Raw genomic sequence first — 576,716 nt, forward strand, 5'->3', positions numbered from 1 at the left:
ACGTTCATAATGACAAAACAATTATGCAAACCAGACTAATACAACACGCGAAGGTACAAACTCCCAGTCACTTTTTGAACACTCCTCGTATAAAATGAACTGTTGCATTTCAATGAAGCTTATCAAAGATAACCTTTACCCCTTAGCGACAACACGACGCAAGAATAAGTGATAAATTCTACAGAATAATAGCATTATTTTGTGTTGAAAATCCTGTCTAGTTCAATTCATCGGTTTAGGGAGAGATAATAAAGAAACATACTTTCAGATGAGAGGGTAGTCCGTTCTGTATTTGTAGCAGTTATATGAAGTCTAACTTACGACTTCTCTTTCTATGTTAATGGAGTTTACTCTGTAATCTTGTGAGTGGAAGAAGACAGTCATCGGCTTTATCTCAAGATATACCGGTACCACGGGTGCGTAGACACAAAACTTTACCTGTTCGTGGTCATCTGCACTGGAGGTCACTTCTCGAAATAGGTAACCAGCGCATAGTGGTCTACTTTTTAGTCAGGTCAAATGCACTCGGGGGAAAACACAAGTTATGTTAGCACTGCAGCTTTTTCCTCCCGAATTAATAGACTTAGGTCTCTTGCGACAGCCAAGTTGGACGTCATAAGTATGGTTCAGAATGCTTGATAAACGATACTCATGCCAAGAATGTAGCACGCTTAGAGGTGTTTAAAAAGACACGTGAACTATTTTCATTCCTTATGATAATAACAAAAAACGTTTTCCAAAAAGTTCCATTTCTGAACTTTGAAATCAGTATCTGTCCACGTTTATGTTAAATCGGTGTGGTCTGGCCGCATCACTCATTTCATTTTATTGTAAGTAGCTGTATGAATTCAAAGATTGTGTCAAGAAAATTATGCAAAACATATTTATACTTTCGGCTTTAATGCTCACTAAATCTTAAACAAAAACACTACGTTGGGAAAGAGAAATGCCAAACCAAACACCCAGTATAGCCATTTACCTGCATCGTTGTTGTTGTTGTTATGGTCTTCAGTCCAAAGACTGGTTTGATGCAGCTCTCCATGGTACCCTATCGTGTGCAAGGTTCTTCATCTCTGAGTAACAACTGCAACCTACATCCTTCTGAATCTGCTTAGTGTATTAATCTCTTGGTCTCTCTTTTCCCCTCCATGCTGCCCTCCAACACTAAATTGGTGATCCCTTGATGTTTCAGAACGTGTCCTACCAACCGATCCCTTCTTCTAGTCAAGTTGTGCTACAAATTCCTCTTCTCCCCAATTCTGTTCAGTACGTCCTTATTAGTTACGTGATCTACCCATCTAATCTGCATCATTCTTCTGCAGCACCACATTTCAAAAGCTTCTGTTCTCTTCTTGTCCGAACTATTTATGTCCATATTTCACTTCCATACATGGCTCAACCCCACACAATTACTTTCAGAAAAGTCTTCCTCATACTTAAATCTATACTCAGTGTTAACAAATTTCTCTTCTTCAGAAACGCGTTCCATGCCATTGCCAGTCTGCATTTTATATCCTCCCTACTTCGACCATCATCAGTTATTTTCCTCCCCAAACTGCAAAAATCATCTACTGCTTTAAGTATCTCATTTGCCAATCTAATTCCCTCATCATCACCTGATTTAATACGACTGCATTCCATTATACTCCTTTTGCTTTTGTTGATGTTCATCTTGTATCCTCTGTCCATTCCGGTCAACTGCTCCTCCAGGTCCTTTTCTGTCTCTGATAGAATTACAGTGTCACCGGCAAAGCTCAAAGTTTTTATTTCTTATCTATGGATTTCAATTCCTACTCCGAATTTTTCTTTACTTTCCTTCACTGGCTACTCAATATACAGATTGAATAACATCGGAGATAGGCTACAACCCTGTCTTTCTTACTTCCCAACCACTGTTTCCCTTTCATATTCCTTGACTCTTGTAACTGCCATCTGGTTCCTGTACAAATTGTAAATAGCCTTTCGCTCCCTGTGTTTGGCCCCTGCCACTTTCAGAACTTGAAAGAGAGTATTCCAGTCATCATTGTCAAAAGCCTTCTCTAAGTCTACAAATGCTAGAGTTCCAACATTTTGACGGAATCCAATTTGATCTCCCCCCCCCCCCCCCCCTCCCGAGGTCGGCTTCTATCAGTTTTTCGATTCGTCTGTACAGAACTCGTGTCAGTAATTTGCAGCCGTGACTTATTAAACTGATAGTTCGGTATTTATCACACCTACCAACACTTGCTTTCTTTGGGATAGGAATTTTTATATTCTTCTTGAAGACTGAGAGCATTTCGTCTGTCTCATACATCTTACTCAACAGGTGGTTTTGTCATGGTTGGCCCTCCCAAGGCTGTCATTAGTTCTAATGGAATGTTGTGTACTCCCGGGGCCTTGTTTCGACTCAGGCCATTCAGTGGTATGTCAAATTCTTCACGCAGTGTCATATCTCACATTTCATCTTCATCTACGTCGTCTTCAATTTCCCATAATATTACCCTCAAGTACATCGCCCTTGTAGAAACCCTCTGTTTACTCCTCCCACCTTTCTCTTCCTGCCTTCTCTTCTTTGCTTAGAACCGGTTTTCCACATGAGCTCTTGATATTCATACAGGTAGTTCTCTTTTCTCCAAAGGTCTGTTTAATTTGCCTGTAGGCTGTATCTTACCCTCTAGTGATATATGCCTCTATATCCTTACATTTGTCCTCTTTAGTATTTTGTTTGTAATCGAAAGATAACCCTAAAGCCCCAGTTTTCCTCCACTAGGCCTCTCATCAAATGAAACCTAAATGCTACTATTGGTGAACATGGCCACATCTGACTGCTTTGTCTAATGCAGCTTCGAAATCAGACACAATGATTGAAATTTACCATCATATTGTCGTCAAAAGCGTTTATGACTTTAGTTGATACTTTTCCTGCGTAACTGCTGTTTTGTTAGGTATCAAACAAAATGCTAACGGGATGTACTGAGCGCTATTTTAAACATGAAAAACAAATAAAATGAAAAATTTACGGCAGTAGTCGAAGGTACCGTCAACAAAATTTTTGTTACCATCCAGAAACAGTTGTAAATTACTTTCGGTTGAAAAGCACACGATATTATAGGCGTTGAAGAGAAGCATATTTTGTTTTTTTATGCTTAAAATAGACATTTTCTGCAAAGCACTATGAACTTCATTTAACGTTTTCTCCAGTGGCGGATAAATAGGCCTTCTGGCCCGATAAATAAATTTCGTAGTGTTAGGAACGTCTTGACTGGGGTTTTGGAGGTAGCTTCTTTACGAAATAATTTTAAATGGCTCTCCGATAATTCAGTAACAGCATACTGTTTTAGGGTACTGAAACTTATTTGTCTGTTTTAAGTTATCAACGGCTCACGGTATGACAGACTTAATTAGCAAACAGAATGTTGGTTGAAGAATCGTTTAAGTAAATGCATGACTCGTATGTTTTTACTCTGCACTTCCACGCTACACTACTTCGTGTTTCTATATCCTTCTGAAATGAGTTTCTTGTGACAACTATGGACTCATGACTTCTCTCACTTTTCATATGCTCCACACCCTGGTTCATATATTTCCTTAAGCTCGCGGACCACATCGTCACGTGACACGACAGCGGCTCTGCTGGCGCTTTAAAGAAAAAACTATAGCGTCTGTGACGTTAATATTAAAGTGGTAACGCACCGGAATGGATCGCACCTCGTTTCCTGCACGCCACGCCAATAAATTACGCCTCAAAGCACGCGTTTCTGAAAGTTCATTGTTCCCATCTTCAGATGTGTACATTTATTTACACAATGTAAACGTTGTATGCTTATTTACGACGTTTTACAATAGCTATTTTGAAAACATAGGTTGTAAAATTCTACAATCCGTTAGCAAAGAAACAACGTTCAGAACACGTAAATAAACGTAAACGTAAGTGTTTAACGTCCCGGCGACAACGAGGTCATTAGAGACGGAGCGCAAGCTCGGGTTAGGGAAGGATTGGGAAGGAAATCGGCCGTGCCCTTTCAAAGGAACCATCCCGGCATTTGCCTGAAACGATTTAGGGAAATCACGGAAAACCTAAATCAGGATGGCCGGAGACGGGACGTAAACATCTGAGGTTGGGTTGCTAGGCATCTTGAAAATGTCATCATGGCTAATCAAAAGCCTATTAAAGCAACCGGTTGTTGCTAATTCATTATGAATCCTCCCACTCTATGACCATGGTGCAGCCAGCAGCTATGATGTATTTTCATTATCAAAAAACGGTCTAGATTGCGAAGACAGAAGACGCCGGATACTGAACTAAATTCGATCTTAATGCAGTCCCAACTAGCAGTAGCCTCCCTAAATCGGTTAATTTGGAGAAAATGCTTCAAGTTCTCTTACTGAGAAACGTAAACAACTCTGCAAAACATTTGGTTTTGTAAGAACAAAAGCTATTTCCTAAGGCGATATTAAGCTTTCATCCAACGCCTCTGACCACACTGTTTTATTTTTCAATTTCCTTAGAAACCTAACAGAAATTCTGAGCCATTTGTCTCTCGAATTTCATCCACAAGTACTTGTGTGCATTAAATTTCTGCTGTCTTTGCATCCTGCACCGCTTTTCCCTATTGAAAATCCATTTCTGTGCCATTTGTCTCTTGAATTTCAACCCCATGTGTATATAAGGATTCTGCTATCTTTGCAACATAGACTGTTTTTTTCCTATTGAAAATTCATTATAAATTACCTTCAGTTTCAACAGTTGCAGTTTTAGAAAACGTGGCTCGCTCTGTCCTACCAATTTCTTCTTGCTGAGGAAACGCTGAACTTGTCCTCGCGCAGTTGGGCAAACAGTAAACGTTTTCGCACGCGTTCGGTACCTTCCTGACTAAGATGAAGGGATCAATTGAGAGAACAAATTTCTTAGCGAAGGGAAATAGAAATAGTGGGGGGGGGGGGGGGAGAGAGGGGAGGAGGTAAGTTTGGAGGGAGCCAAGGGCTCGAACACTGTAAGCAGGTTCAAATGACGTAGGTTGCAGAAGTTATTCAGAGATGAAAAGACTAGATTAGGGCACACAGTTGCATAAACCAGTCTTTGGACAGAAGACCACAACAGCAACAACAATATCTATTTACTGGTGACATCTATTGGTAAAGTGTGACAGTGAATCATTTTATGCTCTAACGGGTTTGTTCTGGATTTCATTCGTTGCTCAAGGAATGGGGAAGAACTGTTGTGAGGTGTCGAGTCAGGCAGGTCAGCCTCACCCTGGTCTTTGTGGAATTCGTGTAGCGACGGCTGCGGGCCTCCCGGGGTCCACTTACCTTGTTTCTACCTGTCGAGTGTCCCAAACAGCAGGGCGCCGCTGCGACGTGGCGAGCTGACCGCTCGTAAAGTGGCCTACGTGACGACTCGAGGGCGGAATGGGATTCCCGCGGCCGCTATACAGTGGGAGGAATTCCTGTCCACTGAAACACATTTCCGGTGCCTGGAACGGAGGACAGAGTAACATACCTTTGTCTGTGACTGAAGCCTGTGCAACTACGTGGCGCGCAGCTCATTTCTGTATCAAGTAGTGCACTCGTAGTAATTGTCCTCCCGTAGTTTGGTCTCTTACATGCTATAACAAAGATTGTTGTGCTCACCGAATGCACTTGGCGTTGAAGATTTAAATATATATATGGAGATGGTATCTGTTCTTTCGGACATGTCAGAAAGAACAGATACTATCTTCACACGCACACACACACACACACACACACACACACACACACACACACACACACATATATATATATATATATATATATATTAAGGCTCACCGTCCATTTGACCATCTTCTTCTGTGCAGATGCGCAAACAGTGCCCGAACTCTTACGGGAATCGGCGATAAAGCCGCGAGTAATGAGTATAATGGGCAGGAGCTCCATGAATATAGTGTGGGACAACAAGTTGCACCGAGCGAGGTGGCGCAGTGGCTAGCACACTGGACTCGCATTCGGGAGGACGACGGTTCAATCCCGTCTCCGGCCATCCTGATTTAGGTTTTCCGTGATTTCCCTAAATCGTTTCAGGCAAATGCCGGGATGGTTCCTTTGAAAGGGCACGGCCGATTTCCTTCCCAATCCTTCCCTAACCCGAGCTTGCGCTCCGTCTCTAATGACCTCGTTGTCGACGGGACGTTAAACACCTACCACCACCACCACCAATAAAAACAAGTTGCGAATGTGTCACGGGAAACGTACTAGAGATAAATCCCTGCAGTCGCTCTATCCTCTGTGTCCTCGGTGGCTCAGATGGATAGAGCGTCTGCCATGTAAGCAGGAGATCCCGGGTTCGAGTCCCGGGCGGGGCACACACTTTCAACGGTCCCCGTTGACTTATATCAACGCCTGTATGCAGCTAAGGGTATTCATTTCATTGTAAAGATTTAAATGTCACTGTGTCACCATAGTAGTTGCCCCTATGAGGTTGCATGCTTGCACGCAACAACAGTGTGGTCACAGGGCCGAACTAGGGTTAGGCAACAGCTATGGTAAGAATAGATAGCAACATAGATTAGCAACAATTTACAGTGATTTACTGACAACAGTTTAATTACAAATTAGCCACGAAACCTTTTCTAGTATCCATGAAAAATTCATTGGCACTTCTTTCCAAAACTATAAGGCAATACTTGTATTAGCTGCAAACAAGGCGAACTTGGCATCTGGTAATGATACTAGGGAAGTCATTAATACAGATGAGAAAAGTAAGGGATGTAAGATGGCAACTCGAGGGACACCACATGTACTCAAGTTGTTAATTGTATGAGGACTGGTGGCTTAATATAGGATTCTGCCCTACTGACAGATCACAGAATATATCTGTAACGAGTAATTTATTGTCTAATGAATTAATACACTCGCGTTCAGAAAAAAAAAAAAAAACAGAACACCTTGTACGACTAGACACAGCACGCTCTTATTCACGGGGCATGTACGTTAGTATCTTCTCTAGAATTTATTAGCAGTTCAGTCACCTCGGTTCAGAATGTGTCATGTAGCTTCTAGCCACAGGCTCCTACATGGGCCCTGATAACTTGTTCTATGCGTGATGGCATAGACGCGTTTAACACGCGAATAGCGTCCTGTGGTATAGCCATCCATGCTGCATTCGCATGGTTCCAAAGGTCATCTTTGGTGGTTGGCACTGGGCACTGTGCTGCAACCGTCGTTTCGCCATACGCCACACACATTTTCGATTGGCAATAAGTCTGGTGATCTGGTTGGTGGGTTAGGGCAAATGGTTGACATCCTGTGGCACCAAGGAAGCACGTGTTCGTGCAGCAACATGTGGTCGTGCATTGTCTTGCTGAAAAATGGCGTCTGGGGTGTTGAGCAGAAAGACTATGGCTACTGGTCGCAGGATGTCAGTCACGTATGTCGCATTGGTCACGTAGATGCACGTCCGTCTTATCGTCCGAACTTAGTTGTGCTCACAGTCTACTCTCGCTGACGCTAGAGGTTCCGACAGTGATTGAAGTGCGTGTAGCGGCGACAGAAAGTGGTAGTCCTGCGACACTGGACTCACGAATTTTTCACGACTTTCATACAGCTGTACCAACGTCTTCTTTACCTCTGGGAAGTAAAATGGAAGAATTACAGCGACCGTGACAAGAAAAACCAGGCATACGCCACGTTAGTTAATAAATACAAGTAGGAGGATCGTTAAGCAACAAAAGAATCATTTCGAACAGCTTACAGTACAGACAGCGCGAAAATAGAAGCGTCTATGAGATCTGCAGGAGGAACGTAAGAAAGTCATAAACATTCCTTGTGGTACTTTGATCTACTCGAGTGTCGAAGATCACAGTCTTGATCCTACCTTCCTTTCAGTTTCTGAGGTTACATGTGTTGACAGTTTACAGTACGTTTCTGTGTCTATACCTAAGCTGTTACTCCAGTCTCGTTGTTCCTGCTGTAGTTCTCGGAAAAAATTCGCGTGGGAGAATCTCCCTCTATTCACTAGCCAATCCCCGAACCGTCGTGAACGACGTGTTAGTTGTCTTTACCTGCTTTTGACTGCCTTAACAGATATGGCGTGTTAACAATCTAAAAACTTTCGGATTGCACTCGACAATGGCATAAAAGCCGAGATGTTTATAGTACAGAAGATAAATACAGTAATACAGATGTATTCTTTCAAAAACTGTTCCATCACTGCGGCTCAACACCACCGAAAACATTTTAGTCTTGGTTTTCTTCTTCCGTTTAAGAGGACATAGTGCAACCGTCGTCACTAACAGTACTTCCTCCATGAAAATTTCAGAAAGACTGAGCGAAACTTTGAGTAGTTTACCTGCGCAATTTGTCGTCAGTCTTGCACGATCGTACAAGACTGATCACGAAACGTTCGTGTAGAGCCGGTTTAGGTTCAGTTAGCGTGTAGGACATTCAACTGCAGAGCCACGCATAATTCATGACTCAAAGCTGAGTATTCTGTGCAAATTCTATTCAGAAATGACTGTGTTTTGTTTTATTTATGTTGCACATATTACGGATGTTTTGCATATACCGCCCTGTGGTCACACCCATTACTGGCGTGCATGTCATGTGATCTTGTTCAGCAACGATTTTTCTACAGTAGGCAGTCGCATTCTGCTATCTTAAATGTTAACCGCTGGACTCGTTTTGGTATATAAGTGAGCTTAAAACTGTTGTTTATAGCATGTAAGTTCGCCTTTTATACAGTTTGGCGCCGAAATTATCCACAAAATAGGCAAGATTGAAAAACCATGGACTGCAAATAGGATACAGGACAGACAACACGACGCAGAACACAGGAGACTTCCACGATAAATTCAACAGATCAGGAATAAACGAACTCAAATGCAACATTGCCAATCATTGTACGTTTGCCAGACATGCAGGAACTTTAAAACAAGATACTCAGAACACCTCAGAGCCCTAAAAGGTAACAGCACCCGTAGCGCATTTTCTGACCCCCTAATAGCCCATAACCAGCACCCAGATGTAATAGCAACAGATTTAAAACTACTGAAATCTAGTCACAGCCTATACCACAAGCTAACAATAGAAATTTAATCTACAGAAGGCAATAGGAAGAGGCAAACAAGTTTTAAATGAAACACTACAACCTGTAAAGGCACATAATCGAACACGTCAAAGTAACTTTAGAGAAAAGGCGACACAAGCAGCTGAAGGAGCTTACACACACACACACACACACACACACACACACACACAGAGAGAGAGAGAGAGAGAGAGAGAGAGAGAGAGAGAGAGAGAGAGAGAGAGTAAACATAACTCTCTCGAGACCAAACGAACGCCGACGGGGTTAGGAAACACAACAAAATAGTGTTCACCGCGTTTTGCGATCTGAAAAGGTGTTTATAAAGCCGAAATTACACAAAGTACCTTGTAATGTGTGTTCAGTGTCTTCCGAACTCAAAAGAAGAAGGATGAGTCTACCGAAGCGTCAGACCTGAAGATATAAGCACTGCAATCGCTCAAATGAATGATGATCTGTCTTCAGTAGTGACATGGGCGAAAAACCTGGGGCTTAAACTAAATGAAAAAAAGACAAGTAATCTTAATAGCCCATCAGAAATTCATAAGTTCAGATTTCCGCGAAAGGCTGCCTCCTATTCTGCTCGACGGTATTCCAATACCATATCAGAAAACAGTTAAGAACCTGGGTGTAACTTTGGATGAGCATCTCACCTGGGCGGAGAATACAGTCGCAGTGTGCCGGAAGACGTCCGCTTGCCTCTATGCTCACAAAAAGTTTCGGAACGTATTTCCACAGGACTTGAAACGCCAGCTCGTGCAAGCCCTCGTTCTACCGAACTTCCACTATTGTGATGTAATTCATCAAGGCATGAGTAGTGAAAACAAAAGACGGCTAGAACTAACCATGAATGCCTGTGTGCGTTACACCTGCAACATTCGCCGATATGATCATGTTAGTGCCTCATACTCTCAGCTAGGGTGGCTGAGGCCGGACAAATTGCGTGACTACCACACTCTTATGTCTACTTCACCGACTACTCGTCGCGCAAGCACTCCAGTATCTTGCTTCAGAGATTCATACCTTTCATGCCATCATAATCGTAACACGAGGTCACTCTTATTTGGCATTCTGACTGTGCCCACTCAGAAAACAAAAACTTTTGCAAACTCCTTCTCATTTGCCGCTGTCCGCCTCTGGAACAAACTGCCCCTTACCTTGCGCAAAATTCAATCCACTGCTGTTTTTAAGAAGAAGTTGAAGCATTTCCTGCTATCATCCTCATAATGTTTTCCACAAAATTAATGTACAAGGCCAATCCTCACCTCTGTCAAATAGCAAAGCTGGTGTCTCCCATCTTGCTCCTTTCTCTTCTTCGTCTATCTCTGTTAGCCACCCAATCTTCTTTTCCTTTATATTTCCTTAATTATGTTTCGTCATGTCTCTATTCTTCTCCTCACTTTACCATCAGTATCCCTCATACTCCCTACTGCTAGCACTCCTATCTAAAATCTGTCTCTTTCATAATGTCTAATTATAACAGTACTTATCATCTACGAATATAAACTCTATATGTATGTATTTTTCCAAGTGTGCCTTTGTAATTGTTTATTTCACTTTTACTTGTACTAGATGTAGTTTAACATGCCTGCTAAAACATATGAATATGGAATAAGTAGAATGCCTGGTTAGATGTAAGAGAGGGCCTGATGGCCCTAATCTTGCCAGGTTAAATAAAACAAATAAACAAAATGTGAATAATAACAAATATATAGGCAGAACATTTTTCCAGTCCAAAATCACATTTTTTTTTAAAAAAATCAAGGGATGTGTTAACTCGCGGATGAAATTCACATTTCATCGTTTGGTTTGCAGATAACAAGTTATCAGTGCAGGACACCATAAAGATGGTCCTGCAAAACCATGTACGTAATGTAAAAGCACGGAAATAAGAAAAACGAACAAAAACGTTCTTCAGGCCTCACGTTGTTAGATCAGTTTCAACATACGATATGTTCACTTTTTACAGTTTTGAATAAGAAAAACCCACTGATGATGACACAGAGGTGCCGAAACATGATGGGTAAAAAGAAATAAGAAACTGTTTTTGCATAAAAGTCGGAACCTATATCTTATAATTCAACTACTAACATGGGAAGAAAAACCAGAACTGCAGATCCAAAAGATGTATAAAACTGTTGTCTTGATGTCATCATACATGCCCTGTAGATTCCGTACTGTGGGACACATTACGTCCGAATACAGTGCCACAACAGACGTACTGGGCAGTCGGTCGTAAGCTTTTTCGAGCTCAACAAAACCACGAGATGGACACTTGATATCTTTCTGGCTGCCAGTTGTATAGAGTGCTCGTGGGTGTTTATGTCCCGCGCCAGCGCTTAGCTGGAGGTGCAGTTGGCTGTCCCGGCACACGGTGCGACCCGCTATTGTGCTGTGTAGCAGCTTGGCGCCCCCCAGGCCTAGGCCTGCGCGGTAATTGCTTCTCGCCTGGCGCCCGGCCGGACAGGTGGCTGGCTCGGCCGCCGGAATGCGAATCACGGCCCCGAATTAAGCCAAGAATTTCATTAACGGCCATTAGCGGCCGGCCCTCCACGGCCTTCGACCTCTTCCCCGCTTGTTTTATAGTAATTTGCCGCCACGTAACCAATTTACGGCTCCGGTGCTGAATTAGTACCGCCCTGACGCCGCCGACAAGGTGAGGAGTGGCCAGGCTCCCCGGAGCTGCTAGCAGACGCTGCTTGCGTAACCCAACTCTGTCATAACCTCCTTCCCGCCGTCACTAGAGGGTAAACAAATATTTTTCCCTAATATCATTTTTCCCTATGAGGATTATTTAAACCGGTGGAGGCCGTATTACGCTCTTCAGTTGTTAGAGGCCGTATTACGCTCTTCAGTTGTTAGAGGCCGTATTACGCTCTTCAGTTGGAGGCAGCTGCTGTCCACCAGTGTAGTAGTGCATTGTCTCTGTTTACTAATGGGGCGATACACCTGGAGTGAGTACACTGATATGGGTGGTGCGTACTACGTAGCGCACCACAACGGACAAGCTGCACAGCAGGTTTATCAACAACAATATCCTAATCGCCGTATCCAGCATCATACGACCTATTCTGGTGTGTACCATCGTCTGCGTGAGACCGGATCATGTAGCAGATTACCTGGAAAGGGACGCCGTCGCACGGTGAGAACTCTTTAATTTGAGGAAGTTGTCTTGCAGCAAGTGGAGCGGGATCCTTCAATCAGCACTCGTGCAATTGCACGTAACATGGGGATGAATCAGACGAATGTAAGAACAGTGCTTCGAGAGCAGTTGTTACGTCCATTTCACTTACAGCGTGTCCACAACTTGGAACCAGTTGATTATCCACCCAGAGCACTGTTTTCGCAGTGGTATCTGGAACAGTGTGAAATGCATCCTACATTTCCATCCTCTGTGTTGTTTAGCGATGAAGCAACGTTCGGGCGCGATGGAGTCTTCAACATCCACAATTCGCATGTTTGGAGTGAGGATGACTCACATGCCACAGTTACTAGCGCTCATCAGGTGTGGTTCTTCGTTAATGTGTGGGTCGGTGTTTTTGGGGACTGTTTAATTGGGCCGTATCTGTTACCTAGGCCATTAAATGGCAGACAACGCATGTGCTTCCAACACGACGGAGCACCGGCACATTTCAGTCCTCGTGTGCGTCGATCCCTGGACCGACGGTTCCCAGAAACGTGGATTGGCAGAGGTGGTCCTGTACCGTGGCCTGCTCGATCCCCAGATATGTGCCCTCTGGACTTTTTTGTGTGGGGAGAGATGCGCAACCTTGTTTACACAACCCCTGTTGCATCAGAAGTGAATCTGGTTGCCCGGATAGTAGCTGCAACAGGAGCAGTTGAGGATACTTCTGGGGTTTTTGCCCGTGTCAGACAGAACACGATCCGACGGAGTAGCCTTTGTTTTCGTGTCAATGGAGGTATTTTTGAAAATCTACTGTAATTGAAATTGGGTTGAGTATATGTGTTGTCTCTTGGTCATAAAAACTGGACAAGTTTTTGTTGGTTTAATTAATTTGCCGCCAGAGCATCTTCCTCTACCGGTTTAAATACTCCTCATAGGAAAAAATGACATTAGGGATGTCCCCTACTACCTCCCAGAGTTTGTCGGTTTAAATACTTTTCACCCTGTATAGTCATCTGTACGTCAGCGAACGTAGAGCATGTTGGGATAAAGTGCAGCGGCTCGAAACTAGTGCTATGTTATAACCGGTGGATGATTACCTGTCGCATTTCACTATATCGCCGATTTACAGCGAAACACGGTAGGCCGCGCACAGGGACTAACCTTTGTTAGGGAAATATTTTTGTTTGTGTGGCCATCTTCCGCAGCAGCTGTTAACACCTGTTATTAAAGTTTATATGTCTTGAGCTGACTGCAATCTAATTCAAAAGAATTACACCAGACGCATTTCGCTATTATTTACAAAGCATCTTCTGTGGTATTCTGTAAATTGGATACACATGTTTGTACATTGACCTCAAGGGTACACGAGCAGGCCTTCAGCTCCGAAAGCCCATATCGCTGACGTTTCGTTAAGTGGTTGATGGCCCAGCATTGAATTCTGCCGCAATTTGTGAAAGGGTTGCACTTCTGTCACGTTGAACGATTCTCTTCAGCCGTCATTGGTACCTTTCTTGCAAAATATTTTTCCGGCCGCAGTGATGTCAGAGATTTGATGTATGAGCGGATTCCTGATACTCACGGTACACTCGTGAAATGGTCGTACGGGAAAATCCCCACTTCGTTGCTACCTCTGATATGCTGTGTTCATCACTCATGCGCCCACTGTAACACCACGGTCAAACTCACTTAAATCTTTATAACCTACTATTGCAGCAGCAGTAACCGATCTGACAACTGCGCTAGACACTTGTCTCACATAGGCGTTGCCGACCGCGCGGTTCTAGGCGCCATGTCACTTACTGAGCCGACCCTTCCGCCGGAGGTTCGAATCCTCCCTCGGGCGTGTGTGTGTGTGTGTGTGTGTGTTGCTGTTAGCAAAGGTTAGTTTAAGTTAGTTTAAGTAGTGTGTACGTTTAGGGACCGATTACCTCAACAGTTTAGTCTCTTAGGAATTCACACGCACACACACACACACACACACACACACACACACACACACCTCTGTACTTGAATACGCATTCCCATACAAGTTTCTTTGGAGCTGCAGTGTAATTTTAACGACCAGATCTGTAGTTAAGCAGCAGTGGCGACGGATGACCTTCCAGGTTTTGTTCTTCGCACCTGATTTTATAGGGTTCCGTATATCATTCGGTAAAAACGTAACCTTTATAGGATAACTTTGTTGTCCATCTGTCTTTCTGTTCGATTGTCAAAAACCATTTCCCTCAGGAACAGGTAGACGTATCAAGTTGAAATTTATGGCACATACGGTCTCTAGGAGGTAAAAAATTTGAAGCTACGTCAATGGAATCTGAATATACAGCCATTTATACAGGGTGTTACCAAAAGGTACGGCCAAACTTTCAGGAAACATTCCTCACACACAAATAAAGAAAAGATGTTATGTGGACATGTGTCCGGAAATGCGTAATTTCCATGTTAGAGCTCATTTTAGTTTGTTCTTCCACCTACGCTCAATGAAGCACGTTATCATGATTTCATACGGGATACTCTACCTGTGCTGCTAGAACATGTGCCTTTACAAGTACGACACAACATGTGGTTCATGAACGATGGAGCTCCTGCACATTTCAGTCGAAGTGTTCGTACGCTTCTCAACAACAGATTCGGTGACCGATGGATTGGTAGAGGCGGACCAATTCCATGGCCTCCACGCTCTCCTGACATCAACCATCTTGACTTTCATTTATAGGGGCATTTGAAAGCTCTTGTATACACAACCCCGTTACCAAATGTAGAGACTCTTCGTGCTCGTATTGTGGACGGCTGTGATAAAATACGCCATTCTTCAGGGCTGCATCAGCGCGTCAGGCATTCCATGCGACGGAGGTAAATGCATGTATCCTCGCTAACGGAGAACATTTTGAACATTTCCTGTAACAAAGTGGTTGAAGTCACGCTGGTACGTTCTGTTGCTGTGTGTTTCCATTCCATGATTAATGTGATTTGAAGAGAAGTAATAAAATGAGCTCTAACATGGAAAGTAAGCGTTTCCGGACACATATCCACATAACGTATTTTCTTTCTTTGTGTGTGAGGAATGTTTCCTGAAAGTTTGGCCGTACCTTTTTGTAACACTCTGTATAATATACAGAGGGGTCCAAAAAATGTATCAGCTGTTTAAAAGTCCATAACTGGCAAACTAATTGAAGGAATTGTGTCATCTTTGGTAGTGTAATAGTTTGTACTTCCGGCAATCGCTACACAAGCGTTGTCTTGCGTCGTTTTGTTTTGTCAGATGACAGCCGCCAGATGGTCAGTGTTTTGTTCTTAGTTGCACCTAGTTACTCGAGTAAACATGGCTAGCGCAAGGCTTACATTCTATGAAAGGAAATCAGTTTTGAAGTGGTATTTTAAGTACGAAAACAATGATGAGGTTCAACGGCAATGGCGAAATGAGTTTCAAACAGAGTCACCGACACGTTTAACGATTCGTCGCATTCGAGACAAATTTGAAGCCGAAGGCTGTGTTAATGATGTACACAAACAACGAAATGGACGACCTGTAATAGTAACAAGTCCAGCTAACTCCCGTCGTGTGTTACAACAATTCACTCGCTCACCACAGAAGTCTGTGAGACAGCGTGCCAGTGAAACTGGAGTGAGTCGCTCAAGTGTTCGGCGAAATTTGAAGATAGCAAAGTGCAAGTGCTACATCCCACGATTGCTACTCGCAATGAACGAGGACGACCCAGATCGTAGTTCAAACTCAATGGTACAGTAAATCTCCACAATTGCATTTACTGGGCCGCGGAAAATCCGAACGTCCATGAATTTGCTAGGAGTAAATGTGTCGTGTGGGTTATCTTATCGGGGCTTGATTGGGCCATTCTTCTTTGACTGCACAGTTACCGGTGAGGTGTACCTTAAGAAGCTTCAGACATCCATTTTACCTGCCACCCGAGACTTGTATGGAGACGGAACAGTTTACTTTCAACGAGATGGTGCCCCAGCCCACTACCAAAATCGTAATAGGGCGTATGTCGACGAAAATCTACCAGGAAGATGGATAGGCCGTAGAGGTGCTGTGGAGTATCCACCACGTTCCCCAGACCTAACTCCTCTGGACTTTTACCTGTGGGGAACACTAAAGGACGTCGTTTATCGACAAATGCCTCGCACATTGGATGAACTTCGTGAATCCATCGTACATTCATGTGCAAATATCCAACTGAACACGTTGCAGTCAATACTTCGTGCTGCAGTTCGGTGGCGTCGTTTGTGTGTGGATGTTAATGGTGACCATTTCGAACACCTACAGTGATATCTTTAAGTTGCACTTTAAGCTACACTTTCACCTAAAATGAGACAACTCCGTCAATTAGTTTGCAGGTTATAGACTTTTAAACAGTGGATACATTTTTTTGTATCGCTCTGTATTTTGATACTTTAAAACTCACTCATAAAAAGCTGTAGGGTACTTCTCGTTGACTTAGAATGATGAAATTTGGGAAGAATCAAGTTTCGCAGTACAAGCAAAGGAAAAAATGCGAAGACTGTTAATTTGTAATTGTATTACACGAAAAAATATTTTTTTGTTTGCAGAAAGTCTTTAGATTCCCTGGACATATATCTAGGCAGATAGCGAGCAAAAATCGTCGTAATTCTCAGTTCCCGTGTGGATGAACTATCTAAAAACGTAATTTTGTAGGGAATCCTTGGTGCTCGAGTCCTTCTTGCACTTACCCTCATTTTTGCAGTTGTTCTAGGTGTCCCGCCGGCCTTTGAACTTCGTCGTCTTTCGTCTCCCTGTATTTCAGACACTTTTTTGTACCCTACGTTGCCCGAGTTTCTTGCTGAGAATGGAGAAAAAGAAGAAGCTTTTTAATTCGAGTCCTCGTTTCTTTAGGTCGGACAATGTGATGCAAAGAACGGCGGGGATTTCCTGTGACTTGAGGGGAGAGTTGCCGAGTACTCAGTCGAATGAATCCGCGCTGACTTCTATCTCTTTTACACCGGGCAACACGGAGCGCTTTAACACTGCAGTGTCGTAATGAAAGGCGGCCATTAACAGGGGAAAGCACTCGCCGAGTCCGCTCCCAGGCCGGTCAGTGGAATCCAGCCAGCCGGGCGGCTTAACGTGGGCCGCGGCCGCGCCGGACGACAGCTGGCGCCCGTGTCCGCTGCTTAATCCCACTACTTTAACCCTCAAGTCTGTCCAGCGCTCCTAATCTCGTAACATCTCCCTCTGTTTTACGTCGCTTTCCTGTTAACGGGCTTCAATATAGCAGACAACTGTTTCGTTGCTATATCACAACCAGAACAGTTTATCCTACATACACCTAGATACTGCCTACAGAAAAATTAAAGAGACCTTTGGAGAAAAGAGAACCACTTGCATGAATATAAAGAGCTCAGATGGAAACCCAGTTCTAAGCAGAGAAGCGAAAGCAGAAAGGTGGAAGGAGTATATAGAGGGTCTATACAAGGGCGATGTACCTGAGGACAATATTATGGAAATGGAAGAGGATGTAGATGAAGATGAAATGGGAGGTATGATACTGCGTGAAGAGTTTGACAGAGCACTGAAAGACCTAAGTCAAAACAAGGCACCGGGAGTAGACAACATTCCATTAGAACTACTGACAGCCTTGGGAGAGCCTGTCCTGACCAAACTCTACCATCTGGTGAGCAAAATGTATGAGACAGGCGACTTACCCTCAGACTTCAAGGAGAATGTAATAATTCCAATCCCAAATAAAGTAGGTGTTGACAGACGTGAAAATTATCAAACTATCAGTTTAATAAGTCACGGCTGCAAAATACTATCTCGAATTCTTTATAGACGATAGAAAAACTGGTAGAAGCCGACAGGGAGCGAAAGGCTATTTACAATTTGTATAGAAACCAGTTGGCAGTTGCAAGAATCGAGGGACATGAAAGGGAAGCAGTGGTTGAGAAGGGAGTGAGACAGGTTGTAGCCTCTCCCTGGTATTCAATCTGTGTATTGATGAAGCAATAAAGGAAACAAAAGAAAAATTCGGAGTAGGTATTAAAATCCATGGAGAAGAAATAAAAACTTGAAGGTTCGCCGATGACATTGTAATTCTGTCAGAGACAGCAAAGGACTTGGAAGAGCAGTTGAATGGAATGGACAGTGTCTTGAAAGGAGGATATAAGGTGAACATCAACAAAAGCAAAACGAGGATAATGGAATGTAGTCGAGTTAACGCGGGTGATGCTGAGGGAATTAGATTAGGAAATGAGACACTTAAAGTAGTAAAGGAGTTTGCCGGCCGCGGTGGTCTAGCGGTTCTAGGAGCTCAGTCCGGAACCACGCGACTGCTACGGTCGCAGGTTCGAATCCTGCCTCGGGCATGGATGTGTGTCATGTCCTTAGGTTAGTTTGATTTAAGTAGTTCTAAGTTCTATGGGACTGATGACCACAGATGTTAAGTCCTATAGTGCTCAGAGCCATTTGAACCATTTTGAACCAAAGAAGTTTTGCTATTTGTGGAGCAAAATAACTGATGATGGTCGAAGTGGAGACGATATAAAATATAGACTGGCAATGGTAAGGAATGCGTTTCTGACGAAGAGAGATTTGTTAATATCGAGTAGAGATTTAAGTGTCAGGAAGTCGTTTCTGAGAGTATTTGTATGGAGTGTAGCCATGTATGGAAGTGAAACATGGACGATAAATAATTTAGACAAGAAGAGAATAGAAGCTTTCGAAATGTGGTGCTACAGAAGAATGCTGAAGATTAGATGGGAATATGACATAGCTAATGATGAGGTATTGAATAGAATTGGGGAGAAGAGGAGTTTGTGGCACAACTTGACTAGAAGAAGGAATCGGTTGGTAGGACATGTTCTGAGGCATCAAGGGATCACCAATTTAGTATTGGAGGGCAGCGTGGAGGGTAAAAGTCGTAGAGGGAGACCAAGAGATGAATACACTAAGCAGATTCAGAAGGATGTAGGGTGCAGTACGTACTGGGATATGAAGCAGCTTGCACAGGATAGAGTAGCATGCACAGCTGCATCAAACCAGTCTCAGGACTGAATACCGCAACAACAATATACCTAGATGAGAGTTGGGAAGAGGGAAACCGTACTGGAAATGTTTGGGTGGTGGTATAAATATAGTTGGTACGGCTAACGACGTACTGCAGACGTCGGTTCCTGGGCAGGATACTGGAAAAATGCAATATATGATTGAAAAAGTTTACAAACAATTTATGCGTCACATCTGACTGTGGGTGGTTCGACTTCCGTAATGAAGGGGAATTTCATCTAATATATAAAAATGCGTTTTTGTTTGTTCGTCTTATGTGTGTTCTTGTACTGTTCAGTGTGTTGAAATTGCGTACATCCACGGAGGTTTCTCTTGGAGTAATAATCACCTACGACCCATAGGAGTGAGGGTGAAAAGGGGATGACACAGAAGCTTAACTCAAGAACATCTGGAGCAATATCAGTCAAAATTTGTATGTACACGAGTCACTATTCGTATAATTATTATTACAACAAAGTTGTAAGTGTAGTATATCCACACCACAGCTAGGCGTGATGGTGAAAGTTAGGAAATGTGCGTGTAAAAATATTCGATAACGACCGATATCGAGTCCCTAGTTTTGGGGATTGCTAGTCTTATTGGTGACAGTAACGATGAACCATCGTAGTTAAAGTTTGGGGGGAGGGAGGGAGGGGTGCAGAAGTACAACACAGCATCTTTGTGTTGCCTGAAAGAATTTCTACCAAAACTGACACGCACATCACTTGCCATCTGGAAAAATTTACTGTGACACTAAGATGCGCCTATCGCCTCTATGGCTCAGGTTGGGGTGAAAAGGGGTGATACAGAAGCGTAATTCACAGACACGTGGTGAAATTTCAACTGGATTTGGTACCAGGTGGTTTTAATTACATATGTAAACATTTCTATACGTCTTTCTTACATTCACAGTGCGATTTACACCTGGCGGCTGAAATTGAAACTAACCTTCTTTCCCAGCGTAATTCGATTCCACATTAACGCATTATAATAGCTGCCATATGATAATTGCAGCCCACTAGCTACACTTTAATTACAACCACCCAGTCTACATGTGATTCATTATATCTGTAAAATACCGTGGAACTAAGATACCATTACTACCGATAGGGGTTAGGGTGACGACGGGAGCGGGGCATGGAGAAAAGTCTATAAACCACGTGAAGCTATGTCTTTCCTGTAAATCGTTGACTTCGAATACTTTTAAACTACGAAGCACAACCGCCTATTCGCGTTGTTCAGTGCGTTTAACACATCGTAAGAATAAACACTGCTTCGAGACAATAATTTTGGCACAGCGTTTCGGCTCCAAAGATCGTACCACACACAGCACAATAAATCATAACAGTCAGCCTCGAAAGTACAATCAGTTACTGGCAGAACTGCAAAATTTCTCTAAATGAATGTGAAATATATGTATATGTGTGTGACGCATGCGTACGCGGGCAAATCCACGCTTTTCACCACGTCACATGTATGTTGCATTCTCATGAGTAGGACTGCCGGGAAACTTTGTTTTCGCAGAAGACGGAGAGAGCACAAATATCGTATACGACAAATGAATTGAATAAAAATTTTCAAATCTGACATAACGTACAAAATGTCATGATGTTTCATTTATTTTGTACTTGTAAATGTGTTTGCTTTTATGTTACTTAGAAAGGAAAGAGGCATTGTAACACTTGCCGAGCACAGACAGTTTCTATATATAACATGGCGCAACAATGGAAATGTAAACTGCATAAAACTACCTAATTCTCATCAGTTCCATCGTGCTGATAACAAATACCACAAAGAAACCTGAAACCTTTCTTTGGTTTGCGTTTTGGTAAGGGATTACTCCATAGCGGAAAACAGAAGAAATTCATTGCCAACTTACGTGCAATTATTGCATTTGTAAAGAATAAAACAATAGAAGAATAATATTATCCCAGCACTGGTCGCACCAGCTTATTACCTTACTTCAGTCAGTATTGTAGGTGGTACTGGTTGTAATTTGTCTTTATGTTTTGTTCTAAAGTGATTTTTAAATGATTCTGGAAAAAATTGTGAAAAAGTGAAACGGAAAGGCGAGGCCTATAAGCACGTGAGGAAAAAGTTCCCAGGAATGGGTATGTCAAAATTGAAAGCGGGTTTTTTCTTTGTTCTGCAGTTTCCAGATCTATTCAGAGCCAAAAAAATTGATGAAATGTTACTCTGCGATGAGAAGTCAACTTGGGACAGTTCTTAAAACGTTAGGTTCATTTACTTAGGAAATAAGAGAGTACGAAATTCTAAGGAACGTATGGGTAACCTGTTGTCATCTTATGTAAAGCTCGGCTGTGACATGTCTCTGAAACATATTTGCTTTCTGCCAGTGTCAACGTCTTTCTTGAAGATTGCGGAAAAATTTTCGACGAAAATGGCGAACGATTTCGTCGGGATATCGTTGTCGTAGAGAGAAAGTACACAGCCAAAAAGGTAGCAGCTATTCTCTTTTCCAAGGGCACTGATGGACCACTGCAAGGAATGCTCCAGATGTAATTTATAAGCGATAAGTCAAGCTGAAACGTACAGCCGGTTAGTAGTTGGATCGACTTTTTTTTTTTCTCGAGATATCATGTTAGAACACTAATGATGGTAAGTGGTTGTAGAGCTGTATGTTACGCACTACAGCGGTACCTACTGTTATTTTATTTATTCATTATAATTTGATCTGTTGTTTACGCAAGTTTGATAATTTCTATAAAATACTACAAAAAACATGAAAATTCTTCAGTTTCTTTTAGTAATTTTGTGAGCTGATATTCACTGAATTTGGTCGGAGGTATTATTTCATATCATTAGAGTGATTCTTCACCTCAGGAATTCACAATTATTAACAAGTTTCCTATACTTAACGTATCTATGGAAATAAGCATTTGGCGTCATTGGCCGGGAGGCCCCTTGCAGGGCAGGTCCGGCCGCCTTGGTGCAGGTCTCATTACATTCGACGCCACATTGGGCGACCTGCGGATGAAATGATGATGAAGACAACACAACACTCACGCCCTGAGCGGAGAAAATCTCCGACCCAGCCGGTAATCGAACCCGGGCCCGTAGGACGGCAATCCGTCACGCTGACCACTCCGCTATCGGAACGGACAACATATCTATGATATACTGTAGTTCTACTTAATAAGTACGTATATTGACATGACAAGTAGTTCTAAGGCTGTAGCTAAGTATCGCTTGTAATGGCTATTTTTTTATATTGTGTCTCAATCAATGCAGAAATCCTAAATGTAAGTAACTCACAAATTATCAATGAAAATTTGTTGCACAGTGTAATTGTTACACCTAAAGACTGGGTGCTACTTCGTCGTTACTTTACGCGCTACATGTTACCATCCTACAACATACCCCTTTATTTTGACGACATAAGAGGATGTCGGAAGGTTGTGCTGCTAGCCTCATATTTGTCGTCAAGGTGTACACCTCTTATTTATTCTGTCTTTTTGGTAATTACTCATTTGGAGTGGTTTCTATCCAACTGTCTAAGGAAGACACGGTCAGGCTAATTAGATATTGCTTATAGCACACAGCGTAAAATATGTTACCTAATCCTGCTTTCATGGATAGCGCTGGGGAGCAGTTATTGCTTTTTGCGGTGTTTAATGTGCAGTGTGAGGATGCAACATAACGACGCTGTGAAAAGGTAACGAGGACTCGATGGGAGTACGGGGTACATAGGATATGCGCGTGCGTGTGTTTGTGTGTGTATGGCCATCACGCGTTTTAACGGCACGGCAGCGCCGCCCACGCACTGTGGAGGCTGTGGGCAACTGGGCGGCGCCGTCGGGAAGGGCTCAGGCTTGCCCGGAGGCCGCTCCGAATGGTCGCCATAAAGGGCTGCCCGGACCCTGCTGTTGTAAAAGGTGTTCACGGGAGTCCCGAGAACAGTCCTGTCAAGTTACGGAGCGATAAACAGCCGGTAACGGTACACGAGAAGCTGTAACGTAAACGAGAAATGAGTGCGACCCGGCCGTTAACAGCAGAAGGAATGTTTGGCGTCTTAAGATCATGCTACAAAAAATTGTACACTTCAGTGCTCACGCACAGATGATTCGTTAAGCCTTTACAGATATCGCAGCCATCGGGCTACGAGCTCAACTGAGTGCGTACTGCCTTTACATGAGCAGAAGGCAGTAGCGACCAGTGACACATTTATCTTTAAAGCGAATATTATATCTAAAAATGGGTAAATACGAGGATCGGTCGCGAAATGGAAACCACTGCGAAGTTAAAGCAATTGCTGCCCTCGGTCACAAAATTTAAGTCTTTTGACCAGGTTTCGACACTTCTACGAGTGCCTTCATCAGAAACCAAATTTTCAAATTGGCCTATAATGTAACTACAAAATTAAGGGAAAATTTGTTATATAAAAGTGTAAGTACTGACTAACAGTACAAGAAAGAAACAGTACTTACATGTCACGTATAAGACAAGCGATATAGCTCTAGTCACAAAAATTTAAAAATAGAATACATGGAAGGTGAGCCACTATGGGCTTTTCATACATATAAAGCCACAGGTAACAACAGACTGAGGCGTCCGCATTAGCAACTGCGAGCAGGTGAACATTTCACTAACAGTGCCATCTAGTAGCCGTAAATATAAGTAGGCTACTTACTTAACATTTAAAATATTGACAGATGAATATTATGATGAACATTATTCAGTACATGACGCAAAAGGCAATATTTCGTTTGACAGCAGCAGATAAGGTAACATTTTGTCTACATCAGAGCTTAGATGTACAGTTTAAAGAATCAAAACACCCTATAGAAAATACAAAGAGGGCTGAATGATACAGCCTGTAGGAAAACGATATAACATGAAATGCAGCCAATACAAATCATTTCATAAACGAAAAATTATGAGCTGACAGATGAAAAGATCATTTCGGTAACTGCACGAGGAAACGCGAAATGTTTTTTTCCATCTAAGGTTGTAACATCGAGTATAGATTTAAGTGTCAGAAAGTCTTTTCTCAGGAAACCTGTATGGAATATAGCCATGTATGGATGTGAAACGTGGACAATAAATAGTTCAGACAAGATGAGAATAGAAGCTTTCGAAATGTGCTGCTACAGAAGAATGTTGAAGATTAGATGTGTAGATCATGTAACTAATGAGGAGGTACTGAATAGAATTGGGGAAAAGAGGAATTTGTGGCACAACTCGTCTAGAAGAAGGGATCGGTTGGTAGGACATGTTCTGAGGCATCAAGGGATCACCAATTTAGTATTAGAGGGATGCGTGGAGGGTAAAAATCGTAGAGGGAGACCTTTGCACTAAGCAGATTCAGAAGGATGTAGGGTGCAGTAGTTACTTGCAAATGAAGAAGTTTTCACAGGATAGAGTAGCATCAAACCAGTCTCTGGACTGAAGAACATAACAACAAAAACAACATTAACAGAACGATTCTACTGCCACGAAAGTGCATTTCGCTTAAGGACCATGAAGATAAGAGGAATTAAGGCTTTTAAGGCTTTTTCTCTTGCTCTGATTGCGAGTGGAACAGGAAAAGAAACGACTGGAATGGTGCAGGATAATCTCCGTCATGTTCCGTAGGGTGGCTTGCGCAGATGTACGTAGATGCGTGAGTAGGATTTTTTATTTTTATACTTTGCTCGAATTGATCTGGGTATACTCTAATGGACAGTCAAATGAAAACGAGGCTGTTGTGAGAAAAGTAAGTAATCTGCTTATTATTTCGGTAGTAATCGCCAGAATTGTCAATACATTTACCACACTGTCAGATTGTCAGTGTCGTCAGGGAAAAATATTTGCTGTTGCCTCACTTCTTCGTCCGAAACAAAGCCACGAATGTATATCTTCAGTGCCAAAAATATGGAAATCGCATGAGAAGAGATGGGGATTGTTTGGAGGATGTGTAAGGGCTTCCAAGCGAAATGTTCTGCAGCGCACTCAAAACCACCTCGGCAGCATGTGACCGGTCATAATCCTGCAACCCATGCATGATCTCGCAACTGAGTGATGATGTCCGTCAACCCGCTGCTGACTAAATTTCTGGAACATGGCACCACAATTACCTCACAACGATACGTGGACACACTGCAAAAACTGAAGCGCACCCACATGTCCAAGCGACCAGGAATACTGACGGACGGCATCGCTCTGTTGTAGGATAATTCCCGATCACACATTGCCAAGGTTGTTTCGATTACGCTGCAGAAGTTTGGTTAGAAAACCCTTACATATGCGCCTAATAAAACCGATGTCTTCCTGTGCGATTTCCATATTTTTGGAGCCCTGAAGAAAGATGTTCGTGGCCGTCGAAGTATTCCGAACGAGAAAGTGCTCTTCTGCGTAGAATTATTTTTCCACGAAGACACTGACCGTGGGATAAATGTATTAAGAGCTACGAAGATTACATTTGAAATACACTCCTGGAAATGGAGAAAAGAACACATTGACACCGGTGTGTCAGACCCACCATACTTGCTCCGGACACTGCGAGAGGGCTGTACAAGCAATGATCACACGCACGGCACAGCAGACACACCAGGAACCGCGGTGTTGGCCGTCGAATGGCGCTAGCTGCGCAGAATTTGTGCACCGCCGCCGTCAGTGTCAGCCAGTTTGCCGTGGCATACGGAGCTCCATCGCAGTCTTTAACACTGGTATCATGCCGCGACAGCGTGGACGTGAACCGTATGTGCAGTTGACGGACTTTGAGCGAGGGCGTATAGTGGGCATGCGGGAGGCCAGGTGGACGTACCGCCGAATTGCTCAACACGTGGGGCGTGAGGTCTCCACAGTACATCGATGATGTCGCCAGTGGTCGGCGGAAGGTGCACGTGCCCGTCGACCTGGGACCGGACCGCAGCGACGCACGGATGCACGCCAAGACCGTAGGATCCTACGCAGTGCCGTAGGGGACCGCACCGCCACTTCCCAGCAAATTAGGGACACTGTTGCTCCTGGGGTATCGGCGAGGACCATTCGCAACCGTCTCCATGAAGCTGGGCTACAGTCCCGCACACCGTTAGGCCGTCTTCCGCTCACGCCCCAACATCGTGCAGCCCGCCTCCAGTGGTGTCGCGACAGGCGTGAATGGAGGGACGAATGGCGACGTGTCGTCTTCAGCGATGAGAGTCGCTTCTGCCTTGGTGCCAATGATGGTCGTATGCGTGTTTGGCGCCGTGCAGGTGAGCGCCACAATCAGGACTGCATACGACCGAGGCACACAGGGCCAACACCCGGCATCATGGTGTGGGGAGCGATCTCCTACACTGGCCGTACACCACTGGTGATCGTCGAGGGGACACTGAATAGTGCACGGTACATCCAAACCGTCATCGAACCCATCGTTCTACCATTCCTAGACCGGCAAGGGAACTTGCTGTTCCAACAGGACAATGCACGTCCGCATGTATCCCGTGCCACCCAACGTGCTCTAGAAGGTGTAAGTCAACTACCCTGGCCAGCAAGATCTCCGGATCTGTCCCCCATTGAGCATGTTTGGGACTGAATGAAGCGTCGTCTCACGCGGTCTGCACGTCCAGCACGAACGCTGGTCCAACTGAGGCGCCAGGTGGAAATGGCATGGCAAGCCGTTCCACAGGACTACATCCAGCATCTCTACGATCGTCTCCATGGGAGAATAGCAGCCTGCATTGCTGCGAAAGGTGGATATACACTGTACTAGTGCCGACATTGTGCATGCTCTGTTGCCTGTGTCTATGTGCCTGTGGTTCTGTCAGTGTGATCATGTGATGTATCTGACCCCAGGAATGTGTCAATAAAGTTTCCCCTTCCTGGGACAATGAATTCACGGTGTTCTTATTTCAATTTCCAGGAGTGTAGTAAATAGTTCTACTTTTTTTCATCTGTCTCGTTTTCATTTGACTGACCCTTAGAGAAACGGTGACACTGTTAAGTAACTCTATAAAAGAAGCCAAATGTTACGTCCTTGTAATTTAGTCAGTGGTTCGGCATTTACAATTGGAATTATCATATAAATTGGTGTGCACAGCGTATTAACAATATTCGTAACAAACGTTATAACGTATGCCCTTTATTTCACACTTGTAGCTAGCGTTTAACGTAAAAATAAATGGCTTATTGAAACTTCCTGGCAGATTAAAACTGTATGCTGGACAGGGGCTACAACTCGGGATCTTTGCCTTTCTCGAGCAATTGCTGTCAAAGGAGTTGTCCAGGCACGACCTGCGGTGGCTGGTGGCAAGTCGGGCGGCCAGGATAGCTCAGTTGGGAGAGCAACTGCCCGCGAAAGCCGAAGGTCCCGAGTTCTTGGTTCAAAATCAAAATGGCTGTGAGCACTATGGTACTTAAAATATGAGGTCATCAGTCCCCTAGAACTTAGAACCACCTAAACCTAACCAACCTAAGGACATCACACACATCCATGCCCGAGGCAGGATTCGAACCTGGGACCGTAGCGGTCGCGCGGTTCCAAAGTGAAGCGCCTAGAACCGCTCGGCCACACCAGCCGGCCCCGAGTTCTTGTCCAGCACCGTTTCAGTCTGCCAGGAAGTTTCAAATCAGCGCACACTCTACTGTGAAGTGAAAGTTCTTTCTCGAAATGGTCAGTTTCTTGAGTTTCGCCGCACTCGCATTCAGGACTGTCCGATACGCCCCATGTCCTCAACAGTTGCTTGCTTCTACTGGCACTCGTCCAGCCACGATGCTGGGCTTTCCACTCTTTCCTCGGGAGGTTGAATCCTTCAATCTTCTTGATGGGGTTATCCAGCAAATTCGGTAATCTCCAAGCTGTCTCAGTCGAAGCCTTGGAGTTTTTCCATAAAGATGACATAGATTTAAGTCCGTTTGCAGGTACCATGTCTTCGTGATAGGGCACTCCGGATTCTTCAGAATTTTCTCTGTCCCTTCTTGCTAACTACAGTCGCCTAATTTCGAGGAGCTCTATGTTTGCTACGACGAGGCAGCCAGGCCCGTTGTGTCTCAGAGATTACCCGCATTGTCTCTGTAATTACGGCAGCCTTATTGACATACTGAATAGTCCCGTCTGCCGCTCATCTTGTTAATGCGGTGCGTCAACGGCACAGTGCCGGTAAAGCCTGTATTAATACCGACTGGATGAATGACAGTATAGCACATTGCCGGAAGAATAAAAATGCCACATCTTCAAGGACTTCATTCAGTGTCACCAGGGTATAATAAGTTTATACTGAGGGGTGGCGATGTTTGTCGTAGACATCGGCGATCAGTTAGCGCTCGGGATGCCTGTATGTGCGTGCTCTGTTTTGACTCTACTGGCAGAAACTGTGCTGAATGTAGAGCTGAACAGTGTCTTCAACATTCATTCCCGGGACCTACCGTGATCCACCTGCGACTACGTGCTGCTGCTCAACAGCACTGTCGACCTGTGGGAAGCTGGAAGAACGTACCTACGGATTGACGCAAATGATGGGCACAGTGTATCGGTGGTATGTGCCTGCTTTCAACAGTGGTCTGGGGAACTTTCGCACACCCGTAGACCAAGTTCTGGATGTGTAGTCACAGTGCGCATGTTTTGTCTGAAGAGTGTTGGGTTATTCTCTTCTGTGTGTTGTACGTTTTGGTGATAACGCATTACAGAATTTTTCGCTGTTGTGATGTTATTTTCACGGAAACAGTGATAAATGAGATAACGAACGAAGTACTGGAAATCGTATTTACATTATTATCCTGTAACGAGCCGCGAGAGAGGACAGCTGCATTATTCCACTATACTCAGAATAAATCCCTGAATAATCTACGAAATTTTGTCGGTGTGCCTCGGTTTCAGTCTGAATACTCGCTAGCGCTAAAACTGTCTTGTACGAAACGCCTTCTACTAATTGCGTAATGTTTATTTGTCACTGTCCTACATAAATCCATACGAATAATTGAAGGAATGGCACATCAACTCTATTACACTGATCATAACACCTGGTCGTCTCCAAATGCCAATCACAATAAGCCTAACTAATACAGTCACTGATTTACGAACTACCAACATGCTGGAATAATTGCAGGCCAGCAACTTCTAAATCATTTGGACGGAAAACCAGACAAAGTTGCAAATTTCACTTTTTTTATTTACTTGATGACTAGTTTCGGAACCGATTTTCAAATCATATAGGTAGTCAAAATGGTGTTGCGAAAAATATAAAAACCATGTCAAAAATCTGTACGTTTTATAAAGTGCGAAAGAAAAGTTACAGCGCGTTAATTTACACTTCAAAATACGTATATTTTTTACAAGGTTTTTGCATTTTTGGAAATACCAATTTGACTATTTGGATGATTTGAAAATGGGTCCCAGCCCAAAATTACTCATGAAGTAAATTAAAAGAAACGAAATTTTGCAACTTTGAATGGTTTTCCTTTGTACTGAAACAATGATTAGGCAAAACGGACAATCATTTGAAGCCTGTCGTTGTTAACAACTTTATTTCGACCCGCAAGTTATTGACCTCATTGCTTCGCCCTGCAAACCTCAGTATTTTTTCCCTCTCAAAATTACCGGACGTTGCCAGTTGGAAAGATCCTCCATTTAAATGAGAGATTGGCGCCATTTTAATTTCGAACAAACATCCGACTCCTTATTAGTCCTTCGCTTTTTTTTCCCGTCCTTCTCGCTTCAGAACTCACCCTGTATTTGCTCCTCCACTTCATCTCTAACAAAAGACGGCAGCACCTGAGTCGAAAATTAATCGTGTTGTGACTGTTTGTCTCTGGCCGGCGTTCTTTGCGTTCCCGAACAATGGCTGCCTTTTATCTCCGCGCGATCCTTAGGGGTGACGCCTACCGCCGGTATTGTTCGTGCTGTCGCAGCGCCGGACTTGACTAATAAGAGTTATCTCTCAGGTGGAGGAGATGGAACCAATTTGTTCCTGCTAAACACATAAACTAGCGAATGCTATCAACAGTTCCTCCTACAAAAAGAATACTCGATACTCTTTCACGCCGTCGTTGTCTTATTACTGCTGAGGAAGAGAACCAAACGTTCAAGTATGAGAGTCAGTGGTCCTCAAAGATTAGTAAAACTTACACTTTTTATTGTTACTAGTTGACGACCCTGGACTGACCTGATGCCCTTCTGCCGTGAAGCAGTGCCACACGCTAAAGAGAAAAATCTCAGTGTACCGACGCACGTTACTTTATATGCGTGTTTAGGGACGAGAATGATCTCTCGAAGTGTGGGCGCATGGCACAGTGGTTTCTTGACCATTACTTCGGTACATCGAGTTTTATAAATTTCTATAAACTTTTGAGAAATCTCAGACAGTACAACAGATGCTTTGTGTTGATACTGCGACGGTCACTTTATAATGCTTATTTTAAAAAGATTCGTTCCGTCACTGCCTATCTTTTGAATCGCTGATTCACAGGTGGTTGGCACTTATTGACACTTCAGATTGTATGCCACGTGCTGCTAATTACAATTCTATAGACTCTGTCGTTCTATGCACGTAAATAAAAAAAAATTCATTGTGGTTTTCTTGCCTACATGTTATGAAATTCTCTAGCCGAGAATTTGAAGCAGGTGCGTGCAGTCCACATCTTGAACCTCTTTAACATCAGTTGCAACCGGCGTGTTCCTCTTGGTGAAGAGTAATACGTCTCTCCTTCTCCTCTACTCCCAACGTCACCAGTGATTCTACTATTGGGATGGTGGAGATGTTGCAAACCTCTTTTTGGGTGTTGGGTTTACTGAACCAGATCACAACAGCTTGGTACAAACATAAAATTATGTATACTGGCAAATGACAATATAACTAGTCAATAAAATTCTTCTGGATGTGTCACCGAATTGTGAAGGAGTAAAATTCTTGGACGTTTCGGCTATTGCTCCCAGTTAGCAAGAACGCCCTGAGAGAGTCCATTTGAAACAATATCCGAAATGTTAGAGAATTTTATACATTGACAGTGCTGTCATATACCCAGAATAATTTTATTGATTGCGACAACGGCCGCGGAAGCTTATGCTTACAGACAATATAAATAGTTTGAATAATGATTTAAATTTATTTTACGATGTCGACATTAGGACAATACTGAGAGCTATCGAACAGCAACTATGGCCAAAACAGAAGGTATAAAAGAAGCCAACGTATTTTGGAAAGCGTACACCTGGAGATCCTGGAAGGTTTCAAATAGATTATATAGTGGTAAGATAGAGATTTAGGAACCAGATTTTAAATTGTAAGACATTTCCAGGGGCAGATGTGGACTCCGGCCACAATCTGTTGGTTATGAACTGTAGAGTAAAACTGAAGAAACTGCAAAAAGGTGGGAATTTAAGGAGATGGTAAACGGATAAATTGACAGAACCAGAGGTTGTAGAGAGTTTCAGGGAGAGCATTAGGGAAAGACTGACAAGAATTGGGGAAAGAAATACATTAGAAGAAGAATGGGTAGCTTTGAGAGATGAAATAGTGAAGGCAGCAGAGGATCAAGTAGGTAAAAAGACGAGGGCTAGTAGAAATCCTTGGGTAACGGAAGAGATATTGAATTTAATTGATGCAAAGAGAAAATACAAAAAAATGCAGTAAGTGAAGCAGGCAAAAAGGAATACAAACGTCTCAAAAATGAGATCGACAGGAAGTGTAAAATGGCTAAGCAGGGATGCTAGAGAACAAATGTAAGGATGTAGAGGCGTATATTACTAGGGATAAGATAGATATTGCCTACAGGAAAATTAAAGAGACCTTTGGAGAAAAGAGAACCACTTGCATGCATATCAAGAGCTCAGGTGGAAACTCAGTTCTAAGCAAAGAAGGAAAAGCAGAAAGGTGGAATGCGCATACAGAGGGTCTAAACAAGGGCGAAGTACTTGAGGGAAGTATTACGGAAATGGAAGAGGATGTAAATGGGAGATATGATACTGCTTGAAGTGTTTGACAGAGCACTGAAAGACCTGAGTCGAAACAAGGCCTCGGGAGTAGACAAAATTGCATTAGAATTACTGACAGCCTTGGGAGAGCCAGTCCTGACAAAACTCTACCATCTGGTGAGCAAGATGTATGAGACAGGCGAAATACCCTCAGACTTCAAGAATAATATAATAATTCCAAGCTGTCCGAAGTGGCCGAGCGGTTCTAGGCGCTGCAGTCTGGAACCGCGCGACCACTACTGTCGCAGGTTCGAATCGTGCCTCGGGCATGGATGTGTGTGATGTCCTTAGGTTAGTTAGGTTTAAGTAGTAATAAGTTCTAGGGGACTGATGACCTCAGAAGTTAAGTCCCATAGTGCTCAGAGTCAATAATTCCAATCCCAAAGAAAGCAGGTGTTGACAGATGTGAAAATTACCGATCTATTAGTTTAATAAGCCACGGCTGCAAAATACTAACGCGAATTCTTTATAGACGAATGGAAAACTGGTAGAAGCCGACCTCGGGGAAGATCAGTTTGGATTCCGTAGAACACGGGAGGCAATAGTGAGCCTACGACCTGTCTTAGAAAATGGGTTACGGAAAGGCAAACCTACGTTTCTAGCATTTGTAGACTTAGAGAAAGCTTTTGACAATGTTGACTCGAATACTCTCTTTCAACTTCTGGAGGTACTTCTGGAGGTACAGGGAGCGAAAGGCTATTTACAATTTGTACAGAAATCAGATGGCAGTTATAAGTGTCGAGGGGCCCGAAAGGGTGAGCAGTGGTTGGGAAGGGAGTGAGGCAGGGTTGTAGCCTTTTTCCCCACGTTATTCAATCTGTATATTGAGCATGCAGTAAAGGAAACAAAAGAAAAATTCGGAGTAGGTATTATAATCCACGGAGAAGAAATAAAAACTTTGAGGTTCGCCCATGACATTGTAATTCTGTCAGAGACAGCAAAGGACCTGGAGGAGCAGCTGAACGGAATGGACACTGTCTTGAAATGAGGATATAAGATGAACATCAACAAAAGCAAAACGAGGATAATGGAATTTACTTGTATTAAATTGGGTGATGCTGAGGGAATTAGATTAGAAAATGAGACGCTTAAAGTAGTAAATGAGTTTTGCTATTTGGGGAGCAAAATAACTAATGATGGTCGAAATAGAGATGATATAAAACGTAGACTGGCCATGGCAAGGAAAGCGTTTCTGAAGAAGAGAAATTTGTTAACATCGGGTATAGATTTGTAGGAAATCGTTTCTGAAAATATTTGTATGGAATGTAGCCATGTATGGAAGTGAAACGTGGACGATAAATAGTTTAGACAAGAAGAGAATAGAAGCTTTCGAAATGTGGTGCTACAGAAGAATCACCTAATGAGGAGGTAATGGTTCAAATGGCTCTGAGCACTATGGGACTTAACTTCAGTGGTCATCACTCCCCTAGAGCTTAGAACTACTTAAACCTAGCCAACTTAAGGGTATCACACACATCCATGCCCGACGCAGGATTCGAACCTGTGACCGTAGCGGTCACGCAGTTCCACACTGTAGCGCCTAGAACCGCTCGGCCACTCCGGCCGGCCGAGGAGGTAATGAACAGCATTTATAAGAAGAGAATTTGTGGCACAACTTGATCCGTTGGTAGGACATATTTTGTGAGGCATCAAGAGATCACCAATTTAGTATTGGTGGGCAGCGTGGATGGTAAAAATCGTAGAGGGAGACCAAGAGATGAATACACTTAACATATTCAGAAGGCTGTAGGTTGCAGTAGGTATTGTGAGTTGAATAAGGTTGCACAGGATAGAGTAGCATGGAGAGCTGCATCAAACCAGTCTCTGAACTGAAGACCACAACAACAGCAACACCTGGAGATTATAGTGTTTACTCAAGCACCAGTTTTCATATGCACAGGTTAGTATCTCGCATCAAGTCAAAAAGAGCCACATATATTTGAGGTTCTTCGTGACACAACGAAAGAGCAGCACTTGTTGGAAGCTCTTGCAGTAAGTGGTTATGCTGTGCTGTGAAGAAACCACAGGAAACCAGAAAGTTGTTTACATTTCATTTCTCCTGACACGGTTATCTCTGATGCCTATCCAATGTAAGGGGGAGGGAGTTGTTTCTAGAGGACCGCGCACCTAGGAACACATGATGTTGTTCGGTCGGTACTTTAGTCTATTGATAGATTTTAGAATCATATGAAGGAATGGTCACTAGAGACCACCACAAATAGCCTCTGCCGTTTTCTACACTTTTTGTTTTGTTGCGTTACAAGGTTTTGCTCTTTGCAGTATTTATATGTGCTGTGTGTTAGAGGTAAAAGTGCAGACATGTTTAATCGTAAATGATACTGAACAATATTACATCAGGATTTACTTCATCTGTAGACTAATAATTACAGCTATTAGGAGTAGCGGTAGTGTGCCAACGGCCTTACCACAGTGGTAACACCATTTCCCGTCAGGTCACCGAAGTTAAGCGCCTTCGGGCTTGGCTAGCACTTGGGTAGGTCACCATCTAGGTCTGTTGAGCGCTGTTGGCAAGCGGGATGTCCTTGTCGGGTCAGTTGAGGAGCTACGCGATTGAAAAGTAGCAGCGCAGGCCAGGAAAACTAACAACGGCAGGAAGAGCACTGTGTTGACCACATACCGCTCCGTTCCCGCAACTGATGACGCCCAAGGGTGAGGACGACTCGGCGACCGGTCGCTACTGCTGGGCTTTCAAGGCCTCTTCCAACGGTGTTTGTTTTTTGATTAGGAGTAGTATGTTTTTAGGTTGGTTAGTATCTCCAAGTGACAAGTGACAAGAGGAAGCCATTAATGCTCAGTTTCCACTTTGTGGTGCCGACTGCGCACAAAACATGTGGTAGTAAATTATGTGACATACACTCCTGGAAATGGAAAAAAGAACACATTGACACCGGTGTGTCAGACCCACCATACTTGCTCCGGACACTGCGAGAGGGCTGTACAAGCAATGATCACACGCACGGCACAGCGGACACACCAGCAACCGCGGTGTTGGCCGTCGAATGGCGCTAGCTGCGCAGCATTTGTGCACCGCCGCCGTCAGTGTCAGCCAGTTTGCCGTGGCATACGGAGCTCCATCGCAGTCTTTAACACTGGTAGCATGCCGCGACAGCGTGGACGTGAACCGTATGTGCAGTTGACGGACTTTGAGCGAGGGCGTATAGTGGGCATGCGGGAGGCCGGGTGGACGTACCGCCGAATTGCTCAACACGTGGGGCGTGAGGTCTCCACAGTACATCGATGTTGTCGCCAGTGGTCGGCGGAAGGTGCACGTGCCCGTCGACCTGGGACCGGACCGCAGCGACGCACGGATGCACGCCAAGACCGTAGGATCCTACGCAGTGTCGTAGGGGACCGCACCGCCACTTCCCAGCAAATTAGGGACACTGTTGCTCCTGGGGTATCGGCGAGGACCATTCGCAACCGTCTCCATGAAGCTGGGCTACGGTCCCGCACACCGTTAGGCCGTCTTCCGCTCACGCCCCAACATCGTGCAGCCCGCCTCCAGTGGTGTCGCGACAGGCGTGAATGGAGGGACGAATGGAGACGTGTCGTCTTCAGCGATGAGAGTCGCTTCTGCCTTGGTGCCAATGATGGTCGTATGCGTGTTTGGCGCCGTGCAGGTGAGCGCCACAATCAGGAGTGCATACGACCGAGGCACACAGGGCCAACACCCGGCATCATGGTGTGGGGAGCGATCTCCTACACTGGCCGTACACCACTGGTGATCGTCGAGGGGACACTGAATAGTGCACGATACATCCAAACCGTCATAGAACCCATCGTTCTACCATTCCTAGACCGGCAAGGGAACTTGCTGTTCCAACAGGACAATGCACGTCCGCATGTATCCCGTGCCACCCAACGTGCTCTAGAAGGTGTAAGTCAACTACCCTGGCCAGCAAGATCTCCGGATCTGTCCCCCATTGAGCATGTTTGGGACTGGATGAAGCGTCGTCTCACGCGGTCTGCACGTCCAGCACGAACGCTGGTCCAACTGAGGCGCCAGGTGGAAATGGCATGGCAAGCTGTTCCACAGGACTACATCCAGCATCTCTACGATCGTCTCCATGGGAGAATAGCAGCCTGCATTGCTGCGAAAGGTGGATATACACTGTACTAGTGCCGACATTGTGCATGCTCTGTTGCCTGTGTCTATGTGCCTGTGGTTCTGTCAGTGTGATCATGTGATGTATCTGACCCCAGGAATGTGTCAATAAAGTTTCCCCTTCCTGGGACAATGAATTCACGGTGTTCTTATTTCAATTTCCAGGAGTGTATTTGTGGGAGGACTGTTCGACGCGGAAAGAGAAAACAACCAAGACACTAAAGTGGGCGCATATTAAGATACTAATGATCACAATTCCTGCATTTAAACCCCTAACACAGTGTATTTAGTGTTCTACACATGTAGATGTTGTATATTGTATTCACGCTATTTGGAATACATTGTTAATTTTTCAGTTACTGAATTTTATGGCAAATAAAATTCGATATATTTTAAAACTAATTGTATGGGTTGGGACAATTAAGCCCTGCGTCCTAGATCGTGAACCATCTCATACCTTGAAACGGTAGGTGTTTTTTTATGATCGAACATGTGATACTTGCAAATGAACTGAGTTTCGTTAATGTCTTAACGATTTTACCAGTCTCGAAAATGGAAATTTGTGTTAGTTTCCAGTAGTTTAAATTTAAAAATGTATTTTACTCGTAATTGGTAACCGGTTTTTGAAAATATTTCTGCTTAATTTGACATCACTTACTGACTATTCATTGGTAGTAGATAATAATGCAACAGTCAGACGAAATACCTTCAAGGTAATTACTAAATAGTGTTGACTAGATTTTCTTGATTTTAAAACTTTTAAATTTCGGAACAATATTTGTTGCTTGGTACAGAGCCGTGTAGTATCTCCGAACATCTTTTCACATTGGGAATAACCTTAATGTCCCGGGTCAGTTTTTATACTTTCGGTATTATTTTTAAGTCTGCGACACATTTAAAAATGTGATAAGAAAGTGCGTTAAACTTATATTAAAGGACTCGTAAGATGAATGGGTCTGAAGAGTGTTCCCAGGAACAACAGTCTACCCTTCGCACTCCTAACTCAGAACTTATCAGCCTCCTGCTCGCCTGATACTTTCGAAACCTCGAAACCAGGGGAAGCTTCTTATTAGTGGCCGGATTGTATTGTAGGGTTATCCTTTATGGCAGATTAAAAGTCGCCAGTCTTTAAATCATTCTTCCTCAGTCAGTCCACAACATGAAATTGGAGGATGGTAGACTTGTTTTCACTACAGATACAGCAACTGCGCGTCCGCTTCGGTCGCAGGTTCGAATCCTGCCTCAGACATGGATGTGTGTGATGTTCTTAGGTTAGTTAGGTTTAAGTAGTTCTAAGTTCTAGGGGACTGATGACCTCAGATGTTAAGTCCCATAGTGCTCAGAGCCATTTGAACCATTTGGTACAGCAACAATGGCCTCCTTCGCCAACTGGTCAACTTTGTATCGTAGTTGTATACCAATCCTGCATGATCTCGACTCATACAAGCGATATTGTATACCCGTTAGTTTATTTTGCAATAAATCCTGTATAATGTGTTGAATTTGGATTACCATCTTTCAGCTCCACTTCGCGTTTTCAATAGACTGCAATACGCTTTTCGATTCTGATATTTGGTGGTTACAATTAAAGTGCGTCTACTCACGAAGGTCCTGTGTGCTGTAATTACCGTTTGAGAGCGTCACTTGGTAAATTTATCGCGAAATATGGGGGAGAGTGTCACAGAAATGATACAGGATTTGGGTTGGAAATCATGAAAAGAAAGGCGTTTTTCGTTGCGACGGAATCTTCTCACGAAATTCTAACCACAAACTTTCTCCTCCGAATGCGAAAGTATTTTGTTGAAACCCACCTACATAGGGAGGAACGATCACCACGATAAAATAAGGGACATTAGAGCTCGTACGGAAAGGTAGTTGTTCATTCTTTCCGCGAGCTATACGAGATTGGAATAATAGAGAATTGTGAAGGTGGTTCGATGAACCCTCTGGCAGACACTTTACTGTAATTTGCAGAGTATCCATGTCGATGTAGATGTAGATGCCAATGCGTTAATACGGAACCGATTAACGCCGGAAAGAAAATAGTTTCAATTTTAGCCATCATGCACAAATCCGGTGCTGTTGATCATGTTGGTTTAGGTATACCGGATCTCGTCGACATCTTCGGTGCTCATATTGAACAAATTCTATAACGAGCGGTTAATGAAGAAATCAACGTTACGTCTTTGTCACTCATTTGACCGTTTCTGCCTACGTCCAGTTCCCAGTGCGTTACATATCGAAATATGCCCTCCTTGCTTTCACAGCGCCGGATTTGCACATAGTGGCCAACCTTAGAAGTAATTTTTTTTCCAACGTAAATCGGGTCGGCATTAGGACAATAACATAACTATTAAGTTTCGCTGATATACGGTAATTATACACCACACGGGACGTCTGTGAGTAGCTGCAGTTTAATTGTAACCATCCGGTACTAACAGGTTCTGGAGCACCGGATGATGACCAAATATGAGAGTCCCTCATATCGCGGTTACTGTTCTATTAACCGCCGACGCAAGCAGACGGGTGTTACAAATTTAACGTGTGTATGTGTGTATCAGTCTGTAGCATCGTAGCTCCCAAACCAAAGGTCTTATTTTAATGCAGTTTGTTTTTTGATTTAAAATCTGGTTTAATCGGAATGGTTCTTAGCTATGTTCTCTGGACGTCTGTTCAGCCGTTTAAATTTCATTAAATTAAGTGAAAATATTTTCCGCCAGCGCGTTCTGTTGATATACGTTACGTAATACGTATGAGTTACATCAAGTTACATAGTACGAGATTGTACGGCCGAGAAAGGTCAAATTTGAAGTCCGTCAGAACATAAGTTTATCTTTTACGGTTGACCAACAATGATGATTTTGCGTCTTTTGAAGTCGCACGTTTCAGCACTTACGACGCAGAAGAAGGGTGGTTGTGACTCAACTGTAAAAGATAAACATACAATCTCATAGGATTTTGTAGTTATCTTTGAGGTCTTCATTTCAATATTAAATCGAATTATTTTTTCCTAATAATTTAGGCTGCCGATTGCAAGAGAGCGCAATGGCAGTCCACCTTTTTCCGAGCTGATTTAGAATTATCGCCACGGCTTATTGCTTATGTTACATAAATTAGCTAAATACGTGCTATAACATAGTCAATGAATATTTATGTGAATTAAAAAAAAAGAAACACGTAAATCACATATGTTAAAAATTCGCAATTTTGTGTTTCGTCCCGGCAAGTATTTGTGTGGATATGGGGATGGAGTGTCGATCATGCCACGTGTAGTAGTAAAATGTAAATTTTAAGGACCATGAACCGTAACCTAAAATTGAAAAAAAGACACAAGAAAAACCCCCAAAAAGTAAAAAAAAAAACATGTATTACCCCTTTATTTTAAAATAGTTTGTAGTAGTGTTTTGATCCAAGTGTCGTCGCGTTGGTGAGACCGCTAAGTAAACGTAATTAAAACAGATTACATCTAAGTATGAAATTTAAACACAAGTAGACTACCTGCACAGCGTAGGTAAATATCAAAACAACAATATTAAATCGTCGAGTCTGAGTCTGAATGAATTTACTCTGAAAATTTCGCAGTATAGGCCTACCCGTTCGGGTCGACGCATTCTGTGCACGGCGCGATCCGTTCTCGGGGTTTTAATGGAGCGCGAGTTAGTACGCTACCGTCAAACCCGTGCAGGACAGAGGCCCCCTAAAGCCGTCGGCACACGGACCGTGCATCCGAACGTTGAGCGTTGAGCGTGCCGAGTTTCTGACGTCATAGCGTGGAATAGCACGCTCGCGAGTCTTTCCGAACGTGCAGAGCAATATCTGGCATGTCAGATATTGTGAGCGTGCGTCTGAGCGTTGACCAATGAGATGGCACAACGCCACCTACGTCACAAGCACGCCGTCTCCCTGCAGTACAGAGTTGAGAGGCGCCATATTGGCATTCATTTCAAGCCTATATGTATATATGCCGTTTCTGAGCACCAGGAAATTGAGAATCACTCGAAACCCCGTTGTTAACTGTGTGATTCGTTCCAATAAAATAATGAGAAACATCATATTGGTGGCAAAAGAATTACTGTAACGTGCGTATTATGAGAGTAGGCTATTTGAAGGCAGCGACACACTGATGATCCACCCAAAACGTATTGTTCTTGGTACAATTTGTTATAATTAAATTTCAATTAGTAACATATCTACGATTAAGGTTTTCAGCACGGAGTAACATAATACACTCCTGGAAATGGAAAAAAGAACACATTGACACCGGTGTGTCAGACCCACCATACTTGCTCCGGACACTGCGAGAGGGCTGTACAAGCAATGATCACACGCACGGCACAGCGGACACACCAGGAACCGCGGTGTTGGCCGTCGAATGGCGCTAGCTGCACAGCATTTGTGCACCGCCGCCGTCAGTGTCAGACAGTTTGCCGTGGCATACGGAGCTCCATCGGAGTCTTTAACACTGGTAGCATGCCGCGACAGCGTGGACGTGAACCGTATGTGCAGTTGACGGACTTTGAGTGAGGGCGTATAGTGGGCATGCGGGAGGCCGGGTGGACGTACCGCTGAATTGCTCAACACGTGGGGCGTGAGGTCTCCACAGTACATCGATGTTGTCGCCAGTGGTCGGCGGAAGGTGCACGTGCCCGTCGACCTGGGACCGGACCGCAGTGACGCACGGATGCACGCCAAGACAGTAGGATCCTACGCAGTGCCGTAGGGGACCGCACCGCCACTTCCCAGCAAATTAGGGACGCTGTTGCTCCTGGGGTATCGGCGAGGACCATTCGCAACCGTCTCCATGAAGCTGGGCTACGGTCCCGCACACCGTTAGGCCGTCTTCCGCTCACGCCCCAACATCGTGCAGCCCGCCTCCAGTGGTGTCGCGACAGGCGTGAATGGAGGGACGAATGGAGACGTGTCGTCTTCAGCGATGAGAGTCGCTTCTGCCTTGGTGCCAATGATGGTCGTATGCGTGTTTGGCGCCGTGCAGGTGAGCACCACAATCAGGACTGAATACGACCGAGGCACACAGGGCCAACACCCGGCATCATGGTGTGGGGAGCGATCTCCTACACTGGCCGTACACCACTGGTGATCGTCGAGGGGACACTGAATAGTGCACGGTACATCCAAACCGTCATCGAACCCATCGTTCTACCATTCCTAGACCGGCAAGGGAACTTGCTGTTCCAACAGGACAATGCACGTCCGCATGTATCCCGTGCCACCCAACGTGTTCTAGAAGGTGTAAGTCAACTACCCTGGCCAGCAAGATCTCCGGATCTGTCCCCCATTGAGCATGTTTGGGACTGGATGAAGCGTTGTCTCACGCGGTCTGCGCGTCCAGCACGAATGCTGGTCCAACTGAGGCGCCAGGTGGAAATGGCATGGCAAGCCATTCCACAGGACTACATCCAGCATCTCTACGATCGTCTCCATGGGAGAATAGCAGCCTGCATTGCTGCGAAAGGTGGATATACACTGTACTAGTGCCGACATTGTGCATGCTCTGTTGCCTGTGTCTATGTGCCTGTGGTTCTGTCAGTGTGATCATGTGATGTATCTGACCCCAGGAATGTGTCAATAAAGTTTCCCCTTCCTGGGACAATGAATTCACGGTGTTCTTATTTCAATTTCCAGGAGTGTATGATGGAGGTGAGGTGTGAAGTTCGTATAGCGTAATGAATAGCGTTCCTGCCCTCCATTGAGAGGTTGGATGGGGCGGTGGTTCGCGTCTTAACAAATCCAGATTTTATTCCTAACGTTCACGTTTTTATTAGGTTTTGATACTTTATTATTAGTTTTATACAAATACATACTATAATATTTGATGTTATGTAAATATAAGTTCACCTTTTTTTGAGGAGTGACTTTGTTCGTTTGGCTTTATCTACAGGATACCTTGCGCTACTTTTATAAAGATATTTTGCTCCTTTTTCTTTTACGCTTAGTAATTCACATGTTGCAAAGGTTCTACTACTGGGTAGGAACAGCGATCAAGTAAGACTGACCTTGGGGTTTTACTAAAATGTGGGAATGATGAAATATTGTTTACCTTATGCGGAGAAGTATTCGAAATTTGTAACGCACTGTTTGTAATGGAACTTTTATAAGCCTGTGTCCTTATTGATTGGACATGGTACTTTCCTTTTCGTGGACGATGGAAGAAATTAGCGTTTTAATAGAGCTAACGTGGGAATTTTACGCGCGCCCGTTGAGTAAACAGGGTGATTTACGAACTAGAAACATTCCTCAACTGCTGCTGGAGTGCGTTGCGGTCGCGTATACCACGTCGGGGCCCACGTACCGTATGCACAAGTCGCATCGTTCCTGAGCGTTCAGCAGCACGTTGAACTTGGCACGCTCAACGTTAACGTTCGACAGCACGGTCCGTTTGCCGACGGCTTAAGACAGATAACTGCACGAAACTAAGTTCGTACGTAATTGTTTAAAAGTATGATGTAAAAATAAACAGGTAACCCTATTTTTTAACAATGTTAGGCTAATTTAAGGAGGAACATGTTTTCCTATTTTATACAGGGAGTTCCACAATTCATGTTATGCACTTGTAGAGATTGTAGATAGAACATAGTGGATCGAGTTTTACGTAGGAACGCATATCCTGAAACGTCATCCAACGACGCTACAGAGCGTCAAAGTTATAGTCTCCAGCGTCTGTACATGTTTGTACAGTACATACAGGGTGATTGTGTGATGATGTTACAAATTCTCAAGGATAATTAAGGAAGATAAATGCATCAATTTGAGGTAAGGGTCCCTGTATGTGAAACGAAAGAGTCGAAAGTTATACGTGAAAACCGTTCTGACACATCTGACAGTGGACTCCATGTACGTGTACTGTTGTAGCTAAGATTATACGGTAGGCAACCTGTGGTAGTCTGAACCAAAACAAGAAAAAATGTCTGGTAAACGTAGGCTCTAAAGTGCATACTTTAAGAGCTATGAGGACTTTTTCAACAGAGGATATGTGTTTATGTCATTATATAACATGACATTAGCGAAGATAAACAAGTGCTCATAACTCCTCAGGTATGCTTTTTAGGGTCCGTGTTTGACTTTTTTTCCTTATTTCTGTCCATACTACCACCTCTCAAAGTTGACCACCCTAAAATCATAGCAACAACAGTACCATTAATACCCCAAAATCTTAGTAACAACAGTACCATTACATGTATGCTATTGTCAGAAGTTTCAGAACGGTTTTCGCTTGTAAGTTGCGACTCGTTCGTTTCCGGTGCAAGGATACTTACCTCAAATTGATGCATTTATCCTTCTCCACTATCCTCGAAAGTTGTTTGTAAATACAAATGATTGAAGCGATTTCACAGCTCTACAATAACTTTATTAATTGAGATATTTTCACAATGCTTTGCACACACATACAAAAACTCAAAAAGTTTTTTTAGGCATTCACAAATGTTCGATATGTGCCCCTTTAGTGATTCGGCAGAACATCAAGCCGATAATCAAGTTCCTCCCACACTCGGCGCAGCATGTCCCCATCAATGAGTTCGAAAGCATCGTTGATGCGAGCTCGCAGTTCTGGCACGTTTCTTGGTAGAGGAGGTTTAAACACTGAATCTTTCACATAACCCCACAGAAAGAAATTGCATGGGGTTAAGTCGGGAGAGCGTGGAGGCCATGACAAGAATTGCTGATCATGATATCCACCACGACCGATCCATCGGTTTTCCAATCTCCTGTTTAAGAAACCTGAAGTGCGGCTTCAGTGGAACAAAACTTTATGAGTTTTTCTACGTATCTGTAGTGTGTCGTGACCATATGTCAATGAATGGAGCTACAGTGAATTTATGAAATCGCTTCAATCATTTGTAATAGCCCTGTATATATAGTCGCCGGCGACTCTAACTTCGACGCGCCGTATTGTCGTTGGATGACGTTTCCGGACACGCTTTCCTATGTAAAACTTGATCTCTCTAAAACCTTACAAGTTAAAACGTGTGTAATATGAATCGTGAAACTACGAGTGTAATAAGTAGTTATAGCTTCCCTATTGAGGTGTGGATGTGGGACGAGGAGGACTGGAAGAGATGACGCCAAACAGGAGATTGGTTCAAATGGCTCTGAGCACTATGGGACTTAAGAGCGGAGATCATCAGTCCCCTAGAACTTAGAACTACTTAAACCTAACTAACCTAAGGACATCACACACATCCATGCCTGAGGCAGGATTCGAACCTGCGACCGTAGCTGTCCCGCGGTTCCAGACGAAGCGCCTAGAACCGCTCGGTCACCACGGCCGGCTCCAAATGGGAGAGGTTTATACCCAGCAATAATGAAAGTATGATTCTAGGAAGGATAGCTGCTGCTACCTTCTTGTTTTTTTATTTACATAGTTGTTCTCCAGCGCGACGACTCTTTGATCAAAATATTACTAAGCTTAAAGGAGCAACAGAAATAATTTATTTGAGAATGAGATTTTCACTCTGCAGCGGAGATGTGCGCTGATAGGAAACTTCCTGGTAGATTAAAATTGCGTGCCGGCTCGAGAGTCGAACTCGGGATCTTTGCCTTTCGCGGGCAAGTGCTCGTATCAGCGCACACTCCGCTGCAGAGTGAAAATCTCATTCTGGAAACATCCCCCATGTTATTTCTATGTCATGTCTGCGTAATATCCTTTCTTCCAGGAGCACTAGTTACGTTAGGTTCGTAGGAGAGCTTCTGTGAAGTTAGGAAGGTAGGAGGCGAGATACTGCCAGAAGCAAAGCTGTGAGGACGAGTCGTGAGTCATACTTGGGTATCTCAGATGGTATGCCGGCACGGTAGCTCGGAGTGTTCGGTCAGAGAGCTGGCTGGTCTCAGTAATAAAAAAAATTAAAAAAAAACTGAGTGGAGGGATCAGCAATGTACTTCATCAGATGTCATGTGACATCCGCTGGGACCAAATACTCCCCTCCCCCCCCCCCACCCCCCCAAAAAAAACAAATGGTAGAGCAGTCACCTGCGAAGGGAAATGTCCCGAGTTCTAGTCTTAGTCCAGCACACAGTTTTACTCTGCCGGGAAGTTTCATAATTTTTTGAATTTTAGAGATTTTTTGTATCGCTTTTTTTTAATTTATAGTTTATGTTTTACAGATTGTACCTTACTTGTTTAGCCCCCATGCCCTGTGGAGCGACGACGTCTGTGATGAGCGTGTGCTGGGTGCTTTGCGTTGCAGTGGTGGACTGCGCGGTGACGGCGTGGGGCCCGTGGTCGGAGTGCGACGCGGACTGCGGCACCGGCATGATGCGGCGGTCGCGCTCCGTGCAGCGCCAGCCCGAGAACGGCGGCAAGCACTGCCCCTCGCTGCTGCAGAAGCGCGGCTGCCAGGGCACGCGCTGCCCGCACAGCAACAAGTCCGCGCTCAAGGGTGAGCGCCTGCACTTTGCTTGTCGTTAAAACATTGGCGTCCGTTCTGTTACTGTTTGCGCCATATAGTATTTACTGTAATCGTGAGAGGGAGGAGTTCGTAATAGAAAGAGAGTGGGAGAGCTGTATAGACGTATAGAGATATAAAGAGAGACGACGATACAGAGATATGGGTAGAGGAGGGAGGAAGGTGATAGGGGCAGTGAGAGAAAGGGGTAGAATAAAAAATATAAGGTTAGAGTACGAGAGCGAGATGGAGAGAGAAAATGAGACAAAGTGAACGAGAAAAAATAGACAGACACAGGGATACTCGGAATGATACAGGGAGACAGCAACAGAGTTAGAGAGAGGAAAAGAGAATGGGAAAGGGTAACAGGATGGAGCGTGAGAGGGGGATTATTGTTTGAGAGGGGGTTAGAGAATGAAAGAGGGATAAAATAGAGAGAGAGAGAGAGAGAGAAAGAGAGAGAGAGTGAGTTATCGACAGTGAGCGGTAGAGACAGAGAGGAGGGAGGATGGGGACAAGGGTAGTGAGAGTAAGGGATTAAAATAAGGGGCTAGACGACGAGTGTGAGGCAGAAGACAGAGAGAGGAAGAGAATGAGAGAAAGTTGGAGAGAACATATAAAAAGAGGCAGAGATACAGAATGTGTGTGAGACAGAGAGACACAAGGATAGTGGGAGTGAGACAGACAGTGACAGAATAAGAGAGGGAAATAGAACGCCAAGGTATGATAAGCAAAAATGTTAAAATGTACTTGAATTCCTATGGGACCAAACTGCTGAGGTCATCGGTCCCTAGACTTACGCACTACTTAAACTAACTTACGGTTAGAACAACACACAAACCCATGCCCGAGGGAGAACTCAAACTTCCGGCGGGAGGGACCGCAAAGTATGATAAGATAGGGAAAGAGTGTGGGGTACGACGATAGAGTGTAAGAGGCGGTTACAGTGTGAGAGAGTGAAAGACGGATAGAATGAAAGTGACAGAGGTAGAGAAACAAAGAGAGAGGGACATAGGTCTCGTTCTCGAGACAATCTCAGGCCCGATAGAATGAGAGAGAGAAAGTAATAAGGATACAGAGGGATAGAATAACCAAGATGGAAACAGAGGACGAAAGCGAGGCGGAGGAGAGAAAGACTTAGAGAGGAGTAGAAAAGGAGTGTGAGAACAAGAGAGAGAGAGGGAGAGAGAGAGAGAGAGAGAGAGAGAGAGAGAGATAGAGAGAGAGAGGGGAGTGAGTCGGAAATAGATTCAGACATGTCAACAGACGTACAATTAATTAGCGACCTGCACTGGATTCTAACGGCTAGCATTAAGGATCTGCTGCGGGATGACTTTTCTGGCGTAGTGTTAATAAGTTACATAAACATTGCTCATGAATGTCTGTCTATCAGTGAACACCATATAAAATCCGTCCAGCAGTTCCTTAGATTAAGATACACAGACAGAAAAGGTGGCGGGGGACTTTAATTCATAATAAGTATGCATGTATATGATGTCGTGGATAGTTTCGTAAGCTCTGTTAGCCTGTTCATGGACATTGTTACAAGAAGTTGCAGCACAAGACTGAAGCAAAATGCGGGACGATTTCTGCTGGGAATGGAAGTTCAACTATAAAATAAATAAATATAACGTAATGTTTCTCAATAGGGGAAGTGATACATTACTGCCTAAGTACAATAAATAACCTAACATGGAATGACCACGTAAAAGTAATTGCGGGGAAAGGAGATTCTAAACAGAGATTCATCGGGAGAATTCTAAGGAAATGTGATTTATTCACGAAAGAAGTGGCTTCCCTCTGCCGATCAGTTCTTGAGTGGCAGTCATCAGCCGCGCACACTCAGGCGTCCGGTCACGGTTCGCGCGGCTTCTCCCGTCGGAGGTTCGAGTCCTCCCTCGTGCATAGGTGTATGTGTTGTTCTTAGCGTAAGTTTAAGTTAGATTAAGTAGTTTGTAAGCTTATGGACCGATGACCTCAGCAGTTTGGTCTCATAAGATCTTACCACAAATTTCCAATTTGCTACTCATCAGTGTTGGACCCATGTCAAGTTAGATTAGTGGTGTAGACAGAGAAGCTGCGACGGAGATGGGCGCCTTTCGTCACACGATCGTTTAGTAAACACAGGAGCGATAGGTATGACGTTGCCCAAAAAACATTAACAGTAGACGATACAAAAAGACGCATTATGTGTCACACAGATTTACTGCTGAAAGAACCCACAAAAAGATACTGATTTGATGATTATGTTGTACTGTTCCAGTTTTGTGTCTTTTGAAATTCATCGTTGTTATATATGTCTTTTTTTTTTTTTTTTTTTTTTTTGTAAACCAGAAAGCTTTTTGATGTTGTGACAACCGATTTCGTAAACAGGTTTTTTCCAAACCGGTTTCCTGAATAGCATCGCCTAGATATTTGTGCTGGTAAACGCTCTCCATTTTTCCGTATTTAATTACTGGAATTTTCGGTGCTACGTTGTTGCTAGACCAGTGTTTCTGCTGCTTCTTCTTTAAGAATAACTGTTTTTTTTGTGCAGTTTGAATTTCCTGACATACATCTGCCCGATCGTTTGCGAAAGCTGAAAGTTTATTCTAATACTGGTTATTAATGATTTTATTGGTTCGTCAATTTTAGACTCCGATTTCAGTTTTCGCCATCGTGCATTAATTTTTCTGAGACACAACTGAAAATTAATACGTCATCTTGTATCTGTGGTGTCACCGCCAGACACCACACTTGCTAGGTGGTAGCCTTTAAATCGGCCGCGGTCCGCTAGTATACGTCGAACCCGCGTGTCGCCACTGTCAGTGATTGCAGACCGAGCGCCACCACACGGCAGGTCTAGAGAGACGTCCTAGAACTCGCCCCAGTTGTACAGCCGACTTTGCTAGCGAAGCTACACTGACAAATACGCTCTCATTTGCGGAGACGATAGTTAGCATAGCCTTCAGCTACGTCATTTGCTACGACCTAGCAAGGCGCCATTTATCCTTTGCTATTTATATTGTGAAGCATGTACTATCAGACCGATGTGCACCAATTATGGATTAAAGTTAAGTATTACATCAACTACGTACTTTATTTGCTACTATACATCCCCTTAACTGTTCCAGACCTCACGCCAGTCTGCGTGAGCTTTAACGCGTGCCTTTCGGCTACCCGTCACTGTGGATTGGCTGTCTTGCCAGTCCACAACAGTATCACTCATGTTTTAATTTCAAAATGTTCTGAAATTTCTTCACTGAACTTGACAGTAAAGCTACCTGCAGAGTAACCGTAGGGCTCTTGGAATACCACGATATGGCTGTCCAAATCATCACTGGACCATCACCATGTTTCAGTATTGGGACGCAGACTCGACCAGAGCTTGGAAACAGTGCAAAAAAGTTGGAAAAATTGTGAAACAAGACTGATCCCACCAAATGACATTTTTGCGTTGCTTTATAGTCCAAATTTTGTGGCTTCGGCATCGCGTTATCCTGTTACGGGCATGTGCTTCACTGGTGTCCGGTTTTCGAATTCCAGCTGGTCCAGCATCTCCCACCTTATGGAGCTCTCTTCATGTCGTTCTGGTGCTGACAGGATTCGCGAGAGCGACATTCAGTTCCGCAGTGACTTAAGCAGCAGTCGTTCTCATACTTTTTCGCCATGATCCTCTTCAGTGACTGTCCGTCGCGATCACTCAACACTTATTTTCGTCCTCGTTGTGACTTAGTTGATGATGTTTTTTCCTCCATCTGTGTATGCCGTGTAAGTATTAGATACTGTGTTCCTTGAAACGCCAACCTCTTCAGCTACATTGGTTATGGAAGCACACAACATACGAGGAGCAACAATTTGCCTACAGTAGAACTGACTTAGCTCCGACATAATGCATTCACAGCTACACAGAACCCTTGTCTGAGCACGGCTGACGCTGCAATGCACTGAGGACATTGCACAGGTGTCGTTCGTGGTCAAATACAGGGTGGTTATAACTAAACTTTCCTTATTTAACACTTTATAACACGGGAACTAATTAACGTAGGATGACCAAACAAGCACATGGGGAAGAGAAATGATGCAGAATCATTTCAATTGGAACAATTTTAATGTGCTGCTTCACTACATCATACCATTACTTATCGGCACCATTACTACTACAAAAGGGGATCAATATGGCACCCATAAGTGTCCAGAAGAGTCTGATGGCACAGGATTTCATTCTACACAGCAGAACGAAGAATTTCCGCAGGTATGCTGGCTACCTCTCTGAATATGCTGCACTTCAGATCAGCACATGTGTGAATGTTCCCCTAGTAAACCCTGTCCTTTAGGTAGCGCTACAACCAGAAATCGCAGGGAGTGACATCAGGTGATAGTGCCCGCCAAGCATTTGGAAACGTTCATCTGATAAATCGATCGTTTACAAATGTGTTTCGGGCAAGCAGGTGAACTTCACGAACGATGTGCGGTGATGCCCCATCTTGCATGAAAGCTATTGAGTTCAATGCGTCTCTCCTGTAGGGCGGGTATGACATGCTGACGAAGCATATCGCAGTAACGCTGGCCGATCACATTCAACGTCTTTGGTCCTTGAGCGCCAACCTGTTCAAGAAAGAATGGTCCAATGATGAAGATAACTGCGAAGCTACACCATACGGTGACACGTTCCCCACACAGAGGAACTTTATACACAGTGACTGGAGGTGAAGATCCCCATACTCAACAATCCTGTGTGTTTACCTCATCCGTCAGAGAAAATAGAGTTCCGTCTGTCCATAGGATGGTCCAAGGCCACTCGCTGTTCGATATGGATCTTGTACAGATACCGTCTCAGAATGGCTCGAAGCACCTTCCGTACAGTGGACCATGGGACGTTCAGTTGTTGTGACACATTGGAACGGTAGGGAGCTGGGCGCCGCGTTGTCTGGTATAAAAACAGCGATTTCGTCAACTACCTGTGATGCGACCGGTCGTCGGCCTCTTCCCGGAGCGACGCCCAGCTCTTCATCATTCCCTGCACAACAGGTGGAGAAAGAGGACCCTCCCGTAATCCTTTCAAACAGCGGCATTCTCGAAGGGCAGTTGCAGCATTACTTTCGCTTTGATAATAGAGTCTCACTGATAATGCCCTGTTCGTTTTGTCCAAGCTCATGTTGACGCTTTAAGAAGTGTACTGCGACTGGTCAGGGGTAAGAGATTATGAAGCACGATGGCTGATTACGGCATCTGGTGGCCATAGTTGGAACTGGATGGTGGCGCCGCGACGCATGGAAATCATGCACCCCGTACTCTGGACTTTAATGTAACCAAGTTTGGTACTCGTACGGTAATTAGTTTCTATGTTATAACGTGTTAAATAGGGAAAGTTTAATTATAATCACCCGGTACAACAGCACAAGCCGCAGACTTGGTTACATCTACATTTATGTTCAACTATGTATTTCTTAGCAGGTGAACGGAATGGACAGTGTCTTGAAAGGAGAATATAAGATGAACATCAACAAAAGTAAAACGAGGATAATGGAATGTAGTCGAATTAATAGTAAATGAGTATCGCTATTTGGGGAGCTGAATAACTAATGATGGTCGAAGAAGAGAGGATATAAAATGTAGACTGGCAATGGCAAGTAAAGCGTTTCTGAAGAAGAGAAATTTGTTAACATCGAGTATAGATTTAAGTGTCAGGAAGTCGTTTCTGAAAGTATTTGTATGGAGTGTAGGCATGTATGGAAGTGATACGTGGACGATAAATAGTTTGGACAAGAAGAGAACAAAAGCTTTCGAAATGTGGTGCTAGAATGCTGCATATTAGATGGGTAGATCACATAACTAATGAGGAGGTATTGAACAGAATTGGGGAGAAGAGAAGTTTGTGGCACAACTTGACTAGAAGAAGGGATCGGTTGGTAGGGCATATTCTGAGGCATCAAGGGATCACCAATTTAATATTGGAGGGCAGATTGGAGGGTAAAAATCGTAAAGGTAGACCAAGAGATGCATACACTAAGAAGATTCAGATGAATGTAGGCTGCAGCAGGTACAGGGAGATGAAGAAGCTTGCACAGGATAGAGCAGCATGGAGAGCTGCATCAAACCAGTCTCTGGACTGAAGACCACAACAACAACAACATGTATTTCTTGCGGTGTTTCCATATTTTTCTGTAACCTCTTTAGCTCAGTGATGGTAATTCTTACTTTTTGGAACGTTCGTAATGATAGTTTTTTGAAGAAACACGCGATTTAATTATAATTTAGACAAGTCTTTGCAGGAACAGTAAAAAAAGAACAATATAGAAAACATTATTTGTTACCTGAATACTTTATTTGTCTTTGGCCCACTGACGCAAAATGCGATCAGTAGCAACGGAGGCCGGCAGCTGGACAGTCAAACCATAAAGTGAAAAAATAGATGCGCGTATTGAATGCACGAGTCATAGCGCCTGGCATCAGGAAAAGTTACGAGGCCGTACCACCTCTCGTGAGAAGTATGGCGACAGGGCATCGATACGTCACACACGAGCAGCCGGCCGACGCATCACTCGGGGTCAGCCTGAGGTACGGCCAATAAATTCGCAGGTGATCCTCCGGCATTACCTCTGCGTCCACAGTGGCTTCGCTGGCAGGTCATCAGCACGGGCTTCGCTCGTTTGGAAGTGTTCAGTACACCGACACAACCCGTCTGATTTCTTCCGACTGCATGGACATGTACATCTACATCTACATCAATACTTCGCAAGTCAACTGATGGTGTGTGACGGAGGGTACTATCCTCTTCCCTCTACCACTCGCGAATGGCGTATGGGAAGACGATTATAGGTAATCCTCTGTATTGGCTCGAATTGGGGCGAGATCTATGTGGGATGAAGTAACATATGTTGTCCGACTTTCCCCGGACAGCACTTTCTCGAAATATCAGTGGTAAACCTCTCCGTGATGGACAACGGCTCTCTTGTAACGTCTGCCACTGGAGTTTGTTGAGCTTCTCTGGGACGATCTCGTGCAGACTGAACGATCCCGTGACGAAACGCACCGCTCTTCTTTGGATCTTCTCTATCTCTTCTGCCAATACTACCTGCTAACGGTGCCAGAGTGATCAACAGAACGCAAGAATCGGCCGCATAAGCGCCTTGTAAGCCCTTCTTTACTATTTTCCTGTCTGGCGTCTGATTTTGCCACTATTTGCGTTGTGTGGTGATTCCACTTAAGATCGCTCTACATAGTTACTCCTACACACCTTACGGTAGGTACTGTCTCCAGTAATTTGTCATCAATAGTGTTTCTGTACACTTGCGAATCCAATTTATTTACATTGGGGGTCAACTGCCAGTGGCTACATCATACTGATCTGTAGTTCATTCTGGAGACAGATACTGTCTTCTGGCATTGCTGCCTTCTTATAGGCGACCACATGATCTGCTAATAGTCTTAAAGGGCTTCCGTCGCTTTCAACTAGGTCATTTATATACACTATAATCAGTAACGGTCCTATCACAATTCCTTTTGGTACCGCCGAAATTACCTTCGCATCTGTTGGTTTTGTTCCGTTGAGACGCAAGGAAGTCTTGACTCTAGTCGTAAATCCAGTCTGATACTCGGTTAAGTTTGTGTTTTTATTTTATTTTATTTTATTTTATTTTACTAAACAATGCAGACGCGTTGTTGAAGTGAAAGAACACGGCGTCAAACCGAGCATCGTTGTCTACAGCGCTACGGATCTCATGGAGGAACAGTGCGAGCTGAGTTTCACAAAATCTCTGTTTGCAGAATTCATGCTGATTCTCATAGAGGAGATCTTCGTTCTCCAAATATGTCATAATGCTTGAGCATAAACATGTTCCATAATTCTACAACTGACTGACATCAACGACATAGGCCTGTAACACCATGCAACGAGATTTTGTTTAACTTAATTTTTTGTTGTTTCTGGTGCATTACGTTCCAAGATACCATGTAAACACTAATTCGCAGACGGGAAATTGTTTTTAGGGCAATTCTTTGATTTTATTTCGTAATTTTAGGAAAATATATTGATATGGAACAATGAATGCGCGTTTTCATATGCCCCTGAAACGAAACAAAAGACATTGTTAAAAATGTAAATGCAGTACGTATATACATAAAAACTGTTAAAGTATATGAAAATGTTTACATGACATGTATATGTGTCTAAAAATATGTTGTCTTCCCACGTTTCCACTTGTAAGTTACGTCACTCTCTCTGAGGTTTCAACCTCTTGCAGGAGCTATCAATGAAGATTGGTCAGTGCTAGTTAAACCCTGTTTCCTTCAAAAGTAGCACATTGTGGAAATAGCACTGGTTGTCTGCCAGAGTGAAGTGTTGTGAGAAAGTTTCGTAGCGTTTCCTTGGGTTGGATATCTTGCAAATCTTTCCCAATAGGCTCCAGTGCTTTAGTCTCGATGTTAGGATTTCCGCATTGGATTTTGTAGTACCTAGATCCGTGATCAGGCCATTTAGCTCATTTTGTATGGGGAAGTGAAGTTTAGCATCTTCATCCTCTTAGAAGTCTCTTTCTTGGTCGATTTCGGTATTTGATTCATTACTGCTACCTTCACACCTCTTCAGCACTAGAGTAGGAGGAATAGGAAGCTCATCAACGTGTGGAATGGGCCTAAGACATGAAGGCAAGTATGGATATGAAAAAAAACATTGGTTTTCTTTTCCCTCTTATGATGAGAACAGCAACACAGAAATAGCAGTTGAAAAAGTGATTTGTTGGTTCTCGCAAAAAATTGGGTGTTTTCTCCTCTATAACTGGCCTCGAGAGTAGATCTACAACAACCACACACAACATGTGGTACCCAGTTCTTGTATCCCTCAGGGATACCAAAATAAGACATGCGTACTGAGCGGAAATTGTTACCATCCTTAATGCTATGCTTTACTGCTTTCAGTCGCAGGAAGGACGACACACGTAGCAAAAACAGTTTGTATGATTCTTACAATAACGGGAAGATGCCATTATTCATCAGTAACGTGAATCCGAAACAGATAACATACAACTGAACAGTTTATTCATCTCATGTATTAAGCGTTCTTAGCAAATATTATTTTAACCAATCAGTTTCATATAATTGGGCATAAGAAGCAAAGAAACGATCATACAACACTAGGATTATTCAGTGTATAGTTGTGACGTCATTCATCCAAAACAAACATAAAATTCACTTAAACAAGCAAAAGTTTTGTTTTTGCACAGTGTAATTATCTGTATCTATCCTACGACGTTCTTTGGCAACAGGAAGGAGTTTACCTTTTTTTCCAGTCGCTATGTACCCCTCGTTACTCCAGCGGATACTACGACAAACTGCTGCTGGAAGGGAGCAAGGTTCTTTCACGTAATGTTTGTGGAGACTTACAGGTATCTGACCTGATCCCGATGCCTCTCCATTACTAAGCGATTACAGTTGCTTTTCCATTCCGCGATCGGTTATCTCAATATCTGCCTCTTCGACGTTCGTACTATGAATGGAAAGAGGGGCCGTATTACGATTTGCTGCTGTCAAACAGTTTCAGAAGACCGGATTCGATATTTCGGCCTTCTCTCTGTTACTTTCATTTTCGGTATCTGCGTGATCACTGAGCGACTGAATAGATGATTTCGAACCAGTTAGTGAATTCGACCAAAACTTGGTAGGTGTTTTAGTCAGATCATTCGCGGAACGGCCGTGGAGTCGCTGGATATCAGCCTCGTGGCCATCCTCGGAGCCCACGCAGTCTCCGCGATGGGATCGGCGGTCCACAAGAGGAGTTGCGTAGTGTACTGCCCTGCAGACTTACTCAGAAAAGTGTGTTGGACAACCTGGATTATTCCTTCACTCTGGATTACTTATAAAATGTAAGTAAGCGTCGCCAGCCTCGGTTTAACCATCGATACGGCTTTAAGAACGTCAGTACTTCTGTAAGACTAATTACTATGCAACTGCAGTCCATTTACTTTAAGAAAACTCTCGGATCCAACCACTGGACTAGAAAACGACGCCACCAACAGGCACTACACGGCCTCCGACTAGTATCTAACTATCCGCGCCGGTTGTCTTGGTAATTGAAACAAGACAGAAGTCTATTGAATAACGATCAGTGTGAAGCACCTGTTTCGAGCCCAAACTGACGTTAAGAATTTTATGAAGTATGGCACAGTGATTTATTTACAACACGTGCGTGGTTCGCAAAGCAGTAGCATATGAACAGTCCAGTCACATTAATGTGACCACCGGTCAAAAGCCCGAATTACATTTTGCAGTATAGACTACTGCGAGGCTCGCAGGAAGAGAGTGAGTGAAGTTCTGAAAGGTACCGACAAGGATCTGTACTAGGTGTCTCAGTTAAGGATTTATGGTACGAATAGTTCGATAGTGTGTTGTCACCGCCAGACACCACACTTGCTAGGTGGTAGCCTTTAAATCGGCCGCGCTCCGTTAGTATACGTCGGACCCGCGTGTCGCCACTATCAGTGATTGCAGACCGAGCGCCGCCACACGGCAGGTCTAGAGAGACTTCCTAGCACTCGCCCCAGTTGTACAACCGACTTTGCTAGCGATGGTTCACTGACAAAATACGCTCTCATTTGCCGAGACGATAGTTAGCATAGCCTTCAGCTACGTCATTTGCTACGACCTAGCAAGGCGCCATTACCAGTTACTATTGATACTGAATCATGTACAGTCAAGAGCGACGCTCACCATTAATGGATTGAAGTTAAGTATTCCACCAGCTACGTCCGTTTTTCTAAAGTCTAATTTCCTTGTCCTGTTCCAGACCTCACGCGAGCCTGCGTGAGCTAAAGCGCGTGCCTTTCGGCTTCCTCTAATAAACACCAGATAGAATTCCCGGTTTTGTTTAAATCCCCGGGGGGGGGGGGGGGGGGAGTCTGTTGGCCAGGGGAGTATGGTGTACTCATCCTGGTGTTCTTCGAAGCACTCGTATATACTGAGAGCTATTTGACAAGTTGCACTGTCCTGCTGGTAGATGTCACTGTGCTGAGAAAAAACGAACTGCACGTAGGGATAGACATGGTCCCTAAGGACAGATGCATACGTACGTTGATACCGCCCTTGCCGCAGTGGTAACACCGATTCCTGTCAGATCACCGAAGTTAAGCGCTGTCTGGCTGGGCTAGCACTTGGATGGATGACCGTCCGGGCTGCCGAGCACAGTTGGCAAGCGGGGTGCACTCAGCCCTTATGAGGCAAGCTGAGAAGCGGCTCCGGTCTCGTAAACCGACATACGGCCGGGAGAGTGATGTGCTGACCACATGCTCCTCCGTGTCCGCAGCCAGTGACGCCTGTGGCGTGAGGATGACTCGGCGGCCGGTCGGTGTAGTCTGTCGGTAAACTGAAGAGCGAGTGAGCGTGTCCCCACTCTGCCAACCCAGCTACGTCACGAGGCGCTTCTACAGGCTGCTTCACAACGTAGTACCGGCCCTGACGCGGCGCGCGCCTTAAATCTGTGGCGACGCCGTGTAGAGATACGTCTCGGCTGTGTTTATTTTTAGACAAATTCATTACGACCATAAGAAATATAAAAAACGATAGATTAAATAATATTAAATAGATTAAATAATAGATTAAATAGATTAAGTAATATTAACATAAGACCGGAAGTCAGGATTCCACTACAAACATAGAACCATATGCCTGTTCATGTGAATATGTTTCTCTATTGCTATTCGTAAAACGAACCCCATGTAATGCAATCAGTCTGTGGAATTCTAGGCTTGTTCTTATTTTGTGTTTCTACTAAAAGGTAGATGTTTCCTTTGAAGCACTGCATTGAAACTTAACAGTTCTTGCAACACGAAGAGTGTTTAAAAAGTAAGCAGAAATTTATAAATTTGTATGTTGTATAGTCCGATTTGCACTACTTTTTTGTAACTGTCTTCGTAAACATGCCTCAAAAGTATGTGTACAATGTTATGCATATTGGGTATTTACTCTTTTGTCAGCTGTCAGAAAGGTTACACGTGTTTTGGTAGCATCAACGATTATTTGTTTTGTATAAAAATAAATTACAGAATCTGTATTAAATTTTGTTATAAGAATGGAATAACGTGTATGACATCATTATAAATGGTAAATATTGCTTCTGGTGAGCCTGTTATGAGTAAACCAAGGGCAGACAAGTGGTATAAACATTTCAAAGCAGGTCTTAAGGGACAGCGGTTTTACAAGCATGGATAAGATTAAAAATGCATAGTTAAGAGACCTATGAACTATCCCGAAGAAACAGTTCCTAAAGTGTTTCGGGAATTGGAAAAAGCGCATAAGTGTATAGGATGTAATGGGGAATATTTTGAAGAGGATAGTATTACTGTAGATTAACAAATAAAGTTTTTACCAAAAAATAAAAGTACTAAGTGAACGCACCTCGTATGTGAAGCTTTTTGCTCTGAAGTTCAGAATCGGTGTACATGTTTCGAAGGAAATTTGAACAGTGTTTAGAATAGCCACTTCGCACATGTTTTAAGCAATATGTCTTAGAATCAGGTCAACAATGATCGAGATAGAGATTTAGTGTTCCATAAGGATCAAAGATTTCACGTGATTTTGAAACTGTAGCGATGGGTTCCCTCCCAAAATTATTAGTTTTCCTTCGTGGCGATTCCTGTTAACCATGCGGGTTATTTTCGCGTTCCTTCCTTGTGTGTCCTGTTGAGTAAGGCTGACGTTTGCATGAATTGCAGCTCTTTGATTGGGACTGGTAATATTAGCCAACAGTTCTTTTTGGATTGCCTCTTTAATACACGCTGTAATAACATGATCGAACGCTCGTTACTCCGCAAATACCTTCTCTTCTTCGTATTCTGTTCATTTTCTTGCAATGCTAGACGATTATCCATCACTTCCGGACATCGAAGTATATCAGTAAGTACACAAAGTTAAATCACTGACACTGACAACTAAGATCCCACGAACAGGAACGACTTACATCACTGCACGCCATCTACACCGCTAGACAGGTAACGGGCAACAGATTTTGGGTGCCCCTGTTGGCTGGTGGCAGAGTTCTTCCGGGAAAGGCCGTTTCCTGCACCAAAAGCGCTGTTCGCTCTTGAGTTTACAGACAGACTAGACCGTTGAGCCTTCCAAGGCCTGTTTGGACGGAGTTTAGTTTAGTTTCGGCTTTAGTTCATGTTGATCCATTGTGCCTTCAATAATGACGTCATCATCCAGGGCATACCATGAAAAAATTCCTCAGACATAGTATTCCCTCCTGCGGCCTGGATTTTCCCTTTCAGTGTGTCATTACTGAACACGCCAATGGCCATCTGTCTGGTGGAGCATAAAGAGTGATTCATCTCAAAAAGGCCACTCAGTGGACGCCCAGTTATGATACCGGCGTGCATATTCAGCCATAATCGTCGATGACCAGCAGTCAGCACGAACCAGGCGCCTGCAGTGGAAGTCCGTACAAAGCAACGTTCGCTGAAAAGTGTTGAGGAGACACTGTTAGCAGCACCTTGGTCCACCTGGCTGGTCAGTTAGTTGCTCAGCAATAGCTCGTCTAGTCGCCCGTACACACCTCCGCAGCCGCCGTTCTGCCCTGTCATTTGTGGCCCATGGTGTGCCACAGTGGTCTCGGTGCCGGTTTTGGATAGCGCCATTTTGCAGGCATGGCATATTTTATCTACGGTGGCATGCAAACAGTTTAAAAACGAAGCCGTTTCGGAAATGCTTCCACCCTTGGCCACATCAGAAAAATGTCTCCGTTTCCACATTACGACAACGACTGTACTGTTTGTGAGACCTGAGTTTCTCCTGGCGTATACAACTCTCAAATAACTTCCGGGAATTCAGCCAGGTAACACTTTCAGCGATGGCCGATATTTCGGCGGGAGAACACCCCGCCATTTTCAAGGCAAACTGCAACGGACAGGCGGCGTACATGCAAATTTAAAACCTCGGTTCTCGGACTGAAGCAGGAAAGATAACACACACACACACACACACACACACACACACTGAACACTAGTGCCACCAAAGATGGCCAAACTCAGAGCTATCGATAGTGAGACTATGAATTCGCAGGTGAGGTAGCATAGACTCTGTCCCTCTGTTTTTTGACAAGGGAGAGAGCCGGATTGCAAACAGAGTTTAAACAGAAACCTCCATCCCTGTTAACGAGGTTGCTCGCTAATTTAATCTCAACTGCCTCCCTAATAACACTGTCTTAATAGCTGGACGTGCATGCCACTGCGTAAGGCGGGAGTATATCGTATCCCTTGTAGCTGCGGCGTGGCACATATTGGTCAAACTATCAGGACCGTGGAGGACCGATGCACTGAGCATAAACGGGACACACGATTACAGCAGCCAAATAGATCTGCTATTGCCGAACATTTTTTGGATACTGGTCACCCCATGTTATATAATAACACCGAGATATTGGCATGCACGTCCAGCTATTGGGACAGTGTTATTAGGGAGGCAGTTGAGATTAAATTAGCGAGCAACCTCGTTAACAGGGATGGACGTTTCTGTTTAAACTCTGTTTGGAATCCGGCTCTCTCTCTTGTCAAAAAACAGAGGGACAGAGTCTATGCTACCTCACCTGCGAATTCATAGTCTCAGTATCGATAGTGCTGACTTTAGCCATCTTTGGTGGCACTAGTGTTCAGTGTGTGTGTGTGTTATCTTTCCTCCTTCAGTCCGAGAACCGAGGTTTTAAATTTGCATGTACGTCGCCTGTCCGTTGCAGTTTGCCTTGAAAATGGCGGGGTGTTCTCCCGCCGAAATATCAGCGGTCGCTGAAAGTGTTGCCTGGCTGAATTACCGTAAGTTATTTGAAAGACTGTACTGTTGTCCGCATCTCCCCGACATGTTTTATGTACCCTCCGCTGTTAGTACTGCCACCTGCAGTCTGTGAGTGGTTATTGCACATTGACGGCGAAAATACCCGGTGATCACATTAATTTGACAGGACTGCGTACATCGTCTTGGAAACTATAAGGAACATTCAAAAAATCGCCATCCACTGTAACATATTGCAGGAGAGGACGACACGCTGCTGAGCAAAACATCAGTGTACCTGGAAATGTTTATCAACTCAAGATGGACATGGTATCTCGAAACTGGGTATGCCTTTGAAATAAAGCATTACAACAGTATTTGTGACTCACGGCATTATAACGATATAAATATTGCCTGTGTGATGCTCTACTTCTGTTCGCTCACGTATGAGATCCCATGTCAAAGCCAAAGTGCGGTATCAGTAGGCTGCAACGATCTGACCGGTTTTATGTTCCGTCTCCCAGGCTATTGATCTCTGATTGCAAAAATGAAAATTGCTGAGCAGAATGGTGTTATCGATGGCCCTACCTTCGCTCAAAACTGTATTTACATAGTGGCTTGCGGAAGAGAATCTCTAGTAGCGTCGTTAGTTACGCTTGATTAAAACGGTATTGAGGGGCAGAAGGGTAGCGGAATTACAGGCCATAACCCTACTCACAGTTCAATTGAAAAAGAGGCTCCACTACTGACGTATGGCAAGTAGAAACGATTTACTGCAACCAGGCAGCGTTTAATAATTGTATAATAACTCATGACACCGTATTTTAAATGAAAAGTGTTTGCCATTACTAATAGGTGTAAGTAGTCAAATTAGCTTCCATTAGGAAAGTGGAATGCACTCAACGACTGTAATATGGCTTTCAAAATGATGGAGAGCAGCAATCAGTCGTTTCCTTTTTGACTTTATTAAGGCAAATTCAGATTCCCCCGGTGACTAGCCATTATCAGTGGAGTATTTCAGAGTATTGACACGTGCCCTGGCACGTGAACCACTCTTTTTTGGGCTCCTGCCACAGTTCATTCAAGACTGAACTGCGACAGCAGACCGAATAACAGGGGTTGACGCACTATGGCACGCATTAAAACTCCGAAATACTGCACTGACAATAGATAGTTATCGGCCGAAATCTGTCCGCCCCTGGCAACTGAGAGGCCAGCGCGACAGAATGTCCATCCTAAGGGCCCGTGTTCGATTCCCGTCTGGGTCGGAGATTTTCTTTGCTCAGGGGCTGGGTGTTGTGTTATCCTACTCATCATCATCTCATCCCCATCGACGCTCAAGTCGCCGAAGTGGCGTCAAATCAAAAGACTGGCACCTGGCGACCAGTCTACCCGACGGGAGGCCCTAGCCACACGACATACACATTTTTTTTAGCCGAAACCTGGATTTGCTTTAATAAAGCCAGAAAGGAAACGACCGATTGGTACTCTCTATCATTTTGGAAGGTGAAAATAGTGTTCAGTTATTTTATTTTTCGCATTCTGTTGAGTTTCGTATCGCATTATACTGTTATCTAAAGTAACCAAGTACTTCACACCGTACTAGGACTTAAAGAACAAATATATGGTTGTAAATAGCAAATACAATAACTGGAAAATTAAACGCAGTGTAGTTACCAATGCAGATGGACGGCCGCGGTGGCCGAGCGGTTCTAGGTTCTTCATTCCGGAACCGCGTGGCTGTTGTGGTCGCAGGTTCGAATCCTGCCTCGGGCATGGATGTGTGTGATGTCCTTAGGTTAGTTAGGTTTAAGTAGTTCTAAGTTCTAGGGGACTGATGGCCTCAGATGTTAAGCCCCATAGTGCTCAGAGCCATTTGAACCAATGCACATAAGAGTAACATTATGGTGATCGCAAAAAGCAAATAAATGCAAACAGCACTCACAGGTTAGGACTTGATATGTGCTGAGTGGCCAACTGCTGCCAAAGGGCAGCACGAAGGATGATCTATGTTCGTGGTTCATGTGATCAACGTGTCGCCAGTTCCTGCTGCAGTTATTGCCAATAGAAGAATCCAGACGGTCTTCATCAAGCGGCTCCTCATTTTGCCTCACGAGGCTGAGTGAACCCTATTCCAGAGCCCCCTACCTCAGAAAACATCTGAGGAGCTGCCAGAAGTCGAACCCGGCTCCTTCTTCACTGAAGGCAGCGATGGTAACCATATGGCTACGGGTATGATCAGTCGCGAATGTAACTGAGTTAAGTAGCTTACATACACTTCATGTAGCAAGGCAGACGTTCGACATTGTGGCAGTGAAAAGGCTGTGGCTGCTTTTAATGGACTGGCTAATTTTACGAGAAGTTCCAGTTCTGAATAATGAAAAACATTGTACAATTGTGCTCCTGCTCCCAAGAGCGTCACATAAGCGATACCTTCACTTAGTCAGCTGCTGCCATAAATTTCATTTCTCCTGAATTTAATTACGTACCTTTTAATTAGTTATGAGATCTACGAGTGTAATCTCTGCCGTCGTTCTGTGGCACTACATTTCAAGATCTATTCTTGTCTCGTATCTGCGGCTTATCTTCCAAGTTGCATTCGCAGACAAAGCTACACTTCAGATAACTTCTCGAAAGAAATTTCAATAAAATGCAATGTTAAAAACTTCTCTTTATCATTTTGTACCATCTTTACTTTGGCCATCGTCAATTATCTTACTACCCCACCAGCAAAACACGTCTACTGCTTTAACTTTCTCAATTAATAATCTTATTTTGTTAGTCTTATTTGACTTAATTTCATTACATTTTCTTTATTTCGTTTGGTGTTGAAAGGAAGTTGAAACACACGTCGGTAGGTAGGTATAAAATATCCGTAGAAATAACAGCGTAATAATTCTATCCATAATTTGTAAAACTGTCATTGTAAGAATAAAATTCGACTGCAGACCACATAATCACTGGTGGGAACAAATGGATGACAACGAAAACAATAAGTATTTATTACGTATAATTTTATTTTTCTGTTACTCGACCCGACTCGTACAGAATCAGTGATAGTTGAAGCATTAATTAACATCAGGCGTTTTAAAGTTTCTTCTTGCCTTCAGAGTTCCTTATTGCTAAAGATAACATTCACAAGTCGTTATCCATTGTTGTGAAACTACCCAGCAAGAAAGACGCTAGTCCCTTCATTGCGAAGAATGGGAACGTTCAATAAATAGCGCGGGAATGTATTCTAGTGCCTTTATCCTTCATGTCGCAGCGACTTCCAAAGTTGAGAGAAGCGTAATCTTGGCACAATGTTCATTAAAACTTTGAGATCGGATTCTTGCGAACAATTCACAGACAACTTCCACGGCGCTATTTCCTGCTGTTCCCGGCTATCAGACACTTAGTTCCCAAGGCGAGAAGAAGTCTGCAACTCTTCTCTGTGCCGAGCGAATATTTGTATCAACAAATTGACTTCAAATGGAAACGTCCTTAGTTTGGACTATGTTGATGTTCGTGTAACTGGGTGGCATACCGCAAACCAAAAATTTTTGACGCGGAAATGCCCTCAGGTGTTTCGGATAGGGTCTCCATCTCTTGAAAGGAATTTTTATTTAGATAGTTTTTATTTAGATAGTTAAAAGTAAGAAACTTAACTGTCTAAGCCGAGTCAGGAATACTATTTAGTTATTTTCCACAAAGTTACAGAAACGAGTTATATTTTTTTAAACTAATTTTTTTCTTTCATGTAGCTGTTATAGTTAATCCAACTGTGTACAAAACAATTTAAACAGAATCTCTATCAGTCTAATTTAGGAATCTAGAAACGTCTTAGTTTTATTGTTTACAAGGAACCTCTCCATCGCACCCCCCTCAGATTTAGTTATAAGTTGGCGCAGTGGATAGGACTTGAAAAACTCAACACAGATCAATCGAGAAAAGAGGAAGAAGTTGTGTGGAACTACGAAAAAATAAGCAAAATATACAAACTAAATAGCCCATGGGCAACATATGCAACATCGAGGACAGGCTGAGGTTAGGAGTGCCGTGGTCCCGTGGTTAGCGTGAGCAGCTGCGGAACGAGAGGTCCTTGGTTCAAGTCTTCCCTTGAGTGAAAACTTTACTTACTTTATTTTCGTAAAGTTATGATCTGTCCGTTCGTTCATTGACGTCTCTGTTAACTGTAATAAGTTTAGTGTCTGTGTTTTGCGACCGCACCGCAAAACCATGCGATTAGTAGACGAAAGGACGTGGCTCTCCAATGGGAACTGAAAACATTTGATCGCAAGTTCATAGGTCAACCGATTCCTCCAGAGGAAAACACGTCTGGTATATTCTATACGACACTGGTGACGGCATGTGCGTCACATGACAGGAATATGTTGTCGACCCACCTAACTTGTACACTTTGCGAATGGGTAAAAAGATTCCTCTACCTTGCCCGATTTAGGTTTTCTTGCGGATGTGATAATCACTCCCAAAAAAGTGATCGCATCGGACGGACGGACGGACAGGTAATAATTGTCTGAAAATAAAAAAAATTAAACTTTTCACTCATCGTAAGACTTGAACCAAGGACCTCTAGTTCCGCAGTTGCTCACGCTGACCACGGAGTTCCTGAGCTCTCAGTGTCCTTGATGTTGCCTATCTTGCACATGGACTACTCATTTTGTATATTTTGCTTATTTTTTTCGTAGTTCCACACAACTTCTTCCTGTTTTCTCGATTGATCTGTGTTCAGTTTTTCAAGGCCTATCCACTGTGCCAGCTTATAACTAAATCTGAGGGGGGTGCGATGGGGAGGTTCCCTTGTTAGATATAACATGCTGCTTGTATATAGGGTGATCAGCTCCCCCTACCGCTGTCATTTTATGCAACGTACAAAGCTATATCTGGCCTTCAAAAACCACGCGCGAGATTTTCATATTCTCTCGCTCACCTGAATAGCTCGAAAACCGCGTGGCCTCCAGCGAAGACGTTTCCCAGTGCAAAACATAACTAAATTAAATTTCCTACACAAAGGTTCTGTTTTTCTGTAGGACTAATAGTCTGTGCGTAGCGAGCGAGAGACTATGAACATCCCGCGCATGGTTTTTTGAAGGCCAGATATAACAGTGCGGGTTGCATAAAACGACATCGGTAGGGGCGGCTGAAACGCCCTGTATTAGTCTGTGTTCAGGTGGATGTTGTGGTCGTTGAATGTTCGTTTAAGCGAAGTGTTCCGACGCCTACCCATTGTCCTGAAAGCACAGCTCAAAGCGCCTTCCAAACGACTTTCGGGCGAGATGTACAGTTGCCGTTCTCACGGAGCGACAAACTTTTTCGATGCGGTGTTCGAAGTCATGTGGAGCAACCATAACTTAAGCCGTGAGATATCGTGGCCGGAGAGCTCGTTCAACAATGGCGTTGGATTCTTACGCGTTGAACAACGACTTCGGGGAAAAAGCTGACTGAGAAGGCACGGGGGTGATATGCGAAGGCCAGGAAGAAGTGAAGGAACTGAAGTGTTTGTTTCAACTCCAGTAGGCCTACCCCATAATATGCATGTCAACTTACAAGAAGTTGCTGCAGTCACTAGCATCAACCTCAAATCTGTCTATAATTAGCAGTAAATAGACTAACCTCTGTGTTTTCATCTCCGTTTGATTCCAGAGGCAGCCGCTTTCTGCGTTCCATTATGCCATCATGAGGCATAGGGGATAAGCTTATTTCGTCAGACAAAATAACATGCAAAAGAGAATCAGTATCCACAGCAGCTTATGTAAAACGGCTGGACACTCGCATTGTAGCCGAAACCGGTTGCCTCTGGAATAAGTCAGAGATGAACATGTAGCTGTTGGTTTATTTACTGCTGGTTGTATCTATACAGGCTGTCGTTCTATCGTTTCTCCTAGTAAGGTTGGAAGAAGTGAATTAAAATCCTTCTGGTGAATAGTATACGATGACAAGTTTCACGCGTACCATCTGTCACCGACATAGCAGCTACACAGGCAAGATTTTAATTGGAGAGTTGCTTTCTGTGAATGGACCGTGAATCATTTCACTCTGAACGCCTTACAAGATGTTCTGTACTCTGATGAATCCACGTTCACAAATTATTGTCCAGTGAATCTCTTAATAGTCGAAGTAGAGAGGATATGTAATGTAGACTAGCAATGTTAAGGAAAGCGTTTCTGAAGAAGAGAAATTTGTTAACATCGAGTATAGATTTAAGTGTCAAGAAGTCCTAGGTGGGTACGTCAGGTCGATCGTCAGAGGTGGTACATTAATGTGTGGAGTAGTATTCTTGGGAATAAAATCATCGGTAAACACAACATCGGTGGTACAGTGACTGGTGAGATGCATCGAGCTTGTATCATTGACGTTTTAGGTGCTCACCTTGGTAGACGTTAGACGCCTTTTGTGGATGGAGCACGATGGTCAAACAGCCCATTCCCAGCGCAATGTTGCACAGGAACTGAACAACGAATAACGCAGAAGACGGGTTATGGCGCAGCGGTCCTAAGGAATGGGCAGCAAGGTTGCTTGATTTGAATCAAGTTTATGGTGTTTATGTCATAAAAACCAAAACCTGATGACTTCAAGCAGTGCATCTACGAAACTTGTCGCTACGTGTTACCTGCAGCTTAGTGTGCATTATGTATTTGACTGGAATACTCTCTTTCAAATTATGGAGGTGGCAGGGGTCAAATACAGGGCGCGAAAGGCTATTTACAACTTGTACAGAAACCAGATGGTAGTTATAAGAGTCGAGGGGCATGAAAGGGAAGCAGTGGTTGGGAAGAAAGTGAGACGGGAGTTGTAGCCTAGCCCCAATGTTCTTCAATCTTTATACTGAGCAAGCAGTAAGGGAAACAAAAGACAAATTTAGAGAAGGAATTAAAATCCATGGAGCAAAGATAAAAACTTTGAGGTTTGCCGATGACATTGTGATTCTGTCAGAGACAGCAAAGGACCTGAAAGAGCAGTTGAACGGAATGGACTGTTTCTTGAAAGAAGGATATAAGATGAACATCAACAAAAGCAAAACGAGGTTAATGGAATGTAGTCGAATTAAATCAGGTGATGCTGAGGGAATTAGATTAGCAAATGAGACACTCAAAGTAGTAGATGAATTTTGCTATTTGGCGAACAATATAACTGATGATAGTCGAAGTAGAGAGGATATAAAATGTAGACTAGCAATATTAAGGAGAGCGTTTCTGAAGAAGAAAAATTTGTTAACAGCGAGTATAGATTTAAGTGTCCAGAAGCCCTTTCTGAAAGTATTTGTATGAAATGTAGCTATGGATGGAAGTGAACATATACAATAAACAATTTAGACAAGAAGAGAATAGAAGCTTTGGATATGTGGTGCTACAGAACAATGCTGAAGATTAGATGGGTAGATCAAGTAACTAATGAGGAGATACGGAATAGAATTGGGGAGAAGAGAAATTTGTGGCACAACTTGACTAGAAGAATGAATCTGTTGGCAGGACGTGCTCTGAGGCATCAAGGGATCTCCAATTTAGTATTGGAGGGCAGCGTGGAGGGTAAAAATCGTAGAGGGAGAGTAAGAAATGAATTCATTAAGCAGATTCAGAAGGATGTAGGTTTCAGTAGTTACTTGAAGAAGCTTTATGCGTCAAAACTTTATTGTAATTTAATTAAGTTAAATGTTTCATAATGAATTTCGAACCCCAGCTCACAGTCACTAGAATATGCACACCATATAGTTTAAACTTTGTAACACTGTATCAAACAGCTCATACATGGTCTAGCACCACTTACGTATTATGTGGTATTTCTTTCGAACACCTCTCTCTGATTACTGTTAAGACAACAGTAAATCTCTACGTACCGCCACCTGCCTCGCATTTGCAGCTCAGCTCAGCTCAGTAGCGTCTCTTGTCTCTCCAGTCAAATCCATATTGCGTGTGTACGTATACTCACTGTTTCGGGCGCTTGTATAAATTACTAGTGCTGCATTTGTGATGTTATCGGTAATTAAATTATAATGGACTGCATATTTCTAATTAATACAGCACTTTAAATCCGGAAATTACTAGTAGCGTTAATCAATATCCGACGGGCTGTTGTTAGCGAGGTTACCACTGCGGCAACTTCGTGAGCATCACCATACGAGAAAGTATGCTACTATTTTATTAGTGAGTTCATGTCCCTAACGCAACTCTATACTACAAACAAGGCTCAACTTTCAGTTCACTCGAGGGAGATCTGTACATGAAACCATGTTTCCTAATGAACTTCACTTCTCTTAAAGGTACAAATGTTCTTAACCTGAAGGTTGGTTTGAACACTACAGTACTTTACCAGGTATGCTCCTACTTGATGTGGTATACCTATGCTGTCCTCCGACATTTGAATTTACGTACGTTTCCAGTCGCAGGCGAACCGGCAGTTTAACGTGAGCTCCAAACCATTCTGCTACTTGTCTCTTTTCAGATTAATAAATCAATGTCTAAAAGTAAAATACACGGTAAGTGCCTGGAAGATATTATAAAACAAAGTTCCTAGATCGCACCCTAGCTTGACAATGTCAAGCATACACTGACCGGTCAGAACACTATGACCACCTACCTAATAGACGGTATAGCCGCCGGAGTGGCCGTGCGGTTCTAGGCGCTACAGTCTGGAGCCGAGCGACCGCTACGGTCGCAGGTTTGAATCCTGCCTCGGGCATGGATGTGTGTGATGTCCTTAGGTTAGTTAGGTTTAATTAGTTCTCAGAAGTTAAGTCACATAGTGCTCAGAGCCAATAGACGGTATGTCTGCCTTTGGCACGGATAACGGCGGTGACGCGTCGTGTCATGGAAGCAGTGAGGCCCTGGTAGGTCACTGGAGAGAGTTAGCACCACATCTGCACAGACAGGTCACCTAATTCCCGTTAATTTCAGGGAGAGAGGAGGGTTCAGATCTGGCAAGTTGGAGGGCCAGTACATCAATCACAACACGCCACTGAAACTTACTGGCAGATTAAAACTGTGTGCCGGACCGAGACTCGAACTCGGGACCTTTGCCTTTTGCGGGCAAGTGCTCTACCAACACTTGCCCGCGAAAGGCAAAGGTCCCGAGTTCGAGTCTCGGTCCTGCACACAGTTTTAATCTGCCAGGAAGTTTCATATCAGCGCACACTCCGCTGCAGAGTGAAAATCTCATTCTGATAACACGCCACTGTTTTCTCCGAACCACTCCGTAACTTTCCTGGCCTTGTGACATGGTGCATTATCTTGTTGATAATTGCCACTGTCATCGGAAAACATGATCGTCGTAGAGGCGTGTTCGTGGTCTGTAAGCAACGTACGATACTCCTTAGCCGTCATACACGAGCTCCACTGGACCCATGAATGTTCCCGAGAGCATAATGGAGCCGCCGACAGCTTGTTTCCTTCCCGCTCTACAATTGTCAGTAAGCTGTTCTCCTGGAACATGACGGATTCGCGACCTTTCGTCGGCATGATGAAGAATGTATCGGGATTCATCAGACCGTGTAACGTTCTGTCACTCCACCGTCAGTAGGTGCCGATAGTCACCTGCCCATTTCAGTCGTAGTTGCTGAAGTCGTGGTGTTAACATTGGCACACGCGGTGGCCCATAGTTAGAAGTGTTCTGTGCACTGTGTGTTTAGATACACTTGTACTTTGCCCAGCATTAAAGTCGGATGTCAGTTCCGCCACAGTTCGCCGCTTATCCTGTTTTACCAGTCTGCCCAGCCTACGACGTGCGACATCTGTAATAAGGGATGGCCGCCCAAGTCCATGATGTTTGGAGGTGGATTCATCTTGATTTCGGTACATGTTGAGGTTGGGTTGTTTTGGGGAGGAGACCAAATAGCGAGGTCATCGATCTCATTGGATTAGGGGAGGATGGGGAAGGAAGTCGGCATTTTGGCTCAAATGGCTCTGAGCACTATGGGACTTAACTGCTGTGGTCATCAGTCCCCTAGAACTTAGAACTACTTAAACCTAACTAACCTAAGGACATCACTCACATCCATGCCCGATGCAGGATTCGAACCTGCGACCGTAGCGGTCACGCGGTTCCAGACTGTAGCGCCTAGAACCGCACGGCTACTCCGGCCGGCAGTCGGCATTTTCCTGGAACTATTTAGGGAAATCAGGGAAAACCTAAATCAGGATGGCCAGAGGCGAGATTGAACAGTCGTCCTCCCGCATGCGAGTGCCACATGTTGCTCACCACAGCACTCCTCGAACACCCGCCAAGTCGTGCAGTTTCCGAAATGCTCATGTCCAGCCTCCAGGCCACCACAGTCTGGCCTCGGTCAAACTCAAACAGATCGCGCGTCTTCCCTATCCCACACACGGACAGCACGCTCGCTGAAACTGCAAGCACCGTGCGTGTGGTTCAAAAATGGTTCAAATGGCTCTGAGCACTATGGGACTTAACTGCTGACGTCATCAGTCGCCTAGAACTTAGAACTACTTAAACCTAACTAACCTAAGGACATCACACACATCCATGCCCGAGGCAGGATTCGAACCTGCGACCATAGCGGTCGCGCGGTTCCAGACGCAGCGCCTAGAACCGCTCGGCCACACTGGCCGGCACCGTGCGTGTGTGTGACTAGCAGTCATTCCTCGCCAGGTGATTCTGCTATCGCCTGGACGGGTTTATATCGCTGGTACGTCTGTGGTCATAACGTTCAGGCTGATCAGTATATATGAAATTGGTATTTATTCCTGCGCCTTTCAGTTTCTAGTCTGACACTTTGTTCACAGACTGGCCCTTCATTTTACCCATAGATTAACTAGTACAATCTTTTCATAGTTACCACTTTATTTAATTCGTTTCATAACAACTCCATATGCAGCGACGGCTCTCACAGTTTTGGGCTCATTTATCTACGGGTAAGAGAAAATTACTGGGTCTTCCAACTGACGCTCATTAACCTTCTATTATCATAGAAAACACTTACGATGTCGAAACGGCAGACATGCGCTACACGTCTAAACAATGCACTGAAATCTATGTAGACCGGAGGCCTACCACATAGTCGTCGAAAACGTCTAGTGGGTAATTGAGAAGATAATCGGATGGTTCAAATGGCTCTGAGCACTATGGGACTTAACATCTATGGTCATCAGTCCCCTAGAACTTAGAACTACTTAAACCTAACTAACCTAAGGACAGCACATAACACCCAGTCATCACGAGGCAGAGAAAATCCCTGACCCCGCCGGGAATCGAACCCGGGAACCCGGGCGTGGGAAGCGAGAACGCTACCGCACGACCACGAGCTGCGGACGATAATCGGATGTCAGTTTCTTCGTCATCATTTCTGTCGCAAGAAAGTGGCATCCTATATAGCAACTCTTTAAGAAATCCTCCGCAAACGTTTAAAGTAAATTATGAGAGCAGATCCCGTAAGGGGATGGAGTTCAAGATTCAGTCTAACACAAACTTGTAATCTGATATAACTATTCAATACTCTCCTATCCTCCACAAAAAACACATAGTTTTACTCTTTTATCATGTAATGCCAAGATGTATAGATATTTTATTGAGATATTTTCTACCTTTTTATGATGTCCCCTAAGGATGAAGTTAGTGCTTATTGATTATGATGAAACTATTTGCGGATTATTGTTACATCTTAGCTTATCGGCAGTCACTCTTCCCACGGACCATTCGCCAATGGAACATGGAAGGGGGAATCAGTTATTGCCACCGGAAGTACCCTCCACTACGTACCTTCAGGTGGCTTGCAGAGTATGATGTAGGTATGTGTTAACACCGACCACATCTGGTTCAAGATACGCCAGCTATCTTCCGCGCACTGGAGCGTTCTGTAAAAAAGCGCACTTCTCCAACTGATTGAACTGAGCTATCAGCCGTACAATTGTGTTCCAAAGATGTTGCACCGGAAATGAAGAAACCACATTCCTATGATTAGCGGCGGAATTTGCTCACAGATACCATATTACTGCTAATTTCGAAAAGATCCATTTACATACTGAAGAAAGCATTACCGGTCTCTCCCGTTTGTATGTTAAGTACATTATCGAATCTATCTCTCGGTGAATTGCTGCTTCGAGATCTTAAAGTACGTCAAGCTTTCTTCCTTTCTTCGCTACGTGCATCGCTTCGAAATGCTCTTCAACGACTTTAACGTCGTCTGCCAATAGACATATTAGTAGCAGTGGCGTAACTACCTGAGTGCCATCCATGTCTAACCTTTAATGGGGAACTCTCACTGCCAGAAGACTCAGTGTGCTGCAAAAGTGTGAAGCAAGCTGGCAACCATACTACGGAGACTTACTGAGCGGCGGGTCGGTCCTTTCGGAGAATTGTCACACAAGTGGAATGTGCTGCGTCACTTGTGCAACGATGGTCACGTGAACGTTCTCACACCTGCAGACGAGGTTCTGCACGTTCGTGCAGCACATGCGGCGGTCGGGGTCGTCGTATTGTAAGGGGAGCAGTGACAGATCGTACAGTTACCACAGCTGTGAGCACAGACGTGTCAGCACGAAGTGCTGCGAACCGGGTTTTATCCCAGGACAGTGTCCGCCAACTGTACGATCGACTTGGTGCCAGAGTCAGCGCCTGCATTGCCGCCTGTGGTGGCTACCCCACGTACTAATTGGGTGGTTCGCCACTGGTCGAAACCTTGTTCCTCAGAACCACTTGTGCTATTGATCTGCAAATATAATCATTTCATGTACTCCATATGTACTGGCTCAAATGGCTCTGAGCACTATGGGACTTAACTGCTGACGTTATCAGTCCCCTAGAACTTAGAACTACTTAAACATAACTAACTTAAGGACATCACACACTTCCATGCCCGAGGCACGATTCGAACCTGCGACCGTAGCGGTCGCATGGTTCCAGACTGTAGCGCCTAGAACCGCTCGTCCAGTCCGGCCGGCTCCATACGTACTGTTGAAAGAATAGATCTTGAGAGAATTGGGAACCTCTAAAACGGGGTACTAATTGTTTTCCGGCAGCTTTTTCTCCCCATGAACCATCGACCTTGTCGCTGGTGGGGAGGCTTGTGTGCCTCATCGATACAGATAGCTGTAAGTAGGTGCAACCACAACGGAGGGGTATCTGTTGAGAGGCCAGACAAACGTGAGGTTCCTGAAGTAGCTGGAGAGCAACAGTTTGGATCACTGATTGAGTAATAAAACTGGCGTTCTACGTATCGGAGCGTGGAATCTCAGATCCCTTAATCGGGAAAGTAGGTTAGAAAATTTAAAAAGGGAAATGGATAGGGTAAAGTTAGGTATAGTGAGAATTAGTAAAGCTCGGTGGCAGGTGAACAAGACTTCTTGTCAGCTGAAGCAGATTTAGAAGGATGTAGGTTGCAGTAGTTACTCGGAGATGAAGAGGCTTGCACAGGGTAGAGCAGCATGGGGAGCAGCATCAATCCAGTCTTTGGACTGAAGACGACAATATATATATCTTGTCCACCCAAAATATCTCTGGAACAATAACAGCTATTGGAAAACGACTTTCACCGGTATCAATGTAGGGCTGGGGCCCATGAATGTACATATTTGGAAACATTCTAAAACGAAAGCATATGTGTTTTTTAACACAAACTTATGTTTTTTTTAAATAGACCTCCTGTATTTTTTCTTCAGCAATCCATAGCATGACAAAGCACATACACAATGGCGTTGATTGCGTCGCAATATTCCCATTACAGCCCGAGATATTGAGACGCGAAGTTGACGCTTGAAACACCCGACATGCGCTGCTAGCGCACGTCCTGAGGCTCAGGCGGGAACCCCATGCTGACCGTAATCGCGATGTGATTGACAAGTAAGTGTCCCTCTTGATAAGTATGGAGGTGTGATTACACATGTCAATCACATCGCGATTACGGGCAGCATGGGGTTCACGCCTGAGCCTCAGGACGTAAGCTAGCAGCGCATGTCGGGTGTTTCAAGCGTCAACTTCGCGTCTCAATATCTCGGGCTGTAATGGGAATATTGCGATGCAATCAACGCCATTGTGTATGTGCTTTGTCATGCTATGGATTGCGGAAGAAAAAATATAGGAGGTCCATTTAAAAAACATAAGTTTGTATTAAAAAACACATATGCTTTCGTTTTAGAATGTACATTCATGGGCCCCAGCCCCACATTGATACCGGTGAAAGTCGTTTTCCAATAGCTGTTATTGTTTCAGAGATATTTTGGGTGGACAAGATAGCTGGGACACCCTATATATGTATATATATATATATGGGTGTAGCTGGGTGTGGGTGTGACTGTTTAGGGCTACCATTTATGAGGTGAACATTCTTTGTAGACAACATTAAGGACGATATTAAGAACAAATCCACTCACAGCTGGTAAAGTTGTTGTTTATAAAAAAAACTCCTGTTTCGCAGCTTTAAGCCGCATAATCAGGTGAATCTACGTGGTAAAAAGCGGAGTGTCCCCACTTTTTACGGATATTAAAATTAATAAAGGAATGTCTAAAATAAACTGATAATATTAAAAGATCGTAGGCAAGCTCCTAGTCAAAAGTTACTATTCAGAGAATATCGAAAATATTACAGCACGCGGAAGGTAAGTAGAAGTGCCGCAATCTTTAAAATTTGCCTGCGTCTGCAGGTCTTAGTCTCCTGTAACCACTGCTCGATGGTTTTCATACTGTCATCGAAGAGAACCATTACGTATGGAGTCGCTCTTGTAATCTCCAGCTGATGTTCATATTACGCGACTCCATACGTATTGGTTCACTTCGATGACAATCAGTTTGAAAATAATGGAGCTGATCGGTACAGGAGACTAAGACCTACAGACGCAGGAATATTTAAAATTGAGGGTTCAATAACACTTAAGCGGTTTTTTGTCCTACTGGTTTTTAATTGTATGATGTAGTTTTCGGCGTATTAGGTCATTTCAGATAACTACTGGTTGTACGAAGACAGTAACTTGTTCTCGAAAGAACAGTTACTGTTGATGACCGTGCAGCTTTTCCCTGGAATAAATGATGACTAACTGAAAACCTCAGCTGCCGACAGGTGTTGTTGATATTCCTCGATGTGGACAGCTGAAAATGTGTGCCCCGACCGGGACTCGAACCCAAGATTTCCTGCTTACATGGCAGACGCTCTATCCATCTGAGCCACCGAGGACACAGATGAATAGCGTGACTGCAGGGACTCATCCCTTGCACGCTTCCCGTGAGACTCACATTCCCAACTGTCCACAATTCTACATATGTATTGTACCTTATAAGACATTTGCCCACCCACTCATTACTCGCGCACGCTTTGGCGATTCCCGTAAGAGTTTGGGCAACCTGTGCGCATTCGCACAGACGAAGGTCAATGGCTGGGTAGCCTTTAAATATATATACGAAGACAGTAACTTGTTTTCGAAAAACTCTTACGGGAATCGCCAAAGCCATGTAAGCAGGAGATCCCGGGTTCGAGTCCCGGTCGGGGCACACATTTTCAGCTGTCCACATCGAGGTATATCAACAACACCTGTCGGCAGCTGAGGTTTTCAGTTAGTCATCATTTAACTACTGGTTATTGTTTACAAGGAGCTTGTAAACAATAGCCAATAGTTATCTGAAATGGCCCAATAAGCCGAAAACTAGTTCATACAAATAAAAGCCAGTAGAACAAAAACCACCTTCCCTCAATATGGAAATGTTCTATCAAGAAGCGACGGAAGAATCCATAAATAAGGGCAAATTTTGAAGATTGCGGCACTTCTACTTACCTTTCGCTCGCCATAATATTGACGATATCTGAATGGTAGCTTCTGACTAGGAGCGATGGGTATGGCTACGATCTTTTAATATTGTGAGCATATTTTAAGCAGTCATTTACTAATTTTAATATCCCTAAAAAGTGGTGGCACTGTACTTTGCTTTTTACCACGTAAGTTCACCTGATTCTACGGCTTAAAGCAGCCAAGCAGGTCGTGTTTTAATAAACAACAATTTTACCGGCTGTGAGCGCAGTTCTTCTTAACTTCATGCCTTTCAACAGCTGCGGTTTCTCGGAATACAAAATAGTTTGTGAACTTTAGGTACGTTGTTTCTTCATGTCTCCAAAACATCTCTGAAATACTACGGCACCACTGAGGATTCGGTGCAGTGGGTTGGAGCCGTACACATGCTTACTGAACCTATGGCGACTTGGAGCATATGTGGCCGGCGTTACCATCACAAGGAAGGAGCTCACCGGTGAAAGGGCGCGAATTTGGAAAAGCGAAACTGAGAATCAGCTGCTGCCGATTTTAAAGTAGGACGTAGACCTTATTTACGAATACATTTTTTTTTTAATTTGATGACTATTTCGTGCTTTTTAGATACTTTTGTATGAAGGGTTGAGCGGAAACAGTCGGAAGACTGATCCCCGAAAAGAGTGGACTACTTTCCTCAAATCTGTGTCTCGTATCCTGAATCACGTTACCTACTAGCTCCACAGAAGCTACCTCCAGTCCGCAAGACATCTAATACTAGAGCAACTAGCAAGTTTATCATAGTAGCTAGCTAGTGGCGATCTTGACACTGTGTCAGTGCAGTGCAGTGTGTTACGAATTGTATGACAACGTACAGAAGAACGCACAGAAATAATGTAGGAGCCATAAGCGTGAATGATAAGAAAGTAAAATTTAAAAAAAAAACTAATTTTAATCATGGGAACTGTTTATGATCTTATGGAACAAAGCCAAATTGGTGATGAACAAAGATTGCAGCGATGCAATGTTCAAGGATTCGTATAAAGTAAAACAGTCCTTCATCGCAAGTGTGATCAAAGACTTTCTGCGAATTGCGAAACTACTCCACTCAAGAGGCTTTAAATAAAGCGGAACGCGTTTGGTCCAAATGAGACTATTCACTCGCAGAAGGCGGAATACCTCCCACATTACTTGTAAAACTACGACTGCGCAAAAGAGGCCTCGAAAACAATAAACAGCGGGTAGATTGCTTGCTTCTGAAAACTCCTGTTCATCCATTCATTACAATACGAATCAGATATAATTGTTCAGATGGACGTAATCCCCAATACACCAAGCGTCGCCCCCGGTTAGAGAAGGTCAGGATTGAACCGTGGTACGCAGGGTATTCGCTTGAAGGTGGCTGGCCTGGAGCTAATGGCGGATGGCGATCCCCGCCTTCGGCAGGTGGGGAAACCGCAAGAGATCAAAGTGCCGAGCCGCGGCCCTGCGTAGGCGGCGAGATCGCGCCAGAGGGCGAGGCGAGACAAAAGCAAATTAAACCGGCCGCGGAGCACACGGCCCGCGCTGCAGGATGGACGTCGGCCGTGTTCTAAAGCGGGGCCCATTCACCGACTGCTCGTGAGGGCTGGCTCGCGCCAAGGCCTCAGTATAAGCAACCGGCGACACACGACGAGTAATGCTGGAGGGGAATTTGTGGGGAGGAGGAATGGAAAGAAAAGCCGCTGGACACCACAAACCCAAGTCTGCGCTTCACGGTGGCCAAGTAATACCTTTCGAGGCAAGTTTACTTCCTAAGACTGTTGCACTGATTGGAATTGACAGGGAAATGAATCTTACAGTTCAAAAAATAACAGCTTCGCTGCTTTTGCAAGTAATTTACTCTACTGACCATTAAAATTGCCACACCACGAAGATGACGTGCTACAGACGCGAAATTTAACCGACAGTAAGAAGATGCTGTGATATGCAAATGATTAGCTTTTCAGTGCATTCACACAAGGTTGGCGCCAATGGCGACACCTACAACGTGCTGACTGAGGAAAGTTTCCAACCGATTTCTCATACACAAACAGCAGTTGACCGGCGTTGCCTGGTGAAACGTTGTTGTGATGCCTCGTATAAGGAGGAGAAATGCGTACCATCACGTTTCCGACTTTGATAAAGGTCGGATTGTGGCCTATCGCGATTGTGGTTTATCGTATCGCGGCATTGCTGCTCGCGTTGGTCGAGATCCAATGACTGTTAGCAGAATAAGGACTCGGTGGGTTCAGCAGGGTAATACGGAACGCAGTGCAGGATCCCAACGGCCTCGTATCACTAGCAGTCGAGATGACAGGCATCTTATCCGCATGGCTGTAACGGATCGTGCAGCCACGTCTCGATCCTCGAGTCAACAGATGGGACGTTTGCGAGACAACAACCATCTGCACGAACAGTTCGACGACGTTTGCAGCAGCGTGGACTATCAGCTCGAAGACCATGGCTGCTGTTACACTTGACGCTGCATCACAGACAGGAGCGCCTGCGATGGTGTACTCAACGACGAACCTGGGTGCACGAATGGCAAAACGTCATTTTTTCGGATCAATCCAGGTTCTGCTTACAGCATCATGATGGTCGCATCCGTGTTTAGCGACATCGCGGTGAACGCACATGGGAAGAGTGTATTCGACATCGCCATACTGGCGTATCACCAGGCGTGATGGTATGGGGTGCCATTGGTTACACGTCTCGGTCACCTCTTGTTCGCATTGACGGCACTTTGAACAGTAGACGTTACGTTTCAGATGTGTTACAACCCGTGGCTCTACCCTTCATTCGATCCCTGTGAAACCCTACGTTTCAGCAGGTTAATGCACGACCGCATGTTGCAGGTCCTGTGCTGGCCTTTCTGGATACAGAAAATGTTCGCCTGCTGCCCTGGCCAGCACATTCTCCAGATCTCTCAGCAATTGAAAACGTCTGGTCAATGGTGGCCTAGCAACTGGCCCGTCACAGTGCGGCAGTCACTACTCTTGATGAACTGTGATATAGTGTTGAAGCTGCATGGGCAGCTGTACCTGTACACGCCATCCAAGCTCTGTTTGACTCAATGCCCAGGCGTATCAAGGCCGTTATTACGGTCAGAGGTGGTTGTTCTTTGGTACTGATTTCTCAGGATACATGCATCCAAATTGCGTGAAAATGTACCCACATGTCAGTTCTAGTATAACATATTTGTCCAATGAATACCCGTTTATCATTGGCATTTTTCCTTGGTGTAACCATTTTCATGGCCAGTAGTGTATTTAACGACAGGTTTCGTAACCTAGCAGCCCCATCATCAGGTTATGTATGTTAATCATGTATGTACCATGGCCAATACACTACGAGTTCATTTCTTTTCTTGAATTTTCTCATTATGAGATTATTGAAGGGCGATCTCTTTTCATTGTGAAAAACCATTCAAAATGCAATATCGCACGAAATATTTTTTATTCAAGACGACCGGTTTCAATAGTCTTAGCTGTCGGCTTCAAGTCATAAACATTTTTATATAGCAAAACTTGTCCACTTTACGCTTAACCACAGACTAGCACATTTGTTTACATCCTCTGGACGTCCAGCATATGTAAACGGATATGTTATTGGGTACCGTATTTGTATCATGTAAAAAGCATCTACGAGAAAAATGTATATGGACATGCCTTTTGGACAATGTGCTGTATGTTCTTAAATATTTTAGTGATGACAAACGTGTATAATGTGCTGAATTTTACCCACCTGACACCTTGTGCATAAGGTTCAGCGTAAAATGAACAAGTTTTACTATAAAAAGATGTTTAAGACCTGAAGAATACTGTTGAAACCGGTTGGTTCAAATGGCTCTGAACACTATGTGACTTAACATCTGAGGTCTACAGTCCCCTAGAACTTATAACTGCTTAAACCTAACTAACCTAAGGATATCACACACATCCATGCCCGAGGCAGGATTCGAACCTGCGACCGTGGCGGTCACGCGGTTCCAGACTAGCGCCGGTTATTTTGTATAAAAATTATTTTGTGCGATCTTGGCATTTAACTGATATTTTACATTTATTACATTTATTTTAATGCTCGCCCCTGGTAGCTGAGTGGTCAGCGCGACGGAATGTCATACCTAACGGACTGGGTTCGATTTCCAGCTGGGTCGGAGATTTTCTCCGCTCAGGGACTGGGTCTTGTCGTAATCATCATCATTTCAACCCCATCGACGCACACGTCGCCGACTTGGTGTCAACCCGAAAGGCTTGCACCAGGCGAACTGTCTACCCGACTGGAGGCCCTAGCCACACGGCATTTCCATTAACCATTTATTTTAATAGGTTAGGTGAAGAACATGGTGTAGCTAAGTACAGGGTGCATCACAATGTTTTGACCATTTCAAATTTGAATAACACGCAAACTAATCGCGAAACAAAGATGAACATTTTAGATAATACGCAGCATTTCTTAAAGTTTACTTGACTCTCAGCCATCAATGCCATACGATGATTCCATTTCATTTATCAATTACTGCATTGGACAAATGATGACCATTCGTGGCTGCACAATGCTCGAGGCGTTTAACTCAGTTTTTTAACACATCTCTCGTAGCTGCTGGAGAAATTCTGGAAATTTCATCGCAAATTGATCTTTTTACCTGTCGAAGCTACTCGTCTGGTCGGTGTACACTCTCGCCTTCAAATAGTCCCATGAGTAAAAGTCTGGCACACTTAAATCAGTTGAACGGGGCAGTCATCCGACACAAGCGTCTTTGGAAATTATGCGGTTACCTAGCGGATCATGAAAAAGTTGTAAGGTCTTGTTGGGTGAGTGGCATGTTCAGCGGTAAGTTTTCGTAACGAACGCCGAGGGCTTATCTGTAAACTAGTATGCACACGCGTTTGGGGTTCTCGGAAGTTCGGTCGGTGTCCGAGGACCAGTTGACTTACGATTCGATGCACTGGCAGCTGCACGGAAGTTTCTGACACAGTTCAATATTGTTCCACGCTTAGGAATTGCATATAGCGGCTGAATCTTGAAATACATAAGCAAGTCACTTTGCACGCACACGAGAAATTCACCGTTCTGAAAACAGCACTCCTCCACTAACGCGACATGTTGCTTCGACCAGTACGACATTATTATCGACCTGTGTACGGTATGAAACTTGACACTTCGCAGCACTAATAGACGGCGCCACCACCGTCCTTGCATCTCCTTTTTAACGCGCACTATTTAAATTTGAAATGGTCAAAACATTGTGAAACACAGTGCATTTAACATGATACTACTTACGGTTCAAAAAATGTTCAAATGTGTGTGAAATCTTATGAGACTTAACTGCTAAGATCATCAGTCCCTAAGCTTACACACTGCTTAACCTAAATTATCCTAAGGAGAAACACAGACACCCATGCCAGAGGGAGGACTCGAACCTCCGCCGGGACCAGCCGACTTACGATTGATTCAGCCTTACGACAGACGGCACTTTCGGACGAAGCTTAAATTGACATCAGCTTGTACATAGAAACAATGGTTGTCAATGAATACTAATTATTTTGCTTTTCACCAAACATCAATACGGTACTAATTCGATGTTGAAGTCTGTCAGTGAGGTATCGGTAGATTTCTTTCTCTTAACTGGGGAAAAAGTTGCTCGCACAATTATGTAGGTCCAAACACTGAAACAGTCGTAGCTGCAAACTTGTGAAGTGCTGAAAATTTATATAGAAGAAAATTTGTATACGAGTTTACAGTTGTCAAATTATTATGAAACCTATCACAGAACATCATGACACACTGCAGATCTGTAAGATCTAACTGTTGCTACGCATCCCGCACTGACGTGTTATAAATTGATACTAGTGTGTATGACCTACCGGCCATTATGCTGCTTTTCACGTATTTTTGAAGAACCACTGTCCACTTTCAGTACTACGCCTTGAGTTTAAGGCTATTGCGAATACACCGTCATTCCTCTGAAGACAGTGCCTGGTTTGCACTTCAGCTGCGCTATGCACTGAACTATGAAAAACTCCTCTGGTACCTCCTAATATCGTGTCGGACCTCCTTTTGCCGGCGTAGTGCAGCATCTCGACATGGCAAGGACTAAACAAGTCGTTGGAAGTCCTCTGCAGAAATGTTGAGTCATGCTGCCTCTGTTGCTGTCCATAATTCCGAAACTGTTGCCGGTGCAGGATTTTTTTTTTTTTTGCATGGAATGACCTCTCGATTATGTACCATAAATGTTGGATGGGATTCATGATGGCCGATCTCGATGACCAAATCTTTCAGTCGAACTCTGCTGAATGTTCTTCAAACCATTCGCGAACAACTGTGGCCCCATAACATGGATCATTGTCATCCTTAAAAATTTCATCGATTTTTTGGGAACCTGATGAATCGCAGAAAATGGCCTTCAAGTAGCCGAACATAACTATTTCCACTCAGTGATCGATTCAGATGGATCAGAGGACTCAGTCCATTACATGTAAAGACAGTTCACACCACTATGCAGCCACCAGCAGCTTGCACGGTGACAATATGGGTCCACGGCTTCCTGGGGTCTGCGCCTTACTTGAAACCTCCATACCGCATCCGCAGGACGCCGCAAAGCTGAGGATGACATGGTCGCCAGACGACATCCGTTGGGACTTCAAAGCGTGGACGAGGAGCTCGTGTAAACTATATATGCTGTATGAGATTTCCTCCTATTGCTAAAAATGTATTGTCTTTTTGTATCATAGTGATTTGCAAATGTTGGCTACTATATGAGACAGAGGACCTCTTAAAAGATACTTGTCGTAATATGTTGAATATCTGTTTCAATGTATGACAGTCACGAATGGTCCTATTCTTGTCAGGATGTTGTTGTTGTTGTGGTCATCAGTTCAGAGACTGGTTTGATGCAGCTCTCCATGTTACTCTATCCTGTGCAAGCTTCTTCATCTCCAAGTACCTACTGCAACCTACATCCTTCTGAATCTGCTTAGTATATTCATCTCTTGGTCTCCCTTTACGATTTTTACCCACCACGCTGCCCTCCAGTGTTAATCGGTGATCCCTTGATGCCTCAGAACATGTCCTACCAACCGATCCCTTCTTCTAGTCCAATCGTGCCACAAATTCCTCTTCTCCCCAATTCTGTTCAGTACCTCCACATTAGTTACGTGATCTACCCATCTAACCTTAGGCATTCTTCTGTAGCACCACATTTCGAGAGCTTCTATTCTCTTCTTGTCAAAACTATTTATCGTCCATGTTGCACTTGCATACGGGGCTACACTCCATACAAACAGTTTCAGAAACGACTTCCTAACACTTAATTTTATACACGATGTTAATAAATTTAGTCTTTTTCAGAAACGCTTTCCTTGCCGTTGTCAGTCAACATTTTATATCCTCTCTTCTTTTCTCTCCAAATAGCAATACTCATCTACTACTTTATGTGTCTCTGTTCCTAATGTAATTCCTCAGCATTACCTGATTTAATCCGACTACATTCCATTATCTTCGTTTTACATTTGTTGTTGTTCATATTATTTTCCCCTTTCTAGACACTGTCCATTCCGCTCTTCTACGTCCTTTGCTGTCTCTGACAGAATTACAATGTCTTCGGCAAACCTCAAAGTTTTTATTTCTTCTCCGTTGATTTTAATTGCTACTCCAAATTTTTTCTTGTTTCCTATGATTATTGCTCAATATTCAGATTGAATAACATCGAGGATAGGCTACAACGCTGTCTCACTCCCTTCTCAACCACTGTTTCCCTTTCGTGCCCCTCGACTCTATAACTGCCATCAGTTTTCTGTACAAATTGTAAATAGCCTTTCGCTCGCTGTATTTTACCCCTGCCACTTCAGAATTTGAAAGAGAGTATTCCAGTCAACATTGTCAAAAGCTTTCTCTAAGTCTACAAATGTTAGAAACATAGGTTTGCCTTTCCTTAACCTATGTTCTAAGATAAGTCGTAGGGTCGGTATTGTCTCACATGTTCCAACATATCTATGGAATCCAAACTGATCTTCCCCAAGGTCGACTTCTACCAGTTTTTCCATTCGTCTGTAAAGAATTCGTGTTAGATTTTGCGGCAGTGGCTTATTAAACTTATAGTTCGGTAATTTTCACGCTTGTCAGTACCTGCTTTCTTTGGGATTGGAATTATGATTCGCCTGTCTCATACATCTTGCTTACCAGATGGAAGAGTTTTCTCAGGGCTGGATCTCCCAAGGCTATCTGTAGTTCTAATGGAATGTTGTCTACTCCAGGGGCCTTGTTTCGACTTAGATCTTTCAGTGCTCTGTCAAACTCTTCACGCAGTATCATATCTCCGATTTGATCTTCATCTACGTCCTCTTCCATCCCCATAATATTGCCCTGAAGTACATCAACCTTGCATAGACCCTCCATATACACCTTCCACTAGGAGGTTTTGCCCGATCGCCGAGTGTGTTCTACGGAATTTACGGCTCCTTTAAACATTACGCTGCAGCCGTATTCTTTCTGCAGTGATGCACACACACACACACACACACAGATTACTGTACCGTGCTTACACCCTGTGACGCATTTCCACAGATTTAACACCTCCACTAGTGCCAAAACGTATCACAGACCGCTGCGCCAACGCGGTGCAATCCGACAGCGAGCGGCCACCTTTGCAAAGAACCAGCTTCCTTCCTGTGATGTAAGAAGAAACTGCCGGATATTGGTCATTTGTCGAATCACAAGGATAACTTCTATCAACCACCAAAGCGGTAGTACAGCTTTTAGGAACTTTATTGTGCTTCATAGTATTTATTTGAATCACGCTCATATTTAAAAATAATTATGTGCGTGCATATTGGCCATTTACATGTTCTTTTCTGAATAATTGGCTGATTATTTCTATTCAGAAATTTGTGCATGGTACAGGAGCAGTTGTTAAGGAGAAACATCTTTAATATACACTCCTGGAAATGGCAAAAAAGAACACATTGACACCGGTGTGTCAGACCCACCATACTTGCTCCGGACACTGCGAGAGGGCTGTACAAGCAATGATCACACGCACGGCACAGCGGACACACCAGGAACCGCGGTGTTGGCCGTCGAATGGCGCTAGCTGCGCAGCATTTGTGCACCGCCGCCGTCAGTGTCAGCCAGTTTGCCGTGGCATACGGAGCTCCATCGCAGTCTTTAACACTGGTAGCATGCCGCGACAGGGTGGACGTGAACCGTATGTGCAGTTGACGGGCTTTGAGCGAGGGCGTATAGTGGGCATGCGGGAGGCCGGGTGGACGTACCGCCGAATTGCTCAACACGTGGGGCGTGAGGTCTCCACAGTACATCGATGTTGTCGCCAGTGGTCGGCGGAAGGTGCACGTGCCCGTCGACCTGGGACCGGACCGCAGCGACGCACGGATGCTGGGGTATCGGCGAGGACCATTCGCAACCGTCTCCATGAAGCTGGGCTACGGTCCCGCACACAGTTAGGCCGTCTTCCGCTGACGCCCCAACATCGTGCAGCCCGCCTCCAGTGGTGTCGCGACAGGCGTGAATGGAGGGACGAATGGAGACGTGTCGTCTTCAGCGATGAGAGTCGCTTCTGCCTTGGTGCCAATGATGGTCGTATGCGTGTTTGGCGCCGTGCAGGTGAGCGCCACAATCAGGACTGCATACGACCGAGGCACACAGGGCCAACACCCGGCATCATGGTGTGGGGAGCGATCTCCTACACTGGCCGTACACCACTGGTGATCGTCGAGGGGACACTGAATAGTGCACGGTACATCCAAACCGTCATCGAACCCATCGTTCTACCATTCCTAGACCGGCAAGGGAACTTGCTGTTCCAACAGAACAATGCACGTCCGCATGTAACCCGTGCCACCCAACGTGCTCTAGAAGGTGTAAGTCAACTACCCTGGCCAGCAAGACCTCCAGATCTGTCCCCCATTGAGCATGTTTGGGACTGGATGAAGCGTCGTCTCACGCGGTCTGCACGTCCAGCACGAACGCTGGTCCAACTGAGGCGCCAGGTGGAAATGGCATGGCAAGCCGTTCCACAGGACTACATCCAGCATCTCTACGATCGTCTCCATGGGAGAATAGCAGCCTGCATTGCTGCGAAAGGTGGATATACACTGTACTAGTGCCGACATTGTGCATGCTCTGTTGCCTGTGTCTATGTGCCTGTGGTTCTGTCAGTGTGATCATGTGATGTATCTGACCCCAGGAATGTGTCAATAAAGTTTCCCCTTCCTGGGACAATGAATTCACGGTGTTCTTATTTCAATTTCCAGGAGTGTACATTTGAAATTATTTCTACTACCTATCAGATTTTTTATTTTCGTGGATGGATTTGTTTATAACATTACATGTAATGGGACGCTGTGGCTGGTATTCCCAGTTGCTTAAAGAAATGCCTGCAAGATGTGCGTGTGCAACCCCAAACATAAATACAGTTACTGTCCTTTGTGCGTTGAATTCTTATCCCAGAATATTATCCCGTAAGATATCAGTGAATGAAAATATGCAAAATATGGTAACTTACTGATTTTTATAGCCTACTCTTGGCAATTATTCTTATAGCAAAAAAACCAAACATAAACTCTTTAGCAGGCCTACGTCATGGTTCTTCCTGTTCAAAATTTCATCAAGATGAGTACCTAAGAACTTAAAACTTTATACTAGATTTGTTATTTCTATTTAACTTACTAGGATACTAGAAGGCAGGATGAAATGTGGTTCTTCAAAATATAATTTGTGTTGATACGATATGCTTTACGTCTCAATAGTAACAAGAAGATGAGCACATGAAGTTTACATTTTTACTCAGAAGTTATGCTACGGTTAATTATACTGATTTGATGAAGATGGTTTAATCAATGTGCGTTGAAATATTTAGATGGATTATTAAATGCAGCAAGCATAGGGAGCAAGGGTAGTTAATCAAAGAACATAGGACATAAAATACTAAATTGAGAATAAAAGAAGACCTCATAGAAGCGCATCCGTTCAAACTAATAAAATTCCGTAAAAACTGGCTCGCAAACAAAAGAAATTGTGAAAGCGTCCTTGAATAGCGATATCAGAAACATACGAACTGAAGAAACTAGCATAATTCGAACCGTATTGTCGTTAAAAATAAAGGGATACATGAGTACTAATACAAATCCTTCGGAAGTACTGACAGATTGGGGTGTGTAGCTGATGTATCCAGAAAATGCGCAGAGGTCTTGGATATACATGTTTAACACTGACGCCATCGCGTATCAGCCCACTGCCCACACGGAAATCTGGCGGGCCACTGTGTATTATAACGCGACAACGAGTCTGGCGCGTTCTGAAAGGGAGCAATCACGGGTGAACAAATCCGTTGTCTGTGATCTGCTTGTTAATAGCGCCATTTGCCGGAGGGGAGAAATTAGCATTTTATAAATGAGGCACGGGAAGTGTGATTCACACAAAAGCGAAACACTGTGTTCATTTAACCGTTTTTAATTGGTTTTAGCATGACCAATTCATTCGAAACAATGATACGACTAGTGATTCATTACATATATAACAATTTTTTTTGGATAATATTACTTCTGAACCCGGAGGAAGGCCGATATACTAAAAACTGAAATGCAGAGTGCTGATGTTCCACAATAACAATTATTTTATAATACTTTGTGATCCGGATTTTTAGGCCATCCTGAGACAACTGAAGACTACACAGATAGTACACACATCATCAGCAAGAAGTCACACCTGTGCAAAGACTGATTTCTCCCAAGATGTGAAGACGGCCGCTGTGACCGAGCGGTTCTAGTCACTTCAGTCCGGAACTGCGCGACTGCTACGGTCTCAGGTTCGAATCCTGGCTCAGGCATGGATGTGTGTGATGTCCTTAGGTTAGTTAGGTTTAAGTAGTTCTAAGTTCTAGGGGACTGATGACCTCAGATGTTAAGTCCCATAGTGCTCAGAGCCATTTGAACCATTTGAACCTAAGATATGTGAGCTTTAGCAACAGTATATCTGTACAAGAGACGCGAGTGTATTGAAATCCACAAAGTCTCTACGAATAAATAAGCCTGGCTCCTAAAATGCCAGCGGTGCAACTACAGGGGATGGACAAAGAGACTGAAAGAAAGCGTGAAATGTATGCCTGAGTGTAAATGCAGGCCGGCCGCTGTGACCGAGCGGCTCTAGGCGATTCAGTCCGGAACCACGCTGCTGCTACGGTCGCAGGTTCGAATCCTGCCTCGGGCATGATGTGTGTCGTGTCCTTAGGTTAGTTAGGTTTGCGCAGTGCCCAAAATACGTTGCAAGCGTCAGTCTTGGTCAAAACAGCGTTCTGTTTAGTTTTGGGTGCGTTATGTTGGAGGAAAATGAATTCGAACGTGGAGAAATTGTCAGGATTCGTGTGATGGGCGCTTCCGTAGCCAAAGTAGCCTAATTGTATAGTGTTTTAACAAGCACCGTACCTCCAGATCCGCGTGACTGCTACGGTTGCAGGTTCGAGTCCTGCCTCGTGCATGGATTTCTGTGATATTTTTAGATTATTTAGGTTTAAGTAGTTCTAAGGGACTGATAACTTCAGATGTTACGTCCCATAGTGCTCAGAGCCATTTGGACCAGAGCCAAGCACTGTTTCAAAGACTTAGGCCCCATACAGGGAAAGCGGAAAACATCATCTACTAAGTCACAACGCGGACGAAAGTGTGTGTTGAGTCATCGTGACAGAGGGTAGCTGAAGAGGATTGTGTCGAAAAATAAGAGGACGACAGCTATAGAAGTCACCGCAGAACCGAATGTCGCCCTTTACGAATCCTGTAAGAGCCAAACCAACATGAAGGGAGCCTATAATCAGGGGTCCGCAGCTCGTGGTGTAGTAGCTAGCGTTGCTGCCTCTGGATCACGGTGCCCTGTGTTCGATTCCCAGCCGGGTTGGGGTTTTCTCTGCCCGGGGACGGGGCGTTTGCGTTTTCCTCATCATTCCATCATCATTCGTGAAAGTGGCTGGACTGGACTGTGTAGAGATCGGAAATTTGTGTGGTCGCTGATGACCGTGCAGTCGAGCGCCGCACAAACCAATCATCATCATCATCATCATCATCATCATCATCCATAATCAGGGAACAGCAGGGCGGGCTGGAATTCCAAAACTACTGATCAGTGATGCAAATGCACGTAGGAGGAAAATGTGTTGCCGGCGCCATAAAACTATGCAGCAAGGGTAGAATGTCAGTTTCTCGGATGAGTGTTGTTCCACACTGTTTGCGACTTCTGGCCTACTCCATGTTGCAAGACTGAAACATGACGAGGTTTCAATGGTGATTTGGAAACCATATCATGGTATTCCAGGGGCTCCACGATTACTTTGCAATTTGGAGTTACTATCAAGGATTGTGCGACTATTTTGGCTGATCAAATCCATCCCATAGTACAATGTTTGTTCCCCAACGGTGATACTTTTCGAAGACAACAGCACTCTGTTCACACAGCTCGAGTCATCCAAGAATGACTTTTGAGCACGACAATGAAATGAATCATGTGACCTGGCCATCACAGTCACGAGATCTCAATATTATTGACGCTTTCTCGACTACTTTGGAGAGAAGGGCGCGTGATCGCTAAGCATCTCTCTCACCATTACCAAAATTTGCCAGTATTTTCCCGGAAGAATGGCATAAGATTCTCATTAAAATCTTAGAGGACCTGTAATTACCCATTCCAAGACGACTGGAAGCTATTTCAAATGCCAACGGTTTTCCTACGCCTTGTTGGGCATCGAATGTGTTGTGTTTTGGGTGTTTCCATGTTTTCGCCCAACCCCTGCATCCCCGTACGGTCCTCATAAAAACGGGCTCCTGACACCGGCAATGCAAATTCTCAGAAGACCGTCGATAGCCCCGTATGGCGCTTCAGGAGCGTCTTGATGTCAGTTCATCAAACACTTGTGGTTATCATCGCGCCGGTTTACTCGTCTGCAGACACTGAGTCTGCAATCTTGACGTTCTACCGTGCACACTGTTGAAATCTTGAGTAATCTCCAATGTCCTACGATACAGTCGTCTTGCACCAGTTAGCAGCCAACGAAGGGCTGGGCATTTTGGCACGAGATCACGAGATCGTTAACCGTACGCGAGACCGTCCCGGAAAAGTTCGACAAAATCCAGTGGCAAACATTACGAGAGAGGCGTTGTGCATCACAGAGAGGTTTACTGTTTAACTTTAGAGAGCCTATGTTCAAAGAAAAGTCGGCTTGTATATTATCTCGTACCACCTCTATCTTCCGAAGTGACAACGGCGAGGATGTCAGATAAATTAGAGGTCATATAGAGGATTACGATAATCTCTCTTTTCATTCAAAAAGTGCGAATGGAGTGGTGTGGAGGGGTGGGGGTAGGGGGGGGGGTGCGGAGACAGAGATACCAGAGGTACCGTTCGCCCGAAGCGTAAGGTGGCTTGCAGTGTACATATGTAGATGTAGATCATCCGCCATTCAAAGTCGCTTAACCTGCTATGTGCTGCCGCATCCACCACACACCGCCTGTTAACTAACAGCTCACTTACCGTGTATACAATGGCGCCTCGTAGTCAAGGGAAGGCGGGATTCGGCTACGATTGTGGACGGAGCCGTAATCAGTTACTATTGGTTGCCTTTTACAGTTACACACTTTTTTTTTTTGAAACAGTAATTCCAGAGTCAACAATAAATAAAAGATACCACACGTTGCTAATGAAGGAATAAACAACTGTGTGAGTAATTGCCGGCCGTAGTGGCCGAGCGGTTCTAGGCGCTACAGTTTGAATCCGCGAGACCGCTACGGTCGCAGGTTCGAATCCTGTCTCGGGCATGGATGTGTGTGACGTCCTTAGGTTAGTTAGGTTTAAGCAGTTCTAAGTTCTAGGGGACTGATGACCTGAGAAGTTAAGTCCCATAGTGCTCAGAGCCATTTGAACCATTTTTTTTGTAAATAATTTGATAATCACCATAAAATACAGATACATATATGTTAAAAAAAACTAGCCACTTTGATCACGGCTGAAGGCCTTACATGCCAAGAATGGCAATAAATTAAGAATGTTTAAGAAACGGTTCAAATGGCTCTGAGCACTATGGGACTTAACTTCTGAGGTCATCGGTCCCCTAGAACTTAGAACTCCTTAAACCTAACTAACCTAAGGACACCACACACATCCATGCCCGAGGCAGGATTCGAACCTGCGACCGTAGTTTTATGGCGCCGGCAACACATTTCCATACTGTAGCGCCTAGAACCGCTCGGCCACCCCAGCCGGCAAGAATGTTTAAGAACTCGCTGCAATTACAGCTTACAAGTATTGAAATATTAAAAGGTAAGTGGCCACAAACACAGCAGAAGATATCAGACGCTAGGAATGGCAGTAAATAAGGTTTTAAGGCTTACTGCTAAAACACCAATACAAATTAGAATTTTAAGGCAAATGACCACAATCACGGCATAAGGCCTTACACGACAGAAACAGCAATAATATTTAAAAAATTTGAAACCTTCTGTAAATCAGCAAAAACAATAGCAAAAGTTAATATAGAGACACAGGCAACTAATCCAGACGGTGATCCAGGAAAGTCCGGCAACAAACAGTTTCGCGAGCGATTAGATAGGCGGCCAAGAGTTGCATTCACTTCACAAGATAGTAACTCAGACTAATGGCACATCTTCAGTTGGGGCAGGTGTTATGGGTTGGCAGGAGAGTCAACGCCGTGTTCTTAGAGGAAGCCGAAAGGCACGCTTTTTAGCTCACGCAGGCTGGCGTGAGGTCTGGAACAGGACAAGGAAATTAGAATTTAGAAAAACGGACGTAGCTGGTGGAATACTTAACTTTAATCCATTAATGATGAGCGTCGCTCTTGACTGTACATTGTTCAGCAATGTCAATAGTAACTGAACATGGCGCCTTGCTAGGTCGTAGCAAATGACGTAGCTGAAGGCTATGCTAACTATCGTCTCGGCAAATGAGAGCCTATTTTGTCAGTGAACCATCGCTAGCAAAGTCGGTTGTACAACTGGGGCGAGTGCTGGGAAGTCTCTCTAGACCTGCCGTGTGGCGGCGCTCGGTCTGCAATCACTGATAGTGGCGACACGCTGGTCCGACGTATACTAACGGACCGCGGCCGATTTAAAGGCTACCACCTAGAGTGTGGTGTCTGGCGGTGACACCACAACAGGTATTCCAGTGTCTCTTGTATACTCGATTTATAAACACTGCTGACATGTTTCCTTTTTTTTTTTTTTTTAATCGTAGCGCTACATGATACAAGTTTTCGAATTTTTGCCAAGAGTTTCCATAGTCGCAGCAGTGAAATATCTTTACAGGCAGACGGTAAATGGCTACATGAAACGTATTCGCAGTTGCGAATATGAGAAAAAACCAACCGTATAATGGAAAGATAACAAGTTTTGTGCAGTTACTGTGAACTACGTGTGTGCAATTAAGAGCTCTTAATGGATTCAGTATTGTTTTATTTACTGCTTCTGCATATTTTTAGGACCATGACATTTTGCTGTATGCACTTGTTATTGACACTCGCAAATGATGCGAAAGATAAACTATAATTCTTACCGGACTGGGACTCGAACCCGGATTTCCAGGGTATCAAGAGGGGTCACCTTACCATTAGGCTACCCGAGCACGTGCCACGACGAGACCGAAACTTCCATATATCGTCAATCATGCGTTCAACGTCTACACTAGTTTATCCATTATGTGTACTCGCGTACATCGAAGAAATTTTAGTTGAAAGTCTCGGCGTTGGCGAATAACTACGATATCACAGTGCCTGTGTTGTTCAGAAGTGCGATGCAATGTTTCTTTGAACATGTATGCATATTCCAGGTTTTGGAATATTAGGGTCCTATTCTGGTATTGCGCTTCTAGCTTGTGGCGTTTGTCTTATTTGGTGGGGTAATAGGTAAAACTAGCCTCTAGCTGCTATCTGTTCCAGCATCTGGTTCCTGAGCTTTTTAATAAAAATAAGACAAAGGTCTGGCCCAGGTGGAACGTCCGACAGTAGGAGACTAACATTCTAAAACCCGGAGTAAGCACAACGGATAGTGTTAAAAATTGTCGTGGCTGTCAAACTTCATTTGTGTAAGACGTGTCATGACTCTCAAATTTTACTGCCGTAAGAGGTGCCATGGCTACTAGAAAAAGAAAGGAACTTTATTAAAATGTAATGTGAAAACAACGCACTGGCAGTGCGTCAGGTTGGCGCCAGAAAGCAGACATGGCGGTTATCGCTGAAATAACCGGTTTTCGGTTATATACCTTTTTTATTCAATGGCATTTAAACTTGAGTGTTAAAACTGCTCAAATTAATCGGTTTCTGAAGTAACCAATTTTCGGTTTTTTATTTCTATTATTTCCTGTAATGAACGTAGAAATCGAACAGTGGTTGCTAAATTCTGACTCCTTCATTTTCAAGATCCACGTAATCGAAATATTAAATTAAATAGGCAAATAAAATAAAACTTAGTCCGTCCGCCATTACCTGTCATTTTCGAATTTCTAATTTCCGTATCACGTTCGAGCTACTGACATTCCACTCCCCGACTCGTAGAACGTTATCCTTTCGCTGATTATTCAATCTTTTTCTCATGGTAACCTCCTCCTTGGCAGTCCCCTCCCAGAAAACCGAGTGGGGAACTGTTCCGGAATCTGCCAATGGAGAGATCATCATGACACTTCTTTAATTTCGGGCCACTTGTCCTGTGGATACACGTCACCTGTCTTTAATGCAGTGGTTTCCATTGTCTTCTGCATCCTCCTGCTGTTGGCAGAATGAGGGGTGACTTCTTATGTCGGAAGTCTCCGGCCGCCAACGCTGATTATTAATCGAAATTTAAGCAGTGGCGGGATTTGAACCCGGGACCGAAAACGTTTTGATTATGAATTAATGACGCTGCCCCTAGACCACGGGTGCTACAGCAGCATATTAACTAATTTACTCGCTCCACTTTGTTGCCGTTCATGGCAAGCCATCCTGAGGTTACATTTCGGCAAGTTAGTGCCCGCTCGCATAATTCGAGAGTTTCTAGTGGTTATCTTTCCCCAGTTGAGAACATTTCGGAGAAGTGTGGGCAGGGACCTGCAACCAGCTTGACTTTTGATGAACTAATGGTCCAGTTGGACAGAATCTGTCACGACATCCCTCAGGAGGACATCTAACCCATCAATGAATGCCAAACCAAATAATAGCTTGCATAAAAGCCACAGATGAATCAGCGGACTATTAACTTGCTCAATTTGCGAAGCTCGTTGTCTTGAATATATCAGGCGATTTTTCTGAAATTGTAATAATTTGTTTGTCTGTACACGTACATCACACCAAACGATTTTCGTCTCTGTTGGATAAATCCTTAGTGGTGAGTCTCATTTTATTTTTATTTGAGAGTGTATTGAGTGTATTAAGACATGAACAACCAAGACATAGTTTGTTTCGTAGCAGCAGCTATTACTATTTGATACATTCTTTCTATCAGAATACAAAGAACTACAACCGTTTTTTCACACATCTATTGTGGTTAAGATATTTGACTGCGTATTTAGCACTCGTTTATAATAGCAAAAGACATAACTCAGGAAAGAGAGTTGCTGGAAAGACCCAACATAGAGAGTGGTACGGTGTACCCGGTAATTTGCAAAAACATACAGCCATTGCAAGAAACCTTTCCGAATAACGAGCCAATTCAAAAGTAAATTGTTCTTAAACTGTATTCTTAAATCGGGAAACCTTATTCACTTCCGAAAAATTACTTCTCCTCTCCGTTTCAGTATCAGCTGTGCTAAACTAAACAACTTAGGAGACTTTCTCTCTCTCTCTCTCTCTCCCTCCCTCCCTCCCTCCCTCCCTCCCTCTCTCTCCCTCTGTTAAAGGCGATTTGGTGACGTTAGCTCACGAAAAAAATGTTGTCGTCAACGTCTTGACTACGTTACGCAGGCCACATATTCCCCCAGTCTCGTGATACGACCTGTTCCGGAATTCAATATTGTCTGTTTGCGCCCCTCGGTAGATATCTGCGAGTTTAATCAAGTTCTTCTCTCAAAAAAATACTCAAAGAATTTCTTGCTTTTCCATAGAATGAATGTCACCTACTCAGTTATTCCTAAGGTCACTGAAAGTCTTGTACTGGTTGTAACAAATTGGATATCCACACGATTACTAACATTGTTCCCGAACTACCAATGAGAATGACGAAATATCCGGAAAGCACCTTCAACTGTGTTCTTGAAAATGGGTATTACAAGCACTGGGTCTTGTGTAACCCTGTCTATCCTTTTAAGTAAATCAATCAGTAATAACATTAAGTTCATAAAGTAGTCTGGGCTGACACAAACTATAAATCACTACGTCAGTCCAATACTAACGCCATTCAAGGACTGGCGTTTTAGAAAATTGATCATCAACAGACGGTGTTTCCCTCTGGACGTTCCTTGCCGGTAGCTTCATTGTAACACCGATATTACATTGGTACGAAGTTGTGTCCCTCCGATTTAACTGAAGAGGAACAGCCATTGTGCTGACTGAATTAGAAAGCTGAACAGCTAATTTCCAGAGAAAATTTTGCGTAAAACATATGACGATTGGAAAAACGATATTTTTCGGTCCAGCAAGACCGCTTCAGGCTGCGGCAGCGTGGTTCTTTCCGTCCCTTTACGACGAACCTGCACCTACCTGTGAACATTGTGTCGGCAGATCATCAGTAGGAAAGCCGAGTGAAACCTACTGTACTTCGACGTGAACCAGGTTGCAATTTAAGTCACTAATCTGCGTTTCGGGAGAAAGTGTCCCCACAAATGAAAGGTTGGAAGTTTTGTCCTCAATTAATATATTCTGAAACTTAGGTGAACAAGTATCACTGCCAAGCCCGTGCTAGTCTTAACACAGTCACTCACAATCCGTTTCACTCACGTTTATGGTGTTGCATTTCCGAAAACGTTATAGCTACAAAAAATACGGATTGTTTTTGATTGAGAATGCTTGCCAAATATTAAGTCTGTCGGTACCTAATGCAGTCACAGTTTTTAGCCACCGACCTGCTCAATACGCCACGCAGAATGTATGTCTTTTCTCGTCACAAAATTCACTTACAAATTCCGAAATTTCTACACGCCCATCGGAATAATTATGCCGTCACTTTACCACACTTTTGATGTATGAAACACTGCTAGATCCGGCAACTTATCATTTCCGTCGGAACTATTACTAGACACATCCGAACTTTTTCATGGCTAGGCTTCCACTCTTCTTCAGAATACTCTAAGTCTTCTCTACCAGCAGAGAAAGGCGCGCGAAGAATATTGCTTTACCATTGGTCAGTTTACTCAACAGCCAATAGCAAACCAACATTCTCCTGCGTCAGTTCGCGCTTTTCATCAACAACCAATAGCAAAATAGTAAACCTAACGACTGCACTTTTTACCGATGTGATTATCTAATATGTTGAAGTTTTGCTTATGCATAAAGTTATTTACCATTGTTATTTATACCTGAATTAACTTTCCCTTTACCATAAACTTACTTTACAAATCTATTTTACAAAAATTCCCTTTGTCCATATCCATACTTCTTCGAAATCTTCCTACACTAAATCCTACTACATAACTCGTTAAACAATTATCTTCATATTGACCTTAAACCACACTCACGCATCATTCATACTGCTAAAACACATTTATAACATTTTACATACACAAAAAGACATAATAACACTTTATGATAATAGTAGAACTGTTTATGACAAACATTCTATTACTTTAGTGCACTCTAGTTGGCACAATCGAAACTAAAATCACAGTTCCCCTATCCAATACTGTCCTTTATCGGCTGATATATAAACTACGTGCAAGTCCAGTCTCGCGTCACCACCTGTCACTACCCAGCTCTGAGACACAATCCCACTTAACCGTCTCCAAGGCAGGATAGTTGTACGGCGCTGCGCCTCAAGGCCTTAAGATGTAAACACGACAGCGAAAAATGATTTGCAAAATTCGGGTTTTGTCCTCCTGAAATTGTATCTTAAGTTTTTCCACTCGTCGAGCCTTATAGCGTGTCCTTTAACGGTTTGACAGCAGAATTACTGAAAGCTGTTATTATGCTACATGACGAGCTCCGTCTGGAAATGTCATCTTGGCGAAAACACTTTTATGGCAAAGAAATTAAGCTTTGTAACAGGGGTTAGGAGGGGAACGACTCGGCCTTTTTTGTAGGGACTAAAGCAGGTGAATAGTGGCCTTTGAGAAGAGCACGCGGTACGTCCGCCCCGTTTCCAGACATCACGGAGACGTCTTGTCCTTTTAGCAGCTATTCAGAGGGCAGAGAGCCTTTGGGGAAAGAGACGGCGGATTTAATTGGAAAGAAAAGAATTCCGGAAAGCGGCGGGGTTACGGCATATAATTCGGGGCCAAAAGATTGTTAAGGACGGATACGGCAGCAGGGGGGGGGGGGGGGGCTCCCGTTGTCTGCAACGATCTCGAGGCATGACTTCGGACCGCGGCTAGGTTCCAGGCGCGCCGCGGGGAATGAATTAAATTTGCATAAGTAGTGGGAGGGGGGGGTAGTTGGAAAGGGGGGGCAGTTGGAGGAAGACCCCGAGTGCTCTCTCATAAATAAGCGAGTGGCTCGCGAGGATAGGGGTCGTTAGTCCGGAATGAAACCCCTCTGCGGAGGTCCGTACCTCAGCCGCCAGGGAGACTTGCGTGTCGCTCCGAAGCCAATGTGGAAGACGCGCAGGCGAATATGCGTCAACCTAAGTATCCGATTATGTACCCCAGAGACTTTTGAGCACGACGTCTCTTGCCAACTTCGCTCGACATGTCCTCCCCGTGAATTTCGTGCGTCGCTCACCTTTCTGACTCATTATTATTGAGCAGAACTGTATTTATTTAGCGGTTTTATCCCTTGGTCTAAACACATGGAAGAAAAAGCGACGAGATAAAGAGTGTCATATGTCGTAATGATTTTTCAGCATTTTTGTGGTTTAATCCAGGGACATACAATTAATCGGCTAAATATCCACAATTTTCTTGAGAAGGCAGTAACGCCAAAAGCAGCGTGTACATGAAAAGAGTAAAGCTTTTTAGATGAAACAAACAGTATTAACTTCTTCATTCCTCACATCACATACACTGTCGGAAAAAAAACTGCACCTGGAGAAACAACGTCGATTTTGATCCGATGACGGCGTATGCCATCTGAGGTATATAATAAATGTAAATGTCGTGTGACTAGGGCCTCCCGTCGGGTAGAGCGTTCGCCGGGTGCAAGTCTTTCGATTTGACGCCACTTCGGTGACTTGCGCGTCGACGGGGATGATGATGATTAGGACAACACAACACCGAGTCCCTGAGCGGAGAAAATCTCCGACCCAGCCGCGAATCGAACCCAGGCCCTTAGGATTGACATTATGTCGCGCTGTCTTCTGAGCTACCAGGGATAGATTGAGGTAGAATAGATGTACTGATAATCAACTGATAATGATTTCAACGTCGTGCGCCAATAGATAGCGTAGTAGCATAGCTACAAGTGCGGCGTCTGAGTCTACCCTGTAATAGGGTATGTTCACAGCAAGAAGGCTCAGTATAGTGAAAACGTGTCAAGAGAGCAGGCAACCATACCACAGAGACGCACTCTTGATTCCTACAGCCAACGGAGAAAGTTTGAATGGGGTAAAATTGTGTCCTCCCGGTGGCGGAATGGTACTTCGGGGAATTGTCACACAAGATGGACGTGCTGCGTCAGTTGCGCAATGACGCTGATATCAGTGATCACGTTAACGTTCTCTCACCTGTAGACGAGGTTCTGGACTGAAACTTCCTGGCAGATTAAAACTGTGTGCCCGACCGAGACTCGAACTCGGGACCTTTGCCTTTCGCGGCCAAGTCCTCTACCAACTGAGCTACCGAAGCACGACTCACGCCCGGTCCTCACAGCTTTACTTCTGCCAGTATCACGTCTCCTACCTTCCAAACTTTACAGAAGCTCTCCTGCGAACCTTGCAGGACTAGCACTCCTGAAAGAAAGGATATTGCGGAGACATGGCTCAGCCACAGCCTGGGGGATGTTTCCAGAATGAGATTTTCACTCTGCAGCGGAGTGTGTGCTGATATGAAACTTCCTGGCAGATTAAAACTGTGTGCCCGACCGATACTCGAACTCGGGACCTTTGCCTTTCGCGGGCAAGTGGTAGAGCACTTGCCCGCGAAAGGCAAAGGTCCCGAGTTCGAGTATCGGTCGGGCACACAGTTTTAATCTGCCAGGAAGTTTCATATCAGCGCACACTCCGCTGCAGAGTGAAAATCTCATTCTGGAGGTTCTGGCCGTCCACGCAGCACAGCCGCCCGCCAGGGTCGTCATATTGTAACGGCAGGCGTGGCTGATAGTACAGCTACCACAGCAGAGATAAGGGGGCTCGTGAGTCCAGACGTGTCAACACGAAGTGTTGCGAACCGGTTATTAGCAGTAGGACTACCGGCACGCACAATTTATTTATTTACTTGATTTACACGTAGGACCAAATTGAGTAGCAAATCTCCAAGGTCATGGAACGACTCAGCACATGAAATTAGAACATAAAAGTAACAACAAACAAAAATAAAATGTTTATGAACCCAAAAATAGTGAAGCCGTAAGTTTATGAATCAGCTTAAGTTTTCAAGGAACTCCTCAACGGAATATAAGGAGTGACCCATGAGGAAACTCTTCAGTTTCGATTTGAAAGCTCGGGGATTACTGCTAAGATTTTTAGGATCTTGAACTCTAGCCCGTGTTCCAATCACGACACAACATCGGCGTGCACCGCTTGACGGGTGCCGTCAGAGCATCACTTGGAAGATCGAATGGGGCGCCGTGGTCTTCAGCGATGAAAGCAGATTCCGCCTGCACGCAAGCGATCGTCGTTTGCACGTACGACGTAGACCTGGCGAGCACTGTCTCCTAGAGTGCATTCTTTCAAGACACACTGGCACCTCACCAGAGTGCGACAAGCTACAGTTCTCGTTTTTACAGGGGGCGCTCACAAGCGCTCGGTACGTGCAGAATGTTATCAGACCAGCCGGCCGGTTTGGCCAAGCGGTTAAAGGCGCTACAGTCTGGAACCGCGCGGCCGCTACGGTCGCAGGTTCGAATCCTGCCTCGGGCATGGAAGTGTGTGATGTCCTTAGGTTAGTTAGTTTTAAGTAGTTCTAAGTTCTAGGGGACTGATGACCTTAGAAGTTAAGTCCCATAGTGCTCAGAGCCATTTTGTTATCAGACCCTTACTTTTAACCGGATAGTGACGTGACATGTGGAATAATCGGGTCTACTGCCGGATGTTTGTGTCGCTCTGGAAGAATATTTCGGCCACGTAACTCGTTGCCTTCTTCAGGTGCTACCTGAGACTGCCGTATTGGAGGATCTGGTCCAGTATTTATGCTCAGAGGGCCTGGGTGCTTTTTCTGCCGTCCGCGACCGCCTGGCGCTGCCTGTAATGTGTTGTCTCTTCCCCGGTGCTCCCTCGGACGTCCGCGCCCGACTTGGTCGCCATCTGTGGCAGCTCTCTGAGGCCCATCCCGCACCAAGGAAGGGCCAGAAGCTCAGGAGCAGCACCAGGCGGGCGCGGACCGCGAACGGAACGCCCGACACAGGATGCGCCTCAGACGCTGACGCTGACGCTGGAATGACGTGCCTGTCCTTGGCTCGTGGTGGTGCAGTTTAGACAAAAATTTGTCATTCCTGCGGTTCCTGTAACAGAGAGAAGTATATATTACCACTCTTGTCGATTGGTCCTGTCTGGTGTAACCTGAAAAAGAGAAAGACACACTCTGTTGAGGGACTAGTAAAACTTAATCCCTCAGGCAGCGCCAGGCGGGCGCGGACGGCAGAGAGAGCTCCCGGCGCCCTGGACAAGATCCTCCAATACAGCAGTCTCATGTAGCGCCTGAAGAAGGCAAGGAGTTACGTGGCCGAAATATTGAGCCAGAGCGACACAAACATCCGGCAGTAGACCCGATTATCCCACATGTCAAGATCTCGCCGGGAAAGCCTGAAGAGCCCGCATCTCGTGGTCGTGCGGTAGCGTTCTCGCTTCCCACGCCCGGGTTCCCGGGTTCGATTCCCGGCGGGGTCAGGGATTTTCTCTGCCTCGTGATGGCTGGGTGTTGTGTGATGTCCTTAGGTTAGTTAAGTTTAAGTAGTTCTAAGTTCTAGGGGACTTATGACCATAGCAGTTGAGTCCCATAGTGCTCAGAGCCATTTGAGCCAAAGCCTGAAGAGTTACAGGAAAGTGACGTGTTTTCCCAGTGGTTTAAAGCTCCCCCATACAATGACCGTAAAACTCAGCGTGCTCTGCGAGACGTGCAGCCGTTTCCCTGTCCAGCACGATCTCTAGACATGTGTTCAATCGAGCACATGTGGGATATGAATGGACGAGAAGTGACTCGTGCGACGCGTCAACCAACAGCTCTTACAAAACTACATGTACAGATCGAGCAGGCGTGGCCTATGGTATCTCAGAACAATATTCGCCATCTGTACGATTGCCGCCCTTGGAGGCCACGCCACCGACTAACATGGGTTTTTCAGCGTGGGTCGATACACGGTACCTTAGATTCACTTGTGCTATTGGTCTGTAAATGTATTACGTACTACAATAAATCTTGATTGAATTGGAAACCTCTGAAAGGGTACACAAATTTTTCCGACAGTGTTTTCGTTTCTCAACACAGTCACCTTGTCGACGAACACATTTTTCCCAATCACGGGAAAGTTTGTTGGTAACGTCATTGTATAATGTTTGACTTCGTTGGCGGAGCCACAACCTCACCATCTGCTTGCGCCGATTCGTCACTGTGAAGTCGTCAAAGATTTAACTTTTACAAACAGATGAAAATCGGACGTGGTCAAATCGGGACTCTATGGAGGATGATCGATTACAGTGAACCCAAGACGGCCGATTGTTGCTGATGTCCAGCGCTCACGTGTGGTGTGGGATTGTCATGCTGAAAGAGACGGTACTCCACTTGTGGACGAACACTTCGAATTCGAAACTCGATTACAGCATGCTGTTACTCACGCACCTACATAGTCAAGTCAGACACCGCCATACTAACACTCTACAATCCGGAGCCCTCTTGCGGCAGATTGTTACATCTTGCGTCAGCGGAGCGGGAAAGTCGACCGAGTTATATGCATGACATTTAATACCTCAACGTACTTTGAGAACAGAATAAAAAATTCGGAAACATTACTTTTCAGAATACACGTTCACGGCCATTAAAATTGAAACTTTAGGAATAGACAGTAAGTAACGAAATATTTTTATGTGATCACCGCAGCAGCAGTATTCTTATGGCTTTAACAACCGCGCTTGGATCAACTTTTTATTACTGACATGTTACACATACAGATAAAATGGCTCAAATGGCTCTGAGCACTATGGGACTTAACAGCTGTGGTCATCAGTCACCTAGAACTTAGAACTACTTAAACCTAACTAACCTAAGGACATCACACACATCCATGCCCGAGGCAGGATTCGAACCTGCGACCGTAGCAGTCGCGCGGTTCCGGACTGCGCGCCTAGAACCGCGAGACCACCGCGGCCGGCACACATACAGGTACCTTAGTAAACATGATTTTGAGCTGCACGTACTAACGATGTTGTTACACTTAACAACGAAGGTGTTGTGGCATGTATTGTACACAGACACTGAAAGAATACGTGACACTGTTGAGCTAATCTCAAAATCAATACTACCTAATACTTTGTTAACAGTGAAGAAAGTGTGCTCGTATTCATATGGATGAGAGCACTCGACAACGGTCACGTTACGAAATGAGTCGATATTGCACAAGCGAATCATGAACTAAGTGAATATTCATTTAAAGTTACGGATTTTAACAGTCAAAGATGAGGAAATTGTTTTAACATTCTAAACTTGTACTGCAGTTGTGGACTTACACGTAAGGGAACTAATGGGAAGTATAAATGGCTCTGAGCACTATGGGACTTAACATCTATGGTCATCAGTCCCCTAGAACTTAGAACTACTTAAACCTAACTAACCGAAGGACAGCACACAACACCCAGTCATCACGGGGAAGTATAAGAGAATCCTTCGTTGTATAATTTAGATTTGGCGCGTTTCGAGGAACAATTTTTTAAATCAGAAGCTCATACCCTACAATTGCAGTTGATTTTGTCAGATGATCTAGTGGTGTTGGCGAAAAGAGTCAATCTTGTGGTGCACTCACACCGGCAGTAGTTTAAAATTGACCTATTTGTTAGAATTGTGGGCTGTACAAGCAGGAGATCTTAAAGTGCCTGGTAGACAGTTCCGTAAAGTATAGAGAAATGTCTGACTTGTCCCAGCATCTGTTAACGGTTACTGTGTACAAGTACTTTATTCAGGACGTTCTTACTGCCTTGCTGCAGAACGTGTCCTTACAAATAAGAGGTAGGTTATAGTATAGGCACGATGGAGCTCCATCGGTCACGTTGTTAGGGAAGCACTAGACGACCAGAAAAGGTAGGGGAGGAGCAGGTCTATGGTCTGCATGTTCGCCTGACATCACCTTTAGGTTGACAGTCTTCAGGGCTACCTAAAGCAACTGCGTTAAGCTACACAGCGCTTCATGCCTGTCTTACTGAAAGCAGCGAAACTATTCGTCACCTTCTGGAGGTGTTTCAGACAGTGCAACAGTTCTTGATCATACGAATCCATTTCTTTCTAGCAGCAAGAGTTGGGAAATTCAATTTTTTTTTTCATAACGTGGTACGAAGGATCATCCGTTAGTAGTAGCTAGGAAAACAAACTGAGGGATAGTTTCAAATGAAACAACTGTTACCAGTCACTGTTTATTTATCTCCACCACGCGTTTCACTGTCCAGTGGAGAAACAAAACACTATTTCAGAACATGCTTTCGGGTTTTTTGACAAAAAACCAAACGTATATCTAACTGCAAAAACAAAATAAGTAAAATAGAGTACCTCCAGTGGTCACAGGTTCCTTTCGCTATCGTAACAAATGCTTCAAATGGATATGAGCACTATGGGGCTTAACGTCTGAGGTCTTCAGTCCCCTAGAACTTAGAACTACTTAAACCTAACTAACCTAAGGACATCACACACATCCGTGCCCGAGGCAGGATTCGAACCTGCGATCGTAGCGGTCGCGCGGTTCCAGACTGTAGCGCCTAGAACTGCTCGGCCACCCCGGCCGGCTGTCGTAAACATCACATGAATACAGTAATATTTTGTAAACAAATATGGCGGCTGGAAAATATTAGGTGCAAGGATTATATAGTAGAAGGGAAACATTATCACGAACTGCAAAGAATATATATCATAACAAAACTATGACAGAAGTTTTAAAGGATTTTGGTGGTCTTTGTTTTGGAGCATGGAATACTGTCATATTTTTAAACAAATATGGCGTTCAATTCATACGTTGGAATACATCGTACCACAACACACACACACACACACACACACACACACTTGTCATACTGACATACGTAAATCCACCTGATGATGGAGGTTCAAACCTTTGAAAGGCGTCGTGGACATAAATAAACAGCGACTGGTAACAGCAAACTTGTTTCATTTGATATTTTCTTCTTGTCTTGCTCTCAGTAATACGCCTACACATTTACCTGCTCCACCTTGTATAAAGCGTGTAAATGAGCTGACAGTGGTTCAGACCTCCGCACTTCACTGTGTAGTGCTTCTTTGAAGTTGGGACTGGGATTCGAGTGTACGGGAAAGATCACCTGCTCATTCCCGGGCTGCTCTACCGGTATCCTAGCAACGCATTCTCGAGCTCCAGGCGGGTTCTTCGCGACGTCGGAGATTGGAAAATTTGCCGGCTCGCCGCGCGCGAATGGCGGGAGCCGAGCGCAGCTCCGGCGCTACGAAGACATCGCCAAAGTGGTGAGGCACTCCGACCGAGGAGGAAATGCCAGGCGCAGGCGCAGCAATCGCGGCGCGCCTGGTAAACGCGACAGGTGCCGAAAGACGGGGCGCGCTGTGTGTTCAGAGGTTATTTACCGCCACAGCTCAGCCGGGATTCAGGATAACCCACGAGCAGCTGACAGAGTCGACGTAACCGGAGGGAAAGAAAAAAGGCTCCAGGAAATCGGGGATTTATCCAGTACTACGATATCTTCCGATTCCTACGAACTTCGTCCGCAGCTCGTGGTCGTGCGGTAGCGTTCTCGCTTCCCGCGCCTGGGTTCCCGGGTTCGATTCCCGGCGGGGTCAGGGATTTTCTCTGCCTCGTGGTGACTGGGTGTTGTGTGATGTCCTTAGGTTAGTTAGGTTTAAGTAGTTTTAAGTTCTAGGGGACTGATGACCATAGATGTTGAGTCTAGTGCTCAGAGCCATTTGAACCATGTTTTTGGAACCTACGAACTACTGAGGTTAGCAGTTATAAGTAAGTGTATTTCTTTTCTTCCAACCACTTCCATTTTACTTATTACTTCCCATATGAATTGCGATGCCATACAAGAATACTACATGCTGGGATAATAGATGCGAGTAGCATTCCAACATAACCGTAAAATATAGGTAGTACTAACGTCATCTACATTCTGTGTACAGAGTGAATCACGTAAAACATGCACCACAAATATTGCGAATATGGAAAGTGCTGCTGATGTGCAGTTTTCACAGAATAGATGAGTAGTCGAGAGATCATACTGGTAGCCAATTTAGTTAGGTTTAAGTAGTTCTAAGTTCTAGGGGACTGATGACCATAGATGTTAAGTCCCATAGTGCTCAGAGCCATCTGAACCATTTTTTTGGTAGCCAATAAAGGGATTGTAATAATACTTAGAATGTATACTTTTGGTCCAGGCATAGACTTCCTAAAATGCAACGATGCCTATTGATAGTAACAAACTGAAAGCAGGGTAAATTAGAATATCAGTGGTGTTCGTTGCACGGGTCTAGTGCGAGTCATTTATGAGATATCGTATTTTGAGAAGTTCCCACACCAACACTTGTACAATACCTGCGGTAGCACCCACTAAAGGGCAACGCAAGTCCATACACTAGTTCTGTGGATTCTGACAAGTAACGAGACATCTGACCATCACAAGTTGTGTTCGGAATGACCACCGGCAGCGGCAATACATGCTTGCAGTCTGGTATGAAATGACTGACGCATACTTGTTAGCATTTCAGAGAAGATGTCCGAGCAGGCAGCAGCAAAAAGCTTTCCCCACAGAAAAATGTTTACATGCGTCAAATCCGGGTCACGGGCCGGCTGAGGTACAGGTCCCCTGTGTCCAATCCAACGATTTGGAAACGGTTCATGAAGACATGCTGTAGCACTTTGTGCACTACGGGCTGGACAGCCTAGGTTCCTCCCAGTCTCGAGAGGAACGTCTTCTAGCATCCATGGAAGAAGATCTTTCGACGGCTGCGACACACGTGAGCATTCAGTGTTCCGTCTGTGATAAACGGGCCTCTGAGCTGATGGTTCGCTGTCCCACACGACACGTTCACAGTCCGTAGACGTTGAAGTTCCACCTGACGAAGCCAGTGGAGACCGTCAGCACACCAGTAGTGCACCTTTCGGCGGTTTACCTGGCTGTGACTTCATGACTTAACAAGATACGTGGTACATCTGGAGTACCTGTCATAATGCCCATGTATAGATGTTAACACAATTCTCATAACCATGTCCATGCAGTTCTTGGAGGAGAGATATGTGTTAAGGATGGAACCCATGTCGATGGGGAATGCGTAGAACACTTCCCTGACTCATTCCACTTCCTCTTGCGATTGCGTGGGAGCTAATGTGCGAATCAACTGCAGCAGCAGCAAGAATATTAATTACCCACCCCCTATTCTGCAGTCACGTATTTCTTTCTGTTACGATGGCTGCTCATTACACTACCACTTTCTCGTAACTGCTTGAAGAGAGTGATAAATAGTAACCCACATGGTTGGCGTCTATTGGGATATACTGGCGCATACAATGTACAAGAACGAACTGTTTTCTCTCCATACACCATGAGCATGTCGCCTTTTTCTGCAGTGGTACATCCCATCGTCCACATACGGTCTACTACTTGGACTATCACACATTAACTGACTAGCAAGTCGCGGTCCACTCAAGCAACACACAAGCAGACTGTGCCGGCTACTGTGGTCGAGCGGTTCTAGGCGCTTCAGTCCGGAACCGCGCTGCTGCTACGGTCGCAGGTTCGAATCCTGCCTCGGGCATGGATGTGTGTGATCTCCTTAGGTTAGTTAGGTTTAAGTAGTTCTAAGTCTAGGAGACTGATCACCTCAGATGTTAAGTCCCATTGTGCTTAGATCCATTTGAACCATTTTGAACAAACATATTACCTAGCAACTAGGCAGGTAAAATGGCACAAACAAGTGTCAGTGTGGAAACTTTTCAAAATCGACATCTCGGAAACGACCCACACTAGAATCCTGCAATAAACACCACTGACATTCTAATTTACCATAGTTTTAGTTTGTTAACGCCAACAGGCAGCGTTCCTTTTAAGAAGTTATGTTTGTACAGAAATGTTCTGCTGGATTATTTTGTGTACCTAATGTTATTTGTGAGCGTTTAATCACACGAAGGTTAAAAATTCCCAAGTATTCTATTTATTGGCTCACAATATGAGTTCCTGACTACCAATCCATAAGTGAAAACCTAACATCAATAGCACTTTTCTTTTCTGCAATATATGCGGTGGAAGTTTTAGGTGATTGACCCTGCATAAGGAGAGATCACGCAGTAATCGCACTTGAATGTTGACTTTTTTGTAAAAACATCGTTCTGTGTCTCGTGTAAGAAAGCGAAACGATTACCACCAAGTCCCCTGAGTCGAAAGCGGCAGGACAATGGTTCAAATGGCTCTGAGCACTATGCGACTTAACTTCTGTGGTCATCAGTCGCCTAGAACTTATAACTAATTAAACCTAACTAACCTAGGGACATCACACACATCCATGCCCGAGGCAGGATTCGAACCTGCGACCGTAGCGGTCGCTCGGCTCCAGACTGTAGCGCCTAGAACCGCACGGCCACTCCGGGCGACGGCAGGACAATGGCCACTCGAGGTAGCTGTTTACAGTTGAGTGATATTGTTGATCACATTGGTCGGAATCCCACAGTTGTTATGCGAATATGGAATAAATGAATTCAGGACGGGCATACTGAACGTCACGCAAGACTGCGCACGAGTAGCGCACGAGAGGACAGAGATATTGTTCTCCCTGCCGAACTTAACCGTACAGCCATATGACGTACCAGGAACCGGGAAATGGATTTGTTTGCCACAAGACGAGGATCCACATGGACAGGGCGATGGGCAGTGCACCACAGTCAGCAGGGGTACAACTGCTGTTGTTTCTGTCGACGCTGCAGCCGAGAAGGCGTGGCAACAGCGATGTGTCCAACGACGCTTATAGCCTCAAAGATACCAACACGTCGTTTCTCCAGACGAGTCCTCGTTTTGCGTACAGCATCATGATGCACGTATGATGTCTCTGATGGGAACGTACGTTATCAGACTGCATTTGTAATCGTCACGTTAAGGACCCAGTACGATGCTATGGGGTTTATAGGGTACAGAACATAGTAACAGGGTAAACTACCTCTTCTTCTTCGACAGCAGTCGTTACTTGCCCCGACGTGCTGAGGTCGAGTGTGTCCTCGATGTTGTTTCTCAATAAGGAAGGCAAGACCACATGTTGCCTGCAGTATCCTGACTAAATTTCGCAACTTGCATATATAGTAATATATTCCTCCTACGATGTACGGTGATTCAGCTGCCCCTACAGATTTCGTTTTTATGCAGCCTGCAATACGTTTGTATCAGGAATGGTATCGCGACAGGCGACAGGCGTCAGCCTCGTAATAGTTATAAGATGGGTGTTCAATAAGTAATGCAACACATTTGTTTTCCTGAAAGCAGATTAGTTTTATTCAGGTATTCAGTACACTACATCATTCCCCGATCTTTTGGCTACAATACCCCTTTTTCCAACATAATCTGCAGTCAATGTGACAGTCTTAAGCCACCTTATTGGGAGGGCCTGTATGGCTGCATGGTACCACTCAACTGGTCGACGTCGGGGCCAACATTTTGCTGCATTAGTATCCTCCCCATCATCCAAGTACTTCCTCCTACGTAGTGCATCCTTCATTGGGCCAAACAGATGGAAGCTGCTCTTTGTGTTCTTCTGGTAGGCGGCGGGGAACCCAGCGGTCACACAGTTCTGGTGGACGAGTGTGTACACTGTCTGTACGCCTCCGTATTAGCCCTAATTTCTCGTATCTTACATTCGTGGCCCATACTCGCGATGTATGTTGGCGGCAGTAGAATCGTTCGGCAGTCAGCTTCAAATGCCGGTTCTCTAAACTTTCTCAATGATTTTTCTCGAAAACAACGTTGCCTTCCCTCCAGGGATTCCCATTTGAGTTCCCGAAGCACCTCCGTAACACTTACGTATCGTTCGAAACTGCCAGTAACAAATCTAGCAGCCCGCCTCTGAATTGCTTCGATGTCTTCCTTCAATCCGACCTGGTACGGATTCCATGCACTCTAGCACCTCAATGCGGACCGGCACCCTATATGCGGTCTCCTTTACGGATGAAGCACTCTTTCCTAAAATTCTCCCAATAAACCGATGTCGCTCATTCGCCTTCCCTACCACAGTTCTCCCACTCTCGTGTCGACTCATGTCGCTTTGCAGCCTTACATCCAGCTTGATTGTGTGGAGCAGGACACTAGTAATACTGTAACCCGGAAACATTACGGGTTTTTCTTCTTACTTAACCGCATTAACTTACATTTCCCACATTTATGGCTGGCTGCCATTCTCCGCACCAACTGGAAATTTTGTCTAAGTCGTCTTGTATCTTCCTACAGTCACTCAACTTCGACATCTTACATTACACCACAGCATCATCAGTAAAAATCGCAGATTACTGCCTACCACGTCCACCAAATCATTTATGTAAATAGAGAGCAATACCTGACGATACCCTTGTCTCTCATGAACGCTCGCCGTCGAGGAGAACATACTGAGTTCTATTACTTAAGAAGTCTTCGAGCCACTCACGTATCTGTGAACTTATTTCATATACTCGTATCTACGTTAACAGAGGCACAGTGTCAAATGCTTTCATGAAATCTCGAAATATGGAATCTGCCAGTTGCCTTCATCCATAATTCTCAATATTTTATGTGAGAAAAGGAGAAGCTGAGATTCGCAAGAGCAATGCTTTCTAAAACCATGCTGATTCGTGGACATAAGCTTCTTAGTCTCAATAAAGTTTATTATATTCGAACTGATTTTATGTTCAAGGATTCTGCAGCAAACAGAAGTTAGGGATATGGGTCTGTAATTTATCTGGTCCGTTCTTTTACCTTTCTTATATACTGGAGTCAACTACGCTTGGAACATTATGCCAGGTGAGAGATTCACTATAAATGCAAAGTAGGTAAGGGGCTAATACAATAGAGTACTCTTTGTAAAATCGAACCCGCTGATTTACTTGCGTATTGTTCGAACCTACGGGTAAAAAATATAGCAGCACGCCTCGGAATAGTTCTATCTCTTCCTTAATTCAACCCGGTGGGGATCCCAGAATGAGTGACACTAGTGTTCCATATGCGGTCTCCGTTATAGATGAGGTACACTTCCCTAAAATTGTCCCGATAAACAGAAATAGACCATACGCCTTCCCTATTACCGTCGTTACGTGCTCGTTCAATTTCATGTCGATTTGCATTGTTTTTCCTGCCCGACTCCATTAACTTACAGTTTTATACATGTACAGCAAGCTGCCATTCATGACATCGACTGGAAATTTTATCCAAGTCATCCTATATACACCATCACTCGAGGACGCCATCTTCACACAGACCACAGCGTCATCAAAAGACAGCCACAGATTGCTGCTCATCCTGTCCGTCAGATCATTTGTGGATACAGAGGACAAGAGTGGTCTACATCTACATCTACATCTACATCCATACTCCGCAAGCCTCCTGACGGTGTGTGGCGGAGGGTACCTTGAGTACCTGTATCGGTTCTCCCTTCTATTCCATTCTCGTATTGTTCGTGGAAAGAAGGATTGTCGGTATGCCTCTGTGTGGGCTCTGATCTCTCTGATTTTATCCTCATGGTCTCTTCGCGAGATATACGTAGGAGGGAGCAATATACTGCTTGACTCTTCGGTGAAGATATGTTCTCGAAATATCAACAAAAGCCCGTACCGAGCTACTGAGCGTCTCTCCCGCAGAGTCTTCCACTGGAGTTTATCTATCAACTCCGTAACGCTTTCGCGATTACTATCTCTTCTATCAACTCTATCTGGTACGGATCCCACACTGCTGAGCAGTATTCAAGCAGTGGGCGAACAAGCGTACTGTAGTCTACTTTCTTTGTTTTCGGATTGCATTTCCTTAGGATTCTTCCAATGAATCTCAGTCTGACATCTGCTTTACCGACGATCAACTTTATTTGATCATTCCATTTTAAATCACTCCTAATGCGTACTCCCAGATAATTTATCGAATTAACTGCTTCCAGTTGCTGACCTACTATATTGTAGCTAAATAATAAAGGATCTTTCTTTCTATGTATTCGAAGCACATTATGCTTGTCTACATTGAGATTCAATTTCCATTCCCTGCACCATGCGTCAATTAGCTGCAGATCCTCCTGCATTTCAGAACAATTTTCCATTATTACAAACTTTCGATGTACCACAGCATCATCCGCAAAAGGCCTCAGTGAACTTCCGATGTCATCCACAAGGTCATTTATGTATATTGTGACTACCACACTTCCGCGCTGCGCTCCTGACGGTATCCTTGTCTCTGATCAACACTCGTCGTCGAAGAGAACGCACTGGGTTCTACTACTTCAGAAGTCTTCTAGCCACTCACTTATCTGGGAACTTACTTCGAGTACTCTGATCTTCGTTGCGGCTGCAGTGGGACACCGTGTCAGACGCTTTCCGGAAACCTCGGACTACGACTCTCGTTGGTCCTGCAACATGGCGCCCGACGGTAACAAGCGCCCTGACCTACGCGGGTCTCAAAGGCCTTGTGCCCTGCACAGAGCAGCGAGCGTTTTGTACTCGCCTGCGAACAGCGTCGGAAACACTCTCGCCCGAAGGGCTGAAGAATGCGGGCTCGCTTCACAAGTTTTTATCTTTGTGCCAGACGGCGGAAAAAATGAGCAGGAGCAGCAGTACCAGAAGTACTTCAGACTTCTGGCGGGCGCGGTGGCCCGGAAAAAAAAAAAAAAAAAAAAATTACACCCGCTGCGAGAACTCGTCGGGTCGGGCGGAACAAAACAAAAGGGCTCGCTGTTCCGACGCCCTAGCGAGAGGGCACAACTTTCCCCGCCACGAGTCAGCAAACGGATGACTGCTAATGTGGGACAAGTGAATTACGAGCCCCGTGCTAAGTGGCAGACTTACGGGAGCTTGTACCTGACACGGTAATGCTTCCCAGCTGGTCCTGGTGTTCCCGTGCTCCAATCTTCTCCTCTCTTCTATAACCTCTCGTGCCTATTTCTAATATTTAGAGCCTCTTATGGCTGGAAAAGGACCTCTCGTCAACAGAGTTAACATGGTATTAAACAGGGATCATGAAGGAGTAGGTCTAATAAAGAATAATAACAGAGTAATGCAATTAATATATTGTGGACGTCACATTGAAAACATTACTGGATCAAGGATGGATACAAAACCTACAGCTCCAGCATCAGTGTCAGTATAATCAGTAACGAACTCCTAAGACGAAGAGGAGATTCAAAGCATGTGTTATGAGATTTTTTTTTATTTTGAGCTTTTCCTCATTACAGAGGCTTATCTCCAACATAATAATTAACTTGGAAATTATAATTCAAACAATAAACGTTCTTAAACTATATTTTCAAAATATTCCTCCAGGTGTTTCGATCTTGTGTGTCCTCTTCCTCTGCGCCCATTCTCCTCATTGTGTGCTGTACATTCTGGAGCCAGGTGGTCACAGGTCGTCCTCTTCTTCTGCTCCCCTCCGGTTCCCACTCCAGTATCAACTTTGGTATTCTGGCTTCCTCCATTCGTCGTACATGCCCGTACCACTGTAATTTCTTCCTATCCATTACGTCATATATTCTTTCTTTTATTTCAATTCTCCTTATTATTTCGGTGCTCCTTATCTTTTCTTTCCTGGAGATTCTTGCCGATCTTCTCCAGGAGTCCATCTCTAGAGCTTGTAATTTTTTAATGTGCTTCATGTTAATTGTCCAGGTCTCCGTTCCTTACAGAACCACACTCTCTGATATGGATTTGTATATTATTTTTTTAGTTCTGCTCATTACATTCCTGCTCCATACGACTCAGTTAAGCAACCCAACGACCCTCCGTCCGCTACTAATTCTTTTATTGATTTCTGACTCTGATTTTCCCTCGATTTCTAAAATGGATCCCAAATAACAGAAAGTGTTTATCTTTTTGATTTTCTTTCCTTCAATGTATAGCTCATCTGAATCATTAGTCAAGTATTCTGCTTTGTGGTAATTTATCTTCGAACCCCAAGTTTTGTATGCTACTGCTAGTTGACTGGACATATATTTAGCATCCTCCACATCTTGTGCTACGACTACTTGATCATCAGCAAACAATAAATGATGTAGGTAAACTCCATCTCTTATTTCTAATCCCATACTATTACATTTACGAGACCATGTTCTAAGGCTAATATCTATATAGATTTTAAATAATGATGGTGACATGGGACAGCCCTGTAAAAGGCCTTTGCTTGTTCTAAATTTCTGTGAAAGTTTATTACCAACTTTCACGTGGCAAATGTTATTTTTATACATCTGTTGTATTATTTTAATCAAGGAAGGGTTTATGTTATGTGTTACGAGATAAAAGAAAAATACACTGAAGCGTCAAAGGAACAGGTGTAGGCGTGCGCATTGAAATACAGAGATATGTGAACCGGCAGAATACGGCGCTGCGGTCGGCAACGTATATATACTACATGTGTCTGACGCAGTTGTTAGATCGGTTTCTGCTGCTATAGTGGCACGTTACCAAGATTTAGGTGACTTTGAATGTGGTGTTACAGTCGGCGCACGAGCGATGTTACACAGCATCTCCGAGGTAGCGGGGTAGTAGAGACATTCCGCACGACCATTTCACGTGAGTACCGTGAATATCAGGAATCCGGTAAAACGGCAAATCTCCGACATCGCTGCGGCCGGAAAAAGATGCTGCAAGAACGGAACCGACGACGACTGAAGAGAATCGTTCAACGCGACGGAAGTACAACCCGTCCGTAAATTGCTCCAGATTTCAGTGCAGAGCCATTATAACAAGTGTCAGCGTGCAAACCATTCATCGAAACATAATCGATATGGGCTTTCGGAGCCAAAGGTCACTCGTGATGACTGCACAACGCAAAGCTTTACGCTTCACCTGGGCCCGTCAGCTCCGACATTGGACTTGTTGATGACTAGAGAAATTTTGCCTGGTCGGACGAGCCGCGTTTCAGATTGTATCGAGCGGATGGACATGTATGGGTATAGAGACCACCTCATGAATCCATGGACCCTACATGCCGGCAGGGGCTGTTCAAGCCGATTGAGGCTCTGTAACGATGTGGAACGTGTGCAGTTGGAGTGATATGGGACCCCTGATACGTCCAGATACGATTCTCACAAGTGACATGTACGTAAGCATCCTGTCTGATCACCTGCATCCATTCATGTCCATAATGCATTCCGACGGACTTGGGCAATTCCAGCAGGACTATGCGACATGCTGCTCGTCCAGAATTGCTACAGAGTGGCTTCAGGAACAGAGTTTAAACACTTCCACTGCCCACCAAACTCCCCAGACATAAACGATCTTGAGCATATCTGGGATATCTTGCAACGTGCTGTTCAGAAGAGATCTCCGCCCCCTCGTACTCTTACATATTTATGGACAGCCCTGGAGGATTCATGGAGTCAGTTCCCTCCAGCACTACTTCAGACATTACTCGAGACCAAGCCACCTCGTGCTGCGGCACTTCTGCGTGCTCGCGGTGGCCCTACGTCATATTAGGCAGATGTACTAGTTTCTTTGGCTCTTCAGTGTAGGTAGGTTAGCCTACTTAGATAGGGAGTCGAAAATTTCATTGTTAATGGGTACTGAAATCCGATAGAAGGAAAAGTGAGAGAAAGCAATATAGTAGAAGAACGAAGACTGGAGGAGAGGGCTGAAAAGAACTGATTGAAATCGCACCACACCATTTTAAATGAACAAACTGACTTATAAGATAAAAATTTTTCAAAATTTCATAGAATCTTTAAACTTCAAAAACTAAACATGCGAGAATAAAAAAACTCAGCGACACACACACACGAACACAAACACACACACACACACACACACACAGCCCCCACATCTCCCCATATCCCAGCCTCCGAAATGCCCACACAACGTTTCATTTGAAACACCCTCATGCAGAGCTCGAATGTTTATTTCATAAGCAACGACCAATGTTAATTAAGCGAAAGATAAATGTCAAACGCAATTTCAGTACTACAATTGCGTACGAAATATCGTCGTTGTTTGATAGAGTCCGTAAATAGCTCATGTCAAATTTTCAGTGTAAATACAGGTTATTTTTGCAGTAACGTATATAATATAAATAGGCATCTATTTACTGTCGACAATACGCCCGCGTGCTGAACAAAGAGACTTTGTGCCCTAACATCAGCTCTTTGACCACAACTTTAGTTACGTCCTTTGATTTACTTACTTTTTGTAAAGCACGTGAAAGTTGTTACCTGTGGTGTAGCTGGTAAAGTGCTGTTAAATTAACGTCAGTGGTGTGCGCACCAAAGAACAAACCAACAGGTATTAAGAACTGTAAGTAACGTATCTAAACCGACGTATTTCTCGCCACATTCAGTGCTTACAAGTTTCATATCTTGCCACAGCTATACGACCCCTACTGTGCTGCAGACATGGAATAAATATGACCATCTGCTTACGAATCGCTAGGCGATTCGAAAACCGGCAATGGAAAATAGATACTCAAGAACAAAATAAAGGCAACTGGTTGCAGTAATTTCTGAAACCTTGATTGAAAAGGGGTTATACTAGGAAGAAAGGGAAATGAAGTGTCGAATTAAACCAGGCAATTCTGATGTATTTACATTAGGGAATGAAACACTAATAATAGTAGATAAGCTATTATTTTGGTAGCAAAGTAACTGACTTTGTCAACAAGTGGCCACGAAAGCCTCAACAATTTTGTATTGTCAGGAGTACTTGGACGATTAACAGTTCAGATAAGATGTGAATAGAAACTACTCAGATGTCGTAGTTAAGCCAAATTCTAAATATTCTTGAGCGCGCAACGAGTGTGTGTTTGCGTTGTAGTGTTTTGTCTTTCTCTCTTCTTCTTCTTCGAAATCCAATGTATGTTAAAAAACGTTTTCGATGGTGTTGAATCACAGTCAGGAAATTTATTTAATTATTTATTTATTTTTTTTTTTTTTGGTGAAGGCTAAACCGCCATTTCACTGTGTATTACTATATTTATCTTCTGTACATCTTGATTTCGGCTTTTTTGCCACTATCAAGTACAATCCTAAACGTTCTTATACCATTAACATGCCAATCTGTTAAGACAGGCCAGTGCTTTGGACAGCCTTAACAGATATGAAAAGTTAATTGTCTGAGAAATTTTTGGAATGTACTTGATACTGGCATTAAAGACGATCTGGATAGTGCAGCAGGTAACTATAAGTAATACACAGTTAAATGGCGGTTTACTCTTTCAAAAACCGATGTTTGTTTGATTTTCCTAATTGCTTATCGCTTCTATAAACTTGACGATACCAATTAAGATATTTTCCTGGTTGTTTGTATCAGTTGCGTCCAGTAATCTCATTTTCCAAGGAAGTTTGAATCTGACTGGTTATTCTCTTGGCTCCACTATTGTAAAGGTTACCCACGATTTGGATTCTTCGTATACGCATTCTAACCGTAATTTTAGTGATTTCTCTGTAGATGTATGCATTACGTTTTGATTGATGTACTCTGTTTCTTGTCGTTTTTGGTCTTAAGATTATTTTCTTGATTTTACGTTGTTTCACTTCGGATTATTGTTTGTGAAGGAGATTAAGTGCGAGTGATGCATAAAATGCTTCTGGTCTTACAACGTAAGAATTTACCACAACGGCATATTTTTTGACAAATATTTTTTGTTAAGAAAAGTACGGCTTCTGTTATCTGGAGTCACTATTCAGTGTCTTTTCTATTGCACTTACCTAAGCATTTAACTTCTTTGATGCAGAATACTTTGATCTCGTCAATTTTAAGGTCATCCTGTGTTGCTTTAATATTTGTTAAGAGTATAGTTTTCTTCATATGAAATTTTTAGTGCAATTTTCCCAGCTTGCTCTTGCAATATCTCAAGTTGCTTATGTGCATTTCTGATGTTTTATCAATTACTGCTGTGTCACCTGCAAAAGTCTGACTGCGAAATTCTACACCAGTCGGTTTGTTAAGGCACCTACTTTTTTTTGGAAGCACAGATTTATAGAAATGGGGATAGGCAATCTTTTTTCTTGTTTTCTTATTAGCTCTGTATGTGCATGGTGATAGGCTGTGTGGTGAAAGTCCATCAAGATCAGGAGCAATCTGAATGTGACAGTGCAGATGGAAGTGAGCAACTACAAGGTGCCTCTCAGAGAGCTGATAATATCAGCAGGAATACTGTTTAATCTCTACTACTACACTACTGGCCATTAAAATTGCTACACCACGAAGATGACGTGCTACACGCGCGAAATTTAACCGACAGGAAGAAGATGCTGTAATATGCAAGTGATTAGCTTTTCAGAGCATTCACACAAGGTTGGCGCCGGTGGCGACACCTACAAAGTGCTGACATTAGGAAAGTTTCCAACCGATTTCTCATACACGAACAGCAGTTTACCGGCGTTGCCTGGTGAAACGTTGTTGTGATGCCTCATGTAAGGAGGAAAAAAGCGTACCATCACGTTTCCGACTTAGATAAAGGTCGGATTGTAGCCTATCGCGCTTGCGGGTTATCGTATTGCGACATTACTGCTCTCGTTAGTCGAGATCCAATGACTGTTAGCAGAATATGGGATCGGTGGGTTCAGCAGGGTAATACGGAACGCCGTGCTGGACCCCAACGGCCTCGTATCACTAGCACTCGAGGTGACAGGCACCTTATCCGCATGGCTGTAACACATCGTGCAGCCACGTCTCGATCCCTGAGTCAAAAGATGGGGACGTTTGAAAGACAACAACCATCTGCACGAACAGTTCGACGACGTTTTCAGCAGCATGGACTATCAGCTCGGAGACCGTAGTTGCGGTTACCCTTGGCGCTGTATCACAGACAGGAGCGCCTGCGGTGGTGTACTCAACGACGAACCTGGGTGCACGAATGGCAAAACGTCATTTTTTCTGATGAATCAAGGTTCTGTTTACAGCATCATGATGGTCGCATCCGTGTTTGGCGACATCGCGGTGAACGTACATTGGAACCGTTTATTCGTCATCGCCATACTGGCGCATCACCCAGAGTGATGGTATGGGGTGCCATTGGTTACACGTCTCGGTCACCCCTTGTTCGCATTGACGGCACTTTGAACAGTGGACGTTACATTTCAGATGTGTTACGACCCGTTACTCTACCCTTCATTCGATCCCTGCGAAACCCTACATTTCAGCAGGATAATGCACGACCGCATGTTGCAGGTCCTGTATGGGCCTTTCTGGATACAGAAAATGTTCGACTGCTGCCCTGGCCAGCACATTCTCCAGATCTCTCACCAACTGAAAACGTCTGGTCAATGGTGGCCGAGCAACTGGCTCGTCACAATACGCCAGTCACTACTCTTGATGAACTGTGGTATCGTGTTGAAGCTGCAAGGGCAGCTCTGTAACTGTGCACGCCATCCGAGCTCTGTTTGACTCGATGCCCAGGCGTATCAAGGCCGTTATCACGGCCAGATGTGGTTGTTCTGGGTACTGATTTCTCAGGATCTATGCACCCAAATTGCGTGAAAATGTAATCACACGTCAGTTCTAGTATAATATATTTGTCTAATGAATACCCGTATATCATCTGCATTTCTTTTTGGTTTAGCAATTTTAATGGCCAGTAGTGTACAAAACCGTCCGGCCTCCGCTGTATTGTGCTTCAGCGCTCAGGTGCCCCGACCGTCTCACTTGGCTGCCTACTGTGTTAAGCGGGACCAACACACCTGTGCGGGCTTTTCCACCCAGGGCTTAAGTCTGCCGTTTCACTTCCACTGGCGTTCCAACCCTTACTAGTATAGGCCATGATTCATTATGCCGTCTTGATGATAGAGAGACTCCATCACTTTTCATGAATAAGCGTTAATAACTATTTACAAGGCGTATGTGACAATGTCAGTCTTCTTTAAATATTCATATGTACGATGTGCAACTTATCAAAAGATAAAGCATGGCGAAGTATGTAGATGAGTTCTTGTAAGGTGCGAAATTATAGCCACCTTACAATTTTTATTTCCTTCATTGCTGCCGCGCGGCGTAGCCGCACAGTCTGAAGCGACTTGACACGGTTCGCACGGCTGCTACACCTGAGCTTCACCTACTCCGTCGGTGTGTGTGTGTGTGTTTTGTCCTCAGCGCAAGTTAGTTTAAGTTAGATTAAGTAGTAATTTCCGTCATTGCTTCTTCGGCGTAGTCATTGTACACCAGGGTGAAAGACTACATCCTTGTAGTATCCTATGAATACAATATTAGTTAGTCACAGTTGGAACCTGTAAACTCACCCAAATACTTGCTTGTGGCACTTTGTAGGGACACAAAGTGGAACGATCGCATAGGCTTAGTCGTGGGTAAAATACTGGGGAAATGCAGTCAGTATACAAAGCAGACAGCTTACCAACCACTCGTGCGACCCATCCTAGAATATTGCTCACATGTGGGGGGCCACCGGTCGGAGTGGCCGTGCGGTTCTAGGCGCTACAGTCTGGAGCCGAGCGACCGCTACGGTCGTAGGTTCGAATCCTGCCTCGGGCATGGATGTGTGTGTTGTCCTTAGGTTAGTTAGGTTTAAGTAGTTCTAAGTTCTAGGCGACTGATGACCTCAGAAGTTAAGTCGCATAGTGCTCAGAGCCATTTGAACCATTTTTGTGGAGGACCCGTACGAAACAGGAAAATTTTCAAATGTGGAATTGGTAAGTGACCAAAGTGCTGAGGTCATCGGCCCCTAGACTTGGACTCTACATAAACTAAAACTTGTGCTAAGAACAACAGACACATCCATGCCCGAGGGATGACTCGAAGCTCCGGCGGGAGGGGCCGCTCAATCCGTGACACGGCGACTTAAACCGCACGGCCACTCAACGCGGCTGCGAAATAGGACTAGGATGGGATTTGAACGACTACAGAGAAGAGCAGCACAAATGATCACAGGTTTGTTTGAGGTGTGGCAGATTTTCACTGAGATGTTGAAAGAACTGAACTGGGAGACTCTTGAAGATTAAGTCTACTGACAAAGTTTCTAGAACCAGCTTTGGACGATGACTCTAGGAATGTACTACAGCCCACTGCATATCGCTCCACAGGGATCGTGATATAGAGGCATTTAAACAATCATTTTTCCAGCGCACCAAACATGAATGGAACGGCCAAAAGCCCTAATGAGTGGCACAGTGGGACGTACCTTCTGCTGTATATATACAGGGTTATTACAAATGATTGAAGCGATTTCACAGCTCTACAATAACTTTATTATTTGAGATATTTTCACAATGCTTTGCAAACACATACAAAAACTCAAAAAGTTCTTTTAGGCATTCACAAACGTTCGATATGTGCCCCTTTAGTGATTCGGCAGACATCAAGCCGATAATCAAGTTCCTCCCACACTCGGCGCAGCATGTCCCCATCAATGAGTTCAAAGCATCGTTGATGCGAGCTCGCAGTTCTGGCACGTTTCTTGGTAGAGGAGGTTTAAACACTGAATCTTTCACATAACTCCACAGAAAGAAATCGCATGGGGTTAAGTCAGGAGAGCGTGGAGGCCATGACATAAATTCCTGATCATGATCTCCACCACGACCGATCCATCGGTTTTCCAATCTCCTGTTTAAGAAATGCCGGACATCATGATGGAAGTGCGGTGGAGCACTATCCTGTTGAAAGATGAAGTCGGCGCTGTCGGTCTCCAGTTGTGGCATGAGCCAATTTTCCGCGGGCTACGCGTGAAACTTGCCCGCACGCGTTCAACCGTTTCTTTGCTCACTGCAGGCCGACCCGTTGATTTCCCCTTACAGAGGCATCCAGATGATTTAAACTGCGCATACGATCGCCGAATGGAGTTAGCAGTTGGTGAATCTTTGTTGAACTTCGTCCTTAAGTGTCGTTGCACTGTTATGACTGACTGATGTGAGTGCATTTCAAGCACGACATACGCTTTCTCGGCTCCTGTCGCCATTTTGTCTCACTGCGCTCTCGAGCGCTCTGACGGCAGAAACCTGAAGTGCGGCTTCAGCCGAACAAAACTTTATGAGTTTTTCTACGTATCTGTAGTGTGTCGTGACCATATGTCAATGAATGGAGCTACAGTGAACTTATGAAATCGCTTCAATCATTTGTAATAGCCCTGTACTTCACAGCGGCTGGCTGAGTACAGATGTAGATGTAGATGGGCGGAGTGGTGAGGCGTGTGCAGCAGTTCCGAGAACACGCAAGCAGGCGGAGCGTCAGGAAACTCCAGCCGTCAGAACCGCGGTGTGACGGCCGAGTGGGAGGAGGCAATTTCGCGGTGCCGTTCTAAAAGCGTCGCCGGGCGTCGGGGCGCCAGAAGCAAATATTTGAGGCGCCGCGTCCCGACGGCACGCGCCATTAATCACACGCGGCCTAATTGGCTGTCTCGCCTGATGGCCGAGTAATTGTTCCGGCAAACAGTGGCCGACAAATGGCCCTCACGCGCGACCGACAGGAGAGCCCGCTCTGCCCGGTGATGTAGGGCGTAGGGCGGCCGCCAGCTGCACGCGCGACTCTGCGGTCTGGGGGGCGCGCGGCCCGCCTGTTCATTATTAGCTCCACTCCAGAGTTCAGACATCAGCGTGCAGTATGCTGGTCGCAACTATCTCTTCCACTATGTTTCAACAGGGTATTATCACTCGTGACTATCGCTGGAGACCTGTACAGCCGTCATCCAATGGACTTCCAGTGAAAGGATGACACCATTGTCTTTTAGTCTTTTCTGGTCTGTCAAGTGCACTCGCACATTTACAAATAATAAGGGGGTTGTGCCTTGTTTGGTGTCAGCATGAGGTTCAAATATGGCTCTGAGCACTATGGGACTTAACTTCTGAGGTCATCAGTCCCCTAGAACTTAGAACTGCTTAAACCTAACTAACCTAAGGACGTCACACATAAGTATGCCCGAGGCAGGAGTCGAACCTGCGACCGTAGCGGTACACCATTCCGGACTGTAGCTCCTAGAACCGCTCGGCCACACCGGCCGGCTCAGCATGAAGTGTTATCTGGACGAAACGCGTCCCTCTTCGTTTCTTCAGTGGTCAGTTTCTTGGTCCCTACATTGATTCCTTGCGTTCTTCTGTACACAGGCATTCGGTACTTTGTGTACATTGCTTTTTTTTTCGATTGTGCGAGTGGCAGAAAGTGTTGTTGTGGTCTTCAGTCCTGAGACTGATTTGATGCAGCTCTCCATCCTACTCTATCCTGTGCAAGCTTCTTCATCTCCCAGTATCTACTGCAGCCTACATCCCTCTGAATCTGCTTAGCGTATTCATCTCTTGGTCTCCCTCTACGATTTTTACCCTCCACGCTGCCCTCCAATACTAAATTGGTGATCCCTTGATGCCTCAGAATATATCCTACCAAGCGATACCTTCTTCTAGTCAAGTTGTGCCACAAATTTCTCTTCTCTCCAATTCTATTCAATACCTCCTCATTAGTTATGTGATCTACCCATCTAATCTTCAGCATTCTTCTGTAGCACCACATTTCGAAAGCTTCTATTCTCTTCTTGAGTAAACTATTTATCGTCCACGTTTCACTTCCATACATGGCTACACTCCATACAAATACTTTCAGAAACGACTTCCTGACATTTAAATCTATGCTCGAAGTTAACAAATTTTTCTTCTTCAGAAACGCTTTCGTTGCCATTGCCAGTCTACATTATATATCCTCTCTACTTCGACCATCATCAGTCATTCTGCTCCACAAATAGCAAAACTTCTTTACTACTTTAAGTGTCTCATTTCCTAATCTAATTCCCTCAGCATCACCTGTCTTCAAAATGGCTCTGAGCACCATGGGACTTAACATCTATGGTCATCAGTCCCCTAGAACTTAGAACTACTTAAACCTAACTAACCTAAGGACAGCAGACAACACCCAGCCATCACGAGGCAGAGAAAATCCCTGACCCCGCCGGGAATCGAACCCGGGAACCCGGGCGTGGGAAGCGAGAACGCTACCGCACGACCACGAGATGCGGCACCCGTCTTCATTCGACTAAAAAGTACTCGAAGTGAATGTAAATATATTTTTTTGTCATCAGTCTTCTGACCGGTATGATGCATCTCGCCACGAATTGTTCTCAGAATTGCACTTGCAACCAACGTACTCAATTATTTGCTGGATGTATTCCAATATCTGTTTTCCCTCTGTAGCTCTCTCTAGTACCATGGAAGTCATTCCCTCATATCTTAACAGATATCCTATCATCCCGTCCCTGCTTCTTGTCAGTGTTTTCCACATGTTCCTTTCCTCTCCGATATTGTGCAGAACTTTACCGTATCAGTCCACCTGCTTCAGTTCTCCTCTGTTCCAGTTTTCCCCACAGTAAGTTTCACTGCCATACAATGCCATGCTCCAAAGTGCATTCACAGAAATTTCTTCCTCAAATTAAGGCCAGTGTTCGACACGAGTAGGCTTCTCGTAACCAGGAATGCCTTTTACGCCAGTGCGAGTGTGCTTTTCATGCCCTCCTTGCTCCGACCGTCACTGATTAATTTGTTGCCAAGGTAGGAGAATTCCTTAACTTCATCTACTTCGTGACCATCACTCCTGATGTTAAGTTTCTCGCTGTTCTCATTTTTGATACATCTCATTACTGTCGCCTTTTTTTCGATTGGCTCTGTCCATATTCTGCACTCATTAGACTGTCCATTTCATTGAGCAGATCATGTAATTCTTCTTCACTTTCACTCAGGATAGCAATGTCATCAGCGAATCCTGTCGTTGATGTCCTTTCGACTTGAATTTCAGTTCTATTCCAGAAACTTTCTTTTATTTCCATCATTGCTTCGTCGATGCACAGATTGAAAAGTAGGGTCGAAAGACTACATCCCTGTCTCACACGATTTTTAATCCGAGCACTTCGTTCTTGGTCGTCCACTCTTATTATTCCCTCTTGGCTCTTGTACATACTGTATGCTACCCGACTCTCCCTGTAGCTTACCCATATTTTTCTCAGAATTTCGAACATCTTGCAGCATTTTACTTTGTCGAACGCTTTTTCCCGGCAAATCCTACTAACGTTGCTTGATTTTTCTTTAATCCCTCTTTCATTATCGACCGCAAAGTCAGAATTGCCTCTCTGGTGCCTTTACCTTTCATGAACGCTTGCTGATAGTCATCTAACACGTCCTCAATTTGGTTTTCCATTCTTCTTATATTATTCTTGTCAGCAACTTGGGTACATGAGCTTTTAAGCTGATTGCGTGATAATTGTAGCACTTGTCAGTTCTTGCAGTCTTCGGAATTGTGTGGATCATATTTTTCCGAAAATCAGACGGTATACTGCCAGACTCATACATTCTACACACCAACGTGTATAATCGTTTTCTTGCCCACTTCCCCCAATGATTTTAGAAGTTCTGATGGAACGTTATCCATCCCTTCAACCTTATTTGATCTTAAGTCCTCCAAAGCTCTCTTAAATTCTGATTGGAATACTGTATACCCTATCTCTCCTAAATCGTCTAGTGTTTCTTCTTCTAACATATCAGACAAATCTTCCCCTCATAATGGCCTTCAATATACTCTTTCCACCTATCCGCTCTCTCCTCTGCATTTTACTGTGGAATTCCCGTTTCCTCTTAAGGTTACGACGCTTGCTTTTAATTTTGCCAAAGGTAACTTTGACTTTCCTGTAAGTTGAGTCAGACCGACAATCATTTATTTTTCGGTTTCTCTACATTTTTCATGCAGCCATTTTTTCTTAGTTTCTCTGCACTTCCTATCGATTTAATTCGTCAGCGACTTGTATTTCTGTGTTCCTGAATTTCTCTGAACGTTCTTGTACTTCGTTCTTTCGTCAATCAATTGAAGTACCCATGGTTTCTTTGCAGTTACCTTCTTTGTACCTATGTTTTTCTTTGCAACCTCTCTTATTGCCCTTTCTAGAGATGTCCAATCCTCTTCAACTGTACTGCCTGCTGAGACATTAATTATTGCTTTATCTATAGCTTTAGAAAACTTCAAGTGTATCTCGTAATTACTTAGTACTTCCGTATCCCACTTCTTTGCGTATTGATTCTTCCTGATTAATTCTTAAACTTCAGCATTCTTTTTTCACGGTTTATTCTATGGTACCAAACTGCTGAAGTCTTCGGTCCCTAGGCTTACACACTACTTAATCTAACATAAACTAACTTACGCTAAGGACACCACACGCACCCATACCCGAGGGAGGACAGAACCTCCGATGGGGGCAGCCGCGCGAACTGTGACAAGACACCCCGGACCGCGTGGCTATCCCGCGCGGCATTCAGCCTTTTCTTCATCACTATCACATTGTGATATGAGCCTAAATCTGCTTCTGCGATCGCGTTACAATCCAGTATTCGGATTTCGGAATCTGCATCTGCCCTTGATATAATATAACTGAAATCTTGCCGTGTCACCCGGCCTTTTCCAAGTATCCCTCCTCCTCTTGTGGTTCTTGAACAGAGTATTTGCTATTACGACTCAACTAGTCGTTCTTTTCTCGCATTCCTTGTCGCAAGCCCATATTCTCCTGTAACCCTTTTCTTCTACTGCTTTCCCTACAACTGGATTCCATTCCCCCATGACTAATGGGTTTACTTCTCCCTTTACGCACCGTATAACCTTTTCAATAGCCTCATATATTTTCTCTCTCTCTTTGTCTTCAGCTTGCGACGTCGGCGTGTATACCTGAACTATCTATGCCGATACTGGTGTGCTGTTCATTCTGGTAAAACAACCCAATCACTGAACTGTTCACAGGAACACTCTCTGTGTTCTACCTTCGTATTCATAACGAATCCTACTCCCGTCATACCACTTCTGCTGTTTTTAATATTACCCTTTACTCAACTGACCAGGAAGCCTTGTCTTTCTATTTCAATTCACTGATCCCCACTATATGTAGATTGAGACTCTACATTTTCCTTTTCAGTTTTTCTAGTTTCCCTAGCACGTTCAAGCTTACGACATTCCACTCCCCGACTCGTACAACGAAATCCTTTCTTTAGTTATCCATGCTTTTTTGTCAGGGTCACCTCCCCCTTTGCAAGCCCCTTCTGTAGATCCGAATGGGTGACTATTCCGGAATCTTTTGCCAACCGAGAGATCATTATGACACTCAATTACAGGCGACATGACGTGTGGGTACATGTTATGTGTTGTTAATGCAGTGGTTTCCATTGCCTTCTGCATTCTCATGGCGTTGATCGTTGCTGATTCTTCCGCCTTCATGGACCGTGTTCCAACCCCAGGACAAGTGAGTGCCCTGAACCTCTGTCGGCGCCTCCACTCCTTTTGACAAGAATTTTGGCAGAATGGTGGTGACTTCTTATGCCGGAAGTCCTCGGCCCCCAATGCTGATTATAAATAAAAATTTACGCGGTGACGTGTTTCGAACCCGGGACCGGGGACGTTTTGATTATTGATCAAAGACGCTAATCCATTTTTATTAAATTTTTACTCTCATTTTGTTCGGTATTGTTCGTTGCATTTATTCGAGGTGGACGTCCCATGATACACGCTCAACTTCATCGTTGATACATTCACTCTGTTTTTGGTACTACAGGGGGCAGTTAACCCTGCGACCGCGTACTCTGAGCTACTGCGCCGGCATATTCCTTGACCCAGACCAATACTAAGAGAATGTACGATATGATACTCTCTTGGGCAAACAGGTTTTGCCTCGCCACCGGGTACTCTGCCGGTGTGGAGCTCCATGACTTTTTCTTCTTCCCTGGGATGAAGAAAATGTTCAAATGTGCGTGAATTCCTAAGGGACCTAACCGCTGAGGTCATCGGTCCCTAGACTTACACACTACTCAAACTAATTTAATCTAACAACAACAACACACACACACACACACACACACACACACACACACACACACACACACACACCACATGCTCGAAGGAGGACTCCGATCACCGACGGGAGGGGTCGCGCAATCCGTGACTGGCGCCTCAAACCGCGCGGCCACTCCACGCTGCTGGGATGAAGAAATGACTGTGTGGCAAACAATACCAAAATGACCACGAAGTGAATTTCGCTGTGGAACGTTTCTCGGACAGCGAAACTGTATACTTGTACCGCTGTTATCTCCGCCAAGTCATCCACTTTTTTGGAAAAATCTGTTGTATTAAACTTCGAATTATCACATTTCACTATCGCACCTCGATCTGAGGTGATAATCAAAATGTACGGTCACCCTTTGTATGCCACTGCTGCACCCTGTTACAGAAATGGCCGTTCACTATGTATGAACGGTAGTCATTGCCGCTGTTGTTAGGTGTTTTTGGCTTTTCACATTTGTGCAGAGAACGGCATTCGCTTTTGGTTGGCCCCAGTAACGAAGTTATAGCCACCTCTTCGTTCGGAGGCACGTTGAACAGCGTCTATATTTGGGAGAAGCATTACAGTTTGTCGCCGGACGTGGGACTACTAAATTATCGCCAGAGGACTTCTAGAGTGCTACAGCGGACGTCGATTATAGCGCCGTCGTCGGAGAACCAGACGGTTGTCCATATTTGCTCGGCTTCACGAGTTTATGTTGCGGTAGGACAACATTAGAATGTGTGTAGCCACACGTGGCACATTAGAGGATAACCAAATTCATTTCGGTGCTGGAGATGCAGATGGCTTCGTTGGTCGACCACTAGGGATGTGGGGACGCGTTAATAGCACAAGAGCGCAATTACTGTCCCTGCGGGCAAATGTTACTGTGAGTGTGTGTCAAGGCTGGCTATTGAGTGGATCGGAGTATGCTCAGTGTGTGAGGAAGCGTATGTAATGTGGCCACACATGGAAACGGTTTTCGACGAGCTGACTTGCGACTGCTATAGCATCGATAATATTACAAACACATGTGTCGGTTACCTTCAGTATTTTCCTGTCTGTCTGAAATATCATTTATTATATGCAAATAAAGCTGTCGTAATTTTTCAGATCGCCTTATGTATACTTTTTGTTCCAAAGACCCAAGGCAAGGAGACCGTTAAGGATGTAGGTCATTTCATAATACAGGAATACGTAATACACTCAACCGTGATTTATTTTCAAAGAATATTCTTAAGAATCTATTTTATTTACTAGCGATTAATCAAGAACATTAACACATTTAATCACACTATGTAAGCATGGAAGTAGTTGCCAGGGAGTAACTGATGAAATCATAACCGAATTCCTTTTAACAAATGGGAATTTTATTCACTTTAATAGTGCCTAAAAGCATTCATAAAAGAAACTGATTTAAAATTATAATGAGAAAGCACCCTCTAAATATCGAAGTTACAATTTATTCAGAGGTGGAAAGAAACAAGTTTTGACTGTATGAGCTTTCGGGCAGAGAACCTTGCCGCTCCCTTTTGACACGGCCGTAGTTACGACCGCTCACAACACCCTCTGAAAGACTACAGTGGTGCAAGTCTGCAACACACCAGATAACTTTAAACTAAGAGTTTTAACAATTTACACAAGCACACAATCTATGCACCCTCGGTAGGAGGGATGGAAATGGTACAAAACACTAACAGTTAAAATATTAACTTTGCCACCGAAGGTGCAACTTGATTTTAACTTCTAAGAAAAGTCTTACGGTGAAAGGGTGGCAACTTAATATACTAAAATGATCATTTAAATAAAAGCCCATGAAATGCAATCTTATATAAAATTCTACAAGGTTGGCCAAACAATAGTTAAGATGCTCTACAGTACACAGATACCGCTCTCAAGATTATACGCAATAATATCAAAGTTTCCAAAGATCAAAACATATTTCACGTATTAGGCCGTTACACCCCAAGCAATAAATTCGTTAAACACCAAATCCGACAAACATGACAGAGGCAGCTACTAAAGTACGGTAGATTGATAGGGAGATTACCGAACAACCCGAACCGCATGTTGCTCTAACCCGCCCCTACTCCACAAGGGAAAAACAGACCACCCAATTTATAAACAACCACCTTCCCGCGGGTGGGCAAACAGAGAAGAATGGTGGGACGACCCCAAAACAAAACGGCTGGTGACTTCACCAAGAAAAAAAGTAGAATTTAACAAGAGTAAATCAAACAACATATCACCAATCACTTAACTTCTAATTCACTGCGCTTTCTCGAGAAGACCTGGCGCAGCACCCCCAAATCGCTCTCCCGAACCGTCCGCTGCCAGCCGCTTCAAAAAAATGGTTCAAATGGCTCTGAGCACTATGGGACTTAACATTTGAGGTCATCAGTCCCCTAGAACTTAGAACTACTTAAACCTCACTAACCTAAGGATATCACACACATCCATGCCCGAGGCAGGGTTCGAACCTGCGACCGTCGAACCTGCGACCGTAGCGGGCGCGCGGTTCCAGACTGAACAGCCTAGAACCGCTCGGCCACTGCGGCCGGTCCAGCCGCTTCAACGGACGTAGGAAGGCGCGCCGATCTACCGTCTCACGGCGTCGCAGCTCGCACCAGCCAGACTGATGTCGTGGTTTGACTCCTGTTGTTCTCGTGTCGACCGCGAAGTCACTACCCCTCCCATACGCCGCGACCCACTGGACTCACGTGGCGACCTCACATGCGCCGACACTCGAGACGGTCAAGTCATCTTGTGTCTCAGTGCGCGACCCACCAACCGATCGATCCAACCGCCAATGACCATTGCCTGAGCAAACTCGAGCAGACTGGCGGCCTAACGCGCAGACACAGATGCAGGAACTAAGCCCCGACCGGGCGACCACTCGCTGAGTTCTCTTACTGGCGGAGTGGAAAGACTCTCATTCTGCCGGCTTCAAAGGTTGATCCGAACGACAGACATACTAGCACGCCGAACGACAGACAGACACTAACTGCCTAACAAATGCGGACGAGCGACAGACTAGCAAGCTGGGGACGAGAGACTGACGCAGACTGACCGACTGGCGAGCTCATAGCGCCACTTAAATGCACGTGAACAGGCAACCTTTCCCCTTTCCCACCAGATGGAGACACCAAAGCTGCGATTGCCACAGCGGTGCCACCGCCAGAAACGGAGGGCGACTGCTTCACACTAACGCGCTGCGGCGCGCTCTTCAAAACAACAATTTTTACCACGGCTCACACACTTTTACAGAAAAAGACAGAAACTAGTGTTCCGTACAAAGATCCTACTGAAATGATGCTCATCGATGTAAAATAAGTCAAGTAATCTAAAAATATATCTTAATTTAAGCAGTAATAACACTCTTGTCACGAAACTTGCACAAGTAATATACTGCGAGGTGCATACTTAGCCACGCATCATAAAACAGAAATTTAGATCCTACATTTAAACATTGCTGCTGTGAAGAGGGGGAGGAAATTAGTGCATAACAGCCTGTTAACAGCGAGGTCATTAGAGACAAAGCACAGTCTCGCATTACAGAACGACGAGGAAGTGAAGTAGCCATGTCTGTTCAGATGAACGATCCCGCCATATGGCTGAAGCGATCTAGGGAAATCATGGAAAACGTAAATGAGGGTGGCTGGCCGGGGGTTTGAACCGTTGTCCCCCCGAATGAGATACCAGTGTGCTTACCACTGCGCCACTTCGTTCGGTTGCCGTGAAGTTGTTCAGAAGTAAGATCAATTCGTTCTTGCCAGTTCATCTGACCAGATACCTTACCTTCCTTTCATTTCAACCCCACTAGATCCCGTCTTTACATTTCCTTTTTCAAATTTTCTAGCTTCCCTACCACGTTCGAATAGGTAACATTTCACGCTCCGAACTCACAGAACGTTACCCTTTCGTTGAGTAAACAGTCTGTTTCTTATGGTTACGCCCCCCTTGGCAGTTCCATCCCAGAAATCCGAATGGGGCACTGATCCGGAATCGTTTTCAAGTACGTGTCACATGTCCTGTAAAGAGACATTATATATGTTTAATGTTGTGGTTCCCATTGCCTTCTGCTTCCCCATGCCGTTATTAATTGTTCACTATTACGCGTTTGCGACCGTGCTCTAGGGGCAGCGTCTGTGATTGTGTTCTTGGTCCCGTGCTCGAAACCCGCCACTGCTTACATTTTGATAAATAATCAATAGTAGCGGCCGAAGACTTGGGGTGGATAGTGGAAGCAAGACTAAACAAAAATCAAGACAAGTTCATAGGCTTTGTCGACCTGGAAAAAGCGTTCGACAGTGTAAAATGGCGTAAGATGTTGGAAATTCTGAGAAAAATATGGGTAAGGTATAGGGACAGACAGGTAATATACAATATGTACAAGACCCAAGCAGGAATAATAAGAGTGGACGACCAAGATCGAAATGCTCGGATTAAAAATTGTGCAAGACAGAGATGTAGAATTTAGCCTCTACTGATCAATCTGTACATCGAAGAAGCGGCGATGGGAATAAAACAAAGGTTCAGGAGCGGAATTAAAATTCAAGGTGAATGATACGATTCGCTGATAACATTAGTATCCTGAGTGAAAGTGAGGAAGAATTACACGATCTGCTGAATGGAATGAACAGTCTAGTGAGTGCAGAATACGGACTGACAGTAAATCGAAGAAAGATGAAAGTAATGGCAAGTAGCAGAAATGAAACTGCGAGAAACTTAATATCTTGATTGATGCTCATGAAGCAGATAAATTTAAGGTATTGCGCTGCCTAGGCAGCAAAATAACCAATGACGGACGGAACGGTCGGAACAAGGAGGAAATCAAATGCAGACTAGCAGTGGCCTAGAGAAGTCTATTAGTATCCAAAATAAATCTAAATTTGAGGAAGAAATTTCTGCAAAGCATTGTGTGGTAGTGAAACAGACTGTGGGAAAACTGGAATAGAAGAGAATCGAAGCATTTGAGATGTGATGCTACAGACGAATGTTGAAAATTAGAGGACTAATAAGGTAAGGAATGAGAAAGTTGTGCGTAGAATCGGAGAGGAAAGGAATATGTGTAAAGAGAAGGGACAGGATGATATTACATCTGTTAAGACATCAGGGGATGACTTCCATGGTACTGGAGGAAGCTGTAGAGGGTAAGAACTGTAGAGAAAAACAGAGATTGGAATACATTCAGCAAATAATAGAGAACGTAGGTTGCAAATGCTACTCTGACATGCAGAGGCAGCCGAGCGGAGTGGCCACGCAGTCCAGGTGCCAGTCACGGATTGCGCGGTCTCTCCCGCCGGAGATTCGAGTCCTTCCTCGGGCATGGGTGTATGTGTCGTTCTTAGCATAAGTCAGTTTAAGTTAGATTAAGTAGTGTGTAAGCCTAGGATCCGATGACCTCACCAGTTTGATCCCATAGTACCTTACCACGAATCGAATCTCCAAATTTCCACGGAGAGAGTGGCACTAAGAGGAATTCACGACGGGACGTATCAAATCAGTCAGAAGACTGATGACTCAAAAAAAAACGCGTTTTATGGATAGTTTCCCACACTAAAGGAGCCGGTCGCGGTGGTCTAGCGGTTCTGGCGCTGCAGTCCGGAACTGCGGGACTGCTGCGGTCGCAGGTTCGAATCCTGCCTCGGACATGGGTGTGTGTGGTGTCCTTAGGTTAGTTAGGTTTAAGTAGTTCTAAGTTCTAGGGGACTGATGACCTAAGATGTTGAGTCCCATAGTGCTCAGAGCCATTTGAACCACACTAAAGGCATGACGCTACCCCTCCTCCGCCATCTTTAAAAAGGCCGGTATAGCGAGGTTGACTCCTTATACCACAAACATTGGCCACCATTGCTGCTGATTTTTATTCACAATTAAAGCAGTGGCTAGAATCGTTTCCGGTGCCCAGGAAGTACTCATTATCAGTCAAAAACGCTAACCCTTGATGGCAGCTCTAGATGGAAATGTATTAGCCCTGGTGACAACAAGAGACCCGACCTCTTTGAAGCTGTCCATGCTGAACCCGTATCACTGTCAGTGAGGCAATATTACCAAGAATGACTATTAATGTACAGTGGACAGTTAAAACATGCAGGGTGAATTACGTGTTTAGTAATTTAGATAACGGAGGAGCTCGTCGCGAGTCAAAGAGGAACTCAAAAAACTTTTTTCTCTGGGCTGGAGCGTGTAGAACAATTGTGGCTCAACTATAAAAAAAAAAGTAGTTGACCCTACACTGGATAGACACTCGTTTTTATCTAGGAGTGCAGCTCATGCTGGAGAAGACTGTCCGCGGTTTCTAATAACAGTAAAGAGATGTATAAAGAATCAGTGACTGTTGCATAATGGTTGTAACAACGAAACATAGGGCCATAGATAGAGATATGCTGAATGAAACGCGCTTAGCGTCAAGGTGTCAATATGTGGAACTCCTGATGACTACCTTAAGAGAATCTTGTCGAATGATCTCTCACAAAACTCACAGGAATTCTAGGCACATGTAAAGGCTGTTAATGGCGTTAATGTTAAATGTCCAGACACTCATGGATGACACAGGAACTGAAATCGAGGATAGGTTCAAATGGTTCAAATGGCTCTAAGCACTATGGGACTTAACATCTGTGGTCATCAGTCCCCTAGAACTTAGAACTACTTAAACCTAACCAACCTAAGGACATCACACACATCCACGCCCGAGGCAGGATTCGAACCTGCGACCGTAGTAGTCGCGCGGTTCCGGACTGAGCGCCTGAACCGCTAGACCACCGCGGCCGGCAAATCGAGGATAGGAAAGTAAAAACAGAGATAAAGAGCTCCGTTTTCAAATGTTCTTTTACTAATAAACACTGAGATATACTGTCACAGATTACTTCTTGCACCAAGGCAAATGTGTCGTGTAGATATTATGTCAGTGGCGTTGAGAAACACCTAGAACAGCTAAAATTACAATAAAAAATAAGTGCTCCAGGAAAGTATTGGGTTCCTGTCTGGGTCTGTATCGAGTTCCATCTGATTTAGCTCCAATTGTAACCATAAAATGCCATAGAAGCCCTTAAACAAAAAAGAACGGTTGATAAGGACACATCCATCTACATGACGGGTAGCAGACTGACACACACAGTGGTTACGGTTACTACAATCCACACCACAAGTTGGGAAACGGCCTCAATTTTATAATAGTTTACTGTCGAGTTGAGATTTTCACAAATGTTTTATTCGTATCTTACAGAAACTAGCAGTACGGCAATAAAATGCCTTTTAAACACGCCGCTAACGGCAATCAAGTAATTCATAGCACTACAACAAATTTAAAAAAAAATTAAAAAACACAGAAGCTAGCAGTACGGCAACAAACAACCTACGGCAATAAACTAACTTTTAAAACACGCCGTTAACGGCAATCAAAGTAATTTATAGCAATACAACAATTTAAAAAAATTTAAAGAACATTAGTAAACAGGCTACTAAAGGAAATACAGAACTTCGAAGTACGGTGAGGTAGTGAAGCTACCAACACCGCCATTAAAAAAATTAAACACGTCTCAGCAAACACACGATTAATGGCAATAAAAGGAATTTACAAACTTGGAGGAATTTAAAACAAAATTTAAACAAAAGTGTCCTGGAATATCATTAGAACATTACAGATATGACGGACCCGTGTAAAGCGGCCACAAATCACCCACTCAGGGATGCTCAGGCTAGACAGAATACTGACCAATTTAAATACGCCCGTAAACACAACTGCCACTCTCAGGCTGGTCACTGCACCGACTTTTAGCCATCGAAAACTTGTTATAAGATAGCTTAACTTGCTGACAGAATTAGAGATAACCTCGTGCAAGGAAACAGTACACCACACAGTCTTGAATGAGCGACCACATGATCAACCAACAAGAAGCATGGATTTACTCATACGACAGAATAGCGAAAAACTGCCAAAACTACACCTCCCATCGGGCAGTAACGAGAGGAGGAGGAAAAATCACTGTCTTCAATTACACCGGTGCCTGGGACAGGAAACCCAGTCGCCGCAGGCCACAAGGCAGAAGATACGCTGGTTACACAAAATTATTACTTAATGATTAAACCTTCCACGAACTTAACTTGCAATTATGCTCGAACAGGCAGTACACGACCTCCGATGGCAAGGATCCACACATCCGACCACGCACGCGTCGCCAGCGTACCCAACACGCCACGGTCACGCGACAACACGCTCTGTCACCGGAGTTCACGTCTTCTCTGCAACGTTGACGGGTAGTGACCGCTCCTTCATGTTAGGTGTCTCCTTTTAAACACAAGTGTTCAGACGGAGGATTTAAAGAAGTTTGTTAACGTCCCACCAAGGCGAAATGAACAGCAACTACTCGTGGGGCGATTCTGTATACAACCAACACGCGGGGAGCTCTTCCGTCAACTCGACCCGCTCGTTACACACAACCGACATACCTCACGTGGCGACTCGGTACAACCGACCACGCCTGCTTCGCGCTGGAGAGCCACACTACCCTCCCGTGTCCACCACACTCTCTGCACGCAACGCCCCTCCTTCCGCGCCACCACACGAGGTTACAACCGGTCAAAGATCTCACTTCCTCCATAGCAGTTTCCCGGAAGCAAAAACGTAGATATCGATAGCAGAGGGAAAAGACAACCAAGCAGCCACTTAATGACAGGCAACATATCAAACAAACATGTCAGGGGAAGAAAAGGAAAACCAATGCAATCTAAACACAAGGTGTAGCACGAGTCGATACACGGCTCACAGACGTAGCCCGAAAAACTGCCAACCATTCTCATTGACATCCACCTGTTAACAAATTTCCTAGAAGGTAATGAGAGGTCAGACATAACTGGGTATCTAGAAGGGAATGAGCTCCTTCATGCCAGCAAGCACAGTTTCGGAAAATATTGATTTTGTGAAACCCCAAAGGGCTTCTCTCACATGACATCCTGAAAATCGAGGATCAAGGAAATCACGTAGCTGGAGAACTTGTTGGCTTCTGAAAAACATTTGATTCGGTGCCACAGTAACGTGTGTTATCGGAAGAGCGATTTCAAGGAGTGCCAGGTAGCTTCTTCAACATTTCCGTGAAACTCTTCAGTGGGTCGGACAGATCTGTGACCATTCGTGCTGCCTTTCTTCGTGTACGTTCAATAGTTAGTTGTGTTCCGTACGCGTCTCACGCACTTGAGCAATATCCTTGGAACATGTCACACGAGCGTTTTGTAAGTAATATCTTGTGGAGACTGATAGTATTTTCGCAGTGTCCTATCAATGAACCAAAGACTACTATCAGCTTTACTTACGACTGAGCCTGTGTGATCATCCCATTTCACATATTCTTACAAATCTTTCCACAGAGGTATTCGTATGAGATGACTGATTCCAAATTTGACTCACTGGTATGTAGTCACGGGCCACTACGTCCTTTCGTTTTGGGAAGTGAACAATTTTACATATTTGATGTAGAGGAAGTTGTCAATCATTGCACCACTTTAAGTCTTATTAAGGTCTGACTTTTGTGCAACCTTTTTCTGATAGTACTTCATTGTAAATAACTGCATCATCTTGGAAACGTATCAGGTAACTGCCTCTGTTGTATACAAGGTATTTAATGTACAACGTGAACAGCAACGGTCCCAGCACACTTCCCTGGGGCATAGTGCTCACAACGTTCTAACTTAACACGAAAAATTGTAGTCATTTATTCACTTAGAGACTCAGCATACGCCGTACCACAAGCAGCTACCACACTTCCCCATTAGCTTAAACTTACCCACATTGCAAATCTGTAATTTGCGTATTAAGTATAATAAACTACATATATTTTCTCTCACCCGTCTTCATTACAGAACTAGGTTGGCACAACACGTTTTGGCAGCCCCTGACATGTTCATGTTGGCATGCGTCGAGAACGCATGATTTCGCATGACACACACTTATCTGTAGAGCCATATTTTTGTTCTAATCAGGCAGGTTTCGATGGCATAATATTCTTGCTCTGATCGTAACAATGGAGTGTACGAAGAATCATTCGTCGGCACACGCTAACTTCAGTTCTTTCGTCCCAACAGGGACGCCAATACAACGCTACCAAACTTGAACTGGCACACCGAAGGAAAACGTAACCATCTCAAAGAACTGGTTCGACGCACAATAACGTGTGTCAAAAACATATGGTCCTATGGATATGGCAGCGTGCTCACGAATTGCATCGTACCGAACTATTTTTGTTAGTAAAAATGAAACAGAAAATGCGTGTAGATTTATGTATTCCTGTCCACCTGCACAGCCTTATCCTCTTAAGCTTGTATGTCCTTCAGTATCGTTTTTAGTGCAACTGAATCCTGGGGCTGGAGGTAGTGCTAATAATTTCTACGCGTGCTATGAGTCAATGCATGCTGTGTGTGTGTGTGTGTGTGTGAGAGAGAGAGAGAGAGAGAGAGAGAGAGAGAGAGAGGGGGGGAGGGAGGGCGCTTAGTTGAACAAAACAGTAAGCACTTCCCCGCAGACGGACAAAGCCACAGTGGGACGGAGCTAAGGGCGTGAGAGGGCACTTCATCCGAACAGACGACGTCCCTCCACTTTGCTGCAGCGCTCTAACTTTGTTCTGTAGAAACCCGTTTGTTTTCAGCCACAGGACAACCACTGTCCAGTTCGTGACTTTTTGAGCCGACTTTGCTTTCTATTGTCTCTTAGCCGGCCTCGTAAGTAGAGCCACTTCCTCTCACAGTCCTCATATGCATTTATTCGTTATCCCTGCTAGAAATGTTTTCCACATTTTTATTTCATATGAGCTCCATGTGCAGCGTTCTCCTTTTATAATTTTTTTTAATTTTCAAATAACATCGAGAGTTTTTTTTTTAAATCTGACAATCCTGTGCCACTGTTATATCGAACATTCCAAAGCAACAGGAATTTCGTTTTTAAACTGAAAGCTGTGCTGGCTGGTGTTATAACTCCATACCAGTAAATCAGCCCCTACAACAACTGGAAAGTCTGCAGAAACCACGTTTGCCTTGTGGTTGCACCTACAGTACAATTATATGCAACACAAGGACACGCAAACAACCCTATCTGTGCAAGGTCCATGGTTCTGCATAAAAAAAAAACACTACGAAACATGCAGGGTGGTCCACTACGCAATTTTTACTGCATAGAAAGAGTTCTAATTTTTTTTTTTTTTAGAAAGCAGTGGTTCTTTAGCGCCGTGTAAATAAGGAACTAACTTCGTCGTATTACCTTCAATGCAATACAGTTAATAACTGTTTTCAAGTCGGCAATGGCGCTGGGACTAGACCACCGCCTCGCTGTATACACGAATTCACAGTTTCGGCGTAAAAAAATGTACATTGTGTCTAGCGAAAATTTAATCAAGGAGTGGCATTTCAACCGTAACACCACCGCAGTCTACTCTGTAACGCGAAATAAAAAAGGTAATACGTATGCACAACTCTCCTCATATTTCCTGAATTATAACACTCGCTTTTATTCAACTACTGTTCCAAAATGCAAACAAAATGAAAAACAAAACGGCACTACTATATAGCAACTCGACTCTGCGGTTTTAACATTTTTGGCGGCGCCACAAAATGTATTACCCGATTTAAACACGGTTTCGTTCATTCTAGAGCTGCAATTCATATATGAAAGTGGCCGTTCGTTCATTCTTAAAAGATATGTACAGGTAACAACATTTACGTCCCAATGGCTATGGAATAGAATATTTATCACTTTATTGTGCAAAGCTTCAAGGAAACATGAATTACTACTTAATTCAAGTCATTGAGTTCTGTTAAGAAGATAATCATTCCATTTCAGTTAATCCTTGTTGTTCATAATGTCTCGACTCATAGAGTTACGAGAGTCTGACTGAACTATTTTGGATACAAGCCTTTACCGAAAACCTTGTTTTAGTTTCTAGAATAATTACTGAAAAATCAGCCACACGTGTAAAATTTCTTTAGCCTCATACAATCTTCTGACTAGCAACTGGTACACCCTCTTGGTTTCTGTAGTCTGTGAGCGTAGGTGGGACAATGCGCTGAGGTACCACACAGAAGAGAATACGGTTCTAGAAAAAGGAAGTAAAACCAGTTAAAATTTGCCAACAAGCCTACAACACAGACAGCTAATAGAGCCATTTCTCATGCATAACACAGTGAAACCAATTGTCGGAAATTTGTAAAAAAAAAAACTTATATTTATGATTTTTACATTTATTTAGATGTGATATGATGAATAATTGTCATTAGAAGAAATAGGTGGCTCCCCCCGCCCATCCCATCTGCCCCTCCACCTCCCCCTCTCCAGCCAGTGAGACAGCCAATCAAAAACCAAGGCGGTGGGACTAACCCAAATGTCCTATTCGGAAAACTGAGCAGAAACAAGCCATGCTGCCTTTGTTTCCTCCACCTTTCACTCTCCAGACAAACGTAGTTGAGTACTAAAATGAGACAACCAATTAAAATCAGCGATTTAACTAGCTCAGTTGTGCTAATGGGAAAATTAAAAAAAAGTCTTCCTTTCCCCTCTCCTTCTCCAGCCAGTCACAGTATAGTATTATAATGACTTATAAAAATGACAAGTTCAAAGATATTATGTAACTTTCACAGCCAAAAATGTCAAAGATATTTATGTAAGACAGATATTTGCCTTTGAACTATGTGCACAACACACACACACACACACACACACACACACACACACACACACCAGTATAGTATTATAATGACGTATAAAAATGACAAGTTCAAAGATAATATGTAACCTTCACAGGCAAAACTGACAAAGTAAATTATGTAAGACAGATATTTGCCTTCGAATTATGTACACAACACACACGTACACACACACACACACACACACACACACACACACACACACACACTCGTATTATTCCAAAAATTACGTAAAGTGTGTAGTTTGCAGTATTTCATAGTACTTTACTGTCAAAGCTATCCAAACGCTGTGAAATTATTTTTTTTTGCACTACATTTAAGTAGAAAATTACTAAAGCAGCAATGGCATGCATGCAGCGAAGCCTCAAACTGACTATTTTTCGTATCCAAATTGTAGACAGAATTCAGTTGTGGTTGGAATAAACATGGATTTATTAGTTCTTCATTTTCGACGCATTTCGTCTTCATTGAAAGACATCTTCAGACAATCTAGAAAAATTACACGACCTGGTATAAATATAATGGTCATGTACAAAAATTGTAAAACAAGTAAGAATTCTTTATCCATGCAACAAAAAAAGATACAAGTGCTAAACTGCGTTTGGGGGGGGGGGTTGTTAACTGAAGAGTGTACTAGCTCCTATAGTATAAACTATAAAGTTTAACACGAACTGAACTGTGGGTAAATAATCATCTCATGAAAAGTCGAATAAAATGCATAAAATGACACAGAGGAAAGAATGGGAAAGAATCGCTAAAAAATGGAACAATGCCGATGGTAGCAATTTGTACATAAAAGAAGAAAGACATTAGGCCTTGTACAAGATTATTAGCAATAACCATAAAAGAGAAACAGACGAAGGCCTATATTGTGAAGGCTTATAGTAATGTGGCAACAAACCAGAAACCAATAATGGTAATAAAATAGAACCTAGACTAGAGTGTACTCGTCGACGAGAGTTGGCAATATTAGTCGTATTACCACTTCAAAACTCGTCTGATATCGAAGTCAGTCAAACATTATAGTCACTAGTAAATTAATTATTTTCCACCTTAGTGATGCTTGTTAGTGTTCAACAGTATCTGCCAAAATACGTCAGCAATCCAAAGAAGAGCAATTTTTACATCGAACTGACGTCTAAAACATGATTGCAAACTTTAAAGTAACTCTAAAAGTATACTATTTTCATGTGTAAACACATGTGACGTGCTAAACAGGCAGATATACTTCGTACAGAATATGAGAACGAGTATTATCACCAACAGGTTGTGGCATTCATACTTTGATCTGTGTGCCACACTTGGTTTAATACACAAATCAATTATTTCCCACAGCTGTCATGCTTGTCAAGTGTCACAATGTTCTATCCATCTCAAAAAAGTCTGCAAAAATACGTCATTGACAGAGAAAAAGAGCGAAGTTTACGTCAAGCTTCTCAATATTATCTTGCACGTACACACATATCGTGAAACTGGTGTCTAAAATATGAGTGTCTACCCCAATGGTATTTACGCTCCTAAATATGTACAAATAATATTTTAAACTAACAGCTGACGTTACAAGTTAGGCCTAAAGGACCGATGTCGTACACCTGACGTGAGCAAGATTATCACTGCAACAGGCGTGTGTTAGATAAAAGACTACGCTAAGGAGACAAACATACAAAAAAAAATGGGAGCCGGAATGACGGAGTAACGTAATTAATTATCGCGATGTATGTCACAATACACTGTCAGATTAAATGTTTTCACAAATAAATTGTTCTCAAGCAGCAATTTAGAAAGAACAATGATAATGCATCGTTCTATGCACTGGAAGAATTTAAGCGATTGTACTAATTTGCAGTTATTGTTTTTACTTCAAATGATTCAGGCCTACTAGAGGTTATGTCCCATAACAACATCCGACGAAGATTGTCTCCATACATATCAGCCACATCAGAGCTTCCATATCGTAGCGAGTGTCACGACTGCCAATTCTGCCTGCATGACAGATACGGATGTGCTTTTAATTTAGCCAGCAGAACTTCACCTTTGACAGTGTTTGTTGATGAGAAAAATGCTGAGTTTCACTATGATTCTTAGTTCACATTAAACTGAAGATCACCTTATAACTGACAACTACACATATATTTAAAGGAATCTTTCAATACTTCTCCGTTTGTTGTTAGATTCTGTGTGGCACTTACGCTAATAAATGAAGAAAAATGACGTTTACCCATTACAAGTTTCTGTTTTGATTTCTTAATACTCTTGTTGAAGCTCAGAAACAGACTGAATTTGGTACAGACGAAGTGATACTGGTCGATTAAACCCATACCCTTACTACGAGTTATTATGGTGAAATGCACAACGTTAAGATAAGTTTCACAGAAGATATATAATGCCTATCAAATGTACAAAAATTCATAGTGCTGTATGTGATGGTCATGCAAGTAAAGGGCCCATACCAGTAGTGAACTGAGAACCTCTGCAATGTCAAAATTGGATAGTAACTGGAATGACCGGTACAAACTGTGAAAGGAAGATTCCGAAAAGTATGTTTCTGCGAGAGCTGCATTTTTTTTAATGAATAACCAACGTGGGGACCATCTACCCAGATGCCTACAGAAGCATAGATATTAATCGCCAAGTTGAACGCCTCTCATTTAGCTATTCTTTACATAGTTGACTTACAACTCGAGAAAATGCTAATGTGCACTGACTCTCTGAGTGCACTGAAGTCTCTTATGAGGTAACAAACTAAATCCCTTGCCACGCGGTATACTGAGAAGGTCGTTTCTTATTTGATCGCAATCATTCTTGTATTGCTGTGCTTGAGATTTTCTTTTCTGCTTTCTACCTGCAACACCTTTTGCTATTTGCGTTCGTCTCTTATTACATGACTTTCTCTTATGCCAATTTCTGTACAATCATTACATGATTTTCTCTTCTGCCAATTTCTGTACAATCTTCCATTTTCTGTTGGTTGCTTAAATTAATTTGAATTACCTCCCCATTTTTAAATAAATGCCGTATGTATTTCTGATATCCAGTCTGTTGAGATTGTTTCGTTCTAGCTTTGAATCAGTATGATTTGATTCTATCAGTATGATTTGATTCTATCAGTATGATTTGATTCTAGTACAGTCTGAAATTTTAAACTAAAGTAGTTCCGTCACATGCTCTATAACTTACTTATCGCTTGACAAAGTATATAATCAGTTGCTTGTTTAGTTCGACTTCTTCCATGCCAAGTCCATTCCTGTTGGCTTTCATCTGGAGGAATATATTATGCATAAGGATGATGATCTTTTTGGCAAATTCCTGAAATGTGTAACTCGTATCATTTCCAGTATCACGTTCAGAGATACTGTACTTCTACGGTCTAGAACCTTCAGTCATGGTGAGGTAGCAGTCATACAATATGCAGGCATATTCCATCATACTAATGCTGCTAATTAACTGTTTGTACAGAGGGTACTGGGGTCAGCTCCACATTCAGTGCAAGAAAAAGCTTTCAGCATGTTAATTCTCCTCCGTAGGTTCCACGTTATTCTGTCCTCTCACGGGACGTGGAAACGCACATGGACGAAAAGCTGGTGACTTCACAGGCTGCAACTCCACGCACCGCTACTCTGCAGGCAGCGAAATAAGTAATCTGGCAAGTCAGATTCTTACCTCTTGGAGAGGAACGATGAGATGCGATATCGTTTTACGTTACCTGCACAAAATGGGAGCCGCCATATGTATGGCGTCAAACATCGTTTCTGGCAGGACTGGAAAGTTTCCCCAGTAGCCAGAAATCTTAACGTGACTGCCAGTTGTAGCCTCCCTCCGTCGATTTGGTGTCGTCGAGTCCTCTGACGTAAGATATTGATGTTGTTATCTACTGTATGTGCTCGACTTTTCGTTATATCTGCACATCAGACGGAGCAGCCACAAACATCTTCGCTGTAACGGCGACTGAATTTCTGGTATTCAAAATAATAATTAATGTTGACTTTTTGTACAGTCGATTGCCCTTCAATTGTTGCTGCGTTACTGAAGACAAGAAAGTTAATAACGTCTTTGGATGATAGCTGTTATTTCAACTTCCTATTTCCGACGTTACTACTTATCCTCACTGTTACTGATTTTGTATTGTTTCTGTCCGACTGGAATGTTAAACAGCTTTAAGTCACACTTTACATTTCGTGATATTTGATAATCGAACCTTTTGTCATCCATAGATACAGTTTGTCGCTTGCCTATGATTATCGTTGACTAATACACACGCTACACACGTTGACTAATACACACGTTGACTAATACACACGTTGACTAATACACACGCTAAATCACTTAAGCTTTTTATTAACAATATTTCATAATAATCAAATGATCATGAATGATAGCGTTTTGTATGTAGAGAAAAGGAGGGTTGATCCTACAATTACTGTCAGCAATTACGGCAACTAAAATGTCCGTAGTTTTTATAGTTCGTCACTCAAAGATGTTACAGCAAGGACTATGGTCCATTTCTCTACTTCGATACGGTCATTCAAACTTCGTACGCCTTTACTTTCACAAAAATAAGTGTCCAATTCCGTTATCATAATCAGTTTAACGTCCCTTCGTATAGTCCAAAGATCCTAATATCGGTTATTCGGCATGTAATATAGTGCTACTTTTTCTCGCGCACACAGGTCCTTAGATATTCTTAGTCTGTCACTTTACAGCGAAGTTCAGCCTAGATCTCTGTACAAGTTACAACATCAGTCTGTCCCGTATAAGTTAACAATAGTCACTTTTCTTGCAGCTTAACGGAAGCGCCCTGATCCATTCCGTAGCATATCTCGCGGAAATGCCAGTTGTATCTCAAGCCACAACTACGTAGACTTACTCAGATCGCAGAGAGAACCAACAGTATCCGCATGTGGTGAATGTAATAGAATTTAGAAACAAAAGCAGCAGCGTTGAATCCTCTTTGATTTCCCTGAGGCGCTACTTTGCTGCGGGCGTTATTCTGATGAGAGATTATATATCGATAATTTTAATTAAAATTTTTTCAATGCTGTTAATTACTTCCGATATTATCGATAACGTATCCACTATATGAGAATAAGCCTGGTAATACTGTTATCAATTAAGAAAGGGATTATACGGTCTACGTCTGAAAGTGAATGCAAGTTACACACTGGAAGTTTTTGCTGCCGGGTTTATGGACTGGCTGATGTTTGTATCTTGCCGATAAATATTTTTTTCTGTGATGATGAGCAGCTTGAAAAAATCTCTTCTTCCATTCGAATGAAATTACGAAACGAATCTCGATCTTGAGAATTATGTGACGAAGAGTGCTGATAGTCAAGGTAACACCGAGAATGTGGGTATTTTATAGGCACTAACTGACATTAGACACTATACCTTAACTAGATTCTATTTAAACCCGCAAATGAGGTGAAAATTCAACCGAGCTAACAAATAACTTCTACTAGGATCTATCTTAGATCGTTGTACAGCATTACGCATTGTTTCTGTGGCATAAATGCGCTGTTTAACCCATTTAACAGTCCAGAGTCTTCTCCGCCCTTCTTCGATGGTTAATGCAGCTATTTTACGCACGTGCATTTCCATAAGGAAACTGTATGCTTTGCGAGCCAAATAAAGCCGACAACAGCCACTGGAGAGCGCTGAGAACGCAAATCACGTTATCTAGCTCGTCCCGTGTGACGGCGGCGCTCTCTCTCTCGAGATCGGATGTCCCGTTCGTGTTCACTTTAACGTTAGCAGCACGGCAAGTTGAAAAAGAGAGGGATACATATACATGTACGTATGATAAATCTCGTCCCTCGACAATTTCTCTCTCTCACACCACCTTGGGGTTACCACAGATGATGTGTCACTGATCTCACTTGTGCTAAGATTGCAGAGTACACGAGGTGCCTATTTGATTCCATGCATGAGTTCTAATTAATGTTGACCAACCTGCAATCTTCTGAAGTTGTTGTCTCCTGCGCAGAAAACAGCACGTAGGTCGTGAATCTGTTATCTTGAGGCTGTAAGAAACTCTTGCCTAGGAACTGTTACTTTAGAAATAATTAAATTTTAAATTATTTTGTTTACATGGGAGTTCCACTCGATTTTTATTGGCAGAACACGAGAAGCTGCACAATTACATTCCACTTTAGAGTCGCAAATGATTTCCGTTCTTCAATAAAATAATGAACTGCACATTTCGGTAATGACTGTCACACTGTTCTCAACTACCTGCCCAAATAAGCAGATTGCTGATAAAGACAACATGTCTGCCTTCGGAAACTGCCGAACGAGCTCCGATCTCACAGCCGAAACACTTCGCCCGCCATCCACGTTAAGCGCAATCCGAAGATCACCGAAGTGTTCCGCCTGCCTTTTCGTTTACTTTTCTGCTGGTTAGTAATACTTGTCAAATAATGGAATGATAGCATGCTTTAATATAAAATGCAAGTAAATACGCTGTTTAGTTTTTCTGCGAGGTGCCGGGGCTAGCAGTGTATTTAACATTAAATTCTTCAAGAATCTTCATATGGAAATGATGGTCTAAGTCCCCCCTTTTCTAACTCCAACATTTGCTGTTGCACATGGACTAAGAAGAAACGTGAACTGACTGTAATCGACCCTGCAAGTGGAGTAGAAAAGAGTTTGGCACATGCAATAATTTAATTTGATAGAAATTAATTTGACAATAGAAAGTTTCACTAACGTAGTCAGAAATGAAAGAGTCGCTCTACCGAATTAAAGAATGAAAGTTCTGTTCAAAATAACAATTTGATTTATTATGACTAAACTGAAAATAAACAAACCCATGAAACATGTACAATACGTCAAATTGGATGCTCAAATAAATGCTGTGAAGGTGAAGTTGTCCATAAACTAGATTGTGACATTTATGACCAAGTGGCACGGGGAGCCAATTCCTTGCAACTCAATCTTAAGAGAAACACCCAGCCAACCCAACATTAATTGCTGCTACAATAGCGAGAACTGAGCCAATGAACACCCAAGACAGAAGCACGTTAGAAAAGAAGGGAACAGGCGCGCTCTGCTGAGCTCTGATTATCACATAGCAAAATTCCCTAATCTGTCGGTGCTGCGGACATACATTACCAAGCTGCCTTCTTAACTGGAAGGACACAATCTGGCGAACCGGAGGCGATGGCTGGTTGCTTCGACGTGCCGTCGTGGTGATGATAATGTCACGAGTATAGCCTGGTCTGGTTGTTCCAGACTAAACACTTCCTAGCAATACAAATGCGCCTCTGAGAGAGACGAAGACGGCTCGCTACACAATCACTGACGGTACAGTGATTGATTTTCACAAGAGAAGTCACACAGTAACTCCGATACAGTCAACTTTAGCCAAAACTGCTGAAGACGGACAACATAGCCCGCTTGTACGCAGAACGCTCAATTGCCAACTGTACTCGGAGAGTAACGTTGAAGTCGAAACTTCAGCAACTTCGTCGAACAGTTACAATTAAATGGAAGTATATTAGACAGCCAACGGAAGGCAGGCTGTCCAGAACAGCGAGAGCTTAGTCTTGCAACCTACTCCGACCGAAAGGCGAGACTCGACTCTCCCAAGAGCACTCGTGCAAGCCAAACACAGAACATTACCGCCCCCACTACCGTGGCCGTGGTTAAGCGTGCCAATGAAAACCAGCAGAAAATTCCACTCTACTGCCGAAGTACTACTATTCCACCAATGGAGATACTTGGTGCCTATTTCTGCGCCGATTTTGCTACGTCACGGAGCTATCGCCTGAGCAAGCCAATCACAGTTATGATTTAGCAGAAAGCGCGGGAATTTGCCCGCCAAGACTGCCTGAGAACCAACTCATTCCCAGGCCTCGCTCAAAGCACGTCAGAAAGTGTTTTCACTAAGTTTCTGCGAAGTAACGGAATCTCTAACCGCAGCCTCTCCTTCAGGGTCCTGTGGGCGTGTAGCCCCCGCTCTTATGACAATTTCGGCGTCTGGATAGCATCCACTCGGCTCCCTCACACCCGTCGGCAAAACCCTTTCAAGATCGCCAGAACCCGCCTGTCACCGGACCACCCGGGTGACGAGAGGCACTGCGTGGAAAGTCCGCATGTGAAGGAATAGCAACTTTTCACCGCATGCAATTAGAGGGGAAAATATTCGTTTCTTCTGAGTTCTCAGTCCTAGCCTTGTAATGACCATACTCGGCTATACTTCCCCAAATCGAATTACTCAGAGTAAGATATAAATATGAGAGGTGGCAAGTCACTGTGTGCGTCGTAAAGGCATGCCACCTCTCATTTCTAATATTAATAACAGAAGATTAGCATTTTGGAGCGCAACTTCCGAGCGCAGTAGGCAATCGCGGAGAAGGACCACAATTTAGGTGGAATTTTTCACGATACTCGTACCGAACAAACCATCTGTCGTCAGTACCTCACACCACATTACGTCATCTTGCCACAGCTACCTTCTCAACTGCTCTACGAAGAGTTTCTTGTACCTCAGTATGATGCGCGCAAAGCCGAAAATACCACGGCTGCCTCGTCCCGTGTGAGGATGCCTTGGTGCTTCAGTTCGTTGATATATCTTGGCCGGGTCCGCCGAATATGTAGCCACATAACAAGAAATTTAACACGAGTGGCAAGAAAATTGCCTGTGTGTCGACCCTGTGTTCAGCAGATTGAACTTTACTGGTGTTTCCTCGCTTGTTGTAGCAGTGTGTAGTCAACTCGCTAAGCTGTGGGCGGGCTTCCTGCGGACCACAAGGAGACGAGAAGCGACCGCTCTTACCTACCTACCTGCGCGCCTGGCTTCCCAGAGCAGAAGGGCGACCGGTAAGAGGATCGCACACGCCTTGCCCCGGTAATTCAGCGCCTGGTCTGATCCCCGGCAAAGCTTTCGGGAGGCGTCTCGACCTAATAACCGGCCGGACAGTGGACGTAAGCTGTGCCGTAACGGCGCTAAACGCCCGTCGCCTCATAGCGCGGACTAATCCGCTCCACTTGTCTTCACTGTCCCTGCAGGTAGCCACCGGGCCAGGGGTCAGCCTCTGCCGGCTTTCCGTCTAAAATACGCCTACGGTGGAGCCCCTCTATACACTCCATTGTCAAGCGAGTAGCGGTAGGTGCTTTCATTGTACTGATACAAGGCTTCCGTAAGCCCATTTTAACACGGACGAAAGGCAACCCTCACATTAATCCTCTACACTACTGAGCTTATGAAATCAGTCGATATAAGGAATTTCTGAAAATATTTTACGTGGAGAAAAGTGGCGGTCTGGCTATGATAATTTAGAGATGGATGAAAAGCTGTCTTGGTCCCAATAAAATATTCCTTTGCAACGGTTACCGGTTTCGATCACAATGTGACCATCTTCAGACCATTTATTTCATATTAGTAGGCGGCGATGGTGAACGGAGCAGGTACGGCGACTCCACGGACGTCAGTTGCTCAAGCGACTGCTGGACTGTATTTATAGCACTGATGATAGCTGCGCTGTTAGCTGAAATCAAGATATGACTCATGCTGACCTTCTTTCTGTCCGGGATTCATGGAATTTTCCATAAGGAATTTATCGCATGCGGTCAGACAGCCACCGAGGAGCTCTATTACGATGTTTTGAGGACGCTGAGGGAAGATGATAGACCAAAATGTCTGAGGGATGGGAAAACGAACACTGACTGCTGCATCATTCCAATGCACTTACACACACGTCGCTCATTGTGAGACAGTTCCTCGCAACAAAGAAAAAAGGACAACAACAACATCAATATGACAGCTCCACCCTGCACACCTTAATGGCGTGATGTAGCCTCTTGCGTATCGTTGCTCTTCCGAAAAATAAAACTGAAGTTGAAATGGTAGCGTTATGACTCCATAGAAGAGATTCAGCGGAATCGCAACTACTTTTGAACACATTTCACCCAGAAGACTTCCAACACGGCTATTAGTAAGGTGAAAATAGTTGCTACTGTTGCATGCTTTGAAGGTGACGTCGGGAATTAAGACGTGTTCCGTTACATTTTGGTGGATATTCTCGGAAATTTTGGTTAGACTATAGACTAATTGCCTAACCCGAGCTTATTCAGGTGGTGATGGGGAGATTTTACATCATTCCTTGTAATAAACCTGCCAGGCACGGAGATTGCTGTAAATGTAGCAAAATGGAAGTTAAAGCATATGAGGAGGGAAAACAATCCGATAATGTTCGAATAAAGCATTAGTAGTATGCCCCTTGACGCAGTCAGGTCGATTAAAAATCTGGGCGTGAACATTTCAGAGCGATATGAAGTGGGACGAGCATGTGACGAAGGTAGTAGAGAATGTGAATGATCGACTTCGGTTTGTTGGGAGAATCGAGGGAAGTGTGGTACATATGTGAAAGGGACCATACTTAAAACACTAGTGCGACCCGTTCTGTAGTAGTACTCTAGTGTTCGAGATCCCTGCCAAGTCAGATCAATGGAAGGCATCGAAGCAATTCAGAGGCAAGCTGCTAGATTCGTTACCGGTAGTTTCGATCAACAAGCGAGTTTATTGTGAACTAAAATGGGAATCCCTGGAAGGAAGACGACGTTCGTTTCGCAGAAAAGCCGAATGCAGAACTATTCACTGCCGCGAACCAGCATTTTGCGCAAGAACCACGAAGGTAAGGCAAGAGAAATTACGGCTCATAGGGAGGCATACTGACAGTAATTTTCTCCTCGCTCTGTCTGCGAGAGGAGCACGAAGGAAATTGACTAGTAGCGGTACAAGATAAATTCCGCCACGCACCGTACGGTGGCTTGCGGGTTACGTGTGTAGAACCTGAAGGGCATCAGCGCGCGCCCCAGGTTGAGCTGCAGGCCACAGCGGGCGTGGCACGCCGCTGTGCCACTTGCCAGGCGGCCCCCGCTGTGTATACCGCGCCCTGGGCTGTCATTCACCCCCGTGGCGCACTGTCCGGCTACAACAATGGCCCATACCCCCACCCCGCGGCGCCGGCATACATAACGCATGTTCGGCGCCAGGTCGCGCGAACAGCAGCGCTTCGCAATGCGGGGGAACCCCCGCCCCTGTCCGTCTGGCGGGCCGCACAATAACTCTGCAGTACTGCCGCGCCACGCGTACCAACATTCCGGCCGCCCTGAATAAAACATGTCGCGGCAAAGCGCCGCTGTTTATCCTCAACTCTGCGCCGCCGCGCGATACTCAACTTCTCCCGCCGGTCTGCTTTCACTTCCCCGTCTGTCTGTCTGTCTCTCTCTCTCTCTCTCTGCTGGAGCCCCTTTGTCACTCTAACGACCACAACCAGCTTCTGCTGTCGCTAATGTCCAGCGGACTGCAGGACATTAAACAGTGCATCCGAACTGCGCGGTTAAAGCCTCGTTGCTGGGTGTATGTCTGAAAACGCTCGCAACCTCGATAAATTCCGTTCATAATCGTTACTGTGCTGCTGAGCAGTGTCGTCATGACGAGCAACTGTTTCTAATCTATGTCAACATACAGCAAATGGGATGTCTTCCCATGAATCCTTTCTCTAAACCTGTGGTGGGAAAAGCAAGCCACTGCATTATGATATCAAAAAATGTTTGTAAAACAGTACGTTCCAATCGCGAAGAGCTGCTGATAAATAATTCGTATACTACCGTGAAACTGGGCAGCTTTGTAACAGTTTTAGCATTTTTTGCAAGATAAACGGAAATGGGGAAGATAGATACGTCCTATAGGAAAATTAAAGAGGCTTCTGAAGAAAAGACAAAAATCTGTATGAAAATCAAGAGCTCAGATGGGAAGTTTGAGGAAAAGAGAAGAAGCTTTATGAAGATCAAGAGCTCAGATGGAAAACAGATGCGAAGGAAAGAACAGAAAGTTTACAGGGGAAAGGAGTATACAGAAGTTCTATAAAAGGGAGACGAATTTAAAGACAATATTATAGAAACGACGTAGATGAAGATGAGTTAGGAGATAAGATACTGCGTGAAGAATGTGACAGAGCACAGAAAGACCTAAGTGGATTCAGGGTCCTGGGAGTAGACGACATTCTGTTAGAGCTACTGATACCTTTAAGAGAGCCAGTCATGGCAAAACTCTTCCATCTGGTAAGCAAGATGTATGAGGCAGGCGAAATACCAGCTTCTCCTCCGTGTTTTTATTTAAAGTCCATGTCTCTACACCATATAGGAGCACAGAGTATACATAGCAGTGAAAGAGTCTGATTTTTCTTCTTAAAGTTAGATAATGGCTTTTGAAGACGGCATTCATTTCCTAAAACTCACTTCTTGCTTTCCTACTGCGAATCTTGACTTTTTGCGAGCTATCCCAATTTTCATATATTGTGGTTCCAAAGTATGTATAATGCTTCACCCCCTCTATAGTTCTTTGGTTTATGACTGAGTTTACTCCTGTAGTATTTCTCTTACTTACTACCTTGAGGTTTTGTCTTTGTGGTGTTTGTCAAGCCCACACTGACTGCTGACTCTTACTATTCTATCTCTTCTTAGATTACTTAAAACATATAAAAAATAAATTTACATTAACGAGCGAAATCCATCGTTTTACTGTATCAAATACGCATTTAGGACTGGAGAAACGTCTTACATTTCCTTCCTCACACTGTGTTATTCGCGAAAGCGTTACATCATTTTCTATTTCAACAACTGTTTCGTGTACACGACAGAAATTAATAGCAAGGAGCAATCGGAAACAGTAGACCTTTAATATTTCGTGTGACCTAACATGGTACCAACAGCTTCACCGCAACGTACAGCGTATGTCTGTAGCGCAATCTCTACTTATTATATCTCCATGGTATTTATTCAGTGCATTTATTAACTGTAGCGTTGGTTACTTCTGCGCTGCATTGTTCTGTCTCAACTTATCTGAGTTGGGACCGCTGTATGCAATTCAGTTTATCATTTGTTTGTTGGATCCTCTCTTTCCCTCCCTCTCTCTCCCTGTCTGTATGTGTGGGAGGGGACGTTTGTGTGTTTGTGTGTGTGTGTGTGTGTGTGGTTTTGAAGTAATTTATTTCAACTTGCTACTCACTTACGTAATTTACTTTGACTAGGTAATTTAGAAATTAATTGCTTAATTTACGCCCGTAAGTTGGATCAAGGATGATATTACCTAGGATACACGGAACGGTATCCCCTGTCTCGGGATTCATGTTTTAGAGGACGTGGTGGAGACTGTAGAACCAACTAAATTAAAATCTCAGATGTTTTGAATACCATTCTGTAATTATATTTGCTGCTGTGGCGGTGATATTATCCTAGAGACGTTCCGCGTGTGGAATTTTCATCGCGGGCTCTCTACTTGTCTTTTACTCAGTCGGTACTAAACTACAAACTACTGAACTACGGCGACTATTCTCCAATACATTTGTTTGGTTAATTCGAACTGCAAACACATATCTCAACGTCACAAACTAAAGGCGCCTTAAAATATTGTACAGTCTGGTAACTCAGTAGAATTACGACACTAAGATGAGCAGCATTTGAATGAACTTGTCTCCTTATTGGTCTTCATTATCTCCAGATGTAACTAATTTTGCCCGTGAAATTGACAGTGGCTATTTCTTGAGTCATCGGTCATCTGCCTGGTTTGATGCTCTCCTGTGGCGGCATTTTCATCTCAGAGTTGCACTTGCAACGTGCGTCCTCTGTTATACGCTGGATGTATCCCGGTCTCTGTCTTTACAGTTTTTACTCTCTACAGGTCCTCCTAGTAGTATGGGAGTCATTCGGTGATGTCTTAACAAACGCCCTATCATAATGTCCCTTCTTCTGATCAGTGTTTTCCATGTATTCCTTTCCTCGCGGTTTCTGCGGTGAACCTCCTCATTCCTTACCTTCTCAGTCTGCCTAATTTTCAACAGTCGCCTGTAGCACCAAATCTCAAATTCATAGATTTCCTTCTGTTCCGATTTTCCTCACAGTTCATGTTTCACTGCCATAACATGTTGTGCTCCTGACGTACATTCTCAGAAATTTCTTACTTAAGTTAAAACGTGTGTTACATACTAGTAGGCTTCTCCTGCACAGGAATGTCGTTTTTGCCAGTGTTAGTCTGCTTTTTATATCCTTGCTGTCTAGGTAGCCGAATACCTTAATTTAATATACTTCGTGATCACCAATTATGATGTCATGGTCTTAGCAGGAGAAATTTTAATCCAGTCTTTGTGGTTTATTTCTGTCCTTTAAATCGATTGCCACATGAGTATCCGAGCTTCGCTAATTTCATTAATGTTCCTTACGAACTCCAATTTACGCGTGAAAATTAACAGAAATTATCTTCTCAATACATCAACTGCCTAATTTCCATCGGAATTTAATCTTTCAGAAGGCCATGCATCATATACACTCCTAGAAATGGAAAAAAGAACACATTGACACCGGTGTGTCAGACCCACCATACTTGCTCCGGACACTGCGAGAGGGCTGTACAAGCAATGATCACACGCACGGCACAGCGGACACACCAGGAACCGCGGTGTTGGCCGTCGAATGGCGCTAGCTGCGCAGCATTTGTGCACCGCCGCCGTCAGTGTCAGCCAGTTTGCCGTGGCATACGGAGTTCAATCGCAGTCTTTAACACTGGTAGCATGCCGCGACAGCGTGGACGTGAACCGTATGTGCAGTTGACGGACTTTGAGCGAGGGCGTATAGTGGGCATGCGGGAGGCCGGGTGGACGTACCGCCTAAATGCTCAACACGTGGGGCGTGAGGTCTCCACAGTACATCGATGTTGTCGTCAGTGGTCGGCGGAAGGTGCACGTGCCCGTCGACCTGGGACCGGACCGCAGCGACGCACGGATGCACGCCAAGACCGTAGGATCCTACGCAGTGCCGTAGGGGACCGCACCGCCACTTCCCAGCAAATTAGGGACACTGTTGCTCCTGGGGTATCGGCGAGGACCATTCGCAACCGTCTCCATGAAGCTGGGCTACGGTCCCGCACACCGTTAGGCCGTCTTCCGCTCACGCCCCAACATCGTGCAGCCCGCCTCCAGTGGTGTCGCGACAGGCGTGAATGGAGGGACGAATGGAGACGTGTCGTCTTCAGCGATGAGAGTCTCTTCTGCCTTGGTGCCAATGATGGTCGTATGCGTGTTTGGCGCCGTGCAGGTGAGCGCCACGATCAGGACTGCATACGACCGAGGCACACAGGGCCAACACCCGGCATCATGGTGTGGGGTGGGGAGCGATCTCCTACACTGGCCGTACACCACTGGTGATCGTCGAGGGGACACTGAATAGTGCACGGTACATCCAAACCGTCATCGAACCCATCGTTCTACCATTCCTAGACCGGCAAGGGAACTTGCTGTTCCAACAGGACAATGCACGTCCGCATGCATCCCGTGCCACCCAACGTGCTCTAGAAGGTGTAAGTCAACTACCCTGGCCAGCAAGATCTCCGGATCTGTCCCCCATTGAGCATGTTTGGGACTGGATGAAGCGTCGTCTCACGCGGTCTGCACGTCCAGCACGAACGCTGGTCCAACTGAGGCGCCAGGTGGAAATGGCATGGCAAGCCGTTCCACAGGACTACATCCAGCATCTCTACGAACGTCTCCATGGGAGAATAGCAGCCTGCATTGCTGCGAAAGGTGGATATACACTGTACTAGTGCCGATATTGTGCATGCTCTGTTGCCTGTGTCTATGTGCCTGTGGTTCTGTCAGTGTGATCATGTGATGTATCTGACCCCAGGAATGTGTCAATAAAGTTTCCCCTTCCTGGGACAATGAATTCACGGTGTTCTTATTTCAATTTCCAGGAGTGTAGACTAAACGATTATTTTACACCATTGTATAGTGTCGCGTGTTGTTCTTTGAATCAAATCACACGCGCTGGAGCAATGTGGAACTGAGATCAGCATCATCATCAAAAAACATCGTACAGGGTGAGGAAAATAAAAGTGGCTCAGAGAACGGAGTACCTGTGTACAAAAAAGTATCGGGTGATCAAAAAGTCAGTATAAATTTGAAAACTTAATAAACCACGTATTAATGTAGATAGAGAGGTAAAAATTGACACACATGCTTGGAATGACATGGGGTTTTATTGTAACAAAAAAAGTATTGCTAGACGCATTAAAGATATCTTGCGCGCGTCGTTTGGTGATGATCGTGTGCTCAGCCGCCCCTTTCGTCATGCTTGGCTTCCCAGGTCCTCGGACCTCAGTCCGTGCGTTTATTGGCTTTGGGATTACCTGAAGTCGCAAGTGTATCGTGATCGACCCACATCTCTAGGGATGCTGCAAGACAACATCCGACGCAAATGCCTCACCATAACTCCGGACATGCTTTATAGTGCGATTCACATTATTCCTCGATTACAGTTATCGTTGAGGAATGATGGTGGAAATATTGAGCATTTACTGTAAAGAACACATCTTTGCTTTGTCTTACTTTGTTATGCTAATTATTGCTATTCTGATCAGATGAAGCGCCATCTGTCGGACATTTTTTGAACTTTTTTTTTGTTCTAGTAAAACCCATGTCATTCCAAGCATGTGTGTCAACTTGTACCTCTCTATCTCCATTATTCCGTGATTTATTCAGTTTTCAAATGTATACTGACTTTTTGATCACCCGGTACATCACAGGAAAGGAAATGCAGTACTAATCTATAGCAGATATTGAAAGTGACCAGTATTCATCTCTTGGCAATTTTGGACCCCGGTTCTGAATGGTTTTTGACTTGTTCGAAACAGATCTTGTCTGACGCCATTTCTGGATTGTAAGCGTTGCGTGGCACCCTTCGCTGGCACTTTTGACTCCATTATACTTCTTAGCAAACAAATGAATACATTTACACGACTTTGTTGTCACTTAACGTTCTATAACTGGCACCCACTGCTCCATCGTCCCCTTTCTACTGGCTTCACTCACACTGACACAGCTCGCACTACGCTCTGAACAGGTGTGAATCACATGGAGGGCGAACATGTGGAGTGCATGTCACGGGGTGTCGTTACAAGCATACATTCACATCTAAGGCTGGTATTACACTATCAAATTTCTTTGTGAAATATCTTTGTTAAAAATCTTTGTCAAAGATAGTTGATGGTGTAATAGGGAACTTTGTCAAATGTCGTCCAATATTTGATCAAATCTAGGGCCTCGCTGTAGATTTGATCAAGAAGTCGCTTGTCTTCTGTTCACTGCAATGTGACATGTTACCGCACGGAGCCCTAGCATCGCTGCAGCGTTCTGTCGTCTAGTGTTTTTATAAACATCGCCGGTAAATACAATTGGTGTGTGCCGACAACTACAAAATTAATAGAGATGTATGAAGCTGATGAGGCGCTTTACAACGTGAGGCACTCTGAATACAAAAATAGATTAAGAAGATTGGAGACTTGACCTGACCTAACCTAACCTAACATAACCTAACCTAACTTAACCCTCTGAAGCCTAAGGGGGGGGGGGGTTAGTTGAACCCACAATTTTTTTATGTCCCCTGATTTTGCCCAAGTAACTTTCATACTACATACTCCCTTTGAGTTATTGTTTGTTAACTCTTTTATGAAACGTTAGTGTCATTATATTTTAAAGAAAATTCCTTCTTTGAAAGAAAAAATAAATAAACTTATTATGGGTCCAACTAACCCATCCCTTAGGCTTCCATGCTATAGAAAATTTCCCTTAATAGGATTTCGTATTTCTCATCTCTACAACAATGCAAGTTAGTTTCTTGTTGGTTGGTATTCTTGATATTCACAACAATCGGTTTACTTTCAGAGGAAATGATTGTTGATGTCAGTCAGCTGTTATTTATCTTGTAAACGTGCAGTGAGTTACTGCAGTTCCCAACACGTAGGCCTCCAGTAACTTTGGTGTCCCACACAGCAAAAACGAAACCAAGTAAAAACTCACTGATGTTGTCAACAATGCACCAAGGTAAAGACACTGTTGGAGGAGAGAAGAATAAAACCGAGATAAATGCATATTATAATTCCACTAAAGGTGGAATTGATACCATTGATCAAATGGCTCGTATGTACACCTGCAAGAGGGGAACAAAGAAATGGCCTCTATCTGTATTTTACTCTCTCATCGACATTTGTGCTATCAATGCAACCACCATATTCATCCAGCAACATCCAAGATGGAATGAAAAGAAACACAACAAACGGGAACTTTATCTTTTGCAAGCAGGGATGGAACTAGTGAAATTGCAGGTAGAAGAATGAAGTGCCAATGCAAGAGGGTTATCTAACCAAACTGTTCAATCAATGGAGACTATTCTACAAAAGAAAATCAAAGAAGTGGCAACAGAAGCACATCAGCCTCCTGCAGGGAAAGGTCGATGCCGTATTTGTGTAAGAAGAGCTAAAACAAAGAAGCAGAAGTACAACAATCTAAGTAAACCAAAACATCATTGTGGACAGTGTCATAAACATGTGTGTAACACACATTCAGAAAAAAATGTGAAGTGTGCCTCTTGCCTTGAAGTTGAGGACTCAGAGTAGTCTATTGTATATGAACAAATCTGTATTTTGTATTGTAATATGTCAATTTTTTATTCACTCAATCCAATATTTATAACAATTAACAACATTTATAATCCGATGCCTTAGTTAAAATACATAAACCATTTTTAAAGTTGTAATTTTTCGTCAGTAAACGTATTTAATACCTGTGGGCTTGCCGAACTCCCCCCTTAGGCATCCAAGTTAGAAAAAAAGGCTTGGGCGTCCTAGGGTTAACCTAACCTAACCCTCTCCTGTAGCAAGGAATCGGAGTGTTACAGTGAGCCCGTCTTCTGTAGATGTAGCAGTTCTCAAGCGAATATTGTGCTTTGTGATATGAGGATACACTTCACTGAGCACATACAGAAATGTATGCTCATCCATTCTTAAGTAATTGATGTACGAATTGACGTCCTCCACTATAAGCTCACGTAACAAGTTTTGTTGAGTGCTTTTATCGTGTCGTCGTAAAACCCACGGCTTCACCCAGATATGTTTCCTTTTCTTCCCCTGCTTCTCTTCCGCACACAGTGCAATTATGATACATGCAAATGCTGCGGTTAATAACAAGTTGTTTTGAAACTTCCTGGCAGATTAAAACTGTGTGACGGACCGAGACTCTAACTCGGGACCTTTGCCTTTCGCGGGCAAGTGCTCTACCAGCTGAGCTACCCAAGCACGACTCACGCCCCGTCCTCACAGCTTTACTTCTGCCAGTACCTCGTCTCCTACCTTCCAAACTTTACAGAAGCTCTCCTGCGAACCTTGCAGGACTAACACTCCTGAAAGAAAGGATATTGCGGAGACATGGCTTAGCCACAGCCTGGAGGATGTTTCTAGGATGAAATTTTCACTCTACAGCGGAGTGTGCGTTGTTTGGCAGATTAAAACTGTGTGCCGGACCGAGACTCGAACTCGGGACCTTTGCCTTCCGCGGGCAAGTGCTCTACCATCTGAGCTACCCAAGCGCGACTCACGCCCCGAGTTCGAGTCTCGGTCCGGCACACAGTTTTAATCTGCCAGGAAGTTTCATATCAGCGCACACTTCGCTGTAGAGTGAAAATTTCATTCTAGGAACAAGTTGTTTTTATCAGCCATCTTGAACTTGGACGAAAAATATGGTGACAGTGTAATACCCCTTCTAATGCTGCGTCAAAGATCTTTGTCAAATATATTTGACGGGATATTTGATCACGTCTTTGATCACATCTTTGACAAAGAAATTTGATAGTGTAATACCGGCCTAATCGTATCCACCCGTCTGGGAAACTTTTATTTGTCACACCCTGTATAAGCGAGAAACAAACGTATTTCAAACGGGTTCATGCCCATGACAGGACTGGGAAGCGGCAAACTTGGAACACCGGCTTCGCATCTCCCTCATCGCAGGTAACAGTCCGAACGAGAAGAGACTACTGGACGGTGTATCAGATGCTGATGTCATCGACAGCCGTTGTACAGCCGTTCTTGCAGAATCATCGCGGCCGTATCATCCGTCAGAGCCGTGGCGATGACAGCGCGCCGCGCTGCCGATGCGCGAATGATTGCGTCAAAACCGGTTGCGGAAACGTTTAAAAAGCTTCGCCCGATCGGTCGGCTGCCTAACACGGGCCGGACACAATGGCCGCAAAAACAACAACATATAAACAGCAACAACTGCTGCGGCAGCGGACGCGGCGGCTGGTGAAATATGGTGGGCGTGCGGACACAGATTAAGATCGCCGCTTGTAATGGGCGACAAAACGCACCGGCCGGCTGGATGACTGCTGATTTATTGCGCCAGTGTACAAACGCGCCGCGACAGATAAGCAATAAATCGGATCGCCGCCGCCAGATGTGATTTGGCGGCGCGGGTTTCGCTGGCGGTTGCGACTGTGCCTCGCCAAAGAAACGGCGGGCGACCGGCGGTTGATAACAACAGAAGGGGGGAGGGGGGGGGGGGGGAGCACGGCGGAGCGCTTCATTTCCGGTTGCAAATGGAGGCGGCGGCTGTGGCAGCGTGACAGCTAATTCCCAGAAACGGCGCGCCATTGTCTCTGGCCGTTTGTGGCCGACTGCCAACTTGGGGAACAACAGCGCTGGCCACGCCGAAACGACTGATGACTCTGGCGTTCACTTGTCCTTTTTTTCAGTACGTGTTCAGTAGCGCAGCTATTGTGCTGATATCCCAATTGCATCAAACTACCGCATGTCTAGTGCACTGTGAAAATGCAATAAACGTGAGTTATAAAATGAAACAGCGCACGGAAATATATTTGCAAATTTTACGACGACTTCCGCCGATGAAAGCTATAGATGACATACACAGGGTACAACAACATAAACAACAGCAATAGTAATAATGAGCGTATGGCATTGGTGGCCGGGAGACACCTCGCGGGGCGGTTCGGCCGCCAATCCAGAAGTACTTTAACGCCACTAGGGCGACTTGCGAGTGAATGAGGATGAAATGATGATGAAAGACACACAACACCCAGTAATCTCGAGGAAGAGAAAATCCCTGACCCCGCCGGCAATCGAACCCGGGACCCCGTGCGCGGGAAGCGAGAACGCTACCGCAAGACCACGAGCCGCTGACGTAATAATGGTAATAACACCTTTTGAAATGTTGTACATGACTGGAGCAACAACCGCAGAATGAAATCTTCTTGCAGGAATATTAAAAAGTCAGTTGCAAATTGGAAGGTTTATTAAAACCCCTTTCTCATGGTTTCAACGTTTATAGAAACTTCTTGTTCAGAAGGTGAAATTGATAACTGGATTACATGTTGTGGCTGAGGTACGTCCATGTTTCTAGAAGAAAATAATAACACGGTTGTCTTATCCGAATTCTTTCCTGGGCCAGATGACCTACAAAGGAACTCTACGAACACGCAGACATCACAGATAAATTTAGGAAAAGACGCTTAAGGTTCTACGGACACCTACGTAGTATGGATGAAAACAGAATCACAAACAGAAATTTTAACATCGTTAATACAATAAAATTAAAAGACCAATTAGACAAAAGAAACACAAGAAGACCTACAACAATTGAAAATTTCAGAAGAAGACATTGAGGACAGAAAGCAGATCAGAAGTAAAATCAAAAACAACAAATTATAACAAGTATGAAACAAAAAAGCAACAGAGGAAGAAATGTACAGACGAAAAGAAGAAAACACGCAGTGAAATAACGTAGAGGTTTGGGGGGGGGGGGGGAGAAGGAAAGAAGAAAAGGAAGTGAGCTCTGATTGGCTCAAGTTCATGGGAATAATCGAGAGTAATAATAATAATAATAATAATAATAATATCGCAGAATATAATATTACAATCAAGAATCTTTTAATAAAGACTTAAAGTCTCCTGGTTTGCTCCAGAAAGACGACCGTTTTTGAGTAACAACCGTTTTCAAATAACTTGCCAGGAGCTATAAAAAGTGAAGGTAACTTTAAAGGATTTATACGTTCTCCATCAACTCCCTTGACGAATGTTGTTAATGGTATCCAGTAACTAAGGTATCACATAAAATTTGCTCCTCCATAGTAGTAATGCGACATACTTAGGTATTTGAGACAAGTTTGACGTAAACTTCTCATGCAAATGTTTTAGATTTTTCAGTTTTCAGTTATTCTACTTCCTTCAGGACCATTTCAATTAAGCCCTCCTCATACAGGAAATTTGTGGTAAGTGCTTATGGGACCACACTGCTGAGGTCATCAGTCCCTAGACTTACACACTGCTTAATCCAACTTAAACTAACTTACCCTAAGGACAACACACGCCCATGCCCGAGGGCGGACTCAACCCCCCCCCCCCCCGACAGGGGGAGCCGCGCGAATCGTAGCAAGGCGCCGAAGACCGCGCGGCTACACCGCGAAGCACGGGAAGAATTATGTTTGAAGCTTCAGAGTACCGATATTCTGAACTCAGGAAGTCGGACTTCGTTCCCAGCCAGCACATGCAGAAGCCAACAGTTTAACACAGTCGGACCGTGCAGTATGTAAGGTTTACAATTTGAGTCTTCTGGAAGTGTCATAAAAGTTGCACTTGACATATCTTCGTAAATATTATGTGGTTATCCATCCTACCAGTAACGACTCTTGCAGCACGCCTTTGAATTGCTTCAATGTCTTACTTTAATCTGCCCGCATCTCGTGGTCGTGCGGTAGCTTTCTCGCTTCCCACGCCCGGGTTCGATTCCCGGTGGGGTCAGGGATTTTCTTTGCCTCGTGATGGCTGGGTGTTGTGTGCTGTCCTTATGTTAGTTAGGTTTAAGCAGTTCTAAGTTCTAGTGGACTGATGACCATTGATGTTAAGTCCCATAGTGCTCAGAGCCATTTCTTACTTTAATCTGAACTGGTGGGGATACCAAACATTTTAGCAGTATCCATGAATAGGCTATACAAGAGTTCTACACGCGGTCGTCTTTATAGATGAACTACAGTTTCCTAGCATTCTTCCAATAAACCTAAGTCGACCATTTTCCGTCCCTACAACCTACCTTACATGCTAGTTCCATTTCATGTCGTTTTGTATCGTTAATGGCTTCTGCAGTTTACGTATTTATTTTTTAAAGTAATAATTTTATTTTAAATATATTTTAATTTAATAATAAATAACCGCAGAAAATTGCTCAAAGTTTCACAGTATATTCTCTAGCCCTTTATTTAGCACAGACATTTCCCCGTTCTTAAAAATATTTGTCCGTTATCGAGAAACACCCTAAAAACTTGTTTTTTGGTACCAGAGATTCGATAGGCAGTAGACCGCTCCATTCGCACCATCAACAGAGCAGGCTCTGCTAACGGTGTACTACGCCTTTCACATCGCTGGCATCGGGTTCTGCACAACGCTGGTGACTACTTTGAAGGACAGTAACAGTGCAAACCTGTTATTCCTTTGTATCGGTTGTGAATAAATAGTTGCCGCTATTTAAGTTCCAGTCCTTGTACTTATGAAACGTAACTGGCGCTCCTTCCACATACTTCTCTTTACATCCGTAGCAGTGACAATACTGCATCATAGCTATTACTAAAGCTGAAATTTTAGACAAGCAGGGTAACCCCGAAAATTACGTGACTAGCCTGGTTTGACATTGAGAACACGCACAGTACACTGCGCTCGCTCCAAAGATATACGTACTTACTTTATGTGAAGTGGTTATTTTCTTCTTCTACGATGTTTTCAAGATCAGATTGCAATGTAGATGTATCATTCCACGTGTGGATGAACATATGGAATGGGTTTTTCGATTGTATACCACAACACGAAGGGCATACAGCGTACTGGTTATGAATAAGCAAGTAACACTGCCTCTGTGGAATGTAAGCGGAATTACAGTTACGGTTAATGATATTCCTCAGTGTATATATTTTAATGTAATACTCGTCCATGTTCATGTATTTTTTGGAGGTGCTGGAAAACCACTTAAGGGACGAAATTAACCAACCGCAGAACAAAATGTAACGTCTGTTACACACAGCGTTCACAGTCTTGCTACTTTAACCCTTTGAAGAGTAAATTTTTATACACTAGCCTGCTTCTCTGGTGTTATTTATTTTGGGATAGTTGAAATACACAGGCTTTTGAAATGAAACAAGCTGTTCGCTTACTATTTTCTAATCAACACATTTTATTGTATTTTGTTACGTGATAAGTATTACAAGGAAGCCCAAAATTTTTTTTTGAGGTAACATTTCAACAGAGTATTTACAACAGCGCCAGAAACATCAAGGCATGTAGTATCCTCAATTTATGTTCATCTTCCTGTCTACACTGCCGACGGCCTTGCTGCAGTGGTAGCATCGGCTTCCGTCACATCACCGAAGGTCAGAGCTTCAGGCTTGCCGAGCACTTAACTGAGAAATAGCGGTACCGTTCGCGCAAACTGACATACGGCCGGGAGAGCGGTGTGCTGACCACATGCCACTCCGTATCCACATCCGGTGACGCCTATGGGCTGAGCATGAGATGATGATGATGTTTGGTTTGTGGGGCGCTCAACAGCGCGGTTATCAGCGCCCGTATATTTTCCCAACCTTTGCGCAGTCCAATTTCGCCACTTTCCTGGATGATGATGAAATGATGAGGACAACACAAACACCCAGTCATCTCGAGGCAGGTGAAAATCCCTGACCCCGCCGGGAATCGAACCCGGGACCCCGTGCTCGGGAAGCGAGAACGCTACCGCGAGACCACAAGCGGCGGACATGGGCTGAGCATGTCACGGCGGTCGGTCAGTACCGTTGGGTCTTCTAGGCCTATTCAGATGGTGTTTTGTTTTGTTTCGTTTCTGTGTACAGTACAATATCTAAAATAAATCTCGTTTCGACAACGCACTATATAAACCGTTTTATTCAAAAATCTGTGCTTTGTAGTTGGTATGTACTTTTTGAAGACTAGTCTACCTTTCCACAGCATTAGAGACACATCAGTGCATACATAGCTGAATGGGTTTAGAATAGACTTGAATATCATTGATAAAAAATTCACTAGATACTTTTATGAAGCCTATTCGGCCTCTCTGCGTCTCCCAAAACGCCTACGTTGTTGAAATGTAACATTCGAAGACCAGCCATAAATCCCTGCCTAGGTACTACTTTCGACAAGAAAAGTGCCTGAGTCTATGGGTCTGTAAACCAACAGTCTGTAGACCAATAATCCTTCATTTTATTCTTTTATACGTAAGTTATCAGCATGCCGGCTGCTGAAAACTTATACATCTCGTCTGTACTTGTACCTTTCCACTGTATTCTCCTGTACGATCCTTGACATCGTTTATTGACTATTTTGTAAAATCTATTGGTTTCCTGGCAATGTATTCCATCAGTTAAATATCAAATATAAGCTCAAAAATTTCGCTTTCATTAGGTTCCTCGCCGGCCGGTGTGGCCGAGCGGTTCTAAGCGCTTCAGTCTGGAACCGAGCGACCGCTACGGTCGCCTCGGGCATGGATGTGTGTGATGACCCTAGGTTAGTTAGGTTTAAGTAGTTGTAAGTTCTAGGGGACTGATGACCTCAAATATTAAGTCCAATAGTGCTCAGAACCACTTGAACCATTAGGTTCCTCACTTAGTCCACAATGAGGATTCATTCCAGAATTATCCTTAGAAAAAGTATAATCCTGAAGTGGAAACACGGCGTCTGTCATCCATCTGTACCCACTGTTTCCGACTTCTTGCTTCTTTCTCGCCTGTGAAGATTCCAGTTCGTGAATAATTTCAACGTCACTCGATGAATCCTCACTTTGTCATGCTAATATCTTGTAGACTTCGTGGCCTTCGAGATCACTATCAGTTGCCGCAGCTGAGTTTTAATTTACCAGTATTTCTCTAATTTCATCGTCACTCAAACCTTTCGAACGCGTTATTCTCTCCAAACACGAAAACAAAAGTGCAAGTATCGAATTTAGTTCCCTTAGATAGAATGTATACAAGACCTCCTGAGAGCGCAAACAGATGCAGGAAGTGTTCGTAACAGGTTTCAGCAACACTCAGTGACAGAAGGGAGGAATCGTTACCGATACGGCGGCAGATACACATGACAGACAGGCAAAGACGTCCGTACGCTCGTAGGCCGGCGCGACTGTATGGCCGCCGCGGTTGCGTCCGGAAGGGTTAATGGCCATTACGCAGAACTTCCGCAGTAATTGAAAGTTCTATCAATAACTGAGACGGGCGTTGAACCATCATCCAGTTCCGCGCTAGGAATACTTTGACAACGGTCTGCCTGGAACGCGAGGCGTTCTCTTCGCGCTGTCAGCTGCTGTTATACAATGAGTGCTATGCCACAGAGCTGCGGGGCCTACCCCCTGGCGGCCGATCACTGTAACCTCTTCGCTGGCGTCAGTTTTCTGTGCCGCTCCAGCCGTTATGGCCGCCGGCTGGTGGCGGCCCCTGAGGGCGCCGGCAGTGCGTCCACACACACTCTGCCGTACCCTGCATCCCACGCAGAGTCCACACAAAGCGGTCGGAACGCCCGCGCCTTCAGGCGAATTGACACCGCGACCACAAGGGATAACAGCCTATCTGTTTTCGAGAGCTCATATCAATAAAGCAGACTGCGACCTGGGAGTACTGCGCAATTTCTCCCAGCACCTGCACGAGCAAACGCTACTGTTACGCATTAACACATCACTACCAAACCGAGCGAAATGGCACAGTGGTTAGCACACTGCACTCACATTCCGGCCAACCAGATTTAGGTTTTCCGTGATTTCCCTAAATCGCTTTAGGTAAATGCCGGAATGGTTGCTTTGTCAGGGCACGGCCGATTTCCTTCCCCATCCTTTCTAAACCGAGCCTTCGCTCCGTCTCTAATAACCTCGTTGCCGACGGGACATTAAACACTAATGCCCTCCTCCTCGACCACTACCAAACACTTGTATCAGATTGCGCATCGGATTCTACGCCACCGACTGATAATGATAATTTACCGTTTTCCTCACAAGCAGAGTTGAAAAACTGCCATAGGTTTCCGTAGATTATCGCAAGCAAACGAATACTACAGTAGTTTCGGTCGCTTAAGGTCGTACCCGTGTTAACTGTACGTTACCTGACGATCACTTCGCTTTAGGATAGCTAAAGTCACCAGAGAGGCAATTCTGACGCTGCGGTTGACGATGGAGGCAAGACTAAAGAAAAATCCAGACACGTTCATAGGATTTGTCGACATGCAAAAAGCGTTGGACTTTGCGAAATTATGAGAAAAATAGGGGTAAGCTGTAGGAAAACGAGTAATGTACAATATGTACATGAACCAAGAGGGAACAATAACGACCGAGAACGACGTGCTCGGATCAAAAGGAATGCAAGACAGGGATGTGGTCAGTAGCCCCTACTTTTCAATCTGTACATCGAAGAAGCAATGATGGCAATAAAAGAAAGGTTCAAGAGTAGGATTAAAATTCAAAGTGAAATGATACCAGTGTTAAGATTCACTGATGACACTGCTATGCTCAGTGAAGGTGAAGAAGAATTACCAAATCTGCTGAATGGAATGAACAGTTCAATAAGTACAGAATATGGATTGAGAGTAAATCGAAGGAAGCCGAAAGTAATGATAAGTAGCAGAATGGGAAAAGCGAGAAACCTGACATCAGAATCGGTGATCAGGAAGTAGAAGAAGTTAAGGAATTCTATTATCTAAGCAGCAAAACAACCGATGACGGACGGAGCAAGGAGGACATAAAATGCATACTAGCCCTACCAAAGAGGGCATTCCTCGCCAAGAGAAGTCTACCAGTATCAAACACAGGACTCAATTTGAGGAACAAATTTCTGGGAATGTACTTTTACATCACAGCAATATATGGTAGTGAGACCGGGAATGTGTGAAAAGCAAGAAAGAATAGAAGCATTTGAGATATGGTGCACAGAAGAATGTTGACAATTAGATAGACTGATAAGGTAAGGAATGAAGACGTAATCCGCAGAATACGCAAGGATAGGAATACAGTACAGGATGCTAGGATATCTGTTAAGATATCAGCGAATAACTTCCAGGGTACTGGAGGATAAAAACTGTAAAAGAAGACAGTGACTGGAATACATCCAGCAAATAATTAAGGATGAAGGTTGCAAGTGCTACTCTGAGATGAAACGGTTGGCACGAGAGAGGAATTCGTGATGGGCCGCATCAACTTCGTCAAAAGACTGACGACTGAAAATAATTTTGTGTGTTGCATACCTATCGGAAATTACCTCAGAACGATCGCTTTCTTTACGTAGGCCTATGCGTTCAGTGTCTTACAAGATTCCCATAAAAACCAGAAGCGGTGAACCATTTACAGACTGATTGGGAATATTCAGGGTGGAGAAAAATTGTGTCACGAAACCTTAACCTTGAATAGCTGGAGCCAGTAGGAACCAAAATTACTAGTGTTGTGTAGGTCGACAACGCACCTTTCGTCTGTTGATGGGCAGCGCTCTGGCTGTCGGGTCACACATACAAAAGTCCCTTGCGCGTAACGGCCCCTACGTGATACGAATAGGTCTTGCTGTTTGTCTCTGCCTGACGCCAGAGGCATTCACGTGTAAGATTCGCTTCAGAGCACACACACGTCACCTGCGATTTAGTAAGCAAGGCGGCCCAGTATTGGTTTGAAGAACAGCGATATCTCCGCTAGGCAAAGCATTTGCGGTCATGCGTTGTCCAGACCGTCCGGCAACAGGGCATTCCCACAGCCAATCGGAGTGCGTTGTAGACCTACACAACATTATTAATTTTGGTTCCTACTAGCATCAGCTATCCAGGGTTAAAATTTCGTGACACAATTTTTATCCACCCCGTATAAAGTTCCGGGTAACGTACGGAACATTTTTGGTTCAAATGGCTCTGAGCACTATGGGATTTAAATTCTGACGTCATCAGTCCCCTGGAACTTAGAACTACTTAAACCTAACTAACCTAAGGACGTCACACACATCCATGCCCGAGGCAGGATTCTAACCTGCGACCGTAGCGGTCGCGCGGTTCCAGACTGTAGCGACTAGAACCGCTCGGCCACCTCGGCAGCGAACATTTTTGTTCTACACAGTTATCCTCCTCACAGTTGCTTAAAAGTAAACAGCGTTCGCAGCCATACTGAAATTGTCAACTTTTACTTGAGGTTTTATTCGAAAATTTTTGATTTGTTGCGTGAAATAGAAGGATGTTGCAGTAAAAATGAAGAGAACTGTGCAGGTTTCTCATACAGCGCTAAAAAACGCGATTTCGTAAAAAAAGAAAAATAAAGAAAAATATATATCAAACATCGTTTCAATACTTTGTCGATCGTACATAAATAATGTTCCTGTTATTGATAAACAATTTTTTGCATTTGTCAGTAATAACATTGACCACGATGAAGAACGTTCTATTAAGTACGAAATAACAGCAATTATATATTTTTTTATTTTTTTATTTTTATTTTTTATTTTTATATTTTTATGTTTGTTCTTTTAAACTGCTTTCGTTACATAAAAGCACACGATCAAGTAATTCTTATTACTTAAGAAATGCAATTTATAATCGATAAGGATATAAAGTGCACAAAAGGACTAACACTGAATGAAGTGCAGTTCTAATTATATTAAAAACAAATAACCAAAGAAACAGTTTCTCTCTTCGAGATTAATTTATAATTCTGTCCCTACCAATGCTACCAATACTACCCATAATCCTACCATTTACTACGTCATTGATGTAGTGTACCAAAACTACCGAAACATCGATTTGGTAGAGCGCAACACTTAGATTTGCTGTCCAGAAAAGCAGTCACACACCCCATATCATACTCGCTCCCTTTTTGGAGACGGAAAAACAACTTCGTACAAATTTGACAGCTTAATCCTTATGTTCCTTCTTCCTTTAAGTCTTTCCCACTGTCCGCAGCTGGTGGTCGTGCGGTAGCGTTCTCGCTTCCCACGCCCGGGTTCCTGGGTTCGATTCCCGGCGGGGTCAGGGATTTTCTCTGCCTCGTGATGACTGGGTGTTGTGTGCTGTCCATAGGTTAGTTACGTTTAAGTAGTTCTAAGTTCTAGGGAACTGATGACCTCAGATGTTAAGTCCCATAGTGCTCAGAGCCATTTGAACCATTTTGAACTTCCTGGCAGATTAAGACTGTGTGCCAGACCGAGACTCGAACTCGGGACGTTTGTCTTTAGCGGGAAAGTGCAATAGCCTTTCTTTCAGGAGTGCAAGTTCTGCAAGTTTCGCATGAGAGTTTCTGTAAAGTTTGGAAGGTAGGAGACGAGGTACTGGCAGAAGTAAGGCTGTGAGGACGGGGCGTGAGTCGTGCTTGGGTAGCTCAGTTGGTAGAGGACTTGCCCGCGAAAGGCAAAGGTCGCGAGTTCGAGTCTCCGTCCGGCATACAGTTGTGATCTGCCAGGAAGTTTCAAATGTAAATTCACCTGATGGAGGTTTAAACCTTCGAAATGCATCGAGGAGGTAAATAAACAGTGAATGGCAACGTAAACATGTTGTTTGATTCAATGTTTACAATGTTCATTAACATAGAAGTTAGATAAATCTTAAAATCGTGTAACGCTTAAGGTACATCTCTTTTGTATTCACTCAACTCAGTGACTCTCTCTGTTGCAATGAATGAGACTCGACCCAATGCAAAAGCTTCTTAATGGAAAGGATTGGATAGTAAAATGCAAGTTCAAATGGTTCAAATGGCTCAGAGCACTATGCGACTTAACTTCTAAGGTCATCAGTCGCCTAGAACTTAGAACTAATTAAACCTAACTAACCTAAGAACATCACACACATCCATGCCCGAGCCAGGATTCGAACCTGCGACCGTTGCGGTCGCTCGGCTCCAGACTGTAGCGCCCAGAACCGCACGGCCACTCCGGCCGGCCAAAATGCAAGTCTTGCTGCAAAAGTCAGACTATGATTAATACGGCTTATCATATCTTACTTTTGAACGAGAGAAAATTCAGAGGCGTTTTTTCTGATTGTAAGTTTTTTTAACGTCGTACAGCGCGTAACTCATCGTGTTTTGTTTATCGTTGCAGAGACGGCGATGCTGCTGCCCGCCAAGCTGGGTAACAGCCGGCGAGCCAACGAGACGACCGACATCCGGCGGAACCTGCGGCTCCGCTACCCCAAGCAGCCGCACGAGAACAACGAGTGAGTACCGGCCTACCCGTCTACTTGCCAGCTGATTCTCCCTTTAGACTGCACCCCGTCGCTCGTCGCCATGCGCAAGCCTTTTGCGACTGGCTTAGCACAGAATCGTTCGCCAAATAAGACGGGCCGCACTTGGAAATCGAATTGTTCATTAGAGAAATCGAGAAGGAAGGTTTACACTGTCGGGCCATAAATGCGTAGTTTAGGACCTGCGGCACTGACACGCGTAATATGTCAGTTCTAGCAATAACTATCCACCGCAGCTATCATTTCTTTCATCATAAATTTTTTGTTCCTCCTTAGTGCGAGGAACATGTGAGTTTCATTAAATGTAGCATACGGTATCTAGAGGATTTATTTATAGCTCTACATATGAAATGAATTAAAAAAAATAGAAGGAAAAATGCCACAAAGACATCGAAGAAACAAGTGTTATACCGGGTGGTTACAGTAAGACTTTCCCTATCTAACACGTTACAACGCGGAAACTAACTATCCTACGAGAATATACGAAAATAGTAACTGTTCTCGAAAGAACAGATGCCATTGATGACCGTGCAGCTTCTCTAGAATAAATGATAATTAATAGAAACCCTCAGCTGCCGACAGGTGTTGTTGTACACATTTTCAGCCGTCCCCATCGACGTATGTCAACAACACCTGTCGGTAATAGAAACCCTCAGCTGCCGACAGTTAGTGTTGTACACATTTTCAGCTGTCCCCATCGAGGTATATCAACAACACCTGTCGGCAGCTGAGGGTTTCAAATAATTATCATTTATGCTAGAGAAGCTGCATGGTAATCAATGGTATCTATTCTTTCCAGAACAGTTACTATCTTCATGTATATAGTTAAGGGCTACCCAGCCATTGACCTTGGTCTGTGCGAATGCGCACAGTTTGCCCGAACTCTTACGGGACTCGTCACCTTAGTGTGCGCGAGTAATGAGTGGATGGGCAAATATCTATTAGATACATAACGTATGTAGATTGTGGACAGTTGGGAATTTGGGTCTCTCGGGAAGCGTGCAAGGGAGAAGTCCTTGCAGTCGCGCTATTCATCTCTGTTCTCGGTGGCTCAGATTTTCAACAGAAAATGCCATATATGCTTTCACCAATCAAATTTTGAATTATCTGAATAACCGAACACCATCCATTGGGATTTTTTGTGATCTCTCAAAGGCTTTTGATTGTGTAAATCATGAAATTCTGCTAGACAAGCTCAAGTATTGTGGCATGAGTGGGACAGTACACAAATGGTTTAATTCGTACCTAACTGGAAGAGTGCAGAAAGTTGAAATAAGTAGTTCTCATAATATGCAAAGATCAGCACATTCCTCAAACTGGGGAACTATCAAGAATGGGGTTCCACAAGGGTCAGTCTTGGGTCCTTTGTTGTTCTTAATATATATTAATGACTTGCCATTTTATATTCATGAAGAGGCAAAGTTAGTTCTCTTTGCTGATGATACAAGTATAGTAATCACACCTGACAAACAAGAATTAACTGACGAAATTGTCAATACTGTCTTTCAGAAAATTACTAAGTGGTTCCTTGTAAACGGACTCTCACTGAATTTTGATAAGACACAGTACATACAGTTCCGTACAGTGAATGGTATGACGCCATTAATAAATATAGACCTTAATCAGAAGCATATAGCTAAGGTAGAATATTCCAAATTTTTAGGTGTGTCCATTGATGAGAGATTAAATTGGAAGAAACACATTGATGATCTGCTGAAACGTTTGAGTTCAGCTACTTATGCAATAAAAGTCATTGCAAATTTTGGTGATAAACATCTTAGTAAATTAGCTTACTACGCCTATTTTCACTCGTTGCTTTCATATGGCATCATATTTTGGGGTAATTCATCACTGAGGAATAAAGTATTTATTGCACAAAAGCGTGTAATCAGAATAATAGCTGGAGTCCACCCAAGATCATCCTGCAGACATTTATTTAAGGATCTAGGGATATTCACAGTAGCTTCTCAGTATATATACTCTCTTATGCAATTTGTTATTAACAACCAAACCCAATTCAAAAGTAATAGCAGTGTGCATAACTACAATACTAGGAGAAAGGATGATCTTCACTATTCAAGATTAAATCTAACTTTTGCACGGAAAGGGGTGAATTATACTGGCACTAAAGTCTTTGGTCACTTACCAAATAGTATCAAAAGTCTGACAGATAACCACCAAGCATTTAAGAAGAAATTAAAAGAATTTCTGGATGACAACTCCTTCTACTCCATAGAGGAATTTTTAGATATAAATTTAAAAAAATAAAATTAAAAAAAATAAAAAAACACAAAAAATGAAAAAGTTGTTATATTAACTTAAGTATGTTGTTAAATTAACTTAATTATGTCATGTATTGGAAAATTTGACTCGTTCCACATCATTACGAAATATCGTATTCATGATCCATGGAACTAGTATTAATGTAATGTAATGTAATCTAATCTAATCTAATCTAATGTAAGCAGGAGATCCCGGGTTCGAGTCCCGGTCGGGGCACACATTTTCAGCTGTCCCCATCGAGGTATGTCAACAACACCTGTACGCAGCTGATGGTTTCAATTAATTATCATTTACCGTACGAATACTAAACTAGGTAGCATTAATGTCCAGAGTATGCGGTGCACGATTTCAATGCCTCATAGCGCCGCCGTCTAGTTCTATAGCTACTAGCTTCTTGATCAGTCATCGTGATTCATAGTCTCACACATCTGGCCATCGCAGTGCACTTGTTCACGTGTCAGCATGAGCTTCGATAAAAGGAGCAGGGCATTATTGGTGAAGCTCTGTTATCAAAACAACAGTAATGCTGCAGCTGGCTTTTAGAATATTGCCGGCTCTTTCTCCATCTGCTATGCGGAGCTTGATGATGAAATTCGAATTAATTGGAGAACTGGGTGTCGCTGCGGGAAGAGGCCGACGACCGATGCACCACACGTGGTTGCTGGAATCGCTATTGCTATGGCAGATAACGCTGCGGGCACTTCCCGATTGTCAGGCAGTGCGCGTGCTGTGTCACGACAGTTGATCTTCCCGTGGTCCACTGTACGGAAGGTGTGGGGATCTTCGTCTCCAATCACTGTGCAAGAACTTCCTCTGTATGGTGAACGTGTCATCGCGTGGTGTGGCTTCACGGTTACGTTCATCAATGGCCCATTCTTTTTTGAACAGGTTGGCGCCCAAGGGCCAAAGACGTGCAGTGTTACTGCAATGTGCCTCGCCAGCACGTCATACCCTCCCTACAAGAGAGAGTTTTCATGCAAGATGGGGCCCCACCGCACATCGCTCGTGAAGCTCACCTACTTCTCCGAAACGCATTTGTAAACGACCTAATTATCAGCCGATAGTTTCCAAATACTTGACCAGCACGATGACCTGAGCTCAATCCCTGCCATTTCTGGTCTGGGGTTACCTGAAGGACAGGGTTTACTGGGTGAGCATTCACACGTGTTCTGATCTGAAGCGTAGCATATCAAGAGAGGTAGCCATCATACCTATGGAAACCTTCGTTCTGCTTTGCAGAATGCAACCCTGTGCCTTCAGACCCTTCTGGACACTGACGGGCGCCATATTGAGGCCCTTTTTTAGCAGTAATGGTACTGATATGCTAATGGTATGATGCACCGTATTTCAGTTGAATTGATTCTGCATGCCGGCCGCAGTGGCCGTGCGGTTAAAGGCGCTGCAGTCTGGAACCGCAAGACCGCTACGGTCGCAGGTTCGAATCCTGCCTCCGGCATGGATGTTTGTGATGTCCTTAGGTTAGTTAGGTTTAACTAGTTCTAAGTTCTAGGGGACTAATGACCTCAGCAGTTGAGTCCCACAGTGCTCAGAGCCATTTGAACCATTTGATTCTGCATTATTTCTCTTCCACATGTCCTTGACATTGATGCTAGCAAGTTTTGTCCTCGTATGGTAATTAGTTTCCGTCTTATAAAGTCTTAAATAGGGGAAATCCAATCATAACCATCCAGTCTTCTCATCTAGTTAAGGCGTGATGGTGCAGCCATAAGAAAGTCGTTCCGATCACCCCGGTACGCTATCAGTTTACACTTATCAACAATGTGTCGGATAGTCTGGCGCCGTGCTCCACAATCACAGCTTGGGCTGCACTGCTCATGTGCAGAATGTATGCAAATACGAGGTGTGTAAGGAAAGTAGTGTGACTCATTTTTATTGACCAGTTTTTTTTTCAAACAGCTTATTTTCAACTTCAAAGTAGTTTCCTTCGCTAGCTGTACACTGGCGGAATTGTTGTTCCCAGTCTCGTTTGTATGTATTACACCGGGGACCTAGAAACGACGGAGAGGCTTCGTCCCGCCGTAGCCCTCAGTGGTTCACAACCCCACAACAGGCCACCCAGCCCATCGCTGCGCCACACCAAACCCAGGGTTACTGTGCCGTTCGGCCCCCAGTGGCCCCCTGGGAATGTCTCATATCACAAGAGTGTAACCCTAATATTTGCGTGGTAGAATAATTATGGCGTACGTGTACGTGGAAACGGTGTTTGGCAGCAGTCGCTGACGCAATGTATCTGAGGGGGAATAAGGGGAACCAGCCAGCATTCGCCGAGGTAAATGGAAAACCGCCCGCAAAACCATCCACATGCTGGCCATCACACCGGACCTTGACACTAATCCGCCAGGCTGATTCGTGCCAGGGACCGGCACGCCTTCCCGCTCGGGAAGCAGCGCGTTAGACCGCGCGGCTAGCCAGCGGGCCTGTTCCCAGTCCTGGTAGCACCGCTGAAAATCTTCAAGTGATATGGCCTTTAACATGTCGGTGACACTCTTTTGAAGAGACTTAAATGTCTCAGGGAAACATTTAATTGTAAGATCTATAAGATCACCTATGGTACAGGACTTTCCCATTACATCCAACGTCAGGGTGTTATTCCAGTGTCGGAGAGCCCTGGCAGTAGTGACAATGTAAAGGAAAATAAGCAGAAGATACGAATTTAAGTTTTTGTTGGGGAGGGCACTCAACTTGAGTAGTCCGTGCAGCAGTGTTGGACCATCGTGCTGTGGTCGTGTGATGGTTAGCATTTCTACCTAGCAAGTAAGAAGACCCGGGTTCGAGTTCTGGCCGCAGCACAAATTTAAATAATTTCTTCTGCTTCGATCATTCTTTTGTATGTTCTCCAGAGTCCTAAAATGACGTCCTTATGACATTATTCAATTGCTGGAAAAAGAAAAAGTCACAAGGTCTCAAATTAGGCGAATAGAGCTGTGGAACAATAGGAATGTGTTTTGAGGTCAAAAATTTCTGAATGGAAGTGGCCGTGCGACATTGGGCGTTGTCAAGTTGCAGCATCCACTTGTCTGTAATATCCGGTCGCACTTGATTAATCCTTTTCCCGAGCCTTTCATGAACATCTTTGTAAAACACTTGGTTGACAGTATGGCCAGAATGCATAAATACCTTATGTACGATAGTCCTCCTGCCAAAAAACCAAATCGGTGTTTCTTTGTTTTGTTGCTTCGAAATTTTTCCGGTCTAGGAAATGTCTCAGCGTACGACTCCTATCTTTGCTGCCATGTCTCGGGATTGTACTCAGAAACCTAGGACTCATCATCACCTGTGATAACACGACTGAACCATTCGTGGTCATCGGCAATCCTGTCATGAAGATAGACGGACACGTTTCTTCGATTGTCCCTCACTTCAGCTGTAAGGGTTTTCGCCACCATTTTGGCACAGACCTTTCAAATGTGGAAATATTCGGTCAAAGTTTGATGTAAGATGAGACTGTTTCAGTTTAACAGGTCACCCATCATTCTTATAGTTAAATGTCGGTCTGATCTCAGAAGGGCATGCACCAGTTCGACATCCTCGTCGGTTTTTGAAGTTGGTCTAGCTGAGCGAGGTTCACTTCACTCAAGGATTTGTGTCAGTGAAAATTGTGCTCTTCATAACGAATGTATTCCAAAGGCCTTTTTAACTTTAAAAAGGTGACACTCGCGGATTCTCCGAGTTTAACACAAAACTTGGTTGCATAATGTTGCTCTAAATTCCATTATTCCATTTTCGTAATATACAACAAAAATGCAACTGCACAGATGGCGTTTACGAAAATCGGTGATGGATGTTCGGAATTGAAACTCAGACGGAGCATCTGCAAGGGATGTACACAGCGGTCTAGACAAGTAGAACAACACAGCGTTCCCCGATCGCTCGCAGTATTTTCAGCCTCATTACTTTTCCTACATATCTCGTACTTCATGTCCTGTTCAGTTGTGATTTACACTGATCAGCCATAACATTATGACTGCTGCCCACTGCTACGTCGGATGCCGCCTGGTGGTGTTGCGGGGACGTACGCGGTAACAAAAGTGTGAAAGCAGAGCACACACGGACGGGGGTCACACTAGCGAAGCCACGGGCAGCAAATGGGGAAGTCCATTGAGATAGCCGACTTTCACAAAGAGCAGCTAATTAATACGCAGAGCCAATGAACGAGTATCTCGAAAAGGGCGAAGTTGGTCGAATGTTCACGAGCTACTGTCTCGAGCATCTACGGAAAGAGACAGAAAAACAGAGAAACTGTCACTAGACGCTAATTGGTTGGACGTCCACGGCTCTTCACAGAACCTTGGGGTTCGGAGGCTTGTGTGGTCTGTAAAGTAATACAGATGACGATCTGTAGGATCTCTGCCTAAGGAGCACAGTGTTGCTACACGCGCAAGTGTTTCGCAGCACGCCGTTCATTGTACATTGTTAAACAGGGAGCTTCACAGCATCCCAACCCTAGTGGCTCACATTTTGACGAAACTACACTCCTAGAAATTGAAATAAGAACACCGTGAATTCATTGTCCCAGGAAGGGGAAACTTTATTGACACATTCCTGGGGTCAGATACATCATATGATCACACTGACAGAACCACAGGCACATAGACACAGGCAACAGAGCATGCACAATGTCGGCACTAGTACAGTGTATATCCACCTTTCGCAGCAATGCAGGCTGCTATTCTCCCATGGAGACGATCGTAGAGATGCTGGATGTAGTCCTGTGGAACGGCTTGCCATGCCATTTCCACCTGGCGCCTCAGTTGGACCATCGTTCGTGCTGGACGTGCAGACCGCGTGAGACGACGCTTCATCCAGTCCCAAACATGCTCAATGGGGGACAGATCCGGAGATCTTGCTGGCCAGGGTGGTTGACTTACACCTTCTAGAGCACGTTGGGTGGCACGGGATACATGCGGACGTGCATTGTCCTGTTGGAACAGCAAGTTCCCTTGCCGGTCTAAGAATGGTAGAACGATGGGTTCGATGACGGTTTGGATGTACCGTGCACTATTCAATGTCCCCTCGACGATCACCAGTGGTGTACGGCCAGTGTAGGAGATCGCCCCCCACACCATGATGCCGGGTGTTGGCCCTGTGTGCCTCGGTCGTATGCAGTCCTGATTGTGGCGCTCACCTGCACGGCGCCAAACACGCATACGACCATCATTGGCACCAAGGCAGAAGCGACTCTCATCGCTGAAGACGACACGTCTCCATTCGTCCCTCCATTCACGCCTGTCGCGACACCACTGGAGGCGAGCTGCACGATGTTGGTGCGTGAGCGGAAGACGGCCTAACGGTGTGCGGGACCGTAGCCCAGCTTCATGGAGACGGTTGCGAATGGTCCTCGCCGATACCCCAGGAGCAACAGTGTCCCTAATTTGCTGGGAAGTGCGGTCCCCTACGGCACTGCGTAGGATCCTACGGTCTTGGCGGGCATCCGTGCGTCGCTGCGGTCCGGTCCCAGGTCGACGGGCACGTGCACCTTCCGCCGACCACTGGCGACAACATCGATGTACTGTGGAGACCTCACGCCCCACGTGTTGAGCAATTCGGCGGTACGTCCACCCGGCATCCCGCATGCCGACTATACGACCTCGCTCAAAGTCCGTCAACTGCACATACGGTTCACGTCCACGCTGTCGCGGCATGCTACCAGTGTTAAAGACTGCGATGGAGCTCCGTATGCCTCGGCAAACTGGCTGACACTGACGGCGGCGGTGCACAAATGCTGCGCAGCTAGCGCCATTCGACGGCCAACACCGCGGTTCCTGGTGTGTCCGCTGTGCCGTGCGTGTGATCATTGCTTGTACAGCCCTCTCGCAGTGTCCGGAGCAAGTATGGTGGGTCTGACACACCGGTGTCAATGTGTTCTTTTTTCCATTTCCCGGAGTGTACGTCGTCATTTACGATTGAAGTGAGCACGAAACCATTGGGATTTGACCGTCGATCAGTGGAAACGTGTCGGCTCTTCAGGTGAATGGCATTTTTGCTACACTAGGTCGATGATCGTCTCCAAAAACGCCGTCATCGAGGGGAACGACGTCTCGAAACGCGCAGAGTGCTACGGACGCAGGCTGGTGGGAGCAGTATTACGTAATGGGAGACATTCCCCTGCTCGTGAATGGGACGTCTGGTAGTAATCAAAAATGTGGTTCAAATGGCTCTGAGCATTATGGGACTTAACTTCTAAGGTCATCAGTCCCCTAGAACTTAGAACTACTTAAACCTAACTAACCTAAGGACATCACACGCATCCATGCCCGAGGCAGGATTCGAACCAGCGACCGTAGCGGTCACGCGGTTCCAGACTGTAGCGCCTTTAACCGCTTGGCCACACCGGCCGGCAGTAATCAAAAGACACGCTGACAGCTGCGAACCTCCTACATCCCTTCGTGCTTGATGTCTTCCCCGACGGCGATGTCATCTTTAAGCAGTATAACTGACCTTGTCTCTAAATCAGAACAGTGGTTTCTGAAGCATTATAGTGAATTCATGTTGATGTCTCGGCGACCAAATTCGTCCAATGTAAATCCTATGGATCCCATCTGGGTCGGTATCGGGCGCCATCACAATGTACGCAAATCAACGTCCCGTTATTTACTCGAATTACACGACCTGTGTGTAGACATATAATGACACATACATCAACAAACCTGCCAGCAAACTGTCGGTACCGTGATATGCAAAATCAGTCATGTATTTCGTTCCAAAGACGGAAAAACAAACTATTAAGTAGGTGATCATAATGTTTTGGCTCTCGAGTGCATATTGTACGGTGCAGACGACGTTCGGCTCGATGGGCCCAGAGACGCACTGCTAAACGGGAGAAATGTTTTATTCAGCTAGAAGTAGATATCACGTCGTGAGTGATGCGAGGCAGACACGTCCCACTCCGGCGACCCTGGCAGCGGCGGCTCACGTAGCTGGTGGGGAGGTGCTCGCGTAGGCAGCCTGCGCTGCTGATCTCAGGCCGAGTGGTGGCCGGCGGCCCTGCAGTAACCAGCGTCCTTGACGTCAGCTGCGTTCCCCTGCTTCTCCTGGGACGGCGTTCCTCTGTGGAACGCTTGCTCAGCTCAGGACACTCATTCACTACGGAGGCCAATGGAGTCCTCTCGGCGACTCAGGACAAGCACTGATTTGCCACGGAGGCGAGTGCAGACCGTCATACAAGGAATGACACCCCTTCGCAGCAGTCCTGCAACGACAGGCGCTGACGGTGGCTCTGCTGCGCTGTGGCACCCAGTCCCTGAAGGAGACTCATTGCAGGCGGAGGCTGCACTCTCGTACTCATAGCTGCAGCTGGCGGGTCGATTCGTCGTCTGTCGGGGATCTGGACGCCAAAAGGAATCTGCCTCAAGACTTCTCCTGGCCATTGTGGCAGGGTGCTACAGCAACCAGTTTAGAATTATTTCACAATAGGAACAGTCTTGGATGCGAAACTATTTAATGCCAAAGAAGCATTTTACTCTTTCTGGGCCTCATGGGATAAGTAGCTGGATGTGAGATCAGTCCGTCATAAAGACCTATCACAAGCCGCTATATAGTCGCGAATTGAACAGCGACCCGAATATAGAATAAATTTTCTTTACGTCTATGGTCACAAATTTTTTGTCATCAGACTACCGATTTCGGTCTACAATGACCGTCTTCACACCTGTTTTTTAAAAACATGCCCGAATATACTGAAGCCGTAGTGGCATGTTCTTATAAAACAGATCTGAAGATGGTCACTATAGACCGAAACCGGTAGTCTGACGACAAAAAAATTGTGACCATAGAAGTAAAGTAAAATATATAGCCATATAACGTTGAAAATGGATGCAACAGTACTGGATGTGTAATTCATCCGTCATAAAAACATATTTGTGTGCACTGCAACCGGAGATAGTGATGTGTGCGTCTTATACAGCGTATATTTTGCAAGCATGGCCCTATTTTGTACTGTTATGGCGATGCCAGCTGGTGTGTTCAAGGTCCACCTTGCATTTTATATGTTTATCACGGATGGTTTACATATCCAGTTACTGTTGCCATCGGTTTCCATTTTATATGGCTGTATGAGGGATGGGTTTAATATCCAGCTATTTTTACGCAATCTGATGATGTCCCATAGAGCTGAAACGCATCAATGACATTAAATAATTTCGCAACTCATACTTTCTATTCTGAAATGCCTGAAAATGCATACCTGGTCATAAAGCTCAGAGTCACATTTGTTGCGTTACTGTCCAGTCCCTAGTCACAGAACTCACAGTGAGACTATTCCGCTGGTGTGGTGATGTCACCCTGTCCACGTCGGCTATTACTGCATCGCGGTGCATGTTTCCACTGAGCATGGCCAGCCCATCTCCCAATCCATTTGCGTATGCGTTATTGTAAACCACATGTCGACACACTGCACTTACCGTCCGACGGTTGCTACTGCAATACTTCGTGGCGGCTTACCTACAACTTCTTACTAATCTCACTAAAAACTGTGTAGCGACACTGTAATATACTTCCACACGCACCGTGGGAGTGCAAAGCCCGTGGTTCTCTATAAACGTCACACTTCATATGGAGAATTCATAGTCCAGGTTTCACGCCATTTGCTATCAATAGCCAATTTCGACATAAAAGTTTACTGGGTATGGTACCGCGTCATAATGTAAAAAACCACTGCTGCTGGAGAAAAACCAACGTTTCGACCACGATTCCAGCGGCCTTTTTCTGGGTCAGACCCAGAAGAAGACCTCTGCTATCGTGGCCGAAACGTTGGTTTTTCTCCAGCAGCAGTAGTTTTTTACATTATGACGCGGTACCGTGCCCAGAAAACTTTTATGTCGACTGACTCTGGCCACGGAAGCCTACGCAATTATAATAGCGAATTGGTTATCAGCAAGCTAATGGTCCAGTCGCAAGGGCGGATTTCTGGATTGATTTGTGGTCAACCTGAGAATATCTTCCTGGATAGGAAGTTGATTTTCATTAATTTGGGAAGTTCTTTCAACGGGGCTGCTTAACAGTGGAGGGAATAATGTCGCAGTATTCGAAGTCAGTATAGTGGAGTAGTTATTATGCCCATAGCGATTATTGTCTGATTGGATTGAGCTCAGTCTGTCTTATACAACGAAATAATAAGGAACCACTTGCATAAAAGAAAAAAGTTTCAGTCACTTAGTGCTCTTCTTCAGAAGATTGTATGGTTCAAATGGCTCTGAGCACTATGGGACTTAACTTCTGAGGTCATCAGTCCCCTAGAACTTAGAACTACTTAAACCTAATTAACCTAAGGACATCACACACATCCATGCCCGAGGCAGGATTCGAACCTGCGACCGTAGCGGTCGCGCAGTTCCAGACTGTAGCGCCTAGAACCACGCGGCCACCCCAGCCGACAGAAGATTGTACCTATCGCATTATTTGCGAGTGTCAACAATAAGATGCATACAGCAAAATGCCATGGTGATGTGGTTCGTAGTCTGTACAAAATGAGTGTAAAGAAGAGAAAAGCGAGTGCAGACTTCATGCAGGAGCTCCTGTTTTGGCATGATGTCTGGACCTACAGGCACTATGAACTACATGACCGAGGCATTTTGCTGTATGCATCTTATTGTTGACGCAAATAATGCGATAGTTATAACCTTCTGAAGAAGGGCGCCGGTAAGGAGATTAAACTCCTTTTATGCAACTCGTTGCTTATTATTTCGTTATATACGTTACATAGTTTGGAAAAGAAGAGAATAGAAGCTGTCGAAATGTGGGGCTACAGAAGAATGTTGAAGATCAGATGGGTAGATCACATAACTAATGAGGAGGTATTGAATAGAATTGGGGAGAAGAGAAATTTGTGGCACAAGTTGACTAGAAGAAGTGATCGGTTGGTAGGACATGTTCTGAGACATGGAGGGATTACCAATTTAGTATTGGAGGGCAGCGTGGAGGGTAAAAATTGTAGAGGGAGACGAGGAGATGAATACACTAACCAGATTCAGGAGGATGTTGGTTGCAGTAGGTACTGGGAGATGAAGAAGCTTGCACAGGATAGAGTAGCATGGAAAGCTGCATCAAAGCAGTCTCTGGACTGAAAACCACAACAACAACAACGACAGTTTCTGAGGCTGGGTAAAATCATCATATCATTTACGTGAGGCTCCACACCTGTTCGCAGAAGTTCATTGGCGTATCTACTTATGCTCCCCAGTTAGTATAGCAGAGTTTCTGGATAACTGAAGTTAAAATCTTCTGGATAACGTTTTTTTTGTGTGTTTATTTATCCAAACCAATTTTAGAGATGTGCCCTATCGTAAATCATTCCTAGATAATTTGGGTGAGTCGTTCATACGGGCCTCCAGTTTATGGAATGTTGTTCTAGTGTTTTTTTTTTCAAGTGTTTATAGAATGATTGAGTATGAGTCTCCATATGTTTTCGAAATCAGTAGAGATCATCAATTAGTGTGAACGTAAGCTTAAAATATCCTTTTCGTGGTTCCTGGGTAGTGCTAAACGGTGAACACTTCAAGATAGTCAGTAGAACAGTAACAGCGACGTATCTAACCATCGACCTATATTTACTCAATTTACGCTTCGCGTGATCCAATGCCATAGACAGGTACGGGTCCCTTAACAGCTATCAGATACTTCGACTGGGCGTCGTTCAGCTTGCGGCTTTAGGTTTGCACATCGCGGACTGGATTTGGCGCATTCGTGGACGGCATTTGTGCCCTCGGAATGTCGATTGATTGGCGCAGCGGCGTGTGGGCTGAACCAATACCGACTGAAAGGAAGGCCTCGGCGCTTGTTGGTGACGTCACGTCAGCTAGGCACGGCGAACGCCAGGTCTGTTGCAGGCAGGAACGCCAGGTCTGTTGCAGGCAGAAACGCCTGGGCGTGCTTATCACTATAAATCTCATATTTTTCGACGAAATGTTTGGTATTGTTTTGGATTCTGCAGTTTTATTTAGATGAAAGATTTTCTTACTATCGTAAAGCTACAAATGAAGATCATAGTTCTGTATTACTGAATCCTGTCGAAACAAACGTAGATCAATATGAGAAGATGCTTTGCCCCATTGCAAGCTTCGGAAATTTTACATTCAAGTAACTATATTTACTTGATCCATTCTGTTACCGAAACTTACCCCAACCCCCTTACAATTAACTCGTTTCTTTTATTTATTTATTTATTTATTTTAGTTTGACATCGTCACTGGAAATGTGAACTAATTTACATGTGTAAATGTCCAACTGTTGCCAGTCATTAGATTACAGTCGTTTTCAGCGAAAGGAATTCTAAACAGGAAACAAAATAGCTTCATAGATGGAAAATACTGCTGAGCTGAAACTCTTTTAAATATGCACATTAGAAAAGATAAATATTCCCCTCTTGCAACTGAAAGGAGAAACTTTATAAGATAAAAAAAAATTTATTTAATAAAACAAGTATCTCTCTTTTGCCCCTTTTTCTGTCCCCCTCCTCCAACGTGTACAATCGCAAGATATTTCATTAACATTCAGTGCTCCTCACCCCTCCGCCACACACCGTTGGGTGGCTTGCGGAGTATAAATGTAGATGTAAATGTAGATAATCAACCAAGATACCTAAAGAAGAGCACCAATATGTTCACAGTTTCTTGTAAAAGCAACGCAGTACAAACGTAACTACCTCAGATTTAGATTTACAAATAAGGTAAAGAAGCACGAATTCTGTTGCTGCTGGACCATGAAGTTGTTTTTGTATGTCAGTCCTTAAAACAGGTGGAAATTTAAGTTCAGGAGTACACTATTTGTTAAGAAGTGTAATGAATTTCACAATTAATTGATTGCAGAAATCTCTCAGAACAATGTGTGTTGGTCAACTACCGCCAATAGTTTCGCAATTTCCTGTGTCAGAGAGGGAGACACCACCATTATGAGTATGCCTGCAACAGACCTGGCGTTCGCCGTGCCTAGCTGACGTGACGTCACGAGCAAGCGCCGAGGCCTTCCTTTGAGTCGGTGTTGGCTGAACTCGAGGCGGCGGTGCAGCGGAAGGCGCCGAGCTGTGAGCCGCAGCGGAATCAGGCAGCAGCAGGGCTCAGGGATATCTGCAGCTCATCTCTCGCTTTGTCGACTGTGTGAGTTGCCGCACATGTACGCCCGGTCTTGGATTTTCTTCTACACGTTGGCGGAATATCAAGTTCATTTTCTTTCAAAAAAAAAAAATGTTCAAATGTGTATGAAATCTTCGGGACTTAACTGCTAAGGTCATCAGTCCCTACGCTCACACACTACTTAACCTAAATTATCCTAAGGACAAACACACACACCCATGCCCGAGAGAGGACTCGAACCTCCGCCGGGACCAGCGGCGCAGTCCATGACTGCAGCGCCTTAGACCACTCTGCTAACGCCGCGCGGCTCACTTTCTTTCTGCCCGCAAATCCCTGTTCCTGCTAGGTATCCGTTTCGTGTCTTTTGCTCATTTTAATCCATATGACCATAAGAAAAAGTCCTTGTGATGCGATAGTGAACTCTGGCCACAAAAAATAGCACTTCCTTCCCAAATTTGACTTGGGGTGAACCCCACAGTCCTTTGCTGAGTAGCCAGTTTCAAGAGAACAAGGTGCAAAGTATAAAACAGCCATTGGTTTTTGTGGAAAGAATGAAAGGTAAGACGGTGACTTCACCTCAATCACTCTCAGAAAAACTCACGGAGCTCGGAGTTGGTGATGAATGCTTGCGTACGTTAGGTCTGTGACGTTAGATCTTGTAATCATTACATCATATGTCCAGTTGTGATTACTATGTGCACACAAGCGCAGATAAGATGGTCACTCCAAAAGAAATGCACACTATTTTTGTAAAAATACAGTTTTCAGTGTGAAAGTTTTACAGTGTGTAGACACATCTATCCCGCTTCTTTTCAAACTTAGTTCAACCTGTTCCCGTGAGTGGCGCCGTCACAGCATGTCTCCAAATGGTTGCTACACTTGGCGATCGTCAGAAACAACGTGCTGTCACAGATTTCCTGTGCTGTGAAAACGAGACAGTGGGAAGCATCCACAAGAGGTTGAAAAATGTGTATGGAGATGTTGCTGTCGATCGCAGTACATTTAATCGGTGGGCAAGCAGGGTACGTGATGAAAGCGGGCACGGCAGTATTGAGCATTGTCCTCGCAGCAGCAGGCCACGTACTGCACACACTCCAGACAATATGCAGAGAGTTAACGAATTGGTGACTGCTGACAGACGCATCACAGTGAACGAATTGTCACTCTACGTTGGGATAGAGGAAGGAAGTGTTTGCAGAATACTGAAAGTGATGGCGTTAAAACAGGTTTGGGCCAGGTGGGTTCCCAGGATGGTTCAAATGGTTCAAATGGCTCTGAGCACTATGGGACTCAACTGCTGTGGTCATAAGTCCCCTAGAACTTAGAACTACTTAAACCTAACTAACCTAAGGACATCACACACATCCATGCCCGAGGCAGGATTCGAACCTGCGACCGTAGCGGTCGTGCGGTTCTAGACTGTAGCGCCTTTAACCGCTCGGCCACTCCGGCCGGCTCCCAGGATGTTGACAGTGGCTCACAAAGGGACAAGAAAGACGGTATACAGCGAACAAGGTTTGAAGATGATGACTCCCTTGTGCACGCTGCCAAACAGTGGCTCCAACAGGTTGGTCCAGAATTTTACCGTGCGGTTGTACAGGCCCTGGTTCCAAGATGGCGTAATGCAGTTGAGAGGGATGGAAATTATATGGAGAAATGAAAATATTGTTCATAATGGATGTATCTACACACTGTAAAACTTAAAAAAAACTTTAAAAAAAATAGTGTGCATTTCTTGTGGAGTGACTCTCGTATTTCCACACACTCTGTCTCCTTTACCGTGTAACTGATCTTTACAGTCCCTGATACCTCTCTACAATACCATCACTTGAACAATACAACAATATAGAATCTTTTCTCTCCCATTGTTGTACACCTTGTCTTTAATGTTGTCCCACAAAAAGTAGACGCATGTGTTCAGATCCGGAGTATATGGCGGCCTATCGAGGCCCATGCCAGTGGCCTCTGGGTACCCCAGAGCGAGAATGCGGTCCCAAAAATGCTCCTCCATGGCATGAAACATTATCCTACTTCTATGGGGTCGAGCTCCGTCTAGTATGAACCACATCTTTTCTAAATCAGGGTCACTTTTGATAATGGGGATGAAATCATCCTCCAAAGCCTTCACGCACCGTTCGGCAGCCACGGTGCCATCAAGGAATATCGCATCGACTATTCAGTGACTAGACATTGCACACCACAGTCCCCCGCTGAGGGAGAAGAGACTCCTCGATCGCGAAATACGGATTCTCAGTCCCCCAAATGCGTCAATTTTGCTTATTGACGAAACCCTCCAAATGAAAGTTGGACTAAAGCGTATTCATATATTAATTCCCATTCCTGCGGCAACTGTGCAGCTTAAAGGTCGTAACGCAAACCATTCAGATGATTTTATTTCATATAGTTCAATAATTCTCACTCTGGAGAAATTATTTACAAAAGTATTAAAAGATATACCCTGATGTATAGCTTCATGATAGTAATTGCACATCATAAGACGGAAAAAACATGTAACATCTTTAACGTTGTTGGTCTGGCAATTGTCAGTTGCTATTCATATTTATCAATTATTTTTAGATGAGGACTGTCTGGCTGCAAGCTAATAAAGGAACAATTTGTTTCGGCAGATGCGTTTTGCCACAATTTATTGGGGCATTATCATGTAGGATGGCGGAATATGTAAGTTCATTGTTCTGCGTACCAAAGAAAATTCACAGGACTCTGTATTCCATGGCACTCATGGTGCCCTGATAAACCGAGGCAGAATGCGGTTGGCAGAATAAATATCTCAAATGTGTTCGCAATTGCGAATATGGACAACTACCAGCTATAGAATGGAATGACGCCAGGAAAATGTGTGCCAGACTGGGCCGGAACCCGGATTTCTCCGTTATCGCGTTATCCATATTCCTCTATCTTGTTCGTTACTGTTCGTTGAATCTGGTCTGGGCGGACGTCACATGACACCCATTCAAATTCATAGTTGATTTCTTCACTCAGTTTTTTTAAAATTTATTATATATTTTTAGTTCAGAGGGCAGTCAGCCCTCTGACCGAACACGCTGAGCTACCGTGCCGCGACCGCTGGGCTCTCCCCCATCAAGCTATCGGGTCCAAGGCCAGACCCATACTTCCGTCTATTTTCAGCCATGTGTCTGCAGCCTGCATTCGTACAGTCATTGTGTATACCGTACACGGGAGACATTTTAACTGAAAGTCGCTTGCCCGGTATCGGCGAATATATACGATATGACAGTGCCCGTGTTGTTCAAAAGCATAATGCAATGTTCCTTGGGACATCCACGCATGTCCGACGGAACAGGCACTGCGATGACTACAGCCGTTATGAAATGCAAGTTGGGAATACGAACAACCGTCAGCTGTAGAATGTAATGATGGCAGTGAGAACCCGTGCCAGACACACGGATTTGCCGCCTGTTGCAAGTGGTAGAGATATGTGGGAAATCCGGGTTCGCGTCCCGATACGGCACAGATTTACAATGTCACCATTCAATCTACAGCTGACGGTCGTCGATATTCTCAACTGCGAATACATTTCATGCGTTCCTAAGTATATCGTGTGCTTAATCCACAAAACCATTCTGCAATCACAGTGATAAAAAACTTCACACAGGGGAACTCGGGGCGGAACGGGATACTTAATGTTTAATAATTTCTATGAAATAAGGGAACGCAAGGAAACACTTCTTAAAGTGATAGAAAACACCTTGTAGTGTAACCTAACGCACCTTATTTTAAAATCACTTAAAACAATACATTTTGCATTTTTTACAATTTTTCAAAGAAAGTCTTGCATATTTCCCGTTCCGCCCCAACCACGGGGCAGAATGGGTATACGGTATTTTTTGTTAAATTATTGCATAAACGTTGAATTGAATTACGAATATCGTATTAAACTATGACAAAGTGTTGTATAACAGGCAATTTAGACTAAGGAATGTGTAATTTAAACAATTAAAAAGTCATTCTTCAAAATAAGAAAATATTTTAATGTCATTATGAAAAATGTACAATGCTTAATAACCACCAAACCACTAACTACTAGCCTTTTCGACAATAGTCAAAAATCAGTATTTCCTCTTCATCTTCACTGTCTATGCCAGCACATGAATTGTGTGCCCACTCTGGCATGCGACCCAGCCCTCAGTAGAAACGGAGTGGAAGTCCCGACAGTAGAGACACTCAGCATCCTCCCTCTTTGATTCTCTCTTCTCCATAATCTTCTTCCTTTTAACTTTCTTAAGGTCTTTGATGCCCCGTGCTTTTTTTTTTTTTTGGTGTACAATTCGATATTTTTGCATTAAGTGGCATTGCACCTGACGTCTCCGTCCTGACATTCTTTATATTTGTGCACCCTCCTCCTTTCTGTAGGCCTACTTTACGTGCGACAGCATTCTGAAATTACTTCTTATAAGGATAACCTGTTAATACGACGGTTTTTCCTTTTCGTCTTGTACTCCGCCGAGTATTTTGACAGATTATTGGGATTGGAATGACAGCCTCGGGCGATATCTGGAAAGCTGAGTTGTTCGGTGAACATAGCTGGTTGGGAGAGTCTGGCATCCATAAAGATCCAGGCTGGGTTTGCTTTCTACTTACATCAAAATATGACGGGGCAGTACGGGACACTATCCCATTCTGTCCCGTCCGTTCCGCCCCAAGAGCACTTTTGAGGTTAACAACTTCTATGGAGTATAATAACTGACGTATTTAAAAGCATTAAATAACTAAAGTATAGCAAATGCCATCCACTGTAAGGAAATGTGTCATTTTAGCGTATACAATTAACAATTAATAGCTTACCTGTCGTTGAAATTCACCAAACGGTAGAACAACGCAAGCGGTAACGTGACAGACAACAATTCACTTAGATCTCGCACTTCAAACTAAATCAGAATGGCTGCCCTCTTTTCCCTTCCATTCGGAAAAATAGTTACATGCCCATACAACAGGTTGCAACACTGTCCAGCCTAGAAAAGAGCAATTTCCCATTGTGCCCTGCTATCCCGTTCTGTCCCGAGTTCTCCTACTGGGATTCCCAGGAACAATGTACATCAGCTGAATACCGGAACTGCCACTTGATGCTGGAACAATGCATCCAAAGCGTGTAATAAATAAAAAAAATTTAAAAGTCTTAAAATGTAATTGATTACATCGTACACTTTTTATTTACATTTTAAACTGGCAGTCACGGAAGCAGTCTAGACAAGATGTGCACTCTAAAATGTAACTAAGTCAGAACTGTTTACATTTGTATAATTCTCCGATCCTGCGCGACGTGACAAGATAAGCATTATCGATACAGGTTTTAAGCTGTTGCAAGCTCAGGGGCTAGAGAGGGCCAGGAGCAGAGGACCTCTCCACTTCTGTTTCTCCGACAGGTGGTCTGGGATGTAAACAAACGACGCAGACTGTTATGGCATTTTTATTAACCATTTGAAACATCTAGTGAGATTTACGGCACTCGAGGTGACGAATGGAGGAAGATCCATCGTCAGGTGGACGATTCACGACCGCAGATACATTTTTGCCGGTGGCCTGGGCTCTGCGCGTGTCACAGTAATTTGCGGATTTGCCCGGGGCCGGCGGCGCGCCGCGCATCACTGCCGCTGTCTCCTGCCAGCGCTGCGCTGAGGCGCGCTGCGGCCGGGTCGCGGCATCTGGCGGTCGCCGTGCGATCCTGATTTAGGGCGGAGGGCGGCCAGTTGATTTAGGGGCCAATTAAAAGGGCGCGTCAGTCGCCGCTGATTTAGGGCGCTGCGCCAGGCGCCTCACCCGCCGCGAACCCCTAATCTAAACTTGGCGTCAACCCACGTTCCCCTTCAGCACTTCCGACGATATCGTGCGGCGGCGCTAGTCTGGAACCGCAGGGGGGGTTGGTGTCCGAAACTTGGTCTCTCAAGTTTTTACGCGATAAAATGCTCTTACCTTGTTCGACATTGTTCTCACGATTTCATAAAATGGCCCTTGAAATGTTCCCTTTTTTTTTGTTCTTAATCCCAAAGAAACCAGGTGTTGACAGATGTGAAAATTACCGAACAATCAGTTTAATAAGCCACAGCTGCAAAATACTAACGCAAATTCATTACAGACGAATGGAAAAACTAGTAGAAGCCAACCTCGGGGAAGATCAGTTTGGATTCCGCAGAAATATTGGAACACGTGAGGCAATACTGAACCTACGGTGGATTAAGGGAAAGCAAACCTAAGTTTCTAGCATCTGGAGACTTAAAGAAAGCGTTTGACAATGTTGATTGGAATTCTCTCTTTGAAATTCTGAAGGTGGCAGCGGTAAAATACAGGGAGCGAAAGGCTATTTACAAATTGTACAGAAACCAGATGGCAGTTATAAGAGTCGAGGGACATGAAAGGGAAGCAGTGGTTGGGAAGGGAGTGAGACAGGGTTGTAGCCTCTCCCCGATGTTGTTCAATCTGTATATTGAGCAAGCAGTAAAGGAAAGAAAAGCAAATTCTGAGTAGGTATTAAAATCCATGGAGAAGAAATAAAAACTTTAAGGTTCGCCGATGACATTGTAATTCTGTCACAGATAGCAAAGGACTTGGAAGGCCAGTTGAACGGAATGGACACTGTCTTGAAAGGACGATATAAGATGAACATCAACGAAAGCAAAACGAGGATAATATAATACAGTCGAATTAAATCGGGTGATGCTGAGGGAATTAGATTAGGAAATGAGACACTTAAAGTAGTAAATGAGTTTTGCTATTTGGGGATCAAAGTAACTGATGATGGTCGAACTAGAGAGGATATAAAATGTAGACTGGCAATGGGAAGGAAAGCGTTTCTGAAGAAGAGAAATTCGTTAACATCGAATATAGATTTAAGTGTCAGGAAGTCACTTCTGAAAGTATTTGTATGGAGTGTAGCCATGTATGAAAGTGAAACATGGACGATAAATAGTTTGGACAAGAAGAGAATAGAAGCTTTCGAAATGTGGTGCTACAGAAGAATGCTGAGGATTAGATAGGTAGATCACATAACTAATGAGGAGGTATTGAATAGAATTGGGGAAAAGAGAAGTTTGTGGCAGAACTTGACAAGAAGAAGGGATCGGTTGGTAGAACATGTTCTGAGGCATCAAGGGATCACCACTTTAGTATTGGAGGGCACCGTGGAGGGTAAAAATCGTAGAGGGAGACCAAGAGATGAATACACTAAGCAGATTCAAAAATTTGTAGGTTGCAGTAGGTACTGGGAGATGAAGAAGCTTGCACAGCATGGAGAGCTGCATCAAACCAGGGTCAGGACTGAAGACCACAACAACAACAGTTGCAAAAAAAAAAAAAAAAAAAAAAAAAACTGATGTCACCTGCAGTCGTCGAGCTTCTTTTGTTCGTACAGTGAAGGCTTCCACGACCGTCGTCTCAACTGCTGGTGAATCTTACGGCTTGTATGGTTGTGGTCCATGAATCCATTTCGCTCCTAACATTTCTTCAGAGCTGCTCCTGACCTTTTTGAGTATTGTTGAGTGACGCAGCCGATGTCAGAGAACGACAAACTTCTTCTTCTTTCGCTTACGCCATAGTCCCGCAGCGATCGCAGGGTCGGCGTGGTTGCAACGGATTTGGCAATGGTAGTTTTAGGGATGGCCAGATGCCCTTCCTGCCGCCAACCCGTACCCCTCCAGGATGGAATCAGTGTACACCAACTGTATGCGTCTAGAATAAATCGTGAAATAGTGCGGACGTGTTTCAAATGTGTGCGACGCTTGTAACCGAGACATAACGTGGGGACCAGACCGGTATTCACCTAGCGGGATGTTGAAAACCGCCTAAAAACCACATCCAGGATGGCCGGCATACCGACCCTCGTCGTTAATCCGCCGGGCGGATTCGATCCGAGGCCGGCGCGCCTACCCGAGTCTAGGAAGCAGCGCGTTAGCGCTCTCGGCTACCCTGGTGGGTCATGTCAGAGAACGACAAACATACTGTGGAATATGGTCGCCAGAGATAATCCTCGTCAAAGATAAGATTAACTTTGGAAGTGTCCTCTGTCAAAGATATAATGTCGTCACTGCAGATGAAAACTCATGGGGTAGCGATCTGCACTCCTACAGATGGCGGTAATATCACGCACACGAGGTATAAAAGGGCAGTGCACTGGCGGAACTCTAATTTGTACGCAGGTGATTCATGTGGAAAGGCTTCAGACATCATTATGGCCACGCAACCGGAAATAACAGGCTTTGAACGCGGAATGTAAGTTGGAAGCTAGATGTGTGGGACATTCCATTTTGGAAATCATTAAGGAATTCAGTATTTCGTGCTCCACAGTGTCAAGAGTGTGCCGCCAATACCACTTTTCAGGCATTATCTCTCACAATGGACGACAGAGTGGCCGATGACCTCCACTTAACGACCGAGAACAGCACCGTTTGAGACGTCGGTGCTAACAGACAAGCAATACTGCGTGAAATAACCGCAGGAATGAATGTGGGGCGTACGAAGAACGTATCCGTTAGGACAGTGTGGAGAAATTTGGCTTTAACGGGCTATGTCAGCAGAAGACTGCCGCAAATGTCTTTGCTAACAGCACGGCATCGCCTCTTCTGGACTCGTGAACGTATCGGTCGGACCCTAGACGAGTGGAAATTATGGTTCGGTCTGTTGAGTCCCGATTCTAGTTGGTAAGAGCTGATGACAGGGTTCGAGTCTGGCGCAGGCCCGGGTAAACCCTTGACCGCAGTTGCCAACAAGACTCTGAGCGTGTTGGTGGTGGCTCCTTAATGGTGTGAGCTGTATTTACATGGAATGGACTGTGTCCTGGGTTTTGGACACCATTAGCAGCCTGAACAGCGATGGAAATCTTATGGATGACAGCACCACGTCACCGCGCCACAATGGTTCGCGATTGGTTCGAAGTGCGTTCTATACAATTCGAGCAAATGAGTTAGCCACCGACGTCGCCCGACCATTTATAGGAAATATTCGAGGGGTCAGTTCGTGCGCAAAATCCTACACCAGCAACACTTTCACCGTCATGGACGGCTATAGAGGCAGCATGGCTCAATTTCTCTGCAAGGGACTTCCAACAACTTGTTGAGTCCATGCTACGTCGAGTTGCTACACCACGTCGGGCAAGAGGAGACCCGACGCCATATTAGGAGGTATCCCATGAGTTTTGTGACCTCACTGTATTCGTCACGAGGATTCAGTAATCGGATTGATATTTAAAACAATTTTAATACGCCGTTTATTTTTTATTCGTTGTTGTACATTATATGATAGTACGACAAATAAGGGTAATCTAAAAGTTTCCATTTGAAGGTGTTATTCCAGCGTTAGGGTATTGTTGCAGCTCATATGTAACTTTGCGCGATTCCGATGCGGGTGTACAATCACCGACAAGTAGGCAAACGCTTAATGTGGCATTTGCGTATTTCCAACGTGTGGAAACGTGAACTATGGCGATGTTATTATCAGATTCATCGAAACACGACCAACATGCTGTTATTCTTTTCTTGCCTATCGAAGGAAAAACACCGGGAGACATCCATCGGGGAATGAAAAATATGTATGGGGCTGCATGTCCGTCTAAAACTGTGAGGAGTGCTCCTGCTTCATGGTGACGCACGTCCCCATATCGCAAATGTCGTAACGCAGAAGTTGCACCAACTAGAGTGTAAGACACGAGCTGTGGTTACGATCTCTCCCCATACGGTTAATCACAACATGGGTCCCTTAAAAAAAGGCCGTGAGGGATCGACGATTCCTGTCGGACGAAAACGTGCAGCAGGCAGGTAGGACCTATTCCCACAGCAGGACAAGGTGTTGTACCAAACGGGTATCTTCCAATTTGTGCGTCGGCGGGACGATTGCCTCAGCGTTCACGGCGATTTTTCCCGATCAGCCAATCGATTATGGACCGTCCGGCCTTCGGACGGAAACTTTTTGAACGCCCCTTATACTTGCTTCAGAAACTCGCCGCGTCTGTGGTTCTGCTACAGACGCGACCGGCTGCGATGCAACTCGATAGATCCGAAGATGATCCGGGGACAGCGAAACTACTTTCACTATAAAAAAATGTGCAATTGCTACTGAAAAATAAACGACAACATAGTCATTTTACTCAAAATTTTGGATTCGGAAAAGTTCATTGTTTCCTGACTGAAAAGCATTCTCGGCTTGAGCTGATTTTTCTGTGTTCCTCAATCGACTACGTTCTTGTTCTCCTTCAGTTGTGAACTCAAGCATTTTTTTGTATTTTCACTGTAGACTTCGCTACACCTGCATTCAGTAATACAAATATCCTTTAAATATTTCAGAGCGTGGAATATATTATATTATGTTTCTGTAAAATCTGATCAGTTATGTTTTTAGTAAACGAGCAGTAACAGTGTTCTCTCATCGTTGTTTTTTATCCTTGCCTTTCGGCCTACTCTTACTTGGTTGGAGAACTCTGTATACTTATTTAACCAAACAGGTAATAGGTTTCTTTGTAGTACAAGTGGTTTCGATGTCCCTGAATCATCGTCAGATCCTTTTTTCTAATAAACGTACTCCAGATAGCCGCTCGGAGTGGCTGCGTGGTTTGAGGCTCCATGTCACAGATTTGCTCGGCCCCTCCCGCCGGAGCCGGCCGCGGTGGTCTAGCGGTTCTAGGCGCTCAGTCCGGAACCGCGCGACTGCTACGATCGCAGGTTCGAATCCTGCCTCGGGCATGGATGTGTGTGATGTCCTTAGGTTAGTTAGGTTTAAGTAGTTCTAAGTTCTAGGGGACTGATGACCACAGATGTTAAGTCCCATAGTGCACAGAGCCATTTGAACTAGTGTACTCACAGAAGCGCCTTTCCTAAGCTCTGTACCTATTAATTATTTATTGTTTAAGCATGTTTTACTGTACGACAGCACATTGCACGAACTAAATAAGTGTTTTGGTTGATTCTCTATCTACACAGAACGTTTGGTTTCGATCTGAGTGTCTTACTTCTGGAGATTTGGGTTCGGTCTTGATTTGGGTACCCATGTCGTGATATCCAATGGGCCCCATGGTTACTCTGCAAGGTCGCATTACTGCTAAGGCTTCGCAGATTAGGTGTATCACATGGTGCAATGTTTCTTCTACAGTGGTGAAGCTGTGTTTCAAGACTACATTGTCCCTGTTCGCACCTCTCGCATCACTGGCTTTGTGGGAGACGAGGTTGAATTGTCGCATCTATCCTGACCGCCACTGCCACTAGATATCAGCACTATCCAGCCTTTGTGGTATATGTTGGAGAGAAGGGTGCATGATCGTTATCCAACTTCAGCTTCGTTCCCTGAACTTGTCACTATTTTGTGGGAATAATGACATATGGCATTCCTGAGAAATCAGTACCCAGAACAACCACCTCTGGCCGTAATAACGGCCTTGAAACGCCTGGGAATTGAGTCAAACAGAGCTTGGATGGCGTGTACAGGTACAGCTGCCCAAGCAGCTTCAACACGATACCACAGTTCATCAAGAGTAGTGACTGGCAAATTGTGACGAGCCATTTGCTCGGCCACCACTGACCAGACATTTTCAATTGGTGAGAGATCTGGAGAATGTACTGGCCAGGGCAGCAGTAGAACATTTTCTGTATCCAGAAAGGCGCGTACAGGACCTGCAAAATGCTGTCGTGCATTATCCTGCTGAAATGTAGGGTTTCACAGGGATCGAATGAAGGGTAGAGCCACGGGTCGTAACACATCTGAAATGTAACGTCCACTGTTCAAAGTGCCCTCAATGCGATCAAGAGGTGACAGAGACGTGTAGCCAATGGCACCCCATACCATCACGCTGGGTGATACGCCAGTATGACGATGACGAATACACGCTTCCTATGTGCGTTCACCGCGATGTCGCCAAACACGGATGCGCCCATTACGACACTGTAAACAGAACCTGGATTCATCTGAAAATATGACTTTTGCCATTCGTGCACCCAGGTTCGTCGTTGAGTACACCATCGCAGGCGCTCCTGTCTGTGATGCACCGTCAAGGTTAACCACAGCCATGGTCTCCGAGCTGATAGTCCATGCTGCTGCAAACGTCGTCGAACTGTTCGTGCAGATGGTTGTTGTCTTGCAAACGTCCCCATCTGTTGAGTCATGGAACGAGACGTGGCTGCAGGGTCCGTTACAGCCATGCGGATAAGATGCCTGTCATCTCGACTACTAGTGATACGAGACCGTTGGGATCCAGCACGGCGTTCCGTATTACCCTCCTGAACCCACCGATTCCATATTCTGTAACAGTCATTGGATCTCGACCAACGCGAGCAGCAATGTCGCGATACGATAAACAGCAATCGCGATAGGCTACAATCCGACGTTTATCAAAGTCGGAAAGGTGATGGTACGCATTTCTTCTCCTTACACGAGGCATCACAACAACGTTTCACCAGGCAACGCCGGTCAACTGCTGTTTTTGTATAAGAAATTGGTTGGTAACTTTCCTCAAGTCAGCACGTTGTAGGTGTCGCCACCTGCGCCAACCTTGTGTGAATGTTCTGAAAAGCTAATCATTTGCATATCACAGCATCTCCTTCCTGTCGGTTAAATTTCGCGTCTGTAGCACGTCACCTTCGTGGTGTAGCAATTTTAATGGCCAGTATTGTACATAAAATCGTATCTGTATGAGACCAGTAGAGTCTCTCAAACTGCGGCACTTCATTTCAATATTATTGTCCGACCCTTGCAACCAGGGCAAGTAAAAGTGATTTCAGTGGGGCGACGTGTCTGCGTTCGGGGTTCGCCGCTCTGGTTTGTAACAGTTCTCTGCGATGGCGGAACCGAGTGCAGAGCGTAATTCCGTGTAAAGCGGTGCTCTGCACTGGCCGGACCGCCAGTAACAGCTGCTAACAGCCCCACCGTAATCGTTGAGAGCTCGCGCCGAATACATAATGACGTTACGGGGCCATTAGTTCCCGTTTGCGGCTCGCATTAAATAACCGTCATTTGCCGCAAACGAACGTTGCTTTAATATAATATTTATCGGAGAGCGTTCGTTAGCGTAGTCCCCTTGCTCTGCGGTGTCAATATCGAAGTGGCGTTGCCTTGCCGCTTCGAAACAACTCGTAAACAACTGGTAGAATGAACTGATTTTGTGGATAACACGTGTGGCACGAGTGACTGCGAAGAATTTATGATGTCAACCGTGTAGGAACAGACAATTTTTCGTGATTATCAGTAACTACAGGAAAAATAATGGAGATACACCGCTGAGCAAAAGCATTACCATTACTGCCCTATCACGATGCACACACTTGACGCCAAAGGGAGAGTATACATGTAAATGAGAAACCAATGGAATAGTGCACTTATCCCAATTTCTCCGAAATTCCTAATATAATTGCGATGGTTACCGTGTCGACGCGTGCCCGGGTGAAACGTACTGACAGTTCTGTTTACAAGCAACAGAATTAATAGCTCTTCAGGCAGTACCTGTTTTTGTTGCACTTTGAATCTTTTACTCCACCGCTTCCACGGAAATAAAAGACAACATAGAAGTTATATTTCGTAGTCGATTTCTCAGCAATCCGTTTGACATGCTTTCTTATGCTTTTACAAGAAATTAAATCAGTTTACGTCCATAAAGTCTGATTTTTACACAAAGTAAGCACCTATATATTATGCTTTTTTCTGAACCGAGAGCAAATATAGAAACAATCTTAATATATTAGAAAATGTTGAATATGGAGGAAACTGCTGTAGATAGTTAGATGTTAACGTTCTGTACTCTCAAAATCTTTAGTCTTTCATCGACTTTTACAGGGAGCAACATACGTCCTAACTTTCAACTCATGGAAACATTTGTGCAATTACTTGGAAAGGATATATATGGAAGTCATTACTTCTGTTTCTAGCACAAAGCGCAAAATCTCGTCTGAGACAAAATCCCATCAAGAAGGAGAACCTTCAGAAACGAAGAATGAGTCTAGATTTACGTTAACAAAAGACAAGCAAATTGTGGACCTTAATCTGTATTTGTATTAACATCAAACTACCTGCCATTGTATTGATTAGTACTATTCATGTCTACATTCGCTGAATTTAACGAAGCAAATTTAAAAAAAAGACAGGAGTTACTATTTCGAAAGAAGGTTTTGCCTCTACAGTTATACTAAACAGTTGCTTGTTATCTCCTGGTGGTAACTTGATATTTACTTCATTACAGCTTATTTTATCAAATTACTATTTCAAATATAGCTTCGCAACGAACACTTTTACCTGCCATGTAACTGGAAAAAATTTTTAATCCTTTATTTATGTCTTCAGACAATTTCCAGAACGAGTCGTTAATTAAGTCAATTTTTCGTTTAAATTGGTAGGAATTTCTTGTTTCTTCCTTTATATTAGATGAGAGCTTGTTGGTTACTATACCTTTGTAGGAACATCCATAACTCCACTCTGGACACATGGCAAAAAGCCAAAGTGAACATGAAGATTACTTTGTATGTATTGTGTTGTGACTGGGAACATCATATTTCACCTGAAGCTTGTTTCTGTTGTCTGCAAGAAAAACCGTTGAGGACTACATGTGTTGGAAAGGGCGTGACGAACTCAAAGCGGTCTTAAAAAGCATTCTGCACAGTTTACCGTTATCTGCTTTACACCATAATCTTGCTGTTCACTTCTGTTGGAAAAAAACCACTAGATTCATTTTAAGTGCCTTGTCTCACAGGACAATAGGTTATTAGGTAAACAGCCTCTGCTTATCAGGATTATTACTAGTTTTCAGAGGTGCATTCAACTTCTTTAGGATCTGAAGCAGACTGTATGATATGTATAAGAGAATCAAGGTTGCTGTCTTTTCTGCTAAGTTTTCAGGCGAAAATGCTTTCCGGTGAATGAAATTTTATTCTCCTTTGCCTTGTGTCAAAAAGTTTAACAGATTTCTTAATTCAGCAATGAACCTAATAGATATATGTAAGAACTGGTGATAATAATACAAACAGTTAATTTATGAGTATTGGTGGCATAGAAAAGCAGCATGTATGCTAAACTTATATCCTTGTGCAGTGGAAACTTATAACTGTATCTCTTAACACAAATCTTTTAGAATCAGCTTTATTTAGTCCAGTTGTTGCTGCTGTAGAAACACTATATGAGAGCGAAGAAGGAAAAATAATTCAGTCATCTTAAAAATTCAGTTGATAACATAGTTCTAAAGCATAGAAATTTGGAAACCGATATTATGAGCTACACAATGAAACAAATATAAGGCACCAATTTCTCACTTGTCAGCACCAAAGTTTAAGAAAGGTACAGAGAAAGTGTGGAGAATGGCACTCAACTTCATTAATTTATTTCTCTCAGAGAAACACAAAAACTACAGTTCAGCTGTTGGTGACTTGAGTTCTGCAGTTGTACGAGTAGGTGCCACCACGAATGTATGTAATTCTATTATCAAAGTTAACACAAAATCATTGGTTACTAAATAAACTATTTTCATGTGGAAACTTGTATCAGAGCATGATTTGGCTTCTCAGTGTGGAGTCTCACTTCATGACCCAGCCTTATTTTGAAATACTAAACGAGTACATCTTTTTTCTCAGTTGATGAATGTGATTATCAAGAGGAGGACTGTTTGAAACATATTTATGCAGCTGGAGCAAAACATAATTCCGTATGTTCTACAGAGCTGTGTTAGTTAAATTCTTCAAAAGTTTTTTCATATTAAAAAATGGACGTGTGTGTAATACATTCTGGTCCATTTTACACAGATAAACAGGATCATTTAATATAACAAACAAGCCACCCTGGTTTTCTGTTCAACATACCTGTACTAGAAACATCAGAACATTTGCCAAAATTGGCGCTCCAGTTTTTTTGTTCACCTTTAAAGCGAAATGTTAAGTGGAAGAAAACTGTTGAGGTATGTAATTATAGTCGTTATTTATTAAAGTGGCAGAGAAATTAGCACTAGATGTACCAATCTGAATGCGCACTAAAATTCTCTTAAATCAGTTTGAGATTAAGTGTGATATTGCCCCGTGGGAAATAAATCTTCACGATACCAGTTGACAGTGCTGTATTGGTTTCTAACACGAGGGGTACTCGATATACGCAGGCCTGAAGCTGGTATAATGTAACGTCGAAACTGGTTGCCTAAGAAATAGAACCAAAATAACTCTGTTGGTTTCTTATTACTGGTAATATGAAGCTAGTTTACTCCATTATTATATTGCTTTAGTATACTGAATTATTACTCCTATGTAATCTTTTATTTATCTACATACTCACCTCACTGACTGTCTCCCCCCCCCCCCCCCCATTTTAAAAACTGTGGTCTTTGGAAGTTGTCTAAAATTCTTTAAGCTTTAAAAATTTGGTGTAAGAGTCATGCTGCATTATTCTAATGAAAGTAAGTGTAAATACGCCTAAGTAGCTAGCCTATTCCTTTTGTGAATATATACATGTGTGAATGAAGTAAGGGATGATTTCGCTCCGCTTGTAAAACGTCCAGAATATTTTTAATGTCTACATCACTGCCTGCTGTGAGTGTTGTATCGTATATGCATCATGTCTGCGCAACAAATTTAAGATATTCAGATTACACAACACTTACCTATAGCAGACACTGATGAAGACACTGAAAGAGTGCTGGAAAAAAATGGGATAAGAAAGTGAAAAAGCTGGCCTGTTGGTAAACTGAAGACAAAAACAGAAATTTTGGCAAAAAAAAAAAAGGCTCTGAGCACTATGGGACTCAACATCTTAGGTCATCAGTCCCCTACCATTTAGAACTACTTAAACCTAACTAACCTAAGGATATCACATACATCCATGCCCGAGGCAGGATTCGAACCTGCGACCGTAGCAGTCCCGCGGTTCCGGACTGCAGCGCCTAGAACAGCACGGTCACCGCGGCCGGCAAAATTTTGGCAACAAGAATAAAAACTAAATAACTTGGGGATAGACAGACAAGTCATTATCGAAGTCGATAAATACCAACTGATCAAAAAGTCAATATAAATTTGAAAACTTAATAAACCATGGAATAATGTAGATAGAGAGGTAAAAATTGACACACATGCTTGGAATGACATGGGGTTTTATTAGAACAAAAAAAAAAAACAAAGTTCACAAAATGTCCGACAGATGGTGCTGGACGGCAAAACGTCAGTGACTGCGCATGACAATCGAGTGTAAAAGGAGCTGTAATGAGAGAAAGAATCAGATGCGCCAGCAGTCGCAGCATGTTGACGTTACCTGAAAAGGCACTTTTAGTGAAGCTGTATTACCAGAATGGGGAATGTGCTAGTTCAGCGTTACGATCCTATCGCCATAGGAAGGGGATTCGAACGGATAAAGGTCCGTTGACAAATGCAGCTATGGCGAGAATGATTACGAAGTTCGAAGCCACGGGTTGTTTAGACAATAGACCCCGTAGTGGCCGACCGAGCACAAGGAGTAATGCTGCTGAGACAGTTCAGGAAGAAATGGAGACTGTAGCGGGTTCGTCTATGCACGGGGAAGTCAGCGCTCTTGCAATCGCACGTCGCACCGGCATTCCATACACTACTGTTTGGTTGGCAGTTAGGCGTACCCTCCGATGCTATCCTTACAAAATCCATCGGCTTCATGAACTGTTACCTGGCGATTTAGTGCAGCGGGCATTTGCGGTGTGGGCGTTTCAAAAGATGGCGGAAGATGACGATTGGTTGAGTAACGTGTTGTGGACCGACGAAGCTCATTTCACGTTACGAGGGTCTGTCAACGCCCATAACTGTAGAATTTGGGCTACCGAAAGTTCTAGAACTGTCGTGGAAACTCCATTGCACGACGAGAAAGTCACGGTATGGGTTGGATTTACCACATCTACCATTATCGGGCCAATTTTTCTTCGAGGAAATGCATGATTTTGTAACTGCTACCGTGACGGGTGAGAGGTACGCCGATATGTTACAGAATCGCATCATCCCCAGCCTGGCTGATAAACACCTGCTGGAACGTACGATGTTTATGCAGGATGGCGCTCCACCCCATATTGCTAGACGCGTGAAAGATCTCTTGCGCACATCGTTTGGTGATGATCGTGTGCTCAGCCGCCACTTTCGTCATGCTTGGCCTCCCAGGTCCCCAGACCTCAGTCCGTGAGATCGTTGGCTTTGGGGTTACATGAAGTCGCAAGTGTATCGTGATCGACCGACATCTCTAGGGATGCTGAAAGACAACACCCGACGCCAATGCTTCACCATAACTCCGGACATGCTTTTACAGTGCTGTTCACAACATTATTCCTTGGCTACAGTTATTGTTGAGGAATGATGGTGGACATGTTGAACATTTCCTGTAAAGAACATCATCTTTGCTTTGTCTTACTTTGTTATGCTAATTATTACTATTCTGATCAGATTAAGCGCCATCTGTCGATTTTTTGAACGTTGGTATTTTCTTGGTTCTAATAAAACCTCATGTCATTCCAAGCATGTGTGTCAATTTGTACCTCTCTATCTACAATATTCCGTGATTTATTCAGTTTTCAAATTTATACTGACTTTTTGATCATCCAGTATATATCAAGTGGTTATAATTGAAGTCCAGCCACTCACAAAGGTCCAGTGTGGGCTGTAATTGTCGTATGGCAGCGAAACTTGGTAGGTATTCTAATGTGCTAAAGCGGAACCGATTTACACAGGAAAAAAATTAGTTCCAATCTTGGCCATCATGTGAAAGTATGACGCTGTACAGTCGTGGACAAAACGAGCGAGACCCCTCGCCTTTTCGTTATGCTGATCCGCACGGCTTTAAAGTCTGCTACACAGCATAACAGGCAAGGCGACGAAGTGCTACCAACATACTATGCACAGGCGTGAAATTGACAAACTATCTGAACTTTTTTAGGCTGTTTTCAATAATTTGTAAGACTATATTAATGCTGATTAGTGTGTTAAATACAACATGTAAATATAAGACAGAACTGAAAGAAGAAACGCTAATTGGTATGAACTGTATCAATAAAAATGAATTTCAACTTATCGAGATAACATAATTGTTTTAGTAAGACAAAGAACGCAGGATCGTTACGAATTAGCAAAATATTATCCGCTTTCGGCCGCGAAACGGTCTGTGTCAACGTTCAGACCAGTCATACTGGATTACCGTTGCTGACCTACCATGAAAGTGTGCAAATTTAACAACGCGTGAAGATTCATAACGAAATTCAGTTAAAAATCATTCAGTGCCACACTTAAGTCAAATCCATTATTGACAGAAGCGGAAAAAGTAGGCAGTAACATGTATGAAATTCTACAAGAGTGTCATATTGACATGCACAGGGCGCCAGTACAGAATAAAGGTAGCGATAAAACGTATTGGGGCCGCGAGAATTTCTTAAAATTGCTTTACTGATATTCTACCTGCCTCCATCGAGATTAGAACCGAAAACAAACCAGACCTTCCTTTCACTACGCTAGCAGACAACCCATGCAAACCTCTATTATTACCCCAGACATGAATAAGCCACCAATTTCGCAATGAAAATGGCATATTGATCTGCAGTTTCTGTTGCATAGAGCTTTCTGGACTGAAAAACATGAATTTTCTTCCTTTATGTCACCGCTTATGTGACAACCATTCGGGATGTTTATCGAAATAGCAAAATACTGTTATTAGAGAGTAAATTTAGTAGGATATTTCTGCACCACCCCAGGAAATAAACGGCTCCACAGCTGCCAAACGTATTCTACACAGTTTCGAATTCTCCACTAGACTCGACACAGCCGCAAAACGTTCATTAGCCTCAGTGTTTCTTAAGCTAGCTAGCAATGGGAATGTTGGCACTTCTAAAACGCGGTAGCATTAATACTGGGATGTGAACTACCACGTGTATAGGCAAATGGATTCTATTTGCATTCCTGTAAACGTGATTTGGATCGAAAGCGTAGCTACGATTAATATGCTGATGTATCGACTGCAACTAGAACATTTCGAATAAAGAGTAGGGGGTGTTATTTATGCAGCCCTCATCTTCAGTATCTGTCGTAGCTGTTTTCGTTGTTAGGATTTCGTCACCTAAACCGGTAAAAACGGAACCCTACAAGTCTCACTTTCTTGACCGTCTATCGGTCTACCCAAACTTTAAAACCCGTTTACCTCCAGAACGGGTAGACATAATAAGCGGAAATGTATCGCACTTCTTGTGGTAACCGGTCCCTTGGTGGTGTAAAAAAGTGAGCTTCTATGTCAACGCAATCTAAAGATACGGCCGTTTATGAAAAAAAAATTTACGTGAAAGGTCAAAAAATGGCTCCAAGATCTATGCGACCAAACTGCTTACGTCATCAGTCCCTAGCCCTATAACTACTTAAACCAACCTAACTTAACACACATCCATGCCCGGGGAAGGATTCGAACTGACGGCGCAAGCAGACGTGCGATCCGCGATATGACGCCGTTGAAAGCACGGCTAACCCGCGCCGGAAAGCTGTTAATATCATCTGATGTTGCTAACAAGTTATTTACTTCTGGTGAATGATTTTCTGCGCAGTTCATTTAAGATAGAATAACTAAAATATATTTGATGTTACGGAAGACGAAAGACGCCTAATTCATTTCCCTCTCTTTACTTATGATGTTACATTCGCAATCTGAGCATACGTATTATCGATAACCACACCTTAGCGCCACACAGATACGTGAATGAAACACATTGGAGTACAGTTTTAGACGTAAAAACTGACCGCCGGCCGCCTGCCACAGAGACTAAGTCCGAGTCTATTCACTTAACGTAGCCAATAAAACTGACCGGCCATCTGCACAATCTGGCAACACTGTAAGATGCGGAAGCGTTAGGAGGAAGTGTTGTCTACTTCCGAGATGTTCTCGGTTTGTGTGAGCCCATGGTCTAATGATAGCCGGCACGGTAGCTCAGCGTGTTCGGTCAGAGAGCTGGTTGGCCTCTGTAATAAAAAAACTGAGTGGAAGGATCAACCACCGAACTTGAACAGGATGTCCTGCGACGTCCGCAATGACCAAACACAACGATCGATAATGAACAATAAAAAAAAAAGAAAAGAAAAAATGGTAATCGTCATGCATTCTAAGCTTATGGTCTCCTGTTCGTGTCCAACAATTATTTTTTTTCCACATTTCGGTCTAAAGTTATGATTATGATTGAGCATCGAAGATAATTCGCTTAACATTCTACCCACCAGCAATGACAAGTATTCCAGAAACAACTCCGCAGGACAGCTCGTGGCTGCGCCGCGATCATAACAGCTTCCGTTCGAGCGTTTCCTCACACTGCGATTCCTTTCGGTCGAAGTGTAAGAAAATCGAGTAACAAAACTACATCACCTGTGCTACTGTATGATAACGCACTATGTTGATTTGAGAAACAAAACAATCCAGGAGATTGATAGAAAAGTCGTCTGTCAGGCACTTGTATTGATAGGGAAGTCCTCTCTCAAGCACTTGTCCCTCTCGTCATATATTTGTAAAATTTTACCTTTCCCGCTCTTGATCGATCAACCGTCAAGGCAATTCATTTCTAGACGGAAATACTCTTAAAACTACTCTGGTTTAATGACATCGTTAGAACCAGTAGGTTTCTACAGGCGTAGAATTTGTAAACAACTTTAGCATTGTCAGATCGTTTTAGATATCGTGAAAGAAAATTCTGCTGCTGATTAATTTCTCTTTGATAATTACTGTTGCGTTTAGTAAACTAATGGAAAATGCAATTAAAATATTCACTGTACTAATACAAATTAAATTCAGCTTCCTACAGAAACATCACGACGGCAGTCTATCTTAATAAAGCATTAAGTGTCTGTGAGACGATCGAACTTATTTTAACACGAATTAGTAGGATATTACCAACTTTTGACTTCGAAAAGATCTGTATTTATTTCATTTACTGTACCATTCGCAAGTATTATGAAAATGTGACATTTCATAGATAAAATTATGTATTCACAACAACAAAAAATATGTCGGCAGAAAACAAAAGTGGCATTATGAATTTGGCAGTACCGTAAGGTTTTCGCTCTGACACTAAGAGTTACTGAAAGTAGCAAGACGAATTTTGCTCGAGCGTTGTCTTACGATTCCCTTATTGAGTTTTTATCAGCCTGCTTGTAGCTGTGCTACAAAAGAATTAAAAATCTGGCTTTCAGCGAGTCGCGAATGGCGAACGAAAGCAGCTTGCACCTGTTAGCTAAGCTTGTTACCTGGGAACTGGTTTTTTCCTAAACTGGGAAGACGTCCTTTTGTGGTTGAATTGTTGGCAAATGTCAGTCAGACGTGTGCCGTTGGTCTAAGTGTTACGGTGTGTTGAATTTGTGCCAATGATTTTTCTACAGGTTTCTTCTGTCCCAAATAGAGAGTTGAAGTATCCCACTAGTATTTTCACGTCATCCTGGTGAATTTTGCTCATAGTATTTTCGAGTGTGTTCAAAATTTTTCGACATTTTCGGAGTTTTTCTTATTTTCGATGTTGGTGGGGACACGTGCATTGATGAGTGTATATTTTTTACTGTGGCTCTGAATGAGCATAGTCATAAGTCGCTTGTTGATGGGCCGGCCACGGTGGCCGAGCGGTTCTAGGCGCTTCAGTTCGGAACCGCGCGACTGCTACGGTCGATGGTTCGAATCCAGTCTCGGGCATGGAAGTGTCCTTAGGTTTAGTTAGGTTTAATTAGTTCTAAGTTCCAGGGGACTGATGACTTCCGGTGTTAAGTCCCATAGTGCTCAGAGTCATTTGAACCTTTTCATTGTTGATGGGTGTGATTTCTTTGACAGAGTTGATGATAGATCTGTGTTCGAGAAATGCAATGCCGAAGATTGGTACGCCTTTCGCTACCTTTTGTTGTATTTTGCTTTTGAAGACGCAATGGTTTCCCTAATGCAAGGTTTCATTGTCAGTTAGTCGTGGTTCTTGAAGTGCAAGGATGAGAATTTTTTGTCGGTGGATTTCTTTTGTGAGATTATTTAGTTTTCGTGTTTGGATCATTGTATCGATGTTTACTTTTAAATGTATGTTTCTTCCCTGTAGGGAAATTTACCAGAGATCTTCGATATTCTCTGCCGTGCTAACCTGGACTTCCCAGAATCCGAAAATCCAACTGCCGCCTGTCGACAGCCGGGTTTTGTACCACCTGGGGTAAAGTTGACTTTGCTTGCATAGTTAATGTTTGCTTGTGTTTCATTGGTGTGGCTTGGGTGATACGAGGACCGGACTGGACCAGAGGGTGTTGAAGCCTTTGAAAGCAAATATTTTCAGCCAAGCTCATTGAGCTAAGAGACGGTGACCAGAGTAGCGGTGAATTTCACTCAGACGTGTCTGGATTTTGGGTTCAACGGATTTGGTAGCCGTTCAGGATTGTGTTAGTATTTGGTTCACCCCTAGTATTTGATTTCCTCGGTACCACCCATATTTGGGAGGGTTTCCCCTATCCGCCACACGCGATTATTATTATTATTATTATTGTCATTATGTCATCAGCAAATCCGATATGGTGTATCTTCCCACCACTGAAATAGATGTGTATTGTTCGATTCAGTATTTCCATCACATAAATGTGGGTTATAATTACGTTACATTGCTGCTAGAAGACATATTTCTCACTTTTTCTTAGCCAGTTGCTACCTGTTACTCCATCATAGGAATTTATGTGCGCAGCATTGTTGCAATACAGACGTTCAAATTATCCGATTTCTGTAATTTCGTTTCGATACCAGATAGTTCTAATCGGATTCAGCTAGGCAGTCTTAATGTGGATATCTGACTACGACTCTCATCATGTGATAGACTGGGCAAATCACATTCTTAATCGGACTGTTGAATATAGATCACTTATCTCTGACAGGGCCTGAATTCTTAAACACTGTGGAAAATAATAATCCAATGTGCGTATTACAAATACGTTATTTAAATATAAATACATGGACTAACGAGATAATAGTTTATTTACAGGAGCAGAGCCCCATCCATCATAGCAGAGCAGTGCGTGATTGGTTTCAGGCCCAAGAGAGGATAAAGCTGTTGCCGTTTGTTCCACGATCACCAAACATCAACCAGATAGAGAATATGTGGGCAGAGGTAACAAGGCCATTGCCACGTGTATCTACAAAAGCAAGCGACCTTTGGACAAATATAGAAAACATATGTTGGGAAGTAAACTATCACGCTACACTGTCGACGACTTAATGAAATCAATTCCCTAAGCCTTCCAGAAATCTTAGGTAATGATCGTGGGTGGGTTGGTTACTAAAAGTATAAAAAAATGTTCAAATGTGTGTGAAGTCTTATGGGACTCAACTGCTAAGGTCATCAGTACCTAAGCTTACACACTACTTAACCTAAATTATCCTAAGGACAAACACACACACTCATGCCCGAGGGAGGACTCGAACCTCCGCCGGGATCAGCCACGCAGCCCATGACTGCAGCGCCCTAGACCGCTCGGCTAATCCCGCGCGGTTACTTAAAGTATACTCGTCCACAAAACCCATGTGGACAATTATCTGATAATCGGTCAAGATTTGCTTTGTGGCAGCTCTTTACCATACAAGACCATTTACTTTCAGGCTCCTCCTTACAAATCTTGCAGTGCAAGGTAATTGAAAAAACTCATCCACTCGACGCCAACTGAGGAACTGACTGGTGCATGTGTTGTTCAACACACAGTAGTTGTCAGCCTCACTAGAATCAATGACTGTGTGTCTGTGTGTGTGTGTGTGTGTGTGTGTGTGTGTGTGTGTGTGTGTGTGTTTTCGTTTTCATGCACAATCTGAATCAATGCTATTAACATTAGAGAGACAACCAACAATAAATAATTCATAAAATATGACTGTATAGTATTTTAATGCGATGGGAAGTTACTAACTGAATTTTCAACCAACGTGAGACTATACTCACAGGAGCCATGGAGCAATTGCAATGGGTATCATGTCATTAGTCATCAGAATATTAACCAGTGATGAAATGTCCACTCTATATGAATCCCAAGAAAATAGGAACCTTCTCACAAAGGAATGTGAGGTGATATCAAAATTTATCCAACATACAAAAATTAACTGCAGGGCTTTCATGTATGCAGTAGTAGCACACAAGGAAATATTATGTCTTGGAAGCGTATATTTCATTTCCTCTTCTCATTTTAACGCCCTTGTTTTAGTATGAAGTGGGAAAATAAACACGAAAAACTCAATTTCCTGAGAAGCATATAAGTCATTTCCTCTTCTCATATCATAACTTTTGTTTTAGTATGAGGTAAAAAAATAAACAGTTTAGGGTTCTGAAACATAATATGACACCAGATTCTTATCGTAGGCGCTATCGGAAACGCAAAAAGCAGGGAGCTGTCCATTGTTTTGTCCAAAAGTCTGTTTCCTTTCATGCATTACTCACGTTAGGAGATTCTTATTTAAGGACTTGTGGGCGTCAAGTTCTTCAGCAGAACAAGCCTTATGTTATTGTGCTAATTACGGTATGGAAAAAATGCAACAAAGACGAGTTCCCCTGGAGCACATGTCTGTATTCAGCAATGACCGCCAGCTGCCACAACACTTCACAGAATCCTTGCGGCGGGCAACACAACTGTGCGTGCACTTCAGACTTCATTCAGTAAGACGTCAGGAGATGGATGGAAACGTCAAATTAACGTTTCTTTCCGAGTCGTATTCAACCCAGAATGAGGTGTTGTTAAGGTAGTTGAACGTTCTAGCAATTACACTTATATAATTCCAATATGAGTATTCAGATAGCCAAAAGAACCCGTTAGTGCGAAACCATCTGGAACTGCATTAACATCAAGCTGCAAGAACTTGAGACAATACGTGGACTCTTCTCTTCGCTAGGTGACCTATTACTGATATTTAGGATTCTCACCTGCCTAGGCGTAATGGAAACGGAACTTCAGAGGCGCTTTCCGCTATTCTTGACAAACATGAGAAACTTGTAATCACTGCGAGTTACAACTGCGTGATGATAATGGTTCAGGTTGTCAGTAGTTGTGGTGGTGTTATGCTGTCAAACTGCTTACGGCAACGTTAATGGTGGCGCACATAATTTAGCGCTGACTACCTACCTAAGTAAAGATAGTGTTGTGGCGTCGTCGCTTGTCTTTATTTGGCCTCAGCTTGAGTAATCCGATTTAACGAACATAGTACTACATTCGCGGGCTGCTAATGATACAGTATGACTACAGAGATCATCGTGCGGGTATTACATTAATTCTGCAATGAATTGCTTAAAAAATGTTACCCTCAGCTATGCAGCTGGAATGACTCATTACACAGGTACTCTACGTTGCACTTGGTTAAGTGATCAGTTCGCTGCAATCCTGCTTCTTCTGTTTGTAAATGCTTGTATACGTCAAAAATGGTTCAAATGGTTCTGAGTGCTATGGGACTTAACATCTGAGGTGGTCAGTCCGCTAGAACTTAGAACTACTTAAACCTAACTAACCTAAGGACATCAGACACATCCATGTCGGAGACTGGAGTCGATCCTGAGACCGTAGCTCTCGCGCGGTTCCAGACTGTAGCGCCTAGAACCGCTCGGCCACCCTGGCCGGCATACTTGTATACTGACCACTCGTTATTTGACTAAATATGAACTACAATCTAATTCGCATGTATATGGCATGGGTTAGCTCCGGCACGAAGGTATGACTAAGGATTGGTTTCCGTTGGAGTCCCGTTATTTTGATGGCAAGACTAATGTTCGCAAATCACCTCTATTGCCTCAAAAAACAATTGCATCTTAAATATCGAAGGACCGACGTCCGCACTGTCACAGCGCGTTGAAATACAGCAACGACAGCAGATGAAAATTTGTGACCGACTGAGCTTCGAACCTAGACCTGCTGCTTACTAGACAGACGTTCTGACCACTGCACTATTACTTTTTTTTTAAGTTTGAGAAGAATTTCAGCACCAGGTAGGCGGAGGCAAAGAGGGCAGGGGTCGAAAATCCGAGGCCTGGCCACAGTGCCTCCCCCATACCTGTCACTGAGCAGCTGCATTATTCACATGTATTCCATGTTTGCACTCATATATTCCTTTAAATTGTTGAACAAAATTGAAGTAGTAATTAAGGTAAAATAAATTACAGATTGTCGCCTCCAATCGTGTGCGATCCTTGTGGAACATAACTTATAACAGTGAACAGGGTGACGGAAAAATAAATAACAAACATTCATTCAGAAATATATTCACAATTTAAGTTATTATGCACTGGATGCATATGAAGTCTGTAAGGAAGCCATATATTTTTCAACAAATGGAAGAAGTTTCGGAGCCGGAGGGGGTTTGCCAAATTAGAACAGTTGTGATTTAAGAACCGACGTAAAAGAATATTCCAGGAATAAAAAAAAGTGAAAGAATAGTTTTCTGCTTCTAATCAATAAAACTGTCCATCTCTTTGTAGCCCACATAAAGCAATAGATAAAAAATTTTTAAAACATTCCTTATATTTGTTATTCTTCTTCAGCTTAAAATGTTCTTCTGCAATATAAAACATGCACTCTTCTAAGTTCTAAGTTTTGTTTATTACGACGTACAACACAAACTGTCCCAGAAGCCACGAATAACTGTTATTCTTTGCGGACGGGTAACATTTCCAGTCAGGTTTAAAGCTTCAGTTATCGGTACATGACTTTCTGCGGTTCTGTGGATAGTGCTAATTTCTTCCTAGAACAGAAAACTTTAGATGAGCCGCGGAGACCCAAATAATTATACAGGAAGTTTCAGGAGGAATAATAAATATTGTAGGAGGTGGTAGTATAGACAAGTTGCAGAAAAAATGCCATATTACATGTGTCCAATTTTTATTTCGTACATACAGCTGGGTTCAATGCATTTATGTTTCGTATGTTGGTCCTTACAGGACCCAGTTGTCTACATTTCCTTGAAAATGACTTCCAGCGTTATTGGAAGAGGTTTATTTGGCTACAGGAATGCCTATGTTCCTCCAGCATGACGGGGCTCCTGCAAATTCTAGGCGTCAGGTGACACATTATCCAAACCTAACATTTTCTGGAAGATGGATCATTAGATATGGGCACTTTTCTTGGCCTTCAAGGTCCCTGGACGTTTCTCTCTTTGGATTTTTGCCTGTGGGGATGGTTAAAGGCGAAGTCTACAAAGAGAAAGTAAACCCAAGAGCCGATTTGATCGTTCGGATTATGAATAGTGCAGCCCTCATAAAAGAATGCTAAAACGACCTCAGAAGATCTAGACGTGGTGTTATCAAGAGAAGTCAAATGTGCATTGAAGTTGGTGGGGAAATTTTTGAAAATCAACTTTGAACGTCCTCATTTGCCTTTGATTTGAGTTTGTTAGGGTTACGTACACTCTTTGCCATAAAACTCGACCGGCGGCCGGCCGCTTCAGAGGCTAAGTCCGCGCCGATCGCGACATGGGACAAAAAAACTGGCCAACTCGCTAATTCTCTAAGTCCGGTTATCTGCACAATCTGGCAACACTGTAGACTGCGGCACTTCCTGGAGGAAAACTTGTCCCAAGATAGAGAGACTCTACGCTGATTACGCCTGTGGTCTAGCGGACAGTCTGCTTTCCGCAGCGCTGCGGCGAGGACGTCTTGTTTACGTCCCGTCCGCGCGGTCGCGAGTGCCCGTCGTTGTTTACTACTGCGTTGTCGCTAGTTTAGAGTCCATCACTACCGACGCAACATGGCACATTCATACAGACAAACCACCATCAAGATCAGTTTTCAACCCGATCATGCACGACCGCGAGCTTTTGAAGTGGAACGTTTTCTACGTGACGACGTTAAAATTGAACCGCGAGACATAATTGGTATCCATCTCTCTATCACGAGCAGTGTTGTCTACGTCAAGCTAGTAAGTGACGAGGTGTGCAACAGAATCGTGCGCGCACATGCGAACGATCTTAAATTCAAACACTCTGATGGCCATATTGGGGCGGTCTCTATCGATCACGCGGGGCTTGGCCTCCGTACGATACGCGTCTTCGAACTCCCTTTCGAAGTACCACCGGACGTAGTCACCGCGGCTTTCCAGCCCTACGGCAGAGTGATCAGCCATATGGCCGAAAAATGGACCACCTTTACAACGTACCCCGTTCTTAACGGGGTGCGACAGATAAAAATTGAACTGACCAAACATGTTCCGTCATATCTTGTCATCGGCGGATGTAGGGCGATCATTATGTATGACGGTCAGCCACGCACTTGCTCTGGTTGTGGCCAAGAAGGGCACGTCCGGTCGGATTGTCTCCGACGACGGCTTACTCAAATCCCGACAGGTGAATCTATGACTCCTTCTACGGTGACGACACTTCCTCTCAATTACGCAGAAGTTACACGGGCAGCAACCCTTTCTGATGCTGTCCACGTTAGTCCGATAGCCGCCCCCGATAGCGAGACCGTGATGGCTTCTGCAGTACAGGATCCGGCCTCTACAACGACGCCCCCACCTGAAGATAATCACCGACCGACCTTGCAAGAAGGCGTGGATGCTAGGATGGACATTGACCCACGGGTTGTGCCGACAGCGGCTTTTCTTCCAGACACCGGAGCAGCTGAAGAAAATCACCCACATTCAGATTCTGAAACACACGTCCGTAAACAGCGTTCCCCGCGAAAACACAAGAGACGGCGGCGTGCTCCATCGGACGATTGTTTGCAGCGATCGTCTGACATGGACTGTGGAAATTCCGACGACGGTACCGACGGTACAGAGGCCGCTGTAACATCAAACTCAACAGATCGCCGTGGTGATGGCTCCAGCCCCTCCGACCCCACAGAACAACAGGATCACAAGCAGACAGCCGCTGCCGATTCCCAGCCAGCAGAGCCGATGGATTCAGCGCCGAGTGCCGCAGCAGCCACTAACAGCCACCAACAGCCGATGGTATTTCATGGCGACTGGGCGGACGACTGTGAGGAACACTGCTTGCCCATCGTGTCGGACGACACGGGGGGAACTTTACCCCACCAATGTTGATCCTTTCCCTCCATCATTTACAGTGACGAGGCAGCCTTACAAGGGTATTGATGGCCAACACAGATGCTATGGATAGACCTCAAACTTATCGCGTTGCAACTATAAACATCAACACTATACGGACGCGCGCTAAGTTATCCTTGCTTCAGGATATGTTGAACTCTGCTTCCATCGACATAGCCCTTCTCCAGGAAGTGTACGTCGACGACTTCCCAGGCATGTACGGTTACGATGCTTGCGTCTCTCCAGCTTCCCCAACAGGCAGCGGTGTCGCTGTACTTCTTCGGGAAGGGATAGTGGCGGACGATATCCTGTTTCTGCCTGGGGCAAGAGGAATGGCACTCACAGTGCTGGGTGTCCGCCTTATTAACATCTACGCACCTTCCGGGACGGACAAACGTCGCGAACGTTCACGATTCTTTGCGGAAGACGTCGCCCCGCTCTTCCAAGGCCGCCACGACCATCTGGTGTTTGGAGGTGACTACAATTGCGTACTGGCGCCCAGAGACCAACTCCCACGACATAATCCGTGCCCGGAACTCGAGACGCTAATTCGAGAACTGCAGATGGTGGACACTTGGGAACATCTTCACGGCCATCGACCGGGATTCACGCACTTCACGAGTCACTCTTCCAGTCGTATCGATCGGATTTATGTCTCACGCTCTCTCGCCGCTGGAACACAGGATGCGGAACTGTGGCCTGCAGCATTCTCGGACCACACAGCTTACATTTGTGCAGTCACCCTGCGGCGGCAACAAGTGTGGAGAAGCCGCAGCCCGTGGAAATTAAACATCGCTCACCTGTCGTACCCGGATTGCCGCCAAGCCGTTGAGGATACGTGGCATTCGTGTGAAAATCGCCTCCGTGCATATCCCACAACGATCCGCTGGTGGTTGGACTGCGCCAAACCGGCACTGAGGCGAACGTTGATAACCTACGGTCGCGACCACGCTACTTGGCGAAGACATACACTCGCCTTTTACTTCCGGGTCCTGCGCGACTGCGATGCTATGGCGCCGTCTCCGGAACGACAAACGGCGGTCCACCGTGCTAAGGCTCAGATCCTCGCTCATATGCGACGCCACCTAGAGGGGGTAGTCATCCGCTCGAGGACGCAGGATCGGATACCGAGCGAACGCCCGTCAATGTTCCACGTCCTTCGTGAACGCAAACGACGCCAACGAGCGCTGATACGCTTCATCGACACGGAGGACGGTCGTCGCCTCACCACGCAACAAGACATAAACACAGCGTTCTACAATCATTATTCCCAACTCTATTCCGCTCAGACCCCTGATCTGACAGCACTGGAGGACGTCTCTCAGACGATTTACGGCACCGTCACCCCGGTAATGGAAGAGGCCTTGATGGACGACATTACAGAAGAAGAAGTGATCGACGCCATTAGAAAAGGAGCTGTCAACAAGTCACCGGGTCCTGATGGCCTCCCCTTGGAATTTTACCGGTCTTTTCAATATTTATTAGCCTCCCGATGGACGGACATCTGTCGCGAACTACTATCCCCGGACGTGCCGCTCCCTGCGGCCCTTGTGGAAGGGATGATAATTCCTATTCACAAACCGTCCGGTGGCTCACGTCTGCAGGACTACCGCCCGTTGACGCTATTGAACTGCGACTTTAAGATCTTTTCTCGACTGTTGGCGGCGCGGATACGCCAGACCTTACGGAATGTTATCTCACCCGATCAAACGTCATTAGGAGGCGACAATAATATTCAAACAGCACTCAGTGAATATCGTGACTTGATCTCACTGGCGAGGGCATGTCGTCTGAAGGGTGCACTGGCGGCAATCGATTTTAGTCAAGCTTTCGACCGAGTGGACCACGACTATTTGGAAGCGGTCCTCCAACATATGCGGTACCCACAGCCATTCGCCACTGTCGTCATGCGACTACTCCGTGGCGCGACATCCAAGGTGATCGTCAACGGCCGACCTTCGCAGCCCCTCACCATTTCTCGATCGATACGCCAAGGCTGCCCTCTGTCCACTTTACTTTACGCTGTGGCCATGGAACCTCTCCTCTGCGGCCTGCGCCAACGACTAACGGGTATGACGTTACGAGGCCACACTTTCCGATGTAAAGCGTACGCTGACGACCTGGTGATTGTCATCCGCAACGGTGACGACACCGCTAGCGCACTGAATTGGATAGAGAAATATGGCATGGCCACTGGTAGTCGTATCAACGTCGCAAAATCGGTGGCTATGAACGTCGGGGCCGGATTGTCTGAGAACAGTGTCACCCCTTTCCAGCTCAGAGATAGTTTGAAATGTCTCGGCATTGATTTTACAGACGATATACGACGGACCGCTGCTCACAACTATCGACGGCTTTTACGAAATGTTCGGACTGGAATTGCCAACAACCGCCTACGAGCCCTGGACATCGTCCAAAGGACCCAGTATGTTAACACACATTTAGCGTCACGCATTCCGCACATCGCCCAGATATTACCTATACCGGTGATGTTAGCTCGCCGTATACTTGCGGCTTTTGGGTCCTTCGTGAGTTCAGGAATGCTTTTCAAGATCAAATATGAGACTCTCACCCTTCCCCCGGATCGGGGAGGGCTTGGCCTTTATCACGTTCATGACAGAGCGGTCGCCCTATTTGTGAGCACATTAGTCAAACTATGGCACCGCCGTCCGGACAGTTTGACCAGTTTGTTAATAGAAGAACTAGCACCGCCCTCACTGTTGCCGCCTGTGCCGATACACCACGTCCCCTCCTCGCTCTTCTACATCGGTGTCTTTTACCTCGAACTCAGTTACGTTCGGCTTGCCTTACCAGCGACTCACCTGGCGACGGCAAAGGTGGTTTATAGGGTCCTGCAACGTGGACGACCTGATAACGTCGTGGAGAGGAAGCACCCGAACGTCAACTGGCGAGTAGTGTGGAGGACAATTCACCACGTAACACTGGACACTGACGTCACGGCGATGTGGTATATCACTGTCAACGGTAAGCAGGTGACCAAATCAAGGCTACATGCGATCCACATGGTCGACTCACCCACGTGCACGAGCTGCGGCGTTCAAGACAACGATGAACACCGTCTTAGCTGTGGCGAGTCTACGGCAGTGTGGCACTTAGTGAGGCAAATGTCAGCATACTTCCTTCGGGTAACGCCGAATCATATCGCCCCCAAGACTATCCTATTCCCGGATGACATGTATTACCCACGCACTAAAACTAATGCTATGACGTGGCTTCGTGGACATGCAGTGCATTATTTGTTTCAAGACGGCACTAAGGACACTTTAGACTTTTGGAACTATTTGCAGGAACGACATTGCAAGATCCTCCGTAACCCAAAGTATCGACAATATTTTTCCAATTTTTTGTGGAGTGCGTTCCACGACCCTCCACGTAGCTGGAACATCACGGGTAAGAGAAGTTAAGATTACAAGACGATGATAGAACACTACACGGTACAACGTGGGATCTACTTTCATCATTACGAGAAGTCATACCTGGATGATACAGCAGATGGAGAGGTTCGTTGTGAACCCTCACACTCTGTAGCAGTATTTGCCCCATTTCCTCTTTTTGTCCCCAGTGCGAAAAGGTCTTCGCAGTTTTTGTTTTTCCATCCAGTGCAAGATGTAGCACTGGTTAATGGTGGTAAGGATTCCACCCTTCAGTTTTGTTTCATGGTTTCCTTCGCCCCGCACTTTGCTCTCTTTCTTTATGCCTTTTTCTACAACTATTAGCATGGTTTTAGTTATGTGCGTCCCCAACTCGGCCCAACGAGTGCACTTACTAGTTTTCAGTTCCTTACTGTTAAAAAAAATAAAAAAAAAATTAAAATTAAAAAAAATTAAAATTCAATAACTGAATTAAAAAAAAGAGGTCCTTGGTTCAAGTCTAACCTCGAGTGAGGAGTTTATTTTTTTATTTAAAAAAAAATGGATAAGGCATCAAAAAAAAAAAACAGCGCTGTAAAAAAAAAAAAAAAAAGCGGTAGTGTGCGTTGTTTCTGTTCATAATGTCAGTGGATCGAGAGCAGCTGGCATAAAATATTTTTGTAGCCTCTTCTGTCTGAATGCTGAAGACGTGAATGTAATGGTAGCGCAGATTCAATCTATTTCGCTTTATGACACACCGATATCAAAATTTTATCTAGTAACGATTTTGCGGCAGATTTCCTGCAGACTGTCCTCCTCTGGACGCCGTATGCGGCAAAGCTCCGGGATCCATTTGCTGGCTACTGGCAGCGGCCGTGGCGACAGCAGCGGCGCTGCACTCCCCCGTTCTTTATCGAAAGCGCCTGCTACCGCTCATCGCTTTTGATGATTTAAAACGCTTTATTATTAAATGTTGCTCCACAGAAAATTTCTACAATTTCCATTCACGCTCAAAAGCAACGGAGACAGACGCCCTGATTAGTAGGCGGGTAATCGGCAAGAGCTGAGTATGGCCCGAAATTAATTTTATAGACTGGGACGAAATTAAACCACCTCACTACATTCGATGAATTTATAAATGCTTCATACCTCGTTTCTTTTCCTTTCAAACTTAATTATTTGTGCAACTTTTGGTCAATGTTTGGATGTTTTCGTCAAGCCAGAGTGAGCGTCTGTGGTGTAAAGCGTATTACAGCTTTTGTTTCATTCCTTATGGTAAGTCTATGCGATAAACTGTGTGAATACCTTGCAATGCATGCTCTGTAGCAGTGCAGGCACACTGCACATTTGGAGTTCCATGTACGGGTTCATGAAGTATTTATTGTTGATCGGAAGTGATAGTTAAGGTCATCAGATTTCAACCAGAAAAATTTGTCGTTTTGAAGGTTTCAGAGAACGGAAAGGAATTGCTAACGCCGGTGTTAGAAAACGTCTACAGTTAAATGCTATTGCAAAAATTTAGAAGATGGGAACTATATTAATGAACAGGTGCACTTCATAAACAACCTTCCGACATGTTAGACCTATATGACGAACAAAGCTCAAATTTATATCGTTGACAGTCGGTTTGAATCTTTTCAGGACCTATTTTACAGTGAAGCACCTTGGAATTTGCAAAGCAGAAATCCATGATATTAACTTAATTTACTAAGTCGAAATCGGACGAAGATTGATGTTTAAAGGCATTCTTCAGATTTCGCATAAGAAATTTTTACTAGCAGTTTGCAACTCCATTAATTAAAATGGAAAATAAAAGGTTGTAGTCAGCGGCTTCTACCGTGATTCGAACTTATAGTACAAGCACTGCAACGCACAAGGGAACCTCTGAGCTAACGACACACTGGCGGCCAGAGGCGGACTATAGTCACTGCGATGTTGCCTGAGCCTCAAAACGCAACCTTAAACACACAAACAGAGGAGGTGGAGATTACTGTTTTAACATCCCGTCGACCACGATGTCATTAGAGACGGAGCACAAGCTCGGATTAGGGAAGGATGGGGAAGGAAATCGGCCGTGCCCTTCCTAAGGAACCATCCCGGCATTTTCCTGAAGCGATTTAGGGAAATCATTGAAAACCTAAATCAGGATGGCCGGCCGCGGGATTGCACCGTCGTCCTCCCGAATGCACACACAAACAGGTGTTACTTATGTGAAAAACGCCGTTCTTGGAGTCCAGAAATTAAATATACTTTCTAATTGTGTCATCTTGCAGTGGATTATATCGTACGAGTCTTCGATGTGGAAAACGAATGTCAAGTGAATTTAGCGAGGTAACGCCGACCTACACCCGGAAGTAAATGCACTATCAGAGTGTTGACAAATACTTGCTACGACGCTGCCATTTCTCGGCTCTTCAGCGAAATGCTTGCCGTGATTCTCCGATACGGTTCTTCAGAGAGGAGACGCGCGCGCACGTTTGGTTTTTATGCGGCCTTCTCCCCTGATGGTTTCTGACGTCGCCTTGTGGGCTATGTATACATATGAGACATTCAATTATCATTAATCCAGAATGATACAAGTTTCAGCTTCCGGCGTGGAAGAAGGCTGTTGACGCCGACATTATATCATTTCAACGTAGAGAAAGCAAAACGGATCATTCAATGTTTCTCATTCAACATAAAGCATGTGAGATAAATTTCCGTAACGTTCATAATCATCTAAAAATACAAACGAAGTAAAAATACACCGGAAGCTTATTCGAATTGAATATAATGTAAGATACCAAACGCTTTGCACCTCGATGTCGAATTTGTCCACTTGCAATCGCTTGCAGCATGCACATAGAATGTCATGATTACCACGAGAATGAAGAAATATGTCGGTAAGGATGGAAGCAAGAAGAGACGCAGTCAACAAATATTCTATTCCTCATGGCATTCATTTCATTTGACACGTAAGAAGAGGTAAAGCGGGAATTTACTTTCGTTAACACGAAAGATATGCCGCACATATTGATAACGAGGAAGTCTGCGTCTTCATACGTTTCCTCCTTGAAATCTGTATGCTCTATTATATACTAAGTAGCCCGATCATTGTTTCAGTAATGTTACCCTCTTGTTTGACCCCGTAACGATGAACAGATTCCAAATGCATGTCTCTGCGTGAAAGTAGCTGTTCGAACCCTTCCTGGGTTGTTTTTTGTGTTTTATTGCTTGGAATTCCTGAAGCAGACCACTGTGCCTTCCCTCCTCGTGGGTTAGGTCTCAAAACTAAACCGCTTTGTATCCAATGGCATAATTTATTCATACAGCATCAGCATAAGACTCTTCCGAGTGAGAGAATGACAATAACAATCGTAACAAGAACAAGCAAATAATGAATGATGTTTATTCCAACGCAGAACGAGAAGGGCTTTAAATATAAAAATCTATATCTATATCCATATCTATTGATCTCTGAGTTGGCACAATGCAAATATATTCTTAGCATTTAGTTACTGAATTTAGTTCTGGATGTTTGCAGAGAAAAGGAAAAGTCGGTACTTCTCGCTAGTGTAATATAATGTGAACACGACTCACGCAGGTCCTCAAGCAGGCACTGCTGCATTCTGTTCCCTGTCATTGCTCTGATGACGGTTAATGCAGATAGTTCCGATTATGAAATACAAAACGTATTGTAGGTTAGTTCCTAGGATAGTAACATTGAATTTGCGTTGTAGATGGCACATGAACGTGATGACTATCCATATTACTCATCAATATAAAAAGACAATATTTTGGGAATTTAGCGGGATTACTCAAAATGAATTCTGAAATTGGGTGACTGACCGCACAGGTGCTAAACGTCGTCAAGAGTATACGATGTCCTAATCGCATTAGGAATATGAAGATCGTCTTCGACAGCTCGCCACTTTCACATTGCTATCTCCACCCTACTCCAGACAGCTCTCGGTGGAGTTGCACTACGTTGCCGATGTTATGGAAGGCCTTCAAACCGACAACAGACCACATATTGAAAAATACAAGCGAATTCTCTTGCAGCGTAAGCTTATTGTAACTAATCTAAAAATTATTGGAGAGGAACATTGTCCTATTCAAAAAAAGTAAAATGTTACACACTGTTGACGTCAAACGGACATTATCTATGTCCTGTCTTGTGTCCTACTCATCTATAATATCAAGTGTACTATGAAAATGATTATATATAATGGATTATAAGGTAATGCATTGATACCAGATGGTGGGGGCCGGCCGATGTGGCCGTGCGGTTCTAGGCGCTTCAGGCTGGAACCGCGTGACCGCTACGGTCGCAGGTTCGAATCCTGCCTCGGGCATGGATGTGTGTGATGCCCTTAGGTTAGTTAGGTTTAAGTAGTTCTAAGTTCTAGGGGACTGATGACCTTAGAAGTTAGGTCCCATAGTGCTCAGAGCCATTTGAACCATTTGAACTATTTAACACAAAATGACATTAAAAATTTAAGTTATTCACGAGCAGCTAGTTGAGAATATGTATGAACATTAAATGACACGACGAACCGTCTTGTTCTGCATATGGATTCAAACCCAGCTCATGCAGACTAAGCAAAGATTTCGTGACTGACGGAAACTAACAGTCATTCCTGATTAGGCATACAGAGAGTGATATACCTCGATTTTAGACAGTATCAGTTAGCAAATATCAACTTTAAATTGCATAACGCAAACACTTTTAACAGACGTGAATTCCTACCCAGCATCTATTGTCCCTGTTAACGAACTACGAGAGATGTTAAATATTGCTTCTTCACAAGTAACTTACTTGAAATGCCGTGAGGTAAAGCTGTGTGTTGGACACGGATTCGAACCCGGAACCTAATCGGATTGCCATCGAAGCACAGTCAAATGTGACATATCGGAATTTCGCGGCAGTAACTAGATGTTTTAACTGAAATGACGAGACGAAACATTAATTTTTTCCTTCCCAGGACTCCAACCCGGCACCTATCGCTGTTATATTCTAGAGAAAACTAACGTTAAATATGGGTTTGTTGCACCAGCAGTGACATGTGAGCATGTTTGAACTGAAATAATATGACGAAGAGTTCAGCGCTCACTGGGAATAGAGCCCCACACATATCGTTGTTGACTACACACAAAGAGACGTCAGCTACCGAATTTTTCTCCACCAGCTGCTCAGAATAGCATCTTGAACTTACAGTCATCTCGCAAATAGTTCTGTGTCTCACTGGGAGTTAAAAACGTCGGATATCGTTAGTGTTGACAGCGAATGAAAATACATTAAAAATCAAAATTATTATCCACCAGCAGATAGGTGTTCTCATGCTAGAGCTTGATAATACATAATTAAATCTTTAGTGCCGGGCCAGGATTCGATCCCATTCACGCATAATATGTGAAGGTGTTGAGGAATCTGCAGTTTTGAACAAACAACAAATTGTAGTCGAGCTGTATTGCCACGAAGGGATCAAATTCCGCGTTAAGGGCGGTCTGAGTTGCATTCCCAGTTCAGAACCAATTTTATCGACATACAGAAGCCCAAATAAAAGATGGAATAAGTGTCCTGTGACCATACATAGCGTTTGTGTCGTCACTTGAAATAAATAACTAGTATAAGAAAGGTTACTGGTGATAGAGTTTCTACATGTCGCCACTCCAGACTTTATTGTGGTTCAACCTGCCGTCTACTTGGTAAAGAAGGAATATCATCTTTAATGTGAATTTTCAGACCACGCAGCCATTATATCTCCTTCACTTGGTGTAGCCAGGAGAGAATGGAATCTGTCTCTCCCTATCTAAAATCATTGACAGAAGTGGGAATCGAACCCAGACCATAGGTATAACAACCTACCATCCGTCCAACAGACCACGAAATCCTCTTCTCTGCGAGTCATTTTTCTATCGTAACGCAGTTGCGCCACACTGGATGAGAATTCTGACACACAGGCTCCCGGTAGTAATTTGCAGCATGTTCAGTAAATTCATTTACTTGGTTGACCGAATCACCATGAACTAGCTGCCTCGGCTACCCAGTGCATACATTCGACTATTTTGTAATCACAGAAATAAAATCACGTTACTGCCACCTACACACAACTGCCAACATTGTAGGATGCAGAAGTTTAAATAGGAAGTGTTCCTTTCCACTTGAGCTATTCTATTGCGCTATCTGTTACTAGAAAACGTCGTTCAGTCCAAAAGAAAAGCTGTAACTGTTTGTCTCTCAGAGGGCAAGACCTGGCCATATGCATAATTTCACAGTGCTGTGGAATCCAAAAGTTCTGGAGGAATAGTTGCCGAGCTCTGGAGCTGTTGTAGCTACGTGTCAGCTTGTAGCATAGATAAGATGTCGCGAGTTCGAATACATTCAGTGCTACATTTTTTAAAACGCAATTCTGCTCTCTGCTGAAGTTATCAATCTAATGGAACTTTGAACATAATTCCCTTCACTTCTCAACCCAAAGTAGTCGCATGTGGAAAAAGGACTAACTACTGTGACATTTTGTTCTATTCAGGTTTAATAGACAGCAGGCAGCAGATGCATCTCGAAGATGTGCAGGGAGAGCGCATCGTGCCATAATATGTCAGAAAAGTATTTTCTACATTAGCCATCGTGTGGTAGTGATATTTGATTCTTCTTCAAACTTTGATTGACAGCTTTAACTCAGAACAAATTTTCTACATGCATGTAATCAATAAACTGCATGTGCATTGTCAGACTGTCATAGGTAACATCAGAGAATTCGCATATATCGTTGATGATTAATTTCTCTCTCATATTTACTATTGTTTTAACAACACTAAAGGAAACCTTACGAAAATTGTGCACTGTATTATAAGAAAGGAAATAAAACTAACCATGATAACCTTACGACGAAAGTATCTGTACACAAGCATGCCTCTATCGACACGAATTAATAAAATTCTACTCACTTAGATTTTGATTGGGTCTGTGTTTAATTGGTATGCTGTGTCATACTCAAGAGGTATGCAAATGTGGCATTTCATAAATATAGTTACATATTCCTAGAAACCCAAAATTCGCTTGTCAGCAGCGGAAAGAGGCGTTACCTGTTGTGCAGCATTGTAAGTTTTTCAATATTGCACTATGAGCTGAAAGCATTTTCTTGCGATTTCCTTACTGGTGTTTGATCTGACTGCTTGTAGCTCTTTCACAGAAGGGATAAAAACGTTTCAGTCAGTGAGACTGGAACTGCGAACCGTAACAGACGCTGTTTCACAGGTCAGCACGTTACCACAAAGCTGGCGAGGAGGTATGGGTCTCAGCTTCCTATTACGACGGCAATAGTAACTAGAACTCGTAAACCGCTATTTAAAGGTCGAGATTAGTTGCGATTTCCACCTGCAACGACTTTCCTGGGCTGAAAACCGTAAATTTTCAATCTTTTGTTACCCTTCAAGCTATAATGACTCAGATTATTCAATGGAAATGACAGGTAAAATCAAGTGAACTTTGAGGCTTAATTCCGTGCACACCAGGAAGTAACTCGTCGATCACAGAGTTGCCAAACATACGTTGCCTTGTTGCCAAATCTCAGTTACAGTACCAGCAGGAAGAAGACGAACCGATGTGATCCTACAGCGGTCTGGGAAGTGACCATAGCTGGTGTCTCCAAGTCGCGGCTGCTACGGCCTGGAATACGTAATGCGTCTGATTCGCTTTCTGTAACTAGGTTTAGGGACTGGAGCGTAGTTACTAATAATACTCAGAACTGACTGCAAACTGAGCATCATAAATCAGTAACTCTCATTATTGTTTTTATATTTCTTTCGTAAGTGCACTCAAAACTAAGAAAGTCATTCACAGGCGTTTTCGTGCCTCGCCGATAGTCGAGCACAACATACAAATAAAAATAAAAAAGAATGTGTGTGTGTGTGTGTGTGTGTGTGAGAGAGAGAGAGAGAGAGAGAGAGAGAAATAAAAAGCAATGAGAGAGAGTGTAAAAAATTGTTGTAAAGAAATTGAATCATGGTATTTAAAGAAATCTTTCATTAAAATGACACGTTCCACATCATTACGAAATGTCGTATTCATGATCTATGGAACAAGAGTTAATCTAATGTAACCTAATCTAATCTAATCACATCATATTGATGATTAGCCATGAAGAGTCATGAATTACCGAAAGTTTTGCCAATACCAGTAACCAAATCTAAACTTGAAAATAAAAGACGACAATTTTTGTAATAAACCGTGACTCCTATCAAGACCCTTTCATCCCTGTTATCTAACCACGAAAGATGTCTGATATACCTCCATTCTGAAGTAACAAAGTGTGCATGCATTTAAAGATGAAGTGCATGATGTGAAGTTCTGTGACGGAGATACGAACCCAACACGTAATCCGATTGTTAACTAAGAAAAATCAAATGTTACGTATCGGTTTTTCTTACGAGCCGCTAGGTGTCTGAATCTAAAGTAAGGATACAAACTTTTGTGCCTAAGCGACAATCGAACTGCACACCTACCGTGCATCCACGAATATAGCTTAAGTATCAGTTGCTTACTCATGAACAGTAAGATGTGTGCGTGTTTGACCAGAAATAACGACACCTGTTGCGATTGTTGGCAACACATGAACAGACATTGAAATTGCGCGTTAATTTTCACTAGCAGGTGGGTGTGCACTTGATAAAGCTAGAAATGAAATTATGAATATTTTTGTACTGGATCAGGTTTCAGACCCACATACTTACCTTTGGAGGAGACCTAGAGAAGATTGCAGTCTTGGGAAAAGGAACGAAATGACTGAACTATACTGTTCCGAGAGATTCAGATCCTCGAAAGAGGAGATACGAATTCGAATCACAGTCCAGCACCAAATTTTTAAACGTCTCTAGTTCAATCAAGTACAAGTAAAATAAGAGCCCTGTCCCTTTAAATGGCTATCGGTTCATCAAATAAAATAAAATTTTCTAATGTAAGTAAGTTTACTGGCGACTGTATTTCTGTTTACCATGACTTCCGCTTTGTCATTTCCCAACGAAAACTGGCTCTGCTCAGTTGGTTATGAAGGAACGTGATGTTTAATGCGGATTCTGGATTATAACGTCTTTCTCTTGAGGTTACCAGAGGTAAAATAAATCTGTTTGTGCCTCTTAAAAGTAAATGCCTGAACCCACGCATTGCACCTGTGATAGCTCGTTCCACCAGACCATTGTGGCCACATTACCCAGCCCCAGGAGTGTGCTGTAACGGATGATGTGCTTAGCTTACAAAATTAGTCACGGTGGAAAAAATGCGAGTCTATTAAATGGTCAAGTAGAAGCAAGCTTCTGACGCAGAGATTATGCTATTCTCATGTCAGCAGGATGTAAAGACTCTTCTAGGCATCATAGGCTGGATGTGAAGCCATTTTTATTTTTCACAAATTCAGCAAATTTCTTAGTTCGAGAAAATCCACTGTGAAGTGTGAAGTTGCCGGATAATTCGATTATTACTGTTATTATTAATATCATTTTATTCATACTGCTGCTGTAACTCAAGTGCTTGAACATCATTTAGTGCCTTTTGGTCACTATAGAAGTAGTTTCCCAAGTACAGGTTCTTTCCCTGTCTACGGAATCCTTTTCATGTTAATATCAAACACCAGCAATTACTCGTAGATTACATTAAAACTAAAGTAATTGACGAAGACGTTACTTGGTAAAAAAAAACGCACTGCCTTTTTTGATTTACTTTCGCCTAGAAATGGCAATCGAGTACTGACAAACCAAAAGGCAAGAGATCTTACTGCCTTCCGATATACGTTGCTGTTAGTTCTTCCACATGATTTGGTCGACATGACCTGTTTCAAGTAGTGTATGACAGATAGTGTTTTAGAAAATCTATTGTTTCCCTTTGCAATAAACAGAAGTATTTTCATTCTAAGCTGTCCAAGTACAAAATTTTCGCAATATTAGTGCAAATTTAATATTCGCTTCTATAATGTATAAAAGTATTTCACAGTCGCAAAACTCGCATTCGAAACGTTGACCTTACACTTAGTCGCTGACCATAAATTCTAGCTTAGAGTGACACCAGTTTAAATAACCTAATGTAGCGAAGACTGTTTGCCAGTGCTCTTTCTCACCGGAAAATACGCAACTGACTCATTTGGCTCCATAAGTACACTGAAACAGTAATTTCTGTGTGAAATTTGTCAGTAAGCTTTCGCCTTCCAACCGGCAAAATACGGAAGAGTACGGCCGGTAAACAATTCACAAACCACGATTTAGTGCCGATAAGACGATTTCTTTAAACATTGTCGAAGCTGAGGGAAACTAGTTTATGCTTAAATCGTCTTAAGCAGCAACGTTCACAGATATCTCAAATAGGAAAAAGCTGAATATCCAGGTACGAAGGTTGTAAAACAAACTTTTCACAGTTTGTGTCAGGTTGATCTTTTCGTCTGATAACACTGCTTAAGTATTTTGTCTAGGAGGTATCACAAGTAGTATCCCTGTAGCTGTGGGAATCATTGGTTGAAAACGAGTTTAACACCAATGGGTACAGTGCTGCTATATTTTCAAAATTATTATCAACCTATGTCTGAGTTCATCCACAAACTGAGGCGTATTTATAATATTGAAGCTAGACTGTGTATCCTTGTCTTTCTTGAGTGGTTATTGGAAGGCGTTTACACACACGTATACAATACTATGAATACTTCGAACGCTATGGTTAACGTTGCTCTCATAAACTACTTTTTTTTTAATTCTTCTGGGTCTTAAGCGTGCAATATGTGTTGTAGATACAGTCTCAGACCAAAAAATTGACCGCCGAGTCGTTCACGTAAGGTGGACAATACAGTCATGCTCCTCTCAGAATTCTATGTCTGGCAATATGCTCGATCTAGCAACATGTAGACTGCGGCACTTCCCAGAGGAAGTCTTGACTCCAGTCTTAGTACATTACTCTTGACTACGACCGTAGTCTTGAGGTTAAACGCGAGACCAGCTAATATGATATTGTAGATTCGCTTGAATTACACTCATAGCTTCAGCACCGAGAGGAAAGGGGCGATAAAAGTGTTGTCGATATGTGCTTTCGGTCGCCAGACGTCATATTAGCTGGTCTCGCGTTTTACCTCAAGACTACGGTCGTGTTCCATCAGCGGTATGAATAAAATGATATTAATAATAACAGTAATAATCGAATTATCCGGCAACTTCACACTTCACAGTGGATTTTCTCGAACTAAGAAATTTGCTGAATTTGTGAAAAATAAAAATGACTTCACATCCAGCCTATGATGCCTAGAAGAGTCTTTACATCCTGCTGACATGAGAATAGCATAATCTCTGCGTCAGAAGCTTGCTTCTACTTGACCATTTAATAGACTCGCATTTTTTCCACCGTGACTAATTTTGTAAGCTAAGCACATCATCCGTTACAGCACACTCCTGGGGCTGGGTAATGTGGCCACAATGGTCTGGTGGAACGAGCTATCACAGGTGCAATGCGTGGGTTCAGGCATTTACTTTTAAGAGGCACAAACAGATTTATTTTACCTCTGGTAACCTCAAGAGAAAGACGTTATAATCCAGAATCCGCATTAAACATCACGTTCCTTCATTACCAACTGGGCAGAGCCGGTTTACGTTGGGAAATGACACAGCGGAAGTCATGGTAAAAAGAAATACAGTCGCCAGTAAGCTTACTTACATTAGACAATTTTATTTTATTTGATGAACCGATAGCCATTTAAAGGGACAGGGCTCTTATTTTACTTGTACTTGATTGAACTAGAGACGTTTAAAAATTTGGTGCTGGACTGTGATTCGAATTCGTATCTCCTCTTTCGAGGATCTGAATCTCTCGGAACAGTATAGTTCAGTCATTTCGTTCCTTTTCCCAAGACTGCAATCTTCTCTAGGTCTCCTCCAAAGGTAAGTATGTGGGTCTGAAACCTGATCCAGTACAAAAATATTCATAATTTCATTTCTAGCTTTATCAAGTGCACACCCACCTGCTAGTGAAAATTAACGCGCAATTTCAATGTCTGTTCATGTGTTGCCAACAATCGCAACAGGTGTCGTTATTTCTGGTCAAACACGCACACATCTTACTGTTCATGAGTAAGCAACTGATACTTAAGCTATATTCGTGGATGCACGGTAGGTGTGCAGTTCGATTGTCGCTTAGGCACAAAAGTTTGTATCCTTACTTTAGATTCAGACACCTAGCGGCTCGTAAGAAAAACCGATACGTAACATTTGATTTTTCTTAGTTAACAATCGGATTACGTGTTGGGTTCGTATCTCCGTCACAGAACTTCACATCATGCACTTCATCTTTAAATGCATGCACACTTTGTTACTTCAGAATGGAGGTATATCAGACATCTTTCGTGGTTAGATAACAGGGATGAAAGGGTCTTGATAGGAGTCACGGTTTATTACAAAAATTGTCGTCTTTTATTTTCAAGTTTAGATTTGGTTACTGGTATTGGCAAAACTTTCGGTAATTCATGACTCTTCATGGCTAATCATCAATATGATGTGATTAGATTAGATTAGGTTACATTAGATTAACTCTTGTTCCATAGATCATGAATACGACATTTCGTAATGATGTGGAACGTGTCATTTTAATGAAAGATTTCTTTAAATACCATGATTCAATTTCTTTACAACAATTTTTTACACTCTCTCTCATTGCTTTTTATTTCTCTCTCTCTCTCTCTCTCACACACACACACACACACACACACACACACACACATTCTTTTTTATTTTTATTTGTATGTTGTGCTCGACTATCGGCGAGGCACGAAAACGCCTGTGAATGACTTTCTTAGTTTTGAGTGCACTTACGAAAGAAATATAAAAACAATAATGAGAGTTACTGATTTATGATGCTCAGTTTGCAGTCAGTTCTGAGTATTATTAGTAACTACGCTCCAGTCCCTAAACCTAGTTACAGAAAGCGAATCAGACGCATTACGTATTCCAGGCCGTAGCAGCCGCGACTTGGAGACACCAGCTATGGTCACTTCCCAGACCGCTGTAGGATCACATCGGTTCGTCTTCTTCCTGCTGGTACTGTAACTGAGATTTGGCAACAAGGCAACGTATGTTTGGCAACTCTGTGATCGACGAGTTACTTCCTGGTGTGCACGGAATTAAGCCTCAAAGTTCACTTGATTTTACCTGTGATTTCCATTGAATAATCTGAGTCATTATAGCTTGAAGGGTAACAAAAGATTGAAAATTTACGGTTTTCAGCCCAGGAAAGTCGTTGCAGGTGGAAATCGCAATTAATCTCGACCTTTAAATAGCGGTTTACGAGTTCTAGTTACTATTGCCGTCGTAATAGGAAGCTGAGACCCATACCTCCTCGCCAGCTTTGTGGTAACGTGCTGACCTGTGAAACAGCGTCTGTTACGGTTCGCAGTTCCAGTCTCACTGACTGAAACGTTTTTATCCCTTCTGTGAAAGAGCTACAAGCAGTCAGATCAAACACCAATAAGGAAATCGCAAGAAAATGCTTTCAGCTCATAGTGCAATGTTGAAAAACTTACAATGCTGCACAACAGGTAACGCCTCTTTCCGCTGCTGACAAGCGAATTTTGGGTTTCTAGGAATATGTAACTATATTTATGAAATGCCACATTTGCATACCTCTTGAGTATGACACAGCATACCAATTAAACACAGACCCAATCAAAATCTAAGTGAGTAGAATTTTATTAATTCGTGTCGATAGAGGCATGCTTGTGTACAGATACTTTCGTCGTAAGGTTATCATGGTTAGTTTTATTTCCTTTCTTATAATACAGTGCACAATTTTCGTAAGGTTTCCTTTAGTGTTGTTAAAACAATAGTAAATATGAGAGAGAAATTAATCATCAACGATATATGCGAATTCTCTGATGTTACCTATGACAGTCTGACAATGCACATGCAGTTTATTGATTACATGCATGTAGAAAATTTGTTCTGAGTTAAAGCTGTCAATCAAAGTTTGAAGAAGAATCAAATATCACTACCACACGATGGCTAATGTAGAAAATACTTTTCTGACATATTATGGCACGATGCGCTCTCCCTGCACATCTTCGAGATGCATCTGCTGCCTGCTGTCTATTAAACCTGAATAGAACAAAATGTCACAGTAGTTAGTCCTTTTTCCACATGCGACTACTTTGGGTTGAGAAGTGAAGGGAATTATGTTCAAAGTTCCATTAGATTGATAACTTCAGCAGAGAGCAGAATTGCGTTTTAAAAAATGTAGCACTGAATGTATTCGAACTCGCGACATCTTATCTATGCTACAAGCTGACACGTAGCTACAACAGCTCCAGAGCTCGGCAACTATTCCTCCAGAACTTTTGGATTCCACAGCACTGTGAAATTATGCATATGGCCAGGTCTTGCCCTCTGAGAGACAAACAGTTACAGCTTTTCTTTTGGACTGAACGATGTTTTCTAGTAACAGATAGCGCAATAGAATAGCTCAAGTGGAAAGGAACACTTCCTATTTAAACTTCTGCATCCTACAATGTTGGCAGTTGTGTGTAGGTGGCAGTAACGTGATTTTATTTCTGTGATTACAAAATAGTCGAATGTATGCACTGGGTAGCCGAGGCAGCTAGTTCATGGTGATTCGGTCAACCAAGTAAATGAATTTACTGAACATGCTGCAAATTACTACCGGGAGCCTGTGTGTCAGAATTCTCATCCAGTGTGGCGCAACTGCGTTACGATAGAAAAATGACTCGCAGAGAAGAGGATTTCGTGGTCTGTTGGACGGATGGTAGGTTGTTATACCTATGGTCTGGGTTCGATTCCCACTTCTGTCAATGATTTTAGATAGGGAGAGACAGATTCCATTCTCTCCTGGCTACACCAAGTGAAGGAGATATAATGGCTGCGTGGTCTGAAAATTCACATTAAAGATGATATTCCTTCTTTACCAAGTAGACGGCAGGTTGAACCACAATAAAGTCTGGAGTGGCGACATGTAGAAACTCTATCACCAGTAACCTTTCTTATACTAGTTATTTATTTCAAGTGACGACACAAACGCTATGTATGGTCACAGGACACTTATTCCATCTTTTATTTGGGCTTCTGTATGTCGATAAAATTGGTTCTGAACTGGGAATGCAACTCAGACCGCCCTTAACGCGGAATTTGATCCCTTCGTGGCAATACAGCTCGACTACAATTTGTTGTTTGTTCAAAACTGCAGATTCCTCAACACCTTCACATATTATGCGTGAATGGGATCGAATCCTGGCCCGGCACTAAAGATTTAATTATGTATTATCAAGCTCTAGCATGAGAACACCTATCTGCTGGTGGATAATAATTTTGATTTTTAATGTATTTTCATTCGCTGTCAACACTAACGATATCCGACGTTTTTAACTCCCAGTGAGACACAGAACTATTTGCGAGATGACTGTAAGTTCAAGATGCTATTCTGAGCAGCTGGTGGAGAAAAATTCGGTAGCTGACGTCTCTTTGTGTGTAGTCAACAACGATATGTGTGGGGCTCTATTCCCAGTGAGCGCTGAACTCTTCGTCATATTATTTCAGTTCAAACATGCTCACATGTCACTGCTGGTGCAACAAACCCATATTTAACGTTAGTTTTCTCTAGAATATAACAGCGATAGGTGCCGGGTTGGAGTCCTGGGAAGGAAAAAATTAATGTTTCGTCTCGTCATTTCAGTTAAAACATCTAGTTACTGCCGCGAAATTCCGATATGTCACATTTGACTGTGCTTCGATGGCAATCCGATTAGGTTCCGGGTTCGAATCCGTGTCCAACACACAGCTTTACCTCACGGCATTTCAAGTAAGTTACTTGTGAAGAAGCAATATTTAACATCTCTCGTAGTTCGTTAACAGGGACAATAGATGCTGGGTAGGAATTCACGTCTGTTAAAAGTGTTTGCGTTATGCAATTTAAAGTTGATATTTGCTAACTGATACTGTCTAAAATCGAGGTATATCACTCTCTGTATGCCTAATCAGGAATGACTGTTAGTTTCCGTCAGTCACGAAATCTTTGCTTAGTCTGCATGAGCTGGGTTTGAATCCATATGCAGAACAAGACGGTTCGTCGTGTCATTTAATGTTCATACATATTCTCAACTAGCTGCTCGTGAATAACTTAAATTTTTAATGTCATTTTGTGTTAAATAGTTCAAATGGTTCAAATGGCTCTGAGCACTATGGGACCTAACTTCTAAGGTCATCAGTCCCCTAGAACTTAGAACTACTTAAACCTAACTAACCTAAGGGCATCACACACATCCATGCCCGAGGCAGGATTCGAACCTGCGACCGTAGCGGTCACGCGGTTCCAGCCTGAAGCGCCTAGAACCGCACGGCCACATCGGCCGGCCCCCACCATCTGGTATCAATGCATTACCTTATAATCCATTATATATAATCATTTTCATAGTACACTTGATATTATAGATGAGTAGGACACAAGACAGGACATAGATAATGTCCGTTTGACGTCAACAGTGTGTAACATTTTACTTTTTTTGAATAGGACAATGTTCCTCTCCAATAATTTTTAGATTAGTTACAATAAGCTTACGCTGCAAGAGAATTCGCTTGTATTTTTCAATATGTGGTCTGTTGTCGGTTTGAAGGCCTTCCATAACATCGGCAACGTAGTGCAACTCCACCGAGAGCTGTCTGGAGTAGGGTGGAGATAGCAATGTGAAAGTGGCGAGCTGTCGAAGACGATCTTCATATTCCTAATGCGATTAGGACATCGTATACTCTTGACGACGTTTAGCACCTGTGCGGTCAGTCACCCAATTTCAAAAATGGCTCTGAGCACTATGGGACTCAACTGCTGAGGTCATTAGTCCCCTAGAACTTAGAACTAGTTAAACCTAACTAACCTAAGGACATCACAAACATCCATGCCCGAGGCAGGATTCGAACCTGCGACCGTAGCGGTCTTGCGGTTCCAGACTGCAGCGCCTTTAACCGCACGGCCACTTCGGCCGGCCACCCAATTTCAGAATTCATTTTGAGTAATCCCGCTAAATTCCCAAAATATTGTCTTTTTATATTGATGAGTAATATGGATAGTCATCACGTTCATGTGCCATCTACAACGCAAATTCAATGTTACTATCCTAGGAACTAACCTACAATACGTTTTGTATTTCATAATCGGAACTATCTGCATTAACCGTCATCAGAGCAATGACAGGGAACAGAATGCAGCAGTGCCTGCTTGAGGACCTGCGTGAGTCGTGTTCACATTATATTACACTAGCGAGAAGTACCGACTTTTCCTTTTCTCTGCAAACATCCAGAACTAAATTCAGTAACTAAATGCTAAGAATATATTTGCATTGTGCCAACTCAGAGATCAATAGATATGGATATAGATATAGATTTTTATATTTAAAGCCCTTCTCGTTCTGCGTTGGAATAAACATCATTCATTATTTGCTTGTTCTTGTTACGATTGTTATTGTCATTCTCTCACTCGGAAGAGTCTTATGCTGATGCTGTATGAATAAATTATGCCATTGGATACAAAGCGGTTTAGTTTTGAGACCTAACCCACGAGGAGGGAAGGCACAGTGGTCTGCTTCAGGAATTCCAAGCAATAAAACACAAAAAACAACCCAGGAAGGGTTCGAACAGCTACTTTCACGCAGAGACATGCATTTGGAATCTGTTCATCGTTACGGGGTCAAACAAGAGGGTAACATTACTGAAACAATGATCGGGCTACTTAGTATATAATAGAGCATACAGATTTCAAGGAGGAAACGTATGAAGACGCAGACTTCCTCGTTATCAATATGTGCGGCATATCTTTCGTGTTAACGAAAGTAAATTCCCGCTTTACCTCTTCTTACGTGTCAAATGAAATGAATGCCATGAGGAATAGAATATTTGTTGACTGCGTCTCTTCTTGCTTCCATCCTTACCGACATATTTCTTCATTCTCGTGGTAATCATGACATTCTATGTGCATGCTGCAAGCGATTGCAAGTGGACAAATTCGACATCGAGGTGCAAAGCGTTTGGTATCTTACATTATATTCAATTCGAATAAGCTTCCGGTGTATTTTTACTTCGTTTGTATTTTTAGATGATTATGAACGTTACGGAAATTTATCTCACATGCTTTATGTTGAATGAGAAACATTGAATGATCCGTTTTGCTTTCTCTACGTTGAAATGATATAATGTCGGCGTCAACAGCCTTCTTCCACGCCGGAAGCTGAAACTTGTATCATTCTGGATTAATGATAATTGAATGTCTCATATGTATACATAGCCCACAAGGCGACGTCAGAAACCATCAGGGGAGAAGGCCGCATAAAAACCAAACGTGCGCGCGCGTCTCCTCTCTGAAGAACCGTATCGGAGAATCACGGCAAGCATTTCGCTGAAGAGCCGAGAAATGGCAGCGTCGTAGCAAGTATTTGTCAACACTCTGATAGTGCATTTACTTCCGGGTGTAGGTCGGCGTTACCTCGCTAAATTCACTTGACATTCGTTTTCCACATCGAAGACTCGTACGATATAATCCACTGCAAGATGACACAATTAGAAAGTATATTTAATTTCTGGACTCCAAGAACGGCGTTTTTCACATAAGTAACACCTGTTTGTGTGTGCATTCGGGAGGACGACGGTGCAATCCCGCGGCCGGCCATCCTGATTTAGGTTTTCAATGATTTCCCTAAATCGCTTCAGGAAAATGCCGGGATGGTTCCTTAGGAAGGGCACGGCCGATTTCCTTCCCCATCCTTCCCTAATCCGAGCTTGTGCTCCGTCTCTAATGACATCGTGGTCGACGGGATGTTAAAACAGTAATCTCCACCTCCTCTGTTTGTGTGTTTAAGGTTGCGTTTTGAGGCTCAGGCAACATCGCAGTGACTATAGTCCGCCTCTGGCCGCCAGTGTGTCGTTAGCTCAGAGGTTCCCTTGTGCGTTGCAGTGCTTGTACTATAAGTTCGAATCACGGTAGAAGCCGCTGACTACAACCTTTTATTTTCCATTTTAATTAATGGAGTTGCAAACTGCTAGTAAAAATTTCTTATGCGAAATCTGAAGAATGCCTTTAAACATCAATCTTCGTCCGATTTCGACTTAGTAAATTAAGTTAATATCATGGATTTCTGCTTTGCAAATTCCAAGGTGCTTCACTGTAAAATAGGTCCTGAAAAGATTCAAACCGACTGTCAACGATATAAATTTGAGCTTTGTTCGTCATATAGGTCTAACATGTCGGAAGGTTGTTTATGAAGTGCACCTGTTCATTAATATAGTTCCCATCTTCTAAATTTTTGCAATAGCATTTAACTGTAGACGTTTTCTAACACCGGCGTTAGCAATTCCTTTCCGTTCTCTGAAACCTTCAAAACGACAAATTTTTCTGGTTGAAATCTGATGACCTTAACTATCACTTCCGATCAACAATAAATACTTCATGAACCCGTACATGGAACTCCAAATGTGCAGTGTGCCTGCACTGCTACAGAGCATGCATTGCAAGGTATTCACACAGTTTATCGCATAGACTTACCATAAGGAATGAAACAAAAGCTGTAATACGCTTTACACCACAGACGCTCACTCTGGCTTGACGAAAACATCCAAACATTGACCAAAAGTTGCACAAATAATTAAGTTTGAAAGGAAAAGAAACGAGGTATGAAGCATTTATAAATTCATCGAATGTAGTGAGGTGGTTTAATTTCGTCCCAGTCTATAAAATTAATTTCGGGCCATACTCAGCTCTTGCCGATTACCCGCCTACTAATCAGGGCGTCTGTCTCCGTTGCTTTTGAGCGTGAATGGAAATTGTAGAAATTTTCTGTGGAGCAACATTTAATAATAAAGCGTTTTAAATCATCAAAAGCGATGAGCGGTAGCAGGCGCTTTCGATAAAGAACGGGGGAGTGCAGCGCCGCTGCTGTCGCCACGGCCGCTGCCAGTAGCCAGCAAATGGATCCCGGAGCTTTGCCGCATACGGCGTCCAGAGGAGGACAGTCTGCAGGAAATCTGCCGCAAAATCGTTACTAGATAAAATTTTGATATCGGTGTGTCATAAAGCGAAATAGATTGAATCTGCGCTACCATTACATTCACGTCTTCAGCATTCAGACAGAAGAGGCTACAAAAATATTTTATGCCAGCTGCTCTCGATCCACTGACATTATGAACAGAAACAACGCACACTACCGCTAGACCACAGGCGTAATCAGCGTAGAGTCTCTCTATCTTGGGACAAGTTTTCCTCCAGGAAGTGCCGCAGTCTACAGTGTTGCCAGATTGTGCAGATAACCGGACTTAGAGAATTAGCGAGTTGGCCAGTTTTTTTGTCCCATGTCGCGATCGGCGCGGACTTAGCCTCTGAAGCGGCCGGCCGCCGGTCGAGTTTTATGTCAAAGAGTGTACTAACAGCTGTATCTCTGTCCTCAATAAAAAGTGGACGCATTTATATGGAATTTTTTTATGCATTTCATCTGTACTACCACCTGCTAAAATATCTACTATTCCTCCTGAAACACCCTGTATATGGATATATGTGTGATGTCTGTTCTTTCGGACACGTCCGAAAGAAAATGTTTCATGGCATTCTGCAACGACCTTCGATCTAGTTGTACGGGCTGATAGAGATTTCAGAGCTGCTTGGCTGTCTGAATAAAAGTGGATGCTACGATTTTTGTAGGGTCTACTCTAATTCTCCTCCATGCACTTGCTGATAGAAGATGTCATGTAATACTGTGGCCATCTTCCCTAAAGAGATTCTAGGCAGTACACCAGACCCGGTACATTCATCTGTTCTTGACCTCTCAGCAAACCACTATATTATGTCTCCTGCACGGTTTAGTGGTTCGTTCTTCCAGTGCTCCCTGCCTCCAACTGTTACATGGCAGGGTTTATTGAAACAGCTACAAGTTATTGTATAGTTAGTCGGCATTTCCCGAGCCAGCGCCATACTAATTTGGGATTCCATATATTCTAACTATATCCAGCTATTTCCAATTTTTAGCCTTTTTGTCCCTGCCGCTGTATCCATTTTAAGTCACAGGTGTAAGGCTGGCATGTCTAGCGTAATATCAATCCCAAGAGTGGATGTCCTGCTAATTCCATCTGTTTGTGAAAGCAGATCAGTCTCTGCACTTTGCCAGACTCCCTAGCAGCCACCTTCTGTTCGACTTTGTTCATATTATAGGCCTATAAATTACCAATGGTCTTTTTACAGAGGTGTATATCCAGTAAGTACTGGGTTTAGACCCAATTTTACCCTACAGCAGCTTCTAGTGCTTATAAGATTGTCTTTCGCAGTGGAACAAATTATTTATGTGAGGTGTTCATAATATTTTTCCATCTAGGGCTACCTCTAGATACATTACAACCCAGCTATATGTATGTTCAATAAAAATTGGACACATGTTATATGTCATTGTTTCTGCAATTTGTCTATACTACCATCTCCTACAATAATTACTATTTCTCCTGAAACATCCTATATAATTATTTGGCTCTCGACGGGTCATCTAAAGTTTTCAGTGCTAGACGCACGGCATCGTCCGAACCCTGACGCACGACATCGTCCGAACCCTCGCGGGAATACAGTGTGGCCGCGAGCGAGTGGAATAATGGTCGGTGAGGAGGGGGGTGGGGGAGGGAGGGGGGAGTACCGCACATGTGGTATACGGCAAAGATGGGAATTCGCGTCTGATGAGGAGCGTGTGTAGATATGTGCTATAGAGAGGTTGGTTGCTGTGTCCCGACAGTGCCCACCGTCGGAGCTTCGAGTCCTCCCTCCGGCATTGTCCATAGTTTAAGTTAGATTAAGTAGTGTGTAAGCTTACTTGGTCCCATACGTTCTCACCACAAATTTACAAAATTTTAAATCCAAAATACTGCATCTCGGTTCCTACAATAGTGCAATAAGTGCGCACTGGTTAGATGTAACTGAAGTGAGTCTCCATCTCGGATTGTGGTTAAGGGCGAACCCCAAGCGAATGGCCACGAACAGTTGGGAGCGGAAACTTAATGTCATCGGAACCGTGTTGAAGGACCATGATATGCGATCGTTAGAGTGACTGCAGAAGGTTCAGTTTATAAATACATACATACGTAGCAAAATTTATCATGTCACAGCTGTCTTACCGATACTGCAGGTCACTGCACATAAAATATTAGCTGTAGCCTCTTGGTATGTGTGGAAACAAAATATCTTCAAAGTACCCTTCCACACGGCGACTTTGCACAGGCAAAACAGAGGACTTGGAATTAAAGACGTGCCTTTAAACTAATACATGCCACTAAGACAAGCATCACGAAACTTCTGTTCCTCTCGCTAGATCCTGGAGATAGGAACGCTCCTGTTAATGTAGCACGCCAGCCTAGATTACGTCCGAAAGTACTATGGCGATTGGAGCTGTATAAGACTTCCACCAGCACAAACCAACACTAGAACCGCCTATGATTATATTACCAGACATCGTCTACACAAACCAATTCCGGTGAATTAACCTACAAAAAACTGGAGAAACGTCTGGAAAAATATCAACAATAAAATTATACCAACTAGAGTCAGTGCCGTATGGTGCGACGTTGTAAACGAAACCATACCCTCAGCGGAACGATTATGAAAAATCAAATTGAGATCATCTTCATACTGCGACAAATGTGGGCTTCTAGAAACTGTAGCGCACATCTTCTTATGTGAAAATAGAATCAGAATTTGGAACTGAACTACGAAGAAATTAGCACTATCCACAGAACCGCAGAAAGTCATGTACCGATAACTGAAGCTTTAAACCTGACTGGAAATGTTACCCGTCCGCAAAGAATAACAGTTATTCGTGGCTTCTGGGACAGTTTGTGTTGTACGTCGTAATAAACAAAACTTAGAACTTAGAAGAGTGCATGTTTTATATTGCAGAAGAACATTTTAAGCTGAAGAAGAATAACAAATATAAGGAATGTTTTAAAAAATTTTTATCTATTGCTTTATGTGGGCTACAAAGAGATGGACAGTTTTATTGATTAGAAGCAGAATACTATTCTTTCACTTTTTTTTATTCCTGGAATATTCTTTTACGTCGGTTCTTAAATCACAACTGTTCTAATTTGGCAAACCCCCTCCGGCTCCGAAACTTCTTCCATTTGTTGAAAAATATATGGCTTCCTTACAGACTTCATATGCATCCAGTGCATAATAACTTAAATTGTGAATATATTTCTGAATGAATGGTTGTTATTTATTTTTCCGTCACCCTGTTCACTGTTATAAGTTATGTTCCACAAGGATCGCACACGATTGGAGGCGACAATCTGTAATTTATTTTACCTTAATTACTACTTCAATTTTGTTCAACAATTTAAAGGAATATATGAGTGCAAACATGGAATACATGTGAATAATGCAGCTGCTCAGTGACAGGTATGGGGGAGGCACTGTGGCCAGGCCTCGGATTTTCGACCCCTGCCCTCTTTGCCTCCGCCTACCTGGTGCTGAAATTCTTCTCAAACTTAAAAAAAAAGTAATAGTGCAGTGGTCAGAACGTCTGTCTAGTAAGCAGCAGGTCTAGGTTCGAAGCTCAGTCGGTCACAAATTTTCATCTGCTGTCGTTGCTGTATTTCAACGCGCTGTGACAGTGCGGACGTCGGTCCTTCGATATTTAAGATGCAATTGTTTTTTGAGGCAATAGAGGTGATTTGCGAACATTAGTCTTGCCATCAAAATAACGGGACTCCAACGGAAACCAATCCTTAGTCATACCTTCGTGCCGGAGCTAACCCATGCCATATACATGCGAATTAGATTGTAGTTCATATTTAGTCAAATAACGAGTGGTCAGTATACAAATATGCCGGCCAGGGTGGCCGAGCGGTTCTAGGCGCTACAGTCTGGAACCGCGCGAGAGCTACGGTCTCAGGTTCGACTCCAGTCTCCGACATGGATGTGTCTGATGTCCTTAGGTTAGTTAGGTTTAAGTAGTTCTAAGTTCTAGCGGACTGACCACCTCAGATGTTAAGTCCCATAGCACTCAGAACCATTTGAACCATTTTTGACGTATACAAGCATTTACAAACAGAAGAAGCAGGATTGCAGCGAACTGATCACTTAACCAAGTGCAACATAGAGTACCTGTGTAATGAGTCATTCCAGCTGCATAGCTGAGGGTAACATTTTTTAAGCAATTCATTGCAGAATTAATGTAATACCCGCACGATGAATTCGACTTGCTACTTTCAGTAACTCTTAGTGTCAGAGCGAAAACCTTACGGTACTGCCAAATTCATAATGCCACTTTTGTTTTCTACCGACATATTTTTTGTTGTTGTGAATACATAATTTTACCTATGAAATGTCACATTTTCATAATACTTGCGAATGGTACAGTAAATGAAATAAATACAGATCTTTTCGAAGTCAAAAGTTGGTAATATCCTACTAATTCGTGTTAAAATAGGTTCAATCGTCTCACAGACACTTAATGCTTTATTAAGATAGACTGCCGTCGTGATGTTTCTGTAGGAAGCTGAATTTAATTTGTATTAGTACAGTGAATATTTTAATTGCATTTTCCATTAGTTTACTAAACGCAACAGTAATTATCAAAGAGAAATTAATCAGCAGCAGAATTTTCTTTCACGATATCTAAAACGATCTGACAATGCTAAAGTTGTTTACAAATTCTACGCCTGTAGAAACCTACTGGTTCTAACGATGTCATTAAACCAGAGTAGTTTTAAGAGTATTTCCGTCTAGAAATGAATTGCCTTGACGGTTGATCGATCAAGAGCGGGAAAGGTAAAATTTTACAAATATATGACGAGAGGGACAAGTGCTTGAGAGAGGACTTTCCTATCAATACCAGTGCCTGACAGACGACTTTTCTATCAATCTCCTGGATTGTTTTCTTTCTCAAATCAACATAGTGCGTTATCATACAGTAGCACAGATGATGTAGTTTTGTTGCTCGATTTTCTAACACTGCGAAAGAAAGGTGTCTCAGTTGTAGCAACAAATGCCAGCTGTGTTGCACACACCCTGGGGGCAGAATTCGTAGCCCAAAACACACTTTTGGAATTATCAGATGTAAAATATCATGTTCACGTTACTCTTTCCTCGAGTTTACGTCTTTTGGTGGGGCACAGCCTTTATTTCTTCTTAGGAAGTTGACAATAAAGGCAACAAAATACGTCACCAGTAACAGTACTGCATAGGAATGGTCGATGAGTGACCTGATGACGTTCAATAATAGTCACTCCATTGATTTTTGTTGTTTCGAATTAGAGCATGCAGTACTCCTACACCAGACTTCTGAACTTTGCCTGTTGAATGCAAACATCGCATGATGGTTAAATAGTAATCTATCACATCTATCAGTAGTCGAGATTTCCTTAATGTGGAAAATCATTCATGCCAGAACAATCTTTGTTGAAACACGAATATCTTTTTCTGGCGTATTTTTACTAAAAGCACTCGCTCCAAACACAGTTCAAATCTTTCTAGCTGCCTCCTCTGCATTCACCCCTCTGTTATACCAAAAGTAAACGCTGTGTTGCAGATGTTACACCTTTTTCCACTTGCGACTCAATTTTACAATGCTTAAGTGTAGTTCATGATTTTCAAGTATGCAAAATCCAGTGCTTAACTGCAAGATGATAACTAGAACTTCAAATTCGAAAATGACGGTTGATACATACACTGACAACGCGGCGCCGCGTTCACATGGGCGGCGCCGGATTTCAGGCGGCGGGTGGCGTCTGGCCGGTGGCCGGTAGCCGCTGCAGTGTGAGGAAACGCTCGAACGGAAGCTGTTATGATCGCGGCGCAGCCACGAGCTGTCCTGCGGAATTGTTTCTGGAATACTTGTCGTTGCTGGTGGGTAGAATGTTAAGCGAATTATCTTCGATGCTCAATCATAATCATAACTTTAGACCGAAATGTGGAAAAAAAATAATTGTTGGACACGAACAGGAGACCATAAGCTTAGAATGCATGACGATTACCATTTTTTCTTTTCTTTTTTTTTTTATTGTTCATTATCGATCGTTGTGTTTGGTCATTGCGGACGTCGCAGGACATCCTGTTCAAGTTCGGTGGTTGATCCTTCCACTCAGTTTTTTTATTACAGAGGCCAACCAGCTCTCTGACCGAACACGCTGAGCTACCGTGCCGGCTATCATTAGACCATGGGCTCACACAAACCGAGAACATCTCGGAAGTAGACAACACTTCCTCCTAACGCTTCCGCATCTTACAGTGTTGCCAGATTGTGCAGATGGCCGGTCAGTTTTATTGGCTACGTTAAGTGAATAGACTCGGACTTAGTCTCTGTGGCAGGCGGCCGGCGGTCAGTTTTTACGTCTAAAACTGTACTCCAATGTGTTTCATTCACGTATCTGTGTGGCGCTAAGGTGTGGTTATCGATAATACGTATGCTCAGATTGCGAATGTAACATCATAAGTAAAGAGAGGGAAATGAATTAGGCGTCTTTCGTCTTCCGTAACATCAAATATATTTTAGTTATTCTATCTTAAATGAACTGCGCAGAAAATCATTCACCAGAAGTAAATAACTTGTTAGCAACATCAGATGATATTAACAGCTTTCCGGCGCGGGTTAGCCGTGCTTTCAACGGCGTCATATCGCGGATCGCACGTCTGCTTGCGCCGTCAGTTCGAATCCTTCCCCGGGCATGGATGTGTGTTAAGTTAGGTTGGTTTAAGTAGTTATAGGGCTAGGGACTGATGACGTAAGCAGTTTGGTCGCATAGATCTTGGAGCCATTTTTTGACCTTTCACGTAAATTTTTTTTTCATAAACGGCCGTATCTTTAGATTGCGTTGACATAGAAGCTCACTTTTTTACACCACCAAGGGACCGGTTACCACAAGAAGTGCGATACATTTCCGCTTATTATGTCTACCCGTTCTGGAGGTAAACGGGTTTTAATGTTTGGGTAGACCGATAGACGGTCAAGAAAGTGAGACTTGTAGGGTTCCGTTTTTACCGGTTTAGGTGACGAAATCCTAACAACGAAAACAGCTACGACAGATACTGAAGATGAGGGCTGCATAAATAACACCCCCTACTCTTTATTCGAAATGTTCTAGTTGCAGTCGATACATCAGCATATTAATCGTAGCTACGCTTTCGATCCAAATCACGTTTGCAGGAATGCAAATAGAATCCATTTGCCTATACACGTGGTAGTTCACATCCCAGTATTAATGCTACCGCGTTTTAGAAGTGCCAACATTCCCATTGCTAGCTAGCTTAAGAAACACTTAGGCTAATGAACGTTGTCTGGCTGTGGCGAGTCTAGTGGAGAATTCGAAACAGTGTAGAATACGTTTGGCAGCTATGTAGCCGTTTATTTCCTGGGGTGGTGCAGAATTATCCCACTAAATTTACCCTCTAATAAGAGTATTTTGTTATTTCGATAAACATCCCGAATGATTATCACATAAGCGGTGACATAAAGGAAGAAAATTCATGTTTTTGAGCCCAGAAAGCTCTATGGAACAGAATCTGTAGATCATTTTACCATTTTCATTGCGAAATTGCCGGTTTATTCATGTCTGGGGTAATAATAGAGGGCTGTTTGCCTGGGTTGTCTGCTAGCGTAGTGAAAGGAAGGTCTGGTTTGTTTTCGGTTCTAATCTCGATGGAGGCAGGTAGAATATCAGTAAAGCAATTTTAAGAAATTCTCGCGCCCTCAATACTTTTTATCGCTACCTTTATTCTGTACTGCCGCCCTGTGCATGTCAATATGACACTCTTGTAGAATTTCATACATGTTACTGCCTACTTTTTCCGCTTCTGTCAATAATGGAATTGACTTAAGTGTGGCACTGAATGATTTTTAACTGAATTTCGTTATGAATCTTCACGCATTGCTAAATTTGCACACTTTCATGGTAGGTCAGCAACGGTAATCCAGTAGGACTGGTCTGAACGTTGACACAGACCGATTCGCGGCCGAAAGCGGATAATATTTTGCTAATTCGTAACGATCCGGCGTTCTTTGTCTTACTAAAACAGTTATGTTATCTCGATAAGTTGAAATTCATTTTTATTGGTACAGTTCATACCAATTAGCGTTTCTTCCTTCATTCTGTCTTATATTTACGTGTTGTATTTAACACACTAATCAGCATTAATATAGTCTTACAAATTATTGAAAACAGCCTAAAAAAGTTCAGATAGTTTGTCAATTTCACGCCTGTGCATAGTATGTTGGTAGCACTTCGTCGCCTTGCCGGTTATGCTGTGTAGCAGACTTTAAAGCCGTGCGGATCAGCATAACGAAAAGGCGAGGGGTCTCGCTCGTTTTGTCCACGACTGTACATCATCTCCTGTACGTCTCCGGTGGTCATGTTGAACAAATTGTGTAAGCGGCGGTTGGGAACAACATCAACATTACGCCTTCTCACTCGTTCGACTTTTTCTGCCCATGTGCTGGTCCTAAAGCACTATGCATGGAAAAATATTTATACGTCTTTGCTACATTCACAGTGCCAGATCTGCACCTGTTGCCCAAAATTGGGGCTACTTTTTTGTTCCAGCGTAAATCGGGTCGCCTTAACGCTGTAGAATATCTGTCAAGTTTTGGTACCATACTATAATTATAGCCTACACTGTAGTTCTGTACTTAGATGCAAAATAATGGCTCTGGGCGCTATGGGACTTAACGTCTGAGGTCATCAGTCCCCTATAACTTAGAACTACTTAAACCTAACTGACCTAAGGACATCACACACATCCATGCCCGAGGCAGGATTCGAACCTGCGATCGTAGCGGTCGCATGGTTCCACACTGTAGCGCCTAGAACCGCTCGGCCACTCCGGCCGGCGCTTAGATGCACTTCGAGTACAACCATCCGGTGCATGTTTTGGAATCTACTACCAAAACATTAAATAAGAAGGTCGCTACCACATGAAAAAGCTACCCGCGATGTCTGAGGCGCCTTGCCACGATTCGTGCAGCTCCGCCCTTCTGTGGTTCGAGTTCTCCGTCGGACCTGTGCGTGTGTGTGTGTTTTGTTCTTAGCGTAAGTTAGTTTAGGTTTTAAGTGGCGTGTAAGCCTAGGGACCGATGATCTCAGCAATTTCGTCCCGTAGGAAGTTACCACAAATTTCCAAATTACAATTAAATTAAGCAAAGTGCTAAACGGAAAAAAGTCTTCACTAGTAACCAAAATAAAAATGCCTTAACTATTGCTATTTCCCAAAGTTCTGCATGGATGTGAAGAGACAATAAAACTGTGGACCGCAAGAAAATCGCTTGATTTGAAATGTGAGTCTGAAAAAGGATTCCGGTGATTTTACGGACTCAAAGAGTCAAAAAATAAAGTAGCCCTGAAAAAATAAATCCAAATATACCTTTGGAGGCCTAAATAGAGCAGATAAAGTTAAGATCACCTCTGATAAGAATGTGCGCACGTTCTAGCACTGCTGGGGTCACAATTGTGTGCGGCCAGTCGGCACGCGATGGACTGGACAGATTTGCGAAGACTTGTTGCAGTAATGCCTCGCCCAACGACTCTCCTTGGTTTTGTCCACTGCCAGGTCTGCATACACATCCCGCAAGCTCTTGTAAATATCTGCGATGCTCTGGTTTTTCACCAAAAGAAACTCAGTGACAGCTCTCTGCTTGGAATATATCTGCGGTACAGACCCCATTTTGAAGCCTACGTATAGTGCCGCCACCAATCAGAACTTCATGAAACTATAGGTGCACAAGCAGGAATATTTTACTACGCTCCGTAACAAATTCTGCATTTTGCCAACCGAAATAGCCGAGAAAAAATGTGTAGCTTTACTTACGGAACGCCCCTCGTAATTCGTTGCATACCCTGTGGCATTGATAGCTTTGAGCAGCGATTCACTGGTGTTGGGAAGAAGGACAAAATGTGATAAGAGAATAGCCCACGGAAAGCCAGACTCCGATTTCGAGTCACAGTGCGGCACCGGAAGTCACAACACAGCGCGCCCTCCATAACACCTTTAGAGACTTCAAATGGCTCTGAGCACTATAGGACTTAACTCCTGAGGTCATCAGTCCCCTAGAACTTGAACTACTTAAACTAACTAAGCTAAGGACATCACACACATGCATGCCCGAGGCAGGATTCAAACCTGCGACCGCAGCGGTCACGCGGTTCCAAACTGAAGCGCCTAGAACCGCACGGCCTTTAGAGACTCATTCATATAAAGCAACTAAGTTTGTTTTACCAGTTTGTAGTGTCCACCTTCGACATGATACTCTGCTAATCGTCTGCAGCGCTTTGAATATGTCCCCTGCGGAGACTTGAGTTGTGGCGGGAGCCACGGGGCTTTATGACGGCGCTTGTGGGGTCGATCTGGCGTCAGGTAGTGGGCGGGCTCGCTGGCCGGTCGTTAAAGCGAGGCCAGAGAGAAGAGCCAGCCAACCACTTGGCTTTTACGAGGCCCTCTTCAACGCCCCCGTCCAGACAGAGTACACAGATTGAACAGATTAGATGCTGTGCAGGGAAAGCGCAGCACTCGACTGCCGGGGGATATTTACATTTTGCCGTAAAACACTCGTAAACGGCCACGGGTCCCAACAGTTTGGGACGCGACATAATATCCGAGGCGACAGGGGTAAAGTGGGTGGCTCATTTTACGTTCCAGCGTGTTACATTTTAGGCGGAAGTTTCATATCCGTGTAGGAAGACGGACGCTTCCGAATCACACACCCGAGTGTTTACTGCGATTCGTAACGCACAGCCCACAGCACCCAAAGGATGGTAAAGTGGCAGCGTCCACGCTGATGCCGTGACTCTTGACATCCGGAGAGAATTCGATACAGTTCGGAACTGACCCAGGTGCGAAGTCATTGAATATAACCGACGCATTATCTTGTTACTGCTTCTCTGCTGACAGCCTTAGATATGGGCAAGAAATCACGTGTCTATTACAAATCACAGTGACTGAGAAGCCTCATTTTTCGCAAGAACGGTATCTGGCTACGATTTTAGTCAAAGTTAGAAGTCATGCTTGGTTCAAATGGCTCTGAGCACTATGGGACTTAACATCTCAGGTCATCAGTCCCCTAGAAGTTAGAACTACTTAAACCTAACTAGCCTAAGGACATCACACACATCCATGCTCGAGGCAGGATTCGAACCTGCGACCGTAGCGGTCCCGCGGTTCCAGACTGAATCGCCTAGAACCGCTCGGCCACACCGGCCGGCTTAGAAGTTATTAGTAGCAACTAAAAGTGGCATTTATGCATTGTATCTGTCGACATCGTATGCCATCTGTTGAGCGTCGTTCATACTTCGTTCTTCTCGCGCCCGAAGAAAAATTTTACACGTGCTGTTTTACCCGATAGCAACTCTGATACGTTTGCCTAGAGATCTCCAACCCCATGAAATACTGGTTATGTAGCGTAGCCCGAGGTCTGAGTTAGGTTGAAGGGTGATAGCTCTGTTGAGAGTTGGAGCGCTAACATATGAACCTACAGCGTAGCCTAATGTCTACGCTCGCGCCATACTTAAACACCCTTAACACACTTTTCCTTATGAAAACTAAACTAGAGGACAAGGCTCCGACGGGTATTTTGGTGCATGCTACACACACCTATCGTACATAGACTACAAAAAATGCAAGGGGGAGTGTCCGCAATGCAACTTATACCAAATGTTTAACAGTAGTGTATCGACGTAATGAATGGTTTAGGAGGGTGGGGGTGGGGCGTTCCACAACGTAACTTTTATCAAATTTTTTTTATAAAAGTGTATTCACGAAACGGATAGGAGGAAGAGCTCTACAGCGTAAACTATTCCCCAAGGTGAATTTTTAACTGGAATATACGTATTTCCCATTTTTTCCACATGCATATCATTAAGCTTAAAACACATAATCAAGACTTTATCAATAAGGAAAATATACAGGCTGTCTGCTGTTCGTAATCTGTACAAACGATTGTTTGCAGATGATGATGCTGTAATTTACCTTTTCTTAAAGTTATCAGATGATCAACACAAATTGCAGAATTACGTAGACAACGTATCTGAATGGTGTGAAAATGTGGTGTGCGCACTGTAAGACCCTCGGCACACACAACATCAGATCACTCGACTTGTCGCTCTAACGAAGTAGGCGAGTGTCAGCAATATGTCTCGTGGTCTTATCGTGGCGCGTCTATCTTCTGCCTTTAGGTCAGACGATAGAAATGCCACTTGCACTTTTAGAGTAGCAGATTGACGGTGACCAACTTTAAACAGAACTTGATTAATTTTCACACATATTTATTAAAATAATAAAATGGATAGACATTACGTAACTTGATTCGGGATGCTGTTTACAATTGACAATCTGAAGTTCCTTTGGTCTTGGTACGTTAATCTTATTCTCACATGTCTCTGATACTTGACAAAGTGTCTATACATTTCTCTTCATGGCTATGTACAGGAATATGATAATCTTACTAGGCGCAGACTGAAACTTGACTATAGACTGGTACAGACAAATGCAGGCTGGTACCGACTGGTGCAGACAAATACAGACTTGACTAATCAGAGGTCTGTACACTCGTTATAATACCTGACGCATTCAGGTATCACTGCGCGCGTGTGATCCGCGAGGAGAAAAGGTTCTACGTTAGCAGCAATCTCATTGGCTGCGTTACATATTAATACGCGGATCGGCGGAAGCAGAATTTGGTCCGTCTCTATGACAGCGCCATCTCGTAGTGCGGAGACGGACGAGCGCTGCGCCTGCGCTGTTGTGCTTAGCGGGGCGCGCTCTAGTGGGAAAGTATGTACGCGCTGACTACGCGGAACTATGTACACAACAGAAAATTTCAGTCAACTCTAAACAGAGAATAGTGTGAAGTCATCTGTATAAGTACTAAAAGGAATGCGCTAAATTTCCCACGGTGATTTGAACTAAATACACAGAGATAATGTTGTGGGAAAGACTAACCAAATACCACAATTATATTGGTAGAACGCTTAGAAGATGCAACAAGTCAACACTACGCTTGTCCGTCCTCTTCTGGAAAACTGCTGCGCGGTGTGGGATGCACATCAAATTGCATTGACGGAACACGTCGAAAAAGTTCAAGGAAGGGCAGCTCGTCTCTTATCATAGCGAAATAGGGGACAAAGTGCCACTGACATAATACGCGAGTTCGGCTGGCAATCACTAAAATGACGGCATTTTTCTTTGTGGCAGGACCTTTTCACGAGAATTCAGTCTGCATCTATCTCCCACGAACGCGAAAATATTTGGTGGAGCCCACCTACATATAGAGAAAAGATTATAATAATAAACTACGAGAAGTCAGAGCTCTCACGGAAAGATGTTAGTGTCCGTTTTCCCCACGCGCTGTTCGCGATTGGAACGGTAAGGAAATAGCTTGAACGTGGTTCGATGAACCCTGTTTCAGCTAGTAATTGTGAACTGCGGAGCAGTCATGTAGACGTAGATGAACAACTATACGACAGAAAATTTGTGGATATGGTACGGCTTTTACAAGGTAGAATGGAGTTTTCCACGTCAACCCACAGTGTATTTCTCATTATTATCATACTTCTCAAATGGCATAATAATATCAATGAGGCCATGTTGAAGTAGTTTGCCCACTTTGCAACTTCCGTTGGAGTGGCACTGTTCACATGACCGGATATACCAGTCAGCAGATAAACTTTCCAGTGTCTGTTTGTGACTAATCAGAGTGTAACGTATACCTTGATAAATCGCAGGATTGGCATTTCAATGTCGGTAGATTGCGAAAGTACACATGTTGTGAATTTGTCAAATGTCATTTTAAACTGTGACAAGTCGCTGTTAAAAATCGTAGTTACCGAAAAAATAGCGTTCATAGAAATCTCTGACATTGGAAAGTCACAGTTTAGCCCAACACTGCTTACGTCATCTCTGTTGTCATCCTGTTCAGTAGCGTAAAAGAACGGTTGTTCTTTGAAAAATATCGAAATACACTCGAAGCATTAATCAAAGAAACTAGTAAGAGCAGTTCTTATCTGCATGTCAGTCTCCCGACCCATAAAATCACAAAGATGTATTTCGCCGAGGTACCACCGACGGTACCTACTGTGGTGGTACAATTTCTGTTAAAGTTGGGATTCGCCATTTCTCACCCTCTATTTTCCGAGCGATGTAGAGCCCTGTCCGCTCTCTCTCTCTCGTTCCCCCACCCCACTCGCATCTGGCACTCCGGAGCTTACGGCCGACACCTACACAGCTTGTAACTTTTAAATCGCTATGGAGAAGGGTTGGTGCAAAATGTCTGCCGGAGGAACTGGTGGGGAAATATTTATGGCCACGCGCAGTTTCTCGGGCAAAACGGAACCTCCGATGTTGAAATATTCAGTCAGATTAAGCCCTCGCAGGAAAAGTTTTTAAAGCGCTGTGTGTGGCCAGGGCTTGACACGAACTTTCGCTTTTAATCCGATTGTAGCGCCGAAACTTCCCTATCCAGTGAAGGGGAAGAGACAAATGTCTCAGGGCTGAATAACAATTTATCTCTAACGAGAAGAGGGAACTTGTGAAAAAAGGAACACATATTTTTGCTATCGAAACTGGAATTATATCCGTGCGAAAAGTAACGGTCTTGACCGCAGATGTGCTCCTCGTTTCTCTGGACGTGTAGCTGTTACGATTGTATAGCTGACTTTGGCGAATACTAGAAAAGAGTCGAGAAACTAGGCAGAGCAAATGCCAGGCTTCGATTCTTTGATGTCTGGGAAACCGCAATACGTCTGCGAATGATGCTGCTTGCAAAACAGTTTTGGGACCCCTACGGGACTGTTGATGAAGTGTTCAAAATCAGTAGCGCGCCGTAGCAGCAGGGGACAAAGAGCGGAAACAGAACAGCCTTGACGGTCTCGCCACGAAGCAATAGAAAAAAAAGGTCAACTTAGCAGAAGAGGGAGGAACTTAGAAATTTTTTCTATTTAAAAAAAATGGCAGAAGTTTCCTTCTCGTCTCTCCCTGTGCATCATCTGGTAGAAACTCAACACAAAATTAGCTAATAAAATCCACATTATGGCTTATAACTTTTCATTTCTGCGCCACTCCATATGTCAATGGACTGTGAAGAAATTTAATCTCACTATATGACCAAAAGTAAAAAGTACCCTTTGCAATGCGCTAGAGACTGAGTCTCAAAGTGTAGATGTAGTTGATGTGGTGGAAGAAGAATTCAACCAGTGTCTCAAATTGGTGTGTAGGAAGCTACAAGAAGTGGCAGAAAATTTTAATCGTTGTTCAGTTTGACAGGTCGTCGGTATTTTGCTGCGAATCGCCACGAACTGTGCTCATGCGCCAACCTCGTCATCCCACAGTAGCACTTATATCCTATATCGTCAATTATTTGTTGAGTGTATGCCAATACCTGTTTTCCCTCATAGCGTTTACCCCTCTACTGGAATGTGATATTCTGACACATAACTATACTTCTACGAACCTGAGTTTCTCAGGCCTGTGTTTGTTACTTATAGCTTACAGCCTACTGCACTTCCTTTTTCCAGGTTAAGAAGATTGTTCGAATAATAACGGTCAGAGACTTTTCAGCAAAATCACAGGCGAACCGGTAGACATGTAACAGTCACCTACGGTCGGTTTTACGGAAGTTGATTGTTCGACTTTGGTTTATTGAAATAATTCGAGGAAAGTGTAACGCAAATATGAAGGAGGTTGCATGAAGAACCCATTCTAGAGCACTGCTCAGGCCGGTTTAAAGTAAACTAACGAATCATTTCAGAGGCGTGATGATAAATTTGTTACCTGTATGTTCTGTAAAAACCTGAGTGCTGCTGATATGCTACTGGAACTTAAATAATAATTCCTGGAGTGAAAAATTCTGTTGGCAAAACACTATTGAAAGTTTTGGAGTATTCTGTCGGTACTTGAAGGAACATAGAAGTATTAAAAACTTAAATATACCATACTGGTGTTCCACAGTAATATTTATTTAATAGTTGGTTATGGATCGGCTTTCGGATTTGTAGGCCATCTGGGATTTAAGTTTTAGCTACTGAGAAAGTCTAGATATTTGACATTGGTGATGGCCTACAAAACGATCACGTTATCGTTGCTGTTGTTGTTGTTGTTGTTGTTGTTGTTGAGGTCTTCAGCCCAAAGACGGGATGGTAGAGCTCTCCATGCTCCTCTATCCTGTTGAAGCCTCTGCATCTCCGAATGACTATTGCAAACTACATCCATTTGAATAATGCTTACTGTAATTCGTATCTTGGTTTCTCTTTACGATTTTTACCCCCAACACTTCCTTCCAGGGCCACATTAGTGATCACTTGATGTCTCAGAATGTGTCAAATGATCCCTTCTTCTAGTCAGGTTGTCCCATAAATTTTCTTCCCCCCCCCCTCTCCCCCCTCCCCCCAATTCTGTTCATTACCTGGTCATTAGTTACATAGTTTGCCTATCCAGTCTTCAGCATTTCGCTGTAGCACCACATTTAAATCTTCTGTTCATTTACTGTCTGAACTGTTTATTATCCCGGTTTCAGTTCGATACGTGACTACACTCCAGACAAATACCTTCAGGAAAGACTTCCTAGCATTCAAATCTATATTCGATGTTAACAAAATTCTCTTCTTCAGAAACGCATTTCTTGTTATTTCCAGTTTACGTTTCATATCCTCTCTTCGTCGACCATCATCAGTTATTTTGCTGCCCAAATAGTAAAACCCATCTACTAATTTTAGTCTCGTTTCCTTATCTAATTTCCTGAGCATCACCTGATTTAATTCGACTACATTACATTAGCCTTGTTTTGCTTCTGTTGTACATCTTATAACTTCCTTTCTAGACACTGTCCCCTCCGTTCAACTGCTCTTCCGAGTCCTTAGCTGTCTCTGACAGAATTACAATGTCATCGGCAAATCTCAAAATTTTTATTTCTTTTCCCTGAACTTTAATTCCTACTCCAAATTTTTCTTAAGTTTCCTTTACCGCTTGCACAATGTACGACTTGAATAACATCGTGGATAGGTTCGAAACCTGTGTCAGTCCTCAACAACTGTTTCCCTTTCATGTCCCTGAACTCTTTTTATAAGTGCCGTATGGTTTCTGCACAAGTTGTAAATAGCCTTTCGCTCACTGTCCTACTCTTATCAAAGTGAATCTCTCATAACTACCGTGGAGAGAAGAGAAATCAGGGCTCGTGTGGAAGCATATAGGCAATCGTTTCTCCTTCGCTCCATTGGCGAATGGAGTAGAAAACGGAATGACTCCACCACGCACCGTGTGGTCACTTTCAAAGATCGTACGTAGATGTAAATGTAGGGGTGGAGAGGGAGCCCAAATTGCCAGTATCTGGAGGGTGATTTCCAGACTCAACTTTAGCCTCGAAACCAAGGGGCATCTCCCGAAAACCTTCGTCAGAACGGGGTGACGAGAACTATTTTTAGTATAATTCTGGAACACTATGTTCAAGAGTACAAAATATGAATATCACTCATATGCACTGACCAGCCAAAACATTATGACCACTGCCCATTGCAAGGCTTGATGGCTCATAATGGTGTTGCGGACACGTGACGCAGTGAGGAAAGTATGTAAGCCGAGCAGAGACAGTTAGGTGGTCACCCTAGCGGCGATATGCACTGCAAATGGAGAAGTCCACAGAGATAAGCGACTGTGCCGAAGGGCAGATTATTATTACGCAGAGCCTGTGAAGGGGTATCTCGAAAACGGCGAAGGTGGTTGAATGTTCAAGTGCTACTGTCGTGAGCATCTACGAAAAGTGGTAGGACAGTGGAACTACCACTAGGCGCTAAGTGGATGGACGTCAACGACTCTTCACAGAACGTGGGGTTTGGAGGTTTATCGCTCTGTAGAGTAGGACAGACTGTGGCACCTCTGGCGCAAGAGCACAATGCCGACGGACGCACATGTGTTTCGGTGCACACCATTTAGCGGACAATGTTGAACAACGGGCTCAGAAGCCGACGACCCCTGCGCGTTCACATACTGGCCCAACGACATCGTAAATTACGATTGTAGTAGGGTCGGCACCATCAAGATTGGACCATGTATCACTGGAAACCTGCCGGCTCGTCGGATGAATCACGTTTTTGCTACACCGAGTCAATGGTCGTCTCCATAAACGCCCTTATCCAGGCGAACGGCACGGACTCTGGTGGGAGCAGTATTATACTATGGTAGATATAGTCCTGCGCTTGCATGAGACCTGTGGTATTAATCGAAGACACCATGTCACTTGCGAATATCCTGCGTCCCTTCATGCTTAATGTCCTCCCTGACGACGATGTCATCTTCCAGCAGTATAATTGTTCGTATCTCGAAGCCAGGTTCGTGATACAGTGGTTCGAGCAGAATGATAGTGAAATCACGTTAATGTCTTGGCCACCAAATTCACCTTATTTGAATCCTATGGTTTCCATCTGGGTCGCTACCGAGCGCCATCACCGTGCACAGAAATCAGCGGCCAATCGTTTACAGGAATTGCCTAATTTGTGTGTAGACTCCTGGTGCCACATAGTTTCACAAATCTACCAACGAACTGTAGAATCGATGATATGCAGAATCGGTGATACATTGCGTTACAAAGATGGCCCAGCAAACTATTGAGCAGCTGCTCATAATGTGTTGGCTCATTAGTGTATGTAGATGTATTTGTCTATGTGTATACAGAGTAAAAATCCATACTCCCTCTATATGTGGCGAATAGGTGGGATGTATTTCATTACTTATTTGATTCACGATTTCCCTACCGTTGCCTTTAAAAGGCGATGAGCTGCATTTATCGTCAGTAGTCAGCCTCCCCATACTTTTTCCGAATTTAATCTCTTCTTACATATTTTACTTCCGTAGATTATTACTCGGTTTAACGTCGGTAAGCTGCAAGCCTGCCGTGCTAGGTGGCGTAAGATTTTACACGCTCCGCCGAATGAATTCATATCCACGTTCTCTGCTGAATCTCTTTCCTCATATCCGCCGGAAATTCCTACTCCTGCTCCGCCTGCGTTTTTGTGACTCCGCCTTCGCGTCTTCGGGGTATCATCGCATGTTTTCCGCGTTCTCTCCCAAGCGGGGGACTCTGAAAGCATCCGAGTAGCAACGCGCCCGTTATAAGCTTTCCTTTGCTAGGACATTTTGCTAAAAGAGACATTGCAAAGACATGCTGCGTGGAAGTGTGTAGTCATTAAAACACTCCTCGAACGATTTAAGGCATCGGTGTTTACGTTGACACGATGAAATCGCTTGCAGCTACTGAAATTAATGTTATAAAATGGAACACCTACAGCCGTCCTTACGATATTATTTACTATATGGCTATCAGTTTCGGTGCTTCAGTACGCTATCTTCAGGTCTTAATTAACGCTGAGGGTATACTGAAGCACCGAAACTGGGAGCCATAAAATAAATATCGTCGCAAGAACGGTTGTAGATGTTAAATTTTAGTAGATATCTGAACGACCAGTCCCTTAAACCTCCAGTCACAAGGATGGACATACAAAAACTACTGAAAATTAAGCATGTTACTGCCGGTGGCGTTTTCCTTTACTGTTATGGACTCCCTATGGCTTGCATAGCGCAGCCATTAACCAAAAACTATAAAAAATACAGCTTACCCCCATCCTTGACTCCACCCCAAACACTGCGGTCTCTTGAAAAATACCTGTCATAAATGTGAGATAAGCCCTCTCATTCCAGACTCAAATTCATTGCCGCCGGTCTCTTCCAGCGATGGACACAACACTAGTTAGTCGTATGTTGCTGGGCGACCAGAAATGTAGTTACTGTGAAGTTTGGAGTATTGAGCTCACTGAGTTTCCCTTTATTGTAATATGGTGAGAAGGCCAGCTGCAAGCTTAGGACATCGGGTAGCCGAGAAGCGGATTTTTGGTATGTTTCCCTGAATTTCCCCAAGACCGCTAGGCCCAGGACAGAATACCTTCTTCCCCTGTGCGAAATGCGAGTGGTCCCTGGGAGAGTAGCCATAAACGCACGCAGCCTTTCCTAGAAACGTACGCAAAGTAAAAGCCACCATCATATTACCGTACACATCGTGGGAACGAGCTGCTTTTTGGGTCCAGACGAACTTTCAGCGAATCGGGGTGCAAGCCCGTCTAGGCCCAACTTCCAGTCAGTTTATATAAATGGATGCGAAAGGTAATTAGAGAATGGAATAATTGATTTCAAAAGAAAGAAACCTAAGAAGTCAGTTTGAGTCATAAAAATACCAACGTCACACTCAACTCCCTTGCCTTTGCAAATGCCTTAGCAATATTTTCCGAAAACAGCGATACAGCGACTGAGCAGATCAACCAAGCCACATTAGAAATTTCTTTCGAGGGGACAGAATTCACAACGTGCATTAAAAATGCTCCGAAATTCCTAACCACAAAATACGGAAGAAACAACACAGTGAATAAATTTAAGTACATAGGGAGAATGATACAGCCAAGAGGTGTAGATAAAGTGGAAAGCAAAGGCAGAGCTCTGAAAATGGAAATGGCTTATCAGTTAATGAAGGAGCTTTATGATACAAAGAATGAAACCTGCAACATTGTCATAAAACTGGAGTGCCTTTACGCATCTGAATGTTTAGACCTCAACAAAAACTGAAGATTGGAGTAAAAGGAAAGGAAGGTGTTCTCAGGATATTGAGAATTTAGTTTTACGGCCACCTAGTTCGAAGGAACCAGGAAAGACATTAGAAAAAAATTTGATCATTTAGACAGAAATCCCTATTCGCAAATCAGTTGGTTCAGGAAAGTAAGAAAGGACTTAGCAGAAATGAACGTTACGAAAGTAAAAATTCTATAAAGGCCAACTTCTCGAAAAAATGTTAGCGAGTTAGTGGTTCCAAGGAAACACCAGAAAGCGCGTCAGTCCGCGTATAGATGAAACAAGAAAAGAACATAGTGAGAGAATGCAGAAACAATGGAAAGTAAATTTTGGAAAGCATTTCATAATTGGAGGAAAGCAGCGATCGGTATAAAATGCTAAAAATCGTATAGAAACTGTCTCGATCGCATTTTCAGATTTTTATTCGTTATGAATCGGCTTCGACCCTTTCCTCAGACCATCTTCAGTCTTTTCCCCGCCATTACGGCTGCTGGTGGAGGCAGACGGATCGAGATCTATAGAAGTCAGCAGTGAGGAGTGACATCCTTACTTCTGTGGATCTCGCACCGCCTGTCTCCACCAGCAGCCATAATGGCGGGGAAAAGGCTGAAGGTGATGTGAGGAAAGGGCCGAAACGGGTTGCTAATGAATAAAAATCGGAAAACGCTACCGAGACTGTTTTCATTTGATTTTTAGCAATGGGAAGGTCGAAAATCAGGAAAGAAGATGACATTATGAGGAAGTTACCTCCCGGTGTCCGTAAATGCCGAAATCGAATAGAGGATGATAATAATAATAATAATAATGATAATATGTAATAATACTCGTCGTGAAACGTTTTTAGCGAGCTAAGAATCACGGTATAATGAGGAATCGTAATGAAATAAGTTGTTTAACCATGCACTGAAGCACACATCGTAAATAAAGTGGACATAATTCAGTGCTGGTATAGGCTGACAGAACATCAGTGCGATAAGTACATATTTAGTTTTCATTATAATAATGAGGAATCGTGATGTAATGACTGTTTACTTATCGATGCACTCATATACGTATCGCAAACACAGTGCACTTTCTTCAGTGCTGGTGTAGCCCGGAATGACTCTCGAGGGGACTTCTAAAAGTAAATTACACCTTAATATGACCGGCGAATTAACTTTTATTGAGTGCTCCGCTAGGCTTCAAAGTGACACAGGTACAGGACAGTATTTTTCAACATAGACACCAAATCACTGCAAACAGCGGTTGGGACGTTCAAACAGTCGTACAGAAAACAGCTCCCTCCCCGGTCATGGAGCCATTCGAGAAACGCTCTGTGAACATTTTCATATCTTGGAATACCTCTTTCTCTTCGCTCGCCGAAGAGATGGACATCGCTTAGCGCCAGGTCTGGACTTCCCCATCATCATCACTCACGTCTGTTTGGTGTTGTTCGTATAGTTGGCACCATTTCACTTTGGCTGGACGCGACACTTCATTTAGGTCCCTATACAGCCGGAATTTCACAACGACTCTCTGTGCAGTTTAGACGTTTTGCCCGCAAGAATCGTAGTGCACCACCTACTTCAAATTTCAAGAACGTTTAAAGTTGCTACTCCATTTCATTCGTACACTGTGATGGACCTGCTATCCATATCAGAGCCAAACTGTTTCTGCAGAAAACATGTGCTCCTTCTGCAATGGGCCCTTTTTCTTTTGCTTTTGTTTAGCGTGCTAAGACGTGACGTGCAACTTAATTTCTATCTCTGCCTATGGGCTTCCCCACCCTGCAATTAATTAAACAATTACTGATGCCGATAAAACAAGGGGAAGAAATGGAGATGAAAAACGCGGAGGGAAAGACAGCTCCTCACTGCACAGGGTCGTTAAGTATTACGATCTACGCATCTGTATGAGTGTCTGTATGTAAAATTCGTGTATTCTGAGGGACATACCCGCCACGCCGCGTATAATGTCCTTGCCTGTCAGTTAGGCAGCCTGCTTTACGCTAGTCTTGCGCTCGTCTCGTGACTGATGCCCCAGTGAATCACGTTCAAAAACCACCTTGAATGACTAGAGATAGGACGTTCAGTATCGCAGGACATGTACATTAGTATGTTCTGCAGAAATGAGTAGCCTTTCAGTCACCTCGGTTCAGCATCTGCCCTGTTACCTAGCAGGCACTGGGTCCGCCATCGGCCCTGATAACTTGTTCCATGCGTGATGCCATCGACACGTATAAGGCGGGAATGGCATCCTGTGTTGTAGCGATCCACGCTGCATTCATTTCGTTCTAAAGTCTATCTGCGGTGGTTGGCATTGGTTCATAGCACAGCACCTGTTGTTTCACAAAATCCCACACATTTTCGATTGGCCACAGGTCTGGTGATTTGGCGGACCAGAGCAATAGACTGAGATCGTGTGATACCAAGGAGGCCCATGTTCGTGCAGCAACATGTGGTCGTTCACTTTCTTGCTGAAAAAATGGTGTGTGCTGTGTTGTGCAGAAAGGATACGACTATGGGTCGTAGGATGTCATTCACGTAGGTCACACTGGTCACAGTCCGCTGGTCATGAGCCAACTGTGAAGTGTGGTTGCACCCAATAGCACCCCACACCATAAAGCCTTGCGTGGGCGCTAGTCTGGAACCGAGCGACCGCTACGGTCGCAGGTTCGAATCCTGCCTCGGGCATGGATGTTTTTGATGTCCTTAGGTTAGTTAGGTTCTAGGCGACTGATGATCTCAGAACTTAGTGCTCAGAGCCATTTGAACCATTTGAACCTTGCGTGGAGGCTGTATGTCTTGTGCGAATGCACCGAGCGAGGTGGCGCAGTGGTTAGTCACTGGACTCGCATTCGGGAGGACGACGGTTCAATCCCGCGTCCGGCCATCCTGATATAGGTTTTCCGTGATTTCCCTAAATCGCTCCAGGCAAATGCCGGGATGGTTCCTTTGAAAGGGCACGGCCGACTTCCTTCCCCATCCTTCCCTAATCCGATGAGACCGATGACCTCGCTGTCTGGTCTCCTTCCCCAAAACCAACCAACCAATCTTGTGCGAATGCAGTCACTGTGATGCCGCTCATTCTGTCTGCGGCGAACCAAAATGCGGCCATCATTTCCATACAAACAGAACCTGGATTCGTCAAACACTGTCTGATGCCATTCCTGTTACCAATGACGTCGTTCTATTCGACATGCATGTTTCCAAATCCATGCTGTAATAAACGGGCGACGGACTGTCAGCCCTAATAGTGTACGATGTGTTCCACTGTTGCGCGACAGCCCAGGAAGACGCTGATCTGTCGTGTAATGCCTTTCGCATGAGGTGTCGATCTTCTCGGGGGATGGTCTGGGTGGTGCGACTAGACCCCTCTCGTCTTGTTCAGTGGCCTTCCGTGAACCATTCTGCACAGATCTACTGCACTGCCGGAACACATCATCGCACATGAGCAGCAATTTTCCGGATAGATGCATCACATTCTTTCACGCCAATAATGTGCCCTGTTCCCCAAGCTCCGTTATTCGTCGGTGCAGAAAAATTGGACTTAACATCTGAGGTCATCAGTCCCCTAGAACTTAGAACTATTTAAACCCAACTAACCAGAGGACATCACACACATCCATGCCCGAGGTAGAATTCGAACCTGCCACGGTAGTAGTCGCGCGGATCCCGACTGAAGAGCCTAGAACCGCTCGGCCACCGCGGCCGGCGTCGACAGTGCAGTTCGCGCATACGCATCCGAGGTATCCTGAACGTCTGCTGAAATCACACTGATCCATTAACTTCGGTTTATAGCGACAACGAGAGCCGCCGGCACATTTCACCGGTAGGTAGCGCCGCGATATCGATGTTGACCTGCCACATGAGGACTGACATTGTTGAAATACTAATCATTTGTGCAGAACATACTAAGGTACTTTGTCAGTGAATATGAACTTCCTATCTGTAGTCGTTCAATGAGTTCTGTTTTTTCTGAACGTGAGTGGATGCGTGGTGTCCGTTCCTTTGGACGTGAACGAAAGAGCGGACACCATCCATTCATATTATTGATTGGCCTCGATGGGTAACGGATCCTCTACATTCGGTGCCTATGCACACTTATGTCCGATGTCCTGCGGGAATAATTGTGTAGCGAACATGAAGGACATGGACAGGGAGCCGGCCGATGTGGCCGAGCGGTTCTAGGCGCTTCAGTATAGAACCGCGCGACCGCTACGGTCGCAGGTTCGAATCCTGCCTCGGGCATGGTTGTGTGCGATGTCCTTAGGTCAGTTAGGTTTAAGTAGTTCTAAGTTCTAGGGGACTGATGACCTAAGATGTTAAGTCCCATAGTGCTCAGAGCCGTTTGAACCATGGACAGGGACTGCGGATAGGTGGCACTAGGTGGCGTGGCGAGGCAGCCCCCGCAGCTGCAGTAAACACTGTGTCCGGATGACACAGTGGTTAACGCAGCTGCCTCGTAAGCAGAAGATCCCAGGTTCGAATCCCAGTCCGGCATCCATTCTTACTCGTCGCCGCTGATGCCGCCCTCCTTTCCTTTCGCCCCCTCCTCCTTCAATATGCTTAATGTTGCTATCCTTAAGCAACGGGCTTAGGACATTGAGAATTGACTAACGGCGGAACCCACATTCCAGTTTGCTCTTGTGTGAAGTATGGGCGAAGTATGCTCTGTCTACCAGATAGAAATGCAATGGGAATTTACACAATGTATCATCGAACCGATTGACGAGGAAGTAACCGACAGAAATATCACATCTACATATACATCCCTACTCCGCAAGCCACCTGACGGTGTGTGGCGGAGGGTACCTTGAGTACCTCTATCGGTTATGCCTACTATTCCAGTCTCGTATTGTTCGTGGAAAGAGAGATTGTCGGTATGCCTCTGTCTGGGCTCTAATCTCTCTGATTTTATCCTCATGGTGTCTTCGCGAAATATACATAGGAGGGAGCAGTATACTGCTTGACTCCTCTGTGAAGGTATGTTCTCGAAACTTCAACAAAAGCCCGTACCGAGCTACTGAGCGTCTCTCTTGCAGAGTCTTACACTGGAATTTATCTATTATCTCCGTAACGCTTTCGCGATTACTAAATGATCCTGTAACGAAGCGCGCTGCTCTCCTTTGGATCTTCTCTATCTCGTCTATCAACCCAATCTGGTACGGATCCCATACTGGCGAGCATTATTCAAGCAGTGGGCGAACAAGTGAACTGTAACCTACTTACTTTGTTTTCGGACTGCATTTCCTTAAGATTCTTCCAATGCATCTCAGTCTGGCATCTGCTTTACCGACGATTAATTTTATATGGTTAAGTGACATGTAACGAATGCGTGAGATGTGCCTCGTTAATTTGTCGCTCGCGCTTCGAGCACCTCCTGCAGTCACGTGTACTTGCCGTATTAAAAATAAATTATATAACATTATTTTAGTGGAAATCTCTTTTGTGATTTTCTGTAGAAAACCGTACACTAGCACCTTTACCTACATGTGGTTGAAAACTTGGAACAGATTGTGTTCGTTTTATACCAAGGCAGTTGGACCTTTAGCAGAATGAGACAAACATATCACGCTCAGGAACTGGTGAAACCGTATGCCTTTTGCTCGCTACGTTGACTTCCACACAAAATTAATGACTATTAATGGCAATAATCCTCTGCAATAACGAAAGATGTTATCCATCGACTTAGTTTATTAATTTTCAAGCAATAGAGCATTCAGACCGATGTAAGTCACAAATCCATAACCGTTTATTCCAAAAAAGCCACAGATCGTTCTTGTTGGTTCAGTACGAATCTAACTATAAGCACTGGCACTGTAGCTTGATAATGAACGATTCCGCATACAGGTCTTCAGTCTAACAACGGATATTCACACGAATAGCGTGACATCTGGTGCCGTAAATTTACTTACCCTCAACGCAAAGGACTCCTGAATTGATGCTCGTTAATCTCTATGTATCAAACAATACACTCAATAATGTAGCTGCTTTCCCTCAACCCTTCGGTCATTTCATTGGTCTGTGTGACCAGTTCCCGATTTCTTCCATTTTTTAATGTCACAGTTCGTTCTAACGCCCAATATCGTGCTTAGTATTTTTCTCATTTTCTCGGTTTCTGTTTTGTGTTTTGCTTTAGCCCTTCTAATGAATACTGTGCTTCTGACCGTATCACCGTAGAGTGGTGCCCCAGTTTGTGGTTGATTGATATAGATTTCTTGTTCTGTTGTGTGAGTTTGTTGACCAGTTTCATTCTCCTTATCCTGTTTTTGTAAGCTACCTTGGTCTTGTCCATCTGGCTGCATCCGCCCCAAGTGATATCTGAATTTGTTCATCTCTTGATCATTCCGTTCCGTGTTTTTCAGTGCGTCTTCAGATTCCTCACATGTATCATGTTATATAATTTTTTTCAGAACTGTTTCTTCGGCTACTTCATGCATCTCTATCAGCAGCTTGTTTTCCATGCTGTCTCTTTGGCTCTGAGCACTATGGGATTTAACATCTGAGGTCATCAGTCCCCTAGCACTTAGAACTACTTAAATCTAATTAACCTAAGGACATCACACACATCCATTCCCGAGGCAGGATTCGAACCTGCGACCGTAGCGGTCGCGCGCTTCCAGACTGAAGCGCCTAGAACCGCTCGGCCACACCGGCCGGCTGCTGCCTCTTTCAGTTGGATCTAGTATTCAGCGTTGAGTGTAGTAATAAATCCTATTCTTAATCGAGAACGGTATGTGAAGAACCGATGCATCTACATATATAGTCTGGAAATCACTTTGAAGCGCATGGCTCAGGATTCTTCCTTCATTCAAGCGTGGATCACGGGAGAAATTAATGCTTAAAAGCATTTATATGCACCGTAGTTAGCTTCTTGTGGTCTCCGCTATCGCTATGTGTGCGATACGTTAGCAGCTGTAGCATATTCCTAGATTTCTCATCTAGTGCCTGTCCTTCATACTTTGTAAAAAGGCTTTCGCGAGATTGTTGGCCTTAGTATTGAAGCTGCTGCTGGTTCAAGTTTGTCAACATCTTCGTGACGCTCGCTATGACTCAAACAAACCGCTCTTGTTTGTCAGGCAGAGCTTTCACCAACAAGAAAGTTAGTTTGGATTCAATAGTGCTCGACTAGGAATTGTGCTATTGGAAATGGGATGCCCTTACCCCGCTTCGACCTCGAACAAGACATATTGAGCCAGTTGTGAAGACATCTACATTTTAACGTAGCCATCGAATCACAGAGTAGCTCACCATCTTTCAAATACGGACATTTTACGGAGTGAGCAGTTGTACTGCATTACATTTACGCTGCAGTCCACCGAAGTAACGCACTGGCAGTTAGTACAGTTGCTTTATCAACATCCAGATCAGACAAAATTGTTTAAGGCGTTTGCAACACATTGTCCGAAAGTAATAGATGGACAAATTATTTACAGCTCTATAGTCAATCCAGAAGATTTTTATGATACTTCTTCTCAACAACGACATGGCAAATAGCTGCGCCTTTTACCACAACCACAAATAATCTATAATGCCGATCACTTGATTTTAGCTTCTTTGAATAAAAGTTATCTTCCCGCTTTAGCTGTTTAGCAATTGAACACCAGGGAAAAGTAACTGTAACAACACTTTACTTGATAGGACTCAGCCTGTACTTTCGATCAGGTCCGTTTGGCATTTTTTACTTGGTAAGAGTTTGTGTTAATTTCTCTTACCTCACATGCAGTTTCAACATCCAGAGATTACTTTCGATTTAGGTAGTTGTTATGAAATTTATCTATAAATTGATTGTTTTTCCTCCAGTCACTGAAAGTCACGGTTGGAAAAGCTTATGTTCTTTTGGTTGGTACGTAAAAGCATCAATAGCAAACGTCATGTTAACTGCAACGCAGTTCAGAAGTTTTTATTTTTGACACACACTGTAAAACTTCCACCACTTTATAAAACATTGGCCGGATTATTATCATATGTAAATTTCATCGACGATGGCTGAAGCAGTGCAATACATCGATCTCTACATAGTCAGACGCCAACATGAATTTCATTTCCTGTTTCTTTACAACGTGAAATACAAGACAACATGTTTGATTCTTACATTTATTCCTTATATTTGGTTCATTGACTCAGCAAGTAAAGTACAATATCGGTATCTTCTAACTTTATCGGGCTTCGGCTGCTGGGCGATTGCTGCTTGCGACGCTAAGTACCGTGTGTTCGCGAAGTTTCTCCGCAGCGGGGAGCTCCGCGTGTTTTCACCTCGCGGGGTGCGGAAGGTTGGCAGCGCAATCGAGTCTCGCCTGCACGTGTTCCATGGGCCTCTAGTGGTAGGGTGGGGGTAGTGGTCTCGCTTCTCCGTTGCAGCTGTTAGTTGTGTTATTTCTTGCCCTTGTGTAACCTGAGTGTCTTGAGAAAGCTTACTACTGCGGAGAGAGCCTTTTCAGTGGAAGCGGTTTTCGGTGCAGGAAGAAACTTTCCGAAGCATGTGAGGCAGCAGTTAAATTGAATTTTCCTGCTTCTAAGTGTCCACTTCGTGACAATGTATGTGATTTAATTCGCAAATTCCAAACAACAGGTTCAGTTCATGATGCACCGCGAACTGGTAGGCCCACAATTTTAACATAACGAAAACTTGACGGCACCTCGGACATCATGTTGCAGAGTCCAAAAAAATCAGTGAGTAAATTGTCACAAGAGGCTAAAGTCTCTCGTACAATAGCACACAAGGCCGTAACCAAAGAACTGGAGATGTATTCGTATAAAATTACTGCTGTGCAACAATTACATTGCATGGACCATGCGAAACGAATAGCGTATTGTGATCGGTTTCAGCGATTTGTTAACCGACGTGGAGCTGGCGTTTTAGATCGAAACTTTTTCACTGATGAGGCTTGGTTTCAGCTATCTGGCAACTTTAATTCACAAGATTTACTGAATTGCTCACCATGAAATTCACGTGCCTTAAAAGAAACGCACTGCACACAGAGAAAATCGGAGTGTGGGTTGCCATAGTTCCGATCTTTTTCGACACTACCAGTCGCTTTCGATGTCTATAGTTCCCATACAGTCTATCCATTTATTACCCTGCTGAATGAAAATGAGATCAGTGATTCATTTTTTAACAAGACAACGTTACTGGTCACACCGCACACCAGCACCTACGCGTTTTAGATGACATCTTTGGAGACAGTGTAATTACGAGAGGTGTCTGGCCCCCTGCGCTCACCGGATCTGTCTCCTGCCTGACTATTTCCTTTGCGGTGCAGCTAAAACACTTGTGTGTGAAAATAACCCAAGGACCATAGATGAACTAACGGGAGCCATTCAATCACTCGTGAAACATTGGTAAAGGTGTTCCATAAAAACACGGGAGAATTACCGTAAGTCAAAAACATCTTGCCACGATATTTCGGCACAAAGTCTTTTGGCCATCTTCAGATGAGTACAGCTGGAAAAGTACTGGCGAATACCCGCAGAGCTCAGCGCGTATTCGCCAGTACTTCTCCAGCTGTACTCACCTGAAGATGGCCAAAACACTTTGTGCCGAAATATCGTGGCAAGATGTTTTTGACTTACGGCAGTTCTCCCGTGTTTTTATGGAACAATCAGTACGCCGGGAAAATTTGAAACATCACATTGGTGAAGGTGTTCGCAAATAAATGTAAACGTATTGAACTTTGCCTTCAAGAAAGTGGGAACCATTTCCAGCGCCTACTGTGATTTTGGTGAGTATAGTATATTTACTTGTAATTAATATAATTAATTAATTTCATTGTTTTAATTGTAATACTGTGGAATCACATCTCCCAACATAACTGCAGCCACTATCAGCGAATCACGTCCCCTAGCTTATAGAACAGTGGTTCCCAATTTAGGGGTAATTACTCCCTGGGGGCTAAAGTGAAATTTTCTGAGAGGTAAAAACTAAACGATTCGATTCTGTTCCAGTCACGAAACTGAATTGTTTTCAAAAATCATTAGTCTTACCATAATTATGCAATTTGCAATATTGATTACATAAGTTATCAATAATTACTTTTTCTCAGTTAGTATCATTAATGCGATGGAGGTTACAGGTTCCTCACTTGCTCCACCAACTACACACATATGTTTTTCTTTGTCTCGTACATCGCTGTTGATAAATGTGAGACATACGTATACGTAACAAATGATAAATATGTGAAGAAAATGTCATCTCCAGGTTGTAGTTAGTGCCTACAGTAGTCTAGAAATCGCTTCATTACTCGCTTCGAAACAGATAAATGAATTAATTGGCAGCACGACACAGCAATAACTACATAACGGCTACTATAGAGCTGTACACAGTTTTGTTATAATTATTATTATTAGAGTGGTTAGAAACAAAGCATTAACAGTCTGAAGTCGTCTAATTTCCACCAGCTCTGAAGTAAGAAGCACAGCAATGAAGTGATTTACGAACGATAAGTATAGTGCACACATCTGAATTTGTTTGATTTTAAAAGGGGTTCCAGTATGTGGGTCAAGCAAGTGCCGCAATTTAGAGTAGTAATGCAAGGGAAGCATGTTTTATAACGAGTGTGAACCCTCACTGTGGATAGTTACCTTTTCTTTCTGAGAAGGAGTTGTGAGTAGCACTTGCGATGCACCTTCGTTCAAAAAATGGCTCTGAGCACTATGGGACTTAACTTCTGAGGTCATCAGTCCCCTAGAACTTAGAACTACTTAAACCTAACTAACCTAAGGACATCACACACAACCATGCCCCAGACAGGATTCGAACCTGCACCTTCGTTATTCGTTCTTACACACACACACACACACACACACACACAAAGTAAATATCATTCACCTTTCATCTTTTTAAAAACAAAACTGTTCCAAGTAAAGTCTTTCATCCTACAGTTTAGTTAGGTGCTGAAGTTGGTAATAATGTCAGGGAGTGGGACAACAGACGGCAGGGCAGTGCGTTCAAATGGCTCTGAGCACTATGGGACTCAAGTGTTGTGGTCATCAGTCCCCTAGAACTTAGAACTACTTAAACCTAACTAACCTAAGGACATCACACACATCCATGCCCGAGGCAGGATTCGAACCTGCGACCGTAGCGGTCTCGCGGTTCCAAACTGACGCGCCGAGAACCGCTTGGCCACACCGGCCGGCTTTAGAACTAATTAAACCTAACTAACCTAAGGACATCACACACATCCATGGCCGAGGCAGGATTCGAACCTGTGGCTGTAGCAGCAGCGCGGCTCCGGACTGGAGCGCCTAGAACCGCACGACCACCGCGGCCGGCTAGGGCAGTTGGGGGTGTGTGGGGGGGGGGGGGGCGGCTTGGGTACTAGCTAATGTCTGAAGGCACTCAGGGGTAATGATCCAAGAAAGGTTGGGAACCACTGGTATGGAGCGACATGATCGTGCTGCCTGCCTTGCGCATCACGTCAGGTGAGACATGGGGAGCTCGCTGCAGCGGGGAGTCTTTGCGTACGCACTGCACTTGCTTTACTGCCGCAACGGGCGAAGACTGACGTCCTCTGTACGATAATTGCCACGCCATACATGAAACAGACATGAAATAGATATGATACTGCGTGAAGAGATTGACAGAGCAGTGAAAGACCTAACTCGAAACAAGGCCCCGCGAGTAGACAACTTTCCATTAGAACTACTGACAGCCTTGGGAGAGCCAGTCGTGACAAAACTCTACCATCTGGTGAGCAAAATGTATGAGACAGGCGAAATACCCTCAGACTTCAAGAAGAATGTAATAATTCCAATCCCAAAGAAAGCAGGTGTTGACAGATGTGAAAATTACCGAACTATCAGTTCACTAAGTCACGACTGCAAAATACTAACGCGAATTCTTTACAGACGAATGGAAAAACTGGTAGAAGCCGACCTCGGGGAAAATCAGTTCGGAATATGGAAACACGTGAGGCAATACTGACCCTACGACTAGACTAAGAAAAGGCAAACCTACGTTTCTAGCACTTGTAGACTTAGACAAAGCTTTTGACAAGTTGACTGGAATACTCTCTTTCAAATTCTGAAGGTGGCACTGGTAAAATACAGGGAGAGAAAGGCTATTTACAATTTGCACAGAAACCAGATGGCAATTATAAGAGTCGAGGGACATGAAAGGGAAGCAGTGGTTGGGAAGGGAGTGAGACAGGGTTGTAGCCTGTCCCCGATGTTGTTCAATCTGTATATTGAGCAAGCAGTAGAGGAGAGAAAAGAAAAATTCTGAGTAGGTATTAAAATCCATGGAGAAGAAATAAAAACTTTAAGGTTCGCCGATGACATTGTAATTCTGTCACAGACAGCAAAGGACTTGGAAGAGCAGTTGAATGGAATGGACAGTGTCTTGAAAGGAGGATGTAAGATGAACATCAAATAAAGCAAAACGAGGATAATGGAATGTAGTTGAATTAACTCGGGTGATGCTGAGGGAATTAGATTAGGAAATGAGACACTTAATGTAGTAAAGGAGTTTTGCTATTTGGGAGCAAAATAACTGATGATGGTCGAAGTAGAGAGGATATATAATGTAGACTGGCAATGGTAAGGAAAACGTTTCTGAAGAAGAGAAATTTGTTAACATCGAGTATAGATTTAAGTGTCAGGAAGTCGTTTCTGAAAGTATTTGTATGGAGTGTAGCCATGTATAGTTTGGACAAGAAGAGAATAGAAGCTTTCGAAACGTGGTGCTACAGAAGAATGCTGAAGATTAGATGGGTAGATCTCGTAACTAATGAGGAAGTATTGAATAGAATTGGGGAGAAGAGGAGTTTGTGGCACAACTTGACAAGAAGAAGAGACCGGTTGGTAGGACATGTTCTGAGGCATCAAGGGATCACAAATTTAGCATTGGAGGGCAGCGTGGAGGGCAAAAATCGTAGAGGGAGACCAAGAGATCAATACACTAAGCAGATTCAGAAGGATGTTGGCTGCAGTACGTACTGGGAGAAGAAGCTTGCACAGGATAGAGTAGCATGGAGAGCTGCATCAAACCAGTCTCAGGACTGAATACCACAACAACGACAACAACATGAAACAGAAAAATAAAAAAACAAACTCTTTTATCTACCTTATTAAACCATCAGTATTTATCATTCATTACCTTAATACTTTTCCCCATGAACCGCTGCCGCAGGGAATAGGTCTTGCGGTTTCTATATCGTCACGTTACAGTTTCTAGAAATGAAATAAGTGATAAAGAGACCAAACTTCTCCTAGGCCTGGCGAAACATCGAACTCGAGACATGTGAGGCATTTGACTATGAGGCACCGAGCCACACCCAATCAAATCTGTAAGGGTGCTACAGCCTTGAGCTAAGTTCTAGACTGGGTCGCCTACTCTTTTGTATCCAGTCTGCTTCGTAGACCGTTTGCAGCGAGAAACAGTGAAACACCGTGTGTGCTGTGCGGTTGAGTGTAGTTCTCCGAGTCTGGAAGTGCGGCCGTGCAGGTGGTGCGCCCTGCTGTGGCTGCCGCGGCGCACGGCCAGAGGAGACCAGACGGGGTCGCATTCCAAGCGGCTCAGCCCGGCGCGTCTGGTCCGGCCGTCCTTTGTGTGGGCGCGCCAGGCGGACCACGCCCCTCCACAGGTCGCAGGCCGTCTGCCGCTCGTTACGGCGCCGCCTCGGCCTCCCCCTCCCGTCGCCAACACATCGCGCTGCGCTGCGGTAAGCGCATTACCATAACAAGGCGGCGCGCCAGGCCGGATAGCTCTAACGAGGCTCTAGGGCCAGTCACTTCCGACCACTGAGCGTCCGGTGCCAGGGGCTGCCCCAGCGGCCGCGGCGGGAACCCGCGTGTCGCCACCAGAACACCGCAAAGTGAGGACCTCTGGTGATGCATCGGGTGGTCTCAATGCAATGTCTCAGTATTTCGACTGAGTGTTACTTGTCTAACGCAACGTTACACCTGGGCGAGGGAAAGGGACGAGGGCCCTGTTGCATGTTGACGTAGTTATCGATCCAACGCTGAGGGACACAAAGTTTCCAGTTCGGTACGAAAATATCGAACATTATCAGTTCATACAGGTCGCATTGCGAAACATTGTAATGGGTACCAGAATGAGATTTTCACTCTGCAGCGGAGTGTGCGCTGATATGAAACTTCCTGGCAGAGCACTTCCCCGCGAAGTCCTCAGTTCGAGTCTCGGTCCGGCACACGCTTTTAATCTGCCAGGAAATTTCATTTCAGCGCACACTCAGCTGCAGAGTCAAAAATCTCATTCTAGAAACATCTGCCGCCCAGTGTGGCCGAGCGGTTCTAGGCGTTTCAGTTTGGAGCCGCGAGACCGTTACGGTCGCAAGTTCGAGTCCTGCCTCGTGCATGGATGTGTGTGATGTCCTTAGGTTTCAGTAGTTCTAGGTTCTAGGGGACTGATGACCTCAGATGTTGAGTCCCATAGTGCTCAGAGCCATTTGAACCATTTGGAAACATCCCCTACGCTGTGGCTAAGCCATGTCTCCGCAATATGCTTTCTTTCAGGAGTGCTAGTCCTGCATGGTTCGCAGTAGAGCTTCTGTAAAGTTTGAAAGGTAGAAGACGAGGTACTGGCGGAAGTAAAGCTGTGAGGGCGGGGCGTGAGTCATGCTTGGGTAGCTCAGTTGGTAGAGCAATTGCCCGTGAAAGGCAAAGGTCCCGAGTTCGAGTCTCGGTCCGGCATACAGTTAATCTGCCAGGAAGTTTCATTGTAATGGGTAACTCAGTGGATAAGGTTTGTTCATACAGAACTGTAGTTTATACACTATGTGATCAAAAGTATCCGGACACCCCAAAAAACATACGTTTCTCATAGTAGGTGCATCGTGCTGCCACCTACTGCCAGGTACTTCATATCAGCCACCTCAGCAGTTATTACGCATTGTGAGAGAGCAGAATGGGGCGCTCCGCGGAACTCACGGATGTCGTACGTAGTCAAGTGATTGGGTGTCACTTGTGTCACACGCCTGTACGCGAGATTTCCGCTCTCCTAAACATCTCTAGGTCCACTGCTTACGATGTGATAGTGAAGTGGAAACGTGAAGGGACACGTGCAGCACAAAAGCGTACAGGCCGACCTCGTCTGTTGACTGACAGAGACCGCCGACAGTTGAAGAGGGTCGTAATGTGTAATAGGCAGACATCTAGCCAGACCGTCACAAAGGAATTCCAAACTGCATCAGGATCCACTGCAAGTACCATGGCAGTTAGGCAGGTGCGGCTGCTCATAAGCCACACATCACGCCGGTAAATACCAAACAACGTCCCGCTTGGGGCAAGGAGCGTAAACATTGGACGATTTAACAATGGAAAAAGTCGTGTGGGGTGACGAACGATGGTACTCAATGTGTCGACCCAATGGCAGGGAGTGGGTATGGCGAATTCCCGGTGAACGTTATCTGCCAGCGTGTGTAGTGCCAACAAGAAAATTCGGAGGCGGGGGTGTGGTCGTGTTTCTCATGGAGGGGACTTGCACCTCTTGTTGTTTTGCGTGGCACTAGCACAGCACAGGCCTACACTGATGTTTTCAGCACCTCCTTGCTTCCCGCTGATGAGCAATTCGGGGATGGCGATTGCATCTTCCAACAAGATCGAGCACCTATTCATAATGCACGGTCTGTGGCCGAGTGGCTGGACGACAATAACATTCCTGTAGTGGACTGGCCTGCACAGAGTTCTGACCTGAATCCTATAGAACACTTTTGTGATGTTTTGGAACTCCCAACTTCGTGCCAGGCCTCGCCGACCGACATCGATACTTTTCCTCAATGCAGCACTCCGTGAAGAATGGGCTGCCGTTCCCCAAGAACCGTTCCAGCACCAGATTGAACGTGTGCCTGCGATACTGGAAGCTGTCATCAAGACTAAGGGTGGGCCAACACCATAATGAATTCCAGCATTACCGATGGAGGGCGCCACGAACTTACAAGTCCTTTTCAGTCAGGTATCCGGAAACTTTTGATCACATAACGTATACAGGTTCGATGATGCATTTGAATATAGTTTATTGGTAATGTAATTGTTTTATGAAATATTATTTTAAATTTTTAAAAGTAGATTTTTTATTTATTTGCTGCTTAGTATCCGGCATTGCCCGGGTATGCATTTATTCCATTATCCATCTATTCCTGCCCTCCCTCTTTCTCCTTCTCCTCCAGCTTCTGTTCTTCTTCCTCCCTCTCTGTCCACCTCCTAGGCTCCTTAGTCTCTCTTTCTGTCCGTCTGCTGCTCCCTTCCTGTCTCCGTCCATTTTCTCCTGTTCCCTCCCTCTGTCAATGTCATTCTCTCCCCGCTGAGTCCATGTCCTTTTGTCCTCTATCTCCTCATCAGTTCATTTTTCTTTTCCCCTCTCAGTCTGTTCTCCCACTCTCTCTGTCAGACTACTCCTCCCCATTAACCCACACATCTCTTCTTTATTCATATACCAGTCCTTCGCCTGCTCCATCCTCTCTGTCCACCATCCCCTCCTCCTCCCACTGTCTGTCCATTTCCTCCTCTTTCCCCTCTCTTCAGCTCCTCCTCCCCTCTCTGCCTATCTCCTCCCCTTCCCTTTCAGTCAAAAATGGTTCAAATGGCTCTGAGCATTCTGGGACTTAACTTCTGAGGTCATCAGTCCCCTAGAACTTAGAACTACTTAAACTTAACTAACCTAAAGACATCACACACATCCATGTCCGAGGCATGATTCGAACCTGCGACCGTAGCGGTCGCGCGGTTCTAGACTGTAGCGCCTAGAACCGCTCGGCCACTCCGGCCGTCTCCTCTCAGTCCATTTTCACCTTCCCCTCAATGTGCCCATGTCCTGATCCCTTATATCTGTGTCAATGTCTTCCTTCTCCCTCTCTGTCTGTCCATCTCTTTCTCCCCACTTCCGAATCCACGTTATCACACCCACCCTAATACTGGTTGATAGTATTTCTTTCCAGTTCCAGATTTGGCTGAAGTGGATCCAGAGGTTAGAGGACGGGTTTGTGAGAATGCTCACATATTACTTACATTTCAAGAATGTTTAATATACTTCACACTTATTTGTATGTAGTGCCTCTAGCGAGTTTCGCCCTGTGGATTCGTTTTCACGCAGCTCAGTGTTTGTGACATCTCCTGTGCCGTATAGTGACATAAATTTGCAGGTACAGTCAGTGCTACATTGCAAAAGGTGTTGCGAATAGAGTTAGTTGTAAAGATGTAACAAATTAAAGCGTCATGTGTGATGCGGCAGTTTTTCACGCATCTCTGTGTTTATGACATTATACCTCATGAACTGTGCGTCGTACAATGGCGCAATTTTGTAAGTACATTGAGGAGCATACGTGGATCGTGTGTACGAAGATTATTGAACGAAGTTGGTAGCAGACAAGTAATAAATTAAATCGTCAAGTCTGATGCGCCGGTTTTGCTGCATGAACAATGAAACTATATTAAGCAACAATTTATTTGCTTTCGTCATTATGTGGGTGTTACCAGCGAGAAAAAATTTTCGTATTGGTTTGAAATTATATGTTCAGATAGTTGCAAGCCGCTAAGTGCTTTTATTCTGAAACACTGGATGAATAAAGTCTGCGTACTGAGCTACGCAACTTTTCCATCCACCTTCCCGTCCCTTTGATTGCTGCGTGTTTCTTACCCCGCAGTGATTGCCACTAGACCAAGTGATATGTGTACCAAGTTTCGTTGAAATTGGTCCAGTCATTTAGGAGCTTTGGAATATACAGGGCTATTACAAATGATTGAAGCGATTTCATAAATTCACTGTAGCTCCATTCATTGACATATGGTCACGACACACTACAGATACGTAGGAAAACTCATAAAGTTTTGTTCGGCTGAAGCCGCACTTCAGGTTTCTGCTGTCAGAGCGCTCGAGAGCGCAGTGAGACAAAATGGCAACAGGAGCCGAGAAAGCGTATGTCGTGCTTGAAATGCACTCACATCAGTCATAACAGTGCAACGACACTTCAGGACGAGGTTCAACAAAGATCCACCAACTGCTAACTCCATTCGGCGATGGTATGCGCAGTTTAAAGCTTCTGGATGCCTCTGTAAAGGGAAATCAACGGGTCGGCCTGCAGTGAGCGAAGAAACGGTTGAACGCGTGCGGGCAAGTTTCACGCGTAGCCCGCGGAAAATTGGCTCATGCCAGAACTGGAGACCGACAGCGCCGACTTCATCTTTCAACAGGATGGTACTCCACCGCACTTCCATCATGATGTTCGGCATTTCTTAAACAGGAGATTGGAAAACCGATGGATCGGTCGTGGTGGAGATCATGATCAGCAATTCATGTCATGGCCTCCACGCTCTCCCGACTTAACCCCATGGGATTTCTTTCTGTGGGGTTATGTGAAAGATTCAGTGTTTAAACCTCCTCTACCAAGTAACGTGCCAGAACTGCGAGCTCGCATCAGCGATGCTTTCGAACTCATTGATGGGGACATGCTGCGCCGAGTGTGGGAGGAACTTGATTATCGGCTTGATGTCTGCCGAATCACTAAAGGGGCACATATCGAACGTTTGTGAATGCCTAAAAAAACTTTTTGAGTTTTTGTATGTGTGTGCAAAGCATTGTGAAAATATCTCAAATAATAAAGTTATTGTAGAGCTGTGAAATCGCTTCAATCATTTGTAATAACCCTGTATATGTATACAGTTTTTGTAATCTATGTGAATGTTTTATGTTTCATTACAAGTACAGATTACTATTAGCATACACCATCTGATCAAAATTGACTGGACACCTGTTGGAGAACGTTAATAAACGATTTGTCCACACTACTTCGCCTTTATTACAGCCTGATCACTGCAAACGACACTTTCAATAAGATATCTGAATGTCTGTGGTGCAGTGACAGTTCGCTGTGTCTCAAAAAGCTGAAATAAGAGGAGGTAGTAACGCCGTTACCATCACTGCTAAACAGTTGTGTGCTGATGGCGAGGACTTACTCACACGGCGCCATACTTTGTATGAGAGCAGTGTCTGATATTTATTGAATAATTTAGGGAAGAACAAGCTATTAGTTCACGGCAAGCGATCCATTTAGCAGTAGTTGAAATAGTGCTGTCAGTTACACATCGTGGTCACACGCCTCCTGTGCAACTGAAGTTCACGTTAGATTAAAAAACACTGTAGGACGTAGCGTTTTCCTCGTTTTTTTAGTTTTTTTTGTTTTAGATCGCACCACTACTGGCAGTATTGCCCTAAAAAGGTTTCTGCCCTTCTTCGTTGGTCTTTCGCATATGCACTCATCATTGGTGTAGCTATGCCTGTCACGCCACCACATGGATCCGTCCGATAAGTGCACAGCGGCAGCCCGTTAAAAGGTTGGATCCGTTTTGTAAGAGTAACAGACCGCTTTTGCTTGCCTGTGTTGGCAGCGACCCCGCTGTTCCCTTGGGAGCCACTCTCACTTTCAAAGCCACCTTGCGACGTGTAGCAGCCGGCCGCCTACGAAATACACACATCTCACGTTTCTTCCACTTCCCCATACTAAACCCAGATTGACAGGAATTGGTTCTGTTCCTAGCTTTGAAATTTACTGTTTTTACCAAATTGGAAGGAACACATAGAAAATGTTGTGGGGAAGGCTAACCATTTGCTGCGTTTTACTGGCAGGACACTTAGAAAGTGTAACACATCTGAAAGGAGACTGCCTGCACTATGCTTGTCCGTCCTGGTTTAGAATACTGCTGCGCCGTGTGGGATCCGTACCAGATAGGATTGACGAAGTGCATCGAAAAAGTTCAAAGAAGGACAGCGCAGCACTTTTTGTATTATCGCCAAATAGGAGAGAGAGTGTCACTGAAATGATACAGGAATTGGGATAGATATCATTAAAACAAAGGCGTTTTTCACTACGGAAGAATCTTCTCACGAAATTCCAATCACCAACTTTCTCGTCCGAACGCGAAAATATTTTGTTGACGCCGACCTACGTAAGGAGAAGCGATCACCATGATAAAATAAAGTGAATCAAAGCTCGTACGGAAAGATGTGTGTGTTCGTTTTTTCCACGCCCTATACTAGATTGGAATAATTGAGGATTTCGAAGGTGGTTCGAGGAACCCTTTGCCAGAAAGTTAAATGTGATTTGCGGAGTATCCATGTACATGTAGAAAGTTAAAAGCAAGTTATCTTAATAAAAATTATTTAGATTATTGTTATTTATTGACTGTTCTCCTTCAATGAGATTTTCACTCTGCAGTGCAGAGTGCGCTGATATGAAACTTACTGGCAGATTAAAACTGTGTGCCGGACCGAGACTCGAACTCGGGACCTTTGCCTTTCGCGGGCAAGTGCTCTACCATCAGAGCTATCCGTCCTCACAGCTTTACTTTTGCCAGTACCTCGTCTCCTACCTTCCAAACTTTACAGAAACTCTCCTTGCAGAACTAGCACTCCTGAAAGAAAGGATATTGCGGAGACATGGCTTAGCCACAGCCTAGGGGATGTTCCCAGAATGATATTTTCACTCTGCAGCGCAGTGTGCGCTGATATAAAACTTCCTGGCAGATTAAAACTGTGTGCCGGACCGAGACTCGAACTCGGGACCTTTGCCTTTCGCGGGCAAGTGCCCTACCATCTGAGCTACCCAAGCACGACTCACGCCCCGTCCTCACAGCTTTATTTCTGCCAGTACCTCGTCTCCTACCTTCCAAACTTTACAGAAGCTCTCCTTCGAACCTTGTCTCCGCAACATCCTTTCTATCAGGAGTGATAGTTCTGCAAGGTTCGCAGGAGAGCTTTTGTAAAGTTTGGAAGATAGGAGATGAGGTCCTGGCAGAAGTAAAGCCCTGAGGACGAGGCGTAAGTCGTGCTTGGGTAGTTCAGATGGTAGAGCATTTGCCCATGAAAGGCAAAGTTCCCGAGTTTGAGTCTCGGCCCGACAAACAGTTTTAATCTGCCAGTAAGTTTCAACTGTTCTCCTTGTTGGCCATGTAAGCTGTCTGTAAGCTTACATAAACTTTCAGCATTGGAATTCGTAAACTTTGCACGTAAGAATTCGATTGTGAGAATGTATTGCAAATCCTTTTAAAGGCAAGAAGACTGTCTGAATACAACACCGTGGATCATTAAACATTTAATCTCATAAACTGGCGCTGGGGAAAGTCAATGCAGCCATTTTTTTATTTAATTTTGGCTTACCAATTATTCATCAGATGACACAGCTGTTTGGAAAGCGTGTCGCATTTGCTGGGCAACAACTAACTATTCAGATGAGCCTGGTACAATGCGCTCTCTTCTATAAAAAGGACAAAGCGTACTTAGTTCATAAAAAATCTGAATTAGTAAAAATCATAACTTATATTTTGGGATGGACTTTGGATACGGACAATGACTTGGGATAAATTATAACAGAGAGTTAATATTAGTGTGTATGTCATTACGTACTGCAATGCAAGCTCTGTTGGGTTCTCCCGAGCTGGCCACAAGCTTAGTAAGATCTTGTGGAAGGATGTTCCATTACTCCATGAGGAAACAACTCCCACTTAAAAGATTCGAGAACTTCACGAGTGGCATTTGCGGTGTGGGCCCGGGCGTTGTCGTGAATCATCAAGATCTTTGAGCCCAACTTTCCCCTGCGCTTGTTTTGTATTGCTCTTCTGAGGTTGTGCAGAGTTTGGCAATACCTTTGAGAGTTTATTGTAGTGCCTCTTTCCAGGAAATCCACAAAAATCGTATTTCTACCGGGTTACTGATTAACCACATGGTTGAAGGCGCAGGCCGCCGAATTTTACGACGAAGCAATTTCCAAGCTCGTCCATCGCTACGATAAGTGCCTTAAAATTAATGGGCAACTATGTAGAAAAGTAGTATTTAAGTGTGGCTTTCTCTGTATCTAATAAAAAAAAATTCCAATACTTTATTTATTTTTAATTCCAAAAAGTAATGTACTTTGTGGATACCTGCCTAATATCGTGTAGGGCCATGCCAGCGCGCAGAAGTGCCGCAACACGACGTGGCATGCACTCGACAAATTTCTAAAGTAGCTTTGGAGGGAATTGACTCTATGAATCCTGCAGGGCTGTCCATAAATCCGCAAGTGTACGAGGGCATGGAGATCTCTTCTGGACAGCACGCTGCAAGGCATCCCAGATATGCTCAATAATGTTCATGTCTGGGGAGTTTGGTGGCCAGCGAAAGTGTAAAACTCAGAAGAGAGCTCCTGGAGCCACTATAAAGCAATTCTGGACGTGTGGGGTAACGTGTCCTGCTGGAATTGCCAAAGTCCGTCGAAATGCACAGTGGACATGAATGGATGCAGGTGATCCGACAGGATGCTTACGTACGTGCCACCTGTCAGTCGTATCTGGAGATATCAGCGGTTCTATATCACACAAACAGCACACGCCCCACACCATTATGGAGCCTCCACCAGCTTGAACAGTCCCTTGATGACATGCAGAGTTCATGGATTCATGAGGTTGTCTCCACACCCGTACACGTCCATCCACTCGATACAATTTTAAACGAGACTAGTCCGACCAGGCAACATGTTTCCAGTCATCAACAGTCCAATGTCGGTGTTGATGGGCCCAGGCGAAGTGTAAAGCTTTGTGTCTTGCAATAGTCAAGGGTTCACTAGTGGGCCTTCGGTCCCGAAGGCCCATATCGATGACGCTTCGTTGAATGGTTCGCACGCTGACACTTTTTGATGACCCTGGATTGAGATCTGCAGCAATTTTCAGAAGGGTAGCACTTCCGTTACGTTGAAGGATTCTCTTCAGTTGCCGTTGGTCCCGTTCTTGCAGGATCTTTTCCGGCCACAGCGATGACGGAGTAATTAATGATTTATATGTAAACTCGGAGTTTCACACTGTACGTTAAATCTAACTTTCTTCCACACTCTACGGCACTTCTTATACATTTTAGTACCAAAATATCACATATTAATAATTTTCAGCGGAGCACATATCAATACGTCTGATCACTATCAGATCCAAGCTCCGACTCTACTTCTATCTCTCTACACAATAGAGCCTTCTAGTTCCCATAAAACTCGCGAATATGCTAATTTATGATTGGCAGAGATACATCACAGCCAATCTGAAAGCAGCATCCAACCCGCTCAATTCCACGCATATGTACAGAACCAGTCGAAATTTGTCACTGAATCAGAACAGTAAATTACCATAAATAAATTTTGCAAAGTCACAAATATAAAATTAATTCCATTTTAACAAAACTATTTTTCCGAAATCATAGTCTCATTTCCCCAGTACCATAAACTGTCGAAATAATTGGTAATAAATTCCCTGGGGTGCATGCGTAACACACACGTCATTCTCGAACATTCCTCATGTGACCTGTTACTTCAGTGTATAGTACAAAAACTGTACTTAAAACTGTGTTTCACATTCACATCTTCATTCACTCTCTTAAGCGAACACAATAAGAGTAGTAATTAATAAACAATTAGAAAATCAAACAATCAAAATCGGAAATAAAATTAACATTATTTTGACTGCACCTCCAACATTGTCCGTCAGCTAGCGGCCTGCATCATATTGCATAGAAACTACATTCACTCAAGGCATCCCTGGCGCTACCTGTTTGGCGCGTGACACACTGTGCGCCTGTTCGCAGGTCTCCCATCTCTATAGGGACAATGTAGAGGCGCTATGCCTCACGGTGACTTAAGTGTAACGACTGATTCTAAGTGTCACTTCTGTTTGTCTAATTGCATATTTCTTTCGGGTATATTATGTACTATGTAGCAGCTCTTTCTATGTAGGGCCCAAGTTTCTTCGGCCTATGTTACTTGACAGAGACACAGCCTGTGAAAACTTAAGTTCTGCACACCACTGTATGTAACATTCAGCCTTGTTCTGTATCACCACATCTCAAAATCTCCTTCTTTCTGTGTTGTTTAACGTCCAAATTTCACTTGCATGAACGGCGGCATTCCTGGCAAACATGATTCGAAAAGACAGCCTGATTTTCAATTTGTACCAGATGTTAACACTTTTTTTAATTTTCCAGAAAAATCTTTTCTTTTTATCGCCAGCGTGCTGTTTACATCGAATCTGTCGAGTATGAGTACATTATTTTATCGTCGGTACCCCTATAATTGTGTTACACACACCGTATAAATATGGAGAGAAAAACGACTTTGTAACGTGCAGTTTAACAACACTGGTTGGTAATAGTGGGTGGTGTGGACCTAGTTTTAAATTGCTACACCGTTAACGGAATCACCTTACTACTGCAAAAACGTACGTCCATGCAATGAAAGAGTTGCGTCACAAATACAGTGTGACTGCAAAATTAAAATGGAATGAGAAGTTTTTAACCGAAATTGAGCGTCGAATCATGTAATGGCGATAGATAAACGAATGCTGGTGAAAATTTAAAACTGCTAGTTATACTGTAATTTCATTAAGGGAGCGATGAAAGCTGATCAGTAATCTACTGGACCAGTACGGACGTATTATTTAATAGTGGTTTTGATGGTATAACGAACGGCTGAAATTGCCTCTCCTGTCGTTAAATTTAACTGATCACAATAGGACGATGAAATTATGACATAAAATGAAAGAGACACATACGACACAGGCAACTAGTCACTCGTGCATATGGTCCAAGTGATGTAGATGTGACTCGGAATTCGGTTTACTGAAAATGTCTCATTAAAAAGGGGCACACCGAGAGATGACGCTGTGACCTATTCACTGGACCCTTATTCCGGAGAATCGCGGTCCGGTTCCCCTTACAGCCACTCATAGATTTCCAGTAAATAGGTGATGACGAATGCGGGAAGGAAAGGTTTATTATCTAAGTTCCTCAGATTCGTAAAATGACAGTCGATTTCTTTCCGATAGGTCCACACAAGGCAAAGACGCAATGACAAGGCCAAAAGCTCTTTTATAAAAATAAATAGCAGCTAATTTTCAAGAATGTAGGAATCGTGCTTGTTGTGAATGTATGTATCTGAAATCGGTGAGGAAAGTGTCGGAACCAGTTACAGGCGGAGCAAAGCATCTACAAAGCATGTATGAAAGTAGTACCTGTTCCCGAAAGAACAGATACCATTAATGACCGTCCAGCTTCTCTAGAATGAAATGATAATTAAATCGACAGCCTAGCTGCAAACAGGCGTTGATATACATCATTGGGGACATGTTTAAAATGTGTGCCTCGACTGGGACTCGAACCCTGGATCTCCTGCTTACATGGCCGAAGCTCTATCAGTCTGGATGGATAGAGCGTCTGCCATGTAAGCAGGAGATCCCGGGTTCGAGTCCCGGTCAAGGCACACATTTTCAACATGTCCCCAATGATGTGTATCAACACCCGTTTGCAGCTATGATGTCGATTTAATCATCATTTCTTCACAAAGCACTTTTCAAGCGCTCTCGTATACTCACAGTCATTTCCTTTTCAACTTAAATACATCAGCTCGCAATTTATTCTCGATGTTGGAGTATTGGCGGTGATATCATTATGGCTGCGTTATTGCGACCGTATAGCCTATATTTCTTTGTACTCAGATTGTATTATTATATGTTAATATTAGAAGGCGGTGAGGTATTTGTTTAATTACATTTTCCTATTCGTATGGAAAAATCGCCACTCCGTTTAGTGACTGGAAAATACCGAAGTAACAGCATTAGAATAGCAGTTACTCAGTTCACATTTTCCATACTTCTGTTGGTGCTTGCTAGTCGTTTGGAGAGCTAGCATCTCCACAGTTGTCAAAAGGTTGCACTTGTTTGCCTAATGTGATTTGCAACTTTGTCGAAGAACGTTGTTCCAACTATCAGCCTCATGATTGATCGGAACGACTCTGGTATCGATAGGTTTCATTTTGACTTGTGCAGCAGAATCGGCTGGCTCGCCCTGAAAAGTTTGATCAAGAGCGACATTACTGATTGTAAAGGCATTCCGTAAGCGCATCCAGACAGGGTAAAATTTACAACTGGCGTCCACGAAACTGCACAGTGCCTCTCCTCAACTGCTGAAACTGCTCTACCCGTCCACTCACGTTGATGTGACCACCTGTCACAGGCCTGGATGACCACCCTTTGGAGCGAGGAGCGCTGCGAGACGCGCTGGAAGAGAGTAAAGTTCTGGAAGGTACCGACTGGAATTTGGCGCCATGCCGACTCCAGTGCCGTAGCCGTTGGCGTTAAGTTTCTCGGTCGAGGATCCGTGGCCCGTACAGTCCGATCGAGATGGTCCCACAGATTTTAGATTGGGTTTCAATCCGAAAAGTACGATGCTCGTCGAAATACGCACGTACACTGCGAGCTGTGAGACACATTGCATTGTTCAGCTGGTAGATGTCGCCGTGCCAGGCAAAAACAAACTGCGTGTGGGGTGGAATTCGTCCACAAACCATTCTTGCGTTCATCCATTGCGCCTTCGAGAATGTATAAGAGTATACAGCCTACAGTTGCAGGTTAACTTCATCGTTTACCTAGGTTTCAACGTTAGTAATAATGTCTTCTTCAGAACCTTTTTATTTTTTTTTAAACCTGTTTATAGGCAGGCCTGCAGCAGCATACAACGCCGCTCTTTGGCCTCAGAGAAACACACAAGATCCAAATGAAGACAAAGTGAGATAAAAATACGGTGGACATAGAAACGGAGACAAACACTTTTTAAAAAACATGGAGCCGTTCACGGGCGTAGAGTCCAAGATAAAAGATGTTCAGACACTTGGACACATACATAGACGAAAATGTCACACGTGAACGTAGGTGCACAACACGAATAACACTGAACCACTTAAGCACAAAACGATGGCACACACAGAACACGAGGCGTTGATCTCCGGCGCGCGAATGTTCACTAACCGTGTACGAGTCTGGGGACCTGCCAGGAGAGGAGGAGGGGGGCGGGAGAGCAGAGGCCACGGTTAGGGGAGACAGGGGGAAGGGAGGAAGGGGGAGGGGAAGGCCAGGGGTAGAGGGGTGGAGGGAGGGGACGGGGGAGAAGGAAAAGGAAGGGAGGGAGGGTGCCTAGAGGAAAGGACACAGGAAGTGGGGGGAGGATCAAAGTTGATAGGAGGGATAGATGGAGGGGAGGAGGACATCATCAGGGAGGGGGAACTGGCGGAAGCCACCTTGGGAGAGGGTAAGGAGGGTGGAGAGATGGAGACTGGGTGGGACATGGGAATACAGGCGCGGCAGCGGACGGGGGTGGGAGAGGACGGGTGAAACAAGTGGGTGAGGAGGATCGAGTTTGTGGAAGGTGTACAGGATCCGTATCCTTTCAAGGAAAAGGAGGAGGTGGGGGAAGGGGATGAGATCGTACAGGATCCGCGTGGGGGAGGGAAGACGGATGCGATAGGTGAGGCGGAGAGCATGGTGTTCAAGGATTTGGAGGGATTTATAAAAGGTAGGGGGGGGGGTGGAGATCCAGGACGGATGGGCGTAACAAAGGATAGGGCGGATGAGGGATTTATAGGTGTGGAGGATGGTGGAGGGGTCCAGACCCCATACGGCCGGAAAGGAGCTTGAGGAGACGGAGTCGGGAGCTTGCCTTGGCTTGGATTGTCCGGAGATGGGGAGTCCAGGGGAGGCGACGGTCGAGGGTGACACCAAGGTACTTAAGGGTGGGAGTGAGGGCTATAGGACGGCCATAGATGGTGTTTAGAACCTGCAACAAGTTAATATTATAATGCGCTAGTAAATTATATTAGATACTGTCATCCTAAAGGATGCAACGTGTAGTACTTACATAAAATATTACTTAAATGTTTGCCTAAAACAGGCCATGTCCTAAGTCAACTTTATAAAACTTTATGCATAACCATAAGGTTTTGTCACTTCTATTAAACTCTCATTACGCACGCGTCAGATAAACTTCTTGCTATGAATTAATTTTATATTTTACTATTGTAAGTTAATTACAGTATACAGCATGACTACGTTTTACATTCTACTACAGAGCCTTATAAACTGACCAAGAAATCTCGTATGAACATCTGTAGGAAAGGATCTATTATTACAGAAACTGTGAGGTCACGTGCGTTATGAATTATTGTAAACCTAGTATAGGCTGGAAGCCTTCGAGGTATGCCCTATTTTTTAGATACAGTTGATCGTTCAGTAGATTGCCCCTATCTGTATTTAGGGTGCATAAATTTGTAGTTCCTCAAGCGTGTCGAGTCTATAGCCCTTCACTTCATGATGTAGTAGCTCTATGTCACGTAAAGGTTTAGGTGCATGAGCCATTTGCACCAGATGTTCCGCAAAGGCTGACGCCCGTGTTCCTACGCCCTTTATTGGAAGATGTTCTTTAAACCTTACTGATATAACTCTACCTGTTTGACCTATGTAATAACATGGGCAGTCATCACACATAATCTTATATACGCCTGATATCGCTGACTTGTCACCGTCTTTCTCAAGGGAATGAACCAAATTTTTCTTTAAACCTAGGTAAACGATAAAGTTAACCTGCAACTGTAGGCTGTATATTCTTATATAAAAAACATCAGTTGCTGTCGCTGCATAAAAATGTTAAAAATTATGGCCTTCGAGAATGACGAAAACATTACCCAGACCATAACGCTCCCTCCTCTTCCGGCCTGGACCCTTCCGACAGTTGTTCCAGAGTGTTTGCTTTCAGACGTTTCACGCCTGTGGAGCATAAAATGAGATTCATCTGAAAAGGGCACTTGTCGCCGGTCAGTGAACGTCAGTTGCGGCAGTCAGCATGGGTGCACGAACAGGGTCCGTACTCAGCAACGCTCACTGGGCGGTCTTTGAGAAGACACTGATGGCAGCCACTTGGTGCATCCGAGCGGTCAGCTGCTCAACAGCTGCTCGGCTATCCGCCCATCCGACTTGTAGACACTTGTGAGAAGTGATACTAGTGAGAAACTGGAACGTGGCGAAACTTGTGAGAAATCCGGGATGTTGAGGCGCCGGCACAGGGTGTGTTGCAAATGCTACGCCACCACTTGCTGCCGCTTGGTGTGACTGAGCGCTCGGCTTGTGCCTGTCCTGGCAGCTGCCGAGGGACATTCACACTCCTCCAGTGCAGCCAGGCTACATTATTTCAGAATTTTTTTTGGGCAAGTAAGAGTAGCCTTAGTCAAATTATAAATCGGAGCTGATTTTGCCCCCACGATATCATGTCAACCATTAGTCGCAGCACAGTTATGCGTAAGACCTTGTTCATTGGAATTTTTGTTCTGACTAATCTTACATAGGGCACAATTTCGCTCAATCTCATACTTAACGATGTATTTTACATAAACTATAAGCCGGCCGAAGTGGCCGTGCGGTTAAAGGCGCTGCGGTCTGGAACCCCAAGACCGCTACGGTCACAGGTTCGAATCCTGCCTCGGGCATGGATGTTTGTGATGTCCTTAGGTTAGTTAGGTTTAACTAGTTCTAAGTTCTATGGGACTAATGACCTCAGCAGTTGAGTCCCATAGTGCTCAGAGCCATTTGAACCATAAACTATAGAAACCGAAAATGTTTTCCGTCTTTCAACCTCTCACTCAAAATTTGATATGATAGGAGTGGCAACCTTTTACCATATATTAAGAGGAGCCAACTAAAGAATTTGGTTCTCGGCAGGTACCTTTTCTTGAATTATTTCGAAATAAACCTCAATTTTCCCGTGCCACGCAGGGAAGTTTACTGAGGTCTAATGTGAGTCCTGCTAGCAATTAGCGTTAAGGAATGCAATTTATGTATTGAAACAAGATGTATTCATCGTCCACTCGAACAGACATTGATTCTAAAATTCTCTGCACAAAAATGCTGATTGTGATTGTTAGAAAAGCTATGACTTTTCAGACATCATTAGTGAATCTTTTACAATTTGCAAGAGACATTTAGCCGACTTTGTGTCGTTTCCAGGGAACACCACGAGGAGGCAGTGTCTCTTCGTCCCGTATTATATTTATTTACAATATTTACAGGATGATTATTTATTTACAATTTTTACAATAGGGCTATCGGCGTGAACTGAACCCCTTTTTAATATCTAGAAGTGTTGCTGTAGCTTCAGCCATTTCCTTTTCATTGTAATTTCTGTGCATAGGCCACGCAATTAAGAAATGATTTTATATTGCCGTCAACTTGGAGTCTTGTAAGAGTCTTAGAAACCATCTCATCTGTCTTAATTGCGGACTTCATTCTTCTTTTCCCACCTAGATTTAAAACTAGTCGGTGAAATAGGTGCCCACGATATTCTGCATCTTCTCTGAGAATTTTTACTAAGGAGTAAAAATTTGGACGAACCTTCGAAATGAATGTATTTATCCTCCGATTCCATCCTTCTGATACATTGTCGGTGCGGTTACGCCTTCCTGCACAGTTCCATATATCTCTTGGCATGTCTTGATTATCCAGCCATTGTTCAACAAAGTAGTCGTAAAAATGCTGCACTTTTTCATTATCTGGCGTGCTCTCCTGAACGCATAGCCACCCATCATCTAACATGTCCGAAAACGAATTTCTTCGTTTTCCTTGTAGGCAGCAACAAGGCCACAATTCCGCCTCTACAAGCACTGATTGAAATGGTAGTTGCAGCCATTAATCTTTGCATCAGGAAACAAATGTGTTACTGAATGGATGATTGCAGCTTCAAAATCCACTGTGATAGCTATAGGATTCCATCCAGGTACGTTGTTCTTAACAGCTGTGAAAAATCGATCGTACGTTTCTCGCTTTTTATTGGGTAGCAAGGCGTACACGGTTGGAACTGTGTTTGTTTCCTCCTCAGAACTAGAAATATCGGCATCGACAGTAAATAACATTCCAAACTGCTTGCTGGAGCTTTTGAACGTTTCATCGACAAAGAACGAATTGCAGTCTGTTAAACAGGATTTTCCCCTTTCGCTGGCGAACACCAGTATCCTATCATTTGGTCCTCTGTCGTCATCTGCAAGTAAAAATTTGCTACCATCATTCATTAGCATATGATGTTCTTGCAGAAATATTCCTGCAGCATCGGTCGGATCTTGTGTAGATCCCATGTTTTTTGCCTGATGCGTTGCAGCGATCGTTTCGTACTCCTGTGTGACGGCAGTGATGTGACGATGCAGTACTGCACTGCGGTGTGCTACCTGCTTGGTGTCACTGTAGACCGCCCGCTGCCTCTTCCGCCGGGTCTCCTCACAAATGTCGCTCTTCACAACAGTCGCTCCTCACAAGTGTCGCAACCCCCGCCCATCCGCCCATAAACGTCTTTGCAGCCGTCTTTCAACCACCTATTGCCCTTGTTGCACCACGGTTGCCTCGGCGCCAGTTTTGGACAGCGCCATTTGGCCATGTACGGTATATTTAAACCACCGCGGCGCGTGAATAGAAATTCAAATGGCTCTGAGCACTATGGGACTTAACTGCTGAGGTCATCAGTCCCCTAGAACTTAGAACTACTTAAACCTAACCAACCTAAGGACATTACACACACCCATGCCCGAGACAGGATTCGAACCTGCGACCGTAGCGGTCGTGCGGTTCCAGACTGAAGCGCCTAGAACCTCTCGGCCACTCCGGCCGGCGGCGCGTGAATAGTTTGGAAATTTCTCCGTTTCGGAAATGCTTCCACCCTTGACCTGAAAGCCAATGAACAGCCCTGTTGGACATCAGATAAATCGCTCTGCTTACGCATTATGGCAGCAGCTGCACTGTTTTCGCGTCCCCCGCACACGCCTTACATAAACTCCACTGCTTGTGCTCCCACCTGCCCTCTGTGAGTGGTTATTACACTTTGACACCGCACATAGGCTGTGGTCACGTTGATGTGACTGGGCCGTGCATATTAAATTACTGGCGCTACTCTCTGTAAAGCAAGAGTTTTTTTCCTACTGCCACCCACTTCCGCTGTAGGTCACATACTAATGTCTTCCGCAAACTAACGTTGCCTCGATGCTGTATCAGTTAGAATACCGTTTAGCGTCGAACTGGCACTTGCTTTGGAAATAGTGTCCAACAAGGGAGAGAGAATGGACGTGAAATAATGTTAGATGGGTGTACACCAAGTAATGTTAACTTCTCATGTAAAGGGACTTCACAGGCTTGCCTCTGTTTTTCAGTGCTTTGCGTCCTGTTATGAAGTTGCTCGAAAGGAAACTAGCCATGAAATCTCTATCTTGTCGAAAGTTTTCGCAGGGAGTAATATTGCTCGTGTTTCTGTTAGCTCCATTAGCGAGCAGCCTTGCTGCACTGATGGAGGTATTACACAAATACTTTCTCAAAAATTTTCTTATTGCGAAGCGCAGAAAAGGAAACTAAAAGTTTTCGTTGTCTACTTTGCAACGCCTTGCGCCGATAAGTTAAGGGGGATAGGACGTCAAACGGGTCGACTTGGAGCAGGAGAGGCATCACAGGACATTTTAATTTCCAGTGTCTATACTTTTACAAATAAATTCATAAAACTTTGTCAGCATCTTCAGGAAGGATTCAGCATTCACACTCATTGCAGTGGAAGTTCGAAAACATAACAAAATAAATTTTTTTATGTGCGAAATTTCATCATTAATGGCTGCATTTGTTGCTATAGGTACACTTTTCTTCATAAGTTAAAGAGATTCTTCGATGAATGTTGCACAGCACACATACCATACACACAAGTGTATGAAACTCTAGAATTTATTTAATTTATGAAAAAACGAATGAACTGTTATATTTTAAATTTCATGTTTAGAAAAAACACAATTTTTTAGTTAATTACCTCAATTTTTACCACAGGTTTTAATAGATTTGGAAAATTCTAGAGTTTCATGCACCTTTAAGTATGGTTTGTATGCCGTGCAAAATTCATCGAAGAATCTCTCTTACTTATGAAGAAAAGTGTACCTATAGCAACAAATGCAGCCATTAGTAAGTGCAAAAAAAAAAAAAATTATGAAATTTCACATGTAAAAAAATTATTTCGTTATGTTTTCGAAGTTCCACTGCTATGGGGGTGAATTCTGAATCCTTCCTGGCCATGCTGACAAAATTTTATGAATTTATTTGTAAAAGTATAGATAGTGGAAACTAAAATGTTCTGTGGTGCCTCTCCTGCTCCAAGTCGGCCCTTTTTGACGCCCTACCTTCCTTAAGTGGGGATTTCTTCATGCGAGCGCTGTGTGAATATCGTTACTGAATCCGTACTCTTACCTCAGAAAATGGGAAGGGAGATGGGTGGTATTTCACCTGACAGGTAAATGGTTGATATCAAACAAGTTTAAGGAAAATTCTTATCTCCTACATTGAGATCACTTGAGACGCCTCACAAGCGTTGATGGAAAAATGAACCGGCAGGTAGACTTATAGCAATGGCAACTTAAGGTACTTAAGAAACAATATTTTGTTCCTCAATGCGCAGTTACGGGGAGTTATTACGACACTTTGCTATGCAACCTGTCTACCACAGTTTATAATATCCTTTGGGTGTTTGTCCGTAAGGGGCAAATACCATTCTGTTCGTGACAGTGATTGAGCAAAGATTTTAACGGTGAAAATGAAATGTCGTGTGGCGAAGGCCTGGTCGCTTGGTGCAAGTGTTTTGAGGTGACGCCACTTCGGCGACTTGCGCATCGATGAGGAAGAAATGAGGATAATGAAGAAGACACAAGCATCCAGTCCCTCAGCGAAGAAAATTTCCAACGCAGCCGGGAATCAAACCCGGGACCCCCGGCATGACAAGCCGGGGCGCTGTCCGCTCAGCTACGATGGCGGCCATTTTAACGGTGTCAGTGTGTCTTATAACTTCACATTCGTGGCAGAAACACTTACTGCCTGAGTATAAACATATACTGAATCTGGGCTTTCATCTGTTTATAACAGACGACATACAACGAGTGGAAGTTCTTTCACTTGCAAAATCCTGTCAGCATCACATGAACACAGAAAGTAAGTCATGCACAAGACAGATGAGTCCAGTACTAATCTGAAAAATCAGTTTAAAAGTCGTTGTAACGGACTGCTGCCTAAATGGGTGCACAAATGTCACCAATTTGAAACTAAAGAAAAGTTGTTCCCTTCCATCATCGACCTGACGTAGCATATCAGTCCCTGGATGTATAAATGTAGAGTAACATAAGAAAAAATGTAACATAAAAACGAAGTGCAATGGTGTCTAAAGCGTTGAAGCTATTGCCACTAAAAGACATGCACGAAAGAATTAGACGTTATTTATTTGTTGTTGACTTTAGGCCTGCTAGCTATATTTATACAGGGTTATTGGGCGTAGATTTAAGTGTCAGAAAGTCGTTTCTGAAAGTATTTGTAGGGAGTGTAGCCATGAATGGAAGTGAAACATGGACGATAAATAGTTCGGACAGGAGGAGAATAGAAGCTTTCGAAATGTGGTGCTACAGAAGAATGCTGAAGATTAGATGGGTAGATCACATAACTAATGAGGAGGTATTGAATAGAATTGGGGAGAAGAGGAGTTTGTGGCACAACTTGACGAGAAGAAGGGACCGGTTGGTAGGACATGTTCTGAGGCATCAAGGGATCACAAATTTAGCATTGGAGGGCAGCGTGGAGGGTAAAAATCGTAGAGGGAGACCAAGAGATGAATACACTAAGCTGATTCAGAAGGATGTAGGTTGCAGTAGATACTGGGAGATGAAGAAATAGCAGGATAGGGCAGCATGGAGAGCTGCATCAAACCAGTCTCAGGACTGAAGACCACAACAACAACATATCGGGTATAAGTGCCCATATTTTAATCGGCAAGTTAGAACACAGTACTGAATAACATTACATCAGTACTTCATTTGCGGACTAATGATTACAGTTGTGATGATGATAATGATGTTTGGTTTGTGGGGCCCTCAACTGCGCGGTTATCAGCACCCGTACAAATTCCCAACCTTTTCTCAGTCCAGTCTTGCCACGTGCATGAATGATGATGAAATGATGAGGACAACACAAACACCCAGTCATCTCGAGGCAGGTGAAAATCCCTGACCCCGCCGGGAATCCAACCCGGGACCCCGTGCTCGGGAAGCGAGAACGCGACCGCGAGACCACGAGCTGCAGACCCAATGATTACAGCTGTTAGGAGTAGTATACAGGCTGATTCACGAAGATATGCAAATATTTTAATATGTTATTCTACAAGTAAAACTAAAGAAAATAGTTCATATAAGCACAGGTTCGCAAATGTTTAGTTACAGAGTTACGGCTAGTAAAAGATTTTGCCTGAAATTTAGCAACTTCGCTAATATGAAGGTATCGCAAAACTGTACGAGGTTAAAGTATAGCACGATTCCCATTTATTTTGTTGATACTGGTCTGTTGAATCTAATAAAACGTGTCCCAGGCCTGTATCTGCAGTAGTTTTCCAGAACATCCAGAGAAGCAAATATTATTATACAAGTAATTTTTTTACTTTTCATTAAGAGTGTAAAAACTTTTATGCCATTGTTGGCAACCGTTAGTGTTGTTTCAGTCGTTTCTTAACCTTCAAACGAGTTAGTTTTCTGTATTGTTCAGTGAAAGAACATAATAACAACAGTGTATTTAAATGAAACCACATAGTAACTGTTATAGTTTGTGGATTATTTATGAAATGGGAATGCATTTCAAATTTACGACAGAGAAATACGCTCATATGGTGTTTATTTATGGCAAATGTGCTGGTAGTGCTACGGCTGCAGTCAACGAATATCGTGTTAAGTTACGCAAATCGGAGGATTCTGAATGCAATAGACGAAATTACGAACAACTCTATGAAACTGAAACGAGCAAGAAAGTCTGTTCATAAAAGTGCAGCTGAATGCATTGAACTCGGTGGAGACATTTTTGAACATTTATTGTGAATGTATTGTGAAACCATATGTACACTGTAAAAGTTCCTTACCACTGAGCTTTGTTTTTTGCGGTTTAACATGAATTCACGTGTGCTATGGTATTAATAAAAGCAGATAATCTGACACGTGCATACAGTTTCACTTAACGTTATTACCATCATTTTTCCAAAATTAAATTTCCTACAACTTCTGTTGAAAACTTTGTGCGATTGTCCGACATTTAAAAAACAAACTGGGCCAAATAGTTAACAAATTAAAAATTTTATGAAATTACGTCTTTGCTTCTCTGGATGTTCTCGAAAACTACTGCAGATACACGTCTACGACATATTTTATTACATTCACCAGATCAATAACAACAAAATAAATGTAAATCGTACTATACTCTAACCTCGAACAGTTTTGAGGTGGCTTTATATTAACGAAGCTGGTGGTGACTTTAACTTACCATCGATATTTTGGCGAAAACATATGTTTAATTCCGGAGGTACGCATTAAACATCATCCGAAATTGTGCTAAACGCATTCTCTGAAAATTATTTTGAGTAGTTAGTTCATTAGCCCATGCGAATAGTAAACAGTTGTGAAAACACGCTTGACCTCTTAGCTACAAATAATCCTGGGTTAATAATGAGGATCAAAACGGATACAGGGATTAGTGAACACAGGGTTGTCCTAGCGAGACTGAATATTGTAAGCCCCAAATCCTCCAAAAATAAACGAAAAATATACCTGTTCAGATAAAAGCAGATAAAAATTCACTTGAGCCTTCCTGAGACACAATCTCCACTCCTTCCAAATTAATAATATAAGTGAAGACCAGATGTGGCTTGAGTTCAAAGAAATAATATCGGCAGCAATTGAGAGATTTATACCAAATAAATTGACAAACGACGGAGCTGATCGTCCTTGGTACACTAAACGGATCAGAGCACCGTTGCAAAAACAGTGAAACAAACATTTCAAATTGAAACAGACGTAAAATCCCCAAGATAGGCGATCTCTTACAGAAGCTCGAAATTTTTGCGTGGACTTCAATGTGAGATATGACAGTTAGGTTCCTTTCAGAGCATGCTGATGCATTAGCTCCATACTTAACAATCACATACAACCGTTTACTCGACGAAAGATCCGTACCCAAAGACTGGAAAGTTGCACAGGTCACAGCAGTATTCAAGAAAGATAGTAGGAGTAATTCACTTAATTACAGGATCATATCATTAACGTCGATATGCAGCATGATTCTGGAACATATATTGTGTTCTAACATTATGAATCACCTCGAAGAAAACGGTATATTGACACACAGTCAGCATGGGTTTAGAAAACATCGTTCTTGTGATACACAACTATCTCTTTATTCACATCAAGTGTTGAGTGCTATTGACAAGGGATTTCAGATCGACTCCGTATTTCTGGATTTCCGGCAGTCTTTCGACATTTAACCACATAAGCGGCTTGTAGTGAAATTGCGTGCTTATGGGATATCGTATCAGTTATTTGACTTGATCTGTGATTTCATCTCAGAGAGGTCACAGTTCGTAGTAAGTGACGGAAAGTCATCGAGTAAAACAGAAGTGATTTCTGGCGTTCCCCAAGGTAATGTTAGAGGCCCTAAGCTCTTCCTTATCTACACTATGTGATCGAAAGTATCCGGATACCTGGCTGAAAATGACTTACAAGTTCGTGGCGCCCTCCATCGGTAATGCTGGAATTCAAGATGGTTTTGGCCCCCCTTAGCCTTGATGACAGTTTCCCCTCTCTCAAGCATACGTTCAACCAGGTGCTGGAAGGTTTCTTTGGGAATGGCAGCCCAGTCTTTTGGAGTGCTACACTGAGGAGAGATATTAATGTCGGTCGGTGAGGCCTGACACGGAGTTCCAAAACATCCCAAAGGTTTTCTGTTGGATTCAGGTCAGGACATTGTGCAGGCCAGTCCATTACAGGGATGTTATTCTTGTGTATTCACTCCGCCACAGGCAGTGCATTATGAACAGGTCCTCGATCGTGTTGAAAGATGCCGTCGCCATCCCTGAATTGATCTTCAACAGTGGGAAGCAAGTAGGTGCTTAAAACATCAATGTAGGCCTGTGCTGTGATAGTGCCATGCAAAACAACGAGAGGAGCAAGCCCCCTCCATGAAAAACACGATCACACCTTAACACCACCGTCTCCGAATTTTAATGTTGGCATTACACACGCTGGCAGATGACATTTACCCGGTATTCGCCATACCCACACCCTGCCATACCCACACCCTGCCAACGGATCACTGCATTGTGTACCGTGATTCGTCACTCCTCACGACGTTTTTCCACTGTTCAATCGACCAATGTTTACGCTCCTTACACGAAACGTGGCGTCGTTTGGCATTTACCGGCGTGATGTGTGGCTCGACCATGAAATCCAAGTTATGTCACCTCCCGCCTAACTGTCACAGCACTTGCAGTGGATCGTGACGCCATTTGTAGTTCTTGTGTGATGGTCTCGATAGATGTCTGCCTATTACACATTACGACCCTCTTCAACTGTCGGCGGTATCTGTTAGACAACAGACGAGGTCGGCTTGTACGCTTTTGTGCTGTACGTGTCCCTTAACGTTTCCACTTCACCATCACATTGGAAACAGTGGACCTGTGGATGTTTAGGAGTGTGGAAATCTCGCGTACAGACGTCCGACACAAGTGACACCCATACGCCTGACCACGTTCGAAGTCCGTGAGTTACGCGGAGCGCTCCATTCTGTTCTCTCACGATATATAATGACTAATGCGGTTGCTGATATGGATTTCCTGGCAGTATGTGGCAGCACAATGCACGTAATATGAAATACGTATGTTTTGGGGGTGTGCGGATACTTTGGATCACTTCTGGGAGACAATCTGAGCATTCTCTTAGGTTGTTTGCAGATGACGCTGTCGTTTATCGACTAATAAAGTCATCAGAAGATCAAAACAAATAGCAAAACGATTTAGAAATGATATCTGAATGTTGCGATAGTTGGCAGTTGACCCTAAATAACGAAAAGTGTTTGGTCTTCCACATGAGTGCTAAAAGGACTTCGTTAAACTTCGGTTGCACGATAAATCAGTCGAATCTAAAGGACGTAAATTCAACTAAATACCAAGGAATTACAATTACGAACAACTTAAATTGGAAGGAGAACGTGGAAGATGTTGTGGATAAGGCTAACCAAAGACTGCGTTTTATTGACACGGCACTTAGAAAATGTAACAGACCTACTAAGGAGACTGCCTACACTACGCTTGTCCGTCCTCTTTTAAACTGCTGCTGCTCGGTGTGGGATGCTTACCAGATAGGACTGACAGAGTACATCGAAAAAGGTCAAAGAAGGGCAGCACGATTTGTATTATCGCGAAATATGTGAGTGTGTGTCACTGATATGATACAGGGTTTGGGCTGGAAATCATAAAAACAAAGGCTTTTTCGTTGCGACGGAATCTTCTCACGAAATTCCAATCACCAACTTTCTCCTTCGAATGCAAAAATGTTTAGTTGACACCGACCTGCATAAGGAGAAACGATCACCATGATAAAATAAGCGGAATCAGAGCTCGTACGGAAAGATATGTGTGTTCGTTCCTTGCACGCGCTATAGTAGATTGGAATAATAGAGCATTGTGAAGGTGGTTCGATTAACCCTCTGCCAGGAACTTAAATGTGATTTGCAGAGTATCCATGAAGATGTAGACGTTGCTAAATTTCAGGCAACTCTGTAACTAAACATTTGCGGAGCTATGTTTGTATGAATTTTTTCTTTAGTTTTACTTGCAGAATAACACACTAAATTATTTGCATATCTTCGCGAATCACCTGTATTGTTAGGTTTGTTAGTAGCCCCAAGAACATCTGGCAAGAGTAAGCCAGTACTGATTATTTTACCCTGTGCAACAGGTCAGGTGTTTAAGGGTAGATGCATGGACGCAAAATAGTTAGCCTGTACTGACAGGCATAGTTCTATTCTTACCACACTTACCCACCATATCTTGGATACGATAAAAGAGGAAGCGAGATGGAATCATGGTTGGTAGTCACAATTTATAATTAAGACAGTTTAGTGACTTACGCCTTATAAGGAATTTGACAATTACAAATTGTGGACGAACCACTAGATAAAGCTTTCCAAATACAGTTAGAAACCCAACGTACTCAGTACTCAAATAAACAGTACCTTAAGAGAAAGTTATAAAAAAACTTAATGTTCCAGGCATTTATAGAAACCTTAAGCGTAGCAGTTATCAAATACTTCACATAGCCACTTCATCAAAATCGTTAAAACCAGTTACTACCTTAAGATGCCACACTTAAAACATTCTTCACTAAAATACCCTTATGAACTTACTATTTCAGTACGTTAAAGAAGCACTTGTTAAAAGGTCAATTAGAAACTTAACTTTGCCGGGCACTAATACCCCTAGCTTTATTTTCCATTATTAAGAAAACTTACTCACAAACTTAAAAAATTCAAGCTCCTATACAGGATTTACCTCAAAATGCATATAATGGAAACAGTTACCAATAAAGCGTGACTTAATGACACTTCAACTCTAGTGCCAAACTAAGATCCAATTACTTAACATCATAGACCCACTTACATAAAAAACTGCAACAGAAACACTGATCTTTAAAAATGAATGTTCACATGTTAATAAAAGACTACTAGAAAGAGCTGCGCAAGGAACACAGCAGATACTATGCAGTTTAAAGTTAGCCAGTTGCTAATATTTAAGGAAAAAAGTTCGTATAAGAACATGTTATATACAATATATATATTTATATATCTATCAGCTTAACCCTATCTTGGCGGAAGGAAGATAAATACTAAACTTTGAAAGGCGGTATGTGAACAACTCCCGGTAGCGGCCAGGTTCTTGAACACTGCCAGGACTAGACCTTGGATGACATTTCACTACCCGCCAAGGCGTCGGCACAATCAAAGGTTTTTGCGCGAATCACAAAGACATTCCAATTACTCTGTAACACAGAAACACTCGGCAGAATGTTTGACTCGCTGTATGGGTAAGCGTGTAAAGGAACACGTAACACTACTGACAAATTCGCAACTGTGACCCTAAGCATTTTACACATGGGCAACTGTATTAATAGAGTGCAGGCTTTGAAAGCGCCAACATAAAATCATTTGATTACAAGAAACACAGAGCACTAGTAAAACTTCTGAGAAAGCTTTCAAATAACGGCCACCATTTAACTACACCAACTGAACTCTTCCACACTATCTTAAAGTTCGACTGTGAAAGTCTCACCATAATAATAAAATGCCTCTGAGTGCGTCGGGGGCCGGCCGGGGTAGCCGCGCGGTTCTAGGCGCTACAGTCTGGAACCGCTCGACCGCTACGGTCACAGGTTCGAATCCTGCCTCGGGCATGGATGTGTGTGATGTCCTTAGGTTAGTTAGGTTTAAGTGGTTCTAAGTTCTAGGGGTTATTGGGTAACCGTGATAGCCTTACGGAGATGTTTAACATGCTCAAGTGGCAGACTCTGCAAGAGAGGCGCTCTGCATCGCGGTGTAGTTTGCTCGTCAGGTTTCGAGAGGGTGCGTTTCTGGATGAGGTATCGAATATATTGCTTCCCCCTACTTATACCTCCCGAGGAGATCACGAATGTAAAATTAGAGAGATTAGAGCGCGCACGGAGGCTTTCAGACAGTCGTTCTTCCCGCGAACCATACGCGACTGGAACAGGAAAGGGAGGTAATGACAGTGGCACGTAAAGTGCCCTCCGCCACACACCATTGGGTGGCTTGCGGAGTATAAATGTAGATGTAGACCTCAGAAGTTAAGTCCCATAGTGCTCAGAGCCATTTGAACCATTTTTTGAGTGCGTCGGTCAACAAAACAGAATTACGAACCACTTACTCATATCACGTACACAATACGAAGGAGCAGGTTCCACAGCTTCACCGCTTAACTTCAAAGTTTGTTCCCAGCGAAGTCACAGAACTTGTATCTCCAAGCTGCCCATGTCGCCAAAACGCGCGGCCAACTGCAGACCACAACATATAACGGTCATCACGCTCCTTCGGCAGCCACCGACACTCGTCTCCCAGCGAATGTCACGAGACCTCGAGGGTTACCCGTCGAAGGCTAAAAACCAACTTGCTTCGCCCGCCAACCCGGAAGATAAGACGTGTGAAAAGCAACGATAGCTTAGCTCAACCACAATCGATCTCAACGATACATGAACAAAATAACAGTGGCGCCAGCTCGCTACGGCTCAGTTCTACTCCCCACCATAGTCCCCTCAGATTTAGTGGTAGGATGGCCCACTGGATAGCCCGCTAAAAACAGAAATCAGATCAAGCACGAAAAGAGGAGGAAGATGTACTGAACTGTTGAAGAAAAGCGGAATAGAAGCAGTGAACGGTTCCAGCTTAACAAGTGCAACATAGAGTGACGTGGCAGAGCCACGGCGTCGTGGGTAGATGGTCGAGGTGTTGGACTGCAAAGCGCACGAGCTGTGTTCAAAGCTTCCTCGCAACAGTAATTTTTTTTAAACTTTTTTCACAAAAGTATGAACTATGCTTCCGGTCGTTGAGATGTTTATTCTCTTTCTGTAGTCTTGGCAGTTGTCACAGTATAAAGTGGTTATAGAAATTAGTCATGTGGTAAGAGTACATTACCGTCGCATGTAAATGTGATTAATAGTGAGAGCAGACGAGATACCACATAGACGTCTCACAGAAATAAAAACAACAAAGAAACGTCTTTGAACCACGTCACAACAAAGGAATTCAAGGGTCAAAACTTGCAAAACGGAACACAACTTCTAAAACGTTAAAAACACATGTTTTGACAGAACACAGGGAAAACTGTGTGATTGTGAAACTGCTGCGTCCATTTGTTGCAGCGTATGTGACAAACTGTTATGTTTTCATCGTTTCCTTTGGAGTGATCACATTCACATTCATACGAACACCTATATCGGGCAAGGAGGCATATCTCATTCACTCACCAGGCGTACAAGATAGGTGCGTCTATAAGAGATTCCTATCACATGACACACGTACTGTCGCTAATGCCCTGTGTGACACACCAGACGTGTTTTCCGCTGGAGGATTCGGTTGACTTGTCGCCTTGTCATCAAACGTTTGCGGTTCCCATTCGAAAGCCACTATCTTTCTGCTGCAAACAGAGTAGTTGTGGAAAATCAACTGTCATTATAAGTTCGTACATTACACCTCGCTGTTGCAAACGGTCGTTAAACCACGGCACAGACACAAATTTGAATACAGCGAAAAAGAAAAACGACACAAAAAAACAAAAAAATTGGCGCAATGGAGGGTTGAACACAGCTCGTCCGCTTGACAACCCAACATCGGGACCACTTTGCTACGATGCCGTTGCTGTTTTTGGTTGCTCTATATTGCTCATCTTGTCCTTGGGTCGTTCATTGTTTCTGTTTTTTTTTCACAGTTCGGTACAATTTTTTCCTGTTTTCGTATTTGATCTGTGTTTAGTTTTTGACACACTGTCCACTTGGCCCTCTTAACCCTAAATCTGAGGGGGGGGGGGGATTTTTCCTTGTTAATGATGCAGTTACAGTCGTTTAGAAAACGTCAAATCGTAAATTACGTGACGTGTTTGTGGGAAGACTGTTTGATACAGGGAAAAGACAACAAGCACGCTGATATCTGCACTTACACCCATGACATCCTGTATAATAGGTTGTGTTTTTATCATTTCTGTTGAAGTTGTCAGATGATGTAACTGATTACAAATGAGTCACATAGTAGTAAGTAGGCCCAACGAAAAGACGAAGAAGGAAAATAATTCTCTGCAGAATGAACCACATAAAATTAATAAAAAGCTACTTAACACATTAAGTTTAAAAAAGGTAAATATCAGTTGGTTAGAAGAGGTTGAGCAGGAGTTAGAAGAAATGAATGTTACAGAAGATACGTTAGAAAACGAAAAGCCTGTGGACTCATGGTCGCAAATCACTAATTTTCTGAGAGAGTTTAAAAAATCACTGGAAAACATTGGGCAGAGGAAGTCAAAAAAAGACACAGCATATTCATGGGAAGATGTCGTGTCTGGGAGCGTCTGTTGTGCGATTGTCCTATGTTTCCTGTCGATTCCATATTCTTCTAGTGATTCAAAGACAGTCTGCTTGTCTATGGAGTTGTAGGCCTTCTTAAAGTGACTACAGTGTTGTTCGTCTGGCTTTCAGGAGCTTTCGCACGTTCCAAATCTCTCCAGTACACCACCTATCTTTTATGAAACCTGCTTGGTATTCACCCATCTTTGTATCAGCTTGTGGTTCTAGTCTGCTGAGTAATGCTTTTTGGAGAATTTTTATAGGTGACTGGTAATAGTGAGATAACCCTGTAGTTACTAGTGTGTGTCTTGTCGCCCTTTTTTGTGGAGCTGGTGAATCAACTCACATTTCCATTTCTGTGGAATTTCCTTGTACTCCACATTCCTGAGAGAATTTTATGAATTTTCTGTGTCATGGTTTGGCCTTTGAATTTCCAGATGTCGGATATAACGCCGTCTTCTCCTGGGGCTCTGTTGTTTTTAGCTGTTTCTTAATCTTCTTTACCTTTGTTATTGTAGGTCTTTCGAATCTGGGTTTGGTACTGTTTTCGTGTAGTATAATATTTCTGTAGGGTTCTCGCGGTTGAGGAGTTTATCAAAATAGTTTTTAAGAATTTGGTAGTTTTCTCTAATGTACACTAGTATATTCCGCTTTTCTGTAATCGTACAAAGTGATTAAACTCCAATTAACCTCCGCTGGATCTTTGTAACATACTCCATAACATCAAAAAAGTAGTCGTCTCCGATTATTAGCTGGAAGATTTGATGGCCAGAAGGTTATATCAAAATCAAACACTTTAGCTTCTACGGAAAAGATAGTTTACTTGCACATCAGTAGACCTCTTTCAAGATCTAAGTAGCTGCCACCGAAAACCAACAAAGAATTTTTTCACATCAATGGATCCTCGAATTTATCAGCCGCAATTGCAGATCGGCTGTTACTAGAGCGAAGAGTTCGTGCTAAAAGCTTTCGCCGCTGTTACAGAAGTAGACAAGCCGGAACTGCCGATAACAGTCCTGGTGCAGTCACCGCAGAAGTTCCGGGAAACTCGCCGAACTAGTTAAACATTTAGGCCTCTCAGCCAATGAACCGTGGCTGCAGAATAATTGGCCTGTTTCTCGCCCACGGCCATTCTCATCGATTTCGTCCCCTTTACGGCTAGTAACCACCTTAAAGCTTTTGTTTCAACCTGGCAGAGTCATCTGAATTTGGCGAACGACAACTACGAAGGTCTCTTTGACGTCATGTGGAACACTTTGCGCTGGGAAAGGCTTCTCGAATGCCGCAGAATCCTCTGTTTCGGGGAAAACTCCAATGCGGATGCTGTCTAAGGGAATATATCAATCCCACGCGATTCGGAACGTCGAGAAAGCTCGTTCATAGCCATTTCTGGCCAACCGTGTCTTCTGCGATTTGCCTAAATGTCATAAGACGAATACCAGGATGGTTCCTTTGAAAGGGCTGATTTCCTTCCCCAAACAGAGCTTCTATCCCGTCTCTCATGAAATTCTCTGTGAGCCTCACGCCTCATCTCCATGTTCGTCACATCGATTCCTTGAGGTGGAGGCGTTGGAGGGGGGGAGACCCAAAAACGCTTGAGGGCCTGGCTCTAGACAAATTACAGAAAATAATTTTTTCCACGGTAAATGATGAATGAGATCTTTTAATTACTCCGTGTCTCACGTGCAGCTTTCAGAAGTCCCAAGCACCCAATATCCCTGACTGAATCTTTGCTGCAATATTTATCAGACATTGTATTATCCCGCACGTTGACCTCTCCTGTGTCCATCACACCGACAGGTAGTGGACATTCGCTTGCACTCGGAGTAGAACTATCTGACAAACTGAACTTAAGAAATCATACGTTTATTTGTAAAACTTTGACATGGCAAAGGCTACTTTCAACGGCAAGGAGAAAAAAAAATACACACACAGAGATGAGAGAAGAAAAATAATGTGAAACTCTTTTAAACACGTGGATAACGTGAAAAATTGTCGTCAGTGTTTGTTAATGTTTTCATGTTGCTTGTATTGCCTTAAAATCGACACGTAGGAATACTGTGCCACCTTAAAACTACTTGTTCCATATAATTTACTCTCAGCTTAAATTCATTCATAACTAGTTACGACATTATAAAGAGCTTGCTTCTTTAATTTCAACAGTTTACGAATAGGTGATAGGATGCAAACAACGACCACACTTTTGTTTTAGATGACTGACGTGAAGCATTTCCCAAAACTGCAGCCACGAATGAAAATACTCTGAAGCTAAAAATATAATATTGCACAATTGTCAATAGAAAGTGTGTGCAACTCACAACGCCGAAAACGCATCAGAGAAGAATGGATAATATTATTTATTGCTGGAATGGGTAATGTATTGAAGACAGTGACCAGTCACCAGGCAATGATGATTTTATTTTGACACGGGTGCGCTAGCCGTCTGCAGTGGTTTAGACACTTACGTATTTCATTATTTGTTTCTTACATTGGTTGCGGCTATGAAAATTACTGCAACAGTGTCGTGTTTGCGTGATGAAGCACGGCATGCACTCACTTGTTTATGGAGAAACCCAGATTGTCCTATGTATTAAAAGTCAAACAAAACTTGGTGTTATAATGTTACTTAAAATCCTTCTTGATTGCAAATTTTTTATTATATAACCGGTTTCGGTTCATTCAGAATCATCTTCAGATCTGATATTTCAGTTACAGCAACTTTCACATGCTGGATTTTGACTGAAATATCAGATCTGGAGATGGTTCTGAATGAACCGAATCCGGTCATGTTGTTGTTGTTGTTGTCTTCAGTCCTGAGACTGGTTTGATGCAGCTCTCCATGCTACTCTATCCTGTGCAAGCTTCTTCATCTCCCAGTACCTACTGCAACCTACATCCTTCTGAATCTGCTTAGTGTATTCATCTCTTGGTCTCCCCCTACGATTTTTACCCTCCACACTGCCTTCCAATACTAAATTGGTGATCCCTTGATGCCTCAGAACATGTCCTACCAACCGATCCCTTCTTCTGGTCAAGTTGCGCCACAAACTTCTCTTCTCCCCAATCCTATTCAATACTTCCTCATTAGTTATGTGATCTACCCATCTAATCTTCAGCATTCTTTTGTAGCACCACATTTCAAAAGCTTCTATTCTCTTCTTGTCCAAACTATTTACCGTCCATGTTTCACTTCCATACATGGCTACACTCCATACAAACACTTTCAGAAATGACTTCCTGACACTTAAATCTATACTCGATGTTAACAAATTTCTCTTCTTCAGAAACGCTTTCCTTGCCATTGCCAGTCTACATTTTATGTCCTCTCTACTTCGACCATCATCAGTTATTTTGCTCCCCAAATAGCAAAATTCCTTTACTACTTTAAGTGTCTCATTTCCTAATCTAATACCCTCAGCATCACCCGACTTAATTCGACTACATTCCATTATCCTCGTTTTGCTTTTGTTGATGTTCATCTTATATCCTCCCTTCAAGACACCATCCATTCCGTTCAACTGCTCTTCCAAGTCCTTTGCTGTCTCTGACAGAATTACAATGTCATCGGCGAATCTCAAAGTTTTTATTTCTTCTCCATGGATTTTAATACCTACTCCAAATTTTTCTTTTGTTTCCTTTACTGCTTGCTCAATATACAGATTGAATAACATTGGGGAGAGGTTGCAACCCTGTCTCACTCCCTTCCCAACCGCTGCTTCCCTCTCATGCCCCTCGACTCTTATAACTGCCATCTGGTTTCTGTACAAATTGTAAATAGCCTTTCGCTCTCTGTATTTTACCCCTGCCACCTTTAGAATTTGAAAGAGAGTATTCCAGTCAACATTGTCAAAAGCTTTCTCTAAGTCTACAAATGCTAGAAACGTAGGTTTGCCTTTCCTTAATCTTTCTTCTAAGATAAGTCGTAAGGTCAGTATTGCCTCACGTGTTCCAGTATTTCTACGGAATCCAAACTGATCTTCCCCGAGGTCGGCTTCTACTAGTTTTTCCATTCGTCTGTAAAGAATTCGTGTTAGTATTTTGCAGCTGTGGCTTATTAAACTGATTGTTCGGTAATTTTCACATCTGTCAACACCTGCTTTCTTTGGGATTGGAATGATTATATTCTTCTTGAAGTCTGAGGGTATTTCGCCTGTTTCATACATCTTGCTCACCAGATGGTAGAGTTTTGTCAGGACTGGCTCTCCCAAGGCCGTCAGTAGTTCTACTGGAATGTTGTCTACTCCGGGGGCCTTGTTTCGACTCAGGTCTTTCAGTGCTCTGTCAAACTCTTCACGCAGTATCGTATCTCCCATTTCATCTTCATCTACATCCTCTTCCATTTCCATAATATTGTCCTCAAGTACATCGCCCTTGTATAGACTCTCTATATACTGCTTCCACCTTTCTGCTTTCCCTTCTTTGCTTAGAACTGGGTTTCCATCTGAGCTCTTGATGTTCATACAAGTGGTTCTCTTATCTCGAAAGGTCTCTTTAATTTTCCTGTAGGCAGTATCTATCTTACCCCTAGTGAGATAAGCCTCTACATCCTTACATTTGTCCTCTAGCCATCCCTGCTTAGCCATTCTGCACTTCCTGTCGATCTCATTTTTGAGACGTTTGTATTCCTTTTTGCCTGCTTCATTTACTGCATTTTTATATTTTCTCCTTTCATCAATTAAATTCAATATTTCTTCTGTTACCCAAGGATTTCTACTAGCCCTCATCTTTTTACCTACTTGATCCTCTGCTGCCTTCACTACTTCATCCCTCAAAGCTACCCATTCTTCTTCTACTGTATTTCTTTCCCCCATTCCTGTCAATTGTTCCCTTATGCTCTCCCTGAAACTCTGTACAACCTCTGGTTCTTTCAATTTATCCAGGTCCCATCTCCTTAAATTTCCACCTTTTTGCAGTTTCTTCAGTTTTAATCTATAAGGTCATAACCAATAGATTGTGGTCAGAGTCCACATCTGCCCCTGGAAATGTCTTACAATTTAAAACCTGGTTCCTAAATCTCTGTCTTACCATTATATAATCTATCCGATACCTTTTAGTATCTCCAGGGTTCTTCCATGTATACAACCTTCTATCATGATTCTTAAACCAAGTGTTAGCTATGATTAAGTTGTGCTCTGTGCAAAATTCTACCAGGCGGCTTCCTCTTTCATTTCTTAGCCCCAATCCATATTCACCTACTACGTTTCCTTCTCTCCCTTTTCCTACACTCGAATTCCAGTCACCCATGACTATTAAATTTTCGTCTCCATTCACTATCTGAATAATTTCTTTTATTTCATCATACATTTCTTCAATTTCTTCGTCATCTGCAGAGCTAGTTGGCATATAAACTTGTACTACTGTAGTAGGTGTGGGCTTCGTATCTATCTTGGCCACAATAATGCGTTCACTATGCTGTTTGTAGTAGCTTACCCGCATTCCTATTTTCCTATTCATTATTAAACCTACTCCTGCATTACCCCTATGTGACTTTGTGTTTATAACCCTGTAGTCACCTGACCAGAAGTCTTGTTCCTCCTGCCACCGAACTTCACTAATTCCCACTATATCTAACTTTAACCTATCCATTTCCCTTTTTAAATTTTCTAACCTATCTGCCCGATTAAGGGATCTGACATTCCACGCTCCGATCCGTAGAACGCCAGTTTTCTTTCTCCTGATAACGACATCCTCTTGAGTAGTCCCCGCCCGAAGATCCGAATGGGGGACTATTTTACCTCCGGAATATTTTACCCAAGAAGATGCCATCATCATTTAATCATACAGTAAAGCTGCATGCCCTCGGGAAAAATTACGGCCGTAGTTTCCCCTTGCTTTCAGCCGTTCGCAGTACCAGCACAGCAAGGCCGTTTTGGTTATTGTTACAAGGCCAGATCAGTCAATCATCCAGACTGTTGCCCCTGCAACTACTGAAAAGGCTGCTGCCCCTCTTCAGGAACCACATGTTTGTCTGGCCTCTCAACAGATACCCCTCCGTTGTGGTTGTACCTACGGTACGGCTATCTGTATCGCTGAGGCACGCAAGCCTCCCCACCAACGGCAAGGTCCATGGTTCATGGGGGGAATCCGGTCATATGAATAAAAAATTTGCAATCAAGACGGATTTTAAGTAACATTATAAAATCACTGATTACTGTTATCCCATAAGACATTATGTCTATTTTTGCAAAACTTGGTGTATTGGTTCGAATCCATACCTAACGTGTAATGTACAGCGCCATCGAATTTTCTCTGTATAATCATTTGCCTCACTGCTGTTCTCTGCACCACACAAACATGGCATTCCAACCGCTGCAGCGTATTTCAAAATCGCAAAAAAGTAAAAATAAAAAGTACAAACTTATAAATGAAAAATACTGGGACGAAATGTTATCTACAACTTGTGCATAAATTATACGGCAGTTATATGAGTGCTAGGACTTGAAACAGAAGCAGTGGTTGAGGAAGGGAGTAAGATATGGTTGAAGCACACATCCGATGTTATTTAATTCGTACATTGAGCTCGAAGAGCTTTGGAAAGAGAGTGAATGTTCAGGGAGAAGAAATCAATGGTTCGAGCTTTGCCGACCACATTGTAAACGTGTCAGGTTTGAAAGAGCAATTGAACCGAATGGACCTGAAAAAGATTGTGAGATGAACATAAATAAAAGTAAAATACACGTAATGCAATAAAGTCGAATTGTATAAGATGATGCTGAGGTAATTTGTTAGGAAAATGGAGTACAGTAAAAAGGATATGAAATGAATACTGGCAGTATCAAGAAGACCATTTCTGAGAGAGACAAATTTCTTAACGCCAGATGTCAATTAAAAATTACAAATTGCTTTCTCTACGTATTCATCTAGAGTGCAGCATTTTACGGTACGTGAACGACAAGTAGCTTGGACAAGAACAGAATGGAACCTTTTAGAATGGGTTTGTAGAGAAGAATAGAGATTAGACGGGTAGATGGGGATAAAGTGAATCAAATTTTGGGGGAGGGGCGACAGATTCGTAACACAACTTCAATAAAATAAGATTAGATTGATAAGATACATCGAAGGGCATCTCGGTATAATTTGGTGACGGAGAGAAAAGATGGAGTTAAGAATAGTAGATAGAGACCAAGGAATGACTAAGGTAGGTAGGCTCAAGAGGCTGCAGTGTCAATAGATGTGGAGAGACGAAAGGTCCTGCACAGGGTAAACGGCTGTGGAGAGTTGCATCAAACAAGTCTTAGGACTGAAAACAACAAGAACAAATGAGAAACAAGTATACTGATAAGTCACTGGGTTATGCACACGATGCCATTTTGACAAAACAGAAACGTAACCGGCAATAATTAATGATTGGTTACTGTCTTCACTGTATTACCCAAAAGCAATATTTAGCCTATATGAACAAAACGAGAGTGTCGTCAAAAAAAAAAAAAACCCTATAAAGACAGTTGTCGCTAGTGAATAGACAGCTTCAAGAAGAAGCCAATTTATTTTGTATACTGATTTGTTGCTGTGAGGGGATCATCGGACTTCAGTTTAATCAAGTAACGAAACGTCGCCGAAATGAACGTACCCATTCACGTTGAACGATTGTGGGCCATGTTTTCTGGGTCACAAAAGAGTTCCTTGACTGCCTGTGTAAGGGTGGAATAGTGACTGGAAAAACTGTGCAATTTTTGTGGTGCTAATGAAGGGAGATAATATGTAAGAGGGAAAAATATTTCTTCTTGACAACGCTTATACTGAAAAAATAGTGTTGCTTTGTCAATGGTAAAAATGAGTAATTTGAATGTCACTTGAAGGATGAAATTTACATCACGAAAAACATTCGGATGAAACCTAACGATGACTACATGTAAATATATGTGCCTCTCACACTTGGCAAAGTGTGTCCCGTCTAGGTCGTGGCGCTCCATCATGTCACTCAAGGCCCGTTGCGTAAACCAACTGCAAGCTCTGTGGCAACCTAGGCTTGTCGTGAAGAATTTGGAACTCTGTCATATCTTATGCAGTATACTGTGTGTTCCCGTGATTATTTACACCATTCAGGAATGATGCGGAAAGGAAAATGTACGTGTTTGGGATGGAACCCTGGTCGATAGTGGACTGAGTTGAAAATTACGAAATACGGCTTCTTGTGGGATAACTGTCAGTGGAACAGCTAAACCTACGAATCATTGTTCGTGTGGTGTAATACTTGCGGCCGTCAGACGAGCTTACAGGATATCGCATGAGATTTGTGATTGCGTTCGCGTTTTCGTTGCTGACAGAACTTCACACGTTGTTTTTAGGAAGTGAAGGCTACCGCAAGGGAATGTTACAGCTTATAATAGGGTGTTTGAAAGTCGTTGCATCATACTCCTAGCGGTGTTGGATCACGTCATGGGGAACAGCTTATATCACAGACAAAACATTCGTTGAAGCTTCCCAGCAACGCAAGGCATCCTATCTCACTGATTATGCCTCTGAGAGTTAGCGGTACATAGGTATTGTGCACTGCACCGTATGGTAAAGGGTAAGCCCGTCAAAATTAAAACGCCTGTTTTGCTTCTAAAAATATCTTTCCCCGCTTGGAGACACTCATTCTTGAGGTTTGCTTGTTGAAAATCACTCTGTCAGTTTACTGAGGTAGGTAGCATACAGCACAACAGGTTACCAGACCTCACTTGTTCAGTGAAATCTCGTCGCCCAGGGCCGCCTCATAGTGAACGAAGCCTAACGTCGCCAAATGGAGACAGCGAACATTTCGTTTCTAACAAATGTTGTTTGCCATGACGTGATGTCACCTGCGCACTTTTGTTGCAAAGACTTTGGAACAACCTTTATAGACGACATAGTGTATGGCATCGTAAGTTACTTGTGGCTTCCAGAATGAACTCAGGCAAGGATCGCAGGAGAACTTCTGTGAAGTTAGAGACGAGTTCCTGGCGGAGAAAAGCTGTAAGGACGGGTTGCTTAGTGGGTAGAGCATTTGCCCATGACAGTAAAAGGTCACGAGTTCGAGTCTCGGTCCGGCACACAGTTTTAATATGCCAGGAAGTTAGATGTGACTTTTTGCACACGATGAAGTTGTGGTTGTCAACAGAGAGTTTGTAATGCCTCAGGAAGACCTGCAGAGGATCGCCTCTTGCTGCAGGGACAGGCGGTTGACCCTAGAAGTAAATTAATGTAAAGTGTTGCACATAAAAATGCGAAGGGACTAATTACGTTAGTAGTCATAAATCACTGGAAATTGTAGCTACCGTAAAACACACGGGAGTAACCGTCCGGATCGACCAAATAAAATTTGTTGCAGGAGAGAAAGACAGCAGGCTGAGATTTTGTAAATAAATGTTAAACAAATCGCGAAAGAAGTGTCTTACCAAGCACTCGTCAGACCAGTTGTTAAATGCTGTTCTATGAATGCAACTGCAGCTGTGATACACTTTACCCTAAACTGAAAGTGGAGGACGGAGAAAGGAAACAAAAGGGACAAGTGATGTCAGCTGCATCGAACTGTGACACAGAATCAGCGGCGACCAGTGAAAACGTTTGCCCGACAGGGATCTCCTGCTTACTGGTCAGCTGTGTTACCACTGCGCCCCTAGGAATACAGTGTTTATCGCAACTGCGCGGTATCTCTCGGCACGCCACTTGACCGAACCTCGCTGCCACCTAACTTCACCTATCCACTGACCTCCTGGGGGAATCTGAAAAGCAGCTAGTATGAAGTAAATGGACAGAGATTGCGGTCTGGTGGTGCTCCGTGGGAATGTGGGGCGGCCGTGAGGCGTGACGAGATGGTCCGTGCTGTTGCGACAAACACTGTGTTCTGGGTGACGCAGTAGTCAAAGCAAAACATCCTGGGCTCAAATTCCCGTCCACCACACATTTCCACTCGTCTCCGCTGATTCGGCATAACGTCCCGATGCAGCTGACATCCGTAATCCTTTTTCTTTCCTTTCTACCTTCTCTGTTTTCAATTTGCATATTAAATACGAGGGTGAGTCAAATGAAAACTTTAAATTTGTGATAGAAAATCGAAATTTCGCGCCGTAGTCCTGTAAGTTGGTAAGCGTGCTACAAACAGCATGTAGAATGGCCTGTAGGTGTCAGCATAGTGCAGATGCACACATACCGTCGCAGCATCAGTATATACACTCCTGGAAATTGAAATAAGAACACCGTGAATTCATTGTCCCAGGAAGGGGAAACTTTATTGACACATTCCTGGGGTCAGATACATCACATGATCACACTGACAGAACCACAGGCACATAGACACAGGCAACAGAGCATGCACAATGTCGGCACTAGTACAGTGTATATCCACCTTTCGCAGCAATGCAGGCTGCTGTTCTCCCATGGTGACGATCGTAGAGATGCTGGATGTAGTCCTGTGGAACGGCTTGCCATGCCATTTCCACCTGGCGCCTCAGTTAGACCAGCGTTCGTGCTGGACGTGCAGACCGCGTGAGACGACGCTTCATCCAGTCCCAAACATGCTCAATGGGGGACAGATCCGGAGATCTTGCTGCCCAGGGTAGTTGACTTACACCTTCTAGAGCACGTTGGGTGGCACGGGATACATGCGGACGTGCATTGTCCTGTTGGAACAGCAAGTTCCCTTGCCGGTCTAGGAATGGTAGAACGATGGGTTCGATGACGGTTTGGATGTACCGTGCACTATTCAGTGTCCCCTTGACGATCACCAGTGGTGTACGGCCAGTGTAGGAGATCGCTCCCCACACCATGATGCCGGGTGTTGGCCCTGTGTGCCTCGGTCGTATGCAGTCCTGATTGTGGCGCTCACCTGCACGGCGCCAAACACGCATACGACCATCATTGGCACCAAGGCAGAAGCGACTCTCATCGCTGAAGACGACACGTCTCCATTCGTCCCTCCATTCACGCCTGTCGCGACACCACTGGAGGCGGGCTGCACGATGTTGGGGCGTGAGCGGAAGACGGCCTAATGGTGTGCAGGACCGTAGCCCAGCTTCATGGAGACGGTTGCGAATGGTCCTCGCCGATACCCCAGGAGCAACAGTGTCCCTAATTTGCTGGGAAGTGGCGGTGCGGTCCCCTACGGCACTGCGTAGGATCCTACGGTCTTGGCGTGCATCCGTGCGTCGCTGCGGTCCGGTCCCATGTCGACGGGCACGTGCACCTTCCGCCGACCACTGGCGACAACATCGATGTACTGTGGAGACCTCACGCCCCACGTGTTGAGCAATTCGGCGGTACGTCCACCCGGCCTCCCGCATGCCCACTATACGCCCTCGCTCAAAGTCCGTCAACTGCACATACGGTTCACGTCCACGCTGTCGCGGCATGCTACCAGTGTTAAAGACTGCGATGGAGCTCCGTATGCCACGGCAAACTGGCTGACACTGACGGCGGCGGTGCACAAATGCTGCGCAGCTAGCGCCATTCGACGGCCAACACCGCGGTTCCTGGTGTGTCCACTGTGCCGTTCGTGTGATCATTGCTTGTACAGCCCTCTCGCAGTGTCCGGAGCAAGTATGGTGGGTCTGACACACCGGTGTCAATGTGTTCTTTTTTCCATTTCCAGGAGTGTAGATGGCCGCCCCACTTGCGCCTTGCACCAGGGAAGAGCAGAGTTCTGTTATTCGGTTTTTGTGTAGTGAAGGTGTGAAGCCTATTGAAATTCATCGACGAATGAAGGTTCGGTGATGCATGTTTGTCACCAGCAAGTCTACGAATGGAGTAGGAAGTTCGCAAATAGTGTGACTTCCGTGGAAGATGCTCCTCGTCCAGGTCGGGCACAACGAGTTGTGAATCCACAGAACATTGCAACAGCAGTTGAAGCCATAGTGAAGGAAAACCGCGGAGTGACACTGAGTGGCACTGAAGCATTTTTACAGATTAGTCATGGGTCAGCACACCACATTGAGCATGATGTGCTCCAGTTGCACAAAGTGTCTGCAAGATGGGTGCCACAGCAGCTGACTCCTGAAATGAGAGAACGACGTGTTGATGCTTGTGAAGAACTTCTTCGGCGCTTTGAACCAGAATGTGATGGCTTCCTTGCAAGAATCGTTACTGGGGACGAAACCTAGGTTCACTTCCACCAACCGGAAACGAAGAGAGCCAGCAAGGAATGGCGCCATTCCTCATCACCAAAACCAAATTAGTTTCGAACAGAACCATCAGCAGGGAAGGCTGTGCTGACTCTCTTTTGGGACGAAAAAGGCGTCATTTTTTAGCATTAAGTGCCTAGAGGGACCACTTCCACCAGTGCATCACACACAGATCTCCTAAAAATCATCTGCGGCGTTCAATCAAATCAAAGCGACGAGGATTGCTGTCAGCAGGTGTCCTTTTGCAGCATGACAATGCAAGGGCCCGCAATGCCCGTACAACAGTTGCAACAATCACAGACCTGCATTTTGAGTGTCTTCCTCATCCACCATACTCACCAGACCTTGCACCAACTGATTTCCATATGTCTGGACCACTCAAAGACGCAATGGGAGGAAAGAAGTTCCGTTCTGATGAAGAGGTACACCACGCGGTGCATGCGTGGTTACGCGGAGTACCAAAAGATTTTTTTTCTAAAGGAATTTATGCACTTTGTAAGCGCTGGAGGACTTGCATTGAGCGTGGGGGAGATTATGTTGAAAAGTGATACAGCTATGTACTACTTCTGCGCAATAAATAATATTTTAAAAAATATTTAAGATTTTCATTTGACTCACCCTGGTATTATTGGAAGTTTTCGACTCGTACCATTTTGGATTAATAGAAGAGACGAAGTAGATACAGAGAAATCATCGCCTTTCGACCCGGGATCGTTTAGTAAGTTCAGAGAGATACGGATATTCTCACAGCAAACTCCAGTGGCAAGACGGGCTTAGCGTTAAAATTCGGAAAAAGTCGTTCCTAGAAGGGTCGGGTAACGTGTTACTTCCTAGCGCAAACGTTTCTTGAAATGAACACGAAGCGAAAAATCAGACAAATTTTAGTTCACGCAGAAGGAAGCAGGGGAATGGGACATCACTACCGGAAAAGCTTTCCACCTGCAGAGTACAGATGTAGACATTCTATGGAACGCAGATAAACAGAGACTATGTTTGGAGCTCAGCTCGTTAGCCTGGTCTGGTCGCACTCAGGTCTGTGCGTACAGCCATGAATATGAGACATGTGTCGGGACTGAAGGTGAATCCGGGAAGAGTTCTCGCCATGTGTGGCACTGTTCAGACAGAACTGTAGATTTCGTAGAGGTAGTAGCGGGCTGTGTGGGTATCTCTGCTTATATACTGGGCGACGCCGCTTTTAACAGCTGTTAATATAGCACCATGTGCCAATTTTGCTCATCAATGGCACAAACACAAAAAATTTGTCTACCTAGATTTTCGTCATCGTCTGCAGACCTCGTGTGAGTTTGTAACTTTCTCATTTCCGCTTACAACTTTAGACTCGATAGTTTGAAGACGAGGCTTCTTTATGTGAAATCCTTCTTAATCCTAAACGTACAAGTTAAAAGATCCTGTATGTCAGAGACGACGCAACGCTCGAAAATTATAGCGAAATGGAGGAAGACCGGCTGAAGATCCGAGTCCAGATAAAGGGATTGCCAGTTGATCTTCAACGTGCACGGATGTGAGAACACTCGTCTTTTTATCATCACACGATTGCCAAACAAGTAATAGACTCTGTTACATTCATTATACATTCGAGAGTAAGGGTACGGAGCGACTGAAAGTGGAACGAACACCAAAAGTAATCGAAAGAAACATCCATTGGAAGAGCCAAAGAGTAGCAGTGGAGTTCGTCACAGTTTCATCTAGTATGCACGAAAGAGACACGGGTGTCGTCGCCTACTGTGGGAGTCAGCACGAAGATAAACGGGGAAGGAGAGAAGTTGCGATGGACGGTGGCAGGAATGATTTGTACGTAACGCTTTGAGATTGATTGTGAAACGCCCGCTAAACCCGCAGGGCAGAACAGGTGATTAGGATTGTGGAGAGGGCCAAATGAGGTGTCGGTGAGGTTCACTCAGAATTGTAATTTATGGTAATTTAACCTTTAGAACTACGAGTTTCAAAAAGGCGATTATTTCACAGCTGAAGGCCTCCAAACAAGAAATCTTAAAGCAACGAGACAAATCTCAAGTGGTACAAACATGCAGTTAAAATTGCAAATAAAATAATTTATATAACGAGGCTGCGAGGCTGAGAGCCTCAAGGCAAGGGTGAATAGACAAACATAAACAAGATGCAATACAAATGGTTCAAATGGCTCTGAGCACTATGGGACTCAACTGCTGCGGTCATAAGTCCCCTATAACTTAGAACTACTTAAACCTAACTAACCTAAGGGCATCACACAACACCCAGCCATCACGAGGCAGAGAAAATCCCTGACCCCGCCGGGAATCGAACCCGGGAACCCGGGCGTGGGAAGCGAGAACGCTACCGCACGACCACGAGATGCGGGCTGCAATACAAACGGCTGAAGGCCCACAATAAAATTTTCAAGATTTTAAAGTAAATTACCATAACCTTTCAAAGGCAGAAGGCCGCAATGTTTTTATTTTTAGAATAAGGATTTAAGTGGCTAAAGGCCCACAACTGATTATCCAAAATTCAAAAATACATAAAATCCAGTAAAAGCAAAAATATTTTAAATCATTGGGTATGATAGATCATAAACAGACAATTAAACACCAGTGAGAAGGACAATATAGAAAACGGCACTCAGAAGCCTCCAGGGAGGTTGGTCTGGCCTCGTTCGCTTAGGTGAGACAGGTGGTAAGCCCTACTACTCTTGATCCATCGGAACCCAACAAGGGGACAGCCACGGACCGACCGACAAAACGACTTGCTTGCCACCAATCAGTACATGAGAACTCAAACACACAAAGTTACGAACGTGATTATCCACAATGAAATATGTATTAAGCTGTCAAAACTACACACCATGTTGGACAGCGACAACAGGTGAGGAAAGGACGCTGCCTGAAATTATGTTAGTGGCCAGGGCAGGTAACCAAAACACTAACGGCCACAAGGCAGGAAAATTCCACTGGTGCACTTGAACTGTAGTCAACCAATATAGTTAATTCCACCGCATAGCGGCTAAATTTCAGCAATAGAGACACTCGGTGATGCTCAGAGGAAAACCTTCCCAACAGTGAACCACCAAAACGAACCACACAACATGAATGGACGTGGTTTGGGTAGTTGAAACCGCTACTCAACTTTGACGTCCTGGGTCGGTGAACACCGAAGCTCGTAGTGATCGGATAGCTCCTCGCACGCTCCGACACTGCGCAGGGACCGTCAGCGAACTCAGCCGACTGTACCGCGTGGAGATAACTTCCCTGGACCGCAGCAACCGACCGACTGCCTTCAGAATGCAGACAACATCTAAAATAGCCGTCAGTGGAAATAACTACATACACAACGTGACAAACACTTGCACGAAGACCTGAACGATACCCATCAGTAGCTAAGCCCGCACGAAGACAAATCGGGAATCAAAGCGCACACACACAGCCGACTCATGAACGTTCGGTGAGCCAAAACGAGTCGTCCGGTAGGACGACCGACCGACGATCCACCAAGACCGTGGCGCCGCTCAAGTGATGCATGGCGGCAATGGTCGGGCGAGCCACGTCGGCGCAGACCTCACTTCTGCTCCAACACGACTGCACTAGTGTCTCATTGCAACTTCCCGACTGACAGGTCCGGACTGCGCTCCAGACGCGTACCAACTGACTGGCAGACCCGAACTCGCGACCAGAACTCCCCTACGACAGAGAACGACCGGGAGGTAATAGCAGTCGAGAAAAGATACTGAAAGATGGGATGTATCGATAAGAACTGCTAGAGCCGGTCACGGTCAGGCAAAGCAGCAACTCAGTGACAGTAGTAATTTAAATTCATGTCGTTTCATATGACTCGTAAATGTGCTCGGAATTACAGAAAAAGCAAGTCAGATGAAAGCTCGCGTAAAAACGAATTCAGTAAGCCGAAGAGGTCCATTACCGTGCGAAACAGGAGAGCTACGTGAGAGTCCAAAAGGAACCGGAAAAATGGCACAAGGCGGTTACCTAGCTTGCCCAGCAGCCAGTGACAGTCCAGAATTGAGCTTTATCTATTCTATAAGCATTATACTATTTTACGGCATGCTTTACCCGTGACTGTTATTGACATCGAATGAAACAACAGGTTTACTGTTACCAGTCGCTCATTATTTATCTCCATGACGCTCAAAATGGCTCAAATGGCTCTGAGCACTATGGGACTTAACTTCTGAGGTCGTCAGTTCCCTAGAACTTAGAACTACTTAAACCTAACTAACCTAAGGACATCACATACATCCATGCCCGCGGCAGGATTCGAACCTGCGACCGTAGCGGTCGCGCGGCTCCAGACTGTAGCGCCTAGAACCGCTCGGCCACACCGGCCGGCCTCCATGACGCGTTTCAACGGTTTAAACCTGCATCGCAAGCGGATTTACATTTGTTAGTATTACATATATGTGTGGTCGTGTTACGATTTTTGGAGGAACTCGGCGCATTGTCTAGTGTAGAAACAAAACACTAATTTCAGAACATGGTTTGATTTTTTTTTGACAAAAACTAAATGTGTATCTATCAGAAAAAATAAAACAAATAAAATACAATACTTCCATTGGTCACAGGTTCCATTCACTGAAGTAACACGTCAGATGTATGCTGTCAAACTTTGTAAACAAAGATGGCGTCTGGAAACTACAGGATGTCCAGAAAAGGGCTTCCTGATTTCAAAATTAAATATCTCGAAAACAAAGATCGATAGAGGAATGCAGTAAACGGTATATTTATTGTGAAAGCTGTAAGAAGTTTATACAGCAATTTGAAATAATAGTTACAAAAGCTGCTAACAGATGGCGCTGTACAACTCATATCAGCATACATAAGTGAAATAATCGTATGAAAACAATCTTTGCAAACAAACAAATCAAAATGTTTTCAAGATGTTCACCATTGGCACTACAGAGGTGGCGCAAACGAAGAATGAAATTCGCCATCACATTTCGTAGTGTCTCAATCGAAATGGATTCACATGCCACAGAGATCGCCGATTCAAGCTCGTCCAGCGTGGCGGGATGCTTCGAGTAGACCATGTCTTTCACTGTGCCCCACAAAAAAAGTCTCAGGGAGTCAAATCCGGCGAATATGGAGGTCAATCCATGCCTGCACCAGTAAATTTGGGATATTCCAAAGCAATGACTCGATTCCCGAAGTTTTCCTCAAGAAAGCGAAATACTTGTTCGGTCCGATGTGGTCGGACTCCATCTTGCATAAACCATTCAGTACCTGATCGATCCTCTAACGCTTGCTGTGTGGCGACAAATTGTTCCAAAATGGCAACGTAACGTGCACCAGTGACCGCCTCTGCTGCGTACTGCAGCCCACACAGTAACTTTAGGAGAATACAGGGGTTTCGCTTCACACCAATATGGCTTTTCGGAACCCCAAAATCGCCAGTTCTGCTTATTCACGTATCCATTCAGGTGGAAGTGTGGTTCATCTGTAAACCAGATGCAGCCAACATCAAATCCATCACTATCAATCATTGTGAGCATCTGATTAGCAAAGGCAACCCTTTGTTGCACAGCTCGTACGGGTATGGCCTGGTGCGTTTGAATTTTGAATGGAAACATGTGTAGGCTCTTTCTCAGCATTTTCTGCGTGCTGGAACGCTTCAAACCAGTCTCAGATGCAATTCTACGGACGGACGACATTGGATTTCGCTGAATAATTCCAGAAACTGTGGCGATATTTTCAGGCGTAACTGCGATTTGCTTGCGGCCAACATGCCCCACTAGATCATCAGTTACGCTGCCTGTTCGTTGAAATTTTGGGAAGAGCGTACGAATGGTTTTCGCGTCGGGTCCTTTGCGAACATTAAATCGTGCTTGAAAACTTCGCCTTGTTGCCGTAGGACTCTCTTCTAACCTGTGGTGCTCTAGCACCAGAAAAACGCGTTGTTCAATGGAGTACATGGTTTTAATCTCTTCCTTCGGTACGCTAAACTCCTTTCACGTTTCAATAGTGGAACTGATCGCTCTGGGCTTCGGATCACTATTTATACTAGGCATTACGTATGGCGATTACAGCGCCATCTGTTAGCAGCTTTTGTAACTATTATTTCAAACTGCTGTATAAACTTCTTACAGCTTTCACAATAAACATACCGTTTACTGCATTCCTCTATCGGTCTTTGTTTTCGAGATATTTAATTTTGAAATCAGGGAGTCCTTTTCTGGACACCCTGTATTATACGCGAGGATCATGTAGCAAAAGAGAAACATTATCATGAAGTATGAAGAAAATACATCGTAACATTATTATTATGGAGTAAGTTTCAAAGGATTTTGGAGATCTTTGTTTTGAGGTGTATGAAAGAGATTGACAGTTAAATCACATTTTAATACGAAACACCTGTTATGATTTCATCTCGGCGTTTTCAAGAAAAATCTACGGCGCGGACGCGAACTACGCACACTGAAATGTTTTTAACGACGGAGGTATTTCATTGCCGTTACAGAGCCGGCAGCAGCAGCACGGCGGCCTTCTTACGAAGTACGCACAATGGGCGAGGCGGCCGCCCCGGCAATATCCTTCGCTCGCAGATAGGAATCTTTCTCGGTGATACCCCGCGGCCCGGCATTCGGGAGCGCGCAGCAAGTATCCGGATCGGGGATCGTAAATCACTGGCTGGTGCTGTAGGCGCGTCGGGGCCTCATTAAAAGTCGCTGCCGATGACTTCCTGCCGCCGCCCCTCCGGAGCGTTTCTTTGTAGGCTAACGAGGCCGGGCACACGCGTCAAACAATCCTCAGAGAGAGGGTGGCGGGGGCGGCGGGGGCGGATGGCGCCGAAAATGAAGAACGCGACGGCCGCCCAGTGGCGGGGCTGGCTGGCAGAGCCGTGATAAACGGGACGCCGCAGCGTGTGAGTGCGAGCCCGCCAGAGCACAATGGCGCGGGGTGGCGGCGGACCCGAAACAATAACGTGGGGGAGAGGAAAGAAATAATGTTTGGGTTATGAGCGGCGGCCGCCACAAAGGCGCTCCATCCGCCTCCTCGACAACAAAGGAAGCGCGCGACAGTCGACGGCCGCCGTCTGGTGTGTTTGTCCGTCTGTCTGTGTGTTGTTTCTGTAGCGTCGGCTGGCTCAGCGAACCTGGCCCAAGGTGTCTGTGAGCGACGTTGTTCAAGAGTTCACAGTTCCCGTAATAACGAGGTATCAGCGCCTGGCTGTGATTTCGGTAACAATGAACACTGTGCTGCCGGCCGGGTTGGCCGAGCGGTTCTAGGCGCTACAGTCTGGAACCGTGAGACCGCTGCAGTCGCAGGTTCGAATCCTGCCTCGGGCATGGGTGTGTGTGTTGTCCTTAGGTTAGTTAGGTTTAAGTAAGTCAAAGTTCTAGGCGACTGATGACCTCAGAAGATAAGTCCCGTAGTGCTCAGAGCCATTTTTTGAACACTGTGCGCCGGTTGTTTACGGCATTTTACTTCCACTGGAGTCACACGTTATTTTAATTGTTATACGATGTGTTCTCGATGAACACACATTAATGACGATCGACAGCCGTCTGTTATTAATTATACACATAAAAATATAAACGTTAGTTGGTTCAAAATCGTGTATCTCCGAAAGTTCTTGACCAAGTGCTTTGAAATTTTGTCATCGTTGCATTCTAATACAGAAGTACCGGTACATATTTCTTATACATGTGTGTAACTTTTTGTAACAACATTTCGCTATTTACTAAATTTGTTTTAATTTATGTATTACATATATTTAAAAACAGCTAAATAAAAGCAGGCGAGTGTACCAAAGGAACGTTTCGTCGAAATTTCAGAGCAATCGTTCTAAATCTTTCGGAGATTTGCGGTTATGAAAATCTACATTTTATATGTAACTGCCAATGTACATGTTCGTTTTTTGAAACTATCAAATCTCCGAAAGCTCTTCATGGATTGCTTTGGGATTTTGACACCACATCACATTCGAGTACTCAAGTGTTTTATATACGTACTGGGACGCCGTCTGCTATATCTGTGTAATAAAAGGGGAAACGTTGTAATAATGTAAATGTTGGTTTGCTCAAAATCGTTAATCTCCGGATGTTCTTCACCGACTACTTTCAAATTTTGACACAACGCTTAATTTTAAGATTCTAAGTCTTACATAAAGGTAAAAAATTCGTTAGTAAAAATTCCAAGAAGTACTTTTCTGGTTTACTTAAAAATTTTACACATTACTGTAATAAACGTTTGTAAACACGTAGGCTACACAGTTATATATAGTGAAACGATGTTAGCAAACCGCGAAGCAGCATTATAATTTCTCGGTTCACTTGTCGCGTCAAATTCGAATAAAATTCCAAACTTTCGATGATATTCTCTTTATTTATTTATTGCCAAATTATAGACCTGTTACCTGATGTTTAAAACAGGTCGTACATCATACAATTTTCGTTTTTCATCTTTTTACAGTTTTCTTTCCTTTTGTTTTATCTACAACATTTACAAAGAATGATACTTTTCAAAATAACAATAATTTAAGGTTGAAATATAAATAAAATTTTGTTGTTTTTTAAGAAGAATATAAAAATAAGGTAGGATAGATGAGAGATTTGTTACTACCATCACCGAATGTGACTGACGGTGAATACCTCGGAATGGTTTTCTTCGAGCCGTTGACCGCTAGTCACACACACACACACACACACACACACACACACACACACACATACACACACACAAATGGTTATTAGTAGAGAAATAATGTTGCTTATACTATTTATTACTAATCCTATGTATTAACTACTTTAGGTGCCCATCCATGTACAGCATTTGGTGTTTTCTTGGCTAGATTGCCAGCACTTTTGCTTATTTACTATCACATCTCAGCTTCCTCCTCCTGTTCCTCCTCATTGTCACTATTTTGGTTGTCACTGTGAGTATCGCTGTCCATCCTCTGGAGATTGCTGTTACGCTGCACATAGGCATGTCTGTAATGTCGTGTCCGCATATACTCTTCATGTGTTGTTTTTGAAATACTGTTTGTTAGTGCGTTTCAAATGGTTCAAATGGCTCTGAGCACCATGGGACTTAACTTCTGTCCCCTAGAACTTAGAACTACTTCAACCTAACTAACCTAAAGACATCACATACATCCATGCCCGAGGCAGGATTCGAACCTGCGACCGCAGTGGTCGCGCGGTTCCAGACTGTAGCGCCTAGAACCGCTCGGCCACTACGGTTGGCTCAGTGCTTTTAATTGTGCCCATTGTTCTTCCTCTCTTATTGCTGTGTATATATCTATGTCTGTATCTGTGTAATCTAAGTGTAGTGTATGTCTATTGTTCGCGTATTGCCCGCAGAAAAAGTGTGTTCTGGGGAACCTTCTTCCCCGCATGTGTATGTAGGTGTCTGTCTCAGACTCACGCTGTTTAAGTGCGTGGGATAAGGTCCGTGTCCGGTTAAGAAATGTACCATACCGCGGCTGGTATCGATATGTCTCATTCTCAACCGCTCCCTTATGTCAGGAAGGAAGTCGTGCAGTCTACGTCCCCTTATCACTTACATCCCACTCACCTTGCCATGTATCCAAACACCAACTTTTAAGATGACGTATCGTCTCTATGGGCACACCGGTTATTGTGTGTACCTTATCTAGTCTCCCCACCTTTAATCAGTACCTTGCAGCTCTGTATTTATCGTGATATCTATGGGGCATATTCCGAGCACCACACACAGTGCATCCGCTGAGGTAGTACCGAAGGCTCCAAAGTAGGACACTTCTCTGCCCTCGTCTGACGGATGCTTTGTTGATGACCACGTGCAGTCTATGTGCCCACGTGCTAGCTGCGAAGCTGAGTACTGATTCGAAGAACGCACAGTGGTATGTACGTATGACTGGTAGAGGTAGTCTGTACTGTTTTGAATTTAGCCTCACCAGTTTGTGTAGTATTTTTTGTGCTTTGTCTTTTGTTAGCCCTATGTGTTCGTGGAAATTCAATTTTTCATCTATGTGTACCCCAAGATAGCGCGTAATGGGTGTTCGTTTGATGTACGTGTCCCCAATATTAACCGAAGGATTCCTTTGGAGTGATCCTTTCAGTAAAGTGTATGTTGTTTTGTTTTCGGCTATCCTGAGTTTGTTGTTGTGACACCACTGAGTAATTGTTTGTAGTATTCCGATGGCTTTCTGGGATCTGTTGTTTGCAGTGACTACAACTAATAGGTCATCTGCGTAGGCGACAATTCCGTCTGATCTGTCATCCCCATCCAGAAGTTGTATGTTCGATTGTTATGTCCCAGAAGATGGGACCGCAGATCGACCCTTGAGGACAGCCTTTGGTAATTCTTTTCATTACTTTCCGGCTGTCCATCTGCCATTCGACTACTCGGTCTTTACAGTAGTCTACAAAACTTTTGTACAGTGGTTGCGGTACCTCCAGATGTCTTAGCCTCTGAAACAGTGCGGGCCACCAAAGATTATCAAATGCTCCGGCAAAGTCAATCATTATTGCCTTGGCGTATTTCTGTTTTGTGGTGTTAACTATGTGCAGGGCCTGGTTGATGGCATCATCGATGATATCCACCATCATCTTCGTCAGGGACTAAAACTGACTGTCGTGACTTGTTCTTCTTCTTTTTTTATTATCATTTCAATTTTGGCAGCGGACTAAAACCGCTCTTCAGATAAAGACTACAAAAGGTGTGTTTAAAAATAGTTAAAACGTATGAAAGGTGACAATAACAGACGATTTTCTAAAAAAAATACATTGTTGGACGATAGTGACAATTTTTACATAAAAACTAGTGACAATAAACGAGCATTTGTAAAGTACATATGGATGAAATTACTGGTGGTTTTTAAAACTCGTTTGACGATTTTATGTTACAGTTAAAATATGGTGACTCCTAAACGTGAATGCTTGAATTATGTCATGGTGCAATGGTGATGCTAGGTGATGCACGAAAAAATTGTCATAATGAAGGTGTGATGAGGAGTATGACCATGCGGGACTGTGGAGCTGCAGGTAGCGACTAAGAAGTCAGCGAGTTGGATGAAGGGGGAAGCAGAAAATTCGAGGATGCAGCCTGTTGGTAGTTTTAGTCAGTTTCGACCTTTTCTTTTGATGGTAAGGGTGTGTGCGTCCATATTAGTTTTCTGTCGAGAGATATTTTTTTAATTTAATGCAGAAGACGTACTATTTGGTTTTTGTTTGGAACATATTGTGTTCAAAGGCGATGAAGTGGGCTGAATGGCACACTTAACGAGCGCAAGACGGGTCTATGAGAAAGAAAGAAAAAAGTCAGTGAATCACTTGTCCGCAAAAGAAGTGGTTAATGCGGTGAGCGGAAATCCGGGTTCGAGTCCTGACCGGGCACAAATTTTGGTATTTCACTAACAGGTGGTATATTTATACCTAACGTGGCTAATGCCAATGTATTAGCATTCAGGGAATTAACTTCGATTTTTTTGTGGTGGGGAGGGGGGAGGCGAGGGAGAACCATCGGCCATCTGACATGTTGGATGCGGCGCGCCACGATTTCCTCTTCTCTGCTAACCTTTTCATCTCAGAGTAGGAGTTACGCTCAATGCCCTCAATTATTTGCTCGATGTATTCCAATCTCTGTCTTCCTCTATAGTTTTTACCCTCTACAGCTCCCTCTGGTACCATGGAAGCTATTCCCTGATGGTTTAATACACACCCGCCTGGTTAGCTGGTTAGCGCGACCTTTTTCGGTTCGGGGAGGCACGCCCGCTCCGGACTGATTCCATGCGCCGGATTAACACCGACCAGGCTGTATGTGGTTTTTAGGCGATTTCCAAGTTCCCACGACGTGTAAACCGGGCTGGTTCCCATTCTCTCTCCCTTTTCCTTGTCAGTGTTATTCTACATACTACTTTCCTCGCCGATTCTGCGGAGAACTGCCTTATTCCCTACCTTTTCGCCGGCCGCGGTGGTCTAGCGGTTCTAGGCGCTCAGTCCGGAACCGCGCGACCGCTACGGTCGCAGGTTCGAATCCTGCCTCGTGCATGGATGTGTGTGATGTCCTTAGGTTTCAGTAGTTCTTTGTTCTAGGGGACTGATGACCACAGATGTTAAGTCCCATAGTGCTCAGAGCCATTTGAACCTACCTTTTCGGTCCTCCTAATTTTCAACAATCTTTTGCAACACCCCATCTCATACGCTTCGATTCTCTACTGTTCGAATTTTCCCACGGTCTATGATTCCCAGTCACACAATGCTGTGCTCTAAACATTCGTACGTTCTCAAAAGCAATCTTCCTCAAATTACGGCCGATGTGTGACAGTAGTGAAATTCTTTTGCCTAGGAATGTTTTCTTTGCGTGCGCTACGCTGCTTTTTGTGTCGTGCTTCGTTCGTCCGTAATTATTTACTTTGCTTCCTAATTCTTTCCATTCGTCTATATCCTGATTCTCAACTTGATGTTAATTTTATCACTACAGTAATCTCGTTTGCGCTACTCCTCATCGCTTTGGCGTTCCTTCGGTTTACTGTCTGTCAGTATTCCGTATTCGGTAGATTGTTCATTTCGTCCGGTGTGTCCTGTAGTTCTTTCTCGCTTCCTCTCAATCACACGGAATTTTAATTTCACTCCTGAATTTTAGTTCAGTCATTGCTTCTTGGATGTTCAGAATGAACAGCAGTGCACAAATGGTGCATCCATTACACCCTTTTCCATCCGAGCACTTATTTCAGTATTACCAGAATGCGGTAACATTTATTACACCCTTACTGTGCTTCTTGCTTCTTATGCATATTATGCAGGGTGTTTCCGTGAGACCTTGCAAAAATTCAGCAGGACATAGAGGATCCTCCACTGAAGAGTTTGAGTTAGGGAACTTCGAGTCGGAGAAGCACCTGAGTAGATAAGAGGGGTAAAATTACATTACTGTGTACTCTTTTATTTACATTAGTTAACTGCAAATACCGCCACTGACACAATGAAAGTACAATTTGTACTGTATCGTACAAAATGTGCTGAATTTGACGGCCGTCAACTTCAATGCATGCTTTACATCAGCGAACATGTTTCGAAAGCACACTGACAAATATCCGTGGCGTGTTTCGAACCACGTCACAGGCAGCTACAATTTTTGCAACTAATTCCATCTCCGTTTCCACTGGGGTCTCATACACAAGTGACTTTAGTTATCCCCATAAGAAATAATGAAGGGGATTTAGGTCAGGTAGACCGCTACGGTCGCAGGTTCGAATCCTGCCTCGGGCATGGATGTGTGTGATGTCCTTGGTTTGTTAGGTTTAAGTAGTTCTAAGTTCTAAGGGACTGATGACCTCAGAAGTTAAGTCCCATAGTGCTCAGAGCCAGCCATTCAGGTCAGGTGACCTCGCAGGCCATGGAATAGGACCTTCCCTCCCAATCCAGCTACCAGAAAATACTGTACCAGTACTGGCCCATCGTGTTGTACTGTATATCTCTGAATAGTACTGAGTAATGGATGGGTCTGTCATTGATTCATAGCACGTTCTGTCATGGAACAATGTAAATACGATACAACAGATCCACCTTTAGAACAAGTAAAGTAAACAAAACCATCATGACTTAGTAGTAATTAGGCTCGTCCTCCTTGTTTCCTTGCAGAAATAAGGAACGTAAACAAACAGCACAGCATATGTAAACTTGTATCCATACTAGTTGTAAATAAACAGTAATACTATACAAAGCGGTAGACAAGTGTACTTTCACATCTCTTTAAGCTGGATTCTCCGACAACAGATTCCCTACCTCTAAATTTTCAGTGGAGAGTTCTCTTATGTCCCGTTACATTTTTGCATACTTCCAGGAACATCCTGTATATTGCCTAGAAATCCAGTGACCATTCTTGATTCATATTGTCTTGCTTTCAGTATCAAGAGCTAAGCCTCTACTACCTCGTAGTGCTGTTACCTTTCTTAACGCCAAACTGGTCGTCATCTACAAGAGTCTCAGTTTTCTATTCCATTCTGATTCATATCATTCACGTCAGCAATTTCGATGCATTAGCTGTTAACCTACTGCCTACATAGTAAGATGGCAAGAACTATGCCCCCTACATGAAGTCATTAAAGATCACACCTATCCTACGTTGAGCGAACAGTATGGCTGAACAGAAATGACTGACAAGGCACAATGCATCTTGTAGAGGGTATAGTATGGACATATTGGAGTAATTAATGTCGGGTGATGGTTTTAAAGTAATTCACACGACATGACAACTTTGTGGATACGCATCGATTTACTGAAGGTTACTTTATCCCAGGCAAGTATTCAGAGTTGACCATGGCCGGCTGGGGAGCAGCGACGGGAAGCGACAATAGGCAGCTTAGGGCGGCTCAAGCTCTGAGAAAGCGGTAACGGGGTGCGGCCTCCAGCTGCCTTAAGATGAGTGACAGTGAGTGGGTGGTTGACCTCATGCTGGTGTACTGGGAAGCAGACGGAGAACTTGTACGCCTGCTGATAAATGTCCGTCGTCCCATTTTCAGTGAAACATGCGAGAAAGCCGTGCAAAGATACGATGGAGCCGTCAACGGGGGCCAAAATATGTGTGTTCGTGACTATAGCAACTTCACACTGAATTCAACAGTCTGTAGAGTCTGAAGTAAATCAGGTGAAGAGCAACAGAATGAAATACGCCAGCCTCCGATGGGAACGTAGAACCAAGGAATTTGAAGTACTCTCCTGGGAGTCATAATTCCGGAAAAATTGGCATTTTGTGCAGATGCTAACCTTGATGGGTGGCCTGGGAGGAGCTAAATAGCACAAGTTGAGAGGAAGAGAAATTTTGTGGGAATTTGTTCACTTCCCAGAGCAGGCATTGGTCGGCACTGGGAAGCGACACATAATTAACACGACTTGCGCTGCAATTGGCGTAAGTGATTTTGCTGGAGGGGAAACTGAGGCGGAGAGCGGACTAGGAGAAGTCTCTGTAGTGGTCTTCCGTTCCCAGCTTGCCTAGAGTGCGAACGTGGCTTTCTTTACGCAGCTTGCCTGAGAAAGAGTGAGCATCTCTGCAGTTTAGGACTTAGCAAATGGAACGATTGAGCTTGTAGATAGAAAGTTTTGGTTCAGCTATGTACTGAGCAAGATAGCTAGGAGTGAATAGACGAGCGCAGCCTTGCAGCACCACGAGGCCGGCCGACGTCCTCACACTGACGCCAACCCGCCACGCTGAATTCAGTGATATTACACCTGCTCCGGCTTGAATTAGGCCACTGATTAATTTGTTGGATCACGTCGGTAAAGTTTCCATGAGGGTTTCATGGGCCGTGTATTGGGGAATTCTTCTCGCACTTCACATTACGCCTGGATCAGTCGATAGGAATTAATTTTGATTTATCGCGCTTTACTCCACGTAAACGCAATTTATTACCACTGACTGATAGGAGAGTCATGTAATGTGATGATTGAAGGTCGGGAGTTAAAATAAATTTGTGCAAATGACTGCATCTGTTTTCAATCAAGCAGTTGAAATCCCAAGTCACTTTCTTAATTAATTTTATGTTCAAGATTTGCATCTGGTGTTCAATAGCTGAATATAACATCAATGTGCACCCATTTTTAATTAAAAGTGATCAATTCTGAATCAATTAATGTCAACACTGCCACTGCAGTTCAATCAGGAGTCACAGGGCCTTATTACTTTCTTTGCGTTATCCGATATTGCGGCAGTTTTGCACTCTCTGTTGATCTGTTAGTCAATTAGCTGGGGTGAACACACACCAAAACCAGATAAGTGACGAGTGGGGTGTTACAACATGTGCAGCTCTTATAACTGCAGTGTGGTTTCTTCTGTACTACACAGCTAGGACAACGATATTACAGGAGGTAGTCCGTGATCAAAGTCCTGTGACCTATTAGCGCGTTCGACAAGGGCAGCCACCATCATGCAAGGTAATGACGACCGGCTGTACACCTGGAGCGGATGTAATGCGTCTGCTATTAGTTCGTTAGTGATTAAATATCGACGCTCCCCGGAGTGGCGGCCATCGATATATTGTCCGCAGCGAGAGAGCTTGCTGTTCGCTCAACTCTCCGCATTATGGACTGTGGGTTAAGTCAGGGGCGCTTCTCATGTATCAATTACTCGTGTTCCCGGTCCGCTGCACTTCAGTTGTCCACATCTCAGTAAATCTTAGATATGGCGGTGATAATGAGAATGAGTGTTTATATGATATTCCAAATACAATAGTATTACTGTACTGTGGAGACTGCCCGACAAATTTACGGCTCATCGTCTGTATCAACGAAACATATTTTTGTTGTTTTTATGTGCTGACAAAATGTAGTTCTGTAGCACTGTCGACATTAGACTATAATTAATTCTATGTAAGGTAAATTTAAATGTTTAAATCTCCTATTTACAAAAAGTGTTTCGCTTCTGAACGTGGATATCGTTAGGTAAAACTTAAAATACGAACGACCGGAGACGTAATTGGTAAAATGTTGTCCCCAAAAGCTATTTTCTTTCTTTAAAATATCGAATAGCGAGGTGGCACAAATGTTGCCACAAATGTATTCATTTCGGAGGACTGCGGTTGAAATTACCATCAGGTAATCCAGATATGCGGTTTACTTGTTTTTTTTTCATTTTTTTTAACTGCTCAAAGAAAATGAGGCGATAGCTGATTTCCTTGTCCTTTGTCCCACCTTTACTCAAATATGGGATTACGATCCATAGTCGGCTCACCTTTTCGAAACAAATTTCTGATAGAGAGACAGATGAAAAACACACTGACGATACCATCAAATAACCCTGAGTTAATAACGAGCATCAAAACGGATACAGGTGTTAGTGAACACATGGTTGTCGTAGCGAGAATGAATATTGTGACCGCCAAATCCTCTAAAAGCAAACGAAAAATATACCTGTTCAAAAAAGCAAAGAGAAATTCACTTCATGCCTTCCTGAGAGACAATCTCCGCTCCTTTCAAATCAACAGTGTAACCGTAGACCAGATGTGGCTTGTATTCAAAGAAATAGTATCGACAGCAATTGAGAGATTTACACCAAATGAATTAACAAATGACGGAGCTGATCCCCCTTGGTGCACAAAACAGGTCATAACATCGTTGCAGAAACAACGAAAAAAGCGTACCAAATTTAAAAGAACGCAAAATCCCCAGGATCGGCGATGTTCGACAGAAGCTCGAAATTTATCGCGGACTTCAACGCGAGATGCTTATAATAGTTTCCACTTTGTCTCGAAACCTGGCAGAAAATCTAGACAGATTCTGGTCTTATGTGAAGTAAGCTAGCGCTAAGACACAATCAGTGCCTTCTCTGCGCGATAGCATTGGAAATACGATCGACGACAGTGCTGCGAAAGCAGAGTTGCTAAACACAGCCTTCCGAAATTCCTTCACCAAAGAAGACGAAGTAAATATTCCAGAATTCGAATCAAGAACAGCTTCCAACATGAGTAACTTAGAAGCGCAAATCGTCGGAGTAGTGAAGCAACTTTAATCACTAAATAAAAGCATGTCTTCCAGGCCAGACTGTTCACCAATTATGTTCCTTTCAGAATATGCTGATACAATAGCTCCATGCGTAGCAATCGTTTACAACCGCTCGCACAACGGAAGATCCGCCCGCATCTCGTGGTCGTGCGGTAGCGTTCTCGCTTCCCACGCCCGGGTTCCCGGGTTCGATTCCCGGCGGGGTCAGGGATTTTCTCTGCCTCGTGATGTCTGGGTGTTGTGTGATGTCCTTAGGTTAGTTAGGTTTAAGTAGTTCTAAGTTCTAGGGGACTGATGACCGTAGATGTTGAGTCCCATAGTGCTCAGAGCCATTTGAACGGAAGATCCGTACCCAAAGACTGGGAAGTTGCACAGGTCACACCAATATTCAAGGAAGATAGTATGAGTAATCCACTAAATTACAGGCCCATATTACCAGCGTCGATACGCAGCAGGATTTTGGAACACGTTTTATTGGCGGAACATTTGGAAAATGTCAAATATTTACTAGAGAGATTGCCTACACTACGCACATCCTTCCTGTTTTTGAGTACTGCTGCGCGCTCTGGGATACATACCAGGTAGGATTAACGGAGTACATCTAGAAAGTTCAAAGAAGAGCAGCACGTTTGGCGTTATCGAGAAATAGGGTAGAGAGTGTATGATACATGATTTGAACTGGACATCATTAGAACAGAGACGTTTATCGTTGGGGCGGAATCTTCTCACGAAAATTCGAACACCAGCTTTATGCTCCGAATGCGAAAATATTTTGTTGATGCCGACGTACTTAGGGAGAAACGATCATCATAATAAAATAAGGAAAGTCAGAGCTCGCACGGAAAGATGTAGGTGTTCGTTTTTTCCGTGCTGTTCGAGAGTGGAATAATCCCATGAATCCCCTGCCAGGCACTTAAGGGTGTTTTACAGAGTATCCATGTAGATGTAGATGCGTAAATGCATCACAGATGTGTAAATGAATCACAGATAAAGTAACACTGTCTCGGAAAAGGCGGAATATCAACACACTTTCACCGGCCGCTGTGACCGAGCTGTTCAGGTCGCTTTATCCGGGACCGCGCTGCTGCTACGCTCGCAGATTCGAATCCTGCTTCGGGCATGGATGTGTGTGATGTCCTTAGGTTAAGTTAGATTTAAGTAGTTGCAAGTCTAGGGGACTGATGACCTCAGATGTTAAGTCCCATAGTGCTTAGGGCCATCAACCCAATCTCGCAAATATTCACTACAATGCCTGAACATATGCGGAGATCGAACCCCAGACTTCCGGATTTGTAACTATACACTATCTTCGCAGCCATCAAGTAACATATCCGATAATCAGTTTGTAACATGAACACTAGTGTAAATGGCGCTTAACCCATGTACAACCTGCCCTGAATTTTATCAGAACTACGTCAGCATCCATACTCTGCAAACGACTGTGAAGTGCACGGCAAACGCTATTATCCACTGGATCACATTTAGGGCACCATCCAGTTTCGTTACAATATAGACCACGAGGAGAATTTCTCCGTGAATGGCTCTGTGTTCGTTGTAGTTAGTCTAAAAATAAACGACATTGATGCGATACGATGGCAAAGATATCTGAATGAGATACTGATTTCTTTCACACAGTTGTTTTTCACCAAACTTTTATCCACTTGATTGAACTTAACATGAAACGTCAGATAACTCTCGATATCTCGGTTAAATCCATTTGACGAATCACTTAATGAACTTGGTACAGAAAGGTCCTAGATTTAGTATTACTCCATTTTTAATGCTTTTCTTTCTGACAGCTAGAAAACTCGTAGGAAAAGAATTAATACTTGATTTTCTTATGCATTAGTCATACATTACGGTCAAATCCTGTAAAAGGGGGAACATTACACGACAGATGTATGCTATATGCGCAATTCCCCGTATAATAGTGTTATACATGGCTTTACCTGTGACAGGACTTTTTGTTCTGTTGAGGTATAGTGTTATATAGTGAAATGAGTTTATTCATCGCACGAGCGCTGTATGCCCAGAGATAAGACTGCATCAGTTCCATCAGTGGTGGAAAGAGCTACCCTGCAGGGCGTCCAGGCACAGTTCAGCGGTGATCCAGCAAAGCTACGCCTGCCGGCCGTGGCGCAGCAAGCGCAGATAGTGCGCACAGGGTCAGCTGGGAGAGGCGGGCCAGTCCAGCCCGCGGCAGCCACTACTGTAGCCCGGAACGCGGCTTGTGATTAAAACTGTCTGCCGAGCCGGGAATTAAACCCGGATCACAGCGCGCGGCCGGACGCCGGCATTCTCATCAATGCGTGAGCCGAGAACGCGCCAGCCGGCGCAAACTGGCGACCGCGCCAGGAGCCGGCTGCTTCCTCCGCCTCGTGTCGGCCGCGGTGCTCTGCCCAAAGCCACAGTTCCACATTCAATTTCCGACTGAGGGTACATTTTTAATTTTCCATTAGAGCACGAGAATGTAAGCGTTTGGTGAGACACGACCATCTTTCTGGGGGAGTTGAGCGCGTAGAGGTTCTCTCGTCAGTTTCAAAAGAAGTGTCTGCTGCATAATAATGACAGTACACGTCAACTTCTACATCGATAAATTAAAACGTCAATAAATTAAACGTTTCCGTTTCCATCCACTATTAGGTCGTTGCCTCGCTGTGCTTCTGTGGACAGATATTGAATCGTTTTCGCTCGCGATTAGTGCATATTTCTAATTAGAATCCATAGCACACATTCCACGAGTGTTGTATTGCCTGCTTTCGAGATTCATTTACTTTTCCCTAGCCATTTCGCCACGATCATTGGGAAACGTTATCCAATAATCGAGGTGTGCTACTGGTCTCTTTGATATGCAGATCTGAAATTGTATCACACTGTCAGAATTTGTCAAACGCTGTGAAAGGAAGTGAAAACTGATGTCACTGAAGATGATTGTGCTCATATAGCTGATTGTTGTGGTGATTGTTGCAGTGTTGACAATGCTTAACACTGTGTGGATGGTTACCATGTTACCGATGTTTACAGAACTGACGAAGCTTACCATGGCGTCGATATTTACTACTGTAGTACTGTTTAGAATGCTGGAGGTGCTTACTGTGGTGTTGATGTGTACCATGGTGTGGATGATTACTACAGTGTGGATGTTTAGAAGGGTGACGATGCTTGCTGCGGATATTTAGTGGGGGGAGGATGGCTATGGTAGTGACAAGGGTTTTCATGGTGTGAATATTTGATGTAGTGTCAATGCTTACCACAGTGAGGATACAAAATATGGTGATGATGTTTACAGTGGTGATGATGTATAATGTGATGATGACTCTTTACAGTGCAAATGTTGGTTAGATGGCTGATGATGATTACAGTGCCGCTGGTGATTATAGTGCCGCTGGTGATTACAGTGCTGATGATGATTACACTGATAATACTCACAGTGTGACAAGTTTTAAGGTTGTAACCATAGCTGTAGTGGTACGAAAGCCCAAACTGGCGAGAATGCTTACCATTGTGATAATCCTTATAGTGGTGGTTGTACTTATAGTGCCTATTAATGGCTGCAGGGTTTACTGTCCCATTGAGAGCAATGTCATTAGAGACAGAGCGCAGCGAAGGATTACGAAACAGTGGAGGACAAAATAGGCTGTACCCTTTGCAAAGGAACTATTCTGGCATTTAAAATCTTCTGGGTTATTAGGCCGCGTCATGTTTCTTCTGAAATGTTCGACGTTTCGACCCCTCTGCTGGGATCTTCCTCAGGATCTTTTGGTGTCCACTACTACTGTTCTAGCATTAATGGACACCAAAAGATCTCGAGGAAGATCCCAGCAGAGGGGTCGAAACGTCGAACATTTCAGAAGAAGCATGACGTGGCCTAATAAACCCAGAAGATTTTAACTTCTGTGACAACAGCCACGAAAGCCTGCAGAGTTACATATTCTGGCATTTGCCTGGGGTGATTTAGATAAATCACAGAAAACCTAAATCTACAGTTTGCTTCACGCGGATTTGAACTGTCGCCTTACTCGGTTTGGTAATCGTCATGACGATGCGTACAGTGGTAGCCATGCTTATTGTGCTAATAAAAAAATTTTTTTTTTTTACTGGCTTTCTGGACGTGCCCACTCAGCCACCCTAGTAGCCTAATATCACTTACGACGATACAAATGCGAGGAATACGAAACACGCAGTCCTCAAGTGGAGAAAATATCTGATCTGACCAGAAATCGAAACACGGTCCCTTCGGTTAGTAATCCGCCGCGCTGACCGCCCAGCTACCGAGTCGCAGTGGTAAGCAAGCTGACCACGCTGTGGTGAATATGCTTTATAGATGAAGGTACTTTTATTGCTGACATTGTTTGTAGTGGTGGCAATGTGGTAGTGATGTTGTATACTGGCAACACTTTGTTGTATGATGATTTACTTAAGAGTGACATACTTAAGAGTACGAGCACAGACAAAGTCGTAGCAGATAAAATTTTAACTACGTACAAGTTGGTCAGTGCAAAATTCAAATTTCATGCAACAGACAAGAACTGCTTTTTTCAGTTGGTGACTCCGTGAAGGTGTTAAAGAAATCTCTGGCAGCGGAAGTAGGCAACTTTCAGAATTGGTATATGGACGAAAATGAGGAAAAAATCTGATAGACATGAGTCCTCAAGAGCGTACAATAAGAGCTATGAGCGCTTGTTCATCTTCGCTACCGTGAAACAAATCTCTTCTGCTGAACGAGTGGCCATTGCTGTAAAGGTACAATTACCAGACTTTTTTCTTGCTTTACCCAATACCATCTTCTTCAAATATATGGAAACCAAAGTTGGCAACAGAAGAGATGTGTTTCTACATCTACATACATATTCTGCGAGCCACCGTATGGTGTGTCACGGAGGGCACCCTTTACCACTACTAGTCATTTTCTTTACTGTTCCACTCGGAAAATTGAGCGAGGGGAAAACGACTATCAATATGCGTCCGTACCTGCTCAAATATGGTTCAAATGGCTTTGAGCACTGTGTGACTTAACGTCTGAGGTCATCAGTCCCCTAGAACTTAGAACTACTTAAACCAATCTAACCTGAGGACATCACACACAGCCACGCCCGAGGCAGGATTCGAACCTGCGACCTGCGACCGTAGCGAGCCTAGAACCGCTCGGCCACTCCGGCCGGCTCCAGCTCATCATCATCATCTTGGACAGTTTCCAGCCACTGGCTGGGTCTGTCGGGAACACAAGCCTCTCCATCGTGTTCTGTCTTTCCACCATTCCCCCTCTTCCACCTTCGTCCAGTTCTCTCCTCTTCTCGTCACACATTCCTTCATTCCCTTCACCCATCTATCTCTTGGTCTTCCTCTGGGCCTCTTCCCCTCCAGTTGCAGATCAAACATCCTCTTAGGAATTCTTCCCTCATCCATTCTCTTCATGTGTCCATACCACTGCAGTCTTGATTTTTCTATCCTGTCCTGTACTGGTTCCTCCTTTAGCCTTTCCCTCACATACTCATTTCGCAATCTGTCTCGTCTTGTTACACCCAACCTGCTCCTCTGGAACTTCATTTCGCTAGCCTGTATTCTACTTTTGTCGCTTTTGTGCATTACCCATGTCTCACTTCCGTATGCCAATATGGGGACAAAGTAGGTTCGGTATATAATTCCCTTGGATTTCTGTGGCACCTCCTTGCTCCAAATAAGCCCCCTAATGCATTTGTAGAACTGCCCTGCTTTTCTGCACCTTTCATTTATTTCCATTGCGTTTCCCCCCTTACTTTCAATCACGCTTCCCAGGTACTTGAAGTTCTCTACCACTTGTAGTTTTTCCCCTCCACAAGTTATATCCCCATTTGGCCTATTCGTCTTCCTTGTTGTGACAATTATTTTACTTTTCTTTGCAGAGAAATGCATTCCATATTGTGCTGCCGTTGCCTCCCATGCATCTAACTGCTCTTGCACCTCCTTCTCGCAATTTCCCCATAACATCAGGTCATCGGCAAAAAGCACTGCTTTCATTTTATGATCTCCAATTGCATCTGACACTTGCTGTAGGATTTCATCCATAACAATAATAAACAATAAAGGCGAAAGTGCACTTCCCTGTCGCAGCCCATTTTCCAGCTTGAACCATGCAGTACATTCCCTCCCCACTTTCACACAACTCTCACTTCCCTCATACATTTTTCTGACTTTTCGTGTTATCTCTTCATCTATCCCTTTTGCGTTCAGCACATCCCAGAGCTTGTCCCTACAGATACTGTCATACGCCTTCTCAATATCTAAAAAGGCCATGATTAAGTCCTTCCCGTACTCATAGTGCCTTTCCTGCAGTTGCCTTACCGCAAATATGAGGTCCGTTGTTGATCTTCCCGGTCTGAAACCATACTGCTCCTCTTGCAGTCTACTTTCAATACTGCTTCTTATTCTCTTCTCCAGGATCTTTTCATAGATTTTTCCACAGTGGCATAGCAGGGTGATTCCTCTGTAGTTCTCACATCTCCTTTTATCCCCTTTCTTGAAGATCGGGACTATAATTCCTTTCTTCCAATCCTCAGGAATTCTGTTCTCCTTCCACACCACCCTCAGCACTCTGTATAGCCACTGGGTTCCTACTTCTCCTGCTGCTCGTATCATATCCACTGTTACTTCGTCCCAACCTGGTGCCTTGCCCCCTTTCATCCTCTTTATGGCTTCTTCCACTTCATTCCAAGTTAGATCATCAATTTCCCCACTATTATCATCGTCTGCTGCCTTAGGCTCTCCATCGCTGTTAGTTACCCGCTTGGCGGCATTCAACAGATCTTCAAAGTACTCCTTCCAAATCTTTTTGAGCTCATGCATTTCCTCCACAACTCTTCCATTATTATCCATGATCCTCAGGCACTCGCTTCTGTCCTTCCTCTTATTTCTTACCATGGTGTAAAGTACTTTTTTGTTCCCTTCACTGTCCTCTTCTAACATTCTTGTCCATTTTTCCATCCACTTCTTCTTCTCCGCCCTTACTATGGTCTGTGCCGCTTTCTTGCTTTCCTTATATTTTACCCTAGCTTCCTCTGTTCGGGTCTGGAACCATTCTCTGAAGGCTTTGTTCTTTCGAAGTACTGCCTCTTTACATATGTTGTTCCACCATGGGGTTTCCTTACTTCTCCTCTTTGTGCTAGTTCTTCCGCACACAATCTCAGCTGCCTCAACTAGGGCCCTCTTAAAATCTCCCCATTCTTCTTCCACTGTTCTCTGATCTTCCTTTGGCAGCTTCTTCCTGATCAGTGTCTGGTACTGGGTCCTCCGTTCATCCTCTTTCAGCATCCATGTCTTCAACCTTTTCTCCTGTATATCTGTTGCCCTCCTATCTTTTTTCTCTCTCAGGGTGGCTACCAACAGCCGATGGTCACTGTCTAAGGCCTCAGATGGAACGACCTTAACATCTGTGAGGCTGCTCATCATCTGCCTATCCACTAGTACATAGTCTACTACTGAAGTTTGGGACCAGTCCCCACTGTACCAAGTTATTTTGTGACTACTTCTCTTCTTGTACCAGGAATTTGCGATCGTCAGCCCATTCCTCTTGCAGAATTCCAGCAACAATTTTCCTTCTCTATTTCGGTTCCCCCAGCCCTCTGGTCCCATTATCTCCTCGAATCCTTTCCTGTCTGTGCCAACATGTGCATTGAGGTCTCCTATTATAATCTGATTACCTCCATTTAGCTGCTTTTGCATGTCATCTTCAAATTCCTCCTTCTCCTTTTTTGTACACCCCACCTGTGGGGCATATGCTTGGATGATTTCAATGCTTTTTCCTTTCACTCGTACTCTGGCTTTTATCATTCGATCATTGATACCTTCCACCTCCTCCTGCAGACCCTCTCTGACCACTATTGCCACTCCATTTCTTCCCCTCTCATTCCCTATCCAGTACAGTTTACATCCTTTACTTAGTGGTTTTTCACCAACTCCTCTCCACCTAGTCTCAGCAAGTCCCAAGATGTCCAATTTCCTCCTTTCCATCATTTCTACAATTTCTTCTAACTTCCCAGTTAGAGTCCTTACGTTTAAGGTGCCCAGTCGTAAACCATCTCGTAATCCTTTTCCATTGCTTGGTCGGTTTCCTTTAGATCCGTTCCGTGATCCGAGGCATGTTCCCTTTTTAAAAGCAGTTGATTTATCCACTACTGGCTTGCTAGGCCTATCGCAGCTTCACCAGAGCCCCGTTAGCCGTCACGTTTCAGGGTTCCCATAGAGCCTTCTCAGCTACCGTAGCGGTCCTGGGGCACACGAAGTCCCCGCTGTACATCGCCCCTATAGGCAGTCCCCTACTTTGTGCCGTTGCCCATCTCCCACGACTTGGACGAGGGGTTGGACTTATGGGAGACTGCCGGCTCCAGCTCAAATCTCTCAAATGTTATCTTCATGGTTCTTACTCGAAATGTACGGTGGCGGCAGTAGAATCGTTCTGCAGTCAGCCACAGATGCCGTTTCTCTAAATTTTCTCAACACTGCTCCTCGAAAAGAACGTCGCCTTCCCTCCACTGATTCCCGTTTGAGTTCCCGGTGCATCCCCGCGATACCTGCGTGTTGTTCGAACCTAACGGTAACAAAAATAGCAGCTCGCCTTTGAAATGTTTCGTAGCATTGAGGATGAGCAAGTGTCATAACCCTTACGGTATGCATTTTAGGCACATGTTACTTGTTTTGGCGCATGCTACAAGCTCTGGAAGTTGCCTGCCCTAGAATCCTAGCAACAGCAGCACCGGTACACGTATTCCACTGTTAGTAGTATCAGAACTATATTCGCTTTGAACTTTGGCTCATAGAACCACCGTTGGAAGTTTCCTACCATACAGTCCTAGCAACAACATGTATTCGTCTGTTAGAAGTATCAGAACGACTTTTGCTTGTAATTTTCGACTCTTACCTCAACTTGATACTATTACCCTACCCCATCACCCACGAATGTGTGTAACATAATCACGAAATCGCCTTTTATCTACAGACATGTAACATTTCCAGTCAGTCGTCTGTTAAGGATTCTGTTTTATGGTGATATACCAGGTGATCAAAAAGTCAGTATACATTTGAAAACGTAATAAACCACGGAATACTGTAGATAGAGAGGTAAAAATTGACACACATGCTTGGAATGACATGGGGTTTTATTAGAACCGAAAAAAAACAAAGTTCACAAAATGTCCGACAGATGGCGCTGGACAGCAAAACCTCAGTGACTGCGCATGACAATCGTGATGCTTGGCCACCCAGGTCCCCAGACGTCAGTCCGTGCGATTATTGGCTTTGAGGTTACCTGAAGGCGCAAGTGTATCGTGATCGACCGACATCCTCGACCGACATCTCTAGGGATGCTGAAAGACAACATCCGACGCCAGTGCCTCACCATAACTCCGGACATGCTTTACAGTGCTGTTCACAACATTATTCCTCGACTACAGCTATTGTTGAGGAGCATTTCCTGTAAAGAACATCATCTTTGCCTTGTCTTACTTTGTTATGCTAATTATTGCTATTCTGATCAGATGAAGCGCCATCTGTCGGACATTTTTTGAGCTTTTGTATTTTTTTACTTATAATAAAATCCCATGTCATTCCAAGCATGTGTGTCAATTTGTACCTCTCTATGTACATTATTCCGTGATTTATTCAGTTTTCAAATTTATACTGACTTTTTGATCAGCCGGTATTTACGTATATTCATTCCCATGTAGCTTTGCGAACTTTTTTAAAAACAACTTTACTGTGTATCGTGGTCCTTATCTGCGGAACGTTTTTTTACGGTACTCGATTCATTCTCTCTCCGAGTAATGTTTCCATTACTGATCTATGACTGGATATCATAGTTGTAACTTGTGTTACTTTTTTCCGATGTACAAAATTCGCACAATGAAAACTTCCTGTTTCGTTTGAGTTTCAGAACGTCGTAAGGATATAACGTTTCAGCCGCCATGTTGATTGGGTAACCTGATACATCTGTCGCCTCGTCCACAGAGGTTCCCGCCCGTCGCTATAGGCAGGCCTGGCGCAGACAACCCCCCCCCCCTCTCCCTCCCCGCGCCCGACAGCCACCTGCCCCCGTGTTGACGCTCCGCCCTCGCGCTGCCCGGAGTGTCGCCGTGCTGTCGGCGTGTGACGTTGCGTGGCAACCGGCCGGCCGCTATTGTTTCGGCAAACAAAGCGCCACTCTGCGCCCACAGATTCCCCAGTCCACCACGCCTCGCACCACATCCAGCACCTCGCAGGGCCGCGCGATCCAGCTTCACTCCACTTGGCTCGCCGACGAAGCCAGGCTCTCTTCTGTCTCGAGTGCTCTCCGCTAACGCCTCGTACAAGGAAATGTGGCTTCCGTGAAAGGTGGCGGCCTAGCCTTCACACACTCTTCTCTCACCGAACAGGATCACTCGTCGCATCGCTGTGCTGCCGTTACTTAGTTGTAACTTCCTCACTTAGACAACCACTTTTCTTCTTTTACTTTAGACAATCACGAAATCACCTTGTATCTACAGTCATGTAGAATAAATTCATTGTGTATCGTTAGTACAATTCTTACTAACGCTATACAACCCTTTTCTTCTCTTTTCCGTGTAGTTAAACTGAAACTTCCGTCTGTATATTCGAGCTAATCCCAGGAACTACTATGAGGATTCTGATCAGGTTTTGGCTGATAGATATACTGCTTCACGAGGAAGGGCTGTTCGGAAAGTAAGGTCGGATCGGTCGCGAAATGAAAAAAACAGTGAAAAATAAAAAAAAAATTGTTATTCGCAACATTTAGCCACACGTTCCAGCTACCTCTCTAAATAGTCGCCGCTCCGACTTAGACATTTGTTGTGGCACTGTACAAAATTTCCAGTACCCTCGTCACAGTAAGCAGCCGCCTTTGCTTTTCGCCAATCCTCTACGCTGGTCTGCCTTCCGTTGTTTGTGCCATCGTCTTCGTAGCCAGCGGTTCATATGAGCAGAGATGAGCAACGGAGGGAGCCAAATAAGGGCTGTATGGTGGGTGATCAAACACTTTCCATCGAAAACGCTGCAGGAACGTCTTAGCGTCTTCGTGTCCTTGCAGCCTCCGGCTGAAAATTGTCTTGAAGAAAGAAACATTTTGGTGGTAAGGGCTTATGGGACCAAACTGCGGAGGTCATCGGTCCCTAAGCTTACGCCCTACTTAATGTAACTTACGCTAAGGACAACACACACACCCATGCCCGAGGGAGGACTCGAATTTCCGACGGGGGGAGCCTCGCGGACCGTGACAAGACGCCTGAGAACGCGCGGCGAAGAAAGAAACGCATGACATTTATTTTATGTGGACTGCATAAAACGGCTATGAGCACTATGGGACTTAACTTCTTAGGTCATCAGTCTCCTAGAACTCAGAACTACTTAAACCTAACTAACCTAAGGACATCACACATAACCATGCCCGAGGCAGGATTCGAACCTGCGGCCGTAGCGGTCGCGCGGTTCCAAACTGTAGCGCCTAGAACCGCTCGGCCAACCCGGCTGGCTTGACTGCATAACATCAGGCAAAATCTCTTACCAGATCAACATACTTGGATGGAGACAGTGTCGTTTTAGGCATTTATACATGACCACTTTGCGCTGTGAACTGAAAAGAGCAACGTGAAGCGATCGATAAGCACGCTAAAAACTCTGACGTACACATCTGTGCAAAGTTCCAACTGATTGTTAGCCTGCAAAAATTTTAACGTGACGTAGAGGGTGCTACACTGAACAATTTGAGGTAGGGAACCTGGGGCTGGAGAAACCATCTCAAAGACATAACTGGAATAAAATCACAGTACTGTGTACTTTTTTATCTGCAATAGTTACAGTTAACTGCTAATGCCATCACTGACACAATTAATGTATCATTTGTACTATATCCTACAGAAGTGTGGTGAAACTGTACTCCATCAACCTCAATGCAGGCGTGACATCGGCTAACCAGAATCTGATGCGCCCTTACAAATATTGTTCCTGGTATGTTTCGATATCCCTGACATGTTTCCATATCCCTCGTGTGTTTCGGATCACGTCACAGCCAGCTACAATTTTGACAACTAGTTCCACTTCTGTATCCACTAGGGTCTCATATACAAGTGACTTTAGATATCCCCATGGCGAATAATCAAGGGGATTCAGGGGACCTTCCCTATTAATGTAGCGACCAGGAAACACTTCCTAGTAATCAGGGTCGTCCTCCTCACTTCCTTGCCGGAAATAAAGAATGTACATACAAAGAAACAGCACAATACGGGTAAACTTTCACGTATGTTAGCTGTAAATGAGCTGGAAAACAGTAATGGTGGTCAATGTGGTAGACAGGTTTACTTCCATACCTTCTTAAGGTGGCTTCTCTCACCCCAGGGCGGCCGTTGTGGCCGAGCGGTTCTAGGCGCTTCAGTCTGGAACCGCACTGCTGCTACGGTCGCAGGTTCGAATCCTGCCTCGGGCATGCATCTGTTGATGTCCTTAGGTTGGTTAGGTTTAAGTAGTTCTAAGTTCTAGGGGACTGAAGTCCTCAGATGTTAAGTCGTATAGTGCTTAGAACCATTTGACCCATTTGATGATCCCAGGTTCCATACCTCATACTGTTCACTGGAGCATTCTCTACGTCTTGTTACATACCTACATAACTGGGATGCCTTGCAACATGCTGTTCACATATACAGGGTGGGTCACCTAACATTACCGCTGGATATATTTCGCAAAACCACATCAAATACTGACGAATCGATTCCACAGACCGAACGTGAGGAGAGGGGCTAGTGTAATTGGTTAATACAAACCATAAAAAAAATGCACGGAAGTATGTTTTTTAACACAAACCTACGTTTTTTTAAATAGAACCCCGTTAGTTTTGTTAGCACATCTGAACATATAAACAAATACGTAATCAGTGCCGTTTGTTGTATTGTAAAATGTTAATTACATCCGGAGATATTGTAACCTAAAGTTGACGCTTGAGTACCACTCCTCCGCTGTTCGATCGTTTGTATCGGTGAGCACCGAATTACGTAGGGATCCAAAGGGAACGGTGATGGACCTTAGGTACAGAAGAGACTGGAACAGCACGTTACGTCCTCTTGCAAACACCTTTTTATTGGTCTTTTTCACTGACGCACATGTACATTACCATGAGGGGTGAGGTACACGTTCGACGGGCGTTTCATAGGACGTGGAGGACGCATAAATTGGCCAGCCAGTTCTCCTGATCTTACACCTCTGGACTTCTTTCTGTTGGGTACGTTAAAGGAGAATGTGTACCGTGATGTGCCTACAACCCCAGAGGGTATGAAACAACGTATTGTGGCAGTCTGCGGCGACATTACACCAGATGTACTGCGGCGTGTACGACAGTCATTACGCCAGACATTGCAATTGTGTGCAGCAAATGATGGCCACCACATTGAACATCTATTGGCCTGACATGTCGGGACACACTCTATTCCACTCCGTAATTGAAAACGGAAACCACGTGTGTACGTGTACCTCACCCTTCATGGTGATGTACATGTGCGTCAGTGAAAAAGACCAATAAAAAGGTGTTAGCATGTGGGCGTAATGTGCTGTTCCAGTCTCTTCTGTACCTAAGGTCCATCACCGTTCCCTTTGGATCCCTACGTAATTCGATGCTCTCCGATACACACGATCGAACAGCGGAGGAGTGGTACTCAAGCGTCAACTTTAGGTTACAATATCTCCGGATGTAATTAACATTTTACAATACAACAAACGGCACTAATTACGTATTTGTTTATATGTACAGATCTGCTAACAAAACTAACGGGGTTCCATTTAAAAAAACGTAGGTTTGTGTTAAAAAACATACTTCCGTGCATTTTTTTTATGGTTTGTATTAACCAATTACACTAGCCCCTCTCCTCACGTTCGGACTGTGGAATCGATTCGTCAGTATTTGGTGTGGTTTACGAAATATATCCAGCGGTAACGTTAGGCGACTCACCCTGTATTTGAACAGCACGTTGCAAGGCATCCCAGATATGCTCAGTAATGTTCATTTCTGGGGATTTTGGTGGCCAGTGGAAGTACTTAAACTCAAATGAGTGTTCCTGAAGCCACTCTGTAGCAATTCTAGACGTGTCCGGTGGCGTATTGTCCTGCTGGAATTGCCCAAGTCCGTCGGAATAGACAGTGGACATCAATGCATGCAGGTAATCAGACAGGATGCTTACGTACGGGTCACCTGTCAGAGTAGTATCTAGACGTATCAGGGGTCCCATATCACTCCTACTGCACACGCTCCACATCATTACAGAGCCCCCACCAGCTTGAACAGACCCCTGCTGAGATGCAGGATCCTTGGATTCATGAGGTTGTGTCCATACCTGTACACATCCATCCGCTCGACACAATTTGAAGCGAGGGTCGTCCGACCAGGCAACATATTTCGTCATAAACAGTGCAGTCATTAAGGGTACATGAGTGGGCTTCTGCTTCGAAAGCCCATATCGATGATGTTTCGTTGAATGGTTCGTACGCTGACACTTGTTGATGGCATAGGATTGAAATCTTCAGCAATGTGCGGATTGGTTGCACTTCTGTCGCGTTGAACGATTGTCTTCAGTCGTCGTTGGTCCCGTTCTTGCTGTATCTTTTCCGACGTCAGTGATGTCAGAGATTTGACGTGTTATCGGATTCCTCATATCGACGGTACACTCGTGAAATGGTCATATGGGCAAATCGCCAGTTCATCGCTACCTTGGAGATGCTGTGTCCCATCGCTCATGCGCCGACTGTAACACTACGTTCAAATTCACTTAAATCTTGATGATCTGTTACTGTAGCAGCAGCGAACAACTGCTCCAGACACTTGTTGTCTTATATGGGCATTACCTACCGCAGCGCCGTACCCTGCCTGTTTACATATCTCTGTATTTGAATACGCATGCCTATACCAGTTTCTTTGGCGATTGAGTATATATACTGCAGATTTTGGCTCAGACAGAAACAAAAATCAACAGAAATCACAACAAAATTTTGATTGGAGACTATAATGCCCAATTATGAAGGGTAAAAGAGATTCAGAGATGTAATAGGGAAATGGCCAGAGCAACGAAGAACAAATCAGAATGGCATGAGATTGGTGGAATTCTGTAGAAACATGATCTCAAAACCAGGATATTCAAGAGAAGACCAAATAAACTTAAAACCTAGAAATACCCAGATTGCACAAAAGGAGAAGGGCAGTTGGATGATGTCTGCATGAATAAGAACAATCTACAATGTGAAAGGCCTGAGAGGAACTGACACCGGAGCAAATTATTACTTGATAAAAATTAAAATTAAATTTATCTGACTGAGAAAGAAAAAAATCCCACCCAAAAAAGAAGAGAACCTATGACCCTCTTAAATTGATAAATAACAATGAATATGATGAACAAACTAGGAATATAAAAATGATAGACTATCTGGATTAAATAATTTCCCAATTGAAACAAATAGCTGAACAAGTAGGCCCAATAAATCCTAGGAAAAAAGACACCAGTGGTGGAATGAAGAATGTGATAAAACACCACGCCTGGTTAAGGTATCAGAGTCAAAAAAACAGAAGAATCTTAGTTGGAACTCACAAAACAAAGGAAGATGACTCAAAAAACATTGAGGAGGGTTAAACGTCAATATCAAAAACAAGTGCCTCCTATGATAGAAACAAATAGTAAGAAAACAGACTCACGAGATTACTACAAAACATTTAGCAGACAGCTCCAAAGATATGATCCCCCAAGATTAATGCTAAAAGATAAAAACAATAAGATGGCCCTAGTGATAAAAGACATTCAGAAATTTTAGCAGAAACATTTAACGAACTACTAAATTGCGAGGATCCTCCTGAGCTTCTTGAAATAAACACATAAACTTCAATTAAAACCCCACAAAAAAATATGAACCCACCGACAATTCAGGAAGTCTACGAAGCTTCGAGCGAGCTCAAGAGCTACAAAGCGAGTGGAGAAGATCAAACATTTGCAGAACTGTGGAAATACGCAGCAGAACCCGTCAAGAAATCATTACATCGATGTATAGTTAAAATCTGGATCGAATAAGAGCTAACAGAACATAGGACTACAGCTATCGTACAGCCATTACACAAAGAGGAGAAAAATCAAATCCGGACAACTATTGGATTGCACATATAAAATATTGTCAAGAATTCTTTACAATCGCTGTAAAGATCAACTTGAAAAGGAGCTAAGAGATTATAAAGGAGGATTTAGACCCTGGAGAAATTGCCCAGAACAGATCATCGCATTGAAATTAATAATGGATGCCTACAAAAGGAGACAGAAGCAGCTAGTCATAACCTTTGTAGACTTCAAAATAGCTTATGATTGCATCCACAGATCTTCATGCTGAACATATTAAGAAATTTTGGACTTCATCCCAAATACAAATGATGAAATAAACTCTTACAAACACGAAGTCCAAAGTAAAATTCAGAGGAGAACTATCTGACCAATTTACGATTAAAACAGCGTTATGTTAAGGAGATGGTCTATCACCACTGCTCTCCAACTGTGCTCTTGAATACTTGATGAGAGGATTGTACAAAGAGAATCCTAAAATCATAACAATTGGAACCAAGAAAGATGATATAAACCGTAATTGTTTGAGAGTCGCAGATGACTTGGCGCTTCAGTCTGGAACCACGTGACCGCTACGGTCGCAGGTTCGAATCCTGCCTCGGGCATGGATGTGTGTGATGTCCTTAGGTTAGTTAGGTTTAAGTAGTTCTAAGTTCTAGGGGACTGACGACCTCAGATGTTACGTCCCATAGTGCTCAGAGCCATTTGAACCATTTGATGACTTGGCATAACTAGCTAATAATGTACAAGAGGCTAGAATTCAAATAACCGTCCTGCAAAATATAGCGCAAAAAGTAGGCCTCACTACATCTTTCGAAAAGATCATGACGATGGTAACAGACCCGCTAGTGATAGACCACGTGACAGTAGACAACAGAAAAATTAAAATCTTGGAGAGATTATAACACTCACCTTGGATGAAAAACCTGCTTGGCAAGAAAGAACCAATAAAATCATAAGAGCTCAGAAACTAACGTAGTCTACAAATAATAAGAAATGTCTATCAATTCAAACAAAATTGAAGCACTACAAGACGTTCAGCCACAGGTATCTTATGCAAGCCAGACTCTTTTTAATGTCATTCAGAGAAACAGAGTCGACGAAAGCAGAGACAAGAATATCTAGAACATGCATAAATAAAAAATACCAGAAGGAAGGACAATGGCGAATAGTGCCAAATGAAGTAGTGCACAGGGACGTTGAGCCCATCAAAGACGCTATACGTAAAAAGAGGACTTCTTTCTTTGGCTACATGATGAGAACACCAGAAACCAGATTAGCAATAAAAATTATGCGGAAACTGTGGTATCTGAAGCATCAAGTAGGATGGATCAAGAAAATTAAAGAGGATTGGGAGAACTAGATATAACCTTGGATGATCCGCAAAATAAGACAGAAAATTTCAAAAACTGAAAGACCGGAAAATATGATTTAAACCAAAAGTAGACAAACGACACACAATGAAAAGGATATTTACAGATGGGGAAAGACAGAAAAGATCAGAACGAATGAAAACGTACTGGGCAGTTAAGAAAGAACGAAACATGCGGTTACTGAAGAAGAGGACCAGGAAATGATTGGCTAAACTGGTCCAATGAGGCCGTAAAAGCAAATAACACACACACACACACACACACACACACACACACATATGTATATATATATATATATATACTCCTGGAATTGGAAAAAAGAACACATTGATACCGGTGTGTCAGACCCACCATACTTGCTCCAGACACTGCGAGAAGGCTGTACAAGCAATGATCACACGCACGGCACAGCGGACACACCAGGATCCGCGGTGTTGGCCGTCGAATGGCGCTAGCTGCGCAGCATTTGTGCACTGCCGCCGTCAGTGTCAGCCAGTTTGCCGTGGCATACGGAGCTCCATCGCAGTCTTTAACACTGGTAGCATGCCGCGACAGCGTGCACGTGAACCGTATGTGCAGTTGACGGACTTTGAGCGAGGGCGTATAGTGGGCATGTGGGAGGCCGGGTGGACGTACCGCCGAATTGCTCAACACGTGGGGCGTGAGGTCTCCACAGTACATCGATGTTGTCGCCAGTGGTCGGCGGAAGGTGCACGTGCCCATCGACCTGGGACCGGACCGCAGCGACGCACGGATGCACGCCAAGACCGTAGGATCCTACGCAGTGCCGTAGGGGACCGCACCGCCACTTCCCAGCAAATTAGGGACACTGTTGCTCCTGGGGTATCGGCGAGGACCATTCGCAACCATCTCATGAAGCTGGGCTACGGTCCCGCACACCGTTAGGCCGTCTTCCGCTCACGCCCCAACATCGTGCAGCCTGCCTCCAGTGGTGTCGCGACAGGCGTGAATGGAGGGACGAATGGAGACGTGTCGTCTTCAGCGATGAGAGTCGCTTCTGCCTTGGTGCCAATGATGGTCGTATGCGTGTTTGGCGCCGTGCAGGTGAGCGCCACAATCAGGACTGCATACGACCGAGGCACACAGGGCCAACACCCGGCATCATGGTGTGGGGAGCGATCTCCTACACTGGCCGTACACCACTGGTGATCGTCGAGGGGACACTGAATAATGCACGGTACATCCAAACCTTCATCGAACCCATCGTTCTACCATTTCTAGACCGGCAAGGGAACTTGCTGTTCCAACAGGACAATGCACGTCCGCATGTATCCCGTGCCACCCAACGTGCTCTAGAAGGTGTAAGTCAACTACCCTGGCCAGCAAGATCTCCGGATCTGTCCCCCATTGAGCATGTTTGGGACTGGATGAAGCGTCGTCTCACGCGGTCTGCACGTCCAGCACGAACGCTGGTCCAACTGAGGCGCCAGGTGGAAATGGCATGGCAAGCCGTTCCACAGGACTACATCCAGCATCTCTACGATCGTCTCCATGGGAGAATAGCAGCCTGCATTGCTGCGAAAGGTGGATATACACTGTACTAGTGCCGACATTGTGCATGCTCTGTTGCCTGTGTCTATGTGCCTGTGGTTCTGTCAGTGTGATCATGTGACGTATCTGACCCCAGGAATGTGTCAATAAGGTTTCCCCTTCCTGGGACAATGAATTCACGGTGTTCTTATTTCAATTTCCAGGAGTGTATATATATATATATATTGTTGAAACTGAATTATGATGATCTGAACCCGCCACTGTGAAAACGACGCCAACTGGCTTTTCAACCAGCATAGCACTAGATAGCAGCAGTGACCTGAGAGAGCAGCAAAGCTTGACGAACTTTCGTAACGAATTTGATTGGCCTTGCGGAGCCAGCACGGTAGCTCAGCATGTTCGGTCAGAGGATTGGCTACATTCTAGTTCTCATCGATGAACTTGGGGTAGTGTCATTAGACATCTGTACCGACCTAATGATGAAGACTGACGAAGACAGAAGGAAGGCAGAATTAAAAAAATAAAGAAGAGGCGGTAAAGTTTGTCCCTGGGAAAAGATAGGCTACGGGATCGATTCCAGTGCCGACAATTTTTTTTTATGAAGCTTCCAGGAAGATTTAAACTGCGTGCCGGACCGAAGCAGGACTCACGACCCCTCCTCAATTTACTTCTGCCAGTACCTCGTCTCCTACCTTCCAAACTTCACAGAAGCTCTCCTGCGAAAGGACGGCGCGCGTCGGTAGCTCATAAGGTAGAGCACTTGCTCAAGAAAGGCAAAGTTACTGAGTTCGAGTCTCGGTCCGGTATACAGTTTTAATCTGCCAGGAATTTTCAAACCCGCGCACACTCCGCTGCAGAGTAAAAGATTCATTCCAGAATTTTTTTTCACGCTACCTTTTAAGGGGACATGATATGTGAAATTCGTTGAAATTTGACGTTTTCTGTTTTCTACCCTATAATGTACTTTGACTTTCCTGAACATTGTGGTATATAATATATTAAAATCAGACAAGTGTGAGACCTTCAAATAATGTTTTGAATGTAACGTGTGAGTGTCAGATTTCGCGATTAGTATAAATTTTCGAAAGTTATACTTATTACTGTCCCTAAGACTGACTCCTTTCACCGCATAGGGTTCAGAAAGAGCCTCCTGTTTCATTCCTGTAATATGAATGTCGACATACCACATTACAAGCTGTTTTTACAACATTACATGTTGTTTTTCAGAGAATGGACACGATGTTCAAAAAATGGTTCAAATGGCTCTGAGCACTATGGGACTCAACTTCTGAGGTCATTAGTCCCCTATAACTTAGAACTAGTTAAACCTAACTAACCTAAAGACATCACACACCTCCATGCCCGAGGCAGGATTTGAACCTGCGACCGTAGCGGTCTCGCGGTTCCAGACTGCAGCGCCTAGAACCGCACGGCCACTTCGACCGGCGGACACCATGTCTCTAATAAATATTTGTTACTGTAATCTTTGAATAGACCAAAGAAATCTGTAACCTTTTAGGTATTCAAACTTTGTATTTGTTTCAAATGATCTCTTTGACGAAAGCACCTTATTTCATCGAATACTAACCGATGAAAAGCCATGTCATACTTTGTGTGCACCTCCACCAAACACTTTGTGTAAATATAGGCAAGCTGGATTTCCTGCCACCCTACATGAATTTACGCATAAACAATCTCTTCTTTGTCTGTAACGGAGGCTATCAAACCTATTTACAGAGATTTGGCAAACCCTGAGATGCTAAAGAAGTGTTTGCATGGGAAGACCCAGAATGAGAATGAGTCCAATAATGTTGTGTGGTGCCGTGTGCCCAAAAATGTATTTGTTGGCCTTGGACTCTAAAGTTAGTTCAGAAATGTTCAAATGTGTGTGAAACCTTACGGGACTTAACTGCTAAGGTCATCAGTCCCTATGCTTACACACTACCTAACCTAAATTACCCTAAGTAAACACACACACCCATGCCCGAGGGAGGACTCGAACCTCCGCCGCGACCAGCCGCACAGTCTATGACTGCAGCGCCCTAGACCACACGGCTAATCCCGCGCCCTAAAGTTAGTAGTGTCTGATGCTGTAATAACTTTTAATAGTGGGAACTATGAAAGACTTTAGGTTCTGTGGAAGTTGCGGGGAAGATTTGTACGGAACGAAGCTAAAGGACTGCGGTAACTGAATGAGCTGGTGAAGCAGAGTTAGCTGGTCAGCAAAAAAGATGTAAGGAAGAAAAGGAGGAGGCAAGCCCTTGGTATGTTGTGATACTGAAGATGACACAGACTATGGGCCAGGGCAATTCTAGTGCATAAAAAACGCAGAAATGTTAGTCCGTACAAGAATTTGTGATAAAATTAAGCTTTAAGCCTCAGTATCTCTGAACTGCATTTTTTGCAATGAATGACCCGTTTTCCAAAAAAGTACCTATGGCAGAGACGTGAAATTTTCGCAGCATGCCAACTGTGAGATTTAACACATATGGAACTAGAATAATTAAAAAATCCTGAGTTGTTTTGTTTTTATGTTCATTTATTTACAAAATTTTGTCAAAAAATTGAATGTTTGGAAAAAAAGATTACCTGCCCCACGATACAATTTTACTAATAATTCTACTTCAGTGTATCTAGGAAGGTACATCCAATAATAATGAAAAATTGTAAGTTGGTGTCTTAAAAAGTTTTGAAGGTAATGGGTCACAAAATTCGATAATTTAACATTGACGGCGTAGGACATACAATGTCCCCTTAACCGAGTATTCAACTTCCAGTGACGTGGAGATTCCCCACCGAAATGAAAGACATAGAAGGACTTCAGTTTTAAATAAACCTTTCCTAAAAGAGGAGTAATTTCTTATTTCTTAAACTTGCACTGGATTGAAATATTCCGTTATTATAGAAAACGCGAATAGCGATCAGTGCCATTTCGCTAACAATGCCAACAAAAACAAGCAACAAACACACGGCATAAGAATTGGTACAGTATTTGCTGAGACAATATAGTGTCGCTGTAGCCATGTTTCGTGGCTTAAGGTATGTGTATGCGTGCAGTGTGCAAGAGTTGGCCACACTTGTTCTATACGATTGTGTCGCACTGTCCTCACCGAACATCCATTGTATTGCACAATGACACCAACTCTAGTCTGGAAATACATTTACGAAGTGTCGTAGCAGTGAAGTACGATGGTTCATTTGCTTTAAAAGATTCAAGATTTGTCTGCCATTTCCATGAAATAATAAAAGAGGAAGGAAATTAAAAGACTTGACAAAATTCATTCGTAGTACACGATAGAAATAGTAGCCGATCTGCTGCCTATGTCTACATAATATACCTTTATCTGCTTGTTGCGTTTAAGAGACGAATTAACACGAGAAGCAGAGTTCTTCAACCTCAGTTATCACCTTAACACTGACTACTCGTAATGCCATAATAGTGGTATGATCCTCGATTGCAACATGATTACAACATTCAAAATAGTGTAAGCAATAGGAAAGTGATTTTTTGTAGTATTCCACCACTCACCACTTTTCGAGTAAAGCAGCGGTCGTTGGACTGACTAAGTTTTCTTTTGTTTGCCGATTTAATATGGTATATTCGTTCTGTGTATCTTGAAACGGAGTGAGTCAAGGTTTTACAGTCATCGTCCGATTTCAACATCTATTACAGGCAATAATAGGAATAAAACATTGAGACTCGGTAACTTCAGAAACAGTTCTTTATAAGGGACACACAAGTCGCCGAAGTGATGCCCAATTGATAGCAATCGTTTCAGAACAGTTGCAATTAAAACGTTCTACTATTTAAAAAAAACGCTGAAAATCACAGACTGCGAATGCAAAATCTGTGATCTTCCTTTTTTTTCAGAAAGTAGAACGTTTTCCAAAAACTTGCCTCAGCGTGGCACACAGCTTTACTTCATTTACATAAAATAAGTTTCTCTCTCTGTGTTTTCCTTGAATCAAACATAGATCCAAACACCACTCTTTCTATGGTAGTGCAACAATTATGTGTGGCAGTAGCAAGCCGTTAATGATTGTTTTCCTCTGGGCAGCACGTCAGGTGTTTAAGTGTGGAGACGAGGACGCAAGACGTTTAGTCTAAGCTGCAGGCGCAGTCCACTTAGCGCAGAAGTTGCAACCGTACAAAAAACATCAGTTAGTAAATTATGTGAAGTGCTTGTGGGAAGACTTTTTGACCCACAGAAAAAACAAGCAAAACACTAACGTGTGTGGATGTTAAGGTTCCATATATAAAATATCTTATAGCCAGTACACCCTGCGTATTTCCAAAAACGGAATACTTTGTAGTATAAATCTAACTTTATATTCGTTTTTACACTCCCTGTTCGTTATCATGACTACCTTTGCCCGCATATTCCTTAATTCGTTAGGTGGTAGAGGGAACCGCAAGTAATCATAGCAAACCAATAGAAATATTTCGTAGAAGTGCTACTTCCGAGATAGTATTTTTTGAGATGTCTGTCATTCTATAAGCAGAGATTCGAGTGTGACTCTTTTTTCAGTGCTATTCTTGTGCTTAGGACTCGTTACGCCCCTTCCACGAACTGCCGCATAATAACATTGAATTAATATGGCACTGCTGTCCCACATATCGTTCCAAGACTGAGATTCCCTGTTTCCTTTGGTAACTAATGCTGTTGCTATTGCTTAGAAGATATCATCACTAAAGAAATGTAATTTTTTAATTCTATCATTCAAACGATGACGCACACAGGTTAAAATTTAATTTAAATTTAATTTACATTACAAAAGAGAATGTGATTTTTCTGCAAACAAAATTTATTTACCCAGTACTGGGATTTACAAACGACCCTAATCGTAATAATATTGCTATATTAATTACATATTGTGTAGGTGTTCCGAGTGATTGGATTAATAAGCGACAACAGCGGTTTGTGTGGTGGCATTTTAATATCGTAGTTCTCTTTTTGGTCAAATGTCAAGAGACTTTGAACACCAGTTTTGCGTAGTGGCTTTCACGCATATACCTAATCGCGTCGCCTGTGTTTCTACAAAAGTGAGAAGCCCGTTTGCAATTTGGTGTCTTTGACAAACGCCGGAGGATATTGCATGTTCCGTCCGAGGATCTTCTCGCAGACTAGTAGCTTTTCTACACTAATAAACATCCACTTATGCCGCTTTTCAGACATCACAATTTTACAGTCTTAGTTTGTCTTCTTCGCACGAGTATCTCGGATCATTTGTAAGGGATATGATTTTCGATGCTCAGGAATTCCTTCACCGATCTTATTTGTCTCGACCGTCGAAGACAACAAACGCAACATTTATCGTCCAGTACAAGGCTTCTAAGTATTAATACCAGTATGTTTTCTCAGAGTATGGGAACTTGATGGTTTATCTTTGTGCTGCTGATGTTTTCGACATCAAATTCAGCATGTCCAGTTTTCGACAAAGTCAATTTTGAAACTGATGAGACTCAGCTCGCGTGCCCATTGGTAAGATGGAGATCAATGATCCCGGCTTACCAACATAAGCGACCTCATGACCTCCAGCAACCAACTGTGGCTCTATCGAGGAATGGTTTGGTGCAATGTTGGTACAAAGTCTTGCTCAAAGTGCAGTCGCGGAGCTACGTGTGTGCAAATTTTTGCTGAAAGTACAAGTCACCCGCCAGGCTCTGTAAGCGGACAAAATCGATACGCATGATACAGTTCGCCGTTGAAGGACAATTCTAGCCACTTAATCAAATGTACACATCCCTCAAGGACGAAGCGTTTTCTGTCTGTACTCAGAGTGAAAGTATTCTAATGTGGAAGTACTACGAAAGGAAGCCCTGACCTCCGGCCGATGTGGCCGTGCGGTTCTAGGCGCTTCAGTCTGGAACCGCGTGACCGCTACGGTCGCGGGTTCGAATCCTGCCTCGGGCATGGATGTGTTTGATGTCCTTAGGTTAGTTAGGTTTAAGTAGTTCTAAGTTCTAGGGGACTGACGACCACAGATGTTAAGTCCCATAGTGCTCAGAGCCATTTGAACCATTTTGAAGCCCTGACCATGACGGCAGAATCGCCGTACAGTGTCTGATCAAACCTATCGGGACAGCTGTTAGTGGACATTAATAGAGGGTGCGCCGACCCTTCTCCTTTATGATGGCTGCAACTTGGCTGGGAACGCTTCCTGGGAGATTAAAACTGTGTGCTGGACCGAAACTCGAACTCGGGACTTCTGGATTTCGCGGGCAAGTGCTCTACCATCTGAGCTACCCAGGCACAACTCATGACCCGTTCTCATAGCTTCATTTCTGCCAGCACCTCGTCTCCTACCTTCGAAACTTCACAGAAGCTCTTCTGCGAACCTTGCAGAACTAGCACATCCAGAAGAAAGGATATTGCGGAGACATGGCTTAGCCACAGCCTGGGGAACTTTTCCAGAATGAGATTTTCACTCTGAGCTGGTATGAAGCAGGAAGTAGCTCAGTTGGTAGAGCACTTGTCCGCGAAAGGCAAAGGCTCCGAGTTCGAGTCTCAGATCGGCACACAGTTTTAATCTGCATGGAAATTTCATACCAGCGCACACTCCGCTGCGGAGTGAAAATCTCATTTAGGTGTCTGAATATTTATGGAGGAATGGCAACCCATTTCTTTCTCAAGAGCCGAAACTACAGAAGGTAGCGATGTTGGACACTGTAGCCTGGAGCGAAGTCGACGTTCTAACACATACCAAAGGTGTTACAAGCGTTCAGGTCTGGACTGCGGCTGGGCCAGTCCATTTCAGGGAAGTTGTCCACGAGCTATTGCCTCAGAGGCGGTGAGGGGGAAATGCCAAGTGTTGGAGGAGAAGTGCCGTTCTAAACTGAATCCTCTGCTCACATTGTTTGTAAATATTAAGCGCCCCCCCACCCATGCCCATACTTACATGGTGACCATTTAAAAAGATCTACTGTCTCATCTACTTTGTTAGTATGTACAAAAAATTCCGCTGGAAATGTGACAAAAGCAGCAATCTATATTAGCCTTGTTTTTAAACATTTGTAACCATACCAGAAGTGTCGCGAGTGGCGAGTTTGGAGTATAACCTACATTTCTATTGTCGCCATGTTACAATGTGCTTCTTTCGCCAAAACACAGCGGAGTTTACATTATGTCACCTCGATAAGATGTTGTGCACACGCAACTGCTACAGAACTCCGAAAGAGTGGTGTATTATGTGAGGAACTGAGGAAAAGTATGATCAATAGCTTATGAAAAAGCACATCCTCCCTACAAAAATAAGCTTGTAATGTCTTCATTTATGTTCCACAACCCAGAGCATTTCCCGTTTCATTAACTATCGATGGCCCATATAAATTCCATTATTTAATCAAACGTTTGTAGTTAGTGAAACAACTCAGCGGATAATGAAGTTTTGCATAATAAGCATATGGAAAAATACTCAAACCTTTGGGTGATAACATTTGCCAAAATCTCACTTCGGTATCTCAAACTGTTTATGAAGTATGAGAAATGTTGTGGGTATTTCATTGTGGATTTATTGCTCGCGTTCGTAATCGCGTAATGAGTGTGCTATCTCATTTCAGTTTTCTCGTGATTGGTAACTGACAGGGACCTCCACACAGGTATATTGAAAAATTCAAGATATTAGCTAAATTTCATATGTAACACATATATGTAATATGCACCAAACTGAAAGTCACAGTGATCCCTATTTTCTGTTGCAAACTTTTTCAAATTTCGCGCAGTGTCTTACTTAAATGGAAGTACCACAGCAACTACAACTATTGACGAGATACTGAGCACATCATCGTGAAGCGAAAGTAAAAATGATTTTTTTCTACTTTATGGTTTCTCCAAAATCGTTTGAGGCAGATTGCAGGACACGCCTCGATTCTGCCATCGCAGCGTGTCTCCGACCTGCCGAAAGTGGGCAAACAAGGTTGGCCTTTCCTTCCGAACAAATCAAAGAACTCGCCCAGCGCTCTGGACGAAAAAAAAAATGGTCACTGCCGCTGTATGATTATCGGACTCTACCAGAAGTACCCCCTGACTCACAACGTAAGATAGCTAGCGAAGTATAAAAGTGGACTGTTGTAACTAAAAGCGAAGTGTCTTGCATTACCTTTGACTGCGATTGGGTGAACGATAAATATGTGCAGCATGTAAATTGGAATGTGAATAGAACGGGGAACGGGATGGGGCGGCTCTTAATTTACAGGGGAACGTCTGGAGCCGTGGCTGCAGTGCTGCCACTGGCGACCGTTTATGGAACTGTTGGGTATAAACTGTGCTACGGTGTGTGTAGTGTGTGTGTGTGTGTGTGTGTGTGTGTGTGTGTGTCTGGCCGTGCGGAACATAAAGCCCGTGAATAAGGCGCAGCTTCGTTACGCCGGGTCACGATCCGTGAATTGCAGACGCGGCGACGTCAGCTTTGAAAATGGCCGGCACACGCTTCATTGAGGCAGCGGAAATGAGAGGAGGGAAGCCAAAAGCAAAAAGAGCGTGCGGCGGTCATTCATATCCCGCGAGCGGGAGGCGGGCGCAATGCCAGGAGGGACCTTAATTGCGAGGCGCGGAAATTATCCTTTTCCTTCTCTCTTTTTCTTTTTCTCGGCGACCACAAAGTTGGCATAATGGACGACGCCGCCGGTTTGCGTGAGTGGCCGTTGCAGGAAAAGCTTAAAACAGATATACGGTTGTGTAAGCTGTCGGACGTTCGTCGACAATTAGCAGTCCCTTAGAACACGTTCCGCTCCGCTACGCCGCGTGGAATAGGGGAAGATTGGGTTTAACGCCTCGTCGACTTCGAGGTCACTAGACTGATATCCTTGCTTAGGCGATGGTCAACAGCATGTAAAATTTTTAAAGAAATCGTAACACTGTGCTCTCTGTAATAATGTTACTTTATTTTGCTACCGGTTTCGGTTCGGAACCATCATCAACGACGGATGTACAACATACGAAAGTGTGCAGTGTGACAATGCCGAACGAAATAGCGAAAACAGGAAAAAATGTAAAATCGATCACAATACTTACGAAAATTATCATAGATGTATCACATGTCACAGATATTTTAAAACAAAATTATCACAGAAAACTATAATTGCCAAGATAATAAATCCAAAATCGTAACAAGATAAAAATGATGGTATATTGACACAGGTTCAGCAAGGGTGTACAGCAATACAAGTCAAAGGACTTCAAGGTCAAAGAGGACAGTCTTGAAAGAATCCAAAGGGACTTCCTGGCAGGTTAAAACTGTATGCCGGACCGAGACTCGAACTCGGGACCTTTGCCTTTCGCGGGCAAGTGCTCTACCAACGCAAGGTTCGCAGAAGAGCTTCCGTGAAAAGTTTGGAAGGTAGGAGACGAGGTACTGGCAGAATTGAAGCTGTGAAGACGGGTCGTGAGTCGTGCTTGGGTAGCTCAGTTGGTAAAGCACTTGCCCGCGAAAGGCAAAGATCCCAAATTCGACTCTCGGTCCAACACACAGTTTTAATCACCTAGGAAGTTTCATATCAGCGCACACTCCGCTGCAGAGTGAAAATCCCATTCTGAATCCAAAGAAGATGCGATTAAATAATTATATAATATTCAAATTGCAAAACTGGGATTGTAACAGCTCTCCACTTGACTGAGAGTACATAAAACACCATTAAAATAAAATTTAACGTAGCAGAAAAGCAAGACTGATGAATGTAAGAGCGTGAAATAATTTACAGTCCATTCAAAACACGTAAGCATATGAAATACGAGCTACAGAGCGGTCCATGAATTTAAAATAAGCCATATCGGACGAAAATAACACACTAAATAAAAATAACAAGAAGACGACACAATTTTTAGAGGTGAAGAAAAATGTCAAATGAATGTAGAACATGTAGATGCGTAACATCTGTATTTTTATGCATACGACAAAGTATAAACCAAAATTTTTGTGGAGGAACATGGTATACATCTAAACTTAACAAATTGGTTAGAAAAATATTTCTTCCAGATGACTACACAGTCGTAAAATCAAATTAAAATTTCATTTGTCATACAGATAAAAATTGATAAAAGAACTTTAAGACATTAGTTAAAAAATATTTCATGAAAATTACTATATAGTCATAAGACAAAATCAAAAGAGACCATTTAGAAAAAAGATATAAATTAATAAAGGGGGACGATACTCAATTATAAAATGTGGAGACCAAGAGATGAATGCCAGTCTCTGGTCTGTTGCTGTAGTCTTCAGTCTGCTTTGATGCAGCTCTCCATGCTACTCTATCCTGTGCAAGCTTCTTCATCTCCCAGTACCTACTGCAGCCTACATCCTTCTGAATCTGTTCAGTGTATTCATCTCTTGGTCTCCCTCTACGATTTTTACCCTCCACGCTGCCCTCCAATACTAAATTGATGATCCCTTGATGCCTCAGAATATGTCCTACCAACCGATCCCTTCTTCAAGTTGTGCCACAAATTTTTCTTCTCTCCAGTTCTACTCAGTACCTCCTCATTAGTTATGTGTTCTACCCATCTAATCTTCAGCATTCTTCTGTAGCACCACATTTCGAGAGCTTCTATTCTTTTATATATATGACCTTAAACGTATTATAAAAGTGATATAACTGTCGTTAGAGGTGGAGCACAAGCTTGGATTGTGTCAAACATGGAGTGGAGAAGGAAATCGACCGTGCCCTTTCAAAGGAACCATCCCGGAATTTGCCAGGAGCGATTTATGGAAATTACTGAAAATCTAGATTTGGATGATCGCACGCAGGTTTGAACCGTCGTCCTCTCGAATGCGAGTCAAGTGTACTACCCATTTCGCGTGCTTTAGCGCTGATCGCTTTCATGAGACACGACGCGGTTTTTTTTGCGGTGGAGGGGGGGAGTGGAATTGGCGGTAGTAATGGCAGTACTAACTGGGAAAAAAATGGTTTTCAGTTACACCGTTTCTTTTTCGTCTCTAGGCTGACTGTTACAATTGACCAAATAACCGGTTTCCGAAATAACCGATTTTCGGTTTTTTATTGCTGTTACTTCCAGTAACAAACGTAGACTTCAATCAAATATGGAAAATTCTAATGAAAATGAAGAAGTAGGAGATCGATATGGGGTGGAGGCTGCAGCAGAAATTGGTCTCATTGTCTCCAGCGGATACTGCGAAGCTGAAGGAGACAGACATTCTTGTGCCGAGGGCGAAAGAAGAAGTGTTCAGTTACTGTCCCAAGTTGATAGCACGTCAATAAAGTTTTACATCAGTCAAATGTACCTTCTCTCCCAAGGAAAACTGAGCGTATTTTCTCCTTATGTGATGTGACAGATTTGTTGTGCCTTCCTTAATTTTTAATCTTTTAACACAATGGAGAATTGTACTTCATTGCTATCTCTCTTCCTAAAATACTTCCAAACGAAGGATTCTGCAATATAATTGATGTCCAAAGACGACAGGGAGAAACCACCGTACCGATCTGGTGGGGGCCAGTGTTGCACTCTGCACGTACACACGTACCGTCTGTTAGGCCACGCCGCCGGACAAGTACATTATTCTCTCCGTAATGCTGTACTAATTCTTATGTCACTCGTTTTATGCTAGTTTCGAACAGTAGGCGTCGTTATTAAACTACTGCTTATTGCATTTGCCAGTTTCTACAATAACCCAATATTTCAAAGCAATGGAAATTTTACCAATAAAAATTACTCGTTTTAAAAAAAGTTTTATTTAGAAACCAAGAATCGTAGCTCTGGTGCTATGGCAAACTGATATACTGTTTTTTCCTGGTTATTATCAAAACTGGGAAAAAAACGCCTTTTATAACTGAAACCAAACAAATATCGAAAAATACCGGTTATTCAGATCTAAATTACCGGTATCGGTTTTAACCGATCAGTTTTTCCCATTTCTAATTGCCCCACAAATGTTGCACTAAACCTGTCAGCTAACTGTTTAAACGTTTTAAGTAGGATAATTTTTATTAAATGAGGATTAGATACAAGAGCATGGCTTTTGGACATTTATTATTTTTTAGTTTTTCTTGCCTTTTACGAGTCCATTGTGTATAACTTACAGATTAGATAGTACGCATGACAGTTGGGGTTCCCGCATTCACAGTTATTCGCGGTCTTTTATTTTAACCAAACACTTTAGGTCAGGTTGTTGCTTTTGTTCCTTGGAGGTCACCCACCCCAAACATCTATTTGAGGACGTTGGTATGCATTTATACTTTGCTTGCGGCTGACCTGTACCCGATGGGTTCCTTGCTGCCGTTTTTCGTTCCTTACATCGCTTCTACAGCTTTTTACATATCATATTGTTGGGTATCACAGTATATTTTTTAGTCGAACGATGTTTGCTATTTTACCCTTTCCCAAATTTACAGTAGTTGGAAACTGTATTATTGTTTAATACTGTCATACTTTTAAAGTAAGCCAGTAGTTACCTTGGGAGGTTTTTCCTGCTTTACACATGCCAATAACTAGATGATTCAGGTTTCTGTAGAGACCATCCAGAGAGGAACAGATGTTTTGATCTTGGCGGTGGGCGGGGTTATAGCCTCCATCTTGGTACCATGACGTTCCTGCAGTTAGCAAGCATCCAGCAGTGGTAGCGGTTTCTCTGCTACCTTGTTTTTCGTGACGTGTTCAAATGGTTCAAATGGCTCTGAGAACTATGGGACTTAACATCTGAGGTCATCAGTCCCCTAGATCTTAGAACTACTTCCACCTAACTAACCTAAGGACATCACATACATCCATGCCCGAGGCAGGATTCGAACCTGCGACCGTAGCGGTCGCGCGGTTCCAGACTGAAGCGCCCAGAGCTGCTCGGCCACACCCGCCGGATCGTGACGTGTTGAAATGTGCGCTGCATTAGAAAATCCAGGCACATGTGAAGTGCTTGTTGTGGTTTTTGTTGGCAAGAAACTGCAAACCAATTGAAATTTATCGTGACCCTTGCGACGTATATGGAGAAAGAATAATCAGTGAAAGCCAAGTGAGAAAATGGTGCATTGATCTTAAAAGTGGCTGTACCAATGTTCACGATGAGGACCGCATGATAGCCCTAGGCTTGTGACTGATGAATTGAGACGAAAATCAACGACAAAATTCGTGAAAATCGTCGTTTGGCTATTACAGAACTTTCGCAACTATCACCTCTTTCCTCGAATGAAGACATGGCTTCATCCACAACGTTTTGATACTGACGCCGAACTGCATGCCAGTATAGACCAGTGGTTGCAATTGCAGACGGCAGATTTCTGCAGAAACGCTGTTGAAAAACTTGTGCCACGGTGTGATACCTGCCCCTATTTGTATGCCGATTGTATAGAAAAATAGGTTAAGAGCATATCTTTAAAGTGTATATAACAAAATTTGATTTTTATAAAAAAATGGTTCAAATGCCTCTGAGCACTATGGGACTTAACATCTATGGTCATCAGTCCCCTAGAACTTAGAATTACTTAAACCTAACTAACCTAAGGACAGCACACAACACCCAGTCATCACGAGGCAGAGAAAATCCCTGACCCCGCCGGGAATCGAACCCGGGAACCCGGGCGCGGGAAGCGAGAACGCTACCGCACGACCACGAGCTGCGGACTGGTTTTTACACATTGTTAATTTTTCATTTCAAAATCTCTCTTACTTTGTGGGAAGGCCTCGCAAAACTGGTCTTCTGAGTAATAAATGCTTTGAAAATACGACTGCGGTGTTCCATTTCCATTACTTGTATGAGTATTGTCAGCCGTTGTCCCACTTCAGCAACGAGGATGGACTCCCACAAATCTGTTAAAAGGTGCTCGGTATCGCTACCTTTATGAGCGTCCTTAGCGGGTACTCTGCACTGCCTGTCATTTCTGCCACAGTTACCTCTCCACCTCTTCTTGCCTTTCCAGTCCCTATCCTGCACCTATACTATCGCTCTGTATCTTATTTGTTTTGTCACACATTCTTTCTGGCCAGCTGTTTTTCGCCACTAACATCAGGCGTTCTTGCTGCTGTAACTACAGAAGGTCCTTCATATATCTCGTGAGACACTGTAGTGTCATGCTGTTAATTAAGAACAAACAGCGCTTTAACAACTTCGTATCGACATGTTCATCATCAGACTGGTGTTAACCTTTCTAATTACCTATAGCTTATGTTGCACATGCGACGTTGGCTGATTTTCGTTGTGACGAGAGTTACTTGGGATGGAGAAAAGACTGCTTTGCTATAATTGGACGTACTGATGAATTTAATGTTTCAGCCCGATGTTGTTTGAAACCACAAACCGCGCTCAGTAAGACTGTTTCTATTATAATATTACGATTTTTCTACTCACGTATGAAGGCACTCCAACGGCTTTGACGCAATGGTAACAGCGGTTCTCGTCAGTTTACCGAAGCTGTGCTGTCGGGCTTAGCTAGCACTTGGATGAGTGACCGTTCTGGGCTGCCGAGCGCTGTTGCCGAGCAAGGTGTACTCAGCCCCTGTGAGGACAATTGAGGAGCTACTTGACTGAGAAGTAGTGGCTCTGGGCACGAAAATTGACAACGCTGGAAAAGCGGTGTGCTGACCACACGCCCCTCCACATCCGCGTCCAGTAACAGCTGTCGGCAGAGGATGACACGATGGTCGGTCTGTACCGTTGGGGCTTCTGAGGCCCGTTTGGACAGAGTTAAGGGGAAGTTTACTATCTTTGGCCAGAAACAAGCATGTTCTTTGAGAAATATGTTATAGATATCAATGTCAAATTTGATCAAAGTGTTTATTGATATTTTCTGTACAAACTGGAATTTTTTCGAACGGAAATGTCGAAGAGCAAAGGCGGAAAGGCCGTCGGAACGAAAAAAAATTTAATTTCGCTGTAGACCTCCACGCGCGGTATGTCACAGGTCAGTCTGCTCACCTGAAATCAAAATTGAGTTGACGTTAGCGAAGTATATAAGATTCTTTAGGAGTTGTACCTAGCTTAAGTTATTTGGACCATAGGAAACAAAATGGCGGCCATTTAAAAAAATAGGTTTTTTTTCATCGATTTTCATCAAATAATCATGCCAATCCGTTCAGTAGATTTGGAGTTACCATACCGCGCGATAAAAAAAAGTCATTTCGAGAAAAACGCGTTTGAAGTTTTGACTACATATAAGTGCAATATTATGCAACTTACGTTCAATCTGCTATTCCGGGTCCATAAACTATTCCTTCCTCTTCCTCATAGAGGGCGTTCCGCTCGATCTGGGCCATCTTGCGCTACTCCAGAGCCGCTCGTACGGCCGGTGACAAGCGGTTTCCGGCCGCTTGAATCCGGTGGTCGTCCGAATGCTTGGCGAACTGCGTCGAATAGAGTCCCATGGTGACGTCAATCGATGCCATGGTCTTCAGAGTTGCTGAATACCCTTCCTTGAAGCTGATCACTGCTACGAAAGGTCCACAGCTCGTGGTCGTGTGGTAGCGTTCTCGCTTCCCACGCCCGGGTTCCCGGGTTCGATTCCCGGTGGGGTCAGGGATTTTCTCTGCCTCGTGATGGCTGGGTGTTGTGTGATGTCCTTAGGTTGTTAGTTAGGTTTAAGTAGTTCTAAGTTCTAGGGGACCGATGACCATAGATGGTAAGTCCCATAGTGCTCAGAGCCATTTGAACCATTTTTTTTGCTACGAAAGTCGCAATCTCCACAGTCTTCGCACCAGAATGAAAATGCTTGGGGGCTAACTTCCAAACACACGAGTTGAAACCTTCATTTGAATTTTGCGTGTTTCCTCCCAAGCAGCGGTACAATAACTCGTCTTCCGAAAGAAAAATACTGGTGCGTGAAAAAGGCCGATTTCAGGCAGTAGCATTTTGTTGTTTAACCGCGAATAACAAACATTTCTGTCCCGTATTGGGAAAAACTGTTTCAGGGGTCGAGTGTAAACACTTTTATGGATCCAAAAATGCAATTTATAAAAATCGATATTTTGAATCAGAAGATAGTATTAATCTCCTTAAGGGCACTCGAAACGCAGTGCCGGTTTTTCCGGAAGGAAGGTGCTATGTTCCACACGTCACTGTTTCGGATTCAAGAAAGCCTTCGCGGAAGAATTGACAATAAACAAAGATTTGTAGCCACCTCGTTCGCTGAACTTGTCTATTTGTGTTTTTCATTTGTAAGGATATTTAGTTAGAAAAGTGAATGGAAAAAGGCCTACAAGTTTACGCTAACTGTGGGAAACTTACGTAAAAACACTATAGCGCGAAGTGTGAATGAGCTTTCACACACAGTAATGCATAGGGATGCAGGACGAGCGCTTTCTATGTCTGACGTTATTTTCAAAAGTATTTTATGCTTTTAAGTAAAATGGTGTTTTTCTGTGAATGAATGTGCGCGCGTACAACAGACGTGGATGCCGCTTTTATCTGGGGCTTGCTTTATTTTTTAATATGGAGAAACATGAAAACAGTGTCGACACAGCTATATTCAGTCCGTGCGCTATCGCCGTTTCCAGCGGCCAGCGGTGGGACGTGGCGTGGCTTTTCCTATCATACAACGGTCGATCGATCCGATGTACGCGGGTTCTGCACGCCGGCAGAGAGACGGTGCTGCCCATAATGAAACTCTGCCGGCACGCTGCCTCTATTCAGAACCCGCCGGTCGGCGCCCACAGATGCGTGTTCAAGTTTTCATGCAGCTGCTTTAATGAATGTTTGGTCGACAGTGGGGGCGATTTTGATACACTGCCCATCCTCTGCTGGGAGCGCGGATTAGCAGAGACCATTAAACGATGTTACTGGAGCCGCGCAACTAATGCCGGTCGCAGTTCCGGGAGACAGCTCTCCGCTTAGGGGCTTACAGTGCCTGTCCGTCAAGTTAACGCCCGCCACCACTCGCTTCCGCTTTGAATGCACTGTCAATGCGGGAAACGCATCACTGTGCCGCCTCCGAGGCAACATTTTGTCAGTAAACACTGGGCGACCATTTGCGGCCGAGGCATTAGGGCGATTGTTTCCCAGCGCGTTCACCACTGTGCCGCAGTGGTTCTATTGCCCGGCCGTAATAGCCTTAATTGGCGGTAAATACGGAGTCTGCCCGCATGGCCTCTGAAGGTCTGGTCGGAGAATTACTTGCATTCTTGACACAGCTGGGTTACTCGATTAATTGCGACTCTTGCGACTTACTCTGAGGATGGCCGGACGATACGCGGCCGAAATATCAGGGGAAGAAATTTTATTTGCGCGGCTGCATGCCTGTAATTTAATTGACTATTCATTACCCCGCGAAAAGTTGAAAATCCGGAGATATATTGTGTGTTTGTGAAAAGGGACAGTGAAAAGAGACCTCTTGTTGGAGAAGTAATACACTCCTGGAAATTGAAATAAGAACACCGTGAATTCATTGTCCCAGGAAGGGGAAATTTTATTGACACATTCCTGGGGTCAGATACATCACATGATCACACTGACAGAACCACAGGCACATAGACACAGGCAACAGAGCATGCACAATGTCGGCACTAGTACAGTGTATATCCACCTTTCGCAGCAATGCAGGCTGCTATTCTCCCATGGAGACGATCGTAAGGATGCTGGATGTAGTCCTGTGGAACGGCTTGCCATGCCATTTCCACCTGGCGCCTCAGTTGGACCAGCGTTCGTGCTGGACGTGCAGACCGCGTGAGACGACGCTTCATCCAGTCCCAAACATGCTCAATGGGGGACAGATCCGGAGATCTTGCTGGCCAGGGTAGTTGACTTACACCTTCTAGAGCACGTTGGGTGGCACGGGATACATGCGGACGTGCATAGTCCTGTTGGAACAGCAAGTTCCCTTGCCGGTCTAGGAATGGTAGAACGATAGGTTCGATGACGGTTTGGATGTACCGTGCACTATTCAGTGTCCCCTCGACGATCACCAGTGGTGTACGGCCAGTGTAGGAGATCGCTCCCCACACCATGATGCCGGGTGTTGGCCCTGTGTGCCTCGGTCGTATGCAGTCCTGATTGTGGCGCTCACCTGCACGGCACCAAACACGCATACGACCATCATTGGCACCAAGGCAGAAGCGACTCTCATCGCTGAAGACGACACGTCTCCATTCGTCCCTCCATTCACGCCTGTCGCGACACCACTGGAGGCGGGCTGCACGATGTTGGGGCGTGAGCGGAGGACGGCCTAACGGTGTGCGGGACCGTAGCCCAGCTTCATGGAGACGGTTGCGAATGGTCCTCGCCGATACCCCAGGAGCAACAGTGTCCCTAATTTGCTGGGAAGTGGCGGTGCGGTCCCCTACGGCACTGCGTAGGATCCTACGGTCTTGGCGTGCATCCGTGCGTCGCTGCGGTCCGGTCCCAGGTCGACGGGCACGTGCACCATCCGCCGACCACTGGCGACAACATCGATGTATTGTGGAGACCTCACGCCCCACGTGTTGAGCAATTCGGCGGTACGTCCACCCGGCCTCCCGCATGCCCACTATACGCCCTCGCTCAAAGTCCGTCAACTGCACATACGGTTCACGTCCACGCTGTCGCGGCATGGTACCAGTGTTAAAGACTGCGATGGAGCTCCGTATGCCACGGCAAACTGGCTGACACTGACGGCGGCGGTGCACAAATGCTGCGCAACTAGCGCCATTCGACGGCCAACACCGCGGTTCCTGGTGTGTCCGCTGTACCGTGCGTGTGATCATTGCTTGTACAGCCCTCTCGCAGTGTCCGGAGCAAGTATGGTGGGTCTGACACACCGGTGTCAATGTGTTCTTTTTTCCATTTCCAGGAGTGTATCAGGGGAAGAAATTTTATTTGCGCGGCTGCATGCCTGTAATTTAATTGACTATTCATTACCCCGCGAAAAGTTGAAAGTCTGGAGATATTTTATGCGTTTGTGAAAAAGGACAGTGAAAAGAGACCTCTTGTTGGAGAAGTAATATTTTCAGAAAGAAACAAAAATGGTTGGTAATGTCCAAAATATCCATTTTAGTCTTTTGCGTATTATAATTTACTTAATTATGTACATGGTGGTATAGATTTGAAAGTTGTTTGAATCCTACAGGAGTCCATAATAGCTTTAAAAGAAATCTATGTCAGTCTTGTCAAATCGGATCTCTTGTCGTTAAGGGGAAATAACATTGGCCCGACTAGAGGCTCCTTTTCAAAATATCGCAGCTGTGTATGTAATGCATCACACCGTTGTGGATTGGCAAGAGAGCCAACCCTGTTTTTAGAGGAAACCGAAAGGCACGCGTTTTAGCTCACGCAGGCTGGCGTGAGGTGTGGAGCAGGTCAAGGAAATTAGACTAGCAAAAAAGGACGTAGCTGCTGGAATACTTAACTTTAATCCATAAAGGGTGAACATCGCTCTTGACGGTACATGTTTTACAGCATCAATAGTAACTGGTAATGGCGCCTTGCTAGGTCGTAGCAAATGACGTAGCTGAAGGCTATGCTAACTATCGTCTCGGCAAAGGAGAGCGTATTTTGTCAGTGAACCATCGCTAGCAAAGTCGGCTGTACAACTGGGGCGAGTGCTAGGAAGTGTCTCTAGACCTGCCGTGTGGCGGCGCTCGGTCTGCAATCACTGATAGTGGCGACACGCCGGTCCGACGTATACTAACGGACCGCGGCCGATTTAAAGGCTACCACCTAGCAAGTGTGGTGTCTGGCGGTGACACCACACACACAATAGTAACTCCTAAATATTAGAGGCATTTTGAGGAGCTCACAGTAGCTTTGTATAAAAAAAACAATTTGTTATTAGAATAATTCCAGACAAGTGGTGCCTTTTTATATGAGAGATGTAAATCTCTACACATGTTGCCAATTTGCAGTTGACTATAACATACAATAAAAAAATATTCTTTCTAAAACAGCAGCACAGGGTTCACTAATTTCTCTCAGTTTAGGGACAGTTTACTTGGTTTTAAATTTATCTGCACTGTAATGCGCTATACATCAGGAGGGGTTAACCACGCAATATGAAACGTTAATTAAAAAAAAAAAAAACTCTGTAGCATTTCTGAAAGGACATTTTAAGAGAAATATATATGTAGAATTTCTTTGTGAAATATGTCCAAATGCAAAATGGTAATAAAGTGAAACTTCAAAAGCCGGTATCTCAGGAAAACTCTTTTCCAACACAGATGTTCAACCTGTCGCAAATCACGCGAATATAGAGATATAAATCTATTTTTTTAATGTTAAAAATTTAATACTTAACGTAAAAATTACAATAACGCCTGTAGCTGTCTAGCCCACACCAATTTTTTTGACCTGTTCGGATTATCACCGCCCGCCGGTGTGGCCGAGCGGTTCTAGGCTCTTCAGTCTGGAACCGCGCGACCGCTACGGTCCCAGGTTCGAATCCTGCCTCGGGCATGGATGTGTGTGATGCCCTTAGATTAGTTAGGTTTAAGTAGCTCTAAGCTCTAGGGGACTGATGACCTCAGATGTTAAGTCTCATAGTGCTCAGAGCCATTTGATTCAGAGCCATTTGATTAGCACCTTAGGATCACTATATCATAGCACTAGTAGTTTTTACATCACAGTTACTTAAAAGTGACAGTAATTCTAATATAATAAAAAGTAATCAAATGGTAGTAATAAAATTAAAAATTATTTGAAACAGGAACTGAATGCATCTCACGACAATGTGAATAACAACATCGACTGAGGACTAATAAGAGATAATACTATTAGCAGGGTTTGCTACTACTGCTGATGCTGCTGCTTCTACCAACATTAATAACAATGATGATAATAATATTAATGCTAACAGTGATTATTGTTGTTATTATTATGGTTATCGTTAAATAATTAGCACCAGTAACAACAGCAGTAGTAGTACTACAAACCCTAACAATAGTATTAGCCCTTACTAGTCCTCAGCCGATATTTTTATTCACATTTTCGTTAGATGCATTCAAATGAAAAATTGATTACTAGGAAAATATTGGACGTAAAACAAATTGCGTATGTTTGGAAAATCAGAAGCAACTAGGAGATCTACGAAAATATAAAGTATTAGATGCGATAGCACCGCGAAGATTAATCGTCATTGGACGCCTCTACGGAATGAATAAAAAATAGGCCAGCGAAGCAGATATTCTTATTTCAGAAAAAAGAAATCGATGATAGCCTACAAGGACGTGCTGAAAAGTAACACCTCCGATTTTGTGTGTGTGAAAACTCTTAAGACTTTTCAAAATAAAACAAACACTTCTAACATTCTACACCTTTCTTCTTCATGTCTGTATACTTATTTTTCGACATCGTCATCCTGGCGAGGAACACGTTTCTGCCAACGAGAGACCAGTTTATTGATACCGTCACTGTAGAATGTCTGACTTTGTTGACGCAGCCACAACCTCACCTCTGCTTCTGCAGCTTCAAATTATCAAAGTGGTGTCCTCCAAAGTGTTCTTTAAGTTTTGGAAACAGATGGGAATCGGATGGCACCAAATAGAGACTGTACGAAGGTCGATCGATGGCAGTGAACGCAAGGCATGGGATTGATGCAGATGTGTGTGTTGTGGAATTGTCCATATGTGGACGAATTCTTCGAATTCGTGCTTTTAGTTTTCTGAGGCTCTCGCAGTACCTTGCATTCTGACTTGAATTCCAAATGTACCACAACCCGAACATCACAGAACACTGTGTGAATGACTTCCTGCTGATGTCATGGTCTTGCACTTAATTGACGTCGGTGACCCTTTTTGCCGGAAATCGACTGATGCTCTCCTGTTTTCGGGGTCAAAATAGTGAACCCGGCTTTCATCGCATGTTGATAAGGAACACGTCGCTGCCACACTCAAAAAGCAAGAGAAATGGGTGACGGATGTCCAGTCTCCTCTGTTTCATTTCAGAAGTGAGCATTCGAGGCGCCCATCGTGCGCACAGATTTTTGTGTACCGCAATGATGGCCTGTAAACGCTCTCGTGATATGCTACACTTACCTGAGGGCTGTGGCTGTGTTATCCAACGATTTTCTCTGATGCGTTCATGAGCCCGATTCAGATGAGTCGGTTCCCGTTCTTAATCGTCCGCTCCGTGCTCTGCCACACAGGTTACGCTTAACGCCACCGTTTCCTTCATTAGGAGCACACAGCCCAACTTCGAAGATTACTGATGTCGATACAATCACCATCGACATAGCTTTCATCTACGGATTTGCCGGCCGCGGAGGCCGTGCGGTTCTGGCGCTGCAGTCTGGAACCGCGGGACTGCTACGATCGCAGGTTCGAATCCTGCCTCGGGCATGGGTGTGTGTTATGTCCTTAGGTTAGTTAGGTTTAAGTAGTTCTACGTTCTAGGGGACTTATGACCTAAGATGTTGAGTCCCATAGTGCTCAGAGCCATTTGGACCATTTGGACCTCTACGGATTTCAATTGGAGGCGCTTTCCCTGTAGTTAGAAACTCGATTAGAACCCACTGTTTCTCACGCACCGACGTAGTTACGAAACGCACCGCCATATTTCACGCTACAATTCGAAGCCCTGTAGCGTAAGAGGGTTCCAGGTTGGGTTAGCGAACAGTAAAAGTCGATCTACTGTTATACATGACTTGTAACAGAAATACTCTTAATTTTTTAAGAGTAAAGTACTAAATTTAGAAGTGTTTCAAAGCAGAAGGAATGACGGTTAAGGCGGTTACTCATATTAAGCGGGAAATCCGGGTTCGAGTCCCGGCCTGGTGCAAATTTTTCGCCGGTATCTCTGCTACATTTCAGTGCTCAGATATGGCTAACGTCAATAAAACCTTTGAACGCCGTGCGGAGTGGCCGCGTGGTTTGAGGCGCCATGCCACGGATTGCGCGGCCCCTCCCGCCGGAGGTTCGAGTCCTCCCTCGGGCATGGGTGTGTGTGTGTTGTTATTACCGCAAGTTAGTTTAAGTTACTCTCAGTAGTGCGTAAGTCTAGGGACCGATGACCTCAGCAGTTTGGTCCCTTAGGAATTCACATACATTTCAAACCTTTGAACAAGAAATAAATCATCTTCTTATAATTTCTTTCCTCTTGTGCAAAGCCTTCAACACTTGTGACTACCTCTTCTGCGTTGATCTTCGAAAATAAATCTTTTTCTTGGCGTATTAGCAAATTATAGCAACCATAATTCTGAATATTTCGAGAGCTACACCCATCTTCCTTGTAAATGGCAAAGTTCTCCGTTTATATTCACTGTTGGGCAGAAGTGTCTAGAAATACACAGAGCTTACATTTATAAATTGAAAATAATATTACTACACAAATATCATTTTTTCTGTACACAAGGCTACCTGTAAAGACACACTGAAAATACAAAACAAGAAAAGGACATACATAAATACAATTTTGCAACATATTCTGCGGAATATCGAACTGTTTAGGAGGCTTTCGCCTATTCATTGAAGCGTCTGAAATATGGCCAGCACAGAGAATGTGATGGAATACGAAGCCTAACACCAAATGGATAGCATACCTTTGTTTCAAGCTACATTTACTGTTTGGCTACGTAGTCCAGTCTTTCTGATATAAATATGAGCGCTCACCACTTTGAAGAGCGGTTAAGAATTCCGTACAGTATGCGTATTAGTAGAAGTTATTTTGTTTGTACGCGAGGATGTCGTTCCTTGATGCCACTGTTGTCTTGTTGCAGGTACTGCGTGCAGTTTGAAGTTCTGAAGGCTTCCAAGGCATGCCGCAAGGAGACCAGCTACTCGTCTCTGAGAGAAGGTAAGTTCCGGTAGTCCTATGAACACAGCAACAGTGACTATATTGGTTTTAACTCTTTTTGAATGAATTACAATGTAGTGGGAGGCAATCCTCAGGCGATTTAGATGTTCGCCAACTCCCACCATAACTTAAGTCTCTCTTAATATTTCGTCAATAAATATAAATAAAACGGTTTACTGCGCTACTTACGTGATTGTTTTTGCCTACGCGTTTCGATGATTCACACTATCATCTTCAGGTGGAGAATTGCGTTGTAGCATTCCTGGTATTTGTGTAGAGCACAGACGCCTTTTCACAGCAGCACACAAAACGCTGCTAAGCAGGTTATGTTTCCTGTTTTTGTTGATGATGAAACTGATTTAAAATTTAAAAAAATGAACTTGTAAGAGTAAAGTGTATTTGCAACAGGAGTGGAATCGAAAAGATGATGCATACTTCTATTTGTTGTATGTACTCCTCACTCATGTGTAAACGTAGCCTCTGAGATGTGAAACATCTTTGTCTGAAGTAATCCAAACATAATGTACAACGAAGAGCAACAAATAGCAGTATGCCGCATCTTTACGATTCCACTTCACTTGTAAGCACATTTTACTATTAAAAACATATGTTTTTTAACTTTTAACTTTGTCATGTTCCAAAAACCAATTTTACTACCAGAAATAGGCGAAATATATACCGGAATTTTTTTTTTTTGTCTGCTGCTGTGGGAAAAAGTGTGAACCACCGAAACGCGTAGTGGGAATATAAACAATGTCTGACGCACTAAACAGCTTTAATTATATTACGTCTTTAATACGAAAAAAGTGAATGTTTATAGTTGTGTTTTCTCTTTCTTTGCTTTGTCATTTGTCTTTAGCCTGGCTTGATTCTGTCAGCCAACTTTACTATCTTGCGACAATCTTTTCACCTCAGTGTTACTATTACGTGCAACATCCTTTGTGATCTACTTTGTTTACTGCAGTCTCTCCTTGTCTGCCACTATCATTTTCCCCTCTCTACTGCTGCTTTCGGAAACTAGCTTAACTATGTATGCTGGAAATCCGTAAACGAGCTTAACTGTTTCTTGATGTCGTGGCAGTGTGCCACCAATTCCCCCTTATGACTAAGGTTCTTCAACACTCTTTCGTCACCTATTCTTTGTGTCACTTCAACGTTTCGTATTTTATAGGTGCAATTAATTTTCTATGTTGTTCGACAGTGTCGCATTTCACATGTTTGTAGTTTCTTCATTTTAATATTTCCGATGATCCAAGACTCACTTCCACACGACGCTATGCTCCCGGTGTGCACGTTCAGTAGCTCCTTCCTCAGTTCCATATCAGTATCTGACGTCAGTGGAGCTCTTTAATTGAAGAAAATTTCCTTCACGTATTCGTCTAATTTTGGTACGTTGCTTGCTTCTTAATCCTACTTGCTAGACAGGAAACTTTTCTCAATTCTACAAGTTGTGACGTCACGAAACAGTTTTCATCGATCCAGGAAAATATTTGCTTTATTATAAATGCAAACGTGGATCACAATGTTTATGAAATCAGCTGATTAATTTTGGTCGTCTTCAGACCTGAGTAGAAACGCGTTTCATTATACACATCAGATGGTGGAATCATTAGCCTTTTCGGCTGCATCAAACAAATAAAACTGTTGCATGCAAATAGCACCACTGAAGCGTACATACTGCACTTCAAGTTGCATACCACAATTTTGTTTGTTTGACGAAGTTCAAAAATGGTTCAAATGGCTCTGAGCACTATGGGACTTAACTGCTGTGGTCATCAGCCCCTAGGACTTAGAACTACTTAAACCTAACTAATCTAAGGACATCACACACATCCATGCCCGTGGCAGGATTCGAACCTGCGACAGTAGCGGTCGCGCGGTTCCAGATTGTAGCGCCTAGAACCGCTCGGCCAACACGGCCGGCAGTTTGACGAAATCGAAATGGCTACACTATCACGTGTAATGGCATGATACGCATAATGCAACACGTGGGTAGGACCGTTGCAGTTCACAATATATATAAATGATCTAGTAGAAAGCGTCGGAGGCTCTTTAAGGCTATTCGCAGATGATGCAGTTGATTATACCAAAGTAGCAACGCCAGAAGACGGTAAGTATTTGCAGAACGACCTGCAGAGAACTGATGAATTGTGCAGCCTCTGGCAGTTGACCCTGAACGTAAATAAACGTAACATAGGAAAATAAATCCTCTACTGTACAGCTACGCTATTAATGACAAACAGCTGGAGACAGCGTCTGCCGTAAAATATCTAGGCATGACTATCCAGAGCGACCTTAAGTGGAATGACCATTTACAACAGATAGTGGGAATAGCAGACACAAGATTAAGATTCATCGGAAGAATCTTAAGAAAATGTAACTTACCCACGAAGGAAGTGGCTTCATCTATCTAGGATCCGTATTGGGTAGGACTGTTAGAGGAGATAGAGAAGATCCAACGAAGAACGGCGCGTTTAGCTGGCGAGAGAGCGTTACGGAGATGCTAAACAAAAACCACTGGCAGACGTTACAAGAGAGACGTTGTGCATCACGGAGAGATTTAGAACTGAAATTTCGGGACTGAACTTTTCAGGAGGTGTCGGACAACGTAGTGCTTTCCCCCACATACATCTCGCGTATTGACCACGAGGAGAAAATTCGAGAAATTAGAGCCAATACAGAGGCTTACCGACAATCATTCTTCCCACGCACTATTCGCGAGTCGAACAGGGTTGGAGGGATCAGGTAGTGGTACGGAGAATACCCTTCACCACACACCATTAGGTAGCTTGCGGAGTATAATTTAGATGTAGTGAAGATGGTCATTATCGACCGAAACCAATTATCTGATTACAAATAAAAATTGTGAACCAAGCCTGGAATTAAATAAAGCAAATCCTCTCGATTCTTGTATTATTGCGTCTTTCCCAACTTTGATGTTGATCAAGTCTTTATTTGCTGTTGTGCTATTCTTTGGCACCGTCGTCGTTTCTCTGTTTATCCTTAAATTACACTGCCTGACAAAAACAGTAAAGCAAAAACTTGAAGCACGCAGAAGAGTACGAGGAAACGAAACGGAACTTCACGGGTTGAGAGGGCATTGGTTGGTACTTCAATGATTACAGTGTTGAGTCAGATTTAGAGAACTTGGCAGTATGATCCCACTTAGCAACAGGACACTACATCGTACTTGGTACGGATGCACGCACTGATTCAGTTGGGAACATTGTCATAAAGCCGTTACATTCTACTGCAAGCTGTCCCACGACAGTTGTATCACTTCGCTGATATCCTGATCACTGGCAGTGTGACCGAAGTGACGTCGGAGCTGGTGCCACACATGTTCTGCAAGCCACAGGAATACTCAGCATCATGCAGACAGTTCGTTGAGACATGTGTCAAACGTGGACGAGCATTTGCATTTTGAAAAATGGCATTGCGATACTGTCTACATCTACATCTACATCTACATAGATACACCGCAAACCACCATATGGTGGGTGGCGGAGGGTACCCTGTACCACTGCTACTCATTTCCTTTCCTGTTTTATTCGCAGATACAGCAAGGGAAAAGTGACTGTCTATATACCTCCGTATGAGCCCTGATTTCTTGTATCGCATCTTCGTGGTACTTATGCGCAATGTATGTTGGCGGCCGTAGAATCGTTCTGCAGTCAGTTTCAAATTGCCGGTTCTCTAAATTTTCTGAGTAGTCGCCGCAAGTCTGTCGCGTAAGGTGTGACACATGAAGACGCAGGATGTCCCTGATATATAGTTGCGCCATCGGAGTTCCCGCAGTAACCACTAGAAGTGACCCTAAACTCATACGTGATGGCCATCCATACCGTGACGCCAGGACTAACACCGCTCTTTTTATCCAAAATATTGGAAGAACGGAAACTCACATCATATCGCCGCCGTACTCGTCCGCGATAGTCATCCGTGGCTATGCAGAACCGAGATTCATCGTTGGACAGAATGCGACGCCTTTCACGAACAGTCCAAGCTTCATGGTCATGGTTCCGCACCAGACGCAGCGTTAACGGCAGCCTACGCATGGGATGGTAGTTCCCTAGTGCACCTGCTGCAAGTCTACGACACAGAATATTACAGGCATCCATTAGTTTTTCTCCGTTGGCTGACGCAGGGTTACGATGTGCCGCGGTTCACAATACGGCGATTCTCCCTTATAATGGTTAGACGTGGTCGACCAGAACTTCGGCGATGAGTATGCCTGTGCTCTCGTCCTCATGCAGGCCAACATCAGGCCACCGTAACAGCAGGCCAACATCAGGCCACCATAACAGCAGGCCAACATCAGGCCACCGTAACAGCAGGCCAAGATAAGGCCACTGTAACAGCAGGTCAACATCAGGCCATCGTAACAGCAGGCCAACATCAGGCCACCGTAACAGCAGGCCAACATCAGGCCACCGTAACAGCAGGCGAACATCAGGCCACTGTAACAGCATATTCCCAAAAAACTCCTAGTACTTGTTGTGACTAGAAAATTTCTCACCTTCAGTGCACATTCTTAATGCACTTGTCACTTTCGTAAACACTGGGTACTACATTTGTGAGATATAACTACATGGTCCAATCACATTAATGTGACCACCTCCTTTGTTCGGCGTCACCGTACAATAACGATTCATAGACGAAGGGTGCCAGCAGTAGCAGTAACACTTTCCGGGGATGCGAACAACAGTGCAGTCGTTGTCTTTGTGGGGAAACGAAGCGGTTTACCTGATGTCCAGAGAGGGTGGGCTCATTGGCAAAGGGTGGAAGCAAACAATTGCGTACTGCCATGGTTAAAAGTACACCGTGCATGGCAAAATGGTGCACCACGGGCCACTGATGACAGGGGTGAACGACACCTGCAGACATGTGTATGGGCGAATAGACTTGCAGCTGTTGAGCATCTGACCGCCCAGATGGACCAAGGGACTACCAACAGTGTCTCACGAACGACCGTTCAACGAAATTTGCTGCGTATGGGGATCGGCATAAGGCGCCTGGTTCATGCACCCACGCTGACTGCTGTTCATAGGCGAAGAAGGCTGACATTTGGAGGCCAGTACCGTAGCTGGACTTCCACAGAGTGGTGACATGTTTCTTTTTCCCATGTTGGTGTGTAACGGCGTGAAACGTCTGAAAACAAACACCGTGCAGCAATCGTTGTAAGGGTCCAGGCCGCAGGAGGGAGCATTATGGAGTGGGGAATGTGTTCGTGGCATACTCTGCGTGATTTCTTCATTCTGGAATGGATAATGGATCAACACATGTACGCATCTGTCTCTGGAGACCGTGTCTACCCATACGTGCAGTTTCGTTTTCTTCTGCACGATGACATCACAACAGTGCAACGTGTCACACAGCTCTCAGTCTACGTGTGTTTTCGAAGAGCACCAAGATGATTTTATCGTACTCCCATGGCCACCAAACTCCGCATCGGCCTAGTCACGCCATGGATCCTTAACCAAAAACTCTAGTGTAGTTGGCCTTGGCATTGATGCCGGCTTGGATTCATATCCCTGTAGATGCCTTCCAGAACCTTTCTGACTTGCAGCGGTCCGCGCTACGCCTGGATTTTGATACATGTCACATTCAAGTGACAGGGTAGCGTAGTTCTCTGGTGTCATTTTATCTGGTACTATCAATTTCCATTTCACATTATCATATGTTAAAGAAAAAATGGTTGGTTCAAATGGCTCTGAGCGCTATGCGACTTAACTTCTGAGGTCATCAGTCGCCTAGAACTTAGAGCTACTTAAACCTAACTAACCTAAGAACATCACACACAGCCATGCCCGAGGCAGGATTCGAACCTGTGACCGTAGCGGTCGCTCGGTTCCAGACTGTAGCGCCTAGAACCGCACGGCCACTCCGGCCAGCTATATTAAAGATCTTTCCCTGTATTTAGAATCTTCTTTTTTCATTCCGGATCGTGTGAATTCCGCGGTCGTTAATGCTACACTCATGCTCATTAATTAAGGATAACGCTGACACATTGTGAAACAACGCTCTGGTGGGCGGTTTGCGTGTTTAAATCACCTCGGGGTACGACCATGCGGTGCATTTGAGCTGCGGTCGTCGCACGGTGGCGCTGGCAGCAGTCCACATACGCAGAGGTCTGTTTGTGCATGTCAGAGTACGGTGCAGCGAGTAAGAGTGCAGAGATTTCCAGACTTGCTAGTGGTGACTGTGTGTTGAAAATGGCTCAAAGTGCTGGTCAAACACAGCAGGTCGTAGCACGGGCCCTCCGTGTGCCACAAAGTGGCAACGATTCCAGCAGACAGAAAACGTGCCCAGGCGCTACAGTACGGGACGTCCACAGTGTACAACACCACAAGAAGACCGATATCTCACAATAAGTGCCCTCAGACGGCGACGGAGTTCTGCAGGTAGTCTTGTTTCAAAATGGATCTGAGCACTATGGAACTTAACTGCTGAGGTCATCAGTCCCCCAGAACTTAGAACTACTTAAACCTAACTAACCTAAGGACATCACACACACGCATGCCCGAGGCAGGATTCGAACTTGCGACCGTAGCTGTCGCGCGGTTCCAGGCTGTAGCGCCTAGAACCGCTCGGCCACTCTGGCCGGCCAGGTAGCCTTGCTCGGGACCTTACCTCAGCCACTGGAACAGTTGTCTCCAGACACGCTGTCTACAGACGAGTGAACAGACATGGTTTATTCGCCCGGAGATCTGTAATGTGCATTCCACTGACCCCTGGTCACACAGTACACGGTCATTGGAACAGTGGTGCCAGGTTATGTTTACAGACGAGTCCAGGTATAGTCTGAACAGTGATGCTCGCCGGGTTTTCATCTGGCGTGAACCAGGTATCAGATACCAACCCCTGAATGTCCTTGAGAGGGACTTCTATGGAGGTCGTGGTTTGATGGTGTGGGGTGGGATTATGATTGGTGCACGTACCCTCCAGCATGTCTTTGACAGAGGAACTGTAACACGTCAGATGTATCGGGACGTCATTTTGCACCAGTATGTTCGCCTTTTCAGGGGTGTAGTTGGTCCCACCTTCCTCCTAATGGATGATAACGCACGGCCCCCCCCCGAGCTGCCGTCGTGGAGGAGTACCTTAAAACAGAATATATGAGGCGAATGGAGTGGCCTGCCTGTTCTCCAGACCTAAACCCCATCGAGCACGTCTGGGATATGATCACCATGCACTCGTACACAGACCGCACAACGGGTTGGCATACTCTGGATCAAGTGGTCGAGCAGCTGCTGGGGTATAGCCTCCCATTCTAGCGCCTGTGGGAGCTCCTCAAGTGTCGTAGGGATTTGAAGACGTGCAGCGATACTCTACATGTCATGTGTGGTCTGGCGTCTCCTTACCAGCAACAGGTCCCAGGTTCAAAGTAGTCAATTCCCTAAAAAACACGCTCAGAGCGTCGTTGCGCGAAAGTGGTAGGGAGACACGACTTAGAACAAACAGACACCACACAGAATGTTAGACTGTTAATGTATTAACACTGAAGTGACAAAAGTTATGGGATACCTTATAATAACAAGCCTAGTGTAGTGCCGCTGCTCGACTTGGGATGGAGCCAACAAGCCGTTGGAAGTACCCTGCAGAAATACTGAACCACGTTGTCTCTGCAGCCGTCCGCAATTATAAAAGTGTTGTCGATGCAGGATTTTGTGAACGAACTGATCTCTCGATTATGTCTCATAAACGTTCGATGGGATTCATGTCAGGCGATCTGGCTGGCCAAATAATTCATTCGATTTGTCCAGAATGTTCTTCAAACCAGTCGAGAACAATTGTGGCCCCATTACATGTCGTATTTTCATCCAGAAAAGTTCCAGCGTTGAAAACATCCCCCAGGCTGTGGCAAAGCCATGTCTCAGCAATGTCCTTTCTTCCGGGAGTGCTGATTCTCCAAGGTTCGCAGGAGAGCTTCTGTAAAGTTTGGAAGGTAGGAGCCGAAGTACTGGCGGAACTGAAGCTGTGAGGACGGATCGTGAGTAGTGCTTGGGTGGCTCAGTCGCTAGACCACTTGCCCGCGAAAGGCAAATGTCCCGAGTTCGAGTTTCGGTCTGCCAGGAAGTTTCATATCAGCACACACTCCGCTGCAGAGTGAAAATTTCGTGCTGGAAGATCCATCGTTGTTTGCGCACATGAAGTCTGCTAGTAGCCGAACATAACCACTTCCAGTCAATGATCTGTTTATTTGGACCAGAGAGCCCAGTCCATTCGCCGGCCGGAGTGGCCGAGCGGTTCTAGGCACTACAGCCTGGAAACGCGAGACCGCTACGGTCGCAGGTTCGAATCCTGCCTTGGGCGTGGATGTGTGTGATGTCCTTAGGTTAATTAGGTTTAAGTAGTTCTAAGTTCTAGGGGACTGATGACCTGAGTAGTTAAGTCCCATAGTGCTCAGAGCCATTTTTTTCATAGGTCAACCGATTCCTCCACAGGAAAACACGTCTGATATATTCTATACGATACTGGTGACGGCGTGTGCGTCACATGACAGGAATATGTTGTCGATACACCTAACTTGCACACTTGGCGAATGGGTAAAAAGATTCTTCTACCTTGCCCAATTTAGGTTTTCTTGTGGATGTGGTAATCACTCCCAAAAAGTGATTAAAACATAAGAGTGTGTCACATAAACAGCAACAAATGAATGCAACAGTTTCACAGTCGCCCAGTTTTCTCTGTTCTCTGTCAAAACATATGTTTTTAACGTTTTCAAATTTTTCCGTGTGTAGACCGTCAAATCCTGCATATGTCCAAGCAAATCTGAACATGTCCTGGAATTTTGGAGAGCGAAGTTGATTATGTGTGAGTGCCTGAATTCTGATAATTGTCTGAAAATAAAAAATTAAAATTTTCACTCGAGGGAAGACTTGAACCAAGGACCTCTCGTTCCACAGCTGCTCACGCTAACCACGGGACCACGGCGCTCCTGAGCTCACATCATCCTAAATGTTGCCTATCATGCGCATGGGCTACTCAGTTTGTATATTCTGCTTATTTTTTCATGGTTCCATACAACTTCTTCCTGTTTTCTCGATTGATCTGTGTTCAGTTTTTCAAGGCCTATCTACTGTGCCAACTTATATCTAAATCTGAGGGGGGTGCGATGGGGAGGTTCCCTTGTCAGAGCCATTTGAACCATTTTGAACCAGCCCAGCCCATTCCTTGTAAATACAGTCCACACTATTATGCAGCCACCACCACCTCGCACATGGCTTATTGATAACCTGGGTCCATGGCTGAATGGGCTGAATGAGCCACACTCGAACCCCACCATCATCTCTTACCAACTGAAATCGCGACTCATCAAACCACGACACGGCTTTCCAGCTGTCTAGGGTCCAATCGATATGGCCACGTGCCCAGGTTGGGCGCTGCAGGCTATGTCGTGTTCTTACAAGGGAACATCCCCGTCGCACTCCCCTCAGATTTAGTTATAAGTTGGCACAGTGGATAGGCCTTGAAAAACTGAACACAGATCAATCGAGAAAACAGGAAGAAGTTGTGTGGAACTATGAAAAAATAAGCAAAATATACAAACTGGGTCGTCCATGCGTAAGATAGGCAATGTTAAGGGCACTGTGATGTGAGGAGCTCTGTGGTCCCGTGGTTAGTCTGAACAGCTGTGGAACGAGAGGTCCTTGGTTCAAATCTTCCCTCGACCGAAAATTTTAACTTTTTATTTTCAGTTTATGTGAAAAACTCTTATGTTTTCATCACTTTTTTTGGAGTGATTATTACATCCACAAGAAAACCTAAATCGGGCAAGGTAGAAGAAACTTTTCACCCATTCGCCAAGTGTACTAGTTAGGTGGGTCGACAACATATTCCTGTCATGTGACGCACATGCTGTCACCAGTGTCGTATACAAAATATCAGACGTGTTTTCCTGTGGAGGAATCGGTTGACCTATGACCTTGCGATCAAATGTTTTCGGTTCCCATTGGAGAGGCACGTCCTTTCGTCAACTAATCACACGGTTTTGCGGTGCGGTCGCAAAACACAGACACTAAACTTATTACAGTGAACAGAGACGTCAATGAACGAACGGACAGATCATAACTTTGCGAAAATAAAGAAAGCAAAATTTTCAGTGGAGGGCAGATTTGAACCAAGGACCTCTCGTTCCACAGCTGTTCACGCAAACCACAGGACCACGGCGCTCCTCACCTCACATTGCCCTTAATATTGCCTATCTTATGCATGGACGACCCAGTTTGTATATTTTGCTTATTTTTTCATAGTTCCACACAACTTCTTCCTGTTTTCTCGATTGATCTGTGTTCAGTTTTTCAAGGCCCATCCATTGTGCCAACTTATAACTAAATCTGAGGGGGGTGCGATGGGGATGTTCCCTTGTTAGCAGAGGCACTAGGGTCGGTCATCCACAGCCACACCTCAATAAGCCCAAATTTCGCAGCACAGTCCTAACGGATACTCTCGTCGTACGTCCCACCTTGATTTCAGCGGTTGTTTCAAGCAGTGCTGCTTGTCTGTTAGAACTGGGAACTCTATGCAAACGTCGCTGCTCTCGGTCATTAAGTGAAGGCCGTCAGCCACTACGTTGTCTGTAGTGAGAGGTAATGCTTGAAATACAGGGTTATTACAAATGATTGAAGCGATTTCACAGCTCTACAATAACTTTATTATTTGAGATATTTTCACAATGCTTTGCACACACATACAAAAACTGAAAAAGTTGTTTTAGGCATTCAAAAATGTTCGATATGTGCCCCTTTAGTGATTCGGCAGACATCAAGCCGATAATCAAGTTCCTCCCACACTCGGCGCAGCATGCCCCCATCAATGAGTTCGAAAGCATCGCTGATGCGAGCTCGCAGTTCTGGCACGTTTCTTGGTAGAGGAGGTTTAAACACTGAATCTTTCACATAACCCCACGGAAAGAAATCGCATGGGGTTAAGTCGGGAGAGCGTGGAAGCCATGACATGAATTGCTGATCATGATCTCCACCACGACCGATCCATCGGTATTCCAATTTCCTGTTTAAGAAATGCCCAACATCGTGATGGAAGTGCGGTGGAGCACCATCCTGTTGAAAGATGAAGTCGGCGCTGTCGGTCTCCAGTTGTGGCATGAGCCAATTTTCCAGCATGTCCAGATACACGTGACCTGTAACGTTTTTTTCGCAGAAGAAAAAGGGGCCGTAAACTTTAAACCGTGAGACTGCACAAAACACGTTAACTTTTGGTGAATTGCGAATTTGCTGCACGAATGCGTGAGGATTCTCTACCGCCCAGATTCGCACATTGTGTCTGTTCACTTCACCATTAAGAAAAAATGTTGCTTCATCACTGAAAACAAGTTTCGCACTGAATGCATCCTCTTCCATGAGCTGTTGCAACCGCGCCGAAAATTCAAAGCGTTTGACTTTGTCATCGGGTGTCAGGGCTTGTAGCAATTGTAAACGGTAAGGCTTCTGCTTTAGCCTTTTCCGTGAGATTTTCCAAACCGTCGGCTGTGGTACGTTTAGCTCCCTGCTTGCTTTATTCGTCGACTTTCGCGGGCTACGCGTGAAACTTGCCCGCACGCGTTCAACCGTTTCTTCGCTCACTGCAGGCCGACCCGTTGATTTCCCCTTACAGAGGCATCCAGAAGCTTTAAACTGCGCATGCCATCGCCGAATGGAGTTAGCAGTTGGTGGATCTTCGTTGAACTTCGTCCTGAAGTGTCGTTGCACTGTTATGACTGACTGATGTGAGTGCATTTCAAGCACGACATACGCTTTCTCGGCTCCTGTCGCCATTTTGTCTCACTGCGCTCTCGAGCGCTCTGGTGGCAGAAACCTGAAGTGCGGCTTCAGCCGAACAAAATTTTATGAGTTTTTCTACGTAGTGTGTCTTGACCATATGTCAATGAATAGAGCTATAGTGAATTTATGAAATCGCTTCAATCATTTGTAATAGCCCGGTATGGTTTCCTCGGCACACTCTTTCACACTGTGGACCTCGAAATAGTGACTTCCCTAACGATTTCCGAAGTGGAATATCCCATGGGTCTAGCTCCGGATACCATTCCACGTTCTGTTAATTCTCGTCGTGTAATCATAATCATAATCGGAAACCTTCACAAGACTCATCTGAGTACAAACGACAGCGCTGCACTGCCCTTTTACAGCTTGTATACGCGATACTACCACGTCTGCGTATCTGACCGCTATCCAATGACTTTTATCACTTCAGTGTGTCTCACTTTGAAACAAGATGGTCAATGCCTTTACAAAAAAAATGTTTTCGGTTGCGTACGGAAGCATAATCGTACCCAGGCGTGCATCTCTTCTCTGAAGCAATGTGGTCGGGCCAACATGTTGCCAAGATTGTTTCTGAGCCGTGTTGTGGCTCACGCTGGTGCCGTTGGTAGGTTGGCATCCTGTGGTACGGATAGTGGCGTCTCGTTTTCTTCTCGTGTTTATTGGCGCCACTACATTTGCTAGCATTGTCTGTCCGTCAGTGGAAGCAGCAGCGGTTATCGGACGTTTGAGTTGAGTGAACATTAACCCAGTAGTGAAACCTCCGCTACTTTGAGATCACGCCGTTTCTTCGTGCATTGTTGCTCGCAGGGTCGTTGAGACGAAGAGCAATGACTGGAGTTGGCGAAATTAGTTAGCCGTCCTCCACATCTTATTATTAATCATTGAATTCCTTGTGTTGATTGGTGAAGTTCAACCAGAGCCATTTTTCTGCCTAGTGGCCGCTAACGCCCCAATTACCTGCCATTGAGGTTAGCGCATTTTCGTGGCAGTGTACCTTTCTTCGCCTTGCCGCTGCTGTCCAGTAAGGCGTGTAGTTAGACAGCCTCCGTGATTGTGGTTCGGATATGTTGTTTCTGTTGGACTACCTTGGTCGTAGTGGTTCCTTCTGCTTCTGGATGTTCTAAACGCCAGAGTCTGAAGACGCAGTACTGTCCGCCGGGTCCGCCTTGCCTGGGTTATTCCAGCGTTGTGTGGGTTATCAGACGTTAGGTAGATTTTGCAAGAGTGTTGGTCTGCGTTTAAACTGTCACTAGTTTGAGTTGCCATCCGGTTAAGTGAGTACAACTCTTGGCTGCCTGTCTCATGGGTTACGAAGTTGAGCGACGTTCCCAGACTGATCCTTAGAGCGCTGTCTGAGGCCTACTTCTCTCTTTGTTTGATCAGATTGTGATGACTGTTTAAAAATATATATATATTTTTAGATTTTGAGTTATTACTATAGGTGCCTTCAGCTGACAAGTAATTTGAATTTTTTGTCAATGAGGCCTTCAATCATGAACGAAATTTGTCTAAAGAATTTTTAATTACGTATTGTCTATTAAGAGTGAAATTTGATGATGGTGGTTTTTTTTTAAAAGTATTTTAGTTCTTCAGAATTTGCCATCCAGGCCTTCAGCTGTGAAATTGTTTTTGAGTTATTACTTTTGGGGCCTTCAGCCGCCAAATAATTTGAATTTCTGATCAATAGGGCCTTTAGCCGTGAGTGCAACCTGCTTAAGAATTTTATTAGACATTGTGTCTTATCAGTCAAATTTGATAATTGTTCCTTATTGTCAACCTTATTTGCAATTGGTTCAAAATGAAGTGTACGTGATTTAAGAAAAAACAACTGAGCAACCAACGGTAACTGAGTAAGGCCTCGTCCACACCGAATCCTGCCCTTCCCTAAGTCCCATGTTTCAATTTAGACTACGTTACAAAAGTTTCGCTGAGAAGCCCTTACACATGCTCCATTCAGTTCCGATTTCTTCCCGCGCGAATTCCGTATTTTGGGTGCCCTAAAGGAAGACATACGTGGCTATCGATTTGGTTCGGACAAACAGGTGGACGCCTGTGTACAATCTTGGTTCCGTAGTCAGCCGCAAACATTTTTGCATGAAGGTGTACACCGTCTTTCCTCACAATGGGGTATGTTTATTAATAGTTAAGGCAGTTACCTCTGAGGTAATAAACAGTTCTCCCACTTTCTTGCATGTGTCTCGTTTGCATTTCAGTGCCCCTTATATGTAAATAATACTTTAATTTTTACACTGCGGTAGTGGTTGCTATCGAAACCAGTAGTAATAATAAAGGACATTCAGACGTGTGTAATGAATTTCATAAAAAGCGTTATTTTTCAATCCAAAAATAGTTGTAAACGTTACAATATTAAGAAATCCGATTAGTGGAAAAATTTTGCCACTGAAAGAGTTCCCACTAAAAATCTCCCTGTTCCTCCATTGTGTAGTTATAGTTTCCTTCCTTACTTTTGTCTGTCTAGCACTGTACATAATTGTTAATGAAAACTACCTCAGCTGTATTATTTTTACACTTTCGTTATATTACGATTGGTTTCATTTCTTTGAACATAGCAAGGTTGCCGAGTTGCGCTGAAGTGAAGGCGCTGCGGCTGTCGTTAACATTACGTGCGACAACCAGGCCGTCTGTGTCACGACTTCAGCACATATTGACAACCTGGAGGTTGTTCAGGACGTAACACAATAAGTATGTAGAAATGCAGCTAAGGTTGTTTTCATTAATCTTTAACATTAACGCCAGCTACGGGCTCAACGTGATCAAGATTACTTGCTGTAGATAATCTCTTCTCCTCTCGTTTCCTGGATTTCATAACAACTTCATGACAGCGTTAATAATTTCCAGCCGCTAATGAAAGGCGATGAAAAATTCCGCAGGCTGAATTTTTGAGCAGTGAAAGGAAGCGGAAAATAAACTAAAATGAGCTTTATGCAATGGTTGCGTCATTCACCAACTGCACTCATGTTCATAACTTAAGGATAATTGCAGAATGTGGTGCCACACAAGGTGGCACTACATAAAACTGGCGCAAATAGCATAGGCACATAGGGAACACACACGACACAGATCTGTAACTCCACGGTATTTGTGATAAGTTGAGAAAACCGTCCCGACACACGTGTGCTACAAAACGCCACTGTATCCTGCGCATGTACCGAGCAAATGTGAATATCACGAAGTTTAATTGACGATCGACACTAGTATTACATAAAAAGGGGGTTTAACAGATGAAACTTCTGCAGTTCTGAGTGAAGCCTTATGCGCTCTTATGCGGCATTGCGTGCGTTCATTACCTTGTCGTTGGTTAGGCAGCATCAGGGGGCGGCGGGCGGCGCAGCTCCACACACCTCGCCATCTCGGAAGCAACTCTCTCTAACTTCTCTTTACTACCATTTACCGAAGTTAGTTTAAGAAAAAGGTATCTGGCTGTGTTTTCAACTGACCAATCAGTGTCTCAATGTTAACCTTAAGCTCCGCCTGCAAAAATTCTGTCTATCCAATGAGAAACGTTATACTTTTCGTGGTGGGGCAATGTTTTTAATGTTTGCAACGTAACAGAGACGCGTATAGTCTCACGCTAAAACTTGCAGCTGGCGTGGCCCTTTTAGTGTTATCGTAAGATCTATACTGTTCTTCTAGAGGGCTCTATCTTTTAACATGGGCTGGGGGTGTTCTTGGCGGTCGGCTGGAGACGTGGCTGTCCGTCCCTTATCGTAGGGCCTCCTAGCCTACACGACTCTGCTCTCGGCTTCTGTTTTCGTTTCTCCCCTCGGAAATGCGTCTGTTTCACGGTGGGAAGGTGTGACATGCATTTAGGCGTTCTTGTGTTAGTCTGTGGTGTTCCATTTGCTCACTCGTTGATCGTATTACTTTGGTTAATTTAACGTCAGGATTTATTTGGAGCTATATGACATACTGCCGGATGATTTGCTATCATGTCAGGGTTTTCATGGAAGGTGTTGTATTTGCCTGACGCCTTACAGCAGTTACGGGGATTACGGTAGACATAAGGAAACTGCTGAACTTTACAGACCCAGACAGGCTCGTTAAAGGACCACACAGGCTTCTTTACTCAAGAGGTGATGAGTCAGATGTAAAAGCACAGTTGGCTGAATTGGCTCTGAGCACTATGGGACTTAACTTCTGAGGTCATCAGTCCCCTAGAACTTATAACTACTTAAACCGAACTAACCTAAGGACATCACACACATCCATGTCCGAGGCAGAATTCGAACCTGCGCCGTAGCGGTCGCGCGGTTCCAGACTGTAGCGCCTAAACATAAAAACATAAAAAAAGTCTCATTTCCAGTATCAGGCCTGTACACTGCAGATTACTCTTCTAGATACAAAGTTTCATCCACAACTTTTCCGGACTGCTGATTTTCATTATTTTATTGTTGTAACTGAGTTTCAGAACTGTTTACAAATGTTTTCCACACAAACTCGGTACGACAATTGTTTCAAATGTTGCCTCTGGGTAGTAAGCCAGACAGTTGTAAGAGTTTTCGTTGGCTGGCGCGGGTGAATGCCTTTCGGAGCTCGGGGAATGGGCTGGCGCCCACAATTGAGATTCCCCGGGCGCGTCCGCGGCATTCATCAAAGCGCCGGCGGCGTCGGACCGCGAGTTTGCCGGAGTTCATGCGCCCCCGTCGCGGCCACTTTTTCTTTCGGCGCCGTCCGCGGCCGCCTCCGCAGGCCCGGCCAATCTTTTCCCTCACGCTCCATTAGGTGGGCGCGCGGGACCCGATAGCGCACTCGACGGCCCAGTCGACTCGCGCCTCTAGTCGACTCGCACGAGTCGATAATCGCGTCCCGTCACGCAGCCTATTGCCGCGGCGCGGCCAATAAGCCGTACCCAATAAGCTGCGACCTCCAGGGCGGGTCACGCCAGACGCCCCGTGCAGCTGCTCGCGGACACTCGAATACCGGGAAATGGCAGCCGCCATATGGCCGCCACAGTTTTCTGTGTAGGATTATGTGAATACATCATGTCATTCGGACATGTCTGGAAGAACAGACATCACACAATCGTATACCTGATTCACCTCGATGGGCAATGAATCGACAACCTTCAGTGCGGATGTACAGTCGTGGACAAAACGAGCGAGACCCCTCGCCTTTTCGTTATGCTGATCCGCACAGCTGTTAAGTCTGCTACACAGCGTAACAGGCAAGGCGACGAATTGCTACCAACATACCATGTACAGGTGTGAGATTTAAAAAATATCCGAACTTTGTCAGACTGTTTTCAATCACGTGTAAGACTATATTAATGCTGATTAATGTGTAAAACACAACACGTAAATATAAGATATAAATGAAAGAAGAAACGCTAATTGCTATGAACTGTACTGATGAAAAATTAATTTCACCTTATCGAGATAACATAAGTGTTTTAGTAAGACAAAGTACCCCAGATCATTACGAATTAGCATAATATTATGCGAATTTGGCCGCGAAACGGTCTGTGTCAAGGTTCAGACCAGTCATACTGGATCACCGTTGCTGAACTACCATGAAAGTTTGGAAATTTATCAATGTGTGAAGATTCATAATGAAATTCAGCTAAAAATTAATTCAGTGTCATACTTAAGTGAATTCTGTTATTGACTGAAGCGGAAAAAGTAGGCAGTAACAAGTATGAAATTCTACAAGAGTTTCATATTGACATCCACAGGGCGCCAGTACAGAATAAAGGTAGCCAAGTTCGCATAATATTTTGCTAATTCGTAACGATCTGTGGTACTTTGTCTTACTAAAACACTTATGTTATCTCGATAAGCTGAAATTAATTTTTATTAGTACAGTTCATAGTAATTAGCGTTTCTTCTTTCATTTATATCTTATATTTACGTGTTGTGTTTTACACACTAATCAGCATTAATATAAAACTTCCTGGCAGATTAAAACTGTGTGCCCGACCGAGATTCGAACTCGGGACCTTTGCCTTTCGCGGGCAAGTGCTCTACCATCTGCGCTACCGAAGCACGGCTCACGCCCGGTACTCACAGCTGTACTTCTGTCAGTATCTCGTCTCCTACCTTCCAAACTTCGGTAGCTCAGATGGTAGAGCACTTGCCCGCGAAAGGCAAAGGTCCCGAGTTCGAGTCTCGGTCGGGCACACATTTTTAATCTGCCAGGAAGTTTCATATCAGCGCACACTCCGCTGCAGAGTGAAAATCTCATTCTAGCATTAATATAGTCTTACACATGATTGAAAACAGTCTGACTAAGTTCGGAGTGTTTTTCAATTTCACGCCTGTGTGTAGTATGTTGGTAGCACTTCGTCGCCTTGCCTGTTACGCTGTGTAGCAGACTTGACAGCTGTACGGATCAGCAGAACGAAAAGGCGAGCGGTCTCACTCGTTTTGTCCACGACTGTACATTTACGTTCGACCTCCAGCGCGAATCTAAAATTAGCGTGAACAGGGACTGCGGATAGGCAGCACTAGCTAGGAGAGTGTGGGTCAGCCGGGGAGCGTGCCGATATAGTGCGCACAAACACGGCTGTCTAAGCAAGAGTCCAGCCACGCCACGCCATCAAATTACGCTATTCTACAGGAGCTGTGGAGACTCTGAACAGATTAGCCAGGGGTCTACTCTATAACGTTGGTATAAACAGACACCCAAGTAGTGTTAAACACAGCGAAGGAGACACTGGTAGCGGTCTACTCTGACATGGAGTTGAACTAGACGCTCCCGCTTGTTGGCATGTACTACGCTGCCTCACTTACAATGGAGAAGACGCATTGTGGAAAAGACTTAATGAAACATCTAAATGCAACTGTAAAAGAATATACAGAAATAAACTGAAAAAAAAACAGTTAAAAAATTTTGTGAAATGATCTCTGTGAAAGTAAGAGGTAAAGTAGACTAGAGATACATATGATGCACCTTGGAATTATGCTCTAAATCGTGTACAGGAAAATGAGGTCCGTCAAATCTTTCTCTAATCTGTTTTATTTCTTACTTTTAGACAAATCATTTCACAAAACATACGACCACTCGCTTTTTCAAATTTTTTAATATCTAGTTTTGTTCCGAATGCATAATACATAATCTGTTTAAATATCGATTCATATTTTATTATTATTAATAGCTTATAGGTAAGGTGAAGGAAGAGAAGTTTCAGTTCGAGCTGTTATTTGATACTTATTTTACTTTTTTTTTTTTTTTTTTTTGATCACGAAAGAAAAAATTCCACAGTTTCTGCATCAATGCAACTCTTCATGCACAAAACATCTAGACCTTGAGGAGATGAACCTTTTTGGTAACTTAGTTACATAGCTATCAGCAGCTGTTCCTGAAATATTTCAATTTCTCTCAAATCACAAATTAAGTTCATCAACATGATTTCTTTCAAGCAAGTGAATTTTTCTTTATTTTTGCAAAACTAGGTCTTATGGTCAACAGTTTGGTAACCCATTTGTCTATTTCCCACTCTATGTTTTCCCTCTCTTTGTTTTCTCATAGTATTCTCACTCTTACTTTTCTCACTCTGAATTTTACTACGAGAATTGTAAAAAAATCCTTTGTGTAAATTCTAGGGAGACTTGATTTCGTTGCACTGCAATATTTGAGCACTAAAACATCCTCAGAGGAAAATTGGAGTTTATTTTCGTAAACAGTGAACTATACCTGAAGCGAGGCGTCTTTTTACGTAGGTACCATTTCGAAATAAAAAAAGCAAGTACACTTTTCTTAACAGTTTTATTTTTATATGAAAGTCTCTACTTCAATCTATTTTTCTACATAATTCCCACCAATATTAAGGCACTTATCGTATCGTACAACCAGCTTTCCGTCCGGCCGTTGTGGCCGAGCGGCTCTAGGCGCTTCAGTCAGGAACCGCGCTGCTGCTACGGTCGCAGGTTCGAATCCTACCTCGGGCATGGCTGTGTATGATGTCCTTAGGTTAGTCAGGTTTAAGTAGTTCGAAGTCTAGGGCACTGATGACCTCAGATGTTAAGCTCCACAGTGCCTAGAGACATTTGAACCAGCTTTCCAATACATAGTCAACCTCATTCAAATATTCCGCCTGCTTCGCATAACATCCGATAATTTAAACGTTCTGTAACAACTGCATAAAGCACACTTCTTAACACTTGAGGAAACTCATCACTTAACGTCAACATCGTAAACTGTCTGTGCTTTCTCACATTTTCATCAACTTTATGCAGCAAATAGTCAGCAATCACTGAAGGTCGCTCCCTTTGGTGTTCATCATGCACATTCGTACAGTCATCTGTAAAATCTTACCCATTGCCGTACCATCCTATTGCTCACCATGTCTCCTCCATACACTTCATTGTTCTGACGATGAATTTCACCGCTCTCACACTTTTAGTACTGAGAAAACGAATCACAACGCGTTTTCTCAGTCAGAGGAGGCATTTCAAATACTCGTCAACAAACTGGAACACGCCGAATGACTCTGTAATGGCGTCTGTGGCTTGACAATCGAATTCGGTGCACAGCGCATATGCACCAAATGCCGACTACGACGCTGCACCAGCTGAATTTCAAAACGGTTCTTTATTTAAAAACAAGCCTAGAATAGTACACTGAAGAGGCAAAGAAACTGGTGCACCTGCCCAATATCGTTTAGGGCCACCGCGAGCACGCATAAGTTCCGCAACACGACGAGGCATGGACTCGACTGACGTGGACTCGACTAATGTCTGAAGTACCGTCGGAGGGAATTGACACCATAAGTCCTGCAGCGCTGTCCGCCGTGATGGAGATCTTTTCTGAACAGCAACTTGCAAGACCCCCAGATATGCTCAATAATGTTCAAATCTGGGGAGTTTGGTAGCCAGCAGAAGTGATTGAACTCAGAAGAGTGTTCCTGGAGCCACTCTGTAGCAATTCTGGACGTGTGGGGTATCGCATTGTCCTGCTGGAATTTCCCAAGTCCGTCGGAATGCACAATGGACATGAATAGATGCAGGTGATCAGACCGGATGCGTACGTACGTGTCACCTGTCACAGTCGTATGTAGACATATCAGGGGTGCCGCATCTCTCCAACTGCGCGCGCCTAACAGTATAGAGCCTCCACCAGCTTGAACACTCCCCAGGTGACATGCAGGTCCATGAGTTCATGAGATTGTCTCCATGCCCGTACACCTCCATCCACTAGGTATAATTTGAAACGAGACTCGTCCGACTAGGCCACAGGTTTCCAGTCACCAACAGTCCAATGCGTTGACGGGCCCAGGCAAGGAGTAAAGCTTTGTGTCGTGCATTCATCAAGGGTACACGAGTTGGCCTGCGGCTCCGAAAGCCCATATCGAACACGTTTCGTTTAATGGGTGGTACGCTGACACTTGTTGATGGTCCAGGATTGAAATCTGCAGCAATTTGCGGAAGGGTTGCACTTCTGTAACGTTGAACGGTTCTCTTCAGTCGTCATTGGTCCCGTTGTTGCAGGATCTTTTTCTGGCCGCAGCGATGTCGGAGGTTTGGTGTTATACCGGATTCCTGATATTAACTGCACACTCTTGAATTGGCCGTACGGGAAAATCCCCACTTCATCGCTACCTCGGTGATACTGTGTCCCATCGCTCGTGCGCCGACTATAATACCACGTTCAAACTCACTTGAATCTTGATAACCTGTCGTAATAGCAGCAGTAACCGATCTAACACATGCGACACATACTTGTTGTCTTATATAGGCGTTGCCGACCGCAGCGCCGTATTCTGCCTGTTTACATATCTCTGTATTTGAATACGCATGCCTATACACGTTTCTTTGGCGCTTCCATGTATTTAACTAGCAGCACAGCTATGAAGCACCGTTTCGACATCTTTTCTATTCATCATGTTCAACCAAGAACTTTAATCTTCGTCTCCTTGCTCTAGATACACCGCTGGTTTTCATGCCCCATTGTGTTCCTGCTTCGCGGTTTCATCACAGTCACTAACTATGACAGCTGAAGTTTTTAAGCGCATTTAGCTACTGACTAGGGATTTGAAATCAGCTGCTGTGAAGTAAATCGACTGGATGGCCCCTTCCTCGTGCTGGACCACACTGTGTAGACCCGAGTGCCTGTACCGATTACCCACGCCATAGGAGGCCACACAATGGCCATCCCCAGAGACATGTTGGCGGCACACCGCAGCACAGTTGCCGCATAGGCTACCTGTGCTTCCGTTCAGACATCGCACACACACACATCTACACCTACATCTACGTCCATAAGCCACTACACGGTCTGTGGCGCAGTATACTTCCTATACTCTTAGCATCAGATTCCCGCCCTCTCACGTTTACCAACGATATGCGTCAAGAATAAGCCCAGATCATCAGTATGACGTGGAATATGGGAATTAGTGCCATATTCCTTGACCTGCCTCAAGGATCGATTAACAGAACATTAAAAAAAAAACCTTCTTGTGCGGCAGAATTCCGCCGAGATAGTGCGACGGCCTACTCACCTGAAGATGGAGGCCGGGTGGACCGCCGAAACATTGTGTCCAGACGACGAGATGTTCCGGCTGGAGACCCGATGTGAATGCAACACATTATATTGTTTAAATTTCTACTGATTTAGATTTTGTAACGTACCTGTAAGTTTAAGGTTTAATTTCTTGCCGAGGAGGGGGTCTTATTTACTATTTTGGCGAGATAAGATCATGCCATAACACTCTGTGTTTCATCGGTCCAGGACCATTACCTACACAAAAACTTACAATAATACACATTTCATAAAATAATAATAATAATAATAATAATATATTGACCTACTCATTTGGAGTAGTGAAATGGAGTAACACAGACCTAGAAGCACTCAATACACTTACACGATCACAACGCCACAAATATATAATACATTACATACATTCAGCAACATAAAGATTCACATTAAGCAGAAAGGAAGGAGGAAGGGTGTAACCTCCCCCTCACTTACCGACCTTAATGACAGTGAAAAATTAAACCGCGTGTACCTAATGCAATTTCGGGAAAAGCAATCGTCACCGAAGTTAATCTGTCGGTAAAGAGGGAGGAAAGGGTTACATCTAAATGAAAGGAAAAATGCAAATGAAATTGGTGGAAATTAATTTTGAAAAGGGGTAAAGTTAATAAAGAAAGTAAATGTGCGGCCGTTACGTTAACAATTAACTAGCGGTAATTAGATATTTGAGATTTGGGGGAAAGTACGGTCGCCAGTCCTAAGGACAATTACTATAGTAACTGAAAAAAAAGGTTATTACACATATATAATTAGCACTAGAAGCGTGGCAACTGAAGGTTGACACGTGTAGTGTGAAAACTGAAAGTTTGTCAGAAGTAATAAATTTCGCTACACTCTGACTTAATTTAGCAAAAGAATTAATAAAACCGGAAAATCGAAAGTTAATTTAGTGACTGAAGTTAATAGTGAGCTTTCTTTCTGAAGCACATCGAAATTCAGTAAAATACGGTTAGTCTTGGACTACCTCAACAATCATTTCAAAAGCTACTTGAATCTACGCAATTTAGAAATAAGAGATTTAACTTTGAACTTGAATTAAATGATTCTGAACAATTAACAATAGTAAAATTTAGTACGTACCAAGCTGAGCTGTAGTCACAGGTAAGCTAAAATATGGTAACAAAAATCGCACTCATAATTTGTGCTTGTGTAATCTAAATATTGTAGCCAGCTATAAATACTTTAACTGGCGTTCGAATTTCAACGACACTCGGGTTCATTTCGGAAAAGGAAGGGACCCTGCTTGGCAATGCAATTGGGACAATGAGCAACAAAGGTTCATGCTACGTTGCTGTGATTTTGTGATTCAACAATTTTAAAAGTTTGAAAAGCTGAAGTCTCCCATACAGTTCTAAAACTTTACGTACTTCCAGTCTTCCTTGTTGGTTGATTGAAAGTTTGAAGCTGTCGATCGAGGAGGTGGCGACAGTCACTCATTGTCGGCCGTCGCTGTTGCAGAGGCTGGATGTTGGCGCGCCTTCTTCTCGACACGGCCACCAGACGAAACGGGCTCTTGATGTGCGCCAGCTAATGCTTCCCGTCCGCGACACCATGTCAGAAACTATCATCGCAAGTCGAGCGCAATTACATTCTGGCAAACCCCGAAAGCTCGGCAACTCGCGGGAGCTTCACACAAGACACCTGCTCCACTGCACCACCCCAGCCAGACTCTCTCTGCTCTGCCCCCGCTCCACGCGGCAGAGTTAACACTACCAAAGATCTTAAACACTTTGGTTCTCCACACGACCTATCGATGTATTCGTTCGATAGCATAGTTTTCCCTAGGCAAGACCCAGCGTAAAAATATAAATAATATTTACAAAACAACCAATTACACATCGACATAAATGCATATATATATATATATATATATATATATATATATACAAACAGTAAAACAATTACAATATATAAAGAGACAGAAATGTCATACCTTGAGGTAACAAAACAAGGAAAAAAATTATAGTACAATAGATGGAAATAGGAGGATATGCATTTCCGGCGTTACAAGGGGATTTATCGACATAAAAATCCTACATTATGGACAGGTAGAAAACTGCCACACATCGATCAAGACGCATCCAACACATGGCTAAGAAAAGGCAATATATACAGTGAGACGGAAGGATTCATGATTGCAATACAGGATCAAACAATAAAAACCAGATATTACAGCAAGCATATTATTAAAGGTCCCAATACCACAACAGGTAAATGCAGACTTTGCAAACAACAAATCGAAACAGTAGATCACATCACAAGCGGATGTACAATACTAGCAAATACAGAATACCCCAGAAGACATAACAATGTAGCAAAAATAATATATCATCAACTTGCCATACAACTTAAACTAATAAAACAACACGTTCCCACATACAAATATGCACCACAAAATGTACTTGAGAATGATGAATACAAATTATACTGGAACAGAGCCATTATAACAGATAAAACAACACCACATAACAAACCTGACATCATACTCACCAATAAAAAGAAGGAATTAACACAACTAATGGAAATATCCATACCCAATACAACAAATATACAGAAGAAAACAGGAGAAAAAATTGAAAAATACAGCCAACTGGCTGATGAAGCCAAAGACATGTGGCATCAGGATAAAGTTGACATTATACCAATTATACTATCAAGTACAGGAGTCATACCACACAATATCCACCAGTACATCAACGCAATGCAGCTACATCCAAACGTATATATACAACTACAGAAATCTGTAACTATTGATACATGTTCAATTACCCGAAAGTTCCTAAATGCAGTGTAACATATACCGTACAGTTAAAAGGAAGTCACGCTTGATCAAGGTCCGCGTCTTTTTCCATTTTTAAACAGACATAACATCTGAGAAAGGAAATAAATACTACTAATAATAAGAGACATTAAGAATAATAAAGAGCATCAAGAATAACAGAATGGCTTATTAGTTGAGTACATTTGAAGCCACGTTTAGTATAATCAGAAGCAGAAGGGATAACGAAAGAGAAAAGGACTGCAAATGACAGTAACAATAACTGTTAAGAAATATAGAACTCCGATAGAGAATTATGTGGGAATGGGGATGAAGAAATGGAGGCGGAGGGCTGTTGACAGGAGTGGGATGTGGACAATATAGCTGTTGTGACAGAAGCAGGGATGTTAGCTGTGTTTAGAAGTTTGGAAGAATAGTTTCTCTGTTATTTTAGAGGAAGATTAACACATCAGCACACAAAAAATCAGACACAAAACAAGAGAAAGCAAAAAATCAGGAAGTTGGCAAGACTCACAAAACATTGGTGACACATAAAACACCGAAAATTAGAGCTGAAATGTTGTGTTACAAAAACCTCACTGTCTGCGGAAAACGTGTAGCATCCAGCGCTTTTCCACATGGGAGAAAACTGCATGGCTTCAAATAATGAGTTAGATGCTTTAGTGTAAGTACCTTCCCGAGTCTGCATAAAAAGCTTCCATCGACTGCTTTTAAATCTGTAACCAATATCTGACAACGAAAAAGAAAGTTCAGTGAAGCTTCCTTGCTAGAAAGGTGAAGCGTCCTTCGGTGCATAAATAAAATTAAAAAAAAGTATTGTGTATGATACATAAGAGGTTTTCCCTAAAGTACTGCAATTTTGAAATCCATAAAATTGCGACCAAGGTTTCTGAGATGTTTATCTTCGTTTTAAGGGAAATACACTCCTGGAAATGGAAAAAAGAACACATTGACACCGGTGTGTCAGACCCACCATACTTGCTCCGGACACTGCGAGAGGGCTGTACAAGCAATGATCACACACACGGCACAGCGGAAACACCAGGAACCGCGGTGTTGGCCGTCAAATGGCGCTAGCTGCGCAGCATTTGTGCACCGCCGCCGTCAGTGTCAGCCAGTTTGCCGTGGCATACGGAGCTCCATCGCAATCTTTAACACTGGTAGCATGCCGCGACAGCGTGGACGTGAACCGTATGTGCAGTTGACGGACTTTGAGCGAGGGCGTATAGTGGGCATGCGGGAGGCCGGGTGGACGTACCGCCGAATTGCTCAACACTTGGGGCGTGAGGTCTCCACAGTACATCGATGTTGTCGCCAGTGGTCGGCGGAAGGTGCACGTGCCCGTCGACCTGGGACCGGACCGCAGCGACGCACGGATGCACGCCAAGACCGTAGGATCCTACGCAGTGCCGTAGGGGACCGCACCGCCACTTCCCAGCAAATTAGGGACACTGTTGCTCCTGGGGTATCGGCGAGGACCATTCGCAACCGTCTCCATGAAGCTGTGCTACGGTCCCGCACATCGTTAGGCCGTCTTCCGCTCACGCCCCAACATCGTGCAGCCCGCCTCCAGTGGTGTCGCGACAGGCGTGAATGGAGGGACGAATGGAGACGTGTCGTCTTCAGCGATGAGAGTCGCTTCTGCCTTGGTGCCAATGATGGTCGTATGCGTGTATGGCGCCGTGCAGGTGAGCGCCACAATCAGGACTGCATACGACCGAGGCACACAGGGCCAACACCCGGCATCATGGTGTGGGGAGCGATCTCCTACACTGGCCGTACACCACTGGTGATCGTCGAGGGGACACTGAATAGTGCACGGTACATCCAAACCGTCATCGAACCCATCGTTCTACCATTCCTAGACCGGCAAGGGAACTTGCTGTTCCAACAGGACAATGCACGTCCGCATGTATCCCGTGCCACCCAACGTGCTCTAGAAGGTGTAAGTCAACTACCCTGGCCAGCAAGATCTCCGGATCTGTCCCCCATTGAGCATGTTTGGGACTGGATGAAGCGTCGTCTCACGCGGTCTGCACGTCCAGCACGAACGCTGGTCCAACTGAGGCGCCAGGTGGAAATGGCATGGCAAGCCGTTCCACAGGACTACATCCAGCATCTCTACGATCGTCTCCATGGGAGAATAGCAGCCTGCATTGCTGCGAAAGGTGGATATACACTGTACTAGTGCCGACATTGTGCATGCTCTGTTGCCTGTGTCTATGTGCCTGTGGTTCTGTCAGTGTGATCATGTGATGTATCTGACCCCAGGAATGTGTCAATAAAGTTTCCCCTTCCTGGGACAATGAATTCACGGTGTTCTTATTTCAATTTCCAGGAGTGTACCATAACTGGTAGCTCCCTAACAACTGTTCCCAAAGGGGAAACTCTTTGGCGCACTACCAGCCATCTGGTACTAGTAAATAATAAAAAGACGCTTCACCTACATATCCAAAAATTAATCCATAACTGTATCACAACTCCTAAAAAAATATTCATCGCACGGCAGTTTGAACCCCGTCTCTGAGCATAACTAGCGTAAAAATCTTAATGGATCCCGATTTGGTAAAGAGTGTACTTGTGATATTTTTATCACACGAGGAAAGCGATTCTTTTCGTCTCCTCAAACACTCTAAAAATTTTTGATCGTAGTTATTTTACACCTGAAGATAATTTAAACTTTCGGTCACAGAAACAAAGAGTACAAGGTTAAAGTCCGTGCTATATGTACATGGAATCCGATTTAATTTTAAAAATACATTCAGAAAGCGGAAAGAGACGAAATTACGAACAGTAACATGTTTAACACGACCGAGTTGGTAATATTTCACTAAGCCAGTTCTGGTTCTTCAGTCTGCTCCATGACGATAAATTAAACAGCTGGTATGAAATACTAATACAAAAGGATTCGCTCACTGAGACACGAAGGGAAACGCGTGTGAAGTCGATTTTGCTATCTGCCCCAGTAAGCACCCTACTGGGACCATGGATGTTCCTTGCGTAATATGACGCAAATCTAACGGAAATAAATCCTTCAACGGAAAAGTTTGACGTAATTTGGGAGTTTCTGGAGCGCTGCGAACTCCGAGCTATTTAATGGGCAGACTTATCTTAGCCGAACAGAGGCAACTAATAGGGGCTGATCCCTTAGAAATGATTCCAAAGCACTTGCAGCATTTCCTCGCAAGTTTCCGCACGAGTCATTACCGCTAAAGGCACTCGTTAAGGAATTATTCGAGCATTATCAAGGATTATTTAGTGATTCCCACTTCGTGACATCGGGCAGGAACCTAGTAGCTAACGCGGAGTACACATTTGTGTAGAATTACTAAACAAAACTTTTAAGGTTCTAGGAAACTACAGTAATCCATTATAGGTTTAACCTATCATACGAATTGTTAAAAGCTTGTCATACAAGCTTTTTACATGTAGAGACCTTTCATTAATTCAAAATAAATAAATAAATAAATAAATAAATCAGAAGACTTACGAACGTGTTACTTTGAACGCTGAAAGATCTTGGCCAGCTGCAAGCACAATCGAGTTGTAACACATCCTTTGATGTGCACTTCATGCTCCAGAGTAATAAAGACTCAAAAAACACGTATCTTAAAGAAATGCAGGACAAAAATGCTGTCCTCTGTGTAATGGCGCAAATCATGAGAAATAGCTGTAAGATTGTGTTTTTGTGTCAGGCTCTGTAGCAACTGCAAAACATTCCGGAGAACACGCCTGAGACAGCTAAAATTCACGTGCCGATTTGCTGTCTTAATGTGGATTCTCTTGACTTCTGTCGACTGTTTCATGGATGTGTTTTCGGGATTCCAGTCAAGTTGACGTTTCTATTTTTGATGAGCACTTGTTTATCTTCGCTACTGAGGAGTACGACACACGCCTTTTCTACTGTACAAGTGCTCATAGTTCTCAAGATATACATTTTAGAGCCCATGTTTAACGAACATTTTCTTCATGCTACCTCGTCCCAAAATATGGAAACAAAGAGCTTGCAGCAGACGAAATGTTTTCACAGCATTGAAGACGCACATGTGCTCATAGCCCTTAAGATATACATTTAAGAGTCCATAATAGCGAGCAATTTTTCTCTTGTTTAGGTCCGCACTAACACCTCTGCAAGTTCGGCGGTCGAAGTCAGGTGCACCACACACACACCCACACCCACACACACACACACCCACACCCACACACACACACACACTCACACACACACACATATATATACTTACTTACTTACTTATCGCGAAGGGACCCAGAAGGATCACGCAAAGCTTTCTGACGTCGTTTCTTCCATACTTCTTTCATTCGTTCTCCATGTTTTCTTTTTCTTTCTTCTGTCCATTTTGTTCCTGGTCTCTTTAGTGCTTCCTTCTCCGAAATCCACTTTTCCACCTTATTTCTAAAAGTTTTTCTATCTTTGACATCGTTAAGTTCAATATTTGCTTTTTGTAAATCTAATTTTACTTGGCTAATCCATGGTTTTGTTGATTTGACTTTTTCTATGTAAGTGAGAATTCTGTTGGTGAGTCGTGTGGGGGGAAGTTTAGTGACATGTCCATAAAATTTTAATCTTCGCCTTCTTATGTCTGCTGCCAGGTTTGATATAGTTTCTGTGGTTCTTCTTGATTGTATCCGGTATCCTTCTTCTGTTAATTTTGGACCTAAAATCTTTCTCATAATTTTGCGTTCTTCTTTTAGTATTTTTTCTAAGTCACATTTTGTGTGGAGTGTGAGCATTTCACTAGCATATAGTGCTGCTGGCTTAATTACTGCGCAGTAGTGTCTGATTTTTGTGTTCGAGGAGATGCATTTTTTATTGTATATTTCATGTGTCATACCATATGCTCTCTTCATTTTCTGTTGTCTGATCTTCTGTGCAACTTTCTCTCCTCCGGTTGGCTCCAAAATTTCACCTAGGTATTTAAAATGTTTTACTCTATTTATTTTTCCATATTTTGTGTTCAAACTGTGTATATGGAATTTCGTACAGAAAAATTCTGTCTTTTGAAACGAAATTTGTAAACCTACTTTATCCGCGCATTCCTTAAGGATCTCTATTTGTTTGGTGGCGATTTCTTCATCATCTGCAAGTATGGCCAAGTCGTCCGCGAATGCTAAACAAGATCCCTCCACGTTGTCTTTGGTTCTACCAAGATGGATTGGTTTCCAGTAGGATTGATTTTTTAATTCTTTTTCCCATTCCTTAATGACTTTATCCAGGACTATATTAAACAGAAGTGGAGATAGCCCGTCACCTTGACGTACTCCAGTTTTTATGAGAAAAGGTTCAGAGATTTCTACCCTGAATTTAACTTTAGATACAGTGTCTGTCAGTGATTCTTTGATAAGCCTTAGTGTTTTGGAGTCAAGTCCAAGTTCCTCTAAAATGTTAAACAAAGATTGCCGGTCAATTGAGTCATAGGCTTTCTTAAAATCTACAAATGTACAAATTATGGGGGCATTTCTAATTGCTTTGTGTTTTAATATTGTCTTTAAATTAAATATTTGTTCTATGCATGAGCGACCGGGGCGGAAGCCTGCTTGATAATCACCAATTTGGCGTTCCAGCTGCTCTTGTGTTCTTTTCAGCAGGCATGTTGAGAGAATTTTGTAGGTGACTTGTAAAAGTGAGATTCCCCTGTAGTTATTGACATTTGTTCTGTCTCCTTTTTTATGTAACGGGTGAATAAGGGCACATTTCCAATCCTCTGGTAATTTTTCTGTTTCCCATATTTTTGTTATTATTTTTGTGAGCACTTGCAACGTCTTTGGTCCTAGGTTTTTTAATAGCTCTGCAACAATGCCATCTTCGCCAGATGTTCTATTATTTTTTAAGTTTTTAATGTGACATTTGATTTCTTCCTGTGTTGGTGGTAATGAATCCGGTTGAGCGTTGGCACTGATTTCTTTGGGAAACCTTAAACTAGGTTCTGGGCAATTTAGTAGGTTAGAAAAATATTGAGCCAATACTTGACAGTTTTCCTGGTTTGTTAGGGCTAATTTACCATCTGGTTTTCTGAAACATAAATTTTGAGGGATATATCCTCGTATTTTATCTGCGAAAGTTCTGTAGAAGTCTCTTGTATTATAGCTTTGGAAATTTTCTTCTATGGCATCCAGTTGTGCCTTTGTGTACTTCCTTTTTGCTTGCCTAATAGATTTTGTAACCTGTTTTCTAACCTCGTTAAATAAATGTAGACTTTCTTGTGATTTTTTACTGTTATATTCTTGAAATGCCTTTTTTCTCCTTTCCAATGCATTTTCACAGTCTGAATCCCACCAAGGGTGTTTGAATATCTTTTTCAAGGGAATAGTTTCCTTAGCTATTCGCGTGATTTTAGAATGAAATTCTTCCCATGTGTTTGCCTTTTCCTTCTCCCATTCTTCTTTTACTTTAGATTCTTTAATCTTCTTGGTGTCATATTTCTGTATTTCTGTTTTCTTCTGATGACTTCTTCGTGCTGTAAACTTGATTTTAATTCTAGTTAGGTAATGGTCTGAATCAATGTTTGCTCCTCTGCGTACTTGGACGTCGTAAATTTCTTTTTGTACTGGGTATGAAATCGCCACATGATCTATTTGAAACTCGCCAATTTGTTGTATAGGAGATCTCCATGTCTTTTGTTTTCTTGGACATTTTCTTAGAGATGTTGACATTATCTTCAGGTTATTCTGCTTACATAGTTCGACGAGCCTTGTACCATTTTTATTGGTAAATTTATGTGCAGGATATTTGCCTACGGTTTTTTGGTGGATTTTCTCTCTACCAATTTGGGCATTAAAATCGCCGAGTAGAACTTTTGTATCATCTTTTGGAATCTTCCAAATTTTCCCAGAACTTTTCTGTTTCTATGGGGTTTTTCTTGTTGTCTCCGTTTGTGGGAGCATGAACATTAACCATTGTGTATGTTTTGTTGGCACATTGTAAGCGCATCGTCATTATCCTATTATTTACGGGAGTAACTTCCTTGATGGAGCTGAGCACGCTCTTGTGTATGATAAACGCCATCCCGAGATGGGGGGCTCCTCTTCCGATTCGTTTATCCATCTTGCTCTTAAAGATGCGATAGTTGCCATAATCTGATGTTTCTTCATCTGTAAAACGTGTCTCCTGTAAAGCTAGTATTACTATCTTTTGCTTTTTAAGTTCTGTTGTAAGGTTTAGAAGTTTTCCTGGTTGGATTAATGTATTTATGTTAAAGGTTCCAATGTATGTAGGTGTTTTAAGTGGAAGTTTGCCAGAGAGCTCCGACTTTCTCTGATGTAATCGTGTAAGTCCAGGTTCCCCAGAATCCGAATTCCTGGTTGCCATCTGTTGATGGGTGGATTGGTTACCACTTGGGGTAATGTTGTTATTACTTGCACGAGTCATACTTGCTTGTAATCAAGTTGGTCCAGTGTTTCCACGGGGTGTTTAGAACCAGGGATTGTTAGTTCCTGGTGCATTATGACCAGCCGCACATTGTGTGAACAGACGCTGACCAGGATGCCGATGGTTCCCACTTCAGACGCGTCCTGGATTTGGGTGTTGACAGTGCTTATTGTAATGGCGGCACTTACTCGCCATGACACAGCAACGTCTTCGGGTTATGTGGTTTTTGAATGAGTGTGACCCTTGCCAAAAGTCACCCTCCCACACCCTCGTGATGCTGCCGCCTCGGTCCGGGACTGCTTATTTGGGTTTCCCCTTATTCGCAGCTGTCCACCATATCTGATGGATCGTTCGCTATCCGCCACCTGCGACCCGCCCTGTACCTGAGGCTCGGCTAGAGTATATATATATATATATATATATATATATATATATATATATATATAATAATCTGCGCGCTCGATGATCTGGTTGGCTTACTTCACTGCTAATTAACTCGAAACGGCCCAACGTATTATCTGTCAGCACAACCTACCCTGTAACACCCTTACAAGCTTTTCACAGGAGAGGTTGTGCTGAGAAATAACCGTTAAGGAAAACTTCTGTACGGTTAGCGGTTTCCGAGTTAATTAGCACTGGAGTTCGTCGTGCGCGCAATTTCAAGCAGCCTACCAGGGGTGGTGTCGCCAATCGAATTCTTCGATTGGTTTCTCTTAAGCTGAACAGATTTAGCTATCGCTCGCCTAGCTTAATTTTTTCACATCCGAAAAGGATCATTTTAATTGGTAACGAGAATTTCAACGCCAATTTTTTTGTCCCTGCTGACATGGCTGAATTCGTGCACAGTAGCTGTTCCAAATCATTGTAATACGGCACGAGGAGTGGAGAACACTAGACGGTTAGAGCTAACCGCGAATGCTTGTGTTCCTTCATACTCTCAATTAGGTTCGTTGCGGCCAGTCGATAGGGAACACTGAGAGCGTGTGCAGTGCGCCGAGTACCTTTTTTTAAAATCATCATTCTTCTGACTAGCTTGATGCGGCCCGCCACGAATTGCTCTCCTGTGCCAACTTCTTCATCTCGGGATAGCACTTGCAACCTCCGTCCCCAATTATTTGCTTGACGTATTCCAATCTCTGTCTTCAAAAAAATGGTCCAAATGGCTCTGAGCACTATGGGACTCAACTGCTGAGGTCATTAGTCCCCTAGAACTTAGAACTAGTTAAACCTAACTAACCTAAGGACATCACAAACATCCATGCCCGAGGCAGGATTCGAACCTGCGACCGTAGCGGTCTCGCGTCTCTGTCTTCCTGTAAAGTTTTTAGGCTGTACAGCTCCCTCTATGGAAGTCATTCCCTGATGTCGTAACTGCTGTCCTACCATTCTATCCCTTCATCTTGCCCGTGTTTTCCACATAATCCTTTCCTCACCGATTCTGCGGAGGACCTCCTTATTCCTTACCTTATGACTCCACCTAATTTTCAACAACCTTCTGTTAGCACTACATCTCAAATGCTTCGAATCCCTTCTCTTCCGGCTTCCCCAAAGTGCATGTTTCACTACCATACAATGCTGTGCTCCAAACTTACATTCTCAGAAATTTCCTTCGCAAATTAAGGTTTATGTTTGTTACTAGTAGACTTCTCTTGACCAGAAATGCTCCTTTTGCCAGTGCTGGTCTGCTTTTTATGTCCTCCTTACTCCGTCCGTTATGAATCCATTTACATTGCACAATACCTGGGTCCATTAAAAAAAAAAATGCTCGAACTCCGTCTCCGGGGCACGAAACATTGCCTTTTAGTACAGTTCAATGTTCTGTTGCTTCTAAGAAGGAGCTTAATTTTTTTTCTGTCACTGTCGAAACGCCTCCCCGTAAGTTAATGTGTATGGCTAGTTTTCCCTTTGTCAAACAGTAAATGAAGAAAATACCTCCGTCTTCGTCCACTTCTACGTTTCTCAATCAGTCACGTCGCTTTCTTTTCCCTGTCTTCAAAATGGTTCAAATGGCACTTAGCACTATGGGACTTAACATCTGAGGTCATCAGTCCCCTAGACCTTAGAACTACTTAAACCTAACTAACATAAGGACATCACACACATCCATGCCCGAGGCAGGAATCGAACCAGCGACCGTAGCGGTCACGCGGTTCCAGACTGAAGCGCCTAGAACCGCTCGGCCGCACCGGTCGGCTCACCCGTCTTCATAAAAATTCCTTTTATCACGTTCCATTCTATTTTCTTTGTCTTCTCTTACCCCTACTGCACTTCCCCTCTGCCCCTTTCTTTCATATCCATTGCTGCTAGAACTCAAAGTTTGAAACTGCTTTTCCGAAGCTTGTCTCAGTTGTTGTACTCATGAACGTATGTAAAGTACGCTTACTTTTCTCTCTCTGTGCACTACAGTAATATCTGTTTTATGCTGTTGTATACTATATGTACAGATTATAGCAATGAATGTAAGTGCAGAACGTGTGTAGTGCCTTGTAGACAGGATATAAAATGTAGACTGGCAATGGGAAGGAAAGCTTTTCTGAAGAAGAGAAATTTGTTAACATCGAATATAGAGAAAGTATTTGTACGGAGTGTAGCCATATATGGAAGTGATACATACATACATACATACAATGTAGACAAGAAGAGAATAGAAGCTTTCGAAATGTGGTGCTACAGAAGAATGCTGAAGATCAGATGGGTAGATAATGTAACTAATGTGGAGGTACCGAATAGAATTAGGGGGAAGAGAAATTTGTGTCACAACTTGACTAGAAGAAGGGATCGGTTGGTAGACCAAATTCTGAGGCATCAAGGAATCATCAGTTTAGTGCTGGGGGGACCATGCAGGGTAAAAATCGTAGAGAGAGACCAAAAGGTGAATACATTAAGCAGCCTGGGAAGGATGTAGGTTGTAGTAGTTATTCGGAGATGATGAGGCTTGGACAGGGTAGAGTAGCATGGAGAACTGCATCAAACCAGTCTCCGGACTGAAGACCACAATGACAATATTGTGTATGAGTACAGATATTTCTGTTTGGCACAGAGGACTCCATACTGAACAACATTACGTCAGTGGTTACTTCATTTGCAGATTAATAATTATAATAAAAGGAAATACAGCCTCTAGTAGTTTGTCATGTAGATTGTCTTTTTTTTTTAAATCGTGTTGTTAGATAATTTCGACTTGTCATTTTCAAGCACATGTGTACTATTACCTATTAAATATCTTAATTGTCAAATTATTTATCACTGCACGTAAAATGTGGAAGTTACGTTCCATCCTTAAATTGTGAATGGATCCACACTGATATGCCAACTGTGTAGACCATATTGCGGATTTTGCTCTAAGTAATACAGCTTGAGAACCAACTTAGAGGGAAGTTGACAAAAATATGTTTACAGTTGTCATGTCAATGTGGATCCATTCACATCGTAAGGATGGGATATGACGTCTACTTTACATGTGTACAATTACGACATGGAATACGTAAGAGTACACAGGTGCTACAAAATGACAAGTTTTCGAAATTTGCTAATAGCAGCTTTAAGTGAAGGTCATCTATATTAAAGAGAATATTTTGTTTTGTAGAGCAATTGGAGGCTGTGGATTCCCACAAAAACAATAATAATAATAATAATAATAATAATAACTGCAGCTGTTACAAGCTGTAAATTTTTAGGTTTGTTAGATCTCCCGCTACTTAATGTTTTTATTTTCTCCTGGGCGGCAGCTCAAGTGTTGAAGTGTGGAGGTTAGTCTATACTGACAGGAGCGGTCCACTTAATGGTGCAGTTACGGCCATGCAGAAAACATCACGTCATAAAGTCTGTGACATGTGTGTGGGATGACCAGTTTATGCAGACGAACAACCAACAAACTGATGTGTGCACATATTAAAGTAGCACACACAAAAATTCCTAACTTATACCCATTGTATCCTACATAATAGTCTGCCGATATTTTGGTAATAGCGGTTATTTTTAACGAAGTTACTATTTAGTGGCCACTAAATCATCATTGGACCCATTTTGTTTTCCCCCTCAGAATTTTTCATTTTACCCCTTCGGGCTAGTTACCGACAGGTTGGAAACCGCTGTCCTAGTTAGATGTTAAGAGGTGTCTCTAATCTTATAAGGTTGAATAAATAAGTAAATAAATAGAAATACAGTGTGGCCGTGTGTCGGGTTGCAGGAGAACGCGTGTGCGTCCGCTGCGAGTCGCAGGCGCTGCGTCCGGCGCTGGGCTACCGGTGCGCGGGGCCAGGCGTGGCGGACCGCGGCACGCGCTGGACAGCCCTGTCAGCACCGCACTGCCACGGCAAGTGGCTGCGCCTCTCGCACCACGACGACCAGCCGAGCTGCCCAGCGTGCGCCAATGGCGCCTCCTTCATCTTCGTCTGAGCGGCGCTGCTGCGGACCGCTCGCCACCCGAACACACAAAACAAAAACACAGAAACACACAACACACACAGACACTCACACCCACACACGTGCGCACACACATTCCCATTCCCATTCCCAACAACGCGCGACGACGAGTCACACACGATTTCAGCGCGCTGCGTGCCAGCGAAGTTCCGGCGCTCGGTTGCAGTGTCGTCATTCAGGGGTGTCCACAAATGAGGGCCTGATGCAATATTCGGCGCCGAAATTTCGCAGATGGCCAAATATACATTTATTGCACTTTTCATTATTTTGTGTTCGTTACCAATTTTGAAAGGAGGGGAAAAAAAAAGAAAAACAAGAAAGGAAACAGAGGAGACCCTGCACGCCAGTTACTATAATTTAATCTGTAAACCGTGACTCGCAATTAGAGACGGCCACACAGAAATATGTGGTGTACTATTAGCAACGAATCATAGTAGACAGTACGAGAATCTTGTTGTTTCAGTGATTCTGTTGATACAAAAATAAAACGACCAAATGTATAGCGTATGGGTTGTTCCACAGTACCTATTACATACTTCTAGAGATAGCACCGGAAACGCCATAGATAAATGTTACATGCCATGTTTCGGGAAGGGACGTTTCCGTGGTTCAGAGATAATTGAACTGTCACTGTTTCGCTTAACCGGATTCGGTCAAGCATCTTCAGACTTTGTGTATCACAGGCGGTATTGGCGAACAAAGTAAACGCTATATCCATTATCGAACTCAAACACACATCACAAGTGCTTAATGGTTGTAATATTGTTCTGTGACTGCGCCTCAAATAAAAAAAGAGTATGTATCGAATTGACTTCTACACTTTCGAAATCAGATTCATTCACTGTCTCATTTATACAGTCCTGTGATAACACTTGGAAGTGTAAATGCTCGGTATTACTCGACGCAGCACCTTCCTCGCGCACCTATATGATTATGGGATAACAGAAATAGCCTAGTCTTCATAAAGAGCTTTAATTTTCTTGCAAGGTTTTTAATCAGGGGATTTGTGACGATTACAGTGAAGTGATTCTGCTGCAATTGTTGACATAAACAGTTCTACCTTTGCTGTTACACGTTACAGGATAAGCAGTTGTAGGACTCTATACAGATTTGCTCATTTTCCTACAGGGAGCTGTTTCTCATTATAAATTAGCAACAAGGGCTATAGAACTCGCATTCTTAAAGAGCAATAATGTTTACAAGAATAGACGAATTTCCCAGCTGAAGATGAGACTTTATAGAGCAGAGTAGTTTCATAAAGTAATTTACAAACCAATAACTGTTTAAAATGCTCGATTTTACAATTGGCGGAAACTTATTCTGAATGTGTTACTCTGTCGCTGTCTTAAATTTGTTTTGAACAGGACATGATGATAAATGGATCATGCCAAATCACTAAGAATATCCTCTATTTCACCAGTGATTCTGGTATATGAAATTTCTTCTATAAATTAGACTAGTGATTCAGATTTTGTTTTTTAGATATGAGAAAATCTCTAGAAAGTTTTGTCAGAGTATTTACATGATTTGTTAACTTCTAACACAAGGAGAAGTCTGCTTAACACATCACATTTATTGCTGCTGTTACACTACCAAGAACGAACAATCATAGTGTTCTAACAGCATTTACTTCACAATTTGTACAAAAGTGATTTTCTGAGACAAGCCAAGCAGTAAATTATCAATAATGAATAGCTGCAGTACATGATTTGATTATAGAAGTACTGCTCCAGTTTTCTTCTAAAGGCACACACATTTTAGTTTGGCTCGTTGAAGAACTCAGTTGGATAGCCCAACGTCTAGAAACCCTTTACACTGAAATTTTGGTGTGACATTAGGCCACTCACAGAGCAGGTTTTATTAGTGAATTAAACATGAAAATAATGAGGCAAAAAAAAGCTAGAACAATTGTATAATCATTCTTTCCAGTGCAGGGTCTCTCATAACTGAATTTCTGTAACTATAAGAAAATAAGTTAGTATTGAATATATATATGCATTAAGTGCAGTTTTCTGAACTCATAATTTATGAAATACACAGAACTATGCTTTAGATGTAGATCCAATAATAATACTTAAAATATTTCTTTATTAAGGTTTACACAGGATAAGTCAAACAATGATATGAAATATGTTGAATAGTGAAATACTAATGTTGTAACATTATTAATGCAATCACAGTTTGTTGAATAATGAAGATTGTACTTTTGAATGATGTAATTTGTAATCCAAACACAGCTATTTTGTTACGTTTTTACTTTAGATGATAAACAAAAGAAATAGATTGAAATATTTGAATAGAATGTTTACTATATGCCAGATTATTTGGGTAGTTATGAAATGCAGAAGGAAATTTGAGGTGTACAAGGAATGACATATTTTAATTTGTTAGTATTCTGTTTAATTTCTCAGTTTTTCAGCTGTCCAATAGCCTCATATTCAATATCACATTCAGCACACTGTTTCTTTGAAATGTGATTCTGTATCTCTTAGCAAGTCCAAATTTTATTGGCACTCTCCAGATACCACTATCTCCAAATCATACAATGCTTTCTTAACTGAGATTATTAATCTTTACTGGTATCTGACAAAATATGAGGTGTTCTTAACAGAAACATGTTAGTGCAAAACTGAGATTGTTTTCCATCATGTCATCATTAGGTGATACACTATGAAACTCCATTAATGGACCCCCTGAATGAGAATTATGATTGTGTAATATGTACTGATGTATAGTATGTAATGACATCTTGTTCTTATCTTTTTCTTAACAAACACCATGTAGAGGTATTCATCCAGAAAAAGTGTTGCAGGTGTAATCCAGAGTAATACGATTTCTTAACTACATTCTCAATCAGCCACAATAACAGTTTTTCTGTCCTATGTTCATATATATATTTAGGAATGGGATTGTGGGAGAACATTCATTAATGCAGAAAATGACTGGGTGAATGAATATATATGAACATAAAGAGTATTAATCATAATTGCATCTAATTTTGTAGCCCATAATGACATACTTTTAGTGTTGCACATAACTTATATTTCTTTATTACTGGTTCTATTACCTGTATTACTTACAAACATCTTAATTTGTGTGATTATGCAGTTCATTGCTTGATTGATTAATTCATGTAATCTGCAGTTTATTGTGTAATTCATGTTTATTAGCTGGGTCCTGTTTAAGTAACTTTTAATTAAGTATTCATTATTAAACACACACTACTGTCTTTCCTAGCAGTACATTCATTGTGACTTGAAGTGGATAAGAGCTTCACACTCACAGAAGTAAAGACTTTAAAGTAACTTGAAGTAAGATTCAATTAGAGATGTTCTTTTCAGAACGTTCGTTCTGTTGGTAAACTACTATAGAGAACTGAATGAAGTGTGAACGTTTTTGAGTGTCTGGGACATTGTCATTGTTGTTTGGTTGAATTAAGAAGGACTAATAAGTATACTATAACAATAATGTTAATGATAATAATGTTTAATATTTGGTATATATATTTTTAGAAATTGTTTCATTGATAATTTTCAGTGAACTGGAAACAATTCACCATCACAATATTTTATGAATAGTACTTTATCTTCATTTTGCAGATAGGAGCTGATTAAAATTTTCGTGAAACAGTAATTTTAAATGCATCTCTGAAGAAGTCATAGTGCACTTTTGTGCCAATGGTTGCTTTGTTTTTAGAGCTATTGTTCAAGATAAATATTTGTATAGCATATCATTTTATAAGGAATGTCATTTAGTAATATCAGCCAGAACACATCCTAAAAGCATATCACAAAACTTTTTTATTTCGTATGAATCAAAGGTCGATGTAATGAAATAGGCAATAAATACAATTAAACTGAGATAACTCTGTTTCTTACCCAGAACCGGCACATTTTACTTATTAATTCCTATAATCATTTCTGTGAGCATCATTACTTCAGAGCACAACAGAACCAAAGAATAATTATTTTATAATAAAAATGTGGATGATGAAGTAGAGCGCTTTATAAAGCCAGTCTCGTAGTAGATGAGGTATCAATTACCATTTCAACAATGAAGACATTAGAGAGTGGAAACAAAAAGTTAATTTATGTCGTAAAACAGCAAGTAGATTTTCGTGTAAGATGGCAATTAATTTATATGATTGTATATCTTTTGCACTTGAGATATCCTCGCATTTCTTTTGGTGTGTTCCATCGTAAAATGCAACAAAATTTTTGTGTTCAATAAACAAGGTAAATTACTTGTGTGTAATGATGTGAAACAGTCTATTACAAGTAGTCACCGTTAATTTGTGAAACTTTAAGAAAGATTATATGAAAGTATTAACAGTGACAGGAGATGAAAGTGTTTTGTGGCAAATGAGAACTACTAGCTTTTGCAAGACTTAACTGTCTTCTTTTATGACTTGTACAATACAACCAACCAGTTGCAACAAGACTTTACTTTAACCTGGTTTTGATGCCGCCTATGGGTGTCTTCATCAGAAAATCCAAAACAATTACATGTAGTAATAGATGAACAGATTTTCGAGCAAAGTGCTCTCATCATACAAAATAACTTCATAAGATCAAGTTTAAACTATATAAAAACTATAGACATTGGAACTGAGATAAAATTGTTACTTGTCAGTAAAATCATAGCTGCATGACACGACATAGCTTCTACCTTATAGGGTTTGTTCAGTTTTTACTTTTGTTCTATTCAGCCTGCTTCAAATCAGCCAACAGACTCTATAGTAACATTATTCATTCTTGTGTTTCTTCTAGACACGCAATAATATCCTGAGGTGATTCCATACTTAGACACAATGTATTAACTGCACAAAGACATGCTGTGAGGACACTCTGTGATGTACAATTGACTACATAAAATACAACTAGACTCGATATTTAAATTTCCCTCTAAGTTATGTAGGAGCATAATATTCAGTTTACGATGTTTCTCATCGCAGCATAGAACATTTGCGGGTGTGGGTTATAATTTGTTGGGTCTCAACATAGGGACAAACACTGAAAGTTTACAGGGAAATGTGCAACTTCTAATTCTTAGAATTATGGACTTGGAAGAGCAAAGACAGTAGTGGTGTGAAAAGCCTCGTTTTCAATGAATCGTACTTAATTTGCAGGTAATGCAGTTTGTTTGTAAAGAGGGTTGAACAAGCCTGTTAGCTGGAAGGTGTAGTTACTATCTTAATACGATGAACTTCAAAGGAAGACAGTTCTTATTATTGTGACTTGGCAAGAAAACCAAGCCACTCTGAGGAAGCCAAAAGGCACGCGTTTAAGCTCACGCAGGCTGGCGTGAGGTCTGGAACAGTTATAGGAGTTGAGTCTAGTAAAAAAGTACGTAGCTTCTGGAATACTTAACTTTAAACCATAATTGGTGAACATCGGTCTGACGGTACATGCATCACAAGATAAACATCAAATGATAATGGCGCCTTGCTAGGTCGTAGCAAATGACGTAGCTGAAGGCTATGCTAACTATCGTCTCGGCAAATGAGAGCGTAATTTGTCAGTGAACCATTGCTAGCAAAGTCGGCTGTACAACTGGGTCGAGTGCTAGGAAGTCTCTCTAGACCTGCCGTGTGGCAGCGCTCGGTCTGCAATCACTGATAGTGGCGACACGCGGGTCCGACGTATACTAACGGACCGCGGCCGATTTAAAGGATACCACCTAGCAAGTGTGGTGTCTGGCGGTGACACCACACTTATTATTTGGGACGAAACGAGACCATGAATGGGGCAACTACTTCCCTATCACTCAGCCATTACTTGATAGCCTGACCTACCTAAGTCGACATCGAACTATATCCACTTACCCGTTCTGTCACCATGAGTCCTCTTCATCATTAGAGAGATCAAGGCTGTTTCCAGCCTTCCTGGAAATGTCTTCACCTCAGTGTTATATCTGGACGCAATGTATTCCATTATTTTTTGCATATATTCCTCTTTCAGTCTTTCTCACCAGTTTTTGTACACTGCTGTATGACATCAGAGGTTATCTTCTGTAATGCAGAAGGAGCAGAGCAGCTCCTAATACGAGTACAATAGAAGCTAATCCCTGCTGTCGTGAAACACAACCACTAGAGATGCCAAAGCATTCTTCTCTGATGGCCCAACCTGGAACCTGTCATCGTGGCCAACATAGCTTCCAGCTGCTTACGGACAGCGCTCAGTTCTCCATGCATCCATACACAAGAGCTAATGTCTCCACTCATGTTTAATCAAAATTCGTCTATACCAAAAGGAATATAACACTAATCTAAGCAGGGTACACTACTTCTGTATTTTTACTACACTTCAATGTAAGGTTACAAAATAAAATTGCAATCTCATATATGCAAGAACTAGGAATAAGTTAGTATACAATAGCCAACACCGTAAAATACACAGATACAATTGAGTTCTTCGTAGAATCACGTAAGAATGAAAACTGAACTTAATCCTGTGGATAAACACAATCTTGGCTGGGCTCCATAGCTGTGGCTACACTTATATAGTCAGATGTTTTGCTGCAAACAGAGCGCACAAAAAAGTCATACTGATACTGCCTGTCATTTTCTACGATCCATCTTACGTTTGCTATGTGTTCTCTGGTGCCTCTAACCTTCCTCAACCCTGCATATTCCACTTCACGGTGAGTAAAACTCTACTGGACTTAACTGCTAATAACTTTCAATTCTGTGATAATATCACAGCCTATTCAATTCATATTGGTGAAAGGTTCTGTTGAACGTTTTCTGCGTAAAAGAAACTGTTAAATGAGGTTTGTAAAGGACTTGTGTGGGTTTTGGAAGTTTGGAGACAGTAATCTTTCTTATCCTTGTATGAGTTCTTTTTTATTTAATTCTGCTTTGTCAGTCACACTGAAGCCAGTTTCAGCCATACAACTCTCCGATTTATGGAAAAATGAATTATGTTTTAGTGCAGTAGCCGAGATATCAGCACTTGGAGAACAGATCACAGGTAAAAAATTTTGACTGTTTGCTAATTATTGGCAAGTGTTCCGCTGGCTTTGGTTGAGTGGATGGTGGTGCTTATGATAGCTAACAACTACATCAACGACAGACATTATTCAAAGCCGACGACACTGCCCCGTGGGCCTAGTACTGTGTTGCTGTGATTAACTACGAAAGACAACATCACTTAATGTAAAACTTACTTTGGGATCGTATTACATAAAAATAATAGCTACATGTCATAGAGACATACACGTACGTTAGTCTTCTTCTCCTCCTCCTCTTCCTTCTCCTCCACCTCCACCACCACCTCCAGAAGCACTTCTTAGGTTACTGCTTGCTTCATTTTCACGGCGTTTTTTTCAATCTCCTTTTCCCTCTATGCACCCAGCATAGAGCTGTCTATCAGAGCTCCGGCTTGTACTCCATTCTCACGATACGTTATGTTGAATTCCTACATCGTGCATTTAATTCCTATCGCATATTTTCACTGTTGAACGTATTTTACACTGTATTTTGTTTAGTTGTCTTATTTCACTGTTTTGCATTGTAGTCTTTTTCTGTGTTGACCCATCTCTCGCATCCGAAGAATAGCGTAAGGATTGCGTCAGTATTGTAAAATGTGATTTTTCTTTTCAGTCTCACTTTTTCCTTTAACGCATTATGCATTTTTCCTTACATCCTTTTAGCTTAACCAGTATTTTATCACTGCCCCTGTCGTCATCGTTAGTAATTCAAACACTAAATATGTGAAGGAGGGTATTTCTTCCAAATTTTTTATCCACGGCTACGATCGCATTAGGTATCTCTCCCCATATATTATTTTACCTTCATTTTACTAGTAGACATTTTCATGTCACTGTTTTGACAGATATGAATAAAGTTACGGATCGTTGAGCGAATATCAGGAGCTCGAGTGGTAAGTCAGTGGTAAGTCAGGATTAAACATAAAAGGGAACGCTGGAAGATAGCAGGAAAAAATACGACTATACGAAGGAAAATAGACTCGAATGTATTATTGAATGGGAGGAGCAAGTAGATGCAGATGAATGTGCCAAACGACACTGCGAGAAAAATGTGACAGAATTCGAAACAAGACACCTAGAATGGACCCTATTCCCCTGAGCTGTTGAGATCCTTCGGATAACGTCCCATAACCATGCTATTTAAGATGGAACGCAACATGTAAGAGACCGGCGAAATACCCTCAGACTTCAAAAGGGAAATTGTTGACAGGTGTGAATGTTGAAAAATACTGACACAAATTACGAGGACCGATCAATAAAAAATGCAACACATTTTTCTCTCTGACAGCCTCGGTTGAAAAATACGGCATTTGTTGTGGGAAATAGTGAAATATTCCCGCGCCAACTACTGTAGAAGGCGCCACTAAACGTAGCCTTCAAAATGGCGTCTATAACGGGGGTGCGTTCCAAGCCCAGAGCCTTCGGAGGAAAGCCAGAGCCTCGCAGGTATTCGTAAGCGCTTGTAGAATGTCTACGGAGACTTGGTAGTGAACAAAAGCACCATGAGTCGTTGGGCGAGGCGTGCATCATCATCGTAACAAGGTCGCACAAGCCTGTCCGATGTCTCATGCACCGGCCGCCGCACACAGCTGTGACTCCTGCAGTGTTGGAACGTGTGGACACTCTCGTTGGAGGTGACCGATGGATCACAAACAAACACCTCGCTTCACAACTGGACGTCTCTGTTTTTAGTGCTGACACACTTTTTCACAGTCTGCGGTACTCAAAAGCGTGTGCTCGTTGGGTTCCCCACTGGCTAACAGAAGACCACACAGCAGCGAAGCACCATCTGTGCAGAATTGCTTGCAGATGACGACGCTGCCCGTGAGGCTGCCCTCGTATTTATCCCACTGTTATTCAATCTGCACATTGAGCAGGCAGTGGAGGAAACCAAAGTGAAATATGAAAATGGAGATATAGTTCAGAGAGAAGACTTAAGAACTGTTATTTCTACCAATGATATCGTAATTCCGTCAATCATGGCAAAGGGCTTGGAAGATAAGTTGAACAGATTGAGCAATGGGTGACCCTAAGGGAATTAGATGAGGAATTGAGACACTGATAGGTAGTCGAGAATTGTACTGTTATGAGAGGAAAATACTGATAGTGGTGAAATTAGAAAGTATAAGAAATTTGAATTGACAGTAGGAAGAAAAGCGTTTGCGAGAAAAGAGCAATTCAATTTGTTCACAGTTCATATAAATTTAAGTGTTAGTAGGACCTTTTTGGAGATAATTTTTGGGAGTGTAGCCTTTTCAGAAGGGAAACAGGGAGGATAAAGAAACAGAGGACAAAGAGCACAAATTAGATTTACCAATGGCATTGTAATTCCGTCAGTCATGGCAAAGGGCTTGGAAGATCAGTTGAACAGAATGAGCAATGGGAATTAGATGAGGAATTGAGACACTGAAGGTAGTCGAGAATTGTACTGTTATCAGAGGAAAAATACTGATAGTGGTGAAATTAGAAAGTATTAGAAATTTTAATTGACAGTAGGAAAAAAAACGTTTGCGAGAAAAGAGCAATTCAATTTGTTCACACTTTATATAAGTTTAAGTGTTATTAAGACTTTTTTTGGAGATAATTTTTGGGAGTGCAGCCTTTTACAGAAGGGAAATAGGGAGGATAAAGAAACAAAGAGCACAAATATGAAGAGAACACAAGTTTTTGTAATGTGGCGCTACCAAAGAATGTTGAAAATTAGGAGGGTGGATCGAATGAGGTGCGGAATCAGGGGAAAAGAAATTTATGGCTAACGTGAAGTGTTAGTTGAGCTATTAAGGAAGCCCCTGAGACGTTGTAAGTCTGATCACTGGTGACCTACAGGTAAGGGAAGCTCCCTATCAGATCATGCTAGTTTAAGAGAAACAGAGTCGCTTAATGGATAACATCTTATTGACGGCAAATTACTGGAGGTGGCCCAATTAAGCATGGAAGTACGGATGCAACACTTCACGTGGATATTTTAATGATGGGGCTCATACAACTATGAAAGGATGCTAGCAGTCACTATAACGATTTTGTTTATTACCATAACACAACAAAGAAATGATTCACCCACTGAGTCTTAACCAAATGAATTATCCTCTGAATCAAATATATAAACTATTAACAAATGAACAAAAGGTTGTAATAATGACCTGTAGCATAGTCATGGAAACAAGAAAGCGTGACATGAAGCAGTATGGTAGAAGCAGACAATGACCGCAAAAGTTGTTAGTGATTTAAAGAAACACCGCCGGACATATAAATACGGGCACCAATAGATTTGCCAAAGTGCATGATGTAGCATCTAGATGACTGAGAATGCTAAACCTGTGCAGTTAAACGACTATGTAAATTAACTAGAGTCGTGTCCCCATTGGCCTGGTGACTACATCACCAGTTCGTGCTGACCTCTCTTAAATGGTGTGAGTGTGGAAGACGGCGGCAGTAATGGTTGGCAGTTCTGAGTCCTGCTCAACCTCTGGACTCTGCCCTAAGTTGAAGACATTTCTCTCTGCAGCTGCGCCCCAGAGAAAAGTGTTCTCTTCAACCTCTCTACTGCAAAAGTCGTTTTCAGTCCTTTCACAGCAAGTGTTTTCTGACTTTACTCCTTGAAACTATGCTGGTCCAGCCAGTGTAGGATACTTGCCAGCCAAATTCGGCAGACTTTGCCAGTTATGAACAGTAATAATTGTGTAAACAAGTTTAACATATTAATAATCTTGTAGATTTTGTCATGGTTAACCAATAATGGTGTGGTATGGGGCGGAAGGCCGAAAATCTCTCGCGTTGGAAAACGCGTGTGATACTAAAATAATTACTGTGTGCCACTCACACTCCCTGCTACTCAGATCTGAATAAACATCCCTTTGTGGCGTATCCAGGCAACGGTCAATCCCATGGTGTCGATTTCTGACAGCTTCATCTGCCATTCAGATCTTTATCTCCCCAAGGATTCCTTTCAACATCTCACACAGTGCAGTTTTTACAGCACACAGGCGCTCCTTCCACATGCCAACTGGGCGGAGATGGGACTCAGTGACTTCCCTATCCCACACCTGCTTGAGAGCTGCTTCCAGTGCCGAACAAATTTACGACAATCTGGCCCTTTAACTTCACTACCAGATCCTCAGCCAGTTAAAATATCTCCCAAGCCAGCATAAAATAACAGGTCGTACTCAGCATAATAAAACGGAATGCGAAAAGGAATTAATTAGCAGTACATTCACTGACATTTTTGGATATAAACTGCCACGTAACACAGAACTTGACAAAAAAAGGGATCGGTTAAGAGAACATATCCTGAGGTCTCAAGGAATTGTCAATTTGCTAATGAAAGAGACGTGTAGAAGGAAAAAATGTGGAGGGAGTCTGAGGTACAGGCAGGTTTTGATGGATTTAGGTGACAGTAATTATTCAGAAGTGAAGAAGCTCTCACATCAGAGGCTAACGTGGATAGCTCTATCAAATTATCTTCTGAATTGATAACAACAACATATAATAGAGCATTACGGTTTTAGAGAACACGTAAGCCAATACATCGTCTTTTTAACATCCAGCACATGGAGCAGCAGTAGTGGTTGTTAAGTCACTGACTTCGAATACGTTACGTTAAAACAATGAAAACACACAGCAATATGTTTCAAGAGCTGCACTTCCGTCATCTGGTTGTCCATTTCTAAATCAATCAGATGCACCCAGACATGCGAAACAGTAATCATTAAGTAAAATCAATTATACAAAAGTCCTCGTTTCACACAGTAGTCTCGATATAAAATAGTTAAAATGGGAAGTCCTCGCCTAACATTTACATTTATAAGTCTGCGTCCTGTCACGTACATCACACTGCCATTCCACCTCCAGAGTGCAGACCAGTCCTCAGCAATGCTTCCTTCTGCATCTACTTCTTGTCCTTCCAGCTGACCCATTAAAACATCTTGTCCGAGGAGTTTTATTCATTGATTGTTGTTTTCCATGCTACTGTGCATCTATTTAATGGTGGTAAAATAAAATGAAAGATTATGAGTGCATGAAACACGAAATTCTTTGCTGTGCATTTTCATTAGGTTACAGTGATGGTATCACAAATAAATATAACTATTTGTCATCAGCAGTGATAAACAGCAATTTAAATAAGAACTGAAAACTTTAAGAAATTTTGGCGAGGTCAAGTACTAAGTGCTTATTGCCAACATACAATACATTCGGCTTCTGAATGACATACTACACTCAACACTAATTTTCAGTTCCCTGACGTTACTGGAACCTGGTAGTCAAGGGAAGGCAGGATTCGGTTACGATTGTGGACGGGGCCGTAATTAGTTACTACTGGATCCCTTTTACAGTCACACACAATTTATTTGAAACTAGTAATTCCAGACTCAACAATAAATAAAATACCACACATTATTAATAAAGGATAAACAACTGTGCAAATAATAGAGTTTTCAGGCAGCTACAATTTAGCAAATCACCATTAAATACAGACACAACAGATAATGTTTTGAAAACAAGCCACTGTGATCTGGGCAGAAGGCCTTACACGCCAGGAATGGCAATAAATTAAGAATTGTTTAAAACTCGCTGCAAGTTACAAATTACAGGTATTGAAATATTAAAGGTAAGTCACCACAAACACAGCAGAAGGCATCAGACGCCAGGAATGGCAGTAAATATGGTTTTAAGGCTTACCCTAAAATACAAATACCAAATTGGAATTTTAAGGCAAATGACCACAATCATGGCTCAAGGCCTTACACGCCATGAACGGCAATAATATAAAAAAATTTAGAAACTTGCTATAAAATAGCAAACACGATAGCAAAATTTCATTAAAAAAAAAAAAAGCAACTGGTCACCAAACGGGTGAAATAAGGTGATGGTAAACTCTGTAACACGAGGGGAATCGACCTCTGAGAAGGTCCGGTAGCAAACACTTTCGCGAGCGATGAGATAGGCAGCCAAGAGTTGCATTCACTTCACAAGATGGTAACTCAGCCTAGTGGCAGTCAAACGAATGACTAATGATAATCTTGCTGAAGCTTCCTGACGTCTAATAAACCAAATGCAACGATGAAACAATTCGCCAAAGCCGAACCGGCGGTCTGCACTACGTCCGCAGAACACTGTGTTTAGAGCGCCCGGAACGAGAAAGGAACCATTACCACCAGAGTAGAAGGCACTCCACTCGCTGCTCTTCGCCTAGGCGACACAACGAGCGGCAACACGGACCCTAGTGACTGGAGAATCGCGACATATCACGATGGTGGGGGTTTCTCTACTTGTGCATTGAAATGCAGTCATCTTAAGGCTCGTGCACCCTCGTGATAACAGCCCTTGCATCCGGCAGTCGATGCGTGCCGCCAGTGATACAGCGGTCCCGGCGTGTTCTGGCACTGTGCGAACCTGGCTCCTCCTGAGTCCCCTACCGAACTGACCCACTCCTGCGACCCAGAAAAACAGCGACGTCGCCCCAAAGATAGGGCAACAGTTACTACGTATCGATAACCACCGCTGCTGCCACTAGCGGACAGGCAATGTTTGCGAAACCGAGTGGCGCCATTCAACACGTGAAGAAGACCAACAACAGGAACCACGCCAACTAAACGATACCGTCTGGCCTCCATCAGCGGGCGGAAACCTACAAATAGCACCAACGCGGGCAGCAGCACGGCTCAACCTCTCCCTCTCAAGGACAATCCCGGGGTCAAATTAGCGGCCTAACCGAACTTAATTTGATTAAGGTGGACCCGGTATTGCTTAACGGTATGGTTGTCATTAACCAGAAGATTAACTGTGTGGTGTCACCGCCAGACACCACACTTGCTAGGTGGTAGCCTTTAAATCGGCCGCGGTCCGTTTGTATACGTCGGACCCGCGTGTCGCCACTATCAGTGATTGCAGACCGAGCGCCGCCACACGGCAGGTCTAGAGAGACTTCCTAGCACTCGCCCCAGTTGTACAGCCGACTTTGCTAGCGATGGTTCACTGACAAAATACGCTCTCATTTACCGAGACGATAGTTAGCATAGCCTTCAGCTACGTCATTTCCTACGACCTAGCAAGGCGCCATTACCAGTTACTATTGATGCTGTAAAACATGTACCGTCAAGAGCGATATTCACCAATTATGGATTAAAGTTAAGTATTCCAGAAGATACATACGTTTTTTACTAGTCTCATTTCCATGACCTGTTCCAGATCTCACGCCAGCCTGCGTGAGCTTAAACGCGTGCCTTTCGGCTTCCTCATAGTGGGTTGGCTGTCTTGCCAATCAACAACAAACTGGACCTAAAATCCGCAGAATCGTACACGGACCCAGGAAACGGGGAGTAAACTTACCAAGGTTGCCAACACCCACTTCCCTCGGGGGAAAATTACGGACCTATTCCTGATCTCTCGGCTTACCCCTGAAGGCTCGTCGAATACGGTTATAACGACCAGCTTGTCTGTTGTGGGCCCTAAGAATATTGCGCCTCGCACGATTACAGTTTTCTTTGACGACCTGAGGGGTGATCTCCGAAGGAATTAGATCTTGAAACCCCCATGAGTTCGAAAGGGCGGAATTAACAGGATAAGCAAACATCAAGGAAACCGGAGTAGCCTTCAAAGCCTCACGGATGGCGGTAGTGAAGGCAAAGCTGAGCCAAGACAGACTACTTCCCACTTACTGGGAGATTTCTGATGAAAGATAATCATTGCGGATTTAAGGTTACGATTGACCCTTTTCGCAAATGACCCCTGTGGATAATACGGAGTGGTAGTTACGTGCTTAACACCGCTTTGAAAACAGAAGGCCTTGAAGGGAGCCGAAAGCAAGACCGGTGGATTATCTCTAACGATTTGCTTAAGAGATCATAAAACACTAAATAAGTTAGTTAAATGCGCAATGGTGGTGGCAGCAGTCACATTACTACTCGGAATAAGCCAGGTAAACCTCGAAAACGCGTCAATAATAACTAATACATATCGATGGCCTCTTTTAGTGCGAGGTAAGGGCCCCACATAATCGATTCAGTGTTTGTCCATGGTTCAAGATTCAGGCTCAGAACTAAGGAACCCCGGTTGAAGAGCGTTTTGCTGTTTTGCCACACGACACAACAGACACCGAGAAATCATTTCTCTATCGTCTCGGTCAATAGACGGCCAAGTCAGATGCTCCTTAATCTTCTGCGAGGTCTTTTTGGTTCCTAAATGCCCGCCAATCAACGAGTTGTGAAAATAATGGAAAACAAGGCGTACTAGGGTGCCTGGTAGACAGATCTTAATCTCCTTGGTACGTCCCACCCTTTTACACAAAATGCCATTCCTGATCAAGTGTTTCTCCAAAAACTCCCCCGCCGAAAGTCATTTCTTAACGGGTCCCCAAGTGGGGACCTGATCCTGATGGTTGTCAATGTCACTAAACAGATGAGGAATACCGCCTAACGTGACACATTTAAGATTGCCTTCCGAAGCTTCTTGGGCGCATTCACTAGATGGTTGTTCAGTAAACATACGGCTGAGGACGTCCGCGAGCACATTCTCAGTGCTTCTAATGTTCTTAACCTCAAAGTGAAACGCCGAAATGCGTACTACCCACGTCGCGATACGGTCAGTTTTACGCGGCCTGGCTAGCACCCAGCTCAACTCTTGATGGTCAGTCTCTAGTTGAAATACTCTATGTTCGAGGTAAAACCAGTACTTATCCAGCGCGAACAAGACGACCAATGCCTCACATTCGTAAACAGAATATTTAAGCTCGGCGCTGGTTGACCGACGATAAGCGTATGCTAATGGCTGCCTTTGACCCTCCAATTCCTGGAGGAGGATTGCCAAAATTCCCGCATTAGATGCGTCGGTTTTGACAATACATTTCTTATTAAAATCAGGCACTCCGAGAACCGTAGGACTGGCTATAGCCGCCTTAATGTGCTCAAACACGGCCTTTTGACCAGGTCCCCACTCAAAACGCGCCCCTTTTCGGGGCAGTTCGTTTAAAGGAGCCGCTAACTGAGCAAAATTAGGGACAAAACGCCTAAAATAATTTGCCATCCCTATGAACTTGGCAATCTCTCGCTTATCAGTGGGCGGTGGAAGGGCTCTCAAGACCGTAGTCCGATCCTGATCAATGCGAATACTCTCCCCTGATACTGGGTGACCTAAGAAGGATACCTGCTGCCTGGCTAATGTCATCTATTAGGTTTAAGAGTCAAACCGGTCCCCTGCAACCTAGCAAAAACTTGCTGGATATGTTCCAAATGCTCTTGAAACGAACGACTATAAATTAGCAGATCGTCCAGGTAATTGTAAACACAGACTAATTTCAAGTCTCCAAGAATATTATCCAGCAAACGATTAAGGACGGCTGCGCCAGTAGCCAAACCCTATTAAACTCAAACAGATTCCAATCAGTACAAAATGTCGTAACGTGTTTACATTCGTCGGCTAAGGGAATGTGATGATAGGCTCGATTCACGTCGAGTACAGTAAACCAATTAGCCCCGGAAAACCAAGTAAAAGAGTTATGAAGATCAGGTAAAGAAACCGATTCGAGGACAACCTTCTTAATTAGGTGACGGCAGTCAACAACAGGCCGAAAGGTCCGCCCCTGATCCTTAGAGACGAGGAATATAGGGGAAGCCTAAACGGATGTAGAAGGCCTAGTAACACCTTGCTTAAGCATTTTGGATATCTTTCCCCTTTGTATCTTCATCTTAGGCGGTGAAATACGATATGGGGACTCCCTGATGGGAATATGGTCAGACAGACGAATATGACAGTCAGGAACATTAGTAACCCCCAGTCTATCACAGAGAAGCTCTGGGAACCTTACCAACAAACCCCCTAGTTCAGAGGCCTTCTGGGAAGAAAGATGGGAGATATCAAACTCACTAACCTTAGCATCAACAGCCAGCATTCCCGCATCTAGATGCACTTTACGTTTAGTACATTCACAGAACCAAAATTTCTGACCAGAAGCGAACTTAAAGAAAAAGGTGTACCCCGTATAATTCGAGACAAGACCAGTTTTACCGACAAAATCACATCCAAAAATCAAATCGACCGGCAGCCCCGTAACCAAAGCAAAGGACATGGGTCACTAGAAATCCCCAACCGAGGTACTCCGTCGGACGCAGCCATGCAGAGGCAACTCCTGCCCGTTGGGAACCCGACATCTCTGCACCGAAGAAGGGACTGGCCTAAGTCTCGCAAGATGACCAAATTCAAGAAACCGTTCCAAGCTCAACAATGAAAAGGAGCTATCAGAATCCACAATGGCACAAATAGGTTCGCCACCTACTTGAGAACAAATATAAGGCAGTGGGGGTGATGATCGAGCAGCGACGCGGGCACACCAGGGTTTAAAGGTTCGACCCCGGGGTCGCTGCCCTGCCGGGTTGGATTTGTTGACTCTGGGTGTCCAAGGCTGAACGCAAGTACGAACTAAATGCCCTGTTCGACCACACCTTAAACAACGCCGTGATTCCGCTTTAGTAGACTCAGCTGATGTTGGTAAGCCGAAGTTCCCCTAGGTGACGCCCACAGGCTGAATTTTAACTTCACGGTGTCCATCGTCCGAGAGCGGCAACGCAGATATCGCTTCAAAGGTGGCACGAAGTTCGTCCCAAGTGGAGGGATGACCACGAAAAACAAAATGTGACCTATCCGCCTCTCGCATTCCCCTCAGGACCATTGAACCTAACTCCTGTTCTGGCACGTCGACTAACAAGGCCAAACAGGCCGTCTTAACTCTTTCCACGTATTGATGCTACTCCTCATTATCTTGCTGCGTCTGCTAAATATAGTGTCACTCGAGCTGTTTACGAACTCCCGTGGTCAATCTTTCGCTGATCACAACCTCGCTCAGCTGCTGCAATGAGAACCCTTGTGCCATGGCCCTAGATACCAGTCATCAATTCACCTCTAGTTAAAGGATGCGATACAGACAAAATTACCTGATGCGAAGCACTAAACGCATCAGCATTTTGCTCAAAGCGAACCAACAACCATAACAACCTTTCATTCTGCTCGAGTCGGTCTGTAGCTAATTGTCTCTCAACAGATGCATCAGGGGATTAGGCGATTTAGCAAACGCCCCGACTAACCCCTCGGAGGACGTAAGGGCATTATCCCCGGGTTCGCTAGCATATCGCCCGGAAGATAACAATTCTTGCTCCCCCATACTCTTCCCATCAAGCTCTACACATGTGACCTTAATCTGCAGTTTATTAACCAAGGACCCCGATTCAAGGGTTGATTCCTTATCACGATCTGCTAACCTTAATGCCCTTAAATCAGGTATCTGGTTGGTCAAATGTATCAACTGTGCCCGCACCCTGTTTAACTGACTGCCACAAGGTTGAGTGCCCTCTAAAAAGCCGATGTGGTCCTCTAGACGCCTAACTGCTTTAAACAAAAACTCATGGCTGCCTTTGTCTCACCTACAACATCCGGCGTGGCGTCAACCGTCTGAAGAACGCAAAGTCCGGAACACTATCCTCAATAAGCTGGCGTCTTATCGCCAGCTCGTAAGTGAGGTGGTCTCTCCTCAATAGGCCTGCCTGACCGCCATTACACAGTTGGTGACCTAACACAGAACACAATACCAAAGGCTGAAATAGTACAACACTAACAGAGTTTAACAAATCAAACCAACAATAACTGAAATGGCGACATTACAATCGTAACCATGCTCTCCTACCAGTTGGAACCTGGTAGTCAAGAGAAGGCAGGATTCGGTTACGATTGTGCACGAGGCCGTAATCAGTTACTATGGGTTACCTATTAAAGTTACACACAATGTATTTTAAACTAGTAATTCCAGACTCAACAATAAATTAAATATCACACGTTAATAATGAAGGAATAAACAACTGTGAAAATAATAGTGTTTACAGTGAGCTACAATTTAGCAAATCACCATTAAATTCAGATACAACACATAATGTTTTTAAAACAAGCCACGGTGATCTGGGCAGAAGGCCTTACACGCCAGGAATGGCAATAAATTAAGAATTGTTTAAAACTCGCTACAACTTACAAATTACAGGTATTGAAATATTAAAGGTAAGTCACCACAAACACCTTACTGCTAAAATAGAAATACCAAATTAGAGTTTTAAGGCAAATGACCATAATCACAGCTTAAGGCCTTACACGCCATGAACGGCAATAATATATAAAAAAATTTAGGAACCTGCTGTAAAATAGCAAATACAATAGCAAAGTTTAATTAAAAGAAAAACAAGCAACTGGTCACCAAACGGGTGATGGTAAACTTTGTAACACAAGGTGAATCGACCTCTGAGAAGGTCCAGTAACAAACACTTTCGCGAGCGATGAGATAGGCAGCCAAGAGTAGCATTCACTTCACAAGATGATAACTCAGACTAGTGGCAGTCTAACGAATGACTAATGATAATCTTGCTGAAGCTACCTGACGTCCAATAAACGAAATGCAACGATGAAACAATTCGCCAAAGCCGAACCGGCGGTCTGCACTACGTCCCCAGAACACTGTGTTTAGAGCGCCCGGAACGAGAAAGGAACCACTACCACCAGAGTAGAAGGCACTCCACTCGCTGCTCTTCGCTTCAGCGACACAACGAGCAGCAACACGAACCCTAGTGACTGGAGAATCGCGACATATCACAATGATGGAGGTTTCTCTACTTGCATTGAAATGCACTCATCTTAAGGCCCACTGACGTGACTCGGAAAAACAACGACGTCGCCCCAAAGAAAGGGCAATAGTTACTACATATCGATAACCGCCGCTGCTGCCACTAGCGGGCGGGCGACGCTTGCGAAACCGAGTGGCGCCAGTCAACACGAGAAGTAGACAAACAACCGCAACCATGCCAACTAAACGATAGCGTCTGGCCTCCTACAGAGGGTGGAAACCTACAAACAGCACCAACGCGAGCCGCAATGCGGCTCAGTTACTGATGCTAATTGCGTGTTAAAGGTATGCTAAGAGAAATGAATAAACACAATTAAAACTCATGCACGGATCACCAATAGTTCATATCCGCAAACCATGTTGAGCTAATTACCTGTTATAACCGAGCGCAAAGTACCATCATCATTCATCTGAATGGCGTTTGCAATCAGAACGCGCACTCCACGAGAGATCACGCCCACGTGGTACCACTCCACTGTCAACGTCGCAGCCAGCGTCTTGCTGCATCATTAACTTCCCCATCATTAATGTACTGCTTCCCACAGAGCGCATATTTCATCGACCAAACATATAACTGACTCTGTACGGGGTAGGCAATGTCATGGATGGAACACGAGACACTATTTACTTCGATTAAAGGCACATGTCGTGTGACACTTAACTAGAATACTTTCTAGGAGATCAGCGAATAATGTTGAACAGTTTCTTTTGCTTTTTACTCGTTCCCTGTGCTACACCATTATTTTGTGATATGTAAATACATTGAGGATACTCATATACCCTATGATGTGGAAGACGTCAGAAAACAAAAGTAAGTAATACAGGGCTATTACAAATGATTGAAGCGATTTCATAAATTCACTGTAGCTCCATTCATTGACATATTGTCACGACACACTACAGATACGTAGAAAAACTCATAAAGTTTTGTTCGGCTGAAGCCGCACTTCAGGTTTCTGCCGCCAGAGCGCTCGAGAGCGCAGTGAGACAAAATGGCGACAGTAGCCGAGAAAGCGTATGTCGTGCTTGAAATGCACTCACATCAGTCAGTCATAACAGTGCAACGACACTTCAGGACGAAGTTCAACAAAGATCCACCAACTGCTAACTCCATTCGGCGATGGTATGCGCAGTTTAAAGCTTCTGGATGCCTCTGTAAGGGGAAATCAACGGGTCGGCCTGCAGTGAGCGAAGAAACGGTTGAACGCGTGCGGGCAAGTTTCACGCGTAGCCCGCGGAAGTCGACGAATAATGCAAGCAGGGAGCTAAACGTACCACGGCCGACGGTTTGGAAAATCTTACGGAAAAGGCTAAAGCAGGAGCCTCACCGTTTACAATTGCTACAAGCCCTGACACCCAATGACAAAGTCAAACGCTTTGAATTTTCGGCGCGGTTGCAACAGCTCATGGAAGAGGATGCGTTCAGTGCGAAACTTGTTTTCAGTGATGAAGCAACATTTTTTCTTAATGGTGAAGTGAACAGACACAATGTGCGAATCTGGGCGGTAGAGAATCTCCACGCATTCGTGCAGCAAATTCGCAATTCACCAAAAGTTTATGTGTTTTGTGCAATCTCGCGGTTTAAAGTTTACGGTCCCTTTTTCTTCTGCGAAAAAAAAAAAAACGTTACAGGACACGTGTATCTGGACATGCCGGGAAATTGGCTCATGCCACAACTGGAGACCGACAGCGCCGACTTCATCTTTCAACAGGATGGTGCTCCACCGCACTTCCATCATGATGTTCGGCATTTCTTAAACAGGAGATTGGAAAACCGATGGATCGGTCGTGTTGGAGATCATGATAAGCATTTCATGTCATGGCCTCCACGCTCTCCCGACTTAACCTCATGTGATTTTTTTTGGGGGGGTTATGTGAAAGATTCAGTATTTAAACCTCCTCTACCAAGAAACGTGCCAGAACTGCGAGCTCGCATCAACGATGCTTTCGAACTCATTGATGGGGACATGCTGCGCCGAGTGTGAGAGGAACTTGATTATCGGCTTGATGTCTGCCGAATCACTAAAGGGACACATATCGAACATTTGTGAATGCCTAAAAAAACTTTTTGAGTTTTTGTATGTGTGTGCAAAGCATTGTGAAAATATCTCAAATAATAAAGTTATTGTAGAGCTGTGAAATCGCTTCAATCATTTGTAATAACCCTGTACTTATTTCTAAGAAAAATGTAATAAGCTTATGTTCGTTCCAACAGCCCTAAGTGAGACGCTAACTAACGATGTGGAGAAAATAAAAAAAAAATCTTTCACACTTTAAAAAACTTACTACTATGCACTTAAATTGTGTAAGGTATTAAAGTGAAGGATCATCAAAACATAAGCCGTGTGTGAGATATACTTTACGCAGACCACCCACGAAGCACACTGAAGCTGCGCCAATGTCAGGTACCACGGAGTTTTTATTATGTGATAGTTAATAGAATATGTATCAGTTCATTCTGTTAAGAAATTCATCAACGGATCAGATGGAGTTGACCTCCAATAAATTATGTATGCTCATTTACCTGTACTTATTTAGTCACTAAATGTTTCAGAGTTACTGGTAAGTTATTGGAAACGGTTTTTCCTGAGTATTGGAAACACTATTCTACCAAAATAACTGACTTTAGCTCATAATGAAGATTGTTTCATACTTTTCATTGCCTCCGTTAATAGTTGGTTCCAGAGAGAGATACAATACTTCTGAAGAACAGCTCAAAATAAGATCCTACATGATACCAAAAGGAAAATGGGTGCTTAGGGTTTAACTTCCAGTCGACAATGAGGTCATTTCAGAACGAACTCAAGCTCAGTTTAGGGAAACAAATCGGCCATGCTCTTCATAAGGAACCATCCCGGCATTTGCTTTAAGCGATTTAGGGAAACAATGGGAAACCTAAATCTGTGTAGCTGGACGAGGGTTTACATTGTCGTCCTCCGAAATGTGAGTTTAGTGTGCTAACCACTGAGCTGCCCTACTTGCTCATTTGTTACTAAGGAAGTAACAAAGTAGAGTCAGGGGTGTATAACAAATTTTGTTTTATTGTATTTCTCACGAAACTTATACATTCTCACTCGGCAAGCATACTGCAAAATAATCGCAACGGATAATGCTAACGTTCCACGAACAGTGTATCTTAGTGAACCACCAATGATTACTAATTTTCAATGTACTAATGTACTCAACCACACGGATGGGAAGTGGCAAATAAAAAAGACAAGGGATGCTAAAAAATTCTAATTCAGCATTTAATCTATAGGTAAATACGCAATAACTAAAAGAGGAAGCAGAAGCTTTGATGCATAGTGAGGGAGTTGGGAAAGGAAGGGAGGGCATGGGAACGACATACTAGCCTTGAGACAGCCCACACAACACACCATCATGAGAGGCAACAACTACACAGTTGCATCATTTCACGTAAAAATTACATTGGGACGTGTTATAAGAAAATATTTCTAGCTACTGAAACAGTCTTAGAGACATACTCGTACTTCGGTCGTCGTCTTCTTCCTCTTCTCCTCCTCCCCCGCCCCCACTTCATAGGCCCCTGCTTGCGTCATTTTCATGGCGTTTCTTTCCATCTCTTTCTCCTGCTATTCATCTAGCATAGAACTGTCTTTCGGAGCCTGGGATATGCTCTATCCTCTCAATAGAATAAAATTCGTGAACAAATTCTCAAGTAGAAATGGGGGGGTTTAGTTGTGGGGGAGGAGAACCTTGCTTTTCTTCTAGTAGGGTTTAACTCAGCAGTAACTCTGGGAGAAAAAGTGTGTTCCATAAAGTGAACAAAAGAAGAAGTGAGTTACAGTCACTCCACATATGATACGAACAATCACTGATGGGGGAGGGGGGACCTAATTCATAGGGCCAACTTTTTTTTTAGGTTATCAGTCTTCTGAGTGGTTTGATGCGGCCCGCCATGAATTCATCTCCTGTGTCACTCTTTTCATCTAATAATAGGACTTGCAAACTACGTCCTCAATTATTTGCTGGATGTATTCCAATCTCTGTCTTCCTCTACAGGGTTTGTCCTCTACAGTTCCCTCTAGTACCACGGATGTCATTCCTTCGTCTCTTAACATATGTCCCATCATCCTGTCCCTTCTCCTTATTAGTGTTTTCCACATATTCCTTTCCTCTCCTATTCTGCACAGAACCTCCTCATTCGTTACCTTATCCGTCTACGTAATCCTGAATATTCGCCTGTAACACCACATCTAAAATGCTTCGATTCTCTTCTGGTTTCCGCACAGTCCATGTTTCACTACCATACAATGCTGTACTCCAGACGGACGCTCTCAGAAATTTCTTCCTCAAGTTAAAGCCTATGTTTGATACCACTAGACATCTCATGCCAGGAATACCCTTTTAGCCATTGCTAGACTGCTTTTGATGTCCTTCTTGCTGCGTACGTCAATGGATACTTTGCTGCCTAGGTAGCAGAATTACTTAACTTCATCTACCTCGTGACCATCAATCCTGATGTTAAGTTTCTCGCCGTTCTCATTTATGCTACTTTTCCCTACTTTTGTCTGTCCTCGATTTACTCTCAGACCATATTCTGTACTCATTAGACTGTTTATTCCGTTCAGCAGATCATGTAATTCTTCTTCACTTTCACTCAGGATAGCAACGTACCGGCGAATCGCATCATTAGGGTTGATAGAAGAGATAGAGAAGATCTAACGGAGAGCAGCCCACTTCGTTACAGGATCATTTAGTAATCGCGAAAGCGTTACGGAGATGATAGATAAACTCCAGTGGAAGACTCTGCAGGAGAGACGCTCAGTAGCTCGGTACGGGCTTTTGTTGAAGTTACGATAACATACCTTCACCGAAGAGTCAAGCAGTATATTGCTCCCTGCTACGTATATCTCGCGAAGAGACCATGAGGATAAAATCAGAGAGATTAGAGCCCACACAGAAGCATACCGACAATCCTTCTTTCCACGAACAATAAGAGACTGGAATAGAAGGGAGGACCGATAGAAGTACTCAAGGTACCCTACGCCACACACCGTCAGGTGGCTTGCGGAGTATGGATGTAGATGTAGATTAATATCCTTTCACCTTTTTTTAATTCCACTCCTGAACCTTTCTTTTGTTTCCATCATGGCTTCTTCGAGTTACAGATTGAACAGTAGTGGGGAAAGCTTGCATCCCTGACTCACACCCTTCTAAATCAGAATACTCCGTTCCAGATCGTCCACTCTTATTATTCCCTCTTGTAGATATTGTATAATACTTATCTCTCCCTATAGCTTACCCCTGTTTTTCTCAGAATTTTGAACATCTTGGACCATTTTACATTGTCGGAGGCTTTCTTCAGGTTGATAAATCCTATGAACGTGTCTTGATTTTTCTTTAGTCTTGCTTCCATTATCAACCGAAACATCAGAATTGTCTCTCTCGTGCCTTTAACTTTTCTAAACCCAAACTAATCGTCATCTAACACATCCTCAATTTTCTTTTTCATTCTTCTGTATATTATTCTTGTCAGAAACTTAGAAGCACGAGCTGTTAAGCTGATTGTGCGATAATTCTCACATTTGTCAGCTCTTGCAGTGTTAGGAACTGTGTTGTTGATATTTTTCCGAAAGTCAGATGGTGTGTCGCCAGAGTCATACATTCTACACACCAACGTGAATAGTGAAAGGTGGCTACACTGAGTCACAGCGCCAGAGATTGCGCCAAAGAGTATTAATCCGCCGCCTCCACTGGGGAAGTTGTAGTTCAGACGTTGTCGTGAGTGTGCTTGTTGAGAGGATGTCGAGAGCAGTACTAGTTGAGGGCATGTTGTGTACAGTTGTTCTGTTGGGCGAGACAGCAGATGCTGTTCGATTGGTGTAATGTATAGATGGAAGATGTTGCAATGATCACAGTGTATTTTTCGTCAATATATATGCAGGTAACAAAATTTTTTTTTATTTCAAATTTCCTAAATAACAATGCCTCTTGATCACAGGTTCAGTCAAGAAATCATCTGGCTCGTGTTCAGGTATTAGACTGTAATTCTGGTTTCTATGTGCAATTATAGTATTTCTGGTTTTTTAATTACTTCATTGTAAATGGTGTTTAAAATATCTTGTCGTACTGAGGAAGAACCGTGCCAGATACATGTACGTTGAATCACACTTCCACACACAGAACAGCTATACTTGTGCTTTGTTGTTTCGTAGCTTTTATAGTTGCTGGGGAATTAATTAATCAATTGTGTTAACGGAAATTTCCCTTCATTCTTTATTGTTATTTTATGCAGTCAGATTGCGTACTAATACTAATCAGGGCCAACTTCGTAACCGGACACACAGCTACTAAAGTAATTGCATTCATTATATACCTAATTAAGCCCCCATGCAACAACTCCTTCTTGGTGCATTCATTTTCTTTTCTGTCAGTGTACATCACGGGCTGGGTGCACCAGGTTATGAAATGCTCGGAATACCACCACACACACATCAAATTGCACGAGATGAATGCTGCTGGGAACCTAAATTCATATGATTTACAGACTATTCCATGAATACTTCTCATTACCCCAAGCCTCTGAAAATTAATATGAGCAGAGGTTGTCTTCTTTAACGATAGGAACGCATCCCCAAGAATTTTTCGTCATAATAAACCATTTGATGGAAAGAGGAAATGATAGAAGAGGAAACACATGTAAGAAAAGATTCAGTGAAGGTATTACTCATGCCCTACAATAAGTAATTCAGCAATTACGCAATTCAGTCACACATACATCTATCGTTTGCTGCGTTGTATGTATTAGCAAAAGCAAGAAATTTCCACAGACAGGCAGTAATCATTCAGCTTTTAGCATCGTTTTGTACGCATCGTATTGCAGAAGTTAATAAACAGAGTTAATTCTTAGGAAAATGCAAGTAAAAAATTGAAATGGAAATAAAACAATTAAGATAAATAAGTCATGCAAACACAGAGAAATGAAAACTAAACAGATTTGTGTACCCTATACTGAATGAAATACAGCACGAATTAATTAAAAGCCAATTAAAATCATTACATGATTTTACAGCACATATTTGTCATATCTTCAAAATCAAACATATATTCAAACGCTATGATAAAAAACAACCAATTTAAATAACACACAATGCAGTGAAACATACAAAAAAATTAATTTCTTGATCAACTAAACACAACTAAAAAATGAGTTTGAGGTGTATAAAATTGAACATTCACTAAATAAAAAATACCATAAACGTGAACTCTTTTAAACACCCAAAAACTAAAAAAACTAGACAATTTTATATAAAATGGATCTTGTGTTAATGACCATGCAAATTAAAAAAAATAAAAAAAGAGATAACTAATGTTCCACAAAATTTCGGGAGAACTGCCGGATGTTTGTAACTTCCTTCTACTATATTCGGCGCAGAGTCTTGTGGCCATCTTCAGGTGATACTGGCGAAAACGCATGAGCTCTGGTACTGAAAGCCCCGCCGGCACATGCGTGGTGGGGTGGATTCACTTGGCGTTGCGCGTGCGCTACTCGAGCGCGTTCGATTCTGCTGCGCCGCGCGCCGTCTGTGGTCAAAACTCGCGCATCGGTATCAGTTCGAGTGCCTTCCCGCGGTTCCATCACAGAACTACGCCGGCTACGGAAGACACGAAGTGTTTTGGCGGTTGGATTCCATGCCGGATTCAACTGAATTGTAACCAATAAAACGATTAATCTCTTTCTTGCACACACACACACACACACACACACACACACACACAAACACACACACACACACACTTATCCAGCACATGAACTAAGTTGCTCCAACCCGATGGATGTGCTCCAACATACTGTTGGCTTGGGCTGTGGAATTCCTCATTAGAGTTCTGTGTAGAACATCAGGCGGTTGCAGTAAACCTACTCGGAGGGACCGTACATTGTTTCGTGAAATCAAGCAGCTCCCATGGTCTAGCAACCAAAGGTACAGACACTCTTTCACCATACCCGTCATAATGTCAGGTGTCTTCCTTCTCCGAAGTATGTGGCTTACTCAGGTGTAATCCGCAAATTCGGGATTTTTAATCAGAGCCTAAGTTTATTTCAAAGTTGCGTGAGCGAAGCTGTGGAGAATAAACTTATTATTTTACTCTAGTCTTCCTAATTATGGGATACGGCGCCACCGTGGGCCACTGACAAAATCACTGAATTTCTATTTTGTCGCCCCCAGTCCCACAGCCGTTAATATGAAACAAATCCTAATTCAATGCAGAATTTCTTGCACAGTGTTCTCCCCGTGACAAGCATCGACTCACAAAATCGACACTACCTATACGCTACATTAAGTAGCAAAAAACAAATATCTCATAAAAACCAGATGCATCGCAACACTCTAACACTTGGAAGTTCTTTACTCTTTTCTAAAGAGATTTTTTTGTCTGTTGTGTTGTTGTGGTCTTCAGTCCTGAAACTGGTTTGATGCAGCTCTCCATGCTACTCTATCCCGTGCAAGCTTCTTCACCTCCCAGTACCTACTGCACCTTACATCCTTCTGAATCTGCTTTGTGTATTCATCTCTTGGTCTCCTTCTACGATTTTTACCCTCCACACTGCCAACCAGTACTAAATTGGTGATCCCTTGATGCCTCAGAACATGTTCTACCTACCAATCCCTTCTTCTGGTCAAGTTGTTCCACAAACTCCTCTTCTCCCTCCTCATTAGTTATGTGATCTACCCATCTAATCTTCAGCATTCTTCTGTAGCACCACATTTCGAAAGTTTCTGTTCTCTTCTTGTCTAAACTATTTATCGTCCATGTTTCACTCCATACAAACACTTTCAGAAACGACTTCCTGACACTTAAGTCTATACTTGATGTTAACAAATTTTTCTTCTTCAGAAACGCTTTCCTTGCCATTGCCAGTCTACATTTTATATCCTCTCTACTTCGACCATCATCAGTCGTTTTACTCCCCAAATAGCAAAACTCCTTTACTGCTGTAAGTGTCTCATTTCCTAATCTAATTCCCTCAACCTCACCCAACTTAATTCGACTACATTCCATTATCATTGTTTTGCTTTTGTTGGTGTTCATCCTTAGCCTCCTTTCAAGACGATGTCCATTCCGTTCAACTGCTCTTCCAAGTCCTTTGCCGTCTCTAACAGAATTACAATGTCATCGGCGAACCTGAAAGTTTTTATTTCTTCTGCATGGATTTGAATACCTACTCCTAACTTTTCTTTTGTTTCCTTTACTGCTTGCTCAATATACAGATTGAATAGACCCGAGAGAGGCTACAACCCTGTCTCACTCCCTTCCCAACCACTGCTTCCCTTTCATGTCTCTTATAACTGCCATCTGGTTTCTGTACAAATTGTAAATAGCCTTTCGCTCCCTATATTTTACCCCTGCCACCTTCATAATTTGAAAGAGACTATTCCAGTCAACATTGTCAAAAGATTTCTCTAAGTCTACAAATGCTAGAAACATAGGTTTGTCTTTCCTTAATCTTTCTTCTAAGATAGGTCATAGGGTCAGTATTGCCTCACGTGTTCCAACATTTCTACAGAATCCAAACTGATCTTCCCCGAGGTCGGCTTCTACCAGGTTCTCCATTCGTCTGTAAAGAATTCGAGTTAGTATTTTGCAGCTGTGACTTATTATACTGATAGTTCGGTAATTTTCACATCTGTCAACACCTGCTTTCTTTGGGATTGGAATTATTACATTTCTCTTGAAGTCTGAGGGAATTTCACCTCTCTCATACATCTTGCTCACCAGATAGTAGAGTTTTGTCAGGACTGGCTTTCCCAAGGCTGTCAGTAGTTCTAATGGAAAGTTGTCTACTCTCGGGGCCTTGTTTCGACTTAGGTCTTTCAGTGCTCTGTCAAACTCTTCACGCAGTATCGTATCTCCCATTTCATCTTCATCTACATTCTCTTCCATTTCTATAATATTGTCCTCAAGTACGTCGCCCTTGTATAGACCCTCTATATACTTCTTCCACCTTTCTGCTTTCCCTTCTTTGGTTAGGACTGGGTTTCCATCTGAGCTCTTGATGTTCATACAAGTGGTTCTCTTTTCTCCAAAGGTCTCTTTAATTTTCCTGTAGGCAGTATCTATCTTACCCCTAGTGAGATAAGCTTCTACATCCTTACATTTGTCCTCTAGCCATGCCTGCTTAGCCATTTTGCACTTCCTGTCAATCTCGTTTTTGAGACGTTTGTTTACCTTTTTGCCTGCTTCATTTACTGCGTTTTTATGTTTCTTCCATTCATCAATTAAATTCAATATTTCTTCTGTTACCCAAGGATTTCTACTAGCCCTCATCTTTTTACCTACTTGATCCTCTGCTACCCTCACTACTTCATCCCTCAGAGCCACCCATTCTTCTTCTACTGTACTTCTTTCCCCCACTGCTGTCAATTGTTCCCTTATGCTCTCCCTGAAACTCTGTACAACCTCTGGTTTAGTCAGTTTATCCAGGTCCCATCTCCTTAAATTCCCACCTTTTTGCAGTTTCTTGAATTTTAATCTACAGTTCATAACCAACAGTTTGTGGTCAGAGTCCACATCTGCCCCTGGAAATGTCTTACAATTTAAAATCTGGTTCCTAAATCTCTGTCTTACCATTATATAATCTATCTGAAACCTTCTAGTATCTCCAGGGTTCTTCCATGTATACAACCTTCTTTCATGATTCTTGAACCAAGTGTTAGCTATGATTAAGTTATGCTCTGTGTAAAATTCTACTAGGCGGCTTTCTCTTGCATTTCTTAGCCCCAATCCATATTCAGCTACTACGTTTCCTGCTCTTCCTTTTCCTACTGTCGAATTCCAGTCACCCATGACTATATAATTTTCGTCTCTCTTCACTACCTGAATGATTTTTTTTTATCTCATCATACATTTCATCAATTTCTTCATCATCTACAGAGCTAGTTGGCATATAAACTTGTACTACTGTAGTAGGCGTGGGCTTCGTGTCTATCTTGGCCACAATAATGCGTTCACTATGCTGTTTGTAGCAGCTTACCCACACTCCTATTTTTTTTAATTCATTATTAAACCTACTCCTATGTTACCCCTTTTTGATTTTGTATTTATAACCCTGTATTCACCTGAGCAAAAGTCTTGTTCCTCCTGTTACCGAATTTCACTAATTCCCACTGTATCTAATTTTAACCTATCCATCTCCCTTTTTAAATTTTCTAACCTACCTGCCCGATTAAGTGATCTGACATTCCACGCTCCGATCCGTAGAACACCAGTTTTCTTTCTCCTGATAACGACGCCCTCTTGAGTAGTCCCCGCCCGGAGATCCGAATGGGGGACTATTTTACCTCCGGAATATTTTACCCAAGAGGCCGGCCATCATCATTTAACTATACAGTAAAGTTGCATGCCCCCGGCAAAAATTACGGCTGTAGCTTCCCCTTGCTTTCAGCCGTTCTCATTACCAGCACAGCAAGGCCGTTTTGGTTAGTGTTACAAGGCCAGCTCCGTCAGTCATTCAGACTGTTGCCCCTGCAACTACTGAAAAGGCTGCTGCCCCTCTTCAGGAACCACACGTTTGTCTGGCCTCTCAACACATACCCCTCCGTTGTGGTTGCACCTACGGTACGGCTATCTGTATCGTTGAGCTACTTAGCTAAATCACTTTATTACTCGAAACATATGCGACTCGTGTGTACTTCTTATACCTTCAGGACGCCTGCTTTATCACGGAAGCAAGCTTTATTAAATCGAATGTCCGCCATTGTACTCTTGCATAACCATTTCATTGCCTGTCATAGATATTTATTAAGAATAAGTTACCACCATTTGACAATGAGAAGCACACTTTCCCTAACACAACAAAAGTGAGAGGGTCCCTATAATAATAATAATGAGCGTATGGCATTGGTAGCCAGGAGACCCCTCCCGGATCGGTTCGGCCGCCGCTCCAGAAGTTCTTTAACGCCACTACGGCGACTTGGGAGTGAATGAGGATGAAATGATGATGAAAGACACCCATTCATCGCGAGGCAGAGAAAATCCTTGACCCCGCCGGGAATCTAACGCAGGAGCTCGTGTGCTGGAAGAGAGAACGCTAGCGCAAGACCACGAGCCGCGGACAGAGAGTCTCTATCTATAGATGACATCAAACAAGACTTTAACTAGCATTCTTATCTCAAGATCCTGTCCGTGCATTCATTTACACATCTCTTTAGGATGAACAAAACGAAACACACAAAAAGCACAAATAACAAAGAAATCCGGTATTTCATAAGAAACAATCCAACATATCCCAAGAGCTTACCATGATTTTCAAGGAACAAAATAAACAAGCTCTTCTTCAGAAAGTGGCAAACAAAACAAAAAAAACATACTTTACATTACAGCACAAATAGCCCGACGTTAAACGAACTACAGTACACAGCGAAAAATATATGGCTCTGTGATTTCTATCTGTTTGATAATCGGTAAGAATTTAGTAGAATTACTTAACGAAAAGTACCTTCCCTTCATGATCTGAGTTAGCAACAGTGTCTGTCCTGACGCTAGTGGATGGGTAATGATGTCTCTGTTCCAATTCTTTGTCGAGTGATTATAGGAATCTAGTTTCTGTGTCAGCATAAGAACCCAGTGTAACTAGAGACTGCCTTGTACTACTAAATCCACTTTGCCACTACACACAGTTATTACACAATGAGAGTTATTCATAAAATCTATACCCAAAACTGCTTCTGTATTCCGTAACATTACCATTAATAAAGTCATGTTGAACACGCTCTTACAAAATCGGTTCTACACTGCCTCTTGATTTCTGCACTCTTCACAGAAACGTATCCCTTCACTTTCATTCTTGCAGCAGCAACACAGGCCAAGCTGCGTCCTGTTCTTCACTCAAAACCGAAACTGGACATCCAGTTTCCAGCCTGCTAGAAATATTAACTTTCTAACATTGACATTTGTTACTGGATGGAACAACTAACGCGTTGGTATTATCTTCTTCAGATAGTAGTGCCTCCCTCATATCTTCAAAATGTAGAAAATAAACGTTACCTGTCGCCGTCACTACCATTTCACTGCTCACGTCAACAGTCACACATACCTGTCATTGTTGAAGAGGTCCTTCACCCATATCATTTGTTCTTGGATCAACTGATATGATTTCTACAATTTATGCTGGCGATCACTCAGCACACTGCCAGTTGTGAGCACACTTGTTTTGGTCTTCGAATCACTTGCGTTCCATGTTTCATGCTTTCAGGCCCTGTTATCAGATCCTTTGATTGCTCAGGGACAATTTTTGTGATGCCGGAAACGATTGCGATTATATAGCTGCCAAAGGTCTTCTGCCCTTGCAGCGTCACTTGGACCATTTCAGGGAGGGAAGGGGGGGGGGTAGGTTTATCTGCCTCATCACATTCAAGATTTTGTAAAAGACCTTGGAATGCGTCGATGTCATCTTTACATGTTCCAGAAAGGACGATGTGCCAGAGACGAACTGGGTACAGTGGTCGCCTCCATGTACCCCAGTGATAAAGGAACTAGACTTACGCTACACACAATGTTTCTGAGATGGTTAATCTTCTCCTGCCAGTCGCTTATCACCTGTTCATGATGGTGACTGACTTCAGATTGTCCATTCCTGAAACGTCAACGTAAATGCTTTTCTTCTGGCTCCGATGTACCCATCGGGTTGTGTACGGTCCTTATTGAGTGCAATATGCTTTACCATATTCTTGATCTCTTCAAACTTATCTACTTGTTAATCTCTTCCCGATTTTGCAGTACTCGTTCTTGTACTTCACAAAGCCGGTCTTCCCATTGTTTGTTATAAAAACAACTAGCTTGGCTAACTGTTCCTTAATTTTCCGCAGATCACTGTCTGGCGCTTCAGATTAGACTTCTTGCAACAGTTCAATCTTATCTTTTCTTAAGCTTGGTTTTAGATTCTCTGTCCATCCCTGCAGTTTGTGGTGCAATTTTTAATGCCGTTTTTGCCGTGGCTGATTTTTCTCTGACTAACCCTATTTTCTAACTCCTTGGTTTAGCTCTCCTGTCTCTCATTAAGAATTGTTGGAACAGCCGTGACTTGTACTTACCGTTTCCGTATTCCTTTCACACTCTCTCCTATTTCTTACACGCGTCTACTCAGTTCCTCTTTTTGATGCTGTGCATTTTCATTCTCTTGTCTTGAACTAATGAACATTTCCTCAATGTGACACTTTAAGTCGCTAAACGTTTCTAAACTGCCTGCATGATATCCGAACTATACTCCCAAGTTGGCAGTTTCTCTTCTCCATCTAAGAATAAATCTCTGGCCACGGTTGAGTGCAAAGCGCATTTCGGTTGACTTGTCTCACTGAACATTAGTTCGAACGACACGTTCACATTATTTCCTGCCTTTTCCTCGACATTAATGAGTGTGGGGATTTCTTTATTAGTTTGTAAAATTTTAAGTGGAAGATTATTGATGCTAAAATATGATACTAAACTATGATTACCTGCTACTTGCAAGGTTTCTCTGCTATTCCCCAGTAAGAAATCATGTGTAGTCTGCAAACTCATCAAGATCATAATTGCGAATAATGTCTTCCATAACAGATCACTGGTAAGCATCCCAGGTAAATGTACTGCAACACCTGAGCCACAATTCAGGGAAACACCAAACAGATAATTCCACAATACAAAAAAAAAAAAAAACAAAAACAAAAAAAACACACAGACAGTAAAGAATATCTTAAATAGAAAAATTGCAAGAAACAAAAAAAACGAATTTAAATCTCACACAACATAAGGTATACCGCCCCCCCCCAAAAAAAACAGATGCAAGAAACGGAACACACAAAATTATCGCAAACTTCTTGGTTATGTCAATTTCTAGACAAAGCATGGGGTAAAACAAAGAGTCACTGAGTCTGTTTCTTGCATGCCACCACGGCCAAAGAATCATGCATGATCATTTCGAAAAGGAACTAAAATGGCAGTCTGCTAAGTTGCATTTGCTGATGAATTATATAGACTGTTTTCAAAATAACACCAAAACTCAAATCCTGGTAGGGTCATCAAGTTAAACAGAAGTGTGTGGATTAAATTTTCCTTTATTATAATTTTTATTAAGCTTAGCCACACTCGCTGAGCAAGTGCACTGTCTGGTTTTCTAATATTCACAACAGATAATGCTAACTCATTCCATGAATTGTATGGCTTAGCTAGCCACCAGTGTTTAATAATGTTCCATGTACCCGAGTACATGGATGCGAAGTAGCAAACGAAAGGGACAAGGGTCTGAAAAAAATGAAACATCTAAGATTTTATTCTATAGATACAAGAATACACACTTAATAAAAGTGAAAACAGAAGCTTTAATGCATGGAGAGAGGGCACGGGAACAATATATTAGCTTTAAGACAGCCCATGAAAGACATAGCTGAACACGAGTAAATTTCAGGGAAATTCTCACATAAAATGGAAGGGGACATGGGGGAGGGGGGGGGGGTTTAGAACGTTTAGACTAGTAGAGTGAACCTCAAACTGATGTGAAGACCAACTGTGGAATACCCCTGTTATCTAGCATTTTTTGGACACCACGACCTTTTACAAGTGCCTGAAAACTATTTGTGCAATCCTCCAGAAAGCGATGGTGAACGTACTGTTCATCATCTTCAGTCCACAGGTCCACCACAGCTTCAGTCCACAGGTACACCATTCAGTTCACCGAAACTGAAATAAAATGTTCCACCTTTCTAAGAATATGGCATAGGTGTCAGGTACCATAATGATAAATAAATATCTGCTGTGATTGTGAGTGTGTGGGTTTTATTTTGTCAAGTTGTGCAATGGATTGATCCAACAAGTACCCTTTGGCTCCTGCAAGAAACAATTTCCACCTCACACTACTACAGACGTCAGACAGTCGCTCCTAATGTACCAACAAGAACTGCTTGAAAAACATTCAGCAACAAATATCTTCTGGAGTCGTCCTCTGTAAGGAAAAGACAGAAAAATATTCTATATTCTTACATAACAAGTGGAATACTTGGGTACTGGAGTGTCGATAGTTAGTGTAAGAAAAACATTAAAGGAACAAAAAATGTAATTTATTGCAAAAAATTCAGAGAAATCAAGTGAAACTTTTTCTTATAAAATAATAAATTTCCAGGTTCTTTTCGGAACAGTAGATTGCCTCTTATGGATAGGAATTCTACTAATTTACAAAGTATTGAAAGGTTCTTTTCTCCCTTTTCTTTAAGAATGTTATTTACTTGGCAGAATGGCTGAGAGCCACGCCTACACAACTTGAATAACTTTTCTAGGTACGGTCAAGGCTGTCGAGTGAGAAATGTAATGGAGTGTACTATTATGGAGGACAGATGGAGCTTGCATACGCTGTAGCGCACTATACCGTGAGCTGCGACGACTGCTGCCTGCGTCACTCGCTGCTGACAAATAACACAACTATCTCTTTCTATCTGGATTGACCTTTGCCAATCAAACTCTCCCTATGCCTTGATGAAGTCAAGGATTCCTATCTGCCCCAGTCTAACTATTGGCATGGTACACCGTTCAGATAACCAGTCCACCGCGATGCCATTCAAAGTTTGCTCGCAGGCGTTTAAATAGTACTCTGTCCGTGTTCACACTGCACAATAAGTGTGGCGGCCAACACAGTGAACAGTTCTTAATCGCGAGTGACTCAATACAGAGTATCACTCCGATTTGCTAACGACACAGGTGCTCTCCCAGTGAAGTACTGAGGAGAGACTTTGTTCCTCGCTCTTTGTGTACATGTACGAGTGCACTCGCTCTCATTGCGTGTTCCCGCTCCAAGAGCGACAACGGAACAGCTCCCTTTCCTGGAAAAATTGCAAGGGTATATCATTCGCTGTCTTCCCTCACTCCTCTGGCTCTTTGTGTCAGAAATATTCCACCAATCAGCGTTGCTGTTTTAAACAGGAGAATGACGTTTCGTTTAAGGCGACCAATGAAGAAATGTGTAGCATCTCCATTAAGCATATACTGTCCTCGTGTGAGAACTCCATAACTACGCAGTCGTTCTGTCAAAAAATGCGTCTTCTGGGTGCTCCCACACAATGTAGCGGAATTTGTTTTTAAATCGAACACGGGGTCGTTATTATCCCTTCGCCCTGTCAAAATCTGTCCTCTCTTTGAGTGGTCGCTCTGGCCGAAGTAGGCGCGTTGACTCACCCCTCTGAAGGGACGGGCCACCCAGTGTGCTGGCTGCCTCTTTAGAACGAAAATTCCTGTATTCCTGTGGCCGTCATGTTGTGTACGCCAGCCTGCACTTGCGATTTACTTATTAGATTGGCATATCGCTTACATGAATTCATACAAAATTGACTCCACCTTATCGAGTTTGGGTTCGAATGAAGCGTCTTGATGTGCAGAACACGATTGTGAGGACGAAAAATGTAAGAAATGAAGGTCAGGAGACCACGCCACCTTACGCTGTGTAACTCAGCAGTATATTCTGTATACAGTAGAACAGAACCAGTTTACTTGTTGTTCTAAGTTAAATATGAAATTTTTCTACCAAGAAGTAACGGAAGAATCCGCAAATAAAATTATATAAGTCGCCATTAACGCCTCCGAGGCTAGCGGACACGAATGAGGAAGGTATTACAGAACATTCTGTAGTAACTCGTTTCGTATGACTGATGACGATCGAATAACTTCTTCAGTGCAGTCACTTCCATCTTTATATACTCTTGGTGTGGACAGCGAAGGAACCACTCGCTGACAACTGCTTCCAGTGCCAGCAGCAGTGCTCACCTAGCACCCTCGACCACAAAATCATTTGCATCGTTGTTATTTGAACGCCTACAACGATTATAAATATTCTCTATGCTATGTTTATATTGGAGAAAACTCTTAGCCTGATAGCCTTTAAAGTTTTACGTGACGAATGTTTCACTGGGACTGAGGGGAGATAGTGGCCCCTGAACCGTCTCTTACTAATTTCTGTACCTTTTTCCTAAATTCCAGTATCGTAATGGAAGTTGGTACAGTTACATACTGATCAGCCAGAACATTATGACCATCGACCTACTATGGATATAAATGGTTACAGGCGATAGCAGTGTCACCTGGTGAGCAATGACTGCTAGTCAGACACACGCACGCTGCAAGTCGTATCAGTGAGTGTGCTGTTTATGTGTAAAATAGGAAAGGTGCTGTCTATCCGAGTTTGATTGAGGGCAGATTGTGATGCCCCGAAGACTCGGCATGAACATTTGGGAAACTGCACGATTTGTCGGGTGTTCGAAGAGTACTGTGATGCATGTTTTCAACACGTGGTGTAATCACAGCCAGATGTCAGGAGTAGAAGTGTGTTTTTGCCTGCCGGCTAGCCGGGTGGTCTAACTCACTTCTTCCTGAGCAGGAAGGCGTTCTGGTACCCGGCACGAATCCACCCGGCGGATTGGTGTCGAGGTCCGGTGTGCCGGCCAGCCTGTGGATGGTTTTTAAGGCAGTTTTCCATCTGCCTCGGCGAATGCGGGCTAGTTCCCCTTATTCCGCTTCAGTTACACTAAGTTAGCGATTGATGCGCAAATGCTGTCTCCACGTACGTGTACACCATCATTACTCCACCACGCAAACATTTGGGGTTACACTCGTCTGGTATGAGACGTACCCGGGGTGCAGTCGACTGGGGACCAAACCGCACAATACCCCTGGGTTCGGTGTGGGGCGGCGGTGGGGTGGCTGGACAGCTGTGGCCTGTTGTGGGGTTGTGAACCACTGAGGGCTACGGCGGGACGAAACCTTTCCGTCGTTTCTAGGTCCCTGTTTCAATACACACAACACACAAGTGTGTTTGACACGCAGTGCACCGAACAATCCTAACGATGGACTTCCACGGCCGACAACCAAGCCATGTGCCAATGGTAGCACCATGGCATCGGCATCTACGACGAAGGGGCAGGTGACCAACGGCACTGGACGTTGGCGCAGTGGCAGAGCGTTGCATGGTCTGATGAATCCCGATACCTTATTCATAACGCCGATCGGAGGGCGTGAACCCATCGTCTTCCAGAGCAACTTGTTCCTGACACCTGTACTGCGGCATGGAGACAAGCTGTCGTTTATTCTTGCCAGTCTTTTTCACATGTGTATCTCCACACCGAATCTGAGGAAAACCCCATTTCTTATCTTAACAGCACAGGGAGTTTTCCAACTCCTTACAATATCATCTCTCGAACATGTAATTACCTTGATCCATAAAATATCGGGCGTGCAGCCACATAAATTTGACTTCTTCTTCTAATATTTCGGCTGAATACCGTCCAGCCATCTTCAGAGTGAGCCGAGGTGACTGACGCTCCAGCACTTGCTCCGTCCTTTTAAAGACGTGGCACAGATACACAAGGCGCCAGAGACGTTAATCGGCGGCAGAGACGTATGGCATATGCATGGAAATAGATCTTTGGCCGCGCAGTCGATCCACACGGTGATATCAATGTATCACTGCGAGCTGCATCGCCGCGACGTTTTTGTGATTTTATTACAGAAATTGTCGGATTCCAAGTTTCTCCAAGCTGAAGCCGCTATCTCTAATAATTAAATTCGTCGCCAAGCGAATTTCACTTGGTTCCTTCATTACTGAGTCCCAGAAGGATGAAGTCGAAGCTAAAATTTCGACGTTGTCGTACACCGCAGAGTGCCCAGTGTCGATACACTGCTCAGCTACCTCAGGTTTATTAGGTTGTAAGAGCCGGGTATACCTGCGGTGCTCTGTGCATCTCTCCTGGATAGTACGTCTCGTCTGTCCGATGTATGAACGGCCGCACTCACAGGGGATCCTGTAAACCCCAGGCTTCCGAAGCACCAAATCATCTTTAACGGAACCGAGGAGTGCTGCTGTCTTCGGTTGTTTTCAGGTTGTTCTGCGGACCATGAATCCCCCTAAAAAAATCCATTTGATTTTTATTGAGGAAAAGGTCAACTTAACCGCTTCTCCGCCTCTCTCTATCCAAATTCATCTTCCTAAAACATCTACTAAACTTTTCAAAAATAATAACCAAACAATCTGACTCCTAACTTAGACTCGAGTACTGTGCAAAAGTCTGACTGTATTGAACTACGCAAAGATTTAATATGATTTGCTCAGCAGTCTACAAATGGCTCTGAGCACTATGGGACTTAACATCTGAGGTCATCAGTCCCCTAGAACTTAGAACTACTTAAACCTAACTAACCTAAGGACATCACACACATCCATGCCCGAGGCAGGATTCGAACCTGCCACCGTAGCGGTAACGCGGTTCCAGATTGTAGCGCCTAGAACCGCTTGGCCACTCCGGTTGGCCAGCAGTATACAAATTGAAGCTGTGTTACGTGCTTGCGTACTTATCTCAATCAATCAGCGTTCCATAAAAACTGACAAATAATCTCATTCTCTTATCTCTCCGTAATTGCGACAAAAATATTCATACATGAATTCCATCAATCTTATATCAAATATAAAGAAAATTTCTTGATCATTCTTCAAAATACTACCCTGACTGTAACCTGACTTCTTAAATAAAAGTGCAGGTGAAGTTCCGAAGAAATTCCTGACCCTAAACTGTATATTCAGTCACCTCGTGTCTTGACAAACATTTTTGCAGATTTCTCGAAAAACACCGGACTTTCTTACAGCAGTAAAGCATCCTTAAAAACTGCGATTGAAAATTCGGTGTCACAAAGTGCAGTGTGAGTACATACATAATAAACTGAATGAAGGTTCGAATTTTAGCGTCTGACAAAATTCAAATGAAATTCTGTATTCAAACGTAATGCCTTAAAAATCAACTGAATGTTCAAAATAGTATATCCGTAACATGACATTAAGAATTTACTTTATGGAACGGGAATCTCATCTGCCTATCAGAGCAATCCATGTAACACTCCTACCATCTGAGCTTCGTTACTACAATGTCAGTAACACAAAACAATGTTAAGTGCCTGCGTACTTATCTCAATCTCTCAGCGTTCCATAAAAACTGACAATCTCATTCGCTTATCTCTCCGTAATTGCGTCAAATATATTCATACATGGTTCAAATGGCTCTGAGCACTATGCGACTTAACTTCTGAGGTCGTCAGTCGCCTAGAACTTAGAACTAATTAAACCTAACTAACCTAAGGACATCACACACATCCATGCCCGAGGCAGGATTCGAACCTGCGACCGTAGCGGTCGCTCGGCTGCAGACTGTAGCGTCTAGAACCGCACGCCCACAACGGCCGGCTATTCATACATCAATTCCATCAATCTTATATCAAATACAAAGAAAATTTCTTGATCATTCTTCAAAATACTTCTGCTACTCAACACTACTCAAAATAGAACGCATGTAAGTGCAGCAGCGCTCACAGGCAGTTGCGATGTAGGAACACAAAGATATTGTAGCAACAGTCAAAGATTAGTCATCTACATAGTTTTGCTCTGTGTGAGCTATGAATATGGATACTTACATAAGAAACGGAGTGTACAGAGTGATCAAAATAATATGCATAGCCTCACAATAGTTGCTCATCGACTAGCTTTATATATTTGAATTACGTGGCTGTGGCATGCACACAATTGAAACGTATTCTCTCCTTCACTTAAGCACGCTTAATTGAGGTTCAGTGTTAAAATACATTGACTTCGCACCATACAGCTTGCTACAAGGAAGACTGGAAACAAAGGAAATGCAAACACGGCATTGGCGTTCGATGCAGAATTCTCTCAATAACAATGTATCATTGTATGCAAGCGAAGGCTTGTTCCAGGCAGTTTACCGCGGAGTGCAAATATTTTACGACATAGTTATTCCAGCCGCACGCGTTTTCAACTTTCAGCCACGCCAGTTAAATACTCTATTATTATGACTGCCACTAATATTCCCCCCCCCCCCCCCCTCCCAGTTCGCGTTAATTACGAAGTTATTAAATGCTGGCCCATAAAACAAATTTGTTCCCGAGCTAGATCATGATCATCCAAATAAGAGAATACTTCAAACGGTAATGTCTCCTCTGAAATAAATGAATTTGCGTGGTTCATTTATTTTACTGCGATCGGCAACTACCGGCTAGGACCCGCTTCGGGGCTAATTGCGCAACCGGTGCGAGGCGTGTTTTCGGACGTTTACACTGTTAACATCACCTGTACGTCAGGACAGTCTTTTTTGCTCAGTTTCCTCAAAAAAAAAAAACTCCTGTTAACTGGAGACTGGAGTACGCGATTAACAGGCAGACAAGTTACGAAAACCGAGATGACGCAAGTGTATCGTGTAAAAAGGGAAGGCAGAGAGCACCATTACTTTCTAGGTTGTTATTATAGAGGATATTTAAGAAAAGTATACCTTATTCTTACAGGACAGAATACTGGCCAAAATTAGGAAAGGTCCTGTATGGCCCTGTCGAGAAGTTTTCCTCAATATTGTGTGTTCTGTTACTTCCTTTCCCATTCGTAGAAGACTGCATCGCCTTTGTCAACTATTTAAATTAGTATCGAATGTGATGTCGCCGTGTGTGTTATTCGGTTTCTCTCGCCTTGCTATCGCCTTCTTATCGTTTTACTGCAGTCTGAAAATACAGTGTGATCTTTTTCCACCATGTACAAACTCTAGGGATTCATCGATTGATCGATGATGGGATACGGAGCAGAAAGGATATAATGAACTTATGTCCGGAAACGCATGGTTTCCATGCTAGAGACCTTTAGTTAACCGTACTTCGTTACAGAGTCTCTGTCTAATACGCGTTGTACGATGCAGCTATAGTTGCAGTGTGCAAGGTTTACGCCTAGAGGGTGGTGCTGTTGCTCATACGTCATGCCCTAGCGCCCCCTCCTGCCGTAGTCATTGGTAATAATGACACTGTTGCGCAGATCGAATGCTTTGGTTGCTGTAGGCGGGGATATGTCTTACACAACCTTGTTGCCTGCCGCCCGTTGCCAATTGCCTTTCTGTAAGTAAACACCATGTCGGCGAGCTCTCGATTAAAAATATGGGACCACTGTGTACATATCCAGGAGTCAAAAAAAATGGTTCAAAGCCATGCACTCCGCCTCGCCTTCCGCATCCGCCTTCCATCCCCCACGCGCATCCTCTATGACCTCATCCCCTTCCCCCACCTTCTCCTTTTCCTTGAACACATCCGCACACTATATATTGCCCGCCGCCTTGATCCCCCTCACCCCCTGGTGTCTCCCTTCCTCTCCACTCCCAGCCAGTTGCCGCGCCTTTACCGTTGTGTCCCTCCCTCTCTCCATCTACACACCCTCCATCTCCTTTCCCAACACAACTTCCACCGTCTACCCCTCCCAGATGATGAGCTTCGCCCTGACATCTACCCTTCCTACCAACTCTAACCCCCTCTTTCTGCCTCCTCCTCAGGGCTCCCTCTCCTCCCCCTCTCTCCCTCTGAGCGGATTTCCCCTCCTACTCCATCTCTTGTGCCTTCTTTCAGTGTCTCTGCGCTCCCTCCTGCCCTGTCTTCCCTTTTCCTCTCCAGCCCCATGTGTCTCCTGCCTCTTCGTGAACCCACGGTTGCCCCTCCTCTCTTCATCCCGCCGCTTCCCCAGCTGCCCCATGCTCTCCCCTCCTTTTCCATCCTCTCTGACCTTTCCCTCGGCAGATCCCACCTGGTAGTTTTATTCTTCGTCGTGTGTGCTCCAAGTGAGTTTTAAGTGTGTTGTTTCGGAGTGTTTTTAATACTGTGGCCAACTTTTAAACTGTGCATGCGCATCCCGTGTCTTCTCTGTGTTTTAAGAATCGCCAACTGTGTTTTTTAACTTTCTGGTGACTTTTTTAACTGTCCCCAATGAACGTCTACATGTCAGTGTATTTTTACGTCCATTTTCTCCCCTTACTCTGTTTTATGTTCCCCTTTTTTATCTCCTTATGTATGTATTATTTTATTCTTGTTTTGGTTGTCGTGTCACTCGGCTGAAGAGCGGCGGATTGTGCTGCTGACAGCCCTCCCCTGCCCATGTGGGGCAGGGGAATGAAATCACAATAAAGAAAAAAAAATGGTTCAAATGGCTCTGAGCACTATGGGACTTAACTGCCGTGGCCATCAGTCCCCTAGAACTACTTAAACCTAACTAACCTAAGGACATCACACACATCCATGCCCGAGGCAGGATTCGAACCTGCGACCGTAGCGGTCGCGCGGTTCCAGACTGTAGCGCCTAGAACCGCTCGGCCACTCCGGCCGGCTATCCAGGAGTCAGCATTGTACACAATAGTCTCGTATGCGAATCAAGAGCTTGCCGACAAGATGTTTTGCAAGTTTGTCTGAGACAGGGTCGTCTCAGGAAGCAGGAAATCATGAATGACGTACCAGAAATGTTCGGACACCAGACTTGTAGGAAAATGTGATTAATACTGTGGAACGCGACCGCCATGTCAGTACCAGGCACTTGGACCGTCGTACAGGATAAGCCAGACGACCATGTGTATAACAATATTTGTTTATGGTTCATTTAAATTTTCATATTTCTTTTATTTTAAAATTTTCGCATATTGGTACTATATTTTCTGCATATGCAACTTAAAGTGTGTTGTAATGGAGATTGAAGTTCTTGTATGTGAGTAATGTATGTAAAATACTATGTAAATTGATTATTTCGTTAAATAATTTTCTGATGATCTTTCGTACTTAAATATATTTGTGTGCATAAATTGTTCATGTTGATGTACATTTGACAATTTAGGAAATGGTCACGTTTTGCAACAACATAAGAAATAGGTGTTATGTAAAAGCCCGTGTGCTTTTGTTTAAAAGGAAAGTGACTCTGGGGAGTGGAAGAAGTGGCAATGGGGAACTGGCATGTTACCTAGAGCAAACGCTTGAAATAAGATATTCAGTCTGTAGGCAGCAGTGATTGAGGCAACACCTTTGTGGATCAAGAGAAGCTTTACCTGCAAATTCACACGGAATGCCTCGGATGGAGACTGTAGTCGGCTTACTGCATAGCTGCGAGGTGTTGGGCTACTGTATGTAGAATTAACCGACGCCAAGAAGAAAAACTGAGCCCATACAACAAGAGATTTGCATGCCATACTGTGTAGCCGCCATAGTTATTCGCCACACGCAAGCCAAAGCCACCAGATAAGAGTTTTACAGGAAATTTACTTTTGTACATCGTGAACCATTAGTTTTTATAATCATTCTTGAACTTTAAAGAAAATGGTTCAGCCTGTTATTTCATCGTAATCATACACCTATATAGGGTTCCTTCCTGGTGTTTGTTGAATCCGAATATCCTATTTTACAGACTTATGAAATGCCAAATTAAGCTAAAGAGGCCACATTTAAATTGTTTTTGTGTTTTCTTAATAACTGCAAAGTGTTATAGTAAGAGTTTGCTTACGTAAAGTTCAGTCAGAGTGTAGCCAAGTTACTAGAATATTGTCAATGGCTGTACAGAGATAGTTCAAAGAATAATAGCTTTTGAAAGTATATTCCAGTAAGAAAGAGGTTTTCTTGAAGTGAAATGATCAGTATAAAAAGTGTGTGCTTTAGTAGCTAAGTATTTTAGTATTTAAGTTTGTTTATTATAGAAAATGCTTTTCTTAAGTTTCTGCCTGGCCAATTCTTTTTAGCTTCCTTGAAGTTGTCTACTGGGCTTTTTCTCTTTTTAAAATGTAATGTATGAAGGTGTAGTAGTCAAGAAAAAATTCTAGTGTCTGCAGTAGCATTGTTTACGTGGAGCAATATTAATTTGAAGAACCAAATTAAACAGTAGCAAGAGAGTAAGCCAAATTCGTACTTCTGCTTTTCCTCTACTTCACCGTTCCATTGCCTGGATAGGCTGGCGACCATTAGTACATGTCTTGAACGACTAAACGAACTTGGACCTGAGCTGTCCTAGCTTCAGTATAGTATTATTCATAGTGCGTTTCTATTTAACAACTGGGTAAAATCTTAGGAAAAGAATTGAACAGTCTGATTTACTTATCCATTAAACACAACATATGGTCAAATCCTGTACAAAGGGTAACTCCATTGATTAGCTTTTCCTATTAACAGGACCAACCTCCCATAGTGTGCTATATGTGTAAACTAAACTAAATTTCAGTAAGAGGGCTATAAGCGACTTTTGCAGTAACAGAACTATTTTTTCAAAAATGGTTTCAATGCTCTGATCACTATGGGACTTAACATCTGAGGTCAGCAGTCGCCTAGAACTCAGAACTACTTAAACCTAACTAACCTAAGGAAATCACACACATCCATGCTCGAGGCAGGATTCGAACCTGCGACCGTAGCAGTCGCGCGGTTCCAGACTGAAGCGCCTAGAACGGCTCGGCCACACCGACAGGCAACTATTTGTTCTGTTGGGGTATAGTATAGTATAGTATAGTATAGTATAGTACAAAAATAGAGGTAGGGTTATTCTCCACCACAGTTATGAGATTTTCACTCTGCAGTGGAGCGTGCGCTGATATGAAACTTCCTGGCAGATTAAAACTGTGTGCCAGGCCGAGACTCGACCTTCGCCTTTCGCGGGCAAGTGCTCTACACTCTGAGCTACCCAAGCACGACTCACGCCCCGTCCTCAGAGCCTCACTTCTGCCAGTATCTCGTCTCCTACCTTCCAAACTTTACAGAAGCTCTCCTGCAGGAGAGCTCAGATGGAGAGCACTTGCCCGCGAAAGGCAAAGGTCCCGAGTTCGAGTCTCGGTCCGGCACACAGTTTTAATCTGCCAGGAAATTCCACGACAGTTGTTACTATCCTTGTCACTTACAGCGTGTGTAGGGCGTATTAGTGACAGACTTTCCACATCGGGAGCAGTTTCGTCACTGGTTTCTTCACCGGTATCCGCGATTCCGAGATTTGTGTCATCCATCCTATTCACAGATAAGGCCACTTTTACGCAGAGTTATGTCTACAACTTTCATTATAGTCACCTGTGGGACAGTAGGCAGAACCCACATGGTATGGTGACAGCGAATCATCAGCATCAATGCAGTCGGGAAGTGTGGGTCGGGATAACTGGCGACCGTATTTTGGAACCAGTCTGCTTTCCTCGTCGCCCAACAGGCGGGAACTATCGGCGTTCCTTGCAGGTAACTTTGCCTCCCCTGCTGGAAGAAGAGCCATTGATGCTTCGAATGGTTATGTGGCTGCTACGTGATGGTGCTCCAACCCACTTCGTCGTTTATATCCGGACGCATCTCAATCGTGTATTCCCTGGATGACGAATCCGACTACGGGTCCAGTTTCATGGCCTGCTCGTTCACTTGATCTGAACCGGTGTGGCTTCTGTTTATGGGGCCACCTCAAAAGTATTGTGTGTGGACAACCCATTCCAGATGTGGAGACACTGGAGCATCGTGTGCACGCTGCATTTGACACTGTTCGGATGAGGCCTGGCCGATGTGACGGTGTGAGACAGAACGTCCTACGACTCGTACACGCAACGTTGAGGCACATAGAAACCGATTTCAACGCATACGGCAACTGTGGTTGCATGGTACAGCGCCTGTTAGACAGCAGTCTCTGTATCCATGTATGATTGAATAAACGTCTCTAGCATGGAAACCACGTATTTCCGGATATAAGTTCATTGGACCATTTTTGTTCCGTATCCCCTCATCGATCAATCCCTAGAGTTTGTGTACGGTGGAAAAAATCTCTCTGTATAAATCTTGGTATCTGTTAGACGCTAGTTTTTTTTTTATACGCGACGTGGTATCCGTGTAATCCAGAGATCTGACAAAAACCAAGCCAGTGGAAGGATTCTTCAACGTCACGACTGCTTAAAGTGAAATATATAGGAACTAACGTGGTGACAACATTTCTCTGAGTGTTTCACATGGAGTCGCACTCGTCTCCAGGAAAGCGCAGTTATGTAGCACAACTGCCTTAAACTTGTAGACCGATTGCTGGAGACACTGCGGAACATGTGGCCTGCGTTGTGACTATCGAAGTACTTATTACCTCTCGTATCACGACGACGCTTACGATCAAAAATGTCTCTGAGCACTATGGGACTTAACATCTGAGGTCATCAGTCCCCTAGAACTTAGAACTACTTAAACCTAACTGACCTAAGGACAGCACATACATCCATGCCCGAGGCAAGATTTGAACCTGACCGTAGCAGCAGCGCGGTTCTGGACTAAAGCGCCTAAAACGGCTCTGCCACGCTTACGATCACGAAGCACTGAATATCGGTCCGCTGCGTCCAAAAATAAAATAATTGCGTAGGTACAGCGACCAGGTTCCCTAGGTATGTCATATCCTACTGCTCCCCTCTCCCAACGTTTCTAGAAACCGAAGAATCCGAAAGGAAAAGTACTTTCCAGGGATGTAAGATCTTAAATAAAAAGAGCCGAAAACTTTGAAAGAAGTTTACAAAAAGAACATCCCTGGTAAACACTTCTGTAACACGCTTTTGGCTTGAGGAATGCACTGAAAGATTAGTCGGTTCCATTCACACACGGGAAACTTAAGTATTGTTTGGAGTTCTTTCAAATTATGCACTGTACATACTTGCATATGGCAGGAAACGATATTCTACAACGAGAACTCATTTACTGTAACAATTCGTCATCTAGCATTCCCTAGTCCACTATCTCTCTCCCCCCCTTTTTTTCCAGGAGTGCACTGAACATTCCCAAGTATAGATGTTGTTGTGGTCTTCAGTCCAGAGACTGGTTTGATGCAGCTCTCCATGCTACTCTATCCTGTGCAAGCTTCTTCATCTCCCAGTAACTACTAAAACCTATATTCTTTTCAATCTGTTTAGTATATTCATCTCTCGGTCTCCCTCTACGATTTTTACCCTCCACGCTGTCCTCCAACGCTAAACAGGTGAACCCTTGATGCCTCATAATAGGCCCTACCAACCGATCCCTTCTTCTAGTCACGTTGTGCTACAAATTTCTCTTCTCTCCAATTTTGTTCAATACCTCCTCATTAGTTATGTGATCTACCCATCTAATCTTCAGCATTCTTCTGTAGCACCACATTTAGAAAGCTTCTATTCTCTTCTCGTCTAACCTATATATCGTCCACGTTTCACTTCCATACAAATATTTTCAGTAACGCTTTCCTGACACTTAAATCTATACTCGCTGTTAACAAATTTCTGTTCTTCATAAACGCTTTCCTTGCCATTGCCATTCTACATTTTATATCCTCCCTACTTCGACCATCATCAGTTATTTTGCTCCCCAAATAGCCCCGCAGCATCACCCAATTTAATTCGACTGCATTTCATTATCATCGTTTTGCTTCTGTTGATGTTCATCTTACATCCTCCTTCCAAGACAATGTCCATTCCGTTCAGCTGCTCTTCCAGGTCCTTTGCTGTCTCTGACAGAATTACAATGTCATCGGCGAACCTCAAAGTTTTTATTTCTTCTCCATAGATTTTGATTCCTACTCCGAATTTTTCTTTTGTTTCCTTTACTACTTGCTCAATATACAGATTGAATAACAGCAGGGATAGGCTACAACCCTGTATTACTCCCTTCCCAACCACTGTTTCCCTTTCATGTCCCTCGACTCTTATAACTGCCATCTGGTTTCTGTACGAATTGTAAATAGCCCTTCGCTTCTTGTATTTTACCCCTTCAGAATTTGAAAGAGAGTATTCCAGTCAACATTGCCAAAAGCTTTCTCTAAGTCTACAAATGCTAGAAATGTAGGTTTGCCTTTCCTTAATCAATTTTCTAAGATAATTCGTAGGGTCAGTATTGCCTCAAGTGTTCCAACATTGTTACGGAGTCCAAACTGATCTTCCCCGAGGTCGGCTTCTACCAGTTTCTCCATTCGTCTGTAAAGAATTCATGTTTGTATTTTGCAGCCGTGGCTTATTAAACTGTTAGTTCGGTAATTTTCACATCTGTCAGCACCTGCTTTCTTTGTGATTGGAATTATTATATTCTTCTTGAAGTCTGAGGGTATCTCGCCTGTCTCATACAACTTGCTCACAAGATGGTAGAGTTTTGTTAGGCCTGGCTCTCCCAAGTCTGTCAGTAGTTCTAATGGAATGTTGTCTACTCCCGGGGCCTTGATTCGACTCACGTCTTTCAGTGCTCTGTCAAAATCTTCACGCAGTGTCATTTCTCCTATTTCATCTCTATCTACATTCTCTTCCATTTCTATAATATTGTGCTAAAGAACATCGCCCTCGCACAGACCCTCTATTTACTCCTACCACCTTTCTGCTTTCCCTTCTTTGCTTAGAACTGGGTTTCCATCTGAGCTCTCGATATTCGTGCAAGTAGTTCTCTTTTTTCCAAAAGTCTCTTTAATTTTCCTGTAGGCACTATCTATCTTACCCCTAGTGAGATAAGCCTTTACATCCTTACATTTGTCCTCTAGCCATCCCTGCTTAGCAATTTTGCACATCCTATCGATCTCATTTTTGAGACGTTTGTATTCCTTTTTGCCTGCTTCATTTACTGCATTTTCCTATTTTCACCTTTCCTCAATCAAATTCTATATCTCTTCTGTTACCCAAGGATTTCTATTAGCCGTCGTCTTTTTAGCTACTTGATCCTCTGCTACCTTCACTATTTCATCTCTCAAAGCTACCTATTTTTCTTCTACTGTATTTATTTTCCCCATTTCTTGTCAATCTTTTCGTAATGCTCTCCCTGAAGCTCTCTACAACCTCTGCTCCTTTCAGTTAATCCATGTTCCATCTCCTCAAATTCCCACCTTTTTGCAGTTTCTTCAGTTTTAATCTACATTTCGTAACCAATTGATTGTGGTCAGAGTCCACATCTGCCCCTTGAAATGTCTTACAATTTAAAACCTGGTTCCTGAACCTCTGTCCCACCATTATGTAATGTATCTGAAACTTTCCAGAGTCACCAGGCCTATTCCATGCATACAGTCTTCTTTTATGAGTCTTGAACCAAGTGTTAGCTATGATTAAGTTATGCTCTGTGCAAAATTCTACCAGTGACCTTCCTATTTCATTCTTTACTTCCATTCGATATTCACCTACTACGTTTCCTTCTCTTCCTTTTCCTACTATCGAGTTCCAGTCACCCATGACTAATAAATTTTTGTCTCCCTCCATTATCTGAATAATTTCTTTCATCTCATCATACATTTCTTCAATCTCTTCGTCATCTGCAGAGTTAGCTGGCATATAAACTTGTACTACTGTTGTAGGTGTGGCCTTCGTATCTATCTTGGCCACAATAATGCGTTTACTATGCTGTTTGTAGTAGCTTACCCGCATTCCTATTTACCTATTCATTATTAAACCTACTCCTGCATTGCCCCAGTTTGATTTTGATTTTATAAGCCTGTATTCACCTGACCAGAAGTCTTGTTCCTCCTGCCACCGAACTTCTCCTAGTCCCACTATATCTAACTTTAACCTACCCATTTCCCTTTTCAATTTTCTAACCTACCTGCCCGATTAAGGGATCTGACATTCCACGCTCCGATCCGTAGAACGCCAGTTTTCGTTTTCCTAATAACAACGTCCTCCTGAGTAGTCCCCGCCCGGAGTTCCGAATGGGGGACTATTTTACCTCCGGAATATTTTACCCAAGAGGACGCCATCATCATTTAACCGTACAGTGAAGCTGCATGCCCTCGGAAAAAATTATGGCTGTAGTTTTCCTTTGCTTTCAGCCGTTCGCAGTACCAGCAACACAAGGCCGTTTTCGTTAGTATTACGAGGGCGAATCAGTCAATCATCCAGACTGTTGCCCCTGAAACTACTGAAAAGGCTGCTGACCCTCTCCAGGAACCACACGTTTGTCTGGCCTCTCAAGAGATACCCCTCCGTACAGCTATCTGTATCGCTGAAGCACGCAAGCCTCGCCACCAGCGGCTAGGTCCATGGTTCATGGACCTTAATGGAACTTGGCAGCTATGTAGAGGGTGTAAGTTAATGTAATACGTACTTACCCCAGTTTCACTTTTAAAGAATAAAAGATAAACCAAAAAGTAATTTGGCATATAAGATTCATAGGGAATCTGTTAAAAACCATGATATATAAAAATAATTTTCATATAAAAATTGATACATAATTAATATTCTTGAAAACGGTATAATCGCCTTCAGTAACAAGTTGAAGTTCTGCAAAATAATGCAAATTAATTTTATAAATGAAACATTTGTGACGACATAAATTAAATAAACTATGACACTACATACATCCACATGTATTGAAGTTGATTCCGAAATACAGTGTTTGGAAAAGAAGCTGTGCGTAAAGTACCGTCTATTTTCAACATACTTAATTAAAATATGTAATCGTTCATTATTATTGTAATTATTTATTTCATTTATATTCTTGTCATATTTTAAATTATTTTACATTATACACAGATTTTTTGTTTCTTAGTATAGTAATTTACGTACGTGTATTTTGTCACTTGAAAATAATAAAAAGTCTTCACTGTGATACAGAATCATTACAATAAAGATGATCCGTTAACAAATGGTTAAAACATAACGTTTTCTTACACCGTGTACATAAATTGAACGAAATTTCTTCACATAACACACTCGAGTGAAAAAACAGTATAAAACAAAATTCAGCAGTATTCTCAGTGTGTGACTGGTACTCCTCCAAATATCAGGATCTCTGTCTGTCATATTTCAGTACACGGGAAACCTTGACAAAGAGAATTGCTTATGTGCTAGTGACTGCAGCTTCATTACGTGCTAGTGACTGCAGCTTCATTACATCGTAATTTTAAAGCAGAACTTGCTCAGAAAATCTATTCACAAAAGTTCTTTCAACATCAAATGCCATATATGGGCAACGGACGTACCTGTACCATCGACCCTTTCCAGACCATCAGGTGAACAGGTTCTTTGTGCTCAGGTTGGATGCTCTAAATCGTTCCTTCGTATTGACTATCCCAAGAATCTAACAACAATGCAGATCTTTCTCCCTCGCTGGGAAACAAAACTTTACAATATCTCTTGATCCGGTCAGAAGTTTGTTTAACAGATATCGATGCTGTTTTAAGGACATTTGGGGTTTCAAAATGAGATTCACGTATTCTCAGTCCAAGCTCACCATTACTGTCTTTATACACACACCAAAAATGTTTTGCATCACCTCGGTTCCGAGAGTTCCGGAACCTCTACATAAAATTGGAATAGAGATGAACATAAACATCATTTCCGCCTTTCTTATTGCACATGAAAAGCACACATTGCATGTTATACCACCATACAGCGAGACCTTCAGAGGTGGTGGTCGTCCAGATTGCTGTACACACCAATACCTCTAATATACAGTAGCACGTCGTCTTGCACTGATGCATGCCTGTATTCGTCGTGGCATACCATCCACAAGTTCATCAAGACACCGTTGGTTCAAATTATCCCACTCCTCAACGGCGATTCGGTGTAGATCCCTCAGGGTGGCTGTTGGGTCAAGTCGTCCATAAACAGCCCTCTTCAATCAATTCCAGGCATTTTCGATAGGGTTCATGTCTGGAGAACATTCTGGTCAACCTAGTCGAGCGATGTCGCTATCCTGAAAAAAAGTCATTCTCAAGATGTGCACGATAGGAACGCGAATTGTTGTCCATGAGGACGAATAGCTCGCCAATATGCTCCCGATATGGTTGCACTATCGGCTGGAGAATGGCATTCACGTATAGTACAGCCGTTACGGTGCCTTCCATGACCACCAGCGGCCTATGTCTGCCCCACATAATGCCACCCCAAAACAGCAGGGAACCTCCGACTTGCTGCACTCGATGGACAGTGTGTCTAAGGCGTTAAGCCTGACCGGGTTGCCTCCAAACCCATGTCCGACGACTGTCTGGTTGAAGGCATATGCGACACTCATCAGTGAAGAGAACGTGATGCCAATTCTGAGCAGTCCATTCGGCATGTTGTTGGGCCTATGTGTATCGCGCTGCATAGCGTCGTGGTTGCAAAGATGGATCTTGCGAGGAACGTCGGGAGTGAAGTTGCTTATCACGCAGCCTATTGCGCATGGTTTGAGTACTAGCACGACATCCTGTGGCTGCACGAAAAGCATTATTCAACATGATGGCGTTGCTGTCAGAGTTCCTCCAAGCCATAATCCTTAGGTAGCGTTTATCCACTGAACTAATAGCCCTTGGACGGCCAAAGTGAGACATGTCATCGACAGTTCCTGTCTGTCTGTATCTTCTCCATGTCCGAACAACATCACTTTCGTTCACTCCTAGACGCCTGGACACTTCCCTTGTTGAGAGCCCTTCCTGGTGCAAAGTAACAATGCGGACGCAATCGAAACACGGTATTGATCGTGTAGACATTGTTGAAGTACAGACAACACGAGCCGTGTACCTCCTTCCTGGTGGAATGACTGGAACTGTCGGACCCCCTCCGTCTAATCGGCGCTGCTCATGCATGGTTGTTTACATATGTGGAAGGATTTAGTAACATCTCTGAACCGTCAAAGGAACTGTGCCTGTGCTACAATATCCACAGACAACGTCTGTTTTCAGGAGTTCTGGGAACCAGGGTGATGCAAAACATTTTTTTAATGTGTGTGTTATGAAAAGGAGGGTGGTCAGTGTGAGAAAATCTGTTTGAGCGTCATACACAGAGGACAAGAAGCTTGTTCATCTGGTGACTCAAAAGGGTTCGATGAGGCCCCACTTGGCATTTTATCAGCACAACTGTAATACTATACTGCTCCAATACTATGCCATGGCTTGTGATTGTTTGTGTTTTTAAGATGGATTTCTAGTATGACAAGAACCGTTTTACTTAATTCAGTGTACTTAGGCGGCATCTGATGTGACAAGTGAATACACTTATCATACGGTCTTTTCGCTATGGTAGTTACCTTGTTTTGTTTAAGATAGATTTGTGAACATTTCTGTAGTTTTGGGGTTCATTACACCTTCTGAAGAAGACAATTTTAAAACTGTCGAAACCCGAGCCACGAGCTCCAATTAATTTTTTATTTGCTACTGGTTAGATGATTTTTTTCTATCCATCCAATTTCAACATTGTTAAAATTTTTTAACCTACTAATAGTGTACATGAAAATGGCAGTATCTACGAATATGAAAAATCTGGTGAGAAAATGTAAAACGTCAAGCAGAAAATTAAACTTTTCTTTTGAGACTGCAGAGGTTGAACAGTGTTATTGATTTATATAATTTTTTTCATATAGAGAGGACACAGATTTTTAATACACATTCATAAGACCAATAACTAAAAATAAAAATGTGTTGTTTGTAATTAAAAGTTATTATTCATATTTTGTTAGTCAATATTTCTATTTGTTTATAAATACGGAACTTAAATAAATCAAAAATTTTGCTTGTAGTTTTTTCCGTTTTCCGTCGTACAGCGATGTATTAAGGTCACAGAACACGTTTCGTACATAAAGGAAGCGAAACGCTTATGGTAAATGTGGTGTCACCGCCAGACACCACACTTCCTAGATGGTAGCTTTTAAATCGGCCGCGGTCCGCTAGTATACGACGGACCCGCGTGTCGCCACTGTCAGTGATGGCAGACCGAGCGCCGCCACACGGCAGGTGTAGAGAGACGTACTAGCACTCGCCCCATTTGTACAGCCGACTTAGCCAGAGATGGATCACTGACAACTACGCTCTCATTTGCCGAGACGATAGTTAGCATAGCCTTTAGCTACGTCATTTGCTACGACCTAGCAAGGCGCCATAGCATTTGATATTGAGATTATAATATGTACCGTCAAGAGCGATGTACACCAATTGTGGATTAAAGTTAAGTATTATATCAACTACGCACTTTATTGGCTACTATTAATTCCCTTAACTGTTCCAGACCTCACGCCAGTCAGCGTGTAATTAAACGCGTGCATTTCGGCCTCCTCTAGCAACACAGTGTTGGCTCTTCTGCCAACACTTCAGTAAAAAAGAAACTGCCTTTCAGTTAGCTCAAAGACGGAACAGACGAGTTTGAAAAGTTTTGCTACTTGCGATATCTGAAACATCGTCTTTACAGTTTCCAGGCTTTCATGATACGCTCTCAGCTACTGGCATCTTCATAAATGATTTGTTTTTGTTTCTTTAGTTTTTTGTTATACTCAAAATCAATTTTTTGGAGTTTTTTCTGAGCTACTGCATCTTACTACTTAAGGAAACTGATGCCCAGACAGTGGCAGTGAAATGCTACAAGTAGGAAAAAAATAATTAAAGCGGGCCAGTCCTATTGTAATACTAGTTCTTAATGCTGCCAGGCGCACAACAGCATTGAGATAGTGACTGCACGCTGGTCTCAGTAAAGAAAAAGCGCAATAGCAGTGACAGTGGGCAGGGAGTACTCAGGGGGGACAGGTCGTGGACGGCGGGTCTCTCGCCGCACCTAAAACTGCCGGCGTCTGCAGCCGCCGACCCCGTCCCTCCCCTACCCCGCCCCTCGGCGGTGGAACCGCGAGGCCGCCTAACTTGGCTCCCCGCTGGGCTCAACTTGGTTAAAACTTGTCCGCCGGCTCCGAATGAGCTGGAGGCGGCGCGGCCGCCCGCCGTACAATGCGCCACCTCAGCCGTCCCAGATTTATGAATGTTCGGTGGAGGGAGGCCCTACAGTACCCTCTAGACCCCTCTGCTCTAAACCCTTGCCCTTCTGCTTTCCCCACACCGGCCTGATGAACTCCAGACGGACGCCGGGCACGCGGCATCACTCCCACAAACAGCGAGTATTGTTTCAACTCGGGTGTCTCCCCGACCTCAGCGAGAGAAGACGTTCTAAAGTGAGATCTGGGCAAATCTGAGGTACAGAATGGAGGCAGCGGTGCTCGAAAACTGATGGAATCTTTTAACGTGAAAATTATGCTACTCTGTTCATATTCGGATAAACCGTAGTCCTACAATCTCTGGAGCAGTAGGCCCCAAAGATTTTGTGACCATTACCGCTGCGTGCGATGAGATATCAGCTAGAGCTAGAACCCTCGCCCCCTCCCACCTCCCAACTTCATCATCAACATTAGCCCATAAATATACTTTAGAACGAAAAAGAATTTCCTCTGAACATTTTTATTTTTAATGAGTCAGTTGGTATTGCTTGCTTGTCACAGAACGATGAAACAATTTTCATTGCTACCTATTAATCATACTCAGAAAAAGCTCCCTCCACACCACTTCCTAGCGGCACTTGCACATCTAGCACATCTGTTTACCGGGAAAGATTGGAAAGTAACACACAACAATTTTACTACCACAAAGTTTAAAGGGTCACAACACAAAAAAAAATCATAAATGAATTTATTTACCTACAGATTGAAAGTTATTGACCTTCATGAAGAAAAGTTATTAGTGGCAAACTGTGTCATGCACACACTTTATTAAACATGTAAACGTAACTAAAGATATTCGGATTTAGGCTATGGCATGCTGGACAAGCCTGACTTCATTTGCGATGATGTGGGTCTGACGAATAGCGAAGTTCTTCATGACCTGCTGAAGTGTCCGAACAGTGATGCTGTTGATGACCTCCTAAATGGTTGTTTTCAGCTTAGCGATGGTTTTGAGGCTACTGCTCTACACCTTGTCTTTAATAAAGCCCCACAAAAAGGGAATTACATGTGTTCAGATCCGGAGAATACGGCGGCCAATCGAGGCCCACGCCAGTGGCCTCTGGGTATCACACAGTCAGAATGCGGTCCCCAAAGTGCTCCTCCAGCACATCAGACACTCTCCTGCTTCGACAGGATCGAGTTCCATCCTGCATGAACCACATCTTGTCGAAATCAGGGTCACTTTGGACAATCATCTTCCAAAACCTTCACATACCATTTGGCAAGGACCGTGCCACTGAGGAATATCGCACTGATTATTCTGTGACTGGACATTGCACGTGACACAGTCATCCATTGAGATTTCTCGATCTCGAAATGCGGGTTCTCAGTCCACCAAATGTTCCAGTTTGGCCTGTTAGCAAATCCAAATGAAAGTGGGCTTCGTTGCTAAATCAAACCATGCATGTGCATACTAATTCCCATTATGCCCCACTGCCTACTGTGCAGTTTGATCGTCCTGACGCAAGCCGTTCAGACGTTATGACTATTTTAGTAGTGGAACATGGGCGGTATCGCCCCATTCTCCATTGTTGCCAAATTTATTCAAGAAAGTAGATGCAAGATGGTGGCGGTAGATATGGCAACATCGAAATGACATCATGGAGGGAAGTTCCAACTTTATCGGGAAGATAGGTCAATTGGGCTATCTCCACTAACCTAATCCCCTCCCCTCCCCCAGAAAACGACGAGAAATTCAAATTCCATCAGGACAATGCAACACACCACAACTAACACCACTAACCTAAGAAAATAACGGGAAAATAGGTCACTTGGGCTAGCTCCACTAACCTAAGTCATTGGACCACCACCTCCTCCTAGAAATTGGTGGGACAAGGACTCAGCCTGTAGTGAATAGGATGGAAGAAAGTATTTTGCAGGCAGTGATTATTTAAACAATTTGGGGCTGTAGCTTCATCTGTTGTGTCCACCATGAGGTCCAGAGTCCAACTGATCTAGTACACAGTACTGCCACCAGAGTGCACTTTCATTCTATGGCGGTGTGGGGGAAAAAGGCAGGAAAACGACTCTGCTTGTGCTGTGCTGCTGGAGAGAGAGGAAGGAGTGTACTTTATTAATTTTGGAACAATTTATTTAGGACATATTTCACATTGTATATTTATTACACTATGCAAAACACCCACTCTCATGTGCTTGGGGTCATAACACACAGCCTACAGACCTGTAAACTAATCGTAAATCTCCGAAATAATGAAGTACACTGATGTACACACACACAAACAACTCGTAAACGGTCAAAATAATCCATGTATAATGCTCTACAGTAGCTCTTGCTAATTGTTAACTGTCGAAATAATGCATTGAACAGCCTACAGAACCGCGACTACTCGTAAATCACCGAAATAATGCAGTAAACTGAAGTGCAGAGATGCAAACTACTCGTAAATAGTCAAAAAATAATGCATGTAAAGGGCTCTGTAAACACACTTGCTAATCGTCAACTATCGAAATCATGCATTGCACAGCCTGCACACCTGGTCACAAAACAATGCAACAGACAGGAAAACAAATCATAAATTGACAAAAGATAACGCTTGTGTAATGGACTGCAAACAAGCTCACAATGCTTAAACAGCCGAAAACAATTCAGTGCATAAAAAATCATTTCACGTAGAAAAACGTTTTCGAACTACCGTCAACCACAACGTAACAGCGAACTGGTCCCCTACAAAACACCAAGGTATTCACAATGAATGGCGCGCGTCACCAGTCCCATATATGACACGCCTCTGGATTGTGCGTGCATGTTTACAATTGCTAATGCGATACGTCTCTACCTGTCTATACTGACGTTCTAGAAATCTGTTCTAATGCTTCCCAGAACAGCACAGGGTGCATTGTTCTTAGCCTTCCTAAAGGGACATGGGAGCTGCATCTAGCAGTGCACGCATTTACCCACCACGCGCATGGCCGCAAAATGTTCGCGTAGTGACTCACCATCGCAGGCCCATCTAAAAGGTTCTCAGTGTTATACTGATGTCACCTGACTACGTAAATAAGAGCCAAATCGACCTCTCGGAAATTGTAAAGGGTCCCAGAAATAGTTAACGGTCCTTTTGTAGGAGCTTTCGTGAGTCTAAGCTTGTCTTCATGGAAATTCTTGTCGTAATAGAACCTACATACACCACGAAGATAGACATCATAAGCACATGCACCGTAGGTATATTTCTCGCTGCACTAGATATTTCCCGGGAGGTCAGGCGGTCATCCACTCCCTATCAGTGACCAGAACGCCCTCAGTGGACCAAAGTCACTCACCAAACAAAGTCTGGGCAATCCCATCTCAGGACAAAGGTGTTACTGTTTCTGGTCCCGACCTACTTTCTTGCTTGCTTTTCACACCCATCTCCAGACTCTGGCATTACAATAACACATGTAATTTCACATGGTCTGCCAGAATATCATGCCATTTTCGTGAGACACTCATATATATATATATATATATATATATATATATATATACACCACGAAAACTGTTGTACAAAGGCTGGATCGGTTCCCCTTGGCACAAAGGCGTCACCGTTTCTGGTCCCAACCTGCTGGCTTGCTTGCGTGCTTTCTACACCAATCACTCGACTCTGGGATTACAAGAACACGATTATTTTGACATGGTTTGCCAGAATATGGTACCATTTACGCGATACTTCTGGATATCAAACACATAGCAATATGGCTTGCATAGCAGTAGCACTCGCGCAACGTAATTCCGAAGATATAGACTGGAAATTATTTCTCTAGAAACCCGAAACATCGGCGAGGTGCTGTAAACCACTGAGTAACTAGAAACGTATCCCGTCTAAGAAGGCCTCTACGTGAGAACTCGAAGAAAAAAAAAGAGGAAACTGATATTTCCACTCGGGAATACCGATATTGGTGGTGTAAGAGATTCCAAACCATCCCTATAATTTACAAAGTCAACTAAGGTGTTTCTCATATCTAGAGAACCAGCAAACGTGTCTTCCACCTGTGTTTCACATGCTACATGCACACACAACAATCGATGTTCTCTCAACTTAATACAGGTGGGAAATATGCAGAAGCAGTCAACCAGACAATTTACATGGGAGGGAATAATGGTCTAGCACGAACATATGTCCATATTGAATCTTCTCAAACTTCCAAGTGATCACGAAAGCTGCACAACACGTACTAAGTATTAATTCGCTATTGGGCCGTCTAGAGGACGACATGGTTAAGGGGAGTCGTACCGCCCTATCTCGACAATGTTAAATTGGCTATATAAATGCCCCATTTTCTCAGGAACTGTTGAGTATATAAATGTGGTGTTTTTATCACATGTTCAAAATGGTTAAAATGGCTCTGAGCACTATGGGAATTATCTTCTGAGGTCATCAGTCCCCTAGAACTTAGAACTACTTAAACCTAACTAACCTAAGGACATCAGACACACTCATGCCCGAGGCAGGATTCGAACCTGCGACCGTAGCGGTCGCGCGGTTCCAGACTGTAGCGCCTAGAACTGCCAGGCCACTCCGGCCGGCTATCACATGTTCTCCCATGTTTTGTGACTGTATTGCTCTACAATCACTTTAAAATAACAACTGGAAAAAATTGTGACTTTTTTCTCTAAACATATAATTTATGGTGTAAATTTTCACTATTTAAATACTCGAATTTTAACTATTACAGTAAATACTACTAAAGTAGAGCTACAACATCATTGTACTATCTATGTTATGTGGTAAATAATTCATTGATGTAGATTCAGAAGTTTATGAGAAAAAGGGGCTTTTATACTGAAAAATGTCATGTTGAGAAAATTGCGTTTAAAGAAACAATTTTAATATACAGCCAACTGATACATAAAAAATATGTTAGAATCCTCCTAGATGGTATTCCTCATCTTCTCCTTCATCTTCCTCACCCAGTGCTGCCCTCCTTCTCTTGGATCTGGCTTCTTTTGACATATTGTTTGTTGCAATCTCTGCCTTCTTGATTCGCAGTTAGTCCAAGTCCATCAAACTTTTAGTGGTGTTTCAACCTTTTGAATGCCAAGATATTCCAAAACCTGTAGTCTTCCAGAATAGCCATCATTAAAAGTAAGTACAGCATCCAAAACACCAAGTTCAAAGACCGACCTTCCAACAAACACATTTTTTGGTATTCTTAACCATACAACATTGTTAAATGATTCATTCGCATTTTGTGTTTTGCCCTTGAGACATTTCTTAAACTGCTCTGGTTGGGCAAGATCCTAAAACACAGGTTTCTTCGAAAGCGTAACAGCATTTGGTATAGTAATTTTGTGCGAGAAAGTGTCTACTTTACCCTCCTCTTTTGCCTTCAAGTATTTACACCATTCAGTGGAACACAGGTTGTGTATTGATTCTGTAGACAGCTTGTGAAAATAAATTGCCCAAACAGCTCTCTTCATACCATCTAAATTATCTCTGTTACTTCTAATAGCCATACCGTAATATTGTGTAATCTGATCAATTTGTTTATCAGTCAGTCGACGTCTTATACTTAGACCATCAGATAACTTGGTACTTTCCAACTGCTGTTTGAGTTACGTAGATTCGTGCCCATCCTTTTTTGCACATGATTAGTGCACTGTGGGTTTGTAATTCAACGAATCACCATAGGGTTTACTCTCCACCTCTGCCTTATACGATGGTCAGTCTCCATCCCCAAGAAAACTCGTGTAGCGAACAGCACGGTCATGCTGGAAACGTTGGAACATTTTCACTGCAGAAGCAACCTCCATGCCTCCACTAGTTCCTTCATAGTTTCTCTGACAATTCATTTCATGCTTAGTTTGCTTTTCATTACTCTTGCCTGCTTGCCTACAACCTTGACAGTACATGGTCAACACATCAGCATCCAACACTTTACCACTGTCGATGCTGATAATAGATGCACATGAATTCTTTGACTGGAAACCTCTTTTTTTTCCAGGATCTGACGAATGATATTGCTATGTCAGAACCACCATTTTCTGCTACAGCCTGCTCTCCTGCTGTAGTCATTGACTCCATGGCACACGCCTTGACATTGCTTCTTACTATGGAGTTGTATTTAATAGATTTGGTATGGCGACTAGGGAGGTACAGCAAGCCACAAAGAACCTTACCAGCGTAATGGCCTTTTCCTATGTATCTAAGTCCATAGATGTGAAACGTCCCCTTAGAAAAATTTATGAATTACTGTGTTGATAAACCTCTTACATTATTTAATCTTCAAACAGCTGAGCAGAACTGAACGTACTCAGACATTTCTCTCTTTACTTATTCTGATCAACACTAAACTGACACACAATATTTTTTGCGCAACGCAATCTGACTTTCAATAATCTCTGCAAAAGAATGGCCCTGACTAACATTAACCTATACCTTTCACAAATCAATTACCTCACAAAAATCTTCGTTACTCTAAGTACTGCTATACGGACACACGTCCAGATCATCCGCTCTAAAAACTCCGCCATCTCTCTCCCCACATCCACCACTGCTGGCGGCTCATCTCCAACTGCGCAATGCTACGCGCTGCTAACAGCCAACTGCCCAACGCTACAATAGCAAATTCCTACAATGCAAACCAGCCACAGGGTGCACACAGCACAGTCAGTGATTTTCATATAGAGCACTACGTGGCGTTACCAACATAAAAACCTAAACAGCCTACTTACAGAAGTATCTTAGATTAGTGTCAAAAAGTCCATTCTTTACACTTCGCTTTTACTGTTCAAACACTTTATTTATAAAGTGCACACAAGACCACTGCATTGAGATAGCTTTTATGAAATTTCAATTTCCCCTCCACATGTACGACAACAAACTGTTTCACACAAAGCTGAAATAAGTATATGGTGATTAATAATGATATTGCAGTTTGTTTCACTGTCTGAATCTGCGTTATATTTTACATCATTACCCAGCAGTTTCTTCTTGGAAGCACTCGGATGAGTAGACGGACTGTCACTATTTACAACAAAATTATTACGCCATTCGGCACTAACCACTCTTTTTACTGCTGCTATATTTGTTCTGTAGTATCTGTTTCCTTTGCTTCGTATTTTTTAAACACTCCTTTTGGTTTAGTCATGACGAAAACTATCACAGGAAACACAGACTAAAACGTGGCTAGTGGATAACTGTTGTTCTCACACACAAACAAATGTACAGTTCAAAGAGTTTACTGCAAAGTACCACCAGTGTAGGCAACTTATGAAACGGACAGTTCTCTACAAAATAAAAGAAACCACAGCCTTCTAGACTATATAGTTCCAGAGAAAAATGCCTTTATGCGAAATGATGGAAAAAAAAATTCTCGGAAATGTCATTGCATTATTATTTTCAAATATTTATCTAAAATACTATGTTTTTTGTTGTTGTGGTCTTCAGTCCAGAGACTGCTTTGTTGCAGCTCTCCATGCTACTTTATCCTGTGCAAACTTCTTCATCTCCCAGTACCTACTGCAACCTACATCCTTCTGAATCTGTTTAGTGTATTCATCTTTTGGGCTCCTTTTACGATTTTTACCGTCCACGATGCCCTCCAATACGAAATTGGTGATCCCTTGATGCCTCAAAATGTGTCTTACCAACCGATCCCTCCTTCTGATCAAGTCAATACTACTAAATAATCGAATATTTTAATAAAACCAACACCAAATTAAGCATAAACATCCATATTATCATAATTTGCATAAATATAAAAATGTCAAATTTTGTCATTTTGGGCAGTACGACCCCCCTTAAGTCAGCTACATTCCAGCATCCCAACAGGCCGCTGCATTAGAACAGCTCTTACTGTTAGCCGGAAACAGGAATCATTCCCGCCACAAATAACCGGCGCTGCACGCCCAGCATGCTTAGACGGAACCATCCTAGGAAATAGACCACATATATATTTTATTACTGTACTCATAATTAAATATTACAATCGCAGTCTCAATTGGACGACATTCAACAATGAGTGAAGTATCAGAAATACACCCTGCTGACGGCTGTGGCTCTGGAAATAGGAATATCTGTACCATTCTTACGACTTGACATACTCTTCTCTTTGCTGTCACAGTATTCCTCATTAAATCCATACCTTCCTTATGGCTGGGCATAGTAATTTCCTTTGCACATGTCGACACACACACACACACACACACACAAACACACACATTTTATAAGCCTGTTGCTCAAGGTGAACCTACCACGCATCCCCTACTACTAAGTATAATACTTGGCCAATAACTGATTGCCGGCAATATGAAATAAAACTGACCGAAAATCAGTGATGTGTGGACATGTCTCCTAAGTTTTCCTTACGAGTGATACCATTGTGTCTTAGAAAGAGGGGCGTAATTGCGTTACAAACTGCTATATTTAAAAAAAGAAAACACGATTGCAATGACCATATTACTATCACAACTGGTCTTGGTTCTACAGGTGCATACAAGTATCCATGTTAAAATCTATATCGGCTTTATAAATCGAGGTATGGCATTACCTCCAAATGAACAGATTTTTCCAGACAAATACCGCAACACTGAATATAGATGGTGGTGGCCAGAGTGTATATTATTAGACCAACAGTGCAGTTACACATCACCGACAGTGTAACCTCGTAATAAAATCACCAAATTTAGAAACTGATTCAGCTAAGGAACGTGGTATGAAACCGGTATTTGCAACTCCCTCACGGCACTGCTGGATATTTCTCCAGTATTTGTAATTCTTTCTACCTCGATGCCTTGTAAGAATGGTCAGTTAATTCTATTTTCAGAGCCACAGCTGTCAACAGGATGTATTTCCGATACTTTGCTCATTGTCGAATGTCGTCCAATCGAGACGGCGATCGTAATATTTAACTGTAAGTACAGTGATAAAATATATACGTGGCAAATTTCCCAGGATGATTCTGTCTATGCGTGCCTTGCGTGCAGCGTCGGTAAGCTGTGACGGGAATTACTCATGTTTCCGGCAATGGCAGGAGCTATCCGAATGGAGAGGCCTTTTGGGGTGCAGGAATGTAGCTTACTTAACCATGTCGTCCTCTAAAAAGTCGACTAGCGAAGTAATACTTAGTTTGTGTTGGACAACTTTTGTGATCATGTGGAAATTTGAGAAGATTCAATATGTACATGTGTTTGTGCTGGGCCATTATTCCGTCTCATGTAAGTTGTCTGGTTGACTGCTTCTGCACAACTCCAATCTTTATTTAGTTTAGAGAATATCGAGTGTGGTGTGTGCATCTAGCAGGTGAAAGACAGGCTGACGACATGTTTGCAGGCTCTCTAGACATGAGAAACTTCTTAGTTGAGTTTGTATATTGTACAGATGATATGGAATCTGTTACATCTATATTCGCTAGGAAATATAATCCTCTGTTTTTTCCTCACTTCTCACGTAGAGGTCTTCGCAGGTGGGTTACGTTTCTAGTTGCTCAGCCGTTTACAGCACGCTACACCTCGCTAAAGTTTTGGGTTTCTAGAGACAAAATTTCTAGTCTATATCTTCAGAATTATTTTGTGCGAGCGATACTGCTATGCAAGCGATATTGCTATGTGTTTGATATCGAGAAGTATCGCGTAAATGATATAATATTCTGACAAACCATGTCAAAATAATTGTGTTCTTCTAATCCTAGAGTATGGAGAATGGTGTAGAAATCAAACAAGCAAGCAAGCTGTTCAGGACCAGAAACGGTGTCACCTTTGTGCTGAGAGAAACTGACCCAGCCTTTGTACAAAAGTCTTCGTGGTATATGTACGAGTGTCTCACGAAAATGACATGATATTCTAGTAGACCATGTGAAATGTTCTTGTAATGCCAAAGTCTCAACATGAGTGTGAAAAGCAAGCAAGCAAGCAAGCAAGCGAGTAGCTCAGGGACAGAAACAGTAACGCCTTTGTTCTGAGATGGGCCTTGCCCAGCCTTTGTTCAGAGAGTGAATTTGGTCCACTGAGGGTGCTCTGGTCATACATTGGGAGTGAATGACCGCCTGACATCAAGGGAAATATCTAGTGCAGTGTGGAGTACACCTATGATGCTTGTGCTTATGCTGTCTGTCTTCGTGGTATATGTACGAGTGTCTGGTGGTCGAAAGCTATATGTATGATGCAAAAGGGGTCATTTTGTATGGCTCAGGATTCGAATTGTATATTTACTTCATGGACACCGTATGCTGTGATATACACTCCTGGAAATTGAAATAAGAACACCGTGAATTCATTGTCCCAGGAAGGGGAAACTTTATTGACACATTCCTGGGGTCAGATACATCACATGATCACACTGACAGAACCACAGGCACATAGACACAGGCAACAGAGCATGCACAATGTCGGCACTAGTACAGTGTATATCCACCTTTCGCAGCAATGCAGGCTGCTATTCTCCCATGGAGACGATCGTAGAGATGCTGGATGTAGTCCTGTGGAACGGCTTGCCATGCCATTTCCACCTGGCGCCTCAGTTGGACCAGCGTTCGTGCTGGACGTGCAGACCGCGTGAGACGACGCTTCATCCAGTCCCAAACATGCTCAATGGGGGACAGATCCGGAGATCTTGCTGGCCAGGGTAGTTGACTTACACCTTCTAGAACACGTTGGGTGGCACGGGATACATGCGGACGTGCATTGTCCTGTTGGAACAGCAAGTTCCCTTGCCGGTCTAGGAATGGTAGAACGATGGGTTCGATGACGGTTTGGATGTACCGTGCACTATTCAGTGTCCCCTCGACGATCACCAGTGGTGTGCGGCCAGTGTAGGAGATCGCTCCCCACACCATGATGCCGGGTGTTGGCCCTGTGTGCCTCGGTCGTATGCATTCCTGATTGTGGCGCTCACCTGCACGGCGCCAAACACGCATACTACCATCATTGGCACCAAGGCAGAAGCGACTCTCATCACTGAAGACGACACGTCTCCATTCGTCCCTCCATTCACGCCTGTCGCGACACCACTGGAGGCGGGCTGCACGATGTTGGGGCGTGAGCGGAAGACGGCCTAACGGTGTGCGGGACCGTAGCCCAGCTTCATGGAGACGGTTGCGAATGGTCCTCGCCGATACCCCAGGAGCAACAGTGTCCCTAATTTGCTGGGAAGTGGCGGTGCGGTCCCCCACAGCACTGCGTAGGATCCTACGGTCTTGGCGTGCATCCGTGCGTCGCTGCGGTCCGGTCCCAGGTCGACGGGCACGTGCACCTTCCGCCGACCACTGGCGACAACATCGATGTACTGTGGAGACCTCACGCCCCACGTGTTGAGCAATTCGGCGGTACGTCCACCCGGCCTCCCGCATGCCCACTATACGCCCTCGCTCAAAGTCCGTCAACTGCACATATGGTTCACGTCCACGCTGTCGCGGCATGCTACCAGTGTTAAAGACTGCGATGGAGCTCCGTATGCCACGGAAAACTGGCTGACACTGACGGCGGCGGTGCACAAATGCTGCGCAGCTAGCGCCATTCGACGGCCAACACCGCGGTTCCTGGTGTGTCCGCTGTGCCGTGCGTGTGATCATTGCTTGTACAGCCCTCTCGCAGTGTCCGGAGCAAGTATGGTGGGTCTGACACACCGGTGTCAATGTGTTCTTTTTTCCATTTCCAGGAGTGTATTACTGCATTGGAGATGAGTTTCACGCCATAATATTTGAATTCCATCTTCAGTGGCAGAGCAGTGTAATTTAGTAAGAGTCTTTCCATATTTGACGATTGTAGGCCACTTTGCAGGGTTTAACTGTCAGTGTAATATGGCAATCTGTACAAATTAGTTTTTTGTCACTGAAAGTCTCCTCTGCAAAAATAAAGAAAAAGGCAGACGCTGCTTACACACCAGGGGCATCAGTAATCTGGTTGGTTAATTCATTAAGAGTCAATCACAATGCTCCATTCATTCGTAAGACATCCTCTGTGCTGGGACATAGGAGCCTTTACATAGTGGTGAGAACGTTTGCATTTTGGAGATGTATGTTGAAAGTAGGACTTTACGATTTCCAGGAAGGATAACACGTGATGGGCATGGTGCCACATTAGGACCACCAGCAGGAATGCATTCAGCATTATTATTTGCTATTTCCGTAAACAGGTTCTGTTAGGACAAGAATTTCCATGCAGACAAGCTGACACATCACAAAAGCTCATACAAAAGTACCGTTAACTATTTCTGGGACACTTTGCAACTTCCGAGAGGTCCATTTGGCTCTTATTTACATAGCCAAGTGACATCAGTATAACACTGAGAACCTTTTAGATGAGCCTGCGTTGTTGGTGAGTCACTGCATGAACATTTCAGGGCGATGCATCAGCCACGTTGGGTGGGTAAATGCGTGCATGGCTAGACGCAGCTCACATGTTCCATTAGGATCGTTATGAACAATGCTACCTGTGCTATTCTGGGAAGCACTGTAACAGATTTCTATAGTTCACCCTGTGATGTCAGTGTTCACAGGTAGAGAGGTAACACAACAGTTAACAGTTAACATTCATGGGCAACCCAGAGGCTTCTTGTGTATGGGACTGGCGAGATCGCGCCATTGGGTGTGCGGGCATCGAAGTTCTCTAGGGGGCCAGTTTGCTGATACGTCACAGCTGACAAAAGTTCGAAAGATCTTTTTTTCGTGCAATGAGTGAGTTTACACTGCATTAGTTTCGGCTGTTTATGCAATATGAGTGTGTTTGCTTAGCATTACACATGCATTATTTTTTGTCGATTACGAGTTCTTTTCGTGTCTGTTCCATTATTTTGTGAACAGGTGTGCAGGCTGTTTGATGCATTATTTCGACAGTTTACGATTTGTTTTGGTGCTTAGACATCAGGGTACTGCATTATTTCGTTGTATTACGAGTAGTTTGCACATCTGTAAGCTATGTAGTGTGACCCCAGGCATGTCATAGCCAGTGTTTTGTATCGGGGCAATAGATATTTTATGTCAAATCAACCCCTAAATAAATTGTTCTAAAATAAATAAAGTATACTCCTTACTCTCTCCAGCAGCCCAACGCAGGCTGAGTCATTTTCCCACCATTTTTCCCTCCCAGACCGCCATGGGATGACAGCACCCTCTGGTGGCATTCCTGTGTACCAGACTCCGGAATTCATAGTGGACACACTTGATAGACCTACTGCCTCAAATTGTTTAAGTAAAGACTGTTCAAATAACGACTGAAGTCCATCCTATGCAGCACAGGCTGAGTCCTTTTCCCTCTAATTCGGAGGAAGAGGTGGCGGTTGGGTGACTTAGGTTAGTGGAGGTAGCCAAAGTGACCTATTTTCACGCCATTTTATTTGGTTAGGGAGGTAGCTGTGGTGTGTTGCACTGTTCTGCTGGAAATTTGTGGTAAGGTTTTATGGGACCGAACTGCTGAGGTCATAGTCCCTAAGCCTACTCATAACTTAATTTAACTTAAAATTAATAATAACACCTACACCCATGCCCGATGGAGGACTCGAAACTGTGTTGGGTGGGAGCCGCATGGACTATGACAGAAGGCCTCAGACCATGCAGGACCCCACGTGGCCTGTCCTGCTGAAGTTGGAACTTCTCGCCATTTTCTGGCGGAGGGGAGGGGGGAGAGCATTTGATTAGTGGAGGTAGCCCAATTGATCTATCTTCCCACCAAAATTTGAACTTCCCACCATGAAGTCATTGCAGCGTTGCCATATCTATCACTGCCATCTTGGATCAGCTATTTTGAAAATATTTGGCAACAATGCAGAGTAGTGCCACACCGTCCTTGTCCCACTACTGATTTTCTTTCATATAGTTCAATAATTGTTACTCTGTACGTTTCTACACAGTCACCAACAATCTCAACACATTTCTCTCATTGTGGTACTGCATTCTACATGCTCTGTTCGTACAGTTCAAGAAATGTATTTGCAGCTGCAAATATGGACTACCATCAGCTGTGGAAAGGAATGTGAATGGAAATCAGTGCAGGACTGGGACTCGAACCCTAATTTACTGCTTATCACGAATAGTCGCCTTCCATTTGGCTATTCGAGGACGACTCATGGCCACACCCAAACTTCCATATCTCGTCAAACAATCGTCTAGAACCTGTACTCGTACATCCATTGTGTATATTCCTATACAGGGGAGACATTTTACTTCAAAGTCACAAGTCCAGTGTTGGCGGAGAAATATGATATTGCAGTGCTTGTGTTATTCTGAATTATGAAGCGAAGTTCCTTTGGACATGCACGCATGTCCGAAGGGACAGACACTGTGGTAACTATGGCCACTATAAAATACATAAATATATTCGCAGTTGGGAATACGGACAGCTATCAGCATATAACGGAATGACAACAATGAAAATTTGCACTGGATTGGTACTCGAACCCGGATTTACCACTTGCTACAAGCGGTCACCATACCATTTGGCTATTATAACACCCCAACGACCCCCTTAAAGTCAATTAAGACAGAATATCATAATATGAAGTAGGGAAGAGTTATCTTGGCAAATACGACATCTTTGCCGAGAAGCTATTACCAAGAAGTCTTGATAACAACAACACTATACATCACTGAGAGTTTTTGTTATGAAAAGAGGAGGAAGAAACCTCACATGTATTTAATGGACAAATATCCAAGTGATAATTGCAATTAATATCTTGAAAGCTAAGTCGAAGGTGATGTTAGTCAGAGATAAGTTTTATGTGGAAGAGAGTTGTAAGCGCTACGAAGAAATTCAATGCGTCTACAATACTCTTTCACAGAAGAAGTCGCTTGCTGGCTCTTGTCCTGTAAAGACGTGCGAGAGCAATTCTTGTCTTAGTTATTGAGAGTACTGAACGCGACGAGATTGTTTTGCGTCCGAAAGTGTTTCTTGTGTAACGTGATTAATGAACTTCGGAAACTGGTTTTCTAAGCAGAGACAGGAACTGATAGACGCGTTTAACCGTGCATAACGGGTTAGTGGAACCTTATTGACGAGACTAGTGAATATTGGACTTGACTTTCAAATAGTTGGAACTAAAAGAAGAGTGGATAGTATATAAAAGGACTACACTCAATTAGTCTCGAGTAGGACACAATTACACGACTTCATGAAGATAATACAGTTACGCTGAAGAGTCAAGTTGTCGTAATTGTCAAGAAACTTAATTTTAATAGAACTGACTTTACCAACTAACTGCGCCTGCGTGTGGTGCGAAAGTTATAAAGTATTTAGTGCCCAAGGAACAATAAACTGTTCGTTCCAAGTGAAATATCAAGCGTTGACTACATTATTAAGTGATTTAATCAATGGTAGTTAACCAACGACTGTTCAGCAGGGACATTTTTATCTGAATATCAAAACACCTACTTCATTAATTGAAAAGACAACTTTTGAACTTTTGAACTTTTTTTTTTTTTTTTTTTTTTTTTTTGCATTACGGCGTAGGTTCACTCGGATGTGATCAAAGAGTATCTGTGAATCTCGCTTCATACAGGTTCAACAACTCCAGAGCAACGAGCCAACAACGTACGAGAAGACTGATAATTACAATGTTTCCTCGCAATTGGTGGTGTGTACGATGCGGATGAGATATCCGGGCAATGAATCATTCAATCTTAAATTAGAAGAAGCATCCATCGTACGAGTTCGCATTTCTGTCTCCCGTTCACCAACGGGGACCTACGTCATCGCGCATCGTGTCTCAACTCCACTGCGAGAGCTGTGACAGTAGCAGCTCTACGGCGTCGACCATATCAGCACGCGGTTGGAGTGCGGGGACGCCACACTATCCGAGTCCGACTTGCAGCCAGACCCATGCATGTCTGAAGGAACTTTGTATCGAAGTTCAGAATAACACAGCCACTGCAACATCATATCGTATCGTCCTTTACGTACAAGTCTATTTGGTTGGAGCATATCCACCAGCGGGCTACTGATTTCACTTCCACATCTGCCTCTAAGTGTTGGCCTGCCAGGAATTTTTTCATGGGATAAAAGAGATGAAAGTCAGATGGTGCTAGGTCTGGACTGTATCGTTTATGCTGGAGCACCACCCACCCAAATTTGGCGACTTTCTCGCTAAGAGGTGCAGCAAAATGGGGGCGAGTATTATCATTAAAGTGTTCAATACCCTCAGCATTAATATTGTGACGTTTGTCATGAAGGATGAATTTCATCTGCAGCATTCACAATGTTCACCGAAGTCCATTAATAGCATGCCATGCATATCCCAGAACACTGTGAAAAGCAGCGTCATAACTGACAGATTCACTATGAACTTTTTTGTATTGGGGAACTAGCGTGTTTCCATTCCATAGAGACGTGCTTGGTTTCAGGCGTGTAGTGGTATGTGCACAAGTCATCACCAGTGGCAATCCTCTCGGAAAGTCACACCCCTCTGCGGCGTAGTGCGTTAAGTTATATAAGCGTGTCATTGTTCACTGGCCCTTGTGGTTGTCTGGCAGGTTCTTAGCCATAAAGTGAGCACTAACTTTACTAAATTTCAACGTATCATTCTAACACTTCGGTATAGGTGTGTGGATCCTTATTCAATGACACAGCACAGCTTTGTTTAAGCGGTAAACAAATATTTTAATGCTAATTTTTTCACAGAAATACAAGAATTTATGCAGTTTGCAATGTAACAATGTTAGGACAGTTGTCACGATAACGCATCTCGTTCTGAGAATGTGAAATACCTCTAAGCACAACAATATCAAATTTTACTAGAAGTTTCTATACAACAATATTCTTACCACTACTTCATGAAGTTGGCCAATACTACGGTAAATCATCCATTTCCGGTTGTAAGTTCGGTACTATTTAGGATGACAAGTCTACAGAGGATGGTTAGTTTTGTGACAAGCTGAGCAAAAGATTACCCAATGTTGCTCGAGTTTACAGGGCTCGCAAGCTGGTGAACCGACAAGTTACACCTCTGCTCGTGGTTTTTACCTTAGCTGCAATGAGCTGTCATCTGCATGGCTGCTCTCATCCTCTGAAATTCCCATAAAAGCTAATAAAAGACTCTGCTGATTTTTTCAGCAGAAGCTCTCGTATGTTTCTCGCGAGGTGAGGAAACGTGCACTCAGCACTAGTCTTGGAATATGGCGATACGCATGACCCTGGCTGGAGCAGCGTGCGTATTACAATGCCCTCTCAGTTCTTGCATGAACAATTAACGAAGCAGCTGGTTCGTTTCTCCACAGTTGGAGCTCAACGACGCTACAGCTAATATCAAGCTGAATGTCAGCCGCAGTGAACGCAGTGTTCACACAAATTTTTCCTCTGCCTTATACAGAGCGTTATGCGCCCCATTCTGCACTTGGCTCCAGTTCAGAGGAGAGTGTCCCCGAAATTTTCGGTCTTGTCTTTCCTATAACAAAACTGTCCACCACCTGGGTCCTTTTGAGCTGCACATCACAGCTTTTTCCGACCAATAGGAGCGTTCCTCTTACTCTGTGAGAAACTCTCTCTGCCAATCGCAAGGGTCCTACCATTAAACTGCGTCGAAATCTCGGCACTTTACTCCTTCCTAGTTCGTTTCCCCCAATCGGACTGTCTGTGCCCACTCCAGACGGCTAAAAGTTACATGCGTACATCATGACCATACCGTGCACTGTTCACGTGATCAACTGCATCACTGGTTTGTTCATATCCATTTGGAAATTCCAAAACACAATTTTCTAAAGCTTCTTTCTGCCGTACTCTGGTGGCCCAGTACTTGCTCTCTTGTATGAGTCACCTGGCGTGTGTTCATTGACTCCCACCGTGGGATGCCCCCTAAGAGCTTTCCCTTGTACCACCCATTGTGCAATCATAAAAGAAGGTCGTATACATGGAAGAATCCCGGAGATACTAAAAGGTATCAGATAGATTATATAATGGTAAGACAGAGATTTAGGAACCAGGTTTTAAATTGTAAGACATTTCCAGGGGCGGATGTGGACTCTGACCACAATCTATTGGTTATGAACTGGAGATTAAAATTGAAGAAACTGCAAAAAGGTGGGAATTTAAGGATATGGGACCTGGATAAACTGACTAAACCAGAGGTTGTACAGAGTTTCAGGGAGAGCATAAGGGAACAATTGACAGCAGTGGGGGAAAGAAGTACAGCAGAAGAGGAATGCGTAGCTCTGACGGATGAAGTAGTGAAGGCAGCAGAGGATCAAGTAGGTAAAAAAATGAGGGCTAGTAGAAATTCTTGGGTAACAGAAGAAATATTGAATTTAATTGATGAAAGGAGGAAACATAAAAACGCAGTAAATGAAACAGGCAAAAAGGAATACAAACATCTCAAAAACGAGATTGACAGGAAGTGCAAAATGGCTAAGCAGGCATGGCTAGAGGACAAATGTAAGGATGTAGAAGCTTATCTCACTAGGGGTAAGATAGATAGTGCCTACAGGGAAATTAAAGAGACCTTTGGAGAAAAGAGAACCATTTGTATGAATATCAAGGGCTCAGATGGAAACCCAGTTCTAAGCAAAGAAAGGAAAGCAGAAAGGTGGAAGGAGTATATAGAGGGTCTATACAAGGGCGATGTACTTGAGGACAATATTATAGAAATGGAAGAGAATGTAGATGAAGATGAAATGGGAGATACGATACTGCGTGAAGAGTTTGACAGAGCACTGAAAGACCTGAGCCGAAACAAGGCCCCGGGAGTAGACAACATTCCATTAGAACTACTGATGGCCTTGGGAGAGCCAGTCCTGACAAAACTCTACCATCTGCTGAGCAAGATGTACGAGACAGGCGAAATACCCTCAGACTTCAAGAAGAATATAATAATTCCAATCCCAAAGAAAACAGGTGTTGACAGATGTGAAAATTACCGAACTATCAGTATAATAAGTCACAGCTGCAAACTACTAATGCGAATTCTTTACAGATGAATGGAAAAACTGGTCGAAGCCGACCTCGGGGAAGATCAGTTTGGATTCCGTAGAAATGTTGGAACACGTGAGGCAATACTGACCTTACGACTTATCTTAGAAGAAAGATTACGGAAAGGCAAACCTACGTTTCTAGCGTTTGTAGATTTATAGAAAGCTTTTGACAACGTTGACTGGAATACCCTCTTTCAAATTCTTTAGAATTTACAGGGAGCGAAAGGCTATTTACAATTTGTACAGAAACCAGATGGCAGTTACAAGAGTCGAGGGGCATGAAAGATAAGCAGTGGTTGGGAAGGGAGTGAGACAGGGTTGTAGCCACTCCCCAATGTTATTCTATCAGTATATTGAGCAAGTAATAAAGGAAACAAAAGAAAAATTCGGGGTAGGTATTAAAATCCATGGAGAAGAAATAAAAACTTTGAGGTTCGCCGATGACGTTGTGATTCTGTCAGAGACAGCAAAGGACTTGGAAGAGCAGTTGAACGGAATGGACAGTGTCTTGAAAGGAGGATATAAGATGAACATCAACAAAAGCAAAACGAGGATAATGGAATGTAGTCGAATTAAGTCGGGTGATGCTGAGGGAATTAGATGAGGAAATGAAACGCTTAAAAGTACTAATTGAATGTTGCTATTTGGGGAGCAAAATAACTGATGATGGGCGAAGTAGGGAGGATATAAAATGTAGACTGGCAATGGCAAGGAAAGCGTTTATGAAGAAGAGAAATTTGTTAACAACGAGTATAGATTTAAGTGTCAGGAAGTCGTTTCTGAAAGTATTTGTATGGAGTGTAGCCATGTATGGAAGTGAAACATGGACGATAAATAGTTTGGACAGGAAGAGAATAGATGCTTTCGAAATGTGGTGCCACAGAAGAATGCTGAAGATTAGATGGGTAGAACACGTAACTAATGAGGAGGTATTGAATGGAATTGGGGGGAAGAGGAGTTTGTGGCACAACTTGACGAGAAGAAGGGACCGGTTGGTAGGACATGTTCTGAGGCATCAAGGGATCACAAATTTAGCATTGGAGGGCAGGGTGGAGGGTAAAAATCGTGGAGGGAAACCAAGAGATGAATACACTAAGCAGATTCAGAAGGATGTAGGTTGCAGTAGGTACTGGGAGATGAAGAAACTTGCACAGGATTGGGTAGCATGGAGAGCTGCATCAAACCAGTCTCAGGACTGAAGACCACAACAACAACAACAACAACTCGTGGTTCATACTTTGCACCTGCATGTGCCTGCTTCCAAACAAAACGTTTCCTCTAGCTGCTTATTTCGCCCTTTGCTCATTAACATACACTATCTAGGATCGTTGCGTTAATACAGTCAATTGAGTGTGATCTCTTTGCTTTTCATTCTTATAGGGAAATTTGCTCTTTTCCGCTGAAGTAAGTTAGGTGTCATATTCACCTTCCTGTTACGATGTGTAAAAACACTCATGTAAGGTGCGAAATTGACCTTCATTTAATGTGCAACCTTGTTGTTGTTGTTGTGGTCTTCAGTCCTGAGACTGGTTTGATGCAGCTCTCCATGCTACTCTATCCTGTGCAAGCTTCTTCATCTCCCAGTATCTACTGCAACCTACATCCTTCTGAATCTGCTTAGTGTATTCATCTCTTGGTCTCCCTCTACGATTTTTACCCTCCACACTGCCCTCCAATGCTAAATTTGTGATCCCTTGATGCCTCAAAACATGTCCTACCAACCGATCCCTTCTTCTAGTCAATTTGTGCCACAAACTTCTCTTCTCCCCAATCCTATTCAATACCTCCTCATTAGTTACGTGATCTACCCACTTTATCTTCAGCATTCTTCTGTAGCACCACATTTCGAAAGCTTCTATTCTCTTCTTGTCCAAACTAGTTATCGTCCATGTTTCACTTCCATACATGGCTACACTCCATACAAATACTTTCAGAAATGACTTCCTGACACTTAAATCTATGCTCGATGTTAACAAATTCCTCTTCTTGAGAAACGCTTTCCTTGCCATTGCCAGTCTACATTTTATATCCTCTCTACTTCGACCATCATCGGTTATTTTACTCCGTAAATAGCAAAACTCCTTTACTACTTTAAGTGTCTCATTTCCTAATCTAATTCCCTCAGCATCACCCGACTTAATTTGACTACATTCCATTATCCTCGTTTTGCTTTTGTTGATGTTCATCTTATATCCTCCCTTCAAGACACCATCCATTCCGTTCAACTGCTCTTCCAAGTCCTTTGCTGTCTCTGACAGAATTACAATGTCATCGGCGAACCTCAAAGTCTGTATTTCTTCTCCATGGATTTTAATACCTACCCCGAATTTTTCTTTTGTTTCCTTTACTGCTTGCTCAATATACAGATTGAATAACATCGGGAAGAGGCTACAACCCTGTCTTACTCCTTTCCCAACCACTGCTTCCCTTTCATGCCCCTCGACTCTTATAACTGCCATCTGGTTTCTGTACAAATTGTAAATAGCCTTTCGCCCCCTGTATTTTACCCCTGCCACCTTCAGAATTTGAAAGAGAGTATTCCAGTTAACATTGTCAAAAGCTTTCTCTAAGTCTACAAATGCTAGAAACGTAGGTTTGCCTTTTCTTAATCTTTCTTCTAAGATAAGTCGTAAGGTCAGTATTGCCTCACGTGTTCCAACATTTCTACGGAATCCAAACTGTTCTTCCCCGAGGTCGGCTTCTACCAGTTTTTCCATTCGTCTGTAAAGAATTCGCGTTAGTATTTTGCAGCTGTGACTTATTAAACTGATAGTTCGGTAATTTTCACATCTGTCAACACCTGCTTTCTTTGGGATTGGAATTATTATATTCTTCTTGAAGTCTGAGGGTATTTCTCCTGTCTCATACATCGTGCTCACCAAATGGTAGAGTTTTGTCATGACTGGCTCTCCCAAGGCCATCAGTAGTTCAAATGGAATGTTGTCTACTCCCGGGGCCTTTTTTCGACTCAGGTCTTTCAGTGCTCTGTCAAACTCTTCACGCCGTATCGTATCTCCCATTTCATCTTCATCTACATCCTCTTCCATTTCCATAATATTGTCCTCAAGTACATCGCCCTTGTATAAACGCTCTATATACTCCTTCCACCTTTCTGCCTTCCCTTCTTTGCTTAGAACTGGGTTGCCATCTGAGCTCTTGATATTCATACAAGTGGTTCTCTTCTCTCCAAAGGTCTCTTTAATTTTCCTGTAGGCAGTATCTATCTTACCCCTAGTGAGACAAGCCTCTACATCCTTACATTTGTTCTCTAGCCATCCCTGCTTAGCCATTTTGCACTTCCTGTCGATATCATTTTTGAGACGTTTGTATTCCTTTTTGCCTGCTTCATTTACTGCATTTTTATAATTTCTCCTTTCATCAATTAAATTCAATATTTCTTCTGTTACCCAAGGATTTCTATTAGCCCTCGTCTTTTTACCTACTTGATCCTCTGCTGCCTTCACTACTTCATCCCTCAGAGCTACCCATTCTTCTTCTACTGTATTTCTTTCCCCCATTCCTGTCAATTGTTCCCTTATGCTCTTCCTGAAGCTCTCTACAACCTCTGGTTCTTTCAGTTTATCCAGGTCCCATCTCCTTAAATTCCCACCTTTTTGCAGTTTCTTCAGTTTCAATCTGCAGTTCATAACCAATAGATTGTGGTCAGAATCCACATCTGCCCCAGGAAATGTCTTACAATTTAAAACCTGGTTCCTAAATCTCTGTCTTACCATTATATAATCTATCTGATACCTTTTAGTATCTCCAGGATTCTTCCAGGTATACAACCTTCTTTTATGATTCTTAAACCAAGTGTTGGCTATGATTAAGTTATGCTCTGTGCAAAATTCTACAAGGCGGCTTCCTCTTTCATTCCTTCCCACCAATCCATATTCACCTTCTATGTTTCCTTCTCTCCCTTTTCCTACTGACGAATTCCAGTCACCCATGACTATTAAATTTTCGTTTCCCTTCACTACCTGAATAATTTCTTTTATCTCGTCATACATTTCATCTATTTCTTCATCATCTGCAGAGGTAGTTGGCATATAAACTTAGACTACTGTAGTAGGCATGGGCTTTGTGTCTATCTTGGCCACAATAATGCGTTCACTATGCTGTTTGTAGTAGCTAACCCGCACTCCTATTTTTTTATTCATTATTAAACTTACTCCTGCATTACCCCTATTTGATTTTGTATTTATAACCCTGTAATCACCTGACCAAAAGTCTTGTTCCTCCTGCCACCGAACTTCACTAATTCCCACTATATCTAACTTTAACCTATCCATTTCCCTTTTTCAATTTTCTAACCTACCTGCCCGATTAAGGGATCTGACATTCCACGCTCCGATCTGTAGAACGCCAGTTTTCTTTCTCCTGATAACGACGTCCTCCTGAGTAGTCCCCGCCCGGAGATCCGAATGGGGGACTATTTTACCTCCGGAATATTTTACCCAAGAGGACGCCATCATCATTTAATCATACAGTAGAGCTGCATGTCCTCGGGAAAAATTACGGCTGTAGTTTCCCCTTGCTTTCAGCCGTTCGCAGTACCAGCACAGCAAGGCCGTTTTGGTTAATGTTACAAGGCCAGATCAGTCAATCATCCAGACTGTTGCCCCTGCAACTACTGAAAAGGCTGCTGCCCCTCTTCAGGAACCACATGTTTGTCTGTCCTCTCAACAGATACCCCTCCGTTGTGGTTGCACCTACGGTACTGCCATCTGTATCGCTGAGGCACGCAAGCCTCCCCACCAACGGCAAGGTCCATGGTTCATGGGGGGGTGTGCAACCTTACAGCATACAAAATATCGGACACTGCTCCATAGGCAATGTTGATCTGCTCCAGTAAGGTTCGCAACTGCACACACTGGTCGTTCAAAATTGCTGGCTTAATTACTCCAATATTTTGCAGTGTTGCAGCTGTCAGCGGCTACTTAGAGCATGGTTAATCATTAACGTTCATATGGCCTTCTTGGAGGAATGTACACCTTGTGGAGACATTGCTACAGTCCATACAGTCGTCCCCATACACTCCACACATGTGCCTATGAATGTCACTCCGCTTATGCCCTTTGGACCATAAATATCGAACTACACTTCGCAGTTCTTCACAAGTTGACGACATTAACATCTACGACATGGTTGTTTCGTAGTTTTGGCTTTTCTCTCTAACAAAATACCCTCTGTAGTACACACTTCCTGGCGAGCGGGGGGGGGGGGGGGGGGGGAAGAATATTGTGCGTCACTTTCTGAACGTCCCTTGTAAAATCAACGAAGTTATAGCTTGTGTACTATTGAAATATGGTTTCGGAGGACAGGGCGGATCTGGTTGTGGAAAGGGGCCAAGATCAGTTACTTTAGTTACACAAAAACGCAGAACCTTATTCCTCTAAAACACAGTGTACAGTTTTCTCTTTAAAACAACAAGGATCAATTCACAGCTGAGGGCTGAAGTAACTTCTCAATAATAAGGTTTAAATAATTCCTTTTAAAACACAAGGATTTAGACAAACGGCTGAAGGCCTTACTTAAGTAAAATTAAAGTGTCTTCTTAGCTAAAGGTCTGAATAATATTTCAGATCAACAAAGGAAATTCTTTAAAAGGCAAGCATTTATCAATTTTGGCTAAATTTCATATTAAGGAAAAGCTGAATTAGTTCCTCGGCTGAAAAACCAATAATATTTCAACATAATAAAAGGCAACCTTTAAGACAAGCATTTACACAATACAACAGAATACCATCTTAAGGAAACTTGAAATATCTTAACGGCTGAAGGCCCAAACAATTATTCAGAATAATGAAACACAAACCTTAAGATAAGCATTTACACAGAATGGCTGAAGGCCATTTTAAGAATTCAATATAATTAAAGAGAAACCTTACAGACAGGAATTTACACATTACGGCTGAAAGCCGCAAATTTTAAAACAAACACGGCTGTAGTCCTAAATACAGAACAAAAAAGAATTTTAAATAAAACACGGTTGGAGGCCTAATCTTAAAATATTTCACATAAGGTTCGGGTGAAGGTCATATACTGAACATAGAACAGACAAAATTAATACACGGCTGAAGGCCTGGCACAGCACTTGTGACGAAAGAAAATCACAATCACAAAGAACAGAACATTCAGAAGTGCTCCAAGAGTCCACCTGGGAAGGGAACTCTAACCTAAGTTTAGGTGGCACAGGCAGCCAACTTTAACACTAAATAATCGGATGGCAACACGACCTAGAGAGCTGAAGAACCAACCAACAACCTAACCAATTCCCTTCCACCCGACCAACAGCACGACAACCGAAAATATCAGCGAGGACGAAAATACCAGCAGCACTACGTCTTGACAGTTGGCGTCTAAATAGAGTCAAGGCAAAATAACCACTCAAAAAAATATGAACAACACCAGAGGCTGTCGGACTACATGCAGTACCAGACAGCATCAACACTGCGAGGAAACACACACTCCCTGCTCTGTCCCAACCGACCGACTGCCTACTCCAGTACGCAGACAGCATTCATAACTGCTCAGAGGAAATCACAGAAGCTACACACAATTCTACGTAAACACTTGCTTCAAGAACTCCGACAATCCTAAAGCCAATCACCGTGGAACAACAGGGAGAAAATGACAAGTCTCTCTCTCTCTCTCTCTCTCTCTCTCTCTCTCTCTCACACACACACACACACACACACACACACACACACACACACACACACGCACGCACGCACACAGAAAGAGAGTTTCCATAGGCGGTCGGCGACCAAATACACGTCGTCCAATGAGACGACCTACCGAACGACCATCCCAGGTCGTCCCCACTCAAATTATGTGTGTCGGCAACGGTCGGACGAGTCTTGGCTCTCCGGAGCTCACTGCAGCTCCAACCCTACTCAGCTTCATGTCCATTCGGGGCTCGGAGACACGGCGACTCGGGCACACTGGCTCGGACCCACCCGTGCAGAGGTAACTCTTGCCCATCGGCGACGACATCTCTGCACGACGAAGACACCGACCCACGTCGAGCAAGATGACCAACTGACGAGGCCCAGAAACGGTCAAAAGACCAAATACACGTCGCCCAACGAGACGACCAACCGTACGATCAACCGACGGTCGTTCGCACTCCAATCTCCTTCCGTCGGACAGTTAATCTATGTGGCCAGCGGTCGGCAAGTATTGGCTGTCCGCGCCTCACTGGCGCTCCGTCCCTGACTGAACTCCCGACAGACGACGACCCGGAAGTACTCGCGGTCGCTCCAGAGATGGTACGACAGTGCCCTTATCGATAAGCACTGCTAATGCCACTCACGGGTAAGCAACCAGCAACCTAGTGACGCCAGTAAATCGAATTAAAAGAACAACGAGGTGACAGAAGCACAAAAACAAGATGAGGAGCAATAAACTGCATGACCACGACCCACGCAGGGTAAACTACACTTGCTGTTTATGAATCAGTTGGTTATTGGGCTTCTTACGTCTGAACTAACAGAAATTGAAGACTTCAGACTGCCAACGCTGACCACTACCACTAATAATAATAATAATAATAATAACAGTACCTGGGAGAAATCATCCAGCCATCAGGGATCAACCTAAAGGCCAATGAGGGAAGAATTAAAAAACTACAGAAAGCATATAAACTCATGTGGAACTATTATAACAAAAAGTCCATATCCATTAACGCAAAATTGAGGCACAAAGAACTGGCCTGCAAATCTCATATGAGAAAACCCAGTACATAGAAAGAGTGCCACAAGACAAATTGCCTATTGTGACAACCCATGGGAAAATCGTACAAGTGCCACATTTTAAGTACCTGGGAGAAATCATCCAGCCATCAGGGATCAACCTAAGGGCCAACGAGGAAAGAATGAAGAAAACTACAGAAAGCATATAAACTCACGTGGAACTATTATAACAAAAAGTCCATATCCATTAACGCAAAATTGAGGCACTACAACACTGTCGTACTTCCGGAGGCACTGTATGCATCTGAAACAACACAAATAGGTGGGCAAACTAAAATCAAAGGAATAGAGAAACAAGAAACGAAAATTCTCAGGAAAATTTTTGGCCCGATACAAGAGCAAGGAATCTGGAAGAAGAGACCAACATCAGAATTATATAAATACACAGACAAGATTACGGATACAATAAGGAAAAGAAGAATGCAGTTCTACGGACATATCCACAGGATGAATGAAAACCGAATTTCAAAGCGAATCCTTAAAGTCATCAACTCACGCAGGGGAAAAACAAAATGGATAAAAGAAGTTGAAGAGGACCTCAGACAAGCACACATAACAGTAAACGATGCAGAAAATAGAAATGAATTGAGGAACATCATCAAAAAACATAAATTTGACACCACGACACAGAAGAGACCAGGATGCAAATGGACAGCGGAGCGACAGAAACAACACAGCGAACACATGAAGAAAATTTGGGCTCAGAAAAAAACATAAACAATCATCATAAAGGATTTCAAGTTCAAACGCTCTCTTAAATGGGAATACTCGAAAATAATAATAATAATAATAATAATAATAATAATAATAATAATGGTCGCTATACTGTGTAGATGCTATAGCAATGCAGTAGCCACTACATATTTACTGTTCTATTGTGCTGGAAATTGGTTTGTTTATCTCTTGGCAGGGAATAACGTGGAATTTCCTGGTCAACTGCGGAAATTGTCTACAACTCAGAGGAGCGATTTTCATGAGATATTTAAGCATATGCGACGCATACGAGGTGTGATCAAAAAATACGGTGAATGAATTTTTTTAGCACCAGCTACTGACGATACATCCATTTCATATAATTTATCCCATAGCTTGATACTTTGAAACAGGCAGCGTTAAGCTGTAACAGATTCTGAATTGTCAGTCAGCGTCCATACACGCTAGAGTGAAATTGTATTTACCTTGCCTGTTGGGCAACGGGGTTTTCGATCAACGCGTGAACATTAAGATCTGTTTCAGGTTGCAAAAAAGTGCCAAAGAAACTTACGAAATGTTGAAACTGGTTTATGATGATATTGCTGTAACACTGAAGGTTGTTTACAAGTGATACGTTCGGGACTTCAATTAATGTGAAAAACAGAAGGAAACGTGCGAAAACGCTGTAAACATTGTTCCTTCAAATAGACGAAGAGCTATTCCAAAACTTAGCATCTCGTATCGACTCGAGTAAAGTATTTTAATCAATAATTTTAAAGTGAGCGCAAAATTTGTTCCCAGACTTTTGAGTGATGAACAGAAGGAAAATCGTGTCAAATGGTTCAAATGGCTCTGAGCACTATCGGACTTAACATCCGAGGTCATCAGTCCCCTAACTCTTAGAACTACTTAAACCTAACTAACCTAAGGACATCACATACATCCATGCCCGACGCAGGATTCGAACCTGCGATCGTAGCGGTCGCGCTGTTCCAGACTGAAGCGCCTACAATTGCTCGGCCACACAGGCCGAAAATCGTGTCAGTTTTCACGGAGCTTTGAGGGATCGTGTTCATTCAGATCTGGACTTCATGTCCAAAATAGTAACTGAAGATGGGACTCGAGTATACGGATATGAACCAGCGACGAAAATCAGATTTCCGAATGGGAAACTAGTGAATCTCTTCGCCCTAAAAAGGCATGTCAGTCAAAATCGAATATCAGAGTCATGTTCATAGTTTTTTTATGCCGAGGGGATAGTGCACCACAGTTCGTTGCTAGAGGAACAACTGTAAATGGCAACTTTTGCAAGGGGGTACTGCAGCGATTGCGAAACAACATACGAAGAAAGAGAACAGAATAATGGGGCAATGGATGACTTCTTCACTATGGCAATTTGCCGTGCCACACTTTGCTTTGATTCACGAGTTTTTGGCTGGAATGCGTTTTCCTGTCTGTGAACGTCCGCCTTAACATATTTAGCACCATGCGGCTTCTGGTTTTTCCCAAAAATTGAAACCGTGTTCGATGAACCCTCTGCCAGGCACTTGGATTCGATTTGCAGAGTATCCATGTAGATGTAGATAGGAAAACATTTTGACATCATTCCTGACCCTGAGAGGGCCACTACACAGTAGCTGAACGCCCTTCCAAAAGATGTCTTCCATAAATCCTTCCACTCATGGATTCAGCGTTGTGATAACCACCGACAGTACTTTGAAGGAGATTAAATCAGGTTCCACGTAAGTTTATTACTTTGTTTCTATTGAAATTATTTACTGCGTTTTTTTTTATTACGATTTGTATGTCTCAGTTTTGCTATCTTCGATGCATGGTACAAATTACAAAGTATAAGTATAGTGGTGGACTATTTTGGAAGATGATGACGATACAATTGTTTCAGAAGCTGTAACATCCGCACATAGCGTTATGTGTTAATACTAGTATTTGAATAAAAAGATTCAGTAATTGGTAACTTATCTAATCAGTATTACAGTGGTTTGAAACAGTGTTAACAATAATGATCGTTTAAAAATAATCTAGTTTCCTCAGAGGAGTTAATTTTACCCATCATAGGGTAATTACCCCATGATAGGAACCACTGCTCTTGAGCAACGGAATGACAAAAGCAGCTAAAGAATTTGTTCGGTCTTTATTCTGCCCAATCTTTACTACTGTGGTGAGGTCAACTTCGCAGAAACAGCAAGAACTCCAGAAGAATGAGTTTACTATGAACTCTTAACATCCGATTTCAGTGAAGCCATGGCCCAGTATACAAAAAAGAAAACTCATAGAATTAGAGCTATGAAAATACCGTAGCCACTGTAAGCAAGCGTACACTACAGTAGTTTTCCTAGTAGTTTTGGTCAGTTATGGAGTACTTGCATTATCTGCACGTTAGGTGTGTTGCATACCTATCGGGCGTCGGCACGTAACAGTCGCTTGCTTTACGTATGCGGTCAGTGTCTTACTGGAGTTCCCTAAAAACCGGAAGTGGTAAGCCGTGTAGAAACTGAATGAGGATGCACAAAGGGCGGCATACCGTATTTATAGCTAAACTCAAATTGTGAATGCTTAAGTCAGGTTTATTTCAAAACCGTTGATTTGTAGTGTGAAGCAGAGGGATGTTGAATTAAAAATAAAGAAACGAATACAGAATTACCACATAGTGCCATAAAACACAATTTCTTCAACAAAAAGGTGAAAGGTAAAATTAATAAAAGCAAAACAAAACTATACCAAACATCGCTTCAATACCTCGTCGAACTTATATAAAAAGTGTCCCAGTCATTCACAAACAACTTTCGCGTTTATCAATAGTAACAAGAAACTCTTTCCTTTGGTCTTGACGACGAACGTTCTATTGAGTAGAAAATAACAATAGTTTTATATAATTTGTGAATGTGACCTGTGAAGTTATTCAATAAGCTAATTTTTATGACGTATAATATGTAATTTATATACTGTAAGGATATAAAATACACACTGGACTAACACTCAGTGATGTGGAGTTCTAATTATGGGCAAACAAAAAAAAAATCGTCGGCTCCCAGTTTCTCTCTTACACATTCGTTTCTGCTTCTTACCCTACCAATGCTGCCAGTGCTACCTATAATTCTACTATCTGCTAAGTCATTTGTGTAGTGTACCGAAACTAGCGAATCGCAGTTTTGGTAGAGTGCAACTCTACACAGCATCCAAAATGAACGTGAAGAGAGCTAGGCGAGAAGCATTCAACGATTTTTGTAGGTAAAACGTTGCCAAACGATCGGACTAAAAGTTCTGTCGTTATGGTTTGACGTAAGATCAGTAAGAGGATCGCAATCATTTATTACGTCGTTCCGTGGTCGTAATGGCACCGAAGCGGTAGATGACTGAGAGAAGGCCGAAATAATGAATATCGTATCTTAATACTCTTCCTCCTCGCAACCGTCGCATAAATGTCGAAATGACAGATGTTGAGATAAACTATAGTGGAATAAGAAGTCAACTAAAATTGGTCAACATTGGAAAAGCAGATGGACTGGATAAGATACGTGGGGAGTCTAGGCACAACGTGCTGAAGAACTTTCTCCCATTTTATCAGTAATTAATCATAAGTCGCTCGAGCAATGAAGAGTATCTAGCGATTGGAAAAATTCGGAGGTCATTCCCGTTTTCAAGAGGGGCTCTCGGACAAAGGCGGGTAATTGTAGGCCTATGTCGCTGACATCACATATGTAGGAGTAGCAGAACATATTTTACGCTCATGAATATCTACTCCATCAAAATCAACATGCATTCTGTGGTCAAAGATCTTCGGAAACATTCTAGCTCTATTCGTCCACGAGATACAGAACTCAGTAGACAAGGGCGTTCAGGTTTATCGGGTTTTGCTAATTTCAGAAGGCATTCGGTACTGTTTTGCACTGTCGATTAGTGAAAGGAAAAAAGGAAAGTAAATTACCGTGTACCGGGTCAGAATTTCGTGTGATACAGAACTGCTTGGGAGATAGAACTCAACATGTTATTCATGATGGAACAAAATCGACAAATATAAAGGAAACGTCCAGAGTACTAACCAGTGCACTGTTTCGTTGTGAAACCGAAAGCGCGACGAAGCACAAGCGCCATGAGTCACGTGGGACAGGGACACCTCATGATTTTGCCAAGGTTCAATACTGGTTTGAGGAGACATGTGATTTCTGTATTATACCAATTTGCATGCCCAAGAAGCATATCATTTGGATTTGGTGGAAGATGGACTTAGTATTTTCTCTGTTATTTCGTACATACAAGTCTCAAAAAAAAAAAAATTCAAATGTGTGTGACATCTTACGGGACTTAACTGCTGAGGTCATCAGTCTCTAAGCTTACACACTACTTAGGCTAAATTATCCTAAGGACAAACCCACATATCTATGTCCGAGGGAGGACTCGAAACTCCGCCAGGACCAGCCGCACAGTCCATGACTGTAGCGCCTTAGACCGCTCGGCTAATCCAGCGCGGCTACACGTCTGAAAGATAAAATGCTGTTTCTGAGCATTTGATACACTTCTTTGATAAGTGTCTTAATGTATAGACTGTATGAACTGCTATTTGGAGCTATCTGCTGCGCTGTAGAGTTCTTTATACTGTACTATCTGCTTTAGGCTGAACTCCTTGGTATCACATATCTGGCCGGCCGGAGTGGCCGTGCGGTTCTAGGCGCTTCAGTCAGGAACCGCGTGACCGCTACGGTCGCAGGTTCGAATCCAGCCTCGGGCATGGATGTGTTTGTGATGTCCTTAGGTTAGTTAGGTTTAAGTAGTTCTAAGTTCTAGGGGACTGATGACCACAGATGTTAAGTCCGATAGAGCTCAGAGCCATTTGAACCATTTATCACATATCTATACTAGCCAACAGGCATGACATCAACGGAACCAGAAGTGTGTTAGACTCGACAGCGGTCACGCGCCATCTGGCGGACCCAGTGGTGCGTGCCAGTTGCTCTACACCTCTAGTGGCCCCACACCGCGAGCGCCGTCTGCCGCCGCGACATAGGACGGCCACCAGCAGCTACTAAGCTCCACTTGCACTTGAAGCCACTTAGCCACGTGGCGCTACGCAGACGCCGTTTAGTCGTGGCCCATGCTTGGTACAGCAAGACTTCTAGTTGCTATTGATGAGCTGGTCTCCGTTTCATGCTGCATTATTTGTAACAAGTGTTCGTTCGCTTGGAGAAATACAAGTTAAGCAAACGAACTCGGGCACATTACCTAAACACTTTACCGGCTGATCTAAATTACACTGGTAAAGTTCTTAATGTCACACTTATGCCTCCCTGTCAGCTTTGAGTCATATCGATAATTTATGAATATTGTTGATATGACCGCTAACCCCGCTGTGCAGAACAGTTAACAGGATTATGGAAAGGGCCAAGGGTTGAGGTCAGTTTCTGCTTCTAATTGTCATTTATTGTAATTTAGCAACCCTTTCACGGCTGAAGGCCCCCAACGAGAAATCTTAACAAGATCAAAATCCAATTAAGATAGCAATAAAATAATTCAAAACACAACATACGCAAGGTACAATACAAATGGCTGAGGGCCACGATTAAATATATTTTGAAATACAGGGCTATTACAAATGATAGAAGCGATTTCATAAATTCACTGTAGCTCCATTGATTGACATATGGTCACGACACACTACAGATACGTAGGAAAACTCATAAAGTTTTGTTCGGCTGAAGCCGCACTTCAGGTTTCTGCCGCCAGAGCGCTCGAGAGCGCTGTGAGACAAAATGGCGACAGGAGCCGAGAAAGCGTATGTCGTGCTTGAAATGCACTCACATCAGTCAGTCATAACAGTGTAACGACACTTCAAGACGAAGTTCAACAAAGATCCTCCAACTGCTAACTCCATTCGGCGATGGTATGCGCAGTTTAAAGCTTCTGGATGCCTCTGTAAGGGGAAATCAACGGGTCGGCCTGCAGTGAGCGAAGAAACGGTTGAACACGTGTATCTGGACATGCTGGAAAATTGGCTCATGCCACAACTGGAGACCGACAGCGCCGACTTCATCTTTCAACAGGATGGTGCTCCACCGCACTTCCATCATGATGTTCCGCATTTATTAAACAGGTGATTGGAAAACCGATGGATCGGTCGTGGTGGAGATCATGATCAGCAATTCATGTGATGGTCTCCACGCTCTCCCGACTTAACCCCATGCGATTTCTTTCTGTGGGGTTGAAAGATTCAGTGTTTAAACCTCCCCTACCAAGAAAGTGCCAGAACTGCGAGCTCGCATCAACGATGCTTTCGAACTCATTGATGGGGACATGCTGCGCCGAGTGTGGGAGGAACTTGATTATCGGCTTGATGTCTGCCGAATCACTAAAGGGGCACATATCGAACATTTGTGAATGCCTAAAAAAACTTTTTGACTTTTTGTATGTGTGTGCAAGGCATTATGAAAATATCTCAAATAATAAAGTTATTGTCGAGCTGTGAAATCGCTTCAATCATTTGTAACAACCCAGTATATTACCATAGACCTTTAAAGGCAGAAGGCCAACAAGAAATCTTAAAAAAATGAAAATTTCAATTAAGATAGCAATAAAATAATTTAGAACCCAAAAGGCAACAAATGCAAAGTGCATCACCAATGGCTGAGGGACACAACGCGGAGCCTGGCCAGGGCTTTCGGCGCTGGGCACGCACTGTTGCATTTAGTTCAAAATGGTTCAAATGACTCTGAGCACTATGGGACTTAACATCTGAGGTCATCAATCCCATAGAACTTAGAACTACTTAAACCTAACTAACCTAAGGACAGCACATTCATCCATGCCCGAGGCAGGATTCGAACCTGCGACCGTAGCGGTCTCGCGGCTCCAGACTGTAGCGCCTAGAACCGCACGCTGTTGCGTTTGGAGGCGCTAGTTGTGTGAGCGACTTCTCGCTTTCCTCCGAAGCAGGATCCTAAAGTTGAGTAATTAGTTACCTGTTCTTAAAACTCCACTGTTACGATTTGTTCGTTACTTGTGGATTGTTGTTTCCTCAGCCGTTGACGTGTGTGATAACTAGTGGTGTGTGTTGTTGCCTAGAACCTGCAGCCTTCTTCCGTAGTGATACGACAGTTGTGTCCTGTGTTTTCTGTAATTTCTAAACTTGTCTTGAGTGGTGTTTGACGCCTTGATCTTGGTGAGGCCGAGTTTGAAGTTACAGCTATCTTGGTTTACTCGTCATCCGGCGATATTTTCCGTTATTTATGCAGTTAGATCTGACGGTTGCACTAGGCGCTACAGTCTGGAGCTGCGCGACCGCTACGGTCGCAGGTTCGAATCCTGCCTCGGGCATGGATGTGTGTGATGTCCTTATATTAGTTAGGTTTAAGTAGTTTTGAGTTCTAGGGGACTGATGACCTCAGAAGTTAAGTCCCATAGTGCTCAGAGCAATTTGAACCATTTTTGACGGTTGCAAATCGGTTAGATTGTCGGTAGGACGTCAACCGTCGCTAGGTTGTGCTGCCTTCTCTTATCTGATCTTATGCCTTGGCTGCCTGTCCCACTTCACTACACCGTTAAAGGACCTTCTCAGGCCGACCCTTGGAACACTTCTGAGCAGCGCTGTTTGTTGTTTGTGAGTGTCATTTTATTTGGTCGCAGGTACTGAGCCAGGCCTTCAGCCGTGTATTGTCTGTTTTATGTTTAGTGTATCGCCTTCAGCTGAACTTCATAAATTGAAGATCAGGCCTTCAGCCGTGTTTCATTTAAAATTCTCCTTGCTCTGTATTTAGGCCTTCAGCCGCGTTTGTTTCAGAATGTAAATCCTTGTCTGTAAGCTTTCTCTTTAATTATCTCGAATTCTTGAAACGGCCTTCAGCCGTGTTGTGTAAATGTTTGTCTTAAGGTTGTCTTTAATTATTCTTGAGTAATTGTTTGGGCCCTCAGCCGGCAAGATACTCCAAGTTAACTTAAGATGATTTTCTGTTGCACACTGTAAAAGCTTATCTTTAAAGTCTCTCTTTTATCATGTAAAGAAAATTTTTTATTGGGCGTTCAGCCGAAGAATTAACTTGAATTTTCCTTAATATGGCCTCTAGCCGGAATTTGTAAATGCTTGGCTTTTAAAGAATTTCCTTAGCTGATCTGAAATATTATTTCGGCCTTTAGCCGAGAAGATATTGTGATTTTGCTTAAGTAAGCCTGCAGCCGTTACTTTAAAAGCTGGTGTTTTAAAAGCAATCATATGAACTTATTCTGGGGAAGTTAGTTGGGCCCTCAGCCGTGAACTGATCTTTGTTGTTTTAAAGAAAAAACTGTGCATTGTTTTGAAGAATAAAATTATGTATGTTTTTGTGTAACTAACAGTAATTGACCTTGGCCCCTTTCCACCACCTGATCCGCTCTGTCCTACGAAACCAGATTTCAATTTCTTTATTTTTTTGTGCCATGAAGACATAACACAGTTTTTATTTGGTACAAACTGTGGTATACGGACCGATGCAGACAATTTCACATATTTTCGCCCTCAGGTTACCATATAATCTTGATTTATTTAGTTTCATACTCGAAAAAGGGTATATCCAAATTAAAGGGCGTTCTCTTCTATGGGTCGCGCGGGGTAGCCGCGCGGTCTAAAGGCGTCTTGTCACGGTCCGCGTGGCTGCCCCCATAGGAGGTTACAGTCCTCCCTCGGGCATGGATGTGTGTGTTGTCCTTAGGGTAAGTTAGTTTAAATTAGGCTTTGAACAACCTCATCATGATAGGACACAGTAGATTTCACCTTCCACCAGAACTCATAAAGTTGTATCATAACACCATTCTCGCCTCAATCGCAGGTTACGGATCCGGAGTCTGGGCACACAGACTCATGAGGGTCGTGCCTGCCATGGCCGTGAAGAGGGTGCAGCGCGACGTGCTTCTACGTTCCATTGGAGCATACAGAACATCTCCAGGGGGGAGCACTAGTGATATTAATGGGGGTGTGTCTCCTGGACATCAAAATTCGGGAATAGGCGGCTTGGTATTGGGTAAAAAAAGGAGAAGTAGAAAAAAAAATGAAAGTATTTTGGGGGTGCGGGTGGGGGATAAGTTTGCAATTAAAAGAGGAGAAGAACTGTGGCAGGAGCTCTGGGACAGAAAGGAATCAGGCGGAAGGACTCACAAACTGCTGCCAAACATAAAGAACGGCTCCAACTTTCGTACTTCCAACCTAGCAAGGGACTGCTGCACTTCCTCACAGGTCATGGACCGTACCCGACATATATTTTCCGGTTCGGGAAAAGGGCTGCCCCCTCGTGTGACTGCGGAGCTGAAATGGGCACTCCGGATCACGTGATCTACGAGTATCCCATGTTCGATGATGTAGCCACTGACCTAAGACACCAGCTACCAAATAATGACACTTATCACCTAATTAGGAACCCGACAACTTTCGGGATCATAAACCGTCTTGCTAGCAAGGTATCGGCAAAGCTCCTGCGCGAATATCGTAGGGAAAATATATGAACTATTGATCACTATATGACACACTGCGACCTATCCCATTCCGCCAGGGCGTGGATTGGCCAATCGCCGTAACGGTAGGAATCCGCCACGTACTGGAACAGGGGGAAGGTGCGCAAATATCTCGGACTTGACAACTGCACACCGATAATGACTTAGTAGATAGGCAATTTTTAAGTAGAGAGCAGATTAGAATACCCTTAAACAAAATCTGCAGCGATTTTCTGTGAAGGCCAGCCCGGTGCCAGGGGCACGCCCACGGGGATTAGCTCGGTAGGCACGGCCAAATGTAGGTTTATACATTCACTGGCACGCCTGTAACGCTGCAGGAAGTAGCTTTGTAACCTCCCCACAAAAATAATAATGAAAATATGCCAAGTGTAACCTCCCCACAGAATATGATAAAATGAAAATGAGTAAAGAGTAACCTCCCCAAAGAATAATTTTTAAATGAATTTTAAATAATATTATGACCTCTGAACAAAATTGGCTCCCATTTATAGTCTGTGTGCAGAAATGCATTCACATTCAATGTTCCCACAAAATACTTTTCTCATTTAATGTCAAGTTCGAAACAGAAAAATTCCTAAACACCAAAATAATAAAAAAGTTTGGTAACATGATAAATTTTATGAGGACAGCAGCGCTGCCCTTCGGCCCTGTATTCTGAATAAAAAAAGCGAAAATTCTTACCTCAATAAAAACTGCAATTATATCTGCTCTTAATTAGATATCTTTCGACACAGCTTCGTGCAATGCTGGCGTATATTTCTTTTGATTCTTGGAAGGAATGATCATGCATTGGAAATATTCTTTAAATTGAAATGAATGCTTTTCTTTAAAGGAGTTACTTTATATTATAAAAATAATTATTGGGGCATTCTTTGGAACAAATTAAATGACAATTAAGATAAATTATTAAATATGCGCATGGCTGCTTCTTTACCTTCTACAACAATACTCATCCTCCAGAGTCCTGACCAGAGTCGCGAGCAGAGCACACAGCCGACACATGCCGACTCCACCAGACTACTACTGTCGACTCGCGCAGTCAAGCGCAGACTAGCGACAAACAACAACTAACGATAAACTACTCTCTGGTCAGAGATTCTGTCATGCCTCGCCCATCGCCGGCAAAGCATACGTCTTACAGCTTCTAGAATAGTTAGAGTATAGAGACTAGTTCTTACCCATTGAGTAACTAACATCTCACATCCTGCAGCATGTAAGAAGGTTAAAATTAAAATTAGTAAATGCTCGTAGACCTCAAGACCCACTAATGAACGAGGTGGTGGAGGTGGTGGGTTGTCATGTATGGTATTATTGGTCTGAATAAAGATTTTTTCTTTTTAAAGTAGTGGGTAAGCTTAGGGACCGATGACCTCAGCAGTCTGGTCCCATAAGACCTTACCACAAATTTCCAGTTTTCACTGCTATCAGCTGCGGCGGGACACTAAGCGGAGTCAGCGGCGACGAGCGACAATCTGTACCGAACTGTGATTCGAATTCGGGACCTTTTGCTTACTAGGCAGGTGTTGTAACCACTGCACAATCCAGGACAAAGCGTTATCGAAACTGCTCGGACTATGTCGGTACGCCTCGCGGCCGATCCACACTCCCTTGGAGCGCCACTTACCGCAGCCACTGTCCACTATACTCGTGTTCGATAGCTGATGAGCCTGGCCGGGCAACGGATCCACTTTCTCCACTGCGAATGCACAAATGCGTCCGACGTCCTGTGGGAATCACTACATCTACATCTACATCTACATTTATACTCCGCAAGCCACAAAACGGTGTGTGGCGGAGGGCACTTTACGTGCCACTGTCATTACCTCCCTTTCCTGTTCCAGTCGCGTATGGTTCGCGGGAAGAACGACTGTCTGAAAGCCTCTGTGCGCGCTCTAATCTTTCTAATTTTACATTCGTGATCTCCTCGGGAAGTATAAGTAGGGGGAAGCAATATATTCGATACCTCATCCAGAAACGCACCCTCTCGAAACTTGGCGAGCAAGCTACACCGCGATGCAGAGCGCCTCTCTTGCAGAGTCTGCCACTTGAGTTTGTTAAACATCTCCGTAACGCTATCACGGTTACCAAATAACCCTGTGACGAAACGCGCCGCTCTTCTTTGGATTTTCTCTATCTCCTCCGTCAACCCGATCTGGTACGGATCCCACACTGATGAGCAATACTCAAGTATAGGTCGAACGAGTGTTTTGTAAGCCACCTCCTTTGTTGATGGACTACATTTTCTAAGGAATCTCCCAATGAATCTCAACCTGGTACCCGCCTTACCAACAATTAATTTTATATGATCATTCCACTTCAAATCGTTCCGCACGCATACTCCCAGATATTTTACAGAAGTAACTGCTACCAGTGTTTGTTCCGCTATCATATAATCATACAATAAAGGATCCTTCTTTCTATGTATTCGCAATACATTACATTTGTCTATGTTAAGGGTCAGTTGCCACTCCCTGCACCAAGTGCCTATCCGCTGCAGATCTTCCTGCATTTCGCTACAATTTTCTAATGCTGCAACTTCTCTGTATACTACAGCATCATCCGCGAAAAGCCGCATGGAACTTCCGACACTATCTACTAGGTCATTTATATATATTGTGAAAAGCAATGGTCCCATAACACTCCCCTGTGGCACGCCAGAGGTTACTTTAACGTCTGTAGACGTCTCTCCGTTGATAACAACATGCTGTGTTCTGTTTGCTAAAAACCCTTCAATCCAGCCACACAGCTGGTCTGATATTCCGTAGGCTCTTACTTTGTTTATCAGGCGACAGTGCGGAACTGTATCGAACGCCTTCCGGAAGTCAAGAAAAATAGCATCTATCTGGGAGCCTGTATCTAATATTTTCTGGGTCTCATGAACAAATAAAGCGAGTTGGGTCTCACACGACCGCTGTTTCCGGAATCCATGTTGATTCCTACATAGTAGATTCTGAGTTTCCAAAAACGACATGATACTCGAGCAAAAAACATGTTCTAAAATTCTACAACAGATCGACGTCAGAGATACAGGTCTATAGTTTTGCGCATCTGCTCGACGACCCTTCTTGAAGACTGGGACTACCTGTGCTCTTTTCCAATCATTTGGAACCTTCTGTTCCTCTAGAGACTTGCGGTACACGGCTGTTAGAAGGGGGGCAAGTTCTTTCGCGTACTCTGTGTAGAATCGAATTGGTATCCCGTCAGGTCCAGTGGACTTTCCTCTGTTGAGTGATTCCAGTTGCTTTTCTATTCCTTGGACACTTATTTCGATGTCAGCCATTTTTTCGTTTGTGCGAGGATTTAGAGAAGGAACTGCAGTGCGGTCTTCCTGTGTGAAACAGCTTTGGAAAAAGGTGTTTAGTATTTCAGCTTTACGCGTGTCACGCTCTGTTTCAATGCCATCATCATCCCGGAGTGTCTGGACATGCTGTTTCGAGCCACTTACTGATTTAACGTAAGACCAGAACTTCCTAGGATTTTCTGTCAAGTCGGTACCTAGTATTTTACTTTCGAATTCACTGAACGCTTCACACATAGCCCTCCTTACGCTAACTTTGATATCGTTTAGCTTCTGTTTGTCTGAGAGGTTTTGGCTGCGTTTAAACTTGGAGTGAAACTCTCTTTGCTTTCGCAGTAGTTTCCTAACTTTGTTGTTGTACCACGGTGGGTTTTTCCCGTCCCTCACAGTTTTACTCGGCACGTACCTGTCTAAAACGCATTTTACGATTGCCTTGAACTTTTTCCGTAAACACTCAACATTGTCAGCGTCGGAACAGAAATTTTCGTTTTGATCTGTTAGGCAGTCTGAAATCTGCCTTCTATTACTCTTGCTAAACAGATAAACCTTCCTCCCTTTTTTTGTATTCCTATTAACTTCCATAATCAGGGATGCTGCAACGGCTTTATGATCACTGATTCCCTGTTCTGCACTTACAGAGTCGAAAAGTTCGGGTCTGTTTGTTATCAGTAGGCCCAAGATGTTATCTCCACGAGTCGGTTCTCTAAGTAGCGAACAGCAGTAAGATGGACAGGGACTGCAGACAGATGAGTGTGGATCCGCTGTGAGGCATACCGAGATAGTCCGTGCAGTTGCGATAATGCTGTGTTCCGGATGGCGCAGTGGTCACCGCACCCGCCTTGTAAGCGGGAAATCCCGAGTTCGAATCCCGGTCCGGTACACATTTTCGCTTGTCGCCGCTGATTCCTCTTAGTGCCCCGCCATGCTAATAGCAGTGATGCCCCTTCAGTTTACGTACAGTGTTTCACAGCTACTGCATCTGCATGCTATCTCTCCTTTCGAAGGAACAGACGCCGTGCGTTCAAATAATCGAAAAAATGTCTTCAATACACAATTGTAGATCGAAATATCGCTGCACTTTCGCAACGTTATTATGGAGACGGGGAAACTCTACCTTAGGAAAGTAGCGTAGATTCCTGGAGAAGGATACGCCATTACAACGGGAATTAACCTCAGAGGTCAGTCAGTTACATTTGCACTTGCACAGGGGCGGTTTCAGCTGAAATGGCAAACTGTGTCGAAACACTCGGCTCCTGTGAAGTTTGATACGCTGTGGTCTAAAGCATCTAATTCGTCCTCTACTACTGGCATGATTTAACTTATCTTCATAGTTACAAAGGACAGATCAAGATCAAATGGGGTAGGTAAACTCTACTTAAGTAAGAGTCGGCGACAAACTCAATATAATATGCGTATTTAGATAAAGACGCACAAGCATTTTACCAACGTCAGTCGGTAGAGCAATTGGCCGTGAAAGGCAGAGGTTTCGAGTTCGTGTCTCAGTTAGGCACACAGTTTTAATCTTGCAAGGAGTTTCATACTAACAAGAAGCTCACGAATTCATCAGTGTGAAAAGTCAATGAAATTGCTGGCAAAAGTGTCTTGACACCAGGACCACTACTTAGCTCTTTTTCAACCGAGAGGCCCGCATCTCGTGGTCGTGCGGTAGCGTTCTCGCTTCCCACGCCCGGGTTCCCGGGTTCGATTCCCGGCGGGGTCAGGGATTTTCTCTGCCTCGTGATGGCTAGGTGTTGTGTGCTGTCCTTAGGTTAGTTAGGTTTAAGTAGTTCTAAGTTCTAGGGGACTGATGACCATAGATGTTAAGTCCCATAGTGCTCAGAGCCATTCAACCGAGAGACTCGCACAGGTATTCATAGGACATCAAATAAAGAAATAAAACACGTAAGCGAGGACGAACGTGAATGATACAATCTAATGATGCCAATAGCAGTAAAACGTGGCAGATTACCTCAAAAATGACACGAAAGTGTCGGTTGTGTGGATACGATCGTAATTAAGAGTTGCTATCGTAGACCCGGATGATGTGATAGTTGCAACTAGTAACTAACAGGGTCGTTAAACGTCTCTCCGACCAACTAGCAGTCTGTTATCGGACCTTCTGGTCTCAAACTGTCTCAAGGTGGCCCCTAAACTGTGTGACCCTGTGGCTTGGAGGCTGTACCATCCAAGTAAACACATCTTGACGGCAGATGAAACCAGGCCCCAGTGAAGCAGAGCTCTTGCTGTGGGGTTATTTAACACCTTGGGTTTAAGAGAAAACAACTGACCGTGCAGATGTCACTGTTTTTCATATCCAACCTGACTGTGCTCATATGCATAATCTATGGGAGGTTTCTTGCTTGTTAGGTAAGCAGACACTAACTCCTCCTAACCAGAACCACTTCTCTTATGATACTCTTGTGTATTAATGAGCGAAGGATCGTCAAACCTGGCACAGTAGTCTCCCTTGCAACTGGAACGCCATCTTGGCGAAAGTTACCAACTTATGACTTCACTGCCATGCGACAAGAAAAACTTATGTACAATGCCTCTACAGCGGGACGTCATTGCTGTCTACTTGGCATCTACCGTTTTCCCTCGAAGTACACACAAATCACGAATAAAATCTGTTACCGTTTTTGAGTGGACAGGGTGATCCCTTTCCAAGTTGTCTATTCTATGCCGTCGAATCTTTCTTATGGTCCAGATTTTACATAAATACGTTACAATTGGATAGACCATAGCCCGTACTATACGGATTTTTATTGTTAAAGTTGTTTCTCTCTAACATATATTTGACATATACAGGCTGGTTCAGGTGCCCTTGCCTATGGGTTTCATGCAACGTCCAACACCTTCAAATACCACGCGCAAGTTTTCATTTCCTCTCCCTCGCAAAGTACTATTCCTACACATAAATGGGCGGAGACCTTTTTGTAGGAAATTTAATCTAGGTAAATTCTGGATTGGCGTATTCTTTCGCTAGAGACCGTAGTTTCCGAATTATTCAAGAAAAATTTACAAAAGTGATCTTCAAATGGGGTTTTCTTGAATAACTCGAGAACTATGGCCTGCAGCGAAAACGCATCCCATTACATAATTTAACTAAGTTAAATTTCTTTCAAAAAAGTCCTGTTCATTTTTTCTGTAGATCTAATAGATTGCACGTAGCGAGCGAGACAGTATGAAAATCTTGTGTGTGGTTTTTGGAGATGTTGCAGGTTGCATAAAATTTGTAAGTAGGAGCAGCTGAATCGCCCCGTATATTTCTGTTATTCAGTGTGCTGGATTCACTTCCTGTCTCAAATACTTAATCAAATGATTATGTACACATTAAATAAGGCTGGTGACAGGTTACAGGCTTTTTTAAGTTTCCCCTTGGTAGCCGTTTTATTATTGCCAACTTTGTCCTTCTTTCTTTGTCCCGTGTAAGTTTTTTATGGCTTCAAGACGCAGTACAGTACTCTCTGACTGATTTTGGCTTGCTGAACACTTGATGAATGGTACTACGCTCCTGGAAATGGAAAAAAGAACACATTGACACCGGTGTGTCAGACCCACCATATTTGCTCCGGACACTTCGAGAGGGCTGTACAAGCAATGATCACACGCACGGCACAGCGGACACACCAGGAACCGCGGTGTTGGCCGTCAAATGGCGCTAGCTGCGCAGCATTTGTGCACCGCCGCCGTCAGTGTCAGCCAGTTTGCCGTGGCATACGGAGCTCCATCCCAGTCTTAAACACTGGTAGCATGCCGTGACAGCGTGGACGTGAACCGTATGTGCAGTTGACGGACTTTGAGCGAGGGCGTATAGTGGGCATGCGGGAGGCTGGGTGGACGTACCGCCGAATTGCTCAACACGTGGGGCGTGAGGTCTCCACAGTACATCGATGTTGTCGCCAGTGGTCGGCGGAACTTGCACGTGCCCATCGACCTGGGACCGGACCGCAGCGACGCACGGATGCACGCCAAGACCGTAGGATCCTACGCAGTGCCGTAGGGGACCGCACCGCCACTTCCCAGCAAATTAGGGACACTGTTGCTCCTGGGGTATCGGCGAGGACCATTCGCAACCGTCTCCATGAAGTTGGGCTACGGTCCCGCACACCGGTAGGCCGTCTTCCGCTCACGCCCCAACATCGTGCAGCCCGCCTCCAGTGGTGTCGTGACAGGCGTGAATGGAGGGATGAATGGAGACGTGTCGTCTTCAGCGATGAGAGTCGCTTCTGCCTTGGTGCCAATGATGGTCGTATGCGTGTTTGGCGCCGTACAGGTGAGCGCCACAATCAGGACTGCATACGACCGAGGCACACAGGGCCAACACCCGGCATCATGGTGTGGGGAGCGATCTCCTACACTGGCCGTACACCACTGGTGAACGTCGAGGGGACACTGAATAGTGCACGGTACATCCAAACCGTCATCGAACCCATCGTTGTACCATTCCTAGACCGGCAAGGGAACTTGCTGTTCCAACAGGACAATGCACGTCCGCATGTATCCCGTGCCACCCAACGTTTTCTAGAAGGTGTAAGTCAACTACCCTGGCCAGCAAGATCTCCGGATCTGTCCCCCATTGAGCATATTTGGGACTGGATGAAGCGTCGTCTCACGCGGTCTGCACGTCCAGCACGAACGCTGGTCCAACTGAGGCGCCAGGTGGAAATGGCATGGCAAGCCGTTCCACAGGACTACATCCAGCATCTCTACGATCGTCTCCATGGGAGAATAGCAGCCTGCATTGCTGCGAAAGGTGGATATACACTGTACTAGTGCCGACATTGTGCATGCTCTGTTGCCTGTGTCTATGTGCCTGTGGTTCTGTCAGTGTGATCATGTGATGTATCTGACCCCAGGAATGTGTCAATAAAGTTTCCCCTTCCTGGGACAATGAATTCACGGTGTTCTTATTTCAATTTCCAGGAGTGTATGTTGATCGCTGATATTAAGTGGACATCTTTTTCCAGTACGTGGAACTGGTCAAGTAATGTGAGTTGCATCCTTTATACAGTGAATGGTTGGATAGGTACGTCTTTTCGAAGAAGTTCTTTGATGTTTATTAATGGGTTTGGTTTTTTTCCCCAATGTTGACTGTATGGATAAACGAAATCCTTGAGTTAACAAGGCAGCAGTGTATAAAGTGTCTAGCGATCCAAACATAGGTTTGGGTGGTAAAAATATGGCTGGAGCAAGTCCACCATATGGGAGGTGCATACATTCGTCAGTAGGGCCAATATTCTCCTTAGCCAGTTCAAAAGTTGGACTTATTTGAAACAGACAAAACGAGTTAAGCCAGTGAGTCAAGGAGAAAGCAATTGTTCCGAGTACGAGCAAAGTGAATTTAAATTTTGTATCGATGTTCTGTCATTGTTACCACGTCCTTGGTAACGTTGTACCAAGGAGATTTAACACGTTAGCGGTAGACGAGGCAGAACTTTATCCCAAATTTTCATGCAGTTCTTGCGTGGCGCCTACACTGAGAAGCTGGGTATATTCCTCCAGTATATGATAAATGCAGGACGTCAATTTTTCAGTATATCTTCTCCTATGTAGCTAATATCTACGAAATATGCATCAGCATAGGTAAGTCTTGTGTCAACAGTAGCGAGTTCTAATAGCGAGGACTGATTACCGATTTCAAATTAAAGAGTCTCTTTAGCTGAACCATCGAGTCATAAAAATACAACGCCGATCAATTAAAGAAGTTTAGGGTTGTTAAAATGCGCATAAACAATAATTAAGGCTGGAACAACAGGTAGAGAAGAATTAATGTAGACGTGTGTTTGATTAAAGAGTCGTCGTACAAATGAGGACCAGCAGAATGTGCGAACACCCGACTTGTAGTGCTGTCGTCGGCGGTGCTGTTGCGGTGGAGAGAATGAGGGAGTGCGCCATGCGAGTCGCCCCAAGTGTACCGGGGTGGAGTGGGCCCTCAAGTAGGCCAAAGTGTGCGGCTGCGGCTGGGGCCACTGTTAGCAGAGCTCACACACCGTGCATCAAGACCGAAACACCGCGCAGCGAAGCGGGAAGCAGCCGAGGTGATGTAGGCGAAACAGCTGGCGACTGCGATGAACTCAAATACTAGGTGTTTAAGAAAAACTGTCTCACATCCCGGCAGGCGATAGTATAGATCAAAAAAGAGGAAAAGTCCTTGTAAAGATACGTCCAGTAACAAGTAACTGTTGAGATATTGTGACGCTACAACGCAGTCCTTGCTATGAATTTTTTCGCTTACTTAACACATGAAACTGTTTGTATACTAAATATGTATTGTAAATACTATGTTTAAATTATATAATATTTAAAACTGGCAATTCAGGGCATATTTAGTTAACGTTGAAGTCAGAGAGATTGTTTTGTCGCGCCTCTGGGCGCGGGAGCGCGCCAGCGGGTAGTAGTAGCAGCAGTAACGCCGTGCTCGGAGTAAGAAGTACAGTCGAGTGCTGCTAGTCCTAGCTGTGTTACATCTAACGGCTAGTGTGTGGATCTAAGTACGACGGGAAAGTAATGGTCGACATATCTGGAAGCATGGCCGGGCAAGTTATTATGGATTAATGGGCATAGTGCTGAAGAAACGAGGACTTAAATGTGAAGCGGACTGTGGGCCCAAGTCGCAACCGTAAAAGCCCGATGCCACATTGTGTCGCTGCCGTGGACTTCCGTCGATCCACCGACAACGAGGGAAGTAAGATCTGCTTAATTTTCGTAGGATAAAATTGTAGAAGGCTTGCCAGTGACTGTGCTTTTCTCTGAAGTTGAACAATTAATAACAAGCACTTTATAATGTAAGTGTTGCAGTTACATTCCCCCGACAATGACACCAAGTAGGTTCCTTCCAATCCTTCCTTACTGAACCGAGTGTGTCACGCCATTATCAAGAGAAAATATGTTAATTATCAAATTATTTGCATAGACGGTGAAGAGTAAATTTCAGACTGGTTATCGTAGCTAATTGTTGCACTTAATAAGCTTACGCCAACCTTAGTAACTTAATAACAGACTGAAGTAATAAATTTGATTATTAAGATTTATTTCAGTGCATATTCAGCTGAAGGTAATTTAAGGATATTTCATGAAACTATAACGCTTATTCCACCTGACAATCATCCAATTAATGAATTATTATCATTCAAAACATAGTTAATCAATTATTCGCAATATATTTCATTATCAGTAGATTGAACTGTGCAAAGTACCTAATTTTAAAGACAGAATGACAGTCCATTATTCAAAATATCGATAGATAAGTATCTGTGTTGTCAGCATTGCACTTAGCTGACAAATTATGAACAAAATAAGTGTAGTTAGATTGTTATGAAATTGTTTTATATGACTACTGAGCCTGACACAGTACTTACGTTAAAGTTCCCGTTCCACCTGCTGCGCTACAAACAGGTAAACTTTATTTTTGACACAATTATTCACGTACTTAACAGTACTGTCGCTCATCACTTGAGCTGGCGACCGATTTTTTAATTGCTTTTACAACTTCATCATTTCTTTCGGCAAAATTTCGACTGGCAAAATTTGTTTCCAGATTATTTCCATTATTTCATTTACCGATCGTTATTGAATGAAATTACTCATTCAATAACGATCAAGTTATAACGTCTCCTGTTTCCCGCGGAATAATCATTATTTACTTCGGAATCGGATGCCTTATCCCGACGCGGGTCAATATTCATAATGCACGGTCATTGTCAACTTGTAATTTAGAAAATCCCGGGAAGCAGGGTGTTATAATATGGGCTGAATTTTATTTACAGATGAGCCAGAATTCACAAGAGATGGGATGGAAAGTTCCCACAGTAAGCAAGTGTGCACAGATAGCTACACGATCGCTTCAGTATCATCGTTTGGGCAGGAACTGCCGATGACAAACTTATAGGGTAATGCATTTTAACATATTAACAGATGCTATGTATCACCAGTTTTCGCGCGATGAAGTAACAACGCTATTGGAGAATGTTGCTTTGTAGAAAGGCAACGACTGTCGTTTACGCACAGTTGGCCACCATCGTATTTTCTACGGCTTGTGTGACAATATCTAACGGCAACGTTTCGTGGACTACAGAGGAGGTCCGGTAGCATGGCCTCCAACTTCACCAGACCTGAATAAACTGGATGTTTGGCTTTCAGGGTCATTTAAAGGCATTAGTGTCTGTCCACCCCATCGATAATATGCACATGCTGAAAGAGTATGTGACCAATGGGTATGACCTAAGCCGAATGAAGTAAGGAATATTTGAGGGAGTCCACGATTCCCCAAAAAGAAGGGCTGAGCGATGTGTCAGGATGAGTGGTAATCACATATGGCACTGCCTACAGTGTCTGCCTCTATGTGACAGACCGCCACATTGGCTAACATTTTATCAACAGGTACTGGTTTCCGTACACATCACTACAAGAGCTTTCCTTCTGGTTTTAAAACGATACTCCCCCCTGTAGGAATATATGACACATTTTCATGAACACACAGTATGTGTAACAAAGTAATTACCTATCTCTTGTACTGCCCGAGCATTTCGAGAATCTGTAATTTATGATAGGCAGTTAAGCACACTAGAAGTAATTTTGCACCTCCGTCGCATCCACAAGTTGGTTGGTTGGTTGCTTTAAAATGGGGTGGGGGGAGTGATCAAACTGCTAGGACATCGGTCCCTTGTTCCCAGCAGAACAATTACACAAGGGAAAGAAGAAAACAAAGAAGATGTACGGCACAATAACAAAAATGGTTCAAATGGCTCTGAGCACTATGAGACTTAACTTCTGAGGTCATCGGTCCCCTTAAACCTAACTAACCTAAGGACATCACACACATCTATGCCCGAGGCAGGATTCGAACCTGCGACCGTAGGGGTCGCTCGGTTCCAGACTGTAGCGCCTAGAACCGCTCGGCCACCTCGGCCGGCGCACAATAACAGGAGATAAGGAGAACACTACAATGGACAGAACAGGACAAGAAAACCATACAGAGAGGTAGAGGAGATTAAAAACAAGAAGGCGGATTACCATGGCTGGCTGACCATGAGAATAAAAAAGGAGAAGCCAGCCACTCTGCAACACATTAAAATCTCCACCCTAAAAGCCCTAGGGTGGAGGACACAGAGGGACAAAGGACATCCGCTAAAACTCAGGTCAAATGATAAAACCCACTCTCAAGAATGAAACGTGAAACTAAAGCTGCTGTTGAGGCATTGTCGCCCAACACCGGAGGTAGGGAGATGGGAAAGTTAAAAAGTCCGCCGCAGAGCGGCTAAAAGTGGGCAGTCCAGCAAGAGGTGGATGACTGTAATTTAGGAGCCACAGCGACACGGAGGTGGGTCCTCGCGACAGATGGCCAATACGGACCCGACAAAGGACAACTGATTCCCCACACATAAGTAGTCTCCTTAATGAGACGCAGTTTGTTGTGCATACTGTAATGCCACTCCGCCGAACAAAGCCGAAAAACCTTGCGGCGTAAGACAACTCGCAGGTCAGTTTCAGAGGTGCCCGTCTCCAGGAGCGGTTTCCGAATACTCTCTTTGGCCAGCCTGTCAGCAAGTTCGTTGCCTGAAATTCTGACTTATCCTAGGGTCCACACAAATACCACGATTGGACCGTTCCAGGGATGGCGAGGGTAGCTCTGGTCGATAGCTTGTAAGCTGCCCATGGAGTCAGAACAGAGAAGAAACGACTCACCAGAACAGGAACGGATGTACTGAAGCGTACGAGATATGGCCATAAGCTCTGCAGAGAATACACTGCAGTCAGCGGGCAAGGAATGCTGTTCAATATGGCCTCCATGAACATGCGCAAAACCAACATTACCATCAGCACATCCAGAAGTTTTCCGGGTACTCAGCCTTCGGTAATCAGTGTTGGGTGACGGCTCAGATGTTCTTTACCAGCTAGTAACGCCAGACACATTCTTTTACCACAGCGCTTTTTCCCTTCGGCTATATCCCAGAGGCAGATTCTTCCGCTTCGAATTAAAATTCAAGGAGAAAAAAGGAAGCTACTGTATTTAGACATTTACACACATTCAGGACATAAGTAAAAGCTTAAGATGGAAGGACGGGTGACTGATGTAAGGAAATAGAAAGGTAACGTCAGTAAATGTTGAAATGCAGTACCAAACGCAAACAGCTTGGGAGCGCTGACTTTCGCTTTTTACAGACTGGTCACCTAGCAGGTCCTTCTTCTGCCTACTTACCTTGGAGGCTTCTTAGTATTCACCCCCCATGGAATACATCCCTCCTCGAGACTTCATAGACCACAGTGGTAGTGTTGGTACTCTTCTGGTGTTTTGTTATTCTAGAGGGTTCTCCCTTCCCAAGGTGCACTTTTACGTAGCTACAACTAACTTGATGTTGCTTATTTATCTGTATGGTTTTACATTTTACGTCACTAAAATTGCGTTTAATAATCTCCGATATGTTTACTGAGGCGTCCACTCTTCAGCAGACCCGTTTAAATTATATTAATATAATATTTTCAGCCAGCTCCCTCTCATTGTATGACGTCTGTCGTGAACCGAGGGACGCGTAAGTATCTTGTTATACCCTAATAACAAACCTCGCGAACATCACCAGTTACACGGTTGCAGGCAAATCAGACTGGACACTGCATATTTCCAGGCCAATGAGTCCAACCACCAGACGCATCGCCGCTAGCACTTTCCAGCACAAGTCTTCGAGCGCGTCCAATCTCTGTGAAGACTGGTGTCCAACAAGCACTGTTCTTTCACGGCCTTCATTACACACAGAAACAACACTGGTGTTATTATCTATACGAAAACTCATTCTCAGTGTTTTATTTCAAACACTGAAAACAATTATTCAGTTAGAATATCGTCTATACTAAATGAATTTCTTATTAGTATATTTCTAGCTTCACGGTAGATTGCAAGATTTACCGATGGAAGTGAGAAGATTTTGGATGTAACGTATCTTCCCTTACTAGGTCGCCGGAGAAAAGACGTAATTAACTGTGCACTCTGAGGCCACACAATTTTGAAGTTAAACTGTTTGGTGTCGATAGCTTGCTGCTAGGCTACAGACAGAAAAGAGATGATCACATCAAGTGAACATTACAATGAAACTAGAAGGGACCTGAGATTATTGAACGTGATTTTGGAAAAGTAAAACGTCAGGATGTTGACCTCTACTATACAGATGAATGGGCAACAACACGTAATATCCACGTAAACTTGCACTACAGGGGAAGAGCTACCCTGTAGCACAGTGGTTTCCAATCTAGAGGGCGCGCCTCATCCCTGGGAATGGGCGTGAGAGATTTAAGTGGGGAAGGGCGTGCATGTACTGTAGTTCAGAAGAAAGCAGAAACGTGCATTCAGACTTTTCAAACGTTTTATACTCTTATGAAAATCAGCAAGTGCATTTTTTGCAGAGCTGTCAGCATCAGCTTTGCCCCGTACGTTACTAAATTATTACTGACAACACGTTCTTCAATCTGCGCCGAATTTTTAACTCAGTAATACTCCGTTTGTGCTCTGTAGGAGTAAATAGTATTTTCATGTAAATGATACTTTTGTTTGTTTTGTACGATGAGTGAGAACGTCTGCTAAAAGCAGATTGTATAATGAAGAATATATTGAGTGTGATTGACGTTTATTGAAAAAGACAATGTCCAACTGCCACAGTGTGTCGTGTGTCATAATGTCCTCAGTAACGTTTCATTGCGTTCTATGCGTCTGGAAAGTCATCTATCAACGGTTCACGCGGCGTTGAAAAATACCAAAAGATTTTTTTGTCAGAAAAAGAAATTTTTTAACCCGCATGAAACTGATCTCTCGGGATCTTTTAGAAGGGAAATGAGAGAGTTATTGAAGTATCGCGTAAAAATTTCTCTCTTAATAGCATAAAAAACGTAAAACCTCATACCGGTGGTGAAACTTTAACCATACTTTCCATTCTGAAACAAACCAGAATTGTTTTTGGAGAAAATGTCAGCAAAATTGGGAAAGATACCTCTTTCAAACAATAGCGTGCAACGTAGCATCAAGAAAGAGCCCTGAATATGAAAGAAGTGAAAGAATAGCTACTTAAAAGTCTGAAATTGTCTGAATTTTTGGTCTTGCAGTCTATCGACTCTGCTGATAAAACTCGCAATACCATATTGCCAATTTGTGGACGAGAAGAAAATAATAACTACTGTTTTCAAAAACTTGAGAAGAACACCGAAAGATTCTGATGTAATTTTTGTCGTAAGTGAATTTTTGGTTAAAATGATTTGTCTTCGGACAGATTTATGGAAATTTCTGCTGACGGAACACCAGCTCTGTTATGTTCACATTCGTAAGTATTGCTAAAGAAAAAATCCTAATCTTATTGTTTTTTCACTGTATGATCCACAGCCAAGCCTTAACTTCTGACACTTTATCCGAGAAACTCAACACTGCGCTGAAAATGGCTAGCAGTTGAAACATCCCTTTTTAATTCCTTTACTGGATTTTGTGTAATTTATCGAAGCCGCCAAACAGTTCATTATTATGATTATATTCTGACCGTGTGCTTAATGGATGAAAGGCTATCGTTTATTTTATTTTATTTTGTTTTTTTTTTTTTTTTTTTTTTTTTTTTGCTATGCGGCTGTTCTGAGACTGAATAGTGGAATGATTGAAAGTTTGTCTATTATTAAGGACCATAAAGGTTGTGATGTACAAACTGATATATATTTCCTACTAACACACAAATTCTGAGGCAGTTGCTACCTTCGCCTTACACGTCTACTTACAGTTATATCTTTTTATTGGTCACTGATTTTCAATACTTCGTCACACGCAACGGTGATGATTAACATTCACATCAATCCTCACTGCAATCCATGGTTGTTGCTGGCCGACGCGGTTGACGGGAAACACGTGATTCGGCACTTGTCACTTTCTGTTTCATATCACTCGCGAATCGGTATTAGTGAGCAGTGTAAAGGTTGGGGAGACTCTACTGATATAGGGAGACAAAAAACAATAATTTAAACAAATGAAACAAAACGCATAAAATAAAACAACTACAACAACTACTACTACTACTACCACTACCACTACCACTAATAATAATAATAATAATAATAATAACTGTAATAATAATAACAATAATAACTGTAATAATAATAATAATAATAATGATAATAAGGCCCGTGGAGGCCCGGGAAAAGAATAGGCCTCCAGCATGTTCTGCCAGTCGTAAAAGGCGACGAAAAGAACAAACCACTAATAGGGCTAAGCCCCTCTTTTAGTTTGATTACTTGGTTCAGGACAGAACTAAAGAAGTCTCGGACAAGCGCCGTCATGGTCGGGGACGACGCTTGAACCCTATGCCCGCCCACAATGGTAACGACACTGCCAGCCAACTGGAAAATGATTTAAATCCAAATAGAGGTGTTTTGCAGGATATGCTTCCTGCAACCACCCTAGGAGGAAAACAAAGACCGAGGATGAGATGATCAGATGAAGTTAATCGACACATCATGTTCTGTTATGACAGAGCAACAAACTTAGGAACCAACACAACTGGATACAGATCACAAGTATACACAACATTTATTACCAGACACCCAGAATTAAAATTTTTAACAGAACAACGACTAGCTAATCAGATCCGCGTAATAATAAAAAATAACAGGATATCCCAGTCAGAATCAGAAAACATGAAACAACAAGTACAACAAATACTGGAACAAAATAATGTGCAATCAGAAGAAGAAGAAAATACAATAATGGACTCAAACATCCCAGAGCAAACAAACAAAGAACAACATGCATCAATTAAACAATAAGAGGAAAACGAAATCTTAAGACAGCCACCAGAACAAGCACAAATAGAACACGAAGTGACACACATGTTAGATATAGAAGAGAAATTTCAGCTGACATATATACAATACAAAGACACAAATATAGACATTAGACCATTCTTGTATAGACCACCAAATAACCCACAAGTCGAAACAACAATAAAAACTATCAACACAATCATACACAACAAAATAAATGAAAACACAACTATGGAAGAGTTACAACTACTGGTTTATATAGGAGCACTCACTACACTAAATATGCACACAAGGCAGAGATCAGAACCAACCAACACTCAGAAGAAACCCACAAAACCAGCATGGCAACACAGGCTACAGATCAGAATAGAAAAACTGAGAAAAGACATCGGACAGCTAACACAATTTATAAGAAATGAAATATCAGAAAAAAAAAAACGAAAAAGGTTAGGTAAAATCTCACAACAAGAAGCGATGGAGCAATTAGATGAAAAGAAGCAGAAATTACAAGCATTGGCCAAACGACTTAGAAGATACAAAGAAAGTGAAAATAGAAGGAAACAAAACCAAACATTCAACACAAACCAAAAGAAATTTTACCAGACAATAGATAACACACACATTAAAATAGACAATCCACCAAGCGTAACAGACATGGAACACTTCTGGAGCAACATATGGTCAAACCCGGTACAACATAACAGCCATGCATGGTGGATACAAGCAGAAACAGACACATGCAAGATGATACCACAAATGCTTGAAGTGATAATTTTGCAACATGAAGTCACCTGAGCAATTAATTATACTCACAATTGGAAAGTCCCTGGAAAAGATAAAATAGCAAATTTCTGGCTAAAGAAGTTCACCTCAACACATTCACATCTAACTAAATTATTTAACAATTACATTGCAGACCCATAAACATTACCTGATACACTTACACATGGAATAACTTATCTGAAACCTAAAGATCAAGCAGACACAGCAAACCCAGCTAAATATCGCCCCATAACATGCCTACCAACAATATGCAAAATATTAACTTCAGTCATTACACAGAAATTAATAACACATACAACACAGAACAAAATTATAAATGAAGAACAAAAAGGCTGTTGCAAAGGAGCACAAGGATGTAAAGAGCAACTGATAATAGATGCAGAGGTGACATATCAAGCTAAAACTAAACCAAGGTCGCTACACTATGCATACATTGATTAACAAAAGGCTTTTGATAGTGTACCCCACTCATGGTTACTACAAATACTGGAAGTATACAAAGTAGGTCCTTAACTGATACAGTTCCTAAACATAGTAATGAAAAATTGGAAAACCACACTTAATATACAAACAAACTCAAATAATATCACATCACAGCCAATACAGATTAAGCGTGGAATATACCAAGGAGACTCATTAAGTCCTTTCTGGTTCTGCCTTGCTCTGAACCCACTATCCAACATGCTAAATAACACAAATTATGGATACAATATTACTGGAACATACCAACACAAAATCACACATTTGCTATACACGGATGATCTAAAACTACTGGCAGCAACAAATCAACAACTCAACCAATTACTAAAGATAACAGAAGTATTCAGCAATGATATAAATATGGCTTTTGGAATAGATAAATGTAAGAAAAATAGCATAGTCAAGGGAAAACACACTAAACAAGAAAATTACATATTGGATAACCACAGTGACTGCATAGAAGCGATGGAAAAAACAGATGCCTATAAATATCTAGGAAACAGACAAAAATAGGAATAGATAATACAAATATTAAAGAAGAACTAAAAGAAAAATATATACAAAGACTAACAAAAATACTGAAAACGGAACTGACAGCAAGAAACAAGACAAAAGCTATAAATATCTACGCTATACCAATATTGAACTACTCATTTGGAGTAGTGAAATGGAGTAACACAGACCTAGAAGCACTCAATACACTTACACGATCACAATGCCACAAATATAGAATACATCACATACATTCAGCAACAAAAAGATTCACATTAAGCAGAAAGGAACGAGGAAGGGGATTTATCGACATAAAAAACCTACATTATGGACAGGTAGACAATTTAAGAAAATTCTTTATAGAATGAGCAGAAACCAGCAAAATACACAAAGCAATCACTCATATAAATACATCGGCTACACCACTACAATTTCATAACCACCTCTACAACCCTTTAGATCACATAACATCAACAGATATGAAGAAAGTAAATTGGAAAAGGAAAACACTACATGGCAAGCACCCATATCATCTAACACAGCCACACACAGATCAAGACGCATCCAACACATGGCTAAGAAAAGGCAATATATATAGTGAAACGGAAGGATTCATGATTGCAGTACAGGATCAAACAATAAACACCAGACATTACAGCAAGCATATTATTAAAGATCCCAATACAACAACAGATAAATGCAGACTTTGCAAACAACAAATAGAAACAGTAGATCACATCATAAGCGGATGTACAATACTAGCAAATACAGAATACATCAGAAGACAATGCAATGTAGCAAAAATAATACATCAACAACTTGCCATACAACATAAACTAATAAAACAATACGTTCCCACATACAAGTATGCACCACAAAATGTACTGGAGAATGATGAATACAAATTATACTGGAACAGAACCATTATAACAGGTAAAACAACACCACATAACAAACCTGACATCATACTCACCAATAAAAATAAGAAATTAACGCAACTAATCGAAATATCCGTACCCAATACTACAAATATACAGAAGAAAACAGGAGAAAAAAATTGAAAAATACATCCAACTGGCTGAGGAAGTCAAGGACATGTGCCATCAGGATAAAGTTGACATTATACCAATTATACTATCAACTACAGGAGTAATGCCACACAATATCCACCAGTACATCAACGCAATACAGCTACATCCAAACGTATATATACAGCTACAGAAATCCGTAATGATTGATACATGTTCAATTACCCGAAAGTTTCTAAATGCAATGTAACATATACTGTACAGTTAAAAGGAAGTCACGCTTGATCAAGGTCCGCGTCACTTTCCATTTTTAACGAGACAAAACATCTGAGGAAGGAAAGAAACAACAATAATAATAATAATAATAATAATAATTAACTTGTTCAAGAAACGATGACAAATTTTTACAACTCCAGTAGCAAGAGAAGAAGCACTTATAATTTCTTGTACACAAGTGCAATGCGCCTGTCTTTTCTTTACACGAATAAGTCTATAACTCGGTCTACTAAGATCTGACCACTGGATAGCTCTCAAAGTAGAGTCTTTTCTACTGCTAACGTGCTCAAACACGACAGCCGGGCGTTGGACATTGAATTCCTTAAATAAGTCTTCACTCTTTTAAGAGTACTCATGCTTCGTTTACTGCTTGCTGTCGTTGCGGGTAGGGTCAAAACCAAACGCTGGAACTTCGTTGTTTCTTCATAAACAGAGTCTAAATCATTGTTGACAATGTACTTTAAGATGATTCTTGGAGAATAGTGCTTTTTCTCATCAGCGTGTATGTTACACAGTTCGTTTTCAAGTTGTTCTTGTTTGAAAAAAGGGTACTGCTGTAATAACTGAAGCAGTTTCAACTTTGGGAATTCTTTTTGATAGTTCGGGAAATACTTTTCGTTCAAAAGTTCAACAAACTAAATTTGGGGAAAGTCTTGAAATTTGGGGAAAGTCTTCTTTCAGTCTGAACAATTTGGAAATCCAGTATCTCGTAAGTTGGTGCCCTGAGAGATGTCTTTTGACTATCACAGAATGATAAGTTGCCATTCAAACACAAACTGCATTTAATGCATTCATCAACGAATGTTTCTGTTCTTAATTGTCGTAATTTTCTCAAAACAATTCTTATTTCGTCGTGGCAAGCAGTTGCACTGATAGATTTTGACTGAAGAACATTAAAGAGATGATCAACATACACAAAGCACCCTCGGTAGAAGCAAAGAAAGTAGAGAAACGTAGGATCATCCATCCGTCGTTTCATTCCCACAGCACAGCTCAAAGATTCTAGGTCCCACTGAGAGTCTGTATAATCAATTATATAATTAAAAACACTGTATAGCTCTGAGAAATGACTCGATATTGTTGAAACTGCCGTGCAACGAAAATTCCAGCGAGTGTTGCTTGCGTGCGGCAGTTTAAATCCTTTCTCAGTTAGCAATACAGTTCGTTTTGATGATTTGCTGAAAAACGAATGGAGTACAGTAAGATCAGTTACAAACATGCGTACTTGTCGTACGATTTTGGACGCATGTAACAGTACCAAATTCAGCTGGTGTGCGTAACAATGAATAAACAGCGCATAGGAACAGAACTGCTTCACCAATTGTTGTAGTTCTCTTTCTCTGCCCGCCATTACTGAAGCATCATAATATATTTGAGCCCGCATCTCGTGGTCGTGCGGTAGCGTTCTCGCTTCCCACGCCCGGGTACCCGCGTTCGATTCCCGGCGGGGTCAGGGATTTTCTCTGCCTCGTGATGGCTGGGTGTTGTGTGCTGTCCTTAGGTTAGTTAGGTTTAAGTAGTTCTAAGTTCTAGGGGACTTATGACCGCAGCAGTTGAGTCCCATAGTGCTCAGAGCCATTTGAACCATTTTTGAACCATCATATATTTGACTAACCACTTTTCCTTCCACATTCCATTCTTTCAATACTGCATGAATAATGATTGACAGAACTTCAGTAGTTTTATCTCCAGAAACATTGCAAAATCCAACGAATCTTTCCTCAATTTTGTCTGCAATACAGTAACTGAGTATTATACTAATTTGACTCTTGCATGACACGTCTACTCTTTCATCAGCCTGAATCGAAATTAAGTTGCAGTTCTGAATTTCAGATTTTATTTTCTCATTAATTGCCAGAGTTATCATTTCTATTAGATCATTCTGTATATCTGGAGAAGTTCCTTTAAAGGTTGAAGATGATAGATGGTCTCGGATTAACTGCTCTCCTTGAGCTAGTGAATCCAACAAATCCAGATAGCTGGAGGATTCGTCTTCTCGATGGCCGCGAAAGGCTAGTTCTTGTTTACAAAGAAATACAATTACCTGAATAAGACGAGCCAATACTCTCCTGCTGGGTGCAACTTGTTCGTTCTATTTTATTGCTGTTAGATGTGCGGCTTCAGAAAGGGCGTGCTCAATTCTACTTTTGCCCGATAACTGAAATGATTCTTTGTTCTGCAGGTGACGTTTTGATATCTGATGCTTTTGTGCTTTCCTGTCAAAGTTCTTTATTGTGTAAATGCCCTCATTGCGCCATTCCTTTTCACCACCAAACAGAAGAAATATATAACAATATAATCTGTTATTAACTGCATTCGCAGTCAGCCAAATATACTTTTTGTGCCTAGCCGTCTGAAAAGTGCATTTTTGTTTGGCTTCAGTTAAAACTGCACCGAGTATAAGAGTAGGTGGTTTGTCCTTCAATTCGCACTTTTTTTCGTACGTTAATGTAGAAAAAGGCGTCTTTAACAACAATTGTGTTCAGTTGCTGGCTCACTCATGTTGGCTACACAACGAAAATATGCACTAAAATCACGCAAGGATGACTATGAACACAAACCGCACGACTGTTCACTTCCGTGTTAAAAGCCAGCATAGAAGCGGCAGAGACTAGTCTCGATACCTGCTAGCAAGTGTAGCGCACCGGCCTTCGTGGAAGAGGGGAAGTGGAGGGGAGCCGAGAATGCCACTAACACAGCCAGGTAAGGGAAGGGAGGCAGAGACTGAGAGCAGTCGAGTCTCAAGCAGGCAAATACACCAATACTTAGGGTGCGGCGCGGGCTACAGAACTGATGTCTTCGCACATTTAGAGCTCTTAGTAGGAAGTTGTTTATATTTTTGTTATGAATTACTATTGCATCCTTTTTAAGTACGAATACAGGGGAGACTAAGTCTCAAAGTCTCCCCTCACGCTACGCCACTGTTAGTGAGGGTCAACCCCACGACGATCAGGGCGACGTGCTCACTCGTCATACTCCGGTGAATTTTACTGTTTACAACTCACTCGACCACCATTCTTGCACGTCTCTCCCGCACTACAGCTCACTCGACACTAGTCTCACTGCCTATTGCAGCACTCGACAATCGACATCTGTCTACTATCGACCTGGGCGTCGGATACTAGCATTTATGCTTGTGGGATCACGGACCCCTTACACAGCGTAGTTAGTAAAATTAAGTCAAGCGCCGTGAACATTCGTTTTTTTTTTTCGAGCCTTATGTAATGACATCACTGCTGAACACGAATGCTGAATCTCTCATACACAAGTCCGGTAGTTGTCGAGAGACAACATGCTTAGCGGGCTGCACAAATAGAAATCAAGGGGAGAGCTATTTCTTTTGAATCACGGGAATGCTTAGCGTCATTTATTCATTGATGACAGCGTTATATTTTCTCTAGTATACCTTTCAGACCTCCTAGACACTCCCTGCCAGGCATTAACGTGTGGTTTGCAGAGTATCCATGCAGTTGGATAATCTGAATTGGAAATTACAAGATGCAAACACCACAATAATGGATGCCAATGGTGCCATAAGAGCTTTGTTACGAAAGACACAACTATGGAAGCGTCGCCTGAATGCTCCAACTACGTTCTCGTCATTCTCCTGGTTCAATGAACCTCTCTACATAGGGAACAGCGCGATGCGAATTACCCGAAAGTCATCAGAGAATATCTGGGACGGCTTCAATAAAAGTTGAGACTGTTTTCCTCATTTGTCTTCAGAAGACTGGCAGTTTTGATGTGTATGCACTATCTGATGAAATGGAAAATGACGGAAATGAACTGAAAACTGATTCAAGTGTTGAACAGTTTCAACATATGAGGTTGCAAGAATTTTGGGCCAGTTTCCTTTCTGTATATAGAGGAGTGGCAAAGAAAGCCTGGAAAGTTCTCGTACAGTTCTTACCTAGTCACGTATATGAGACAGGATTCTTGACGCTAGCCTCTGCAGTCACATGGACGTGGAGAGTTACCTATGATGAGCTTTAATTACTTTGAAAGCATTAAGGAGCTGCTTAGAGAAAAGCAATGTGAAACGTTTCATTGGTGATTTGAATTGTTCTCGTGACTTACAGCACAAAAAGAAAAAAAAACCTGTGAAAAGTTCAAGTGGAAACAATACCATTACGTATTTAAGACATAACATTTCTATTTCGGGTACCAACTCTTTTGAAACACCACAGTTTTTATTACTCTATATTTGATAACCCTCTTATACTGAAGTATAGATTGCAGATTATTGTGGATTAAAGTTTTTCGTAAGAAGCAAAAAATTAATAAATAAATAAGCATAAGGCGCATGAGATATTCTTGGGTAATAAAGGAGTGCTCCTAGTAGAGAACGAAGGGAACCGCTATCTAGCATCACGTCGAAACAGAGTCAAATAGCGTCAAATAACGATTTGAGGGAGGCATCGATAAACTTGGACGTCTGTTAACTATAAAGGAATATAATATTTGCAGCGATATATTGATGCACTGGAATCTGTAGAAAGGAGCAGAGCGATTATGTGCGTGTTTTGCTGCGGTAAATCAGACAGGTAAGAGTTTATGCAACGGCACGTATTTCGCTTCCAAACTTCTCGAGAACACACATTAAATTAAACCTCCTCTATCCTTTACCTGGAGCACCACCCTACTCAGACATCCCCTTCTTATCATACCGTCTCCCTCCTTCTCTCTCTCTCTCTCTCTCTCTCTCTCTCTCTCTCTCACACACACACACACACACACACACACACAAACACACACAAACGCGCGCGCGCATACATATAAAACACGTTTGGTAGCACGCTTGAAAGTAAGAGCGCTTTTTCTGAGTGCCAACTTTTTCTAGCACATTCCTGTAAGGAAAAACGTTTGGTCTTCGAAAGATGCAACAACTTCCAAACGAATTATGATTTTTTTACTTATTTCAGTCACAGCTGCAAAAGGCACAAAGTGATCATGGCTGATTTAGGCTATGTAAACCGGCACATTCTTCGCCGACAATAGATGCCGTCACCCTAAGAAAACAAAAAACATCACCTGAACGTGGACGGAGTTATTCAACCGACTAACAGCGGGATGTTCAATTGTGACAGACCAATAGTGGTATGATGTTGGCCTCTGAAGACGATAACATGTCATGATCAAATAATGTCTTGCAGCTGTGACTGTTCTACATCTACATCTACATCTACATTTATACTCCGCAAGCCACCCAACGGTGTGTGGCGGAGGGCACTTTACGTGCCACTGTCATTATCTCCCTTTCCTGTTCCAGTCGCGTATGGTTCGCGGGAAGAACGACTGTCTGAACGCCTCTGTGCGCGCTCTAATCTCTCTAATTTTACATTCGTGATCTCCTCGGGAGGTATAAGTAGGGGGAAGCAATATATTCGATACCTCATCCAGAAACGCACCCTCTCGAAACCTGGCGAGCAAGCTACACCGCGATGCAGAGCGCCTCTCTTGCAGAGTCTGCCACTTGAGTTTGCTAAATATCTCCGTAACGCTATCACGCTTACCAAATAACCCTGTGACGAAACGCGCCGCTCTTCTTTGGATCTTCTCTATCTCCTCCGTCATCCCGATCTGGTACGGATCCCACACTGATGAGCAATACTCAAGTATAGGTCGAACGAGTGTTTTGTAAGCCACCTCCTTTGTTGATGGACAACAACAAAAAAAACTGAAAAAAGGCGTGTGAAACATTATGGGGCGACAGATGTCTGAGATACATCTCATACAAATAATTAAACAAGAAAATGGAGAAATTAAGTTAGTTAAATGATTACAGTGTAACTAACAGTTTTATTCACCCATGCATAATTTTTGAACGGATGCTGAACATGTCGTGGTATTACAGTTCTAACAATACCACCACTTGCAAAGTAGGTTAGAAATCAGATTAATAATGTTGCTCACGCAGCATATGTTTGCTTTATCGGACAGCAACAAAGTTATTGACTGTGGAAATAATTAAGTCACTGTAAAAAAAGTCATTAATTTTGGCACTTATCTTGAATGGATTCCCTTGTAGATTTCGTCGAAGTTGTTATGGATCATTTTGTTGATTCTAGGGTGATTCCACTTTGACTGCTAGAAGGTCCAGATCTGTATTTTAGCAACATTTGAAGACCTAACAAATGCGTTTTTCAGGAAATTATTAATGATCAAACAATCCCAGATCAGAACAATGGTATGGTAGAAATAATTTTTGACTTGGTGTTCACGATCCACATTGTTATTAAACTTGTTGTAAATTCACATATACTTCTTCTTAATTGTCCCATCATCAAGAAAACAGTTTTGTGTCAATCTGCATATATTTAATTTCCACTTTAACCAAACACAAGACTTGACTGTTATTTTACAAAGTGAAATAGCAACTAAACTTCTGCAAAGTGAAACAAAGACTACTCTGTGCGCATTCGCGCCAAAACGGTTACAAGTAAGTCAAAGATTATGACAGTCTCACAGAAATGAATACACACAAGAACCATATCACTGTAATATATCGATACATCGGAGTACCTATACATTAATAAAACTAAATGTGAATATTGTCACAAAAATATGTGTGTTACTTTGCAGAAAAGTAGTACGATATTACTGGTATCGAGAACTGGGGTTGGAGAGCCGTAATGGACACGTAAATAAAGAACCATTACACAGTACAAGTACAAAAAAACGTAATTCATACGTACAGGCGTTTGCATGCTTACAGGTCTAGTTTGTCTCGAATGGCTTTGTAGCAGATATTATCCGGGCGTTCTCGTGAAAAAAAATATTTGGGGAAACGAGGGAAAACCTAAGCCGGATGGAGGTTTGAGGCTCCTGAATACAAGGCCTCTCCGTTTGAGGTGGTACAACTTCGTTCGCTTTTTTTTTTTCGAGTGCTTTGGTTAAACCTCCTTCCAAAAAAAGTTATTTCATAATGCAAAAGGCTGTTGCTACAATCTTCATTCCTTTCACATCCCCAGTCCTTGCACGCTATACACATTATATTTACATTATCAACTGACAGCGGGACTACGACGACGTTGATTGGTTCCATTTCGTGAATCAAATGTAAATGGATATAGGTTGTAGCAGTTTTGCAGTGATATAATGGCTTGCACAAGACAGGCTGTAGAGGCTCATCGAGACGGTACTAACAATATGTGAAACAGTATTCTTCCTAGTAACTGGGCAACAGCCATCAAATACTCGTTAAATGAAGACACGTTTCCGCTTAAACCGTAACTTTATGTAATACTTTTATTTACTATGGCCGGTTCACTCTCTGAGAACCCTCGTGGAAGCTGATAGCGACACGCACTCTGTAAAAGTTCAATAATAGCTGCCAATATGCTACGCTTCGACGACGCTGGTTGGCATATGCTTCGCCATTCTTTCGAATATTTTATCTTTTGACTTCGTGTATGGTCTAGAGAGAGTACACATATGATCACTTACGTGTAGCAGTTTGACAAAAGACCATGAGTTTGAAACTGATCAGTAGCAAATAAAGGTATTACACGTAGATACAGCGTCAGCGGAAACATGTCATCAGTTCACAACATCTGCTAAAACTGATTGGTAATGTGGCTCGTAGCTGGTGTGACGTGGACTGTGATTGGTGTGGCTGGCTGTAGCAAAAACTTAATGAAATATTACTGTTTGCTTCTGTATAGCCACAAATAGCGTCTTCAGTAGCCACAAATAATGAATTTGACCCGAACATCATAGACAAAATCTAAACAAAAACAAAGCACACACAAGTCCCTAGTGTTCCCAAGGAACAACACAGACAAACTGGAAAATAAATTATGCATTCTGAAGGCAAAGAGTTTCTTCGTGCTTTTCTATGTCCCTCAGACAATAGGTAGTTGCTTGTTCAATCCAAAAGACAAACAACCAGCCAACACAAAAGCGAGGTTATAAGAACATATGCCGGAGATGTTGATCTTGCTACGCTGGAGAGATTGGGAGGTAAACCAGCACCAGGTTTAAAGATCATCATACAAGCTGGACGTAGAAGAATCCTAATTCAGCCTTTGCGGAACATTGCCTTAACAGAAACCACAGATACATAGTAGATGTAGACGTCTAACACACAGAGGAAAAGGGCCGGTCGGAGTGGCCGTGCTGTTCTAGGCGCTACAGTCTGGAACCGAGCGACCGCTACGGTCGCAGGTTCGAATCCTGCCTCGGGCATGGATGTGTGTGATGTCCTTAGGTTAGTTAGGTTTAATTAGTTCTAAGTTCTAGGCGACTGATGACCTCAGAAGTTAAGTCGCATAGTGCTCCGAGCCATTTGAACAGAGGAAAAGGGGACAAAACTCTCAGAGTTAGAAACCCTAAAACATTAAACAACAGATGTTTGTATCCCCACCCGTATTATTAAATGAGCAAACCCAATCCAGTGATTCACCTCTTGTAGATGATACAACTCCTAGATAGCAGTAAAACTTTGGGCCTCAATCAACGAGTAGATACAGGGTGTTTCAAAAATGACCGGTATATTTGAAACGGCAATAAAAACTAAACGAGCAGCGATAGAAATACACCGTTTGTTGCAATATGCTTGGGTCAACAGTACATTTTCAGGCTGACAAACTTTCGAAATTACAGTAGTTACATTTTTCAACAACAGATGGCGCTGCAAGTGATGTGAAAGATATAGAAGACAACGCAGTCTGTGGGTGCGCCATTCTGTACGTCGTCTTTCTGCTGTAAGCGTGTGCTGTTCACAACGTGCAAGTGTGCTGTAGACAACATGGTTTATTCCTTAGAACAGAGGATTTTTCTGGTGTTGGAATTCCACCGCCTAGAACACAGTGTTGTTGCAACAAGACGAAGTATTCAACGGAGGTTTAATGTAACCAAAGGACCGAAAAGCGATACAATAAAGGATCTGTTTGAAAAATTTCAACGGACTGGGAACGTGACGGATGAACGTGCTGGAAAGGTAGGGCGACCGCGTACGGCAACCACAGAGGGCAACGCGCAGCTAGTGCAGCAGGTGATCCAACAGCGGCCTCTGGTTTCCGTTCGCCATGTTGCAGCTGCGGTCCAAATGACGCCAACGTCCACGTATCGTCTCATGCGCCAGAGTTTACACCTCTATCCATACAAAATTCAAACGCGGCAACCCCTCAGCACCGCTACCGTTGCTGCACGAGAGACATTCGCTAACGATATAGTGCACAGGATTGATGACGGCGATATGCATGTGGGCAGTATTTGGTTTACTGACGAAGCTTATTTTTACCTGGACGGCTTCGTCAATAAACAGAACTGGCGCATATGGGGAACCGAAAAGCCCCATGTTGCAGTCCCATCGTCCCTGCATCCTCAAAAAGTACTGGTCTGGGCCGCCATTTCTTCCAAAGGAATCATTGGCCCATTTTTCAGATCCGAAACGATTACTGCATCACGCTATCTGTACATTCTTCGCGAATTTTTGGCGGTACAAACTGCCTTAGACGACACTGCGAACACCTCGTGGTTTATGCAAGATGGTGCCCGGCCACATCGCACGGCCGACGTCTTTAATTTCCTGAATGAATATTTCGATGATCGTGTGATTGCTTTGGGCTATCCGAAACATACGGGAGACGGCGTGGATTGGTCTCCCTATTCGCCAGACATGAACCCCTGTGACTTCTTTCTGTGGGGACACTTGAAAGACCAGGTGTACCGCCAGAATCCAGAAACAATTGAACAGCTGAAGCAGTACATCTCATCTGCATGTGAAGCCATTCCGCCAGACACGTTGTCAAAGGTTTCGGGTAATTTCATTCAGAGACTACGCCATATTATTGCTACGCATGGTGGATATGTGGAAAATATCGTACTATAGAGTTTCCCAGACTGCAGCGCCATCTGTTGTTGAAAATTATAACTACTGTAATTTCGAACGTTTGTCTGCCTGAAAATGTACTGTTGTCCCAAGCATATTGCAACAAACGGTGTAATTCTATCGCTGCTCGTTTAGTTTTTATTGCCGTTTCAAATATACCGGTCATTTTTGAAACACCCTGTAAAAGCTCTATGGTAATGCATAACTTTGTTGCTTTGTATGCTTAGTAACGTTAGTGTAATTGCTGAATAGTGTAAGTCCATACGCAATTTGTCAAAAAATGGAAACTCATGCAATTTTACATTAAGGCAAGGATCGACACATTAAGAAGTTGAGATGTTTGTCTTTGCCTAATCACGTTTATTTTTGCTATATGATCTTTGGAATCAATAATGGTCTAAAAAACGGGCTTTTAACCCGAAACCTAGGTTCTGCACTAACCATAATAAAATTTGTGAACCGTGGCAAGAAACAGTGTTGGTTTAGTTAATTTACTGTGTTTCACCAAGGATCCTCAGTTGATTCAATTGAAATAATCGGAAGATATTAATACGCTAAGACGAAAGGAAGGGTTCACGTGGACAAGTGATTTAACAAACGTATCAAGTACGCGAATTATCATCAACGGTTGAAAACTGAATAAAAAACACACGGTCCTAAAAGACAGTACAGTAGCGCCGGTGAAATAATGAATAGGAAAAACTGAAGACACATGGCGAGGAAACGGACACTGCGGAACGGGAGGGAAAGAACCATATCGGCGGTTGCCTGAAACGATTTAGGGCAATCACAGAAAACCTATATCAGGATGGCGGGACGCGGGATTGAACAGTCATCCTTCCGAATGCGTATACCATGTGCTAACCACTGCGCTACCTCGCTCGGTTTGGCGTAAATCTCAAGGAACTCGTATCCAGTGAAACTTTCGGTAACAAGGGTTTATAACGATCAGTACCCTTGGCACTACTGGAGAGCGTTTAAGTAACTTCAAGCCTGGTGCTAATGTATTCGTTGCGGCAGTTCTTCAACTCATCTGGGTCTCCTTTACTATTCCCAATCTTCTTGCTCGCTGCTCTAACCTGATATTCACTGACGATCCTAAGTTCGCAACCTGGGCCGATCGTCAGAGCGTTAGCGTACCCCGACGACTACCTAACTGTTTCTGTGTGTTGTTTCGGGTGGCGCCCGTTTTTATAAAGTCTACCATTCCTTTGTACGCTTCCGTTTGACGTACATGATTTGCGTGTGCTACCCTTTACTATATTACACTACTGGCCATTAAAATTGCTACACAACGAAGTTGAGGTGCTACAGACGCGAAATTTAACCGACAGGAAGAAGATGATGTGATATGCAAATGACTAGCTTTTCAGAGCATTCACACAAGGTTGGCGCCGGTGGCGATACCTACAACGTGCTGATATGAGGAAAGTTTCCAACCGATTTCTCATACGCAAACAGCAGTTGACCGGCATTGCCTGGTGAAACGTCATTGTGATGCCTCGTGTAAGGAGGAGAAATGCGTACCATCACGTTTCCGACTTTGATAAAGGTAGGATTGTAGTCTATCGCGATTGCGGTTTATCGTATCGCGACATTGCTGTTCGCGTTGGTCGAGATCCAATAACTGTTAGCAGAATATGGAATCGGTGGGTTCAAGAGGCTAATACGGAACGCCGCGCTGGATCCCAACGGCCTCGTATGACTAGCAGTCGAGATGACAGGCATCTTAAGTGCATGGCTGTAACGGATCGTGCAGCCACGTCTCGATCCCAGAATCAACAAATGGGGACGTTTGCAAGACAACAACCATCTGCACGAACAGTTCGATGACGTTTGCAGCAGCATGGACTATCAGTAGGAGACCATGGCTGCGGTTGCTCTTGATGCTGCATCACAGACAGGAGCGCCAGCGATGGTGTACTCAACGGCGAACCTGGGTGCACGAATGGCAAAACGTCATTTTTTTGGATGAATCCAGTTTCTCTTTACAGCATCATGATGGTCGCATCCGTGTTTGGCGACATCGCGGTGAACGCACATTGGAAGCGTGTATTCGTCATCGCCATACTAGCGTATCACCCGGCGTGATGGTATGGTGCTCCATTGGTTACACGTCTCGGTCACCTCTTGTTCGCATTGACGGCACTTTGAACACTGGACGATACGTTTCAGATGTGTTACGACCCCTGGCTGTACCCTCCATTTGATCCCTGCGAAACCCTACACTTCAGCAGGATAATGCACGACTGCATGTTGCAAGTCCTGTACAGGCCTTTCTGGATACAAGAAACGTTCGACTGCTGCCCTGGCCGGAACATTCTCCAGATCTCTCACCAACTGAAAACGCCTGGTCAATGGTGGCCGAGCAACTGGCTCATCACAATACGCCAGTCACTACTCTTTATAAACTGTGGTATGGTGTTGAAGCTGCATGGGCAGCTGTACCTGTACACGCCATCCAAGCTCTGTTTGACTCAATGCCCAGGCGTATCAAGTCGTTATTACGGCCAGAGGTGGTTGTTCTGGGTACTGATTTCTCAGGACCTGTGCACCCAAATTGCGTGAAAATGTAGTCACATGTCAGTTCTAGTATAATATATTTGTCCAGTGAATACCCGTTTATTGTCTGCATTTCTTCTTGGTGTAGCAATTTTAATGGACAGTAGTGTAGGAACGGATCACGAGGCACGTTGGTCACGATCGCGCTCTCGTTACGCGATACTTGAGTCACGAGCTGCTTGTCGTGTGACGGCACCACATCATAAGCTGTGTCGAGACGGGCGCCGGTCTGTCGCTCCGTGAGCGAAGGAGTGAACAAGCGCGTCCGCTCCTGATTCCTACTTCTCTACCCTGAATTCAGTGTTCTGTTCCACCCAGCAGTACTAAAATTAGCGACAGCTGCATCCAAAAATTTGTAAGATTCTGGCTTTCTTACTAACACGTGCTTTCTCTCAGGTGTCACAAGGATCAAAGGTGTTCTATTGCGCCAATGGATTACTTACAGGAAATTGACTTTCAGAAGGTTACGTAACCGTAATGAGTAAGCCTGACGAGTCTTTCAACAGTTGCTGTGAGTGGACCATCGCGGTACTGCTCTCAAACGTCACTGCATCGGATGGTGAGTCCAGTGAATGCCGGACATTTGTCACGCCGGACATATACCACACTTGCCCCTTCGCCAGGTAGCTTGAGTAGCGATCCCTCAGGGAAGAGACGCCCTTCCTCGTACTTCTGTCCGCTTTCAAACCGCCGTCTCCACATCCTACTCGATACAACCAGTACGTAAGGGACCTTCTTCTTCGTCATCTTGGCGAAATACAGAGCTTCTTTTCCGAAATCGAAATATTTATAAATTTTGGGAAACGAAAGCAATACCGACCAGTACGTAATTAGTTCTGCCAAGTATAAATATAGACCCCTCTGTCTGTACGGTAGCTTCCTTTCACGCTTACTGATTGCGATAGAAACAGTCCATCGCCATGGGAGCAACAAGAAAGGAACGATGTAAAGAGATTGCGAATGTACGCAAATCATTTCTTTTTGATCACTGCATTTGTGCCTACTTTAAGTACTATAGCTGCATGCGCGAAAGACAATAAGGAAAGAAGAAATGGGAATGGGAATGTTTGAAAAGAAGAACTACATACTCGATGTTAATTTACTCTCTACAATTCGATATCCCTTTCCGCGAAACATTACTTAAGGAAATGTAACGGGCCAATGTTCCAAACATGACTGAAAATACGCTCACTAAATAGAGATAAGAACATCTATGATTGACATGTCATCTAAAGTCGAAGATCAATTTTAAAATGTTAGAAATAAGGAAATGAAGCAATACAGAAAGCTATGCTTGTAACGTATGTTGTTGTTCTACATTGTTTAGCTCTAGTATTTACAGGGTCACAGAGAAAGCATCCTAGGTTTTGGAGGGAGAAGCCGTAATTGTAATGATCTGCAGTACAACAGAAACAAAAAGCATAACTTAAGAAAAACTAATGTAACGTGTGTTTCAGCTCACAAGCGACATTGAAGGAGATAGTTCCTTTGACTTAGTATGGGCAGAGGTTATATTCGACAGCCGGAATAAATTAATAAATGGCTCCTTTTACTGACCCCAGGTCTCAGATGAAACACTTGCTGAACAGTTCAAAGAAAACTTGAGTCTCATCAGAAATAGGTACCCTACTCATACAATTACAGTTGGCGGTGACTTCAATCTACCTTCCGTATGTTGACAAAAATACATTTTCAGACCCTGTTGTAGATAGAAAACAACTTCCGTAATTGTTTTAAAAGTTTTTTTAAAATTATTTTGAACAATTAGTTCAGAGGCTCTTCAAATTATTAATGGTTACGAAAACACACTTGACCTCTTAGCCAGAAATAATCCTGATTATCACGACGGATAAAGGTATTAGTGAACACACTGTCGAGCGAGGCTCAATTCCGCAACAAAGAAATTCACCAAAGCTAAACGCAAAATATATCTATTTATAAAAGCTGCTAAAAATTCGGTTGACGTCTTTCTAAGAGACAGTCTCCAATCCTTCCAAACTATGTAAGTGAAGATCATATGTGGCTTAAGTTCAAAGAAATAGTATCAATAGTACTCGACAGATTCATACCAAATAAATTAATAAGAGACGGAACTGATCCCCCATGGAACACAAAACAAGACAGAAAGCTGCTGCAGGAGCACCGAAAAAGGCACGTATAATTTAGACGAACGCAAAGTCTCCAAGATTGGCGAATTTTACTGAGGCTCGAAATTTGGTGCCGATTTAAGGGTGAGATGCATTTCATAGTTTCCACAACGAAAGGCTCTCTAGGAATGTAGCGGAAAATCCTAAGAGATTCTGGTCCTATGTTAAGTAAGCCAGCTGAAAGACTTAGCAAGTACCTTTACTGCGCGACAGCGATGAGGAGGAGGAGGGGGAGACAAGGGACCCAACCCTTCGGAGCAGGTAAAATCGTGGCAAATGTCCGGCGTGGCAAAAATCCGCTCACCAGTTCAGTATCCCATGTGTCAGTCTGACGACGGACAAAGACAGCTCCGGACCGTGCGGCCCAGCTGCAGGTTTGCTGCCGCGTGCTGGGTTGCCTGCCTGGCAGCTGTTCCCTCCAGCGAGAGGCCTGGACGGGTGGCTGGTTGCCTCCTCCGAGTCTACACCTCATTTACTCCGCCTCCAGACGCGTCCTTTGTGCGTCGTTTCCTTCATTATTTCGCCCCCCGGATGCCATAATTGCGATATAGGGCTTTCTTTGTGTCGCGCGGCCGGAGGTTAATTAAAACAATTCACGAGATTAATTAAGATACCCTTTTGTGTTATTACATTTAATTATTTCCGGCACTAATCATCGTTAAGTTTTCGCGAGTGCGCACAGTGGTTGTATGGGGTACAGAGAGAGTGAGAGAGAAAGTGGGGGGACGGGACACACTGGAGGAAAGTAAGACGGGGTTTCTTTGTGTGTCGCTGCTTCCGCCGCCGTGTAACTTCGTAATGAGATAAAGGTGTTCTGCGAGCCTGTGCTGTCCTCGAGAACTCTTCCTCGTTATTATTTGCACCCGCCCCTTCCCACCCTTTGATTTTAAAACAAATACAGGGGGAGATCTCTCGCCGGCGGTTCTTCGTGGCGCCGTCTCGAGTTCCTGATTACGGCGAATGAGGGCAGGGTCGTGCGTGCAGTGGGGCGGACCACCCGCTACTGTGCGGGGGCAGTCGGAGAGTGGCGGTGGAGGGTGAGGGCGGAGGAGAGTGGCTACAGCACACAGCGGACCATGATGTGGGCTCGTCCGTGTGAGAGTGTATGTGTATGTGTACAAGTGTGTCTGTGCCTGCCTGCCTAACGAGCCGACGCAACTTGTCTCGTGCTTAGCGAGGGTTCCGCCACTCTAGCCAAGCCGCGCCAACACACACACACACACACACACACACACACACACCTCGAATTCACTGCTAGCCACTGTAACAACTTAATCATGTTTTTCTTTTCTTTATTAGTCTGCAATAGCGTAATTAGAGAGGACAGAGGTAATAATGTTATTATAAGAAAAGGACTAGCATACCATTTGGACTTACAATAGCGCTAATTAATAGCTTTCGTTAACATATATAATAAAATGTCTCTGTAATTTTTTTTGTAGTTTCTTTTGTCTTGTTTTTCCAACTCTCGTTATACGAGGTGCATTAAAGTTCTAAGGCCTCCGATTTTTTTTCTCCCGACTGGAAAGAGATAGAAACATGCGCATTCTTTTAAAATGAGGCCACGTTCATTGTCAATACGTCCCAGAGATGGCAGCACCGTACAGCAGATGGAATTTTACCGCCAGCGGCGAGAATGAGAAATGTTTTAAATACTTAAAATGGCGACGTTTTCCTTACTTGAACAGCGTGCAACCATTCGTTTTCTGAATTTGCGTGGTGTGAAACCAATTGAAATTCATCGACAGTTGAAGGAGACATGTGGTGATGGAGTTATGGATGTGTCGAAAGTGCGTTTGTGGGTGCGACAGTTTAATGAAGGCAGAACATCGTGCTACAACAAACCGAAACAACCTCGGGCTCGCACAAGCCTGTCTGACGACATGATCGAGAAAGTGGAGAGAATTGTTTTGGCGGATCGCCGAATGACTGTTGAACAGATCGCCTCCAGAGTTGGCATTTTTGTGGGTTCTGTGCACACAATCCTGCATGACGACCTGAAAATGCGAAAAGTGTCATCCAGGTGGGTGCCACGAATGCTGACGGACGACCACACGGCTGCCCGTGTGGCATGTTGCCAAGCAATGTTGATGCGCAACGACAGCATGAATGGGACTTTCTTTTCATCGGTTGTGACAATGGATGAGACGTGGATACCATTTTTCAATCCAGAAACAAAGCGCCAGTCAGCTCAATGGAAGCACACAGATTCACTGCCACCAAAAAAATTTCGGGTAACCGCCAGTGCTGAAAAAATGATGGTGTCCATGTTCTGGGACAGCGAGGGCTTAATCCTTACCCATTAAGTTCCAAAGGGCACTACGGTAACAGGTGCATCCTACGAAAATGTTTTGAAGAACAAATTCCTTCCTGCACTGCAACAAAATCGTCCGGGAAGGGCCGAGCGTGTGCTGTTTCACCAAGACAACGCACCCGCACATCGAGCTAACGTTACGCAACAGTTTCTTCGTGATAACAACTTTGAAGTGATTCCTCATGATCCCTACTCACCTGACCTGGCGCCTAGTGACTTTTGGCTTTTTCCAACAATGAAAGACACTCTCCGTGGCCGCACTTTCACCAGCCGTGCTGCTATTGCCTCAGCGATTTTCCAGTGGTCAAAACAGACTCCTAAAGAAGCCTTCGCCGCTGCCATGGAATCATGGCGTCAGCGTTGTGAAAAATGTGTACGTCTGCAGGGCGATGACGTCGAGAAGCAACGCCAGTTTCATCGATTTCGGGTGAGTAGTTAATTAGAAAAAAAATCGGAGGCCTTAGAACTTGAATGCACCTCGTATGTTCTTGGTTGTGTCTGGTTCAAATGGTTCAAATGGCTCTGAGAACTATGGGACTTAACTACTGAGGACATCAGTCCCCTAGAACTTAGAACTACTTAAACCTAACTAACATAAGGATATCACACTCATCCACGCCCGAAGGAGGATTCGAACCTGCGACCGTAACGGTCGTGCGGTTCCAGACTGTAGCGCCTAGAACCGCTCGGCCACCCCGGCCGGCTGGTTGTGTCTGTCCGAACACATGAGCTCCAAGTTTATTATTTGTTCAGTTATAAATTGATATCAAAATGCATTACGTTGTACTGTTGCTATATTCATTTTAATCACGATACTACATACCTACAGCTCGTCTGATGGGAAAAGCGGCGAGTTTTTGTAACCAGAATTAGCCGGCTTGGTCGATATCTGTATAGCAGCTGTTGCAGCCAGCTTATTCAGATAATAATTAGTTACACTTGTCTCATGCAACATGCGTATTTTAATTGGATGAAGTTCTCTGTACAAATGCGAACAAAAATTGGCACATGTGGAATTTTAAATTTCGGATTCATAGATTTCTATTAGCCAAGCCAGTCGAAATATTTTGTGTTCCAGTCTTTCATGAAGTTGACAGTAAGACGTACGTAAGAATAACAACATAAGGTTTAACTGTTTTCTGTCTCTCCTATGTAACGGCATTTCTGTGTGTTCTGAAACCACGTTCACTATTGGCCCAGTCCGACTTTCAACACTGTTGAAACGTAACGATGTTTTGCAAGTCTTTTACTGGTCAGATCGCATGTAAGTGACGTTACAGCATTAAAACTGCAACATCGGGAATGATAGCTACTACTGAAAATTCGTATGTACCAATGTATAAAGAATTATGATCATATTCTTACATGGATTAGATATTCTAGTTACCTGTTTATCTTCCATTCACCTCTTATGTTATTGCTAATTCTCTCTTCCCACTCGAACGACTCTTCATTTCTTTCAAAAATGGTCCAAATGGCTCTGAGCACTATGGGACTTAACTGCTATGGTCATCATTCCCCTGGAACGTAGAACTACTTAAACCTAACTGACCTAAGGACAACACACACAGCCATGCACGAGGCAGGATTCGAACCTGCGACCGTAGCGGTCGCGCGGTTCCAGACTGAAGCGCCTAGAACCGCTCGGCCACACCGGCCGGCATGATGGTTTTCCTGACGCTCTGTGCGATCTGGCATTTAAATGCCACGCCTTCTTTTTTTTCACCACGCAGAGATAATGCACAGGTTTTATTTTATTCCTTGTACGTTATTTCGTGCTTCTATTGTTTTGTGGTGTCAAATTTTCGTACTCCGCGTCTACTATCGATACTCATCGTGGCGAACATGTTTGTTAGTATATACGAGCGTGGTAAAGGTCACCTGACGAATATTGAAATAGATTACAGAATTATTACGGCTTGGCCATAAAACGAAATGTTTAGAATTTAGAAAACATGAAAAACAATGACGATGATTTTTGATTTGTGGGGCGCTCAACTGCGCGGTCGTCAGCGCCCATACACAATCTAATCTAGCCACTGTCACGAGTGATGACGATGAAATGGTGAGGACGACAGACACCTAGTCCACGGGCAGAGGAAATCGCCAAGCTGGCTGGGAGTCGCACCCGGGACCACATGATCCAGAGGCAGTGACGCTAGCCACTAGACCACGAGTTGCGAACATGCAAGGGAAAAAATAACACAAACAAACACTGTATGGTGTATTCCATAAGATTTACACAAACGGAAACCTCAGCACCGCGAACCGTGCACGGCTCGTGTTCATGCCATTTATTGTTTGTCATCTTCTATCACAGTACTAGAGCATTTTCTTATTCCATTTACTGGAGTCACTAACTCCATGCCTTACTTGCCCGTGAATGGCAGTAGCAGCGGGTATCGATAAGTGCACTGTCGTACCATCTCTGGAGTGACCGATAGTATTTCCGGATCGTCGTGTGTCTGAAAAGTCAGTTGGAGACGGACCAGGGGTGCAGTCGGGCACGGAGCAGCGTCTGGGACGGAGCGCCAGTGAGGCGCTGACAGACAGTACGAGGTGCATTCAAGTTCTAAGGCCTCCGTTTTTTTTTCCTACTTAACTACTCACCCGAAAACGATGAAACTGGCGTTACTTCTCGACGTAATCGCCCTACAGACGTACACATTTTTCACAACGCTGACGCCATGATTCCATGGCAGCGGCGAAGGCTTCTTTAGGAGTATGTTTTGACCACTGGAAAATCGCTGAGGCAATAGCAGCATGGCTGGTGAATGTGCGGCCACCGAGAGTGTCCTTCATTGTTGGAAAAAGCCAAAAGTCACTAGGAGCCAGGTAGGGAGCATGAGGAATCACTTCAAAGTTGTTATCGCGAAGAAACTGTTGCGTAACGCCAGCTCGATGTGCGGGTGCGTTGTCTTGGTGAAAGAGCACACGCGCAGCCCTTCCTGGACGTTTTTGTTGCAGTGCAGGAAGGAATTTGTTTTTCAAAACATTTTCGTAGAATGCACCTGTTACCGTGGTGCCCTTTGGAACGCAATGAGTAAGGATTACGCCCTCGCTGTCCCAGAACATGGACACCATAATTTTTTCAGCACTGACGGTTACCCGAAATTTTTTTGGTGGCGGTGAATCTGTGTGCTTCCATTGAGCTGACTGGCGCTTTGTTTCTAGATTGAAAAATGGCATCCACGTCTCATCCATTGTCACAACCGACGAAAAGAAAGTCCTATTCATGCTGTCGTTGCGCGTCAACACTGCTTGCCAACATGCCACACGGGCAGCCATGTGGTCGTCCGTCAGCATTCGTGGCACCCACCTGGATGACACTTTTCGCATTTTCAGGTCGTCATGCAGGATTGTGTGCACAGAACCCACAGAAATGCCACCTCTGGAGGCGATCTATTCAACAGTCATTCGGCCATCCCCCAAAACAATGCACTCCACTTTCTCGATCATGTCGTCAGAACGGCTTGTGCGAGCCCGAGGTTGTTTCGGTTTATGTCACACGATGTTCTGCCTTCATTAAACTGTCGCACCCATGAACGCACTTTCGACACATCCGTAACTCCATCACCACATGTCTCCTTCAACTGTCGATGAATTTCAATTGGTTTCACACCACGCAAATTCAGAAAACGAATAATTGCACGCTGTTCAAGTAAGGAAAACGTCGCCATTTTAAGTATTTAAAACAGTTCTCATTCTCGCAGCAGGCGGTTAAATTCCATCTGCTGTACGGTGCTGCCATCTCTGGGACGTATTGACAATGAACGTGGCCTCATTTTAAAAGAATGCGCATGTTTCTACCTCTTTCCAGTCGGGAGAAAAAAAATCGGAGGCCTTAGAACTTGAATGCACCTCGTATTGCCGACCGCTAGCGACACACACGCACTGTCCGACGGAAGGAGACTGGAGCGGGAACGACCGTTGGTTGGTCGTACGGTCAGTCGTCTCATCGGCCGACGTGTATTTGGTCTTTTGTCCGTTTCCGTGTGTGAGGCAGTCGGTCGGCTGGCGCAGAGCAGCGAGGAGGTACTCGTCGCCCGTGGTCGGGCCGGAGCCGCTGGTGGCGTGCACGCGCGGTTGAAGTTGTGAGGCGCTTTTTGTTTGGGTTATGAAGTACGTCGCCCACCGATCTTGGACTCTAAAGTTGAGTTCTGACTTAGCCTACTATAAAGCCTCAACTACTATCACTTCTCTACGTTTGATCCTGGTTGTTGCTTTCTGCGAGATTCCCGGGAGCAACAACGTGCGTGCATTGAAGTCGGCTAGAATCGCAGCCGCTTTGTTGTGTGGGGTTTATAACACTGCAACTGGTTTTAAATAGCTTGTGCAATCAAATACCAAGTTTGGTGTATTGCTTATCGTACTCCAACAGTGCAAATAGTCCTGTCACAGAAAGGCCACGTATAACGCTTCTGTCTGCTACTATTGTCTGATGACCTTAACGTTGGAGGCAGGTTGTGAAATAAAGCTATCTTGTTAAAGCAATTATGGCATAATGCAACAGAGCAGTGTTACCCTCTGAGAGGAATTTGGTTGTATTGACCGTGTTTTACCTAATGGAGGTAGCTTATCGGAAGTGAAAGTCAGAATTACGTAAATATTCAGACAGTAACAAATAATGTTTTACCTAGCTACACTGCTTAAAGAATAATGAAAACGGTCGCCAGCGTAATTAAGCAAGAGAATGATTAACATTCTTGTTTAAGAAAATAGGTATGAGTAACTTCAACGGACAAACACAACCTATATTTTGCCACACGCGAGTACAATGAAGTCTGACATCTGCATATGTTCATGGTTAAGATTGGAAGCTGACAGAGCAGGACAGACTATTTGCATAAATATAACAGGTAATGAAACACACTATTACTTTTCACACATTTTCCTAACTGACATAAAATCGTAAATGTAGTTCACTGCAAATTTATGAACTGATCACAAAAAAAGGCTCTGAGCACTATGGGACTTAACATCTATGGTCATCAGTCCCCTAGAACTTAGAACTACTTAAACCTAACTAACCTAAGGACATCACACAACACCCAGTCATCACGAGGCAGAGAAAATCCCTGACCCGAACTGATCACAGGTTAAGTCTCTCTCAACTAAATACTTTTCTATTAAGAATAACGGTTAAATGGAATTCATTTATAGGTTACTTCTATAGACAAACTGTGGATCCTGTTATACTGTTAATATGCACTTCCAGTACACAAGAGAGACTTTATAAGCCTCAGTTTTAAGAACTTTTAATATTTAAGACAGACAGCAAATTGTCTTTATTACCACAGTCTTCTATTTTCAAGTTAATGATTAAAAAGGTGACTTTTAAACTTCACAAAACTACATTTACTACCTCCCACAATTTCACTAAATCCACAGTAAATCTGAATACTCCCTTCTTACCAAAGATTGAGGCTTTCAATTTTTCCACAAACTAGGACACTCGGTAATCATAGTTCAAATGGAGAGGAACCTGAGAGGTGTTGTGATAGGGAAAAAATCAAGGTAGGTACATAAATTCAGTTATAAGTTACCTTATATTTGTGCACACTAAAACATCCAATAAGCTGATCCTTCACTGTACATTATTATAGTATTCCGTTACAGTGATTGCGCAATGTGGTGGCAGCTGTATGTAGGTAGTTGGATTTGTAGGCAGAATAGCTGGACTCTGTCCCTTCTTGGTGGCGAAAGTAGATACCTATTCCAGAATAGTTCCAGCTATTTATCCATCCACCCGAGGCATTGATAAGCGGCAGGAAAAGCCTCTCTCGGAACCAGCACAATATACAACTTTTACATGGGCAGTGCACAGTTTGGTAGCTCGTCCCCGACTGACACTCAGTTCCACCTTTTCTACCTAGGCCATCCACAATTTGCGCGCGCTACACACTTCCATTCCCGAGGGGAACCACAGCAACTTTTACATACAGAATAACTAAGAACCCTAAGTGAGGATCAGCAGTTTACATAACAGCAACCAAACGCATTAAATAAAACAGAACATTTGCAAATATTGACATTTCTACAAAAAATTATTCACACAGAAATTACAATTATATACAGTAAGTTTTGTTCCCTCCAAATGAGGCAAAGAATTTAAATGAGAGATATACTACATTGCACAGAATCAAACCACGACATCAAGGTTTTAAACAAAGAAAGGAGTACGGGCCTACAATTTTGTGTTATCGATTCAAACACGTTTACAGATACTCAGTGTTATAACATTAAACGAAAGCAAAAGGCAAAATAAATCCGTACAGCATTAGAGCTATGGTGTTACAGGTTTAACTTAATTTAATTCACTCCTTCAGTAATGAAGTGCACCAGCGGTATGTTCTGCCTTGTGGCCGTTAACGTTCCGGTTACCCGCCCTGGGTGTTGACGTAGAGTTTGGCAATGTATTTTCCTCGTCGTGTTGTTGCTGTCCAGTACGGCGGGTAGTTCGACAGCTGAGGTGTGTTGGTAGTTTTGGGCGTTTATTCTGACTTTGCTGGACTGGGCACGAGTATCCAGAACGTTGAGCTATTGACGTCTTGTTGTCGTTTTGTCCGTCGAGTGGAGCAGAACTGATTTTGTGGGTTAGTATGTCGTCCGGCCTCAGCTGGGTTGCATTCCGATTAGGTGGTTGTCGGTCTGGCTGCCTGTCTCACAAATACACATGCGTTAGTGCTACTTCCCAGGCTGACCCTTAGAACCTTCTGAGCGCCGCTGTGTCTTACATAGTGATTTTGTTTTAGTCTTAAGTACTCTGTGTGTCCTTCAGCTGGGTTTTAGCTCATTAAAATTGTAAGCTTTTTCCTCTTTATGCCGTAAGCCGTGGAACTGTTTTCTCCATGCGGTGTGGCCTTTAGCCGAATTTTAAACTCTCTTAAACTGAAAATTCAGAATCTTGCTCTTTCCCTTAAGTCATAACATTGTTATTCTTTAGTATGAGACCTTCAGCCGAGCTTGCATGAAATATTTTGAGCTAAGGCCCTCAGCCTTTTAAATTGAAAGCCGTTCTTCCTAGGCTTTAAGCCATTAAATTGTTTGGTTCATATGCGGCCTTTAGCCGGGTTTCAACCTGTTTAGAATTAACAATGAAAATCTTTGTTTTGGCCTTAATCTGTAACACTGTTCTTGCTTAATGTGTGGCCTTCAGCCTATTTTTATTGAAGTAAAAAAAAAACTTTTTGAAAGAAGTGAAACTTCCAGAAGAACTCCTGTACCTCAATTCCTTGCTTGGGCCTTGGCCCCTTGATTTTCGTATGTGGTTTTCAGCCAATTTAAATCAAACCCAAGGAGCTCTTTCGTTAAAACCTTGAGAGTTTTTAATTTTTTCTGATGTTATTGTGTGTTTTAACTAATTAAGTTTATATTTTGAGTGTAGTTGATAGAAACTTATTTTGGCCCCTTTCCACAAATATAACCTCTCCCACTGTGTTCTGCTAGTCCAGGGATTTCACACCGTCTTTGTCCAAATGATACTGACACTTGGTCCAAGTACAGGAGAAGTGCGACGTATTACCTGAAGCAGTAATGAATGAAATTAAACCTATATTAAGAGATCTCTGAAAAGATTTTTCTTTGAAGAAATGTCCTCATAGGAAAAGGAAAAATTTAAATGAATGAGTGACTTCTGTTATTTCGACCCGGTTACCGAAAACTGTATTTTTTCAGGTCACAACCATCAAATTGGAAGATTTTGATGCTATTTTATCTTTCAATGGTGGTGTAACAAGAAAACGCGATGTTTTGGAAGTAATAGCATAAAATCTAGTGGGAATACTGCAAAAAAAATGTTGCAAATACAAAGAGAGAATCCGCAAACCAGAAACTGTTAATTTAAAATGCACAAAAGAAGCTAGACCGAAAAGAAGAGGTACCAAGAGAAGAAAAGAAAACCGCTATGACTCAGATAGTGCTCAGAATTTTGCAGGAAAATATTAGTGGTAAGTAATTCTCATCGGTAACTGTGTTAAAATTGCAATACTACACTTTAAATTGATTTTTCTAAAAACTACATTTTTTAACTTTTAGGTACCATTATTTGTAAACTAACTGGGTTAGAAATATGAAATTTGGTCAGTTTGTACTCAGGAAGGTCATGACACTACAAGTAAACTGAGAACAACCAACACAACAGGAACTGCTTTATAATAATTAATGTATGAAAAAAGTGAAATTTTATTAGTGAGAGAATGAAAAAAAATTTCTTCATATCCATAATAGGTATTTTGTTCATTATACTTGTAAATGTAGGCGTATATGTTATATACATTCAGTAAAAATTTCACTGTTTCAACACCTACTGTTCTTTTAAAAGTATACCTATTCAGAAGGTGAAATAGCATTGGCCGAACAGGGATAAAAATTGCCTTACGTCTCCCCTTAAAATGAGTAAACACATGTGCGCCTTGCGACGACAGAACGAATAACCCAACTTATGTTGACCTCAAAGGTTTAAAAATGTTCTTCCTGGCATGTTCGGTAAGTTTTCGCTGTTTTTTCTACTGCTTCTCGCATATGTTCCTCACTCGATTGACGAAGTACGAAACCTAACATCTCACTTTCTCATAATGGGAAAACACATTTCATCTCACACAAGAGCGAACGTAAATTATGTATTAGACGATTTGCACCTGAAGAAGGGCCCACAACGTCCGAAACGCACCGTGTAATTTAAAAAAATACGAACAAATTTGTGACTGAAAGTGCTTTTATTCAAACATCCTGTGTATTTTAAGTCAGTTTTGGCTAACAGAATTTGATATAGTACGACCAAAGTTGTGCTAGAGAATCTGTAATCAGGTTGAATTCTTGGCATTTATTTTGACAGCAGTAGCTGCAGCTGTACAATTAATGGCTTTCAGCCTGCGCTTACAAGATGGGAGTACTATTAATAGAAGTTATCCCATTAACCAAGTACATTAATTTATATGCTTGACTGCTACTTTCAAAATGAGAGACACATGTGTGCCCATATAGCAGTGGCGATCCATTCCTTTCCTACAAATAAACGAACGTAATGCTAATGAAGAGACAATTTGCAGCTGATATGAGAGTGGATGTATTTATATTAAAAGGTTCTTAAATACTGTAGGGATGCAAATGAACTTAATCGGATAAATTTTGCTATGTCAAAACAGAACCGTTACCGTGTAACCGGCCTTTATGTAAGTAAAAATTCTATCTCATCTTCACAAACGGTGGCCTTCTATTATATAACGCTCACCTTTATTTAGAGGGAGGTTGGAGGAGGGGTGTTGCGTGATGATTCCATAAACTTCCAGGTGTGACGGAAATAACGAAGTATCAATGTGAGACGAGGAATACTGATCCAGAAACGAATGACTCAAAAAACTGGAAACCCAAAGGTACTATAGGGTAACTCTGCCGTTGAGGGTCCCGATGCAACGGTTGAGAAGAGCCGTCTAAACTTACTTTCAGTGTACCTGTGGGTGGACATAGTAAGTAAAATGCTAATACACTACTGGCCATTAAAATTGCTACTCCACGAGGATGAAATGCTACAGACGCGAAATTTAACCGACAGGAAGAAGATGCTGTGACATGCAAATGATTTTCTTTTCAGAGCATTCACACAAGGTTGGCGCCGGTGGCGACACCTACAACGTGCAGACATGAGGGAAAAAAAATGGCTCTGAGCACTAAGGGACTTAACTTCTGAGGTCATTAGTCCGCTAGAACTTAGAACTACTTACACCTAACTTACCTAAGGACATCACACACATCCATGCCCGAGGCAGGATTCGAACCTGCGACCGTAGTGGTCGCGCGGGTCCAGACTGTAGCGCCTAGAACCGCTCGGCCACTCCGGCCGGCGACATGAGGAAAGTTTCCAACTGATTTCTCATACACAAACAGCAGTTGACCGGCGTTGCTTGGTGAAACGTTGTTGTGATGCCTCGTGTAAGGAGGAGAAATGCGTACCATCACGTTTCCGACTTTGATAAAGGTCGGATTGTAACCTATAGCGACTGCGGTTTATCGTGTCGCGACAATGCTGCTTGCGTTGGTCGAGATCCAGTGACTGTTGGCAGAATATGGAATCGGTGGGTTCAGGAGGGTAATACGGAACGCCGTGTTGGATCCCAACGGCCTCGTAACACTAGCAGTCGAGATTACAGGCATCTTATCCGCATTGTAACGGATCGTGCAGCCACGTCTCGATCCGTGAGTCAACAGATGGGGACGTTTGCAAGAAACAACCATCTGCACGAAATGTTCGACGACGTTTGTAGCAGCATGGATTATTAGCTCGGAGACCATAGCTGCGGTTACCCTTGACGCTGCATCACAGACAGGAGCGCCTGCGATGGTGTACTCAGCGACCAGCCCGGGTGCACGAATGGCAAAACGTCATTTTTTCGGATGAATCCAGGTTCTGTTTACAGCATCATGACGGTCGCATCCGTGTTTGGCGACATCGCGGTGAACGCACATTGGAAGCGCGTATTCGTCATCGCCATACTGGCGTATCACCCAGCGTGATGGTATGGCGTTCCATTGGTTACACGTCTCGGTCATCTCTTGTTCGCATTGATGGCACTTTGAACAGTGGCCGTTACATTTCGGATGTGTTACAACCCGTGGCTCTACCCTTCATTCGGTCCCCGCGAAACCCTACATTTCAGGAGGATAATGCACGAACGCATGTTGCGGGTCCTGTACCGGCCTGTCTGGGAACAGAAAATGTTCAACTGCTGCCCTGGGTAGCACATTCTCCAGATCTCTCACCAATTGAAAACGTCTGGTCAATGGTGGCCGAGCAACTGGCTCGTCAAAATACGCCAATGATTACTCTTGATGAACTGTGGTATCGTGTTGAAGCTGCATGGGCAGCTGTATCTGTACACGCTATCCAAGATCTGTTTGACTCAATGCCCAGGCGTATCAAGGCCCTTATTACGGCTAGAGGTGGTTATTCTGGGTACTGATTTTTCAGGACCTATGCACCCAAATTGCGTGAAACTGTAATCACATGTCAGTTCTAGTATAATATATTTGTCCAATGAATACCCGTTTATCATCTGCATTTCTTTTTGGTGCAGCAATTTTAATGGCCAGTAGTGTATTACCCTGACCTTAAGTACTGTTCAGTTTGGGGATTTCGCTACTATTGTTGTAATGCCCTTAACATAACTTTACTGCACTTGATAAGGGTATTTTCTGTCTGCATTTTAACTGAATCTCTTATGACAACTTCCCATTTTCATCAGATGTCCTCTCTTGAATAAACGTTATTCAACGTAATTCTCTGTCGTCTGCATCAATTACAGACGTTAGCATACAATCCTTGCTATTAAAGTATTCATTTAATTTTTATTTTGTATTTCGGTGCATTTTATTAACACGCAATTCTAGCCAATGCATAGGCTTCTTGACTGCAGTATCACAGCTATAGGTTATTTATTTGCAGCGAATTACCTGCGGTGTTTGAAAGCAGACGTCCTCGGCTCGACTCCATGACTACCTCGAGTTATTCTTTTTAAACAGACTTATGGATAGCGCAAGTACCTAAGACACGAGTAACCACTGGTACAGACCAACTGGTTTGATTCAATGGGATGCTGTCTAGAAGGGCAACTACTCTAGCAGTAAGCGTTAGGTCCCTTAGCGAAACATACTACCAAATTCACAGTAAACCTGACTGCATCCTCAATTATCAACAAGAATTAAAAAACCAAATGTACCTCCAAAATTTCATACAACTCCTTCAACTTGAACTGTTAAAAAAATATCTAACTGACAGAGTGAAAATATTTCTTTGTACATTACCACCATTTTCTAAACCTAGATAATTAAATATAAAATCGGATAAAATTGTCTGTACTACGTAGAAGTATCTTTGCAGTAACTCCAGAAATATAGAAATATGGCATCCAAGACATGCTCTATGGGATTCAAATTCGGAGAGCGAACAGGCCTCGTCGTGCATGAAGTATCTTCCGTTTCCAAGAAAACGTCAACCACGCATGCTCTATGAGATCGACCATTATCGTCCATCAATACGAAGTCCTATGAGGTCCCAAGATCTCGTCACGATACCTGGCAGCAGTTAAATGTTGCCGATTCACCCGTACAATTTCATGAAGGGGCGATCGAGTGGTCAACATAATCCCTGCCCACACCATTAAGGATCCTCCCCGATATCGGTCTCTTCTCACAACGTTAGGATTCTAATATCGTGTTCCACGTTCCCTCCAGATGCAAATGCGTCGAGAACCACTCTTCAGACCCAGGTCTCATCTACGAAAAGGACATAGACCCAATGTTCCATCGTCCAGGTGGCACGTTGACGATTCCACTGTGGACGTTCCCATCTGTGAAGTCGTATCAGAGGTACACGCACAAAAGATCTCCGACAATTAAAACTACTCTGCCGAAGCCATCTGTACAACATTCGTCTCGATACAACACTACTAGTGGCTGCTGCGAGGACAGATGCCAGTTTCCGTGCAATGCCAAGACCATACCATCGTGCTCTTACATACAAATAACGGTCCTCTCTCTCCTATGTCACACGTGGTCGGCCCTGTCCTCGTCTCTGGGATACAGTTTCGGTCTCTATAAACTGTCACCATGCCCGAGAAACAAAATAAGAATTTACATTAAGCCATCGGGCCACATCAGTTTGCCACTGCTGTTTCCTTTCTTCACATGGCTCCCCACCGCAGAGAGTCTGGTAGGCGTCTTCTTTGTGCCATACTGCACCGTCTATGATTGCGTACATAGCGACTGTGGATGTGGGACTACTCGGTAAACACTACTCCTTTTAATAGGTGTCCTGACGTCACCATAGACGCGGTTGTCCATTGACCGGAATGCCGTTTTCCGTGCAGAAGACGATTGCACGCACATCTGTTGACGTTTAGTATGATTATACATTGAATTGGACACAACACGGGAAATTTTGAACAACAGCGTGGATGCCGACGGGCGCCCCCTTGGAACAACTACTGCTGACGTAGTACCCCGCGTAAGTTAAGCGGATAAATAAAGTGTAACTGTCGTGCTTTTACTACATTCTTGTTCTTAGTTTCCTACTGCTGATAAAAATGAAGCTTAGTGTCCTCATGGTTACGGCTATTTTCCGACCGATAGCTGTCTAGCTTACGTCTTCTACCTCTGGATTAGGTCCATAACATGGGCGCATTAGCAGTCCTTTCTATAATCCAGAAATGACCCAAACGTCAATGACGATTTGCGCAATGGAATCTCTCTGTGCACCTGTACAGTATATGATAAGGTCAGCGTGAAATTTACCTCATGCGTAAAAAAGTTTCAAGGTTTTGGCAGCCACTTCTATTGTCTGGTTACACTGTCAGCCTCGGGATATTTGGCCGATGTATACTATATGATCAAAAGTATCCGGACACCTGGCTGAAAATGACTTACAACTTCGTGGCGCACAACAATATACTTGGTTAATACTCCACTAATCTTGCACCATACATTTAATCTCTCATTAGCATTGATCTTCCTTCTATTCCTTGTGTGCAATGAAAATGGTTTGCCTGCGTTACTACACATGTGCCATAATTCCTGTTTGATAATACTCCTATTGCAAAAGTACGAAAAGATATTATATCTCATTATAACTCTCAAGTCCTCCTAGTGCTGAATCACCTCCTCGTAATACAGCAACAGTCAACCACGAATTTCCACTAACAACCTCTGTTGTAGTACAAGAAAATTGAATCTTGCAACCAACAAACGTAATAGGTCCTTGAAGTAGTTCTTGTTGTCCAGTCTCATTTGGAGTAATAGAAAAGGTGTCCACACTCTTGTAAACAGGCATTCTGCTCTTCCTTCTATACGTCCTCCTCCTGAACGCCATAGCTGTGTGCTGCGTGCGGCTGCTTCGAGTCGAATGACTTAACGGGGATCTCACGAGCGAGGTCTACAGTCCCGTGACGTCATAGCGATAAGCTTATCTGGTCGTGGCAGGAAGTAAGGCCGCTCAGTAGCGCAATGGCGGCACCGGAAATACACTTTTCCAGCGGCTCGCGAGCCAGCCAGGCGCCTCGTGCAGCGGCTAAGTCCCGTTCAAGGTCACCCGCCAAGATGGCGCCGCACACAGCCATGCTGGCAATGGTGGAATCCAATATGGTGTAGGCACACCCTTAACCTTGATGACAGCTTCCACTCTCCCAGGCATACCTTCAGTCACGTGCTGCAAGGTTTGTTGAGGAATGGCAGTCCATTCTTCACGGAGTGCTGCACTGAGGAGAGGTATCGATGTTGGTTGGTGTGGCCAGGCACGAAGTCGCGTTTCAAAACATCCCAAAGATGTTCAATAGGATTGAGGTCAGGACTCTGCGCAGGCCAGTCAATTACAGGGATGTTATTGTCGTGCAACCATTCCGCCACAGGACGTGCGTTATGAACAGGTGCTCGATCGTTTTGAAAGATGCAATCGCCATACCCGAATTGATCTTCAAGAGTGGGAAGCAAGAAGGTGCTTAAAACATCAATGTAGACCTATGCTGTGATAGTGCCACACAAAACAACAAGGGGAGCAAGCCCCCTCCTTGAAAAACACGACCACACCATAACACCAGAGCCTCAGAATTTTACTTTTGGTTCTACACAGGTCGGCTGATGACGTTCACTGGGCATTCGCCATACCCACACCCTGCCATCGGATCGTCACATTATGTACCCTGATTCGTCACTCCAAACAACGTTTTTCCACTGTTCTGTCGTCCATTGTTTACGCTCCTTACACCAAGCGAGGAGTCGTGTGGCATTTACCGGCGTGATGTGTGGCTTATGAGGAGCCACTCGACCATGAAATCCAACTTTTCTCACCTCCATCCTAACTGTCATAGTACTTGCAATGGATCCTGATGCAGTTTGGAAGTCCTGTGTGATACTCTGGATAGATGTCTGCCTATTACACATTATTACCCTCTTCAGCTGTCGGCGCTCACTGTCAGTCAACAGACGAGGTCGGCCTGTACGCGTTTGTGCTGTACGTGTCCCCCCTGGTTTCCACTTCACTATCTCATCGGAAACAGTGGACCTAGCGATGTTCAGGAGTGTGAAAATCTCGCGTACAGACGTACGACACAAGTGACACCTAATCACCTGACCACGTTCCAAGTCCGTGAGTTCCGCGGAGTGCCCCATTGTGCTCTCTCACGAGGTCGCTGGTATGGAATACCTGGCGGTAAGTGGCAGCTCAGTGAACCTAATATGAAAAACGTATGTTTTTGGGGGTGTCCGGATACTTTTGACCACATAGTGTACGTATAATGATTTTCCTGATGGTTCACCAGTACATTTCCTGGTATTGTCAGAGGTTCACCCTCCTTACTGATGACTGATTGCCAGGCTAAAACATAGAAAAGAAGTCTGCACCTCTGGTAAAAGTGGATCGCTTCTCCTTACAGCAAGATCTTTGGGTAACTTAGTGCTAACTGTGTAGGAAAAGGTAATTAACATTGTTTTTGAAAACATTATTGGAGAAAGCAGAAGGCACAATATTGCAGTTGTGGTCATCAGTCCGAAGACTGGTTTGATGAAGCTCTTCATGCTACACTATCCCGTTCCAGCCTCTTTATCTCCAAGTAACTACTGCAACCTACAGCCTTCTGAAACTGCTTACTGGATTCATTTCTTGGTCTCCCTCCATGGTTTTTACCCTCCAGCGCTTCCCTCCAGTATTAAATTGTTGATCTTTTGATGTCTCAGAATGTGTCCTACCAATCGATCCCTTCCTCTAGTTAGGTTATTCCACAAATGTCTTTTCTCCCCAGTTCTCTTCAGTGCATCGTCATTAGTTACGTGACCTACTCGTCTAATTTTCAGCATTCTTTTGTGGCACCACATTTCATATGCTTCTATTATCTTCTTGTCTTATTTATTCATCGTTCATGTTTCACTTCTATCTATGGCTATACTCTGTATAACTACTTTCAGAAAAGACTTTTCGACACTTAAATCTTTACTCGATGGTAACAAATTTCCCTTCTTTAGTTTCTTGCTTCCCAAATAGCAAGACTACTTTAGACGTCTCAATTCCCTCAGCATCATCTGATTTTGTTCGACTATATTGCATTATCCTCGATTTGCTTCTATTGATGTTCACACTGTCTATTCCGTTCAACTGCTCTACAAAGGCCTTTACTCTCTCTGACATAATTACAATGTCATCAGCAAACCTATAAAGTTTTTATTTCTTCTCTCCGGTCTGTAATTCCTACGCCAAATTTTTCTTTTGTTTCCTTTACTGCTTGCTCAATACACAGATTGAATAAGATCGGAGATAGGCTACAACCCTGTCTCAAGCCCCTCTGAATCATTGCTTCCCTATCATACCCCTCGACTCTGTACAAATTGTAAATAGCTGTTCACTCCCTGTATTTTACCATTGCCACCCTTAGAATTTGGAAGAGAGTTCTCTAGTCAACGTTATCAAAAGCTTCCGCTAAGTGTACAAATGAAGTCTTAGGCTCAGTATTTTCCTGCGTGTTCCTACAGTTCCTACATTTCCAAAGTGATCTTCCCCGAGAATGGCTTCTACCAGTTTTCACATTCTTCTATAAATGACTGGTGCTAGTATTTTGCAACAGTGACTTATTAAACTGATAGTTCGTTAAATTTCAAACCTGTCAGACCCTGATTTCTTTGGAAATGGAATTATTATACTCTTCTTGACGTCTGAAGGTATTTCGCCTGTCTCAGTGTTCTGTCAAATTCTTCACGCAGTATCACATCTCTCCTCTCATCATCATCTACGTCCTCATCCATAATCAATCAAATTAAGTATAATAACATTATTAATTATAGAATTCAAGACAGCAAGACCCGTTTATTGAAAGGTGGCCGGTTTCGATCATAACATTATCATCTTTGGACGTACAAGCATATTGATGGACAACTGCTGTGCTTGGAGCAGGAACCGCTGAATGACGATAGAAGTTGATTATCGTTAGTCAGTATTTCCTGCGCCATGCACAGTCCATCAACATTATAAGTCTGAAGGTGATCACGTGATGATCTTAACCGGACGACTTTTAATAAACGTGTCTTGCAGTCTGGACTATAATAATGTTTCGAAGTAATTAACACAATTTTTCGCCGTAAGTACGAAAACCGCCGGAACATCCATGAAATTTTAATCAATTATTAGCACTACTGTCTATCCTAAATAGATGACCCTAGAATGAAATTTTAAGTATTGAATTCCAGAAAGGCCGATCAATGATCACACTTTGCTAACATACTCAGTAACTTTCTCTATCAGGGTACAGGACGATAAACATTACAGGTCAGGGGGACACGTGCTGGTGTGGTCTTCAAGGAAGATTTTAACGAGCTATGTGGCTGTACTATTAACATTTACACTACTCAGCAGAATTAAAGGGCAATTTTTTTGAAACCTCTTTAGTGCATCCTGCTGCGACGGATAAGTTTGAAATTTAGCTCAAAGGCACCTACGACCTTCCTCTGTAACGGTGGGAAAGCGTGGCGCCCTGCGACTTCATTCTCAGACTCGACGGCCGTTCAAACAGCAAGGTTTCGACACATGCGAGAAAAAAAGCCAGATCTCAGAAGTTCAAGTTGGTTAATGATGTGCCACTGGCACCAGATTTCGCCCCATTTATGCCAAACGCCGCCGTGGAAAGTCATCACTGCCCCTCTCACACACTTGTCCTGCGATGGCTGTCAGAACAGTGACTCCCAGCGTTGAAATCACGCATTCTTATGAGTGGCTGCTCAGGATCTAAAGGAAAAGGCCTCATTGGGCGGCATAAAGGGTGTCAAGGTAACGGCCCCTTCCACTGAGACGTTACCATACATTTAAGCAACAGGAAGTATTTCTTGATAATCTTGACAACCCCTCTGACGCTTCAACTTTCAACACTTCTCTAACGGCACCGTGGTCTAGCAGCCCCACTGAAAGCGAGCTCACCTCTTTGGAGTGAAATGCGACCGCAATTTTTGCTCTTATGTACACAGAGGAACTGCTACGGATCATTGAAAACCATTCGACGAAATTTGCATGTGACCCAAAGCAGGAAAGCGGTAATACCTCTTCTTTGTTGTGCGGCTTGATCACAGAGAGCTGCAACATTGACATATACATGAATAAAACGGAAAAGGGTCCCTCAAAATCCCCACTCCCCGTCCCTCGCCGTTCGGTAATAACCTCAATGGGCACTGCCCCATTTATTGAGAATCTTAAAAATGTGCTAGGCGCCGGCAGAAAGGCGCCTATCACAGGAGGTGTATCAAGTGGTTGCCTATCGGCAGGCACCCAGCACTACTTCAGAGGTTTTCTCTGTAACGGCACAAGGAAAAGGATCGTTCCATTGATGCCCTTTATGGCACACCCTGAGCCCTTTTCGTTTAGATCCTGAGCGGCAGTGTGTGTGAAGTGTCTTTCTCGGCCGCTCATAAGAAAACCGCGTGATTTCCGCCGTGGGCTTCGCGGTTCTGACTTCCATAGCAGAGCCATCTAACGAAGGGGTGAAATTTGGGTAAGGGGGGGCGGGCTGTGACAAACTTCTCATCCAGTGACACGTTCACGGATGCGTTGTACAGAACTGTAGTGAAATTTAGTGACAATGTTACGTCCTTAACATACTTTCCACATCACATTTACTTCTGACCAATGGCCTTTTATTTCGCATGCAAACGTTTTCCTCGGCAGCTGATAAGAATGCTTCACTGGGCGCCACTTTCTTGCACAGTTACAGAGGAAAGTCGATGGCACCTCTGAACGTAATTTCTAATTTATGCGTCGCATCGGGAGACAATTATAGGGTTTCGAAAGACTGATCCTTTAATTCTGTTGAGGAGTGGCTTTAACAAATGGAACTTGCTCCTGAGACTATATTTACATGGAACACACATAAAAATACTAAACCTATGATTCCAACTAGCAAACAATACTAACGAGCCGATCATTTGTCGGCAGAAGGACGGCTGGGATAAGGGAGAGTAACATGGACGTAAAATTACTCAAACGGAAACGTTCGAAAGTAAAATTCACCTCCTTCCATCACTATGTGAACCACCAAAACCAGAGCATGGATCACAACGAAAAGAACCATGATAATCAACTGGACATACTTTGCGTGAAGTCCTTCATAACAGATGAAACACGAAATTTGGTTCCATCTGAATTTACCTAAGAGCGAAACTGAAATCAACGCGCGGGAGAATTCCGCACTGGCTCTGCAATGCGTTTTCATCGTTATAGAGAAACCTAACTGTACATTGAAACTAACTCACATCCAAAAAAATCATTACTTTCTTTATTACGGAGCAGCGACTGCTTGCTGCAGCTGGTTTTGTCCAGATCACGGTAATTTCTCTCCAAAAATTCAGCTCCTTACCTCTGCATATAGAGTAGGAGCAGCCCTCTTTTTTTTCAGTCATCAGTGGTCTGACTGGTTTGATGCGGCTCGCCAAGAATTACTCTCCTCTGCCAAACTCTTCATATCACAGTAGCAATTCCAACCTACGTCCTCAATTATTTGCTGGATGTATTCCAATCTCTGTCATCCTCTACAGTTTTTGCCCCCTCCAGTGCAATGGAAGATATTCCCTGACGTCTTAACGGATTTTCTACCATCGTGTCGCTTCTTCTTGTCATTGTTTTCCATATATTCTCCGAAGAAACTCCTCATTCCTTGCCTTATCCGTCCACCTAACGTTCAACATTCTTCTGAAACACTACTTCTCAGATGCTTAGATTCTCTTTTCTAGTTTTCCCACAGTCCATGTTTCACTACCGTACAACGCTGTGCTTCAGATATATATTCTCAGAAATTTCCTCTTCAAATGAAGGCCTATGTTCAATACTAGTAGACTTCTCTGTGTCAGGAATGCCCCTTTGCCAGAGCTACTTTGCTTTTGAAGTCCTCCTTGCTGCGACCGTCATTGGTTATTTTGCAGCATAGGAAGGAGAATTCCTTAACTTCATCTACTTCGAGATCACCAAACCTAATGTTAACGTTCACATTTCTGTTACTTTTCATTACTTTCGTCTTTCATCGATTTACGCTCAATCCATATTCTGTAGTCAACAAGCTGTTCATCCCATTCAACAGGTCATGTAATTCTTTTTAACTTTCACTCAGGATAGCAATGTCATCAGCGAATGATATCGTTAATATCCTTTCACCTGAATTCCACTCCTGAAATTTTCTTTTATTTCCATCATTGCCTCTTCGATGTACAGGTTGAACAGTAAGGGTGAAAGGCTAATCCCCGTCTCACGCACTTTTTAATTCGAGCACTTCGTTCTTTGTGGTTGTTGTGCGGAATGTATATTGCCTGTCTTTCCCTATAGCTTACCCCTATTTTTCTGATAATTTCGGATATCTTGCACCATTTGACACTGTTGAACGCTTTTTCCAAGTAGGAAATCCTACAAACATGTCCTGATTTTTCTTTAGTCCTGCTGCTATTATCAACCGCAAATTAGAATTGCCTCTCTGGTTTCTTTACCTTTCATAAAGCCAAAGTGATCGTCATCTAGCACGTCCTCAATTTTCTTTTCTGTTCTTCTGTATATCATTCGTGTCAGCAACATGGATGCCTGATCTGTTAAGCTAATTGAACTATTGTTCTCGTTTTGTTGCCATTTCCCCCAATGATTTTAGAAATTGTGATGGAATGTTGCCTATACCTTCAGCCTTATTCGATCGTTAATCTTCCGAAGCTCTTTTAACTTCTCATTCCAATATTGGATAACCTAACGCTTTTATATCGAGTCCTATTTGTTCTCCTACCACGTTCAAAAATCTTCCACATCTTAGAGGACTTCAATGTACGTCTTCCACCTAATTCCCATTGCACTGTTAATGTTACCACCTTTGCGTTTAATATAACCGTAGTATCTTTTGACTTTTCTATATGCTGCTTCAGTTCCTCCGAGAGCCATTTCATTTTAGATTTCTTCACACTTTTCCTGCAGACATTTCGTCTTAGTTTCTCTGTTTTTCCTGTTTATTTCATTTCTACGTCACTTGTATATCTGTATTTCTGAATTTCCCTGTACATTTTTGTAGTTCCTTCTTTCGTCGATCTTGTGTTACCCATGATTTCTTCTCCATTGCCTTCTTTGCACCTACGCTCCTCTCTCCATCTTCTGTGACTGCCCTTTTTACTAATGCTCACTCCTCACCAACTGACTTGCTTGCTGAGCTATTCTTTATCTCAGTATCTACATCCTTAGAGAACTTCCGGCGTATCTCCCCATTCCTTCGTATCTGCTTACCCCACTTCTTTCCGGATCGACTTTTTCTGATTAATGTCTTAAACTTCAGCCTACTATTGATCACTACTACAATGTGAACTGAGTCTATATCTGCTCCTGTGTACGCCTTACAATCCAATGATTCCCGAATCTGTGCCCTGTCATGATGTAATCTAACTGAAATCTTCCCGTATCTCCCGGCCTTTGCCAAGTATATCTCCCCCTCTTGTGATTCTTGGACAGAGGATGCGCTATAACTAGCTGACATTTATTGCAGAAATCAACTTTGAGGAAGCATATTGACCAATCCCCAAACCGCGTCTTATTGAGAAAGAGCCTTTGTTTCCTACAGTCAGAAGACAGGCGAGGAAAGCCTGCCCGTCTCAGCTTAAAATTTTCCATTCCGTCCAACGGCTGGAATTTTTAAGATGATTTCCCCAAGCACTGATAGGTAACGATGAATCTCGCGACCACTCTCAGGGGGACGCAAGGCGGCTACTTGCGATCCCGTGTAGCTCCGACTGGACGCCACCGGAGCTGATTCCGACAACAACATTCTACTGTATTCCCTGGCTGCTACTGCAAAGTCAAATCAAGAACCTCCACCTGAATCTGTCTAATGGCACGTTTTTTTCTTACTACGCCTACATTCATTCAAAATGAACAACGATGCATGAATGGGACAGCTGGTAAAAGGTAAACTTTGTTCCGACGTTTGTAATGAAAGTGAGAATAAAGTCACACATTGTAGGTTCCCAGAGTGATCTTCCTCCCTGGAACGGAAAATATGAGCATGGAAAATACTGGGAAATGCAGACAAAGAAGAAGGTACTCTACTGAACCTGATAAGGAAAAATCAAGAACATTAAATTGCAAGTATACTGACTGACTCCTTTCAAAGGTCCATAGCTCAGTCTCTGTACAAAGGGTGAAATTACGATGGACTGCGGGCAGAAGGTGTCTAAAACCAGTAATCACAATATCGAACAAATACAGAGGGTGGTTGTTTTAACTTGAGGTAGCTAAATATCTCGTAAACGATGCGTCGTACGAAAAAAAAATTCTGGGTGAAAAGTTAATATTATTAAAGGGGTCATCTGTTTTTGCTACAAACGGTGACCTAAGCACCCTTCCTGAGTGGGCGGGGTCAATTTTATTTGCAAATGGGATCCCCCATTTTATTGCATATTCGGGTTCTACGCCAAAACAAAAGTACTTCTTACTCAAACCATTGGTTCCTGTTCACGGTAAATGGGGCTGTAATCGACAGCCGGCCGGGGTGGCCGAGCGGTTCTAGGCGCTACAGTCTGGAACCGCGCGACCGCTATCGTCGCAGGTTCGAATCCTGCCTCGGACGTGAATGTGTGTGATGTCCTTAGGTTAGTTAGGTTTAAGTAGTTCTAAGTTCTAGGGGACTAATGACCTCAGAAGTTAAGTCCCATAGTGCTCAGAGCCATTTGAACCATTTTTGTAATTGACAAATATCAAGTGTGCCTGTTCTTGCAATTAGGGATCGATGCATCTGATACTACATTTCATTTCGATTTACGTGTAAGCCTTTGTGTTCTGACGGTTGATAGTTATAGTAAGAAAATGAAATGCCTACAGCCGTCCTTATGATTTTCTCTGTTGTGTAACTAATGGTGTTTCCGCTTCAATGCGCCATCTTCAGGCCATAGTTGAAGGGGTTACCACGATCCATATATAAATATATACGCTGCATCAGTCGCCAACAGAACTGGATTACGCAGTCTATCAACAGAACGACATAAAAAAATGAATACCAGAAGGTACAACTCAAATAACCAGCATTAAATGAATGCCAGAAGTACCTGTAACAGTGATGTCAGCATTTCAACCATAAACTGCCAACTGACTGGAGAAATATTCAGAATACAACGACCAAACATATGTGTCACCGAATAGTCAAAGAAGTCGGTCGTCATCAAAACTGACGGTGTACGAGTATCTCACAATCGATACCAGTAATCGGAAGCAAAGCCATGTACAAGGAATATCGTAACTGAAATATTTAGATACGAGGATGAAACCAAATAACGGGATATAGTCAAACGAATAATATAAAGCAGTAAGTGGAAATTCCTAACGGTTCACCTGAAAACCATATGGTTCAATACATCGAGATTACAGTCTGTCTGTACAATATTAATAACGATGTGTACTGATTACAGTGTCATAGTAATTCTAAAATACAGGTAACAAACTGTGGTCTATGTGCATAGGACAATAGCGAACGGCAGTAGTCCCCAAGACTTCTTTTCAAAAGGATGAACACAAAGAAACTGATGTTTATGTTCGAAATTTACTTCGGTGTTGCAGATTTGATTCTACAGTGCAATAAGTTTAGCAGTTGCATTGCCTGGTTAGAGCATATGTTTAGCATGATCCAGAAACTATGACGTGCATGTAGAACTTCTCTGTTCCCTCCAGGATGCTTGATATCGAAGTCGAAGTCATTATGTCTCTCACCATTGGGGTACTTGATTTTGTGAGTCCCCTTACCTTTCGGCACTGGGGTGCATGATATCAGTGAGTGTTTGAGTGTTTACACGATATGTATCTATGTGCACCTGTCACTATCACTTCATGGACATTTCACCTTATTACAATGGTTGTTGTTTGTCACCCTGCTGGCGGGGTTCGACGGCGTGCACCGAAATCAATTCAGACGGTTTGGAAGTCACACACAATCATTACCGTGAGAAACAGAGGAACCGAAAACTACGTTACCATAGAAGTAGCGTATTTCCTAGAAATGTAAATGCCTACCCATATTATTGGTACTGTACCAACAGATGGTATGTATGGGGTGTAGCCATGTATGGAAGTGAAACATGGACGATAAGTAGTTTGGACAAGAAGAGAATAGAAGCTTTTGAAATGTGGTGCTACAGAAGAGTGCTGTAGATTAAATGGGTAGATCACATAACTAATGAGGAGGTATTGAATAGGATTTGGGAGAAGAGGAGTTTGTGGCACAACTTGACAAGAAGAAGGGATCGGTTGGTAGGACATGTTCTGAGGCATCAAGGGATCACCAATTTAGTACTGAAGGGCAGCGTGGAGGGTAAAAATCGTAGAGGGAGACCAAGAGATGAATACACTAAACAAATTCAGAAGGACCTAGGCTGCAGTACTTATTGAGAGATGAAGAAGCTTGCACAAGATAGAGTAGCACGGAGAGCTGCATCAAACCAGTCTCAGGACTGAAGACCACAACAACAAACCATCACATTTGCAACTGTCAGCGTTTGAACGTCAGTGCACACTTGACATCTGTCAAATACAGTGTCATTTACCGTATATACGTATTTTTTGGAGTAGAACCCAAATGTGCAATAAAATTGGGGATCGCCATTTGAAAATAAAAAATTGACATCTCCCACGCAGGAGGGGTGGTTAGAAGGCGGCCATTTGTAGCAAAGGCAGACGTCTTTTCACACAGAACATTGTTTTCGGAAGATGGGCCGTTTTTGAGAAATGTGGTAGTCTCAAGTTAAGAAAAATACCCTTTATATTGAGACTGTCAGTGGCATAGAACTGGTCTGTTAAGATACGTAGTTAAACCAAGCCGCGGCTCATGATCCAACAGTTCTGTAACGGAACACGACTCCGAACATAAAAACAAGCAATAGACGGAACAGATCACACAGTAAACCGCGATATTGGCAATTGGCAGGCATAGTTTGTACAATTCGACGTCAAACAGTGAGAAGAGTCAGTTGTAAAGGCGTATGAAAACTAAAGCATGTTGAAGTGGTCAGCTTATAGACAAACACAGTGGAATGGGATGGCTCCAGTGGATTATTATCACGACACCTCAATTGGAACATAGCTAATTAGTGTTAATACTTCAAAAATAGGATAATTACGTAGTTCGAAAGAAAACTCGTACATATAATATTAAGGACTGCTAATGATCTCTCCATTGGCAAAAGATTCCGGAATAGTCCCCAATTCGGATCTCCGGGAGGGGACTGCCAAGGGGGAGGTTACCATGAAAGAAAGATTGAATAATCTACGAAAGGATAACGTTCTACGAGTCGGGGCGTGGAATGTCAGAAACTTGAACGTGGTAGGAAACTAGAAAATCTGAAAAGGGAAATGCAAATGCTCAATCTAGATATAGTAGGGGTCAGTGAAGTGAAGTGGAAGGAAGACAAGGACTTCTGGTCAGATGAGTATCGGGTAATATCTACAGCAGCAGAAAATGGTATAACAGGTGTACGATTCGTTATGAATAGGAAGGTAGGGCAGAGGGTGTGTTACTGTGAACAGTTCAGTGACCGGGTTGTGCTAATCAGAATCGACAGCAGACCAACACCGACAACGATAGTGCAATATATACATGCCGACGTCGCAAGCTGAAGATGAACAGATAGAGAAAGTGTATGGGGATATTGAAAGGCTAATGCAGTATGTAAAGGGGGACGAAAATCTAATAGTCATGGGCGACTGGGATGCAGTTGTAGGGGAAGGAGTGGAAGAAAAGGTAACAGGAGAATATGGGCTTGGGACAAGGAATGAAAGAGGAGAAAGACTAATTGAGTTCTGCAACAAGTTTCAGCAAGTAATAGCGAATACCCTGTTCAAGAATCACAAGAGGAGGAGGTATACTTGGAAAAGGCCGGGAGATACTGGAAGATTTCAATTAGATTACATCATGGTCAGACAGAGATTCCGAAATCAGATACTGGATTGTAAGGCGTACCCAGGAACAGATATAGTCTCAGATAACAATATAGTAGTGATGAAGAGTAGGCTGAAGTTCAAGACATTAGTCAGGAAGAATCAATAAGCAAAGAAGTGGGATACGGAAGTACTAAGGAATGACGAGATATGTTTGAAGTTCTCTAACGCTATAGATACAGCAATAAGGAATAGCGCAGTAGGCAGTACAGTTGCAGAGGAATGGACATCTCTAAAAAGGGCCATCACAGAAGTTGAGAAGGAAAACATAGGTACAAAGAAGGTAGCTGCAAAGAAACCATGGGTAACAGAAGAAATACTTCATTTGATTGATGAAAGGAGGAAGTAAAAACATGTTCCGGGAAAATCAGGAATACAGAAATACAAGTCGCTGAGGAATGAAATAAATAGGAAGTGCAGGGAAGCTAAGACGAAATGGCTGCAGGAGAAATGTGAAGACATCGAAAAAGATATGATTGTCGGAAGGACAGACTCAGGATACAGGAAACTCAAAAAAACCTTTGGTGACATTAAAAGCAACGGTGGTAACATTAAAAGTGCAACGGGAATTCCACTGTTATATGCAGAGGAGAGAGCAGATAGGTGGAAAAAATACATTGAAAGCCTCTATGAGGGTGAAGATTTGTGTGATGTGATAGAAGAAGAAACAGGAGTCGATTTAGAAGAGATGGGGGATCCAGTATTAGAATCGGAATTTAAAAGAGCTTTGGAGGACTTACGGTCAAATAAGGCAGAAGGGATAGATAACATTCCATCAGAATTTCTAAAATCATTGGGGGAAGTGGCAACAAAACGACTATTCACGTTGGTGTGTAGAATATATGAGTCTGGCGATATACCATCTGACTTTCGGAAAAGCATCATCCACACAATTCCGAAGACGGCAAGAGCTGACAAGTGCGAGCATTATCGCACAATCAGCTTAACAGCTCATGCATCGAAGCTGCTTACAAGGATAGTATACAGAAGAATGGAAAAGAAAATTGAGAATGCGCTAGGTGACGATCAGTTTGGCTTTAGGAAAAGTAAAGGGACGAGAGAGGCAATTCTGACGTTACGGCTAATAATGGAAACAAGGCTAAAGAAAAATCAAGACACTTTCATAGGATTTGTCGACCTGGATAAAGCATTCGACAATATAAAATGGTGCAAGCTGTTCGAGATTCTGAAAAAAGTAGGGGTAAGCTATAGGGAGAGACGGGTCATATACAATATGTACAACAACCAAGAGGGAAAAATAAGAGTGGACGATCAAGAACGAAGTGCTCGTATTAGGAAGGGTGTAAGACAAAGCTGTAGCCTTTCGCCCCTACTCTTCAATCTGTACATCGAGGAAGCAATGATGGAAATAAAAGAAACGTTCAGGAGTGGAATTAAAATACAAGGTGAAAGGATATCAATGATACGATTCGCTGATGACATTGCTATCCTGAGTGAAAGTGAAGAAGAATTAAATGATCTGCTGAACGGAATGAACAGTCTAATGAGTACACAGTACGGTTTGAGAGTAAATCGGAGAAAGACGAAGGTAATGAGAGGTAGTACAAATGAGAACAGCGAGAAACTTAACATCAGGATTGATGGTCACGAAGTCAATGAAGTTAAGGAATTCTGCTACCTAGGCAGTAAAACAACCGATGACGGACGGAGCAAAGAGGACATCAAAAGCAGACTCGCTGTGGCAAAACAGGCATTTCTGACCAAGAGAGGTCTACTAATATCAAATACCGGCCTTAATTTGAGGAAGAAATTTCTGAGGATGTACGTCTGGAGTACAGCATTGTATGGCAGTGAAACATGGACCGTGGGAAAACCGGAACCGAAGAGAATCGAAGCATTTGAGATGTGGTGCTATAGACGAATGTTGAAAATTAGGTGGACTGATAAGGTAAGGAATGAGGAGGTTCTACGCAGAATCGGAGAGGAAAGGAATATGTGGAAAACACTGATAAGGAGGTGGCACAGGATGATAGGACATCTGCTAAGACAAGAGGGAATGACTCCCATGGTACTAGAGGGCGCTGTAGAGGGCAAAAACTGTAGAGGAAGACAGAGATTGGAATACGTCAAGCAAATAATTGAGGACGTAGGTTGCAAGTGCTACTCTGAGATGAAGAGGTTAGTTCTTTCGTGGAGACATACACACACATACACTGAAATTCTGGAACCTGCGTGTGACGGTACAAAGTCCCATTACTAGATGGATGTTTCTAGTATGCAAGGATTGCATTGTGGAGAGCGAGCGCGCTACACGGCGCGCGTTTCGCGGAAGCGCGTGGCGCGCCCGCGCGAGATTTGCAACTTACGGTTGCCAGGAAAATAGTCTGGAACCAGTTCAAAATTTTTCGCAATTAAAAAATTTTCATAATACGAGATTAACGACAGAAGATTCTGAAATAGCATCGAACACAGATAGCATTACGGGTACGACGAAGGAAGTTAGTTTTACGGGAAATGTTAGGGGCGAAAAGAATTTTGAACCAGTTAATATGGAGCAGTTGATGGGTGCTATATTAAATTTGGGATCACAGATGGGAACTTAGGCAACACGGACCAAACAGCAGATCTGAATTGCGGTCCGTTATCTGAAATGACTTTAGCAACGTGGCCAACTTCACGTAAGAAATTTTTAACAAAGGCGTTGGATACAGACCGTCCAGTGGCTTTACGTAACGGAGTGAAAGAAACAAATTTTGAAGTAAGTTCAACAGCGACTAGAACGTACGAAAATCCATTCGATGTTCTGACAAGGGGTCCCAAGAGATCAACAGCAGCAAATTCTTTTAATTTAGAAGGAATAATAGGAAACAACGGAGCACGATGTGAGATAGTAGATGGTTTCGCCTTCTGACAAAGTTTACAAATAGACAAGACTCTTCGAATTCGCTTTTCCATATTGTTAAAATAACAAGTCCTTCGAAGAATATGATAACATTTTCGTGGGCCAAAATGTGCGTAGCTGAAATGAATGTACCAAATGAGCTTATTAACAAAATCGTCCGGAATGCAAAGTACCCATAGCTTGTCATCAACAGTGCAGCGATTGAAGAGTATGTTGTTTCTAACCAGGTAATAATGCCGAATCTGAGTGTGTGTCTTTTCATGCCATTTACTTTTGATGTCTTTCCAAATCGGATCTTTATCTTGTTCGTGAGCAATGTCCTTTAAAGATGTGGTGATGAAGTTTTCAAAGGCGACTTTCTGAATGTAAAGAATACTGAAATATTTCTCAATGTTGCCTTCTGTGTTACTTTTCTCAAGCCCTGCCGGTGCGCGTGACAGCGCGTCCGCAACAATGTTCTCCTTGCCGGGAATGTAGACTATTGTGAAGCGGAATTCTTGCAGAAACAATACCCAACGTTTTAACCTGTCATGATTTAATTTTGAAGACATAAGAAATTGTAATGCACGATGATCACTGTATACTTTTACGTGCTTACCAGAAAGAAAGAAACGGAATTTGTTAAATGCCCAAACGATAGCTAAAGCTTCTAATTCAGTAATGGAATAATTTTTTTCAGACTTTGTTAGCACTCGGCTAGCAAAAGCAATGGTTTTCTGAACAGTAATGTCATTTTCTATGGCTTCTTGAAATAAATGGGCACCAAGACCGACTTTAGAAGAATCCGTGCTAAGGCAGAAATCTTGTGACAGATCTGGATGAGCTAGTATTGGCGCGTGAAGTAGCGCTTCTTTCAAAGAATTGAATTCCAACTGTGCTTGTTCGTCCCAGTTCCAAATAGTATTTTTTCCAGTGAGAGAACAAAGTTTTGGTGTAACAAGAATTTGCATATTCAGAAAATGACGGTAAAAATTTACGAGACCTAGAAAACTGCGGACTTGTCTTTTTGTGGATGGGACTGGAATGGCTCTGATTGCTTCTAACTTTTCAGGATCCGGCTGAATGCCTTCAGAAGAAATAATATGTCCCAAAAACTTCACATTTGTCCTACCGAATTCAGACTTTTCCAAGTTAACTGTAATTCCAGATTCTGCAAAAATATGTAACACGCTGTTGAGGATGCGATTGTGTTGTTCCCACGAGGCTTCTGCTATCAGAATATCGTGCACATATAAGGTGATGTGACGTTTTAAGAACTCAGGTAATATGGAATTTAGCCCATGAATGAATGATGCCGAAGAAATGTTCAAACTAAAAGGAAGTTTCCGAAACTGATGACAAACGCCGATACAAAGAAATGCTGTGTATTTTCTACATTCTGGATGAAGTTCGATCTGATAAAATCTGGATCTGAGATCAATGGAAGACAACACTTTTACACCATTAAAATTTTGAAGAAGTTCTTCCATCGTCTGCGGCCTGTCTGTTTCAGGAATAATGATAGTATCGATTTGTCTCGAATCTAAGACAAGCCTGATCGATCCATTTTTCTTCTCAACAACATGTAATGGATTGTTGTATGAGCTTACTGCAGGCTCAATAATGCCCTCGTCAAGCATAGATTGTATTTCTGTTCTAACACGGTCCCTATAATGTGCTGGAATTACGTATTGTCTAACACAAAATTTAGTATGCTCACGAACACGAAATTGGTATTGAAATACCTTGATTGTTCCTGTTTTGTGAGTAAAAACTGTGGAATGTGCTTGTAAAATATCAAAAAGGTCCTGCCTATCAGTGTCATTACAATTCTCAATTGTTTGAATTTTATTCTGGATTAACCCATTAGTTTCAAATATGCCGTCGATATCATCCCTGTCAGTACTTCCAGAGTGATTGTTAGTGTCTAGTTCCGTAGAAAATTCCGAACTGTTGTCTAACAGAAGGTAAAGACGATTAATTTCCTCCTCATGGTTTGAGAGCAAGTCTTCAAATTTCAAAGCTATTGACTTACATTCTTTCTCTAAACTTATTTCAGCATCGTGAAAGCTTAAGATTGCTTTGTATTCATTCAAAAAGTCTACTCCCAGTATAATTTCCGTCGACAATAATGGAACAATAAGAAAGTTCACAGAGAAGCTGTGGCTTTGACAAAAGAATTCTAAGTTGGTTTGTTGGCGTACATCTACACTTTTTCCAAAGATTGCACCTTGTAATTTAATCTTACGTAACGGAAGTGTGGGGCAATCGTTCGATTTGTTGCACTTGCTAAAAGCTGTTTCACTAATTACTGAAATGGGACTGCCAGAGTCAAGTACCGCCGTAAATTTTACGTCATTTACAGTAATGTGAATCACAGGATATGCAATGTTGTTAAGTTTTACGTCGTGTTTCTGGAGTAAGATGTCCCTAATGTCTTCCATTTTTACGTAATTACTAGCTACGGCAGCTGCGTTGTCAGTTTCATAAGTACGTTTTGTCGCTGCCAGCGGTGTGAGTCATTGTCTATTGTCTCTTTGTTGGCGCGCGTCGTTATTGGGATTTGGAGACCTAACTTCTACAAATTCACCGTGACGAGAGGGCCCTGCCCTGTTTAAATCCCGCCAGTTCTGACGCAGATCAGATCTGTCATTACGATCATATCGTCTGTCGTCATGTCGGTAGATTCCATAGTTTCTTTCTTGTCGGTCACGTGGTGGAGAATTTCTCCCTGAGTCGTAACTGCCTGCTGGACCGTTGCGTCTAAAGTTATTCTGTCTCCCTTGATAATAATTATTTTGGTTCCCATATTGTCTGTTTCTCTGATTGTCTCTGTGATAGTCATTACCGCGGAGAGGTGATCTTTCCCTGTAATTATTACTACTCTGCCAATGGTTGTCATACGGGTGGTGTCTGTTTTTTTCACGATTTACGTTGTAAGAATAGCCTTGTGGTGTCCATTTTTTATTTCTGTCATCGCGGAATTGTGACAGATGTGACCTGTAATTGTTGTACTCCTGTCTTCGCGTTCCGCGATTGTCAGTGTCAATTTTCAGTTCTTGTAACAGTTTCTGAAAAGCTTCAATGTCGTCTTTGCAATGTCCTGCTAAAATAATATGCCGTAAATGTTCAGGCAGTTTGATTAAGCAAATGCGGATGAGTTCTGAGGGGCTGTATGGGTTTGAAAGATACTGATTCTTATGCAACATGTCTTCAAAATGTATCATAAGACTGGAAAATTCAGATTGTTCGAAACATTTCATCATTATGATGCTATGTTTTACTCGGTCTTGTGTAGCTTGAGACCAATATGCTGAGAGGAAGGCATGATAAAATTCTCCTTCACTGTGACAATCGTGAATGACCGATCGCATTCTTACAGCTGGTTCATTCTCCAAGTAGCCACACATAAATTCTAACCTGTGCTCCAGTGACCAGTTGGGAGGAAAACAATGAGAAAATTGATGGAGCCACACTTGTGGATGAATGTCGTTGGCAGAATTCTTAAACGTTTTGAATTTACCTGTAGTAATGAACAGCTTATAGTCGAAATCATCGTGTCGGCGAGTCGCACATCGCTCATTGTTACTTCGTTTCGGCGGTTACATCTCAAAATCCAATGCGCCTAAATCATCGTGTCGGCGAGTCCCACATCGCTCATTGTTACTTCGTTTCGGCGGTTCCATCTCAAAATCCAATGCGCCTTGCCAATTTCTTTCATAATTTCCGAAGTGTCCTGTGTTATTATTTTGTGGTTGTTCCGTATTTCTACGTCCCTCTTCCCGTACTGGAGCGCGAGTGTCCTCTGAAATATGTAATTCTTGTATTACCTGCATCAACTGATCTTGTACTTCCCGGATTTCTCTTTTGTACTGTGTATTGATTTGATTTTGATTTTGTTTGAATTTTCTAATTTGTTCATACTCTTCTGTGTCAGTGAAGGCTACGGGTCTTGTGTCATTCAGATCATCATCTACATTTGTAGATAAGTTAGTGACCTGATCCGAAAGTTCGGCTACTTTCTCCAATAGTGAACACATTTCCTCAGTGTGTTTTTCTGAACCAAGTTTCAGAGTGTCTACTGTGTCCTTTAAGTTTTCTTGAGTTTTTGCAAGTTGCGTAACCGAATCGGTAGATGCAACTGAGTCAATTTTAGCTTGCAGGGTCTCATGATTTTGATGAACAATAGTTTGCAGTTCTTTTATGGCTGCTTCGTGATTCTGTAATGCATTTTCATGCCGCGAAAAAATAGGTTGAAAATGCTCACAAATTTGTGTTTTTACGTCATTACAGACTTTTTGACATTTCGATTCAATGTTATGTAACTCAGTAGTTAAATCTTCACGTGTTTGTTCAAGTGTGGTGTCTAACTTCCGAAGATTTTGTTCCATTGTGTCTAACTTTTGAAGATTTTGTTCCATTGTGTCTAACTTTTGAAGATTTTGTCCCATTTGTCTCTGATTTTGTTCCATTTGTTGCATTAATTGCAATAATAATGTATTAGTGTCTGGAATCTGTTTCTCTATGCTTTTTGGCAGTGCATTTTCACCGGCAACATTCACATTTTGACAAGCAGAAAATGTGTCTTGACTCATTTGAGAAAACGGTGAGGACCCAAAACCTAAGTCTACAGTATGCAATATTGTGTTCTGTCATTTCGGATTCCTGAGGCGAGCTGTTGCCGACCGATCGATGGATAATGCTTCCTTGTTCACTACCTGTTTCACCGTCTACACCGTTATTTGCCGCCCGCTCCATTTCCCTATGCACAATTACCAAATTACTACTTCGAATGTCTGTTGATTCACTACACAGTGGTGCTGATAAGCTACGCTCGTCGTCACTATTATTTCTCAGTTTACTTTGAAGCCTAGTGTTACGTTTTTCACACGCCATTATTGTCACAATATTTCACCCGATAACACAGAAAAGCACAATTTGAAGAGCAAAAATAAGAGAACACATTAACATAGCACTGAAAATAATATGTAGTTAATTGCAAGCGCAGCTGCGAAATACTTGGTGCAAATCTACATGCATGCCACAAATGTTTTACTGTACAACAATGAAAGACTGCAACTACTAAGGATGTTCTCTCTACAATTACGCACTAGCAATAAACAATAGCTACACTAATTACACAAACTACAAGAAAAAATCAGAAGATTCCAGTGAGGTATCCTCGGCTAAGGGTCGACATATGAAACATCCCCTTTCAACAATTATACATGACTGTGCTTAAACTGACACACAATATTTTTAGCGCAACGCAATCTGACTTTCAGAAATCCCTACAAAGGAATGGCCCTGACTAACATTAACCTTTACCTTTCACAAATCACTTACCTCACAAAAATCTTCGTTACTCAAGCTACTGCAATACAGCGAGCGCCACTACTGCCAGCTGAATAAAAGATTCAAACTACAGAAGGCACTAACTACTGATAGGCATAGTTAGCAATTGAAAGATGTTAATAGAGAACAAACAATGTATTTACCTTAATAGTTTTAAAAATCATAATATACATAGCAGTTCATAATATCCAGTATTACAAATTTCAAAACTCCGCCATCTCTCTCCCCACATCCACCACTGCTGGCGGCTCACCTCCAACTGCGCAACGCTACGCGCTGTTCACATCCAGCTGCTTAACACTACAATGGCAGACAACAATGCAAACTAGCCACAGACTGCACACAGCACAGCCAGTGATTTTCATACAGAGCGCTACGTATCGTTGCCAATAAGAAAACATAAACAGCCTTCTTACATGTTGTTGTATTGAGGAAGAATCGAGCCAGATACGTGTACGTTGAATCACACTTCCACACATAGAACAGTTACATTTGTGCTTTGTTGTTTCGTAGCTTTTATAGTTGCTGGGGA

At 43.4% G+C, this 576,716-nt stretch overlaps 1 protein-coding gene and 2 non-coding genes across 3 annotated transcripts; all 3 read left to right on the plus strand.

The window, feature by feature from the left end:
• The first annotated feature begins 6,246 nt into the window (after positions 1 to 6,246).
• On the plus strand, positions 6,247 to 6,320 carry Trnat-ugu (transfer RNA threonine (anticodon UGU)). The gene has a single exon. It is a non-coding gene; the product is annotated as a tRNA-Thr (tRNA).
• A 39,025-nt stretch (positions 6,321 to 45,345) lies between these two features.
• On the plus strand, positions 45,346 to 416,040 carry LOC126101201 (somatomedin-B and thrombospondin type-1 domain-containing protein-like). Its single transcript, XM_049911896.1, has 4 exons — positions 45,346 to 45,595; positions 171,006 to 171,120; positions 375,224 to 375,300; positions 411,933 to 416,040. Exons 1-4 carry the CDS (start codon positions 45,346 to 45,348, stop codon positions 412,139 to 412,141), a joined length of 651 nt encoding a protein of 216 aa, XP_049767853.1. The 3' UTR covers positions 412,142 to 416,040.
• Trnas-uga (transfer RNA serine (anticodon UGA)) lies at positions 274,001 to 274,075 on the plus strand. The gene has a single exon. It is a non-coding gene; the product is annotated as a tRNA-Ser (tRNA).
• Positions 416,041 to 576,716: the final 160,676 nt, after the last annotated feature.

The sequence above is a fragment of the Schistocerca cancellata genome, chromosome 9 (assembly GCF_023864275.1).
Source record: "Schistocerca cancellata isolate TAMUIC-IGC-003103 chromosome 9, iqSchCanc2.1, whole genome shotgun sequence".
NCBI lineage: Eukaryota > Metazoa > Arthropoda > Insecta > Orthoptera > Acrididae > Schistocerca > Schistocerca cancellata.

What these genes read in the sequence shown, in the direction of transcription:
- LOC126101201 (XM_049911896.1), top strand. Translation starts at nt 45,346, where the DNA reads ATGCCCTGTGGAGCGACGACGTCTGTGATGAGCGTGTGCTGGGTGCTT. An exon ending in CAACAAGTCCGCGCTCAAGG is followed by an intron (nt 45,596 to 171,005) that starts GTGAGCGCCTGC and finishes TTATCGTTGCAG; the next exon opens with AGACGGCGATGCTGCTGCCC. An exon ending in CAGCCGCACGAGAACAACGA is followed by an intron (nt 171,121 to 375,223) that starts GTGAGTACCGGC and finishes GTCTTGTTGCAG; the next exon opens with GTACTGCGTGCAGTTTGAAG.